General features: G+C 38.3%; 5 protein-coding genes across 8 annotated transcripts; 4 read left to right on the forward strand and 1 right to left on the reverse strand.

The window, feature by feature from the left end:
• The first annotated feature begins 13,691 nt into the window (after positions 1–13,691).
• si:dkey-103j14.5 (isoaspartyl peptidase/L-asparaginase) lies at positions 13,692–45,678 on the forward strand. Its single transcript, XM_036547499.1, has 7 exons — positions 13,692–13,747; positions 18,565–18,757; positions 21,675–21,817; positions 27,030–27,193; positions 36,957–37,075; positions 39,131–39,241; positions 45,470–45,678. Exons 1-7 carry the CDS (start codon positions 13,730–13,732, stop codon positions 45,676–45,678), a joined length of 957 nt encoding a protein of 318 aa, XP_036403392.1. The 5' UTR covers positions 13,692–13,729.
• A 33,623-nt stretch (positions 45,679–79,301) lies between these two features.
• On the forward strand, positions 79,302–85,872 carry ptp4a1 (protein tyrosine phosphatase 4A1). Of its 2 annotated transcripts, none has more exons than XM_036546627.1 (6): positions 79,302–79,445; positions 82,014–82,620; positions 83,069–83,161; positions 83,314–83,444; positions 83,827–83,901; positions 84,027–85,872. In XM_036546627.1, exons 2-6 carry the CDS (start codon positions 82,516–82,518, stop codon positions 84,142–84,144), a joined length of 522 nt encoding a protein of 173 aa, XP_036402520.1. In that variant the 5' UTR covers positions 79,302–79,445; positions 82,014–82,515; the 3' UTR covers positions 84,145–85,872. The 2 variants fall into 2 exon arrangements, with proteins under 2 accessions (XP_036402520.1, XP_036402521.1); XM_036546628.1 differs by having other exon boundaries at positions 82,017–82,620.
• Positions 85,873–90,074: 4,202 nt separating this feature from the next.
• On the forward strand, positions 90,075–110,263 carry phf3 (PHD finger protein 3). Of its 3 annotated transcripts, none has more exons than XM_036546613.1 (16): positions 90,075–90,211; positions 95,593–95,855; positions 95,950–96,084; positions 96,528–97,971; positions 99,471–99,732; positions 100,177–100,306; positions 100,721–100,841; positions 102,080–102,236; positions 102,440–102,556; positions 103,451–103,579; positions 104,037–104,166; positions 104,438–104,630; positions 105,210–105,357; positions 105,817–105,906; positions 106,483–106,678; positions 106,861–110,263. In XM_036546613.1, the coding sequence occupies exons 2-16, from the start codon at positions 95,618–95,620 to the stop codon at positions 109,242–109,244; spliced, it is 5,874 nt and encodes a 1,957-aa protein (XP_036402506.1). In that variant the 5' UTR covers positions 90,075–90,211; positions 95,593–95,617; the 3' UTR covers positions 109,245–110,263. The 3 variants fall into 3 exon arrangements, with proteins under 3 accessions (XP_036402506.1, XP_036402507.1, XP_036402508.1); XM_036546614.1 differs by having other exon boundaries at positions 90,075–90,195; XM_036546615.1 differs by having other exon boundaries at positions 90,075–90,195; positions 95,656–95,855; positions 106,861–110,262.
• A 1,503-nt stretch (positions 110,264–111,766) lies between these two features.
• Positions 111,767–378,274, reverse strand: eys (eyes shut homolog). Its single transcript, XM_036547241.1, has 48 exons — positions 377,503–378,274; positions 375,879–375,989; positions 373,410–373,580; positions 370,271–370,467; positions 368,035–368,162; positions 366,357–366,471; positions 357,717–357,876; positions 350,658–350,762; positions 342,273–342,412; positions 340,914–341,077; positions 339,939–340,192; positions 338,312–338,416; positions 317,435–317,668; positions 314,886–315,008; positions 314,442–314,555; positions 312,455–312,568; positions 311,907–312,020; positions 308,432–308,629; positions 304,966–305,087; positions 298,962–299,083; positions 297,290–297,549; positions 286,254–286,350; positions 284,734–284,841; positions 278,231–278,376; positions 265,541–265,712; positions 264,777–264,855; positions 261,487–261,686; positions 256,857–256,981; positions 254,572–254,696; positions 253,822–254,047; positions 226,999–227,189; positions 225,370–225,461; positions 220,076–220,226; positions 209,711–209,823; positions 206,430–206,492; positions 200,198–200,388; positions 184,904–185,080; positions 169,991–170,141; positions 154,124–154,232; positions 150,065–150,285; positions 135,210–135,382; positions 127,076–127,258; positions 125,666–125,832; positions 124,994–125,138; positions 120,666–120,840; positions 119,715–119,887; positions 114,670–114,831; positions 111,767–112,962 (listed from the first exon to the last, which is right to left on the reverse strand). Exons 1-48 carry the CDS (start codon positions 378,272–378,274, stop codon positions 111,767–111,769), a joined length of 8,934 nt encoding a protein of 2,977 aa, XP_036403134.1.
• A 180,356-nt stretch (positions 378,275–558,630) lies between these two features.
• On the forward strand, positions 558,631–559,665 carry zgc:171579 (uncharacterized protein LOC557116 homolog). Its single transcript, XM_036547242.1, has one exon. The coding sequence runs from the start codon at positions 558,631–558,633 to the stop codon at positions 559,663–559,665; it is 1,035 nt and encodes a 344-aa protein (XP_036403135.1).
• Positions 559,666–576,716: the final 17,051 nt, after the last annotated feature.

Raw genomic sequence — 576,716 nt, forward strand, 5'->3', positions numbered from 1 at the left:
TTCGCATTGTCCAGAAATGCTGCACAACACACAGGATGAAACACGTTTACGTTATCATTAATTGTAAATTAGCAGTATTGCATTAGCCTGTACACAGTGATAATCTGTTAGATTCAATGATAAATGATCACTGTTTGAAAGGAGGGAAGTTTTTTATGTTGATCTGGGTGTGTTCCGAGTTACGGATGCAGCTCAAGTTGGTATGAGGATGAATGCTAATAAATGGATTTGTTGCATGCCTCGACTTGCCAAGATGGATTAGACCGTGGTGACAGCCAGTCTGGGACGCATACACAGCACACGGACAGCTTGCCCCTAATTAACGACTGAATAGATTACAGACCTGTTGGCAAACATCTGCACTCCGGGCGTCACACAAAATGACTGCGTGGTGAGAGATAATCACATTACATTGACATAAATATATATTGTTTCATGTACTTATTTCCTGTTTTGGTCGTTTATAAATGCAATTCTAATAAAAACAGTGGCCTTTGCTGAAAAATAATGTGTCGCTCCGTACTTCCAGCTCTTAAGTACTTTCGGTCCTCCATAAACTACATAAATAACTTTTCGGCAACACATCGGACACTCTCTTTCAGATGTGCTGTACGTACCAGTATTCAAGATTGCAGTTTGAAAGCTCATTTTATAGGGCTTATAACCCAAAAGTTGCCACTTCCATTACCCTGGATAGGGCACTGCTTTTGTACCTCTGGGCAAGATACTTAACCGAAACTGCCTCAGTAAATGTCAGCTGCATAAATGGATAGCATGTAAAAATTGTCAACAGATAACCGTTGATCAATCAAAGTTTCCTTTGGAATCTTTTCCAGATCATTTTCATAGTTGTTATAGCACCAGATACATGTGAGCTTTCCGTTACAAAGATGAACCACCAACTGTGCATTAATACTGGGCTACTTGACATGTATTTTCACAGCCAGTGTTTCTCCTGGTGAGTTTAAGGAAGTTCCATCTTGCAAGGAAAAATAAATCTGGCTTGAAACCACTAAGGCGGTGTGATCGTATGGGTGAATGTGGGTTTACCACACAGTATATACACAGTTCTCTGTAGTGGTACGTTGTACCGTTGATCTACGTTTCATGGACAACACATAATCTGTACATCTGCATTTAGCTGACTGAAATCAACCGTCATTGATAACCAGTCTATTTCAGTCACAAAGTTGCAAAATACATTTTGACTCAAGTCAAAATAGTGACATGATTAATCGAAATAAACTACTCTTATTCGTTTTACTTTACAAATGCATCGTTGAGAGGAATCTCTTGTTTCTGTATTTTATTTTGATTTATTGTCCAACTGTTTGCTACAAAGAGCTGTTGTCCGTTCTTTATCGCTGATGTGCATTTAGATGCGTCGGAAATGCCCTTGACATGTGATATGAAATTTGTACTTCCTTATTGGAACTTCCTTATTTTCATGGAAATGAACCTGGCCAGATCTAAAGTACGAAGTAATGTAATCACCTCTTGAATTGTGGGGAAGGCTCTGGAGAATAGTCGTGTCTGTGGTGCGCGATCGTAGAAACCTAATAATTGATCCTCTCCCGTTGTTATTCACGTTTCTCAGTGACTGGCATATTAACAATGTCGAGTGTTTATGAAAAAGGTGTATTAACACATTTGAGCCTGAATTGACATATCGTTAGCTCTTGATTATCGACGTAGCAGAGGAATCTCATTGTAATGGAATGGATAAGCAAAAGTGAATGTTTGGAGTAAGAAGTAGGCATGCTATTGCTCTTAATTCCAATTATATTACGCCTCTAAAGATATGTTTTCAATTTTTATTCAGTGACAGGAGCAAAAACACACAGAACCGTCTTCATGCCATAAATGTTTTAATTAGGTCAGTCGTATTATCTCATATGTCATCTTATCAGTCCATCACCAATTTCAGCCTTCTTGCTAATTATTTTAACACTAGCTAGAAAAAAAATTGAGGATGGACCGCACTTTATGTCACACATATAATTGCGCTTACTTTAGAAGTGTTGCAAATGAAACCATCCCTTTGGATCCCCTGATTGCTTTTTATTTTCCATCTGAAAGCTATTCCTCATCTCTGTCTTCTTTTGTAATCAACTGTCATAACCAAATTGACTGCCATACCACCAGCAGGACGGAACTCACTTTGCCATGTCTGACACCCCACTCACCATTCCTGTTTTAACACAAAGGGAAATGATTGGCAACTGGGCAAAATAAACGTCCTCCAATGATTAAGAACACATTTTCACAGCAGCACTCCTATATAACAGCAGATGAGGTTGCTGAATGTTTTTTTTTCTCTCTTGGAGGCCACTACAATTAGCATAATTTGGTAAAATTTTACCAATTGTTCATTGACTTCTTTTTAAAAATGCCATGGTTGGGTTCCAAGTGGTACAGTTGGCAAGGTGCTTGTTTTGAGCACAGGCTAAGCCTTAAAGCCTGGGATTCATAACCAGCCATGTCATTTGAAAACGTTTATACAGCAGTAAAACAAATTCTTGCTGGGTATAAGGGTCAGCTAGAGGGTTCCGCGTCTCACTTCTTTCAGACACTATGCGATTCATGAGGTACCTGCCAACTGCTCAGATGACATCAGTGGGGTAGCACCCATCCTCCAATGAGCGCCTACTCCACTGTAGTGTGCTGTGCAGCTTGTAGTGCAAAAAACAGCCACCGGCTGCATCTGAGTATATCATCGGATTGCATTGGTCTCACCTCAGCATGAGCGCAGAGGCTGTTGTGATAGGATGAGCCTAGTGTACAACAGACAGTTCCAAAACAGGGTTACCTTAAGGGGAAAAATCATAAAAACAGCATAATCCCTTTCAAATGTTTGGGAAGGCGAACCTCTGGGACCTGTGAAAACTGTGGTATTTTCTGAGATTATGTGAAGAGATGTTAAGGAGGATGTTCTTTTTATTAGAAGTGATTTGACTGTTATACAAGTCATGCCAACTGAGACAAATATAAACACCCTGGGTGGGAAATAATATTTGTTAAATCATTTTCATGAAGCTGACATTTCCTCCAGTACTTTAAGAGTGGGAAGCTGTGAGATTTACTCTTCCTCCTGCAATCAATCAAAACTGCCAATTCGTGTTGACGGAAAGTGTTATCTAATCAAAACAAAAATGAAACCTTCTCTGATTAATCCAGCACCATACAGCAACAAAGTGAGGTGACTTGGTAGTTTTGACTGAATCCAGGATCACGTTATTGTACCATATCAATTTGTGAGGGATTTTTATTATTGTTTTTGAGTTTCATTGAATTAAATTTTGCCTATAAGACAAATTAGACGTTTTTATTGAATAAAGTGATTCATCTGATTGTTTCAGAACTTTCCTATCTTTTACTGACATTGCATTAACAGTAAAAGGAAAACATTTTTGCACTTTAACCACACTGGCAACCCTATGAATATCATTTACATATCCCCTTTGAGAGGTAAAGGTAACCTTTAACTAGCTAAACCAAGGATTACAACACTGTTAAATCCTTTCCACAGCAGACCTATCAATCTTGGTGTTAGACAAATTGCATGGGTATTGATTTGTAAAACCAAATCTACTTTTGAGTGGGACTGTCGTAAAATAATCTAGATATACGGCAATATGATCAGCTATCAAATCATCATGTATGCTGCCTCCATGTATATTTCAGTCTGAAAGTGGCAGTTTGTTCAACCTCAGAACACTGGCCAGGCGTCAGAAGTGCAGTGGATGGTTTTGTTTGTGGAGAGCTAGGTCCCTCAGATTTCATCTGGTCTGAACTTGGTGGAAAACCAATCAATCAGCAAACAACAATCTCAGAGGTTTCCTTTTTCAGAACTCACCCCTGCCAATACTGAGATACTGTAAAGTGACAGATTTAACATAAAAGTAATATATCAGGCTATGAATTACTGCTCATTTTTGCTCTGTTCCAGTTACCTGACACCTAAAACACTTGTGTCACATACAGCCAGATGACTTCCATTATGCTGTTCGATGTGAGCTCTCACGACTTTTAGAAGTGGAGCATTTCCATACAATTGAACATTCCCTTATAAGTATTTCTTAGATAACATGCCCATCATACATTACACAACAAAAGGATCAGCTGTAACAAATTTTGCTACCAAATTCGCACTCTTACCCAGTAAACAGTTATATTTGTACATATCCATTAACACAACTGGATATTTACTGAAGCAAATTAAGTTAAGTGCTGCACCAGAGTTGAAGCAGCAGCAGCTTTTGGTCACATGCCCAACTTTTTAACCACTATGCCACATTGTCATCCCTATGATCCTCTCATAAATCTAGACAGGGACACAGTAGAGCAGTGGAATCCCATGTGGTTTACACTGTCCTGCGAATGAAACAGGTGTATTGTAAGTCAACGTCAAAGGCAACTTATTGCTCACTGGGTGAGTGAGTCATTTAGATAATGAGCGGGTGAGTCAGTTAGTTAGTAAGTGACTGGGTTTTTGCATACTGATATATAGCTGCATTGGATGGCATGTGAGCTGAAGCTTGCCTTTTTTCTTAATTTTTGTAGGGCTAATTTTTCAGAAAATTGTTTAGAGGGCTGCAAAACATACACATTTGTAACAAAAATAATATGAAATTTTCTGCCTTAAATAAATAAAAAGAGCATTCAAAAAGAGGTTTCGTAAGGAAAAAACACTTAAAAATTTACTTTGGGTGCTGAGTTTAGTGAAGAAACATTGTAAAAGTAACTGGTATTCTAATTCATAGGCCATTGTGAAACAGGCAAACCTTTACACCTGATCAACATCATCAAATGATTTTACCCAGTGACCCAGTGGGCCTGAAACATTAAATTTCCTGGAATAATAAAGCATGTCTTTTTGTTTCAAACTGCACAATAACCACTATAATAAGCAGAAATTGTTTCGGAAAATGAATGTTGTTGTGTGCCAGTGATGTCTTATTGGATTTACTGGGTTAAACATGTCTACCACAGTATGTTACAGCCTGTACTGTCTTATTTTATTGTGGAAAGAATATGTTCATGGAAGGAAACCCAATCCATTTTATGACAGAAATACCTTCCAGCAATGTCATTGTCCCAGTTCATGAAAACCTGAGCCTTACAATCACAGTTCTGATTGCATCTAAGTTAATGTTTCCTTTTCTGCCATATACAGTTATCAAGTCATACCCATTAAAGGGCAAGTTTATGATATTATTGCCATATTCAATAGGACAATCAAAGAGTTTTTTTCAGAGATTTTCAGTCCAGCACTGAATTTTTTACAGTTCTTCAACAGACTTTAAGCAATATGACTGTCATCTCTCACTAAGAGTAATAACATTACATCTGAGATTGATAAATCACTTCACATCCAATGACGTTGCTGTAATTTTTCAAACAGAAGTTTTCTGCATAACGTCTGTTCATAAATGATCATGTTTGTCAAAAAGACATATTGATGTCCTCAATCCTGGGTATATGGAAATTATGTCACATTTCATGTAATAGTTATGAATGTGCACAGATATGATGATGAATAACATTTCACTGTAATTATTTGCTATATCATACCAAGGGAAAAAAGAAGGGTCACAAGTTGTCTGAATTTCACAGACAGATCACTTGACGTTGTGGCTGATTTTTTTGACATATTTCAGAATGCATATTAAAGTATTTAATATCTTGTCTGTTACAAAAGCAACTTTAATGGAATCAGATGGGTATTCAAATAAGGCCAGTTCTACCATGTTCTTTCCAGGACCTTGTGACCTCAGACACAATAACAAGTACTGACAAGTGCTGTTCAACATCACGGCTGGTAAAAGAAGAGGGTCTTTTTGATGAATAAAAGAAGGCCTTGTCTGAAGACTGTGCATTCCTAAGTTGAGTGTACAAGGTCATAAAAGACGGCTGTTGTTCAACAGACACAGAAAGGAATGTGCCCATTGAATTTTTTTGCCTATTTGGAAATTTGCAGATTTTAATCATGCTTTTGTGTGTGTGTGTGCGTGCGTGTGTGTGTGTGTGTGTGTGTGTGCGTGTGTGTGTGTGTGTGTGTGTGTGTGCGTGCATGGCTCTGTAATCCTTACTTCTTCAAGAGGTCATGTACACAATAGAGGCACATCCATCCTCGGAGATACGTGCAGTATGAAGTATTCATGTAACCTTTTGATCAGCCAAGACTACGGGTGTTCTCTTTCAAAGCAGGAGACTTGAAAGAGTTTGCCTTACTGTTGTCAAATTTACATGGTTTTACAATGACTCCAGGACTTTCTCCTTTTCTCCCCCAGCTTCTTGTTTCAGAGAGGACTAGTACATGCAGAGATAATGACTCATTTAAGATCTCATGTTGCAAATGACAGTGCCCTAGCAATGGACTGTAACCTCACTGAACGTGGAACTGCTTTTGGAATCTAGGAATATAAAAAATCTGACCCTATCCCCACCTACCTACCCTCAAACATGCAAAAATGCAAATGTAAACAGTGTTCCCCCATTACGTGATGGTTACTCTTGAATGGATTCTTGCAGCTCTCTAGTGGCCAAAACTAAAACAGCAAATTTTTCAGTAGGGCCAGACTTGCCACATACTGCTATTTAGACGATCATAGACATATACGGTATATATGCAATTGAAAATGTTATGGCCTACAGTGACTGAACTAAATTATTGGCAGCTTTTGACTTTGCAGGTGAGTAGTTTCACTTCACATCATGACTCAATGTGTAAGTGTTACAAACAGGAACATGGCATACATATCAATTATGCAATTTTTTAAAGTGTATGCAGTCATTTCATAAAACTATAAACTGGGTGGTGAGTTTTTGGGGAAATGTACAACAGTAATTTATTAATTTTGTTGTAAAACCATTTTTTTAAGTTGCTCAGGCAGCCATGGTATATTTGGAGCCACTGTAACTCAATTAATGTCTATTTGTGAATATGACTGGTTCCATTTGAAAATAAGACTAAATTCTTAATGACTATATAAAAAACCCAGTGAGTACAAGATGAGGCTGTTTTTGTCTATTCTTTTACTGCTTCAGGATTGAAACATTCAAGCAAGACAGCCTGATTATACCAGCATTTAAAAAGCTCTAGTAAAAAACATGTTCTTTCAACTGAGATTTCAATAAAAATGATACAGCATACGTTTGGGCCTTGCCAGATTTTAGATTCTCTGTCTCAATCTCACTGTCTAAAAGATCTGGAGCTGCTTGTAGCAAATTGACTTTGTGCCTCTGAGCATGTTCAGTAACAAGATTCATGATTACCAGTGCAGCTAAATGATGCTGAGCACAAAAAAATGTGACACAGTGGTATTACAAGGTGCAGCACAGAGAAGAAAAAAAAAACATGACCTAAACTAATGACTTTGTCACATCTGCAATTTCTTCACAACAAAGGAGAAACAATGTAATGTGGAAAAGCCTTAAATCTTGTTTGCCTGCCCACACATTTCCTTCACTCATGGTGGGTACAACTTAAGAGAGTATCAGGAGCCAGTGTGAATGTACCAAACAAGGAGATGATGGATTTGTTATTTTAGCTGAGTCCCAGACTGTGGAAATGCAATAGGCCTCTGCGTGAATTATTAACCAGCCCTGTTTAGTGGTGGAAAGGGGATATTAGGACTTGGTCAATTTGGGAGCAAATGTTTCTCCTTGGCATCTCTCTGGCTTCAAAAGCCCCATTGTCTCTTTAACCTTCCGTGTTACTTTCTGATTTCCTTTTCCTTTCTTTTCCAGACTCTGCATTGTAGGAGGCTTCTATAACAGGTCAGAAGGTAGGCAAAACAGGTACCAGTTATGGGGTATTTACATTACTCTTAATAAATTCAATACAATTGCAATGCATCATTTCAGTGATTAACATTAAACTGCACAGCAGCTCTGTAATCCTTGAAGCAAAAAAAGAGCCAAAATGTAGTGTGCATCCCTTTCTTTTTACCAAATCATTAACATACTAGCCATGTTAATTGTTGTCCCTGTGTATTTGTGTGTCCTGCACTGGACAGGCATCCCACCTTGGGAGCTTGTACTCACTGTCACCCTCTACAGGAAAATGTGATTAATGACACTGCCTATATGGATGGTTTAATAGATTAAACATATTGACTAGCTGTTGGATTTATCTTATAATATTCAACTGCAGTCATATGATACTTACACACACACACACACACATACAGACACACGCATACAGACACACACACACAATCATATATACACTGTAACAAACTATTAGGGTCCATTTAAGTATTACTAGTGCAGAACAGATCAGAAACAGCAGCACACACACACAACCAGTTAAAAAACACAAAGCTGTCTATGCAACATCTCTGAGAAACAAATACCATATGAAGCCAATTCACCAGATGCTATCTGCAGCCTAGGTAAGGTACTAAAGCAGTCTTCAGATATGCTGCAGGTGCAGTTCAATTCCAGCAAGGCGAGTTAGGGCAGATGCCAGGTTGGATGAACCCAAGTACAGCCTGAGGTCAGACAAGATTTTAGGTTTTACACTGATCCTTTGTGTCCTTCTTTTTCCTCTGGAAAAAGGGAAAGTTCAACAAACAAGATCAAATGGTCCCAAGCTGTGGTTAACAGACTTTCTCCCTGATATTGTGTCTATTAAACACAAGACTGGACCATTTTGTAAAAAAGTGTTTAACAGGGTCAGAGGATAGCACTGTTATGATTTGTTTGGGATAAAGTATCAGGGAGATTTGGACAGAACAAGTTTCCAGTAAATCACATCCATAAGACAGCTGCTGCAATTACTCCACTTCTGGTACAGCTGGGCTTCGGGTTTGTATTTCACCGAATCTCAAATGGACTCATATTGTACACCATACTGTTCAAAGTCCAGTGAAACTGAAGCAAAGAGATATTTCTATTCGGGAATACATTACTGTAGCCTAATTGATTTAATGCAATGCTGTTAGCATCCCGGTAATCAAGCTGCTCCTCATAATATTGATTCATGCGTACAATGATGTTTTCAGAAATGTATAACAAATCCCTGCAGAAGCCCACTATAGACAAAAGGATATGGCATGATAAAAGACAAACATTGGCCTCAATCCCATTTTCAGAGTATTGCACAGTTCAAGGCCAATCTTCGAAGGTTAAGAGATAGAATCAATAGGGCATGCACCATATGATATATGTCCTCTTAACAGTGCTGTTCTACAGCCATTACACAAAACAGACAGATACTAATGCATCCAACTACTTGTGTTCACAGAAACTGGGGAGCAAATAATGCTGAAAGCAGTTGTGATTGAAGAAACAGTATCCTGCATTAGCTGTTTGTATTGCAGGCCTGTTTTCAAGATGGTTTATATTTGTACTTATTCTGAAGATCCATTTTGCGTAATGTTTTTTTGCACTGAGATAATTTAGATAAAGATATGAAAGGATTGCACGGAGAAACACATTCAGGAAAGAGATGAACTCTCCGTATGTGTTTAATCTCCCTGACAACAGCTAGTAAGCAACATACACTCACGTGTAAATCCTGAACCTAGAAAGGGAACGTATATAATCAACCTTGGTGCTGCTTTCTGATCTTTGACATGTTTCTGCTGGTTATTTGAGTGAAAATATCAAAGCGTAGTTACTGCAGGCCATGTTATGATGGTACAGTACATTGGAAGTACAGCTGGCATAGATGGGGTCTTAAGCTGATAATCCAGCTAGTTGCTTCTGGCTCTGACTGTCGACACTACTAGCTCCTTGTAAGTGCAAGATTGCAGTATTCAGACATGCCAATGCCCTTTCCACCCACAAATAATGTGTGAGCTTCCACATAAAAGCCAGCCCTGAATTTAATAAATGCCTCTGGTAAGAAGGAAAAGATGTGGATGTAACAGACCTCACATTTGTAATTGAAATGGCTATTTTTAGATGTTCATAGTAACCAATATCTAATGCTGATTTTTATGGTCCACGCTTTTCACTTCCGTGCCTAAAGAAAAATTCAGTTTTATTGCAAATGAATTCAAATATAGTTGTCAGAGGGAAAAGCCATCTTGACCACAAAATCTAATTTTAGGTTGAGTTTGTATTTGTTGTGTTTGTTTCACCATTGAAGACCATTGAAGACTCTCTAAAATTCTCTAATTCTCTAAATTAAGAAGGCAACATTTTCTTGCACAGGTGTCAGCACAAGAATCCAGTTTACAAGATGGAGTTATCTGATTGCCTGAGAAGCCACTTAATTCAGCTCTGAGGAAAGCAAAGCTTATTGTAAAAAAACAATAATGTCAGTGTTACCTTGAATGTGCTTTACCCTAAAGCTACAGAAACATGCACAGACAATTCTCTATTGTCAAAAATAGTTGGAAAAGGAACTTTAATGAGAAACCTGACTTCTGTCTGCAGATAAAAAAGGTGTCCACTGGAGACTGACAGATAGGCCAAAGTGGGAGACAGAGATAGAACATTTTATGGGAATCTGGGGGAGAGCTTCACGATAACAAATCCTGGGCTGAAAATTAAAATCCTATTTGTCTGTGAAACTAAATTAAGCCGTGCATTCCTCCGAGAGGAGAGTACGAATGTGATATAGTTTTTAAAATGTAATTTGCAAGATGCTAAAACAAATCACAACATAACTTAATAAAGCGTTGCTGTTGCTGCCACAGAAAAAAAGAAGGCAACATATTCTAGAGGCACTTCTGATGTGGTCATAAAAAGAGATTATGAATATTGATTAGTGAAACAAATGTATCAGACAATTTTTTGTCACTTTCCTGAACAGATAATTTACTATGATGTACACACCACATAAAGTTACCGGGAGTGAATGCCACGGTTTATCAACAAGCGGCTGGGTGATTTATCTGTCAGAGAGACACAGCCTATTCATCTCAGAGCTTCAGACAAAGGATGCATGGCTGAGGGAGAAAGGGTGGGAGGGCGCAGCTGATGTGTGCTCTGAAACCACAGTGATCATAACCTGCTCTTGGTGATGGCTTTTCTAGGGGGAAGCAGCAGTGTGATTGAGAAGGACCCTCAGCATTTAACATAAGAATATGGACTTCATTTATAATAATGCAAAAGATGAAATATGTAGTGTGGAACTCAATTAACATAAAAATTTATAACAAACCTGCCAAGTGGGGAAAGAAGTGATGGACTGAGTTTGGAAGTTCATTTCAACTGTGAGGCTGTTATAAAACCATTTTCAATAATGAGTTCAAGACTGAACATGGTGGAATTTGGATCAATGCCCTCTGAGATGGTACAGTGATACTACTGTATGGTGGTACTGCTTACTGTTGTTTTGGACTCAGATCATCAGGTCAACTTCCATGAAAGCTGTGCACTAATTGCTTCACAGTAAAGAACTGAGAAAAACCCAGCCGTAGTCCTACTGCATTTGTGAGGAACAGTAAGAAACATGAGGTATTTGGGTTACATACTAGATCTCTTGTTGAAATAGTCCACTATGAAAAATAATTTCACTTTTGCAAAATTTATGAATGAATGTTCTCAAGATCTTTTGCTTTAAATAATTCATGGTGAAATTAGAATGTAACAATGTGAATACTTATTCTAGCTCAAAATGTAAAAAAAAAAAAAAAAAAAAAAGTGTTTGGGGATATTTTCTAAAATCCAAAGCTTTCATTCCTATTTTATCCCGTGATGAAAAAAAAGCCTTCATGCTTTTTTGCCTTTTGGGCCCAATTTTAGAATCATAAATTGTACATTAGGCAATCTTTTGATACACTCACACCCTGCCAATGGCTATTTTCACATTTTAAGTCATACAGTGCACCACAACACCTCACATTCTCTTCAATGATAGAAATTTGTTTTATTATCAAATATTAGGCACTAAAAGCATGTCAGTATGATGCAACATGATGTTCCTGTTATAGATCATTTTTAGCACCACAAAACCATTATGATATCTGGTACTACCACTCTTATATATCCTTATTCAGTTCTATCTGCATGTTACAATGAGGTGGTTGCGTTGCTGCTAGGAATAACTAGTATATACAATCCTCCAAACATACAGTCTTCCAAAATCATTCCTAATGTATGCTCATATTTTTTTGAGTGCGACACTAAGTAAATGTGTTGCAGGCTGTACCTTTGCTTTTATTGTTTCTGTGATATATATTTAATATATCTTACCATTATGATCTTGTAAGTCACTCTGGGGTGGCACATCTGCAACATAAATAATGAATACATTTACTTAAATAGATAACATTAATCATAGACAAGCACAGAAAAGTGTCTAAAATATTTTATTGAGAATTTGTGTCATTGATCTCATGGTACCAATGACAGTGTAAATGAGATGGAAGGAGAATGACACATCACATATATCCAGTCATAATTCTCCTTGTGTTTGGATACCGGAATGAAGGCCCAGGACAATCTAGTTCTCAGTTTAGAGTGCTGCAGAGGAAATGTGCAAGCTACCATTCTTGGGAACAAACACCGGCTTGTGTTACCGCCCTCATTAGCGGGAACCACATCTAAATAAGGAATCCATAGCTTAAGTGTTTGACCTCCCTGACGTCTTCTTAAATGCATAAAAACTGTTCGGATCAATAAATAAGGCCCACCAGGAGAAATACGAGGCTTTAATTCATCATCAGCCCAATGTGATGGAGATATGTTGTGTCCCTAGGACAACGAAGCTCTGGTGCTTAAAATGCATTTCCTTGAGAACCCCCTGCCACCTCGCACACAGACACACACACACACACACACATACACACCAACACACACACACATCAACAATTTGTTGTTGATGATGCTCCATTCACAACTCTTAAGATCCTTGACAATTAAAACTGCTTCAGAGGGAGAACCTCATTTTCGATTAAAGATCGGAATCTGATTGCAGGGATATCACTGGCACAAAATATAGCCTTATGTAGCTGCCTTTGATTTCTTAGTTGCATACTGCAGATCTCTTCTAAAATCTAAATTCTGATGTGCTTTTCTCAATATATTTATGAACATCAAGTGTTATCAACCATCTTTTTATATGTGCACTTCATCTCTTCACTTAGTTTTACTAAACACTGTCCTCGTAACAAAGTTAGCTTTTTATTTTGTACAGTATGTTCTTTCAATTTGACTGAATACAAACATCATATGAAAATATTGTTTATTTATAGAGCTGCTCTTGCTTTTTGTACACTGACCAAACTATCATTTTAAAAAAGAGAGAGCATGATCACACACACACACACACACACACACACACATTGGCACTGAATGCTGGACGAGCCTATTTCTGTTTATGCACAGCAACTTTCAGTCAATTTAGGAGACAGTTTTTTTTTAACAGTCTCAGATGTTCCTGCCTCGAATATATATCTAATAAGACCAACATCTGAAAACTTAATAGAAGACTTCAATTCGCCGCACTATTCATCTGACAGACAGTGCAGCACCAAAAAGGCTTTGTGGTTAGAGTTAGTCAGCGGGTTTGGACTCCGTTGGACTTTCACTTTGAGGTGAGAAAATGCACTGTACCTTTCCCCCTCACTCGTACGATATTAACTTTCACACTTTAAGGGAAATGTCTCAAGAGAAAAGACACTAACCCTCATATTCAACGGAATAACCTAAGAGGTTAATGCGTATTTGCACTTACTCGATCAAACACAGTGAAACCGATTACCTTAAGCCTTAACGAGATCAAAACCTGTGTCTGTAGGTCAAGCCAGAGACGGAGCTCGAGGAGATGACACACGTGAACGAGGTAATTTTTCTCTGCATACACGTGGTAGTGTTATAACCAGGACTACCGCAGCTATAAAAATTTTGCTCTACAAAAATTTTGCTCATAAAATTCCTTCCTTGAATTTGGAAGTACGTTTCGAAGTACGGACGATGCAGGCGCTGCTTTTCTGGCGGCTTTGAAACGGTTGGGGGGTTTTTTGATCAAATGTGTTTAATTAGCTATGTCTAATAACTTTTTCAGAATGAAAGGGAACAGGCCTCATATCATATATTATCAGGGAAATATGCAGATTACATATTTACTAGTACGTGGTGTTCATTTATGGCCGTGCAGGACACTTGAACTGAAACGAATTGGAAATAAGTTCGTTTGAGAGTGCACTCTGTGCTATGTTGTAGTTTATCCGAATGCAGTGCACTCCGAACGAACTTATTTTCAGTTCGTTTCATATATCACGAAAATGGAAGTGAAACTGAACACATCATAACAGTCGAATTCTTGTTCATGTGTTCAGTCCACTAAATGCTGCACGCGGACCAGAATTATTTTGGGATGAAGTTGTAACATTTCAGAATGAGCAGAACCGTAAAACCTTTTCTGTGGAAAACGTAGGCATAACTTAGACACCCAGCATTTGCTTTTCCAGTTTTTGTTGTGGCGTTGTACTGTTGAACTGTAGTAGCAACGAAACGTGATGAATGAGCGCTGTGACCAGCCGTGGAAGCCACGTGTCCTTTTGGAACGGATCAACACTGGAGGCAGAGTCCTGAAGCGCATTCAAAAAAGTAATCCAAGTTCATCGACGGTGCCTTTTTGACTTTCGCTTGTTTTAAATACGTAGGCATGTTTTTTGCGATTATGTCACAATTTAATTCGCACATACATTATGCTCACCCACTTTACACACCTAAGCAGTTAATCTTTCGCTCCTTTGGAATAGTCTCTGTCCACTATCATTTTGCTCTTTACAACAGCCTCAAACAGGTTCTCTGCTCCTAGATGTCTTACAATATCAGTAGCCATACAGTACTGCATACGGATAGTATGTATAATTATGTGGATAACTTGAAACTAGATGTTACGGATGCAGACAATCAAATAATAATAATTAAAAAAATGACTCCATTATGTGGAATTGTACATGAATATAAAGTCACCAAGTAGTCCTATCAAGTATCTTCACTATTTTGATTCATCATGCTTCTTTTTTACTTGTTTTAGATGCTGTCAGATTAAACAAATCCTCATTATTTCACCACTGGTCAATCAATCCAGCATGTATTATGGCTGGTGATTTTTTTTTTCTTGCACTGTATCTGTCTATGCCATGCAACAATGTTTTTCTGTGGTTCTACAGGAATTGGTTTGCAGAAAACAGCTGTTCCTTGTTCGCACATTACGTTATTGAATTTTTTTTTTCATAGGATGTTGGCAGTCCATCACCTCTTGTGAAACCCGACACTGAATTAAAATCAGCAAAAATGTCAAGCCTGCTAGAAATCCGCGTATCTTGTAGGTGCGTGCAAGAGCGGTTATCTGTCAGACACCCAGAATCCAGGAGGTAAACAGGAAGAGAAATGTGCTGATCTGATGGTAGATCTATTGCAAACAATGGCTGACTAACTATTGTTCAGTTAATTCTATCTCTAAGTTGATTGTTATGGTATTTTATCACTTTCAGCATTGGGAAGAAATGAAAATAAACAGCCCAGGCATGATTTCTTATTCTCGGTGCAAATACAGAGCTCATTTCCTCCCATTATTTATCAATCATCAAGGTGTGTTAGCGTGATTATTATTTAATGGTAAACCACACTTTGGATTGAAGCAATATTCAATGCGTATTCAATGTTCATTTTCAAACTGAACTACAGTTGTTCACATGCCAGAGTTTGAGGAAGAGACAAATTTAAATTCCCTTCAAAGGAAATGTGCATTTGAAAGCATGACCTCATCCCATGCAAATCATGGTGCTAAGCTAAGGTTGTTGTGTAACACCAGCAACAACAACAACCACAATAATTACAAAGAAAATAATAGTCCATCATCATCATCTTAACAGAGTAGAATGAATATTTAATGTCCAGCTGGTCCCAAGTTAACATAAAATCCACAAAATCAATTCACAAGGACAATTACATGAATTTACTCTGAAATCACACAGCAATATAGTGTAATATTGTACAGTAATAGCAATAAAATGCATAGCATTTACTGTACATAACAACGTTGCATAGATCTGCCAGCCAATAGTGTTGAAGTCGCAAGTAAGCCTATCACTAAAAACATTGAGTACTATTAAAAGCTGAGGAGAACTTGACAAATAGATCCTTGAGCAAGGTGACTGTAGCATCTTCCACTCCTTACCTAGTTATACACACAAACAGTAGCAGGTCAAATTCTGGGTACTTTTCACTGCTAAAGAAAAAATAAGTTGAATAAAACCAAAGTACATGCAGTCTTCTAATTATTGGCTGCCAGTAAGATCAGAGCTCTTTGAGTTTGATGCAGTAAACTGACTCATGGACAATTACTCAGAATCTGAACTGAAATTTCAGTAACTGAAACAGTAATTCAGCTAGAAAAACATTGTACATGAAATATTAAATAAAAATTTTCATTGCTTCTGCAAGCACAAAGACTAGTTTACTCTCACCAGCGATAACTATTCTCCTTTCATGCTGTTGTTGCAACCCAGCAGTTGATATCCTCCCATCCTGCACTGAACCTGAATTTCCTCTATTCAATTTTCTCCACTTTGTTTGTACCTTTGCAAAGCAATCTTATTCCTGTCTTAGCATTTCTCTTGCCATCTCTTCTATCCATAGTATCATATTAATAAATACCCTGGTAAAACAATGGTCAGACTGCAAAAATAACTGACCTTATCACATTGCACATTATGTAATTACAACTGTGTCCTTAATACTTTCGGGTTTGTTGTTGAGTCTGTGTTAATGGCTGTCTGCTCTACACATGTGTATACCACATGGACAATAAAATATTCATTAATGATCATATATCAGCATTATGAATGGGTTTTCAATTCATAACATAATGTAAAAGTTTTAAATACACAATTTATCAACTTCCAAGTAATATTTTAGATGATTAATCTGCTTAATCAATGTATGCACTGCGACAGTTTTTTTTTCACCAACCACTAGTCTACACTGCACAGTAAAATCAACACTCAACAGGAAAACTTGCTTCCTTGTCAGATAGGTGATGGTGACGTGATAGGTCATTAGTACATGTCATTTTTAATATGATAATCATATGCTGACAGCTGTACTCCTTCCCTATTTAGCCAACATTCTGGAAGAATGGCTGTGCATTTGTAATGCTCTGCTGCATTTTTGGTTTCACACTTAATGACCCACTGCCTAAAGAATTACCTTTCCCATGTTGGTTGTTACTGCTGTGTAGCATGTATGGGCACAACATGTGTAATGTGCGTTTTGTCTGTGACTACAAATAGAAATAAACAGAAATGTCTTTCTTAAATATTCAGGTGCAACAGAAAGTGGCCTCTGTAGAAGGGGCAGTGAAAAATACAGAAAACAATATCAGAATATTTATAAACTAATATGGTGTTGGGCCATTCTTCGTCATCAGAACAGCCTCAGTCCTTCTTGCAATGCTGTTAGAAAACTTTTGAACTGTCTTTAGTGGCATGGTTGGGCATTCTAAAAGAAAGGACGTCTCCAGGTCTTTGAGGCGGTGGAAATCTACTCTACACTTCAAGAATGTACCATAAATGTTTAAATGATGTTTACATCTGGTGATTTGGGAGGCCAAGGAAAATGTTTGACTTCATCCTGGTTTTAGATCTCTCATGTTGCTTAACTCACACGTTAAACTGTTGATTTAAAAAAAAAATTATAGCAGAAATACATAGGTGATTAGTATTGATATAATTTTGAAACCCATATGTAGAGTCCTTTTTAAGTGTAATTTAGTTATTTCAAAATATGGCCTTTTCATGTGGCATTGCCATTATTTTGTCTACCCTCTGCAGTTATTAATACCCCTGAATACATAGGAAGAAATATGATATAAAGGGAAAAAATACATGTTAGATTTTAAAATTTGCTCTCTGGGATCTAAAATTATCCAATGTGTACATTTTCTTATATACTAAAAAAATCTTTCCTGTTTAATCAGGGGTATGAGTACATATGAAGGGCACAGTAGATGTGTACGAGAATGACAGTTGATTAGTTTGTGTTCAGTGGTGATCTGTGATAAATTCATTGTAAATGTGCAAAAAACATTGAGGGCGATGCTTGGATTTTATTAGTTGAGGCAAAGAGAGGTCATTTCATGCAGTGGTGTTCACATGAAGGCTTCTAATGGTGATCTGGACTGAGCTCTCTGTAGTTCAGTAGGCAAATGCACAGAACTTTGCAAAGATGACTTGAGCATCAGAATGAGGCTGCATGCTGTTAAACCATAAAATTGATGGCGCCGCTGTTGAGACTGCCGTAACCCGTCGAGGATTAAGTTTGTGGAAGTTCTCCCCCTCTCCTTGTTGTCTCCTGCTTCCCCTTCTCCTTAATGGAGCATGAGTGAACATGACAGGGAGCTGTCAAAGCGCTTTCCGTAAACAACGCTAGATTTTCACGCTCTTTCTCTTTAGGGAGACGAACTGTGAAAGCTACATTTACCCAGGGTGCTGTTCTGCATTTAAATAACCAGATCTTCGCAAATGTGGCCTCCCATATTTGCTCCTCATACATCACATTTAGGGTGTCAGAAAGGAGTGTCATGAGCTCTGTTTTGTTGACTTGTTTCTATTTAGATTTTTTTTTATCTTTGTGGGGTGTACGCAGCCGGCTATGAAAGCAGTGCTCGTGGTCCATGGGGGAGCCTGGGCCATCCCTGACAGCATATCGGTGGCGAGCGTCGAGGGGGTGAAGGCTGCTGCTCTGAGTGGCTTCTTGGTTATGAAAAAAGGCGGGACTGCTCTGGACGCTGTGGAAACAGCTGTCAAAGCTATGGAGGATGACCCGGTGTTTGACGCGGGTAAGGCACCTGACAAACACAGCTTCCCCTTGCAGTACATTGCGGCCATGCCACATCCAGATGACGTTACCCCTCAACATGAAACCTACAGCTGTACAATCTCACAACCCAGGGAAGATACGGCTGTGAAGCCACACGTAGATCATAAGTTATGAACATAAAATGTTGAGGTGGCCACAGACTCATGAGTGTATTAAATGGTCAATAACATTCCATTGTTTACATATACATTTTTCTACAGCATATTCTATTCACAAAGTTTTTTTCATTAAAATCTAGAAAGTGTGTCATTCTAACTAGTGCAGTCTTATAAAAATGAGCACATAAAATGAAAGTCTCAGTTCTATTTTACAGAACTGCCTCTGATTGCATTCATGTATTTGCATGTTTCTTGCATACAGTAGGATTCCGCTGGAAAGTGTCAATACTGTTGCATAGGTGCCAGGAAGAAGGGATCCTTTTAGTCCGGAGTGGGGCTATGTTTCCTTTCACACTCCTTATGTGTTGCTTTAATGATCGCTCTGAAAGCAGTGAGACATTTCAGATAATCATCGGATTACGGGCGCAGCAAAACAAGACAGTTCATTAAGACACCCGGCTTGTCAGGATCCATCTCATTTGTGATGGCCAGCTGCCACTTTGGGTGAAACGGCAGAACCTCTCTGAACCATTGGAGTGCCATCAGCACTTCATCTGAGATCGTTTTATACACTGCTCGGCTGGGAGCGACGGCTGATCAATACATGCCTAATGCAATCCCACCTCGTGTGGAGAGAAGCCGGGGCAGGTTTGAATGACCTCTGAGCCCCCGGCAGGAAATGTGCATATTTATGACTGCGTTTGCCGAATGCTAAAAGGAAAGGCAAGGAAGTTGTGCAGCTCTCCTTTTATGATGATAACAACAACTGTAGTTGAGTTAACAACATATTGATTTTTAATCCCTATTAAGGAATGTGGTGAAACCCTAATAAGTTCATATTGGAGATGAACCCGCTTGCAGAGTTTCATTCTGTGGTTTTCATTGCTGCACTATAAGAATGATTCTTTTTTTTCTGTCTGACTGAGTCACTTTAAAAAGCTCCTACCTTTGAGTTTTGTCTCATTATTTTCTTGTTATATTCACATTATTTAATTACCCATGACAGGGGAAGGCTGCAATTATTTTCAATATGTGAAAAATTGAACCAAATAACATTCCTCCAATGGCAATGTTGGCAATTATTTTAATTATAATGTCCTTGACCATTTTAAACCCTCAGTTGAGTGATTACAAAACAATATGAAGGATGTGATCTGTATTTAAATTTGTATTGTAAACAGAGAAATATTAGACATTTGGATAAATTAAAGGCTTAGCGAACAGCCAATATTGATTGTAATACAAATGAGATTTGTTAGATAGATTAGCCTGCCACAACTACAATATTTGTAAGGTGTACAATCCTCAGTATGTGTCTTCTAATTCCATATTTAATGGCACACTGTCTGAGCCTTAAACGGGTTAAAGGTAATACACTACAGTCTCTGATGTAACTATGCATCAGTTGTATGGATTTAAATGCATAATCCTTAAGGACTATATTGCTGATTGTAAAACACCCAGGAGGACTGCTGTAATGAATTGCTGTAGATACTACACTGAAGTAGATGTTATTCATTGATAAGTTCACAAATGGTCCTGGTGAAATGCACTTTGCATTACAATATTTTACTAAAGGACAGGTGCAAACCTGAGTATGGCTGTAGAAGCTTAGATTACCAAACATTGTTTCCCCTGTAAAAATACAGTAGCCACTGACTTCTGTTAGAATGAATAACAGCTCTGCTTCAGCCGAATGCATGGTTCATTTAAACAAAGTCAGTGTCTTTCCTCTTTTGTTATTGTGTGTACATGTCTGCTTTAGTGCTTTGTTCTGAGTTGCATCTGCTGAAATGGATTGTGAAAAGGTTCTGCCCACATGCACTCACAGCATTAAACACGAAGCACCAACTCTTCTGGTAATATCTTTTACCCAAAGAACCAAGGTTACTTTGCTAACGACTCCCTTAACCCTCTTTAAGATATGCTGTCAATGTATAATCTGTGCAGTATGCTCAGATGGGCAAAGGTTCCAGTTTCAAACATCTAAATGTGTGTGTGTGTGTGTATCTGTCTCTGTCCGTGTGTGCATATGTGCCGGTGTGTATGCCTGGGCACATGTGTGTGTGTTTGTGTACATGTGGTGTTAATGTGTGGAGAAGGTGCTACTCTTGTTAGTTTTTATTTCATCTATAAAATATTCATATCCAAGATGACTTGCAGAGCTTAATGTATTAATTTTCTTTTTTACGTATTATCCATTCACGCAGATGGATATTTACTGAAGCAATTCAGAGTAAGTACAACTGCTGACAGGGAGTCACGCCTATAGCTGAAGTGGAGTTCCATAACCTTCACACCATACCACTATGCCCAGTGAATGGGTATGAAATGATAGTTGATATATTCAGATTTCACACTGTATTTTTAAGCCATTATTTCAAAATGATGGTGCTCCATCCTGTTTGAGCAGTACCAACACTCCTACAAGTGCAGGACACTCTTATTGCCTTATTGACACTCCTTAAATTATAGCCCTTCTCTGTAATAATTACAATAAGAAACGTACCGATTACCTGTTTTCTTCCACTATGCCCACAAGGAGTGTCCCTTTTGACACATCTTGGACACGCACTTGGAAGTGTCTATGTGTGAGATTGTGTTTCTGGGTGGGTTTATGTGTATGCATGCGTGTTTGTGTGTTTGTGTATGTGTGTGTGTGTACATATGCTGCAGGAGCATGTGTTCAGATCCTTTGAAATGTAGTGAATGGCTCTCCTTGGAGCGCACAGGGTTGAGCAGCCCTGAGTCGTGTTAAATGGCCTGGTGTGGTTGCAGGACACGGCGCTGTGCTGAATACTGATGGCGAAGTGGAGCTGGATGCCATCGTCATGGATGGCAGGACTCTCGCAGCTGGAGCAGTGTCCTCCGTCAGGAACATCGCCAACCCAGTGACGCTCGCCCGCGCAGTGATGGAAAAGGTACTTTGCAGGATTGTTGTTTTTCCTGTCCTCCTCTACACAATCAACAATACTCTAATCTAGAATCTCTGGTGGCAGGAGGGATACAGGTATTGATCAGAAATCTAAAAAAATTGGTAGTTGAATTACTGCTCCTTTTGTTTGCTGGTTTATTTTGTACATGGCAGGAATTCCAGCGGTTATCAAATCAAAATAAAACAAAAACAAAAAACATTTTTTTGCCACCAGCTAAGTTGTATTTGCTTATGAAAGTCTGGTGTTTTTTGTATGGGGAGTATTATAGATTGTCACTTTTATTTATACAAACTTTATACAAATTGAAAAACTTTATACAAATTGAAAAACTTTTTAATCCTCTAGTCAACTATGCCATTGATAACGTTAAGGCCACATTGTACCTATACTACTACTTATTATTATTATTATTAGTAGTAGTAGTAGTAGTAGTAGTATTTGTAGTAGTAGTAGAATTATGTGAACATATTTCCTCTTCATTAGCCTTATAGATTTCAGTTCACGTCTTCATGGTGATATCAGTCTGAGTATCACTTGCTTTTATTGCTTTGATATTAGATATTAAGATTTAGTGTTCACAGGCAGGACGTTTAGAAAAAAGTAATTTTCTGAGCTGTTGTCCAGCTCATTTAATTTTTTTCAGTAGAGTATTTATTGGGGTGAAAGTCCAGTGTAAAAGCTCTGCATGTTAGTGTGAATAAATAATTAATTCCACAGTTCTTTAATGCATGCATGGAAAAGGTGAAAAAGTACATAAACTATTTTTTTCTTTACAAAGTTTTTAATGAAGTTGGAAAAAATATATTGTATTGAGTTCAAAGATAACATGCAGTTCCTGTGCAGACAGCATTAGTACTCATCTGTAAAGGAGTCATTTTAGCTCTGGCTTTAAAAAAGAGGAGAATCAAGGGGAAATCAGTGGTGGCTGATTTTAATATTGATTTCAATCAGCGCCCTTTGTCATGGTGAAAATTAACGTTGTAGAATTTTACCCCCCCTTTCCCTCTCAGGATCTGAAAGACAGGACTGTGAGCTAAGCAGCTCTGCCTGGTGTGGGCCTGGGAAATAAGTCTATATTATACTGATGATGGAGACATTTTGTATTTGTGAGATAAAGGAGGTGGAGAATGCCCAAATCAGCCCCACGGTGAAGTCATTTTTAACAAGAAAAATGTAAGAACAGGGCATCTTAGTCCCTTGTGCAGCCTGACGACCAATCATGTAATGCTGCCAACATCCGCTCCACTCAAGATGTTATCTGCGAATGGATAGGAAACATGGCCGAGACGAAGGCATATTACAAAGGAGCGACAGGACAGACTATTAAGCATGGCCCAAAATAGCATATTACATGATTTATTCATTCACCTGACACTTGCAATGAAAGCAACTGACAGAAGTTATAATTACTCGTTTTGCCATGTGGAGTGTTCTCTTTTTCATGGGCCAAATGGGTACAGCAGTTACACCGGAGTGGATTGGATCTCATTATCGTCTGGTCAGGAAACAGAGCCATAACTGTGATTCAGCACTGATTTATATTTCTATTGACAGAGTTAATCACCTGGCCTGCCACTGTAAAGGATTAGAACTCCTGAGTTATTCAGGTGAGCATGTCCTGGAGGCTTATTGGTGTATTTTGGCTCCATTAAGTTCCTAATTGGCCAATCAGTTCATTGTAACCTAGGATTGGCTGCAGCTCCTAAACAATCATCATTTGTTTGTGAGTTATTTCGAGAGGATAATGGTGTTGTGAAAATGGAACCTGTAGAAAAATAGGTAGATGGAAAGCTCAATGCTTTTTCTTTTTGAGCTAAAGCTGTTGTTTTGTTTGAAAATATCCTCGTGATATCTCCAGGTAGGGAAGATGTGTTTCCCAAAACCACCAAAACACCCTGAATCCACCTCTAGCACTCCAGAGAAAACACGAGAAAATGAGCGAAATGCCTGAGAACTGATGATTCCAAGCACCTGCATAATCCGCCCTGAAAGACCTTGGTCCAACTTTGGACTGGCAGATCTGCTTAACAGCCCAATATTAAAAATTCATCAGGCCTTGATCAATGCAGCGATCAAGCTTCACTGACCTCTTGTTCTTTTCCTGTGATCTAAAATGTGCTTCATCTGACGGAGAAAAATGACATTAATAACCACTTTAATATTTAAAACTTTCTAAACGGGACTAATGGTTGAATGTCAGTCTGCTTTTACCTAGGGAACAAATATGGAGGAGGATATGAAAGAGATTTTTTACTCTCCTCATACTTAATGGTAGTGTGTGCCAGGCTGTAAGCACCAAATTTCATACTTATGAGGCTTGAGTGGGTGTCTTTAATGTGTAAATATTGACATCAGCAAATTATTACTTATTTTTAGTGGTAAAATACAGGTTGTTGCTGTCAGGAGTCATGTGCATGCACCATGAGTGATTTAACGGCTGATCTCTGAAATATAAGAGTTTATGCACTGAATCCAGTTCTGTAATGAATGCCCTGGATTCAGTTCAGTGCATTTCTTAACTGAAATTAATCAGTGGAATCAGTGGAATTTAAACACATTTGTTTTTTGGCAGTAAAATTTATAGAGCAATCTGATAAATATTGTTTTAGAGATATCTCTAGGAATCTGTGTATGGCAGTGATGGCCTCTGCAGATGGCAGGAAATGAATTTCAGCAATTCCATCTTTCGGTAGCTAGAGAAAAGGAAAATAAATAATTTGAAGAGGTTTAGAAATTGGAGAGGAACAAGATAGAGTAGACAATCTGCCAATGCAAGCTGAACTCAGGGGAAAAGTGGATGGTTCACAAAGCAGTAATCATAAACAATAATTTTCTCATAATTATAAACTTCTGCATGCAACCTAACAGGGAAACTGAACAATAAGGTGATGTGAGAGAAAAAATCTTGACTAGAGGATCAGTAGAGGGAATATAGTGGTGCCCCCTGGTGGGTCAGAGGTGGATTGTATGAAGGTCTGACCTCGAGGGCACTGTGTGTTGTGTTTTAACTAATGCCATAAGCTCACAGTAGTGATATGTAATGTCTTGCTTTAAGTTAACAAAGGTCGGCCCATCATGTTTTTGTATTCCCTGAAGATATACTAAAAACTAATTTCCAGAAGGGGATTTTGTACCTCTGAGATAGTACTAAATAGCCTGAAATGTTATCAAGATTAATGGACTGCTGAGAGCATGGAACCTTCACAAGAAGACTGTCCAAGTCAACAGATTCACACCTTGTACATGGAGCTTAGGAAATCTAACTGCCACAGCCACTGTCCTGTATCTTGCTGTTTAGCCCATACAGTTTAGATAATCTCACCTTGGGGGTAAGTCATCTTGCAGTTAGGGAAGGATTTTCTCTATGTCTGTCCATTTTTTATGAAAAATGAAGCAGGAAACCTATTGTGGGTCAGTATGAGGTTGTTTTATAGTGTGCCTGCAGACTACAGAGAGCTGACTTTACTGTGAAAATGCTGAGAGGTGTTACCCAGCTGCCTTGAGATTAATGTACATTATGCATTAATGTACACACTTACAATTGTAGCTCGTGTAAATATTTCATTTTCCATTAAAAAATGAGAAGTGATGATTTATTACCTCAACAAATGGGAGAATGAAGGTTGGAGTTTTAACACCAAGAGTCCCATTTCCAACCCTGAAGGTAATAATCCAATTTGAAAGGTGATTGCTAAACCTCGATAACAATCCTACGCTGATCTGAATTGAAAACTCTTTGGCAGAAGGTGAACAATAAGGGGGAGAAAATAGAAAAAGCAGAAAATCCACTTGGTAACACCATCTCTAGTCTAAATAAAGACACACAGACGTACATGTAATGATTGAGCATGATCAAATGCGTGACAGTCCAATGGGATTTTCATTGTGTGGATGTAATAAAGGGAAAGAAGTACATGGGAAGCTGAAAGTGGGCTGTTGTGAATGATTAAATCAAACTGAATTAGCCTTCATGTAGTGAAAAAGTGTACAGTTTTCAGTGTTTTTAGTAGCACAATTCATCCTCTGAAACACCTGTCAAATTTGCTACAGTCGTGAGAATCATGTGTGTGTGTGTGTGTGTGTGTGTGTGTGGTTGGCAGAAGGATGCCTTGTTCTTCATGTATCTTAAGTGCATTCCCTCTGTAAAGAACATCCACATGCCAATGAGCAGGTTGATGAAAATTGGATAGAAAAAGCCAGAATTGCACTTGGGTGAATGGAAGACTTTGGAGTTCTACTGCTCTGTTTAAAGAGAGGGTGTCTGGCAGAAGTAATTCATAGTGCAGTTGTAGATTTAACTTTAGGTGTGACCTGTGGCCTACAGATCATTTACGATATTTATGATACATAGCAGGCAGGTCACAGTATTGTGTCAGCCCTGTTTGCCACATTTCTTGGTAACCTTTAAGGGGCCGTGATACATAACAAAGACCTAATCCCACTGCTTTAAGGGTGACATCTGGGACTTCTAACATGATGGATGGCAGCATGCTTTTGTAACTGTCTTCCTGCACCTGCCTTTATGTGATCCTTTTACAGTAATGGAGAAATACGCACATATATATATATAAACACACACATGCTTCCCCAGCTCAGCATGAGTTCTGTTGAACTCCCCATAAATCTTATTTCCATTATATCTCTGAGATGTAATCCCAGAGCCATCAGAGACATTGTATACATTGTTTACATTGTATACATTGTATAGGCTTAAGGCTAAGATGATGGCATACAACATATTATTGAAAGGTCAGTAAATGAGCATTGTTGTGCTCTATCCTGTCATTTGTGAGTGTCATATATATGTAACTGGTACAGGCTAGTTTGTTTACAGGGAAAAAAATCTGTCTGATCATTCAGCATTTCTCTGGATCATTTGGAAAAAAAACCCACATTACAAAGCAGGTATACTGTTGGTAAAAAAAAAAAGAATGAAGAAATATGGCATGAGAACTTTCTTTATTTGTGCAAGGAGAATCAGACCTACAGTGAAAATGGTCTTTCTAAAATAATAATGTTTCATTAGAAAGATGGACTAAACCAGTTTTGCATTGTTATTTATGTCTGGCCAGTGTTTTTAAATGTTTGATCTTATAGATCATTTTTATGCGCATATTAATATAAATAAATTAATCTTATTCTGTGGTTTATATGTCTTTCTTTATGCTTTACCTTGCCTGAAATGGAATCAACACAGACAGACCATGTCATGTTGACAGACAGAGGGGCTAACCACTTTGCAGACAGCATCGGCATACCCAAAGTGCACACCGATGCGCTTGTGACAGATGATGAGAGAAAGGAGTGGCATCGCTACAAGATGTACTCGCTTGGAGTCAAGGATCTCTTCAACTCACAGTGGTAAGACTGTTTCCAATCTAATTACATGTATGCCTGTTGCAGTTTTCAAGGCAAAAGCAATAATGTTAGTCACACTCCTCATCACATTGCATTGTAATACTGTTACTAACATGTTATGATAGAAGTTGCTGACTGCTTCACTGAGGGACATAATCAGTAACTGAAATGAAGGCATGCAAAGGGAATTTACCTACAGTATTACATTAAGAGAAGACAAGATTGTATTTTTAATTTATGTATTTCCATTTCTGCCCCCCTTTTCACCCAACTTCTTGTAATTGCCAGTTGTATATTAGGCTCATCCCACCATGAAAATATAAATAATCCGATCTGTTACTTTTTATAATAATAATAATAATAATAATAATAATAATAATAATTAATTGACTGGGTATAACTGCTTTGAAATTACAGCAGTTTCTAGCAAAATCAGATCCACTTTGATTACTTTGTGCATGGCAATTATGAGTGTTTCTGTAAGGGAAAAAGATTTACTGCTGATGTGTTTTTTTTTTTTTTGCTCCTACTGGGATTAAAAAATCACTGCAGTGTGTGAGATATTGGATTTAGAATGCCCATGAGTTCCATTTCATGGTTAGGGCTGTCTTCACAACTGCACTCTCTGCAAACTTGGAGTCTTGGACTTGGAATCTTGGAGCCTCATTAATCATGGGGTAATTAAAAGGTCCTCAGGATATTCTTCTATTAGGAATGTGATCACCATGCCTCTTGCAGCGTGCTAAAAGCCCTAAGGCAGTGTGAGAAGACCACGGAGTTTAGTGTTGCAATAAACCACAGCATCCTATCATCTTTCCTAGGTGTACCCCTTCCAATGTGGCATGCCGGTCACATTAGCTATCCTTTTCAGGTTCTTCTCTTCTTTTAAACATTCACTGCCTCAGCTGAGCAGATACGAGTCCACGATTACAGTCATTTTTAATCATGTATATGTTACCACATGAAGTATGCTTTTCAAATGTTCACATGGGCATCTTGGAATAATGTGCAGTTTTCCCTTGGGGATTCATTTCTTTTTTTGTTCATTTAATTGATTTTACTTCTGAGGTTTCTGTGGGGTTACAGATGTTATCAGATAGATTTCACTCTAAAACCTGTTAAGGTCAAAACTGACAGCTCTCTGTGCAAGGTCATTGCATGTAGGACAACTTTATATTGGAAAAATGTGTGAAAGGGAATGAAGAATTTCAAGTACATTAGAAATAAATGTTGATAAGGCAGTTATTCAAGGGAAATGCCAAAGGTCACAGCTATAGAAAGTAAAACGTAAATGGGTACATTAATCTTTTGCCGTGAATATTGTAAAAGTAATGATCCAACTGAATAATTTTTCACCCCTTGTTTGACAAAATGAAATTCTTTTCAAAAAAGAATGAATTAGTTAATTTTTATCTTTCTTTTTGAAATAAACATTAAAATGCAATCATCAGGAAAGGAACTGAGGGATGACTACAAAAACGGGATGTTGAAGGTCTCCAAATGTATGCATTGCATAGGCAAATTTCACTGCCTACGGTAATATATATATATATATATATATATATATATATATATATAATATATATATATATATATATATATATATATATATATATAATATATAATAGCACACTCTGCCATAGATATTGTTATTGTTTACAACTGATGTTCTCCTCTCTGTGAATGTGTACAGAGAACCACTTCTTTAGAATGTTTATTATATTTAACTGCTACCTAAACTAAATGGTTTATAGGATTTTGTTGACTGTGGAGCAAAAAAAAAAAAATATCCCCAGTCTTGACACATAATGAAAAAGAACCAGAGTAACAAGAGCAAAATCTGATCCAAGGCAACCTATCCAATGAAATTTAGTTTGTAAATGACATGTGGAAAGTACAGCTACTCCTTGGCCTGCTACTGAGAAAATACTACTGATTATCATGAAAGTGCGTCGCTGTTTAGTGTTCTTATAATTGTCTTTATGTGGTGTTACTTGAAATGACCACACATCTTGCAAATCTCCAATGGTTTGTACATTGTACATTATTGTCATAATTTGATGTTCCAAATGTTTTTCTCTATCATTGTTTGACACTTTCTCCTGCTTAAGATCAGGCACGGCTTGGTATTATATTTTAAGAGCAATACCCTGGCAACGTTAGCTGATGTCTATTTATTCACCATTTCATTTCCTGAAAGTCAGGAATAGGGGTGTTGTAGTCAGTGTTGGTGAATTTCCTTTGTGTCTTCAACTGAAGGGGGACCATACAGGACCAAGTTACATGAAACAAACTGAAAACATATTGGGTAGCTTGTATGTGGAATTGTGTCCATTCTGTCTGTGTGAGATAATGTAGCCTAAATTTTTATTTGGACAAATTTGTATGCACTGACCTGTGTGGAATATATGATTAGTACATATAAGTCACTTAGTATTTGTGATGAATGCATTTAAAACAAACAAAAAAGCATTCACTTGTTTTGCTGGCTTCTTTACTATATATTTCAAGCAGACATTAGACTATACTCAAATCCAACCTGGCTTTTAAATTAAAACGCAATCATATACAGTAGTGTATGCATGTATGTCATTACTGGGGTGGTAAAAATCACCTTTTGTTCATTAAAGTTCATTAACTGAAGTGTGGCTGTGACCACTAGATCAAAATGTTATATTTAGTTTTATTTTAAATTGTTCATTTTTTCCTCTGTATAATAAAAAAATACACAAATAAGATTATCACAAAAAGTGACAATAGTTTGTTTAGATTCATCTAATTTACAATGCTGTTGACAACCAAAAAAGCTTCTCATAATGCACTGATGTCTGCCCTTTCAAGAGTTAAGAATCCAAAATGTCAGCTTTGGTAGGATTCAACTTACAGTGAAATTAAATTTATTTTGCTCACCCTGCACTGTCGAGAAAAACAACAGCTACCCCAAATTGTATATAATGAACTCTCCGCCCCAGAGACAGCTGTTGCATGGAGGCGTATCTTGGAGAAGCGGTTCGGACGACTTGATGGGGTGCAGGAAGCGGTCTGTTTGGGTGCTGTAGCGAGACCGAAGCAGCGTCGGCCTTTTGATAAATGATCTGACAGACACGGTGCAGTGATTCCAGGGGCCGTGTTCCGCGGCCGTCCCACTGAGCCGACAATGCGCTCCACCTAGGATCCCCACAGCAGATGCTGCAAAGCGGAATCATTGTGAAAGCACTCCGTCAGCTTTCGAAAGTGATAAGTTTCAGGATAAAAGAGACAGAAGAGAGGGAGAGAGGCAGGGAGAGATGGAAAATAATGTGTTTAATCTCATTTTCAAACGGGATGGATGTGCCGTGCCTTGGCATACTGGGAATTGCAGGAGGAGGAAACAGATGTGTCTGACTGAGAGATTGGCAATAGGAAGCAATCCGACAGCACTCTGCATTTAACAATGGCCTAGTGCCGAAAATGCTGAAATGCCTCTCCTTCTTTTCTCTCCACAAGTATGAATTGTAAGGTAAGACACTGATAAGAAAACATTATATTTTCATTTGTTTCTGGGCCCTCCCTTTCAGAACAACTGCACTAATCTGCTACTAGACCATAGGGACAGTCTTGATTCAATGATGCCTCCCCATGCATACTTCGGAGAGGAAGCTGGAAGCTAGTGGAGAAGTTGTGTAAAAACTCTGGCACTGGTTGCCTTTGTTACAGCCATTTGTTTCTCACTTCTTCAAGGTTTCTGGCCACAGCTGTATTTATCCCTCGGCAACCAGCAGGCAGCCTAGCATTACTGAAACAGCGGGATATGGACAAACAACTGGACAGGGTTGAGAAAGGTTCCCGAGAGTGCTGAAAGATTGTGTTTCGAAAACAGGTCATCAGTTTGCTTTTGTAGAAAAAAAAAGGATACTTATATCACCTGTAGTTATGTGAGTTAAGGCTCTTTCCTCGTTATAGAGGAAATCAGAGCAGTGTTTTCTGTGTCACTGCACATTTCATATAATCGGAAAACCCTTCTGACATCTTGCAAAAAAAAAAAACAAACACACAAACAAAAACAAAAACTGTGATGTCCATCTTAGCTGAAAATGTATTCAAAATGTATAGCTATGCTTGCTTTGAGGGTCTTCCTAGAAGTTCACAAGGAAGGAGTACCCAATATGCACCTCACAGGTAAAACTCTTTCCTATTTATTCTCTTTGATGCCAGCTTCATGTGCACTGTAATAAATTTCATGTAAATGAACTGTGGTGTATAAAAATTACACTTATCACGCTACTATTCTCAAACCATTTATCACTCACAACCAGTGATCCCCCCCCTTGGAACAACCCTTTGTTTTTGTGGGAAGTCAGAATAAAATGATGTCATGTAATTGGATGCTGGCTTCATTCTGACCACAAAGGGAGGCCTGTTTTTTATGTAACGTAACAGGTGAAACCGATGCAAACATCAAACCGATGCAAACATACAAACTGCGGGCAAAATGTTTTATTTGTTTTAGATGTGTTTTATTTCAGTTATACCTTGTTTCTGCATGAGAGAGGCTTTGGGCATTTACCTTCATTTTGTCAAAAATCATTTGAGAATATGACTGCTAGATGTAACATTGACTGTGTTCATTTGCACATTCATGGATGCATTGTGAAACAGTAATCGCTCCTAAGCAGATGGCCCCTTCCTGAAGTCCTCGCCTTGTGTCAGGTGGTGAGCGTCACGTCTGCTCCCAGCTGAGGTGTCGCTCTCTTTTGTTCCGTTGTTCATTTGAATTTGGTCCTTTTCAAAGAGGCGTTTGGTTCCGTTTTTACAATGTGTCTGTTGGAGTGTTTCAGTCTCCGCATTGTTAGCGTGGAATCGGGCAGCATTAAAATGTGCTGTCCGCCTGTGACGATGTGTCCTTTGTGTTTGTGTTTTCTGCCACCAGCCATTGTTTGGAAGGGGTTGTTTATTCTGTGTTTTTTGTTATTTTTCTTGTTGCCTATTGTAATTTTATGCAATGCAATAAGGGATTTCTTTAAAAAAAACAATAACATAGGATTATAAGATGCGCATCTTGAGGTATAAAGATATGAATAGTTATGCTACTTTCTTAGTAAGAGACTGTAGTAAAGATCCAGACTTTCTTTACTCACACAAAGTGAGAAGAACCAGAGATTCTGAGTATGTACATTCTGAATCCAAAGCAAACATCACAGATGCATTCAAGTAATTTACAGAGCCTCACAATGGCAGCTTCTTAAGCAGTTGATATGCAGTCTTCTCAGTGCAGTGTACAAAACCCTTTATTAAATCAACATTTTCCATCAACCTTCACCCACTACTACAGTCAAATGTTACTTTTCTCAATGCAGTTTTTATCCCATTAATTTTGGCGATCACCAAACTCATCAGTTTGTGCTTCCAAAGAAAAGAGATTGCAACACTTGCATTAAATTGTGTGTCAGAATTAAGAACAAACATTGATTGAATCCTAGGGGGGACGTTATTTTAAGCAACATAGACCTCACACAATATCACATGACTTTTGCTGTTTTCACACTTGTCTGAATACCTAATGTGTAAAAATTCCACAAGCAAGAGTTGTAGTGTTTTTGAAACACAGAAAGCCAAATTTATACTCTCCATCTTTCACCATGGTCTCTGAGGAATTCTGCTTCAATTAGCGTGGAAACTAGTAACGTTCACTGTATTCTGATTGGCTTCAAAATCCTCATCAACACATGCATGAAACACGGCCGTATTTATTGATGCTTGTGTGTTTGATTTGTTTTTTTTTCTTTTTTTTTGCTGCAGTCACATGGCAACATTTTGGTCATCTTAATGTTGCAGGTTCTGTGTATATAGACCTAAAAGCAAAAGTCCCCTAACAATTAAAGGGGAAAAAAGGTTTTTCTCTATTCCTTTTCATAAGCTTCTTCTCCCTGATCTATGCTTGGAGGGGCTTGGGATGTGGCAATCTGTGGCTCCAGGATTTATGTACCATCAGCATCTAAATCCACCAAGGGAACATGGCTTCAGCAGTCTGTGGCCATGAGGCTTTGGCCCATGTAACTGGATGGAGGGAGGAGGTGAGCGGGCCTTGGCCGGCATTATTGGTGGGGAGCCAGGACACTCTACTTGCCCCATAGAGCCTCACCACCAGCCTGGTTTTGCAGGGATAGAGGCAGAAGGGAGCAAAAGGGATGGCTCGATCATGGCGGGTGGCGTAGACTGTGAAAATGCCACTCTGGAGGTTCTCTGGAAGTGACAGCAGGCTCAGCAGCAGCATCTCTCCTGTGCCTCCACTTTGTTATTGATGGCGCCCTAGTGTCGGTCCAAGGTGCTGTCTCTTTATTTTTAATATGGAGCCCTTGGAACTCAGCTACCCTTAGTGTTCATTTAGACCTATTTGGCAGAGTCCCTTCTGCCAAGATGGGCCAACTCTGGCCGTAAATAATATCAGGGAAGATGACAATGCACAGCTAGGTTTGCTGACAGAGGGTGGAAGATCCATTAAAAAATACATTTACTGTGTTTAACGCCAACCATAATTAGGGGCCGAGCCATTCCCCACTAGGCATTTTTTAGAGTAGATGCTGTCAATGATATCTGCATATCTGCACCTACCCACCTGAAATGCAGATTCTCTGTCTCAGTTAGTGCTCCCTGGCGATTTCTAGCACCTGTGCCACTGCTGTAATATCTGGTAGTAAGGTTTTTTTTTTGCCAGTCAGTGTCTCTCTCACATCTGCTAGGGGGTGTACTGTTTACATGATTGGTCTATGCCAGCTTTGTTATGGCACCACCTGGACCTTGTTATTCATTGCTCTGAGGCTTCGCCCTAAATGAATTGTGCAAGTTTGCGTCATATTCCTTTGCCAAACGTCATCTGCTATGTTACCAGTTACTTTCAGTCCTCTTACTTGCAAGCTGTATGGCTTTCAGAATGCTATAGAATTTGCAATAAAGTGGGACTGTCAGAGTCCACTACCTGCATGAAAAACAGAATTACTCCTATGTCTCACACTAGTATGACAGAATAGAATGTTTGTAAGGAATGATAAATCATCTCTGATTTCTTCAGCCTGCACGGTCCATTAGGTTTTTTACAGATATTTAACAATTTACTGCTGAAGACTTCGATTAAAAAGTTTTTGGAATACAGCTCACCATCGAACACCTTTAAATTTTGTTTTTACCTGAGCTGATGAGCCAAATCAAACTCTCTGTAGTGATTTAATAGAGCAATCAACCACCTGTCAAAATTGATTGATTTCTCCCTTCAAGAACCTGACAAGCGATTTTACCCCAACTGGTTCAGACAAATATTCCCTTTGAGGGGTCTGTCACCAGCCAAGTTCACTGAGAGATTAGCTTAGATGTTATTTGTTTTCTTTGCCCTTGAACTGTGGCCCTCTCCCATGCCGCATCAAATTCATTACTCATGGTATTGTTTTTAGCACAGCACAGTCCAAATGACTTTTTTTCAATCATGGAGCGTATTTGTTGATATCAAATTTTGCCTGCAAGGGAGTGTAACAAGCATACCATTCTATGGCACAGAGGTCAAATTAGCTCCCATGAATTATACAGTAAATAATTGAACATTAAATGGATTAATTCAGAGGTAATGGCTGAAAAATGTGAAAATGTGGTACTCCAACATGCAACAAAAATCATTCTTCCACGGTCATTCCTTGGAGGATGAGAAGCTATGTTTTGACTGCATGATCTGCAGACTCTCAGACACAGACTGCACTCTGAAGAAATGTGGATAGGGCTCTGTGACTGAGATTCTGAAATTGATTGCAAAGATGAGGTTGAATATAAAAATAATTGCTTTAGGTTTTAAATAACTACTGATATCATAAAGCTCCAGTCCTTTCCTACAACCAAAATACCCTTGCTCTAAAGCCTTCCAGTTTTAACAAATTATCTTGCTGGCAGGAACAAAAAAATAAAATTGATTAAATGAACTGGAGGGGTTGTACCAATAAAATCAAGGTATGGTAAACAACACAACCCTTCAAGGTGAACTGTGTTGTCTTTAAAAATTGAGAGTATTGTATAAAAATTTAAATATACAGTTTGTCAATAGTGCAAAGAGTGCGGTTGATAGGGCTTGGTTACAGTACATGCGTTAATGAGGCACATGAGTCCATGTACTTTGCATCCATTTGTTCTTCTTTTCTGAAACCTAATGGCTAAAACGAGAAAACAGCTCATTTTTATATATTTGTCACCAACATTAAATGCAAAAATCAAATTCTTTTCCTATTTTTATTTTGCATTTTGCAACACAATATCTGTGACAGGTACATTTCTTTCTTTTTTTCTTGCATTTTACACCGATGTTTAACAGAAGCTTATGAAGAAGCTTTTGTTTGAGGTTTAATTTTTTTGACAACCATAACCCTAAGTAATCCAGACAAACAACTATAGCCTTGGCCTGTTTCACATGCAGACTCTACCTTATGCTACCTTAAAATCAACACTACAACAATGCTTTCACTTGTAGCAAAAAAGAACAAAAGCACTGAATTGCCATGCAGTCACCACTCAAGAATGCCTTGCAGAATTTTGTGCTATTCAACTGATCACACTACAGGATTCCACATGCCTTGACCACCTTTTAGGATTCTTATTGATTTTCTATTTTGTTGTTTTTGCTGAACTTTCTAACTGCCCATGTTGTCTTCTATGTATGACTGACCTTCTGTCTGCACATACACGACAAACCTGCAGTCTGTTGGTTCTGGTGTCATAAGAGGTTTTGGAAGAGAACCTGTCTATTTTCGCTTTAATGATATATATTTTCCCCTCATTCGGTGTATGTGAGTGCATTTTTAAGGACGGGGGAGAGTTTTGTCAGGGTGTTCTGAAATGGTGTGGGACGCACAACGCAAAGAGGAAATTTGCACCTTTCTCCTTTCTCTGAGCCAAGCCAGAAATATCTTCTAGCACTGCTGGGTGCTGGATGCATTTGAAGCCAGTGATTTGTGTGGTATTTGTGTGACCCTGCTGAGAGAGTTGCCTAACTACACACACACACACACACACACACACACACACATATACACACATACACATATACTTAAGGCTTTTCAAAGCATTTATCATGGCTTACCGCCATTGTCTGCTGACAGATGATGATGGGTCATTTGCAGAACAGCTGCAAGGAAGCAGACTTTTGGGCAGCTTTAGAGAGACAACCATTAATGCCCTAGCACTTCAAGTTTTCTTGTTGGCATCAAAATTACAGTGTACATTTGTATGAAATCCAAAAGGCATGGCAAAAATGCAAGGAAAAGCAAAAATGGAAGGCAGCATGAGGTTTGATTTGCTTGAAAGAATTTTTTTGCAAAGCTAGCTTTTCCCGATCAGTATTCTGATGTTCCTGTTTTGTATTATATGTGAATTATCTTTACCTTTTTGCTTTTTAAACAACAATGGATATATTGTGTGTCATAACACAAAACTATGGACTAATATCAAAGATGCTACGTCTTAGCCCACTATTTATTTTCCACTGAAAATAGCTTATAACATTTGTACCAGTAAGTATATAGGTAATGTCAGTACAAACTATTTTTTGTAACTTTTTGTATGCATTTGAATTTATGGGATTTTATATTCATTCTGGCTTTTTACATTGTCCCAAACAGTCACTGTTATGCATGGTGGCTAGCATGAGAGCCAGACACTTTATCTTCTGTCACATTTTTATCTTTGAATGACATTCAGTTTCTATAGTTTACAATTACGAAGCTATGAAAGCTAATTCTAATAATACTTTTTATAGGGCTCATGATACGGTTGGAGCAGTTGCTTTGGACTGTTATGGTAATGTGGCCTGTGCAACTTCCACTGGAGGAATCCGAAACAAAATGGTGGGCAGAGTGGGAGACTCGCCAATAATCGGTAGGTAATATGGAATATAATTTCTTTGGTTTGTCCTTTCCTGTCAGTTAATTCATGGTTTCTTTTTCAGCTAAATTAAATGAAAGATGGTTTGATTTGCAAGCTTTTAACAAAGCCATATGTAGTTCACCCCACCCCAGATGTGCCATCTGTGTTTGGGGTTTGTTTCTACTTTTAGAATCTGGCCCAAAGTCACAGAATTCAGAAGTTATATTCATACATAAAAATCTGCTGCTGTCTTTGGACTCTGACGTGAGCAGCATGATATGAATTCTGACCTCATTCTTTTCAAGAACCGTATTTCAGTTTTAATGCAGTGCATTTTATGGATGATGCCTCATCTTTGTGTGGAAATACACACAAGGAATCACTGTGCAATCACTCAGATATTTGGTCACTAGGCCCTCTTTATTTTTTCCTCATGACACTAATTGCTTTCTTAAATTTTCCAATAGTGGATGCAAACAGTAAGATTAATTATCCATAAAACACAAAGTGAAACTACATGGGACCTGCTACAAACCTATGTTCACAGAGAAAAAATGAGGCTGTCTCTCAAAGCGGAAAAGAAACACTCTCCAGGAGTCACACACAGGAAAATAATGGAGAGCATTTCTTTTCCTGTATGCAGAGCACTTAATCCAAATTGAAACCTACCTTTTCATTTGCCTGAATTTGCCTTTCAGATTTCCATCCACACCAAACTACAATTTGATAGGCACATATGCCACAGAATTTGAAGGAGAATAATCACTGTTCCTCTGGCATTATATTTGCGTATGCACACATGCCCGTATTTGTACGTCATACTTTGTCCTATGATTTTTTTTTTTTTTTTTTTGGAAATTCTCTGAGGCAATTTTTGGTAGCAGCTAAAATCCATTCCACAAAGATTGAGACAGAGGTTGGAGTCATACCATAAATATTGCCAGAAGAGTCTCTTGCAATTTTTATTTAATGTCTGACTTGCAAGGGACGGAACAAGCTTACCAGCTGTGAGGGAACATACTGCATGTCACCCATGTGCCAAGCTTTCAGTTTGAGAGATTAAAACAGTAATGCTGGGGGACTCTGTGGTTCATCAGTTATTAATCTTAAAATGTATGGTTCATATATAAACAGCATGTGATTTAAGCACTTTGTGCTGTAGTTGTTACGGAGCACAGTGTGCTGTAGTGGATAAGAAACAGGGCTCATAACAAAATGATTGAAGGTTTGATTCCCTGCTGCGTATGCACTGCGTATATGAAAATGAAATATATTATATTGAGAAATATGTTGTTCAGTGCAACAATATATTGCAAGTACATTTAAATTCATTCATGCAAACCAGAAATATACCATTGCAATAAACCACAACAGCAGTTATTTACATATTTTCAGTACAGTTATTGATCTAAAAAGTATATTGTCTAAAATATATTCTTAATAAATCATTTTTATGGGGTGCAGTTGTAGCCTTGAAAAAGATACTTGCTAAGCTACAAGATACTACATTTCTTCAGTAAGTATTCGATTGTGTATGGAGGAATTGTAAAATCTAAGCTTTGTGAGTCGTGGATAAGTGGGCCTCAGTTTAGTGGATATCCATTTTTAAACCAATTAATGTAAAGGAGTCAAAATCTGTGTCGTCTGAATTTAGCATTTTACTTTAATGTTCCTTTGCCACTGTAAATCAAAAAGCAAAGCAGCACGAGTAGGAGCCCATTTTACCTGTTTCTTGTTCCATTTTACCTGTTTCTTGTTTACTGTCTTCTCCCACGTTGTTGGCTGACAGTAGAAATGAAGTTACTACTTGTTGACTTCGCTCATAACTCAAATGAACATAGACCAGAACATGTCACAGCAGGCTGAGTGGAAAATGAACTGACCAGGTCAGCCTGCCTCTAGCTTATCTGTGAAAAAAAGTGTAATGTACACAGAAAAAAAAATTAGCATGTTTTTTTTTTCTGTAGAGGAAAGTTATGTTTATGTCAAGGTTATGTTTTGGTAATTATGGTTTGGTATTATGGTAGTTAGGGACATTTTGTTTTTCTGGATTTGTCTGTGAAACAGGATGTGGTGGGTATGCAGATAATCATAGTGGCGCTGTCTCCTGCACCGGCCATGGAGAGTCCATAATGAAAGTGACTTTGGCCAGCCGTGTCATCTTCCACATGGAGCAAGGTAATGCCTACTGTTACCATCCTTATCTCTTATTTATGTGTGGGTAGTGAACAATGCACATTTCTCGGGAACATGCACATTGTGTAACCTTCAGGATGAAACAATACTCTCGCTCCCAAGACTCCGGTGGTCAACAAACCTTTCATCATTGCTGTTGACGTGTGGTATGAATGTAACCCATGGGTGATAGCTAATGTGGCTGTTTTAATGGTAAAAACAGCTCTCGTGCGACTGAAATCTCTGCTGCAATGTTCCGTCTCATTTCAAAAATAATCTTTGTGAGGCGGTGTACATCAATTCATTATAATGGCTTTGTAAGTGGTTTCATAAAAGGAAATGAATTTGCACAGATGTAGGACTTTGGTGCATCAAGTCAAATAGGATTCTTGCATTCAGAGCCACGCCTCTGGAGACATTAAGCAAATATACAACAGATAAAAGTGACAGAGATAAGTGATAAAAGATTGACTGCAAGGATAAAATCTCTTCTGCTGCTAGTTTTTTCTCAATATGTTCGGATTATATAAATGTGTCAGCATTATTTAGCAATTAATTTGTTTCACCTATATTTGGATGATTAATTTTGTAGTATTTCGTGCTTTTGGTGTGACAGACAGTGAGCATCACAGTGATAGGCAGGAGGTGAATATTACTATCATTGTGTTCTTGTGAAGATCAGAACCTCTGTGGAGAGTGGCACAGGGCAGATTAGCAAGATAAATGGAAGGATTTAATCCGGTTTGTTTGCTGTGCAGGTAATGGATTGATGTACCCCTGTCTGACGGCTTCCTCGTTCGCAGCACCCTGTCTGAAACCTAAAACCACCATACAAATCACCAAGAAAGCCGAGCGCAAGGAAACAAGGCAGTGTACAGCTGCCCTCTGGGAATGGCTGTATTTATTATCAATTTATGAGATCCCAACTGGTGACTCAGGATGGCCCTCTCCTGTATTTGGACTAAAAACGTATTAAGCCGATGTAATTGTTGCGCTTTACCGAGACATTCCATCAGCAGCCATCCAGCAGCTCAGGGTTCCCTTCATAAGTGTGACATGATGGATTGCCACTTTTTTTTTTGCATTGTTCTGAAATTTAATTATCCTCCTCTGGCGAGAACCAGATGCCAGGGCTGTTGAGTATGAGATTCAATATCAAGAGGCGTTTGGAACAAATGCGCTGTCAATTATGGGCATACTCATTGCAGGAATGGTGAAATGAATAGTTAATGAGGCCATTTTACTTCCTTTTCTCGATAGCGTCTGTTAATTAAAGGCATTTTATAATTTAAATAGTTAATTACTGTTTCCTGTTTTGGAGTGGAAAATATCTGGAGGCTCTGTAAAGCTATAGAAAATGAAATCATCAGCCAATATCAAGATATTAATGGGTGCATTGTTAGAAACATGGCTCTATGAGCTTGATAAGGTCCTGGCCTTCTATCAGTTCTATCAGCCATCTCAAAGTTTCCTTATTCATTTTCAGTATTTCAGACATTTTGTATAACCATGCATTCCTCTTGAAGGAAAGCCACTCTGCAAATGAGAGTCAGTTACATTGTTTATTTCACCACTATTAAGATCACCATATATATATATATATATATATATATATATATATATATATATATATATATATATATATACATATTCAGCACAGTTTTAAAAATGCGTAGGGAATTCTGCAAAGGGAATGAATAGGGAAAGTTATCATGCAAGGAAGGGAACGGGTAGCACTTAAAATAAGCACTCTGGGAACATAAGACTTCAGTGTCATGAATGTGCCACATGCTTCATCTCTGCAAAGTAATCTTGATTCTATTTATCTCAGGCTTGATAGATAAAGTCATCACTGGGAAAGAAAAAGGACACAAATACAGCACACCTTGAAAAGGACTTTCAATTGGCATCAAATTATTCAGAGGGTATAGAAAATGCTGCTCTGCACTTGGAAAACCTGCTTAACACTTTCACTGCTCCTGAGAGGTGTCATTTACACATGCATTAATTCATTGTTCAAGTGCATTTTAACAACTGACAACAGATTTTCCTAAAGCTAATCTATATCTTATAAAGTTTTATCTTAGAGTTAGCTTAAATTAGATAGATTTGTTTAAACATCTGCAGTCATCTTTGTGCTTACTCACAGACATTAATTTCCTAGATGCACTTAACTTTCTCTTTTACACGGATGAACTGATAGTTGAAACAGACAGTTTCCATTCCAGATTAGTGGATCATTGTAATGAGTGACAGTGTTTCATTGAGAATTGACTTGGGGTTTTATACAATACAGCGACTATACTTTAAAGGAGACCAGTATAATGATTGCAAATGATAGAGCTTGTATTCTACTTAAAGGTATGATATCCATTACATTATTGGCATTTAGCAGATGCTCTTAACCAGAGTGACATTCATAGGTTACAGTTTTTTACAATGTTATCCATTTATACAGCTGGATATTTACTGAGGCAATTGTGGGTTAAGTACCTTGTTCAAGAATACGGCAACAGTGCCCTGTTGGAGAATTGAACCAGCAACCTTTCGGGTCCAGCTCCTTAACCACTGCTACACTGCTGCCCCATCTATCCATCCAATATCTTTCCTTAAAATTGAAGGGCAAAAAACAGACTAAAGAGTGCTTTCATTACTATTCTTCTCACATCCAATAGGGTCATTGGAATATTTGCCCAGGCAGATGTAAAAGGGAACTGCATTTGGATCAAAACACCTAAGGACTTGATTAGCCTCAGAGATAAAAGAAACCACTGCAGGTCTCTTGTAGGCCTATATCCCTATGCGCCACTTCATTTTCCTCTGCCTTTTACCACTTACTGTTTAGGCTCCCACCAGACTGAGGACAGTAGGAATTGCCCCCAGCATATGTAGAAATAATTGTTGGATGGACTACTTTTGCACCTTCATGGAAAAGCATTATAATAGCTCTCACTCTTTGTCACCAATAATTCAGAGGCACGCTGAATTTCGAAATTATCCAAATTGGTGAATTCCAGTCATTTTCATTCCTTCTGTTATCTAGTAAATGCTTGTTTTTGTGAAATATAGCGATAAGTGTGTACTGACTCCATTTTCTGTGACCTTTTTGTAATTTTCCTTTTTGAAAATTTGTTGTTGGCCATCAAGAACAGTTGAACTTGAAACAACAACAAAGGCAAAAAAGGAATAAGGATGCGGTGGTGCAGTTGGCTAAGCACCCTGCATTTTAGTTAAATAAGTTAATCAGACTGGAGTTGCTAGTCAATGCCTCTATTTTCTTAATAGAAGTAGATTGTGCTGTGTTTGGTACTGTGGCAGTGTGCTAGTTTGCCAAAAGCTTGACTTTTTAGCTTCATCTTTATAAAAATAAAACCTAGGGTGTGGTTCTTTCATGCATGTAATTACGTTTACCTACTAGCTTTAATTGCTTTGTAAATGCCATTATCTATGGTAACTGAAATAGCTTTTAATTTATGTATTTTCTGTTTACACTGCATACACCTGAATACATGCTGAAGTAAGGTTATTTTTTCTTACTTAGTTATAAAAGCAGTGTCTTTTGTAACACGGTGTTCAAATCAGTCACAAGTCGTTTCCATAACCTCTGTTCAACAATGTCATCTGTAACAAAGGTTAAAGTGTGTTTCCTTCTGTTTTACAATGGCATTCAACCTTTCTTGCTGACTCTAAGAGCACACTGCTGAGTTCCACAAGTCAGTTCAAAAACCTCTAAAGCAAAAATACTTGCAGAGATAAGGATTGTTCTTATTGTACTTGCAGTGCTTTAGCAGAGATTTCTGTCAGTCAAGGCAGCATTTCAAGTAGGTTTGTCCCCACAGTGGAAGATAATTGCATTCAAATTGCATTGTTGCCTGACTAATATAATGGATATGGAGCCTCATTTGACTGCCAATTGCTTATCTTGTGATTATTTTCCTGATGCTCTTGTATCCATTCAGAATTAATTGGTGATCATTTGGAACTTTTACCTCAATCAAATTGTATTTTCAGGTGTCTCTGGAGTTTCCTAAACTTTTTCATTTATTGAGGGGCCAGATTGCATTTCCTCATAATATTCTGACATTATGTGAAGAAAATGGAAAAATAATTTATTTCAGCGTGAATGTGGACTTTCTGAATTTCAATTAAATTCATTGCCGTTTAAGGTACATGCACCTGTTTATGTGCAGACCCACATGTTTGCTAAGGCTGTATTGCCATATGCACATTTGCCTTGAAGGGAGCTTCAGTTGTTCTCTTGATTTTGAACTCAGTAGCGTATGTGAGCAAAAACCACCTTTTGCTTTGACAAGGTAGTAGGGCAAGTCGCTTCAAGGAAAGAGGTGAAATTTGAAAGCAATAACATTTATGCCCACCTCCCCTTTTCTTCTGGGCAAAGGAGTGAGAGCCCATAGTCTAATGATAAATCAAGTGAGGACATGACCTTTGCATTTGTTTGTATTGTACCAGGAGGAAGGAATAATGCTAGTCGTTTCACTCAATTTCTCTCCATAATCTACAGCAGTAAAATATATACAGTATATGTACATATTCCATGTTTTGTTGCATGATGCATGGTGGTGAACAATAAATGATAAATAGGTGGTCAGACTTTCTTCATTCTGGACTCTTTTCCTGCTTACCTTCTGGATTGTGGGCTACCTGCATAGAGTTTATGAAAAAACATAAATTCAACATAAATTCAACATACACACTGGTGATGATCAACTTCAACGTTAGAAGATAAAAATCAGGTACACAGTGCTACCAATGAGTTTGAAAGTAATGTGTAACTTTGAACTTCATATGTGAACACAATCTTATCTAAGTGGAAATCCAGAAGTGGGTATATGTGCATTGGTGATGACATATAAGCCTTTCAGATTTCTGACAGGAAGCTCTGTGACACCCAGGCAGGGAATTAGTTTTCCATCGGTCTAAACATTTTCTCCTCAAACGTCTTTGTTTTGAGACTTGGATTACAACCCCCTCATTGAAGTTGTGTGGTGTGATCTTGGGGGGTGGGGGGCAGTGGGGTGGGGGAGGGGGGCATTTGCCTGTGAGCCACACATGGATGGAAACGACAGGTTTGTGTAACCACCTTAAATTAATGCAAATGTTCTGTTGGCTAGTTGCCAGGCTTGCCAATCATTTTAATTGGTATTATAGAGGAAGAAGGTTCTATACAAATGGCTGCTGTGGTTGCTAGATAATGAGGAAATGTTGGCAGAGGGGTCAGCAGGTCTATTGTTTGTCAGAGTGTCTCCTGGCAAGGATCAGGGGAATGCAGGAAGTTGCAGTTTTGTTTTTTGTATGTATACTTTCTCTTCAAGCTGCTGATAGAGGCGACACAGTCTCCCTCTTTGTTTTGAATTAAATGTATTTTCTGCAGCAAAACTTAGCACATAGCTGAACACTGCTCCACTGCTTTCTCTGAGTTTTTTTTGTTGCTATATTTGAAGCTAAAGTCTTCACACCAGTATGGATATCTGTTGAGTCAGACGTTGTTCCATTAGGTTTCGTAGTGATCTTAATGAGGCCAGACAAAATCCAAGTTTCCAGAGACAGTGGAACTTATTTCTCATAAACACAATAATGCAGGCTTCTTGTTTGCCACAAACTGGCATTAATTTCAGGATCTGAAGGAAGAAGGTTACATCATATTCCTCAGGGTTATTGTACATTTGTTTTGTTTCATTTTGAGGAAGAAATAATACATTGTGCACCTGTCCAAGTGGGTTGCACTCTGCAAATATTGTTTGTGTAGATATTCAATTTTAAAAAGTCAAGATTTTAGTTGAAATAAGGAATGAGCCACGATGAGCTATATCTGTTATTCTGTTGTCTGCACAAAGGGGGACTCAGGGCATATATCACAGGGCCACAGAGTGCTGTCAACAGATGTTACAGGTATTCTTTCAGACCTAATTGTAATAACTGGTGGGTTGTATTGAATTATATTAACTCAGTGGTATACTGCATAACTACACAACTGCACATATGTATAACTACACAACCCCATTCCAGGGAAGTGAAATTATGTGTGTATCACAAGATTTATTTTGGGCTTTATTCAGACTGGAAATAAGGCTTTGCTGTTCAAAAGACTAATGTTGTGTGAGATGCATTCCCCTCCATAAGAAATCGCTGCTCTACAACTGACCAGTACTTGTCTCTGAACTCTTCGACAGCTGCCTGAAGTTCATCTGTTTTCCTCTGTCTCTCAAACAGGAAAGGTGCCTTCCGAGGCTGTGAAATCCTGTCTGCAGTACATGGGTGAGCGAGTCCAAGGTGGAGGTGGGGTAATCGCAGTGGCCAGAACCGGAGACTGGGCAGCAGAGTTCACCACCGAGCGCATGGCCTGGGCAGCGGTGGACGGAGAGGTGCTTTGGTATGGTCTCAACCCAGAGGAAATGTTCCAGGAAAAACTTCCACAGTAGTGTCTTCATCCAGTCTTAGATAGGAATTCCACAGTAGTATCTTCATCATAGTTTACTGGGAAGGGTGTAAAATGCTCTCCTGCACAATTCCTACTTACATATACAGTATGATCCATATTGCTGATGTATGAAGGTGCTCATACCTGCATTCAGTCAAAACCACAAGCTCATCATAAGGAAAAGTCAAGTTTAATTGAAAATGTATTTTAAAAAAAAGTGGCATCAGTGAGCTGTGAAAAAGTTTCAGGCCAGGAGGGCAGATGTCATAGCTGATGAAGACAATTAATAACATAGATTGCATCATATTGGACATGCATTTGTAAACATCCCTGCCCTCTCAGAACTTAAAGAGTTGGTTTGGTTGGAACTTCACGGATCGGTTAGATAAGCAGTGTTCTCTATATTTACAAGTGATTAGCATGTCTTACACAGCAGTAATAAGTTATTATACCATGGAATTAATAATGCAAGGTAACATTCTATGCAATAATATTTCATGAAAATAAAGACATGAAAACTAAATCTTCATTACACATGATCTGACTAAAAGACAGATGTCAATCCTTCAGACAGGTCATTTAGTTGAATGCTATGGCATGTTTTGGTTGTATTCTAAAACATAATGATTTATTTACACGAACAACACACTCGCATCTTTTCTATTGTTTATACCCATATTAACGCATTTTCAACATGCTAAGCAGATATCTCAGGTAGCCATTTTTTTGCCTAACTACATTTTCTTGATACTGTTGCCTTTAAGCCATATTAGCCCCACTATTTGTACTCATTACAGATGCAATGTTATGATGTAAAATTATTCAACTCCCATTTTGAAAGACAGCTTAATTGTTGTGCCTTCTTTTCACCCAACTCACTGTTTAACTCACATCTACATATCCTGCTTTGATCACTTTCATTTTCACTTACAAATGAGACATTTTGACAGAATGGCAAGCTTGTGGAACCGTCACAATGAAGACAAAAAGTGGGAATGACTATATCAGCTTCGTGATTTATTGTTATAATAATGCACAAACCAGGTATGACACAGCATTCCTCAATTAATTCCACCGTTCCTTCCAAGCCTTTTTATTTTTATGAGCATAGGACACATTTTAATATGGGGTTATAGCACTGGGTATTGAAAAATGTCTTTAAACTGAAGCTGTCAGTTGTTGTTTAAAAAAGCCTCCAATGTGACAATGCATAATTTCAGGCCACATGTTTTCCTCTTTCCTGCATTTTAAGTCGTAATTATCATAAGGCTGACCTGTATGAGCATATGGTTGACCATTGTTTAGATAAAGCTGATGTTATTGAATCCAGCTATACTTTTTATACAGACTCATTGCATTTTCCCTTAAGATGGCCTGTCAGTTTTGATTGAATCCCATTCTTATCAGTCTCATCTGATGTTTAGGAACATAGCTGTTCATTAAATTTAATTTTCTTTGTCAGCATGGATGTGTTGACCATTAATCTGTTTATTCCCCAGATATGGATATTAACATGAATTCCCCTAATTAGGGTTTAATGCTGTTTGAAGTGCAAAATGTGAGGGTTGGTTCATTTGATTCCACTGGCACCCACTGAGTAGGCTTGAGTAAAATTTTACATGGATTCATTATTGAATTGTTTAGTTCTGTAGTCTTCTGCTAAAATGTCCACCACCATCTCTGTCAGTCCGATTTACATTTTTGTACTAAATCACTTATAAATAAACACTGGTAGTTTCAAACGTTTTGGAGTTGTGTGCATTCATGTGAGTTCTTTGAATGTGAAAATATTACCGTTGAAGTGACTGAAGCATAACAAGAGTAGTCCATGACTAACATTTCAAGTTCCTTGATCTTGTCATTTTGTAACAAGATCTGCTGTTTTTTTAACACTGATTTTAATGGCACAAACACAAGTTTCTGACACAATGATAATAAAGAAGTGCAAGTCAAAAGAGGCTGGGCCGGCACCACTGTGGTATTTTGACAGCATAAACAACCAGAAAGCAGCACAAGTGGACCAGTGAACAGGGTCCAATGAGATGTAGATGTGAAGAAGGTGTGACTGTGTAATGGCCCATCAGGATGCATTACCACACTACCTTCAAAAGTGTATTCCTCCTAGTGTTGCGGAACACTTTCATTCTCACGAACAAGGACAATAGCAACAGTGGCAAGGTCAGGGGAGGACAGCAGCATAAAAAAGGCCACACGTATGCATGTTATATTACATTGTATGCAGAGGGTCCTTCTGGAGAGGATGCTTTACAAGAAGGGTGAGTAATAGAATTACATTGAACTCAAAACTCATTTGATTTGTTAAAGGTATTTTCACCATTACCTTGATTAGTTTGTAATGCCTGGACAAATTTCACTGTCACATGCAGATGATTCGTGCTATGCACTGACAATCCACACAATGGTCTCAGTCAGACACCTGTCACATTAAAGACTGCATGAAAGAACTGCACTTCAGGTGCAAGGTATGCTTTAGTGAAGAAGACATCGGATTTTCCAGTGATTGTTTGCATCAAACGTAATAGTCATGCTTACGGATCTGGCTTAAATGACATTAACTTTTCAATTTCCAGCATTGCGGGTAATGTTGAATATGTTGTGCTCGCGTGGTATTGAGAGTGGCAAATATCCTGGTGTAATATTTTATTTGGTGATAGCTGTTTGTTAAAATATTTGACTGTGGTTATGTTATTGATTGCTGTTTACGACCACCAATAACAATTACTATTTAACCATTCAATTATGTTAAATAAAAATATGAATGATTTGCAAATTTATTGTTAGAATCTCATAATTTTATGTTTTTAATCAATTGTTCATCAAAGAAGCATTCCAAAACCGTTCAGTGTTTGTCTCATTATGTGGATGATTTGACAACACTGTAAGTATTTCAATTCTGGTCATAATAATAACTATAACCTATAACAGTCTGACATGGTACATGCACAATGGCTACAAGTTTTATACCATGAGGTGCATAGGGAAAAGCCATTAGGCTGTGTTTTCTTGGTTGGCACTTTGATCAATTTCTGGAACAAAGTACCAGAGAAATGGGCTGCAATTATTTCATTTCAAATATATAGACCTATTTTGCCAGAGCAATAGCCTTAAACAAGTCTGTATTGTTTTACAGCTGCCCAGGGAGGGTATCTGTAAGTCTGCAATATCATTAAAACCAAGGAGAAAAGACACCGCAGTGGGCAGAAGTGGAGAGAGATGAGGAGCAGGAAGATCGATATGATATCACATTCCACCTGAGGTCTGTCCTGAGTTTCTACCTTTATTTAGAATATGCATATTTATCAGTTATGCTTTGTTGTTGTTTTGGTGAATATAATCTCTGTATGTCATGAGAGGAGGTCAAATATTACACTAGATAAGTTACTTTATAAAAGAAAATATGAAAGATAAGGAGTTTTGTTTGTATGGGAAAACTGCGGTGAGCACCTGTCTAGTGTATACAGGGAAAACAAAAGGATGGAATGACCATGATAAGTCCTGTTAGATACATTGTATTACTTCTCCTGGGTCCTGGGCATGCTTATTTCATTTCTATGAATGTATTAACAGTAGAATAGGTGATAGTAAATACAATCCAAGGGGCTAGAACAGTACCTTGCATGGAGATATCTTAAAGGGCAGTACTACAAACTTATTTTGAATCTTGAATTATGTTTATGGTTGAAAATATCTCCCCTCCCAAAACAAGAACAAAAGCAATGCACCACAGTTTCCATCTGGAACAGCCAATGTGGCAACAGCTGTATAATTACAGTATCATTTTTTTTTAAGAAATGGTCCAGAGCAAATTATACATAATGTATCATTTGTTCAATTTAGAGTCACTATGAATAAGGCCATCTGCAAAGCAAAAGAATAATGAAATGAGTAAACTCACTCAGCCAATACTGTGTTACTCAAAATATGACCAGACAATCTCCTGAACTGAAGATAAATCTGCAATATAAATATAATTTTATGACCACAGAATTACCTTCAGCTTCATCTCTATTTATCTTATCCAGGCTGGTATCTGTTTCTAGGTACATTTGACTTGTTTTGGTCAATGCCAGTTTAAATACTAGAGCATTATCAAGATAAACTACAATTCCCATCATTCAGCAGCACCACAGCCTTTGGTCTGAGATAAACAGCATGCAAGTTTTAAAGTGTAACAATCATTTGGATATGATAATATGAAGTATAATTATTGCTGACTAAGATATCATTATGCATTACACGCATATATATTTTGACAATAGCTAGCTTTTAAGCAATAAGCATATTATTCAGCTGATTTCAGTTCTCATCTACATGTTGATACATTAATAGATACAGTATCTTAAAGTGTATTTTAAGTAGACAAAATTGAAAAAATATCACACTGCAATATTTGAAACACTTCTTAAAATACTTCTCTCCAGCTTAATACCTGCTTAATGAGGTGATCTAGCCATCGTCATTAATTACGCAAGCAATATATTGATATATTAAATGAGCTTTTTTTTACTATCAAAATACACATACCCTTTTTTGGTCTACAGGAGTTAGGATTGGGGTGCAGACACATTACACTTGCATGCCTGTCTGTTTTGTTTTTGTGATTTTGCACATGCTGCTGACATCACCACACAGCTAGTGACAGCCTCCCTTTCCGGTTAGCATAAAAAGGTGGAGGAGGAGACATAACTCTGGTGGTAAAACTTGAATTTTATGGAGACATTGGTGAGAGTATAATAGTGTATTTTTTGTGTGCGTTTTATTTATGCATGAACATTGCTTTTTTGTGGTGAGACCAGTAGTCAGTTGTCACAAAGACCTTAATCACTAGGTCACTTGTTTATTTTGTTTGTTTTTGCTGGGACTCACAGGCCTGTATTTGGAATCATATATGCCTGCTGATTTCCAAAAACAGATTTTGTGGTTTGTGGCCTTTCTGCTTCTAGGCTTGGTTGAGGATAGAATTTTAAGGATTTTAAATAAAATTAACTACTCTTAATGTCAACTGACCCACCCCTGATGCTGTGATGGTTGTTGGAGTCAGAAAGACAGCCCAAGATTTGCTGAGTGACCTTTCTTCTATTGAATTTGAACATCTATCTTATGCCATGTTTTGACTTTCTTTGTTTGTTTTCCTTCCACTCACATACATCACTCACTTAGGTCAGGAACTGCTGTAATTAGTCTGTCAGCCATAACGTATCGTTGTTTCAAGCTGGGGAAATAGTTAATAACATCATCATGGAAATGCTGTAAAATTACATTTACAAAGTGTTAGGGTGTGTGGTCTGTGGTATTTCATATACTGCATCATATACAATTCTCTGGTCTCTGTTGTACATAATTGGATACTGACAAACTGTCAGCATCAAAAATCTGAATTTTGTGCCTACCTAGCTTGGGCTAATAGCACCATCTCACATGGAGTGGGTAAAAGTGTGACTGCTATTGAATCATACTTTGCTTACTTAAGTTGTTCTGCTTCTGAGTGGAATACAGTGACAACTTTACAATCTAAATGACTTCTCTTACAATCTAAAATGACTTCTCCTTTGGTATTCGCTTCACAGTTGGTATTTGGAAATGGACAGCGGTTAGATAACACATTAGTCAGTGGTTAGTCTGCCAGCCGCTAGTCAGTTGTCAGCCAATCAATTATCTTGTCTGCTTAAACCAATAAATTTCACTCACTGTGTCTGTGGGTTCTAAGAGAGAATATTGTATTTTTGGAGTGTCAGACTAAGAAATTAGTGTGACAGAGGTGCAGTGTCTGCTCTGGTATTTTTGGCCTTTACATTCTTGCCAGAGCTGTGCAGATTATTCTCTAGCATTAAATATTACTACACTTGCCTTATTTAGAAACAGTACTCTGCAGCATTAGCATAACTGCCAGACTCATGGGATCCGTTGGAAGAGAGGAGGTTGCTTTGTTGAAACAAATGACAAGAAAAAAGATCTCCTACAAACGCTACATTTTATGAAGACTGAGTGATCATTGTCAAGAGGGAAGGAGGTAGGTCATGCAGCGTTTATTTATGGTGATGAAGTGAAACAAAATGAAGTGCCAAAACTTGAGGATTAATGAGAATTCATTTCCACTAATACACAAATGCATATTTTTACTTCACTGTAACACAGTGCCCCTTAAAGACTTTGAGCGGCATTCGACTTCAAAAAGCTCCTGCAAAAACTGGGCTACTCTGGAATGGAAATTTGACAGGAGTGATCAGCTGCTCAGCCTGTTTGTGGATACAAATGCTGAGGACTGAATAATTTGAGGTAAATTCACATGGAATCTATTTTTGATGGAAAAAAAACAGTCTTGAGAAATCTTGATTGTCGTGCCTTCAGAAAGACTCTGGGTAGTGTGTGGAGAGTTAGTTGTATCCCTATCCCTCTCCCTTTTTTATGTGGCAGATGCACATCTTCGCCTCACCCGACCGCTCCCAGCCACTCAACCCTGCTTCCTGACTGCTCCATCAACTTCTGCACTCACCCCCAGGCAACACCAGCTGTGCGGAGCGAAATGATATAAATAAATGAGCTCCCACCTGGCTCAAACAGGGGGGGAAATTGTGGTGAAAAATGTAAGCCGATGCGAAGCTGGCCCTGCGTAGCTGGGGGCCCATATGTAACTTCCCTCAAGGCAATACCTGCAGTGGAGGAAGAAAGTTGCCATGAGAGCGTATGTTTGATAGGGCCCCTCTGACACCAGTGGCTGGCATATCATTACCAATGTTATGTTTTTGCTGAGTTATTGTTTTGTTGTTGAGTTTCTGTTTATAATTATAGTTCACCACTGGGAGCGGAGTGATTTTTCGGAATTGGAAGGCAATAATTAAGTATAAATCCAGATGTGTCCTTGCCCAAATATGTTATTCTATTATGTATTTTTTTGAGCTTCATTAATAGACTGTATATCATTTTTGAAAATGTACCCCATCATTACATTGATGGCCTCTGTTCCTTTCACATTTGTCATTTTCAACACTACTAAGATTTCAGTTGTTCATTTTTGTGATTTTTTTTTTTTTTTTTTTACAAATTTGTTTAATAAGTTGGGATTGTACTTTTTTCAGTATACGGAGCAAAGCCACTTACAGCATGCAAGACATGCTAACCAACATCACTGGACATTGGTTAATGGGCTGGATTGGTCTCTGGACTGCGATTTACAGAGATGTGAAGATGGCACAGATGATCAAGAAACCTGACTGTGATCAGCCCTGGGATCATAGTAATCATAGTAATCAGTCAACATAATGATAGTAGTATATTGAATCTGATATGCCCATGAATATTGTTAATCTGTAATATATGCTTTTTCCCCCCAGATTTATACACATATGCACATTTTCTCTGTCTATTCACTTTAGGTATTCCCAACAGATTTTCAAAAGAAGCATTTAATAGTTTGTCTAAGTGTTCAAAGTACTTTCACAACTGATAGAAATCTTCTCACACCTTTTAACACATATTCACAGCAGTTTATCTTGGTTTCCTTTTTGCAAGAGGTCAGAGAATCATTTTTTCAGCTTTTTTTCCCCCATTTTTTTCTCACACGAGTTTTATTTCACAATCTGATTATAAAGGGTGCTATACCATTTTTCTCATTTCTGAAAAGCAATCCTAAAATGATTTACTTAATTTTATGGATCTCATCAAATGTTATGCTTATCTGACTTGCACTGTAAAAACACTGAGTTCATAGTTTGAAGTGAATCGTGAAAATATGGTTTATTAGTATCAGTATTAGCATTAGATTAATAATTTTAAGATTTAATATTAATAATTGGTATTATCGAATGGCCCTGACTACTCATTTATGAGTTAAGAGATTCTGATTATATGCATTCAACAATTACGGCACCAACCAAGTCAAAAAAATGACAAAATAATTCTCTAAAATATCAGGATTGATCTGTTGTTCAGAAGAGGCAGAGGATGATGCTCCAGATGATTGTAATTTCTTTGTGATTCATAAGTGTTTCAAAATAATCACAATAATCTCTTGTAGTTATGAAACATATGAACCAAGAAAGCCTCATATGACATATTTGTCCTGATAGAAATTTGTCCCAGGGAAGTGAAATGTTAAAATAATTGCAGAAATATGCTTCAAGTGGTCAGTTTTGTCTGCTTATTTCACATAATTTGAATCTGCTAAAATGGGTGAAGATCTTTATGAATTCAACAAACAACAAAGGACAATTTAGACAATTTCAAATAGACAATTTCACAGGTTGTTCACATGGATCTCTTTAAAAAACAGAATCAGTGACTTCAGTTAACATACTGTATATTGGTTAAAAATAAATTAACCTTACAATTAAAAATACATAGGTGCATACATAGATACATGAATATGATGCTTATCAGCAAATGCTTTTCCAAATGATTCCAGCAAGAAACAGCAGCACAGTTGAAGCTGTTGTGGCGTATGAAGCAGCAAGCTTTTGGTAGTGTATTATTAATATGATTAATGGGCTACACCTGAAATTATAAGAATGCAGAAAATTATAACAAGCAACAAAGATGAGGCTGAGTCTTATAGATTAGTGTATACCAGTGAGCTTGCTGTCTGTTTTGAAGTGAAAGCAATATTTCAACATAATTACCCATTCCAACCAATTTCACTCCAGACATGTTGACAAACCTGCTGCAGTGTAATTATACATTTGAAACCCCACAAAGGATATACCATTATACTTTTGTCATGAGAGAAAGGAAACTGGCAGGCCTACTATATGCAGATCTGCCTGTGTTTGTGTTATGTTATCAAATAGTAAGCAGGCTGAGGTACAACAGCACACATTGGCCAGTCACACCATTCAGGTTGTCATGGATTATCATGTCTGCAGTCACTCATAATTTAGAAAATATAAATAAATGTGAAGATAATCAGTATGAGACCAATATGGTATGAAAAAGCAGATACATTTGAACAAAACTGAGAGTCTTAAATGAAATGCTGCCAATGTAAGGAGGCTAATTATGTCCAAATTTAGCTACAGCTGTGTTTCGGAACTGAAGTGCATATAAGATGGAGGACTGGGTCTATTGGTTGTGGTATTGGACGATTTCTCCAATAGACGGAGGGCTGGTGGTGGGGTAGCTCAATTCAATCAGGCATATCATGTATGTAATATTTTGCAATTAAATTGAATATTTTATTTAATTTGTGTATTTGGTCAGGCAGTCAAATGAGTAATCCTGTATATGCAAATACATATCTCATTTATTGTTTAGATATATTTTCTGTCCTCATTTACAGCTTTTTCTGAAAGCCATGTCATCATTTGAGCAATTTTATATCTCATACCTATATTTATAATAGTGTTTATATTTTTGCATTCATTACATTCATTCAGCTGATGTCCACAATTCATATTTTGCATCACAGAGAATTTTGTCACACATGTTCAAATTTGTATTGCAACATGTCTATGTTTTATACAGTATTGTTAACTTGTTTTACATGAGAAACAGCACCATTTATTGTTGATCAAAATGCAAGTATAACAAAAGTAAAAGGGACAGCAGTGTGGTGTAGTGGTAAGTCGCAGGGCCTGTAATCCAAAGGTTGCTGGTTTGATTCCCCCTCAGGGTGCTGCTGTTGTACCCTTGGGCAAGGTACTTAACACACAGTTGCCTCAAAAAATATCCAGCCCTATAAATGGATAAAATTGTAGCCTACTGTATGTAAGTTGCAAAATGACAATAATGTAATGTACTAGTTCTGTGCTATTTTATAACAAATCTAATGTAACAAGTCACACTGGGTTATAGGATCCCTGCTTTTCTGTAACTGGTTATGCCAAATATTTTGGCATGTCAAATGTAAGCATGTTACACCACATAATGCATTTACACCAATCCAGATAAAGAGTTGGTTTATGTAGTTATTCACTGAACATTGCTGTTTCTGTTTTCAATAACCAAGCTGGCAAGTCAAGAAAATAGCCATGAAGTTTAGTGTTATCATTTAAGCCACTTTTAATAAATAGTTACCATATACGCAATAGGAAAAAAAAGGTAATGTACGGCCAAATTACTTGCACTTTATTTATTTTGTGACTTTCCTTATCTGAAATATCAATAATTATGCATCAAAAAGATCATCAAAAGAGTAAAACAGGGAGGACTCTTCCTATAGTCCTACCATGGGACTTAGCCCCCCTTTTTGGTTTTCTAATTTGGGTCATGTGTGGTTATTTGCTGCAAGGACATCTCTTTGGGCCATATATATGGTCTACTTTTCAGATGCACTTCATTTCTAACCAAAATATTCACTGCCATGTATTGTCAAAGTATGAAATTATGACAGTTTACATCATCTACCATGATTAAAAAAAATACAAATACAAAAATACATACAAATTTGTATTTGGGTGACATAGCAACTTGTCATATAAAGCGTCTAAACGATTGACTTTGGCCAATAGAATCATCTGTGAAACTATCTTGCACTTTGTATACAGCTCCAGTCTGTTCCAGGACAACAGAGTTCCAACAGCTGACAATCTGGTTTGAAGAGACAATAGGAATATCATCGCATTTGCAATACAGACATTACATTTGCATAGACATCTAGCATCAGGATGATGATCATTAAATGGGATCACCACAGACCTGATCTGAAGTCTGGGGAGATAGTATTATGGTTGAAAGAAAGAAAGGTAGTAATCAAACTTTATTGGGGAAATTGAAATTTGAATGAAGCTGGCTGACTTTGAAATTCATGCATATAAATTGGCAGGCTCATGTCAGACAGTTTTAGGATTAAAGTATTTCTACATAACTCTGTTACTAAATTGTGTAAAGTTTTTTGGAATTGTAATAGGATCTCCAAGTCTACCAAAACTATCACACATATCAAACAGTCTAGGGATAAAAAAAAGCATGCAATAATTCATTTATGTTGTAATTTTGGAACTGTGTGTCCAATCAAAACCTGTGCAGCTAATGTAATTATGGTCTAAGTTTTAGGTTGGTCCCGAGTAGCAAGTGATACAACAAAAAACAAATCCAGTGGGGGTTTGGGGGGGGGGGGGGGTGGATTGTGTAGTGTGATTGTGTAGCAAGGAAAATGTTGCTTGGCAACAGTGTGGCTGACACCATTAACTCGAATGGAAGGTAACTTTGTTTTTGTAAATCTCAGCAAAAATCACCAGTTGAGGTGAAAGGCTTGTCAGTCCTAAACCCAAAATCCATCTTCTTCCATTCAAATGTAAATTATAGTTTTACATTTAGTTGATTAATTAGTTATTCACATTTAGTTAGTTAGCAAACACTCTTATCCAGAGCAAAGTGCAAGATTCAGCATTACATTTATATTTTTAACATTCAGCACATGCTGTTATCCAAAGCGACTCCAGACGTCAAGCACAAAGGCCATACAACAAATTGACGGGAAACATTACACAAATGGACCCAGCATGCCAGTGCAACACAATATACCCAACAGGAGTGTACCATTTCAAGAGAATACAAACACATACCCAGAGCCTCCCCCCAGTGGCCTTCCTCTATGGACTCCCATAGACTCTGAGAAATGAGGCTGCCTCTACCACTGCTGCCTCAGCACAGACACAACCAATAAATGCCCTGTTCAGTTAACAGGCAGATGAACAGCCAGCTGAGAGGTCTAAACAGCCTACTAGAAATATTAATAAATGTGAATCAAAATAACTGCTGTTAAAATGCACTCATGAAAGAAACCAAGGCAAAAAAAAACATTAACAAAGAATCACATTATTGCTGTTCCATACCACATGAATATTTCAGTGATAAGCAACACACTGTTGAAATACAACACAGTCACACACAAAAACAAGTTAGAAAAGTGATACTTAGTTTTGCCATTCAAGATTAGCTGATGGGTCAAAGCTTTTATGTAATTCAGCACCTGTTCTCGAGATGAGCCTGGAAGATTAGATTTTTTGTAGAAGTTTAATTTCCATTTAATCATATGTGAAACCATTAGGCCTCTAATTGTTGTTAGTCAACTGATCGAATGAGGCTTTAATTGCCCGTTAAGGATAACATACTCAATTAGGGAAGACTTTAATGGTTTTCCCTTTCAGCTGAGGTGTTGCTCAATGAAAAGAAAATATGACTGATCAGAACTGCCCTTGGGAACTTTTATTGTGACTAGTCTGCACTACTACTGAAATAAATCATTTAACTTCATATATAAAAAGGGTGGCATTAGAGGTTAATTACAGAAATGCAGACAAGCATTTTAATGCATTAATTAATAATATTTTTTCCTTCAAATGATCAAAAAATAGAAGTCATGTTTGATTTCTATGTATTGTGTACAGATTATTTGCACATGGATTTTATTATTTTGTTCTAATAATGTTAATAATAATGCCTTGATTAATAGTCCTACAATTGTTAGTAAATGCTAGTAAACATTTGTTTTCACATAGACGTTTAATACATTTTAGTTGGTCATTTCTTTCAAATGAACAGATATTTATTAGGTACTTATATATGCATTGTGTAGCACTTAGCTTTGCAGCCCTGAAGCAGTTTAATTCCAGTGTAATTCTTGCTTTGCTCCTTGTTTCCTTGTAACAGTAAAGTGCTATAATGCACTCTCTGGGTAAATTCAAGTAACTGATGCTTATCATTGTAACATTACCACAATTTCACCACATTATCAGCCCTTTAACCTCAGCTGCATCACAAAGTGCTACATACTTGTTGACGGTAACTAATAAATTTGCTAATCGAAACAATAATTATAACAGCATTAATTATAATGGCATTAATGTCCAGATTCAATCAATACTATCAAGCCAGTTTAGGAAAATGCAATTTAACCATACAACAAACTGTTTCAACTTAATCTGGCGCTGTATCACAATAAAGAGATTTTTCAAAGCCACAACGCAGAAAGCCAGACCCAGAGACAGCAATTTGTCATTGACAAATTGAGTGATTGATGCCTTAGATTGTGTTCCCTTGGATGTGTAGGCTATTGTAGGCTAAGACAAGCTGTGTTGTTCCATACACTAACTGGTTTTTGGGGGTTTTTTGGCAATATTTTGGCTCTATTGTAAATTTTATGGTGAATGTTTTGCATGAGCCACACCTGGTGCATCTTTTCTGTTGTTGCTACTGTGGTAATCTAGAGTTATATACATGTTATACAAAAGAACAAGCTAATCAGCTATCTCAGTAAACCATTTGCTGCCTAACTGCAGTTGTTTGTGCTGTTTTCTGTAATCCATATCAACCTTGTTTCGTATGCCTGCAATGTGAGACACATGCAGACTCACATGTGTGTAAAATAACACATGCAAGACATGCAATGTGTTATTTTACACACCTTGATGTCATGGGTACAACTCCTGCAGTTTATTTAAAGCATTTCCTTTTCAATTGCAGGTGAGAAATTTTGTACAAAATGACAACTTTGTGGACCCATGAGAATAGGCACATGTTGGTTGATTTCTAGGAAGACAGACCAGAGCTGGATGATATCATAAGCATGCAAATGTTTTATAACTTGAAGACAAAATTAACAGCTTTTCTTTTTCCTTTGTGTCAGTGATCTGTATAGCCTTTATTTGTCTTACCGTGTTTTCTTTCAAAATGTAAATGACTGTATTGTTGACAAGTATGGGAATTAATTTGTTCAGGTGTAAATTTCCTATCACAGGAGCTAGCTAGACTATTTACTTTTCTGCTTATATATTTACCTATTTTTGAGTGATTATATAGAACACATCAGTCAGTGCAGTGCTGTTGCTGCTACACTAAAATTTTATGTTAACTCAATTTAAGAAATACTACTCTTGCTGTTAGCCTATTATTTCAGTTCAGTAAGGAAAGAAACATTAAATAACATAACCATTTTACTCAGACACTGGTTCGGAACTGCAATCTATTTCAGTGTATTTGAGCATGCCTGAAAAGGAAAATACATTGAATACACACAAGCATGGCAGAATCAAAAATCCCTGAAATATAAATACAATTGCATCCATCTAGAATGTTCTCACTTGAGAACTGTTTTTTTTTTTTTAAACAGAATAGACATGAATATTTTTAACAGGATTACAATATGGTTCAGCATGTTTGTTTATTATCACCACGTCGTTATTAAAGCACTGTACAATAATGTGTATATTTATGTGTATGTGGTTACTTCAGCAAGTTCAGCAATGCTCTGTGGCTTCCAGCTTGTCTTGTTTTTAGAATACAGTTTATTTGTCATGACACACTGATACAACTTTGTCTTCACTGATGGGGAGATTGAAATTTTTCATTCAACGGATTATTATCTATTTTTTATTTTGAGGTTTCTTTCCAGAGCATGAGGATCCAAATGTGAAAACTTTCTTATCACACTTCATACTTCAAACAAGGACATTATCTCATTTTGTGGAAGCATGTGTTCTATTTGGCTTTATAAAATATACATGAAATGCAGATCCATAACTCTATCAGAAGTTCAGTATAAGCGTCTTGCCTTTAGAATGCTAACACTGTGCTGGCTTGAAACCAATAATTTGTCTTTTTTATGTACTACACTCATTTGTATGTACTTGCAAGTGGGACAAGAGTTATATCTTGAATCTTTCATTGACATTTTCATGACTTTGTAATAACTTCAAAATTAGGTATAATTGATCACCATTACTATTTGTGGTACAGTAGTATTTTGTGCTTAAATTAATATTTTGGACAGTTTGATGGGGGACACAGAGATAGAATTACTGATTAGAGTACATCATTAAAAATTCCCTCAGCAAACCTCATTGACTGAATGTAGATGGATTGTTTTCAATAGACCCTAATAACAACTGCACTTTTTGAAATAGTAACATGAGGTAAACGCTTTAACTGTTACAACAGAGGAGAAGCACGTGAAGATAAAATTTTATAAATATAAATTTACATTTTTAATACATTCTAAATGAGGAACACCATGAGGACATTGTGTGCAGTATTTCAAATCACAGGACCAGTACCAACAACAGTGATAGTTCCATAATTTAGGTGAGGGGTGATTGGAAATTTTGGTATGTTGAGCTTTATCAGAAGTTCCAACAGGGAGACTTTTAGGTCATTGCAATCTCCCAGACCCTCCCACAACCCACTAACACAAAGGTAACCCTGTACAAGCTCACTTGTCCATGTTCTCTCTGCCATTTCAGTCATTTGCTGTTTCTCCCTCCTGCTGCCGACCACCAGCTTCTGGTCCTGCTTACCAGGGGGATGGCATCCCATGTCCCTGGCCTACTGATGAATGGGCATTCACCCCAACTCAAAATGTGACAGTTTTGTTGGAATGTTATTGTTGTCACCAGCATTTGAAAGTACTATTTTCTGTTTCCATTTAGTGTGAAGGTATATGCTTTACTATACCATTCAAAATATGTACATGGTCTTTTAATGCTATATACTTTAAAGCATTTTGTCATGATGGCCTTGTAGGTTGCTGTCGACGAGAGCATCTAACAAATGTTTCGAGTACATAATATTCATTCAGCCTATCACAGTAATTTACTGTTCCTTTACTTATTTATTCTTCCATGGACATTTTCATCGCTACAGGCATTTTGGTTTCAGAGGATGTCTGATACCTGCCCCTGAAGGACATTACCTCCCCAGGAAGTGGAGATGCATCATTTCTTTTTATCTTTCCCCCACCCTGTGAGAGGTCTGCATTGTATACAAACCTTTTGTCCACAGCAAAATATTATATTATATTATATGTAATATGCTGTGATAGTATAGTAATGTAGTATTTCATATAATATTAAAATTTACACTAGGTGATGTGGTAAGTGGGAAAGGTGGCCTTATTGCTATCATATAACCCATTGAGGTGCTCAGAGGAGACTGCTCATGCACTCCGCGATCTTGAACAAACATTGTTGTGCCCTTGTATCCTTTGCTCTGACTAACCTTTCCCTCCAGTCTCTGTGGGAGATTTTCAGGGGGAGTGATAATATGCTTAGCCTGGGGGAGGAGGGCACTTCTGAGGGAGGACTGTAAAGTGGGTGGTGTCTGCATGATGGAGTGAGGAAAGGTAGTGTAATCTGCACAGGGGCTTTGGGTTTTCCAGCAGAATAGCCTGAAAAGGAGAGAGCTCCTGTATAAGTGCAAAGGCAGCTAGTTATATGTGACAAACAATATTACTGCTGTGAAAGTTACTCTGTGTAACAGTGCATGTCAAAATAATAATCTCAAGCATTGAGACTTGAACTGAGCACTGGATGCTATATCTGGGTGCAATCATTAAGAGCAAGTTTCTGCACAATCGGAATGCAATTTGTTTATCACATAAATCACCACTGGAAGTAAGAATCAGATAAGGTTCCAGAGTCTTTACCTTAGAGGTAAAATGTCAGCAACCCAAACCAAGAGCAAAAAGGAGGGGTCAAATGGCTTCTATTAGACAACATGTTCTGCTTCATTGATTGAAGCCAGACATGTTTTGCAGTTTAACATTAAAGTCATCATCTCTGCATTAGTATTCGATAATTGAAATTTTGCTTTTCAAAAGATGCAATTGTCTCTGTTCTCTCTTTCACGATACCCACAAGCTTTTCATTTAGACATTCCACCTCACCTCATTTGCTGTGGATGACTGTACATCTCTCCATCCATTTCTGTAGCTCTCTGCTGCATATTATTGGGCAGCTCCTTTCATAAGGCAGAACTTATTCATGGGCTTCACAGGAATACAATGTTCTTAATTGATGCAAAAAACCCTGCACTGGACACAGCTGGTTAGCTCTGCAAAATGACTTAGCCTGGATAATATGTTCTGCAAGGCGACACTCTAATTAATCTTACATTGTGCGTGCTGGCTACTGCTGTACTGAAACTCTTAATGCAGAGAGATGTGCATTATGCCTTCCAAACATATGGTGCAATTCATGTGAACAGAAAGGATATTTCCCATGAATTGAGAATTGCTTTTGAAATATGGGACATTTTTAAAATGGATTGCTGTGACAACACTCAAAACATGTTGGTAAAGAATGTACGTTAACTAATGGTTAAATGTTTCTATGGGTGAAGTGCCCCTTTTTACCCAAAATCTTTTCAAAAAACCTCTTCATAAAATTAATAAAATATGAGCCCTCACCTTATTCCTTTTCAAAACAAGGTGGTAAAAATTGGTGTATGTGTTATAGGGAGAGAATTCTTTGGCTATGCTGTTGACACAGAGCAAGACTTGTCTAACCAACACACCTAAAAGCCACAGATATGAAATGTATATCCTAGAATACAACTATTCATCTTTATTGTTTGTGCACCTGAAATGTTTCTTTTTCTCAATATTGTTTCATTTGCTTAAGTAGCATTTACCTGTTATAAATGAATAATTATGCATTAGTGCGTAATCAACATTATTTTGAATGATAAATGACACCTATGCATATTTAAAGAATGTTTCTACACAGTTAATACACATGTAACCTATCTGTACATTGTTATAGCAATAGCAAGTGGAAAAGTACTGTATTTAATCTGGCCCTCATGAAGAAGTGGTCACCCATGTGACATTGTAGAGCCATGGGCTGGAATGTGCGCAAAGCATTGTTGACAGAGAGGAATGCATGTTCATTCACAATTCATCAAAAAAAATCTGCTAATCATCAATACAAAGCAATGAAGAATATTTTTACTGTTATTCATCTATACCTCGTATACTGAATCTGCTCAGCACAGTCTGTAAGGTGATATGCCGACAGACAAGCAAGAGTTATATTGACTGTTATTCCAACCCTGGAAGCAAACAGTGCAATTCGCAGCAAAAAAGGGCTTTTCTCTAATGGCATGCTGGTGTCCTTCAGAGAGACTGTCAAAATGAGATTCTGCACTAAATGTATTGATCTTTTATCTCTGGATATCTACTTTTTTCTCTAACCTAAACTTACCTTAACCTAAAAGCAATTTCGTTCCCCCTGAAATATGCTGAACCAGGTGCACATGGGCCAGGTTTTGTGCTTGGAGTTGCACAACCACGTCTTCATACTCTGCAATCTTTTACACATCTGATGTGCATAATAACTTCAGCATGATGGGTTACATGTTGAGAGTTGGATAAATGAGGTCACAAGAGTATACAAATATATCTGATTTGCTATTGTCTTAACATATGTTATTTGTTGTGATGAGTATTGAAATATTATATCTTGAATATTGGATATTAAACCTTCATAAAGCCGTCACTCAGTGTAGAGATCACAATATTTTATGACTTGACACAGCACATTGAAGATTCAGTATTAACCACCTGCAGCTGTGGGAAAATGAATTCAGCTGAGATTACGTTATAAAGTTGAATTTTGACATTAATTTCTAACTCAGAAGATGGGATAGATATCTAATATCTTCAGTCTGAATGCAAAATATTATTTCTCTACAATAAATGATCCTTTAGGGGACACTGATTTTGGTTTGGTTTTGGTGTCATGGGCCTCTTAAATAAAGTCCAATTATTTCATCCAGAATGTCTAATTTTTATTGAGCTGTTATGAGTTTGTAAATAGAAGCACACTAGATGGAGTCCTCTTTATTATGTGTGTTTCTCTGCTTACTATAATGAACAACAAATTGTAGTATGATCTGTGTTTGCTTTTCTGAGACACTGAATCATTATATTCCTACATTAGGTTGTTACATTAGACTCTTTCCCAAGCCATGCATAAATGTTCCAAATGTGCAGAAATGGCAGCATGTTTAATAGTGGGAGAGCTTGATTGGTATACACAATTCCATTGCATACAGTCTGATAAAGCATTTCTTTTTCCAGAAGGTATCGCTCCAAATTTGTCTTCATGATGAAGATCATCTTGGGGACTGTGGGTGGCACTTGCGTAGCACTAGTAACTGGCCAATTTCCATGGCTGTGCTGCCCCCTTGTGGATTTCTCAAAGACATGCTACTGTATATTATCAGTGATGGGAATGTAAATGTTGAATGGTCATAACAACTTTAAAATAATAACATCAAAGGGTATTGACTGTATGTGTGTATATGTTAAAGGACAGAATAATACATTCGTGTACCTCAATTTCATGAACTACAAAGAATTTTAAAAAGCTTTTTTCAGGAAATGAGCACATGCAGGTAACATATTCTGTCAAACTCTATTATTTGAATATAAATTGTCTTTAGCGCTTTGTGATTACGGACCACTACAAAAACTGACTTGCTGATAGGGTAGAGAACAGAGCAGTTTTGTGAGGTTGTGGAGCGGTAATCGTGGCAGCAGTGTATACCATTTTGTCAAGTTAATGATGCCAGATATCTCTCTGTCACCTCAATAACTGCTGTCCTTGAGTTGCAGAATTTTAAACTTAGCCAAGTCTTCCTTTACCTTTTCCCTTCCCTTTTCATGTATTTTCCCTTCCCTTTTTCTAAAACTAGTACTTGCACCTCCATGGTAGAGCTTAACGTTTAAGTTTGTGTTTTCTATAACCAGGGCGTAAACCTTAATTCATAATTCACAAGCTGGTGTATATGCCAGTTTCAGAACCTTAATTTCTTGAAGAGCCTAATAATTTAGTTGGTTTGATAGTTTTTGATCCCAACACACACAAAAAATGTTTTTGCTGTATATGTACAAGCCAGATATTCCCTTTCACTTTCCTTGTAAACTTTCCAAAAACTGCTGTTAAAGATTTGCTAATAAAACTAACCTTACTTGTTGTTGTGAGTTGTCATGCAGTATGAAGGTCTTCGTCATTTGGGAAATAGGGAATGTTTTGCTGTCTGTCCAAGATTACATTGATATGCTAGCTGTATTATTATTCTTTTGGTCATGAGCTTAATTATATACCTGTCAAGCTTAGATGCATTATTTTTGACATGTTCCATTGCTTGATATACCATTATACTGAAACTCTGCTTCCATTTTTGTCACAAGTGTACAGCTAATAAGTATGTATACCTGGAAGTGTTTAGAGACAGACTTTTAAGCTCTAGAAAAAAAAAAGAAAGGGAGAAAGTGTGCAACAGCCCCTGTTTGGGCATTTATTTTATTTATGTGGTTATGTGAAGTGTTTCTGACTGTTTCATTACATTACATTCATTTTTTGTTTTCATGTGTGTTCATTTTTTGTCTCCCATAGCTGTATAGGTACAGGCTATGCCCTGCCAACCAATAACCAATATCTGCTATCCCAATGAAATGACATTGGGTGTTTTATATCAGATGACATAGCGTATAACAGAGATTGTTGATCTGTTAACAGATACACTTTCATCTGATACATTTTGACATTTGTATGCAGGTAATAGGACAAAAAATAGTGCATACGAAGCTGATGATTTCTTAAGTGGGCCCAGATGTGTCACAAACTCAGTGCTAAGTCAAACAGCATTAAGAGAACTGACTCATTGTATTGCAGAGAGAAACTGAGGAAGGTAACTTCTGATTGATCGACATTTCTGAGCTCAACTTAGTCCTTGAACATACTCATCCCTCTCTTTTTACCGGCATTCTTCATAATGGAAAGCTTTACCCCACCAATCATCCGGAATAGACCTTGTCATTAGTGGACAGGTCCAGTCATCTCGCAAGTCTGCCATACTGGTATCAAACGCAACCAGCTGAACCACCTTCTTAACAATATATAGCAGGAACCAGTGAGCTGAAACCAATTACAACAGGCCTCTGTCAAACACTGAGCGGATCCAAGCTGCAAAAAAAGTGTGCCATTGAGCTCTAATGTATTTATTTTTCATTTAAATAGCCTTCACCTTTCTGGACATATGCAAATGGTTTGTTAACACAAAACTACTCTGAACAGTAGAAAATAGCCAGAATAATGCTGAATGGATGATGATGATGATGATGATGATGATGATGATGAAAAAGAAACATTGTCTTCAATCATCTTAATATTCTAGTGATGATAATGATCCAGTTTAATTTCAGCCTCATCTGCACAATACAATTGTAACAATTCCAGTTCTTAATTGCAAATAATCCACACAGATAGAGATGTCATCAATTGATGGCACTGGCAGGAATGTGCCATACAGATTCTACCTACTTCTGTTCCAACAGACCGAGACTCTGGCAATCAAATTCACATTCTGTTATACAGCCTAACTTAAGTGCCAGATTAATTATAAACTAATTTGTTTTTCCCACAGTGGAATGAATTCCACCCAGACAACAAATTAATCGGCAGCAGAAGGAAAGGGCAAAATCTCACAAATGCCTGGTCTCTGTCTTGTTACAGATGCACTGCACATAATAAAAGGAGATATGGAAATATCCCGAGGTTGGATGCATTATCATTTCTACAAATTAGGAAGTTATTTCCTGATTGATAATGTAGCTGGAAACTTGTCTGCAACATTTGCAGCTGTCAGTTCAATGCACTACTTTCTGGGTTGGATGGTATTTTACCAACATCCGTGGAGATTGACTTGCCAGTTCTCATAGATTAGTGAGATTCCAGCAGAGGCAACATACTGTATATAGCATTACAGTGTTTTTAATGGAGGTGCACTGTAAGGAAACACAGGAAAAACAGTCCCTCTGCAGACTGATGATGTTCCAATTGGCTCAACATCTCATCTTCTTGCACCCCCATCCCCCAAAAGCCAAAAGATAAGATTGCCCATGTGGGCTCTTGATCACAGAGATCAATGCTGTGCACATTACGTATAATTTTATTGACATTTACCATATTTGGAATGGCTGGTGGTAGACATAAAACAGGATGGATGTCCTATTAATTTAAAGAACTGTGAATCTGTGCAGACTTTACATAATTAGCATAGTGCCCTAAATTGAAATGTGTACATGTGTTGCTTTCGTCTGTTAGATGCTGCAAAAGTTGAGACTCATTTTGATATGTTGTATCGTGTTCTCACACAGTTGTTTGTGTGTTAGTTTAAATGGTATTTTTATATTATGTCAGCTTCAGACCAGACCGGTTGTGCACTGTGGGTGCTAACCTTTTCAAGTTTCCAGGCACCTGATAGACAGGCTTGTGTTCTGACAGCTGATTTAAATGATCTGAATTGAATTTTTCAGGGGCAATTTTCAAATGTGTTATGCTCACATGTTAAACAGGCCAGTAAAACAAGAGAAAACTTTTAAAACAGAAATTATCTATGAAGAGGTTTTTGTGAATGGAATAACAGAACACTCTCAAATTTACTCTATAGGTGCTGTGAAAACAGACACACACCGGTAGTTTCAAAGGCACACCCCACTGAAAATACCCATCCCTGAGTCAGATTCAGAACAACAGAGAAAGCATATTTTATAATATGCATGCATGTATGTATGTATGTATGTATTATTTTTATCTAATATGGATTTAGTAACTGTGGCTGTGTTGGTGTTGTAGTTTTCCTGCCTTGCAACCACTAGATGGCAATAGTTCAATAGCTAGTCTGTAAATGATCCTCTAGCTCACAGTTACCTCAGTGGTGATGATGGAAATACCCTTGCTTCTCTTCAGATGAAAACAAACGGAATGCTATTGTCTTATATACACTGCTTGGTATTTTAGAGATCATCATCATCGAGCATATTCTTGTTGTGACAGTACCATTTCCATTATTGATTCTGCTTCATCAGTTTGTTTTTTTATTATTAGGGGCTAAGCAATGAAAGTTATGTGCACCCTAAAATGCATTATTATTATTATTATTATTATTATTATTATTATTACTAGTAGTAGTGGTGGTTTTAGTAGTAATAGTAGCAAATTCAAATACTTCAAAAATGGGTGAAATCATTTCCCCATATAATTTGAGACATATCAACAGTGCATCAGTGGTTACAGAGTCAAGCTGTCTCAGATGTTTCTTGTATACAGTGTGAAGTGAAGCATGAAACACATGACTGCTTACGCTCTGACGCAGGCAACAGCACAGCCCTCCCAGGTACTCCCAGGCAACTAGCATGTCTGCTGTTTTTTTCCTCACATCATAAATGAGATCACACTCCCTGGATGACCCTGGGAGATATTTAGTGACTCTTCCCCTTCCCAGCGGAATATCCATTCCACCTGGTATCTGAAGCACTCGTGCATCGTCTCACTGAGGGCTGGAATTGACGTAACTGGCTGAGTCACTTTAATGTGATCTTCCATCCCTTGGAGTTATTCATTAAAAAGCTCCCTGACAACTGGTGCTATGGCAACCAAATGCAAACGGAAAAGTTACACAGGAGGCACTGGCTCTGGCCATTGAAAGTCAGAAAGCAGGACATTCACACAGAAGTACATCTTCCTATCAAATTCCCTTTATCAGTAGTATGAAGTACATTCCATTGATAAGGAATGCACAAAATGTTGCATGCATATTTCCACTGACTTGCCATAGTGGTAGGTCAGATATACCTACGGTGCTTGAGGCATTTCCACAAAAAAGCCTGTGCTGACAGTATGGTGACCAATCCCATGTAACATAGCTGGTTGGCTTGGAGCCCAGGTGACTCAGGCAGAAGTAGATGTGTTTACCCTATGTTGTCATTACGGCATCGGCATCTGCTTGCTGGCACTGGAAACATCTCAATTTACAAGCTAATGAACATGGGGACTATCGTTTGTTTATGTCAAAACCTGCATGAAAATGTCAAACAAGGACGTAATTCACTGGAACAATCACAAGGATAATACCCGTTAATACCTGGGCTGGGCACCCAGTTCAAGGTGATTTGGACCAAGGCCTGAAGAATTTGAAGAGTTAAGAGTCAAAATATTGGACTGTCTGAGAGAGATGGAGTTGACTGCCAGGATGAGCTGAAAGAAAAACTGTAAGGGTATTACACAGGCAAAAGGTGCTAAGAAGTGCAATGAAAAGAAAAGGTGGAAAGACAGCATAAATAACACACCAGAACACAGCAAAAAAGACCCAAGTAAAATAAATACCATGACACTAACCTAAATACCATATAGCTGAAGTCAGTACAATACAATAAACAAAAATCCTATAAAAAAACCACATAAATACTATGCATCCACATTAAATACGATACTAAAGGCTAGTAACATGCAATAGTCCACAACAGAAGGTGATCACTTAGAGTCAGAAAGTCAGTAAATATATTTTGAGGGAAAGTGACTACAGACCTGGGTATTTAACTCAAGGAGCTAAGCACATCTCTTAGAGTGCCACACGTCTCTTGGTGTTCCATATGCATTATGAGGACAGCAGTATAAAATACACAGCAGATTTCGTAGAATCTGCCAGAATATTAACACTTCAACATGATGTCAGATGACACCTGTTTATATGAGTAACAGACTGTGAGAAATAGCTTTCAACGACATTTAAGTATATTCACCATATGCAATATTTGTCAGGTTTTAATCTAGATTTCAAAATGTTGACATCATGAGCCTGTTGAAAGTTTTAAAAGTAAGATTTAAGGGTAAATAGCCAAATTCACATATACTTTAATCATCACACACAATATGGTAGCTGCTTGAAAAAATAGTTCAAAGGGGTGTTTGGAAAGGGACATAGCTAGGCAGGAAGACCTTGACTAAGTCTCACATATGACAGATTGTGATTCTGATTGTACTTTGTCTCTCATAACAAATCAGTCTGTGCAAGCTAGCCCTGCTATTATAATCAGCATTGTTTGTAAGGTTCTGAGTTAAACCCCTTTGAAGTAACTTGTATTAGCCAAAACTGTAACACAGCTACAACACATTAAATAGATATAATACAGGGACTTTTCTATAACTGCACCTGGACTAGCAAATGAGAAACACTGCCCTAATGGTTTTATTAATTTGAATAAGGTGTCCAAAACTGGTCAGTACCATGAACTAATCTTTCATTGTGCCGTGTTGTATGGGCTTATTTTGCATGTTAGAGTGATAGTGGTGCCATAAGGAACTGTGGTAGATGAATGCCAGCATTGCTGATGAGTTCAAGGGAACTCATCAAGGACAAGGTGAAGCTGAGAAAAGCGTACAGCTCCAGGAAGCTGTGCCCTTCCAGGAACCAGACAGCAACATGCAAAACCCAGTGGGCAGCCTGCCAGGTGCTGATTGCATTATGTCACCTTGGGAATTCAGGCCAAGCGGTTACATCTCACCCTCAGATACTGACTTATCCCTCTGTGCAAATACTCCAGATCACGAGAAAAGAGAATAGTGCTGGAAAGACAAATATTAAAATGAAGCTCTTTTTCCCCATCTGTCGCAACTGCACACCATAGGATGGATTTCAATCAAAACAACAGACAAAATAGTTCAAATGTTACAATAGTTAGAAACAGTTTAAATGTTTAAATTTAAAAGTTAAATGTGTTTGTCTGAGCACATTTTAAATTGTACTGTCACAAAGTCTTGGACAGAGTACCAAAATACGTACCAAAAAAGATGCAAAAAATCAAAATCAATAGTGCAAATGTTTTTTAAAAAATTATTCTGACTCCAAGAAAAAGTGGTTGAGAGAAATATCTGGAACACAGTGGAATAGAAACAAACAAATCTTGAACACATTCATTGGTTCACTGCTTATGTTTTGAGACTCCTATGAAATTATGCAGTGTCTTCCAGTAATGCAGGGTGAATTCTTGTCATCACCAAACCACTTATTATTCAGCTGGTTTTAAATATCTTGAGAAATTTCATAATATAATATGATCATATAACATCAGTCATAGTGGTCATCATGAATTCACATACAAGTAATTTTTTTTCCTCAAGGTCTATGATTTGTACCCCTATGATTTGTAGTCACAAATTAATTAGTGAATGATCCACTATGAGACAGAGGCCTAAAAGTGAAAGAAAAGTAATTAGCATATGGCTTCCATGTCCCTTGTAGCTCTTCTCAGCACAGCTAGAACAGGTGGTCTCTTGTGACCTGCTGGAAGAGTTTCGAAAGGTATGTCGAAACAAGAGTCACGTGCAAAAGAGTCCCCCAATAGTTACGCCAGCATTGGCTTCCTTTCTCATCGTAGAGCAACATAGCAATAATGATTGTTCCTAAGAATGCCCTGGCCTAGACAAGAAACCCTTGCTCCCCTAGGTACAAGTAACTGAAGTTGTCAAATCACTAACATTCTAGATTTGTAAGATGATTGGTTGACTTTGTTGGCGTTGAAACATGTCATTGAAACCTCATGAAACCTGGTTCTCATAAACCGGGACTGGTCTAATGGGGATGCTCGCCCTCTGAAGTGTAAAGTACATAAAAAGTACCCAGGAGTTGTTATGCATAAATATTAGATCATAAAATAAATTATGGCATAAATCTGTAAAAATGTCATTTGTAGTAAAACAGAGTGAAAATTATTATATAAAACTAAAAAAAATCAAGTATTCTCTCTTTTCCTTATGACATTTTCTTTTTAAATTCTCTCCTTTCACTTCAGTGATAATATCAATGTATGTGTTCATTCAGTGTATATGGCTCTGTTGGCTCTGGTCATTGGTAATGGGCAAAAGCAGAACTGGAAATTCACCATGCCTGACTTTGCAGAGCTTCCAAACTCTGCTTTGTGACTGTTAAACACAGGTCTACTCCTCTACGTTTTTATCAATAAAGCACACAATTGGGTTATGCAGTCCACATGCCCCAGCTGATATCATTTCTGGGGTAAAAGCTTGCTGACCTTGTAAAGGGAAAGGGTTGTTGATTCTTTCTTTCAGGTAGTCTTTTTAATGAGGAAGTATTAGCTGATATTGTGTGTTTTTTATGAATCCCCTGGATTCTCATTGATTTATTTCTCAGATGTTCTTAGGCCTCATTCAATCAGCACTTAAATATGGTTGTGACTTCCTTTGCACTCTGAACATGTATGTAAAGTACGATTAAAAGAGGGCATGACACCTGCATCATCCTACTAGAACCAGCTAGCTAAAACAGTTGATAGTACTGCTTTATGTTACACTACATGTACATGTACATTACATTACATGCATTTAGCAGAAGCTCTTATCCAGAGCGACTTCCAACACAATAGAACATAAGTATATCGATACAAGTTTAAGGAGCAACAGTGTCAGACCAAGCTAACACTCACAAACTCACGCCTAACACCATTCAAGCCATACCACAAGTTAACTTGTTAACTGCTTGCTAACTCCTTTGTATGTTAATGAACACAAACGTGTGAGACAAGGAAGCATAGTTAACCACTAGCAGTAGCTACTCAGCAAACAAGTGTGCAAGTGATGCTTGGCACTTCCATTACTCCATTCCATTATTTCACCCATGCTCATTGTCAACACATTTAGCAATTAAGACACCAGTAATGATTGCTTTGCAGCACCAAGTGCCACAATAGTCTTCAACTTGTCAAAACTGTCTACAATCAAATTTAGTTTTGGTACAACTGTCTTGCATCAGTACAACTCTTGTGGCTGTCTGAAATGAACAGGTTGTGTTCTTTGTACACACGGGGCACATGTGTTAACTTAAAGTCAGTCTGAGTCAATTAGTTTGCCATGTGGAGAGAACATTTTTCACCAGCTCACACTCAGCTTAGTATTAACTTTAGTGTGCTCAACAATTTGTGCTGGTTTGAATACATTTTTGGATGATAAAAAAACACATTGGCATATTACTGAGAGACATGCAAACTACTATTTACCATAATGAGAGTAAGGTTACAGTAAAATGAATTCAAAATAAGTTCTACAAATAAAGGTGAGATTCTGCCTTCTGAAAGCTTCTTTGGCTTGTCTTATTGCTCAGTTTTCTCCCTCTGAAAGTCTTGTAAACTGTCTATCTTTTGAAAAAGGAGAACAGAAAGTAAGAAAACATTTCTGTCAAGTCTAAGGCCGACTGAAAGGCTGTAGGGCTAGAATGTTGCTCAGCTCATCAAAAAATACAATGGAGAAGCAAGTGGAGCCGTACGTCATTGCATCTCACAGCAAATACATTGTAAGCTAAATCTGCAAGATAATTTTCCTTGTATGTAGTAATCTTTATGTACCTCACGATATGTGCTGAGGTCAGGCCCAGGGCCACTCTGGTAGAAACCAGGCATGCCTTCTTGTCGATAATGTTGTGTTCAAGCTGCGGGTGGGGGTTCCACTGAGAACGAAAGCTCACATTCCAGGACACCAGCTTTAGCTCAATACACATGGCACAACCGTGGAGACCATGGAGCAAAATTAAGTTTGCTGGATGTTTAGGAGATGTTTTTAAATTTTTAAATGTTTTGCTCAGTAGTATGTTAAGATAGAGAACTGTTGAGCACTGCAACGGACAGGGTGTTGCTGGTACAACTTGTATGGAACTGTCTGATATGGTCACCCACCCAAAGTAAAAGACATGCAAAAAGTAGTTAATCTTACATGCCGCTACATGCAGAGACTTCCTCTTCCCCTCTGTGCTATGTCGCCATTGGTTGATACCAAATTCCCTTTTTTTAGAGGGAGAAAAAAAATGTCCTTCTACCCCCACCCTTGGCCATTGCTCCTAAGCCTCTTACAGGCATATTTCCATGGCCAACACCAGCAGTTTTCAGCCCACACTGTTCTAGTGTTTGGAAAGAAAATTAAGACAAAAAAGGAAAGACAAAATTGTTTTGTGAAAATGATGGTCAAATCAGTAAAAATAGGAGGAACAGGCGTAAGCAGTACATGACACTACTAAGCATTCAAGGGCTCCTGTCTAACCTGCTAGTCCTTTACCACACCTACAAGTGTTTGTCAACAGCTGAGTGGGAGCAATTTCCTGGAGAGAAGAGTGTGGGAGGGGCTATTTGTGTCTGTGTAAAACAAGTGTTTCCCAACACTGGTCTTGTTGGTGCACTGTTTATGCTGGCTTTTGTTCCAACTCTCACATTCATTACTCTTGATTAAGCTGTTCATTGAATATGGGCTGCAGTGTCTGGATCTGACATCATAACAGTTATGTACCTTATGTCTGTGAACAATGAAATGTGTTGAGCAGAGAAATTCAAATACATGTTTATTCCGCATACTTATGTGGATTTCGATCTGAATTAAATGTTAATGAATTGCTCTCAGCCCTGAGGCAGTTACCAGCACTCTGACAAGTGGTTAATCTTAATAATTTAACCTAAATATTAACCACTGTTATTAATTTGTATTCTTACACAGATATACACACTACATGAATATATCAACCACACATGCTTTTTTCACAAAGGACTAAAATCACATACTTCTCCAGTAACCTCAAACCTAGGCAACTTAATGAAACCTATTTGAAAACGAATTAAGAGCTCGGCTATGAAAAAACAAACACATACGCAGCATGCATCTAAGCCCAGGGTTGAGAAACACTAACTACTTTTCTGTTGTTTTTGCATGTTACATTTTCAGCTTTGTTGGTGGCTTGTCTTATAATCATGGACATTTTACAATGGCTATTTAACTAAAACTGTGAACCTTTTGAATGAATCAAGGGGTTTTAGAACATTTTAGCCAGTTATAATTTTATTCCCTTAAGATAGTATCATCAAAATATTCTAATACACAAATGTTTTGAGTAGTTTGTGTCAGACTAGACCTTAGAAACTATCATTAGGACAAGTCCACTGCACAGTCAGACATTATTGTGGATCAGATACTTTCTGGCATAGGATAATACTGGAAACAGAATATATAATACCAAACAGTATTACTACATCAGTTTTACTGTGTTGACCTGTCTGTTTGGAAGTGCTTCATCAGGATTAACAGTAAAAATGACTAGTAATATTTTGCCATTTATAAACTAAAGCATGTGCAGTAAATGACTGGCAGACCTAAGATGTCAAAGAAGTGAGAAAAACTGTGAGAAAAAGTGTTGGATTTTTAGGATAAAGATAGTTGGGATTATTTCACTTTTAATGTTTTGATCACTAGGAATATATTTTGATGTTTATGTGTTTTTTAGTTTCTAAATCAGTTTCAAACTACTGGCTTTTGCAACACTTATACTATTCCCCCCAAAATCTCAAAGTCTCAGAGCTGGACAATGTAACATTTTACTGATGGATATAAGAGAACTCACTTACGTTTGACATGAGTCTCTACAGCTCCGGCATTGTGTTTTAAACATGACAGTGCTGCCATGGTTACTGTTCCTTAGGGATCACATTCTTTCACATTACTTGAGTCAAACCTCTGCAAAGTAAATACCTCTAAACTGGGACATGGAAATCAGAGCTTTTTGATGGGACAATTAGCTGATGCTGTCTAAACAAATATTTTTTTGGTCATCTGGATTCATGTTATGTTTTATTTTGCAAGGTTGATATCAAAACATCAATCTCAAAACTTGAGTCATTGCACAATTTTAAATGCTATTCATATATATGAAAGTGAAGTATCACAAATGAAGGCCAATAAACCAAAATGAAAGGAAAATGAAAATCGACATGTTAAAATTTCCTTGAATGATCTGATTGAAAGTCAGAGGGGTAAGATAGGTGAAATGCTGAGAAAGATGGACAGTGTAAATCAGGGATGAGTCATTTATGGTTCTCCAGTCACAAGTTTACTATACGATCAGGTCACCTGCCACGTTCAGCAAAGACATGGTGCCCTCACTTTGCAAAATGAGTCACACTTGGGCCTCAGGCACATCATCCCTACCTTGCTCATAGCTGACCACAACCTGATGCACATATATGTTACCCACAGTGCGTAACTGGTGAGGGGAGACAACACGGTCCAGCTGGTCAGAAAGAAGAGAGATTTGGACTGAATGAAATTTAAAAAAAATAAAAACAAATCCAGGAGAGGGAATTTAAAAGAAACGTGACTGAGAAAGCCACAGCAATCCGCCATATTGCCCATTGAACACTAGCAGGGACACAGTAACAAAATCACCAGAAGTTCATCCCGTTTCCTAAAGTGAAATATGATACATGACTTTAATGTTGTTTTAATGTTGAATTCCCATCATGCAATGTCTTATGAAGGCATTCGTTTTACAGCAATATTGTTAATTAAGTTTAAAGTATTTGATTCTCTTCTCTGAGGCCTCTGTATAATGCCACCATAAGCAAAGCATCAAATTGGCCATTTCTATTCATAACAGCTTTTAGGGAGAAATGTCAAGGCATTAGATTTAGTGTTAAATGTTTTGGGATATTTTTGTTAGATGTCATGAATGGTTAAGGTAGCAAATATCATTTATTTGAAATACATCAGTGTCCTATCTTGAGAAGTGATGATTTTTCATTGTCCTTGATACAGTATGAATATAAACCATGAATTAAACTGCATATAACTGGCTGGAGCTTGTAAAGAATTTACTGTTTCTATCTGATATAGCTAGAGGAAGGGGTTGCTGATCTGCAGTCTTTGTGTATTACCATGAATTAATATAACATCCACTAGTTTAGTTACCCTCTCACTTGTGCAAATGTTGATGGAGCTTTGTGACTCGAGCTGCAGTAACTGATGGAAAAATAATACACTGCAATGTTCCAGTGGCTTATATCAGTTCTGAAGAAAGAGTTTATGCCCTGGATTTTATTTGGCTGCTTCTGGACATTGCAATTTCATTTATTTGGACTCTCAGATCCTACCCCAAACAATCACGATTTGGTATTAAAAATATATAAAGAAACAAATAGAAAATCAGTGGAAATCTGAATACAGGTCCTGGTACATCTTGTTCAATAAGAATTTTAATGGATAACAAATTAAATTGTGAAGTCATTGATATTATACAGTGCATTAAAATATTTGGGAAAGCTAACACAAATTTTGTATTCTTATTAACTCTAAAAGAATGACATGAAAAACAATTATCACAAACAAAGCGGTGTTTAGAGTTTACTGTGAACTTGAACTCAACCATAATTTTTACAGATGGTGCACTTCTGTGGACACCAATGCCCAGAAAAAAGGACATTCTTGAAAAAAGAAAAAAAGGTAATGTAAACAGCCCCAGTACCATCACCATCCACACAAACATATAGGATATGACATAAAATAATTAACTGCTGTGTTGTAAATAAGACCACCTGGATGCTGAGGTTATTAAAAATCTCCAGAGAACAGACAGATTAAAGCTTTTTGAAAAGACAGTCAGTCCCAGAAAGCAAAGTATTATTTTTTAAAACAAAATTGTAATAACATGACTCAGATTTTACCAACAAGCATTCAAGTCCAGCAAGAAACAATTTAAAATGATTGGCTCTGGAGAGCAGCACACATCAAGGCAACAAACTGGCAAGAATATGAGATTTGGTAGCCCTGCCAATGAGACTGGAATTCACTGTTGATTCACTCTTATGTATTCCTCATTGTAAACAGTGCTAGCATGAGATAAATGGTCATACATATGTAGCAGAGCTGAAAGTGGTAGCTTGAGCAGTGGCAGCAGCTAGCAGAGCAGTTTCACTGGTGATGTCACTCCCGGACCATCATTATCTGTGGGACTGTGAGAGCCAACTAAGGCATGCCGTGTATTTCATTAGATCTTGCATTATTCACTGCAAATGTGTGTTGGAATGCAGAGATAATCAAGTATGGTTTATGGGACAGCTTTTATCACACTTCAACAGATAGCTTTGTTTTTTTTATTCCAGCCATCTGTGAAGATCACCGTCATACAGGTATAGGGGAAAGGAACCTCTCAGGGCAGAGACCTTGAGAAGGAGAGAGACCAAACCAAAATCAGAGAAAGAGCTTACAGTAACTGACAGGGTTAGAGTCTAAGCTGTGTCATTTGCCCACAATGACTGGGAGCATGGGTGGATGACATTTCTCCACTGGTGTAGGGAAGGTTGCTTTGAGCCACTGCTCCCTCATTCCACCACTTTTGCACCCTGTAGCAACTTGGGAGGCGCCTGTGAATCTCCCTGATGATGCCCGTGGAAATGTTCCCATCTTCCAGTTGGCATTCACTGCCCTGTGGTGTGCTGTGGAACTTGTAGTGTGAAAAAAGTGTGTTTATCAGAGGACTTTTGTTTTGCATTCATCACATATTACTGCCTCCTCATAACACAAAAGTGTATGTCATTATAGGTGGCAGTTTTAATAAGATAGCTTGCCAAGTTTGTGAGATGTTCTGTCTGAAACATCTGTCATGCTAATTTTGTCAAACACACACACTGCCGTGCTTTACAATGTTTGGAGTGCCCTCCTGGCTTTGCTCAAAATTGCTGACAATTTATTAATATGTAGCTGACATCCTTGTCCATAGCCCCGCTGTCCCCCCTTAAATCAATGACATGACCCCAGTTAAGGGTGAGGTTTTAAGCCTTCTTTATGACCCCACTAAGCCCTAAAATGGCAGTGGGGAAGAAACCAGCAGGCCACCAGCCCTAGTTCCTGACAGCCCCAGTTCCAAGTGAAGAAATGGGTTTGAAAAAGTTGCTTTGTACTGACTTGGAAGTTAAAATCTTTGTAGATAAGAAAAATACAAGGCAGTTGAGTATCATCTTTTCACTTCCTTTAGTGAATTTTTCATGTGATTCTAAAAAGGCATAATGACATAAAACAAACAACTCTATAGGTTTACCTTCCTCTTGAGCTTTACTACAGACGGCCTTCTAATATGAAAATAACTCACCTGACATGGCCGTCCTCCATCTGAAGTGTCAGAGGAGGTGGCTCGGTTTCAATGGACTAATGACGCACGTTTTCAGGTGGAGAACGTCACGCTATTTTTGCGGGGGTGGAGTTACGTGAGCATTCAGTGACTGCTTCGTGCTGGAGCAACAGCAGAGCGGACACCGACCCAGCACGGACGGTAGCTGTATGGTACAAGACCACTAGCGAGATCATTTTTCTCTTCTTCTTAGGGACCGGCTTTATGATTAAGCTACAATCTTCAATGAGTAAGCATATCCCTGTAAGTATTTTTAAATTCATTAAATTCATTCATTTTTCTTGATTTGCAGTTTTTGATTTTTAATGCGAAAGAGATGGCTAACGTTAGTTGGCTAGTTTAAATTCGTCGCTACATTACGGCCTTTTGTCCTAATTTGCTTTGTGTAACATGGTTGATTTTGTCATTTTAAATGATCGACTTTGTCGTGATACGACAGGAAGGTAGACAATTTAACTTGCTAATATTGTCAGACGGTATCTAGCGTGAAGGCGCTACAGTTTGGGGAATTTTCTAGGCACGGCTCAGAATGGTAACGGTAGCACAAGCTTGCCAATTACGCTATCAGCACCTTCTCCCGGTGCTTACGATTTGCTCTTGGAAGTTGCTAGCTACCTGTGTACTTTTGTCTAATTACTTAATTAGGGCGTTAATTTCAGGGGTGTTGTGTTCAAAGCACTCGTGCCAGTTTTTCTAATATAATTTAGTTATCTATTGACAATTGTTATTCACAGGCCAACATGAGCTAGCTGGAAGCACGCTAAGGTTATAGTGTAGGTAGGCCTCAGTGTCCGAGTACTCAGGGGGAAAGCAGTTGGCTAAGCTAGTTAGCTTCGGGCCACACGAGCCCATCCCGCGATCCTTTCTTCAATGTCCCAGCCCCCCTCTTGCTCGTTCAGTACTTTGTTTGGCTTCCTGCGTGGTTGATTGCTGTAAATGGTAATGTAATGGCTAAATAAGCTAACATTGCCACATTGAATCACCGCGGACTACGTAGCCATGCCACATTGTCATTGTTAGCTTGATTGTTAGATGGTTAGGCACCTACATAACCGGCGTTTTACGAACTAACCTTATTTAAAAGGCTGTTACAATAGCTAGTCGGCGCATAATGAAGCGAATGGTTTAATATTGGTTCAAAGGGGTACTCAGGAATTGTACCTGTGGGAATGTTGTTTTGTAGCTTGTTGGCTAACCAGTGGTACAGGAGTACGACTGCGAGGAGCAAATCCTGCTCAATCCAGTTGCTCGCTCGAAGAAGTAGGGCACGGACATGCCCTCATTTTTCTCCAGTTCGAAGCAGTCTGAAGAACTGTGGACCACCAGCAAATGTTTGTTGTTGCTAGGGTAAATATTACGCCCCAAATGTAAAAAATAATAATCATCACAAGTCAGTATCCATTTCAAGGTGACAGTTTTATTTAGAGAGTGTTTTACCGTGTGTATTACCAGATATGGCCGTGTAGCTTGAGAATACGACGCGGTGTTATTCTAGGTAGTGCACCAGGAGTGGTTAGCAAGCAAACCTTATCTGAAAGAACACAGCTAGCTAGCAACGCTGTAATGGCCTCCCTCTTGGCTCTGCTCAAGTATTTGCAAGACCGAGCCCAAAGCGACCAGGGCTTGTTGGGTTCCTTTGTAAATTAATCCGTCTGTAAGGCGCTTAGGGCGAAAGAGAATGTCCACTTTCCGTGGAAAAACGCGCCCAAGAAAGCGCCTGTGAAACACAAAGAAAATCATTTTGTAAACATGTCGCACCGCGGTGGTTTAGTCACGATTTAAACCATGATCACGTCGAAATGACGTATTCGTTCGGTACTTTTTCAATAACATTTCGTGACATTTTTTTACGAGCACTCTTCACAGGGTAGCTATATTACAGTATGGCTCGCTATATTACTCGAAAAGCACAGTATAGTTGTAATTCAGACGGATTGCCGAGTGCCTGACCCACCCTAGTCTACACTGCTCCTGAGATGGACGTCTGTGGCCGGGAGGTATGTTTTGTCAGAGAACAGGGTGGCATATGTTCTATTTAAACGATTACCAATCCGTACATTACAATGTTATCCAGTTATACATCTGGATATTTACTGAGACAGTTGTGGGTTAAGTACCTTGTTCAAGGGTACAGCAGAAGTGCCCCAGTGGGGAATGAAACCGGCAATCTTTTGGTTGCGAGTCCTGCTCTTTAACCGCTATGTTACACTGCTGCCTGAAATCGGTAGAATCAGAGGTTCTTGGTAGTAGTAATGTAAATCACAGTGCAGTATATTTCATTCTATTACATGTATTGCCTCACCAGCAAGTAAAATACCTTTCCTGTCTCATTAATTGCCTATTTGTGTTGAAACCATGGATCACTTTTAGATAGCAGATGTTGAAGGCTGAAGTGGATTTTGTCTACATTATGATGCTTGAAACTGACAGAAGAGTCAGTGGATATTTGACCTTCGAAACAGAGCTTGATTCTTTTTAATATTTTAGTAATTAATTCATGCTTGTTTCATGTCAGATTGTCTTCTACTTCTCAATAAACATAGTCCATATGCTCCCCAGAAAGCTATGAGGCTTCCAAGTGGCCATGGCATAAATGTAGAAAAATAAGATATATTTAAATATACATTTTAAGGTGTCCTCTTCCATCAGAAAATGTTTCTCTGTATAGACAGCACGCTGTCCTTGGGTCCTAGGGTCAGCAGAGCTAAGGATCAAAAGTGTTCAGTCATTGTTCCTGTGTATGAGGATCTTCCCCTGACTTGGGGGAATGGTTGCTGACCTCCCCTTTCTCTCTTGTTGTTTCTCTCACAGCAGTTCTGTGGTGTTCTTGGTCACACATTTATGGAGTTTCTGAAGGGCAGTGGGGATTACTGCCAGGCACAGCACGACGTCTATGCAGACAAGTGAACTGTAGGAACATATTATTACTCCACAAAGAAGCCCCCTTAAGGAGCTGAGCGCCTGGCGGTATCTGGGAAACCAGAGTGTTGAACTTGCAGCAGTGGCAGAGCGTTCATCTCACCTGAGGAGAAAACACCTGGATGGGGTAATCTTCGAGCACACTGCCTTCGACGGCTTCCGTCTATTCGGATTTGAGAAGATCTTTGGATTTGTTTGGAGAGGTCCATCGCCCACTTTGCCCATCCCTTTCCCACCCCATTCCAGGCCCCTCAACTTCAGACCAGCAAAGGCTGAGTTTTTTTCTTGCAAGGAATATAAGAAGACACGTTCTGTCCTCCCGCCTGGTTCGTCCACTCTTTCATTGGGTTATTAAAAAGTATTGTTTGTCACTGAATTTGTAAATCTTTTCACAATGGCCCGTATGAATCGCCCTGCCCCTGTGGAGATCACGTACAAGAATATGAGATTCCTCATCACTCACAACCCCACCAATGCCACCTTAAACAAGTTCATAGAGGTGAGCTCCAGCAAAATCCTTCATCACTTTTGGGAGCTGAAGCATGGTATCTGTTGAATGAGTTTTATTAAAATGTTTTGGCTTGTAGCTTCTGTATTTACTTACTTTATTTTATTGTAAATAGCAACAGGCCTTATTAACTTGTCTTTGACTTAGAGATTTAAGTGATCTGTTCAAATTGCAAACTTTTCTCTCAGGACCATTATTGTAGGCCGCAAACAATAATTACAGGTGCAAAATCTTAGTACATGTTTTTATTCAGAAGAAGTGTGTGTACTTGAGCATGGAATGTGAGTCTCTTTACTGTCATGATTTTGGATGTAATGGATTGGAATAAACTTATTACTAACCTTACTGGCAGATAGTAGCATGCATAGATTATGTATTAGTATATTAATGGAAAACAGTGTGTTGTAACATGGCTGTGTTGATTTGGTTGTATTTACAGGAATTGAAGAAATATGGAGTGACCACCGTTGTTAGAGTATGTGAAGCCACCTATGATGCTGCACAGGTGGAGAAAGAAGGGATTCAGGTTTTGGTAAGCATTAAGATGACATCTGGTATTGTAAGGGCTTTTGTGATTGTGAGACATGAATGTAATATGTTATGGTCTTGGGACACCTTGATATGCAAGTTCCAAAGGTTTTACACAGCTGGACATCATTGGTCTCCCCCCCCCCTCCTTGTTAGGATTGGCCCTTTGACGATGGAGCTCCTCCCTCCAACCAGATTGTTGATGATTGGCTGAACCTCCTGAGGGCCAAGTTCCGCGAGGAGCCTGGCTGCTGCATCGCTGTCCATTGCGTGGCGGGGCTTGGAAGGTATGTATCTGTTAGTTACTTTTTGTTACAATGTCCTGAATGAATCGCAGCAAAAAGAGAAGGTGATGCATGCGGAAATGTTACTCATCCGTAACTCAGTGATCCATCTGTCTGGTGGTGATATCATTGAGTGGCAGTGGTGCAGTCTGCCACCTTATGACTAACAAGCTATGGTACTGAGTTTAGATATTGCCTGTTTAGTTTTTATTGTTATGATTATTTATTCATCAAATCTTTAAATGAATGTTTGTTAGGGGTGTAGTACTCAACAGGTCTGAGTCACGCCAATGGTGAAAATGAGTCACTAAAATAATGCATCTTGTCACTTGTCAAACAGTGGTAAACACTATGCAAATACTGAATATATTTCTTTGCATCAAAGAGCCCCAGTCCTGGTTGCCCTTGCCATGATAGAATGTGGGATGAAGTATGAAGATGCTGTCCAGTTCATCAGACAGTAAGTTTAATTTTGCATCACCTCAAACAAGAGGATAGTGTTAATTTCAAACATCATGAGAGTTCAATTTTTTGTCGCCCCTTTTTAACTATACTTACTATTACTTGATTTTCACTGTCATCTAGGAAGCGCCGTGGTGCATTCAACAGTAAACAGCTCCTTTATCTGGAGAAGTATCGTCCAAAGATGCGCCTGCGATTCAAAGACTCCAACGGCCATCGTAACAACTGCTGCATCCAGTAGGGCAGAAGTCATTCGCCACTCGCTAACTCCCCCTACAGAAGGCACAGAGTGTTTGTGTTGTGGCCACATGTTGTGCAGATGCCCCTTGAACCCCCCAATTCAGTAAACGATATGTAGGTACATCCATAGGAAACCATGACACATCACCTTTCAACCAACACCCATTTTGCCCAATCCCGTGATTTCTCAAAGGTACCCTCCACTGTTTTAAAAGTTGGTCTAAAGATATTAAAAATAATTTTACCGTTGCAAATTATTGGGATGGCTTGGTCGGTTAATATTCATCTTCAACTTTTGGGGGTTCATAGTTTTTCAGCTTTTGTACCCAGCAAAAAACTGCCCCCCCCCCCCCCCCCAATAGTATTTTATTTTAGTGTAGCTGTTTCAGGGTGTACTCTAAGAAGATGTAAGGGTTTTCCTGGCCTTTTGTGCCCAGATTCCTCCTGTCGGGATGACACATAGCCAGCTTCCAACCAGCAAACTACCAATAACATGTTGTTGTGTAAAAATAGTTTGCTGTATTGATCTCGTAAGATAAAAATGTTATAATTCTACAAGTAGGAAGATGCAGGAGCCAGCTGCTTACATAAGTTACAGTTGTTACGTGCTCTCCAACTGACAACCTTTTAGCTACTGTGCTCTGCTCGCTACTGCTATGTAACCATCAATTAATATAGCTACATGGCTGATGTTTATAGCGAATTTAAATCTGGTCAAAATCTCACCAATTGGAAAGACTGCATAATGTCTTAGTCCCGTACATTCCTGTGATGCAATGTGTAAAAGTTTTTGAAAAGGGGGTTCTAGCCAAAAACTGCAGGTGTCCAATTTTTTTACAGCTCCTTAAACTGCCCAGACTGCTGACATATCTCAGCTCATGGCTGCACATTGGCTTGAAGGCACCACTTCTGTACTTAACATGAGTCTCTTTACCCTTCTGGGATGTTTGAATTTACCTTTTTTCTGTGTTTAAAATCTTAAGCGTGACAGTTGCTGATTGAATTGCTCTAAAAACACATTCATGTTTCTGAAACAATTGTACATTCATCACAACTAACAATCTATTTGTGTTTTAGGGGCAAATCTTTTGATTCCATTTTTTATTAAGAAGATGATCAGATGATGCATTGACATTTTTTCCATAACATTGTTGAAACCATGCCAATTGTGAAATGCACACCAGAGCTGGTCAATAACATTTTTAGTATTTAGTGAAAGATCAGTTGCTATGTTAAACGAGGAACTGATGCCTAGGAAGAAGAGGGGAGTTGTTGCATTCTTGAAACAAAGCTAGAGAAAAGCAGCTTTTCACAGTGGCTTTCACATCAGAGACATAGAGGCACTTACGCTTTTTTGGCTCAAAATTACTTGTTTGCATGATATTAGACAAGTATTTGGAAAGGGTTGAGTTAACACTTTCCCTGAGGTCTGTGATGCTAAGGTCATCAGCGCTTGTAAGTGGTAACTGTAGGAATGGAAAACCAGCTGTACCCTTGCATATAGCTGCACGATCATTGATTTGCTGGCATTGCCTCACTTTGGTTTGTTCTGACTAAATTCTGGGGCGTATTCTTGGCAGCGTCATCCAACCACTTGTCTCTACCAGTTATACTGATACGATCTAGATGCACTCCACTAATCGTGAAACCTCCATTTGAGAAAGAACAGAAATGTATGCACTTTTCACTGCTTTGCATGGTTCGACCCCCCCCCCCCCCCAAAAAAAAAACTGCTATGAATGATGATGGCAGAAATGGAGAAGGTAGCATTCAGACACCTGCCAATCAACCTGAATGTCAGTCCCCACTCCCTCACAGGCTTTGTGGTAAACACAACCCCCATCCCCAGAGAGAGGTGGACTTTGAGCGAAATTGTCAACCCATTGCATTATTTTAACCATGGCCATAACCTTGATCAGAGTTTGAAGGCTTTCTTTTGTAACTTGTGAAAATAAAATACTGACCAGTTTTTAGACCAATGTTTAAAACCATGTGGGATCCTTACAAAGGACATTTATCAACAGTTACAAATCAGAGTAGACAAATTTGTTACATTAAACTGTGAAGTTAGTTAAGTTAGGTGCCAAACATGTTTTAGTTTTGTATGAACATACATGCCATCATAAGATTAGTGACATGCAGACCAGTTTGATCACTTTCTCTTAGTGTTTGTCTTGGAAAGAACAAGGAAAATGGGTACTCATTGTATATACTGGTACTTGTTTACTTTTTATTAACGGAGGGTTGGTTTTTGCACATCTGTTTTACTTTTTAACAAAAATGAAATGACTTTGGTATAACACTAAAATTGTCTGATTCTGCGTCCTCTTTCTGTAAACCTCCATTTTATTTAAAACCGTAGAAGCACATGCTCTCCTTCAGTTGGTCACGTTTTAAAAGCCTTATGGTTTAAAAGGAAAATGGCCCTCTGTTGGTTTATTGGGGCCAGGTGATGTGTTTGGAGGGGGTGTTTAGTACTATTTGGATCAAATTAAAAACGTTGCCTTTGTCTTGCAGGAAGTATGCCCTTCAGTAACTTTTTAATATACAGATGCTTTGGTATTGTAGTTAAAACTTATTGTATAATGATCTTGAAGACATTTTTTTTCTTTTAAATGTGTGTACCAACTTTGTTTACCAACTACTGCTTTGTCTAAAATGTGATTTCTTCTGTTGGCTTCAAACTGGACATCAATGTCTGCAATATTTTGTATGCCTTTTTATTTGATCTGCATAACTTAATACTTGGATACTTGATAATTTATGTATTTGAAATGGTGATGTGTTAATGTTAGATCAACTATTTATACTGTAAATGGGAACGTGTGCTGTAGTACTGTGGGAGAAGCAACTGGCCAGTGTTTACTAGCTTGTGAGAAAGCTCGTATGTGAAATAAACACTGAAATGCATATGCTTTCCTTCATTTGTGACTCCTTTATTGAGGGACAACAGAAATGGGGATTTAGTAGAGATGGAACACTCAAAGTAAAACACAAATAAAAAAATGGTGATGGTCAATGTTCAGACTTATTGATATGCCAGATACCAAGAATTACATGTGTTTACTATGATGACAATCCTAATGTCTGCAACACTCTCTGGTCTGTGTTAAACTGCCAGCAAATAAGCTCTGTGGAAACCTAATATGCTTCTCTTCAACTCAAAGAAATATCCCTATCCCTATTCCCAATGTCAATAAGATTCCTGAAGTCCTCATACAGGTATATTTGGGTACGTTGCAGGTTTGATTCTCCATCGCAGATGACTACATTATGAATAATGGACATTCCCATGACTATGTTTTAATTCACCAAGGACACATAAATAGCTTAATGCAAATGGTTGTGTAAATCATCATGCTTATCAGGGTTCACTGCAGTCAAGTTACTGATATTTTCCAATCAGGTTATCATGTTTATAACCATACCTTATATACTTAAGGTTATGTGAAGCAAAGGTTTAATTGCTTTTCAAGAGATTAACCTGAGCTTCACTTCTAGCCTTTTTTGAACTCATCTCATGCTCCAAAATAATCTCTCCCACTCTGACACATCAACACACTGTTCATGTTTGGTTTAATGCCAGCTGGAAACTGCTGTGCAGGTTGGCTTCCATTCTAGCTAATTGCTCAATCGATATTTTAAAACATGCATTTAGAAGTTTCCAATTTTTTCTTAAAATGTCTTATTTACATGAGCAGACAAAATAATGGAAACACCTAATGAAAAAGGACTCATTTTAAGGCAACTACTATCACAACTAACATTTACATTACATTTATTCATTTGGCAGACACTTTTATCCAAACAACACAAGCAAAAAATCATAAGGAGTCATCACTACAGGTATCACATTAAAGTTAATACTAATTTGCAATATGTTTCTGATGTCAAAGATGTTTTGAAATTAACTTTAAAATGTAAGCTTCTAAAGCAATGTGACAGCTAGAACACATTTTGGACAAGGCCACATAGTTGGTGCTCAAATTCCATGTGTTTCAGCCACAGAAACAGCAAAATTTCTTAATGTGTCATGGGAAATTAAACAGCATACGCCAAACAAGGAAAAACGACATAAGGAAAGAGGAACTGTGGTTACAAGTCAAAGCTTATAACAGGGATAGACAGACACTTAACAGGATAGTTGCTTAAAACCACAGAACAACAGTCTCTGAAAGCACCACAGAACTGAATCCACGCCTCTGTGACCCAGTCTCAACAAAAACATTGTAGGGCTGCCATTTGGAAACCACTTGTTTGGAAAAAGCCAAAGGAAGCCTTTAACCCATATTGCCTGCTCCAAACTGTTACATAGTATTGCATCCGTTATAGTCGAACATCCATTTTGTGGGCCTGATTATTCCTCCACAAGGTAGAATTATGGTTAAGTAAGACAAAGCCATTTTAGGTGACCAGGTGCACCCTATGATGAAAACACTGTTTCCTCTAAATGTTCCCATATTCCAAGATGATAATGCCCCCAAACACACTAAACAGAATGAAGAGTGGTTTCATGAACACCAGGATGAAGTCAAACACCCTCCATGGCCTGCATAATGGCCATATCTACACTGAGAACCTTAGTAGCAGTTCTGGAATATACAGTGTGAATGAGTACATTTCCAGCCCTCTCATCTCTTAAAGATGCAATTTTGTGTTTTATATCCATTTTGTGTTTTATATACCCCCTATATTTTAATGATGAAGGCTTGTGGCATCTTCACTTATTGGGTGTCCAAGGTATAGTATTTAAGTAATTCCTTCTGTCAATCAATCAACCAGCCATCAATCAATACATAACTTCTTCCCAGGCAAAATACCACAGGGCACATCGTGTTTAAGAACAATCTGGGGTTTCAGATTTCACAAAGGTGAGTTTACGTATAACCAGACTGATCGCCATGGCAACGCCTCCGTAGACCTGGTCTAGGCGATCGCCTGTAAATCCGGAAATCAGTTAGCATGATTGCGTGTATGAATTCGCATGGTCCCGACCAATGATATGAATATATTCTCCGTTATAAATAGCTTACCTCACCTCGTATTGCTATGAATACTATTTGGAGACTATAGTACCTTTTTGAGCGAATGGACCAGTAAATAAATGTGCTGTGCACAACAGTATTTGACCTATATGCAGTAGCCTATATGTATATCGATATATAGCAATAAGTCGCTCTGGATAAGAGCGTCTGCTAACTGACAAAATGTAATGTAAACGTAAATGTACGTTACATTCTATGATGACAATTTTGCCAAAATTTCAACAATCATCCTCTAACACTGCAGCATTGTTCACATTTCTTACTGAAAATACTGATTATTATTTGCCATATACTGTATGGTATAGTATACTGTACTGTATATTCTCCCAGTCGCCACAGTTTTGTCTGCATTTACTAAAAGATCCCTGTTTTAGTGTAACAAAGAAATGTGGCAATGTGGCAAACACCAGTCATCGGTGTCTGCTCTGCCTCAGTCTTTCTATGCACACATGGCTGGATCATTGCTATGTTGAAGACAGATAACCAAATAACTTAACAGATAAATCTTAGGACCATATAAATATCTAAAATTTTCGAACTGCTGTAATGTGTTACAACTGATAACGTGTCTTGCTACTTAGGCAGCAATTTGCATAGCCTGGCTGATGTCTAGCTAGCTAGCTAGAATGTGGGTTGCACTCGTTTAGCTGCTGTGTGTAACACTCTTTCGCATGCTAGCAATGACAAAAGAATGACTAATATTTTGAATGCTAGTTAGCTCGTGATGTCAGGCAAGGTAATTTAAGGGTATTATAAGTTTTCAACTCAAACATAATAAAATGCTCATAGTACACAAACTAACTTTTCCAGCATCGATGTCACCATCAACTCTAGCCCTGGGACCTTCAGTAAACACGGGTCACGTGACGTAGGGCAGTGAGCTGTTGCTACTGCTGGAACCGAATGGCTGCAATCGGGACGAAAGACGGCGTAGGGAAGCAAAATTGTTCTGGGACGCTATGAAACCAGGGCAAGTTATTCTGAGCGGAAGTAGTTCGTTGGCTTTGGTACGTGACAAAGAAGGTAAAATCAGTAACTGTTTTAAACGTATACCCGCTTAAATAATTGTTTAGCTACCTAGCTAGCTACATTCCCCCTGGTACATTTCTGGGTAGCTAAATGTGCAGGGGGCGTGATCATGGCTGTACTCGCTGCTGTTGGTGCAAACAAACTCAAGGCCTAGCCAACCTGGGTAATTAGCTGACAAGCCACAGCCTTTCCTACCGTAGCTAGTCAGAATAGTGGAATTCCGCTAGAAGGCTGTTTCTTTGGTGTATGAGTTAAACGTGTATTTTCAGTATTAACCTTTGCTAACGTGCTAAGTTAACTGTCGTACGTAATTTTTTGCAGGTTTAGCTAGCAAAGGGTAGAGAGGCCTGCACAACTTTAATGAGCTATCCAAGTAGCTAGCTAGCCAGTATTCCCAAACTAACGTTAGCACGTTTAATTTTAAATTGCTTGGTAGCTAGTGACCTTTTTCTCATTTAGTTGTTTTTGTCCGGCTAACACCCTGTAAATATGAAAAAATGTATATTTGACCTGAATTTTGTCGTAGTTAATTAGAAAGCTTGACAGCCAGCGAGTTTGCATGAGGCCTAGCTAGCTTGCTAACTGCCTGAAGTGCCACTCTTGGGCAGCAGGTAGCTAGCGTGAGGCTGCTACCCGAACTTCGTGTCGGCAACCACGCGATTATTGAATTTACTTGAACGTTTGTGGACATTATGCGTTTTACAATACCATGGCATTGGGAACACGCTGCATTAATGGATGAAAACGCAAAATGTTAAGGTGGCTAACGTTAGCTAACGATACGTGTATTTCATACGTGTGGCTTGCTAACTTAACGCTATACCACGATAAATATGGCTGTTCTGTGGTGGATGAAGTCGGTAGATAAACGTTGTAAATACTGATTTTATAGACTACAGAGAGCCCACAGTATGGAAAAAATGTAGTTGCCAAAGTGAAATACGTGCTCTAAGATGTTGGGCCAAATAATGTATAGATGTTTGGGAACCGCTACCCCTGTAGAATTTGCAACGCAAAGTAACACGAGGTTGTGTTTTGGCGGCTTGACCACAACAGGAGGTAAAGAAGACTGGAAAAAAAGGTCTAGCCAAAACACCGGCAAAAGTGACAAGGCTTTCAAAGACACAAGAGGTGTATAAAAACCATATTTCCCTGAGTATATATATATAACTGCATTATGAGGTCAAGAGATTACGTGGGTGACATAAAATCAACAAGAAAACATACAAGGAAAAACTGACCAACACTCTCTTGCCATGTGTTTTTGTGACCTGCATGCCTGAAGTGAGATCGTGCCTTATGTTCAAGAGGGTTTTTCTGTAAAGTTCCTGCATCAGCCAAAAGAGTTACTAAAAAAATCTGAGTGTGTTGTAGATGGAAACAGGTTTGATATGGCCTCTGATATATGGTCAGTGGCTTAAACATGCTAAGAAATCTGACCAAAACATGGCAGGCACTGGTTTGTATAATGGAAACAGTAGCACGTGGGATGTTAATGTTTTCTGTTAGTTGCAAATGAAATGTGCATGATGTACACTAATTCATCACCTGTGTGTAATATGTTGCACAAATGGAGTGTAAAATGTGTGGCAATTTTAGATTTTCCTGAAATTCATTACATAGAAGGGACCTTTGGAGGAAGGACATATAATTAGATATCTATAGGTGTTATTGTATATTTGAAACCTCATAGCATGTTCTAAGAAATTGGTATTTTGATTTTGCAAGATATAAATGCACATTAATTGTATGAATATGAAATGTATAAAAAATAAATTTCCAGAACACATTTTAAAGTTTTCTATTTTTAATATGTTGTTGTAAGGACTGTGTAGTACAAAAGCAGAAGACAGGAAATTTAGGGACATTTTGAGTTTTGACACATTGTATGCAAATAAGCTATGCTCAGAAATGCACTGTACTCTGCAGCTTGAAGGAAGCATTTGTGAAAAGTTGCATGTCCTGGAAAGGAAATCAGCTTATTAGGTTTGCAATGTTAAGACCCATGTAGACTCTGTTTGCTGGTGTGGATGTGGCACTCCCTCTGTATGTGTCTACACTGAATCAAAATCATATTAACAAAAACAACAGTCGTGATGATTGCTGCAAGGACTGCATTTCAGGATCTTGTGGAGGTAAATTTCTTCACCTAGTAGCATTATCTTATGGCTGTGTTGTGCAGCTCAGTTCTGCCAGAAGTGCCATCTTGGAATGTGATGAATGTAGAGACAAGATAACCCTCTGCAGCACACTGTAGCCATGGGCTGGTTCAGAAGTGTTTAGACAGGGGGTCAGAAGTTTTTTGGTCTGTGGACCAGTGTTTATCAGAAGATGGCTGTGAGATGAGGAATAAATGAAACAAAAACTATTACGCTCACCCTCACAGGTCTGCCAACAGAAAATGGTAAACTACAAAAACAAAGTGCAAATTGAACATAAAACTACATACAAAAACGGTCCCCTTTCAGGGGACTGCAGACTTTCAAACTTTTGTCTCATTCTTGTCCTCTCGTGGGCCCTCACTGTAGACATGAATGATCTTCTATGCTCTTGCTGGTGCTTTTTAAAGAGTTCATTACATCAATATTGCACAGGCTCCTTGTGTATCTAAGAGGGAGGGTGTGATTGTCTTTCCCTCACACTTCCCCACAAACTTGGGGAACAGCTCGTTAATAGAGAGACTACACATTAGTTTGGACATGAATCTGATAGAGTAAATACAGTTCCAGCAATGGACATCTACAGATGGGTCGACACTGCAGACATTGGTCAAGTCCTCTGATGATTTTTAGAGGAATTGGAGACTTAACGTTCTCAAAAGACATGATTTTACTGAAAGACAGCAGTTATCATTTTGCAAAGCAGTAAAGGAAACTGGGTAAATACCTTACACATGGCGGTTCTTCCCCAAATAATTCTTCTGTCCTTCAAGATATGGGCCATAGTTTTTATTGGAACAATGAACAGACAATATTACATCCAATTGTCTGCTATGACAGCGATGGAAATCTTCAGCGTCTGCAAATAGAGTGGTGTCTGAAGTATGTTACATTACATTATTGTCATTTAGCCAAAGTTCTTACCCAAGGTGACTTGCATACGTTACAGTTGTTACACCAGTAAATATAAATACATTCATTTATATTTACTGCAGCAATTCTGGTTTCAGTACCTTGCCCAAGGGTATAGCAGCAGTACTCCAGCGGGTTATCGAACCAGCAACCTTTTGGTTGGGAGTCCAGCTCCGTATGACTATGCGACACTGCTGACCAAGTGATGCAACAAAAACCTGATTTGATTGTTTGATTTTGAGAGAGTTACCTGGTATAACTGTCTTGTATTCCACAGAGGCAGAGTAGGAGAATGAGAATATTTTGTTGAGGGACAGGTTCAGTGCTGCCAAGACAATTAATGGCACTTAAAAAGTTACACTAATTTGTCCCAGTGCCAAAAGCCAAGCTGCAGGTCAAGGCTTATTCAGACAATCAGGAGTATCAGTATCTCTGGGTTGCCTCAGATAATTGAGAGAAGTAAGCTACAGAGGGCATCAGGGGCTTTATTACTGTGGAGTATAGTGGAAAATGAGGGCAGCCAAATTGCAAGGTAGGATGGAGTAATCTTAAAAAGCTTACTGAGAAACTCTTCTGTAAGCAAACTATTGCTAAAGGAGTCAAGAATATTACTATTAGTACGACCTTAGTTTAGTGCCCTTTGTGTTACAGTGCAGACATTGGTCAAATAGCCTTGTATGATGATCAAGTGTCACTTACTTTCTTAGAGCCCTAATTGCTGTTATAACTCAGAAGGAGCCTGAGGTCACAGTTTGGAATTATCTGCGTCTGTACAATACAGTGTACAACAAACCAGAAATGAGCAAAATTCAAGATGATACATTTGTTTTCATCTTATTCATAACCATATGAATGTTCTTGCAAAATCAAATGCAATCAGTTCCGTAGAGCACACAGTGAGGTTTGAAGTGACACCAAGATCAAAAGTTACAGTGTCGTCTTGTGATTCTGGGCAAATCCAAAATGAAAAGAAAATGCCAACTTTGATCAGTTTGAAATTGAAATATATTTTTAAAACAAGTTTCATGCAAAAGACCTTTTGATGTACTAAGTTTCAGGAAAATCCAAAATGCCACAGAAGTTTTTGTTCCGCTTTCACATGGAATGATTTTGACAAAAGCAGACCAATTAGCTTGCTAGCAACAAAAGTCCCAGTTATTCTAGCTAGGTAGCCAGTTCTTTATATAGCTGCCGAACTGCTTTTTTATAGACATGTTAGGCTTGTGTGGTGGGTCACTAGTGTAGGTGGGAACCTTGGTCAGGCAAGAGTCTCAGCCCCCCCCCCCCCCATATTATCCTATATAAAAATATTTTTGAAAGATAATATTAAAATTTTGATATCGCCAGGGCATTGATGATAGTGACAGCTATGAGAATATGTACTGTGATGGATAATGTAAAGGATAACCACACTCGGACCAAAACTAGGTAGTTAGTTGTCGAATCAAGCTGAATCCTCAGGTGGTCAAGGAATTTGTATTGTGCTGATGTAGCTTGTGATTGGCCATTGGTGATTGTACAGCGATGACCAATACGAGATTTCATCACAGGAAAATAAGTGATTGACTTACAGTGGAAATTGGACTGAAATGGCATGTATTTTGGCATCTTGCATTTTGCAAGTGTTCTTTTTATGGCCTATATCTGTCTGCATATTTTATAAATGTCTTTCATAACATTAATTTCTCATCTAGGAGTTTACTTCTCACTTCAGCCCATCTTAGCCAGTTGTTTCTGAATAGAGAGTTTGGTGTATTTGCTAATGATTATGGCGGTGTTTCCAAGGTGCCAGCACGGCCCACCTTGGCAAAAAATCAGACCGCATTGGCAACAGATCCATTCTATTAAAAGGGGTAGTAGAGGAGGAGTAGTAATAGTAATAATTGTATTTATTAGTCAAAACTCATCGCTAGAATCATCTGAGCCACTTGCAGTGAGAGCATTTGTATCGTGTTGAATAATAAACTTAAAATTGTTTTTTTTTGCACATAGTTAGCTCTTTTTGAAATTGTGGATCTCTTGTGTACTCAGCATGTTGTGCAATATTCGTGTTGCACTCAAAGATGATTAGCAGTGGATCTTTGTTGTCTTTTCTTTGTTTTTTATTGATGATGGAGTGCAGTCTGACAATTAGAAGCAGTCAGTGTATACCTTGTCATCCATATTTGGTGTGGTTTTCTGGTAGGCAGAAAAATTCAGACCAACTGGCAGTAGGTTTTTAAAGATTAATCATAAAAATATCTTGAAGAGGACATGTTGAATACTTTTGAAACATGCTTACTGCATATTCTTTTATTTCTGCAGAGCTTACAGGAAAGCAGCAGCATTCATGGATATAGTTGACACCTTTAACCATTTAATTCCCAGTGACCAGTTGGATAACGCCTTATTACTAGGGCAGAATTTGGAGAGTGAAGCAAGTGATGAGTTGGGAACAGATAAAAACTACCTGGAAGACTCTTTAAAGAACATGCTCAGTGACAAAGATCCCATGCTTGGATCTGCCAGTACTCAGTTCCATCTCTTGGATAATGATGATGCCAACTATCCGATTGCTGGATCTACAGGTAAGTATATATACTATGCTTACAATTTTGAAATTCTGAGTGACTGATACCCATAATTGACTGATACCCCAACCTTTTCTCTGATCCCTTTCAGGTCTTGAAGTAATGAGTGAGTCACAGAGTGTACACCATTCTGTAGGACGTGAGCTGACTCGCCCTAAGAGTGGACGAGGTAGGGGAAAAGCTGTGTCTCGCTTATCCAGGAAATCTCCACGTATAACTGCACAAGGTGAGTGCAAGACTTTCAGTGATTTTGATGCCTTTCTCAGGTAGTGTCTGCAGTAAAGAAAAAATGGTAATGGTAGAGAATGGTACAGATGGTGCAGAAAGATGGTCAAAGTCATTTTGTTTACTTTAAGATTAATATGCACAAAAAAGAGTCTTCCTTCGAATTGCTGAACATCAGCCCAATAGAAGATTTTTGATTGTGTGTCATGTGGTGAAATTCTCTAAGTACACATTGCTGTATACTGTAGAGCTTATTAACCTTAGCCGGACCCTTATATTGAGAACCTACAAGGACAAAAATGTGTCTGAAAAGTCACAAAAGATGACATCCTTCCATTTTTTAGTTTACACTTGATGTGTGGAAGTCCTTGGGCACAGATTTAATGGAATGCTGTGGGCTGAGAAAGTTAATTATTTGCACCTTTGCCATTTTTTCCTCTACAGAGCCAGTTAAAAGTGCATGTGAGAGTTCAAAAGCTCGACGCGGTAGACCTGCCAGCAAATTAGCTTGCAGTAAGGCTACAGGGAAACCTGGCAGGAGAGCAGCAAACAAACCAACACAGCACGAATCGGCCGAGGACCAGGAAGAGCAGGGTGATCTTTCTCAGGAGAGGAAAGATGCAATGCTGGAGAGCGTGCTAAGCAACAAGCATGTGGCCCAATCCATGAATCCTGTGGTCGTGTTGAGGCGGTTGACGGTCACCGTGGGAGGATACAAAATTGAACTTCTCCCGGGACCATCCCAGTCCTCGCCTAGGGCTGATGCAAGTGTTGCTGAGCCTGTGTGTTTCCAGGAGAGCTCAGCGTGTGCAGGTGGGTTGGAGTTTGCAGGAGCACAGGCTGAGGCTACCCATCCCCAAGATACTGCTGCAGAAGTGGCAGGAGAGTCAAGCACTGGGCAGGACCTCATACCACTCTCTGCTGGTGACACACCCGCCCAGATAGGGCCCTACGGAAATCCCACTGAGGTTCAAGATGGTAACAGTACGCTGTTGAGCGACGTCAGTGCAGTGGGTCAAAGCACAGTTGAGGCTAAAACAAATGACCAGATGGATGCTCAGAAAGTAAATCCATGCACCGTTGGGGGTTCTAGTGGAAACCCAAATAGAGGCGAGATGGTACAACAGACTAGTGCAGATCGCCTCAACACACCTAAAGGCAAAGGAGGAAAGGACCAAAGAGTTCCAGCCAAGACATGGCCAAAATCTGATCCATCCCCTTCTGTCGGCCAGCAGCAGCAACCAACTCTCAGCAGGCCGGCTAGTACAGGAACAGGACCCAAACCCCTCGGGCCCAGGAAGAGAGCCAGAAGCGACAGTCAAAATGTGCTACCAGTCAAAGGAAAGCAAATGGTGAAGGTGGCAAAAAGACGAATGGAGCATCTGAAGACCCACCCACCCTCCAAAATACAGAAGTGTCCTGACAGAGGACTTGTTAAAGGAGTTCTGCCACCTTACAAAGCCCTGAAATCAGCAGAGCTAGCAGGCACTTCTGGCAAAAGGCCTCTCCCTCCCAGTGCTGGCCCAGATGTGTTTCATAGCCCGCATCAGAGAATGCAGCCGGCTATCCAAAAATCCCCACACACTTCCACTGTTGGGCCAAGACCACACCACCAAGCAACAGTGCCACTAAAACCTGGCCACCAGCAGAAGGAAGCCCCTGAAGAGGAGAAGCAAGAGAAACTGAAGATAAAGAAGTTGGACAAGGCTTCCCAAAGGCCCAGGAGTAGGAGCTCCAAAAGCCTCTCGCTGGATGAGCCGCAGCTGTTCATTCCTGACAATGCTCCCGTTGCCAAGAAGGAGGCTGTGGAAGAGGAGTCAGCAGACAGTGAAGCTGCATGGGATCCAAGCAAGCACTGTGGATTCTGCAAAAAACCCCACACCAACAGGTAGGTCTGTTCTCTCTCTGGCACTTCTGAGCACAAGGGGGGCACTGATTTGTAAAATAAAAAAGGAGGAAAAAAAACATCCTCCACAGATTCTCTTTCCATTGTTTGTTTGGTATTTTTGTATCCTTGGTTCTGTGTCTTTCCCTCTCCCTGGTCATTCACCCTTTCCCTGTTCCTGTGTCTTTCCGGTCCTGTGTGTCTCTCTCCCTGTTTTTATCTCTCTCTTCCTGGTCATGTGCAGGCATGTAATGACACAAATTTCTTTTGAGAAGGTGATTGCCCAGAGGGCAGTTATTGATTAAGCATCCTTAATGGAGGATGAAATAATTAATAGTGTTAGTGTTTTTATCTTTACCTTTTGATAGAATTTTGCTGATAAAAATGCATCAGTCACTTGAATCAACACAGCTTGAAAGAAAAACATAATACGAATAGACACAAAGACACAAAAACTATCATTTTATGATGCTCTTAGCAGATACGTACTTAGCATATTAACGCAAGCTCTGACCATGTTTCATCACAACAAGCCCCATCAGAAGATGCCTAACTTGTCTCAAAAAGCTAGTAAGAAACTGCATTTATGTAGCAAAATAAGGTGTTTCTGCAAAATAATGAATATATGTATTTAAAGGCCCAGGCTTTTCTGCATGGAAGTCTTCATAATTAATGTAAAGTTAGCCAAGTGTCATCATGCTTCACTAACCTTAACATTAGCTAGTCACCTAACCGTGTTTGATGGCTGCCAACTTAGGTAGCTAGCTCCTAACAATATGTAACTGTACACCATCTGTACTTGTAGCCAACTTGCTAAACATGATTTGGATGGTGGGGAGTCACATGTTGTGTGAGAAAGTTTGACATTTCTTCAAAGCAAACTTGAGTAAATTGACCTAGCGAGCATTAACTTGCTTGCATTTTAGCCAGCAGAGCTAGCAGTTTAGGTAGCTCAATGTGATAGCTAACAAGAGAGAATTCAGAAAACTAGTGTACCTTAGGAAGCTAATCTAACATTACTGCTGCCAGCTAGCTAATGTGAAAAGGGCTTTGCACAAGTACCTACATTAATCAGATAAGTTGTTGCTTAAAAATGTAAAGTGATTTTTATTTACATTGATAGCTAGATACTTTACTTTACTTTTTTTCTCCAGTATGTCCATTTAGAAAAATAGAGTCTACCTAAAGGAATTTTGCCCAAGTACAGAAGTTGAACTGCATCTTTGTTTCTCATATGAACTCATATGAAGCATGGGGGACACTGGCAAAAGTATTACTTTTGTCTTGTTGCTAATTTTAAACATTCTGACTGCTCATTGCAGGTAGAGATATACCCCACCACCAATATACCTTTTGTCTTTTACAATTCTAAATAATTTGGAAAATTAAATAAGATTGAAGAAAGCATCATGTTAAATATGCTTTTATCTTGGTGTAATCAGTATGTGTCAGTTTTGTAAATTTTAGTCAGGGTAATCACTGACTGCTTGCTGTGTGCTTAGGTTGATGGTGGGATGTGGTCGCTGTGATGATTGGTTCCATGGTGACTGTGTGGGGCTGGACCTGGCCAAGGCACAGCAGATGGAGCAGGAGGACCAGGAGTATGTGTGTCTGAAGTGTTGCGCTGAGGAGGACAAGAAGGGTGTGTCACCGTCAGAGGGCACTTCAAAACCTGGACATACTGCGGACAGCAAACCTGTTCATGGACAGGACAAACAGGGCCCGCCACCTCAAGCAACAACAGGAGTCCGGATCATCAAGAAGGTGAGATTAAGAAGCTATAGCTGTCTGCAAATTATTGTTTGGAAAATTACATTTTGCTTCTAAAATTGCACTAAATACATACTCACAGGTATTGTGTGGAATCCTTAGATACTCCGAAAGAAAACAGAAGTGCAGACCTAAAAATGAACATCGTAGGGAAACTGTCCTCATGAGAATCTGTTTTGCATCATGAATACTGCACTTTTAGCTTTATTTACAAAGCTGACAAAAACGTCACTCACCTTACTTACACAAAATCATGGTCAGTTTTAGAGTGATATTTTTTATTGATATGGTCCAGGTACATTCTGTCAGTCATTTTCTTGTCTTTGGATGGGTATAGCTGGACCTATATGTAACTTCCTGCACCCTTCTCCTGTACATGTGTAAATAACCAAATTCAAGCTGTGCTAATTTATTCTCTACTTTGATCCTCCAATCAAGGATTCTATTGAGAGAAAACACTCAACAGAAGTCAGAGACACAGACAGCCGGACGACATCACTTTCAGACCAGAAAAATGCTCCAACAGTGAAAGCCCCACACGCCCCAGGGGACTCGCCACAGAAAACAAGTACTAAGATTTTACGCTGCACCCAGCCCTCAGGGTCATGTTTCTTTGCCACTGGTTGGCTTTGTAATGGCCTAATCACACTGAGAATGATAGTTGTGATTATGAAAAATAATTTTCATACTTTTGCTGGCAGTCACATAAAAGAACATTATTTTCTACCCCCTTTCACTCAGTCAGTGAGTTTTGTTCAAGTACTCTGTCGCAATCTCTCAATCCTTGTTATAAAACAAGAATGATTGGTTTGGTATTTTTCCCATTGGAACATTCTATGAAAGAATTTCTTAATAGTTACTGTTGTCCTTCAGTGTAGTTTGCGAAGTTTTTGTGGTATGACCTTCATTCATTGACTTTACCAGTTTGCATTTTTTTTTATAGAGACCAGTGCTTTACTGTAGTCTCTCATTGTTTCCTCAGCGGCGCACGAGAGGCAGGATACAAAAAAATCCAAAGCCTCACCCCCCGCCTCTAAGAAACCCTCCGTAGAACAGATCAGGAGGAATGTTCGAGATTCTCTGAAGGACATCCTACTGAAGCGGTAATTGCAACAACCTACATCACTCATTCACTGCTTATCAAGTAGCTGCAGCATAGTCATATACCGCTTTTATACAAAATATGTGCTTTTTTGTCATTTTTTGTCAGTAGTGTCCACATAGTTGGAATCTATGTTGGAATCTAATCTAACATAACCTATAACTTTCAGAGTGGTTGAATCCTCAGCTTCCCACCAGCTAGTACTCTACATTCTCTTGTGGGGGTTCATTTTTGTGCTTTACATGCATTGAAAAGTAGAGAGGAAGGAAAGTATGAACCTTTAAAAATCTAAGAGTATAGATGTCCAGTAACTAGTCTAGTAAACCTTTAAACCTCTACTTTATCTACTCCAGTTGAGTCACCTGCCCCACCCCTGTTTAGAGAAAACAGTCAACAGTTGAAAGCCAGTTAACTTTATTTACAATATAATCTAAGACATACATTTATTAGAAGAAGTTGACACTTGAGACTTACTATAAAAAATAGTATGGGATGTAACTATTCTGATTTTGTCAGATTTAGTGGAAGTTTGTCAGATAATTCATTTTAATTTAATAACTATTAATTAGCCTGCTGGGTGCAGATTGTTTTACTGTGAAAGCATATCGCTATGCAATAAAATTGTGTTTTCAGGCTTTCAGAATCATGGTAACATCCTCAAAACATTTGAAGGTACCAGCTAGTCTTTAATGATTACCAATCCTAACAATGCAGTTTTTACTAATAGAGAACAAACAGCCAGCCTATTTGTACTGTCTGCTGAGGCAAAGTTAGTCTGCTTACAATACCCTTGTAATGAACCGTGTTCGTGGCTGAAGTGGCAGAAGTTTTGTCTCTCAAACATTTATGCAACGAGTAATTTATACAATGAGATTGTTTTTCAGCTGTAACAGCTGTTTAATCACAAAAGTCAGATTAATATGTATGTAGCTTGCAAGTTCATGTAAATTATGACTCTTAAAAAAGAGGCGTGGCTCTTTGCTTAAAGCAGGAAAGCAGTGTAAGTGGCTGTACATGCGTTGTGAGACATGTCCTGGGCTACTGGGATTGCTAATTAGCAAATGGCTGTATTATTCTGTTGGGATGTGGAAGATACTCTGTAATTACAATACAGATGTTAATTTCAAAGGACCAGATTTGTATAGAGTGATTAGCAAACTGCTTGTGTACTGATGTGGGTTTCATGTGTATGTACATTTCATGTGTATGTATGTTTCTCACAATGTATTTTTCTTTCAGACTGAAGGAGTCAGACTTAAAGGTTTCGACAGAGAGGGCTGCTAATGTAGCTATAAAAATAGAGAAGGAACTTTTTGCCTTCTTCCGGGACACTGACAGCAAATACAAAAGCAAGTACAGGAGCTTGATGTTCAACCTCAAAGATGCTAAAAACAATGTAAGTATGTGCATGGTGTGCAGGGTTTAGGCAGAATTTTGGTTTAAAAAGTCTGTTATAGAAGTCGGTGTGGGATTACATGGAACCTGAATAAAGCCTCAGCTTCACAGCAGCAATGTATATTACATAGTGTTAGAAAGCAACATGTTTTTGAAGTGCAAAAAGTATTAATCATTGTTTGGGAATAACTCTCCTCCCCTCAGGTCCTGTTTAAGCGTGTTCTCAAAGGGGAAATTTCTCCAGACCATTTGATCCGAATGAGTCCAGAGGAACTGGCTTCAAAAGAACTGGCAGCCTGGAGACAGAGGGAAAATCGGCATGTGAGTTATGCTTCCACAGCTGCCCTTTATGTTCATATACCTAGGGCTGGGCATTTACTTCAAAACGTCATCACGAGAGATGAGAAAAGTTTTTCATTTTTGTTTCTCTCTTGCTTATGAATACAGGCTGCTCTGAATTATAATGTAATGGTTTCCTTAACTTAAAATTGCTGACAAAAGAGCTCTCATCTGAATTTGTTTGTGCTATTTGTTCAGCTGTCTTTTTTTATCATTTTTTATTAGAGTATAAGTGCATCCACACTTTGGGTTCTACTCTGTGGGCAGGTAACACTTTGGAATCTGTAAAATGAAAATATCCAGTCCTCTTGAGACTGTTTTTGGGGAAGAATATTTGAGGCTTGTAGATTTCTTTCCTTAGGTTCAAATCTCCTCTTAACAATACTGATACAATAATCACTGATTTATTCTAAGAGGAAAAATTATGTTGCACAGTTAACTAATGTCGAGTTCTGTGTACAGTCATTTCAGAGCTGTTATTCTTGTGAAACCTTTGATAGTGCCAGGAAGAGCTCACACCTACTTATATTCTTGATTTTGGATTAATTACACTACACTGTTGAAATGACAGCTGTATCTGTAACCTGCAGTATTTATCCTACCCCAAGTATGATCTTTTTATTGTTTGAAGTTCAGACACTTTAGTGAAGGAAATGCTGGGTTTTCAGTGCCTTTTGAAGGTGATCAGGGTCTTCGGGATAGGCATCTTGTATAGCAGTACTTCTCATAAACAGTGTGAAATTTAGTGTTTGGCAAAGCTTGAAATGTTGTTTTACCATTGTTTTAAAATGTCAATTACAGTTAATAAAACAGTCATTGACCCACTGGGCCAATAAATTTGAAAACATAGCGGATCACCTGCAATATTTTTCTTAGATGATTGAAATGATTGAGAAGGAGCAGCGAGAGGCAGAGAGGCGACCCATCACCAAAATCACCCACAAAGGAGAAATTGAGATTGAAAGCCAGGAGCCTATAAAACGGCCTGAAGCTATTGAAGCAGAGGTAAGAGGGAACTCACCCTATTATCTTTGTTGAAACAGGAACAGCAGGATGGCTTAATGATTTGAGTGCATGACTTGTATCCGGATGGTTGCAAGTTCAATGCCCAGGTGGGGGACTGCTGTTGTACTTTTGTTAAAGTAAGAAATGCACAACTGTATAAATGGATAATATGTTTAAAAGATATTATTTTTATTTTATTATTACTTTGGAAATGCTCTTATCTAGGGTGGCTTACATAGCTGTTGTTTTTAAGCATTATCCATTTTTACAGATGGATATTTGCTAAAACAACTCAAGTGGTTCACACTGTGCAAGGCCACTTGGCTCCAGAATCTATGGTCCAGGAACTCTAATATTCTTTTTCATTATTGGTTGTAATCATTACTGGGGGCTCACAACCAAAGACCACACAATGAGTCCAGCACTCTTTACCTACTGTTTGTGGTGCTCCATTTAGGTAGAGACAGTTCACAGACCAGCTGAGGAGGCAAAGGAAGTTCCTGAAGAATCTGAATCTGAGAGCTCAAAGGACACGACCAGCCAACACAAGGCACACCTCTTTGACCTCAACTGCAAGATTTGTACAGGTAATCATGAAAATCTGGTCTCCGTGCAGTCAGAGGTGATCAGGCAGTAATAAGGGAAGTTTTGGTGAATGACTTAAGTGCAACTAAAAGTAGTTTTCCCCAAGCTGCTTAACTGAGAGCAGGAAGAAGGAGTGGTGACTAATATGAAAAGTGTCTGTTCAGCTCCTGTTCTCAGACACTCCTTTGAACATCTAGTGACTAGTGGTGAAATGTAAAACAGAAGAGTGAAGGACACTAAAACTACTGTGGGTCAATGTTTCTCTACTGAAAGGTCGAATGGCTCCACCTGCAGAAGATGGCGCTACAAAAGTGGTGAAAGTGGCCACCACAGTATTGCGCAGGCAGTCAGGCCAGGAAGCAGAGGCCCGCTCTGATCCCACGCCTCCTCTGACTGATGAGTTTTCACTCAGCACTGTAGAGGAATGTCTGACTACTCCCAGGGTCCTCTCCACTTCAGATGGAAGGTGAGACCCATTTTCTCATTTATCCTATCCTTGAATATCGACAAAAAGTAATACTATACAGTACCAGTCAAAAGTTTGGACACACCTGATTAAGATAATGGGAAAAAATGCATTCTAAGACATTTTGTTCTGAAGACTTGTGCTTAAGTGCTTGAAGTTCATTTTCACTATTTATTTGTCTATGTATGAATGTATTTCAAAAAACAAATTCAAAATATTTTTGCCTACTTTGAATAATATAAAATATAAAGTTTGTTTTGATTTGTTCAACACTTTTTTGGACACTGCATAATTCCATTTGTATCATTTCATAGTTTTGATGTCTGTACTGTTATTCTAAAATGTGGAAAACAGGATAAAAGAAGAATAAAAACTGTGTCCAAACATTTGTCTGGTACTGTATGTGCTTGTGTGTTCATTTGTGTTGGAGCATTGGTCAGGATAGAACCAATATGTCGTGTCACACATGATGACTGTAGCAGTCAGAACCAATGTAATAGGAGCCATAGAGTGCGTGCGGCCAAGTTTTAATTCTTAAGTGATGTGTGGTGGGTGGTTAAGTGATCAGAATTGTTCCAGGTTGGATAGCGCTACTGGGAGGCAGGAAGAAGTCACATTCCTGGCTCGTTTGGAATCTCTGTGGAGGGGGTTTGTGAACATGCCGTCTGTGGCCAAGTTTGTCACAAAAGCATACCCAGTTTCAGGGGTTCTGGACCACCTGACTGAGGTAAGAATCTTGAATAACAACGGGAAATCAACACAGCAGCCATTTAAGCTTAACTGGAATTTTGATTGAAGATCCCAGGTTTTGAAGTAAGGATACTTCAGAGCATTATAGGGGATACTTGGAGTCAGGGTAAATAATAATGGATTTTGAAACTGATGGGGCATAGATCATAACTTGGTACTTGGCTTAATAGTACCATTCCAGAATAAGGTTGAAAACCTCTGGTGGATTTTATGTATTGTAACTGTATTGTATGAATGAATTATGTAGGATAGGAATTACTGGACATAATTACAAATGTAATTATCAACCTAAAATGTGTTTGTTATTATGGTGGTTATGCTACATGGATGTGGGGGATCATCTGAATAATGTAACAATACATTTATTGAACACTTCAGGTAATAAATAGGCAGTGAAACATAAACTGCACTGTTTATGAGGTGATCTTTTCAACAGGATCTGCCGGACAGCATCCAGGTTGGTGGAAGGATCTCTCCACAGACGGTGTGGGATTACGTGGAAAAGATTCGGGCCTCTGGAACTAAAGTGAGATCATCATAAATGTGGTTTCCCAAAGACTCTCCATCTGCTCCCCAGTCTCAGGACTGTGAAAATGAATGGTCAAATGAGCAAGGGAAAGGCACATTAACCATTCTATACAATGTCTAGTCTGTGTGGCAGGAAACAAGACTGGAAGGGGTAGGAATGAGACAGCATATTTGGTTATTTAAACATTTGAGAAGACCAAATAATACATTACATGAATTGGAACTGAGCTGCTTATTAATTAACAGAAAATCACAATCCAGTATTTTTTCCTCATCAGTATTCATGAAGGACAGCCTAAGAACCTTGCATAAACAAAATTCATTGACATTAATTTTCCTGGGAGAATGAATGTAGATCCATTTCGAGCGAGTCATTATTTACACAAAAAATTGGCCTTTCATACTGGGATTGGGGGGGGGGGGGGGGGGGTGGTCAGGTTTGATTTGCCAAATATTCTGTCTTGGCAGCCACAGAGTTGTCAAATATCAAATTAATCAAAACACATCTGTAGCAGGGGTAAATAAGTGACCTGTTTTCTTTCTCATTTTTAAATAACTTTTTATTTATTCTCAGGAGGTGTGTTTGATTCGGTTTTCCCCTGCGACTGAAGAGGATGAGATTTCCTATACCCTGCTTTATGCCTATTTCAGTAGCAGGAAGCGTTATGGTGTTGTAGCCAACAACATGAAGCATGTGAAAGACATGTATCTCATTCCCCTGGGTTGTGCTGAAAAAATCCCACACCAGCTTGTGCCTTTCGATGGCCCAGGTAAGACTAATGCTCTGTCTGCTTGTCACTTTCCTGGCTTGGTAACATCTGTTTTAACCCTCTAAAATGAAGATGACTTGTTCCTTCTGGAATAAACGGTCAAACCTATGTAAGATTTTGACATTGCACCTTTGTTAGCCACTTTTTGAAATCAGCCTCTTGGATGTTGTGTGATTTCACAGGGCTGGAAACCAACCGTCCCAATATCCTACTGGGGTTAATCATTCGACAAAGGGTCAAAAGGGACTATGGAGTCATCTTGCCCATAAGCATTCCTGAAACATCCGCCCCAAGACTCTTATCTGAGAACAGAGCCAAGCTGGATCCCGTCAACAATGGCGAAGGTGGCCATACTGAAGCCAGTGGTAGTTTTGACCCCCTGAATATTGCACGACTAGTGGAAGTTTCAAAACCACAACAGTTGGTGCAGGAAGAAGCAAAGCCTGGGAAGCGGGATGCTGAGGGGACTCCTTCAGCTGTAGAGTCTAGTCTACAGGAGTCTGCTAAACCACTGCGCTTTCTCCCTGGGGTGCTAGTAGGAGGGGAGGGCTCATCAGCATCCTCTTCAGAAACAGGTGAGGTTTTACCAAGTAGCACAGAAAAGGAAGCAGACAAACAGACTGTTGTGGGTGACAGTGCAGCCCAAGGAATCGTCTCCAGTAAAAGTCCAGCATCCAATGGTCCCAGGCTGGATCGTTTTATCATAAAGAAGAAGGAACCTAGGACTGTGAAAACAGAGCCTCTACCATCCAGCCCCAAGGAAAAGTCCAATACCAATGACTCTCCAGGGAAGGATGGCGTAAGCTCTGTAAGTGTTTCTGCCTCTGTGGTTTCTCTTAAAGACAAGCCCTCTGATGTTTCCACCGAGGCATTCCTGGCAAACCTGGCCCCGGCCCCAGCTGCAAAAGAGCTGGGTGACAGTCACATCTGCTCAACAAGCAAAGTCGGACCAATGGACGAAGAAACCAAACCCAAACTTGAACAGCCATTTGACTCAACTCCAGAAGCCGGATGTGATGCGACCTCGAAAGAGAGCATCTCATCCAACCTCCCCAGTCCAACAAAGGGCCCCAGACCACCAACCGGAGGAATCTTGAAAAACAGTTCTCCTACAGTCAAACAGGAAAAGCAAAGCTCCTCTGTAGATTCCAGTTGTGGAAGTGCTGAAGAGAAGGGAACAGAAATGGTTAATTCAGGACCAGCTGCTCATCCTACTCCACATGAGCCCTCACAGGTGTTTAATGTACCTGTACTGAACACGGACAAGCAGTGTTTGCCCCGTCCAGCAGCCGCTACGCACTCGTGTCCGCCACAGACCGATTACCCACCGATGGAAGATATTCAAAGCATAAGCACCGTCTCATCTTATGGCAAAAACGAAGAGCACAACTTGCCACGGCCAGGCACTCTGACTTCTCCAACCGCTGCATTCTCTCAGGGAGGACATAGACCGCTGGCCGCCACCTTCCCCCCCGTCCATGTTGGATCTTCTGAGTTCCCTCACCATGCACAACCACCTGGCTTTCCTATGCAAAGTAGTACTGTGCCTCCTTTCCAGCCTCTTCAACAACCAGGGCCACCCAGTTTGGGTTACTCCAGTGGCCCGCCTTTCATTTTCCCCCAACCAGAGCCCCACGTTCGGAATCACGCCCTAACGTGGTCTGCATCGGCACCTCCCCCAGACAACTTCCCACCTCCTGGACCAACTCCCCAGACTAATTTCCCACCTCCTGGGCCAACTCCGCAAGCCAGTTTCCTACCTCCTGGGCCAACTCCCCAAGCCAGTTTCCCCCCTCCTGGGCCAGCTCCTCAGTCTAGCTTCCCTCTTCCCGGGCCAACTCCCCAGGCCAGTTTCCCACCTCCCGGGCCAACTCCCCAGGCTAACTTCCCCCCTCCTGGCCCAACTCCCCAGGTGAACTTCCCTCCTTCTGGGCCGAGTGCGCCAGTAAACTTCCCACCTCCTGGGCCAGCGGTATCTTACGAGGCATCAAGGTTCACAGAGGTCTCAAAACCGCCAGCCCCAACCAAAGATGAGAAGGGACCGGAGCGGCGGTACAGCGACCCGTGGGAGAAGCAGCCCCGTCATTCTGAAGACAGCAGCAAGAGAGAGAGTGGTGACCACTACAGTAGACAGAGGCACCACAGTGAGTCCTACCAGGAGAGGAAGGCCCGGCACCATGAGAGAGAACGAGACCGAGGGAAGCACAGAGAGCGGCACCGGGAGAGGAGCCGGACCCGCAGCTGGAGCCGGAGCCGGAGTCGGAGCCCTAGCAGGAGCCGGAGTCGCAGCCGGAGCCGGAGCCGGAGCAGGGAGAGGAGTGGCAGAGAACGCAGGCACAGTCAGGAGGATAAGCACCGGGACAGCAGGAGCAGGCACCACAGCTACGGTGATCACCACTCCAGAGACGAGAAACGGAAGGACCGGCGCCACAGTGACGAACACAGTAGCCACCACAGGGACAGGGACAGGGACCGTGAACGGGACAGGGACCGACACAGGAGACCCTCAGATTATGATAAAGGGAGGAAGAGCTTGAAAGAAAAGTCCAAGGAAAGACGCTCGTGATTTCTGCCACCCATCCAGGCCTCTGCCTATTTTTTTCTATGGGGACATCATCTTTATAAATGCCATCTTCCTTCATTTTTCCTTGTTAACTTTACAAAAGAGTAGAACAGATGTTTCAATAAGATTAACAAGTTCAAAAGAAAATAAATAAGAAGCAGCTTTTCTTTTTTTTTATATAAAACTGATATGGTTGATCTTTCAACAATTTTGATTACGTTTTTAAAAATGGCTGTACATTTCTAGTTTATATATTTTTAATTGCTTCACACATTGTACTACTGCACTTGGAGCTGAACTGAGGCATTCATTTTAAAAAACAAACAAAAACATGTGAACTGTAAAAGCTTTTCATTGCTTGAAGCAACATAAAATACATACAGTGCTGCAGATATTTACTCCACCTCCAGATTGGTGGAAACAGGGAAACAAAAGGAGCCATGCTACCACATGTAGAGAAAAAATCAGATAAGCAAGTTTCATTGAACTTTGTGTCATTATAGCAGCTCTTTGACCCTGGATATCAAATTTCAATTTCCCTTCATGTTACTCGATTCTCCAAAATGTTTTTCTATTTGTTCTTAATGAGCGTAGTCTGTACATTTTGGCCTGTCATGTACAGTAGAAATTGTGTGCCTTCTGCATAGTGTTTATGTACAGTTAATAATAAAGCTAATCTTTTTATTGTTGACACAAAGAAAAATTCCCATGTCTGGAAATTGCATACTTATTTTAACTGTTTCTCAAAGCTGTTGCTTTGAGTCTTAAATGTTCAACAAAGATAACTAATCAACAAAATATGAGGGATAGGGATGGGGTGGTAGGATTTATGGGGACTTGTAGAAGGCTGTTTGATTTGATTAAAATATGAACTGAACTCAAGAAAATGTTACGTGTGTCCAACTACTTAGGTAGTTATTATAGCCACTCAGATATTTAGAATGTAATGTTAGCATCTGTGAATAATCTGTTTATTCATATTTTTGAGCCTCCGCACTGAATATAAATCTTTCTATATCCTAAGGGTCTATGCTTACATCCTACAATGTGAATCACTTTAATTCACTATTATGCAGCTGTCTGCAGAAGATGTAGTTTTACAGTGAAAGGCAAATAAGCACCTTTGAAGTTGTGAACATGAAAATGTATTGTTGCCATGTGTTTCAATGCAGTGATGAAAATGCATAATCACACAATTCATATTACTCACTGTGAGGCTGAAATTTAAAAGTACATCTCCTTTCTAGCACAGAGACCTTAAATGTGTGGACCTGGATTTAGGACGTAACGTTAAAAGCAGTTTCTTAGCTTTCTTATAAAGACGCATTTGCCATTTAGTAAGAACTGAACTGAACAAAGTATTGAACTTAAATACATTTGTCAAGGTTACGTATGCTTTAGAGTAGATGAATACAGAAAGTGAGATACAGGCAGATGCTTCCCCATGCAATGTGGGTGCTTTATGAAAAGCTTTAAAATTTCAGTTAAATTTTAATGCCAACCATATTCTTGCCATTTCCTTTCAGGAAGTTGTCAGTTTTGAGGAATTTGTGATCTGAAGTTGAATTAAGTGCGCACCCGTTATGCATGTTTAAAGCATAAATATATAGCATAGAATACTGCACATTGATAAGCACATACATTAAACACAAAAAAATCCCCATACAGTTTTTGTAAAGCTATGTATATAATAATACCAGATGACAGTTACCTTGGGAAACTTAAATCTACGCACAAAAGACAATCAACAGTGTCTACTGGTCTGTTGGCCATGTATTCCCCTTTGACACTTGAGCTGAAACTAAGCTGTCTGGCTTAGTTTTGGGGTTTTGTTGTCATGCAGACCTGTACCAACTCAGCTCTCCGGCATTATTTGTGGCTTGTCAGCTTAAAAGCAAACTGTGGGCAGAATCTACTTTGGATTTCCATTGGAGCCAAAAACTTGGAAGACACATGGAAGGAAGAAAGGAACATGCCACCATCATTGATAATAGTTGACAGTTGGGTAGATAAGATGGGGATGGCATTAGCCTTGAAATGCAGATGAAGTCCAGGCAGTTGTCATGGTCTTTGCAGACCACAAGCATTCAGTATGACATCATATATTATGACTCTGATTACAGATATTGCAACAAAGCACTTGGGGTAGCTAGCTTTGGCTCCAACTCATGCCAGCCTGCTTCCAGCTCTACAGTGGAACATATAGGACAATGGTTTACAAATGATTCAAATGTACCCCTTTACTATCAGGCAGGTTGCACAAAATTGTAAATCCACTTTGAGAAGTTACATGAATTGACATGGAAACATGGCAAGTGACAGATTTGTACATGAGCAGTACAAAGGCAGTACAGGCTTTACAGGTAATAAGGTACAGGTAGTGAGGTCCAGTTTAACCAGTGTGTAAACAGTTCAGATTTGCTCAGCTTTCTTAAACTAAAAATATTGAACACATTTTGACATTAAGAATATTTTAACACCTATTTAAGCATTTAAGTAATTAAATCCATTAAAGTTCACCACAGCTACTCATCTCCCGTGTGAACGTTGAAACCCTCCGAGTTCTGTAGAAAATTTATCTTTTTGGGGTCCTCGTACAGAAAAACATCTTTTATTTTCCCCACAAACCCCTGTGTGAAAAGACCAGCTGTTACGGTCGCTACATCTCTGTGCAGCTCAAATCCCCCGAAGTAAAACACACCAGCATAATTTATGGCAACATAATGTTCAAAAGGGTCCACATCCTCAAAAAACACCCTCTCCTCATTGACAAACACTTGTATAAGAGTCCTGTTGTGAGTTATGGATAGAAAATGCCATTTGTCACAGCACAGTGTGGTCATTTTGTGGGTAAGAGGAAGGGAAACTCTTTCCCCAAGGTTGATGGTGACTCTAAGGTGCCCGTCATAAAGCCCTATAGCAAGATGGTCATTGTCTTCCTCCTCTGCCTTCCCCATCCAAAGTATCAAACCCTCGCTGGTACTGCTAGTAAAATTAAAAGATACCTTTGTATACCTCAGATTTCTCATGTGGTATTTAGGATCCTTATACTTAATGTAAGAATTTCCCATAAAGCGAGCAGTTCTCATGGATATTTCTCTATTGCAGTACTTTCCCTCCCATCCCAGTGGGCACATGCAACTGTATGAGTTGCTGACAATGTCTGGGACACACAAGGAGCCGTGCTGGCACAGGTTTTTGACACAGTACACAGACTGGTTGCATGTTGGGCCGGTCCAGACGGATGGGCAGACGCAGCTGAACCCATCAGAACCTACAGGGTTGCAGCTGCCATTGTGTTGGCAAACATTGTACCCACATGCTGTGCCGTCCCAGTCTCCGACATTGGTGCCACCCGATGCCCCGCCTTCGGTCAGCTCCAGCTCGTGACCGTTGAGGACGACCTGGCGTATACAGCCAGTGAAACCTGCCGGGTCTTTTTCCACGGCACAGCTGGAGACCGTGTCCAGGGTGGACACGCCCCCCACAAAAACATCTGTGGCAGCATCCAGGGTGGTCATGGTTTTCGTGCTGTTCCGCTGCACCTCCTGCCCGTCCAGGACCAGGTAACCTTCGTTCCCATTCCTGCCTGCCCGTACGGTGTGCCAGGTCTTTCCGCTTGTGTCCACCTTGCTGGCCGACTGCAGCACAACAGTGCCATCACCAAGGTTGTAGCGCAGCTGAACAAATCCTGACGTCAGAGACACGCAAAGGAAATCTCCTGGGAAAGATTAACACATCGGGGGAGGTACGGGAAAATGAGGAACAACATGCCAATATGCCTGGAATTTGATTAGATCTTAATTTCCACAGTCTAAAAATAATCTGGCAACCTGCTACCTTTGTATATTAAACTGTGACAAATGATACTCCTTTTCAAATTAATGATGTTACACTGTGCCAATACAGCATGAGCATACTGCTTTAATTTTCCATTGAACGGAAAATTTAAAAACATTCCAAAAACAGGTTATGTAGCTACTGATGGAATAGTTAAGGGGACCTGCAGTAGCAGAACATGAACTAGTATGCCACTTGAACACAGCTGAAAAAAGTAATTATCAATTTATTTATGTAGGCATTTGGAAAAATAAATTATATTGACTGGAAATTAAGTTAATGTTTTTGGCATAAATTTGACACGTCATTCACAACTGATAAACAAGTTATTTGATACAAGTGTGATAGGCAGGTGTATAAATGTGTCTAGTAGCAACTTGACTTGTAGTGATTAACTACAAGTGATTAACTAACTACACAGCCCAACACTGAGGCCCAGGAACCTCACTTCCCTTCTGGCAGGCTCACCTTAATGTTTGCAATGTTGATGTTTCTCAAGCAAAACCCTCGTTTTGCTTGAGAAACATCAACTTGAGATGAAAATGCAACATGCCATGGATGCCTTGCTTAACTGTCCTTGAGCCTCAGCAACCATTTGAAAGGTGGCACTTGCAGAACTATTCTCACCAGGGGAATTAGTATTACAAATATTTTTGCCAGCCTGTCAGACTTTCTGATAAGCAGCTTTCAGGCCATATTGATTTGCCATTGAGGCAGTAAAATGAAGTTTTTTTTTTTTTTTCAGCCAGTGGAAATTTACTTAAATTTTCCATACCTGCAGCTGAAAGTTACAGGTGTTTCCTCAGCATGAAATACGTGCAGCTCTGGTAAACAACAACTGTAGAAAACTCTTTTAAAGGCTGGGTGACTTGTCAATTGTGTGTCAATAGCTGCAGTCACAGGCCAGTTGTTCATACTGTGTGTTTTGATTATTACAGTACTGATTACTGTTGTCATCAAATGTCAGCAATCCTGTTCTCAAGCTGCATATTCAGTCATTTGGAAACAGACTGCTTTCAAACATGCACAGTAAGACATAAATGTGATTTTGCTTCAAGCGGGAACAGTTTCTTGGCACTACTTGGATTGTTGAACCCTTTACTTGCCCTTTTAATGGTTCATTAAACCTGTCCCTTTTCACACATACAGAAGTGGAAATTTCCATGAGATAAACAGGATAAACATTAGATACGTTGGTAGATACATGAGTCACGGCTGTCACTGACCCAGACTGAACTGCCTTGCCATTATGTCATAGTTTACAGTGAATTCAAAATTTCTAAGTTAGCTCTGTAGCAATGGAGAACATCTGTAATTTCAGATTTGATTACTTTCAGTAGTAAATGATGAAACAATGTCTTGCAATGTTCAGGGAGAGACAGAGAAGCAAACAACAATTATAGTACATTGGCATGTATCATTTAAATCCCATCGTAAATAGGATTTGCTACCTCCCTGCCGTCATACTTTTGTGGATATGGCTCTGCACTCATAGCATGCCTGAGCTCTTGCCGTCACTGGGCAAATCCAGGGCACATTTGCAAATCTACTTTTGCAATGTGGAACTGTAGAACTGTTGAACTCCTACCTGCTGGAACACTGAGGCGCTGCGCAGTGTAGAACATGATGCCCTCTGGTGACAAAGTCTGGAACTGCAGCTGCAGGTCAGTTCTGTGCCTGAGTCCCACCGCAGTGAAGGACATCCAGGAGGAGCGACTTCCATTAAAGGAGGGGTCACTGATGGCCAGAGCTGACAACGTAAACAGAAAGGGACAGAAAGCTTTGTCATCCTCTAATGGAGTACCGGACTGAGTTCTATCTGATGCGAAGACACGATTGGGGTGGTTCTGCCTCTTGTGTGTGCAAAAGCACACAAATGATTCAGAAACCAGGAGTGAAATATTTAGTTGAAAACAGCACAGGCTGTAGATGGCTCTTGTGTGACTCCATCCCTATGTCCAGGCATGTGACCTTTGGAAAAAAGCACTGGCAAGGGAACATGTGAGGGTCATTCTGGAATATGGAAATATATATATCTGCGTTTTAGTTATAGCTTGCATGGCTCTGCGTCCATACAATGATGTGGGGAGCATTTCACTACTATGCTGTATGTGTTGTGATTTTCACCTTGACTTGCAGAGAACCTTCTCCAATCCACTGGTGAGAGAGAATAATATTTCATCCCAAAGGCCATTCAGACAAGAGTAATGCATTTTCAAGCCAAGTGTATTTGATTGCGTGATTTGAATAAACAGTTTGCTTCACTAGGAGCTGTATATGAAACCTCTGACAGTGACAGAATTGCACCAGGATGCAACTTAAACCCACTTGAACTAATGAGTAGTTTCAGACCATTAGCAACTGAACATATTTTTATTTTGGTAAATCAAAAACAGTATGAAAAAATAAAAACGCATTCGGGTTAAGTTGGAGTGATACCACTAAAAGAGAGCACCAAACTGTGGACAACTTGTGCAGTAATGTATTTGTCTTTGCTTCAGCCACCAGTTTCTCCAAATGTTGCTCATGAATGTTGCTTCCAAAAGGACAGTGTCTGCCACAGACAGATGGAACACTTTCAGTGTATCCTGCTGTTAACTGTTGAAAGCACCAAACAGTACACAGGAAAAGGCAGATGCAGCATATGGGGTGTCTTCAACATACCAGTATATTCTCCACAACATTTCCACCAGAAATAAACAGCAATTGAATTGGGCACAGCTGAAAAGTTTCATTTTGGTAACAGTAGAAATCTGGTCTCCATGAAACAGCAAGTGGACTAAAGAAAGGAACACAAATTTGTCAGCAGATGAACTCTGACTGAACTTTTCTGGGCTGAAACAAAGGAAATCCATAAAAATTAATAAATAAAATTAGTCCTAGAAATGCACCAGGATAGATTTTCAGGTGATGTAGTGTATCAGTTCCGAATAGGTTTCAAACCTCCTTCTCAAACATCAGCACAATCCCAAAGTCTATGTTTTCATTGTGAACTCACACTTAGTATCTATCTTCGGATGGTAAGCCACTGCTCTCTGAAAAGATGGAATATGTTTTTCGTAGACTAATTTGACGAAAACAATCCAATCATGGTATAAAGTCAAATGATGTATACATAACATAGGTCCTAGTAGTTCTACTGTGTTCATTTGTTTGTAAACACAGATCTGCACTTAACTTGTTCTAGGGTTATTTCAGGTATGAGGGAGAGGTATGCAATGCAAGTATTAGTACATTACTCTTTGGAGTAATGGCATCCCTTGGGCTGTAAAAGCTTGCAACCTGTTTTTTGGTGACTGGTTCTGGTAGGTTACACCACAACCAGTTTTGTTCATTTTTCAAGTGTCTCTGATGTAAATATCAGACTGTCAGTTTTCCCTGTGCAGCCCCCTCCCCTATGAGAGACAATGATGGCTGATCTCTGTCTCAGTTTTCTCTGCATAGACTCCCCCCTGTGTGAGACAATAATGGTTGATCTCTGTCTCAGTTTAGTGGAGTGGAAATGAAAGCCAGCTGAACAGACTGGATGCCTGTGGAGCTTATTGTGTTTTGTCTGAAGTGCACATAAGTCACGGCGGTCACCAGGGTTTCTCTCGGGGGCTGGAGGGGCGAACGTTTGCTTTGAGCCTCATTGCAGCAGAGAGCCCTCAGACAATGTGTCGGCTGATGAACGACCTGCCGGCTACCAGGGTTACTGCCAGGGATTTAAAGTACCAGGTTCATTCGTAGCTTAGTTAGCCACCTGATGAATGACCTCTGTCAGAGGTTCAAGGATGAAAGGCAGGGAGGGGGGCAGTGTGGCCACAGTGGTTGGGGTACAGGGGAAGGTGCATAGGTTATGCCTAAATACTTCTATGGCAAGAGTAGCTGAAGAAACAAACACAAGTTGTGCTGAGTCCCATGGGCTTCACAGCAAAACCAACTATATTTAGTTAACACACCCATGAACTGGAGCTGCTGCTTTCAGTTCTGGCAAAAGTGCAGTGACTGTGTGAATTGATGAATACACAGGTATTGCCTAAAGCATACAGTAATGGACATAATTTATAGACTAGATTTCATGGATTCATGCTACAGAGGATCGCTGATATATAAATCATCTCTATCACTGATCATTTTCACTGTACTTACTGCAGTGCATACAGCATTCAGGTATGCACATTCTATAGATAAGTGTATAGCTATGCAGCATCTTCACAACATTGATACAAAAAACAAACACTAGGTTGCCTTTATGTCTGAGAAGTGACAATATAATAATGAGAAGATGGGATGGATATAAGCTTTTGTTACTATTTCTTTACTGGTAGGGCAAAGGCCTTAATTCACCTTTGTTTTGAAAAGTCATGCCTGTCTCTTGATAGGTCTTGGGGATTTTCATCAATAACTGGTAGCAGATATCAGTAAGAAGTCTTTTATACTAACATTCATAATGACATAATGACTAATTTCCTTTATCTGTTTTAAACCTTTTGAAATAAAATATATGGAACAAAATTCTTTTAAAAATAAATTGATTGTAAATATCGAAAAATGAAAAACCTGACTTTTAACAGCACACTTAGGGATAGTCCTATCCCCCAAACTACAAGAATGTACACCTGTATACATACACATCAAAAATCTGTTTTCATATTAACACAGGAATTGTAACAAGATCATAGTTATGAAAAGCATTGCCAACACACACACCTTTAAAGCAATTTGCCTTGGTATTAGGATCATCTTTAGATTAGGATTCAGTAGAATCTCCCAGAGCACTACAGCACTTATTGCTAAAGGTAGATGGGAAAAACACAAGAGCATAACTGATCACCACACATCAGCATCAGAAGACCATGCAGCTCTGCAGAGGGCTGAGTCAGCATAGACAGGAGGGCCCTTGGTGTGGTCACTGAGCTCCATATGTTCCAGAAGTGTCTAGAGACTGCGAGACACTCATACAACACTCCCACAATGCCTGTCTGCTGAGACAAAGCCACATACAGACATGCTGGAGCGTTCTGCTTGTTTTTTTGCTAGCTTGGCAGGTCGCCGCCGGTCAAAAGTCTTGCTGACACACAGTGACTTAAACAGGGGCCAGGGCAGTTAAATAAACCTGCTTAGCACAAGGGTAACCTTGCCGGCGGGTTTGTCTGGGATCCAGCATTCATGGGCTAAGTGTAGATTCTTTCACCTAAATACTGATCCAGGATCGGCTAAATAGTCAGCACCTCCAGCTTCAATCTGTGCCTGTCAAACTGGTCCAGGGTCAGTGCCATGGAGCAGAAACTGTCTGTGCCTTTTCCAGGGGAAGCAGTGATCCATGGGCTGCTGACTATGACTGGGGAGAGAGCAATGCACCATGGGATATGCATTCAGACCCATCAGTACCATTTACACTTGCACGAGTCTACAAACTTGCTTTTCATCTCTCTAATGAAGAAAGTTGCAGTCTAAGCAGTCTAAGTTCTATTTTAAAACCTTCCTCTCTATGTCACAGACCACACAAATTTTCAAATGGGTCATCCAATCCATAAATGCGAGCCTTAACTGATGTCTGTTTTTTCTGACACCTGTAATGGAGAATGTTACTGGGTTCAGAAAGATTGTTTTCAAGGAAGCACCTGAGGAGTATCCCTCCCTCCAATGATTTATGAAAGTGCAGTCATCTGGCTCTCCATAAAACAAGATGTGTCAGGACTGTCTGGATTTTAAAGCAGTCAAACAGGTGGTTTGTGTTTCACAAATCAAATGATTTCTGCTACTCCCGTTAAGTCCTTACAAGCAAACGTAATGATTTGTTAAGGGGAAGATGATGCTTTTCATGTCTAGTCACTCTTAAGTGTAAAAGACAATCAGCTATCTGTAACACACGGGAGAAATAAAAGGCTCTCTATTTACTGTCTGCTTGACAGGTGAAGGTACAGATGATAGCTTCACTGTCTGAGCTATTTGCTCTGGAAAGATTAAAAAATCAAGAGAAACATTGTTTCAGTTTAAGAACATTCTCACGAATGACCTGTTTAATCCAGCTACCACTGCTTTGAAGTCCTCAAAAACTGACTACGCTTTGTTCTACACTTTGCCACAAGACAGCACTTTCACAGGATATGAACTCCCCAGACTTGTACATGCCAATCAATTACATTGAAAAGGAGGGCTCTATTGATCGGTTGCTGAAAACATGTAACAGCTACAACAACACCACCGACAACAACAATAATAATACTACTGCTGCTGATGCTGCTGCTACAGCTACTGCTACTACTACTACTACGACTGCTAATAATAATAATAATAATAATAATAAAAATAATAATAATAACAATAATAATTATAATAATAAATTGCTCTCCCAAGGAAAGAACAGCAGTGCTTTGAACTGTCAGGTTAAACTAACACGGACACACCACAACACAGACAAAATGGGTTCTCTTTAATGGTTTCCAAAATGAAGCAGAAATTTTGTTTGATCCTCTCAGCTAGAGAGATGTTGTAGGAAAGAAAAGGATTTGTATTTGAGATTTCTTTCTTTTTTGTTTGTTGTTGTTTTACACCTACTGTAGCGGAAGGGAGTAGAAAAAGAGAAAGGGAAAGTGAGGGAAAGAGAGAGAGAGAGAGAGAGAGAGAGAGAGAGAGAGAGAGAGATACCTTGCTGGCAGTGCTGTCCTGCGGTGCCCAGTGGACATTGGCAGGTGTAGCCTTCAGGAAGCGGGACACAGGTGGAGCCGCGGGCACAGGAGGGAGGGGGGCTGTGTTCAGCATCACACACAGAGACCGTCTCTGAGCAGAGTGCTCCCTTCCATCCTAATGGGCACCTGCAGCTAAGTAAAGGATCAGGAACGCATGTACATGCTGAAGGTTACAACTGAGGCAAGACACAAAGGTGCAAATAGTACTTCAGGTTTTACCAGCAGCACAGGCAAAGAAGATATCAGCAGCAGCAGCAATAACCATAAGTAATATAGGCAATAGGCAAGAATAGTCATTTTGAATGAAAAAAAATACCAGTTATATCAGTGACAGCCCTGATACCCAATTTATTAATAGCTCTACGGTTCAACAGTAAAGCATGTCTAGAACAACATGACTAGGTTGTAGTGCCATCTAGTGGTCAAATTTGTAGCAGAGGGTAATCTTTCTGAATACTCAATTTCATTTTTAAAATACTAGTCTTTTACCCAACCTATATTCTCTCTTTATCTATAATATATATATATATATATATATATATATAATGGTCTACTAAAGTGAAACTAAAGTGAGTACAGAAACTATTTTGAGATTATTTCTGTCAGCATAATAAGAGAACATAGACAATCAGATAAGGGAAATTTTACACTGATATTAAGAGCTATTTTTTTACTCAGAGAGTTATAAATGAATTGATCAGCTTTTCCAGGACTTGGCGTGGAGGCAGGGACTCAGAGTATTCAAGATTAGACTTAAAACTGTCCTAGATACACACTAGACTATAGGCAGATTAACAAGCCTAGCTGGGCTGAATGGCAAAAAAACTACCTTACACACACACATGTGTTTCCCTCCTCCCCAATGGAATGACCCACATTAGCATTGAAATGAAAGTTCATAGACACTCACTACACAGTCGATCCTGAGTCCACACAAGTTCCTCCATTCTGGCACTGTACAAGTGCACAGGGAGAGTCCCCACACTGTCCCACGCTGCGCCCAGAAATGGGCTGTCCCTCAGGTGTTCCTGGTGCCCAAAATTTGCCATCTCTTCTGGTCCGAAACAGCAGATCAAATATGCAGCCTTTTGGGAAAACACAAATATTATTTTCTTAAACATTCCTAGTAAAAGCACTTTAACACCTGCCTAACCACAAGGACTTTAACATTTCAGCTGAGTTCTACTATTTTGTGAAAATTCAAAAGGCATGCATATTGCTTATGGTATCCATTTGGGACACTGTAAACACCTGACGAAACACCTGCACACCTAAAAAAACTGAATAGATGTGTAAAGCCAAGAATATTCACAACATAAAATAAATGAATTTAACTTATGCATGCTTTTTTGCCTCTGCAAATCTCATTTAATAAGATGAGCTTTAGTCTACTATGAACCCTAGTAATGTCATGCACATGCTGTATGCTGTATTAGGGCTACATGAAGGTACTCTTAAAGTTAATACAATATGATTGAGACATTCCAGTTAAGTCACAACTACATTATACATGTTTAATAAACTGAATATATGATCTTCATAAAACATATCTAAATATATCATCTTACATCTTCCTACACATGGATAATTCCCTAACTGTTCATGCAAAATGAATCAGCTGATATTTTTGGATGTTGACTTACTTATTTGCTTCAAAAAATCTGTTGTGGTATACACCACTGTATACATTACTGGTGTATATATGCAATTAAAAAACATTTAACATTCATTAAGAAATTAGCAGTGAATTCGATCAATCAAGAGTTGAAAACAACAAGCTGTCTTTCTCTCCAACCTTACATCTGAAATCTTTGCTGTCATCACACTTACTCAGCTCAAATAGCTCACATCCACTATGCATTGTTTTTGCCTCTTTTTTCTCTTTTGTAAACCATGTTATGCTAAAATTAAAAAGACAATGTTTATTCCTGACAATGTTTACTGAGCTCTTGGACTATGAACACCAGCTTCCATTAAGTCTGCCATATCCCAGCATTCTCTGACACATGAGTCAGTGAAAAGTCAGGAAGTGAGGAAATGTCAAACTTGTTCATGAATATTCATTATCAGACACTGTCAGTCCCTTGCACATGGCAGACTGGTGGCTCTTGTGGAACTGCACAATTTATTGTAAATGGCAGCTGATTTCTGGATTAGCAGGAGGTAGAGAGGGTTGGCAAAATGTTTCATGCCAGACGGGCAGGAAAGGCACATTATGACACATTCATTTTTCCCTGAAATGTTGAATTTTTGAAAAGCTGTACCTTTCTTCCAAAATACACTGGACGAATTCCACCAAATATGCAGTTGGTACCCTTCCACACACAACAGATTTTTCCCTAAGCAGATGTCACATTATTACAAAAAACATGATTCTATCATGTTTTTTTTTTCTCTTTTACTGTTGTTTCATTGTAAAAATGTCACCCTTGGTGTGCACGAGACTATATTTAAGAATCTGTCATAGTCTGCTATTAATTATTACATTATTTGTCAGATGCTGTTATCCAGAGAGACAAATGACATAAATGACTGAAGTGTCTGTAGTTTTTTTTTTTCCTTGTGTGATACATCAATTTGAATTCAGCTCTCACTGCTCATCAAAGACCCCTAAAATCCTTGACTGCTCTAGTATGCTCCAATCCCAAGTTTGAGTTCTCTGCACTGAACAAATTGATATATCTCATTGAACATCACATTACATTACACTAAATGCCAATAATGTAATTCAATCAAACATAATGATTACAATTAACAGTAATGATTCATTTATAAATTGGACAATTAAGACTGTATTTGTAATTGAAATGGCAGCAAAGGATCCAGTGTATATGGATATTGCTTTACCATGCATACATACCATAAAGACATATCTTGCATTTAGGGTGATTATGAATTTCTATGGGTAAAATGACAGCATTCATACCTTGTATCCCATAGTGAACAGTGGAAAATACTGGCATTTTGTTGAATTCAGAATTAAAATGTTGTGAGGTAGAGCATAGTTCTATTAGTTGAAGTGTACAGTATAGGAATTCAGGCTTGTCCTTTCCAGTAGTGGATTCTGGATGAATTCAGGAGGGAAACATCTGGTTCAAGTGCATAGGGAAGTGAAAACTGTACGTGTAACTAGACTAGAGAGGTATCTGGGAGTTAATTTAATAAGCAATTGATGAGATTCTTGTTAACTAACTAGCTGAGTCCTATGGTTGGTAAGAAAGTTGGCAAGCTAGAACCTAGAATGCTAACAGCAGTGCTTTCAGTAAGTATATTGTCTTTTCAGCCTACTGGCCACAAAAATAAGTAGTTGTATGAGAGAATTAATGGCTTTTTTTGTATTTTGTATTTTGTAGTTTTGCTTGTATTGTGAAATGCTGTAAGGATATTGCTTTCAGACCTTTGTCTGCTCCCAGATGTGACTTCTCTTGCCTCCAGAAATGCATTTGGTAGCCTCTGTATTAGTGTGTTGTGATTTATGTAGACCTTACTGAAAGCTTGACTTTGGACCAAATGGCCAAATAAATATGCATTTAAGTGTATTCCATGTTTTATATAACATGTATTAATATTTCTTTTTACAATTACAGGTAATAAGGTTCCAATTCTGAGTCATCACAACGGATGTAAACATGACCGAAAAGCTTTCTCAACTAATCAGACAGCAGAACTGAAACAACCTCAATGTAATCTCAAACAATGCCCAGTTGGAATTCCTAACCAGACAAACAGGATTTTTTAATCCACCATAGAGATTTCTCATTTTTAATAAAGGGAAGTAGCACTTTTTGGTGTTCTTCCACAACCACTTCTAAAACTTGGAAATGGTTATAGAAGAAGATTAGAAGATTAGAATTTTGTTTTTAAACCAAATATTTTATATGGGGAAAAAAGTCGTAAAACTATATAAATAAATATTTATTATTATGTATTGCTGCCCTGCTGTTGTCTCATTCATCAGACAACTGGTGATTGGAAACATCTCGAAGTAGAGAAATGCTATGTTAACTTTTTCAGTCTGCCCTCAGCTAAATAAGCATCTCTTCGAAAACCCTTGCCTACTGCCGTACAAATGTGTTTCCATCTATGTTAGCTACTCCACAAACAGGCGTGATAAACAACTCATTCTGGAGCCCCGAGGTGCGATTAAGTTTTCCTTCTCCCAGCACAAAACAAAGTGCCAGGGAAAAACACTTATTGCCGCATCGCCTTTATTGGAGCATCTCCACTGGGAAAAGCTTGCTGCGGCTGTGTCGATAGCCGACAGTGGAGTGCATTATCAGTTTGTTTACCACCAGCCATCACGATTAGCACTGCAGGAAGGTCAGGGGAATCAGATTAGGGGCTCATGAGTTCTCATTACGTCCACTGCAGAAAGGTTAGCATTCCGCAAGATAGACTCAGCCTGGCAGGTGCTCCCTTTCGGAGATGGTGGCAGCCTCAGAGATTGCATAGGAACTTTTCACCAGGCGTGATGTTATTTCAGAACTAATATGTAGAACGACATCTAAGGTTTTTGCTACAATGACGCCGAGAAGATTAAGCCCACATTAAAACTGGAAAAGAGTTGTTTTCCTTAACTTATAGTGCAGTTCTGTGCTGTTAAAAATATCACAACCACAAAAGCGGTGACTACTCATGATAATATTCATGGCTGTTATCATTATTATTGAGTGGAGTCACAGCTAGGGTATACCCAAATTGTCTTGGATAAGAAGTCAACTCTGTAACTGGTTTTGAAAACGACTGTCTTTGATAATGGTACTGATGTTGGCAAAAATAATCTGAATGATGACCTCATCCAAGTGATTTTGTGAGACCAAAATTTATTTGCATAGCAAGAGATTCACTGGAGCAAAGTGATAACCACTGTAGACACATTCTCTGTCACAGCCTAATACTGGGCTTCACTCCACCCCTCTCCTAGTCAGAACTCAGTCCTGGCCTCAGCTCTTCACCCTTCTCTCATAATACTACACTCACACTGGCTAAAATAAGGGAGTATATAAAAAAAAAAAACAGAATGAAGAATGAAAGCCACACAAACAGCAATTTAATTGTTGCCTTTATCAGTGAGTATTCCTTTTTAACTGATGAAATAAAAACATTACATGCAAGAGGGCAAATACAAGCCAATAAAAGTGGCAATTAGTTCACCAACACCAGGTCCTTAAAAATAATGACAAACACAAGGTCTACACATTAAAGACATCGATAAATTCCAGCTATGGAAAAACTTACCTTGAAATCCATTCTGAAACCGAGCGCCCATGGGCAGCAGTTCAGGGGTATATTCATTGTATCCACCCACGTAGAACCGACTGAAAACATTCAAACCAACCAAATGTCCTGGAGAGGACCCTGTCTTATTCTTCTGGTCATCAACCTTAAAAAGACTTGGGCATTATTCAGCAAGCATGGGAAAACCAAGCTGTGGGCTTTGAAGACTGTTCAAAGGGAAGACTACAATGGAATGGCTGTCAGAAAGAAAGGGCAGGCCATGAATTCACAGAACTTTGATGAAACTGAAAAATGGTTCAGAAAGCATATTATATGACATACCACCAATATATTACCGGTAAGTCATTTCAGTTGGGGAAATGCATTGGAGCGCGGTGAGTTATTTCAGTGTGAAACTATCAAAGTCTGCTTCTAGTTTATATGATGGTAAAACAACAATATAGATTCATGTGTTTATGCACAGACATAACAGAAGTTTTCACAGAGATGATTTCACATTTTGATGAGTTAAGGAAACAGAATGGAAATATTTCGCTGGGGCATGGTTTTGAAACTGACTTGTCTAACTTATTCATTTTGCCCATCTACTAGTTTCAAGAACACGTGTTTTCCTTTTCTTGTATTATCTTTTTCTTAGGAAGGTGCTGCTATTCATTCAGCTTTGGTATGTACCTTTAACCAGCCTGTTTTAAAGGATCTCCCAAACTGGATTGTGTGGATGCCGATTCCCAGATCCAAGCGGTCGCTGACAACAGTGCCCACCCCGGAACCCAGGTTGAACTTGTGAACAATCCTACCACTCCGTACCCCCAGCACCAGGAAGTCATCTCCATTGATTCCTGCAGGAACATTATTGAAAACATGATTGAAACAACACCCCCCTGCCTACTACACACCCACACCCACCCACCCACCCACACACACACACACACACACACACACACACACACACACACACACACACACACACACACACACACACACACACAAACACAAACAAACAAGACCACTAGAGCTAATCTGTAGGCATCCAAACATCCAAACTAAAAACTCCTGTATACTTCTGTCCTTCACTCTATAGCTTTATAACAACTGCCTTTTAAGGAAAAAAACACCTTGCATCTCAACTTACTATGCACAGAACTCCAGTGTTATCAGACATCAAATATTTTTGTTCAAAACACAAGATAAATGTGCACAAAAGTAGCTTTCTTTCCTCTTGGATCTTTTCCTCACATTGGTTAAATATAACATGTTCTGTGCTGTATATGCAGTGCCATCATGTAAAATTAAACACAGCTGATGTCACAGAATGACAGTTTATTAGAGCATCTCCCCGGTTTGATTCCATGGCATCCTCTACTGTATGTTCCCCTGAGAATTGCTTCATTAGTCATAAGGCCATCTTTTATCTCTCTCCCTCGATGAATCGCCCTGAATAGAACTCCCGTGAGAGAATCACCCCCTGCCTGTTCTCACCTGTCTGTCTTTTGATTAAACATTCTGCCACCAAGACGCAGCAACCAGCAGCGACTAAAAACGGACCTTTGGAAAAAGAGACCTCAGCTGCCCTCTTATTTGTCAGTTTAATAGTCTCCTGAGATATCAGAGAACATTTCACACAATTAACCCAAACAAACACGAACTCCTTTGGTTTTAGGTAATGGTGTCACTTTTTTGACACTTTTGTGTCAGCTTTGACAGTCATAGTAACTCTAAAATGGCACATAATTACAAGTAAATGCTCAGAGAGGCATTAATTAAATCAGCTGGAATTGGTGGGATGCTCATCAATGTATAAAGACTGATATTTGACAAGTGTGGCCCATGGGAAGAGTCTTTATTAGGGAGTATGACTGAGGGGGGGACTGGAGGTTACCTATCTGAAAATAATTTAGTGAGCACATTATCATACACAACGGAAAAATCTCAAAAAAACAAAAGAAATCCCTCTGGAGGTTGAAGAACAGACTCACAGAGTAGACAGGAAGCTGGATACGTCAAAGTTTTTTTTTTCTTTTTGTTTAATCAGGTTCTATAAGCAGTTACGATCCCTCTGGAAATGTCCATGGGCCTTCTCACCTTGTCCTCTTTGTCCAGAGAAGAGGATGAGGTTGTCTCTCAGGGCAGATCCATTGTTGGAGAAGGTGAGCTTCATCTTGAATTCATAGAAGAAACTGATGCCGGGGAGGGAGGAGTAGGCCATGAAAGAGGTGTACCCAAACTCATCTGTCCCATTAAATCGTGGATGTGTAATATTGATGGCTGTAAAGAAAAAAAATACAACAGCACAACAGCATTTGATATATTACTAATACGGTCCCATTGATAAGACAGATATAAAGAATTACACCAATATGGACGAAAGCATGGTAAGCTGTATTCATATAAATATGCACATTACTCTTATTCTTCAGTGCATTTGTTGGCAAATACTTTCAAGTTTAATGTAATCACATTCTTGACCATATAAATGCTTGCACACTCTTGATGTCAATAACACTTAGTGCCTTAAAACATTAACCATAAAACTTTTGGCATTCGCTCACATCAATCACCTGTCCTATACGTATGTGCATAAACACACACACATGCACGCACACACACACACACACACACACACACACACAGCCACACAGATGAATACATGTTTTAATATTTAATACCATGAAAGTGCTAGTGATATATCTTTTTTATGTTTTAACACATCTGCTCCCACATGTGATGCATCTATACTAGAAAAATTAGTCATTTTTAAAAGCATCATTTCAGGGACAGGAAGGTATTCGTCACACCAGATACATTGTTTTTCGTAGCTTCATATCAGTTTTACTAGTTGAAAATACAGGTATTTATTTATTTGGAATGTTAGGTGTTATTGTAACTTTGAGTTTAAGTAGTTTGAATGGACATGTTATCAGTATGAATTGCAATGTCAACAGAAACAAATTATGTTGTACGTTTTACGAGGATGTGTTACACAGAAGTAACGGTGCATATGTTACTTGCATTCTTGGGTACATCCCCCTGTCATAGAATAACAACCTCGGAATGAAGATTCAAGAGGAAAATTCCTGTGCAAATGAAAACTACTGCAATTGGTTTCATCTATGAGCCTAAAAATCTCACTCATCACTTAATTTAATTACCCTGTTTATGGTGTCCAAATGGGGGCTCAACAACCTTGCCCTCATGGCCAGGTGTGATTCCTTTCAAAATTTGTTTTCTTTTGTGAGTATATGGCCTTTTCCACATTTTTGATGGTGGTTAACCTACTCCCTGCAGTATTTTCTTCATAGTGAAACACAGTGGTTCACTACTTCCATAGTTGTAATAATATAATTTTTACAGGGAAGAGAATATAGCTGAAATGTTGTGATCCAAAGCACAGCAGATTCCTCATCTATTACAAGCAGCCAAGAGAGAACCTTTAGGACATTATCCTCTGGGAGCATAGTGGACATAAAGCCTGGCCTCAGGTACAGATGTATTTGTAATAAAACAAACTTATTTATGCCATCTTTTAATATTTAATATCCAGAGCTTACTGAGGTGTCATCAATCTGTGTGCAGATTGTGTATGTTACTAACAGAAGCAACATTCTCTCTAGGATGGATATTTCACATGCCAGACCACATATTCCACACACAGATGTCACCTGTAAAATAGAAATGGCATGATAAAAATACCTTTGCAGTATTAAATGTTAAAACTGCTGTCTTGTTCTCTCATCCCTCACACATAATCACACAGAGATACACACACACACACACACACACATTCTTTGACCGTGTTTTCGGGTCGGTTTTGTTGAAGCTACCTTTGTCCAGTTGACACAGAAACACAGAGGGGGTCTGAATTGTGAGGGACAACAAGTTTGGCGCTTTGCACTGCACAGCTGAAAGTCAACACACATTTCAGCACACACTGTTCATATATTGTCAAATGTACATTTTCACAGGCCAGGTCTAAATGTCAGGAGTCGACCTCAATCCCCCCACCACCTGCTCACAGAAATGACAAACCAACAGTCATTTTCCTGTTTTACTATGTTGAGATTGTCCACAGTTCTAGTGTTTTCAGAGGTGGACTGGGCACCACAAGGTGGAGCTATTGATTCATGCTACATCGGAGGAAACCTTCCATCTACATTTTTTTGCTCAACCAAATGGAGGCACAAAGGCCCGTTTAAAAAATAAAATACTGTCGCTCTCCCATTCCCATTTTCCTTTCAAAATGAGTAGATGCTTAACAAGGTCTTTAGCTGACAAGCGATGCCAGGCTTCATTGAGTCATAATGTTCATCCAGGCAGGACAATAAATCTCGTGATTATCAATTATAATCAAAGCTTTTCTGGTTCAAAGCACCTTTTTCATTTAATGATATATTCTCCTTCGTATTTTGTCGTAGCATATTGACCCACCTCATTTAACACCAGGCGCAGTATTTTTTCTTGTTTTTTTTTTTTAAGGACTGAAACAGTGCCTACCTTTGTATGCCAAACAGACCTGTTTCTTTGTATTCCTCCATATTTCCCTCAGAGGGCTGTGCTAAACTGCTCAACATCTTCACAAATAACCAGAATTCCCTCTTTTGCCCCTAGGCTATAGCTAAGTACAGTACTCTTAGTACTTTCTGAGCAAATTCTTGAGCTCTGTTTGGCTTGTGAATTATTCATGACTCTGGAATTTTTTGAGTTATTTTGTCTGATTTTATTTGCACTGTGCCTCATTAGCGGTGGCTTAGCCTTTTGTATCAGAGGTTCTGTTAAACTCTTGTTGAGCCAAAATCCATTTAATCTGGTAAGATGTAATGATGGACTGCAGTTTATTTTCTTTTGGCTCTCACTGACCATGCTGACACTGCTCCGGGTGGTCACGGCTGTTCACACTCTTAGGCTGGTTCACTTGCCTGGGCTGCCTGAATAATGGCTGATAAGGAACTATTACTTCATATAGGTCTGGGGTCTCTTCCGGTGTGTGTGTGTGCTCCAAGGAGAAGGGGGTGTTGGGGGGGATTACCCACACAGAACACTGGACCTGAGGCAAAAGCATTACAGAACTGGGGAACCAACCAGAAGGTGAGGTCCTGAGATATGTCATTAAAATTACTCCTACTGATAGGACATACATGCATCTGTCCTAAGCTCCATAGAAAATAGTGAGGGATTTTAAAGAGTGCAAATGTAGCAGGTTAAGACCTGATGACTGCAGCTATGCTGAGTTACTGTGTGTGCTGAAAAGACACACTGGTGAACCCATAGACCGAGTCAGATTTATTGCAGTGCAGAGGGGAACGAGGGGCACACTTAAGGGCACACCCACTGCCTCAGAGGGTAAAGGGTCAGAGGGCCCTCTGCTTCTGCTGTTGATCTCTTCATAACGAAAGGACTATGCTAAACACCCCAAATCCAACACACACCAAGCAACACCATTCCAAACCATGGTGGTTCCAATGTAGCATCCGGTCAAATCAGAGCAAATTTAATCTTTCGTTTACTATTATTTCATAATTAATTAGACCCTTAACACCTTTCACTCCAAAACAACCACGACAGGGTAAGAAAAAGCTCAAACCCATAGCAGTTCCAGGACTGACAGCTATGACACCCATTACAAAATCCAGCCGCCATTCCTGCTGTCTGTTTTTCTTCCCCTCGTTGTAATGACTCATTTCCTTCATCCCGCTGACAGAAGACGGCCCACTGTAGCAGCCTGACACACCGGGGACACAATGCTCTGATGGCACACAATGCAATCAAGGCGCGCCGCTGACGCACAACACGCATGACGCCAACATTCGTCTGAATTTTAAGGAAACATGACTGAGTATTTTACCGCATCTTAGAAATGACAAAAAATGTTCTCTGTTGTTCCCATGTGTATTACTACCATCTCATCAGCTGTCATACAGAAACTGAGCTATAGTTAACCTTCCCTTTTTCAAAGGCACACAAGTCTGGCAGGTCACCCTAGATACAGGTACAGCATAAATGAGCAGAGGGGGCAGGGATGAGTTTGTTTTTCTATTCTATTTCTTTGACATCACGTATGACAGAACTGAAATGCTTTTGGAGTACACATTCAACACTGCTCTGTGCACTTATGTGGGCCTGGTAACTGTAATAAAAAAATCTTCCTTTTCAATCTATACAACAACCAGTTTGACATATTAGCAGTGTGTGTTATATCTGCTGTAACCAGAATGTTTGATCATTAATCAATACACACTCCCAACTTTCTTCTCACTACTCACCACTCATAAGTTGCCCGAGGTAGAGCTGTTATATATATTTCGGTTACAAAAAATGTTCTGTGTTACAAAACTAGGCTGCTCTTTTTACCTTTGTCAACTGCACTCCTAGAAATGTGAGAGGTCATATTTGGTGTCCAGCTCAGCTCAGATCCTCAACAGTTAGATGCTGTTTTTACCCCCTTATTTTCCCATTACAAACTGTGAATCAACACAACCTCGTGTTAAATCCTCCTCTGATCGTCGCAAGATCCGACTTCAGACGCCAGCCTCAGCCAACATCCTAATCCTGCCAAACCAACTCAGATGTCATTCAGAAGCGAGAAGAAGGTAGTGTTTTCCGCATTTTAGATTTGTAGCTGTAAGCCTCTCCAAAGCGTTTGAGAAACACCTGAACAGATGTGCCATTACTCTGGGAGAGTGCTGAGCTGCTCGCTGTGGTGGAAGAAGGCTGTTTGGGGAAGCATTATTTATGCAGTTTTTTCGTGCAAATTCATCCTGTTTGTATTGAGAAACAGTTTGTGTTTGTGTGGGGATATCTGACATGAAATCCAGTGAGGCGGCTGCTTTGGTTTACTTAATGAAGCGATGGCAGGGGGGCTTTAGGGACAGAATTACAGTGCTGTTGACACTTTGTGATCATGCCTGCAGATTCCTTAAGGGACTCCCGGCTCAATGACAGCATCCTGTCTGGATGTTGACAACCCAGTGTGGTGGCAGTGCGTAGTGGGGGAGTGGGGGACAGGGCACCAGACTCTTGACCAAAAATTAGTGGGGTCCAATCCTGGATTAGATTCCGTTGTTCTAAATCACCCTTCATGTGGTTATCCTCTGGGTAGAAGATACACTCCAAGCTGTAATTTTTGCTAACAACATAATTAGGTAAAACTTGAACCCCTTTCCTGTGCACCCCAATTGCTGTAAGTGTAAATGTTATCTTTCAGTTGATAAGTTGTCTGAAATATCGTCTGAAATGTCACAGCAATGAGCAATAAAAATTGGCTTTGATGGTAGACTACCTTGAATTTTCAGCCTAGGGCATTTCATGTGATTCTGAGGCCTATGACTACAGCAGGGAAATTATAGCCTGCATCCAGCATATTTGTGGCCCTTTATGAACTGCAAAAGATGCAGATCTGTGCAGATAAAACATTCACACAGGTAAACAAGTGGGCCAGTGGTTTCCTGGTATAGAATTAAAGGCAAAGTGTCGTCATGAGCCAGAGAGATCAAAACAAAGGTGTCACCCGATGGCAAAATCAAAGTCAAAGCCATGAGCCTAAACATCTCTACGGCTCCCTTATCACATTGCCTCAGCACCAAGCTAGACAAACTGCCAACTGTTTTTTTTCCAAATGAATCACTGAAAGAGCCAAATCAGACAACCCCACATGCAAAGCCAAAGACATAAAAAAGAAACACAGAGATCATTAGAGAGATCCTTATCCAGGGAGTCTTTTACAGTTTACATGTTTCACATAACTATTTCTACAGCTGGATATTCACAAAAGTAATTCATGTAATTCATGTGAGTACGGAAGACACTGAGGGGTACAATCTTCTGGTTATAAACCCCACCGAAGATTAGAGACTTAATTTACTGAGTAAGAAGAGGGGCAGATAAACTGGGTCATTGATGTTTATTCTTTGTCCTCCTGCAGCGGGTCTACCCAAAATGAAAATGTTACCCTCACATAGACAATAAAGGTCAGCTAAACCTGTGCTGCCTGTTAAGCCATTTTGTGCAGTTTTTCTCTCTTATAACGTTAAAAAAGGCCCGCAGAATTCTGTTCGGAAAGGTTTGTGTTTATCAGTTTCAGTTTAGCTAGTATAAACAATGCGCTCTTTCAAGAGGGAGTCCAAGAGAGACAAATATACCCTTTCAGATTGTATCATTTATATTTATGGTGCTCTCTGTGATCAGTCATATAAATGAGTGATTTCAGACCCACACTCCATTACACAATAACTCAACCTCTATAAATGTTGCTCGTTTTATTCCAGACAAAATAAAAAAAAGACACACAGCATGGGTCATATCATCCCTGAGGTCTGCAGCTCCAAATTTGCCAGGAGCATCAGTAGAGAATGGGAACACGGTAAGGAAAGTGTCGCACATCCGGAGCAGAGTGAAACGCTGAGAGGAGCCGAGGCCCGGGCTGTGATCAATATTGACTCTGATGTTATCTGATGTTATCTGGCTTTAAATTTAAATGTCAGCTACACTCAGTGTGACGCCGCGAGATTAGAGGACTCTATCTGGCATTAGGATGCTCTCCGTCTGACAGAGGGATGTCTGGCATGGCTGTTTGTCTGCTGTGCCAAGTGCTGAACAGGTCCCCCCCGTAATGAGATGAGAGCAAGATGGACACATTGGATTCCCGGTCGCAGGCACAGCGCCTCGGGGAGTGAGGCCTGAATGGTGGCTTCACCGCCAAACTCCAGCGCGACTTTAAAACCTTACAGCTGTGATAATGCAAGGCAGGTATGGGAATTTAGCTCGTGTTATAAAAGTCCATCGGCCTCTCTGAGAGCGTAGGGAGCAGCTTATTTTTCTTCAACCACAGTCTTGAGTATAGCACTAGTTCTGATACTTGTATGTCTTTGAAATATGTGTTTGAGAAGAGCAAGGTCATATTGAGAAAAAAAGAGCAGATTAGCCCATTAACCACAAGCAACTGTTTTTAAATAGCTACCTGTTTTTATGAGATTCTGTCAATTGCCCACTTCATGTCTGAAATGCTTATTATACATCAACAATGTGAAACACTTTCTGTACCAGAACTGAATAGCTCTAGAGTGTGCCCATTTTCACACTCATTGTACCACAGGACAATTCAGCCCTAGTCTAGCCCATGTTTTTTTTTCATGTTCAAAAGGTCAGATATTTCCATCTACTCAATAATTATGGTATATAAAGATGCTTAAGGTGGTTTACCTTTGTCTGCTTTGGCCCTGAGGAATTTCACTGAAAAAGTCTGAAAAGGGTAAAGCTGAGAGCAGAACCCCAAACCCCGCCGTCCTTTGGTTCTGTTTTTCAGAGAACCTTTCATCATAGGAGCAGTGGGCAGCCAGAGCTTCCACACTGACACATTTCACAAATCTGTCTCCTTCCTGTTCTGTGGGTAGGAGCTAATGCCATTCCTCAAGAGTCGCTTGCGTTTGCTGTTTGACTGCTAGCCTTGATGAGCCAGGATGACAGATGTCTCTGGGTTCTGATTCTGCTGGGGGTATTTGAAGAATTGGAGGAATAGCTGATAAAGATGCATCCTTATTTAGGCTTCCCACACAGATCTGGCACAGTGCTGGGGAGCATAGCAAAATATGTGCATGTATAAAGTAACTTTTGTAGGTAATGTTTATTTGAACAGAATTTGCTATGCAATTATAGATTACAGAGTCCTTTGTAATAACGGGGATATAGTTGATGCAAGAGGCCAGGTGGCTGGAGATGTGATTGCCAAATCTTGCATCAGCCACTCCACAGATCGGTAGCCCTTTAGGGAATGCAAACACCTGTAATCTCTCCACTATGAGTCTAGGCTGGTACGTGTAAGCATTAGTTGAACTAAACGAGTGGCCTGACAGGAATGAGATTGATGCTATATTTAAGCTTTAGAGCTTCTTTTTTTTTAACCTTTTTCTGTGAGGTAACTGCAAGTCTAACTGACCTGTTACCTGGCAGAAGCGGACTGGCTTTTCAAAAACATTCTGAGACAAGTGACTCCTGCTGAAATACCCAGAGGAGCAGATGGTCTGTGTTCAATCACTGCCAGTCAACAGGCATTGGAACGCACTCTGAGACATTCCCAGCTGCAGACAAATGAAATGTTTAAAGCGACCTTCCGGTTGAACCACCTCAGCAGACTCGCCGATTGATCAGATCAACATCTCCCTTTCCCCTCGCTGTGTTTGCAGCACTCTGATGACTAAGCGTGGCCAACACTCGGCTGGGTGCTTACGGTCGTCACACAGAATGCCCCCTCGTCCGTACGGGCACAGGCACACAGCATCCTGCGGGCTCTTGGGTATGCAGGTGCCGCCGTGACCGCAGGGGCTCCGCTCGCAGGCACTGAACTGGCACAGTTTGCCAGAGTAGAGTCTGGGGCATCTGCAGAACCAGTTCTCTGCATCACTAAACACCAGGAGAGAAAGAGACAGAGACAGGGATTTATTTGAATGAAAGAGTTGTTATACTGTTCATATTGTTGTTATATTGTTCATATACTTCTGAGCAAAGACTGGATGATGGGACTGAATGATCTTCTGATTTGCATAATATCTGAAAAAAATGTATTCAGTGTAAATGTGTTAACATGCTTTTTAAAATAATTATGCTGATAATCCCCATTTCAATTTGTGAGCAAGAGAGATAGTGACCAAAAATGAGAGTGGGGGAAGCAGGACAGAAAGATAGGGAGAAAAAGAGGGAGAGAGAGAGATAGAGTGAGGGGAAAAAGAAAGAAAAAGGGCAGAGAGATAGGGAGAGTGTGTTATCATTAGGACATTCAACCTTGTCTCATAAATGCAGCTGCACTTTGATTGCTCCATTGATTCCTGCAGAATTATAGAACTTACAAAACAACATGACAGAGAGGGATAGAGAAATGTAAAACTGAGAGAGAAAAAAGTGAATACCAGAGGAAAATCAATAAAGGAGTGTCACAACAAGGTTACGGTAACCTCCGCCCACCAGCACAGAATAAGCATATGGACAACACAGAAAAATAACACAACATATGAGTCTTTATGCTGGATGTGTAGAAAAGCTTGAAGGACCATGTGGAAACCAGCAAACCCAGTAATGACAATATTCCACACTAAACAGGACTTTCTCAAAAGCCCACACAAAAATTGGTACCCGCCACCCCCCACCCCCCTCCTTTTTCCTTGATTCATATTCTGCAGACTTATCTCTGGCTGAGAAGTGGAGGGTGGGCCAGCATGATAAAAAAAATATTCAGGCAGGGACTTCATAGGCGGCTCTAAGATGCACACACATTCAAAGGTATGATATCAGATACGGGTAGGCTTTGGAAGGGTTTCAAATCTATAAATTAATAATGTGCTTTGAGCAGCAGCGCGGCAGGTTGCATTTTGCTTCTCCAGAACTGGCTTCTAGAAATGAAATATTTACATTCTGTCGCTAGAATTTCCAGCAGTAGGAAATGCCTGCCTTGATGGAAATAACAGTGCCAAAGAGAAGTGCTGCTTTCAGTGTAAAATGTCAAGATTTTGTTCGACAGATGCAAATGTTCACAGAGACGATCTTTCATTGACTAGCTTATTATATTACTATAATGACAAGGAAACTGCAAAAATGAGAACAAGGAAGCTCTTTAAGGATACCTCATACAATTGCTGCCACTGTTAATAGCTACTGTATATGACGCTTAGGGGCTAAACAAAAAGGGACACGGAGTAATTATAAAATGTATTCCATTTGAGAGCTAAGGATGACGAGAAGCATTTTTCATTACAAACCTTTAATCTAGAGCCTATCTCTGGGTCTGTTCATCAGGAGTATGCAGATATTGGCTCACATAAAAATGCAGCCACTCTTTTCACTTGCCTGCACTCCTAGGGAGGGGGCAGGCAGTCCCTCTCTGTTTGGAGGCCAGCAGGGGGTAATGACATTGCTGGCTGCGAGATTAGTGCCCTGCATTATGTACAACATGCAAACACATCTGTTTCTGTGAGTGATTGTCCTTCACACCACCCTCGCTGGTGGGGATGATTCTGTGCGTGAAAACTACAGGGGTGTCCAGGCAAAGCTGCCACGCTCCACCGATCAGTTCCCAGAGAGAAAGCGAAAAAGGATAAGGCTTCAGAATTTTACCTTTCGATATCAGAACCAAACGCCCAATGTCAACCCGCCACACCTACAAACTAATTCCTGCTATTTGTATCAGTGCTGTGTTTATTTTACGGAATTGCTGACCTCAGCAGTCAAAGCAGCAATTATGACATTGTGGAAATGGCAGGGCAACTGATTGCAAATAAGATTCACATTTAGTGTAACCAGGGACGTGTATTTCGGTGCTCCGTTTCACTGGAATTCTTCATTACAATGGCATTCTGTCCGCTTGAAATCCCTCAGTCTTGAGAAGACAGAAGATAAGCAAACAGTTCAAACTTCATCCATCCAGAAAGGATGACTTCCATAAAACTTGTCTGTGTCTGCCTTTCAAATGGCATTTTTTACTTGCGGGCTTAGCGAGGGGTTACTGGCACCTTAAAACCATAAAACAAGAAAAAGAAAATCACATTTTGTATGTTTATTGGAGGCTCATAGTAAGGAAAGCATCAGATTCTTGTGTTTTGAGATAACTGTGTTCAATAATTTCATTTAAATTCCACTGGTAGTAGATGGCAGTCTCCTGGAGCATCCACAGAGGTCACAATAAAACTGGGTCAAGTGGTTTTCCAACATGGACGTTCCACAACTAAAATAATGAGCTGTCACCACAGTGGAACTGTGCACTGGACACTCCCTAACATGGAAAAAAAACATTTTTTTAAAAAAATCCTATGAATAATTCAAGAAAATGTAAAAGGACAGCTTTTCAAGAACGCTGTCGTCCATTCAGCTGAACAGCGACCCGTCAATTCGGTTTGGCTGAATCCTCACCTCTGTGCAGAATGCCCACATGACTGATTTTTAAAGATATTTTTCTACTGCATTTTCCATTTTTAAAATCATTTTACTGAAAAGCAACATCACACTAAAAACAATCATTTTCATTCAGTTTCTCAGAGTTCTCTGTCTGTTTGCATTGCTTTTGTTGGAATGTTTTAATAGGATCTTCAGAACTGCTTAACACATCAGCTGGTACTAAATAATCAAAACCCACTTATTATTACATGGCTTGCAAACCAAATTTCACCAGCAACAATTGGCTTACAATATTATTGTATTATTTCTTGCGTGTCCACACCACAGCTGTGTAATGCTGGGGCATCTCTGTTTTCGGCCATGACAATTCTTATTATATATGGTATTCCAATTTCTTTTTTTAAATTTTTAATTTTCAACCAATATCATAATCATTTTGAATACTTGGTTCTGAACACTCAGAACCAAACTCTAGAAAGAAATGTCACAGCTGATAAACTATGATGAAAAATAAGGACCTTAAAGTGTAACACAGTAATAGGAGTTCATTTTTGACATCACAAGTTCATAGAGGACAAAGAATAATAACAAAGCAGGAAACAACAACAAAAAAACATGAATATGGGTGAAATCTACAGTGTGCTCAGACAATCAACTTCTGATCTCCACATTAACAACATGATAATGAGCTATATTTCCGTAAAGTAAATTTCAGTCTCTGTTTGACATGTTATCAATAGATCTATGGTACACAACTGACAGCTCATTAGTGCGATAGTGTCAGATTTTCTCTCTAATGAGATCATCAGGGTATTGAGGTTCTGTTAACATCTGTTGCAGACAATGTAGAGATATCTTTGTCCTCTTTTGAAAGGGTATGTTGTTCTGCAACACTACCGGGCTGAACAGGAAAATGCCTCTGGAGTTGTTAGAGATTCACCACGGTCACAAATTTCAGAGCATAACAAGGAGATACCAGCACCGCAGTTGCAAAAAAGCAGTCCAATTATGAAAGGATCTATTCCTTAGATCGTTTTACCCCCTCAGGAGGACCTAATCTTGGATTAAATTCCCTGTTCAGTCCCTAATGAAAGTGAATGAATGCCGCATACAAAGCCTCTGTAGAAACCCGCATTTCATGAAATGATTAACCATCAGTACAGAGTGGGAGGTCCACAAATCTCCTAACCAACCCTTTCAATATGAGAATATTATTACTGTTTGCTTATCTCAGCCCTTTATCTGGGACAAATTACACTGCGTACTCTGGTGTCCGTTTACACCGCTGTGTGTCTTAATACACCCGACGCAGAGGTCGAAATTTACAGCGGAGAATCACAGTGGGATTCGATTCCAGAACGTCATGGTCAATATGCAGGTGCCTTAAGTACTATTCTACACAGCAGCCTACACAGCAGCAGCAAAGTGTGTCATGGAGGGCTCCCAGCACCTTTCAGTGTGTGCCTGCACTGAGAGCAGAAGAGGCTGGCTGGAACGTAAATGCGGTGGAATGCTTCTCCTGTTTAGTGGGCCAAACAGTCAATTATCCACTTGGGCAGGCATGACATACTTTGTGACGGAGTTGAGGGCTGAGCTTGACAGGGGGGGTGAGCGATGTCATGGATGGATTGGCCAGAAAACCTAAAGATTTCAGGCGCTGCTTTGTTGCTTGGCACGGTATTTGATTATATGAGATTATTTTGTCCCACAGACACCACCTCCCTGTAACAGTTGCACTGAGATATGTTCCATTTTGCCACAGTCACCACACAAACAGTGAGACAGAGAATGACAAAATATATTGCCCATGCATAAGAAAAATCATAGTTAACTAATGCTGATTTAATTAAAGAATAATCCCACAAACATAAGAACAGCAACAACAACAATGCACTACTACTAGTACTGCTGATGCTACTACTACTACTACTACTAATAATAATAATAACCACGTTGTGGTTTCACTGCAGAAACAGCAAAATTCCATTAGCAAGTGCAGGCAAGCTCTGTGATAAAGCCCAAAGGTTACACAGTGCTGCTTTAGGAAAGAGAGAATGTGTGTCAAAGAAGCTGATGGGAGAGGCAAAGGGAAATGTTACGGCAAACATCTGCCCGCAATGCCATGCCAGGACACTTCCTGGCTGAGGTAAAAAGTGCACTCTGTATGAAAGGATATTTATTCATGCGCTGGATTGCTTTGAATCACTGTCAGGACAAATAATGGAACCAACGAAAGATGGATGACTCTGCAGCCCTGCAAGGACGCTGAGCTCGGCCAGGGGTGCGTACCATGGTATCTTTACCCACCCTGAGGACACCAAGTCCGCAGGCATCACCACGGAGATCACTGGGCTGATCTGAATAGTCTCCATTCTGTGTTAGTCTGATTTATTCATTGAATACTTACCTTCCACAGCCTCACCCATGTTGCAGTGGCTGCAATTTAGATAAGGGAAGGTGAACTATATGAGTGACCTTTTCAAAATCTGTGTTTAATCTATCAAAAGGCAATAAGAGCTAACTCATTTAAGATGAATGTAACACAGTTTACATGTTGGCTTCACTTATTTGAAGCCTTAAATAGCAGAATGTTGCATGATCATATCTCTGTATAAATGTGTATGTATTTACTCATGGATTTATATGTTCATTATTTCACTACAAAATAATGCGTGGACTACAAAATCAGTTTTCTATTAACAAATGCAACAGTTTCATAATCAAAAAATAATACTATTTGATACCAACAGTATGGTATAGATGTCATGGAACTAGGCCTATAAACAGAAGGTTGTAGCGTTAAATCTCAGGCGGAGCACAGATGCTGTATCCTTGACCAAGATACAACCACGGCTTCAGTAAATATTCACCATTAAATGCTTAATACATCTGAGATGCATTTGAGATGTAAGCTGTGTAAGTCCCTCTGGATAATATGATGTAATATTAATACAATATAGATATCTATAACAACGTTGCCTGTCATCAACCCCAAGGACGAGAAGCTGATGTGGTCAAACCACCAGAAGCAAATTGTGGTTCCCACTACACACCCAAGGGATCTCATTTGCCAACGATCCCTTTCCCCTCTGGGGTGGATGTCTTGTGCACAGAAGACCCTGGTTTTGTGGCATCCAAATGCTGTCTGAGGAATATGCTATATTGTATTTCTCTTTTTTGCCCCCTCCCCTCACCCAATGATAAAACAGCTATGTTTTTTTTCCCATTATTTTCACTTCAGAGTTCTCATGTAAGCATTAATAACTCCTTATAAAGCATTGCAAAAGACCATATAACAGCTTTCACTGCCACTTGTAGCTATTACACATTCAGGAGACTACTTGATTCATAAACTTTCATAATCCTTCTGCACCACAGACTAATATGCAACTACAATATTTATGTTTATCTCATTTCCAATGCTTAACAACACACAATAAAATAAAATTACACACAACATCCTCAAGTAATGTTTGAATTCTCTAATATATACAAATACTTATTGCAAGGTCTTTACATGAGGACTACCCCTGGCAGTTGTGCACAAAACAACATGGTTTGAGATCGTGGACCACACACAGATGCAGGACTGTGTTCCATGGCATGGAGAAAAAACAACTAATACATTGAGGAACTGAGAAAGGGGACAGAGGCAAACAGACAGTTTCTCCTGGGAAGGCACTTAAAAGGCTGTTACTCTCCAAAAATGGATCATCACTCACAAATTACTTGTGCCACAAATATTGCATAGTATGTTACTCAGAAGTGGGCTCCAATGAACTTGGATCCACTTTCCCCCCTGCTGCAAGATGTAAAACAGATTTTCTCTTCTTTTAAAACTGATATCAAGGAAGAATAATTACAGAAAAAAAACCCATTAATCCCTTGTTACAACTAGCATTTAATGCACTCCTCTGCCTGTGGAAGGGAAACAGTATAAATACTGTACCATGTCTGTGCCTTCAATTATTCAGTGGCCGCACAGCTCATTGTTTAAGGGCAAACTGAACTTAGAGTGGGATCATGAAGCAAAAGCATTAATTATTCATTGGTTTATCTGTCATGTAACTGATTAAATATGTATGTTTTAAATAATTAAGCCCTATGTGATTTCTCATACTGTATCTCCATGACATAAAATGCAGCCAACAAATGTATAGCATATTAATGACAATGCATTTATATAGGCAGTATGGGCATGTAGTGTATGTACTATGACAGAGAAAGAGAGAGCTAAAAAACAAATCTAGTGTCAATCAAATGCATAATCAAAAGCCTGCAGATTGCCTGTTGTGTGTTCACACAAATTAATGCGCACCTTTGTTTCCACACATCTTTAATGCAATCAGACCTTTGAACGGTATGCATTGGCCCTTTAACATCTGCACTTCCTTTGTGATTTGGACTAATTTATTGTCATTAATGCATCGGTGGCATTGTCTAGGCTGGCGGCAAACGTTGAAGAGACACCCCTTCGACTAAAACAGGGTCAGATGACTCTTCGCGAGGATCACTGCAGTGCTGAAGAGGTCCAGCCAGCTTGTTTGAATTGGGGGCCTTAAATGGGGCAATGCATCAGGTTTCAGTGGATACCTCTTTGATCCCCGTGGCAATTTGCCTTTCAAGAAGAGAGCCTAAAGCCTGATATCCTTCAGTTTCAGTCTCCATGCATGAATCAGGGGAGAATTAAGGAGTGAGGACCATGAAAACCCCAATGGCTGAAAGGGACAGTGACTGACACAGTGATTTTACACTCCACTTCTTTTAGGCTCAGTCTTTTATTGTATTTCACACACTTCAGATGCAATATATGTGCAGTCCAGTTCTAATCTCTCGGATCCTTCAGTGTTGGCATTGCTGCATTCTAAATTGTGTCAAATTGCTGTAGTTGTGGGATGCAGTGATGTACAGGGTCAGCCAGAAGTCAGCATCCAGTTGTACATGTTCAAAAAACTTAAATCCTGTAGGTTTGATGAAGGTTTTTGTATTACTAGTTGTCTTTATACTTATTTAATATAAATGTAAATTTAAGCACTGATAATTACAACAGAGAGATGAAACAGGGGTGAAACCGTATTATCAAACTGAACACGAAGAGGAGATATGTCAAACATAGCAGCCAATGTGCATGTCTGACAGTCATTACATTACATGCATTTAGCAGACACTCTTATCCAGAGGGACATCCAGCACAATAGAACATAAGTGTATTCATTCAATTTAAATGAGAAACAGTGTCAGACCAGGCAAACAGCACTCCCAGACCAGTGCTATGAGCTAACACTATTCAAGCCCTACCACAAGTTAACTTGTGCAATCTGACAGAAGCCAAGTATACTACGATACAACAGTCCCTAAAACGCAGAATCAAAATACACAATATTATACATAAAATTAACATCAAATACACAGTCTGAACACTTAATTGAAAAAAAACAACACAATAATGTGTGGAGTCAATGAAAAAAGGTTGCTGGCTTGATTCCCATTTGGGGCAGTGCTGTTATGACCTCAACAAAAATGTTTAACATTAATAGCTTCAGCTAATATCCAGTCGTATCAGTGTGCAATATGTAAAATTACATCACAATTACATTACAATAAAAAAATCAAAAATGCTAATTAAAAAAATAAAGTAAATGATGAATGGGATAAAATAACAAAACAAAATCACTGCCAATGTGCACATATTCAGCACCATGTCAAATCTAATTAGGTACAGTATTGTATGTATGGACTGTTACCATACAAAAGTCCATAAATAATTTATTTTGTTATTTTACCCTATTAATAATTTGCTTCATTATTTTTATTTGACTGAAGTATCCACAGTAACATATAGAGCATATATGTATATCTGTTTTAGCAGCAAACGATATATGTATGTAAGGTATGATGTTACAGTTACAGTAAAAGAAACATTTTTATAGTTCAAACACATAGATACAAATCAATATGGCACACAGAAGAGGACTAGAAGACTGCATTATGCAATATCCCAATGCTAAATGCATTGGAAAACTAAGAAAACCAAATAGTTTCATGCATTTAACCATTTCACACACTTAAACTATATGCACCAACTCATGCAGCAACAGCACAAAAAAGAAAAAAAAATAACAGGACCAGCTGCATATGATGCAATAAATCAAGATATGCCTGTTTTAATTATACAATTACAAGGATACTCCATGTAAAAGCTGCTAAAATGTCACTCAACTTAGTCTATAACTATGTTGTAATCACATTAGTATCAATGCATGTCTGTGTGTAAGACTGCCATGTTCCCTTTACCACCAGGGAAAATAAACCCACACAGATTGTACATATTATTGTTTTATCATGGTTTTATGGGCAATTAAGGTTTTATAGCAAATGTTAATTTTACTGTCATGTGTTAATAAACTGCTGTGCTTTGCTGTAAATCTCAATGATTTTCCTTGATGATTTGAACTGCAACTGATGGATAAATCACAGTCTTTATTGTGGAAAAAAAATACCTCGCAGTGCAGAGAGCCACAAGGAGTGAAAATGAATGGTGATAATATAGCTTCTTCCTGCTAGCTGGATATGCCTAGGCCAAAATGAGCCTTGACTGAGAAATCTGAGTGGTGCCTATTGCACCAGAAGACAGGACTGCATAGTGGACGACTGCCTGACATTCCAAGGTTTTTCCCTGTACCCCTGCCCCCAAGGACTGTGAGGTCATAGCAGGAAGAAACTTGTTGACACATCTCATAGCCCCCCGATGACTGCTTATAGACTGGAAGTTGTTGAATCTGGCCATTTGAGCACCATGTTGTGCAGTAACTGCTGGCTCTCTCAGTGGAAACAAGCTGAGTCATGTTTTGTTTACTCTGAAACAAACCGATGTATTGATGTGTCGCAAGACGCAAGTTTAACCGTGCAAAAACGTAACAAAGTCAGCAAACACACCCAGTGCAATTCTGCTTGGTAATTTGATGCTAGCACAGAACTCAAAAGCAGCAACAGTGCCAGCCTTTCAATTTTCAACTCATTTGCACAAGGTTTTGTCCAGTGTAGGAGTGCAGTGGAAAAAAATTAGGCCATTGTTGTGATTAATTGTGACACAGTGGCATTTTGGCACAGCACAGTAGACATTTTTGTATTTGCATTTATACCACCTGAGATCTGGCAGAAAGCCTGGTGCCGTGTCCACCAGACAATGTGGCAATATGGGAAATTATGGGAGACATGGGAAAAGCATTTACTGATTAACACCAACATTTAATGAACCACACTAATAATTTCAGTGACAGAATTGGTTGTTCTTAACCTGTTGTTTAAAAAGCTAAACTGAATGCAATCAATTCAGCAATAATTAATTCAGCAAATAGTCTTCATTGGTGAAATACTAAAACATTGACATCCAGCTGCAACATTGATCTGACTCAAAACCACAAGAAACAGAGAGGGAAGAAAATACAGCAACGATAGACAACCAAGACAAGGTGCTAGAGCTTCATGTCATGGCCTGTCAATACAAATGATGCCTTTGTTAATGAATATCAAATTACTCTCCAAAGTAAGAAAACAACTAAAATAACTACTCCTTCAACTGTACAAATGGATTCTTTTGTTTGTTTAGTAGAGTTCTGATTTTAACTTCAATTAGAACTAATTAAGGCACAAGGGAAAACACCTGTAATAAAACACATAACTGAAGTATCATTTGGAAGAAACTAGCTGCTTGTCTATTTTGAGATTCTTCCTATGTCAATGAAGGGTAATTTCAGACAATTTCACAATAATTGTTACATTGTACAGAAACACAGAAACAAAATAAACATTGTTAACCATTGTTTAAACCCTTTCAACATGTTCAACAATTGCTTAATTCCTCCATATGCTGCTGTTTTCTAATTCTGATCCTGCTGCTGTGCCCACTGTCCATATCTGCTAGAATGCCACTGCATCACGGCATTAGGGAAAAGCTCACTTTGGTGCCTTCGGGCAATCTGGCTACATCCTGACTAGCCAGTGAACGGTCATGGCTTCACCACATCTACAATGTATTAGGTGGAGACTGCCCACTTGCTGATTGCCCTGCTCTCTGTGTCAGTTTTTTCGCACTGTTAAAATACCAATATTGCACAAGACCTCTTTTGACTTGCGCTTGACCATTGCAATCTACGTTAGAGATTTATTTTTTGCACCTGTAAAATCGGGCCAGCAGCGTAAACTTAGTTGGGAACAGCAATTGCTGCAGCAGATGGGTGATGAAAGGAATATACAGTGTCAATCATTTCAGCAGTAATAATGTAACAGGAAGCAGAGGGCCATCAGATTTCATTATATGCAGCATTAATCCATTCTCCAGGGACTCTTTATTAGTCTTATCTATGGATCATTTGGCTCTTTCATTCATTTCCTTGAGCTGATTTACTTCTTTCCTTTATCCATTCTTTTCCCCCCTCTTCCTTATCTTGTTAGGTGATTTCATACATTTATACTCTGAATACTTATCTGACACCTGGCTTTAAAATCCCCAACCCATAGCTGTGGATGTTGACTGGACCTTGTCTTTCCTCAGAGCTGTTTGCCCTTCAACAACTCCTCTTGATAATTTTGACATTACCTCCTTCACCTATACATTATGTACGTACTTTTAAAGTATTACTGAGTTGTTATGCAGACTATAAGGTGACTGTGATGAAGCTGGCTTATACTTCCATCTTCACATATTATTCACACAACTATAGTTACTGAAGCATGTCAGGAGTAAGTACTTTGCCCATGGGAGTGATGGCAGTGCCCCAAATGGGAATGGAAACCTGTAGTCACGGAGGCAAGTTTCCTAACCACGATATAATCCCACACTGCTGACCACAGTGAACAAAAAACTCATTGAGTTACTTCACTACTCAAATCCAGGAGACACCATTAAAATATGTATGTTATCATAAATCCTTTTTTGGGTGGATGAAGAAAGTCACTGGCTCAAACCCATACCTTTGGTCATATATATATAGCACCACTCAAAAGTTGAAATCTGTTTCTTACACAAACATAAACAATGAAATTGATGTTTATGTATGAATTTTTTTTCCAAATAAACATTTTAATGAAAAAAAAAAAACAAAAACAAAAAACTATTTTTTGACTATTCTGACAAATCTAAAATATAAGATAAGATAGTTATCATTTCTTTAACACTTTTTGGTCAATGCACAATTCCATTTGTGTTATGTCATAGTTTTGATGTCATTACTATTATTATAAAATGTGGAAAATAGTAAAATGTCCAAATTTTTGAGTGGTACTGCTCATTTTACTCTCCACTTCTCAATAGCAGAATAGCGATAATTTCCATTGACAACCTGATTATACACTTGTTGTTTAGTGCTTAAATCAGGAATAGATAGTCTTTAGACCAAAATATCTTTGAATGCATGTTTCCCATTATCTTAATCAGGTGTGTCCAAACTTTTGACTGGTACTCTATAAGCTGTTGTATGTAAATTACTGTGAGGAACAACTGAGGTGACGGAACATTCAGCCTTGAGTTTTTCCATTAAACAAGCCACGGTGAAACAGCATTTCTGAAAATGAAAACGTGACACTGTCAAAGTGTACAAATAATGTCGCAGGCACTTTGGGTAACAGTGTCTGATATTTCCTTCAGCAGGTCCATGGCAGAGCCGGCCACAGTGGTTTTATCCATCAGATAATGTGTCAAATCAATTTAGGTCAATTGACTGAAGACATATTGCGCTGTGAACATTACATCTGCTTTTGGGTTCAAGGGGAGGCCATGGTATCACAGATTATTCACAGCAGTAATCAGAACGGAGAGCATGTTGCATGCTGGGCTTATGTGATGGTAAAACGGCTTTTCTTCATTATTTCTGAATTATATACCCCTCCGGCATAAATAAATGCATCTTAAAGGCACAGACTTCATATACATTATGCATCTTTAACCGTTTATCTATTCTTTTTTTACTATTTATCCAATAGTTACACAACACAAGGACCTCTGTTATCACTAGAAACAACAAAATGTCCAATTTCTTCAACGTTCTAATTTGTTACTCAAAGTTAAGGTGAAAAGGTATTGGTTACATTGAATGCTGGCCACAACCTAATACATACCAACATGATACTAAATATCCTGCAGCTGAAAGGAGTACAGCTTTTGTCATTTAGTTCAATGGCTATGAAAAGTAGCACTAGCCTGTACACACAGATGACCTGTTAACGATCAGAGAAAATAAACCGGCTGGGTCTTTTCTGACATAATTTTACCTCAACTCATAAACTCTGATATATATGGACAATCAAAATTGTAAATTGTCAGAAAGCACTGGGCATGTAGCAAAGTGCAATTTGTACAGAGAAATATAATAATAAATAAACAGAAAACCCAAGCCCAGTTTGGTAAACATGGAAAATAATGCCATGAACCCTGGAAAAGGTGGTTGAGAGACTCTAGGAAAACAGTGGAACTTTTATCCTTGGGATAACATGAAAAATGGGTCAGTTCATTTTCTTGCAGTGTTGTATATGTACTGTATAAATATGGATGTTGCTTGTAAGGTGTGTATGAATGAACATTTGTATAGGAATGTGATCAGCTTAAGTAAGACTGAGTTATAAGTTTTGAAGTGAGCAGTGATTAAGAATAATGATTAAGAATAATGTTTTAATACATAAAACACAAACTGCAAGTGAATTGTTCAAGTACATGACCGGCCACTCCAGTGGAAGGTGCAGGCCGGTGCAGGCTGATGCAGGAGTGTGGCCGCCAAAGACAACTCTGTTGAAGCGTCAACATATTTGTGTTCTAACACATTCTTATCCCTTGACTTTTTGGCAAAGGGAAGTAGTTTCCACATTTGACCAAGCTAGCTCTCACATATGTGGCCACAGCAGCATCTTCTGCACTTGTTGGGAGACTGTTTTGTTTTTCTGGCAAAGTTTTTAGAACTGAACATTGCAACTACAGTTGTTATATTTCAAGAACTGATGCTTATCAGATGTAATGATCTGGGAGATTAACACTGCCAGTACTGTTTGCTACAGACCAAAGCGTTGCAACTTGACTACCAGTGGAAAGTATTATTGTGTCTGTGTATGATTTGGTGTGAAAGGAGGCAATAAAACAAAAAATGACTTCTTTTTTTCTCCAGCAGAACGCGCAAGCACTGGAATTGGAATTGAACTGATGGAATTTGCAGGGAGAGGGAAATGAACTGGATTGAATTTTGTGGAACTGACCCCAACCCTGCTTGTGTTTCCAAGTGAAAACTGCACTTCCACTACACATACAGCCTTAACTGTGAGACTTAACTGTGTCAAAAACAAAACTAGAGAACATATATTTACACTTTATATTGAACTCACATTAACTTCTTAAAAACATGGAATAAAACTGGAACAAATTTCACAAGAGGTAAATGGAAAAGGAAACATTTTCCACATAAGGGCACTATTAATGGACTTTGACTCCTCAGTGTTACAACAGATTACCAATAATGGACTCATCTGTGAAGAACAGGGACATGGTGAGTAATTCAGTTTTGAGTGGCTATAGACAGACCTTCAGAGGTGAGATCACAGTGTATTGATTCATCAACATGCAGGAGCTCCAAAGCTACAATGCTTTCACTCTTTGAATTTGATGTCTATGGCTGTTCTGCTTTGGCTCTACAGAATATTGGTAACTTCTTTCCAATTCGGGCAGTGGAAGAAAAGGTTTAGACGTTAATGTGGCTTCTTGTTTGTCATCTGATGGAAAACCAATTTCCTTGAAACAGTGGAATTAAGGTTACAACCCTTGGCACAATATACAAAGTAACTCAAGAACTCAGTCAGCTGCCTAACTCCAGAATACTCACGTCTTCCTAATATGGTTGTTTAATGTATTTACATCTTTGGCGTGGACTGCTACTCTGAGTGCCCGCAATGCTCCACAAAAAAAAGGTTCTGGATTTTCCATCAAGGTACAAGTACACTTAGTGAATCAAAATTTTTTGTTATAGAATAATTTACAAGCAAATTGTTGTACAGCTCTTCGAAGTGAGATTTTTTTAGCGGAGATCAAAACAACAAACAGCAAAAACAATGTAAGCATATTAAGGCTGGAAAACATTTTTCCTTGACCCAAAAACGGTGGTCTGTCTGTATACAAGATGCATGAATGCTTATGAAAAGTGACTGCATGGTACTTTCTCCTACCTGATGCAGGAGCCCCCGTTGCGGCAAGGGTGGTGCTGGCAGACTGGGGTGTTGCAGTTTTGGATGTTCCTCCCTCTCACTGCTTCGTCCACAATGAAGAGCTCCCTGGTGTTCACCTGCAGCTCCCGGATGCAGCCGGAAAGCCCGGTCACCTGCCCTGCGCTGTAGTGCAGCTCGGAATGTGATGGGACACCTCCTAGGAACAGGGGTCCAAAACCCACCTGAGGTTTGGAACAGACAATAAGAGAGTGGAAGGGCTGACAGACTGAAAGCTGTGTACCTGTGAATGTGTCTGAGGGAAAAAAAATAACACTAAGTTCAACACTAAGTAAAGGACTAGCACACTGAGCTACCTTTTTTGTCAGATGAATATGACTCCTCTGGAAAATACAATTCTGCCCCCACACAATGGAGTTCATCTTTACAAAGTACTCACTGTGTCCTTTCTGGCTACAGTGCACACAGGATCTGTGCTACAGCAGAGGCGGCAAACAGTTTGCAGCAGCTGAAGCTATTTGCTATCCTTCACTGTATCACTTCACAAAAAGCCTGTAAATCCTGATATGACTGAAACAGTGTGTGTGTAGCTACTCCAAGAATGAAAAATATGAATATTCTGCCTATTTATACATGTAAATCCTGGAGGAAACATTTGATCATCAGGACATCATGACACTGACACCTCTGACACACCCTGCTTCACCAAGCAATTGGTGACACAAGCCATTGGTGTTACAAAAACATTACACTCTTACTAGTGGTACTGACAACATTCAAACCATTAAAAAACACACACACTCGCATACAAACATACACACACACACACACACACACACACACACACACACATATGCGCACACTGAGGACAGACAGACACATAGTATTCTTTTATTAATAGTTGTCAAGGATGCAGGCTTTTTCCTTCAGAACACTTGCTGTGATCTCTAAATGAATATTACATAAGTGGCAGTCCACATGATCCATTGGTGATTTCTTGGATTCTCATGACCTAGTTTTACCTGGCTCTTTGTTCTCTATTTTAAAACATGTATGTTAAAACACCAGTGAGCATGAGTCTCATTTAAATATTAAATAAGTTGTTTCAGCTTCAGCTTGCTGAAATCTTCCTGAAGTACCTGGTGCTCTGTCTCATTAGCTCTCAACAAGAGATGAAATATTTAAAACACAAACATTTTATGCAGACCTCCCACATCAAGACAGAGGGTGCCGAGGAACTGAATCCTAGCCAGAAAAGATCACCAGGAGGGGTCAGCTTGAATTTTCTTCATTACTCCTTTTTGCCATTAATCACTTTAATTTATACAGACATCGTCAGGGGAAATTCCACTGCGATGGATACCTTCATTTTTTTTTTCACAGAAAACATGTCGTGAGTGCAATAGGTTACTGAACTGTGTTTATAAACTGCAATATTATCTGTGCAAAGGAACCTTGCGAAGGCTGCACTGGCAATTCCTCTGATATCACACTTTAAAGCATTAGATTCTATCAGTGGTGCGGCCTACAGTGAAGTTCTCGTAATTAGGAAAGCTCTGACGGGCCAATTATTATTTTTTCTCCAAGTACTGGGAAAAAAAAAATCACAGGCTTAGATTCCCTTTGAGAAATTGCCTAATTATCTGATTGAACACACTAATTTCAATTAGCAATTGTTTTTTCTTCTTTTTGACAAGTATATAAAATAATTAGTTAAGCAAGTCAGTCACAATTAACTAAGCAAATCAGAAGGCAGTAAGAACAACACCAAGGACATAATCAACAAACCACTATATTTATGAAACTCTCAGCTTAAAACTTCACATGGATAGCCAACTGTAAGACAACAGCTGAGAAGGTATTATTTTCAGCATGTTTAACTTTCTGGTGATTGCAGTTTTATCAGCTAGTTTTCTATTGCGTGAGGAATGTCTGGATTCAGTGAATTATTGTCCTTACTTTTAATGCACACATAGGGGCAAATGTCACTTTTTTGGTCATATAAACAGTATGGCAAATTTAGTGATCACCAACACTACTGAAAATTTGTGTTTGTGTTGAAAAAGAAATGCTTACATTTTATTATGACATGTTTATTGAAAATGTTTATGCTTTAAGCTTGTGATATTACAAGCATCATTAATAGCAGTACATGTAATAACATACAGCTGTTTGTTTGACCTGTAACCACCTGGTAGGCCAAGGGCTCATAAGGCTGTTTAAATAATAATAAAATAAAAATTATAAATTAAATACACAGCATATTACTCTTAGAATTATCATCTGAATGTCTATCTGCAGTTGAAGTTTAAGTTAAATAGGGCTGGTTTTTTAGTCATTAGTCCTGACAGCAAATGCATCCAGTGCAGTTTTGTTTTGCAATTTGATTTCTGTGCAGATGGCAAAAAAGGCAACAGTGACAACAATGTTTAACCCGTTTGTGCATGTGCACCTCCTCATGCAGGAGGATGATGGGAAGAGCTAAAATAGAGGGTGGAGCTGTAAATATTTGGGGGAATCAGCATTCTGGTATAGCACAGTAAGCATTTTGCATTTGTGTTTACACCACCTGAGATCTGACATAAAGCCAGACACAGTGTCCACCCAAACAGTAAGACAGGGTGTTTGATAAAAAATAACTGTATACTGTGGGAGATGTGGGAAAGGCATCTACTGATGAACACCAACATTTAACAAATAATGTTAATAATTTTGATGACTCTTTTGGTTGTTTTTAAAACAGAGGTTTAAATCTAAAGCAACTGTAATCTATATGCAACTAGACATTATGAATCAGAAAAAATAATCAGGGTTAGCCATAATGTGTGGTTTGTAACACTGCCTAATTAATTCCACCATCTACATTAATTGCAATAATTAACCCAGCCAACAGTCCTCATTGGTCCAATTCTACAACACTGACAATGTGCACATTGACGGTACTGACATACTGACAATTGTACACACAGACCTTATAAAAGACAGAGAAGAAAACAGCTGTGTGTCATTTCCCTCAGCTAAGCATGTTTTCTTTTCTTAGTAACGCAGTACACATTTGTTCTTTCCTGGGGACAACTGGAAAAGGGGCGGTGGCAAGCTGAAACCTTGGAATGATTTCCTCTTGATTTGTGAGGAGGAATGTTGGGAGCAGTTTGAGTGGCCAGAATGTGATATACCCCACATTTAGCCTGTAGCCCCTTGTATGCATCCCTACTAAAGGGTGACAGTTGCCTTGTCCTTCTATGCCACTGGCATTGGTAAACATTAGGGTGTCCATTCAATCAATGGGTAGAATTTGCTACTAAACATACCTTGGTCACAGTACCTTATCACGTCATGCCCTAATGAACAGTAGAAGTACTGAGAAAAAACCTCCAAAGCTAAAAAAAATAAATGGGGGAATTTCATGACACTCAACTCCCAGTGGTACACAAGTGCAACTTAAAATACTCTACACCAACCTAAATAACAGCAGCACAATGCCCAATTCAATGAGCAGTCCTCCAAAAAGGACAAGCTGAAATCATAGATGCATGACTAATCGTTCTGACAGACCTACTCAATATCCAAATAATTTTCATATGGTATTCTCTTAAGCACACTTTGTGATCAAAGTGTAGCTCTTTAACATCGTTTTTAATGTGAGGTGTCTGATTAAGAGAGCACTGTGTGCATAGTTTGAGCACAGCATGAGGTTCGGTTGGGAGGACTATTCTGTTCTGAATGCGTCAGGAGCTAGGATACAGAAGCTGTCATAGCCTGCCCAAATGATGCCTCGGCTAGTAAGAGTAAAAATGTTAGTTGAGTAAAAATGACTCAACTAAGTGACTAAATTGCAAATTAAAATAAACACAGCTCTATAAATTGATATGTTGACTATAATTTAATTTTCATTTAAAATATTATTTCATTCTCTGATCTCATAGAACAGATAGAATACATACCTGTATGCAGCAAAACACATGAAAAGTTCCCTTCTTGGATAAACACAAACAGCATCCACACAACAGCTGCACATGAACAGTTGCACACTGTCCTTAAATGGAATACCATTGAGCTTACCTTTGACATAGGGTGGAACAGGTACTCAACCTTTTGGTTAACTGTCCCATCATCCACAGCTATTTCAATCCCACAGTTCCCTCCTTCTTCACCCACAGACAGGAAATATCTGTAGGGAAGGGTGAGATTGGGGGATGGGGAGGGGGGGGGGGTGTTGTTAGAATATGCACCATTCCAAATCTGTTTAACTGTGAATATTATGTAGAGAGGAGAGAGCTGTCTTATCAGGGATCCAGTAGGAATGGTGAAACCCTAGATTTAAAATGCACGGCTGGACACTTTAAAAACATACAAAGATGACTCCTTCCCTTTCATCAAGTTTGACAAAACTGGGGGCATGGATGGACCTTCTACAGCTCAACCAACTAAAAAAAAAAAAAAAAAGCAAAAAAGCACAAAGAATGGTGTGATTCTAAGGCAGCTCTAACCTGTCATTTCATCCATCATTCTTTTTTTTTTATCATGGAGTAGTGACAGAATTCATTGACAGATGTCAAGGAGCACCTTCAAACTGTTTTCCTCTCCAAACTAAAACATTGTATATCGTTTCTCAAACATAATGATAGGGATCAGAGGTTAAGATCTCCCCACCTAATTGTATCAAACAATAATAACAGGACAAGAAGAGAACTACTGTCATTGCCTTCACCCAATCCCTATAATAGTCAAGAATAAGAAACAAAAAAAGTAGTGATTTCATTTTGTGACAAAGGCTGCAGCTGCCCTGACCTGACATCAAAGAAGAACATTCCCACATGTCACTCTCCACTGACAAGTACTTAAAGGATAACCATACCTTCCTCGGCTGCAGGAGCAGAACTCTTCTGTCATCAAGGCCAAGTGATTCACACGCTATTCATGCCACTGCCATTGTGCCGTATACCCATAGCGTATTACCCCACAAAGAAACAACTGAGCCGGAGACTGTGAAGCCATTTATTGGAATATGGATTTATTGCTATTATTTATTATTTTTTTCTTTGCCATACTCCTACCTAAGACCCAATGAGACAGGAGGATCAACTTTGAGAGAAAAAAAAATACATATATATTTCAGAGACAACCTGAATGAGTGAAATGCTGTAAGTAAAAAACATTTACAACCAAAGAGCCTTGAACGAATAAGCAGATTAGAATGCAGAGCCACAGGTAGCCCCTGCAGCGGATAAAAAGCCCAGGAGGAACTGCACAAATAAATCAAGGGTGTACTTGATGCTCAGGTAGTGAAAGATTAAAATAATCTGCCTGGTAATAGGTTTTACCTTCAATTTATACTGATATAAAAATGGTTGAAGAACATATCCTTCAGCGTTTAGCCAATATATAAATGTTTGAGATCCAAGTACTGCAGACAGAATGGACACTTTTCAAATTGAATAGAGAAGGTTAGAAGAATAAATATTAAATATAAATATAGGGTATAAATATTTCCCGGGGGCATCCTCTGCATACATTGTTCCTGTTTTTGAAGGGGCTGAATTTGAGTGAAATGTGATGATTTTACTGATTGTTATCAAATTTTGAATGACATGTGAGTTTTCCCTCACACGGGCCACATGGTTGGCAGTGCTGCATGGTGGTCTGGAAACAGCATTACTGAAAGGTTGTTTGTTGAAATCCCAGGTGGGACACTGCTACTATACCCTTGAGCAAGGAGCTCAAGCTTCAGAGAAAAATTTACATGGACAATGTGTAAAATGTTGTCCTAGATAAATCTGCCTGCTGAGCAAATACGCAGTGTAGTACTATGGCAAGACAACTCTTAAAATAATCTACTGACAGGTAATCATTATATATTCATGAGACATCTAGGTTAGTTGTCATTGACATGCCATTTATTGATAAAGTTTGAGGCTTTTTTTAATCCAATAATCTTAAATATATATTTACATATATATATATATATATATATATATATATATATATATATATATATATATATATATTTTATATTTTTTTTTCCTTGATGTAATACTGTTATGTGTGGTGATGCTGGGCTTTCAAAAAAGGGTGGATGAAACCATCTTAGAGGAAATACGGTCAGACCTCAAACAGTGTTTTCTTGTCTGTTTCCTAACAGTAACGACACAGCTGTGCTGAGCTGTGTGCAGTGTGAGAGAACAATGGAGCCAAAACCAGCTCTGAAGGGCTGCCTCGCTTCCCTGCTCTCTCCCTGCTATATCATATGCAAAACGGCAGCCATCTAAATTATACATGGTGAAAAAGACAATTACGAGAAGTGGAGCCACAATGGTCTCGTCACTCTCGAGGTATCAAACGCGTGTCAGGATGTTCCGCCCCTGACGCTGTCACACGTAGTAGTATCATCAAACACAATCCCCCCCCCCCCCTTTTTTTTTTAAATTCACTTGAAATAGATGAGGAAAGAGAGCAAGCAGGAGAGAGAGAGAGATAGAGAATAAATCGCAGCTCTTCTGCATGGATTCCTGCTATAGTCAGGAGAGAGGTTGCAGAGGCTGCCTGGGCATAAGGAACCAACGTACGATTCATTTCTCTAGGTTAATTGATGACAGACATAACCCCACTTCTAGAGAAATACAGAAGCAATTGTAAATATAAGGCAATGGATGAGTGGTGTGATTTGATGTCTCCCCTGCCCCCACCTTCTGTCTCAAGGGAATCATGTAAGCGGCATTAGTCATTACGCTTCAACCTTAATAGATATTCCATCTTGTTAACTGTCTGGGCAGCTTGTGTCACATTCCAGCTTTTGCAATGTCAAGTGTTTTCTCCCCCCCCTCTAATTTATCATCAGCAGAATCCTAAGCACACCTCCAGGTCTTCAGAGACTTCTGAATGACCTCTCCATTACTTATTCTCCTAAGGTTTCACAGACCATGATTGCTGCTAATATCAGAATACTTGTACAAATAGTCTGATTCTGGTTCTATGAAAGCGACCATTGCTAAAATCCCCCTTCTCTTTCCCCTCCCCCCCTTGCACTGCTTGAGGCTCACTTGTCCCCGTGTCCATTTGTGATTGCGGCGCCACTTCTAGGGGAAAAGCGCTCCCTTTAATGACCAGATGTGAGCAATCAGGACAATCGCCCTCATGCTAATTTGAGACAGCCTTCCTGGACGCCTCCCTGAAGGCAATCAACGACCTGCGACTTCAGGTAGGACTAATTACAGGTTGGGAAGTTATGCGAATGCCTTTCTGCATACAGAATGAGCGCGCCACGGCAACGGCGCATGTGAGGGGAGCCCTGCCAGGAGCCCAACGGCACGCTCGCTCTGCTCAGTAAACGGCGCGCGACTCTGCACAACCGCGTTTGTTTTGTGGACGGCCGCTAATATTAGCACAACGGTGCGTGGTCATGAAACCATAATTGCATTATGAATATTTCAGACACATGTTTTTGGAAGGCATGAAATACAAGGGAGCCCAAATGTCCAGTGTGCAGCGATGCAATCCTGCAAGGTTCTTTTTCATTTCAGACAGTCAAAGAAGATTTTTAATTATTTTGTGGGAGGGAACAAAAAAAAAAGAATACTAACACACAGCTCTTTCCTTTCTCTTGAGGCAGATGTTTCATCACGGTGCTTATCTGAGCTGCAGAACATTTCCCAGTTGGCATCATTTTCAGAGAGCGGCTACCTGCCGTTGTAAGAGGAGCCCTCATAAGCCGGCAAATAACCACAAGATCCTCCCCTGAGCTCAGTAAGAGTCTGTTAGCATTAAGAATAATGCAAATCCACCTTTCAAACTCCCCACCGGTCATGCCAATACCATAACGGCGCCTCCATGAGGACCTCCTGTCTAAGAGTAAGCATGCCTCCACCCCTCTCTGAGAGGCCAATGTGAACTAAGGAGGACACCCAACAGAGTGGCACTTCTCCAGTATCACATGGGTGCTAATCTGTACTCTTCTATTCCATGTCTTAATTGGTTCTCAGCATGGCGTAAGAAGTTCATTGTGGAAAGTACGGGCTGACCACAGAAAGGCAACCTTGCACGTCACACCACCTCTTAGGCTTCTAGCAGCATGGCGTTCCTCTGTACACTAGGCAGAGAAAACAAGCAAATAAAACCCCTCTTCAATACTTCATTCCCCCAAAAAAGCTATAGTGCTTTATTTGGTCATCTGGCCAGCGCTCTGATCAAAACACTTTTCAGCGATGAAAGCCCCTAACACATACGGGTGAATAACTCAGACTAAGTGGCAAGCTAAATGTTTCAGTATGTTCTCAGAATAATGACATGAATGGAAGCCCAACAAGCATCGTCAACTCCTCAGAGTGGCATTTTAAAAGGCCTATCATTTTCTAATTCAATGCAGTAAACAGGAAAACAGAAATTCCTTGACATTCAAAATATATATCCAAAAACATAATATAGCTGCCTCTCTTGATGACATGATTAGATAGTGGATAAACACTTCTCAAAATTCCAAACAAGAATATAATCTGAATGATGAATGATGACTATTTCAAAGCTGGCAGCAGATGGCAGTAAAGTATTGTGCTGAGGCACTTCTACGGTCACCCCAGCAGACATGGCTGGTGGGTGCTATAAACTGGCTCTCCTCAAAATAGAAAGAATTTTGGTGGATTTTCTTGTCTATTCGGATTCCGGAATCCGACAAAATAAAAATAATAATGACAGGGTGTGCATGTGGGGTGGGGGGCTGTACGTACAAATAATTGTAATTTGAAATAAGCACCCATTTCAAGTGTGCAGTTTTCAAACAGATGTTCCACGGACTTTGTGCACAAATAAATCAATGCAGACAAAGTGAAATAAATGGGTCAGACATGCTGAGCATATAAGGATGGCTTAATCCTGGCTTTAGCAGGGTTTTTTTTCTATAATAATGGACACCATTTGAATGTGACATGGTGTTGTACCAGGTTTACTGACAGTAGCTATCACACAGTTTAGCTATTCAAAGAGATTTTACTGTGCCTCCAGGCATACAGGGGAGGCTGAACACCATGTGCACACTCGCAGGCAATGTGTTACACTCCTACAGCAATACTTGCGTGTTTCCTTAACAATGACTACCTCATACTGTTGCACAGGATGGATACAGCTTGTCCGCCCCCCCCCCCCGAAAGATCAGACAGCAGACTGTTTCTTGCTGGCACTTGCTCTGCTGCAGCGGCTCCCTTGCACAGAGAGACACTGCATTTGCTGCATAATTTGCGACGTAACTGGCAGCCCTCAATTAATTTGGGTGGCCTGTTCATTCCCTATCTCTCCCTCATTCCCTTGTTTTCTCTCGCTCCCTCCCTCCAGCAACAGAGAAACCGTAAGACACTGAGACCCGCACTGGGCATTGCATCGCTCTCCAGCTCTGGGAAAGAAGCAGACAGGATATGCAGATAAAAATAACTATGCCTTCTGCTTCTTCTCTGCTTAAATACATAGCCCTAATATGCGTGTCCCTGAACACTGGGCAGTGGAAAGCAATGAATCTGAAGGCTGAAAATGGTCATTTAGTGTATGATTTCCATAATACGCACACGTGCGCTCACACACGCATGCTCACACACGCGCGCACACACACACACACATGCATGCGTGCACGCAGACACAGACATACACACACACACACACACACATTACCAGTGCTAGCTGATACTGTGTTGCTTTCCAACAAAACCAGGACGTGTGAAGCATCTCATATTATTACTAAGGAACACTAATCTGAGATCCATTCTGTCATCTGACCATTTTGTCTGCTGCCCCTCCCCACTAAAGTCTACAATTTGATATGCTGTATAATATTTATGACACATTACCTTAACAGAGGGCTGCTTCCAAAGCACAGTTAGCCCAGTGCTGAATGCTCCCTGTGATTCATGGTGATGTCAATACAATAAAAAGCAGCTCTCAGCTGTTGTGCTAAGTCAGTGGGTAGAAGCAGGAAGTTGAGTTTTTGGTGCCTTAAACATAAAAAAACAACCACAAGTGATATCAAGACTGAGGCATGCATCCTATTTGGATGCGGAGAGGAGAGTCCATGGGTAACAGAGGACAATGATGCAGTGAAATGCAATGTCCAGCTCTCCAGCCCCGCATGTTGACCTTCGCCTCTGAGAATGGCAGTGAGTCATGCTGCGTGCCTTGGACCACGGGGGTGTCTGGTAGCGATGGCTCACAATGGACATGACAGGCAGCACAATACAGCCACTCTGAAAGCCTGAAACATGGCTTCAGTCCATTCACACACCAACAGTGGCTTGTGAGCTATATACAGGAGAGGCAGTAGATTTACCTTATAACTAATTGTTTTAAAATTGTCTGGCACAATCACCAAGCATAGCTGTTTAAATAAGGATCACTTGCTGCTGCGGATTCTTTTACATTTAAATGCATCTAATGTGGCAGTGTTCCCTTTATGCATCCATAGGTATAATGGAGGAAAAAAGTTTGTTCCTCTGTTGCAGGCTGTTTTCTTTGTCACAATAAAATTTATTTCACATCTTCCAAAATCTTTTGATGTAACTAAAACTATTTATTGTGAAGTGGACAAAGGTACAGTAATTCTATACCCCATTAGAGTCAACTAATTAAAAAGGAATCAGCTGCTGATGGCTGATTACGCTTGTTATTTATGAAAAATAGCCTCCTGAAAAATAGCCTTGATGAAAAATGGGTCTGCATCTCTTAAATTCAAAGTCATCTCTCAGTATGCTTGGATTTTTAAACACAGATCTGTGAGGGAATTATGCATTTACCCAAATGGGTAAAACCATTCTTTCCAACAACCTTCCAGCATTCCTCCCACTCCACATCTCCTTCTTTTGTTCTCTACTTGTCCTTTTCTCCTAATCTAAAATGCTATAATTGTCAATAACAGTTATTTAAATATATTCACTTTTCATACAAAAACAGAACACATCACCCTAATTGAATGTATTACTTTCTCTCATTAATACCCAAACTTTGGAACATGCACTCCACCTCCAACCCCACTTCTGCAAACAATAATGGAATAGTATGAATAGAATGAACACAAAGAAAAAAAATGGATGCATGAGACGACTTTCCCTATATGAAAGAAATGGCGCAGAATTCCTGCAGATGAGTCAGCACCGAGAGCCAGGTGCAGTCCCCACCCTTTAGAGGCAGCAACAAGAAGCCTGCAAGATGTAGGAGCACTCTGACTGCCATCTCTATGATCACGATCAGCATTTCTGAAAACAGTGCTCAAGAATCCCCCACTCCCCCTTCCTTAGGTCTACAAAACAGGTGGACAAAACACCTGACACTAACCCCCAGCAGGCCTCCCTCTCGCCTCTTGTCCATCTTTGAGCTTTTAACCTGGCAACATGGACTACATTTGGACTCCAGCTTGCTTTCCCTGCTCTGCAGGACTCCAGTTGCCAGTAGCTTTTGTGCATTATGGCATTAGCTACAGACTACCGAGAGTGAGGTGACATTGGAAAGCCTTTTACAGTGCTATGGAGAAGTCTGGGTGTCACAGAGTGGTGATATAACCTTCAGTTTACTCCTTAAGGTAGAAATGGGGAATACAACTAATTGTAATCTTAATGATTTTTTTTTATAAACCTAAACCTGTACCATTAGAAAAAAATAACATCAACCACTGGTTTCATAAAGCAACACTTTGTATTCAGTACTACCTAAGTGTCTTTGTACAGAGAAACTAAAGTCAGACACTATGGTTTATATCTTCATGTTCTTTAAAAGGAACTGGAAAATACACAACTGCACTCCACAGCTATCAGTCAACAATAAAACCTCCTTTATCAACAGGGGTATAACTTGCCATTTAGATGTTCTCTTTAGCTTTGTTAATAATCCTCACTAGTGAATTGTGGTACCACATTTTTACCAAATTATTGCAATTACATAAACAAAGCCCATATTAGCTCAGTAATGTGTCCACAAAATTGAAATCTGATCAACACATAATAATGACAGTGATTATTTACTTCAATTTCCAAGGTTACATTATGAACTTGGAAAAAGAGATACAATTTTTAAGGTACTGAGTGTCTGGAATGGTCCTGCTAGCCCACCTGACAGCCATTAGAACAGACTGTTCTCGCTTTAATGGTGCAATTAATTAGGATTTTGTTGTATTGCATGTTTTATATGGCTTGTTTGACCACCACAGAACCTCCTCAAAAGTAAGATCTTTATTCACTATTTCTAAATAAATAGGAAATAAATTGCTTGAGGGCTTTATTTTCCCTTCTCACAGAATACAGAAAGGGAAACTTGGTATGACAGAACAGAATTATAGGAAATGCTACTTTCAAACCCTCTTTTCTTCTCTGTATTTTTGTTGCTATCTTTGAATAAGAAGAAATATGGCTTTAGTATCTTTCTTACACAATCACCTTTTGCTCTTGAATCTTCCATATGCCTCCACATCAAATACTACAATCTCTTGATATTATGTGTAAATAATATTCAATTATACAATAATAAATCAATGGATCAGCATGACAATACAACCCACAATAGTGGTGTGGACCCATTAGCCCTGTTTGAATGGCTATGTACTGCAAAATAAAAGGATTTTCTTGCTATCATTTTAGCCTTGTATGTTCTTGTTCAACAATAAATCTTAAATAGTGGGTTAACAAAAGGAAGAATTTTAAGGCTGCTGTTGTGGTGTTGTTATATGAAATGACTACCTGCACCCATTGCCAATGGTCTTACCTGACTCAGAACCTGAGCCTGTAACCTGATTCCTACAGTTTCATCTCTACAAAGAGGTGCTTGTCCTTGTGAGCTGTTTACTGTTCAGGGAAAAATATTTCCTCCTTTGTCTCTTTATGGATTTGTGGGATCTGTGGAACAGCACCATCTCGATTAGTATTAAGACTAGAACTGTTTAGTATACTCTGCATGTCTCAAAGTTATCCATTCTATGAACACTCCCAGGTAACTTCACTAAACATGCAGGCTTACGTAAAGCCACAACCAGAGAAACCTGCTTCACAGATATAATTGTTGGCGGCCTTTCAGTTCCTAAATGAGCCACGATTCAACACAGATTCTGCATTGATGGAAGGTCATTACACAAAATCTCCACACAAAGAGAGCATGAAAGGCCTTGGCAAAGAGCAGGTGAATAGCAGCGCCCCAGTGATGTAAAAAATAAATAAATAAATAAATAAATAAATAAATAAATAAAAGATGGAGTTGATTACCTGTCAGAGTCATTTTTGACCAAGCTGTTGACTCTCCTTTTAGGACAAAGGCCTTGTGTCTTCTCCCCATGCATTAGAATTCTGGCTAAGTGTCTCCCCTGCTGACCTTCAGCCCAACCTCTGCCGTGGCAGATCCCATCAGATCTCATCGGCTAAACGAGGCCCGGAGAGGTGACCTCTTCCCACAAAATCAAGTGGCGGAATTATTGATATTTGTCCAACAATGCAGGGGTTTATCCTTCCAGCTGACAGTGGCAGAGATTAAAGCCACAGAAACATGTCAACATTACCAGGTTCAGACGCTGAAGACTCTGGGAGTCTTGCGAACTGAACCTGTTAATTATCCAAGACCTTATAGAAAGAGTTGATGTTAAACCCTGGGATTGGAGCTGCTGAATGTGAGGGAAAAAAACATAAATAAATAAATAAACAAACAAATTTCCACTGTGTATTAAAACTCAGTTGCGTCCGCTAATTTACTGATTAAATATTCGCAATGCTGTGCGTTCCCCAAACACCGGTGATTAGCAAGGTCGAGTAACAGAGTGCCGAGAAAAATTGTCACTCCTCTCCTAAGAACTGTCACCTGACAGGTGCTTCAGCTGGCCTGCATGAAACATGATACCTTTCTGCATGGAAAATGAACATTGTGAGAATTCCAAATTAGTCAATTTGTACACCTGTCCCACTATTTTTCCACGACAAAAACATCCCATATTGCATTATTATTATTATTATTATTATTATTATTATTATCCCCTGTTCATATTAAATTTTTGAACAAGGTTAACTCAACGAACAGCAGGTAATGTTACATTCTGGATGACCTTGATATGCAAGACATTAGCCTCCATTTGTCTGTATCAATTATTCACTATGCTGAGTCTGTTTGGACCATCGTCTCCTTAAGTGGCTCGCATAGCTTGAGACCCTGCCATAACTTTTCTATAAGCTTTATCTTCACCTAAACGACAGCATAACACCCTACTGGCAGCTCTGAGAGAGCACATGGTGCAGACTATCCCAATGACAGCACAAAACCTTAATGGCAGCTCTCAGAGAGAACATAGGGAAGACTAATGAGGAATGACAAATTCCAGGAGACAGGGGGTATTGGTTGTGGGGATGCAAAGCTGGGAGAATTTGATTGTGCAGCAATACACACATTACACCTTAGTCTGTTACACTTCCCAATTAGCCCTTTATATAAGAGCTGAAGCATTGCAATAAGCCCCCCCCCCCCCCCCAAAAAAAAAAAAAGATAATAATACTAATACGAACAATACTACTACTACTACCACTACAGCTAGTACTACTGGTACTACTACTACTACTACTATTACTACTAATACTACTACTACTAATAATAATAATAACCATAATGTGTGCAAATTCAGGGATTGCATTAAATTGATCCTCTCTGACAAGTAAACTGCCAGAATAACACTCTGGTATCAGCTGCTTGCTTAGATCCTTAGATCCACAGATATCTTTGTGTGGTCTATGGTGAGGAGGGAGAATAAAACAATATATATATATATTTTTTTCCTTTCTCTCATGAGTGTTCCATCCAGAAAATCTGAGGTTCTTTGATAAAAAGTAAACTCAGCAAGACAGGCACCAATACTCACAGGATGATTCATCTCAAAACCCTATTATTTGGCATACACACAGCATTTAGTTACTTCTTTATTTGCTTGGCAACTTACAGGCTGCACATTTTGCATGGATTCCATTCCTACAGCTGAATATTTACTGAGGCAATTCAGGTTAAGTCTTTTCCTCAAGATTACAATGGTAGTGCTCCACCAGGGAATTGAACCTAGAACACTTTGGTTATATAACAAATTTCTTCACCATTTTTTTCCAAGGATCTCCTTGTACCTGCACTATATACTGGTATCATCTCCTCATATATATGGTTGAGGCCAAAAGAACCTTGCACCCTGATTTCATGTAATCTGGGAATTCAATTCACTTCCACGGTGCTCTGTATCAGGCTTCAGCTTGAAATTTGTGAATAGTTACATCCAGATTAGCCATTGGGAAAGGAACAAAAAGGGAATATTTTACAAATGAGGATTGCTGTCAACTTGATTGAATTAACACTTCTATACTTTTCTCTTTTTTTGCAGTCACAGCTCTTGTTCTGTAATTACGGAGTGACCTCTTTCCTTACTCTCAGAACAGCAGAGGGGGAAAGTTTACAATCTAATTTTATAAATGAAAGTCTTAAATCACAAAGCCGTCACTCCTTAATCTGACTGTTTTTTACAACCTGCAAAGGGTGTCATTGATGTGGTATTACCTCGAATTGTCCCAGAGAGTCCTACAGCACACATAAAAAGACCCAGCGGCCAAATGGATAAATTAAAATAAGATGCTGCAGAGCAGATATGGGGCAATTTTCTTAAGTTGATAGCATGCTCTTTTTTCTCATCAGCCGGCTGACAGAATTATTTGGCAAACGGAATTGATGCAAATAAAATTTTATTGAGTTTTACAGTTAGCGTTCAATAAATATTTGAAATCAGAGTGGTGGTTTCAAACTTGATTTAATTCAAAATAACGTGTTATACTTTATAGGGCTTTCAGCTGAAATCTCACTTGGCAAATTTAACTCCACCAAGATGTTTCTGTCCCATTCTTTATGACTGCGGTTGACGTCCACAATCAATGTGATAAATCCCGAGCACTTACCAACTGTTTACACAGGTCTGTTAATGTTCATATTGACCAAACAAAAATTCTGCAATTGACCAATCTGAAATTAATATTCCCCAAAGAAATGCATGTTTGAAGCCTATGTATATTACTTCTCCTTGTATACATTCCTGTAAAAGACATTTTCAATCTGTAGGTCTTAAAAACATCAAATTTATATGCAAACAAATGTAAACACACATATTTATCATTGAAAACACCAAGACTAACATAATGAAAGGATTATTAACCTAAAGAACAACAAACAAAAGCACAAGCTGGCCCAGCACTAGCAGCACAATGCCCACACCATGATATGGCTTAATTAGGTGTCAGGTGAGAGCCGCTGCCAAGCGGCTGTCATTTTCCTGAGGATGCAGAGTGAGATGGGTCTCTGCGGTAGAGCGACCATGGCGCGCGTCGTGCAGATGTTCCCATGTCTGCTTCCTGCGTGAGCCCGCTCTTTGGGCATGCTGGTAATTAGGCCCGTGCTAGTCTGCCACCCCTCCAAGCCTTATGGGACTGTGGAGCAGCAGCGGAGTGCCCTTCCATAACACACCGGTCTGTGCAGCTGTCGCTCTCACACATTACAGTATGTTGCCTCGCCACAGATCTCATTCACTCTTTCGTTCTCTATCTCTACATTTGTCCCTCTTCTTGATCTGCCGTTGTATCTCTGTCTCATTGTCTGTTTGTCTATCTTTTTATTGTTTTACAATTCCTACAAAACATTTTTGATAATTATGTTTTGTTTTAATTATTATTGTTATGTATTGTTAACATTTTGGAGAGAGACATTTTGACTTTACATTGCCTTTTACATTTAACTATAAATTAAAGAAAGCATATGGGAAAGAGTGTTATTTAAAGTTGCTATTAAAAAAGAAAACTGAACTTCAATTAAACAACAGAAAAAAAGAAATGCAAAAATAAATAAATAAAGGAGGCAGGCACAAAATGAGGGGCTCACTAATCTGCATATAGTCAGGCTCATAGGCATCATTTGCGCTGGGTACGCTGGGGACATGTCCCCACCACTTTTTGTTGTGGCCCATTTTGTCCCCACCACTTTAAAAAGGTGTGAACATGTCGAACCCGTTGTTGTCCCCAGCACTTTTCAAAACAAACTGATGCCCATGGTCCGGCTGCTCCGTGCTGGAAGGTTGTATATATGAATCCACTAATAAATCAAGCAGATGTACTCCAGTGATCACAATTAAATGCGATATTGTCACAAATAATGCCATGTTGAATTATTTTAACCCAACAATGGATCAAAGGTGCTATTTTGTTCTGTGGACAAGATCTGTTTTCATTTTTTGGGGGAATGCCCCAGATTACTGTCACTGTTCAATGTTTTTGGAAAATGTGTTGTTTTATTGGGTTAAGATATTATCAATGATGATTGATAATATCTTATCAAATGATTACTTTTTTGGTTAATTGAAACCAAAAAGTACATCCAGTGCTTAAGACTAGCCAAGCTGAACAACAGAATCAGGGAACTCATGATGGTGTAACAGTAATGACAACAATGGTCAATTCCTGAGTAAAGCTAAAATTTTCCCCTCTGTAAAATGAATAACAATATTTACTTTTCTTATGTTTACATGCTTTGAAAAACATGCTGTGAAATGAGTTAATTGTTCACTTTGCAAGAATCTTTTTGCAAAGATTTTTTCCCCTGCTGTCTTGAAAGTTCCTCAAAAGAGAAAGGATAAGAGAAAGCGATGACAGGAGGCTGGGTTTGAGAGATGGAGAAGGTTGGTGTGAGATGGAGCAGATGTTTTTAACACATACCCATACTGCATCAGGATTTGCACATAATAGTTTATAACACAGTGGTGCTTATATTTTATCACATCCATGCAGCTATTACTAGTCTTAGAGGCTTTGGGAACAAAACCTTCACTGCTCTAACAGGCAATGATAGCTTAAAGGCTTTTGAAATTACCTTAACCTTTATGGATTTCGCTTGGAGACAGCATTTGCGTTTTCTCATGAAATGGGAATAGAAATCCTCCTATTTCCTGGTTCTATTTCTGAGACGAAAGTATTACCAAAGCGAAACTGACACCCTTATTTGATGAAACCTTTTGTAAGAAGGAAGCGTAATGCTTATAAAGGTGCACCAAATCCGTCTATTAGATGTTCAGCCTGAATTTAGCAAGAAAAATTACAATTTTAGATTACAAATCTTTTCTTTTTTTCTGTTGATCTTAACCCTATAAATCATATACCATTGTAAAGTCCTAAATACAACCTACTCAGATTAAGTGTAAACCTCAAATGGACACATTCAATGTCTCTCTTACTCAATATCTGATATTTTTCCCCCTGCAGTGGTCAGTTCATGGCCCAGTTAGTTTGACTGTGAAAAGGTGTGTTCATCCTGGCAGTGTGCACTGTGTGTATTGTTGAATTTCATCACTAATAAACGGATGGGAACCTGATGCTGATGCTTCACGGTCACAGAAGGAATAGTAGCCTGAGAAACTTGGCCCAAATGAAAAGTTAAGTGATGCTGAAGTGCTGTTCCCCCAGGTGTTACTGTGCCCGCGTTTTTTGGCTTTTGGTGAGCTCTGGGATAGCTGGTGTGGGCGACAGATTCATCATTTTAGACAGAGAGCGGACCAGAAAATAATAGAAAAATAATAGAGGTGCCACTATTAGGTCATGCTTACAAACAGCAAAAGGCGCACCCACACACAGTCGCTGCGTTGCCCTAAGTTGTCACCGTCACTCCTTTCAGAGACCTTCCTTCACCCATGGCGTCACAGGAAATCATTGAAATGTCTCTCCCTAGGTTGAAACTGTCAGAGCCTGTCAATGCCATAGCAACCTCTGTCACAGGTTTCCTTCAGACCTTCGGATGAAACTAATAGGAGGGACTGTTATATATAACAGATGTCACCTAGGCTGGCTAGCGTTTAGTGCTCGTAAGTGTATGACAGTCCACTATGACTCCAGACAGTGGCAGAGCCATCGCTTCCAACAAAATCCCTCCGACAAAAACATGCTTATTTTCTCCTCTGACACAAGTGAAAAATGTCCTTGCTGATCAGATTTCCCCTGGACAATCACTGAAATGCACAAGGACACATTTCAAACCAGGAAAATAAAAAGTGACCCAGGTATTCTTATCTTGACTGCAAAATTGTTCATTTTTAAGTTATTGCATCAGTTTTCCAGCTGGAACGCTTTGCTTTCATTGAAATGGCTTGTCATTACACCATGCAGATGGAACGCTAGTTACTAGATGCATTCTTTCTTGAGTGTCACACTTTCTTGAGTTCTGCTTAACGGAATTGCTGATTTTTAACCACAACTCAATGTATTCAGTTCTGAAGAATATTTCAGTATAATTTCAAATATTTATCCCCTGTATCCACACAAGATGTACCATTGATATCAAGGTAGGGTGACATCCATATCTGTGAACCACTAAAAGTCCCCACGTTTTCAGTGTTAGATTCTCAGAGCCATAAAAACTCAACTTCACTCCCCCCACCACACTGGGAGAGAGAACACAACTTGGAAACAGGAGGTAAATGGGTCAAGACTGCGCATAAAACATGAGGTGCTGTGAGTGGCGACAGACATCTCCACAGTGCTGCATTTGTCATAATAGATACATAGCTTACTTCATCACATCTCTCTACTGAAATACTACCTTAAAATACTACATCAGAATGTCAGTAGCAGTAAAAAACCAATACTGAATGGACATTATATAATGAATACATGTATAACTGCATGTATAGTATATACCTTATACTGTATTACATTTAAATAACTAAACAAATTGTGAACACGTTACAGACATATTAATTCAAATACCATATTAATCTTATATAATATTAATAACAACATGGGCAGAAATACCATATGTGTGCTTTTTGTTAAATCTTCAGTCCTGATGTAACACATGGTTGAAAGAATCATGAACTTTGGTTCCCACTGTTACATTGTTTATTGGAGCTTAAGAGTCTCAGAATGCACTACTCACCGTATTGTGATTGGGATCAACCTATCATTGCTGATGTTTTGACCCGCCTCCACAGTCAAAACGTGAGTACCACTGCAACCCAGCTTGACAACAGGTCTTCTATCCTCGAGGAACACGTGTAGAAACCGATCACCAAAATTGTGCTCCTGAGCTGGAAAGACAGACCAATTTGATTCTGGGTTAGAGCATATCTAATTTTCTACAAGGGACTAGTCAGGTGGAAAAAAGTGCCTTTTAAAGTGACCTACTTTTAGTTCTGACATAGCCCTGTGTTAGCAAGTCCTTTTCTGATTATTCTGTCACTACCAAAAGAATTCTTGATGACAGAGTTTCAGCTCAAAGTTGATGGAGTTATGTCAATGCCAAAATGAAAAATGTGAACTGGGTTTTAGAATCTTTCATCCCACATGTCACCCATAATGAATTTCAACCATCAGAAAAAAAAGACAAAAAAGCAAAAATGTCTTACTTTGCAGTTACTGTAGATAGTATGGCATGAATTTATTCACAACCTTATCACTGCTTTGTTTGCAGTGAAAGGGGTTTTTCGTTTTTGAAATAAAGAAAACTGGCCAGACACAGACTGTCTTTTAGAAATATTCTGTCTTTGAATTTTCCTCACACACTTCTAAAAGAAACAAAACAATGTCCATTTTCATAAGATTTATAAACCTCATCTGACCTTTGGTATTATCAGAAATGCACATATTACAAATGCAGATACACTCCTTTGTTTGAGTGATACAAAACAGCATGAGCCCAATGAGATATGTGGTGTTCTGCTGTCTGAAGTGTCCACGTTAGTTCTGCTTGTAATATTGTGTCAGTTCCTCAGTGCTGATTGCAGCTACGCACAAAATTAATGACAGGAGAATTCATTTCCCGCTGTGCATAATTTTTGAGACTCCGTCCACCAAAATTGGGTCAGTTGATTTTCTAACTGACTGCTTGGCTTGCCCCTCCTCCAGCCTATGACATGGAGTCCACTAGCGCAGTGCCCCTCTAACATTGGACTATTATTTCCACCTGACCCTTGAGGACACTGTGCTTCCAATATACCAGAGAATATGACTGATTATTTCACCTTAAGATACAGTTAGCATTCCTACTAATGTGTCTTCTGTTGAAATATGCTGTCATATGAATATGTATTTGAGTGGTCTCATTAAAAATAATAAGTGGTGAATTAAGTAATCGAGTGCAGAGATAGGGCAAGACGACCTCTCATATATCTGTATTCATTCGCTGCATTTGCCGAACATACTAATGACATATGATACAGAGCAGACCTCTAGTTTAAGGAGAGTAATATGGCTCAACTCATCTCAAATCTAATTTTTCTCAAGAGTCTCTGGGTAAATCATAATCTACCGGTTCCCCACAGAGGAAAAAAGGACAGAATTCAAGATTATCCAGGCCAATGACAAACCTTAGATGACATTATATCCCATTTTTATTCTGGTTTGCACTTCAAATGTATATAATGACTGTATATATAATAATAAAAGTATAAATGATACAAATATAAATGATAGTAAGTATGAATGTATGTAATACTATAGTGAGTAATACAAATATACATGGTGGGGACACCGTTTGGATTGTATGCTTTATAATTGTACTAAAACATCTCATGAGGCTGTTGTCTTTGGGTAACAGTATGTGTCCATGTAAAAAAATTGTCTTCATGTCTTGCTCATTGAAATGTGTTACAACATGCAAATAACGCGGACTACCTCTATTCTAGTCAAATTTTACATTCTGATGCATATTTATGTGGGTATGTAGACTTGTGTGGATGGGAACTATCAGAAAAATACAGTGGCTGTCTAATACTAACAACAAAAAACACACATGTCCATTTTTGGCTTTTGTATACATTGCAAGGGAAACCACTGTATTAAGCTACCGATTGAAGGTGAAACCCAGAGTTTCTGTTCTATTTAAATTTATGTTTGTCTCTCACTCTAAATCTTCTCATTTTCAGATTGATATGCTGATATGCAAAATCTTGTGGATAGTGTAAAGGGCATCCTTCTCTGTGTTTAGAGTTTACTGTGAAAGCGCATCGGATGAAGTGGCTTTTCATTAATTTCATTACTGCCCACAAATTAAAAAGGCTTCTGTAAATTAATGATGTTGAGCTGTTGCTTTTTCATATTGCAGGTCTGTGGAGCTGCTGCCTAGATTAAACAGTTGCCAGTACTGTATATGGTGCTCCAGTGTGCTGCTTTCTCTCCCTCTAAGACAACTACAGTAAAAAAAGGGATAAGAAAATGAAGACAATGAATCTGTTTACAGCAACGTAGAGCTTTCATTTTCAAAATCCGCTAGCCATCCTTTTCTATGTTGCTGCAGTGCATTTGAGAATGATCATCTTAATTTGAAGGTAAACTCTTAGTCATCATCACTATGGTTTTTTTCTCCCTGAGAGGAAATGAAGAATGACTCTACACTGTCCCTGCGGCCCTTTTACTTTGCGTTGGGCCTAACGGAGCGTTCGTCCTTTAGTCAGTGCCTGTCACCTGTTCTCTCTCCCTCTCTCCTGCTGACAGGTGAAGTCCAGGGGGAGATTGGCTGTGTGCTGTGGGGAGGGGCCCAGCGGATGCAGTGCGGGCATGGCTGAGATTCTCTGCATCTCGATGCGTGTCTTGAGCTCTTGTCTGATTAACTTTGTCTGTTTGATCTCTAGAGTTTTCTTTTCAGTGCCTGTCCTCTGATCTGAGAACGCTATCTCTCTCTCCCTCGCTCTCTCTCGCTCTGAAAGAGAGACCTGCTCAGATTAAAGGAGAAGTGTCTTCCGGGTGCTTATTGAACATTCATCTCAGCTAAAGGCTTGATTAGTATGTGAGCTGCAGGACCTGCGTGGCTACAGATGGGCAAGGCCAAGCTGAACCCTGTTAATTGATAACATGATAAACACCTGCAGCTGTGAATATCAGCCTGCTTCCTTGTCTTTGCCAAACATAATTTAGCTTTGCTTGCTGATGTTAAGTAAAATTACTTAATAATTTTGTATCAAACATTTGAGTTTACATTTGTCAGTGCTAAACACAGGAAATAATATAAAGACGGATAAGATGAAGCTGGAGAGGATGAAGTGAAAAACAGAGGGAGGAGAAAAAGAGGGAGAAGGAGGGAGAGTTGAAGTAAAACAAGATAAAAAAAAGAACAGGAAAACTAAATAGAAGAAGAAGAAGAAAAATAAGCAGGAGAAAACAAGAGAAAGAAGGAAGGGAAATAAAGTAAGAGAGGGAAAGAGAAAGGCAGTGGGTATGAGGGAGGAGGGGTAGACGAAGATGGTGATGACAGGAAAGGCATGTCGGCAGAGTGTATGCGTTGTCATTCTTTTTTCTTTCTTACTAATCTATAAAGGGAATTTATGAGGATTTTGACAGGTACTGACAGGAGATAAACACTGTCAGATAGCCTATGGCAGGTGAGATAAATAAGCAGCTAATCTGACAGGGTGGAAGCCTGGTGACTTTAGCTAACTTGACATGACGAGCAGCACCAATCATATTTTAACTCTAAGGACACGCCCCGTCCCTGTCCTCCTTCCTCCCTCGACGCTATTTATGCACAGCAACAACATTTCTGTCATTTGCTCCTTCAAAGGTGATTTAAAGGTTGCCTATCTGGCCAGAGAGTAATCACTTATGAGTCATCTGAGAATTCTCAGACTCACAGAGTGTTTTTTTAATCACTTTACAAACTCACTCTACATAATTCAATGGCTTTCATTTGGCTCACTTTTCTGCTCTCCGTTTTCATTCTATTAAAATATCTGAGCAGCCGTTTGATTATGTTACCATTTTACCAATCTTACCATGTTCACCTGTTTATGAACTACCCTCATGATCTTCTGGCACACGGACAAAAACTGAACACAAACTTGTTTAAAATATTAATATAATCAAGCATTCATAAATAAACACTCTGCAGTATTACATAAACCATGCATCTATTTTTTATTTAATTACACACATACATGTTTGAATATTCCACTATTCCTCTCACACCTGTTTAACATAATTAGTAGTAGTAGTAAGAGTAGTTATAGTAGCAGTAGCAGTGGTAGTATTAACAACAACAATGATATCACTACTGCTGCTGCTGCTGCAGCAAAATCTGTATCCTCTGCTGCATTTTCCTCACGCTGTCTTTTTTAAACTGGGTTTGGAAAAATGGAAAGAGTGAGCCTGGTTTTCAAAAGTCTCAGAAGCAGATTGCATGGCTTATTGAACACATAATGGCCCTGATACATGAGGAGGGGGTTATTTTATTTTATGCCTGGATGTGGCTCCTACAGACAGCTTCTGTGAGATATCTGTCCTCGGCAGCAAACTGATCCAGAGGGGGAAAAAAATCAAATCAAATTTCATCTTCCTGCATTTTCATATTCATACACATCTCCAGCGCAATAGCAGTGAGGGGAAACTTCATTCTTTTCTCCCTGATGCTGTTCTGGAGTGATGCCAGGGACGTGACATAGGCGAATGTGCCCTGGGTTTGCTTCTGCGTAAAAATGAACAGTAACACATGGAGGATCATCAGCATTGGCAGCGCGGCCTCACCATCAGCACAAGGGAAGATTAATACTCAGTGTTCTGCGGTGGTACGGAACCCCCCCAGCGAGGACAAACACAACGGAGCACTGCAGAGGCTGTGCATGGTGATTAAGCCCTTTATTGTACTGTAAATCTGGCAACTGCTGTTTGCGAGGGCCCTTTGTGCCTTCCTTCAGAGGTGCTGGAGCTAATTCAGAGGAATTAGTGGTCACATTGATTCACTGGCAAAAGCCCATGCACTCAGTCCTGGACCACTTGTTCCACAGCAACCACAATGATGGCCGAGACAGCTTCATACTGAAAACGGGTTCCCACCAGGGATAAAACACACTGACACCAAAATGGGTTTTATTTTACTGACTTAGCAGTGAATCTTCTACTGATCAGTACCACCACACTTTTCAAAACCATTTTTCTCATTTAGTCTTACATGTTTTTTTCCCCCCTTTTTAAAATGATTCCCTCTGGAAATAGTGCACTCCCTGTCATACTGTATGTGTCTAACTGTAAATGGCTCTACACAAAAGGCTAATTGAGATGATTGATAGAACTTATTTATGTTGTTTTTGTTTTGTGTTCATGATAATTGAACCTGAAATTATACCAATTTATTTCATGACTTCAACTTTCATATTTAGTAACACATGCAGGGAACCCAAATTATTAATGTACTTATTGTATTTATTTAACATTGTCAAATAGAATCTGTTTTGCTTGTAATATGACATGTGCTGTGAAGAAACTTGTTGAAGAGCACTGTATGTACACAAATTAAACATATTATTATTGCTATTCAATTTACATATAATTAAATTTACATATAATAATACTACTGCTGATTAAACTAGTAAAATAAAATAGATTAATAAAAACTACATACTAGCAATAATAATATGAAGTAAAAATTCCAGATTACCATGTTATAACTTGAACAATCAAGACAAATAATTCTAAATTGACTGAGAAACAACAACAAAACCCCTCACTCAAGCATATCAACGAATAACTCAAAAAGATCTAAGGTCTAATTACAGATACCCCACTAAACACAAGACTAAAGACAGCTTAAGATGAAAAAGACATAAAATAATAAATGAATAAATATAAATTGCTCAGTCTTGCACAATCGTGTACAAACTTGCATGTGGTACTTCTGTGGACAGGAGGAAATAGGAAAATACAGAAGTACATGTAGGTGCTGGCATGTGTTTGTGTGTATGTACATGCGAGTGTGTGTGCATGCACCTGTGCTGCTGTGAGTTTATATGTGTGCAGGAAGAAATGACCTTTCCTTTCTCATCACATTCTGCAGAACATTTTCATCCCTGTTATCAGCACAAGCCACAGGCCTGGAGCAGAGGCTGCTGAGTTGTGAGGGACAATGGCGTGGGCCCACGCCTGAAACGTGAAGGTTCTGCATGATTGGTGATGCATGACCTTACGCCCCCTTTCACTATAGCTAAGCGCTGATAGGTATTTGAACATGAAGGAAGGCCAGGTTAGGGCTGGTTTACACCCTGACGTAATTCTGCACTGTCAAAAATGCCATGGCCCATAATGCAGCGACAAATAATAGCAAACACTTGTGCCACAAAAGCTCTGCTTTATTTTTATTAGCTGTGTTCTTTACTGCAGTCTCCCTATCAAACAGTTGTGCTATGTATCAACCAAAAGTGTATTAATCTGCTATTGTTATACAATCTCATTTTCTGGGCATTCCACAACTATTTGCATACTTGCTGTTTTTTCATTTTTTAACCCGGTCTTCTTTACTCACAATCACATTTTTATTTATGCATGATAAACAGTTCCATAAAAGAGATACCACTAAACAGTTTACCTTCTTATATGTCTCCCCTCCTGCAAAACACATTCTTCTACAATTTGTAGTTACAGCACTCCATGTACACATACTCATAAACAGATTATAGCGTGCAGACCACTCATAGCATCAGTCAGTGCAGCCGCATATGATTGGAAAAGTAAAAGGGAATCTGCACCATTTAAATGAGTACATAATGGTAGACAATATGAGAAACTGAAACTTCATTATATATTTGTGAGAAATTAAAGATGCAGTAGCATTTTATTTGTTTTTCTATTCTCTTGAGACATACCATTGGTACACACAAAAAAAAAGAATATTAGAAAATCATATTCTCCATCCATCTTTGCAAGATTAAATGTCTCATGTATATGTGGTATTTTCTACATCTGATTTAAAATATTATATTTAATTGACTCAGTGTAGTCTTCAGATGAAGAGAGGGAAAACCAGAGACCTCATACACAGAAACATTCGCCAGTCAGGACAGCGGGAGTTTGTCAGAGGTAAGACTCTGCCGATGAGCAAAATGTGTGGCATGTTGTCTCCTGGCTGGCAGTCTCTGAAAGCTGGTAGAATGTAGGCCATTGAAACAGGTCTCTCCATTCAACACCACTGCAAAAGACAGATTACCTTTGCTGCTTGCTGTAGACTGGAGCACAGAAAATAAACTACCTTTCAATCTTGCACTGTTCACATGGGAAGTCGAGGCATCGTCAAAAGTAGGCAATTCACAAAGAGAGATATGGCCTACAAGATAGGCTGGAAAATCTGTGAGTGGCAACACATGGGTTTCAAACCGCCACCACAGAGCAAATGATGACTGCCTGCCTTAGGCAGAATGTTAAATTAATTCTGCTAAGCTTTCCTATGATTACGTATTATAATCATATTACATACAAAATCCTGACTCCAAGGAGAAAATATATTCACCAGAATTAAAGGCCCCAGTCATTACCAATGCATGATGAAACATGTATCATGTTTCTGAAATACAGTATCATATTCATATTCACATCATGCACAAAATGCACACAACAATGGGTATGCCACCATGTGAAATCTGTTTCAGTGTTTTAGCAGTTACAATCCAGTGCAATACACTGACTCAATGGCCCAACACTTTAACCAGTTTGTTCACTGCATGTTTCTTAACAGTGTGCAAGGAGGTATAAAGATTGAAAAATGCCAATGCGCCTTACATACTGAATTATTTAACTCATAAGCAAATCTGTTATAGAAATCATAATAAAAAAGCCTAAACATGCAAGCTTAAGGTCAGCTAAAGCAAGAGTGTTTTAAATGGAGAGACATCACTTACATAGAAAGTATGATGAGGCTGAATGCAGCTGCTGTCTCCGTGTGAATGCAAATGAATCTCATAGCACATCCCACAATGTAAACCTTATCAGGCGCACATTCTTAGATTTATCCTACAGTAAAATCAGATCGGTCTAGATTACCTTGACTCACTGCACATTCCTCATCTGTCAACCAATTTTTATGCCTTTTTGCTGCAAGATGCTTTTAACCTTTTATAACTTTAGACAAAACTAGTTCAAAGTTCATTCAGTTCAAATTCAGGCTCTTAATATCAGTTATCAATATAAGGCTGTTTTTTGCTGTTCTTCCAGCAAGTGATTCTAAAAACTGCACAAAGAAGTCACCACCTTTTCAATAATAATAATAATAATAATAATAATGATAAGCCTCTTAAAATCGTGAAGTTTAATAGGGATTGACTGTTTGTTATCAAGCTGTGATCTTATTATGAATATTTTTTATTCCTTGAAAACAATGGATCTCACAATGTTTAATTAAATGTCTTTAATTTCTACACCAATTGTTTTATTTCCTTCCTCCTTTACTTTATTGTCAATGAATATGGTTCTCTCATGCTTGCTCTTTTCTTTTCATTATTTTTGGTGTCAGATTGCAAAGGATTTCAAATTACACAATCTTACAAATAAGATATTTTATAACATTTTGAAAACAAATTCAAAATTTTGTTAAATGTTATTACACATGCAGTGTATGTATTCTTTCTCAATTTTATGTCTTCATATTGATCAAAATCCACTGAAAGCTATTGTATTGACATTATTTTCATGGGGGTGGGCATAACCATAACAATGATGGTACAGTCATACAGGGGCAGGCCCCTGAGTATATCTATAAGGAAAAAACCCGTATGTACTAACTACAGACCTCAAGTCAGTATCTAAGGGTGACTTAGCTTTTCTGTACCAACTCATAAATTATGGAAAGGCAAACAGTCACACTTTTTACAAGTATAAACACTCATTTGTTTAAATTTACACTCATTTAGTTTGATCTCTTGTTTTGTGCTGGTTTGTTTCCTTACTGAGAGGCATTTTGAACCTTGGGTCTGAAAAAGTGCTTTGCAAATGAAGTCATTAAAGTCATTACTATAAATTATCATTATCATAAAAACAGCACAACTACAGAGTTACAGAATTCATCAATGCACTTCTTCCTGCCCAGCGCTATTGTAAATCTGTAGAATCTTACAAACCTCTAATGTTTCCAAATCCAATGCAACAGCAAGGATTCACACCTATTTTCACTGTCTTCAGCAAAGTCAAAACCCTTGTTGAAGGCTTTGTACAGGAAGAAATGCAGGCAAAATGATAAAATGCACTAATGAAATACCACCAAAGTAGTCTAAAAATACATATGCTAATTACTTGGCAGCACTGTAATATTTTATTGTCAACAGCTCTGAATGATTTTGTAAAAGCTGAAATGACTCTGAAAATGTATTAACCTTCCCTCTGAATTACTTACAAGACATGAATTATGCGGGAAGATTACATGATTGATAATAGAGGAACCTATGATTTAACATATTACAGAAAGTAATGTGAGAAGAGCCTGAAAACCTTCTTTCCCTCAGTAGGAAGGGATTTATGTGTTCAGTTATACCCATATTCAATCAGAATAGGCTGCATAATTTCATATTTGCCTTGACACCTGTTGGGGCATTTGTCTTAGTGTCTTATTTTTGAATTGGAGTTTGTTGTTTCTTCTCTCGGTTCTTGTGTTCTATAATCTCACATGGTCACCTGCTTAGTGTGAAAACCAATTCACGCAGAATCCAGGAAAGATATTTAACTGTGCCAGCAGTTTTTATCTTAAGCTCCTGTCCTCTTTTTACAATAACTGGGCATGAATTTGCCTCAGATTACAGTCATCATGGGTTATCAGCATTTATCTGCCGAAACATAAGGGAAGAACATACCCTCATGAGATTGAGAGAGGCCAGAAAATTGCCCCTTGAATTATGCAGTGTGGATAGGGTACTGCGCTGCACAAGGAGAGTTCAATCTCACAGCACCTCTCATTTCACTTCAAATAACAACAATAGCAGTAAATAAATTGAATCTTAGTTATTCTGTAAATGTTACAGACCTTCATGTAAAAGCAGCATGAAGTAAGTCAATTTGAAAAATTGTCTTGCTGTATTTGGGATGCTACTGTCAATTGTTCATGTGCTTTCCACGGAGAGTCTGTTTTAGACCCTGGCTCTCCAAGAGTGTTCACAACAAGCCAGCAAATCAGATCACTTGTAGCTTCAGCAATTGTAGAGATACCATTTTCAATGTGACGTGCACCGAGCTGATCCATATATAGAGTGAGTGCTCACTTCTTCCAGATTATACCAGACTATACCTCCACAGAATCATTTAAAATGGACCACAGGGAAAAAATATAACACTCTATGGTTTCTTGACATAGATTCTTCTGGGGAGATGGAGAAGGTGAACAACTTCATTAATATGAATTTGTTTCGTGCTCTATTGGCTAATAGGCTTATATTTCAAAGGAACAAGATGCAACATATCAAATTAGTTAGTAATGAAAAGGTAATACAAGCTTTAATTCATCCCCTTGATTATATTAATGAAAATCTTTTTAAAGGTCTTTGTATGATTCTGAAACCCCTTTTCCAATGTGAATGAGGCTGACATTTTTCCTTTAGAATTAATTCCTTTCTTTTCTTGCTTTCTTCTGAAAAACAATCTTTCAGAGAATGCCAAGTACATTTAGAGAGACCTTTGCAAATATCAACCAACATTTCTGTAACACTGAGCAAAACTGTCTGATAATGTTGGATTGAATTTCACCTCCAAACCTCCACCTAAATGCACCCAATATTCGGCTTGTGATGAACCTATTACCCACACACAGTGACCAAAACAACAATAACATTGCCCACAAATGTAAATGCAAAACAATCCTCCACTGAACCCAAAATAGGAAACTATTTTCTTAATTATAGCCATTCAGCATTGGACACCACACATTATGATCAAGATTTCCCATATGAAGCACAGTGTGAGAGTGTGCATGTGTGCAAGTATGTGCATATGGCTCTTGATGCATTTGTGAGATGGCTATGATTCCCTCTGTCAAAAAGGAACTGTTCACCTGAGAATGATCAATCGATTCAGCCAATGTTTTCATACTCAATTACAATGCATTAAACATGAATGTGGAGCTACGGTAGGCTAACCTCGTATTTATCACTCACCTATTCCTTGACCATTTGACTTGACTTTCACTGCTGGGAGCTTTGTCCTGTGCCTCAGTATCATAACTGAAGTTGCTAAAAAATCTCTACACAATAGTTGCTGTCCTGAATACTGGGACACAGCACAGTATGCATCCAGTTCTTCTGTAGGGTGCCATTAGATAAATACAGTATATAGTAGCATAGTCTGTTTGCAAATAGAATTAACCCTGTTACCCAAGGTTGGCTGGGATTCTTAGATGACAGTGAGGGTCAACTTAGAAATGATTAAGTGTGGGAGAGTGTCATTATGCTTTTAAAAAGTATACCGTTGCTTATATGTTTTGTACTGCAACAGCCTATGCAGTTTATACAGTTTGCAGATATGATGTTTACTTTCCTTTACCTTAAGTGGTGGGTGAGACAGAGCAAGGTTTGAACAGTCTTTAATTCCCTCCATACATCAGCTCAGAGGCCATGAACAATCCGCTGAAAACAGTTACATTAGTCAACTCCTCCACACAAACTCTATGTGTCTGGTTAGCTTTGCAAGTACATAAAGAAAGGAAGCACAAATATCCTTGGTATGTACAGAGTGTGAGTATATTCTATAGACAAATAAAATGTCACGTCATGTAACTCATGACTTATACACTAGAAGTCAGGTTTTACAGATACATGGTGATGCTTATTTAGGTTTTGTTTAGAGCATCCCTGTCCTAATTAGAAACATTTATCTGAAGTCATGGCATTCTGGGTACTTTTTGCAATACCTAAAATAGTTAAGGTTTTCATGTGCCCCTAAAAGTATTTTCCACGTCTGTATCTTACATTCTGATACACTTAGGTTGCTATAGGTTGTTGCTATATTGTTAATGTCATTTCCAAAATTGTAATGGGAGCAAAGGTGTGGCAGTGGAGGGATGATATGACATATTGGATCCATTCCCCAGCTGACTGGGGCTGGACCACAGCTTCCAGTAAGCCCACAAGACCTCTCCTGAAGGCAATGAATTCATTTAGACCTTATTTAAGCCTCCCTAGTGACACACACAGGTGTGCGTGTGTGTGTATGTGTGTGTGTGGGGGGGGGGGGGGGGGGGGGGTTGAGTGTGTTTTGGGGAGTATAAAGGAAGGAGGGTGAAGTAGGAAGGTTTTAGTGAATACAAGTTGATTCTGTTTTGGAATTTAAACATTAGCATAAAATAGAAAACATGCTTTTGTCTGAAAAACTGAGTTGGTATTTTGATCCTAGACTGTTGTTTGATTACACTTTTTGCTTGGTATTTTGCAGATTTATAGATGCTTAGACAGTAACTATCTTATCTGGTCAGAAACAGCCGGTTCAGTTAGTCTTCCAAATGGAGATAGTGCTTGTTTTACATTTTGCTGTTTTCTGGTGCTCTTGGCAAAGATACATCTGTCAAAATGTCTTCCACTCTCCTCATATTAACTTGCATTGTGTCCATCATTTTATTGCAATTTTCTGTACATCACCGCTGGTCTTGTCACTAAATTAATGTTTTGCACCATAATGGGGGATTGACATCGAGAAAATCCGAGGGTTCTTTGATACTGATCAACCATTTAACTTACGTCCCAAAAACTATGGATTACCAATTACAAATTTTTGACTGTTTAGAACTTTTAGAATTTGATGCAATGTTTATGGGCATTACAGGATTATCAGAGATGCTGACTGACCGACACCATCCATATGATACCATTTAGTAGTTCCTTACATGCAGGTGAAGGAAACTGGGCCCTTGCCTGTTGATGGTGTGAAGTACAAGCTAATACAATCTCCATTTGTTGGATCACTTTATTTATTTGCTTGGCTGAGAATTAAGTTTCAGTAAACCGATCCCAGACTGACTAAGGAGGCAGAGCATTTTCCTCAGTGTTGGTGGGAAGAAATTGTTTTACAGGCCAAGCATTGGCCAGATTTCACTAGTGGTGATAGCCAGTGATCTGTAATGATAGCAACACGAAGTGGAAGTTTGCACACAGGGGTTGTGTGTACTCCTACACTAGTTCTGGATTTCCGGTCAACGTATCTGTGATATAACCTTTCATTATATTTGGCCTGCCATATACACCCAGCTTCATCACATTGCCATTTATCTGCAGCTGAGAGAAGAGGAGCATTTCATGTGGTTGAGAAGCCTGTTGAGAAGTCTGTGGTTGTCATCAGATTCTGAGGGTAGAAATGGCCAATTTAAATGCAGTCCACATGGAACGTGATGCATTCTTTGAAATTAAACACATGGAACCATTGCAGAATCACAGTGTAATATTTCTGACATCTCATATTTTTTATCATATACATGAAAAATAAGGATCTGCACAGTGCCTTCTTTACGCAGATGTCTGCAAATGATTTCCATTAGAATTCTAGATGTATATCTGAAAACACCCCAAATCTATGGTGTTCAGTTCTGATTTTACGTGTTATACCGATGTTGTTCTAGTCATGAGACAAAGAACCATTTAAGAGGCACTTATAACATTTCTGGACAATCCCATCCAATGTAATTAATTAGTACTGACATGCATCACAGTCCTGTGGGTATGGCAGTCAGAACATGCAATGTGAAACATGATCAGCCATTAAGAGATGCTGAAATATTTAAAGACAGAGAACATAAAGCCAGAACAGTGCTACCAAACTCCACACTGTTGTTCATTTGGATTGTCCTATTCTCGCATGCAACCCCATCTGCCTACCCAAAAAAGCCACCCCACATCAAATACTAAGACTTCACAGCAGTTGTTGATGTGAGTGTATTGATATTTACAAATATGGAAAGTGTCTTCATAAAACCTGGCTGTGAAAATAGATTCCTACATTCAATGGCATGAAAAAGGCATGTCCTCCCCAAACAATGTAGACAACGTAATGAAGTACAGATAATAGTTCATGCAGAAACAACTGGAAATGAACATCACAGACATTTTCAAAAAGAGCTGAATGGATTAGCTTTTTCAATATATTGATATATTGTGAACTGCTACATGCTGCAAAGTGCTGCACAATTAAGAACAGTGGACTGACATTTGATAAACTGCACATTTGATTGCAAAATGCCAGCTGCAACTACTTTTTGTAGTTGGCTGACTTTTTATCTTACCAACATTTACCCATTAATTGAGATAAAAGCCAAGAGGTCAGACAGCAGAAACAATATCAAGAAGTCAGACAAATTAATATACAATTTCAAAGACGTACAGGAGAAAATAAGCAATAATATCAAGGGCAGCAGTGTGGGGGAGTGGTAAGGGGCAGGGTTCATAACTGAAAGGTTGCTGGTTTGATTTCCCTCTGGGACACTGCTACTGTATCCTTGGACAAGGCAGTTAACAGTTAATTTCCTCTGTAAATATCCATCTGTATAAATGTATGACACGTAAAACTAACCTATGTAATTTGCTCTGGATAAGAGCATCTGCTAAATAATGTAAAACTGTGTTGTACTATTTCCACAGTGTGTTTACTAATGTGAAGTAGCTTTGTGCTTACAGTGTTCCATGATGAGGAACTTTGCACTGCTTAAGCAGAGTAATAAAGGGTGTGGGGGGGGGGGGGGGGGGGGCATATATTGCAACACAGAGGTTCAGAAATTGTATGAATGCTCCAGTGGAACTGAAAAAGGATAAAGGGGCTTCATTTTGGGGAAATGAGCTTTTGATATTCTGCAATTTTTAAGTGTATTACAGAACATTACAGACAGTAAAATGTTCAGCACTTTGAAAATTGAGTAACTCGAGTGGGTGGCTTTGCTAGCCTCCCTGAAGATAAAAACATAGCACGCTTTTTTTCCTTAGTCCTCTCCTCAACTGACTTCTAAATCACACACATGGGGAACAAGAGACACTGTCTAAACACAGATGCACTGCTTTTAGGAGTTTCAGGGATCAACAGGCAAAAGGAAGTAAAAGTGTCTAAATAAGCCTTTAAAAAAGCAAGGGGTGCTTGTACTTACTGTAAAGGATGGTGCCCTGGGAGGCGTTCGATTTCACGGTCAAATAAAGTGTAACTACATCCTCTGCTTCTGGGAAAAATGGGACGTCTGCATCTCCGTCATACTCCAGCAGAGAGGTGAGAGAGGGCAGCTCCAGGTAAGACATCCCATTGAAAGATGGGAAAAATACAGTGGTGTCTAAAATGGAAAATTAAACAGCAGACTTACAAGGTGATTCAGTCTAAGCATGCTCATGATAGGTTCAAATAGAACCATTTGAGTTTTCAGTACTGTCAGCCATTCTCATTCTAGCAGAAACTTTTTGCAAGAAGAGAATAGTATAAGCAATGGAAAAAAATAGAAATTTCCATAAATTCGAGAGAGAGAAAGCCAACAAAGTTTTGCAATTTAATTGAACTGCACCCTCGGTGACATACAAGAATAATTTTCCTCCATGCTTTTATATCGCCTCAGACATTAATGAAAGCCATCAGAATGAATGTTTTGACACTTAATTACACAGATTATAAAGTAAGAAATTCAGTCATGGCAATACAGAGAGAAAGAGAACAAAAACAATAGAAATTATTCATGCTTAATGTTTTTTTTCTTCTCCACATTATTTCTAAATGCCATTCTTTAACACATCACTTAGAAAATAAACTATTGGTGTTAGTTGCATTTTGAGCAACAAGATGCAGACCTGGGGCAAAATTTGAAAATATTCTGTTGTGTTCTGTTGGGCTTGTCATAGTAAATTCCCAAGCCCTCATTAATTACAAATGCAAGATCATCAACAAAAGCCATACTGCAGCAAAACATTCTGTCACAATAAGGAGAACCAGAAATAATTTCATAGAGTATAGACAAGACACCCTTACAGGGGATAATCAGTCTTTAAACATCTGCAATAGAATATTTATGAACAGGTATACTGCTAATCAACCAACAGCAGTTATTGGCACTAAATTAGCTATGTTTAATCACTGAAATACCCCGCATGCTTTTATTTATGATCACTTACTGTCCAATTTTTTTGGGGGGACTCAGAATAATATGGAGGATGACATTTTATCACCATACTGCGAACAGACCTCTGGCAAAATGAATTAAATAAATGGCTGAGCTCACTCAGACTTTGCAAAAAATTAACATACATTTCAGGACTTTCTGGCAAAACAGTCCCCAAAGCAGATTGTAAAGTAATACCCTCATTGCTCAAACTATGGACACTTTTATATAATTCTCTCTTCAGTTCCTCAAGTCCCTTCTCTTGACTACTTTGTTTTCCGAATCTGATTCAAGATGGCAGTAATAAGACTAATACTACACTAATAATCAGTAAACTGACTTTTAATTAGAAGTATTACTGGAGTTTCATGGAGCTGATTTCAAAAGGAAATGAGTAGTTTCACAACAGAGGAGCTGTTCCTGAAAGCAGCAGTATGGTCTCTCAAGGTCTGGTCTCAGTTCATGTAAGTCCTTCAGTCAAAATGAGGTGAAAATGTTTTGTAGCATCAAACAACAATTAAATCATTGAAGACTTTGTTGGCTGCATAGAATCTTCACAAGTAGTGTGGCTTGTCTACCTCAAAGAGCCACTAATCCAATGATCTGAAATAAATCAGGGCAGTTAGCAATGCATTCTTTCTTGCTTCCTTTGATCAAGCAGCATTTATGGAATGGCCATGCCATGTTGACCTTTGCTGTCACCTTTGTTTGAAAATAGGTCAGCAGTGGACACAAAAAGGTTCACAAATCAAGCTGTGAATAAGGGGAACAACCACAATCAATAGAAATCACTCAGACAGAGACAAAGTATAGCCCGCAACACCCACAGGCTATATGTTTCCTGAGCACTTGACTGTCAACCTCCATGCTAGGTAGACTGAGAGTGATGAGAACATTCAATCTATTCACTATGTGCTTTGTCCTGAATTCTGCATAAGACATTTAAGCCCTGTGCTTACACAAAAATTTTCATTAATTTCAGTGACCACCATACTATTGAAGAGTTGTCAATATTAAAAAAACAACATATTTACTTGTTTAAATTATTTGTTACTAAAAGAACTGTCTCCCGTAGTGTCAATACTGATGCAAACAATGTAAGAAAACATATAAGTATGTTATTTATTTGGCAGACCCGGTCACCCAGAACAGTTTGCAAGGTCTTCCTGGCAATGCTATCTAAGACACTAATATCATTTTGGAGGGATAAGATTAAATTGTTAGTCACCAAGACCTGTGCAAACATCTCCGTATCCCTTGAGGATGATATATTTCCCTGTAGATTTTCCACTTTTGCACCCTGCTTCAGTTGACCTTCGTTACTTTTCACAAGCACGCACTGCTGTTGCGAGGGTCCCTCTCTGCCTGCAAATATACGTGATTTAAGCAGTTTTTTCTCCCCTTCTGTCGGACTTGGCAAAAAACGGCCACACACATTGCAGGGGCTACATTTTTAATAAAACGTCCTTTAAATCACATTTACAACTTTCTATCCAATCAATAGGGTATTTTATAGTCTGTGGCAGAATTATCAGCAGCCAGGCAGCAGGAGTATGAGAGATACGGGGAGGGAATGGGGACGCACTTTCGGTCTGAGACGTTAAACCCCCTACCCCCTACCTCCACCCCTACCCTGGCCATCCGGGGATTTTCCTGCCAATTTTAACAATGAGCGATCTCGCTCTGGTCCACAGTGAATTTATGAAGAGTGCAGGCACTGGTAATGAGGCAATCTAAGAGGTCATGATCAATACAGAACAAGTCTGAGGAATTTCCTGCTCTGCTGCTCTGCTGGCTCACTGCACATTTTCCTATTCCTCCCTCATTTAAGTCTCTGACTAATTTTTGTGATCACTTAGCTTTCAATTTAAGGCTTACATACTCTGCAAACTTTTTTTTGTCAAGGTCCGCGACCTCCGCTGTCTTCCCTGATAAAACAATTTATCACACATTAATGTTTTTGCACTCACAGCTAAATTGGCTTTATTTGAACACAAGCATTTTTTTTCCCCCTTGCACATATCTGGATGCAAACAAAAACTGAACTGAGAGTGAAAATGACTGAACAAACAAAATAAATAACACAGAAGAGCAGAGGGACATCCCCTTGATTAGGAGGGAGGAGGAACATGGCTGGTAGAGTTACTAGTTTGGTACTGGGCTTTTGACTTAATTGAAGCAGATGTGAGAGCAGCTCAGATGTCACCAACGAAGACCACAGACAGTGATGTGCATACAGAGACTCTGTCAGCATATAAATAGCCTCTAGACTTAAGCTTGATGCAGTCAGAGCTGCTGCTGTTGTTGTCCATGAGTTTTGTAAGGTGTGTCAACAGTAGTGAACATTTAACTAGGATGGTCCTGTACTCTCAATAATAGACTTTCAGATGGCCCCTGACCAGGGGCAGCCCTTTAATTCAGCAGAAAACAGAGCTCAGCCAGGAGGCTAGAACTGGAGGGCAGCTGTGCCAGTGTGACCAGCTGAGACAATAAAGATGTACAGAAGGCAAATGTTCAGTCATTTTCAAATGTGAAATCCATAAGAAGCTATGCCCTCAAGCACTTTTCATAGTTAATGGACACACAATGCTATCCTATTTTTATCAGGAAACTGGCAACTATGTACACATTCCAATAATCTTGGGAAACCCAAACAACCAGGTGCATGATACAGGGTTTGTCATATTTCTCAGCACTTTCCCCTGGTAAGGTTTAGAGATTCTTCACTAGGAGAGCAGCCTCAGGGTTTGCACCCCTCCCTTGGAACACCTGTGCTTCCCAAGAGCATGCCCTGGTGAATGAATATCACAAACATGTCTTTCACCAAAACACAACCACCGGGAATGGCTCATTAATACGGGTCAAGTTATCTATAAAAGATGCAAATAGAGACAATCAGTCTTGTGGCAACGGGAAACTGTGGATTCGGCACAAGTCTCCTTCCACAGTGCATACGAGAGGCTCATAGGAATTATTTAATACCTCGTCTGCTTGATTATGTGATATTTCCCGTGGGGGAATACAAATGAGCCAGCCCTGAAAATAGGACCCCTGTTGCTTTGCCACAGTGCCTAGGGAGACACATGGCATTTCAGAGGATTACTTAATTATCGGCGAATTAGCACTCGCTGCACAAATGGAGGTGAGGACGCCGAGAAGGAGAGCGGTGCGGGGGTTGGGGGTGTGGGTGTATTTGTGCTGGTCTTTTTCAGGCAATTTTTGTGATGGGGAGTCACATCTTTTTTTTTCCCCCTGTGTTTCGCTTGCTCTGAATGACAGATTGCCTGGGAGGAGCTGAGGACAGAGCCCTAGTGGATATAGCAGTCGGTGTTTTATAGTTTATTCCCCCTTGGTAATGAGACGGATGCTTTGGTTTGTCTTTGACAACTGGGACCTGTGCTGGCAGTGGACAAAAAATATTTCTGTCATCACTTGAATAACAGCAAAGTAATAACAAGTATAATAAATTATTTACTTTGTAAACACCCTCTATACAGTTGTTTACAATGCATATATTACATAATGCTGTTTTCCATTTATATCATATTTACTGTAGCAATTTACCTTGCACAAGGGTACAACAGCAGTGCCCGCTCAACTGTGCCATTCTATGATTACTATAAGTGAACAGTGAGACCACGTTCAGGTGAACCATCTGCTTGGTGTGTAACATGTCTCTTCACTTAATTTATCAACTCATTTGACACTTTATATTGATGGTTGGATGCCATATCATCAATGTCAATTTAATGTGATCATATTGTGTAGGGTAACTGTCCTGCAAACAAATCAACTAAAAAAGACAAAACAGTGATTTGCGAGACTCTCAAAGTCTGAATTTAACTGAAGCCATTGTATCATTAGCAGGCTGAAAGCCACATCACTGACTAATTATTAGGTGAACTGGCAGTTACAGCATGACGGAATTTAGTTCACTCAAAGACTTCAGCTAAGAAGTAGAGCGAGAAGGCTTCACAGCCAGTAGGCCATCACGGATTGATGTGATACCACACACTGTTCTTTGATCATAGGTTACACAAACATTTTTCATTCTCCTAGAACTACAACACGGCTCAAATCCACCTGCAAACACCCTGTAAAATGGATTTACCTAAATGTATTTTGTTAGCTTTCCCATTTCATATCCAAAAATCTAGGTCAATTATCCTGCTATCATCAAACATCCTGTTATCCTGTTAAGCAAGACTCATTCTGAGGAGAAAAATACTATGTAGGTCAATTATGTATGCTTTAAACAGCACACCTCCACAAACATGAGCAAGACGATCCTCTAACACCTGTTTATCAAACAACAAGGCAATAAAGATTGAGAGCAAAACCTGCGTTGCTGATTATTTTCAAAAGATACTGGTCAAAACCTTGAACAGAGAAAGGGAGTCTTTATTTGGTTTCAGCATCAATGCTGTCCTCATAGACTGTGGCAAAGCAAAGGTATTTGTATTTTCTAAAAACATTCTGAGAGACAGGGGTTATATCTGATGCTCAAAATGTTGAAAAATGATTGTTTGGGTAGCAACCACTGACATCTATTGTACTAGTCGCCTGGTCATGTTTGATCAAGATTTATAAAAAACAATATACAGGGGTCATGTATGGTTTTGAGTTCCATGTTTCCTGTATTATCTTGTATGTGCATTAAGAGATTTTTTGGTATTTTCCTTCAGTTAGTTTGACAGAATTTTTCATTTTTCACAGTTTTATTTCCAAGTTCAAAATTATTTTGCTGCATTTCATCGATGAAAGTTTAAGGCTCTTGGAGATTATGTTGTTGAGTTCATGAGATTTGGAGTTACTTTCCATTAGGATTCACGGATAGGCAGTCTCTAGTTCTTGGCTTCAAGATTATTTTGCGACTATGATTGTTTTTTCTTCTTTTTATTGGAAGAATATTAGGTTATATTTCCACATTTAATTAAGGATTCTCATTGCTCCTTTATAAAATCTGTAAATCCACTGTCCTAGTGTAGGGAAGAGTGAAAATGGCATTTCAGATGGCAAAAACAGAAACGGGTGCATGATCAGAAATTGTGATTGGATACTCATTATCTTCAGATATTCTAGAATGTAAGCTGTTATTAGTCAAAAAGCAGTCAATCCGGGAGAAGGTTTTATGGATTGGAGAGTAGTATGAGTGTTCCCTGTCTGGATTATTTACGTGCCATATGTCACTTAGTTCTGAATCATTCATATGTTGCTTTATGATTCTAGATGATTGAGTTGATTTGGATGTGATGCGTGAGAGTGTTCTATTCCACGGTGATCTACAGGTTGAAGTTTAAAACAGTATTGAAATCACCATTAATTATTATAGTTGAGAAAGATAAGAAAGTAATTATTTAGGTCACAAAGGTTTACAGCTATGATATTCCCTGTACCCATACAGCTATTTGCTATTATGAAGTCTGAGACGGAGCTGGATTAGAATTGGGAATTATTGCCTGTAATGGCTGACCCTATTTTCTCTGTATTAAAAAATGAATTTTTGGTCTGGTCAATACAGTTTTGGTTGGAGTTTGCCATGCTCTGCCTGTGAGAGATGCTTCTCCTTCATTGAACATATGCCTGATTCCTTCCAGAGAGTTCAGAAATGTTGTACTTTTGGCTGATGAGTTGGTGCGATGGATGATCTATGTGATAATTTGGAACTCGAGGTGCATAAAAGAGTTTGAGTCTATTATTATTTGAATGACTCACAAAACTCCATATGTAGCCGAAATGATGTGATTTAGGGGGATAGGCAGGCTACAGATACAAGGCTGTGAAAAGAAATGACAAGATCAGTGTGGGGCAACATGGAAGAACTTGTGGAAAATGAGGAAGCAAGCGGAGTAGGCAGGGGGTGTGGTAAACTGCTGGGGTTCCAAAATATGTTTAGGGGAGTGAAGTGAGTGAAGAAAGTTGTTGGATGATGTGGTGGAATTAGATCTTGTGGGCATATGGGAGAGAGATTTATGTAAAAGGAGAAGACATGGTTTGTGGGGTCACTGATGTGAGTAGATGTGAGACACAGACATAGGGAAGATAAAATCAGATTCGGGGGGCTGATAGGAATAAGAAGCTCAGATGATCATACTGGTGCAAATTAACCTGAAGAGTAGTGATTAGGTAAGATTCTTTATAGAAAGAAATTAAAACTGCTGAAAAAAATGAGTGTATGGCTGTCTATACAAAGTAACCTCAGTCACAATGATTTTCAGATTAACAGCACCTTATTTCATTTGATGCATGAAACAAAATTAATGGTTCTCTGTTCCATAGCTAAGCAATCTAAAGGTGATCATTGTCACAATATGGAATTACCCATCTAAACTGAAGATTTCTTGTAGTATTTGTTTGCGTTCATCTCCAATGGAGCATGGTAAGTCTTGTAAATGAGTATAACTGATACCATAAGCAAACTAGCAAGATAGCTTGTTAACTTAAGATGTGCTAGTAGAAGGTATTACCAAAGTGAAACCACAGCACTGGTGTTAGAAATGCCTGCATTTTCATTTTTCCTGAATCATAAAGTTAGTGATGTGAGAATTTGTTGCTAGCCATTCTACCACGTATCTAGCCATTTTCAAGTTTTTTCTGTTTTTGCAAGTTATTTCCCAGTGAACTGGCTAGCTGCGTAACTAAACCGCTAATCTGCTCAGTGAAGGGGTCTCTGCATGTGCAGAGCAGGCCCATACAAAAAAATGTATACATTTAAAATGTATTTTAAAGATATATTTTATATTTCAGTTTATCAATACATTTATAATATGTAATATAATAAGTATTTACATTCTGGTATACTACAATATGTTTCTGGTTTGCATTAATATATATTAATTGTATTTGCATATTAAATATACTTGTTGGCAAAACAGCATCATTTATTTTCATATGGGGATGCTTGGCCAGCTTCCAGAAAGAGTTTGCAAAAACATAACTGTGAAATTATTACTGTTGTTACAGATTGAAATCAGTGTTGCGAGTGTTGTAGTGAAATTGGAACAATATTACAAACAGCAGTAGGCACACATTCCAAGAGCTGCAGTAATACAGACAGCAAGCCTGATTTTTTTTCCCCAGCTTGCTCTTTGCAGTGGGGTTTTTATGGACACATATTGCATAACTGACTAAAACAAAGACAGAATACAAACACTTCCCCTGAACAGATACAAAGTGTTTTTTCTTTCTTTTCTCTTTTTAGACCATATTCATTTTCCCCTCCTTCAGTTCATGACAGTTGTGTTGATTATTCATGTTTTTGGCACTGCTTGAATTTTGCCAAACACCACTATGAGAGCTAAAATTGACCCTGCAGACACTGAGCCTGTGAACCCAGCTAACACTGAGAAAGCTGCTGAAAGGCCCTTTGCTGCAAAATACATTCATTCAACAGTATGTATGCATTTTGGACTCCCTGAATGTAACTTACCTGTTGGTGGTTTAACACAAGATTTTCCTTTGCAACCATGAAGTACCACACAGAAATACAGTAATAGACCCAGTCATAATTCTCCCATGAACACACCAAGACATACCTTTTGGCAGAAACATAGTTCAGGCTCCCCTTCCAGACCAACACAGCCTCTTGAATGGCTTAAGGCTAAGCTTGCAACATTTGATGGGAAGGAGGACCGGAACACTTTCATACTTCCCTTGGAGACCCTGGAGGTCAAGCTGACTGGCTGCATGAATATTAATAAACATTAATAAGCTTTTGCCAAGAGGGGCTCAAACAAACACATGACGCTGCCAGTTGGCACATCTGTGCAGCTTAAATCCATCAAAAGAAAATGAATAATGACCTGCAAGCTAAGGCCCTGCCATGTAGGAGATTTACTGTCTGTGTGAGAAAGCACAACTGAAAAAGTCCTTTTGTCTGCCTTCATGGGACTTCTTGTCTGAGCTCCGAGGTCAGCGAAGGAATAAAGTCCTACACCATGACCATTTAGTTAAAGTCATCCAAGAGGTGATACCTACATGGATGAAATGACTGTGGCATAAGCAAATGGATCAGCAGACATCCTGTTGCAACACACCGCCTGCAACACAGCACCTACTAACAACACAGCCCTACTAACATCCGCACTGAAAGTACAGAATCTGCTGAACAGGATCAACGTGGACACAATTCTGCTGAGTCTAAACAAGAACCAACACATACAGTGAAGAAACATCAATCAGTTTCCCAGCATGGCCCAGTGGAGTAAAAAGTCATGCCACACCTACTGGGACTAAAACACAGTGGGTGAGCAGTACCCCCACAAGCTCACTATCAAGAGTGACAGAAAAAACTAAAACAAACTAACAAAATGTCCCTGAAATTTAATCTTAAGTATATGTTGTCTTATGTTTAGTAAGTTGATATTTTCAAGAACTACACTACTTACTATATTGAAGAAAAGGTTTTTGAACCTGGACATTTATATTAATACATTGTAATATAGTTATTCTAGCATTGCACATAATGACATACTGAGATAAACAAATACACAGGTAAAAAGGAAAATGTTACCAGTAAAGCTACTACAGTACATGATGAAGGCCCCAGATGAGACTCCCTATTGGGGAGTGTTATGGTTTCCATTTGTGCAGTTCCATAGTAAGTATTTTGGATGGGACAGAAATTTAGCACAGTGGTAAGGAGCAGGACTTGTAACTGAAAGTTTGCTGGTTCGGTTCCCCGCAGTGACATTGCTGTTGTACCCTTGGCAAGGTACTTAACCCAGAATTGCCTCAGTAAATATCCAGCTGTATAAATGGGTAATATGCAAAAACTATAACCAATGAATATAACCTCTGGATAAGAGCATCTGCTAAATGCCAATAATGTAATGTAATATAATGAATATTTCCTGTTGCATCCTGTGTAAGGTAACTGCAACAGCTTTTAGTGCCTTTTAAATGGGGCCAATGTTCTTATGTATTTATTGAATCTAGAGGCTGTGTAAATATGATTAAGCTTCTGCATCTGTGAGGTTACCAGCAAGAGACAACTGAAATGGTAATAGAATCAAATCTGAAGTGAGATAACTTACTTAAAATAAGATGAACAGCATATAAGATATTCAAATTGTATTTTGAACAGTCTGGTAAAAATTTATTTTAATTACTAGGAAAACTACTAAATGAACTACAGCACCAATTATGTATATATAACTTTTACTTAACTGAAATCTGCAACTGATACTGCAATATGTGTGACACATTTCGTGACATGACACCAATGAATGTTCAATCTGAGGTAAATATTAAAGAATATGCCTCTGGCTTATCCCCCAGTTTCATTGTTAGCATATCCCACCTGGCTGAGAGCTTGCCTACAGTTCAATGGTGGTGCTGGCCAATCTGCATGTCATACAGAAAACAGAATGTTTTGGTAAATGTCCCTGCTCCTAATTCAGTCTGGATCCATCATACTTGCGGCTGGGAGCACATCCGAGCATCCCCCAGTGTCCCCCAGGAAAAAGGGGGGATTTGAATAACTGGCGGAAAACTGCTGAGGAGCAAATAAAAGCGCTTCATCACAGTGACAGCTTGTCATTACCGCCTTGCTGAAATTACACTTTTCAGACCTTCTTCTTTCTAATTTCATATTTTCATATCCACACAACTCACAAACTCACCAATGGGCAAATAGGAAGACGCAGATGCAAATGTTCCATTGAAGTGTCTTGGGGAGGTTGGGGGTTGGAGTTGTGGTTTGGGAAGGGACAGAACATTGCTTAATGTTTCTCACATTTTCTGACTCTGCCCACAGCAAATTCTAATTCTAATTTTATATCACACTTTGCCTTTGTTCAGGGGAAAAATGGTTTATGTCTGGAAAATTCAAAAGTACAGAGGTGTACTGTGGGTTGGTTGAATTTAGTATTACCTTTCTAAAATGACAAAAAAGGTCCATTCTGTCTCAATGTCAGCATGATTTAATGCTTGATACCCAACTGTCCTTATCCTCTCAGGTTGCAGCAGTCAGTTGGGTGTTCAGATTATTTTTTGTACAACAGCTGAAGGATCTGCCCCTACCTCACTATGTATTCTACGCATCTCCTAGTTCAAGCCCTGGTCCTCTCACGCATGGACTACTGTAACTCCCTCTTTTCTTGTCTTCGTGTATGTGCCATCAAATCCCTGAAACTAATCCAGAATGCAGCTGCACAATTTGTCTACAACCTCCCTAAATGCAGTCAAGTTGTACCCCTCCTCACCTCACTTCGTTGGCTTACTGTCATCGCTTGCATCAAGTTCAAAAGCTTGGTTCTGGCATATAGGACAGTGAAGGGGAGAGCCCCTTCATACCTACTGCCCAGATCACTATGCTCTGCAACCATGGGGCAATTACCTGTCCTATCCCAACGGGGTTGCTCCTCTTGGACCCGATCGCTGCCTGCACTCTTCCCTCAGTGGTGGAATGAACTTCCCACGGGGGTCAGAACAGCAGAATTACGGGCCATCTTCCAACACAGACCGAAGTTCCTGCTATTCAGACTGCATCTCAGTTCCACCTCAATACCTGTCCCCTAACACCTGCTGTCTTTCTTTTTTTTTGTGCTGGAAGTCGCTCTGGATAAGAGCTTTTGCTAAACGAATGCAATATAATGTAATGTGAATCTACTGTTCGAAACTTAACAGGTCAACAGGCCAGTCTCATTTCCAGCAAATGGTTCCAAACTCAGGAGTGACTTGGAGGTGAACCAGAATCCACTTAGGTCAACACCCTAAGGAACTCCTAAGGGGATAAAGGCCAGTAGAACACTTTATCTCTGCAGCTGGGGTAGAAAATTAACCTAAAGCCCCAAGACATTGAAAGCAAGCTGCTCTAGCTTTTAGAACAGGCAAGGTTCTGCATTGAAATACAAAGTCTTTGAGTACATATCGCCCTTTGAGAGTTGTTCATGGCTATATTTAGAGAAACTTCAACTTCAGAGGAGAAGTTGTTAATTTTCACAGAATTTTTTAAGTTAAAGTTGATTACACAGCAGAACCCCACGAGGGAACTTTGGCTCCTTGCTGGCATGTGAGAGAAGGGCTGGTATGTGTGTTGTGTGATTGGTTTGTTATCAAACATCTGTTTATCAGCTGGGTGTGGTAGTGATCAGCTCATGAAAAGAGCATCAGCATCCCTCTGACTGACTTCAGAATCGGCAGGTGTTGCCACTCGGGTGCCAAGACTTCTTGTTTGTTGGAATCCTTTTTCCTCTTCAAATTCCTTGCTGTAAGTGGTGAAATTACAGCCTTAGTAGGTGTTCATGTGAAGGTGCCATAAACCAAGGCAGGGGTGCATGACCACAATTCGATTCCTTGAGTCAAAGGCACTTGGGTTACTAAAACCTTACAGGCTGGACATAAATGAGTTTTTGTGCTTTAAATTGAATATGATAATCAAACAAAGAAAAGAATTAGAGACTGGCTATCAAATCAAATTAAATCTAATTTCAATTACAGTTAATGTGTACTTCTGAAAATGCAACACAAATGTACATTTGAAGATAGAATACAATTTATGGTTTCATTTTATTCAACATTTACAATATACAGTAGTAATCCAGGGGATTGGTAAGGGCTGACAGTATCTCAAGACAAGAATACAAGTCTCTACAGATAAATCGACAACAGCCCTGAGTCTATATCCTACATTGCAGCAGTTTGAGGAGTCTCAAATATTTTATGCTCTGTAAACCTGCAGCCTATTAAGACAGGAAATTAAATCTTGGAGTGGATGGTTATGGATGGAATGCCAATGAAAACAGTGTTACTTCCACAGAATAAGGTAATTAGTAAGTTCTGCAACACATATTTAAACCCATAAGAATACAAGCAATGTATCCATCCATGGGACATATATATCTAGTGTCATAATGCTGTATTATTAATTGTGGAGTCAAAGTAAAGCTTTGACTCTAAGTATTGGTATAGTAATCATTACCTCCATTCCTAAAGTAATAACAGGCCTCTGACTCCAATACTTTAAGAAGCCATCTCTTTTGAGTGATCTTGTGCCTGATATTACAATAGTAAAAAAAGAACATTTTTGCCATCTCCTTTCTAGCCCTCATCAGCTTTTCATTTTTAACTGCACTGTAAAACCATAGCTGGTCCAAATTTATAAATAAATCGATGTCCCTTGCTCCTCCAGCCATGACACCCTTCCACAGGTTATGATCTGCGTGGATGCATTCAGAGGAAATGGCCTGTAGTTTTGTCATTTCTAGTACTTAAGAACATGATCTCTGTTCATTGGCCCTCCACATTTGCTTGGTTCTGCTGCACGGTCTAGCAGTTAGCAGTAGCTGCCTTTGAATAGGATGCTCTCATTCAATATCTCTGTGCTTTAACTTTTAATGAGTTCTAGGTGAGTTAGGCTACTTTACAAAGACTACAGAAATGCTGTTCTGCTGTAACTGCCTGGTCCAAAGATAGCAGCTAATCCATGTTCACAGCCACACTAGTGTACATTCCTAATTATTTTAAAATTCCAAAAGATGTTTCCTTTTTGTTAATAATATTTAGCCATGATGTAAATTTGTCACTGGCTAGCACAAGGTTCTATCAGTAAAGTCATTTACTACTGTGCTAGCACACTTTTGTTTCAGTGATTGGGTTTGTGTTTATATTGTCATCTTATTATCAATTCTGCAATTTGCACCATTCCGTGAATGCTCACTACTAGCTAGCCAATGTTATTAATTTGCAAATACAATACATTTACAAAACCATCAACTCAGATCCGACATTGTATTTTCTTTGACATCACAAGCTAGTGAGCGAAGTAAGCTAGAAATGGAAGAAAGGCAATTTCATTTGTTATTGCAAACTTTTTGCAAACTTGTGTAAGGAAACCTGTACATGGCATACTGTATTCGTAGCTAACAGCTAACTTATTTCAATGTAACAGAACTCGGATCCAGTTCTTTTAAGTCTTATTTCCTGCTCTCTACACATTAATGCCTACAATGTGACACACATTGTATACATTGCAACCTTATTACTCTATCAGGGCTTGAACCTGGCACTGAGGTAAACTGTGGAGAGCATGGACAGTGTGTCTTCACAGCAAAACCCTTCAGCATTAAGTAGCTACTGAAATGGATGATCAGGATATTCTCTTTCCTCAATAAACCCCACCTTTTTCTATAAATCCCACATACATTTACCACGTTGCAATACTGATCAATACTGATAAATTATGATGTCTACATTTCAAAGAAGTGCCTGGCATAGCACAAAAACACAGACAAAACAAGTGAAGTGATTAATTACTTATTTATACTAAACAGATTTGAATCTTAATTCAAATTACTCAGCAAATTATTTATTCAGTTTTAATTATGCTTATGAATATCACTAAATGCAAATGTAAGCAGAAAAATAAGTTTTAAAGATGGTTATTTTGGTACAAAAGTGAAATATAGAGGCAGGAAAGGGATTAGGCATCCATATAAATATTAAGTTTATAAATTTGATTATTATAGTCACTTCTGCTTCTTCAGCACCAAGTAATGAGCTTGTGACCTAACCACCACACCCCCACCTCCCTTTTTTTTTGGCGACTTGGCCATTTTACCGACAGTGCGACTCGCAGGGACATAGTGTCGCAGTGAATCCTACTCAGCAGTTGGTGTGTGAGCAGTTCTCTGCCAGAGGCTTGGCCAGGTGGATGTCAGTTGTGATCAGGGAACAGTTTTCTCTGATGCTGTCTGGAAGCAGTCACTCCCCACTCCCCTGCTGACAGGGTTCAATCTCTATATCACAAGCATACAGCGGAGAGAACATGCAGTGCAAGTCCACATGGTAAAGTCGTGCATCACACAAGCGATCGTGGGCAGTGACAGATAGGAGCATATAGTGGAGGTCCTCTATCCACACATACAGACCTTTAATTAGACGCAGCACATATGACTGTACTTGTGAGTTGGAAGGCATGCTGACAAATACCACCCTGAATTTCTTTACTCTATCTGTCTGTCTCTTTCTGAAGAAAGACACTTATCAGCCACTTCTGTAGGCCCCAGACCTGACTTGTCACATAATGAATATTTGGCAGGACCACCTCTGATTCATGGCCATATCATGATAATCCGCATAATAACACTGAAAGTAAGGAATGCCAATTAGAATTTGAGACTTTCCCTCATAAAACACAGATCCCACAGATCCACTACATTTTTGACATGAACTCTTAAAATGTACAGCACTGTAAATGAATAGTTCAGTAGTTGAGGTAAATTGAATTTCTTGAAATGGTTTTGGTTCTGGTCAACACACCCTCTACTGGGAATGGTGAGGATGGGGAGTGGGAAGCCCTACCTTTCTGGCAGAGTGGCCCAGTGAAGTGCAGGGGGCAGTCGCACTGGAAGGATGCAGCCCCGCTCGGCAGCTGCAGCGGCCGGCACGTCCCCCCATTCTGGCACGGCTCATCGTGACAGGAGTCTGCGGGCTGAGCCAGAGCTGGCGTGGGTGCCATGGTGGGCGTGTACATTCCGCCAACAGCCCTGGTGCTCGGTGCCCATTCACTCATCACAGGAGCTGTCGAGGTCTCTGCATGCTCGGGCTGCCTGAAACGACATGGGGTGGCAATAAATGTCATTCTCTATGCAGAGAGTAAGAGGCCAATGACAGAAGCTATTGTCACTGCTCCCTCTCTGAGTGGCAGTTTTCGCTACATCGCCATGACCTTTAGCGGTAAACAAACCAACTCACGGGGTGAGAAAGCACAGTGGAATGTCATGAGGAAATGAGGGATGGCTTCCTGGCATATTTATAGGACTAAAAAAGATCTTGGTTTACCATTTGATTTAGATTAACTGTAATTTCCTCCAAATGAATGACACCTAAATGTTGTTAGCAGTTTTCCTTACAGTGCTCATTTCATGTGTGTAGACCTAAACAAATTGTAATGTGTGGGAAAAGTCAAACATTTAAGAATGGGTCCCATTGAAATAAGTTTATTTGGATGTACCAAGTCCATGGCCGCTATAATTGAACCAATAAAAGACCTTTCACTTTTATGCATAATCTCTCTAGGTGGCTTTGAAGCATGCAATGATTAAGATACATAAACATTAATTTTATGCTACAGCTTAGCTTGTTTAAATAGCTGTTTTCACTTACATATTTACACAACACAACCCATCCATGTATATTTGTGAAGAAATGCTGCGGTGGGATAAAATCCAGTGAATATCCAAATCTTTGAAGAGATACAAAATTGAAAATTCAAAGGAAAAAAAAATACTTGTATGCTATATGTAAATGCTTGTTAACAATGATAATTTCCTCTTTTACAGCTGAAATTATATCACGTAGAGTAGCAAGGGTAGGGCAATAATCATACTTGGATTAATGACTTGAAGGCACAGCAGGTAAATGAATGGATGATGAATCTATGGCACAAGTGAGTAAACATTACCCACTTTCTGGAATTCACAATTGGCACACACTACCCTCATCCTTGTTGCAGCTGTTTGTTATACAAAGGTCAGCTGTAAGGCTACATTCTATCCTTGTTGTAACATTTATGGCTTTGCATGGTTGTGCTAATGAGATGAATTTGTTTCCTCTGCCAAGTGGTGACAGTTTACAGGTGCAATGCAGGGAATCAGAGCCTCATTAAAAGCTTTACACCAAACCAATATTCAACCGCTACCCAACACACACCTACAGTCATATACAGCTTCCTGCCAACAAAACAACCATATTCAACAGAGCAAAACAACAAATCTTTCACCCAACACATCTCAAACAGAAGAACTTCATTCAAGTGTTTCATGAAACACATATGACTTAGTCACTTCCTGATCCATGAAATATCCATACATACATACATGTATAGACTACATATTACATACTACTGAGGTTATTGATTAGTTGGGGAGCACAATTTAAATATACTGACTGCTGGAAAGCACTGGGGCACAATCTTAATCAAAATATGGAGACAACGCTACTATTCTCAAACTGTGTCAGTCCATAACCTTTATTCTCTTTCTGTTGTGTAACAGAAATGCATGTATATTTGTTTATAAGCAGCACGTGTCTTTGCTTATTTTCCATTATTTAAAACGGTCAGAGATTGCCCGTCCTTCCAAATCAGTTGTATCGATTGTGAATAGTTAAACTACTGTGTGGCAATCTCAACAGAGTCTGCATTGATCGTTCATTTGCGCCCCTGCCTGCTGCCTCCCGTTCTCAAGAAATTACCACGCCATACAGCACAAAAATCAACAACAGCGAAGCAATTGCAAAGCTTAGGGTGAAATACAGATGCAGTGGGGTTTACAACCAAAAGTACAGAGTGAGAGGCTGGACAGCATGCTACACTGTGAATAACACCAAACCACAATTTCAGATGTGGTTCATTGACTGCTCTCATCAGAGCAGGGACTAGGGTTGCCATAACAAATACGGGTCTTACACCTGCATTACCCTTCAGTAGTGGACTTACTGTATCTAAAGATGTAACATAAAAATGCCCACATACTTGGTTGTGAGAAGTCCTATCCATACCATACATAATCACATCAAGGAAACTGTAATGGCTTCAACCATTAAATTTATAATTTATATCTCTCACCGTGCAACCTAACTTGTGCAATGCATACCTCTGTTCCTGCGACATGATTGGCAGTTCGTGATTCATTTCTGTGGATGCTATTGAAACATGGAAAGTAATTATATTGAACATTTAGCAAACATTTGTTATATTTTTTCAGAGGGAAATTATATCATGATAATTATTATCGTTTTATCGCTCAGCCCTACTTTTGAATAAAACAGACCTGTTATTATGAAAGAATTTCAATCATCAGTGCTGTCAGGCATATTGTAGAAGCGCATTCTCTGTTTGGGTAGTGGACAGACGGGCTGAGGGAGAGCAGCAGGGTTTCCTTCGATCTCATACAGATCGCCCTGTCTTAATAGTCTAATCTGTAATATTTCTCTCCTATAGATTTGCACTGAATTGATTCTGTACTGTACTTTGTGTGGACAAATCTTGGATAATCGATTTTTTTTGGTAAAACAATAACAAATGCAATACACTCTAAACAGCTAAAATTAGCACAAAACACCACTGCCCCAGTGCTTTGGCATGGAACATAGAATACAGCCACATGCTTGATAGACCTGACAGCTTGCAACCTGTTTTTCAAATACAATAAAAGCACAACAGATAAAAAATTTAGCAAAGGTGTGTTTTCTTTTATAGCAGCCTACTAATGTTTCTATATTCCACTGGGTTTATCTGTCAAAATGCAAAAGCTTATGGTACAAGTAGTAGTGTTTTGCCTTCTTCTCCTGAGATACGAAACCACTGGAACTCACATGTGTACTGTTATACTTGTCTTTATCTTGTGTGTGTGTGTGTGTGTGTGAGAGCATACATGGATTATACCCACACAAACAGAGTAACCCATATATGATCACATGCACACACTTGTAACATTGTTATACTTTCTTCTGTCTCCTGTGTGCCTGTGAGCATACATAGATTACTCTGTTTGTGTCAGTGTTTCCTCCTTTCCAGGAGATCATATTTAACTTCATCATAAGTACACATTCCTTCTTTTACTAGTGCTGTACGATACCATTTTCAGAGGTCAGGGATGGCTTCACCTTTGCAATTCTATGTTGCATTTTGAAGTGTTTTATCTGCGCAAACTCCGACAACCCTTTAAACTCATGTACTTTCTAAGAATTTCAGAGAAAAACGGATGACATAAACCTTTTGGAACAAACAAATTACCGAGTGTAATAAAAAAATGCTTGTTGAAACAAGGATTACTATATAACTGTGTAAAGGGGCATATTAAACAATTTTATATGATTTCTAGCACTATTCAAATTTATGCATTTCTCAACATATCCATTATTCATTAATCTCAGACAGAAAAAGGTCAGCATATATCAGTGAATATATTCTCCCTATTAGGAAGACATAGAGGGTTTATTTCTCATTCTGAAGGGTTGTGTGCGCTACATGTCCCAGAAGCCATAAGTTCTAGGGGTTGCCTTCTATGCCTTGAATCCTAAGTAAAAAAAAAACCAATGGTCCTTTGACCTGCTCTCTGTAGGAATGCACCCATACTGGATTCCGATAGCCCAACTGCATTTTATGATTCCAGTATTTCAGGAAGTTATCTCCTTTTCCCTGGTTATCTCTGTCTCTCTGTAGCTTCACCCAGGAAACACTCAACTACATACCCATGTACTCAGTCTGTCTCCATAGATTTGTTTGTTTACATAAGTACAATATATGCTTAATATAGCATCTGGAAATAAACTTCCAGTAAGGGTATTACTATTACTTTTTACAGCCAAAAGAAGAAGCTTTTATCATTTCTTCAAAATAACTCGCTAGCACAGTAGGGCTGAGATGCCCATGGATATTCCATGGTTTCATACCATTGTTACTTATAGTGGAGTGACAGTACAAGGAGCACTTGCATGGACATTCACTGTCAGCAGAAACAAAACTATTTGATATGAGCCGGGTGATACATTCAACTCACAGGCTGTTGCTTTCACTTTTCAGACTCCTGAATGCTTGCTCTTCACTCATCAGCTGTTTGAAACAAACCACATCTGCAGAGATGTTTGGTTGTTTGGAAGGGGACATGAGGTTAGCTCTCTGGCTGATATTCCCTCACTGCTGTTTGTCTCCATAGCTACCTCATTTGTTTCCTGCTGCATGCAGTGCTGCAGGCTGCTAGTTAGCTTAACTTAACTTTTCATAACTCATCACTCATGACTCCACTTTACTCAAAGTCTCAAGGTTCACTCTCCTTATTGGCTAATATTAAATGTATTTCTCTTATTTGTCACCACACCACTCAGGTCTTGTCAACACCTACCTCAAAGAGCACCACAACCGGGATTCAACATAATTCACAACGGAGAGTACTGTATTGAGTTTAAAGTCTAATGGTTCTTTTAATCTTGATTCAGTGGATGACATAACTTTTAAACTTTTAAAACAAAAGTCCAGAAAAAAAATCACTTCTACATCTCATATCCTGGCATTAGGATGCTAGGAGTTGAAATGAACTCCTAGCACCAACATTCTCCTAGCACCATCGCAAATTAATTACATCAGGGACTTTTACTGGAAATTCCAATGTTAATGTTTGGGGTAAAAAAACCTAATGTTTTTAGACAAGTTCAACCTAGTTGAACAGTTTATTAAATAAAATGCTTTAAAGATCTGTTCGCAATTAAGATTTGGTTCCTAATTCCTTTAAACTGTGTAAAATTAATGTTACCCAGAGAAGTACTGACTAAGGTCACATGAATGAAAGGTTTGCTACTTTTTTCATCACCATTTGCACAAGGGCACTTTTTATGTAATAAAAGCCATATTTTTTGCTATGGTTCATAAAGCTCATTCTATTCGGTGGAGTTTTTAGATCTATACAGTAATGTGCCAGTTTGATTCTTCAGACTCATGTAGCTGTGTCAAGCTCAGAGTCTACTGTTTGCTTGCAGGTGCAGTAGTAAACATTTTGTTTCTGTAATCACAGCTATCGGCTTTACTGACTTAGCCTCTAACTTTGTTTTTCCTCAGGGTTTATAATTACTAGGAAAAAAGACATTAAAGTAAGAAAATTAAAGTACGAAATTAAGTTCTTAAATCACGTTGGTTAACGTGAATCAAAGCTACACATACTTTGTTGGAAAAAATGAATTGTCCTCAATTTTGAAGTAACAGAGAAAATGAGATCATAAGTACAGCAAATTGACACCATTTGGCATCACACAGACTATACAACAAACAACTCACATTTTTGATCAGACATAGTGATGTGTGACAGTGTAAAGGGATTTCAGATGGCAGGATACCAATGGCATGAAAGCTGAGATTCAATTAATTTGCCTTTGCACTGTCTGTATTCAGAGTCATGTACAAGTTTATTTATTTATTTATTTTCATGGGAATCTGTGCTGTGAAAACCAGAGCCAAGGTATTTTTGGAAAATGAAAGAAATGAAAGAGCACTGAAACAGGCTGTATCTCACAAGAAATCATGATGGGTTTTGACTTTTCTTCAGGCAGTGAATGAGTCAGGCATCAAGCCAAACTGTGCCATACTTTATCCCAGCATTAACCAAACCAGAGTCAAGTGTCATCTCAACACCTGCCACCCTGACCTCTGCAAAGCGCCACCCCAACTCCATCACCCTCTCCTCATCACAAGCAAAGAGGCAAAATGCAATGCCTTTCTGTTGCTATGGGAGTGCACAAGTAGGACAACAGTCCAACAGCAATAAAAAATATAATTCAATATGTTCATCACAACAAAGAGACCTATTTTATACTGCGATATTTTACAATAAAATTGTCATTTCAGTCCAAAATTACCTTTGGTCAAACTGGTTCTGCATGAAAAATTGCCTGTGATTGAGATGACTGTGTCACTTAAAATTAACTGGGTATCTGCAGCTCTGCACAGAACGTAAGAAAAAAAGTAGGCACAGAAAACAGATCATGGCACCAAATTCAAAAACAGCTGTTCTTGCTGTTCAGCTCTACTTATGATTCTTACTTTGTAAACACCCACTGATTGTGAGTGGAAGAACTGAGTCTTTTACCATGGAAACATTGTGATCTACTTTACAAGGAAGATTTGATCGGCTAGTATGTGGTAGCGTATAATTTTTACTGTGAACACCGAACAAAACTCTGATATCATATGACATTATCTTTGCTTGATTTGCCTTGTAGCTGCTCTTGACATTTCATTTCTGTAAATTCCACAGTAACTATAAAAGTAATCCAGGAAATGGTAAAATGAATCGCTCCACATAATACAGAGTGTGAGTGAGTAAGGGCTCTAGTACATGAAGCTGTCCTGCCACTGAGATCAATGCAAAGTCACAAGTCAATGTAAAATGATAGCATGAAATTAACAGAAAACAACAAGACACAACTTGTCAAAATTGTATATTTAGAATCCTTAACACTAGTCAGGCATTCCTGCACAAAGTCAAAAGCAAGACAAACATCTGCATGGATAATGAAGTGGAGAAGCTGGTGGACCTGATTAAAAACTGGAACTCCAAGGTTTATCTAAGATAATGACCCCCTCAGAAACGTCTTGAGATGAATGTGCATGCAAACGAACTTGCGTGCACATGCCTGTGTGGCATACTTTGTGCCACAGTTTTGGTGAATGGATTCGGCAGAAAGTGTGTATATGAGCTGGACTGGTTTGATTTGCATCTTCGGTGCCATCTCATTGACAGAATTATCTTCCTTGTTTAGAAACGTCTTTCTTCCATTGATAACAGATACTTCAGAAAATCCCAGCTCTCTCACAGATGGAAAATTTAATTGGGTTTATGCTATTCTAAGAAAAAAAAATGATTGGGGATTTCCTGACAACATGCTGCCCCTGTCAAAAAAAATACAGCATAACAAAACTGCTTCCACATTCACAGCACACTTTCATTGTTCTGTTTGTTTGCCACACAATCTTTTCATGTCAAACAAAGCTCTTGGATAACAACGGCTCCATTCTATACTGATCTGAACTGGAATCAGGGAATGGTCCTGTCTTCGCAAAACCAGTTGTCTGTTCCTAAACACGGCGAGGAAACAAACAAGTGCACATCGCCTGTTTTGATCTAGAAAAGGGTGTGTTGCGAGTAGGGGGATGTCACCTTTAATCTCGCTGATGACTGCATGGGAGGACTCCTTTCAGCAGCCATAACTAGCCATGGAGAAACAGGAACTAAACAAGCAGAAGAGACAGTCTTCTCTGTTTTAATCTGTTTCAGAGAACTAGAGCTGGGTAATATTGACGTGGTGGTGTGATCTGCCTGTCCGACAACCACAGTTTGTCATTTCACAGCAAAAGGCCTTTTTCAGAATAGACAGAGAAATAGACTATTAAAAAGGATCTGTGTCTTAAGAAACTGTGTTATGAGCCACCACAAAAAACACAGCCCTGACAGAAACTGGTCATTCTGTTTTGTCTGGTTGTTTATTTTTTCCCCACCCAAATTTTTATGCAAGTAATTATCTTAATTGCTACATCTACATATTTCTTTTCAGATTTTTTCCAAGAGTAATATTAGGATAAAGGGGTAAATAGGTAAGAAATCACAACAGTTCTGATTCTTTATTTTTTACATTTTTAAAACTCCACATACATTTTTCATAATAAGCAATTATTGTGCTACTGTAATGCATTTACTCAATACATTTAATCTGCAGAACAAGATGTGTTTCTATAATTATGAGTTCATTGTTACATGTTTATTTTCAGGATACGCTTAACCTACAGAGATTAAGAACTATTGATGCTTTAGAGACTGGTTGGCTATCATCACTGTCTCTTTGATTACAATTTTGTTCCTAACATTAAATGGCACTCCTCTATTTGTAAGACCAAAAAAAAAAAAAAAAGAGAAAACTTCAATCTCATCAACATATCTGGAAAGCAGGAATAGATACTATAAATTCCTTTTCATGCTTTTTCCCATTTTATGTAACCTTGCTTTTTGGAAATGCAAACTGTATCCAGTAGGCCACAATTACCTCTGCACTTGCACAGGAGGTGAAAAAATGCAATCCTCTGATATACTCGCACTCGGCCAAGGGCTTCTTTTCACACTGCAGCCCACACAGTGCAATACAGCGGAGTGGGCACTCATTGGAGAACAAATGTTACTTCGCTGATGTCATCTGAGCAACTTTCAGGCACCTATCGAATTGCAGGGTGCCTGAGAACAGTGAGTTGAGCAACCACTGTTGACATATGCACCCCTAGCCCCAGCTGAATGAAGGCTTTGACCTGGACCCATGCTGGAGAGCTCAGCTTGCACTCAAGGCAAGCACCTTAATCACTAGGCTACTTGGACACCTCATATGATCTTTTTTTATTGTACAGTGTTTCCAAAACCTCAATCCAAGAGTAAAATGGAACCAATGTCACATGAGTACAGTGTCATTACCAATATTATTCACCACATCTGATATCATCCAAAATTATAAAAAAAATCAAACTCTAACATGATGTTATCTGTTTCACTGAATCACACATTTCACTAATAGATGAATTAGTTAACAAATTATTGAACAATAAGGACATACTGCATGCGTACTGATTTCCTGTAGGTTTACAGCAGCAACTAATTACAGATAGATGGAGCCTCTGCTAATTAATCCTTAACTCTAATGACAGGTGATTTGAATGTCTCCTTTCGTAAGAGACATTCAGAGAAAAGTTAAACAGTTACTTTTTTCTAACCTCTGCACACTTGGAATAGCAGAAATGCAGGATCAGTCTTTTGTCCTTACATAGTGAAAGTGTAACAAATGAAGGCAACAAGTGAATGCAGCTGTCTCCCAGATCACAATGACTGCCCAGGTTTTGCTGTTTTCCCCCAAAAATAAATGTGCAAAGAAATAAACTTTATTTTACTCGTGTTCAGCTTTTTGTGTTGCTCAGTGGTGGCTGCATGCTCCCTCTGTGTTTATGAAGTATCATCGATACACAGCTTTGCCCACATTTGGCTTGGAAGTAGGCCAACACCTGCAATGCTATTAGGATGTGCTGACATGCATCCAGCCCAGTTGGAGCTCAATGGTGGAAAAACAGGGGTATAAGTAAGCCAGCCTGGCTCCAGCTCTACAGTGGAAAAGAGGTATGTAAGTGAGCCAGGCTGGTTCCAACTACAAAGTGATCAAAAGGTTTATAATTGAGACAGTCTGGTTCCAGCTATACAGTGAAAATGGGTATATAAATGAAGCATCTTTAAGGGATTACACAAAATCTACAAATAACCAAACCAGAACATCTTTGAAAATGAATAATGTTACCTGCAATTGTCCACATTGCTGCCACCAATGGCGTTGGATGTGTAGAATCCTCTCAGTTTGTTAATTTCCATGATTTCAATGCAGCCGGTATAATTGTAGAAAGGTTGATTGCCCTTGGGGAAAGAAAATGGCAACACATTTTACAAATGCTGTTCTGGAAAAAGGCAGTGATAAAGGGCATTGAAAGCAATCAAAAATGACAGCTGGTCCACTGATATCTGGATATGAATTACACAAACCACATGACCCAATCCAGCACCAGGGCTGGGAATAAGGGAATTTATAGGTCCTTTACATATAGTACCAGTAGACTTGTCTTAGCCATCAGTATTACCTTATGTCAGATTGACTTCAACATTATTGCAGCAAATCAAAACAGGTTTGTAGAAAACATTTACAGGACCAACAAAAACACATAAATGTAAAAACTGAAACATACCTTGTCAGTATACCATTAATGTTTTGTCACACTTCTGAGAGCCAGCACTAAAGAAGTGCACCTTTCGCTATGAAATACATATGCCCATCAGTATACACTTGTAAAAATCAAATGACTTTTTTATCATCACTTTTCATCTGAAACTCAGACCAACATTTGCTTCACTTGTGTCTGACCTTGTGTAACAGTCAATAGTTTTCTCCTCAAAAAAAAAATAATTTCATATAAACAAGTCTGAGGTTGTAGAAAATTGTAGAGAAACGTGGTTATAAAATGTATTTCCCTCCACTTAGATTATATATTACGACAAGTCTGTAATACTACTAAAAGAATGTTCAGATTTGCTCTTAAGAACTGTAAGTTCGCCTCCTCTCAGCCCATCCTTTCATATTCATCTCTTGTCTCTTGATAATATGGAAATCATCCCAGTAACGGGGAAGAAGTGATCCAGCAGGGCTCCCTTCACAGTTTGACATCCAGTTAGACTCTCACGCCACCGTGTGCCAGCCTGGGAGCCCCTGTGTTAACACTTAATGAATGTGCGGTGGAGCTCCCAGATGTGGCATTTTGGATTTTTATGAAGTTTTCAGACATACAAGTGGCACAGGCCTCAAAACAGATGAAGAGGTTGAGCCTGTCCTCACAGATGTATCGTGAACTGCAACTTTGCGGCATAGTGGGCCCTTGCTAGAACTCTTTCATACGCTATTGCAGCACTGAGCCTGTTAAGTGGACAGAAAAGCCCATGGGGAAAGCATTCCATCCCAATCTCACGGAGGCCCTTCACAGAGGCTGGAGCATAGATATGGGAGAGTACAGTCATGCTATACATGGATAAACATATATGACATGGCCTTCCTAGATTTACATCAATTACCTCCAGTGAACAATGATATTGCATTTTCTCTCTGAAAACTCATGGGATCTTCAGCCCAGACACATGCTTTCAGGTACAAAGCCTACACAGAGCACAACCTGCCTATTTACAAACAACCTCACAGGCTTCAAACACACTCCATTAATCACCAGTATAATCTGGGGCACACTGAGCGTGACCAGTCAGTGTGTGAATGACCTACAATGGAGCCGACACACGGGCGTCCCTGGCAGTCTTGGCGTAGCTGTCGCTCCTTCCTACCTCATCTAGAGAAAGCGAGAGATGCAATATCATCATTCACTGGAGGTACTTGATGTAAATCTAGTGAGAGAGCAGATAGGGTCCCCACAAGTTATCAACACACTACCCACAGGCACAGCATCCAGTTTCAGAACTGTGAACACAAGAAGGAGCCACCTAACTCCTGGTTGTTGACCGTCACAGGTATTACACTGGACCCATCAAAACTGCAAAGCTGTCCAGGGAACAAGCTGTAAAAACCTGGTCTCTGCTCAGATGATTCTCCCTTAGCACCACTGCCTATGCTCTCAAACACCAACAACTACTACATCAGTCTCATCTTTTTTCCTGCTGAGGCTATTACATGTCAGGCTTCTTTAGATATGGTTCAATACCTTTGACCTGCACCTGAAATGCAACAGGCATATGGTTGTCATGGAACAGTGTGGAGATGTCTTAGAAGAGGTGGTCCCCTGTAGGTTTTCTCACTCAAGGAGTGACTTCTTACAGAGTCACACTCAAAAAAATGCCTTGCATCAAACATCCCTGCGAAACTCTACAGAGCACTGATATCCTCTTCAGAGGGTTGCTGCCACGGAACGATGGACCTCCAGATGATGGATGTTGTTTGGAAAGGTCAAGGTGGACTTGGTGTCTGCAGAGAATGATCAGTATTCCCTCTGGTATACAATGCCTGAGCCTTTGGTTCTGAATAGCTCTCAGAGTCTCCTGTACCTCTTCAATGTGATCCTAAATCTGTTGTTTAAAGGTCAAGTTAATGAAGCCTTTTGTGTTTGCACTGAATAAGAACAGTACTGCTTATAGGGAATCCGGCCTGTTATGACTGGCTAATTGAAACAGATGTTATAGCATGATAGAACAGAATATACAGCTGTAACGATTTTCTTTTTTTTGCAAAGGGCTGATCTTGTCTTTGTTCCTGTTCCCACAAAATTCCAAAAGACAGAGTGGGGATTGATCTGCCTTAACACTGGCAAGGGGACCATACCACCACCTGTTACTGGAATACTTTGATATTGTGCCTATGTGATATCAAGAGGAAAGGGATGAACCCAATTTGATAAGATGGGCTGATATAAGGAGCCCTTAGCCAACAGAACCACAGTTCTATCCTTGTGTTCCAACTTCTGTTCTTTTATTGTTCACATTCCACCCAATTTCTGTACCTACAGTATCTTCCTGTCTCAGAGTGCAGGAATACTCATGAAACCATGTCTGACCAGCATGGTGTGCTGCAAGTATAATGGTCTGACAGAAAAAAAAGACAATTGCTTCCAGCTTTCAAAAAAAAAAAAGAAACAAAAAAAAAAAATCCCCACAGAGATTCAGAGGAATACAACTGGCAATTTTTCAATGGCCAAAACAAAAGGAAAACTAGCATAAACAAATTTAAAAACAGATTTTAAGGACACGTCAACACAATACAGCCACACGAGTTGCATTTGCTTAATCTTTGCTCGACATGAGGCAAACTAAAAGGTGTTTGATTACAAATTTACTTATAAGAGTGGTGCATTCTGTTACATTTTCATCCTGCTATTTCAGTAAAAATGTTCTATTTCCATAAAGGATCCTCAGTATCCTCAAGAAATGGTGCTACAGATTGCCAGGCATTTTGCCAGGGGACCTTACATTCATCACTATCTGAAGTCATGTTAACTTGTGTCAGCTTATGCATGACTGAAAATATACATGAGCAGATTACTCTTCAACTGCAGTAGATGTTCTCTTATATTGTTCTGTGATATCATGCGGGGTGTATGATAGATTCTCAATCTATATTATATAACCTACAAAAACCATCAAACCATTCTATGGCACTCTAAGCAGCATCATTAGATCTGAGAGGCAATTTTCTCCAACAATGAATGTTCTGGGTATACCTATTTATCTTGATTCAGTCCTTCAGCAGAAAACCAGTATCCTTAATGACAAAGGTGCCGTTTCAGACTGAGCACTTTTTTGCGCATCTCACTTGTATGTTTTTTAGTTGTCGGGATTCAGATATAACTTACAAATCCGCATATCTCTTACAATGGGTGGTGCTAAGCTGTGTACTGTGAATAAATGTAAATTGTCCTGGCAAAACATACCTTCCTCTCTGGAGCCTGGCGGCCAATAGATTTTCCTACAGAGTTATCAGTTATCAGAGTTAGCAGAATGCAGTCGCAAGACACTCACTTTAATTATGAAAGCTGAGCAGAAACTTGTAAGAAAATAAAACGCTTCTGGAACCGAGACTTTTCATTTTCTCTGTATAAAATGCTTAAAATGGACAAAGATAAAAACATCAATAGGCTATTTAATAATTTTATTTTTAAAAAGAAAAAATGCTACCATGTTCATTCTTTGAAGTTTTTTCTGATGCTATTAATAGGGTAGATAACAGCAAAAGCAATAGACAATATGAAAGTTGGTAGAATTCCTTGCAAAATACAAGGGTAGGGGCACCTTTTGTTATGCGAGCATCAATCATTTGAGCATAACATAACATTCCAGGAGTAGCATTTCTTATGAGAGCAAAATACCATGCCTAGTTCTCTAGCCCCTACTGTAGCTAATGTCAGAATTAATTAATGTCAGAATTTTGACAGAAAAGTAAATTTAACTGCTGCATACTGTGTACTTGTGTACTTACTGATGTACACTAAAAGATGTAGTATAAAGTATGTAATAGGCAGCCTATTTGTATGCAGTATCTTAGTGTGTGATTTATGACACAGCCATAGAGAAATGTCTTACAAAATGATTATTTCCTTTTTTGTTCACCAGCTAGCAATTGTTTTCAGAGATAACCTGAGATTTTTTTTTTTTGTACCACCAATTCACTAACCTCAGGAATGTGTAGTACCTAGAGGGCCCATGGCAATTTGTTCTTACAGAACATATGACAGGGTACATTATTTGCATGTATGCCTGTATGACTAATTAGGACAGACAAATTAATTTACCACATTGGTTGATTTGAACGTTCATTAATGAATGTGTCCTACAGTCTGTGCCTCTAAGTTTCAGAAGACACAGAATAATATGACATGTTTAAAGAAAACAAATGTCTGACATTGCATTGATATACTAACTACACAGGGTTATCAGATGAGGTGAATTTATTCAAATGTAAAATGTAATATACATCTAACAGAAACTTGATTAAGTTCATTTTCACTAGATTTGTATGTCTAGTTACCAACAATGCTGTTGTTACAGGCAGACTTATTCACCTTTTTCCTCTGCAGAGAGATTGTGGAGAGAAAACAGGCTTAAATGTCAAGTCAGAATATACATATCTTGGAAAATAACGACTCACCCTCACTTCACACAAAACCCATCAATTCAGGCAAATTCCACCACAAACATCCACATAGCAGTGTAAGTGGCCCATGTCTGAACGCACTTTGTAGTACCAGATGTGCGTAACTCTGCACAGGCACTAAAGCAGGGTTTACACATACATATCTGTCTGAATCAACAACAGTCTCTCAACTGAAACAGTCAAGAGTTCACTTAAAATGGTAAGAAACATGACACCCTGAACACACCTTTTTATCTAAAAAGCTTAGGGTAAATAATAATCTCAGTGTGAAACGTGTAACTCACAGCCCAAGTGTGAAAACCTTGGCTCAGACATGACAAGCCTCCTTTGATGGATGGGACATCACAGACTCATGCTTCTTTATTTTGAAGAAAAAAAAGCTGCGTCCCCACTATAGCCTGCTTTAATTATCACATGATGATTGGCATAAGCAAATGTTAAATGACTTCTGTCACTTAGCTATCCTAATACATCATGAAGCAGTGCATGATTCATGGTCCAACTTGAATGTTAAAAATGATTTTGCTGGCATGCAATCTACTCTGCTCTGTAAAAAAAAAAGCACCATTCAGATGAAATGAACTGATAATCTTTTAATGTCCACATCCACAGTAAAGACTGCTTTTATTTAACAATCTTCTGGAACTAATGATAAAGAGATTTCAAAACATATTTCAAGAATCTTGCTGTGTGACACAGAAATTGGTTGGACAATTATTCAAAATAAAAACCCACTGATCTTTTATTTCAACTGAAATACAAGCTGTCTGAGTACAACTGAATAAACATGAACCATATGAAACAGTAAATCGATATATTCAACAGGCTTCTCTATTGTCCTTTTTTACAGCCATATGTTGTTCATTTATTTGCACATCCTGTGTAGATCAAATTATATCATATCTTAGTGTAGGTATGTTTAAGGTGTTCCACTGTGGAAATGTCATGCCTCAAGTCAAGCAGAGATAGCATCTAATTGACTCAATTGCTATGACAGTGATTTCATTTCTGCTGCTATAACTATTTCTATTCCTTTAAGTTCTCGACTCTATGCTCTAATTTACAGTTGGGCATGGTTGGTTGGTCTCCTCTTTCATTAGGTCTGAATTCAAAATTTGGACAATCATATAGAATAAAAATAGTTTTGTGACAAGCTCTGTTTTGCCTCCCAACTAGTACACAATTTCATGATGCATGAAATAATTAAGTTAAGGCGCATCACGCAAGACACATGTATGGAAGAATGTGAAGCTCATGAACTAGCTTTCTTTCTCTACCATTTATTTTACATAATATATCATAGTTATGCATGGTTCCATATTTTCTTTACATTTTACATTTATTTTAGAGCTGCAATGATTATTTAAACAACTTCTTCTATATGAATCACCCGAATAAGAAAAAAGTACAATTTGTTCACTTGTTCACATACACTTGTGAGGCAATGGTAGAATTTCAATATGCTGGACTAGAATGGAAAAAAAAGGTTTATTCTTGACTTGAACTGAATGGTAGTGTAATGTTTTCACCAGCAATTAAGATTAAGGCATTAATTGGGGAAAAAATAATTAAAATGACCTTATTTCAAGTTGAAAAGTACTTGGGAGCTCTGATACCTTTCCCATTGTTATGAAAAGTAAACTGCAGAGTTGACTGGCAATCTGCCAAGCAATGTGGCCAGCCTACTTGCTGTTGAATGTGGCTAACTAGTAGTAATTTGGAACAATGGCTTTTTACTGTACCCTTGGATTTTGGAAACAATGAACTTGGTTGCCAAAATGGGAAAAATATGGAAAATAAGAAAAAAATACATCTTACATAACTGTGGTCATTTAAGTTGATTTTTATGTTTACATTATTTTAAGCACATGGAGAAAACCAACTCTAAGCATGTGTATAAGGCTGTCTGAGAGAATATACTGTTAACTGCTATATTACACACCAACATAAAGTGTATTCATAAGGTGATGGGCCACCATGAGCCACCACAACAGTTTCATTGTGCCTTGTCATAGATCAGGATAGTGTCAGGAACCCTCTCTGAGGGATGCAACATCAAGCGTCCACTAGAAATTCCACCATATGGTGTTTTGTTGATGGTGGTGGAAAATGCTGTCTCAGGTGCCACTCCAGAATCTCCCATAAGTGGTCAACTGGGTTAAGATCTGGTGAGTGAGATGGCCATGGCATATGGTTTACATCATTGTCATTCTCACGGAACCATTCAGTGACCGTTCGTCCTCTGTGGATGGGGGTCACTGTCTTCCTGGAAGGGACCACTCCCATCTGGATAGAAATACTTTAGTACAGGATGAAGGTGATCACTCAGAAGGGCATTTACCCTGCCCTTTAAAGGATAAAGTATGTCAGGAGAATGCTCCCTACACTATAACAGAGCCAGTAGAACCCTTCAATGTGGGAAACAAGCACTTCAGGCCTGTAGATTTTTATTGCCCTGTACTACGCACATATTCATCTGCTTGTTGCAAGCAAGGTGAAGGATAACTGATCTGACCATATGATTTTTTTACTAGACCACTGTCTGTGTTCTTTACATCACTTTACTCACAAATGTGCTTTTTTAAGTATAATAAGGACTGTAACCTAATCATATCATCCCTCTCTGTGAAGTTCTTGATGGACTGTTTTTGATGAAACTGTCTGCTCAGGATTGATATTTGTAATCAACATATTCAGAGATGCTTGTCTATTTTGCCTTGCATTTTGAGACAATGCATGGACAATGAGGAGTATATGCTTTTGACCACAGTTTAAGCCCCTAGTTGATGATATCTTTTATACCAACATCACCTTAGCCACTGTTCCTTATTAAACATCAGTTCAAGAGACTGAAAAGTCTTTGTCACTGAAGCTACTGCCAAACGTGCTCCGACAATCCCCCCTCTTTCAAAGTCACTGACATCTATACTTCTAGCCGTGGTACCCCAAATAAAGGGAAACTGGGCCTGCCCCACACTTTCATACATGACCATAACTCAGGAACTGAACCTGAAGCACTCGCTGCTTTCAATATACTTTGTATCCCTCATTTACTGATGTGTTTCCTTTATTTTGGCAATTACCTGTAGTTTTTTTTTTAATGAATTTTCACTGCAAAGTAATTCTATGCTGAAACAAAAACAATTTCAACATTTTTAACATAATATTCTGTAAATTTTGAGGATAAATGCAATTTTGTATAAACCCATGCTTTTATATGAAACTGTAATTATTTTATTATTGGAAAGCAGTTTGGGTGGTCAAAATTGTTGAATGTCAATTACCAAAGAAATTTTGAACATTTGGCTTCATCCAACATCTAAGATTTCATCTGCACATCTTTCTAAGCAAATAGGTTATAATACAATGAAAATTAATGGTGAGGAAATGGCAGGCTACTGTCCATGAATAGATATCCCCCACAGATAATACAAATCCCACAAATATCAACACAAGTTTGCTTCCTCCTGTGAGATACATGATACCTATGAGCCCTGTTCATTTTCTAATTTTATGTGGGTAGGTAGACTCAATAAAATTTACCTGTAATGAAAAATATCACATAGAAATAATAACACCACAGCAATTAAACAGTGCTGGTGTTTAACTTTGTCGGATTTCCATCCATCAGAAATGCTCAAGATATTTAAATATTCCACTGCAAAATTTTGTCTGATCCTGCCCATGACTATTTAATTCTGGCTATCTTTTGGATGGTTATGAAATATTGTGGAGTGGCCATTGGTGGTGATATATTAAATTTCATCAGAAAAGATAAACCTTGTAAATCACATTTTCACCACTTTGCCACTTGCCCTTAACTATTACTGAGACTTGTCTTGGTAATGAAAGAACAGTGATAGTCAGCTAATGTTCATGCCTCTTTGTTGCTCTCCCACTTTGTCTGATTGCCACCCTTAAATAATTACATTTTGTTAGAGGTATGTTTGTCTTTGAGTTTTAATTGCCAACCCCCATAATCAGTTGCCTTTGACCCTTAAATGCAATTAATTAAAGGAAAACAGAGAGATTCAAGAGATGTAACCAGGCGTAAAGATATGGTCACTCCTACGACAACGGCGTCATTTCAGGGACAAAAAAAGGATCAAGGGCAGAGGACTATGGTTTTAAATAGTCTAAAGTCTCACATCTGCTTCTTTCAAAATAGATCTAAAACACTACATCACACTGTTTTGCTCCTTAAAACAGTTCTGTCCACACTCACAAATGGTGTTAAACTGAATTTTACTACTTGCTTTTAATGGTTGTAAATGAAATTGAATTTAAACCATTACACTTTTCAGCTTGTGTCTGTACAGGGAAGTGTCTTGGAATTGTAGCAGCTGCACAGATGATACACGCACAGACATGGCATCATTTTTCATAAATGAAAAGATGTTTTGGTTTTATTGATTTTGGAGCCAAGCATAGCTTTTATCATCCTCAGATACAGCTAGAAAACTAGCACGCACAACATCCATATTTGCTTTTTAATATTCCATTTGATGGAGGGATGCTGGGTTGCCTCACACTCCAACAGATCTGTGCGTCTGAACACAGAACAAAAGCCAATATGCAACACTTACAAGCAACAACAAATTTCATTTGAAGGCAAACCATCCTAGTCAAGTGCAGTGTCACCTGACAGTCCTTTTACATTTAGCAAATAAAAAAAAAATGTTAAAGAACAATGTCAATAGCAAAGCAATGAATGTATGCTCAAATCTTGATTATCGTGGTTTCATGTAAAAATCTGTAGTCACAAGCACCCTGCGATTTCAGCACTGCTAAATTTTCACAACTTGTTACACAATTAATGAGTAAGTCAATCTGGTTTTACTTGAATTAACAGCTTTTACAAAGGAGTTACAAAACAATGCATTACAGAAAAGGAATTTGTTAATTATCTGCAAACTGTTGTAACTGATTGAAAAACAACATATTTCCAATATGTTGTCTCAAAATGAGAGATCACTGAAATTTGCTAATTCAGATTATTCTTCAATCCATAGCCTATTTATTAGGGAGTTTGAACATTTGGTTGAAATTAAAAATACACACAAGGGAGACCACAGGGCTGGGGTTGAGAAGTCCAAAATTCAGAAACACCAGAGACTATTTCTCAGTGGAGAGGCTCCATGCTGCTCCAGACACACTGCTGAATATGCAGATGGGTGGTTATAATGCATTTAGTTTTGTTTTGGGAATAAACTGCACAAATTTTATCTGCAAGAGTTATCTTGTGAGAAACTCTATCAACATGCCAATGAGCCACTCTCCATAAAGTCCCTCAGGACATGACTTTGCAGAGATAAAATGAACCTGAGCTTATTACTCAAGATAATACAAGAGCTGCCTCAAATTCAAAATGCAATTCAAATATTTCATTACTGTCACTGACCAATATGAAAACACACACAGATGAATACATTAGGGTGACAGCACATGAGCACAGGGCCATCATCAACTGCTCACCTGATAGGATGGATAACCGAGAGGTAGCCCTCCAATGAAGAGATGACCTGTTTTCTGAAAGGTCAGTCCTGACCAATAATTGCTGAGCATGCTCCGCACCCTTTTGTAGCCAGACACCGTTACCTCTGCTTCACATGGGTCCAAGTGCTGCCTGTGCAGGGAAATCAGGGAATATCATGAAAAGTATTCATTTTTTACCTCAACATTTTATATTTCACTAATTCTTCACCCACATATTTATGCCCGTATTTGCCATTTATTTATTCACCATGATTTTTTATGATGTTACATGTGTGAAATGTGGACGGACTTTGTAAAGACAAGATGAATTCTTGAAAAGTCTGCTAATGAATCATTATTTCACAAAAACTGTGGTATATCTATATCCATAGTTGACTGAAGTCATGGTTAACAACTTAGCTACATAAAGCAGGAGGAGAGACACAATTTAACAAGTTTTACTCACTACATAAAACATTACACCAATGAAAGTAGCTTTTAAGCTTGTCACAATACTGTTGCTATAGTAATGTTGCTAACATACTGCTACTGCTAATATACTGTTAACTGCTGCTGGATTTAATGTTAGCTAGCTAGCCAGTGAACACTGAAAGATCTCCTTACTTCTATTTATTGTAAATATTCATTTGTGCATGTCTGTTCATAGCACAATTATCATTGGCTATTACCCTTGAAGTCCATCTCTGCTTTTGCAACAGTGGATGCATTATTTTGTTAAGGACAGACAAAAGATGTTAATCCACCTTTTCCTGCTGTTAAGTGATGGTACCCAGTAACTTCAAACTGTGAAGAGGAACTAGTCATGAATCTAAATTGTTATACAGACCACTACAATACTGTTACGTTTAATAACAAATGATATAGAATGTGCATGTATTTTCTAATTATTGATGGAGACTGTTCAGACCTTAATCTGGAGGGTACGATACTCTTTATAAACAAGCATATTGCTAGGAGACTTGTGGCCTTTAATGCTGAGAGACTACTGCTTTGCTGCTAAAACGCAGCCGAAAAGGTTTGTTCAAAATTATTCAGGGTTTTATATGGTCAGTAAAGGTCACAGTAATTTCTTTGTTCACTTTTAATTATGCAAAAATGCCTAGTAACTAAAAATAATATTTGCCTCTCATTTAGTCAACATTTATTCATTTGGCAGATGCTCTTATCAAAATATAACCTGTCACAGGTTATAAATAAGAAAAAATTGTAATTCTTCCATAACAATGGAAATTAATTTGTTCTGTTTTACAGTTCTGCTCCATGGAACATTTAGTAGACCACATCTCCCCAAATTCATCCTTTCCCATCTTTAATGTTCAGTAAATTGATAATTAGTTGCATATGTTGTAGTGTCTGGTTAAGATGATGGAACTGACTTCACAAATGGGTTTTTGGCCTTAGTAGCTCCTTTAAGTGACAGATTGTCTTGGCCTGTATAATTTGTGATTCAAACTAAAAACAGTGCTTAAAGAGTGTTAATGATGGCTATGTTTCCATGGACACAGGAGACATTCCATTAATCTGGAGGAAGTATAATAGCAAAATACTGGATATCTGGATATATTAGTAATTGAACCATTACTGAAGGATGCACATTTATTATGTGATCATTTCAACCATTCACCAGGTTTTAAATTCTGAATCAATAAGATCTGCATTTTTTCAAAGCCTAACTGAAATGGAGAATCCACATGAGGTGACAGTTGTTGCTGTATTACCATCACTAATGAGGGTGTCAGTGTAAAAGAGTCAGCTGTGCTTGCAGTGTGAGAAATTGTTCGAATTTGGTATTTCTACCCACAGATTCACGCAGTCAAATCCCCAGTGGTGCATGGCTGATGCAGGTTTGAATAAGTTATTTCATCCTGAACAGTACAGTCACAGACTTATTGACGGTTAAAATGTAAAATGTAAAATATTTGCCACTGTGTAAGATGTGCTTTTTCCTCATTAAAATCATACCCTAAGCTTACCATGCATCCCAATTTATCATTGTGACAGTCAGTGGTCTGTATATGCCCTGTAGCAGCCAATAATGTAATAACTGCCAATAACGTAATAATTTTTCCGTTCTTAATGTAGTAAAAGATGATAATGTAATAACTGGCCAATAATGTAATACATTTGAACCAATAACGTAATAACTTTTTGCGCATAATGTTATAAGTTATTACATTATTAGATGGTTATTACATTATTACATTATTTTTACATCATAAAAAGTAAAAACTGGAACCGATAATGTAATAATATACTTATATCACTTTATTTAAGTTTTATTTATTGGCTATAAAGTGTCACACTTCCATGACATCCTTACTGTTGCCTCTTTCAAATAACTGCTCAAAAACCTGACCACACCTTTTTCAAGCAAACTGTTTCAACCACACTATTATAGCTATTCAGCACTCTCTCTCTATGTATATATTCCAGACCTGACTCCTGAAAGGTTACATGAAAATGTATTACCAAATCTTACTAAATTTGATTTAGTAAAAACAGTTTATTTAGTTGAGATTCATGCACATAGATTAATATTTCTTATATATTTAGTGCAAGAGGATATACAAATTTGTGAGATCATTCTAATTAAAGTTAACTGACTATAGCTAACTGTCGGTAATTATCGAGATAGATAATAAGTAATTATCTAACTATCTCAGAGCCTCTACTTCATGGTTTCTCCCTGGTAATTACCATACCCTTAACAAAAAATGAAAGCACTACAAATCTGTCACAATGTTTCATAATAAATGTTTGCTTATAAAAACATCATGTTGCTTCTACACTGATGCACTGGGTAACTGGGTGTGTATCACATGAAGGTGAAGTTGTCTGTATGTAAGTTCAACCGAGTCTTCAATGTTTCAGTGGTGACAACATGGAAATGGAGACAGAATGATGAGAAATGTATATAATTGCATTGGATAGACAGAAAAGGGTGTCGAGCTATTCCTGGATGTCCATGTACATGTCTGTCTCTGATTAAATTCTTCTTACTTAGCTTTATACTGAACACTGAAGGATATATTGAGAATAAGGCACAAGCATAATCTTAAAATTTGATGTACCACTGAAACAATGATTTAAAAATCAAAAAATGAATTTAAGAAATGTATTTATTTATTATTTTAGTGTGTAATTGTATTTCTTATTGTTTTCAAAAGAAACACTGAAGCAAGGTGTGTGCATCCCTCTGATAAACTTGACCATGATGCCATTGGCTGTTATTCACTCTTCAAGTAACACACTAAAGTACAGGAGAATCACTGGAAGAGCGGTTCATCTCATTGTCAACCTAATAGCTTAGGCTATATACACACAACTTTTGTGTCGAACGCCGTATTAAGTAGCTGTATGTGTCATGTTGTCTATTAAACATTGCGTACAACAAGATTAATCTATAAATTCAATACTGTGAGAGTTACCAGTGTTATGCCCATTTACTGTTATGTAATTTAAAGAAATTGTCATAAAATGTTAACACTTTGCAATTCCTATTGTATGAAACTGTTGTTTGGTACTAACACATGGATTTGAGTACACCTGCATATTTTCCACATTGGTTTACTGAAGGATACGGGTGCTGCTGGACTGAGATGTCATTTACTGTGGAGTAAAACCCTTCACTTTAATCTCCATCCTCCACATGTTCATTTATGTAAGCAATCAATTACAAACAAGCATGGGTGTAAATCTTGGGAATAAAGAGATTACTACATTTCCTGTCATAAAAAAAGCAGACAGCCCAACAAAAGACAGAGGAGGCAGTGTTAGGAGCCAAATTTCACTCTCTGCTGCCATGGGTTTTCTATTTTTTTTTTTAAATCTTTTCTTCTGCCTTGGATGCACTGTTGCGGAGCTGTCTTTGGGCCTTGGGAGATTTTCTGCAGCTAATTCTCCCCTTTGGTAGAACAGGGGAGGAAGATAATTACCTAAGTGTGGAGCTGGGGCTAACCATCTGCAGCTGGAGGGTACTCCGTCCACAGATGTGCACTGCTCCTGATACCCCTTCCTTCCCTGTTGTGCAGAGAGGAGGGAATCCAGGAGGCAATCTGGCCCGATTTGTTTGAGGTTGGAGCGCTGGCTGGTTTCGACACTCAGGGGCACGTGCCAGAGCTCTGTACCTCCCTCCTCCAGAGGGGGAGGGGAGGGGGGGGGGGGAGCGGTTAATTTAGGAGTGCTCCGCCAGAGCTGCCTGGCTGTTCGCCAGAGGATACTGAGTGGCTTGGGGCCTTCTTTTCAAGCCACCAGCTTTCTGTGCAACCCGGTGGCTTTCTATGCAACATAAAGACATGCCTGTGCTGGCGAGGTGTATCAAAAACCCATGATAAATTGAGGAGGACTGGACTGGGGCACTTGAGCTCTCCTCCGTGGGGCCCTTAGTTCAAGATGGACAGAAAAGGAGCAGCGGGACCCACAGACAGTGGGTAACATTTGTTTTGGATGAGGCAGAAACAGAAGCACTCCGGTCTGGGTGGACCTCTGTCAGTCTTTTAAGGGCTAGCCAAAATAAAAAATAATCGATCTGGACTTCTGCTGCATTTTCTGTTTAACTCCTTTGAAAAAAAGAACTGATTGATGAAAATATTTCTGATGAGTATTTGGCTTTGCATTAAAAGAAGCAGTGAATACTTGCTTAGTTGAAGTAGACAGCTTGACTTTAACACTTTGTGCCAATCAGCCTCCTACATAGCTTCTACTGACAGCTGCTGGACTGTTAACATTTGGTTTGTGATTTTAATGTATTAGCTTAGATTTTTTTGTGTCATTCATTTATGCACACACTTATTTAATGGAGTTTTCATATTTTTTCATAATTCTATTACTCAAAGGTACAAAAGTATCATCCTACCTGGGATTTATACCCTCTGGTTAAGAACTAAATTCCTTCACCACAATTAACACTATCACCAAGGTTATGCTGGTTTTAGCAGAGCTAATAAAATACACTTTTTTAAAGATTTTTTTTTAGTTTTAGATCAGCTTGCATCTCTAGCATCTTGCTCAAGTGCACATTTTCACATAAAATATCATCTATAATCTCAGTGGAAATTTCTTCTATTATTACTTAACATGCTGTATTACTGGAAAAAGACATTTCTAAAAGTGGGTACTGCATATCCATTTAAATTTCCATTTGCAAATGAAAGCACAGAGAGTACAATCATTACTTAAACTGTGTATAAGCCCTTTTGTCTCATGCTATTATTGTTGAATGTCAAGATATGGAGATTTTTGTGTTTAGAAGAAAATGAGGCAAACCAACACACCTGATGTACACCATGTATTCCTCCCCATTGTCCACTTGGATCATTGTATCGATCTTTCTTATCCCTTCTTCTTGGTTGCAGGTGAATTCATACTGAAAATTAATTGCAGAAAAGGAATGGTAAATCAATGATCGGCATTATCATACCAAAAACCTGTAATCAATGTAGTGATCTCCCCGTGGATTCAAATTTGAATATTTATCAGTGTACAAGCATTAACATTAAGAGAGGTCTGAACAGGGTGTTGTGGGAAGAGGAGTCATGCAGTGGACAATGTTGGGACCGTTGCTTTTTACTCATACTGTATATTTACTGAGCTAATATGTAAAATAGTAGCAAAATTGCTACATACACAGCTCCAAGGATAAGCAACAATTGATAATCTACTAAAACAATCCAAAAAGATTTTAATAACATCAACAATTGGGCATATTTATTGCAAATGAAATGTGTCATTACCAAATTCAATACTCAATGTTTCAACGTGCAATTCCCAGCCTTGTTATCGAATACCATGTTCTTTGATTTATGTTGGTAGCTCTGAAAGTGAACTGCACTATCTTCAGCTCCTACCTCACCACTAGCAGGAGCAAGCAAGCCAGTTAGCTAGCATGCTGCCTCCCTGCGTGATGGAATTATTTAGTGCATTGCCTCGTACTGTTACAAGGCAAACTCATTTTACTTAGCTATCCCCTTGCATTGTGGAAGGTGATGTATGCCCTCCTTGCTGCCCATGATGCTATTCATGAAGAACAACCTTGTTTTCAACGGTAACAGCAGGGACAATTTGTTTCTTGCTATTTATTCTGTGCTCTTTGGTGGTAATCGGTGACAGCAATAGGTAGTATCCATGGGACATTGCTATGGTCAAAATACAGAAACATACCTAATTGAGTTAAACTGCATTAAAAATCAACATGTTAATCCATTTTAAATGAGTCACACAAGCTGACAATGTTGACAACCCTAATTTAAACATATTTGAATTAAAGGATTGACATAATGGTTATAATAATGATTATTTACATATACACTAGAGCTAAGTTTGAAATACTGTAACACTTGTATACGCACGGCCCATGGAGGGGCCTGGGACTTCAGAAAGCTTATTCCGTTTAGATATGTTCAGATCTCTTTTTAAACATCATGAACAAAACCACTAGCATATTTCCCTGAACAGTAAAAGAGCCTAAAATAAAAAGTCTTTTTATGTGTCACTGCAAGTCACTTCAGGTCTTTATGAAAGTGTGATACCTTCTCTTTGGTGAATAACTGGCTGATTGGATATCCATCCAGTAGTCAGAAATTAGGTGCATTGTCATGCCCAGTCAGTGCATCTGTGGGCTTAGTAAAGATGGTGATGCCCCTCTAGATTCAGCATTAGTCCCCTGTGTGGGGGTCCTGGGTTGATTGTGCACTGAGCTAATTGTCTCTTGTTGCAGCGGTGCACCATGTAGTTTAAAAACATGTGCTTGGATACCATCCATTGGTCCAGTTGGACTCAGGAGCCACAGAACCACAGAACAGGCATCTGTAGATCTCCTCTAATGTTAGGGCTTAGCTCAACAAATACCACATCCTCTGGTTTTATAAGCACAATAATATCATTGAAAGAGTAAATAACCTCACCTGCAGCATTCCCTGCTGAATGAAGAGTTTGATGAAGAAGTAGCCATTTGTGACTGGTCCTTGGTCAACATACAGAATGGTTCCTTCTGATTCTTTGCTTTGAAACCTTATTGAAAAGTTGCTGGTGACACCAAGACTGATGCCTTCAAACTCCATATAGGAATCACCAGAGTAGGATACATAGCTGAAATCTGCAAAGAAAATACAGCTGCAATTCATCTTATCAGCGATTTTCATGATCTGTTAATAGTTAATACCTTTGGCTTTTTTGTAGAAGTGGGAAATTTCTTCTGCTTTTATTTATCATAACTGTTCACGGCAGGTCGTTGGCAGTTCTTTTTTCCTATAATAATGAATACATCACAAGCATGAGATCAGTGCAAAGACATAACAATGATAAATAGAAAGACTGATAAAACCCAGAAAGGTTATGTCATCATTAAAATCTCCTCTCTTAGTGTTCACAGTTGACCACTGCATCCACTGAACACTATGGACTGAGTTCAGAGACTGCTAGTACTAGCTCTAGATACCTAGATATGCCTCAGGAAAAAGGAAAAGATTAAGGGAAAAACAGAACTGCTCATCCAGTCTTCAGACTTACTATTTTATGCTGTATAGTTATAAAACACCAGGGGCTGAATAGCTGTAAGAACTAAAGGCATGTCAGAAATGGCGGCACAGACATATGTCAAGTACACTGTGCAATTTTACTAAACTGGGCAAGCAGTAAGACAGCAACTACATCGCAAATTGTATGTGACAATGAAATCGCACGGACTTCAGGTTAATGATGAAAACAGGATGATTGGCACAACTAAGGCACAACAAAGGCACAGCAGCGTGACAAACAGCCACTGTAAAAAATGACTTCCCTATTGAGTCAGTCTATAAAACAGCAGGTGTTGGGATTTAAATTGAGAAGGGAAGGCCCCATAAAACCGAACTTCACACTGAGTCTGTGTCAGTCAGGTGTGAAGACACATTCCTGAACTGTAATTACACTCTGGCGAGATTTGGGCGCCCTGTGTGAAAACATGAAATATGGATGTCAGTTGGCCAGCTTCAGGGAGGAGGGTGCACTGAGCATGTGCCTGACAACACTCAGCCAACCCACTCTCTTCCCAGCATTCCTTAATCCAGGGGATCAGACGCAATCCCACAGAGATTACCAACCTTACATGATGCTGGACAAAATCTGCCTGTCTGATACTGTAGCATGTCAAAGGGATATAGCCTAAAACAATATGCAATTCAAGTTTGAATATAACTATAACCATGCGTGTGACTGATTACGACTGATTACTATGATGATTTTTCTTACTATTAATTTCAATATATAAAGACTGCATGTGTATTATAAATGGTTTTTGTTGATCAAAACAGGGCATTTTAGAGCACTAAATATCTACATTTCAGTAACTGATGTTTGGAGAAACCTGGGTGAAAAATATCTATGTATTGGAGTAATAAAGAAATTCTGCTCTCCCATGGAGCTCGCAGTGTGGATGCACTGACTAAGTGCTTTAGGCCAACTGTATCATCGTTCCAGAATATGTTGTGTTCCAGAGGACTGTGCACACAATACTGAATTTTATGCTGTGGAAATAGACTTTAACAAGCATGTATTTCTGCTATTTACAAATATAACTAGACTGCACTACATTTATGTAGCTCAGAGAGATGTAATAAATGGCCAGACCAATTCAACCAATTGAGCATGATGATTTACTTGTGTTTTGCACACAATCCACACAAACAAGTGCGACAACAACACACGCGCGCACACGCACACACACGCAATTCCCGTGCCTGTATGTCCCATACACACACCTACTATCTGACAGAAAACTAAAGCAACAAGGCTAAGAGCTATTTTACTGCATCATTAGGAACATGCATTGATATTCTCTGCCCCAAACCTCTGATGGTTTGCAAGCCTTTTATTTCAGCCTTCTGAGAGAATTTTGTAGGCATCAATATTCCAGATAACCAGCAACTAAGATAATAAAAGAAGAAAGAGAGGAACAAACATGAATACATCTATATATACACGTACAAAATGCCCTCCATATGTATTCATACCTATGGCTGAAGAGCAACAATATATACTATTGAAGAAAAAGAAAAAAAAATGGATATGTTCTTTTAAATGCAATATTTTAAATGCTCTTGCACAGCGCAAAGTCACATTGTTAACTAATAATATTATTCCAGAAAACACAAGGTTTACATTTTTTCAAATCCCTGTGATTAGTATTTTGTAAATTGTCTTCTGGCATTGATTACACTAACAAGGTGGTGTTTTGTAAGGCTCTGACACTAGTGTTATTTTTTACCATTCCTCCTGAAGAACTCCACTAGGATTCTCAAATGTTACAGTTTTAATTGGTTAACTGACTTCCTGAGTTTTAATCACAGTCATTCCACGAGACAGCTGTAAAGACTGAGAAGATCAGTTAGGAACATGTGTTTTGCTCTCAGTGAACTCTTTCCTTGAAAGAATGAGGTCAAAATCTTGGTGCACATTGGAGTTCTTAACTTCCTCTATCTTAACAAGGGTTCCAGGACCCATACATGCAAAACATCCCCCAAATATAATATACGTCCCACTAAATTTCACAGTGGGAATGGATTCTTTCTGAACATAAGCTACACCCACACCAAATGTGAAGCCAAAAGGGATGCCCTGGAAGCTCAATTTTCTGTTCATATGACCATGAGCTATGCTTCCAATTTTCATTCAGAAGTAATTAGGTAAATCAAAGTTGCATTCTGTTCTGAATAGTTCTTTGTGACCCTTTGTAACCTAAAGATGACAGTGTGGTTTGGAGATCTCCAACTGCTACCTTTGAACTTACGGTTGCCACCTGAGCCATGGTCTCACAGCCCATGGTGGCAAGACAGACAGGCATCTTTTTTCTGGCAGGGCTGTCAATATACCAGTAGCTTTACATTTCCTAATAATGGACACTACAGTCGAAAATGGGGTAGATTCCCTTTCAGCCATCTTCCATCTTGTGAAGGTCAAAGGCCATTCACCTGCTGACTTCGGAATTCTGTCTGAGAATGTATGCTAATGATGGACTTCTTTTGTGTGCTACTTTATACCACAGTGAAACATGAAGTCTTTGGATGCCTCTATATATTTCCCAGGACCTCCCAATGAATTTTCAATCAACAGAGGGTTTTTTTTAATCACACTTTGTTGAATGATTACTTGTGTAATTGCAGATTCCCTTGGAATGGATTGCACTTCTCCCATAAACCGATCGCTACAAATACCTGTCTTTAAAAAGTCATTAATCTTTTTCAAACCACAAGCTGTGGTATAGGTGTCGAAAATCCCCCCTTCCAATATTTCTGTGAACCATCTTTTTTTAACTCCAAGAGCAATTTGAGCATTAGGGAGTTGTAATTACCCAGCTCTGAAACATGATTAAAGGACAGTATCACGGCTCAAATTAGCTAGCACTTTTCACCAGCTTTGTACATTTTTTCATATGGTCCTAGACCACCTTTAATTAGTTTGAAGAGAGGACAATGTCTTAGGTGCAACTTGCTCAATTCTAATTAGCGACTGCATACGTAATGTTAGAAGGCCTTATAATGGTGCTGCTCAATGTGACTTCAATGTGCTTTTCAGTGTGATGGATCCTAGAGGTATAATTTTCTCTAGGTAATCATGCATTAACTATCATTTTCCCATCAAAATTACCTGGCAACCTATCATTTAATAATTATTAAGACTTCCCACTAAAAGGTTCCATTTTACTAAAGAGTAAAGAGTTCAGGATTCACATATATACATTTCCCACAATGTGTCATATATGTTATGGGGCTTCAGGTTTCATCTTCAGCTAACAATGGAGATTCAGGTAATTAAACAACTGAATGCACTAGGAAAACATACAGCAGAAACTCCTCTACGTGGCCAATATAATACCACAATTAATTCAGTAAGACTATATAAAACCCACTAAGATGCCTACACAATCTACTTACCACAGTCAGTAAAGTAAACCTGAGATTATATTATTATTTTCATAAATCCATCTATAGATCGCATTACATGTTATCCCTTTCCAGCTGCTGTACATTTACTAAAACAAATTACATTTCTCATGAAGGCCATACTCAGGATTTGGATCTACAGCCTTTTGGTTGACAATCCTGCTTCCTTCCCACTCTGCCCAGTTGGTGCCTACATGATTTAGTTCAGCTTTTAGCAAATGGATTTACAAACCCTTTCCAAGTTGACCATGTTAAGTGTGTCTACTACATATACGAATATATACAGTAAATAATAATTATGTCCACTGATTGCTTTGTTTTGAAGGACAGGTCAGATGAGGCTGTGCCAAGGAATACAGACTCTGCCTCCGTTCTTCCCTCTGCAGTTTTGCAATTTTAATACACTTCAAATGTTGACATCAGATGCAGGTACAAACAAGGACACGGCTCACGCGATCAAAAGAACCCTGGATATCAAAATTCAATATGATTTTTTCTTCCAGAGCATTTGTGACTCTTTTATAGGCAGAGACACACACTCTCTAAACATGGGTGCAACGTACAAAGAGAATGACTGAGAACAGGCAGATGTTGATTGAGAAAGAAATTCATTATTTGTTAGGGGTTTCATGAAACAAGAATCCATCATTTGGTGCAAGTCAGAGGCGGAAAAGCAATGAGATGTCTGGGAAAGAGGCTGCAGAGTAGGGCTGTGTAGGGATTAGATGGATCAGCGGGCTCTTCAGATCAGTTGAAATACTATCAAATTAAAACAGTAAAGTGCAGATGTGCTGTGGTTTGCTGTGTGACCCAACCACAGGATGACTTCAACCTGAATGTGTAAAGTCTACAGATGCCTCATGTATAAACAGGGTAAATAAATAAATAAAAATGTAATGTATAAATTGCAATTTTATGATTATGTATTTGAAGCAGTTACAAGACATGAAAAGAAAAAAAAATGATACAAAACTTTCCTGAGCAATGCTATACTTTTTCGTTTTGGAAAGTGTTGCACATCGATTTGATTGCTCTGCCATGAGCTGTGATGTAGGTAAATGCACAATATATGCAGGGAAAAGGGCTTTGCTGAAAGGAATTTATTCATACAAGTTTATTACATGGCTCATTGTACGGCATGCTATCCTGGTTTATATCGCCCATGTCAGTAGGCAATTTCGGGACATTTCACTAAGTTTTGCATTGCCTCTGGGCTTATTGAGGGTAGTGACACCGACAAACTTAAAAGACTGACTCAGAGATGAGCAATTTGGTGCAAGCATCAGAGGAACTGATGCTTAACACATTTCTCGTCTACTGCTTAAAATAAAAAAAAAAGATCAGATGTGAAAACCAGCAACTCTCAAACTCTGTGGGATAATTAAAGGATATCTCCTGCTACCAACTGGCCCCATGCCAATAGCCCTCTATCTATTTTGTTTGTTATTACATCAAACAATCATAGACAACTAATAAAATAATTTTTTAGAATGATGCTGCGATTAAAAAAAAAAAAACAAAACACTCCAAGTTAAAGTTTTGTCAACATTGAATGTAAATCTATAGAAAACAGAGCACATTTGATCTTGAACCAAGGCTCCAGGGAGGCAGGGGGCTGTGGCAAATGTGGAAACCCACAACAGGCCCTTCTCAAGTGTAACATGGCCAATTCCCTGGAGCAACCAGCCCAGGGGCAAAAAACAAGAGAGAAAATAATCAGGAAGAAGAGAGAGAGAGCCTGTGATCTGGGAATTAATGAGGATTTACAGGCCACAACTACAGCACATCATCTCCTTTCTGGTCCTGACGTTGGGGTTCGTCTGCGATGATGATGGAAAATGATCCCTCAGAGAAAAAGCCATCTATTAATTTTAAAGCCTTGTTTAGTCTGATACAGGCTTTGATGCAGTCTGAGGCGGATGCCAGGAGGCAGTGGCATGGCTCATTAGCAGTTAGCTCCTGCTCCCCTCCCCCACCCCCCCCAGGTTTGACTTTATCCCATACCTTACATTTTAAGACTCTGCTCATCATTCTTGGCACTACGTTCCCCTCCCCAAACTCAATCTAAACTGGCAGAGGCAGACGATTTGACCTTCAGCTGCTTTTTCCACTGCCAAAAAACGAGATGGCTCTGTGTTTCCAGATCCATAAAGATGTGCGCATAATATTTCAACCTGCACACAGACAGAGGAAAAGAAAAAGTAGAACAAGGCATTAATCCGACGTAGAATTCTGTGATGAATAGGGGACTGCGGAGGGGTTGCATGATGTGTCTGCTTTCGCATTGTGTTCAAAAACAGTGATTGCTCATCAGTTAGCAATGCTAATTTTGCCTCTGTCTGCCATCTGCACGGAGCACTGTCTTTATGGGATGAGAGAGAATTAGGGACAAAGAGTGAGGAGAAGAATCCTGGGACTGAGGAAGTGCAGGTGCTGCTAATGATGCACTCACTGCATCCCAACTGACATTAGTGTTTCTGATTCATGTGTGACATCTGAGGGGAAGTTTAGAGTTCTGCTCCCAAGAACAAAACTTGCAAGAACTTGCGTGGGTGCATACACACACACACAAACACACACTAACTCTACAAGTACAAAAATAATAAAGTTAACAATTAATAATTAACTTCCCACCAAAATATTGCCAATGTTTATCAGATGAACTCACAACATTCAACAACAATATATACCAACATTCTAAAAAATGGAAGTTCACTGGAAGCTTCAGCAGCCATACCGAGATATGCAAAGGCTTCTATGTTTTGGGGTTGTTTATGGTTCCTAGAGCCCCTGTTAAGATAAAGCCATTTATAAAGTTGCACAATGATATTTTTGCCAAAAACCTGTCTTGCTGTGCCAAGAAACTCAAACTTAGCTGAATATGGACATTCCAGCATAATTATCCAAACTATTAATCCAATTCTACAAAGAAATAGTTCACTGAGTTCAAAGGGAATGTTCTCAGATGATAATCTCCACATCTCAATGTTATGAAACATTCATGGTTCAAACTCAAAAAAAGCACTTCACAACACTAATCAAGACTTAGAGTAATTTTACCAGGAGTAACAGTCAAAAATCCTACTTCTAGAGCTAGAACCTCATAAAACAGTTCAATAGAATTCACATCAAAAGAGGACTTACAATTACAACTAAAAAATCTGGAAAAAAAAAGAACAACCTGAATTTGCTCTATGCAGTTGTATTCATATACAACTAAAGTACATACATAGGAGTCTGTCTGTTCAGGGGGATAAAACTGCTTGATAAATAAGTCATTTCCTGGTCCCTGCCTCCATGGATAGCCGTGGTGTGGAGTATTTTTTATCAGCTATCACAAAATGTAGACGGTTAATATCTCTCTCCATTCCCATGTTTATCCACACAACGAAAACCCTGTCAATTAGAGGGTAAAGCCCCTGATAAGGAGTGTGTGTGTCTGTGAGCGTGTTTGTTTGTGTTCACTCCATTGCAAGCATCATCTTTAGCTTTGGATAAAAAACCTTTGAACGTTAATAAGACAAAAACAGCATTCCTCCTTAAATGAGTTTCTCGCATTTAAGTTATGGAAAAAGCACCATATTCATTAGACAAAAAGGGCCAAAAGGACTAAGGCAAAACAAATACAAGCGCTGTTCAGTGATAAACAGTTCAGTTACACTGAATGCAGCATTTTGTATTAAACACAATGTTCAACAGATTAATTCAACAGAAATTAAATGGAAAAAAACAAAAAAACAAAACAGAAATATTTTTCTTAAACTAGTCAAAAGGATTGTTCTTTACAAATTACTACTAAGGTAACACTGTGAGTGTCGTTAGCCTAGTCTGACGCATTGCTCAATTAACTTGAATGGAGAAACTTGCTCTGGAGTGTCTTCTAAATGCATGTAATGTACTGTAATGGCATGAAACACCTCTTAAAAATAATAAACTAGAAATACAATGCTTGTTCTTTATGTTCAATAATAATAATAATGCATTATGAGTGTATTATAGCATTGATTCAAGTTTAAGACATCCTTGAAAATAAAACTTATACCAGAGTAACAAGACTTAATTGCCACAGACGTATTGTCCCGGTTACGTAAATGTCATGGTGCAGTCACCTCTTTGCCCCCTGTCTGTCTGTCAAGGCCAGCTGATGGACTGACTGAACATGTCAAAGGACAGAGATAAAGCATTGCAACAGCCAGCTCTGGGTCCCCTGTTATTTGCTCTTGAAGGAAAAGCACAAGGTCATTTTTATTTGTTCAAAAGTCACAGGAGCTATGTCTCTCACATTATTTATTTGCTTAGCAGACACCCTTATTCATCTTATATACAGTAGCTCTCACATGTCTACATTTCATCCATTGATGGATATTTACTGAAGCAATATAGGCTAAGTAATGTGCTCAAGGGTACAACAGCAGTGCCCCTCCCAATCCCTTAAGCACCGCACCACACGATTACCCTTACAACAGCATTCAGGAGGCTTCAATCCACTTGTATTTTAACAGCAGAAAGGCTTATGTTCTTACTTGTTAATGTGATTTGGTTTTGAACTGAAAGCATAAAACAGTATGTTTAATCATGTTTTGTGTAATGTTGCAATAAAAAATCATGCAATCTCATCAGGAAAACAACTATTAATTACTTTAAAAAAGCATATATGAATGACACAATTGAATAATACAAAATGTAGCCATATGTTGTGAAGTAATTATGTCAAGTTTTTGCACAATGTGTTACCAGTCCAATTGCTAAGCTCCTCTGGGAATGGAAATGTACCTCCTGGTTTTAACATTCATACTGTATATCAAACAAGAGTTATCATAATATTATAATATTAAACAAAATTGCTGCTGTCAATCTTTTATCATTAATGTCAGGGGATTACTTTAAATTACTAAGTAAGACTGTATGGGTGGAATTCACTCCATCTACCCCTGAAATCTATCACCCTCGGGTACAGGCAAGAGAAGGCAAGGCTGGTGATGGAGTTAAGGGACTCCTTTGACAAGGCGGTAAAAGATATGCATGCCCGAGTGGTGACTGGAAGGAAATGAAAGACTGAGGAAGAAGTGAAGAAGGCGGTGAGCAGACTGCAACACCAGGAGGTGGCGGACAGGGTCCAGACAGAGCGGGAAGGCCTAGGATGGGGTGACCAACCCAGCCTATGGTCCAGATCAAGCAAGAGGGAGAGGAAGGACCTTGTTGTCTCTGAGGTTACAAGGATGGAGCAGGAGGAGTACAGAGTGAAGGCTATGGCACAGGGGCAGCAGGGGCGCTGGACAATGTGGGAAGGTGCCGCAAGTCAAGCGATCAATTGGGCAGACTTCCGGAAACTGCCACAGGCTCGACCCAGCTTTCTCGTCAGGGCAACCTATGACACCCTACCCTGCCCTTGCAACCTCCATTAGTGGTTTGGGACAGAGAAAACCTGTGACCTCTGCGGGACCATCAATGCCTTTCTCCGGTCAGGTTGCAAAACAGCACTGACACACAGTCAGTTTAGATGGCGACATGACAAAGTGCTTAGGAAGCTGGCAGAGGTAGTGGAGAAAAGAAGGTAAGAGGCAAGCAACGAGAGACCAGCAGGGAGCCAACAGAGGATCCACCTTCTTAGGCAGGGGGAGCCTGCAGCTAACACCAATAGGAGACCAGCACCTAAGCTCCTGACTTCAGGGTTAGAGTGGAGAATGGAGGTAGGGGAAATCTGCAGCACCACACTGCAGCCAGACATGGTGCTGTGGACTACAGCTGGAAAATCAGCACTGCTGGTTGAACTGACAGTGCCTTGGGAAGAGGGCTTGGAGGCAGCCCACAAAAGGAAGAGGGCAAAATATGGGGACCTGGTCGCGGAGTGCAGGGAAGGTGGATGGAGCGTGAAGCTCTACCTGGTGGAGGTGGGTGCTAGAGGCTTTGTAGGAGACTCAGCGATGCGTCTGCTCAAGGACCTGGGGCTACGGGGAGCCAGACTGCATAAGGCAACCAGGGAAGTATCGGAGGAGGCGGAGAAGGCAAGCTTTTGGCTCTGGCTGAGAAGATGGGACAAGGCACGGGGAGCGACCAACTCCTGAAGAAGGTTAGCTGCAGGGGGTGTCAGGGAGACATCCCTGTTCACTGCCCTGCCATCAGGAGATGCTCCGGGATAAGGGGCAAACATCTATGAGCGGTGGTCCCCGGCTGATGATCCTGTAGCTAACAAAGTGGGCAACGGTGGAGGTGCGACAGGCCTACAGCCTAGCAGGTAGAACACCTACCTGTACAAATTAAACTTAAAACAAATCACCTGTTAGCTCATGCTCAACAATTTAAAATAATATGTTAATATCTGGCACACAGACAATTTACTGGCCTTCTGTTCTGTAAGCTTAAGTGTAGAGATGTGCAAGAAACAAGGGGCACTGAACACCATCTGAAATGCACATATGCACTTTGGGTTACTTCATACACATAGCTGTGGAAATGAAACACATCCCTCATTAGCCTGAAATCAAAAACACACCTTCAATGAAATGACTACAACCACAAAAAAGGAACTTAGTTACGTCAATGCAAATGAAAACACGCTTATAGTTGACGCTGGCTTTCTAAGGTCAATACAAGGTTATTCAATAAAACACATTAACCACGAGCAATTACCGAACATAAACCCATAATCATTGGGATCAAAGCCAAACCACATCATTAACTGTTGAATGAGTAGTTTTGAAGGGCAATTTAGCTGAAACAGAGGACAGTACAGTCAAGGGAAAAAGGTGTATTCACATCTAAGTAAGATATATGTTTTTAAGATAGATACAGAAAACTAATGAGGGCGCATTAGAAAGCGTGATTTAATGGATTTATACACAAAGCAATTTGTTGCCATGTACTGAACACACCACTGCTCTGATCAACACACACTGCATATGCTTGTACATCAGGGGTACCCACATCTTTTTGGTATGACATGATAATCTACTACTGCACACAATTTTTCAATGAAATCTCAATGAAAGTCAAAATATGTCTCTTACGTACCAACAGAGATGCTTTGCATTACAAGGTATCAATCAAATCTGCACAGACAAGGATGTAGCCACTCCGAGCTATACTCAGGCAGTTGTCCGGGTGCTCATCTGGCAAGGTGCTCCTCTGTTTTTTTTTGTTGTTTTTTTCCATGTCTGAGAAGGCTGACTTTCACAGATAAATAGAGCCAAAGAATGCATTCAGGAGCATTGCATGTTTCCTTATGCTGGGGTACTTGCCCTCATTCAGCACAGTCTAGAACTGCACACCTGCATCCCTGGCATTGAGTTGCAGGTCACACTGCCAATTCATCATTTTGTTTTCCACAACTGATGTGTCCATTTGAAAGAGTGTGGCCAACCTACTGGCAGCATTGCCAGTATCCAAATCCTCTGCTAATGGAAAGCGTATGTACGTTACCACTGGCACAAGCATAGCCTGTCAAACTCAAAGCTGATGTTTACAATTTGCTCAATGTGGCATTGTCACTGTTTCCTTTGAATGTCACCTGATTCTCCAACTCAGATGCCAAATTCCTGAAATTGCAGTTTGTACCACTTTAGTTGAGAGGAAAGCATGGTCAGTTTTTGTTTGAAACTGTGGATGGCATTTATCATTTCGTTTTTTTTTTTCTCTTTGCCCTGAAGCTAAGTGCTAAAGAGCTAAATCCATAAGCCATGCAAAATTTCATCTTTTAGATTCCTGAATTTCTGTAAGAATTTCTTATTACTCAGCCACCTCACGTCCAAGCCTCATTTTCTTCTGACTGGGACCTAAACAGCCACTTTTGCAACCTTCTAGCACAAATTGAAGTAACAATTTTAACTGCAATTTCCATGACCTGACCCAAGATCAAAATTTTACTGCAGAGCGCCTGCTGATGTATATATATATGTATATATATATATATATATATATATATAAAATAACAGTGATAACAGAGGAAATCTGGAAACTCCTCATTGTAATGGCAGAGATCAACAAAGCCGCTGGTACAGCCCGTCATTGATGATATAACGTCCATGGTTATTTGAGACCATTTTGGGCAGATGGGCAGATTAAAGTCACAACTAAAGTCTCTGAAAGCTCGGTAAACACCTTCACCACACACTTTGCCCATCATAAGACTGATTTTAAGCAGCTCCTCTTTCACTGAAATGTGTTTGAAAACCATTGCAATGAAAATGCATTGTTGGCATGTGTCAATTGCACAATTGCATCTGTGAATTCGTCATACTGAAGCAAAAAAAGACACACTGACCTATTTTAAAATGAGTCCGCAGATTATCTCTAATTTCACAACGTCTCCTGACTGTGTTCCTCGACAGCTGGATGTCTTTAATTGCAGCAGTTATTTCTGGTTTATTTTTTAAATCGTTAAAGAGCAAGTCTGCTGCTCCTAGGAAAGCCTCTTTAACTAACCCCATCCTCATATGGCTTTTAGTGCTTTGCCAGTATATGGCCTACTTTGAAAGACGTAATGATAGCTGCCTATGATTTTGTGAGTGACTAGGTAAAGAGTTGACCAAGTGATTTGAAGTTCCTTAACTCTTTTCTTCTTTAGTTCACTTTTCATTGGAAATCTATGACATATGTCTAGCTGGTTTTTAATTCTCTATTAATGATTCCTTTCTTCACTATTGATATACTTGACTAGCAAATTAGATACATTTTCTCTGAATTAACTAATGTAAGAAAAACAGTTGTCTTCCCACTCATTGTGAAAGTGATACACTTTTTGGCCTTTCAGAGCTTCACACAGCACTCATTTTTGCTCAAAAATAAACATGAAATCAAAGAAGTAAAATGTAATTCTCTGTTAGCCGGCCTTCTCTCACTTGCTTGCAAACTTGCAATGATGCAAGAAGAATGAGATGCTGGCACTGAGAAGGCAAAGTAAGGAGAATCGTATCTCTTGAGGGTCATGGGGACACACTGGGAGACGCTAATTAAGAAGGCTATGGGAGGTTGATATTATCATTCTTAATGCTTAATAAGAGTTTCTCTTCAGAGCAGTGGATAAGGAGCTCTACTTGCTAGTAGTAACCATCTATAGCATGCTAAGTATACCATATACCATATATATTATGTTTGTTTAGCAATTTAATGTTTGAAGCATGGTTCCACAGGGAGAAGTATCTGAGCTGCTGCTTACTGTGTTAGTAGCCATCTATGCTCATGTTCACATCTCACCACATGGTTAGAACAAAAGCATAACAAATGAGAGACTGCCTTATGAATCTGTTTGTTGTCCAGACAGTGTCATCTATCTGCCTGCTATCCAAAATGTCGTTAAGTCTTGAACACTTCTCAGAAAGAACAGTCGTTTTCCTGTAATATTGTAGGATAAACTGGAGGGGGGGGTTCACCCACGGCGCCATACAAGCTAGAACCGCCACTGACACCCACACACATATAACGCGCACACACACACACACACACACACACAAAAATTATTCAAACATAAGAAGTATCTTCCTGTATAATGCATATTTCAGCATATACTCTGCTTGTCATGCCGGTGGACCAGCCCCATTATATATCAATATCTGTCCAGCTTGCTAGATTTTTCTTCAAGATCGACAATAGTAAAGTAATGTGGGCCAGCTAGCTGGTAAACACCCAATTTCATACATTTATACTCTCATTTATACTCTCATTTTCTGAGGCACTGTGAGACAAATCCCAAAACCTCAGAAAGGCAATTGATCGTTCTGAGCGAATATGTTGCTTTTCATCTACAATTCTCCAATCTGCCCCTGGGTAACTGAAAATCTCATAATGATCTCAGCAACACTGTGAACCTACCTTGGCTGTCAGTTGCAATTTCAGAACAAATCATTACACCACCATGGCACATGAGGCTGTCTTGTTTCGTTCCTTTGTGCTCGCAGCCATTTCTCTTCTAAGGTTTCAGTGTTGGCTTGAAAGTACAAATGTACTAAAAATTTTCAATTTCCATTTTTTGCTTTATTTTAATTGGGAATTGGGTAAAACATTCAAATTTTTAAATATTTAAAAATCAATTGCATGGGTTATTTGGAATGAGAGGAATCTGCTAAGGTTGGTTACAACAGACCCAGCCTTGGAACAAGTGTGAAAGAGCAGAAGCAAAGCGATGTGTTTTACTGTACTTTCAAACCTGTAAAATGATTAGTCTACTAAGGCAGGGTGAAACTCAGACTTCTACCCAATCCCAAAGTACACCATATAATTCCAATGTAGTAACACTCAGGACAAAACAGCACAGCTCTAATGGAAAAAGAGTAACACTAGGTTATATTTATACCACCCCTCATTCCTCATCCAGCCAACCTTACATTCAGTGGATATGAATTTTAATACAATAAGAAAGGTAAACATTGCTGTTGATGGGGCACTGGTCTATGGCTTGGATTCCAATGAAGTGATCACACCTTGTTGTGGGTTGAGGTCATTCACCCAGCTCCCCATTTGGACACAATAACATGAATAAAAATAAGAGAAGGAGATGGGGAAGAGCAGGGATCCTGTGAACAGCTGAGATGAAAAGAAAGTGCTAAGTGGGAGTTTTATACCTGTTGGGAAAGGTTTGTTAACCATGTAGGGATTGCCTGAATTGCCTGTACGTCTCTGAATATAAATGCATTGCTATTATTTGCTTGGTATTTGTGCATGCATTATCTTAGTCTAGAGTACATAAGGTCTGACACATCGCTGGTAAGAGAGACCAAGGTAAAGTTTTCTCTAGTCTGATAATGCCTGATCAAGGACTGAAATGAGAAGGGACACCCCCAAACACAGTACCTTCATGCACATGTTAGTTATCACACTTCTAATGTCTAGTATTAACCACATCTTATTATGTTGAATGTGCATTACACCCTATAATTTGAAACTTTAGGTCCTACAGTACACGTCATGTTGAACAAAATATGTTTTCACTGTTATGCTGAACAGAGTGGAAGAAGTAAAGCCTGCAGATGCACAATACTGATATCCTCACAGTGTAATTACACACACATATCACCAGCTTGACCTAATGCTGAAGTACAAGCAAAATAAATGTGAGAATGACAGATAAATACAGATGTAGAGGTAGCAAAATATTTTGCCTATTTTTCACTGAGGGGCACAGTGGAGAGTACATAAATACATTGCTGGAAATCTATTAGTGAAAATACATTTGACCAAAACATTCAGAATTTAATTGCATTACAATTTTGTTCCTTAGGCATGTTTCACATTAAAACAGGCACTATATAAGAAATGGTTATCCCTCATAGGTTAATTGTATTACAAACAATGAAGCATTGTTTGAACTGTATGACATTCTTTTTAGTTTATTGAAGTGAATTATAGTAGTGGGTGGCTTTTTTATTGTTAATGATTCAAATGTAAGCACATGCTCAACACGAACCATGCTGCTTCTACCTCTGGACTACTTGGATGTGTCCTTGGGTCCAAGTAAAATATCGACCAAAATACATGTGTGACATTTCCTGAGGGATCGTGCATCCCTATTAAAAAAAAAAAAACAGTACCTTCCCAGTTACATTACTGTACACAATATTTCTAAAAACAACAAAAACAACTAAATAATAATAAAACATAGCAATTATATTAAATTATCAGGCTTGCACAGCTCATAATTAACAATAATGAGATACAACAGATTGCAATCACTTTGAATTCGGAGTGATTTATTTGTTTAAATCACTTTGAATTCGGAGTGATTTGATTGGCTTCTATTATTGTCCTTTGATTTATCTAAAACCTCTCACCTGCTGTTTGTGTACTTTTGCTCTATATTTGTCATAATCCCTTACTATGCTTGAACTTTTTACCTGACAATGTAATTTAAAATCTTTTGAAATATCTTTTCATGTTCTTCTTTGCATGAAAGAAGAACATGAAAAGATATTTCAAAAGATTTTGAGTTTCAAAATCTTTGAGTTTGAGTTTCAAAACCCTTTTGAGTTTGAATAGGCTGTGCCCTGCTGTGGCCATCATATGTGTCTCAACAACATTTTTAGTAACTATGCAAGCAAAATCCAGTGAACATAAAACATAAAATCCAGTTTCTATTTGACATATATTGAATTTTACATTTGAATCTATTCACCCCATTTGATAACCGTGCATTAATTAGTCAATCAATAAAATGTTGAACATTTATTTGCTTTATGCACAAGAAAATATTCTGTCTGAGGTCTGGGTGAAGGCACAGACCTCAAGATGCACTTCATTTATTAATGAATATTTGACAATTAACCTGTGTGATTAATTTAGCTATTCTAACTTACTTAATGGCCATATATACATACTCACATGTCCATATATACCTGCAAATAATGTCCCCTGTCATATATTTGATGTAAGAACAAATTGCTATGCATACTATGCACTCTTGCCTTTCTGGGGTAAGTGAGTTGAAACTCAGGTCTTCTCTGAAAATAATAACTAGATAGCTAGCACAAATAAAAAAGAAATAACTTAAATGTAACATACTTTAGTTTACCACTGTCATTTGAAAGGGGATTGGCATGAGAATTCTGTTGTCTATCTCCATGATTTAACCGGAAGCTAGCTCAAGACAGGGCACAATACTGTCTACTTAGACAAGTTAGCTAGAGATACAGAGAGTAAAACAGTACAGTTGCCTCTCTGTGGAAATGATACAGGCTGTGGAGAGGAGACCCAGCTCACAGTGGGTAAGGGTCAGGCACAAACAAATCCCCAGGCAGCAATTTATGATTCAAGCCTTCTCTGATTTTAAGACTGCAATCTCAGTTATGGTGAAAATAACCATTTGTGCTTGGTCTTGGCCTTGGAACGTAGTCATATCAACTGGCATCATGGTACATTGTGGCACCTCACAAACAAAAGTCCTGCTCCCCAAACGTAGTTTGCTGGTGGCAAAATTTTGTATAACTAATTAAAAAACCTTCACAGTGTGATCCTATATGACTTATCCCCTTACAAAAAAATAATATACTGAGGATATATTTTGCTCCATCAATTTATTGAAAATGTACATTATTATCGTTTTGTTATATTGCAACATATTTCCTCTGTGCATTAATATATTTTAAACATATTTGCAATATAATCTGGGCCTGAACAGCATGCTGTATTTCTCAATATATTACAATATGTTTCATCGCCATATGCGGGGAAATTACAGTTTTGTTTTAAAGGCACAATTGATATATAAATTCAGGCACACTTGCATTTACTATCACTGAAATAGTAGCTAATTAGTTAGCTAGCTAGCCAGGCTATATTGAACATTATTGTCTACACACAGCCTGAATAATAACAGGACAATTATAAAAGTACGGTTGCAGACAGAGCCATGAAACACTGACACAATTCCCAGAGCAGTCAGAAAGCATGGAAGGCCATACTGCAAACTATCCAGGTAGCTAATGGTCTGAACCACCAGACTAACTAAGAAGTTCAGACCACAGACAACCTCCTCTACATCATTGTCCAGGTGCTTCAACCGGTTCCTGTGAGTGATGCTAACAGCACACAGATGACTGATGAAAATGGGAAAAAATTCCTGCATGCTCCATTATAAAACGATAACTAGATATGAAAAATTCAACAATATTGTAACCAGATATTTTAATTCATATGGCTGGTATGTAGGCCACAGAAAAACACTTCTGCATTGTGTGTTGTTGTTTTGTTTATCTATCCAATGACAAGTTTCAGAGAAAGCTTTGAGCCAAGTATGCTGTCCTGTTTTTCCTTTTTAAAATTAACAGAATTTCATACTGACATCCTTAGCATTTATCATTTTATGCATTAATACTGAATAGGCTTGTTTTGGCTACAGAAGTGATTTATCTTCTCAGAAAATCTTCTCAGCTTTCATAATTAAAGTGAGTGTTGTACAACTGCATTCTGCAATGAGGGCTAATCCCTCCATGAGAAAATACATTGGTCACCAGGCTCTGGGCTGGGAGGTGTGGTTTTCCAGGGTAATTTACAGGGGGCAACTTTCTGCCACACATTTTAAGAGATATGCAGGTACGTAAGTTAAGTCCCAAATCCCAAAAACTGAACACCCAAGTGAGGTGTGCAAAAAAGTGCTCATTCCCCTGAAATGGGACCAAAATGAATTTAACCGCACGTAACAATTTTGAGTCCATTTTTCTGATCCACATTACTTGCAAATATGTTTTACATTATAATATCTGAAAAAAAATTTATTGCAGGGTAGTTCCATGTTATTCCAAGCCAGTAACTTCTCCACATGAAACATGCATGCAGATATGTTGACATATATAGTGTAGCCACCTGTGCAGACACAAGAGTGATCCCACTGAGAAAAGACTCAGTCCTATCCACTGAAAGGGAAGCGATCCACAGGAAAAAAAAAAGAAAAATCAGCACAGAATTGTGAAATGGAATGTAGCCCTCAGGCTCAAGACATCCGAGGAACAGAACCAAGAAACAGGCAGTGTGTGGCAGTGAATATACACAAAAACAAATACAACAAAATGAAAGAGAAGCAGAATATTTGCATGCATTTTAAGTCATATTTACTTCTTCTGAAAAATTTCTATTCGTCTGTTTTGTGTTACTAGTGATAGTATTTGTGCTACTACCACTGCTCTAATGCTTTAAGTTAATGCTGATTACCAACTGTGTAGATGCACAAACAATTCTGTAAGATTGCAAGAGTACCTTGCTTACAGAAATGCACAAAATTACTTCACATTTGGTTGTTTATGACCTGAACTACAGCAGTGGTTGCATAAACACACTCAAACATAAAACACTGTTAGGATGACAAATTGAGACACTGATATTTCTGTGCTGCCAAGCCCCAGCTCATGAATATTCATTCACGTCAGTTACGCATACATGGTGTTTTACTCATGAGCAAGGTCACGCAACCAGAGACATCGAAATGGTCAAAAACACACCAATTAGGCCCTGTCAAAAATGAGCATAAACAAATAAAACAACACGGTCTTAAAATAAACCTGCATTTCATTAACCTTTTACTGTGAAAAGTAAGGAAGTATCACCACTCTAGGGTAATTAAATAAGTAATAAAAAAATAAAGTACAAACATAAAAGAGGAGAGCAAACAGCACTGGTGCCCTGACTCTGATTTCTTGAGACATGGCTTTTTTTCTGAGGTTGTGTTTCCTGTCGCTTACAGCAGGGGCAAAGTGTGACCACAAATTCATCTCACATGCACCAGCCACAAATTCTGTCCATGACTTCATGAATATCCCCCCGGGCTTTTATATGTGGGGAGGACAAAGATGAACCCAAGAGAATTCACAATAGTCCACATCTGGCAATCTCTGTCACTTTCCAAAACAAGTTGATTTCATGGGGTGCAGCTTATGTCATTTCATCTCTGTCACACTTGGCAGCAGGAGATAACAGGTCTCGCTCTAGTGTGGCGATCACTCGAGGAAAGGTCGCCGAATCACGGTTTATCTTCTGTAAGCCTTCCTCCAACAGTGGAAAAGATTTTAGGTTCCCATCAGCCTCTGCTGTATTGAGTCTAACACTATCACATTCACCATAAGGTTAGCCTTAAAGTCCCTGTGAATGGCCTCTCCTTTGAAATACAGGATATTTACTAAGGAAGTGTCAATCATTCTTTTCTGTTTTTTTTTTTTTTGGCTACGATTACTGCATGCTAGTACAGCATTACGTCAGACTATTCAGACCTCTGTATTGTTGGGGGGAAATAAATTCTTGTCCAACTGCTGAAGCAGACCATACACCAACTGCATACACAACCCTACAATCTGACTTAAAAGTTTGAGAGAGAGGAGAGAAAGCACATATCTGCCATCTTTTCATCCTTTGAAATTCCTACAAAGCCGTGTATGTTCAAAGGTGGCTATGAAGTCAAGATAGCACAGATAGCGTATTTAGAGGCTTAACCGAATACCTAGAGGATCTATATATAGCTGCACCTTGGGCACTGGTTGTTTTTAGATGGCGACCTAGTTAGACATATTCATGAGTTTCCGAGAGCTCGTTAATATTCCAGCATTAGGCTTCCTATTTATTTAGGTGTTATAAATATATAATGCAATTGTCTCAATTACCTCTGGTGACTGGAGGATTGACAGCACTCTTGGTTATATTATGCAATGCAGCTTTATCAAGAAAAGAAGAACAGGAGGAAAGCACAATTTATAATCTAGAGTCTTTTTTCCACAACATGACGTTGAACACTTCAGAGGTCTCTGAGGGCAGGACAAGCTAATGAACCCATGAATGTCATTTGTGTAACTTGATTAAGCTCAAAGCCAGGTGTGCCAGCCTCAACTCCAGGAGGACTGATGTGTATACTGGGTTTTCTCCAACTCCTGACCTTAATTACTTAATTGGCCCAATCTTTACTCTGCATATATTTATTTATTTAATTTTTACATCACTGTTGATGTTAATACTTCTGCATTGTATTACAAAATACTGTAATGCATACTGTGAGTATATTCATAGTATTCATAGTATATTTATACAGCTACTGTAATTAGCTAACTTAATTAAAAACTGACTGACAACTGTGCAGTAACCCCAACAAACTCTCCCCGTCACCTCAAACCGCCAAATGATAATGCAGTTCTCTGTGGTACTCTAGTACTCTAGTCAGGGCTGAGTAGTTACATGGCATATACCTGCGGCTTTTTTAATTGAGCTCACTCAGCTGATGAGCTGATGATGAGATGAGATGATGCATTATTTTCAGGCATATTATTGCCTTTTATTTTATTGTGTGTTTTGAGCAAAGATGTTCCAGTAGGAGTTTGGAATGGGCCTTTTTATAAAATTATACATAGTAGGTATGTAATGACAGCAAGGAGCACATGATCCCCTTCTAACCTTGAATTTTCTTTCTGTCACAGTACCACAATGTCAGAATTAACAGTTCATTCCTCACATTAATGGGACTCATCAATATTAATCCATTTTAATGCAGTCCTCAATTCTTGCTTATACGTGATACATGTAATGCGTGCCACTACTTAATCCACCATTAAGACAGTGGCCATGTGCTGTTATATTCCCAACCTTATTTTCACATTTGTTGAATAATAAAACGATGGAGAAAATCTCAGCAATGAAACAAGATGTCTAGTAAACTGACACCAATCCATTTCACCCAAAAAGGGGATCCTGTAAAATCTCTTCTACACATTAATGATGTTTTGTGTTTACTATTAACTTCTTGTACATATACTCTATAACCTGCAGAACAGTAAAACTTTGTGACTTCTAATATAGGAATGTCTCCAAAAATAATGAGTGCTAAAAGAAAAATAAATAAATAAAACACAATGCTAGTTTTGTGAAATCAAGAAGAGACAGCAAGCCACCTAAATTGGAATCGCTAAGAATAATAGTTGTATCCACTTTAAAAGAAGCACAGCAGACCACAGATGCAGATGCCTCCTCTTTCAGGGCCACATCCATACTTGTCCAATAGAATGGAGCTGGTAGGCCAACAATGTCATTGCTTGACTCTGAGCCATCAATCATAGATGTGATCTACATCTAAAGAGGACATCAGCCCCTTGGTCTTAAAAGGGACGTTGAAATCTTGCACCAGTGAATGGTGACGCTGACAAGGAGGTCTTTTCTGTGAAGCGCTGAAGAGAAAATGCTCTCCTGACCTGCAGGGAGCATTGGGATCAGGTGCCGAAGGGAAGCCTTCATTAGGCCCGTGTGGCCTTTTGGATTTCACATGCCACTGTTTAAAGCTCAGGGACATTATTGTGGGCTGGGATCAAAATGCACCAGCTGAGACACAAGTCCCAGTCAGCCGTCCTCAGCCTGCCTGTCAGGCCGACATCGCTCAAAGTGCTGTCTCAATTACTGGCAATGTATTTTGCCAGCCCCTCATGGTTTGAAACTCCAGTGGCCTCTCCTTTTACCTCCTCCAACTGTTAACCCCGATCTCACCCTGTCTGGGTGAGGTGTCGCTAGGTATTTCTGGTGCCACAGTCTCTGTAGATGAAGAAAATCAGTATAGATATGTCAGCTGCCTTGAAAGATGCCGGAGGCACCTAACTGTAGACATTCTCCATCGATTGATCCTTGTGGTTCGGAAGATCAGAGAACCAACTATGGTCCTCACGCAATGAGAGCATCTCAAAGTCTTTGGAGAGAGAGACAATTGATGCCGGATGAAAAACAGCTGATACAGAATCTGACTGAATTCACCATTGTAGGGCATTGAACAGTAAATAAAATTTAACTACAGGCTTTGAGTTATGATATTGAATAACCAAAGAAAGGAACCAGAGATATGAAAGAGAGAGGGCTTGAGAGACCTCCAGAGTCCCTCTGGTAGAATGGGAGAGAATGAAGAGGAATGGTTTATTTCTTTCTTTGTTGAAGATGGGTAGGAGTTGAAGGGACACTGCTCTGAGCCATTGTCAGAGAACTTATCAATTGTGCCTGTGTATGTTGTTAAATTCAGTCTTGGTGTCTAACACACTGTTAATTGATGGAATTGAGCCTACGTTTGCCGAACGGGCTGTCTCATGTCTCAGTAATTGTGATGCTCCTGCAGGGACACGAACAGACTGTTTTTTAAAGATTTGAGGATTAAAGGGGCTTTGTGCCAAAGATGTCAGTGTTTTTTTTCTTCTTTTTCACCAAAGAACAGTTCACACATCTTATGTAGAGGGGGAGAGAGTTGTCTTCTTTCAAACAGCAGGAATTTGAAGATTCTCGAATCTGTGTCATTACAAATTTAAAGCTTGCATCCCCAAATAGCCATCAATTCATTTCAGACTATTAAGGGCTGTATTTAATATAATTTACTGTATGATGATTTGTAAAACATGCTCTCAGACCATGGTAGAGATTGGTGGAGGACTGAGCTGGGAGCTAGTGTTTTTCCAGATGAATATCCAGCTTGGCATGTTGCAGTTGTGCCTGTTTATCTATCCATACTGATTTGGGTTCTCCTCGTCCATAGCAACACATGACATCTTTTAGACAAAACAGAGGTTTTCAAATGTGTGTTTTCACTATTACACATAGCATTCACTATTTCACTGAGAGCTACACCTTGTTGCAGGGCTGATTGTTAAAGGAAATGAATTCACTTAGAATTGTGTGACACAAATGCAGAACGAAATTCACAACAATTGTGTGGGACAATTGTGTGGAAACGACTCAAAAAGTGATAAGATTTTTCAATCATTTGAATGGCCAGTGAAGTCTATGGAACCTCCCTGCTTCTGTCACGCTACCTTGCTGGTTTCCACATTAAAAAAAAAAATGTTCATCTTTCAGGGAGTCTGGAGAAGGATTTGCAAATTAGCAAATACATCAATTCATGCTGATCTCCAGTCGAGTTGCATGCATTAGTGACTAGACTTGCGGCTCTGGTGACTCAGATCTCGGCACAGTTAGGCCTGGCTTAGATCCAAATGACAACTGCCCTACACATCAGAAAAAAATGTTCAGTGCTTTGCAGATGTTTTCAAATGTATGCTAGAAACACAATTATCTCCAAGCAGACTAAACAATGGCCGACGTGTATTTACTTCATTATGTATACAGCTAAGAGTTTTTCCATTATAATATCTACAAATTTTACAGTGGTAAATCACTGTTGTGTGGCTGATTGTCTTTGAAAATAACTCCACTGGCCAACTGAACTCAAGTAAAATAAATGATTGTGATAGAGTCAGTTTATTTTCATCTAAAGGTAACTTTTTTTTAACAATAAATATGTTTTAAGCCTATGAATTAGTACCAATCACAAAAATTCCATAATGCCTTCTGGACTTTGAGGACTAAAGATGCAAAAACATATTATAATACACACATTTTATCAAAAGAACAAATGTGAACTGGTAAACGTGGTTGATCCCAGCTGTGTCATCGGCCAACAATGACTGGAAGCCAATAGCAATAGAACAAATTGGTTCATTTCACCTGGTTTGTTCCACCTGATTCATTTCACTTGGGATAAGGGAGGGTAGGTCAGCATGAGGTTGCTCCATAGCCATACTGCCACCCCTTCAGTTTGTCTGGGTAATGGCGGGTAGTGGGTAGTGGTACGACAGCACAGTCTGTGAGAACATGTTAGTCTTGTCTCTCCAGCTGACAGTAGCTGCATAACATGTACTATACAATTGGGCATTCCAACTTAGAGACAAACCATTCAAAAATGAATAAATGTTCTCATTATAAGATATTACACACTACAACAAGGATGTGAGTTTCTCTTATCTGCAAATCTAATTTAGTGGTATACTATTTTTAACACTGTATTTACAACCCTCCCTTTAATATTTTCAAAAGATTGTTTTTGTTCAGTTCTTTTTGAGTTGAATCACAAATAATAATCAGGATTTGTTGGAAATTTAAATCAAACTGCAGTATATGAGGTGAATATTAATTCATTATGTCAATTTGTGGTCTGAAAAGTAGTAGTCATTCAAACATGATTTAATCATCAGTAAAGTGAAAATAGCCACTTTGTGATTATATATATATATATATTATATATATATATATTTTATATATATATATACAAAATTGATGACTTATAATCATTTTCATTGTGTTTGTTTTCATTGGCCTTTATCTACACGCTTAATCTTCGACTATCGTTTGCTCAGTACCTACCACAATAATTGGTAGGAGTCAGCTTGAATATATCTCAACAAATATCTGTTGAGGGGTGCACAGATATCATACACACAAATAATGTTTTATTTATTTATGAATTTTTAGGAACAGCGCAATACTACTCAAGAAAACAAACCAGGTGAAACAAAGAAAATGAACAGTTGTCTGCAGAAGAACACGATTATCTTTGCACAAAGCACACCAATAGTGTTTTCCTCAGGTGGTGCAAAGGTGCTGTAGCTAACAGCTGCCCTTAAAAATGGTTGGGGGACATTATACACATTTGTGTTTTTGACACCTATCAGGTCTAATTTCTACTTTAGCCTACTTCTATTTCAGACATGTTTGTTTAATATTCAAAGTGTCTCTTTTTGCACCCTATATGAGCTCATAACTCAATATATTACATGATTTAGCAGAGACATGGTGGCCTTAAAGATAAAGAACGATAAAAAGAACAGACAGAGGTGACATGACACCAATAAGGAATCTCATGCAAGCATCAGATTCAGCTACTAAAGGCTAAAGAGGATTCAATCATATGTCTCAGCCAGCACTTCAGGAATCACATTCTTGAGGAAAGACTGCAGTTCCTAAAAGGAGACAATTGCTGCTGTCTATAATCATTAGATTTGTTGGACATCAACTGGTGTTAAGGGCAAAAAAAGCATGGGCCATTTGTACTACTCTACTATATAGGTCTACTCCATTCACAATATGCGTTTACTGCTGAAAATTTGCAAATGTGATGGGTAATCATTAAGGAATTCAACACAGATTGAGGTACTACTTGTGGTGCAATGAGTAACAGAAAGAAATTCAGGTGTAAATAATGGAGAGAGAGGCACCAACTCATAATTAATCTGTCAAGTTGTCATCTGTCAGAAGGTTAATCTGGCTTTAACAGTGTCAATGCTTATGAATCAATACACTCAATCAATTGAAAAACAGCATTTTCTTAAAATTTGGTCAAAGACCAAAAAAAAATCTCTGCACAAAGTGAAATGGAATTAAATTGATTACATGCTCGCATGGATAAGTAGGCTATACTTTCAAGTTCACTGAAGGAGATACTGATATATCAAAAAGTGATCAGCATCTGGCACTGAAATATTAACCTATGCAAAAGCAGTCATTGTCCACAGGGACAACACAAAGGCTATTTCAGACAATGACAGGTGACTGGATAATAATGACTATTCTTTTGGAGAGTGGGAGAGAAATACAGTGGAATGGCTAAGATTCACATTCAAATGTTCATTGCTGTGGCTTTGTTATTTGAAGAGCCAAAGTAATAACTCATATTCTAAGATAAGACGGGTGAGTACACTTGAATCAAGAAGGTCCAAAGCATGGACCACCAAGAAAGAGCCAGATAATGAACAGGTAAGACGGATAAATTGGGATTGGATGGGATTGGAATAGATTTCTTTTTCTTATTGTATAAGACCATTTAAAATGCAAAGAAAAAGGCATACCTCCAATATGAGAAGGTTTTGTTAAAAAAGAGAAAGAATAGCCTACATCTGAAGTCAGATAGGGGAATGCAGAATGAAGAGTGTTGAAAGGAAACTAAAACAGGAATTAAATTAGCAGTGTTATCTAAGGTACAGTATATGGAACTTCTATCTTCTCTTTTAAACAGGAGATACAGCAATGTATTGCATCAACTTATTTTCTATCCACAAAGCCAAAGCCCACAAAGCCACCCACAAATTAGCCTTCATTACAGGCCTTCATATGATTCCTGGTAAATGCTGACAATACTGATCTAATTTCAGGATGGGGGAGGGGGATATGTTTGACTTTGGAGACACCTGGCTTGATCAAATATTTCTTCCCAGAGAAATTCTTGTGAGAGTCACACACAGCTGCTGTTGCAACTGGTGCATTTTCAGGGCTAATTTAAACCAAAGGTTTACTCCAACCAACATTCGTTAAGTCACTAACACAGATACTCTAGTGAGCTGCAAAGATAATTTTGCAATATGAAAACAGTATTTGTCACCACTACTAGCTTTGAGATTAGCTCATGGCTCATTCTTTTTATGTTCTGCAAAAAAGAAAAATAAACAAATATTCACCAAGAATCTCCTGCTCCAACCAAACTTCCTTTTTTTGAGATCCAATCAAACATTTAAAAAAGTATTTTAAAACTGTAACTGAAATGCCTGGGTACAGTACCTGTTGGCTGATCTGTGTTCTGCAGGCTTTTATCTGGCAGTGCTGTGGACTGTGGCATTGGTGTTGGGTTGAGGGGGCTCTGGGGGATTGGTGTCATTGCATGCAAGGTGTGGTTGCTGGTGGCTGTGGGGACACAGCTGACATTGTTGATACCATCCACGCACTCATAGGCATATGGGCAGGGTTGCAGCAGACAGTCGTCATAATTATGTTCGCATTTCTTCCCCTACACAAGAAAACAAAATTGACACATTTCAGGCTCTGCTGTTATTCTCAGTATTAATCTGTAATTTACAATTTGTTTTTATCCATTCAATGTGTGTTTAAGAAATTATCTTGATCAATAAATACTGTCTCCACTGGAGGGAACTACAATACATGGGAACTTGTGGGACATTCAGTTTCAGGCTTGTGTCTCTTCATTTCCTCCAGACATGTGAATAAGGGTATAAATTATAGGGTGTTATGCTTCCTACAGCCATGCAGGGGAGGGCACTAAACCTCTGCTTGACTTCCTGTCTAGGGAGAGCAAGGGGTAGGAGATGAGACGCAATCATAACATAAAAGCACAGCAACATTCTGAGAAATAAGAAGAGTGCTGCTTCACACAGTGCTTCCACGAGGCTAGAGAGAGTAGAGGAGGAAGGGAATCAGGAGGTGAAAGTTAGGAGAAGAACAGCTTGAGGGGGAGAGAACGAGGAAGAGGGGCATGAGAAGAGAGGGGGAGAAAGAGGAGAAGGCAAGTCTCACCACAAATCCGGGATGACAGAAACAGGTGTATCCATGGCCTGGATCATTCTGGATGCACATCCCCTGACTGCAGGGCTGCGGCAGGCACTCATTAATGTCATCCTCACAGTGAAGGCCTGTCCAACCTGCCAGGAACAACAGAGCACGGCACTGAGCAAGGGCCCCTCCTACACTATGAAGTGAATACCAATGTATTTCCCCTGCATCAGTTCTCTCCCTCTCGCATACAGCAAGCACTCACACATGCACTCACTCAGTCATTCGCTCCCCCACACACACGCGCACACACACACACACACAAGCACGCACGCACGCACGCACACACACACACACGCACGCACGCACAGACTCCTTCACACAACCACTCTCACACACATACACATACACACTCTCACACATACACTCACTCAGTCACTCCTGCATTCAGTCACTCGCTCCCACATATGCATACACACACATAAAAACACACACACACACACTCACACTCACACTCACACAAGCTCAAATATGAGGCTGAATACAAGACTTATGTAAAGTTAAAGGAAACATATACATTTTAATTATGCTCCACCAAGTTGTTATGCTTTATGACGGGCTTTTATTTGAGTCAGTGTTTGAGAATAAATTACTCTCTGGGGAGGGAAGGACAGCCTTGAACACTGTAAACTACATAAACACGTAAGAATGTTACATTCATTTCTGAGACCCTTCTGTTGCCGTTCTCCTTTCACATACTTCTCAGACATTGGGGAAAAAACCTACTTCATATAGTTGTATTGAGCTCAGGCAGTGCCTGGGATGCCTTTGTTCCCTACCTCCCAGCAGAACACAAGAAAAGCTTAGCTGTCGCTAGGAATTACAAAACATCTTTCTTTATATCAACCTAGAGGGAATAGAGTTTGAAACTCATTTTCTTTTAGATTAATTGTTTCACATCTTGTACATGAATATCTATCTTGGTATGCAAGGTGAATATTAGGTAATACACTCATCCACTTACAATAAATGAAAACTTACAAGTCAGAAATGGAATATAATTTGGCTTGCCAGGATTCAATTTTTATTGGTAAATGTCCATAAACGTCAATTTCACTACACCTAAAAAAATCCCACTGATAAATGTAACATACAGCAAGACTGATCTTTATGAAATAATTTTTGAAGGACAGCTTCACAGTGAATTTACAGGAAATAAGTTGTTCTGTAAATTCGCCATTGCACTGCACATATCGCTATTGAAAAGCTCTTCATTTCTTCCCAACCAACTACTGGCAGGCCTAAATAGAGTAATAATTGGTGAATACAGTGTACATGTGAAAATACAAAAAATGTATTTAGGCTTTGACTGGTTACTATATTACCATATGTATGAGTATGTGAAATGGTACCCTGTAAAAGAGCCACTGTGTAAATGAATTACATCCAGATGTAACTATGTAACTAACATCAAGCATGTACCAAAGAGGCAAATTTAATCCAAAATTGTTTGGTACACAATGTATAAGTTTTGTATATTCAACTAAATATTACTCCTGCTTCATTCATAAACACATACATTATTCTCCATAAATATCAAGAACAAAGGTGGTTATATTTAGTACATTGATTATTAATTCAATAAGAACAAGACCAAATCCTGTAATTGCATATTATACTAAAGTTGGCTCTGGGTTTCCCTTGGAGGTAAAATTCCTATAAAACAATAAAATAAGCAATCTGTTCCCTTTTTTTCCCCCTTGTTCAAAGTGTGGGAAATGGGGTTGTGCAACATCTGTCATCCGAAGTCTCAAGTTAGCAGTCAAAAGATCCAATAAAATAAAAACCCCTCTAGTTTATGAGAAAGCCCATCTGACAAGACCATGAAAAGGTTTTCCCCAATTAAGGAACTGTTTGACTCCCAGGGGACAAAATAAATTTGGAAATCAACGCAAACTTGGCAAACATTAGGCTACATTCAATTTCACTCCACCTTGCCCTAAGTCATCTTCTAACTTATCCACAGCTGGGACACTCACACATCAAATAATGCTAAATCTGGTAGTAAGGTCTATTAACACCTTATATCTTCTGTTTCAAATGGATCATTTGTGGGACGAGAGCTTTGTGGTGAATGACTTGCCTGGTCTTTGGTGTAATTTGTTGTGCAATGAAATTATCGCTTTGGACTTCACTGGTTTGCAGTAGAACTACCTAGTATAATTGACTTTCCTGACCTGTAGTGAATTCTCCTGCAGTGGTCTTAACTGGTCTACCGTTAACGTACTACTTTTTTCGGAGTGACTCACCTGGTCTGCAGTGACAGCGGTATCCATTTATGAGGTCTTGGCAGATGGCACCATGAAGACATGGCTCTGAGCAGCATTCATTAATCTCCAGTTCGCAGTGGTCACCGAAGAACCCTGTGGGACAGCTGAAAGGAGAGGGGCAAAACTTTACAAGCAAGACAAGATGCCTGAACAAATCTCAGGGAAAAAAAAAATAAAAGAGCTGACCTCTGCACATCAAGGACAAGGGCATTGCATCAAAAAGTTTATTCTGGACATAAAGGTGTCTGATGCAAACTGAGGTTATCAAAAACAGTCAGAAGACAGAAAAAAGACAAAAAAAAAATCATCCATACACAAACAGTATTAATTTGTGTAACATGCACACTGATCCAAGGTGATTGAGTTAGTTTTCACCAGATTTCTCCTCCATGTAGACCAATGATGTCATATCAATCACTGTTATACTAATAATGTGATTCATCATGCCTGCTTAATCCTAAAATGGGTCAATAGTTGTCAACATGATTTATTTAATCTTTTTTAACGAAACAATACTGCATGCTTTGAAAATTATTTCAAGTAAAGGACAATCAGGTACTGAAGTGACAGATGGTGATTCCCATTCTCTACAAAAGAGGTATCTGATTCCGAGGAATCAACAGCTGTATGTGTTTTAATTCCCAGGAAGCTATCATTTATTTTATATCTTTGCTCAAGGGTATGACAAAAGCATATGACCTGTGATTAAATGCTGAGTTTCAAAGCAGGCTCCCTAACCATTATGCTACGCTGCTGTATTTGTAATTTACAACAATAATCCTATTCACATAGCTTTGAGATATCTACTATTCCAAGGTACAAATGTTTACAGTTGACATTACCAAAAATGAAATGTGCAAATATAAACTAGTATGAAAATGTACTTTTAGCTGGTGTGGTATTAGACAGTCATCAATATCTCATACTAGCTTGACTTTGTTGTGTTTTTTTTCCGTTTGGAAGTGCAGATATTTTTCATTTGACATGTGAGCATATACAGTAAATACCACAAGCTGGCAATTTTCGGTACAAAACCCTAATTTAAATGTAGAAAAAATTAAAACCACAATTATTTCACACAGACTCAAACTACTATGCTCCATCATCCACAATCTTATCAGGTGGGTTGTCCTTTAATCATTGTCGTGTGTTTGAGAGAAGTTAAATAGTAATAAATTATGGAATCTGTTTTATTTGTTGGAATCTTCTTTACATTCCAATTGCAGCCCTCTTTCCTCTGTGAATACCTTCCCATCCAAGGGATAATCTCAGTCTCCTCTACCAATTATATTCAATGCTCTTTCAGTAAAAAGAAAGGCTCCAGTCATATCTTTTCTTATTATTTACACCCATTAAAATGTTCATATTCCCCAATTATGTGCAGTGAATAATTCATTGCTTGGAGAGACTCACTGAAGATGGCAAAACTAAGCCAGGGGCTGTGAAAGAATAGCTTGCGAAAAAAAAAAAACATTACAACTTCTTGGAAAGTCACAGTGAAGGTCTTTCTTCTCTTCTGACAGAAGCCTAAATATTCCTTGCGCCGTGCACGCTGCTCTGATTAAAAGCACACTTTGCCATTCCAACCTCACACCGCTCCCGCGGTTCCCGCTGACTGTAAATGCAAAATGAGATTGATTATGTGATGTAATTGCTTTCGCAGGGACACTGAGGCTTGTGTGAAGACACAGCGGAGAGACTCAGGACTGCTTCAAAGGGGGATGCTCTGAAACATTGAGGGGATGCTGTTAGATTGCCACTGACGAACAGTCAGTGTCAGAAAAAGGGGAAAGTGAGAGAAAGTGGGAGAAACCTTCTCTCCACGGCAAGGTCAGTCGGGAGAAAGACCAATAAAGCCTGTACACTACTTAGAATTTATGCTATTTAGAAAAAATATGAATAGTTATTTCCAAATTTCCACAGGTGTGTAAGCATGCAAGTGCAGACTTCCTATTCCATTGCTGTTAAAGTCTTGCCTTAATTCTTGACTTACCTAAGAAAGGACATGCGAGTCATTACTTCTGTTACATGGGACAAACAATCATAATCCTGACACCAGATGCTGCCTTGTTCATTTAGTACTTACAGAATTCCAGTTGCGATACTTACTAACATAGCAACCTACAACTAATAACAGTACATAATTCTAATTAAACCTTTTCAAAATTTTCAAGTTTTCAAATACTTCTGAGTTCAGAATGATAGCGATCATAACTATACGGGTTTTAAAACAGACAAAAGGACTAAACTGACATAACTTTACAATTACTCCCAGAAGCTGTCATAATTTGAAAACATATTCAATGGCAACAATGGCGGTATAAATTTCTTATGAAAAGAAGAAAACAAAGGAAAGTCTTTGACTTTCGCCACTGATGTCAGAATTGGTCAGCCCCATTGAATGTTTTACTTTCACCATTAATGTTATTTATCTCCCGTGAGGAAGAAGAATGTATTGTTTCATAACATGAGAAAGCATTAGCATATTCTACTCACTTTTCTTAGTGTGTAACAGGCGTGCAAAAAAGTCAGCAGCGATGTATGTTGTAACCACACTGCGTTTTCCAAAACCCACTCACAGGAAATATGAAGCAGAAACCCAGACGAGGTGCATTCTGACATTAAGCAGGCACACGGTGAGCCGTTGCCCAGTTGGATAATTTAAGAGCCATCTAAACCCAATCCATTCTGCTTCCCCCTGAGGCAGTCGAGTGGCTATCAAAGCCACATATCACCAGCCTATCTGTTGCAATCCCAGTATGCCATGCAAAAGATGGGGCTTAATACAAAATTGATTGGACTGCATTTTTTTTTTCTCTGCTAACCGAAAATTGTGTGTTCCTATCCATTACTAAATGAGACAGCCTTAAGTGTCATCATGCTCCCTGATACTGCAGCACAGCAAAACGCCATGTCCTACAAGAGCACATATTTCCACAGAGGAAAATAATCCCATCAAATAACTTTTTTTATCAAAATTCTGCTTGGATAAGCACAATGGGGGAGGATTACTTAGAAAAGACTAATAGCAGCAGCTAAATGCTATTTTTTTAAGGTTAACAATTACTAATACTTGTATTTTCCAATTCATTCAAAAGGGACTGTGCACAGTCTGTGTTAATAAGTATGTAAAAAATGACTGTCAAGCCATTCTCATAATCCTACTTATTCAAACAATATCAGACATGGACAAAACTGCTGACATTTCTACGGGAAATTACCTAACACAGTGACTTATGGCATTGGATGACCACAATGGAAATAAGTGTTTTATACTTTATTGTGTCGTCCTCAATAATTTATTTCTCACACCTTAGAACTGGAATATTGGCATAAGGATATATGTATGTATAATGTGATTTTTAAATTGTCAAATACATCAGTCAACCAATTAATCTGCTGGCATTTGCTTGAGCAGATTGTATAGTATATCATATATCTATGTGGCTTGAAGGGACCAGCAATGCAAGTTGTACAGTCCTCTTAAAGTGCACTGACATTCAGCAACACTGGATCAATTACAGGTCAACAGACACTGCTCCAGCCCAGCATGGAGGTTCCACTGGTCTTTATTTTGACTGGGAACACACAAATCCTGGAGTCCTTGTTAATAGGCTGAATATACATTGGCCAACCATGTTTGAAATATAAAGTGGGTGTAGCCAGTTTTACCAGGCCTACACTTTGCATTTTATCCATGTGGATATATTACCTCTCTCTCTCTTGCTCAGTCAGCTTCCCCTCATGTAGCTCTAGGGATTAAGCATCAGTGAGGGATGATAAAATACTCAGATTCTAATCTAAACCAGTGATGAATGTGCAATCAACAGACTAGCATCTAAGATCTTAATGTTATAAATGTCAGATGGCTCAAACCAATCCTAATATATATATGTGTGTATATATATATATATATATATATATATATATATATATATATATATATATATATATATGATGTGTGTGATAGATAGAGAGACAGACAGACTGACAAAATATTCAAAATATTAATCTAGCTTGAAAGAAAAGGTAATCAATAAGTATATTACATAACAACTGTCCTATTCACTAAAAGAATACTTTCTTCTCTGACAGGAAAATTCCTCCATAATTCAATTACATTCTTCAACCTGCTTACAAGAACAAAACACATTATCCTCTTTAACTATATTTCTGTATCTGCCAGCACTGAGATTACTGCTTTTGAACAATTGCCTGAAATACTAATGCCAAATATATTGTATTTATCATCTGTAACAAGATTAAGGACACATAAATATAGGAGTACAGCTGTTTTCATCCAGTGCAGTTGAATACTGTGGATATGAATGGAAAGAAAATATGGTTGTAACAGGATTAGAAAATGATGAAAACATTTTATGAAGAATCAGCAGAAAATTGTTGAATATTGTTTTTCCTAATCCTTACTCGTATCTCTCTGTGGTATGAAACTAAATAAAAATACATGCGCATAAGCATGTACGTGTGCACATTTTTCAGTTAGACACAAACAATTATGTTTGCCTATTATTCCCCTGTTTTTACATTATTCTATGCACTACCAAAATAAAACACACCAGAACACAGTGCACACAGACGGTGAACTGACCTGCAGGTGAAGTTTGAACCTAGTCCATCCAGGCAAGTCCCGCCATTGAAGCAGAGAGAGATATTCTGAGGGGCCTCCAGACACACATCCACATCCACTTCACAATGCTTTCCGGTGAATCCATCCAGGCAAAAGCAAGCATACTTGTTTATCAGATCCACACAGGACGCTCCATTAAAACATGGACTGGACTCACACTCCTAGAACATTGGAGGAAGCATGACAGTCAATGATGTAATAGATAAATAATATACAAAGTTCTCTGTGTGGTTTGGCGACTGCAGACTATCTTCAAAGGTAGAGAGAGAGAGAGAGAGAGAGTGACAGAAAAAGAGAGATACAGCAGAAGCTCTTGTTTAATCTTCACTGATTTCTGCCACCAAAAAAATAAAGTTATGACAAAACATGGCCCTCATTCTTCCATGCGTCCTTTTTATCCCAAGGCCCGTTAGGCTAATTCGGGGATATTTAGTATTTATATGAGGATTTGAACTGGATGTCCTGCAGAATGAGTCATTAGCAGGCAAAGCACTGACTAATTACCCATCCCACGGGAAAATCTAGGAGAGCTCCTGAGAAGCCAAATGTTTCTTCTCAGGGGTCCACTCACTAGCTATGCTGGGTGTAAATCAATTAGGGATTATAATGAGCAGTCTTCTAAAACCATAAATCCCACTGCTATGTACAAAACGCCAGTGTTTTATTTGCAGGCACCCAGTAAAGCTACACATTCAAAGCACAGGGTTATTGTTAGTTCAGTGCAGTAACAACACATCTTGTTTAACGCAATTGTGTATGTGACACCACAAACTAGCAATTTGTGATTTGATTTATATGGTGTTTTTATGGGCATGATGTAAAATGTCTGAGTAAGAAATGGCTGTTTACTTTGTGGTGAAATGCAGCGATAAAGTAAAACTGAGATTCTATGGCACAAAAAGTCAAACAATTTAATTAGGTGATTGCCCAGGTGCTCTGCAGTTTCACTGACTCATCTAGTGCTCAGTCTATACTGACTGACTGGCAAAGAAAAAATAAATTCATCACTTTCTCACCTGACACTCTTACACTTTCAAACCTTGTCAGCAGTGACTTTCAGTTCATTCATGCTTCTGAACTTAGAAATGTCACCACACAACAAAATTATTAACAAGCTGTAGATGTCACTACCTCTGCTAAAATGAGCAACAATAACCTGCTCTGCAACACTGAATCATCCAATTCCCATAGCATTGTGCTGCCACACTACTAGCCTCACATCAGTCAGTTAGAATGGTGAAAGTTGTGATAAAGACATGCAGATCAATATCTGAAACATGAACTGAAATAATGAAACCCAACCCAAGGCATGGCAATGTCTGAGAGATTTTTCTCTTGGTGTGCTTCTTCGGTCACCTTGAACAGACCATCCTCCCCATCATTTTTCCCTCAGAAATTAAAACTAGAAAGATAATCGCAGTATCTAAGCCTTTAAACTGCAGGCCACCTCCACGTTATGCATGTACAGGACCACGGGGGCAATTAAATGTTCAAGTGAAGCTTTAACTAATGAACTGGCACAATTAATTGGTTTCCCATTACCTTGACAATTAGGGACTGCAAAGGAGTCCCTTAAAATACCAGCACAAAGGATAACATCACATTCATTCCATTCTCCCAATTAAAGAAGAATTTTATGGTGCAGGTTTATTGTTTTCCTTTCAATATTTCAATTAGTTAATATAATTAAAATGAGTAGTGATTAATCAGTGCCATTCCATCAGGCACAAGGGACCCCTAACAAAGATATTCTTCTCCAGCTTGTCACGGGCACTTTTAAGTCTGTAACTGTGTGGTTAATTAGTTGAGCAATGCTGGTATTTAACTCCTCCATGATTTTTTTTTTAAGTTTAAATGGCTTCATTTATTTTGTTGAATTGTACAATTGTACAATTATTATTTCAATCATTATTTCATGTTGACCTGCTGTACAGCTATTTATTCCATAATTTCATAAATCCCACTATAAGGCTTCTTGCTTGCAGGAGTTAAAAATCAATAATGCCTGCACATTCAAAATGAACCCCAAGCAAATGCAGTCAGATCCTATCTCAGCAGTACCCTCAGAATGAACTGCGATGTGGTCCTTTACTGATGGCTTGCTGAACAATGCAGTGGAGTTATAAAGCCAAAAAAAGAAAAAAAAAACAAAAAACAGGCAATCTGAAGCATTTCCATCAGCAGAGCAATGTGCTGAGAATTTGTTTGCAATTTAGCCATGGGTGGACACATCCACACGATTTCCCTTAAAAACCTATAATTCCAGATCATCCATTTGGGTGGAAAGCCTGCTACGAAGCACTTCAGAGAGGTGTAATTTTACAACATCTGATAATGAATAAAGGGTAATAACTGTCAAGCCATTTCATCCCCCTTTGGCTGAACTGTGACTTCAAAGCTTTTTGCTGAGGGTTCTTTGCCATTAATTCTGTTTTGGGATTGAAAGGTCGGACTCGTTTTTAAAATGTCATCTTGAAGTTCCGGTAAAATGATGGATCACTGCAAAGCGGACACGCTGATACACTTTGAGTCCATCTTATGAGGACATATGTGGGAAAAAAAGGCAACAAAGGTAACCAAGTCACAAAGCTACTCATCACAATTCATTATCAATATCCCAGGAATAGAGAAAGCTGCTGCTTTAAATTCAGTCTGTATGGTGTCAGAATATACAGCTTTAGGATTCTGTACTGTTTTCAAAAAAGCCTAAGTCAGATTTTCTTGTGCATTTTGATGTTCCTGCAACAATGGACAATCCATTTTTAATTTTACAGCAACTTATATTTGCTATAATGCATTCGGAAGACATTCAGCTTCATATTGTGTAGTATGATATAATAATGATTTATTAAGAAATTAACAAAGATAATGAAAGGTTTGGGTGACACACATACCAGAATACACCACATCTCTGTTCTAACAAGGGTGCCTATATTACCAAACTTGATTCTCATAGACAGGTATGTGTTGAGATTTTCATAGGTTTAAAGAGGGCTGACTATAATCTGTTGGAGTACTAAAACATGTATATGCCTGCTGTTCAATAAATAGTGTCATAGGCTAATCTGGCAGTAAGGTTTAACGTCATTGAGAAACTTTTTTAGCCACACGACTGGACAAAACCCTGAAAGAAAGCTGGTTTGATTTTGCTTGACCAATGCAAACAGGTCCCAGGTAATGATGCAAATAAACCAATAGTCCTCAGTGAACTGCCCGACTGTCTGATATGCATTTTCAAAGGTAACACTTACATTAATATTAGTCTCACATCTTTGGTCTGCCCATCCCAGCTCACACTGACAGGAGTATCCATCAACCTCATCAATGCAGCTGAAATGATAAAGAGAAAAATAACCAAGAGTGTAAACATTACAAGATTCCCATTGACATAAAAAGAAAGCAAAAGCAGAATTTTAGAGATGTGAGTAACCATACCATTACATCCTTTATTTCACATATGCCGGTTCGATCCCCGCTGGGACACTGAGCTGTACCCTTGGGCAAGGTACTTAACCCACAATTGCCTCAGTAAATATCCAGCTGTATAAATGGATGACATTGTAAAGAACTGTAACCTATGTAAGTCGCTTTGGATAAAAGCGTCTGCTAAATGAATAAATGTAAATGTAAACATATGTAATTTTAGATAAATAAATTCTAGTTTGGTTGAGCAATTTAAATATAGCCCCCACAACACATGCACAAACTCCCACAATGCCCCCTACCCCCCAGATTCACCCCCCAATTGGTTTATCGAATTAAAGAACAGCTTAAGATCTTCAGCAAACTATATTAAAGATTAATTAGTCCCCATTCATGGAGAAGAAGCATTTCCCAATGAAGGTAATTGAGAGAGAGCTGACATAAACTGTCAGTATATTACATTAGTTAAAACATGCAGCATCTGTCATCCTTAACTGCGCTGCTGAGAAGTGTAATTAAAATCATTTTATCACATTTCCGCGACGTTTTTTCAGTTTTTTTATGGCTTTATTGATTTGGAGAGCTTCCGTACCTGCCGTGAAGACAAGGGCTGGAGGCACATTCGTCAATGTTGGTCTCACAGCTGACGCCCATGAAGCCAGGAGAACACATGCAGCGGTACTGATTGGGCCCATCGATACACTTCCCACCATTTCGACATGGGTCTGAGGAGCACTCGTCAATGTTCAGTTCACACCAGACCCCTTTGTGGAAAAAGGCAACATAAGTTAATTTTTATGTCTTGAAAAAAATGCCTGAACTATCATTATTGAAATACAAGCAAATACTGGAAAAATATCTGTAGAACCAAGCAACACTTTGGTGAGCAAGTGAATATGAGTTATGAATAGTGTACTCACACTAGGCGATCCGTACCGTGCCCGAGAACGTTTTACCGCCAAAGACGAGTTCGTCTGACTAGCGTGATCGCTCCGTACCGGGCTCGGGCACGATTCAGTTGGACACGGGCACTGTACGCATCAGTGTGATCGCTAACCGTGCCCGAGCACGCAACTCCAACATGACGTTAATGATGCGACTCTCCCATTTAATAAATATATCCGTTATAGCAACAGTTAGCTGGATATCTGTTAGTTACACGCCCAATCATAATAAATCCTTTAAACCATGTTTTAATTAGCTATAGCTGACTTCCTTAAATATAACAAGCTGGCTACCTCCAAAATGATCTTTGATTGGTTAGTTCCGTATATCTATACCTAAAATAACTCTGTGGATCCCCACATTAGCTTGATTACTAGCAAGCGAAATAAAAACTAACCATACTTTACGTGGCGATGTAAGCATTGCTGTTGTCAGTGGCTTAGTCAGAGTATCGCAAATGAAGCAGCCAACCTGTTTAAGTAGCAAGTCTTCAACAATCGTTCAGATAGGTAGCCTGTTAGCTAACTAGCTATGTTTGTCAAATCTATCGCTAGAGAGCTAACTTTAGCTCCCCAGCCAGTTATCATCGATTAAGCAACGCATTGATTTTCAGTTAATCGTGCTGCACGTATATGAAGATTTTTACGGAGGCAGCTGACATTGGGGGCGGAATTTGGAGCTTTACTCGCCGACTACAATTCACGTTCATCAATACGTTGAGAACCAGACCAGTTATTAACGTAAATACTCTCGAATTAATTGAAAAGTGTACTATCCAAGTAGTATCTAATAGAAGATGTTTGTTGTTGTAATGATGACAGTAGCGCACACACAAGTAGTAGCCCTAACTGGTTAACATTCGCTAACATTATTGCTGCATAAATAGTATAACACAGCATAATGACTGAAACGTCAGCTGCCTCCGTAAAAATCGTATTATACTTGCTGCACGATTAACTGAAAATCACTGCGTTGCATAATCGATAACCATCCTTAAGGCCTTAAAGTCACCGCGGCCAAAACGACTCCGAAAAACCACAAAATACAATGATTAACTCCACTGTGCTGTGCCAGAGCGCTTTTCTTCAACACAAAAAGTTCGCACCGTGATGACGCAATCGTGCTCGGGCACGGTACAAGGCAACCGGGCCTAGTGTGAGTACGCCAGAGTACATACAGAGAATTTTAAAAGTACAGGCAAATGCATTGTAAAGTAATCATTCAATGGCCCATGGTTTTTCATTGCGCAATAAAGCTTTCTGTGATGGCAAGAATCAACAAATTAATCTGACACATTTGGGTAAACAGATATTTATATGTATATATATATGTGTATGGTTATCACTAGAGTGAAAACACTGAGAGTGTAAGGGTGTATGTGTGTGTGTGTGTTTTGTATGGGATGGGGGGATTATGATGAACATATTCAATCATCTGAGATCAGAATCACATGCTGTGAGTTTGTATGTGGGCTGCTGGATACATCACCGCTCCAATTGAGCCTATTAAACCTCATCAGCATTACCTGGGATCTATTCATTGTCATGACTGCCACATGAAACTTAGAAATGACGATGCACAATGAGTTTATTAGAGATCCATATGCTGCCCATCTTAACCAATACGATGCATCCTCCGATAAATACAGTGGCTGACGAATTATGACGAATGTACCCTCTGTTGGTGATTCCATCCAATCTTACTCAGATACCATTCTCCCCTTTTGTTGTCATGCTCTGCTTTTACTTGCCTCAATTTAGCAACCTCAACAACAGCTGCACTTACATTCCCCTCAGGTACACCTTGGCGTTGGACAAGGCATTCACTTCCTTCTACTTTTCTTTCAAATTTTCAATGGTCAATAATATTCCCTTTTTATCTCTCTTTCATTTTTGGAATGCCCAGTTCTATCACAGAAGCCATCCTGCAGCTACAAACCCACACTGACAATCTGGATGGGTGAGACAAACAAAAACGCATGCCTTCTTCCAAGCCATCTGACGCCAGTGACTGCTTCTTCACACACTGCAGTCACCACGCCAAGCTTGTGCAGACATGAGTCAGAGGAGGACACTGCATACACAGCTTTAAGTAGACAGACTGCAGGCTCACAACTGATCAGTGGGGGGTCACTAATGAGATACTGAATGGACAGGCCCTGGCTGAACTACCCACCTGCCCATATATCCCCAGCAGAACAAAGCCAGACATGTTCTGCTCATGTTCTATGGGCTCCCAGTCATCATCATCAGCTAATGACACCACTGGGTTTGAATTTGGGCCATAGGCCTCAGCCTTGCACATGAACATCAGGCACTTTTACCATTGAGCCACTCGAGAGCCTTCAAAGCACTTTCCGAATTGATACTTAGTGGCCAACTGGGACAGAGGTGTGACAGAAGGGATAGAACCCTTTCTATAATAAATTGTAGAGCAAAGAAATGTGTTTTGCATTGCTCTGAAAAATGTTACTAATGGAAAGATACATACAATTGATTTGATAACTTCTATTTTGTTGTACCAGGCATATTTTTAGGAATTGTGGTTCCCAACTAGTTCCACTTGTAAAAGTTGATTTGCCAAATTAGGGTGCTATTTAACAGGAGTGGTGGTGTGGAGTCTACAGAGAACTAGGCAAGAAACATGGTACAGCTGAACTTAATGTTGCTAAACCACCCGGTAAAAATGAACTCAAATGGTGTAGATTAGCAGTATCATAATCTGTGTCTGTCAGTTTTCATGTTCCCTCAGATTTCACTCCAAATGATAAAATGGAAAAACGGGACAATAAATAAATAAGAGACCAAACACTTTTCTGTCACACTGTTAAAAGGTTTGGGGCAGCATTAAGGTGGTGTCTGATGGTGCTGGAATATATCCAATGTCAAGACTACCTTCAGAATGCATGAAAATATCAACCGTTTGGCTCAAAGCAGATATGGTATGGGACAGGCACACCTGATTGTTGCCCATCATAAGATAGCATAACATAGTGCCTTCTAGAAATATCAGAATTTTATTTGTTTTCATGACCTAAAGTGTATTTTACTCTATGCAGTTATACTGAGTGTGGTGTTAGCTCTATTAATTTCTTTTAGTGCAGCAGTCATGGCTTTCTGATGCTAATAACTTGTGTATGAATTTAAAAATCAATACAGCCCACTTTAATTAACTCAAGGAGCTTAAATGTAGGTTAAGCAAAGACAGGATGACTTTTTGACTTCAGTAACGGAGAAAACATGGGTATCCATGGTTAATTTGGATGAAGGGTTTTTTTTTTAATGAAGACCCTTCTCTGGCAAATGCATAACTGGTTAGCCTTTGGTATTTCAAATAACTTAATGAGGATAGAGATCACTGTAAGTATTTCTTTTGTCCAATGTTGTCTGAGTGACGTATGTGCCTCATGTGTTCAGCAATTATTTTTTGTTGCTTCAGCAGGGAATCCTTGTCTTGATTTTCTCTGTATGAATAATTAGGTGTTCACTTGACGCGCACCATCTCCCTCTCCTAATCATGACACGTCTGAAACAGCACTGGACTGACTAAACAGTTGATTCTTTGACAAAACTTGTTTCCAGAGTTTCTTTGATGTGTCGATGGGGCCCCCGAAGCTGTGCTGCCATATGCATTCCAGATAGATGTGGCCCTCATCTCCTCAAGGGGAATTAAAGATGTGCAACATTTGCCATATTATACTGAATCAACAGGCAACCTCAGTGATTATTCTCACTTTCCCTATGGCTGTTCTCAGAACTGAAACCAGCACTATGTTTTAAAATTGGCATTCAGATAAGAGTAGAGGTGCCAGAGGAGAGAGGGGATTGTTTTATCATGCTTCAGCTCTCCTACTTGTCTAACATTTTCTAGTAACTTAAAAATAAATACATCATGCTGGCAATATTAAGACAAGCACTGTAGAAGCATTTACATGGCTTACGATGTAAATGCTTCTACAGTGTAAGAGTGTTGCTAATTTATTTTCCTCCAATGCACCAAGCTAACTGTAGTAAACTGCAGTGGTTATAAATTCATTTTGCTACAACTGTAGTCTAAGTGGCAGCAGTAATAGATCTTGGTCTTGTACGTTAATATTGTTTGATGAATTCGACAGAGAGATCTTATCCTTCCTAGAGCCCTTGCTTACAAAAACACATTAGATTGAGGCAAACTGAGTTTATGAACGTCAGATTAATCCCAGTCCAATAAAAATGACTGAAAATGCCAAGCAGTTTTTCATCATTATGGTGTTTGGAGATTATGTCTCTGCAGTGTTTATCATTGTTTATTATCAATGCAAAAGGGAAGACAATAAAATATCTAAAATACAAACATTCTATCTCAGCATGATACTTTTATGACATATTTGTAAAATGGCATATTATAAAGCGTTTTGTTAAGCAAAGAATGCATTGAGAAACTGTAAAATTAATACGTTTTACTTCAGCACTGATCAATCCCATTATATTAAGCAAAATTTCTGATCCAGATCTGACTCTACCATCACATGGACAAGAACTAGGATCTGAATTATCACTCTCAAGTAAACAGCCCAGGTTCCTATATAATTACATCTAGAGAGGTGATTCAGTCGATAATACCCAGTGTATGCCCATTTTTTCAGAATCCATATGTGATTAAGAACCCCTTTGTTGGTAAAATTAGTCTCCACGGTGAATGTATGGTTCAACTGTTAAAAGGTGGTAACACATTCACATTTATTGAGTACTGACATAGCTCAGACACATTTGTATCCTAGCCTAATAATAAAAATAAATGACAAACCAAATAGGCAATGCCATGTTGCTAATCGTATTTGCTGGAATGTGTTCCACACATCAGATGCATCGATTTTGTTTTCTGTCATTCTGACATGAATTTCGAAAGCTGAATTTCTCATTTGCAACGTGACCCCTGTTGGCAAGTGCAAAGATCAATGGCACTTTGGATCAATTTACTAGCTCCATTTCTCTATCGCCTACCTGATGTGGGCCTCTTTTTCTCTCGTACCTTTCTCTCGTACCAGATCACTTTTTAGATCACTTACTATCACCTCACAATATCATAATAAATGATAAAATAAAGTAATCATAAAAAGGCTGCTTAGAATACTACTCTTCTATAAAGTATGTGAGCCTACATACAAACAAACTGGGTCATTCTAACTCATTTCTTATCATTCATTATTGTTTTCCACCAAAACATTTTCAGGATGGGGGAAAAAACAACTTATAAAGACAACTTTCCAATAATATCTTGGTTTTCTCTCTGCAATACAATTTCCTGAGCTGTTTGAGTCACATTGATTTTAATTGGCTTGATTCTGGGCTGACTTTGCACAGGGGGAGCAATGAGACCAAATCTACACGGCCGTGCCTTGGAGTTTCACAGCATAATGCATTCTAATTACAGTCCCTCACAGTGACCAAGAAACTAGACCCTCTCTTGAGGAGATCCTGATATTTACGCCCATTGCTCCACATAAACCCTCTAACTATGCAACTGGATACAGTAAGTCAATTTAACACAGCCTCTAAACATCCCAATAAAGCACCAAACTGGAGCTTTGTAAACCTCACACATCACACTCAAATATTGTTGCCAATAAATGGTATTTATGCTTGACAAAACAAATAATTTCTTCACTTTATAGGGGTGATTTATCACTCAAGTAGAAGGAACACTCAAGGTCATGCAACGACATCAACAATTCAAACATCCCAGGTGCCATATTAGTAATATATCCGAGCTCAGTTCAATTAATTTAACTAAATTGGCTCAGACACAGTGCAGTATTTCTGCTTTATGATGAAGAATATTCATTCCCCCCTTAAAAAAAAAAAGCTTTTAATAAATTTTCCACAGCCTTTACATGTCTTACCAGGCTTCCCTTTTTCCTTGTAGGCAGGAAAAAAACCTTATTGTGAATAGTAAACATTTTGTAATTAAAATGATTTTTCCCTTCATCTGTACATCTGCTGGCATGTGACAGGTCCCCCTGTGTTAACCCTGTCTTTCAGTTTTAGGGAATTTATTTCTGTCTCGGTTGCCCTCAACAAACACAGTGAAGTGACTGGAGGTAAATTAGGAGTATAAATCTAATTAGGTCCAAAAACACTTTCTGTTTTAAGTGTAATTCAGTATTTTGAACTACTGTATTGGGTGATGAATATTGAAAGCCAGTTGATAGGCTGCAGCACCAAAATTATTGTAAAAAGGTGACAGCGACAATGCACTCATTTTATAACCGGCCGAAGCCAACTCACAAAGAAGCCATTTATTTATAGTCAGGCACTGGCTTCTGTACCCCAATTCCCACCCAATTAGGATGAAATATTCATAGTCATCTGGGTTTTTTCTATAATGATGGCTTGAAGGGGGACATCCTTCTATCATTTATTGCTGGGCTCTTGAGTTTTCCCTTCACTACATTTTCCCATATACTCATGTAATTGACTTTCATGGCTTTCAAAAAACTGTGAAAACTCCACAACCACTTTCCCAAACGTGGCAATTAAGGCCAGTCAGAACTGTAGACTGGGCATGTTTTGTGAGATGTTTTGCACAATACTCCTCTTTTCAAACTGGTGCCCCTGCCATGCTCTATTATGTGATGTGTTACTTCAAGTTATACAGAAGAATCTGGTAAAATGTCCACATTAAACCATGAGAAAAATATTGGATCAACCCCCCTACAAATCATTAGTTGAAAACCCTCAAAAAAAAGTTAATATTACTCTTCATGAACATTGCTGGACAGCAACTGATGGCTGTCAATTGCCAGTAGCTCTGTGGTTAAGGCATTCGCTTTGAATGCAGGATGAGCTCTATGGTTCTGGTTCAATCCCCATCATTTTTTCAGCCGACAATGACTGTGAGTCCACAGTGGCGACATAAATTGGCTTCATTCTGTGGGGAGATGGGGTGGGTAGGCTGCCAAGGATTTGTCTCTCTCATCATACACCAGCGACCCCCCCCCCCCACTAGTCAATCAGGCACCTGCAAGTGTGCATAAGGCTGTGCATGAAATGTCTTCCTCTGACGTGTCTATGCAAGCTCGGCGTGGGGACTACAGTGTGAAAAGAAGCAGTGCTTGGCATCACATGTTTTGAATAGCATGTTTGTCTACACTCTCTTGTATTATTAGTGGGTGGCTATGACGAGTAACACCTCTATGATACAACTGGGTATTCCCAATTGGGAGAAAAAGGGGAAAATACCATTGAGCTTTCCAAATTAAAAAAAAAAGCCAGCATAGCGATGGAAGTAATTTCAAATGGAAATTATTCAAATTATTAATATAGTGTTTATACTTATTCTTGTTGACTGTATATGGGAGACATGTCCTGAATGAATAAGTAAATATTATTAGATGAATGTCTGTATGTATGTATGCATGTATGTATGTATGTAACAATGCATCATGTTTACAAAAAAATAATTAAGATGAAGATTTTTTTCCCTCTTCTATTTACTTTTTCAGTTCAAGACAATAATGGCAAAAATGCAAACGTTTCAGTGCTTAAGCCCATATAAACATTTATTCAGCCATATAGCCGCATGAGAATCACCGAATAGCTTTTTTGCACTTTGACCCATCTCCAGTCCTTCAATGCTGCCTTAGCTCTTAACCGTCACAATGAAATACCTGTTTGGTTTGGCAATGTCCTTGCCAGGTGCTGATATTGTAAACGAGATGCATGCTGAATGGTAGTTCAGTCTCTTCTTCCTGCTCTAATCCAACATTACTGTTTTTGGAGTATCTGAGCTACATGCTAAGACATTCCCTTACACTTGTCACCCGTTTGGATTTCACAAGCCTTTGAATAAAACCAAACCAATGCAGTCATTAGTTATGGAAAAAAGGCCAATGTTGATCTTTTTTATTACAGATGCAATTCTTCAGATTCATCATTACAGCATCAAAAGATATGATGCAAGGCACCATTAGAGGATAAATAAAACCCAGCTCTGCTTGTTGCATGATACAGGATCTCTTTTAAAAAGGGAACAATGATGATCAGATTAATATTAGGGCTTCTATTGAACATTAAGTTGTTAACCGTTTGCATGGGCATGTCTTCAGTCCACATGCAAATTTTTAAACTTCAAACACAAAGACCATTTATCATGGTGACTGCACAGCACTCTCCTTGCTTAGATGCCTATAGATTTTTATGAGAAAATATTTGTTTCAATGCTTTATATCAATGCAGCTGTCAGGAAAACATATTGTAATGTGGATATCATGATGGCATGATGTGATGTGATGTGAAATGCTACTAAGCTAGATTAAGCTTTTTATTCAGAGCAAACATTTTCGCAGGACTGGTTTAAATATAAATTTCAAGAACTGCAAATTGCTTGTAAGACAGATTGTCTCCTTTGGAGAAAAAGAACATTTTTTGTCTAACCTAAAAGAAACAACCAGCTGAACTGCCAGCACAGCAGTATCAGACAAAGCATTTTACACCCTGCATCTTAAACAAAGGGTCTGAGCGGTGTGTATAAGTAATCAGAAAAATAATAATAGCCATCAAAATGAATAATGTGAACCCACATTGATCTAACCAAATCAATAAATAAGATTTCTTAAACCTGGCTGACAGTGCAGTGTGCAGAACATAATATTATATTCAAATAGCTAACTAGCCATGGTACAGTAGTTGCAATGCAAAGCATGCATTTGCCCATGAAAAGGAATCAAAAAGTCATTTTTTACTTTCAGCTGTGGAGATAAAACTGGACACCAATATTTCCCTTGGGAAAATTTACACGTTTTTAATTCATCTGTACCACATTTATCAGCATGCTGGATGAGAGCATCAGGCTGTGCTTTGGGGAAAATGTGCAGTGTGCTGCATGTGCTGTTTGTGCTACAGCAGATCAGAGCTCTGAGGAGAGAAAAAGCTGACACCTGTGACAGCATTTTGTGTGATACAGGACACAGCCAAACACATGAGTCAATTAGATAGGGACTAGCTCACTGCAGCCAGTTGGTAATCATTAAAAAAGCATATGCATAATTTGTGGAGGTAGAAGATAATTTGCTCTATCCTTGAAACTAACCTCCACCAGCAAAGTCTGCTGAGGATTTGAAAATTATGTACATAAAATTCAAAGTGCATTAAATATGAAGAAGATGGAAAAGTTTGGGTGATTTTGCCCCATATTGAGACTAGTATGTGATGTCATATATTTGTTTTGGTTTTGGCTTCCCTCGTAGTCATGTGATGTTATCACAGGAGTTTGCTTATTCTATCCCTATGAAGAGGATTTCAGGCTTCACTTAACTTGGCATGCCACTGTGGGCAGAAAACCAATGCCATACCCCCTGAAGGCCTGACCGGTCAGCAGTGGAGTCACGGCTAAACTGTAAGCCACACACTCAGGAAACAGACTATTGTGTGGTCACATACGCTGCTTTTTGATCGGATGTTGCACAGGATCATCCCAGTGCGAACACCTCTAGTGTCTTTGAAATGTGAGGCAGGCTTCCTAGCCTGCTAAGAGAGGGAAATATGCTTCAACTTTTCGGATGTGACTCAACGAAGCAGCCAGAGAAACTACCCTGTTCCTCACCCACACCTTCCAGGTATAACTCTTTCAGGAGATTTATTGTGACATTTTAAATGAATTTAAGATTAGTTTGCATATTATGTCCTTTAAGATTTATATAATCTATAAGTCTTGTTTAAAGATCTTGTTGAAAGGACACCAAAGTACTGTTTTTCATAAAAAAGAAAAAAAAGTATAAATGTCTGCAAATGGAAAGATTACTGTCATTCATTAAGCAAAAAAATAAAAATCACATCAGCATTTCACAGAGCAAACTACATACACATCAGTGGATATGAATGATTAAGCATAACTAAAAACCATTAAATGGGCATTGCTCAGACCTTCTAAAGTGTATTTTATAATAAGCTTATATGAATACCTTCAAGATCCTTACTTCCTTAACTGAAGTGATAAATAATGCAACTTGACATCTGGCTTTGTAAAATATGAAGAGCAATATAGGGAAGAGATTAGAAACCTGTTATGTTTAATCCTACTGTTAGCCTTCTTAAAGGATCTTAGCAAATTCATCTGAGAAAGTAGAAGAAATTAAATAATAATCTTCCACTTCTATCCCCAATTACTCCTCACTGTGGGAACTTTTCAAATCCTCTAAGTTAAAAGTATTATCAGATTACCACCGTATTCATAAACAAAGTATGAATGTCTGGATGTCACGAACAGACAGCCAAGCCCTCCCTTTTGTAGCAGCACAGAATGATCCAGAATTAAACACGGCAAAGGTTTTGCACAATGAAGGGATTTGTACATGAAAGTAAATCTACAATTGCATGCCAAAACACCATCCATTACAACATGTCAGAGATTTTCAGGTTAAATAATACAAATGCAAGAATAATGTCACTCATTATCGTGCAGCTGGTAAAGGGCTGTCACCCTTATGGAGTACCACATCTATCAATCACCACACTGTAGTTAGTGGAAAATATATGGTTTGATTAAAAAAAAAATATTTAAGAGATAAATCAGATTTTAATCCTTGCTCCTTTCAAGCTCAATACACAGCACAGCCTTGCCCTAAGGCATATGGAAGCCTAAAAGACTTCTGGCCTTTGGAGAGAGCTGGAATTAACCAGAAATTAACCTTTTAAGTTTATTATCATCAGTCCAGCAGCAAATAAATGAAATTCTTATGAAATTAATGTGCAAAATTACAGCTGGAGACAACACCAATTACTCAATTACTGGGGACATGAGAAATAGAACTGAAGACTAATAAATTCCTCTATAACCTCTATAAGGCTAAATTGACAGCATAGAATAATCAGAAGGTTGCAGCTTTATCACAGATGTGGCACTGTTGTTATAACTTTGAACAGCATACTTCATCTGCATTGCCTCCTTAAATATCCAGCTGTATAAAACGATAAGTATCTATGAACTCCCTGACACTATCTGTCTATCTATATTATATATGGGAGTGTTGTGGTCATAGAGTGATAATTCCTTTATTAATTCCTTAATTCCTCATTTACAACATTCCTCTGCTCTGTCAATGCATGATATCATTGCATTAAACACAGAATTTAAAAATCATTTTGAATTTTAAAAGGCATATGTATAAATAATTTGCTTGGAATAAATATAAATTACAGTTATGCCTTCCTGGCCTTTTCCCACACTTTTTTGAATAACAGGACAGCACAGTATCATTGAACACCATCAGCACCATCGCCATCAGCACCTTATGCTTGGATGAACAGGGACATTCTGTATTCTGACTGAGAGCAGTTTTCCTGCTGTGTGTCCCCTGTATTGCAATGAGGAATTCAGTAACAGTGTCGATCTGACACAAGGAATTTTCAATGGCAGCAGAGAGGGAGACATCATACTAGCTCCAAGAAGTATATTTTCAAATAGGAAATCATCACACATTACATCAGCCCAAACATAACGTTCCACCATGGAACAAAGCTCATCCTGAAGTTCCTCGCAGCTCTTTCCACTGGCTCTCTCAAAAAGTTGGATGCCGTTACGTGTCTTATTAGAGCAAATATTTTGTATGAGCTCCAGACAAGTTGAGCCAATCCGAAATATATCCTCCAGTCCAGCTCTCGGGGGAGGACCCTGTTTCCTCAGATGAGCTTAGAGCAAGGGAAAAAGTAATGACTTGTACTGTAGTGAGCGGGGGCCTAATAATAAAATCCGCTTCTTTGGGAATTGGGGCGCGGATGTCAGATTCTGCTCTCCAGAGTGGCAATACCTCAGAGATTTCCCCCGCCCTCCAACTGGAAAAGGATAAATTGATGATACAGTGCAGAAGACAAACGACATTAATCTTTGCACGGCTTGACAGAAATCGAGATTAGATGGTTTTAAGTACAGCCAGTTCAATAATGGTCTCTGGATTAAGATAGGAAAAGTAAGTGAATGCATACAGTATGGTGAGTGTATATATACATACATACATATATATATATATCTATATATATATATATATATATATATATATATATATATATATATATATATATACACACACACACACACACACACACAAACATATATAAACTACCTGCAAGAGTAAAAAAATAATGTTTGGACCTGTATTCCTTGAATTGAGAGATCAATACAAGTGTGGGTTTGATGAAGAGGACCGCCTGAATATTTGTTGTGGATTTCTGGATTTCTGGTTTTTTGAGACATATGCTGCATGGTCTTTTAAGTTTATCGCACCTTAAATAAAATGGCCCCATCCTTCTCTTGCTCCCTTTTCCAATCCTCTTTCTTTTTCGCATGGAGGAAAAAGACATACCTGAGAATCCCGGAAGACAGACACATTTGAAACCTCCTGGCATGTTGATGCAGAGGCCCTCATGTAGACAGGGTGAAACTTCACACTCATTAACGTCCAGGTCACACAGGGCTCCAAAGTACCCAGGTGGGCAGTTGCAACGGAACCTGTAGGGTGTGGACCCCAAGACAGACAGTATTAAACTCCACAGTGGGTGGTCAATTTAAACTAAAATGCTTATCCTTAATTTTGTGAACTTCAGAGAGTACTGTATTTTATTCTTAGACAACATGTTTTAGTACATTCATTTACAGGATCACTGAAATGGTGATGTGTCAGTATCAAGTAAATGTAATGGTTCTTGATATTATGATTAAGAAACATTTGGTTGTGAGGCTGGGGTGTTAACACTCTGATGTACACTGTATGATGTGCTATCATATTTGTTCATGTAAAACACAATTCTGAATAAATATTGCTGTGAACTGACAACATACAACAACTGAGCACAACTATTCACACTGTATAAAAACACAAATGCAGCATTTATCGAGTCTCAGAAATTGTCCTGCCCTTTAGTCAGTGCTCCATGTTCAGTTGCTGATTTGACTTGAACATCACTTAACATTGTTAAAGCAAACAGCAGGAGTTTACTCACTTGTATAGACATCTGCACTGTCCCTTTAAGAAATATCTATCTTTTATTCCCAAAAGAATTTGAAATATTTGGTTAAAATTCCCCTGAAGACCTTTTTTCTTTCTTTCAAAAGTCTTAAGTATTTCTTAATACAACTTCTCATCCTGAGCTAACCCCTGTAAAAGATGCATCAGGTGCCATTTGTATTTAGGAAAACTTCCACATGCTGTAAACACAACATTCAGCTCATAGTTTGGGACACATTCATACTGTATTCTTCATATCATTTTACACTAAAACACATGGGGTTTGTAATCCTTTGATGGCCTTGTAAGCTTTCATTTTCACTTTGATGGATCCTCTTAGTATTGCTATTTTGTCATCTAGTGGTAACACAAGACAATGAAATAGCAAAAAAGTGCTTTGGAGAGCTGCATGAGTGAATTAGGGACATAGCCGTTTCCAGCGTAGTCACAGCAAAAAAAAGAAGCATACAGATAATTTATGCAAAAAATGAAGCATGGTATCATTCCACACTTCAAATTCATGCCTCAAAAGCAATGACAAAAGGCCATCAATGGAGACAGCTAAAATTGAATACAGGTAGAAAGTTAACCTCAAGCAAAATGCAGGTGGCTCAGACAGTCCTACCTGAATATGAATGCCAAAACACTATTATCTGTATATGAAGTAAAGGTATGGCGGTGGAGTCACAGGGAGCTATGTAAAGAAAGATGTTGACAGGGAATGAATGCTGTCAATGTCAGGATTAATTAGATGCAATGGAATGAGCTACGATACCATGCAGATTGAAGATGGGAGGAAAAAAAGAGCCGCTATTATGTTCTCATCAATCCTTTCTAGACATTGGGGTCCAATTTAAAGGGCATAAAGGGACAGTACAATGATTAAACATAAGTGATTGGAACAATATCAGAATTTAGGGATAGCACAGAGTGCCAGAAATGACACTGGCACCCAGGGCCATACACAGGCATTCCGCCGTGCAGGACTTTAGATTTAAAAAGGATGTAGCTCTGCAATGGTCGATCTGTCAGGAAACAACACTTCTCACTTTAGAACAAAAACAGTTTGCATGTGCCTGATTGCATAGAAACTTGCTGTTGTCCTTCTTCCCTTAGTGAGCACTAAGTCTTTTTGTGTGTAGAATATGGCACTTTTTTGGGCACCTCACGTGGTTCCTTTTCAAATTTTGGGATTCAGACCTGATTATCTCCTAAAATGGGTGTTACAAAGTTTTACACCTGAGTCTTGTGGCCAATAGACTTTCTCTGTTGTCATTGCAGAAAGCAGTTGCAAGACACTCACTTTTAATCACGAAAGCTGAGCAGAGGCTTCAGAAAGAAGCAGTTCCGACTAAGCAGTTCTGGAATGGAGATGAGTCTTTTCAATACTTCAGCATAAAATGGTACATGTTAAAAATGTCAGAATCAAATATTTTTATTTTAAAAAGGAAAAACACCACAGGGTGCTTAGTTCAAAGCTTTTCTTTCTTTTCCTAAGTAAAGCCAACTGTACAAATTATAATATTCAAACATATTGATGAATTCTTTATATGACACGGTCAATTTAAAATGAAGTGTGAAGAAATTTTAATAGGGCATCTGTGTGCCCTAGCATCCCAGAACATGTTGAAACACATGGACACTGTTGGAAAGAAGGTTGTCCATGGTCTGAACCAAGTTGTTAGTTGTTCAGATCACTAGCTAGCCTAGCTTGCTGGGACAATATTCTGTTGTTATATCTCAATATTCTGCACCTGGTGCTGTTATGATCGTCAGTATGAGCCAGTCTACATTCAATGAGCCTTGCTAGCTAGCTACCATTTCAATTATAGTGAATGTTACTGTGACTGAATAGACATGGTGCACAATACTTTGAAACATGAAAGCCTTAAAATATAATGTATTATAATAAAATGTATACAATTTGCTTGCTACCTAGCTAGTTGCTGCATTTTCAGATAAAATGAGCTGGCTGTGTTCACAGAGGAGTAAATCCTCCCTTCCCAGCTAGGTCATAGGAACACATTGTGAAGATTTAAAAAGAAAAAGACACAAACGATGAAATGCAGGACATGACATAGCTTAATGCATATTGAGAGAACTGACATAGGAAAATGTTGCAGTATCATTGGACCATTCACTATCTATCAACACAAAATATTGCCACTGCTTTCTGGGACAAGAGCTTTCAGTGAAATGTCACTATATAGCCTGACACTAGGTGGAACTATGTGGCCATAACCAAGAACACTGTTTTTTTCAGCATGGCTGTAACTGGATGGCAGATTCCAGGTCTTCGGAGAAGAGCTGTCTTAAATCGCTGCTTTACCCAAACAAGAGTGCTTGAAACACTGTCAATCAGCACCATAAGATCTAAACAAGGCTGGAGGTTCCTTCGTGCCTCAATCTCGAGTTCTGTGAGAGCTTGCCAGAGACAGGTAATATTTTACTATCCTGACCTCTAGCTAGCTCGGAAAGCTAGCTGGAAAAGTGATTGGAGACACTTTTCAGCTGTGTAAGCGATTTTACAGTACTGTAAACTGTGTGGAAATAGCTACCATTTAAACCATACGGAACGTAATTGTTAAAGAGATGCCTGAATTTTCATGTAGATTTGTTATAGTGCAGTGTGTTGCAATAATATTATTTCTTTTAGTTTTTGCTACCTGGCTAGTTATTGTTTCCAGAGAAATCTGGAGATTTTACCAACAATTCACCACCCTCAGGGACACCTGCTACCTACAGGGCACATGACGATTTGTGCTTGTTTTTTGAATTGATGTAAAATTGAATGTATGTTAAGTGTAAACTCATGATGGCCCCTGCAGCACACTACTTCTTCAACCTTTTCCTGCACGGAAGGATGTGGAAAGAAAACAGACTTAAGTGTCAAATCACAATATGTGTATCTTGGAAAATAATAAAACACACAATCATTTCCAGCATCACTCCCTCATTTTGGGCAGACTCCGCCCCAAACATAAATCTGAGGTGGCCCATGTCTGAATTTGCTTAGTAACAGAGGCATGCAACACTGTATGGGTGCACGGGGTTCACGCAAGTGAAGGAAAAAGCTGGCTTTGATTAATGATTAATGGCTATGATTATCCATATCCATTCTAGGTAAAAGCTGGGTGTTTGATATCCATTCTAGCAAAATAATAGCAATTAAAAATAATATCACTAAAATTGTTTTTCAGTGCTTCTTTTGTCTATGGATAAAAAGCATATCAGCAAATGGAGTATTTCAGAAGGAGCACACTGACAGCATGAACATTAGTTCATGTCTGTTGTATCCAAGCCTGAAAAGACCGGATGAAGAAGCAAGCTGCATTTGCCTTGACAAGTGGTTTTGGAGATCATGCAGCCTGCTTGAAAACCATTTTGTACCGTTTTTATGTCTGAACCACACAGGCTAATGCTGTGGGTCACTTAACTAGTGCTTCAGACTAGCTGGTTGGATAAATAGCCAAAAAATGTATTTAACATAGCCTATCATTTTGATTTAATATAATATATATGACAAAAATAACAATTAAAACTTTGCTCTCACATGACAACCTGAAGGGAAGGGAATGGAAGGGTACATTCCAGCCTTGCTTACCATCTACCATACAGTCTATATAGGATCACTGCAGGAAAACTGTCTAAAATGAGAACTGTGAGAAGACCTTCAGGAGGAGGGTGGGACGAGGCACAGCACTGTGAGAGAGCTGACACACAGATCCACTCAGAAAGTGTGAAGAGCTACATTACTACCATATATGCAGGCTATACTGAGGAAAACAGGAGGATTTGTAGCTGCAAAGATATACTGCTTGTTAATATATTCCTGTAGGACACAACGAGAGAGGCACAGTACAGCTGACATGTACGGACATTACAATACAAATTATTAGCTAGTTAGATAAACATAGTGCCCACATATGAGAAATATATTGAAATACTATTGACTAAAAAATAATATTGACAGCATTAAAATAGCTTCTCATAAAATATAACCGTTTTGCACCGCAACACAGACTGTGTTGTTGCCTGAGTATTTTTTTTTTATGTTACGCACCTGCAGGAAGCTTATTTCTTTGTCTGAGCACAACAGCATTGCTTTCTTCAACAGCATTCCCATTTCCTGTGTCAAAAAATTCACGAAATCTAGCTGATGTCCAACTGACTTTATTGAAAGGAAAGGGGAATAATAATTTTGACTGGCTTTGTGTACTTATTTATTCTTTTTTGTATTTATTGAAAATATGTTGCTTTCAGTTTTGTAAACTGACATTTTTTAAAAATTAATTTAAATAACTTATTTTTTTTTTTTTTAATTTGTCCTGTAACTAATCTGCATGTGATAAGATATACCTATATTCTAGTTCTACACTATCTCCTATTACCATGAGTGATGGACCGAAGCACTGTAGCAAAAGCTCATTTAAAGATAATGTAGCAGCCATCCTGCTTGGCCAGTGCACATTCATACCTTATACTGTACATACCATCAACTCAATAAAGAATTATTCACCAACCACTTGCTGCTTGTGGTTGCTATTAAAACATTGATCTCAACATGCCTCTTTGATGCCTGCATAAGCCAACTGCATCTACGTTTCACAACTGCAATACTATTGCCTAAATAGGGTCCTCTGAGTATGTCAGTGTGACGTAAGATAATGTTGCTCTTATGCATCCTTTGCTCCTCCATGAACACTGTGATGTTTAAACTATAAATACAACTAACCACTGACTCGCCATCTTACTGGTTGGAGATATGTGTTTTTGTTAATTAGATCCTTGAACATTATATGGATCCCAAAGCTGGGTATTTGCTTAATCAAAGCCATCTTTTTCCTTCAAACACTCTTTGAAACTCTAGTTATTTCCGTGAAAATATTGACTCATGCAATGAGATCTATGTTCACTCACACTTTCAGGCAGGAAAAAGCATAATGTCAGTGAATTATCTGAAATGTTTTATGCAAGATTCTCTTGTGGGAATACTGATGAAAAAGACTAAAATTGGATATTTTTTGTTGATTAATAAGAATTCACATAACGATACGATAAATGCGTTTGTGATCTGATGGTCTACTATGAATAATATCATCCCTAGTCATTTGGTCTGATCCCTATTACTGACCTTTCTGTGCTTTTGTTCTTGTTGTTCTGTGTGGTTCCTTTGATATGCATATATCGTACCCTGATTGCAATGTAAGTTGCTGTGGACAAGAACTTCTGCCAAACAATTGAATTCAAATGATCATAAGATAAAAAGGTGAAGCAAGCTCTCAGAACATTCAGCCAGACCTCCGCAGAGGCCTCACCTATGTTCCTGGAGAGGCGGGATGGGCGGGGCCCTGAACACACCTAATGGGGACGCAATCGGGGGAGCGATTCGAGATGAGGGCGCATGGGAACAGCCTTGTGACAAGAAGACAAACTGGAGACAAAGCATTTAGGGCTGAAATTGGCCTGGGGACTTTCTCTGCCCATGTGTCAGAGTAGGCCGTGAGGCCCCAGGGCTCCCATTAGGCAGGGTGGAGAGCAGCCGGAGTGGAGTAAACCCGGTGTATCGGCATGATGTGTTCTTGCTGAATCTGCTCTCTGTCTTCAGTGCAGCAGCTTATGTGTGTCAGGGATGGAGAAGCATCTCTTATATAATCATCAGCACTTGGGATAATAATCCATGGAAAGCATTACGGGTCATATTTCACACCTTTTTCCCCCTAAATGAAATGATTGTGAAACTGCAATTCTTAGGTATTCAGGTCTTATTAGGTATTCAGTGTCAGTTTTCTCAAGTTTTTGTAAGCTACAGTTCGTAATACTAATGAAGTAGAGCCACACAGCAGGGTTTGAGTATTAACCTGTTCACAAGGTCCTGGCAGATCCCTCCATTTTGGCAGGGGTTGGAGGCACACTCATTGATGTCTTCTTCACAGTGGCGACCAGAAAATCCAACTTTACACTCACAGCTGAAAGTACAGAGAAATCATTAATGTTGACACATTTTTATCACTGATAAAATTTGGCCAGCAGCTGTGTGTATCAACCAGAGAATGCCCAGGATGAACTGCCTTTTTGTCTACTGGTGTCCTGTGAGTTGTTCTTGGCAAAAAAAGGAATCAATGGCTGTGCATTATCACCACTATTAGATCAACACAAACTGTACACACCACTGGTGCCAAAAATCATGGAAAATAATTGTTCTCTCTGAAGTAACAAAAACAGCTTCAACCAAGTTTCTCCTCCAACATGTAGGGGTAGCTCTGGAGGTCAGAAGATATTCTATATTTGATCCCCATTTAATGTACCCATTTTAAAAGCCCCCTGAAAACATACCTTGTGCTTACTAAATCTTTAATCAGTTTCAATTGAAAATGATTTTGCTGAATATTTCAGATCACGTCAACCATACAAATTGGACACAGAATGTAGAAAGTCACAGTGTTTTCCATTTCTTAAATAATGGATTTGTATGAATAAAATCCTTTCCTTGAATTTCATACAAAATTATTATTAATGCAGAATGGATATAGACATGATTCTCCCACGTGGCTGGTGACACCATCAGCGTGTGCCATCAAATAGCACAGATAATTTGTATTGCAGGAGCAGTGGAGCATAATAATAATCATGTAACTGTGCAGTGGTCATGGTGCATGTTATTTGGTTATAGTAAATTCCATATTTCATAATATGTGATCAACTGGTAGTACTTTACAACTTGGATCCTTGACAGATAATTTTTACATGTTTTACATATATTTATGTTAATATTTTCTACTTGTGTTCTGTCAAGTACATATATTTTACATATGTACTTGACAGAACACAGGTCTCTCATTATATGTTTTTAAACTTCAGAAAGTACAAATATGTATAAATGAACAAATATACAAATTCAGACAATGAATATATGTGTAGAATTGAACTAAATGGCAAAAAAATCATTCTGCATTCTCAGTTTTAATAATCAAATGCTATGAAAGGAGATGACTACTGCAAGACTTACAGCTGCTGGATTAGTGGAGTTAATATAAGAAGGGTATGCTCCAGGCCAGAATACTCCTTGAAGCTTGTCTGGTACATTATTTATTTGAACTGGCTGTTTATGTTTACACCTAACATATTTCAATAATTTTGGTTAAAAATAAATCAAGGGTGATATCAACAGGGTCTTGATTTGATAAGGATCACATTTCAGTTATTGGTACACAATTATTCCAAATATATAATACCATTATACACACTATGTCAGCTGAAATGTGTCTACACTGTTGTCTGCTTAAAAAATCTTTGTGAGTGACTCTGCACAAATTTAAAAGATATTCAAAAGCCGGAAAAACTGACACCAATCAGACCGCCACACTTTTGTGTGTCTTACCTGTAACTGTTGACCCTGTCCAGACAGTATCCTTGATGTTGACAGGGGCTGGAGATGCATTCGTTGGTGTCGATTTCACAGTGGGTTCCCTCAAATCCTGAAAGACAGATGAGACAGACATGGATCAGCGAGCCCCACTACATCCCAAAACCGTCAGGATCAATGATAACAAAAGCCCTGGTGAATGCCATCTTAATGGAGCCAGTAGCCCCTGTAGCATATTTCATCTGCCGGCGCTCACATACGCAGAGCTTTCCCTCAGAGGGTCTATAAGTCTAATAATACTTCAATCCTACAGACAGATTGGTCTGAGAGTTGGTGGTGGTGTGTGGGGGTGGTGGTGGGGTGTGGGACCTTGTTAAATCGGGGAAGGAGCAGAAGAGGCAAAGCTCCAGGGCTTCTTAGCCCTTGTTCATTAGGGGGTGAGGGTTAGGATGGCTGAGCTGATCAGCCTGGCTGCTCTGTGCCACTCCTGACAGGAGGCTTAGAGCTCTGAATATTCTGCCCAGTGTAAGTCTTCCTTTAGTGGTCTGACTGCTGTTAGTAGAGACTGCTCCATCATTAGACCCAAGAAAAGAAATATGTAAAACCTGCCACAGATGTCAATGAATACAAAAATAAAGACATGCTAAATAATAAACTGCCAATATAATGTTTGAAATTTAGAATGAAATATGAATTGTGCAAAGTGGAAAATAAAAAGGAATATTAGTTTCAATAACAGCTTCACTATACAGAGCGATAATGCAAGGATTTACCATCCATATCTGTATTCAGGTATCCAGACAAAAAAGACACCTGGAATGTCAAATGACAGTCAGTTACAATAACCACACACTGTATAAATTTAATATTCAGTTGATTATCAAAAAAATATTTAGCTGTTGCACAAAAATCTGTATGTCCTCAGTGTAAAACTAGACAACACAAATGCACATACTTCAGAATGACTGCATTACCTTTAAATCAATTATCCACGCGTGCAACAAGACGTAAATTGCTAATCAATACCGAATGCAGCCAATCTGATTCAGCACCAGGCTGAATCTTTAACAAGGTTCTTACATTTTATTGAACCACTTACTGGATTTACCGCCTGTGTGAATTTTGTATCTTTCACCTGGCTGACTTCAATCAGCGGAAAATTCCATGAACCCCCAGTAATACTTTAATCACCAGCAAATGACTGGATATATTAGGTCACTATGAAATGCATCAGGCATGCAAGGTTCCCATGGGGTAGACATTAGCTACGAGTGCTTCAGGCTCCATAATTAGCTTGAAAAATGGAGGGTGTAAACTGCTTTTCTGGTCATAAAAATAAAAAAAGGTAAAATGTAATTTGGGTGTGATCAGGTTCAACACTGTTGTGATCAACCTTTGCAAAATGGTTTTGATATTGACCAAAATATTGTGTGAGTGCCGGTACAAATATCAGTTGCTTGTCAGTTTCTCTTGAGGGTCTTTCTCACAGGTAAATACAAGCCACTATACTGATATAGTGCAGTACCAGATCTTGAAATATCATGGCTCAAGAAAAAGATCTTGAGCCATGATAACTCATTCAGTGCCAGGTCACACCAGAGGAATGCTCTTTGTCAAACACTAGCTTACTGATTACGCAGAAGTTGAAAATCATTGTTGAATTGCAAAAAGTATCTACAGCCGAGCTGTTTGAGTGGAGATCTTCACCAATCAAGAGAACAAAAGTGTGGGCCATTTCTTCAACCATACAGTAAGTATTGCTGAAATGAAGTAACTTGTGTTGAACCATGGTTTGGGATGCAGAACTATCTTTTTTTTGGTTGCTGTCAGACAGGCCTGCCATCTCCCAAAGACTGTGAGACCTTCAGGACCTTGGATAAGGCAGCCTCACACACTACCACTCAGGCTCATTAGAAATTATTAGAAATCAACTCAGGTGTGGTTTGTCGCCTTCATTAGGCCTTGCGTAGAGGCTGTCTGCATACCTTCCTGGGGAGAAGCTTGCAAGCCCAAACAATGTGTCTCCTGATGACCACACTCTTTATGCCACTTCTCTCCCTGAAAGTGACTTGAAATGATCAAAATGTGTTTATGGATGTGCATTTAAAACCACAGACATATTGCAAGTGCAATAATAATATTTAGAAACAGGATAAAATCAACTGTAATCAAAGTGTACATACTCAAACCACACCTGTGTCAGGAAAATGATGGAAGAGTCAGGTACATTAGTCAGATGGCATCAACAGATCTATCAAAAACAAGTTTGCATCTGTTTTTTTCTGCTTGAGAATGACAATGTGCTGCATTTTCATTTACATCTTCATTTCCACAGTGCTGTCAGCCACCTCTTTAGCTCTCACTGTCCTTACTACAACCTCCCACAGTCACTGGAGAAAATCACAGCATAAAATCCAATTCAAATTCCCATTATCACTTTATCCAGTCTGTGGCAGGTCACCACTTGCACGTGCTTCACAATGCATCAAATGGTATCAATTACTGTGTATGCACCGGTACAGTACCTGGTGAAAGAATATTGTGTGCTTTAGTTGTGGCCTTGCAATAAAAAATGACTTCAAAAGTCATAAAAGTCATTCAAAAATGAATTTCAAGTCAGTACCTTATAAATCCTTAGCATCATATATGCTGTGTACTTATACTACCACAGCAATGGAGGTAAAGTACCTTCCTCAAGGGTACAATATTGAAGCTACCCCTGGGATTTGACCCCACAAATTTAAAAAGTAGACACAAAAAATCTGTAAGGGAATAGAGAAAATAGTGCTCACATGAATGTGAGCAGTGGGTGACAATGCATTGAGACAGTCAGATATGAGTAATATCACTCATGTGCCTGAAGTGTAAGACAGATAAATAAGTAAATACATACATACATACATAAACAAATGAACTAAAAGTAAGTCTGCTGTGGACCAAAATGAAGATGGAAATGAAATCTAACAAATAAAATCCATACCAGACATCCATCTAATCAAGGAATAAATACTGGCTACACTGCGCTATCTTGACAGGTAATCTTAAAAGAGTACGCAGAGAAGAGCACAAGTATAACACATCAGAGGTGTATATTTCACATATGAAATTGTGTCATTGTGAGTATGCAATTGTATTGATTTTTATGAATCATACGCTGCAGACCAGAAACGTCAACAAATTATTACAGAATGCTCTTATGTTTAGTAGTTTTTTTTCCCAAAAGTAAATCTAAGATGAATAATTTTCCTATATATTTTTCCACTAATACTGCAGAGATGTAAACTGAATAATGTGCGCTGAACATATGTCCTCGTGAACTGGACAAAAAGCCCAAGCTCCATCTGGGAACGAGGAAGCAGCACATAATTCCATCTACCAGAGTGCATCTGTGGCTCACAGTGCACCAAAATCCTCCCCGGGTATTTACGGCTCTGAGTGCCTGCATCGCTGGGCCTCTGCTCCCCTCATTTCATTTGGAATAGCCATTTGAAGCAGCCCCTGAACTCAGCTCTCTGTGGGGCAGGAGGTATAAAAGGGCTGAACGTGCAAAGTGGGACAGCCGTGCATGAAAAAATAAATGAAAATGAATTGCAGGGGTTCAGGATGTTTTAAGCTCTTGCACTCTCTCCTACTATAAACTGCTTGTAAAAATCAATTATGATTATATAAAATGCCTGCATCTATCAACTACTATTACTTCCTTGCCCTTATTTGGGGCACCTGGTCAGGCCTTTACATGATACAATAAAAACATGCAATATTTACACAACTACAGCAATTGATATATCGGTGCGCAAAGGCACAAGTGCAGTGTTGCCTCTGGGATTTGAACCTACAACTCTCCGGTAAAAAAATGCAACACACTCACCACTACTCAACATTGCTGCCCTGGCAACAGGACTGGCATTTATGAGAAAATTTGAGGGGGTGTGCTGTAAAGCACTGATTCTCAATCCTGCTTCTGGGGCCTCCAGGAGCAGGACTGAGAAACACTGCTGTAAAGCACAAAGATGTTGCTCCTTGGGTGGGCAGGTGATACTTCCAGTGAAAGCAGAGAAGGATATGCTGTACACGCAGAGTACAAAGTGACATCAGGCTGGTGGAGAAGTGTGAGAGGAGGAAGGTGACCTGAAATTCACTTGGATAATGAAGTTCATAGGCGGTCCCAGTAGAACCCCTCCAACAAGTGCTATGACAGTCTCAGGCAAAGCCCACGTGTACATACCGAATTCACTGAGATTGTTTTGTTGGGAGGCCCTTAGTCCTAATCAATGATAGATGAACTGCACTCAGTCTGAAGCCCAGTGCTGGAGGTTGGGTGGTGAATCTGTAAGGACGGTGAGGGGTGAGCGTACAGTCAATGTTCAGAACCATCGGCTGACCTAGCTACGGGCCTAGCTCTTGCAAGGAGAGCATCTGTTTCAGCAGTGCCACTCGAAAAAGGGGAACTGATAAAATATTGAAGAGAAGAAGTCAAAATGTGAAGGTGTGAAATAAGGGGGAGATGGGATGAAAGGTTTCAGCTTTACTTTAGAGACCCTTTGTATAGTAGAGCCAGCTCCACAGTAAAATCACAATGTGATTCATAACCTCTTAGACCAGCAGGGTTCCAGGTTCCATCTCAGCAAGACTTATCTCTGCAGTCTACAATGTGAATAAATTACATGTATGATTCACCAGCTCATATTTAAAAAGATAAATGTAACATGTGTGAGAAAATGTGCAAGTGTGAATCACTGGTGCAAGATGGTAAAATGCGAGCAGCACAAGAAAATTTATTTCCATGAATACCCTCCAACAAGTAATCCATTCAGAACATGGCATACTGCCGAGATGTGCTTTATCCTCTTGAGTTACAGTAGGACTAGCTTTGTCTATTATCTCTTACCTCTAATGTGGACTACACTGCATGAGCAGTATGAGGTACTCTGCATCCTCTGATTGTAAAACATGTTTGCCTTATATAGGTTACACTGATGGAACCCATCTTGAAGCGAATTGCTATAAGCAAGAGTAAATGGCAAGGTAAGGTGTTACTGAAAAGGTTTTGTGTTTTCTACAAGCCTAACTGTAGTCTGTGATACCATCACTGTGTGGGTGAGTGTGTGGGTGAGTAATTTTTTAAAAATATTGTTTAGTTCATTTTATATAAATATTTTCTATCTGTTTATCCTCTATCTGCATTGGAACAGACACAGAGTAAATAATATTTTTTTCTCAAGTAGAGATGTGGTAAAGGGGCAAAGATATAGTATCAAATACAAAATCAGATGCTAATCCCACTGGTAGTAACCATGACATGTGAAAGAGTTAAATATTTTGATTTTTGTGCACATCAATCTATCACAATCTGTTTCTGTTAAAATGTAAAGATTCGCTACAGTTTCCTGACAGTAATCACACGAAGCGTAAGAATGGAAAGGGTGTGGGAACTCTGCAATATGGCATGCTGATGCCATACAGTGGCCTGCTGATGACACTGTGTTGACCACCTTTGTGCAGATGTGCAAATTGAAATATATTTATTTGCATCTGCAGTCCCTAACAGGTTAAAATGCATAATACGTAAATACACTTGGAAAACATGGAAAGCAAGTCAGACGTGATACCAGGATGGCCATGTGATGGTCACAGCAGTTGGGCTGGCAGTTGTCTGTAACTTCCGAAAACATTAAGACCTTGTACCAGCGTGGCCCTGCCCTCCTGATCTCCAGTGCTGCAGCCACAAGGCAGTCACCACTCTTTATCCCAGCATCGTGGGTCGAGGTGTCAATGAGGTGAACCCAGAGAGTCAGCTTGCAGAGGGAACATCAAGATTCCAGTAGCCATGTCACGGCACATCTCTACTCTTATCCCCATGGTTAGTTCAAAGTATCCCTCCCCCAATCCCATGTGTCTTCATTAGGGTACCATGTTGGGATGCTGCATCACATAAACAGAAAAATGTGATTTATCTTCAAAACTAGTATATTCCTATGCATCTGCACATCTGTTTGTGCCTGTGAACGTGGGCGGTTGTTACATCACAATAAATTACTTCTTGAGTGCAGGGTGCAAGCATTATTTTAGGATGGGAGGCATCATTTAAAAAATGGGAAAAAAACAAGATTCATTAAGCCATTATGTAACAGAGCAAAAATGAGACCATACACATCAGCTCTCCAGGAATTCAGTTTGATGGTTATGCAGCTCTGAAAATATTGTGGCAACAAGTTACTTGTTTGCACATAGATTTTCAGAAGATGAAACTAGTCTCCATTCTTTAGAGGAACACTGTCTGCTCAGCTCTCCCTCTGGACAAGGGTAGCTCAAACAACAGATACCACTAACTAGGGCAACAGAGCTTACCGATTTACATATTATCCAGCCATACAGATATTTACTGAACCAATTCAATTCAAAGTAAAGCACCTTGCTACAGAGCATGGGAATAAAACCTGCAACCTTGTGGTTACAAGGCAAATTTAACTGCAACATGCCACCCAACAGGAACTGTGGAACTGATTGAAAAATATTTACTGTAGTATTTGAAAAAAAAACATCTGAAGAGTGTGACTCAGTCTGCTCTGGCTGGTAGAAAAACATGTTTGTAATATGAATGTAGTGTGTTTAGCGATATAGAGATGGCTCTTTTACAGTTTGTTGTGACCTGTGAAAAGAATCTGTCATTAGAGGTTCTAGGGCCTCTTCAGAAGATGGCAAAATATTGACTTAATTGGGCCCTTTCTGCCGAAGCTCACCTATTTAAACTCATGTTCTCAATCAATATTTGAAGAGTTTAACATCTATACTGAGTACCAGACCCTGGAATGTTGTTTAAAAATGTATGCCGTGTTACAAAACAGCAGTGTGTCCTGAGGTTCAGTTGTGCAGTTTGCTGAGGAATATATCACTCTAGTATAAAGTTTCTGACCAAATATAAAAGTGCAGAGCAAATACTGAAGTGAATTCTTCATTCATTTATATTTTTTAAGGACCACTGCGTATTCTGACACTACATTTGTGTCTGACTGTCTGGATTTGATTTGTATTTGTATCTGACCATCTGCGCCCATTTAAATACAGTAAGTAAAGGAGTTCCTGCTGGAAAAAAAAATGGGATACAACTGATGTGACCTTGATCTTGAGCACTTATAAAATTACAAAATGCCTCTGAAGGATATGCAGCATATATACAATATGCATGTGTATCCTCCCTTGGTGCTTAGGGTTTTGTATTTGTTTATTTGCATAGACACCACTTCCCAGCTTCTCAGAGACTGTCATATATGCATAGAAATCATACGTATAAATGTTGACTTAATACCGCACTGCGGTTACACAAATGAAAAGATGACTGTAATCATGATAGGCTGCTCAGAATCGAGTCAGACAGCTCACTGAGAACATAAGCCAAAATGGGTCCACACTCCACAGTACCATTCTGCTCACAGCCTAAACCTGTATCAGTCTGGGCAACAGCATGGCCCTCTCTGTCATGACATTAAAAGCACCTTTATTCAGTTAATTTCTCACTTATGGCAGACAGGTCCTCTTTCGCAGGTACTTAGCCCTGTTCTCAGAATGAGCCCAAGTTGGGTGGATGGCTGGAGATTGGTGCTGTTATTAAATAGCTGTTTTCAAAAAATTAAATAGCACATGAGACCTCTGATATCTTTCTACCTGTGGCGGTGAGCATGGATCAGACATGTTCTTGGGTCTCTCGCTCCTACAAATACGCTATATTCAATAAACAGTAATAGGGTTTGCGTAGTGAATTAATGTGGATGACAGTAAGATGTGCTGTTGATTTTACAAACCGTTAGTCTGGATAAGGTTTGCTGTACATCTGAAGAGATGGTAGGGAAAAGGGGGGTGTGTGTGTGTGTGTGTGTGTGTGTGTGGTGGGGGGAATCAGAAGGGGATGTTAAGGGAAGTGTGTGTAGGGGGGGTATTTGCCTGAAGCTGTGAATCTGTGGACTCCTTTATTGCTGACAGAGCCCACATATTCAAATTTTAATTAGGCTCAGGAAGAGCGTTTGGGGGGTACACAAGTCTTTGTGGAAAGCCACCTACGTTCTGGCATAAATATCTCATCTGTGGGGCTGTGCTGGACTGGGAGCAAGCTGAAGTTGCATAATCTCACTGCGCTTTGCCCTGCTGACAGGAGATTGGGATCGCGTGGTGGAGGGAAGAGCTGTGAGTCAGAGGATGAGCACTGAGAACAGAGACATTTAAACCCACGCATGATGCTCTCTGTAATATATGCAACAGCAGCTCTAGCAGAAACAGCAGCTGAAGTAGCAGCAACTAATTTCCTATTCCTCTTGGAGGAGAAACATTCCGAAGCTTGCCAAAGTGCTCTATTTATAACCGGCATCTTCTTTTCACTTCCTCACTGAAACACCCACCAGTTACATCACACAACAACATACAAACTTACACAATAATCAGTGCTGCGCTCCGCATTCCCACAGAACTAATTCAGATCAGCACTTCAGATGCTGAAGACTCTGACATGTGTGCTTGCCAAGGCATTCGTGATGCTGAAAATTGAAAGGGCTGGAATTCATTACCCGTCAAGGCTGTATAGCTCAGTACCACACAGCCTCAGCCTCAATACACTGCAAACCCACACAGAATCAGGAAGCGTTAAGTAGCAATTCCCAAAACACAATTTACTGAGCATTTGAAACCCTCTGAGCCATCATTAGCTCTTATGCAATAATTTTGACTTTGTTACAAAGATGCAGTTATATTAAAGGGCTCTGTAAAAATGACCTGGAAAAACTAAGATAATTAACAATTTATCTGTACAATCAAGGATGTGTCATAGATATGAGTTTGTATCAAGAAGATTTCTAATAAATTATATTAAAAAGGGGTCATATGCTATTAAAAGAATGATATTTCCAGCGACCAAGGGCACACATAAATTATTAAGAGCAGTAGTTCTGAGAAAGTGTTACATACTTTTTTTTGAAAAGGTAACCTTCTTGCAGGTAGGAACTTAACCTGCTTGAATTTCCTGCCATGTTGCATAGGCATAGGGCTTACATTATCGCACACATGTCAATGTCATGCCATGAGCAGGTTATTGTGGCTTTGCCTCTAACCATCTTGAAAGAAACATCTGCAGGGGAATTGCAATTGCTCTGTGATTTGATAAGATCAGCTCCGCTCACAGGCACCACGCTGAAGCAAGAACAACGCTGGACTGTGCATGTTCTCACGCAGCCATTCCTGTTGACAACTGAGAGGCAAAGGTGCCCCTTCGTGCTTCCATATGCCCTCCCACTCCCACCCCCTATTTATCAAAGTTGCTGTCTTTTTTCCTGGATAAATGTATGCTTAATTTAAATAAATACCTGGCACCATGGGTAGTTGTGGAAATCTCATTTCTCATTTCAGTGAGAATCAGGCAAAGCCATTTGGCAGAACAGAAAGAAGTGTCTGTTACATTTCCCTCTAGGTCATTCTGTCACTACCTCTTCTCCAACTACCCCATGGGGAACTGTCCTTTCCCGCTTTGCAAAGGGTCACACATGAGCACTAATCAAGGCCACAGCCCAGCTCAGTCCTCTGAGAACTATGTCTGCTCAGGCTTGCTGAGGTCCTTGTTCTCCAACTTACTGTAAGTAGCCACAGCAGTGGCCAAGAATAAGGATGAGAGGGGTTAGAAAAGCCACACTCCTGAAATAGCTATATGAGTAAAACCCTAAAGACGATGCATGTAATTATAATCTGCAATTATAAATCATAATTTCTACACATAATAAAAATATGATCATAACATATAACAACAAAAATAATAATTTGGCCCAGAGGAGAGTCTAGAGGAATTTATGTCAAAGCATCTACTGTAAGTAAGTTAAAGTTAATGCAAAGTAACACAGATAGATAACACAGACCCGCTCTATACCTCACCAATTTAACATCAATTGACTCAAAGGTGAATGCAATTGACTCATTCCCATACCACATCTTATTTAAATAGCTGTACTTATATAATATATAAATAGCTATATAAAGAGTACATGACAGTAAAAAAAAAAAATTATATGTACCACGTTTTGTGAAAATTGGTTACAGTTTATAAGATGTTGTTTTTCCTAATGATGCTTTCAAACCTAAGACTCTGGGACTGGATGTCAGGGTTTAAATCAAATTATCTTGGTGTGCCTATTGTTTGGCTAACAGTATCTGTCAAACAAATCGTGGTAAGAAACATCTGTAATAAAGCAGGATTTGCAACAGCCTTTCAATCCATTCTTGGTGTCATTGGGTAAATGTAATCGAGTATGCTTATGATGACTTTTTGTGAAACCATTAATTAAAAAAAATCAAACATGATAAAATCAAGTGATTTTTATTTAATTTAAAAAATGTATTTCTCTCTATTGCTATAGGGACATCATGTCTCAGTAAACCCCCTATTGTTGGACTGGGTTTTTGGCATAGGTCCCTAAGTCTCTGCCAAATTTAGTGAGATTTTAGGGATTGGCATAGGAAATAGCAGCATAGGAAGATGACAAGGAGGAAGATCTGATATCTAACATCTAATATGTAGAATCAGCTAATGTAAACAGGAAAAATGTGTGTTATGGCAAGAAAAATATGTGTTCAAGGTTCCAGGCTCTGAATGAGTTTTTGAAAACTGGATGTTTAATTGACTGCTACAGAGCCACCAGGTATCTGTTAAGCAACATTATGGTTGGACTGAGTGTTTATCATTGGTGTCTACCAAGACTATCATGGGAGGTAGTAGCATAAGACAGAGAGAACTGACAATAGCGTTGAAGCACCTTTCATGCTTGGACCCCTGAGAATGTATTTAGGAGTAGGCACAGGAGTAGTAATAGAACATTATTGTTGAACAAAGAGTGTTGAACAAAGATTTGTGAGGGAAATGTAGAGAACCACCAAAATATTCTCCAAGGGCATCCCACACGTGTGGAGAAATAAAGCTATAGGAAAATCATTGTTTCACTAGGATAAACTAATCTTAGTGTAAAGGACTGCATGTTGTGTACACCAAAGGTGTGCCATATGTGGGTTGGTTTTGCCCTCACCTGGTGAACACCGACAGGTGACCATCCCATTGGCGTCTGTCTCACAGGTAGAGTTGTTCAGGCAAGGGTCATGGTGGGCGTTGCATGGGTCAAAGGGCTGTTGACACAGGGTACCAGTGAAGAATGGGGCACAGATACAGGAGAACTCGCCGGGGGTAGCAGACTCCACACATCGTGCCCCATTCATGCACGGGCCTGAATCACACTCATTCACATCCTCTGCGCAGTCCCGCCCACTCCAGCCTGGAGAGCATGTGCACCTGTGAAGGGGGGGAGTGATGACATGACACTGAACCAAAATGCGTTGTGAGTACCTCATCACCGCGTTGTTCAACACCTCAGCAAACAGACACAGAATATAATTTACCACTGATCCTTATGAGAATGAAATGCAATGCAAGTCTCCTTCATGAATTCTGATGTTTTCTGAGGCAAAAATGCACCAAACATTGGTGTTAACTGGTTCATAAGAAGAAACAGAAAACACATTATTCCCGAATGAGGCAGCAAATCCAAATTGGGGGAGGTGAGATTACCAGCCCTGGTCTTACAACACCACTGGCATCAAACAGAAGCAAGCATCACAGAGTCTGTCTGCATATTCTGGAGGGGTGGATGGTGTCTAATTCAGGCAGCTCTAATGGCCAAATATGCCTGTCCAGCAGGGAGCTGCGATACAAAACACATCCCATTTCCTGTCAGCGCTATGTCTGTGCATTGATCCTTAAACACCAGCTGCATACAAACACTCAGGAAAGCAGAGACTGAGTTAAATGTACACACACTCAGGCAAATACACGCACACACACACATGCATACACACACATGCACACACACAATTCTCTCCTACTTTCACAGTCATATTCACGCAGAAAGCCCCCCACACACACGCACATACACACACACACACACACACACACAGAATATTATTTATGGAAACGTCGCAGAAAGTCTTGTAACAAGACTGATTTAGAATGTGCATGTAGGAAAGCACTAAAAATAAATTCTACAATGTCTAGACAATGCGAAAACAATGCAAATAATCCTTGACTACTCTGTGCAAAAGCAGTTTAAAAGCGCTCTCACTTTCCATGCTGTCACAGTGAAATGGTTTTAACACGCAGGATGGGTTTCTAAAACAGTTAGAGGGATTAACAGGTTAATTGTACCAGTGCTTCAACGAGTATTAAAAGCTAGACGGCTGGATCTAGGACACATGAGGTTGAGGATCTGATCTGGGATTATCGAGAGGGGAGAGAGAGAGTGTGCTTATATGTGTGTGTGTGTGTGTGTGTGTGTGTGTGTGTGTGTGTGTGTAAGGAGGAGGTATTCCACACGGGGGCAGTGAGAGCTCAGCGCTGCTGTTGATCACAGTGTTAACTCCTCACCATCCCCCATTCCTCACCCGAAGCGCTCTCTTTCCCTCCCTCCTTGGTGAGGGGGTGTGTTAGGTAGAACACAGACACCGGCTCCTCTTCAGTGAGTCACAGATCCTCAAAGCCCTACCTACTAAGGGCTGTGGATTGATTCATTTGTTTTACCTGCCATCTGTGAGTCATTATCTTTGCTGTTTGGGAAAAATACATAGAAGCACCTCAGCAGACATTGCTGTGGGTGAAGGGACAATGAATAGACCTCGTGGGGTGCTGACCTCTCCCCCTTCGGTACCTACGTGTAGTTGTTGTGGAGGTCCAGGCAAGAGCCATTGTTTTTGCATGGCCACGAGGCACATTCATCTGTTTCGTACTGGCAGAATTCCCCCTCCCAGCCAGGCTGACAGAGGCACTGGTAACTCTGCACGAGAAACACAGAGAGAGTGAAGACGAGCAAAGACCATCATTACCACACATGCACACGCACGCACACACACAGGCACACACACACACACACACACACACACACACACACACACACATACACACACACACACACACACAAACAGAATGTGGTTGTTTGCCTAAAGCTCTCTGCATTTGCTGACTTCAACAAGTCTGGAGTGATATCTTCAGAATATAACCTGCCAGAATTAATTCAGCATCACACTTCAATGTCTGACTCAATTTGCAATATTATCTGCTATTTTCCAGTGTTTTTTTTTTCTTTTTGCAAATGCCTTTGTGAACGAGCTGAAATAATATAAAAAGTTAAATATTTCAGAACAAGTGAAAGCCACCACATAATTGATCTGGGGATGGGGTGGAACGGTTGGTCATGTTATCCAAAGCTTGCAGGACCCTGTATGCCTTTAATAAAATATCACAAAGGCTTGCTGTAAGCTCAGTATGAACAGAGCAGGAAAGTGGGAAGAGAAAGATTAAATGAGACAGGTTAAACCGAGAGGGCTGAAATGTACAATCCATCAAATCAGGGAAGAGCAGATCATCTCCCCCCATGTCTGCCACAGAAATGTGAGAAGACATGGGAAACAGTGAAAGCTGCATCTCTGAAATGGTCCAGTACCACACACACTGCTTCAGCCACCCACCACTGTAGTGCATCAAAAAAGGGAGACCAGATCCACATCATTATCATAGGTAGTGTGCATAGGTATGTGCACAGAGCTGGTATAGTCAACCACAAAAGGAAACACTTTCATACGTGTTCCATTTCCTGTGACGGAAACTATAATAATAAAATGAAATATGTATACATATCTGTGTGTGTGTGTGAGTGTGTACTATAGAGAATCGATATGTATGTATATGAAGGGTCACCTCTTGTACTAACAGACAATGTATTTTTTCTCCTCTTCGCAGAAAGATGAGCAAATACATACGAAATATGGAAATGCTATCACTCCTGGATTCTGCTCAGGAAATTGATATGTTTGCACAAATAAGCTTCTGCAGACCTCTCTGGGCTTAGAACATGTCACGCGAAAAAATGACAATTTACTCCTGGAAGGGGACAGTGTGAGATCAACATTTGCATTTTAACCACCCTGGCAAATCTGCATGGAATTTGCTTTTTCCTCTCTCTCTTTTTTTGTATTAGTTATTAGTCTGTGGATTGAGTGTCCTCCAATTCGTCATTAAAATATTCATTATGATAATTAATCACGGAGGAAGAGATGAATGGTTTGTTGTCTATTAGTTTCCGAGGCGCAGGTTTAATTTAACTTTCTTTCTGCATACCAAATGAAGGGGGGTTGTGAGGTCAAGGGGTATTCTGGATGCTTCAGCGCAAGCCTCTTGTCTAAAGGTCATGGGTACTGCCGTTCCAACGCCCCTTAATCTGCCTCTCATACTCTGGTGGGGAGACGTTAAACTTTGTCTAATATAATTTGTACACTGTAGGCCCTATTCATACAGAGAGAGGAAAAAAAACACACACACACACAGACGTCTATGATAAATTAGGGGCCTCCAGGAGACTCCGACACTCCACCTCTAGCTACAGAAAATATAATCTCATTTTGGCTGTTAAATCACCTTCAGGGATTCCAATTCGCCCCAATAAGCTTCAGCACAGCAGGAGATTTTGGAAAAAAAAGGAGGATGTAAACAACAATCTGCAGCTGGGATTTCAAAATACCCCATTTTATTTGCAGGAAGAAGAGAATAGGACCAACTTTTTATCTCCTTTAGGGTAACAGTCAGTAAAAACCTGGCTTTTCATACCAAAACAAACAGTTTGTGGTGTCAAGGTATACAATTAGGAATGCGCAAGACTAAACTATAATCTTTATACATGTCATTTTGAAGTCTCTGCGCTGGGGCTTGCCTTTGACTGCTGATTCCTGTGCCATTTTCTATCTCTGATTTAACACCAGTGTTTTACACCCTTCAGGGCAGCCTCACTGTCCCTCCGGCCACCCCAGCTCTCCGAGAACGGTGAAAAACTCTGACCTCGAAAAGAACTTGAAAATTTTTACCCCATAAATTGTGGCACAAGGTAGAATTATTGATGGAGAGGGAATGTCATTTTTTTTTTCTCTTGGCTCCCTGCTATCGATACTTCATCAAAATGAGCAGTAGGCCAAAGCGGCATGTAAGAAATATAAAAGGCTTTTGAGTAACAGGTGGCCTCTGACAAGGCTGGGTGCGATGAGACTGTGACTGGGGTTTAGAGAAGGACAAAGGCACTACATCTTGGTTAAGTGTCTGGAAAGGCTGTGCCCTTTCAAGCAACCACTTTCAGAGAGAAGCGGCAGTGGTGGCTGAGCTTGATGGTCCATATAGAGATGCACTCAAGAGGTAAGGAAAAACTTCAAGATATCTTACATCTCTCAAAAACAGAAACAAAAAAGGAAGTTTTTGTTGAGTTGAAAAGCTTTTATGGATGACGTTTACATTAAGGTCACAAAGTAGACATTTTTACAAAAAAAAAAAAAAACTGTCAACAGAAAAAGTCAACATTTTCTAAAAGCAGCTGAATAGCACTGTTCTCCAGGGCAACATTATGTACAGCTTTTAACTTCAACATTAATTCTCATGAGAAGCAGCCAATCTTCCTGTGACAGACACAGGAAAGAGTTAAAATGTTAATGCACTGCAATATTAAAGCATACATAATATCTCAGAAGTAAGTCAGCCCCATGGGGTCTGAACTTTCGGAGCAGGTATATCATGAAGCCATTTCTTATTCATTTCTGCACATAAGGTGACAAAACACAACGTAGTTGCTGCTTATGATTTGCACCAGAGAAGGGGGGCTTGATCAAACAGGCCATGCATTAAAAAGGCTTCATTTGCTGCCACATTTGTTCTCCTGCTGTTACTGTGAAAGAGGTGATTTCTGAGCACGCTTGGGAGATCTGACTGACACAAGCATATCTATGGCATAAGGATGGCCTATTAGACTTACTTGAGAAAACAATATAACCAGGTACAACTGTGTAGCTCTTCAACGTAACTGCATGTTTTCTGTCTGCCCTAGAAACATTTGTATCACTTGCTTACTCACTCACTCACTCACTCACTCACTCAATCTCTTGACTCCTCCACTTCAGGGAGTGGCTACTTTAGTAGTGAACAATGTTTTACTACAAGAGACAAAATACTCAAATCTACTGAACAATGCCAGCCCATCCCTTGTAAATAATATTAATACTATGTGTAATACAGTTAACACCATTAAAAGCAGTAATTTATGCATGTCCTTAAATATTCATTTCAGAGTGAAAGAAATGGGTTTTATGCCTCCCAGAATTATGAAAATCTCCCACACTGATTCAGACTGTGCTTTCCCTATTGCATTGTTTTGGTTAAATGGGAAAATATTGATGGTGTACCTTTGAGAGTGAACTCTCACATTATGGAAAATATGCTGCATTAGGTGGTATTGCACTCAAGAGTCTCTGTGTAAAGGCAAAGGTTACACTCTTGTAAATAATGACTAGCTACCCAGTAGCATAAACAAAATATCTTCTCAGAAATATGAATAGTTAGATATTCCTTCAATTCTAGGAAAATGAAGGGACACCAGAGGATAGAAAAATGTGCTAAAGTAAATGTGCTAATATTGCTAAACACTGTTCATGCTTGAAGTAAAATTCTAGTGTGAAATATTGCACTACTGCTCAATTTTTAAATTAGCCTTGATTCCCTTTAATACTACTATTATAAAACATTCCACATACAAAAACTATTTTATCTGCATTCCTTGACAATGTGGCATACAGTAGACTATTTTTTAAATATAAACACGTATCATGTTTTCAAAGTGTATTTTTGTTCGTAGCATTTCAGCGAGAAACAGGTTTTGTAAGAACCAGGTATTACAATAGCTTTTAAAGGCAGTTTGCCTAAATGTCTAATTTATATTATTTTTCACTTATGCAGCTGCAGAAAGGATACAACATATTGGTAAGACACATCATTAAGTACATTGCCCTGTCTACAGTAAACAGTGATATATCTGTCCCAGAAGAAACAGCTTAATATTCCCTACGTTCAGCTAAATGCAGGAACCATAAGAGTTTTATGGTTTCTTTCTTAGAGCATCATACAAATGATGTGATTTTGCAATGATGCTTATTCAATTATTTAAATGAAAACAAATAATCTGCGTACAAAACTAATAACCAGCATTTCCATTCATTAATGGTTTACTGGATATTGGCATGGATTTGTTGATTATCAATTAATATTTTAATTGGAAAAAAGGTTATAATTTATAAAACTACCAACAGTACAAAACATGAACAAAGTACTCCAGTTAGATATATAAGTCTAGGTAAGAAAGGAACTCTGCAATGATACGTTGCAGCTTTGATAGGAAGCTTGTGAAGTGAAAAGCAGCGGGCATCTTTTACCACAAAGATTTGCATACAGAATATGTCAAAAAAAAGATCATAAAAGTGATGCTAAAAGAGTTAAGATAATAAGCTATGGAGGTATAAGGTGATGACCAGGCTCATTAACATCCCGATTCATATTATATCACATATAGAGAAAACCCAAAATCAAAACTACAAATTGGTTTAAAACATTAACTATTGCTTAAGATATTAATTATTTGCTAAAGATAAGTAAATGAAATTACTTTTTACCTGTGAAGAGTAATGACGTTTTACCTAGACCTTTATGTGAATTTAAAGCTGTGAGTTGGCTGCCATCACATAATGCTAGAATCCAACACAATACATTTGTCCCAAAATGTTGATTCACAAACAATAAAGCAATTCATATCATTTTGCATATCGTTTTAGATGTATAACATGGTGGAATTTGGTAAAATGCATTGGTGTTTTCCATAGGTCCATGCAATCCACAGAGAAATGTGCACATGGCGTCCCTAAACTGTACAGATAAAACCAGTGGCCTGTTGTTCTTTCTCACACAGTCCACGACACGATTGCAAGTAGATAAAATGCTTCATAAACCGAGAAGCTTTACGATCTCCTTAAATAAAACTGACAAAAATTCCCGCCTGGAACCTTCAACGTACCGAACTACAATTCATTGGACAAAGGCAGTAACAGCGAAGTATACCATTCTCTGAGCCTCCATTAAAGGCTGGAATATGAGCCTCCATTATTCAGCATAATTAAATGATCTCCTATTTGCCCCCACTGTTCGGTTCAGGAGAACATGTGTATGATTCCCAGCACCTTGTTTATAATTTAGCAGGAGGTAGGCAGACCCACATGTGGTGCAGAAGGAGAGAAAACAGAGTCTAAAAAACAAACAGGAGGAGAAAGGAATAGCGTAAGGTGCAGTGGTTAAAGAGTTGGGCTTCCAACCAAAAGGCTGCAGGTACAGTTACCAGGTGAGGGGCTTCTACTGTATACTTGGGCAACATATGTAATCTGATTTGCAATAAACTATTAGGTCGTACAGATACCAGGCACACTTGTAAAATGTAAGTTCTATGTACACTAGAATTGTAACTAAAATAAAGTAAATACATCATATGATGGAGAGCATACTTACAGATAAAAAAACAGAACTGCTAAAAAGACTAGTGGGGTTGTGAAAATGTCTTTCTGTGACATCCCTAAATAACCATTGTGCCTGAGTCACCCATGCACTCTTTACACTTGTTTTTGTCCAAGAGGATGCAACTGAATATGATACTGACAGCTGGATCCAGAACAGACGTGCTGTTTATAGATTAATCTTAAGGGTCATTCAGTGGCAGCTGTGCAACAGGAACACTGCTATTCAGCCCATCATCTCTGCAATCTCTAACACAAGTCAACCAAAGCCATAAGGTACAAACTGGAATCTTACCAAATGCAAGTCTTCGCAGGTGGAGTTGTTTTCACACATGTTGTTGACGCAGTCGTCAATGTCTTGTTCGCATCTCACTCCGGCATACCCTGGGTTGCAGAGGCAGTAATATCCACCTACAACTAAAGATAAAAAAAACAGTACTGCACCCAGGTGACCACTATATGGATTTGTAAAGCCTGCTTGTACAATGTGCATAGACAGGGGTCTTTACAAGTGTAGTGTGTCCATGCAGACAATGCCCTTGTTTTTTTTAGGCAAATTGATTTTTGGAATTGGGCTGTGACTAAAGAGAGCTTAAATCTGAGTGCACTTCAGGAAGCCTTGGTTACCCCTCTTTCCTCTAGCACTGTTGCATTGGATTAAGGCAATGCATTTACCCAACTATTCACTGAAAAGAAAAACAACTAGGCAAAATAAAAAGCAAACAAATAAATCAATATGTACAGACAATGTACAATATTTCTCTGTATCCACTTCTGTTCATCCATCTCTCTGTGCTATGTTGTTCTTTTCCTTTATAGTAAAGCGTACCATTTGAAAGTAAAATCTACAAAATGTACATTCTAGTGTTGAAAGAAACTATAACACACTTACCATGTAGTGTCTGTTAGAACACTTGAATTCTGTGTTTTTCTATGCAATTCATTTTCTGAGGGTAAAGCCCTCTACACAGAAATCTGACAGCCACCAACAAGCCAAAACCAGAGATTCTTGGGGACCAATTATCCTTCTATTACAGTAAAACCTCGCCAAAGCAGACAGGACGAATGTGGTCTTGCATGAGTCTGCTGACTCTATGTAGGGAAAACAAACACTCCTAAGGGCGGAAACGGAATATTATTTAAGACAATAATCAGTGCATTTTAATGATATTTGAGAATCTATGTTAAACCCTGAAAACTGACAACTTCTTCCATTGACCTAAAGAACAGTCTACTGTTGCTTCCCTTCATGTGTGGACACTGGATCCTGAAATGGCGAACTGTCATTTTCCTAAAACAGTGTTTACTTCATTTGGCAGATCAGATAGTTCTCAAATCACATCCTGCTGCTCCCGGATTGGCTGGACAGTTAAATACTATTTGATGATGGACTGCCAAGATCATACACGTACAATTGAGGGAGATTCAGACTCTCACCCATTGAGATGGCTCCAAACTATACACATTCAGAACTAAGTGACATGGCAGAACAAGTGGATTTTTTGGCCAACCAACAGTTGTCTGATCATTTGTTTGTTTGATAATAAGTAAGCTGATGACAGAGGTATCCCACAGAATAATAAAGAAAGCAAAAATCACTCTTTCAATGTAATCAAGGCTGCCTCTGGGACAATCAAATGCAGATTAAACATTTGTGGGGCACATAAAACAAAATGTTATACAGTGTAAGTAACTTTATACAGTGTTAAAAAGGACTTTGTCTAACCCTTTAAAAGTTTCTATTTTACTGAATGCAGTAGGACGTGACCTTGCCAATGCTGTATTCATACTCTATATATCTCTCTCAAGGACTCAGAGGATTAAAACTGGCTTTGTTAGCATATTGTGAGCAAGCCAGGTATGCCAAATAATTTAGAGACATTAACATATAAAATTATCCCTGCTTCCTCTTTTAACCCCCTCCTCTTTTAAAAGAAAACTGTTCTTTTTTAATCTACTGTGAAGTGCTCTGAAGTGTATTCCTTTGTTAACAGCACTTTATTACATACAATTTTATTGTACAGTTTTATTGATTGATTGATCCTTCTCTTGCTCTCACTCTCACCATTTCTTCTCCTCCTTTAAGGACAGACTACTGCGGCACAGGAAGTGCATAAAAAGTAAGAGTTATAGAGAATAATATTTTTAAATTATTTTTCAAATGTAACAAATGCGCTGATTCCTTGCGGCCTTGCGCTATATCAAACTCTCACAGGGCTAATAATCCATCCGTACATCTCTTTAATCATTAACCATGTAAAGAGAGATGTATCTATTTTTTTCCACAGCACAGCAGTGGTACACAGGCAGCCAGTGACAGCGGTAATTGCGGTTCTTACAGGAGTGAATTTATTACAGCTCGAGCTTGGGTCCCAGGATTCTTCATTATCCCTAAGATTTACCGCGTAATCTATGCTGTCACTCTGTCTCGCTGCACGTACCTGCTATTACTCTCATTAAATGCTCTGGGTCCTCGCTGGCAGTGGCATTACTCATCGAGGCCGCTCCTCTCCAGGGCGCCTGTGGCCAAGCGCCTTCCCGGGTCGGTCCATGCCGCCCGCCAACCCAGAGGGACACCGCTTAGGCTCCGGAGGCGAGAGAAGCCAAATGACTGAGCGCAACAGCGAGCCGTGTCTTCAGACTTCGCTGCAGTAATCCCCCCACGTCAGTTTTTTTTTTCTCCCTTTCCCCCCTTCTGAATGGTGGGTAATTCTGCCAGTGTGAGTTGCCAGGGGGGAGGGAGGGAGGGCTATGGAAGAACCCCGCACGGACCTGGTCTTTATCCATATGGGGAATATGGAACATCTGAAGATTAAGGGCCGTCTCTTCCAATATTTTAGAGGCAATTTAATGGTTTGTGGTGAGCTTCACCAGAGACAGGCATGGAGGTGACATTTATTCAGTGTATTTATTGCCAAATGATAAACCAAAATGTCCCTTTCTTTGCAAACTTGTTTTCAAAATATTGCTGGGAACAAGAACAATAAATAAATATACAGCTGGTTTTTACTCATGTTTTCATAGCGTATTTTATGACAGGCTTACGGTTAGAATTTCTTTTGGCTTGGTTATGTTAGATCCTTTACCTTAATCACTCATTTGATCTGTGAGTTACTTAATGATTTTTTTTGTGATGGAACACAACAAACCTAACTGGGTTGCCAAATGATGAAAATGCAGTTCTGTCTTAGGCTTTGATAGTATTAATTCAGTCATTTATCATCCATTATTCAAATTACAACACAGCATTGATGCTTAATTGATCCCCTCTTGCTGTGGAGAGATGGGACTCATCAGAGGCTCTCCGGTGGTAACATCCTGGTTGTGCACATCAGATAGAATATCTACACTCTCATAAAATTCCTCATTAGCTACAGTAGTGACCCACAGAAATAGAAACTGTCAAATGCATGAGTAGGCAAAAGCACTTCAAATGCATTCTCTGCAGAGACCACTTTCTGTATTTGCCCCAATATGATCCGTGCCCAAAGTAATTTTGGGCTAGGAATGGTTATTAAACATAATAGCAAATGCCAGAGGAGTTTACATTGATAGGGTAATGTGTATGTAGTGTAAGTACATGGTGCACTGACACAAGTAGGGGATATGTCGTGTTGAGTGTACAATGAACATGGGAATGAGGCAGGGGGTGAGCAGAACTTGCAGTTATAGGGTCTGTGCTGTGACGGGGATAGACTATATAATTACAGGTGTAGAACGTCTGGTATGCGATTGCAGCGGTGCATATAGTTAATAATCACCATCATAGCAGAAACCGTGATGGCAGGGGTTGGAGCTGCATTCATCCACGTTGACCTCACAGCGGGGCCCAGCGAATCCGGGGACACACTGGCAGCGGAAGCCCAGGGGGAAGAGGGCATGGTCTGGCTCCTCTACACACTCAGCCCCATTCTCGCAGGGGTTGTTGGCCTCACACGGCAGAAACTCACAGTTCACACCTGGATGGGGAGGCACAACAGTAGAGGAATTGTCACCCAAGAGGGAGATTATACCATGCACCCACTGCCTCATTGAAAATGACACCCTGGGATAGTGTTTAGCTGGAAAGTTCCAACCAGACCCTGAGTAAAAATGTCTTATGACATCTGTTTCTAAATACCTAGCAGATCCAAGAACACAATACCACTAACCCTTTTAAGTTGTTTTGACAGATAATTTTGGTAATGCTAATAGTAATGTGTGAAAAATGTTGTTTACTCTCCAGTTATTTGCAAAGGTAAATTTGTAAGCAGAAGCAAAATAGGTGCCAGACAAGCATTGATTCAAGCATTCAAAATTAGAAAATATAAAATATACTTCAGAAAATACAACACTGAGACTTACTCAAGAAAATATTGTAATTAGTTGTAGAGTCCATTTATGAACCTTTAATAAACCTGTTCCCTGCAAATGATAACTCAGTTGTGCCAACGATATTGATTTTCACACCAAATCTTTCATGAGCATGTATAAATTAGACTTAGTCCTGCTTCAGAAAACATGGCAGTATGAGCTTGCTGCTGAAGTCTTGCAGTATTTACACGGAGAACTGATCACAGGGCTGGAAGCATACAGATATTTAAGATTTCTGAAACTGTGTGAATCTGGGTAAAAAAAACTGATGGTTATGCATACCTAGATGTCAGTAGAGAAACAATGTAATCAAACCAATGTATACAACGTATAAAAAAATATCTAATTGCTTTGGTAATTAAGAGCTCAGGTGAAATTGGACTCATTGCCTCCAATTAAAGAGGATATAAATATTTCAGACATTTCATACAAGTAATTTTTCACTTTTCTTTGATGATTATTGTGTTTCGTAAATTTAAACTGGTAGACAATCATTTCAGAGTAATGTCTGAGATATTTCGCCACCTTCAGAAGAATGTTTAAAGTTTTTGATGAAACGAGGCAGTGAGTGGGTATGCTGAGAGAGAGAGAGAGCAAAAGTTCCTGAATGGAAGCTGTCAACTGTTTCTATACTGACTCCTGCAGCTGAGACCACAAGCACGATACTCTAAGAAGATGAAACGAGCACCTCCTCTGCAGAATGCAATAACAACCCTCAGCATTCATCTCAGGATGCCAAAAATTTCCATCTGTTTACAGTGTGGGGGGGGGAACAGCTGAAAGTAACCTCCCTAAAGTACAAACAAGTAACAGACTGTTTGATTTGAGCGCGGGGTTACAAAACCACAACAAGCAAAGAGCTTTTACGCAGACAGTTTAAAATGCGAGAGAAAGTGAGGTAGTGCATACCAAGTGACTAAATAAGTCAAAAGCAAGTTTTCAAAAATGCATGCATAAACTGCACACTGTGACACATCAAAAGCAAGTGAATGCAACTCCTACCTCTGATAATTTCTGCAAAATGACCCAAAACAAAAAAAAAAGGGGGGGGGGGGGGGGGGGGGGGGGCAAAAAACACAGTTAGGAATGGGAAGTATTCAGAGGGAGGCTTTATACAAATATGTGTGAAGCAGTTATGTTCTTCTGCTAGTGAGATAGGTCCCAGAAGCACTCCTCAGGCTTATTATCCATCTGTGAGGTAAAAAAAAAAAATGACCAGTGCCAGAAAATGCTTACGACGAGAATATTGAAGGTGTGCATATGAAAGGCCATTCGCTTTTACCAGATACTGAAGTTTTTAGTAGGGTGCATATCTGGTATTAAAATGTGTCTCCGATTGGATGTTGGGCAAAATCAGATGCTTATGACCAGGAGTAAACACTCATAAGACACATTTAAATCGTGATTGGCTTTGTCCAACTACTTCTGTAAGTAGTCAAGGACGCATTGTGGCCATGAGACTTCATGAACAAATTTACACTCTGACACTTTGCTGATACCAAATAAGTGAGCAATTGTTCTGTAGATTGCTCCAGTGGTAAACCACCACAATTCCATAGAGAACCTTTTGGAGACTAGAACCATAATGCAAAAATGAGTGTCCCTCCTTGACAATATTGAGTGAAGTAACTTGCATATATACTGAAATGTGTGCCAACTGACGCAAAAATTGGCAAGCCAGTCATTGTCAGTAAATGCACTGAAGATGATGTGCTCCCACCAGTCCTGGCTTCTAGCATGCACCCACAAGCATTTCTGCACTGCTGTGGCATTCACTAAGGCCACCACCATAAGCACTTATATCTATGGTTTTTACATCTTTGTTGTATGAATATAGTTAATCCCAGAAGCTGTTCTCTTGCTCAGTAATGAGTAATTGGTACCATACATAGAGTGCTGCAACCCACATTGCTTAAAGAGTGGCATTAGACCTAAGCCACCTAGGCTACTGGAGACAACAAAGCAAGATATGTAGCAATTTAAATGGCGTCAAAATGTAAGAAATAAATTGGCCAATGTAATGGATAGTAATAAGACAGTTCATGTTTTCTGCATTTATTTTAAATAGGCTATCCTACTACTTTAACACTGTCATGTGTACTACGCCCACCATTCTACCCATCAGGCCCAGGCTGTGATTTACATATTTTGAGGGAAAAGAGAAATACAATGATTTTTTGGACAACGGGGGCACATTTGGGACACATTTTAATACCAGGTATAAATATGCGAGAGGTGTCTAGATGTCTACCTGTTCATGGCTGATTAGATACGAATAATATCAGGTGGAAATGTGCCCTAAGTATTGAATAAATACACTACATCAGGTGTGGCAGACTTCACACATTATTACATAGTAGGCAAACCTTCCTTAGCACTTACTCCATTGTTACATGAAGTATTCCAGACAGATTCAGAGGTCAACAGTCAGCAAATCAAGATTCAAAATTGTGAGAAAGGGTATCAGTGGTAACAAGGATGTAAGCAGCACTGAACAGCTTTAGCCACACATAACAGCAGGAAAACGTTACTGTCTGACCCCTCAAATCAATCTGGATAATGATGCCATTTAGTATGAGTGCTGTATTACATGCACCTGATTGAAATTCTGTTTTATGAGGAATTATTTGTTTAAAGCACGCTCTGTTTTCCTCCAAACATGCCCTTGAGCTTTGCCCTGTGTCTCTCCTGCTATGAAAGGGGGTTGGAGGACTGAGATGCAATTTTGCCGATTAGGGCCAGGGTTTTTTTCGACTGCTGCAGTGGAAAATGAAGACATACTAATGTTCCTGAAACAGTGAAATGAGTTCAGACAGGTGAAAGGAATGCTTTCTGGAGTTAATTAACTTTGCTTTTCGGCCCCCACTCCCCGATGTTCATTACCTTTAAATGGAGCCACACACTGGCAGGAGTAATTACCAGGCTGGTCAATGCAAGTGGCTCCGTTCTTGCAAGGAGACGAGGCGCACTCATCAATGTCCAGCTGACACTCTGTCCCTTTAATGAAAGACAAAAACGGGAGGGGTCTGCGTCATGACGTGTGGCAGTTTATAACACTCCCATTACAACACAATCCGCACGTGAGCTGCAGGAGGAAGGAGGAAATGGAGATTAAGCGATTCCACGAGGCGGTCCTCATAAATTAGTCCTGGGAAACATTTGTTTTTACCACACCGTGGGCCACAAACAACTCTGCTGCTCACACTAATCTCTCCTCAGGGTGGCAGCGTTTATGTCCTCCAATTTATCTCTGGAGTTTGGCGTTGAGCACAATCGAACCTCCATTGCACTTTAAACGCAAAGGGCACGAGGCAAAAAAGGTGCGTGGAATGAGAGAAAAAAATGAGAAAATGATGTGAGAGTGATTTGAATTAACATCTACTTATGTGCCGGCACAGTGGGTCGACACACCTCTTGGTGGATCTACTTACCAGCGAATCCTGGGAGGCAGAGGCACTCATATCCATCAACAAGGTCAAGGCACGTGGCGTCATGCAGACAGGGCGATGAGAGACACTCGTCTATGTTGATTTCACAAGAGTCGCCTGCAGTCCATTCAACAGAGATTGAAGGAGTTAATTTGTAATTCCCTTGCTACCAAATTATAACTGAAAGCATCCTCTGAATGAATGGAAGAAAAAAATTCACCTGCTGAGATCTATCAAACCTGCAACCTGAACACCTTCTGGATGTACTAAAAATAAAAATGAATTTTATGTTCTACTGGACAGTTATGAAGACAGAGGCAGAGACGATGTGAATTCAGAGGGCTAAAGGAGACAACTTCCTCATCAATTTGTGTCTTTATAAATGAATAAAGAGGAAATGGCACTAATGCATAATAGCACAAATTTCAAATGACATTCTCTCTAGTTTGGGTAAGGCAGTAAGTGAGAGAATTTGAAAGGAAAAATGAAAACTGGCACAGTCACAAAGCTTGCCCCTCTTTAGAGGAAAGAATTCATTAACAAGCGTGTAGGCTTTTCCGCATAAGTAATTAAAAGCAAATAGCAAAACTCTCAGCTACATTGCTATAAAATATAGAATCCTGACATCATCAGCCAGTCAAAACATGTATGCAGTAACACATATTGGATAAAATGAAATGACTGTTGGAATAATTAAGGGCTTATAGTATTTTATTTTCTCTTGAATGTTCCATTTCTAAACAGAATGATAGCTTAGGAATTCTGAATGAGAACAGATGAAATTTAAACTCAGATTTTTGAGATGTCAACACAGAAAAACTTGTGCATCTGCAACTCCTCAGTAAATGGCAGGTGGATTTGGCTGGCAAATACAAATCCACAAATCTGAATTTCCATGTTCTGATGTTCCAAGTACTGAAATGAATTTTGTCTCAAAACACCTCTTATGACAGCATGAAGCATCATTATTCGACCCACATATTTGAAGCTGAAGTATTCACAATAAGAATATTCTAAAGCTGAACCACTCTAATCAAATTTTCTTTTTAACATGAAAAAGACATGCAATAAAAGTCTGGATATTTTCCCATCTTGAAAAATGAATGCATACTTTTTCTTGAATGATTTATATGCACCTCTGCTAGACAGATTTTTTTGCCATCCTTATCTTAAGAGTCATATCAGAACATCATGCTCCATAAAAGGGCATCTGAGGGCTGTTCTCTAAAATAATGACCAATAGTTAACCTGAAATTGACCAGTGAGTATAATTTTAAACTTCGCAAGTGATGAAGTTTTTCAGGGGAAAAAAAAGTGGTAAGTGAAAATGAACACTGTTTGGTACCTGAGTTTGCCACCTTAAATTAATGTTTCAGGGTTTCGTTTTGCCATAGAGCCACCTTATAAATGACACCTCTGGCTTCAAAGTATCTTTCCTAGTAACTATGTCTTAAGTGTCAGCTAAACAAGAGAACCTCAGTTTGCTGCCCAGAAGTGCCTTTTTTCTCTTTCTCTGATTGTTCAAGCTAGAATGGTGGTGGTGGTTGTAGCACTGGACTCTGGTCCTGTGGGACATATGTTAGCTTCTCAAAGAACAGCAACAAACCAGCTGAATAAATGGGTTACAGAACATAGAGCGTGTCACATAGTGGGTAGTACAAGTCACACTGCATGAGGAAGCCTGCAGAGCAGAGAACAGTAATATACAGGCACACACCCACCACGTGCATAAGGAAAAGAACATAATGAGAGCTGTCTTACTGTCTTATGTCTTACTGTATGTTAGTTTAATTTAAAATGACTCATATTCAGGTAAAGATAACCACATGCTATATTGTAATAATAGCCTGTTATTATCTATACAAACTCTTCCTACCTAAAACACACACACACACAAACACACACACGCGCACACACACACTCATATGTACCCATTATGAGGTAATGATAATAATAATGAGGTCATTTAGACACAATGTTGGGCCCACACCTGCAATACCGTCTGGACAGATGCATCTGAAGTTGTTGAGCTCATCATAGCAGGACCCTCCATTCTGGCACGGTTGGCTCAGGCACTCATCAACCTCAATTTGGCAGTCTACGCCTGGAAAGGGGGGAGGATTTCACTTGGTAAAGAATTCGCTGGATCATGACTCACTGGGCCCAACAACAATGGACCCCAAATCAAATAAGCTCACTTAATGATGTGGAGGAGAGAAAAAAACTGAGTGATGTCAGAGGACACAGTCTGAACCGGAATGTGAGGTGTGTAATGGAAATGCCTCCGATACTTGGCAAGTAAATAAGTGTTTTACAATGCCAGGCTACACAGGAAGGTGTCATCTTTGACATGAAAGGGCAGTAAGTGGGATCGAGGCCTATGGAATTACGAGTGGACAGGAAATTGCTTTGACATTTCTGCCGGTTGACCTACCTATAAATCCAGGAGCGCAGAAACAGTTGTAGCCATTTAGGGTATCTTTGCAAATACTCAAGGCTCCACAGGGATTGCTCTGGCAGTCGTCTATGTCCACTTCACAAAACTCACCTGTAAAACCTGTGACATAGCCAAAGCAAAGAGGATGGCTGACAAAATGAAAGTGGCAAAAATTCTCAACAAGTTTTAGCCCCCAAATATGAATATTTTATGTAGCGTACTGTATGCTGGCTGCAATAGTATTTTGTACCTTAATAAAACTATATTTTACTTATTATCACAGGAAACAGTGTCTTATTATCATCATAAACATTATTCATGATTTATATACATGGTATTTTAGATATTTGTTTGTTGTATACATATATATATTTATATATATATATATATATATATATATATTTATATATATATATATATATATACATATATATACATATATATATATATATATATATATATATATATATATATATATATATACATTTTAGTAGAACAATAATAGGGAAGTAATAAGGACAATAGTCACCTGCAGTAAGCTACAGGGTACAGAACGTTGCATTGCAGCAATTACAAACTCACTGGTGTGAGACTAATAATTACTCTAGCATTGCCAGCTACCTATCAGTATATGAAGATGTTTAGCAATAATAATTGTTAACACAAAGAGTTAAATAGGTTTATAAAACTTTGTTTTGTTTAACTATCTGGTTAGCATACCACCCATAACAAACCATGTTAGCCAGATAGATGAAAATAGCGAGTTGAAAAGTTAAAGGAGTTGGGTTCCATGCATAATAATACCAATGTATGAAATTGCAAGCTAAAATGGTATTACACAGCTAAGATTGTTATCATTTAATATACAGAAGAAATAACAACAAAAATAACCACTTTGTGGTATTAGCTATTGAATTTGAGTTGTTATTGTTGCAAGTCCTTACCAAAAATAGCATACAAGGACATGCTACTCACACACACAACCCCCATTTTGTTCAAGAGTAAGTAGATAGACATTTGTAAAGTAATAGGTCTGCTACATAAAGTGTTTCTAGCAATATGACACCAGTTTACAACTAGCCACATTACTGCAAACAGAAAAAAAATGTCATTATTCCAAACAGATTCTACCCAACGTTTCTTCAGTCTGTTCTCCCACTTCTCACGACTCACTTAAAAAAGACTTTCATCTATTTATACTGCAACCATATAAGGACAATTACAAGATATGCTATTTATAATTCTAATATACAGCATATTTAAGTGGTCTTTTATTTATTTTTTTAGTTGAAAATACACACATAAAAAAAAATTTCTGCAACCATACATGTTTTGATATGTTCATCAGGGTATACTGTACAATATACTGAAAACGTGTATGGCTCTTGCACTCATATTATTTTAACAAATGTCAATTGGAGTGCAAGAGAATATGTGAATTCCTCTTTATTATGAGTCAACCAGCTTGTTCACAGCTCATTAATATTGGGTGTGAATCTTCCTTCTATTTAATTTGCAACCATATCATCACCCTTCCATTTCATGTTGTCATGATGCAATTCATACTGTATTCCAGTAACTGGCAAAACTGGTTGAAATATATTGGCAATACAAACATCTACAATAGCCCAGAGTCTATACACTATGCATCCAATTCCGAAAAAGAGTTCTGTGTATCTGAATTTGCATATTCAAATTCACACTCAAGAGTATTGTTGCAGGTCTTGCCGCTGTTACTAAATTATTCCTGAACTTCAGAGGCAGTGGAGTAATTTCCTTGTTTACATGAAGTTAAAAATGCAGCCTTTCTCTTTCTGGAATATTCAAATACTTCATCATCAAAGGAACAAAGGAATGGGGCATAGGTATATATTAATTTCAGAAAACTGAACTTAGACTGTCCATGTTTCCATTTATCCAGTGTCATATTAACACAAAAGAAGAGAAAATAATTGATATATTTAAAGGTGGTCACTAAAGTGAATCTGTGAAGGAGACAAGGGGGTTTAATTTTATGTACTAGGTGGTTATATGGATTTATATTCTATGTACACTGCTGTTTGGTATGTAGGCCTACTTGTATTTTGTGCATTGTATGATATATGTGTTTACTGCATGATGTGATTTTTTATTCTATGTACTGTATAATGTAGAGATTTGTATTCTCTGTACACCTGTGGAGAACGTGGAACGCTCAATAAGCCTTTGAGCTCTGCTTATAACTCTCCAAAAAGCACAGACTGCAAATGTCAGCAGTTCTGTCTACTGTTTTCTTAGTCTTGAACTGTCTTTTAAATCTAATTATTTCAATAACTTTATTGATATACAATATCTGACAAAATATAATGTCCCTCGCTGTCAAGAGAAGATCAAACAGGCCCATTGAGAGAACTGTACTTCTACACCTTCCAGAAACAGAAGCAAAAACAAACACCAGAACAAAGTAAAAAACATGGAGAGTAGAACCACATTTCTGGCATTGAAACTCTTCCCCTGAAATACCTCCCCCCTTTTCCTAATCCTTTGTGCTTGGCTGATATGCTTACCAGGTAAACAAACGCACTGGAACCCTTCAGAGAGATCCATGCACTTTGATCCATGTTGACACAGCCCATCCTCGCAGTGGCTGATGGGAGTTTCGCAGAAGCGCCCCGTTCGCCCATGTTGGCACACGCATTTGAAGCCGTTCGCCAGCTCTTCACAGGAGAGGCTCCCCTCAGGGTGGCAGGGATTGGATGCACACCGGATCGCTGCCGTCGAGCAGTCGCCACCCCCGAATCCTGCAGGGGATGGGATCAAAGTACTGATTGATGTGCGGATGAGCCAAGCGCTCGAATCCTTATGCTTCTCCGTTGCTGCTGCATGGCTCACGTGGTTATGTGCTGAGAGAGTGCCGTTGCCAACATTTTGCTCTCAGATGCTTTGCATGTTTTGTTCGCAACTGCCCTGAGCGTTGGCTACTATAATAAAATTGATGAATACACTCCATCTACATCACAATAATGCTGTTGGAGTAACTGTTTTTGTTTAAACTGCAACAGGGCAAAGTGGTCCTGGGTTCAGTGAGATTTATCTATATTACACAGCTGGACAGCTGGATTTTTTGTGTAGATGAAAGCTGCTTGTGCTTTAATACATTCCGCAAAATCAATAACAGTAAAAACAATGTTATGCTTTTACTGCAGAGTTTTCAAATGAGATCCATGTACAATAAACAGCATAAACATGTTTGAAACAGCGTGCTCTGAAGCCACAATTAAGTCCAAACCTAAAGGGGCTGCATATCAAGAGTTATATCTTGTATGTCACATATAGTACCTTTTATTAGGAAAACAACTAGGGAATCACAGTGAATTTCCTGTGGTAGTTTCAAGTTAGGATTATGCAATGCAAAAAGGTGGCTCTTTCAAATTCCTGTGTGGGTCTGAGATCACTTCCTGTGTGGATTGTTCCTTTGAGCCAGGTACTTAACCTGAATAGCTTTAGGAAATCCAACACCATAAAGGAGCAATACAATGTAAAAATGGGAGCTATGTAAGTCATGGATTGGGGTCTATAAAGCATAATAAAGACCTACATAAATGCATTATAATGTTGAATAGCACCAAAACTACACTAATGTACTGCTCATAGATACTTTTATTCAACAAGCAAATGTAAAGCCTCAGTACTATTACAAAAAATGCAGATACTGACAGGAACAGACCACTTCAAAAGAATTTGTTGGCCAACTGAAGGAAATGACAATTATTCCTTAGTGTGACTACTGGCAAACAATAGATTGTTACAGTTATGGTTTATAGGTATTCTTCTGTGACTAACCAAGTCTTTAAAGTTTACCTTGGGGGCATATACAGCCATCCTCTCCAGCTGGGGTGAGACAGGGACTATTTGTGCATGCCTCGCCCACAGCCTCACACAGGCTTACAAGCGTGGAACAGTTTTTATCTGGGGAAATCAAAAGAAGAATTAAAGCTAAACATCACTGGGTACATGTGAGAATCTGTACAGGATTAAATGTATTCCTCTTCACGTGCCTAACAATTCAATGTTGTTGTCCTCAGCAACATTGTCCTTCATAATTTTCATCTACTCAGAATAAAATCATGACAATTCAGCAATATATTCCATGTCATATCAAGAATCATCTCCATGAAAAGACTTAAAAATAGATTGCTGCATTGCTCATGAATTATAGAATGGTTAAATGTAAGCAAAATAAAGCAGTAAAATACAGCTTACAAACACTTCTAAAACATGAGAATATATTAGGCATCTAATGGGAATTGAGTTTATGACTTCCATAAAGGTTTCATCATATTGTAAAATAAATATAGTAGCATAATTCTCATAATGGTAATATTCTGTACTAACATTTCAAATATAATAAAATACATGCATCTGAAGCTCTTCAAAGCCATTCTCTGCACTAGGCTATGGCCTATGGGTCAGCATCTTTTATACTCTCACAATATGGTTTCTAATTTAGGCAACCAGTTGGCTAAGCAAAGACAAAAAAGTGAAAACAATGCCGTTTTGATCTTGACCCGAAAGCGACACATTTCACAGACTTAACCTGCAATTATCACGAGAAAATTGAAAGTGTCAAAACGGTGGCATAATTCCTTATGGTCCACTAAAGCAAAATAAATGGGTCATCTGGCGCGCGTCGGATGGTGGACTCCTGAGATTTGATTCAATGCTGTTGTCAGCAGTAGGAAGGCATCTTGCTGGTCCCTCTCCTCAACATCTCCAATCCATTTTCCACTTACAATTATACGTCAGTCCACTGTCAAATCAGACTTCTCATATAAGACATTTGAAGTTCTCATTTTTTTAAAGGTCACTTAACTCTGCTTTCTTAATTCGCAGGAGACCACACACTCACAAGTAGTTCTCACAGAGTGCTTATTTGTGTTTGCGGTGTAGCGCACACAGGACTATCTCCTCTGTCACCGGTTGTCAGAATCTAGACAGGCGCTATTATTTATTTGAATAGCAGATGCCATGGGTGAGTTATATGGCTTGCATTTTGTATTATCATACAACATATGTATTATCAATTTATACATGTAGAGATATTGCACTACAGCAATGTAGGCAAATACTTTTTTCAAGGGCACAGTAACAGGGCTCAATGACATGCACATTTACCTATAATTATTTTCCATTTCAACACACTCTTACTCAAAACTGCTTTGTACCTTGCTTCAGCAGGGCCTATTTCTGACTTTAAGAGGCACCCTTGTCAAAATATAATTTGATATGTTGTGGGGTATGTCTAATATATTGCCTTGCTGACTGAGAGCAAAAGCACAGTTACTCAGAACATACTGTATGTTTGCTGATTATTTCCAAGACGTTGAAAATTTCAGTAATGCAGAGTTGTGACTGCTGCTGACTTTTCCAACTTTTTTTTCCCAGTTCTGTAACTTTCCTGTCCTGTTGGCCTGCCCTGTAGAGGAGTACGTCTATGTGTTCCAGTTCTTTCCTGTTGCAAGTTAGCTCTGGCCTTTGTATTTCCCCTACGGCCATAACTTCACTTCTCTTGTGCACAGCAGACACTGAGCTGCTGCTGGTGTCTCTGCACTCATCTTTGCATCCCGCGGGAGTTCCCTCAACTTTTTATTTCCATCCTTTCCATCCTTGAGTGAGGAAAAAGTTCAAAGTGTTTAGCAAGAAAAAAAAAGAACGAAACTAGCATTCATACAGAGGAGGTTTCCAGTGTATAAAGGAAGAGGAAGAGGTGAAATCAAGTCAGCGGGGTGACATAAGGAATGCACTGAAGCATAGATGCAACTCTGTAGGGCAATAATAAAAACACCTCAGCACTGTCATGAAACACTTCAGCACAGGTACTGAGAACAAGCTTTGTAGAAGGGGAAATGCATCTGGACCCTCCATTAAAAAGTGACAAAGTGACATGGCTGTTCTCTAAGAACATGTGGAATCTTAAACAGACTGTTGATTCTGCTCATTTCCATGTATTGATTGGCATACTATTATAGCACCTGAGGTTTTACATAGAGAACCATGCAGGGAAATGTGGACCACTGGAGCAATTATGTTTAACATGCAGCATCTGATAAATCATCCAGAAAGCTAACAGCACCCTGCCAGATGGGGAACAATCTTGAGATTGTTCCCTCTGGCCAATGCTTATTTTAGCTACCAAAATTTAAAACAACATATTTGGAACATATTTGTTACAACTTTCATTACCTTAGCCAACAGCCAATTAAATGTCTTGATTCCAAATTAAAAGCCCCATCTTTTCCTTTCAAGAGAGGAAGAAAAGTAATAAATTGCAAAGGAACAATTAGTTTCTTTCTTTTTAAAATACCATGCGTCTGTGCTCATCAATGCTGATTATCAAGTACTTGCAACAAGTATATGGTTACTGTTGAACTGAACACTGGATATTTTGTACACTTGTATACTACTACACTGTACACTATTATGCTAAGGCATGTTGTACAATGTACATTACTATTTTCAGCAAAAAGAAACAAAAAAAAAACAATAAACAAAGCTGATCAAATTTAAGCAATGGTAAATTACTAACATGCATAAAACAGATTTACCATTGATATTACTAATACTGAACATTACTGAATATTACACTGAACAATCTGGCCCTCATTATCTAACACACACAAACAAGCACTATTCCAAAGCAATGCTACCCAATGTTTCCTTCCATCTAACTTGCCCTCTGTTTTTCCATCTTTCCAATTGAATGGAACATGCTTTATGTGGTAAGATAACATACTTCTGGATTATTGCTGGCTCACAGAAACACAAGAGTGTTTTTCAACTGGGACATAAAGGCTTCTGTTAGCAATATTACTGTTGATAGCATGACAGAATAAAGAGCCAGTTGTAGTGTAGCTAATGTTGGCACAGGATCAAAATCACTCGATTTACAGGTGGTTCTCTCAGGGTTGCGCCTCTTTTTCTTGGTAACAATTGGCATCAGCCTCCTCTCCAACCATTTTATTTATTTACTTATTTATTTATTTGAGAACACAGTGCACTCTTTGACTTCAACAGCTCTCACCAAACTGACAATCTTCCTAAATCTTGACCACCATTATCACCAGGAACATGAGCAATTATTTTTCATTATTTTAGTTATTTTGTGCCTCTGGTACATGTAGTGAAATATCAGCTCCTATGATTATTTCTCTTGCATTTTTTAAAATTAATGTAATAGTTCTTGCTCATCATTGGAAGCTAAATAAGTGGTGTTTTTCCAAATGCTTGATAACTACATCTACCTAGTTAAATCTACCAATTTTTATGATGACTTTGCATGTCTGTATTATCACTACTGTCTCCTTAAAATTTAGGCCAATAGTTAAGTAGTTGGTTTATGCAATGTGTGATGACTTATTAAGCTAACAGGCAGTAATGAAGGTGATAATAAAATCAGAGCATTCATCCTGTGCTAGCTACCACAGAGGCTGAAGAGCTAGATAGCAAACGTTTCACTCTTAAACTCTTTTAAATGTTAAGCCTTCAAAATAATGTTTGTAAAGGTTTCAATACTAGCTAGCTATCTGACCAACTGTATGGTAAGTTCATATTTCAGACAACCAACTGTAAGCAACAGCATAACATCTGTAGGACAAGTGGCCTTTCACAGAGATCTGACTTCTTGCACAAGTGGAAGGACGACCTCCTAAGAAAGTTCAGCTTTGCCCCTAGAAAATGCTTTTGCGAATTCAGCCTGGTGCCAGAGATGTCTGTATATCCAGTCTTCCACAGTGCATTTCACATTTTGTCATTGAGCAGATGCTTTTTTCCAGAGAAAAGTAAATGTAAAGTACATGTAATAATGTAGCGTGAAGAACCGGCCAAAGAGAACACTATGCAAGACAATGTTTGAGCATACAGCAGCCATACTGACAATGATAAACCTGCTCAAAAAGGGGATGGCAGAGAAATAAAAGAAAAAGAAAGACAGGAAATTATGGCAGAGAAATAGATCCATTTAAAGCTGATGCATCTTGTGGAGAGACAGAACTCACAGTATGAAGCTAAGTCTGGTGAATTTTGTTATGGCTGGCACTCAAGTCTACCACTCCAATGTTCTGTCTCAATTGTATGATTATGACCATTACTGGCATCAGACACTCTTACTTAACGCAAGGTGGCATAGTTACATTTTTAAACATTTTATATTTATTGTCCATACGGATCATCTTATGTAAAGTGGAGCAGCAGGGAGGATCATACTAGAGATTCAAACAAGCTACCCAGACAAGTCCACGTCTCTGCCCGCTACTTCACATAGTTGAATAAGCGCTTAAGTGTCTCAGTGCAGACACTTCACTCCTTGCCTTATCTCTTGGCTTTAACGAGAGATTATTCACGGCCTGCTATTCATTCTTCCTGTGCGTCTCTGATTACGTGCTTGGGCGACAAAAGTAACAAGAGTACCTCAATAACAGTCCTCATGTATAACAGAGTTTTGTTTTTTAATTATGTTTCATCTTTTTAATTATTATTGTCAATTCATGCATCCACACAAGTCAATCTGTTTTCATGAATAATGAACCTGTCAAAGCCAGTACACCCCTCCCCGCAACACATAGAAACACACAAGATATAGCTGGATTTGCAAACAATATTTCAGTGGAAATAAGTAGATTAATTGTACATTAAGATGAACAACTTACCAGTAAATCCCAAAGGACAGATGCATTTATAATCTGCCACCAGGTCAATACATGTGGAATTATTGGAGCAGAATCCATAGTCACATTCATTATAGTTGATTTCACAGTTCACACCCTCAAAACCTAGGTTAGGACAAGAAGAAATCCATCAGTAGCCATACAACATGAAGATGTGAACAGAATCAGTAGAAACAAAACAAAAAAACAAGCCAAAAGAAGAAAAAAAAAAAGCTAGTGCCCATATTTCACACAGAATCACCAACATTGTTAGCAGGATACCCACCTTAACTACATCCATTTGCATGAAACTTGAGGAAGAAACATTTAAAATCTATTTTTGTCTTGGACAAGGAGCACATAGCAATGGATGAAATTTCTGAAAGGACATGCATAACCCACGTTTACTCTGGTTGTGTCAATATCCATGAATCTGCCATTCTTGAGCAAAATAAGCACTTTTAATATTTCATCTATTGCTGGCTTTTGTCATATGATAAACCTGGGTTATATCAGCACATTCTAAAAGATAAAAGGTTGATGTCATGAACTGAAGGAGAGAGCACCACTCCAATTTCTGACATTTTATGCTCTTACAAATGCAACCCACTGCATGGTCACGCTACAAAATGACTGTCATTAGCCCTGTCACAAGCTGCGGCTATGGTGGGGGGGCATGACTAATGTTAGGCTATCAGCACCATCGACGCAGGGTAAATTCTCATCATCCCTCAAACTGACCATGGAACCAATTTCCACCGCTCCCATGTCATAAAATCTGACAATTATCTTGACTTCATTAATAATGCATAACAGCCCTCGTTTGCAATCAGGGTTTAATCAGAGGCATGTCTCACAGGTAAGGCTTGGAAAAAATTAATGGCAAAATTGCAGAGATTTATTCTCCCTCCAACATAACGACACAAATGATGTAGAGAAATTTACAAGGTGAATTAATCACTCTTCTATGTGGACAATTTTAACAATGAACACTGGGAGTATGAAATTAAATAGATGTTTGTAAACATGAATGGCAAAATATGTATTTTTTAGAAAAATCATACATTGTAATCACACCATGTCAGTGTCTCTTATGAAGTATGGTTTATAATAGAATATATTAATTACAGCAAACTACATTTAAACTGAAGGTATACTGCCTTTATCAAAACTTTGACGTGTTATAGTCATATGATATACTGTGAAAATGTAAGAAGCAAACTTGCTTATTCATATTACAACAATTACTTGGGAAGCCCAGTGTTGAGCATAATTATTGCTGACTGATATATGATGCATTTTGAGAAATCTTAAACTGCCACATATGTCCATCAATCCTGCATATGTCATTGTGTGAAAAGAAGGAAAATGTCGCGCATCTGAAATGAATTAATTGGTTTAGTATATATTATCTATGTCGGATCATATGTTGCATGCTGGATTTTTTTTTTTTTTGGATTCCCTCTGGTAAATGCACTATACTATATGTACAGCGCTTTGTGACAATCCTGATTGTAAAAATGTGCTATGGCAAATAAAACTTGGGGGACAATTATGATATATTCTTCCTTTAATTGAGCAATAGTAGTACTTTAAAATTGTTTTATATAAGCCGCAAAAAATGAAATACTCAAGATTGTTCTGATCAGGATCAGAAAAAGAATATTTGACAAGATTGACAAGATAATCCCATGGTTGTTTTGATTTGGTACTTGATCAAGTACAATATATTTCCACTATGAGTCCAAGACAAGTAAACATATTCACTTCTTGCTCCAGTCTGAATTGTAATGTGATATTTAAAAATAATCTACCTAGTGAACAAAAAAGAAAGAAAGAAAGAAAGAAAGAAAAAAAATAACAAAACATTTTGACCGGGTTCAAAATATGTGATTATGACACCAATGTCAGTTTTGATTTATCAATGATTTGAGTACTGGTCAAGCATTTGGAGAACATGGGGTATGAAATAGCAGCGATCAGAGAGATGTTTCACTGAAATATGTAGCCCCTGTCTGGCTAGGTGAATCACTTCTGCCCTTGCAGTGCAAATGAGCACAACTCTCGCTAGTCTTAATGATACCAATAACAGCCCCAAACAGCATGTTCTGCTGTGCTGTTACAAGTGCTCTGTATAAATAAAGCACAGATGCAGGAGACAGTGTTTCTTACAGGCCTGTAGCTGTAAACAAGAATAAATTTCCATTCATTATTTCAAAAATTATTGAGCCTTATAACATCTCAGTGGAACTTCAGTCTGTAAGTTGCAAATCACATCTATAAATATCTGTTTGTCCAAGTGATGTAAAGAGTATAAAGTTGACAGAATTACTAACATGGCAAAAAGGAATTTTTAAAATAATCTAAATATATACTGTTAACAACAAAATCTGCTATATAAGTCTAAATTCTGATTTTCATTGGGGTGTGTTTGTGTGGAATTTTCCTTAAGATGTTTTCCCAAGCAAGGTCAGTGCCTTATTCACAGGTGTGATTTTTGCATCAGTACACTTATTAGGGGTATTATTTCATTAATGGACTTGTTATAAATGCTCAGGAGGAAATTATTTGGAATGTGACATAGATATGCAGACAAACAAAAACAGGCATCATTTAGAGAAGATGTAGATGCAACCCCATCCAACTGACCAAAAGCTAGCTCTACAGTGCCTGGGGTAAAACAGAATGGAAATATAAGTCAGCAGTAATGCAGCATGCCAACAATTCAGATTTAATCCCTGCTGTGTCGGGGAGAGATTCGAAGCTGTCTTACCCTCTGGGCAGAAGCACCGGTACTGGTCCACATCATCCACACACACAGCACCATTCTGACAAGGTCCTGACTTGCAGTCATTAAGGTTAATTTCACAGAGTGGCCCACCAAAGCCTGAATGAGAGAACAGGATCATTACAGGAGGTCTTTCAGTAACTCTATAGTCCCTTAGCCAATTAAGATTTGTATGACTTTGTTTTCCCACTAAAATGCTGCTTTACAAAGCTATTAATGAGTCAAAGAGCTTGTTGGGAACATGCATGCCTGACCTCATGGATCATTTATTCATGTTTAATAAGCACCAGTCATCACTTTAGCAATTTACTACAGTGATCCACCCAAATCCCACAGCAGCCTAGATCAAAGCTAGGCTTTGGCCTCTTCGCCATGACCCCTCCCTGCTCCCAAGCAGCTGTCTATTTGATTATGGTAAGGGGGATAAAATATTGACTTGACCAACGTCAGTAGACGTGAGAGACTCATCCTCACCACACAGTGTGCTGAAACAGCATAGGTATGTTAAGTGCAAAATTACTTATATGCCACAATAAATCTACTTTTTGATTTACTTTACTTTATAGCACCACAAGACTGGATTTGATAAAACGTTATGAAAGTGAAATAATATAACTGTACAATCTTGTGTACTTCCAGTGCGCATTTCTGGAAATGACAGAAGCTTCCTTATATGGATATCTTTCCCTTTTAGTATAATCATTCTTCCCATTCATGGAGCTTTTTTTTCATTCATTATGTATCATATTTAATAGACATAGGTGACAACATTTTATTCTGACAAACCATCACTAAAAAGAGAACCTTTTGTGAAAGATTATATTAATTTCATGTATTTCATTTTGTACATAGCTTCTGGAAGAAATAAATGTTTTCAGACACTCGGTATTTGATCACTGAACCACTGGATATTTGAACCTGGCTGAATCAATAGTTAACTATTTGAAAAGACACAATAAGAATCTTGTGCCCTGCAATATGCAATCAATCTAAGAGATAGTGAACTTTCCCACGATTTACGCGTCTGAGTGAAAATAAAATATAATGTTCTCAGGATGCACTCAAGATGGTCTGATCCACTGTCTTCATGGCAACATTTCTGTGAAGTGTTCTACAGCACAGGAGCACCTCTGGGTTGATAAACAGGCAGACAGTGATGAATGGGGTGAACTATGGTGGAACAGTTGGAGTGGTTGATGAGACGGATTGGAATTTAAGCCAGCAGGGTCCTGGCCTGGATAGCTACCGGGGTCAAAGCTCCAGCTCCAGTCTCTGCGGTATTTGTTGCAGTCTGATGTAAGTGGACACCAGTCCATCAGGCAGTTACAACCAACAAAATATCTGAAAATAAATATATGTAATTCACAGTGACAAGCAGTGAGGGAATGGATTCAAATTTCATACTCCAATATGACTGAGGTCTAGTGTACGTGCCTCCAAGGACAACTGAAGTGTTTATGAGGAGAACAGATTTCCCTTATAATCGGGTCCTTGGGGCAGGAAGTGTGGTACAGTGGTTAGTGAGCGGTTAGGGACTTGTAGCCAGCGGACTTGTACTGCTGTACAGAATTACCCTTGAGCAAGGTCAACGCTTAACTAAATACAAAGCTCTGTCAATGTATGATATATGAAAGTGCTATAAACACCTGTATGTGACATTCCCTTATGCAGTATCCGTAGGGAAGGTGGAGGGGAATATAACCTTTGTCCCTCATGGTGCAGGGGAAGTGGAGGAGGCGCAGGGAAAGGGAGGGGGAACAAGGAAGTGGGTGGTGTGAAAAGGGTCAGCGAGCAGCTCCTGGGTATCTCACAAGTTTCCTCTGAAACACTGTGAAATATAGTACACTCCATCTATAAGAATTAGTGACATAAGGAATTAACTGAATCATCCATATACTACATGCTAATGCCGTTCAAATACTCCACTTGTAGGAATCAAGGAATCTGCATATGACAATCTTTTTTTATGAATCACATGTAATACAATACTCAATTGAGTGCAGTGGCGCATAATGAGCATAAAAGCCACACAAAATGAAATGTGACTGTCATTAATTACCAGAGTACCTACCAATTAAAATATTTTATAAGTAGTTGTTCAGTTCAGCTGTATGACTGGATGCCAGACATACCAGAAAAAAAGGAAAAAGGGAGCCGCCGCGAGTCTTAAGACATAGAGCGCATGAATAGAGAAGGAGATGAAATACCTGATGCAAAGCACCAAAACAACCACAACTGAGGCAGTACTTGACACACTGGACAGGCTCAGTTTTAAAATTACACTGGTTTCAGTGTTGCAGTTAACAGACTATTGCAAGTGGCCTTACATCAGGGAGTTTAGCCTCCTTTAAAATTCAGCATGAAGCAGCCTTAGTCCTGTGGAGAGCATCTGTCAGTTCCACCTGAGGTTAGATGAGGAATCCTGCCTCATGGTCAACGGTGCATTTCTGACAGCCGCCGCTTTTATTGCTTCTGAAATTATGCTCTTATGCTAGTAAAATAATACTGTGTGCATCAATGCATGGTTAGAATACCGCTGTGAAGTAAGTCAGTTTAAAGACATGGATATACTGTACAAAACGGCAGTCAGAGCGAAGCCTGTGAAGTTATAGGGTTGTGAAAGGATAGGGACGGCAGCACAAAATGTACTGGCGGCAAACAGTCAAGTCTTTTATGTACACCAGGCTACAACCTGCAATTTGCCCTTGAAGTAGGAGCGAGGGAGGGCGGCTCGCCACAGGTTGATTTCATTTACATAAGAAGTCACTGACAATCTTTCACACTGACACAAGTCAAGTATGAGTGCAACCGCAGTAATGAAATTGTGGTAATTGATATGGTTACAAGAGCTACAAAACACACTATACACTAATCACTCAAACATAAACAAGATTTTCATTTTACCTTCTGTTGTGTGATGTCATTAGAAAAGGAACGTGACGAATGGCTAAACAAGTGTGTAAAAACAGTTAAAGCTATAAAAGGATGGCTGTACACTGTGAACCTGTTCCTATTTGCCTCAGCACTTTGCCAAGCGTAGGAAAGCAGTAGGTAGTGGTCAAAACGTGTAGAGCATGGTTGTGAATATTTAGCACATGGTGGTATTTTGGCACACTCCAGAAAGGTTTTCTGAGAATCACCTGAGACTTGACAGAATGATCAGTGCAGTATCAATCTACCTTCTATGAGATGTGGATAATATTAACTGAACATCAAAATTTGATCAACAATGTCAATAAATTCTATGACTGCATTGGTTGTTTTTATAATGGACTTTACAGGTCTAAAATAAATGCAATCAACCCCCCAATCAGACATTATAGAAATTTATATATATATCTGTCTTGTGTGACTTGTACCACTGTCTAATTCTGTTTTAGGTATGAATGCCAAAAATAATCCAACAAATAGGTTTCACTGGTCAAATACTGACACAATACAGCACACCAGGGACTATATGAATATGGTTCAGGCAGTCCCACTAGCAAAAACCATATCACAATGGTGTCATTTATATGACCATCAGGGGACATGAAGGACATATATATAAACCTTTGGGAAAAGCAAACATGAACCATGGTACTGTAGGTCCAAACAAATCATTCCCCCTTTATTTTTAACAGAACAAACACAGAGGCTTTCTAAGCATGGGTAAAGACCTTAAGGTTCCACCATTGACCCCTTCTCCAAAATGCAACTGGCACATACAATTTCACAAAACAGGGAGAAGGAGGCACACCAACACTCAATAACTTCTTTAACGATTGAGTATATGCAGTAAAGTTTTACTTTTATCTTTCCAAAACTTATGTTATTTGTGGACTCTATGAACTTTTGCCACATAAAATGAAATCCGTTGTTATATGCAAATTTCTAAGAATACCAAGGAAGTGGGATGTTTCAGAACTGGTTCTCTGAAGCAGTTTAACATATGGGCAATGCTGTCATCACAGACATTCCAGATGATTCTATACTTTTTTCACTTTGAACAATGATTCCACTCTTTAGATGAAAGTGCATCCAAGCATTAAACCTTTTTCTAAGGTTACAAAAACTGTGTGTGATCACAGATGTGATTGTATAATAAGGCAGCATAGCACAACCTGGATTTTACACAAAAGTATTTCCAAGTCAAGATGCACTTTAGTCTCCATTACTGCAAAATTTATCAATTTTGGAATTATTTACGAATGTTTGATACATTGTTGCCAGGAATAAGTCAACGAGTCACACATTTCATATACACACACTTTTTTTGTTTCTTTGATTTGGCACACGCCGAGAGACTTCTAGGTAAGCCTATAAAGGTGAACTGCTGACTAGAAGAAGGGAGGGAGAAAAATCCTGTAGCAGTGAACTTGAACTTCAAGACCTTATTCAGTATTGCTTTGGTGCAGTTTGTGAGTTTGTGTGAGGGTAGGTTGGAATGTGCATATTTCTCTTTTTTGTGATACCGGTAGACTGAATTTGAATTGGGGCCTATAAAAATTTTGGTAATTTTGTATGACACTATTTGCTCTCACCAGGATGCCCACAGACAGTGATAGTGTTACTTTGGGGCCTATAATACCTGGAAGTGTTAGATCATTTTGTACAGCTTCTTGTATTTGCTGGGACTCACAAGCCTGCATTTTGGAGTCACAGTCAGTTCCCAGGAGCCAGGAGTTGAACAACTGCTTCTGTGCCATCGTTTTTAAATAAGCGACAAGGTCCCCAGAGTTAGTGCATCAGTAAATTCACCCTGGCTGTCTTCGATTGGGAGGTCTGCCTCATGCCACATTTGCTGTGTTTTTTTTGTTTTTGTTTTTTTTTTTGCAGACAAATCAGGAAAAGTGTTTCTGACTTCTCCGCAGGTTCCGAAGGAAGCAAGAAACCAAGTGGCAGGCTTCAGAGTGTGTATTGGATCATGGGCAGGCATTCAGTTTATAGATAGCCACACCAGTGAAGTTGTCCCTTGTTTATTCAATGATATATTGTAGCAACACTCCCCCATTTGAAAACTGATTTAAGGCCAAGACCTCTACAAAATAATGATTATGTATTGCCAGTAATAAAAACATCACAAGTTTGACTAAGCATCTCACAGAATGATTTGAGGTGTCACACAAGGACAGACTTCGCTACACAGAATGGGAATTGAAGCAGTTCCAATTGTTTTTGAAGATATGAGGGGGTATACAGTTGTGATTATAATTCACCATAAAGTATGTGCTTTACATAGTAAAAAGTAACAACAAAGAAATGTTGATCCTGAAAATATTCATCTGTTGGGCAACATCAATGTCACACATGAATGTGTATCACACAAATTTATAAGTATCACACATGTGCATTTTTGTTGACATCATTATGCACACTCTGACCTGGCAAATTCCAAATTGCCCTGGTTTAACACAATGTCATGTAGTGATGATTCATATTCAGATGGTTTGACCTGGGTTGGAATATAACCTTAAGCAGTGAGAATTATTTGTGATATACACATTTAGTGTATATTAAATCTGACTCACCTGATAAACCCTCATATTTAGCACACACTATTCCTTCCAACACTGCAGCGACACATGTGCCACCTACCAATCACAGCACATATTCCTGAATTATGTTTATACAACCTGAGGCTTGATTCTTGCCAACAACTCTAAACAATCCATGGAGAATTTTTTTCATGAATCAGCAAATAGTAGTTAATAGCAATATTTGTAAATAAGTAAGCTCTCAAAGTGTACACCATATTTAAGCTTACCTTTTATCGTGGAAGAATTGTGTGAAGTACTGTGGAGTAATATAAATACAAATATCCTTTTTTGTTTGTCATTGTTAAATCATAAAAAACTACAATTTGACAATCCAAATTCAATATTCTAATGCACGCTTGATATTTAAACCAGAACAGATTGAACACTTTATTTATTTGCTGTGACTACTTCTCTGGCATTGTCAACCTCTAGTGCCCCTAGTGGTTCAGATTAGTTCGTGTGAGAGTCACGGAAAATTAGGAAAGGAAAATTACTGTTTCTTGGTTTTCTATGGTTATAGCTAAAAGAGAATGTGGGAGGTAGAAAAATACCACTACACACCACACCTTTTTTTTTTTTACAGAATTACATGATTTTAATTATTTTCTGGAAATCTGGTGGGGAGAGGAGGGTCATAAAATTGGAATTTGGCAAACAGGCCATAAAACAAACATTTCAAAATGGAGAACACATTTATGGCTGCTTTATGTTTTATTAGGTAAAGACACCCTTTCACCAGCAGATTTATGAATGCATTGATTCTTTCTCTGGCAGGCTACCTGCTGCCCAGTATGCTAATTGGGTGAATCACGGACATAAAGGCCCATCCTGCCAGGCGGATCTATATCACATTTGTCTGGCAATGCACAGGCTGTGTCTGCAGGCCATTGATAAATGCTCACATCAATAACTTTTGTTCTAAATAAAACACAGCCACACAGTGTAACTGAAACCTGCTCAATACCTGTGGTAAATTAGGTTATCTGATATACATGGCTTAATAATGTAGCAAATTATGACCTGAATGAATGAGTCCCAGCCTAATCTGAGGCACAGCATGCTTGAAGCATGGTGTCAAGATTATCGTGAGACAAAACAAGTTCCTAGATGAAATGAAAATGTATTTTGTTAGATGTTGAAATTAATCTGTTTGGGGAAAAACCCAAACGTGGGATTTAACCAACTAAATATTTCACTTCAGCTTCTGAAAAGTAAATATTAAATCTTGAAATAAATATTTCTGTTCAGTAAAAATCTGGGTTATTCGTTAAATGTTTTATTTAAAGCAGTTACTTTTTGTGAAGTCAAACTAAACAAAACTATGTATAAACACAGGAATTATAACATGTCTTTAAATCTGCTTTTCAGTTTGACTGATTGACACAATCCCTCTCCCCAATTGCCTGTAATCCTTCACTGTCATACCCTTACTCCAATGGACCACATACAAATAACTTAGATGTTAACAGCCACAAATAAAAATGATGGAGTATAACCTTTATTTCATTAATTTACAGAGTAGTACACAACAGTGATCTGTAAAATTCTGACTTTGAGGATCGCTCTTGCCAGATACAGTACCTGTCCCATTTCTCTTATTTACAAGGTGTTTCCAACTTTCCACATTGCGGTCCTAGAGAGCTGACCTCCATCTTCAAACATATGCAGAGCCATACAATGGTTTGCATAAGAAATGGTCTAGTCAAATTTGTGCTAAGAAAAACTCGAACTAAATGTGTTCATTAATACATCTAACAAATTAATTTAGGTTTCATAAACCCAAAAACAATTATGACAATATTTAAAATATTTGATTTCGTGTACTGTTGATGTGAAAATCATTATTATATACAGATCAACAATATAGAATCCATATATAATCTAGAGAATCTATCTATGCAATATAGTTTAGAATCCAGGCACTGATGGTTGTTGCTACCAGCAATGAACAAGAATGCTCAGCAGTTACAGGCAACATTTGTTTTATACTCCAGTAATGGCTGCAATGGTCACTATGATGATTACAGCAACAGTGTGCATATTATAAACAAAATTATGACTATTGTAATATATCTATGCAAGCAGAACTTCAACCATGATTTGACATATCATCCTATTTCCATGACTCCTACTAGTAAACCCACATTTCATGACAGTTGTCAGATATACCGAAGCTGTTAAACCTGCAACGCAACAACAAATGCTGCCATTAAGTAAAAACAGCACAACATTAAGAGACCTCAGCCAGAAAATTGTCCATCTCAACCACACTAGAGGAAATCATTTCAAGCTACACTGGCTGCTGTGTCTACAACAACAACGTTTGTCTGAGAAATAATTAGATGCATTGTTCCATATAAATACAGAAGTTGATGCCCTATCACAATATATTGTCTAATTAATAGTCTTATGAACTATGGAGGATGAGAGCAGTAGCCAAAGTGGGAGAACAATCTTTGTATGGAATGACAGGAACATTTAAACTGATTAGCTACCCTGAACAACACCAACAGCTCCATTTTAACATGTTTTGCTAATTTTACTTCATGGAGAACAAATATTCAAGTTGATTGGATTATTGTGTGTAAAAATGCAAACTGTGTCAGGTAAAGCAAATGCTAAAAATAACTCCAAGCAGAAGAAAACTGTGAGATATCTTACTTTTAGATCTGAAGCAAAGGCAACACAGTGACTTACCAAGGACCTTGCGCCTCGAACCTTAAATATAATTTAACCATCCAAAAGAAAATTTGGAAACACTGCTTTGGAGTGCCTGACTTTCTGTGTTTGGAAGGTAATGCATAAATGCCAATATTATCCCCAAGCAATTTAAATTGTATAACTATCCGTGGAAACAGCAGGCTGCTGTGTAATGATCAAATACCAGCAAACTGGAAAAGTCTAAAAGTGAATGCAAACAGTAAATGATGCCATAATGAACATCAAAAGTCCATTAACCTGATGTGTCTTGTTAGCCTTTACTTATTGACCAACAGAAGCTCAAAAACAAATTGTCTTGTACTTATATCATATTTGTGGTTTCAATACATCAAGATGATACCATTGCCTTGTAAGACATGACTGACTGTACATAACACTGCCATGCCACTTTTCATCTTGAAAGCTGAGTCTAAAAATATTTGAGAAACAAATATCTGAAAGCACCTTTTTTCAAGGCAATGGCACAATTTAGTTACTTTATAATAATACACCATGCAAACCCAATTAGTCTTAAAAATCAACTCAATGATCTCCAAAACAGCTGCTGCCCTTGCCAGGAAAACCGCAAATGTCATCTGTCTTTGCACATCTATAGACCAACAGAAGATGGAAGATTAGAAATGCTGAAGCATGATTGGGAAAATTGGGTTAGCCACCACCCTTTTCTGTTACTTTTGTTCCATCTGTCAAGTAAACATTGCAAACCACTTACCTAATCTAATTTCTGAAAAGATAAATGGATTATGCACACCTAAGACATAAAATTTGCTACCAAAATCAATGCTGTAATGGAAGTTTTACTGACACCGAGGTAGTGTGTTTCTCTTCAACGTCAAATTTAAGTAAATGAACGAGAAGTTATTTTCATATAAAGCACACTGAAAATACATACAGATGTTTTCTTCCCCTTTGGATTACAAAATTGATAAAATTAAGGTACCAATTACACTGTTCTGAAAGAGATGCACCAATGCTTAAATACACTCTGTAGCATACAGTATGTTCTGCTAAATTAAATTACACTTAATATTTTCATATAGTATGTCTTGTAGAAACATCAGACTCCTGATCAGTTCAGATGATGTACATGCTTGACCAGTTTTCTCCAGGACAAATAATGGTTTCACTTCTGACCTTGAAACAAAACATATCTTATAAACTAGTGGAAACATGAATGAAGCAGACTTTTGGAATTCAGAGAGTATATTGCTTTGTCCTGAATTCTTTATTCGTTGAGGCATGCCCCATACAATGAACTGGTGATGAACTGATACGAATGCAGGTATTAACATCTATAAAAGAGTAAATCTTCTGTATGACTATGCAGTAAAATTTCTGCCAAAGAAAATATTTTCCTGTTTATATAGGTGTTTCGGTCTTTTAAATTCTGTTTATTCAATGTGTTTTATATGTAAATGCACAGTATAAATACATTAACAAAAACTAATTTTACATGTAAGTTTGCAAAAAGCACAGATGATGACAAATTCATGAAAGTATTTCTATGTTAAAAGTGGCCTTTGCACTGCTACGGCCCATTGATTTGATGCATGTTATGATACTTTAATTATATTTGGTTACTTCACACAACATGCACTCAACACCTAGGCCGATTCCTGAAGCTCAAACTTTATCCCAAACAGAAAAATATATAGTCGTAATTAATTAACAATCAAAGGAAATAACAATAAATGTTTGATTATTATACATACTTAGACATTATTTGCTACACAGAATTTACCAATCATATGTATTGTTACTTGGGCCAGGTTACCATACCCAGATTAAACCTACTCCTGTCTTGAAAATATCCATTAAAAATTAAATGTAGATGAGGAACAGACTCAATCTGGGTCTGGAGAATTGGCCCACTCAGCTATTCTTAAAACTTTACCAGTATGGTCAATTTATCACTTTTTATTGTAAGGTGATGACAAACTGCTAAATTCCGTATCAAATGCAGTCCTTGATAGGGGCTATTTACTCTCTTGTGCTGTGTTCATCATCCCAAGAATGGTTCATTCATGCATGCCAACTATTCCTATTTTACTGTTAGTTGAAAAGTCAAGTGGCACATTTACCAAGGTGGCTAAGCTCTAAACAATCCCCAGTAGAAATTCCTTTTTCATTCCTTTTTCATCTCTCCCAACACAGTATAACATTTGTGCCACGTCATGGTCATACAGGCCCATTTCCTCTTGAAATCTTTCATACAGACATTCAAATCATTATTTTAAACAACTGTTCATTTCCTGTACATTGCAGGCCTACTGTAAATCATCTCCAGACAGACACATTCAGCATTAAACCATTTACAGGACGGTGAGAGTTAGTACAATTTTCCATGGTAAATAGTTACCAATGTTGCAGTTTTCAAAGTAAATGTGTTGGACCTATCTTTTATTTTGTGCCAGCTCATCTTTTACGCTTGATTCACTTTCCTAATTCTGCCTTTAGTTTACGTATCTTGACCTTATGATTGGAATCTCTGCTTCCTTTCTCCTGGCCCTTTTTGCTTCTTTTATTTTTCCCTGACTTATGGTGATCTGACAGACACACTATCTAGCCACTGGAAGCTTTAGTTTCAACACAACAAAGTTCTGTGTTGTATCTGTGAGGAGTCAGGTGAAGAGTGTATGTCCTGAGAACTACCTTGGAAAAATCAGTGTAACTCAAGTTTAAATATGTTCTAGATTTTTCCTAGATAATATGTCCAACAGGGAGACTGGATCACAGAACTTGCACTCTTACACAGTAAGAAATGTTGATTAGTGTGCATTGTCAAATAAATATAATTAATAAAAAATAAGTCAAATAAATAAGCGAATAGACACACACTACATGCAGAACATAAAAGAACATACTGCAGTTCAAAAATAAGTAATTTTCCACAGCATGTTCCCAAGAAAGCAATATGCTGATAATAACCTTGGCATTGTGTCAGGCATAATAAATCATGCCATAAAGAATGACGGTATTTTTAATCATTACTTCTTGGTAAACAGAGTATAATAAATAAGACTATCAAGTTAGGGCGTCTGCTTTGGTCTAGTTTCGCCAGTGGCTTACATCCTCCAAGGTATTGAATAGATTGATTTGCAAAATAGCTCCACACCATGCTGGCAATCTAATGACAAACTGGGGGCTGCTTGCAAAAATGCCAACTGTGCCTTTAGACATTTATGTTCACAGTCAGATATACTGTACATTATACGTAAAACAAACATTTGCATCCACTAGACAACACAGACAATTCCTGGGTTTGTACCGTGGACATAATCACACCAACTACAGACACCATTCCAGTAGAGATCAAACATGCGTTCATGTTTTTTTTTTTTTTAATCAATGCAAACCAAAAACATTAAAATTAAACAAAAATATAGTGTGTAACCTTTCCTCTGGCTGAATGCTTCACAAAACACACAGTCAATACAAGTCTAAATGAAATAAGTTGCAAACTATGCTGTTTCAGTGTCTGAAATGTAGATACTGAAAAGTGAATTTGTGTGCGGGTTGGTGGGGGTCTGGGGGACATTCATTATTACAAATCTGATTTGCAATGCAAGATCAATTTCAGTTCTTTAAGTCTGTGCTGCCTGCAGATTTCAGTCACACTGAGCAAAATAAATGAATACGTCAATAAACAAAAACAGATTAAGAGCATCTGTATCCCGGCTACAGAGGCAGAATAGGTAGTTGTTCCGTACTTACCAAAGGGGCAAAGACATGTGTAGTTATTGATCAGATCCACACAAGTCCCTCCGTTAAGACAGGGCTTGGACCAGCAGTCATTCACATTCTCAGCACATGTTCTGCCTAAAAGAGACATCATTTATTCCATAATTTGATAGTGTAATCCCAATACACTATAAAAGATCATTTATATCTATGATGCAGACATACCCAAATTCATATAATTGAGCACTCACTATTATTGAACCCAGTATTGATGGTGGGTCATTAAGGATTCAGTCTCTGCCTAAATATTGTCTGAAATATTTCCACAATAAATCATTGCATATTGGTTTCTAATTTGAGATTAATGTGTTGGCCAATGGTTCCATTTGGTTCATGCAGGACTAGGCTAATTATTGTACTTGTAATTATCAGGAAATTATCAAATTTAAACATTATCTTTTCATCAGTGTGTCTTACCATACATACAATAGTTCTTTTAATACAGCCACATGTTTAAAAGAATGGCTCAGAACACTGAGTTCAAGAACACTGTCTCCATTCACAGAACACTGAGCTAATATTACAATATCAAATAATATCAAAACTACTCAACTCTGGCAGAGAATCCAAAGTTATTCATTACAGCGATCTTGCATTGTTCCCCTGAGCTGGTTTTTACACTTAAATTGCCTGATTTGACATAAAGGAAAATGGACATAAATAGAGGAAATGACATAAATTACAGTGTTTGTTTCACCTATACACTGAATATCCACAAGAAGCCCTAGGCAGCAAACATATGAGTATACATTTTGGAATACCTAAAATCCTAATCTTCACGTCATCTGAAATTCTTGTCAAGATATATGATAGATCATTTACAAAATAATAATAAAAAAATTGGCTCTGCTATTAGGAACCACTTCAACAATTGCTCAGAACTGGTGCCAGGACTTTCTACACCTTAGCAGTCAGTTGAGTGTAGCTGAATCAAAGAAAAAAAATAATACAAAAGTATATGTGCCTTAATACAGGAAGCCTTTTGCTCTGCATGACCGTAATTGCAGAAGTGTCCCTGTCTTTGGGACAGAGGGAAAAAATGCATGTTACATTGGTACAATTTGCACCTTGATGGCAAACACTTCCCGGCCTTGATGGAGCTTTCAAGGGACTGCACATTTGCACACTGAAATCATTGTAAATCAACAGATGCGTGACGATAACATGCCTAATGTTCCTTAGCCAGCTCCAGGATCCAGCGCCCTATCCATTAATTCGCAGCAGGCTGTGCTCAAATCCACAGGAACAGGCATGAATGATCTGCAGGATTGGCACTGTGTGATAAATTGCAGACCATCTCACTTCTCATTTTATGAAAATGTGAAGAGTGCAGCAAATACAATGTTCTTATATTCCTCTTATATTCTAAACTCAGCAATCAATAATCAAACCAGACAATACCTGTCAATAATTTTTTAAAGTATTCTTTCTCTGTCACAATGTCTGCATTGTTTTTGAAACAGCACTAATTGGTGGGACCTATTTGTACAAGAAATTGCTCTGAATGTGATCCCAGTGGTTCTCAATTAACATTCTCAGCATTCTCAATGTGACCGGGGCTGAAGAGACAAATGAAAATAGACATCTCAAGGTAACACACCTTCAAACCCAGGCGGACAGTGGCACAGGTAGCCTCCGATGACATCCAGGCAGGTGGCTCCCTTGGCACATGGGGAGCTTCTGCACTCATCTATCTTCAATTCACAGTACCTCCCTTCATATCCCAGCATGCAACGGCATGTGTAGTTGTAGCGCTGATTCAGACATGCACCATGGTTGGAACACAGGTTTCCAATACAGTAATCAATAACCAACTCACAATAAGCCCCAGTGAAGCCATGAGGACACAGACACCTATAAAAACAGTACATAAAAATACATGGGTGGTATTTAATGAAATACCTTACCTTACCTACTTACCTTCGAGTATCTAATCAAAGCACATCTTAAATTCATTATATTCTTACACATAATCACAACTTTATTTCGTCACTGAACTAAAATTATTGTGTAAGAATATAAATAATTCAATGCCTCTGAAATTCGTAACTCAAACTTAAAGACAAAGTGATTTCATCTCAGATTGTTTAATCTTCATCATAAATGGAAATTTAAAAAGTGTAGAATCTGAATCACTCAATGCTGTGTATTTCATTTGCTTCAGTGCATCCATTAATTTCTCAAACATGCATATTCAGGACATTTCTGACTGTGTTTGAATTAAGATAGCAATGTAAGGGAAAAATAAGTAATGAATGAAATAGAGGCAAAAATTAAACTGCTTATGTATCCACCACTACTCTGTAATCAAAAGTCAACGTCTTGTCATACGCAGCTGTACGTAAGCATCTATCTGCTGACATGATCTAATGGAAAAATAATAACAGTCACAGTGCTGATTTCCATTAAACTGCTGTCTGTTCCTTCACTTATTACCATTTCAGCTCTGTATATTCTGAATGTGCTACATCAATTCACAGTTAAGAAATTCTCATGCTTTTGGTCCAGTATGCACAGGTAAAAAAGGTGTAAATCAATCATAAATCAAATCCTTGGAGTTGTAGCCCACTCCCACCTGTATCCAGCGATGTCATCCACACAGGTAGCCCCATTTTGACACCAGTGCTCAACACAGTCATCGATATTTTCCAGACAGGTGTGTCCAGTCCATCCAGGTGCGCAGACACAACTGTATGTGTCCGTGTTGTTCAGAAAACAGCGACCCCCATTAGCGCATGGCTGCCAGAGTCCAGAAGAAATATTTCAGTTCCACCACACATACAAAAACAAGCTGTGTCCCTATACGGACACTGATTTAAAATGCTTTGAATGGGATCAACAATTTCCATATTTGTAAATGAATAATCTTATTTAATAATATCTAATGTGCATCTAAATAATTTGTTGAATGCCTCTTTCTGTGTCATTATCTGTGTCACTTTGTTGAATGCTTTTGTGTAGTTTTGGCATAGAGGTCTATATCCACATGTGTCCCCCTATTAGACAAATGTGTTCCTTCCTTTATACATTAATTAATGCACTCTCCAAATGAAAACAGCATTTTGTTGACACCATCCCTAAGCAACCTGTCTCCATGACTCATAAAATCAATGTTACATGTTGCTGAATATAAAAGGTGATTGTAAAAATACAACTCAAAAAAACCTACCTCTACTTTGTTTCTGTAAAAGCAGGCAGAACCCCCTGATTAAACACATTAGTTTAATATTTTGCTTTCACAAAATATCAATAATGAATATGAATATCAACACAGTGGCAGTACAGGAATTTGCTTTCATTACTCCCTCCCTTTCATTTTTATCTACAGCGTAATTGCAAAATGAATGTAATATTGTTGTAAATGCACATACAAAACATATTTCTTTTGAATACCAGGACTACATTGAATAATGTTATAAATCTAATGTACCTTTATTTGCCATTTTAATCCACTGGGATGATTAAAGCCATCAACCATTTCCACCCCAATATAGGTTTCCCCAAAGGCATGCAGTAAAATGGATTTTTCTTCAGTGCTTTGAAATTTTATGACAGTTTAAGGCATGAAGCACATTGCAAATGCTTCAGTGAAGCATTTATCAGCTCAGGGTAAATACTGCCTGGGGACAGCGCAGTAATGTTGATAGAGAATATCAGCACCTCTTAAACCAGATGTTTTCAAGGGAGGCTGCACGGTTTGGACTCACCGTTAATGATGTTTATTTGCATACAGTCATGCACCGATTAATACTTGCTTGTGTCAATAATATAGCTTTGTCCAAGTAATTTCTGGGATTTTATGGGTCAGCAAAAAAGAAAATGCTGCTTATGTCCCAACGTGTTTCAGTGCCATAAGCATACATTTGCTGTCAAATGGGGAGGGGAATCTTATACATGTATAACTGATGTGTGAGAGTTTATTTTTGTTCCATACCTGTGTATGTGGGGGACAGGGTAGGTGACAAGTATACTCCAGGCCATCTGGAAGGTCCAAGCACCACAATCCCATAGGACAGGTGGCGTTTGGAAGGGCACAGGCATCTACATCTACCTCACAGTTTTCACCCAAAAATCCTGCAAAGGAGACAAAGGAAAATTATGTTAATAAATACGAAGCCATGAAGTTAACATTACTGACTTTATTGCCAGGTGTGAGAGTTTGCAGAACCTCTTTTTGCATATTGTTTGTGAGTTCAATTCAGCTGCAGCAACACTGAAAAACTATATAACATTACAACAGACAGTACTGAATTTTACTATTTGAATGACCATTCCTCACACACAGTCTCAAAACAGTTTTAACAAAGGATTCCAGTGCATTTCAGTTGCAAGTGGAAAAAAAAAAACTGACAGATAACCTTGCATTTACATTTATTAACTTGGCAAACACTCTTTTCTACAGTGATTTAAAAAGAGCTTGCACCTGGATTTCAAGGCACAAACTAATCTGAAACACTGTAGTGTGTTTCTGGTTATCAAGCAGCAATTGCCAATAGCTACAAAAACAAAATATTTCATGCCAAACACCTTCTCTGCAATAATACCTGCCCTTTGATACAGTGTGGCTAGCCCACTGAGGATAATTATAATGATACAGTTTTGAAATTGTTACATTACTATTCTAAAACCGGACAATTAATAAAAGTGAGACTCTCTCATTAAAATAGCTGCAAAAAATGCTGCCCATGTTGATATTTCGCATCAAACATTACTTTCTACATACCGATTTAATTTTATCACTGTGCTGTCCTTCAGTTTCCAATTTCAAAGGTGTGTTTGTAAATAATGGGAAAGATTTTTCAAAATTTTGCAGTGTTCAAACCCACTTTCAGATTAGCATGATGACAATATAAGTGTAATGTAAATGTTGTTCAGCATTATCAGCAAAATCATTTCCTGATGTCATTGCTTCTGCCATTTCCATGGTTTCATGTAGAGCATTGAGTTGCCCTTCCTTTATCTCGAGCACTGGAATGATGACAGCCATGTCCCAAGTGTGTAATACCCTTTGCCTTCTTCCTCAAGTATATACTTGTGTGATATCACATGAAATATGGACTCTCTATCTCATTTCCTTTGCTTTTGAGATGCAGCCTATTTGTATGGAGTGTCGGGCGTTTGTATTTTTTTTCAAGCACAGCTTTTGGTTAATCATTTTTTCTCTCATATTCATGGTAACATGAAAGAATTATCTGAAGATTGGTTCCTGGATTTGTCCTAAAATCTATAAGCACATCTTTTGTTTTATCAATGTTAATGGCAGTATGACTTTTACAGTCATACACATATGACAAAGGGGAGAGCATGCACCCCTGAGAACTCTCCTCTGAAAGCCTTCCATTTACACTCATTCTTGATCTGGATGTATTGGCCAGAAATTCTAAAAAGCAGCCAACTAATTTAAAATTCAAGTTAAAAGAAATAACAATTTGTCAACCAAAAATGTGGTTGACACTTATTAAAGGATGGTGACAAGTCAACAAAACACTTGAGTATGACTTATTTTCCATCTGCCTAGGTGCCTATGAATAAAATCAGGTAGAAATTAAGGTGTATCTTCCACCTCTCTTTTTGATAACTATACACAATATGCCCTTATTATTTTCTCTAACGTTTTCATTACCAGAGATGTGAAAGCTATAGGCCAGAAGTCATTCAGCATTTTCTTTCCCATTTTCAAAGTGGGTATAACTATAGCCTATTTCCACACCACTGCTGCTTTCTAAAAAATCTGAGTATGCTGTACAATTACAAGTGAAAGTGTGGTATACAATTACACTGCACATGATTTTATGACACACCGACTTATTTTGTGAGGGCCTGGACATTTCTTAATTTGAGAATCCTGAAGTGTCTTCAGTGCAGTACTCTGCTAAATTATTATCCTTTTACCTGGCCTGTGGATAGCTTCTTTTGAGCATCTTTTGCACATTTAGCTCTAAAATTGTGGACATCAATTCTCATATAGAAATCATTGAACCCCTCTGCAAATTCCTCATCAGATTTAAAATCATCCATTCCCATTCTCCCCTGTCTCACTTTATTTTGCAGACATGTCATTGTTTCAATCCTTTCCCATGCTGACCCCATGTGTTTCAATGTTGCCCTATGCTTGTCTTTTTCTTTGTATTTTTGCTTTTCCTTTCTAATTTTACTTTTCCCCTCCCTATGATTATATAATTATAATTCTTATGTTTTATTTAATGAGGGTTTCAGAGACTTGGCACCTAAGGCTTATAATTGGGATATATTTTGCATGTTTTTAGAGGAGCCACACTACCTTCACAAAATTTACAGCAAAATATACACAAATCTGCTATATAGCAAAATATGTACAAAATATAGCTAATGACAAGATGTGTGATTTTGTCATAACACCCTTGTAAACACTGGATTGGATGATCCATTCACTGATGAGCAGCTCACATCAGTCCTTATCTCCCTTTGTAAAACTGGTTTGTAAGCTGGCAAAAGAAAACTCCTGCACCACCCATATGTGGTTTAAAAATGGATCTATATGCCTCCCAAAGTCTTACAGATCTGTGTGCTGCAGTCTATGTACAGTTGGAAGTTCAACATTTTCTGTAGAGAACATTTATTAAAATCACTCAGAACAAGCTGAGGTGCATCAGGAAAATGCAACTGCAACTTTTGCACCACATGACACATACTACTGTTTGCCTCTACTACAGGGCAGATGCAGACCGCATTAATGATAATTTGAGGGAACTCCCTGGGTAGGTATAAAGGATGGAGTGACACTAACGACTAACACCTTGCAGTCTGGAGTTCTATTATTGCATTATATGATTTGCTTAGACTGTTATCTGGAGTTATCAGGTTACATCACATTATCCATTCACACAGCCTGGCATTTACAGGTGCAATTCAGGTTAAACACCTTGCTCAGGGGTACTACAGCAATGTTACACCTAGGAATAAAGCAGGCAGCTGTTACCAGCCCACTGTCTTACCACAGTGTAAGTGCCATGGTGTACACAATGATTCCCTAATCACCACTGTTCTTTAATGTACAAACACATACCTGCACTTTGCCAGAATACCAGATGGACTGGAATTCTGTGGCTTTCAATCATAAGCCCTGGGTTGCATCCATTTCATTTAATCATGTTTTGGTAAAGGCCATGATACGATTGCCAACTCTAACAACTTTCACATTCACCAGGATAGGGTACCCACGACCCTAATTTTGTGCCAGTACAAGTGTTTGCTATTATAAAGGTCAAGTGACTTGCAAAATTTGAAAAATTGAAAAACCAGCACTGTGACAGCAATGCCTCATTTACAGCAAGTTGGTAATTTCCTCATCCAAAAATTCTTCTGCTTGCCTTGTGTGGGAGGAGAAGAGTAAATGAGGGTGTGGTCAAGTGAAAATTGTATTTTCATGCCAGCTTAGTGCTTAGGGCATGATGTTCTCAACAAACATCTCTTACTGCAAACACAAAACATGTCAATGTCATGTTGAAAATGACTGCCTGCTATACTTTTGTAAAATTAGAAGGGTGCTAGGTGAAGGAACACACATATTACCGATGACCATTTGTTTTGTATTCCATCTCCCAACAGACTAAGTCAATGAACAGCATCATTAATTACATACTGTTACCATTTAAGGCTGTTAGAGATGTACACGAGGGTCCAAAATTATTGGGACACCTGGGCATTTTATGGTTAAGTGTGGATGTGTCCATGTAGCTATTAGTTTTATCACTCAAACCTAATTTATGGTGTGGCGAAAAGAGTTACATGTTTTGGCAACTATTAACATTTTCAAAACATCTCTTTATGTGGTTGGCACACGATTGCCTGATGACTACCCTTATTTCCAACATTTTAATAATATGTATGACATTAATTCTGCCAAACAAACTGACAATTCCATCACATTAACTTAATTTTAAAAGGTACCTACATACTTACTGAGTGCAGACAAGTGAACAAAAATGACCATCACTTTTTACACTTCACACCTGATTGAACGTTGCCCTGCCCCCTAATTGGAGACTCATACTGAAGCCTATATAAACCTAACAAGGTTGGAACACGGTCACAGAAGATGAAGCTGAAATTGACATTGACATAAATATGACTTTCCCAATGTCTGATGGAATATGCAGCAAAAATATTGTGGGTTTTTTTGGACCCTAGTGTATGTAAGCAAATATTAGGATGTGTTGGCATCAGGGCTGGGCAGTACATAATGTTTGACTTACAACTGAACATTTAGCCCACTTCATAGAAAATACTGAGATATATATTGTGTATTGCCATTCAGCCTAAAAATACGGAGATATGATTTTTGGTCTATATTGCCCAGCCCTAGTTGGCATTATGAAAACATCGACTTAAATAATTTTCAATCTATGTCATGAAAAAAAAAAAAAAAAAAACGCATGACAAAAGTCTTCAACAACAACGACAGTTGTTGAAGACATTTTTAATGTGTTTTATGCATTTTACTCATTGTTCCATCAAAGACACTCTTTCCTCAAACAGTCAGAATAAATTAGATCTGTCCTGATGGGTCCTGGTTGTTGTCTGTTGCAGTAGATTTACAGGTTGGTGTGCAAGGTACTTGTGCTTTCTATGTTGCTAAAAAATGTCATGTCCATCCTTTTCCTTGGTTCTGTCTTTCTCTCTAGCTATGGCCTAGTAATGCATATAGAAGAACAATCCCAACAAGAATTTTACTGTTACAGTCAATCAAAAGATTTCTTCAACAGAAGTAATTAACACAGTGTGGGTTGTTTTCAGTGAAGTTTTAGTCTAATTTCTAGCTCACACTGTTATGTACTGACTTTTCCTTCAGCGTTGTTTGCTTAACTTAAAGATGCCTAAGCATCAATGCTTTCATTATACTGTTATTTAAAGTACCTTGACACACTCCTTTAATGGCTTTTTGCTTGTGTTGTACTTTGATTTGCTTGTAAGTTGCTTTGGATAAAAGCATCTGCCAAATGAATAAATGTAAATGTAACAATACACACAGCAGTTGGATGAGGATTCACCATGACAATGAATGAACCCATATTTGATTTATGATGTATTCTAGAGATAGATCATTCTACCCCGTTTGCTAACATTAGATTCCTTGCCAGCTAGATACATGCTTGAAAAGGGACTCTAAGTGACTGGTCAGCAGCTGCCTGTGTCTATAGTGTTGAGAAACACTGCTTCACCAGTCTTATTTGGGATTACCATGTAGGGATATTAGTGGTAATAGCTTTATTTCAAGAATGACTGGGGTAAGGACCATTAACTGGGACATTGTGTACATGTCTATCTAACTTTGGCAAAATCTGACTAACTGTGTCTCATCCATGCTGAAGGCAGCAAAGGCCAAAATATGAGAGAAGGAAATAGTAATTTTGATGTCCAGCCCTCACCATGCCCACAGGAAATAATTTCTTATGATCCAATTATTTAGTGATAGCATCAGGTTTGCGCTAGTATAGACACTAGAGTGAGGCACAAGGCCAGTGCAGTGAAATTACCAAATTATAGATTCCTTTACACCCCACACTGTTTTGTACCTACTTGCACCTAGTATTCAGACATTGTGTTAAATTTGTCTAATTAGGGCCCTGAGAGACTTTCAAGCATTTATCTAATACTACCTTCCTTTCTTCTTTCATTCTGTTTTGTTCATGTTTCGATCCTTTAAAAATAGAATAAGATTTAAATCCAATAAGCATTCAGTTAGTGGGGCTCTCCTCTGATTCTGGAAATCCATAATGTATTGAATTTTCATGTTTTCCTGTTGATACAGTTAATACAGACTTGCAAAAGAGGAAAAACATTATTAAAGTCATCAGACTTTATTAAGACATCATTAACCACTTCATACTTACTATCTTTCATGTAAACACATTCATACATTTTCCACACAACTCACAACAGAGATGTACCTGCTACCAAACAATACAAAAAAATCACTGTTTATATTAATTACTGTTGTGGTGAGCCAATTTGGTATATTTTCTGTTTACACCACAATATACATACTTCCCTAATAGAATTAGAAATAAATGCAAAACAGCATACTAACTGCTGCTGAAATAATATGGAGGTTGTCAGCCTGGATGCCACACTGTTCTTAAATATGAGTCACCAGGAATGTATCAAGCCTCTACAGGGACATGGAGAAAGAATATATATTTTGTAACCAGAAGATAACTTGTGGGAACAAGATCCTTATCTAGTGGCCATAAAATAATAACTCATGGGAATGAGATCCATATATCGTAGTCACAACATTCATATATTGTGGTAATGAGATCCATATTTTGTGGCCACAACATCTCATATTTATTAGTTATTAAGCTACTGGACATGGTGTCTGCATTCATAATGTCAGCAGCAGTACTTCACAGTAGTACCTAACAGATTTGGAATTGATAGCAAACATTGGCTTAATTGAGAAATCTAAGCTCATAGTGTTAGGGACTCTGTGAAAGACAGCTCAAATATTTTATAAAGAAAAATCAATTTGGCCAAACAGTATTGTGTCTCTCTTCGACATCATCTTTACATAGATATACACAACTCCATCACAGTATATTGAACGTTCTTATTTGAAATCACTGTTTTGTGTTTAGATAAGGATGTCATTCCCCCAAGATATTATTTTATGGCAACAAGGTATATTAGAACCACTATAAGGCACAATACATTTTTCTGTATTGTGAAAATCTTTTTATTTGGACAAATCCATCATTGTGCATAAATGAAAGAACTGTTCCATTTTGCTTGGTTCTGGATCAATGGCGATATTGGACACTGTTTTGCTGCTTTTAGTACTAATATTAACTTGTGTAGTGTTTGTGGTATCAGCCAGAATATCGCTTAAAATTGACCTCTGGTACCTGGTAGTCTATTGGTCTACTCTGGTAGTCTACTCATGGGCACAATTTCCCTTGCCTCTAAACCTGCACTGGATAATTATTTTTGCACTAGGGCGCGTGACAGTGATTGTGCCTGCCACTTTGCAAATAGTTGTGAGGACGTTTATCAGTCTGTTGCTGTAGATGTAGCTTGGCAAGCTGTATGTATCTAACAAGGTTCCTAACAACCAATTACAAATTTACAAATAACCCCAGTTACCATTTTCTAGCTAGCCAGTCTAGCTAATTTGCAAGCAAAGTTGATAAACTGATTTGTTGAGACAAAGTAGGCACTAAATTTGAAATTTGTTGCTAGCTACTTAGCTAATGATTTGCATTTTTCATTTGTTTCATTGCATTTTTTTCAGTTGCAGTTGTTGCACTTTATATTTGTTTTCTCATCATTTATTTATTTATATTTATTTATTTATGTTTTGCTAACAGTCACAATGATATTTAAAGTAACGTGAGGACATTTTCCCCTAGGTATACCACAATTACATTCATAGCTGGAATGCTGAATTGACTGATCATAAAGAAGAATAGGAACTATCAAATTTTTTTTATAACCAAATAACCTCATCCCAACCAAACAAACCAAATATTATGATGCTGTTCCTCATGTCAAAAGTATTTCAGCATTGTCACGCTCATTTAAGTGATTTAATTGATTCAAATACCCCTGTGGATGTCAAATGATGAATGCTCCATCACAACCGATCATTGAAATACAGTTCATATACAAAACAGAGCTCATAATTCTCATAATTTTAATTATGCATTTTAATCTGTGAGAATCTGGCCACTGAACAGCCTGATGGCTCCTACAAAAACTGCCTTGAACACAGCGATTAAAGAATGAAATTAGTCTTTTCCTTTTTGTTTGTCTTTTCTTTCTTTAGAACATTGAGGATTCCATTTTTGCCAGATAAGTTCGTAGGGACACACTGCACACACTTCTGCAAGTATTCCTACCGACCTCCTGATATCCCAAAGAGAGAAAGGGTTCTTGGTACTGCCCTCCAAGGCATTCTCTTGCCTGTGCTCATAGCGTATGAGGCTGGTTTGGGCATGAGGCGGTGTCCTCGTGCTGATTAGACGGACAGAGGCAGCTGGCAGAGCAGTCAGTTGATAGAGGTGCCAGCAACATGCAGCTCTCTTGGGGAGGGGAGGGGGAGTGGCGGGGGGAGTAGGGGGGGTTTCTCAGGCTGCATCAGCGAATGCAAATTTCATCCTCAGCCGGTAGAGGAGAGTCAACAAATTACTGGGAATCATATTAATACAATGCCAGTGAAAGGGAAAGCTCATCATAACACAATATTGACACAATTCTACTACGCTGATGAGCTCTGACAATGAGCTTCGGCGTTTGCTCAGCTGTCAGTCATGGCCTGTTGCGTGCAAAGCCTGCTTACCCACGGGGCATGTGCATCTGTGGCTTCCGATGAGGTCAGTGCACGTTCCATTGTGACGGCAGGGGTTTGAGGCACACTCATTCACTTCTGTCTCACAGTGGTCTCCTGCAAAACATTGTGATGAATGAGGGGAAAAGCATGTAGTTCCACTGTTCACTTTTTTGATTTCAGGGCATTGCATCTGAACTCATCTAAAGTCATTCCTACAAGGAAAACGATCACAAAATTTGTGCTGAGTTTCGGTAAAACCATCAACAAGTTTATCCACATGTAGCAAAACACTACGTCTGGCCAAAAGGCTACCTCTAATTGTTTTTGATCATGTTGGTTTAGTGCCAACATGTAGTAGTGAATTATCAGAAATCCAGTTTGTGTACATTGTAATAAAACATAATCAAAGTGAAATAAATACATGTTTTAATTTTTTCACCGGGGTACCACATTCTTCAAGATCACCTATGCAGGCATCATTTTACAGACAGGAATAATCCCACTCATCAGCTCCAAGCATAGCTCACAGCTCATGCATACTCAGAAGAGAGCACAGTTCTTTTCCTCTGTTCCAATCCCATAAACCAGTTCTCAGTACTGATGATGACGAATTCTAGAGAGACCTAAGGTATTCGGCATGCTGTGGAATCGTGTAGCTGCAGTAGGTTGTCTGAGCCCCTTCCTGACAGAAGTGCCTGCAGTCTACCACATCAGCCCTGTGATTAATGTCGTTGGCACAGTTGTTTCTGCAGGTCGTCACGCACTCAGACATGCCACGTTGTGCGATTGGAAATTATACAAATTCATCTGAATAAAAAATGGAAGGAAGGCGAGATGTGCGGAGATGACTGTCAGTGAAATTAATTACAAAGGTGGTGCTGTCAGCGACTAGGACTGCTGGCAGAGCGATCTTTTAACGTGGCTGCTGAACAAAATGGCGGACAGGCATGGTGGGGGACTGCCAAAATGGCCCTGCAGCCTTGCTGTCTCTTCTGTGAGAGAAAGTCAGTTGCACACATGTAAAGGCATTCTGTGTCTAATATTTTACTTTCTTTTTGTTATATTTATGTGCATTGTGGATAATACAAGTACACTGTATCCAATTTTTTATTGAGTGGCTGGCAGAAATAACCACTGTGGGTATTTACTAGACAGCATGATCTGAGAAGTTTGTCAGGGGAGAGTAAACTGTGGCTGGACTAGGTAAAAGAGACACAATGCTGAGGTTATGCTCAGAGGTAGCTGCTGCCCACACCGATTAGGGTCATGAGAGCAAAGGAGGTGATGTAACAACAAATAGAAATTTTGAGTAAGGAAAGGGTGAGATTAGGGGCTATGGCAGAAATCCACACAACAATGACAAGGACAGAAAAGGATGCAATCAAGGGAAATGGAAACACAAAGTTAGCAGGAAGAAGAGAAGAAGGGAGGACTCTGGGAAGATCAGATAAGGACAGCGATGAGGCCAAGATCTTCAGGAAAGTGAGTGATAGTCAAAGAGCAATGCAAGGTGCATCCAGAGTGAAGGAGTGACAAAAACATTAAAATAGAGATAAAAGTATTCCAGGATAGATCCTTGAAGGACACCTGTCAATGCCAATAAGAGAGTCACTCTCAAACATCTTTGGGAGCGTGTTGCTTCTGCTGTTGTTGGGGAGGGGATCCATTTTCAGCAATCACACGTTTTGTAAATCAGTTTCGTTTCCAGTTGATACTTGATTTGTGTTCTTGAGTATGTGGATAGCTCTATTTTAAATTTCAACTTTGAACTATCCCAGGACTTGTGTGTATAGTTTGTAAAACAATAGGATTTTTTTACTTGTTCTCAGATGCAGAGTTTTGGTTTTGCAGTTCCCAGCTCTCAGTGTTTTCTTTTGTTCTACTGTAATCACCAGGACCACATCAAACCTAAGATATAATAATAATAATAATAAAAAAGATTTCTGCTTATCTGCTTTGATAATAAAGACTGACAGGCAAGCATATTATCCATTTTCTACCTCGTGAAGATTGTACAGAGCAGAATTTTCTTTGATTTTGTCATATCTGTAAAATATTGGATTTATTATCAACTAAGATTCTATAAATTGATACCTGCATGCATTCCAATGCTATCAAAATTGGGAACACATGCAACCTGTAATACCAAGAACAGCCTCACAACTCTCTCATCATTCCGGTGGATTGTATGCACTTTGAATGGAATGTAACACATGCAATGTAGACATGCAAGACATATTGATTAAAAAAAAAAACTAGGATAATGGGTTTATTAGGATGCTGAGGTCCTTTTTTCATCAACCGGCAAAGCAAAAACAATTACTAAATGACATGTAATGATCTGTAACAAGTGCTGGCTGTTTACCCTTTACCCTATAGGTTTTCACACTAAACTGAATGAAAATTTAAATCTGTTCGATGTGGCAAGGGAGTGATGTGGCTTATGGAAAAAAAAAAACAAAAACTCTTACTTATAAGAACAGGACATGAAGAGGAAGATTTGCAGTTATTCCTCTTAGAACAAGCCATATTAGGCATTTCTCTAGTGCTGGTCTGGCATCCTTTACTCATATTGAGGACCTTCATTTTTGTTTAATATAGATACAAACAAAATGGAAGCTCTGTGTTAATAAGGCAACAGTAATGAATTGTGAGAGTGCAGGATGAACAGGGCGGCTTTTTGCAGGAGAGCATACCATATAATACTTTGATGAGAACTGGGATGGGATGCCAGGATCGAACTCAGATCTCTGGTGCATAAAGCCAGTTCATTACTGCATAGAGAGACCTTGGCCAGGCAGTAATTGGCTTCTACTTGCAGTCCTTGGGCCTACTCCAAGGCTGAATGCCTAGCAGTATGCAAACCTTTGCAAAATTTGGAAATAATGATGAATTGTGTTTTCAAAAATCTTCGGAAACAACCTACTGACACCCCCCCAAGACCCCCAGCCCCATACCATTCCTGAAATGTGAGCCTCAGTGTCCACTTTGTGTTTTTCAGCAATTTTCCCAAATATCCCCATCTTCCAGACCGCGTTTTTTTTTTTTTTTTGCTCTAGCAGATTCTACAAACAGTTTTTACCATCCACTTTTCTTCATCTGAAAGGGTAGATAAAGTTTAGCATAAATGTCCAACAGCCACAAGGTCATTAAAGAGTGCTGGCCCATGATGTGTAAAAACAGCTGCTCTACAACAATGAGTGCAGTGAAATACTAAAAAGGACTTTAATATTACAATTTTCCCTTTAGTGTCCCCCCCCCCCTTTCTGCTCAGAGAGCAGAATTTCATGCATGAGTAAAAAATGGTGTTTTAATGCAGACTCTTGGCAATATCACTGCAAGCATTATATTACTGTGCTGCTTCAGCAAAGACTCATCCATAGTGTGCATCAAGGTACTAAACCCACTTTCAATAGAAAGGATGGGGTAAGCAAAATATGGACACAGAGGATATTAGACCTTAAACATTAAGGCCACATGCATCCATATTAAGTCCCTATTTACAAAATTATTTGTGTTTGTGCATTATGGGCATTTACAAGTCCAAGTACATAATTTAACTCCAGCTTAACCATGTTGTAAGTTTAAATTCACTTCATTGTGAATGGAGCTTATTTTAGGAACCTAAACCTATTGTAAATAAACCTAGGGCTGTGACTCAGACAAGAAACGCAAAATACGTATACCCCAAAGGCATCCACCAAAGACCTCATTTCAGGAAAATAGTGACTGATATTATCAAGGCTGTTTCCAACTTTGATTAACTTAACAACAAATTTAGTAATAAACATCAGCATGGGTTTAATGCCATCTTTTAGGGGTAGAAGATTTGTTCACCTTGGCACCTTGGCTCAGGCAGCAGAAGTGCTTGTCTTGAGCACACAGGCCTAGCCCTATGGCTACTTTAGAACCCACTATGCCATCAGCTGATGGTGAATGAGAGCCCATCGCTGTAGTATAAATTGGCTCTGTTCCACTGGGGGATAGGGATTGGGGGATAGGGGTGGGTAGATCACCCAGGGTTCCCTCATCTCTCTGCTGTGGTGCCCTTTTATGAGTCGTGAAGTTCCTAAGTGAGGATGCATTCATTCTCCAAATGGCATCTGCCCCCCACTGTGGTGCATGACAGGTGTTGAAATATGGAAAGAGCTGGCTGCATGTCAGAGGATCAGAGTGTATCAAAGGATAGCACTCATCTCTCTCTTTGTTGCTCCTGCATGTGCATAAATGGTGTTTGAAGAAACAAGATTAACAGTGCAAGTGACAATTCATTGTTGGTTGAATAGGGTGAAAAAGCATTAAAAAATGAACAAAAGGTGGCAAGCACCGTCGAAGACATCCAAGCCTTAAACATTAAATTTAATGAATTGAAAAACATGATTCCATTAATAATAAATTCTGGAACTCCTTCAAAGTAAGTGTATTGAGATGTACAGCTGAGGAACTAATATCAAACCAGTTCACCAAATGGTCGTTGGCTGCCATACCCCATCCTTGACAAGGTACGACGAGTTGTACGAAATGCCTCTTTCAGCACCACTGTTGTACTCAGCTGTGAGTTGAAGGACTGTAAGCCCTTCTGTTACTCTGCACAGGTCATGTCAGCTTCCACTGGCCTCTTTCAACACAAGTCTGCTTCCAGCCACAGCACTGCTGTTGGCTGGATGTTTTTGGTGTGGTGGATCATTCTCAATACACCCATGACACTGTCCTGTGTAAAGACCCCAGCAACATTGTTATTTCTCATATACCCATTCCGTGTGGCTGGTGCCCACTACCATGCCACATTCAAAGTCACTTAAATCTTTTGTATTGCCCTTTGAATTGCACTCACACACAATCTGTAGGTATATGCCTACCTACTTTAAACAGGATAGTCTGAATATGTAATTCATGATTAAACACTTGATCAAACTCTTTGTACAGAAGTTTTTTTTTTTTTTTTTTAACACTACCCACTTGACACAGAGTGAGCTACATTATTTCTAACCAATCACAAGGCACAGAGTTGTTGGACCTCAAGTCAAATAAAACCAGCAGGTTTACAATAAATGGCTAAAGTGAAGCAAAACAGTTTGCCTTGTTAATATATTTCAACTGCAGTATTTTTATCCTGTTGATTTCTGGATATTGTCACATGGTTATAACCCCCAACATGACTTGTTTGAAGGGACAAAAACAATGTATTTAATTATAAAGGGTATTTAAATTCAGATTTAATTGTGTGCTGGGAGTCATTGGGTTATCATCTTCTGTGTATGTTTCAATTAAGCCTCTGATAGCAGATAGGGTGAGGCAGGGGACTGGTAAAAGAAACAAAAGCCTTATCTGCAGGCATCTGCCCTTGAGGAGTATCTTGTCTTCAGGGATACAAATTTTTCTCTTAAGCATGTCATCAACCTGTTCTGTGCAGATAACGATCTGGTGCTTGACATTGTATGCTGGCCTTTGGTACAGTGGAATCTTTCCAGAAAATGTAGAAAGTTAGCGAAACAGTGAGAAAAATGACAGAGGTGCTGCTTTTTCTAACAACAACCTCATTGTTTCTTGAAATTTATACGGCATATGAATGGTAAGAAAACATGACTCTGCTCTAAAACGGAGGCATGAAGCAGGCTTCTGGTGGATTCTTTCATTACACATTATTTCAAGTCCCAGCAAGCTATGAAGCTGATTACAGCCAGCATACAGCAACAGAGTCTAAGAGACAATTTTTTTTCTGTCACCAGAACAAAAACTGATATTTGAGTCTTGAATGTCCAACTCATGTAATGCTTATTTGATTGACAGCTGAGTGGCTGGGGGGAGGTCGGTTACTGAGGGGTGGGAAGAGGGGCTTATTCTCCTTCGTTTTGCCCCCAGAAGCTGATTTCAAAGACCACTGGATTGTGAATAAACAGACATTGCACATGTTTCCATAAAATCAAACTAATTTGTATTACAGCTAATGAACCCCGAATTAATATTTCCATGGTAAATAAAGCAAAAAGAGAACAGGCTATGCATTTTCTAGGTATTTATTGTTGTTATAAAACAAAATCTTGCTTTAAAAAATAAGAGGCATTACCATGAAAAATTATGTAAGTGACTCACACTTTTTAAAAAAGCTGAAGAAATTACATCCCTTATGTACCTTTCTTTCAGCTTTTCCTCATATAACAACAGTATTCAATACTTCCTGGTGACATTTACTGCCTCCATTTAACAAATGCTAAGAGTTTTGTGGTAAAATTAAGTCATATTATTCAAACAGAAATCCCCAGAGTGGAGTTCACTGTCTGCCACAAAGGTGTGAACTTACAAACAGATAAGTCACAACAAAAGTGCTTAGTATAAATTCAAAGCAAAACCATTAACTGTTTACTTTGTCTAACTGAAACAATTCAATTATTTTTCATCAGTACATACATTCTAATGCAGCATGTAACAACATTATTAATATAAAGAAGCCAGCTATATTACTGCCAAGAAACCAGCTATGGTACTGCCATGAAGTTACTTTCATTGTGTTTTTTTTCTGAGAGAGAGAGAGAAAGAAAGAAAGAGAGAGAGAGAGAGAGAGAGAGAGAGAGAGAGAGAGAGAGACACTTTTGTGGAGGATTCACTGATGAAATGTCACATGTAAGCCTTTTACTTTTTTCAACATGACCAAGCCAAATATGAAATAATCCACCTAGAAGAACATTGTGCAGAGCAGTGAATAGAAAGTGAAGCCTGAGGGGAAAAAAAATATCAATTTGAGAAGAATTCCAACTACGAGTCCTGAACTCAAAAACTGGAGATGGCACAGGAAGGAAAAAAAAAATTACAATGTGCACATGTGGAAGGCCCAAATGGATACTGTCCAATGGGCATATATTAGTGAGAAAGAGAAATGTAGTGCTGAATGTAAGCAATAATGCAAACTAATTAATTCCACTAACATAGTGTGAAGACGTCTTCTAACTTTCCTACACTGCTCTCATTGCAGAAATAAAAGCATCTCTTGTAGATGCACTGACCCCACCAACAACAGAATAAATTACTTGGGGGGATGACAGAGGTTAACAGGGGTGACTGAGGGTTTACCTGTGTAGCCATGGCGGCAGGCGCAGGTGTATCGGGGGGGTGCCCCTGGCTGGCTGGTGTCAATGCATGTCGCTCCATGGAGGCAGCTGTCGGGGTAGATCAGGCAAGCATTCTCTACGTGCTGACAAGTCTCGCCCGTCCATCCAGGCGCACAGAGACACTGGGGGGTGGAACCAAAGAGAATTGTTCAACTCATTTCAGCTTCAGACCACTCACAGGCATGAAAGGCCTGCCTCTGTCAGCCAGATGAAAGTGGCTATTTTTAATGCTTAAAAAGCAAAACTATGAGAAATGATAACGGGTGCATTCATAGATTTCTCAGTTACAGCAGGTGACAGCAGTGGCCTGTTTTGTGTTTTTGTCACCTGTCAAATTGTCTACTGATATAAACCTTCCAAAATAGTGAGGCTGCTACACAGGGGCTTGAATGTATTAGAAAAGACAACTTCAGGATGAGAAGTGCTTAATGGACAACACTCCAAATTGACCTGACAAAAGACAGACAGCCCTGTGGCTTCCCCAGTGAGTTTCCAACATTTTCCTTATTGATATTTCGCAGATGTTAATTAAAAAGTGGTAATGAAATGGTTCATTGGCACTGGACAACATCAATGTTTTGATTACAGTTGACACTGATTGGAAACAAACCTACAAGAAGGCCGAAATAATGGTCTTGTAAAGCAGGCCAAGAATTGAGGCTAATCTTCTGAACAATTTCATGCATCACACCGAGACGGACAAGGAATAATTAGAAACTGCATTAGTGCACTGCAAATTTTCAGATATTGCAGGAAGATATTATTAATGAGAAAGCCCTGCAGAAATGAGAGGCAAATTAGTACATGAGGCACTAGACAGATTGAAAAAAGATTGTGGGAAGAGTCATTTCTGACAAGAGTAACAGCTACAAGTGACACTGTAATCAGGCAAAAAAGTAAAATCACATTTTTGCATGTATTTTGGTCAAAGAAGATGAGGAACAAATTTTAATGTTCATTTCAGCATGTAAGTTATATTCACAAAATCCATTGATCAAATGGGAGAGTGCTGATATTATGCAAATGCAATATTAAGTCACAATTCCTCAGTCTAACCTTTGGGGTATACTGAGGTGAACAATCAGCAAATAACTTACATGAAATGATTCCAGGATTGTGACATTTTAGGATGTTAAGTCTGTAAGCTACTTAAGTACAGATTGCTAAATACAAAGCAGGTCACTATGGTCCTCATCTCAGTAGGCCAGTGACAGACTGTATTTGAATACAGGCAGAATTGGGCAAAGACTGTAGCTGACATGTGATTTTGGAAACCTTCCAGTCTCTGCTCCCATCTGAAAGGCACCCAGAGTGCTGCCTGTAGGCGACTCAGAAAAGACATGAAAAAAATAACAACAACCTGCTCCTTCAATGACCTGACTCAGTGTCGCCATATATATCACGTGTAGTGTAACTAGAGAGCTCTCTCTTGTAGATCCATCAAAGGTGACTGCTGGAGAGACCCACAATAGCCTCCTTCCTTGACTTGGAAAATCCATTTTATCAGTTCATGTACACGAGGGTCCAAAATTATTGGGACACCTGGGCATTTTGTGGTTAATTGTGGATGTGTCCATGTAGCTATTAGTTTTATCCCTCGAACCTAATTTATGGTGTGACGAAAACAGTTACATGTTTTGGCAACTATTAACTATGGCAACTGGCAACTATTTAAAAGGTACCTACATACTTACTGAATGCAGACAAGTGAACAAAAATGACCATCACTTCAATTAGGCCTGATTGAACGTTGCCCTGCCCCCTAATGTAACACTCATACTGAAGCCTATATAAACCTAACAAGGTTGGAACATGGTCACAGAAGATGAAGCTGGAATTGACATTGACATAAATATGACTTCCCCAATATTTGATGGAATATGCAGCAGAAATATTGTGGGGTTTCAGAAAAAAAGTGAGTGTCCCAATAATTTTGGACCCCAGTGTATATATTGAATTTAAGGCTGAAATAAATTGCAAGGCATCATGGAAAACGTCCACTTGTAAATGAAAAATAAAGGTTCACTGGACATTGGACATAACGAGAACAATTCTTAAGAATGGCTCTTACAAGGGAAATGAGAATTGCTTGGTATATCTACCTAAATCAGTATTATTCAACACATGGCCCATAGGCATCACCTAATAATCAACCCTTTCAACCAACCTGCCTCTAGTGGTAAGCAGCATATATCAAGGTGATATTTAAACATTTTTTTTTCTCCTGAGAGTCTTATGACCAATATAATGTATGTAATAAACATTTAAAAATTTGCTCAATTGTTAGTTTCAGGTGTTCCTGATTATAGCACTTAAAAATTCACATTGAATAGAAATGGTTATCTTCCATCGAGATGGTTAATAAAACTACAACTTAATGTTATTGAATGCAGTTTGACTGAATTATTGGTATTATACTTATATTTAATATGATCTCAACACATTTTCAAACTATTCTTCCAATATTTAATATCTTTCATATATTTTCAAGCTGTGCTTCCAGAAATCTAGCATCTGAAGATTTAAAGAGCAAACTGTTAGCTAGCAAATATGACAAGTAGTCAAAACAATGAAATCTTAGCAGCTTTTATTATTACTTCAAAACTACTACCTTCATGTATGCTGTTGCTTACTTTTTAATAACAAGTATGTAGCATTAACAAATATTTGTATAACTGTCAAAGAACATATTTGTTCCAAATATCAGTCCTTGGTGCACTGTAACTGATGAGCGATGAAATGGGATGAGGGTTGAACGTGAATGTTGAACGAGGCTGAACTTAGAACAGTGTCTACAAAGTGTTTGGAATGCCATAAAATCAAATGCCAATTTCTGTAATTGTGTTTCCCTTTGTGATCTGTGAACATTACAGAAAATATGCATACCTATTTTATATTAGGTCCTAGACTGAGAAGAACATTATAAAAAAACAACAAAATTAACAATGTTTCCTCTCAAAACAATTATTTTAGCAAATGAGTACATCTACCCAGTATGTACATTTTTTGTTCTTCTCATGTTTTCAAATAAGCTATATTTTATTAATAAGGAATGACTGGAAAAATATTTGAAATGATCTGTAGTGAATGTTTTTATTTGTAACCAACTTTCTTGTGTTTCTGGCACCCTACTCAAGATGCAAATATGAGAACCATATGTGAAAGGAAAATGAGACTGAAAAGGACAAGGAAACTGAAACTAGGTAGCAGATGCATATATCATGTATATTCACAGATATTGACAACTGCAAAGTGCCAGCTCACACAAATATATAAATAAATGAACACATAAACAGGCAACAAATAAATAAATACCCAAAACAATGAATGTTTCGGAATCAAGACTCTTCTTTGCTTTGCGTTATATATTGTTGTGGGTTCAAAATGATAGATGGTATGTGCGTGCAAGTGACAATGAATGAACTCCTCATTACCCATGCACAAATTATGAAAATAGGGCTGGGAGTAGGGCTGCATGCCACTTTGAGGGGTTGTAAATGACTTCTCACAGTAGAAACTGTGCTCCTGCTGAAAGCTCCTGGGAAGGATCAAATCAAGAACACCATACAGGCCTTGGAAGACAATCCCGGCAATCATCTCTGAATGTTTCGTGATTCACTTTCAGGGAGAAAAAGAAAGTACAGCTTGTGCGTTGAAGTGCAGTGACTCAGTAATTCGACAGACGGCGGTACTCAATTTATAGTGTGAGATTTAAATGGTTGTTTTGGTAGCTATTACTACAGAAGCCACGCATCAACAATTATGCACTTAAATGACATTCTGTGCTCGAGAGCTGATTCTGCCTATCAATTAAGCTCGGTATTTCAACAAATTCCCATGTAATCCCTCACTGCTGATCAACAAAGACATTTCCCATCTCAATATTCACGGGAGACATACAAATTCACATTTTACAGTATTGATCTACCCCATGAAAGCAAAATTCAGCTGTGGTAATGATCCCATGGGCAAATACACTGCAGCTGGGGTTTGTACTCGGTCCAGAGATATTAAAGGTGTACAAAGTACAGCTGATAAATAAAATAAGACACTTAGGCTTCATTGTTTAACATCATTCCACATATACTGAGTGGTCACAAATCCACTGTGTATTGTATGTCATGGTGGTGATATGTAATGTTTATAAGAGGAATATTTACTTGCATAGCTTTTCTTTGCATAGAATTATTAACCCAACCACAATTTACTCATCGTTTTAAAACCAGTATGTGTATGCAAAGTGAAACATTTTAATCAGTATTAAGTATTATATAAAACAAGCTCATGAGGACAAAACAAAGGAATAGTACCATTGCATGATGCCTTTGTAATGCTTGAAGATTTAAAAAAAAGGTTTATACTTTACCCATTACCTTTTATGACACAAGCACTGTATTTCAGACATGAGGAACTAATATTTTGGAGTCCTTTCTGTGCTGCTAAATAATTCAGTGTTCATGTTAAATTCATATTCTTTTTCAAAGTAGTACCTTAATCCAGCATATGAAATCACAAAACTCTATAATCCATTTTTTCCTTTTAGGATGGCTTCCCTCCTCAGATTCATACATTTATATCTTGTTTTATAAGCCACACCAAAGTTCCCTACTCTTCAAATCATTCTCTTTGGATCCAATATACTTTTTAAAAAATCCCTCCAAAACCTCTACATTCATAAATTATTCTTGTTCCAACATAATGTTGGAAAATCACAGTCTACAGTCCAGAGTTGATAAATAAGATATTGGAGAGGTGAATCTGTATTTTCATTAGATTCCCTTCTATCTGAATTGTAGTGATACTCAAATGCTACTGTGGGAGCCCCTGCTTTGAGAAAGAAATTTGTCTCATTGATCTCATCGATCTCTGTGAATTTGTTCTTTTGTTGGAACAAGAACAGGATGAAATACAAAGTTTCTCTTAAGCTCTTTAATGTAAGAAATAATGTAGGTGGCTTGGATTCAATCAACATTTGAGCTTCACTTTGCCAAACAATTAAATGCATGATTTTTTCAAAGCAGTCACAATTTTTAAATGAACTTTCGTGATCACTTCAGACTGTATTTTTAATAAATAAAACACTTGCATTTAATTGAGTCAATGAGAAGCAAAAATATGGATTGTGTCAAGAGGGTGTCATTTATTAATATGAGCATAGATACCACACTAAATTTGCTCTCAGGCACAACATTTATTTTTTTTCCAAAAATAAAGAAATCCTGCCTTGTCTTTAGCTGGATATACCCATGAGTTTCACTGGAGTCAGGTATTAATAGCTATGTATGAATTCTATATTCAGTGTGTAATATATTGTCCTAACAGCAAAAATACATTTCTGAAACTGAAATGGAGACTTTAAAACTGGAGATTGAGTTAAAAAGAAAATTATGGTTCAAGGCCCATAATTATCAAGAGTCTTGGAATATGAAATAGGTCCTAAGTGCTCAAAAATTTTGAGTGATATCAGTTTGATCTTACTACTGAGAGTAAAAGCAATTTATCATTCTTTTGGCTTAAATGTGCTCAGCAGGTATTTAGAATTCTTTACCAGTTGCCCTAACCCATTAGGAGTTGCTGACAGGTAGCTATATTGAGGGAGCCTATACACATTTTGGTAGAGCAAATATGTATTGCATCCATTTGACATGGATGGAATACATATTTAACATGGAGGAGTTAAAAGGGTATTCGTCAGAGTAGAAAGATAGTTTATTTGTCCCCAATCTCATCAGAGACACTGACATTCTGTCTGTGGAAAGAATGTAACCATTACCACTTCAAAATAATTTAAACTTTGTGTTTCTTGGCGACATAAAGGTTTAATTTAGAATAAAAAAAAATCCTCCTGCATCACATACTCAGTAATAAGGGAAGACTTCAAAAGCCATGGCTGATGACTCTATTCCCACAATCATGTGCAGGTGCACAGCTCAAGTACAACAGCGAGTGACATGTAAAACACTTGTTTATAATATTTACATTACATTTCACATATGAATTACATCATCTATACGGTTCAGAAGACTACATGAAGTGTTGTGGAGATGGAACTGGGCAACTGAAATGGAGATTTCACATTCTCCACAAGTAAATTTGTTAACAGCCCCAAAAAGCTTGGTGCATTTTAACAGCTTGTGCAATTCTGCACAATACTGAAAGCTGCAAACTCGTGTTGGCATATGTGTGTTTTCTAGTCTATTATACTCTGGAGAAATTGGCAAGTATGGCAATATTAACCGTAATGGAAAAAAGAATGATATAGTCTTGACAATCAGTTCATTATTGTGATTATTAATTAAAACAATTTAAAATAATTATATTTGTGGCTTTCAAATTGATTAAATATAGACACTATACTTGCTAATTTGTTGGCATTTATTCATATTTAGGCTATATTTAGTCAGTTTAACAAATTTCAGTGCTATGACACCACTACTGCTTACAACAATCACATTTATTGGGTATTTTCTCATACTGTGAAAAATGACATCACTACCACTCCTTTGTGGCATTTCATGTCATAAAAATACTTGCCGTACTCCCAGATGAGAGAAGGAGTAGGAAGCTTCATAAATAACTGCCATTACCTACTCTGAGGTAAGACTTTTTTTTTTTTACTCCTAAAAGTGCTTTTAGCAGGACTCTTAGGAGTAATTCTCAGACACTGGATGAATACGGGCCCAGATTTTTTAGTGGTATGTCAGACTGAAGTAAAAATGTTCCTTGGCAGAAAATTGGCAATGATATGACTGCAGCATCTACTTTGATGTGACAACTGATCTTAAAGGGATTTGCACAGTCATGAATGTCACTATGGAGGCTCTTGTAAATTATTTAACACACTTAATAAAAAATGAGCTAAGTTTGTTTCACTCTATGAGGTTAAATTGGAACTGTATACACGGCATTAGTATCCAAAATTTAACTATCACGGAAAGTTTCAATAAATTTTTTTGTAAGGTGAATTTGTATCCATAATATTTCAGAGGTGCCTTTTAATGTCACGCTGTCTTTGGAAGGTAGCCTCATTTAGAAGCTGTACAGGTGGCTCCTCTGGCAATGGATCATCTCCCCTCGTGTTCTCTGGCCACATAGCAACATTTCTGGGCCATGTTATGAAAGATGCATCATTGTGTAACTTCAAGAGGTCTGTGATATCCAAAAACCTGTCAGTGAGCTCACAAGTAAATGGTGCCGATGGACAAAAAGCGAAGGTTTGATGGAGAAGCACCTAGATATGGGGTTAGCATGAGTCCAGCGAAAACAGAGGAGCTAAGTCCATTGTAGATTTAAGACAGTAATTGGTAGAAATTTATTTCGATTCAGTGCTTTTAACAAAGAAATCAAAATGGTCTTAGAAGACTCTCTCGCCTGTGTGCAGCTTTGGATAGGTCATCAAAAAAGGGCAAGATCAAGCTTTCACATCAGTTGCAATTACTTTGGTCTAAACTGTCATTTTTATAGAAGATTGTTGCAGTACTCTGACATTCACATGTCTTTCTCCAAAAAGGATTAGATGCTGCACTTGCTGCAATTGCATCCCCTGCAATACTGTCACCAGCAAAAGTTCCTACAAATTATCTGGAAACTACATGGAGATTATCACAAAACCTCAAAAAAATTTGTGGAAATTTGTGAATATGCATAGTTGATAAATATTGCCCCAGGCCTGATTTGAACCCCAAGTTGTTAAGGAAATTAATTACAGTTCCTTAACCTCATTAATTTTCTGAGGAAGCCAGCGGGAGATGTGTAGAGATATTTTTTGTTTTGTTTTCAAAAACCATGGTCTTGTCTTTCCATTAGCCCTCCTCTCCCATAATTGGCACTACTATTGTGGTGAATATGAAGAGCTGAAAGGACTTTGCTTCTTCTTACAAACATTTACAAGTGTGATGCATAAAGCATGCATAAGACAATGTGAAGATGCAAAGGTCAATTATTTTCAGAGAGGTTAACTTCCACACCACAAAAAGTTTAAGTGGTATAATTTTATCTCTGTATCGATGAGAGGTATGAATGTAGCATGAAGAGGAGGGAAGAGAGTCGCCAAAAAATATTAAGTCCATTAAAAGCTGACAGTCATTTGAGCTTCCACGAGTTCCCATGCATTCACTGAAATGAGCTACTCACACATTACTCCAAATCAACATATGTGTATCCTGTGCTAACTGTGATATTCATGCTATCTCATGGAACAATTGGGGCAGCTCTTAAATCATGAGCTGTGCACAAACTCTTTGAATGTTGAGTAATGATATGAAATACACCAAAACTAATGAAATACACCGAAACTGTATTTATGTGTAGGGAATACAATTTTTAGGGGTTATAGTGCCATGGTTTGGACCTATTTGGGTTGTTTGTTTTGAATGAAAAACAATTACTATTATCAAAAGAGGAAGGCCTGTTGTCAAGGGAAAAACTCCATTAAAATTGTATCACAAAGTTTGCGCCTGTTAGACTTTGTCAAAAGCATAACAGACTTTTTCAAGCAAAAACACTCTCTGATCTATGGGAGGCATATATAAGGTATTTACATTATCTTTGTTTTTGTTTTTACAAGAATTTTATTACCTCCTCTGCATATTAAGTTACTTACATTATATCCACCAATTATGTTGAGACACAATCCCTCATTCAGACACCTGATACTCAGCAGCCTGCAGTAGTCAATTATTTCCTCACAGTTCTTGCCGGTAAAACCTCTGAGGCATCTGCAAGGAAAAACAACACCGCTGGTATCAATTCACCTTTCATGCAAGCCACTGATAATGTGCTGTTCTGCAGGCTGTACACATCTAATTCAAGCCATAATGATCGAACTCTAATCCTTTTCAAGGCAACAGTCATAAAAGTTTTTGCTTTATTAACAGACCAAGAATAAATATTTGAGAGCATGTCTCCTGAATGAAACACGCAGAAGGCATACATCTGCACAAAAAGGTTCAAGTTGCACTGTCTCCTGGCAACATGCACTGCAGTGATGTTCTGCATCAGCACTTTCCTCATTTTTGCACTTTCGCTGTTTTAAAATGACATTTCTTCTCACCAAACTAAGCGCACATTTACCGTCATGGGCCATGAGAAATTTTAAGTGCTGTTCTCTGCTCAGGCAGAAGCGTGACCCCTCTGTTATTAACACCACATCCCTTGTGACCAATAGCAATTGGCTTTATCTTTTCTCCTCCTTGATCTACTTCCAGGGTTGCTCACATTGCTGATAACACCTCTTACAGCATGTCATTGTTTACAAATGATTGTGGAACCAGTGTCTCCAGGGTGTTGTCTTACAAACACCAACTCCCCACCTCCACAATTTCTCATTTCAAAAATGTAACTCTCTATTTTATAATAGGCATTGACAGAGAGAGCACATATCTAATTGTATTGACTAGGATGCTTAGGATCTTTGCCAATTATTTCAACAAAAAATGTTTCTTAAGGGGTGTGATTATACCTAGTTGACACCTGAAAAAAGTCTCTTCTTAGCAGGCAGTTATACAATCCCATACTTATTCTTTACTCTTGTGGCTATGGCATGTTTACACCTGACAGTCAAATTAATGCATGCAGTGAGGAACTGTACTATTAAGTGTACATAAAAATAAACATGGCTTTGGAAGAAATACTGTTTCTATACAGCCAAATATAGAGCAAAGAAATAGATTTAAAAAATACTCATAGCATGATTAAATCAATTTTCAACTTTAAAATTTCATACATATGTGTCTCATGTACTCTGTCAACAGAGAGCTCAGACTCAGGCAGACTGAGATCTAGATTTATTCTGTGTTGAATAAAGATGAAGTGCATAGTGCACAATTTGTGCACAATTTTAAATCCAGAGACCTAAAAATGACAAAACGGGGAAAAAAAAACTGAATTCCGATGAAGCTGCAACAAATTTAAACTGTCTTCTCCAGCCAGGCGTTTTCACATTCAGCTGCTTAATTGAAATACACTGTGAGTGCACTCTCAAACTTTGCCCATGTAACTGCAAGTAAACACATTAGAACAAGCAGTTTTGTGGAATAAAAGTTTATCTTCTTAACTTAACTTATTTAAATAGGAATTCTGTTAGCACCCTTTTGGGTTGTTTACCACTTATATTTGCGACAATGTGTCATCTTGAAGTGAGGAGGGGCTGTGAAGTGTTGCCACGTGAATGATCCATTCATCTGAAAGTGTACACCAGCAGAACTAGGGTAGCTGGGGGAGCTCCTCCTGCCCCAACGCTCCGCATACCCCAACCACCTGTGGTGCATCCCTTCTGTCACCTGCAGTAGTAGTCCTCCCCCTGCGACAGGCAGCTGCCGTTATTGAAACAGGGGCCCGAGCTGCACGGTCCAAGGCGCTCCCCACACTGCACGCCCGCAGAGCCATCTGCGCAGGCACACATGTAATTCTGCGCAGAGAGAGCAAACAAACAAGACCACACGTCAGCCCGAGAAGACATTGTTCTGTTAGTTGCACGCAGAGCTCCAGGAGCCAGATCGCTTGGAACACTGGGTCGTCGGCAGTTGCACTGGGAAAAAATCAGGAGACTTAGTATATGATTGATTAGACAGCAGGACACAACTGAGGCGGAGGTAGACAGTTTGACAGACAGACAGTGAAGCTAACAAACTGAAACAGATACACAGACAGGCCATTAGCTGAATGCGATCCCTCACTTTTATTAAACAATCCTAACAAATGCTCAGCCTTTCAAAAAGGCTAACAAGAAAGAAATGCAATTCACATAGTAGAGAATACGGAAACTCTCTCACCTGCAACAGACGGTTCATTTTCAGTATGAGGTGGCATGCCAATGCAGGTGTAAACAGGTGTTTTTTTTTTGTTGTTGTTATTTTCAGCATATAGATTGAAGAAGAAAAACATTTCAGAACACTTTGTGTTGTGTCCGTGTGGGGATGGTTGACTACCTCTTATTGTTAACATTGCAAAAAAACTATTTTCATTATTCTGCTAAGCTTTCTGCATTTAAGACAGAACACAACAGTGTATTTAATTTTGAAAATCGTGATAGAGTACTTTTATGCAACACAACACATTGTTGATTCAGTCCAATAACAACAAATGAGCAATGGTTTGCTCAGCAAACATGGACTGGCATAAATGAGTTGGCTGTGCTGTTTTTGATTTACATCTTAAAATTCCACCTGCAGAACACACACATTAGTAACACTAGTGTCCTTCTGTTTAAATGTTTTAAATATCCAACAGGTTTTAATTCCCCCAAAGATCTATCCTACTACACTGCATTTAAAGTGTGAAAATACATGACAGAAAGTAACAACAAAGGTATCAGTATTTGCTCTGCTAAACAAACTTTTTTTTTCAATTTTACAATGAAATGACAGCTAGGAATGAAAAATGGTATGCCATGGAATAAGAAAAAAAAAACTACCAAAAAATATGAGCCATATGTGCCAATTCATATTTGATTTGGTGATCAGTGTGCCATCACTTTCAGTTAACTGCTTCATTTCACCTGCTCTATTAAGTGCATTAAGTGTAATGTTTTTCCTTCTGCACTTATCTGTCCCAATTAATTTAAGATAATTTAAATGCTACTACAGTGGTATGCTGCTAAAATCATGTTCAACATTCCCATAAGGCAAGAAGAAGAGAAGAGGCAACCAGATGCAGGATATAAGACAACAGATGTGTCATCTGCAACTGGTTTTACTGGTGTGACAAATCTGGAACCATATCTCTGAAACTCTTCTTAACTTTTTGAGAAAGAGTCTTATGTGCTGTGCAGCCTAGTTGGTCAGTAGATGAACAAACCCTTGTCACACCTACCTCTTGGGTTTATGTTGTGCACCAGGCATGGCATGTCAGTGCCACAGCATGAAATTCATATTTTTATTGCACACTGCACACCTGCATTAGCACTGTGTTACATCATGCATTGATTGCAGTTCATATTACAACTATGGAAGTCATAATGAATCAAAAACAATGTCAGATTTAGTCCATATTTGCTTTCTATAAATACTATTCTCTACTTTTCCATATTCTCAATATTCTGATGCTTCAAATAATCCTCAGTAACCATTAATCCCATGTGACAAATTCCATAATTTTCAGAATGAAGTTCACAGTTCCTCAATTATGGCATTGTTTCCCTCATTTATCCATGCTCATAAAAGAAGAAACACTGACAGTTGGTCCACAGTTAAAACTTAGTGTCTCTGACACATTGCTAGAGAAATGTTGAAATTGAATTGCAGGGCAAACTGAACCAAAAAGCTTTTCATAACATTAATTTCAATCCTGGCCTTCAAATACACAATAGTTCACACCATTCCTTTCAAACTGGTTACTAATAGCCACCCTGAAAACACAGCTATTAATTGTTATTGTAACCTTGACACCATATTATATGCTTTGAAGTTGTTAATTCAATGTTAATTGTTAATGTTAATTCTTAAGTGACATCTTATATTACTGAGTTCATCTGAGATGAAATTTGAAGGGGAGAAAAAAAAGAGAAACAGTCCTCACATTTTCCTCAGTGACGCATGGTTGTTCCTGTTCACATCCATGCGATGTGCAGTTGCCGCGAAGTTCAGTGTCACAGTTAAGCCCGGTGAAGCCCTCTGGACATGTACAAACATATCCATTCACACCATCTTTACACACAGCTCCATTTTTACATGGGTTGGAGCCACAGTAGGTTACCTTCTCCTGGCAGAAAATACCTAAATATAGGAGACAAAATTATCATTTAGTCATATTCAAAAGACACCACATTACAGCATACAGTGAACACTGACATCAGGACTTTTAATGACCTTAAGGGTGAGCTGTTAGATGCACAGAACAAAATTCCTAGGTATAAATGAATTCACTTGGAACTTATCTGTCACATTAGAGTAGGAAAAAACCATAAACAATGTGTAATATTCAGAATATTGCAGAATATTTAGAATATTCAGAAGTATGTAAAATGTAACCTGAAATATCCAAGAAAGAAAAGGAAATCCAAGATGGAAATAAACCCATAACATACAATCTGTGATATCCAGGAAAAAAAAAAAACACATTAGCGTACATCAGAAGAAATATCTTGTTAAAATAAATGGTTGGGGTCAGGACTGGGGGAAATCAAGATGGACTAAGAGTATATGAGAATATAGTTAAGCTTTCAGTAACATGAGTATAATCTTTGTGGCAAAACATCCAGCACAATTTTCATAGCAAAATGTATGGCTAATAACTAGAGTCACTGTATTCCAATAATACTATGACTATGATTAAATGTAATTACATACATTCCCAAGTCCAACCACTTGTTCTTTCCTATAATGTTATCCTTTCTTCCTTTGTTTCCCTTGTAGAACTCCTGTGTGTGCCTGGATTCATAAGCAACACATTAAAACCAGCAAGTCCTTACAGGGGATTCCTTACAAGGGAATTCCATTCAATATTTACTTTGTCAATGGCACATACACCTTTCAAGAGTTTATTTTAAGTTCAATGCTTTTCTGCAGAGCAATGTAAAGTCAAAGAGGATTTAAAGGGGCTGTTAAGTCGTACAGATATTCTGTTCTCAAAGAACCTGTCAGATTTATATCAACCCAGTACAGACATGAAAGTTATGAACAAAAAATGAACACGCAGAAGGGGGATCAAGAAGAAGTCCTTGGAGCTATCAATTAATCAGAACCAACCACATTTATCATTTTTATGAGTATGCTTTCATGTGCTGTCTTTAATTTTAGTTCTTCAGTTGTCTCAGAGGTATTGTTGAATTTCAATTTTAGCCTAATGAATCCATAATTTTTACATTCTCTTTCTTCATCTTGTTTTTCCTGGTCCATATATCATCATTCCCAAACCACCAGGGGACCACTCAAAACAAACTTGACAGGTTATTTAATAAATTATTTTTCTAAAGTTAAAGAACACCAAATGGCAGGCTGCCAAGGTATCTTCAATATCATAATGGATTCAGAGCTGTCGAATGCAATGAAAAGCATTCAAACTTTCAAGATGATTCAGAAAACAGTGCATGACAATGGCTCTCAAGGACTCACTCCGGAATTCAGAGAGTTGCATTCTTTTGCTATGGCTGAGATGTGTTCTACCATCGCATGAATAACATGAGCAAATGGAATATCTGATCTGAATTCTACATGTAGATGACCTTGACATTTTCAGACTCATCTACCACTTGTCATGCCAGCAGCACTGTATTTACAAATGTGTTCTGTAAGGTTCCCCAGATAACCACTTGAGATACTTTGAAATAAATGAGGTAACATCAGAAAAATCTCATTCCACAGTGACCCTCTTTCAGGAATACAATGTGCCGACACATCTTGACCAGCCGATTGACTGACGTAAGTGCAATGAGCAGGATTCGAACGGCTGTGTCTGAGGGCCGTGTCACTGCTGTGTGCCTCCCCTCTTAAACGTTTTAGTGACATTGTCTCATCATGGGTTAAATTTAGACTCAATGTTCCGGAGGTTCAAGGTGAGTGCAATTTGATTGTATTCCCCGAGGAGGCATTTCATTTTTGTGTTCCTCCGCTGGCGCTAACCCATTTATCTTTCCTGTGACTCCTTTGTTAGCATATTCCTGTATGTTAATCCCCTGATGATACAAGTTCCCTTGTCCCAGAAGCTCCCCATTGTCTCCAAGAACGCATTGGTGGGCATCAATCTTAGCGCAGGCCTGCACTTTGCTGGTTTGTTTTTGTTTGTGCTTGCAACTGGAGATTGAGTTTGCACAGTGGGTTGCCTTCCCGAAGCTGGGAACTATATTAAAAGTATCTTTCAAAACACTGTTTCTTCTCGTGCCCTTCTGACTTCACTCTCCTTTTACAAATATTGCTCACACACAGTACAACAATGATATAGCTCAGCATTTGTATGGAAAATATGCAGAGAGCACAAATTCCTTTGTGAGACTAATGTATGGGGTCAAGTCCTTGCTGTCCTCATAAGCAACCTTCTGAGTTGTGCTGAGTGCCTGAGAGATTTCTAAAAGTTTCTAGTATATGTACATTATAGTTACTCATCCAGACATGGTGTTACTTTCTTTGATAGCTCAGTGGTTCACAATGAGGACTGATACAGGGAGTAGCTGAAAGGACATAATAAACGTATGGGTTTCAGGAGGAATTCCTCTGAGTCTGTAATGAGGCACAACATCCCATGCGAACATTCCTCTGAAAGAGGGTGTGACCTTTTGCAACTTGAATGTGAAGTCCCAATTAAAGTGATCTGCAAGGTTGGGACAGTGTTCTTCAGAAGTCTTAAAATGCTGAAGAAGCAGAAACAGCTACTGGTGAAACCACAGGGGGGGGGGGGGGGGGGGGGGGGGGGGGGGGAGAGAAATTGTGTAACTTATGTCTGACTCCGTGACCAACATTATAATGTAACTCAGCTTACACATAGGAGCAATGATACAAAAATACATAACTTAATACTAACAAAGCAGTATAAGTGTTTACCTCTAAAACAAGGGGATAAGTGCATTAAAATACGATTAAGTGCAAATCCCGTGGGGGATAGAGCCCTATTAAGACAGTAATGCTGTGCAATAAACACCCTGGAGGAACTCGCACAAGAGTGAGGAATTGGAAGGAAATCTCATTTGAAACGTCCCGCGTGCTCGGCTCATTATTCTGCAAACCGAGGCTGTGGCCTAGGAGGCCAGCTGACGCTGAGGCAGCCGCTAACTTCCAAGTGATTAATGAGTGGACAGCCTCGCTGAAGTCAAGGAACCACTCGCTCGGGGAACAAGCAGGAGTGCGGGACCCCAAGCCCAGGCTTCTGCATTTGTCGGAGGCACTGTCCTCAGTGCCTGGACGTGGAAGGATATTTAGGGGGGCATTCAGTCTAACCACAATGCCGCCCTGTCCTCAGTTTTGAATGACAAATTTAAAAGCCTAATGTTTGCAAATGTAATATTTTCAATCAAATATCCAAGAGTTTCAAGCCTAATTATTAAACATCTTTTTTATATATGACTTTGCAAAATTCTACATTTATAATATTAAAAACCAGAAAATTATAATTTTTCTGTGAACAGAACAAGGCAATGTTACTGTGAACTTATGCCAGCCAATTCTCTCTGCACCTGTGAGCTGGCATTGTCATTAATAGTCTTTCTGAATAATTGATTTTAATAAACACTGAAATTGTGAAAAGATGAAATTGGAGTCTGGCAGGGATGACTCTATGGATAAGGGATAAAGTAGTGTCACTTTAAAGGTGTCCCAATATTTTTCATGCTTAGTTTTTTTTCTCTTTCAAGTTTCTTGAAAACCTTCAGTCCTTTCAATAAAGATGCTGTGGTAATTTTGACAGAAAGTTACCACACGGTATCATGCAATGAATTTTCGTTTTTCTTTCCTTTCTAGAAATTGCAAGACACACAATACACAGTATGTAATCAGTTCCTTTTCTTTCCTTTCTTTTAACTCTTATGATTGTATACCTGCCTTATTCTTAGTTTGACCTCTTTTTTCACCCAGACATGGAAGATAACTCCTTCATTTCATACCCAGGGCCCTTAAAATCAAATGGACGGGGCTCCCAAGTGGGTCAGTCAGAAAAAGAGCTCACACCGGGTGCAGGCTTAGTCTTACAAGACTCCCAAAGAACAAAAAGTCATTAGCCGATAATGTCCGGGAGACCACAGCAGGGGTCAATAATTGGTGTTGTGGTGTTGGTCAGGTAGCTTACATTAGCCCTCATCATACTTTTCATTAGCACCCTCATACGATTCATAAGACATGGATGAGTTCCTCTGATGATGTCAGGGAGAGATGTATCTGCTGCCTACTACATACTTCCTCTTATGTGGTGCACTGTGGGATTTGTAATGTGTATAAATAAATATATGTGTATATGTAACTATGTGGAATAAACAACAGCAGTGGTCATTTTAATCAAGTGAAAGCACACATTGATGAAAAAAACATGAAAAATGATTAACTAAATTAGAGAAAAGTAGCACTCTGTCATAGCTCATGTCAAAGAATAGTTGGAATTATCACTTACACTACTTTTATACCAAAAGGCAAGCTGTAAGTCATTAATATTAATTAACAGGCATGAATAATCTTGAAATGCAAGGTCTCTGACTTGTGTATGACAGTGCATCAGGACATTTTGACTTAAATCCCTGCTGCTGGTCTTGCAGTGTGGATCTAACTGATCAGAATCAAAGCTTTATGTGCTGAGGCCCCTATTTTAATATTAATGATTATGTGTAGCTGTAAGGCAGTTTGTCAAAATCAAAGAGGTGAAAGTTTCCATTATAAAAAAGATATTTGCTACTATGCAAAAAATCCTAGACACATTCAAAATGCAAGAATGCATGGATATATGTATCTACTGCTATAGAGTTGTTATGATGCAAAAAGAAGCAAAAAGCATTGACTGAAACAGCTTGCATGACTTGATTTTGAAGTAGTGATATCCAAAGCATTTAAGGTTTGCTCAAGAGTCAATGGCATGTGGGTCATTGCTGTAAATTACTGATGCACACTAGCTACGCATATATAACAAACAGGTGAAACTTAGAGACAGTTGCTTAAGAGACCCCCCTGGCAATTTTATGTAATACATTATATGTGTCTAACCCATTAATATACAGTATGCTGGAATAATTGAAAGGAGACACCTTCTTCAAGAGTATACCAGCAATGTCCTAACTTGGTTTCAGTCTAGGTTCAGATTACTCCACACTACTACCTTTGACCATGGTGGATTCACATTAGAAGAAAGACCCACATTTTGTGAGAGGTATTTTATATAGAACAATTGGCATCAATTTTAAATGATCAAAAAAATCCATTAAGATTAGGACACACATCATTTCCCCTTTACTGAAAATGACATTTCAAAGCAATACAAAAACACAAGGAAGAATCTGACACTCAACATTTCCATGTGGCAAGAATCACAAACAGCAGGCAGTCTTTGCTACCTCGGAGTGAGACAGAGACCCATACTCACCACTGGCCTCATTTCCCCAATTGATTTCCATCTTTAGATCTCAGAGATAGAGATTTCTTATTCTGTTCCTTTACATTACAGTCACTGAGTTAATGTTAACACTTTTAGTTTTTTTTTTTTTTAATATCATAATCACCTGTGTATCCTGGGTCGCAAACACACTGGAAAGAGTTCGGTGTTACTTGATGACATCTTCCATTGACACATCTTTTATCACAATTTCCAATGATTTCAGAACAGCTGACACCTGAAAAAAAAGAATTTGCAAAAGAAGAAAAAACATTCACTGACAAAGTAACAGCAAAGATATGAAAGGGATATAGCATGTCTACTGTCATTGGCTACTGAACTTTTGAGGTGTCACATTTTTACAGGTAAATATATAATTAAAAAAAAAAATCTGCTAAATCTGACAAATTATCTTTGCTCATTAATTTGTGGGTATCAGGTACTCTGAGATCTTGACAGTTTCTTTTAAAACTCTCTGCAAACATAAGGGACTGTCATTTAACTGCTATTTCAAACTTATTTAAACTACTTTCAAGCTTTAATGTGACATTCCAGTTGAGCAGAATCCCTCTTGAGACACCTTCCACCTGGCAAACTTCGGCAGTCTGAGAAAACCTTTTTTTTCTTGTCTGCCAGGAGCTATTCACACTTAAGGTGACAAAAGCAGCCAATCTCAGGTAAGATAACCAGGAAGAGCATGGGACAAATCAGAACTCTAATCCGTGGTCCTGTTATTCCAGGCTGTTACTATAATAGTCATCACAAAAAAGGCACCTGGAGGTCAGAAGCCCTTAACTACAGTATCCAGATAATGTTTTTGCACTACCTGAGACTGATGGAGCTCCGTTATTATGTTGGGCTACTGTTGTGAGTGTATTGTGGTGGCAGGTACGCTATATGCCAAGTAATGGCTTGGCAAGGCATACACTGTTCCTATACACCACCTAGAGTTAGGTCCTTTATGGAGTTTCTTACAGAACTGACCAAATGTACCAGAGTTCTGACTCATAACAAACATTGACCACATTTACCTTATTTACTCATTACAGCCAATTTAGTGACATCTTACTTTGTTGACCTTTTATCTCCAGGTGCTGGAGTATACAAAGTATTATGCCAGGGTGTGGTATTATTCAGCAATAACTTGAGCCCAGCCATTAACACTAATCGTCATGTAACACAATCGCACGGTACTTGAATTTTCTGCCCCCTCCCTCGGTGAGTGTTCATCTCAAAATATTTAAACAAAGCTTGGAGCCAGATTTAGCTGACAAAGACATGCAGAGAGGAAAATTAAAATCTAAATTAAATGGAAGGAGGAAAAAAGGATAAAGTAGCAGGCAATTAAGAATGCTTTCAGGTGGCGCAGAAAACCATTTCAGAAATAATTATGGTGATTAGAGGTGGAAAAAAATATCTTCCTGGAAAATTTTGCTCAAATAAATAGCCCATAGGGGCATCTGTACCTTCTTGAAATAATTACTAGTTTTCCTCATTTAAATTTCTGCAATTTTTATATATATATATATATATATATATATATATATATATATATATATATACACACACACACACATAATACACATGTGTGTGAAATTTGAAGCTGCATGGGATGGCTCTGGATGTAGTCATGGTTTAATTTAATGAGCTACTTTATTTTCCTTTTGCTGTCATTGTTTTTTCCTTTTTGTGAAGGTGTGACATGAAGTCAAAAAAAAAAATAGAGTGACATGCTCTATTACATTCCTTACCTGTAAATTGTGATGGACATAAACACTCGTACGGTGAGTGGTTCTGTGATGATGAAGTTTTCCTTACACAAACTGCACCATTAGCACAGGGGTTTTCAGAACAGGCATCAAACTGTTCACAGAACTGTCCAGAGTAATATTTATTGCACTGACAACTGTATACATCCTCCCAAAGCCGGCTCCTGCAGACTCCATGGCCGGAGCAAAGTGGCTCAGGTGGAGCTCTTTGACACAGCTGTTCCTTCACTGTGACATTGAGGCGAAGACCAACCCGACATAATTGGGAACTACCTTGATGGAAGGAGGTAAAATAGTGCGTGCCCGCAGACAGCCAATTTTGATCCACTTCCACAGTCTGATTCATGTTCACACCAAGGAGAAGTGGGTTTTGGGAAAAGCTGGGGGCATTGCAGTTTTTAAAGTCCTCCTCTGACACATTGACAAGCTGAATCCTGTACGATTGTAGGGTACTATCAGGAGAAAGGAGGAGTCTGTCCCTCAGCTGTAGCTGCAGGGGACACATCTGAGGGAAAGGGTACAGACCCTCCCCCTCTGCTTCCCAGGGCATGCCCCAACACTCGGCAGCGCTCCTGCAGATTCTTTCAGCAAGGGTCCATGTGATGCGCATGCTCTGCGGTTGCAGATGCCACTCCGTGGAGACAGGCTGGCTGCAGGTTGTCTGACTGTGGGTCCCATCATTAAGTAAGCACAGGATAAGGATATGTAAGGGCAGATGCTTCCCGCGTCGCTCCTTTGAAGTCTCACTAATCATCTTCTTCCAGATTTAAAAGTCCTCCAGATCAAAGTCCTCCAGATATGTGTGGTATGGACCAGGAACACAGCTAGAATGGTTTGGGCAGCAATACATCACATTCGCTGTCCTCTTCTAGTTTTAACCTAAAACAACAAAAAATGAAAATCATTTGATTTGAAAGTTATTTGGATGCATTCTGTGATGAATCAGGTGAACTCTTCGAAGTCAGGTTGTTCAGTCAACAGTCAACAGTCCAAACACTTTCCTTAAGCAGTGAAAACCAGGTAAAAAGATGTTGTTTCCTGATTGCAATACAATGCACCTGCAGTGTAGTCACATGCCTAAATGCCAGTACACATGGCCGGAAATTAGAAAGATGCTTGTACACATGAAAAACGCTGCCTTCTTGAATCTTGCAATAGTCTTAAAACCAGTGAAGGAAATGCAACAGAGAAACTTCTATCAATTCAATGTTATGCAATCTACACTATGATTCTGTGAAGAACTAACCAGACATCACATCATGAAACAGGCAAGGCACCACAGGTGCCATGGTAGCACCTGAAAATAACTAATATGAGTCAAACTGTAACTTATGTTTTAAATGATTTAACTGGGCTAGGATATCACAGTTCAGACAGTGCCAGAAATTGTGGAGTAACAGTAAACTAATTAATGGGATTCGTTTTAATTTTGTTTAATTTAATAAAGGATTATGTAAAAATGATGAATAACTCAAATATGTTTTTTCCATGTTTGAAAAACTTACCAAAGGACATTCCTCAATTAATGAACAGAAAAGCATGTATGTTTAAAACGTAAATGTCCACTTAACCCTTTAATTGGAACTTTAAGAATCAACGTGATTGTAAGAATCAAATTATCCCACATGGAACTGACTCTTACAAGCAAAGTGCACTGTAGCTTGTAATACATTATTTATGAACAGAGGGTCATGGTTATGTATATAACATTGTAAGCTCTCTTCAGAGGATCATCCTATCAAGCTGTGAAATGATTTTGGTGTCTCTTTTATCGTGTGCTTTCCAATTTAATTTTTTTTTCCCTGTCTGGATGGCCTGTCTTCACCTGTTGTATTATCAGATGCATCTCTGTGCAATACCGTTATAGTTCTGCACATATGATAAAATGTTCTGCACAATTATCTTGTCAAATTCACTTTTGGCTCAGAGTAGAGACATCTTGGTTGGAAACAGATTTAAGTATGCTGGCACTCAGGTGTCAACTTACTTTAACATAAATGGCATCATGTTTGTGGAGATAATTTCACATCTAAACTCATTCAAAATTAGTTCCGATATTGAAGCATTCTGATACTGTCTAAAATGTATATTTGTATTCTTCACATATAACAGTTTGTTTTAAAATACACTTTTAATGAGGTGAAGCTTTTTAAAAGGTTTTTTTTAATGGTTTAAGGTTATCAGTAAGCCCCAGAATTTAGAGCCACTTACTTTATGCATGTTCTTCAATCCCCCAGCAACAAGAGGTCGATATAACGTCAGCTTCAAGTCACTTGTTGAACAATCTTGTTGAATAAAAAATTGCACTGCAATGACCTAAGTTTAGAATTTAACCCTTTGAACCCTGCCCTATATTTTATTTTTACTTATGATTTGGACTCTGTTCAGTTTTAGGCACACTACTGATCTGTAACAGCTATCTACATATTCTTATCTATCTATCATATATCATTTTGTTCAAAATGAACTGCTGACTGGAAAATGCCATCCTGACCATGACATAAGGAATCTGTTACATATTTTGTGTAAGATAAAACAATTGTCTCTTATTAAAAAAAACAAAAAAACAATAAGCATTGTTTTTCCATCCTAGTTATACTGCTATTTTTTTCAGATGTATACTGGAATTTATCCAAACACATTCCAATGCTTTACTTTTGCATAGCTAGAGTCTATATATGTCCACTTCGGATTTACAGCCTTTATACAAATTGGAAACAGAACCTAATGGGAAGGTTTTCACATCCAAACTGCAAATTGGTTAAGGGCTAAAAATCCTGACAGCATTAAGACCTGGCTGACTGAAATGCATTTTCTTCAATTGATCTGGGCTGTAATAGGCCGTTAGCTTTTCTGCAACCTTGTTGAATGTTTTAATGTATTAGTGGGTCATTATTCAATCTAGGTTGTGCATCACTTTGCCAGTGTTAGATTTTCACTTGCCAACTGTTCCAGGTTTATGGGATTCTGACATCATTCTAGCAACAAAACTGGGAGGATATTATTGTAAGCCTTGAACATGTAGTTTGCATTGTCTGACACAAGCACATTCACTGCATTTCAACATTTCACAATGCCATCTGGCCACTATAGAGAAATTAGATATACTGTATCAGCCAGAACAAGCTGATAAACAGCCATAATTAATTTTCCTTGCAAAAATACAAAACATAATGATCTTGCACATTTGTTGATTCTTCAGTGACTACAGATATAGTATCAGATGTTTTGATCAGTTCACTGATTTTGATTTTATGCAAGTCAGCAGTCTGCAGAAAATACACCTTGTAAAGTTCACTGGATGATGGGATTGCCCTGCCATTCAGCCACTTTTTGAAGGGGAACATTTGTGCAAATGAATGCATCTATCAATTCAGAAATGTCATCCTTCCTTTCCCCATCTTCTTCCCTTGATTCTTTTCAGCCATTCTTTTTTTTTGTTATTTTAAATGACGGCCTTCTGTGTGAGGTTTAATGTTGTATTGGAAGGTGTACAAAATAAATTACATTTGTCAGTATGCAGTGTAATGGGAGGATAGCATTGCAGTCACTCACTCAAAGACATCTTTCCTGTCATTTTTGTGTGTCCATGTTTCACTCCTCCTCCCTAACCCGTAATTATGTTTTTTTTGGCTTTATACCACAAACTCTAATTTTTATAATTATACAACTGATAATTATATAATTATTAATGTGCCTGTGCTGTTTGCTGCTACAGGGATGCCTGGGAGATAATGACCGAAATACAGCTTGAGAGCCCTGCAGGTCACATGGTGGACCAAAATTCCAGGTCCTGGTTATCTCAAATGGCAATGATGTATACGCTAATCTACACTGGACAATACAGCTGCATGACTATTTACAACTGAAGGGGGCAATTATGCTTTCATTAATGCTTTTAATGACTGCCAGCCTTCTATGAAAGACCAAACACCTCCAACTAAACCTTTCCTTGGGTTTCATTCAGCAATACCAATCTCCACCTGCTAATGTATACATTTTGAGTTATGTCACAGTGAACAACAAAAAATTTATTTAGAGAAATACCCTAGAGGTATGGCTCTATTTATGTGTAAGTCAGCTTGACACATGAAAGTCTTTCCATGACTGATTTTAAAACATCAGGGCTTAAAAGTTATGGGTTGCATACTTTGGCCAGGTGTATCTCTTAAGACCCAACAACACACCTTGACCCTGACTCAGTACTAGCCTCTATTTTAAACATTTGCAGCATTGGTCTCGACCACCGCGTGTGTCAGAAAGGAACAAGCTTCCCTGAGGTTTTCACGAGTGACAGGAGCAGATAAAACATTCCCTCACTCCTGCCAAGCCCTGATCCCTCAGTGTCAAGTGGTGAGATGAGTTAGAGCAGACGGCATTGTCTTTCTCCCCCAGGCCCCTTCTGTAACCGTGTACTCCAGATAAAAGAATGGTGTATGGAGATAAAGCGCTATCTCTGTGTCTGCAAATTCCCACTTCTCAGTTTGTTCACAATGACTGATATGACTAACTTCTGTCTGATAAGTAATGAATAATGCTCAGAATGAGGAATACAAGTATGAATACAGAAGGGGTGGGATAGTGAGATTAAGGTCCCCGATTAAGTAAAAGAGTTGTAGTACTGCAAGTAGTGTGCTGCTTACTGTACAACTGGACCGATAGCAGTGCTGACTCTCCAATGTTAATGTCAAAGAGACAGAGAAAAGAGTAGTGTAGTGAGATTGATCCAGATTTCTTAAGGACAAATTTAAAAATGCCACAGGCTGCTGTTAAATCTATCACTGCAAGAACAGCAGGAAACAAGGAAACTTCACATAACTGATTTCTGTCCAGTCAGCGCTGACCTATCAACAGATGTCTCTGTCAATATTATCACTACTAATAAGAAAATGTGAGCCACATATTCTAAACTGTAGGAATGTAGGAATTACACAGTAGCCATGGCAGAATGCACTGTGCCGTGTTCCTTTTAAAACAATGGCTTAGCCCTTGGTGTAATCATTTTCTCAAGTAAAGAATATTCAACACCCTGAGTTGAAAAAAAAGAGAATGCATATAGGCCAGTATGACTCCTTGACAAAATAGTTTACAGTAATCTTCATCTTAGAATTCATGCACGCCTTTCATCAAGTCACTGGAATTCCAATGTAACACATGACACACTAATGGACAAAAACAGTGATGTACAGCACTCTCTTCTCATAACTGGTTTACTCATTTCTGTGGTTATAAAGCCCTACCCTAGAAATGTCTGGAATAAATAACAACAAGCCATATTTATAGCAAATAAATCAGTGATTACCAAAAGGTCTGGCACAGCAATAACACATTGTCATTTGGAAGTTCAAGCTCTAAATCAGTTGTTATGCAGTGTTTTATTAACTTTGAGAGATTTTTTTCAGCTCACACTTGCACACATACACACACCCACTCATTCTTTCCCAGAGCCATAAAAAAGAAGAGGGAAAAGAGTAGACAGAACACACTCCACTCTCCCTGCAGCTGTAGATTATGAAAATCCCAGAAAGGCAGCATTTTGCAGAAAAATGCATTTCACTGTGATGCATGTTTTACATGTTCCCACACAGATCGTCTTGTATTCCAAGAAAGATTGTTGCCGTTTCATTTTTTCCAACGCCTCACATAAAGCTGACCGAAACAAAATGTTTTTCCTTTTATTTCTTATTGCTTTGCTATTCTTTGGAGGATCTCTGATTAAAAAAAACAATATCAACTGCTGTCTAACAATATAAATAGGAAATGTTCCCTGAACTGCTCCATATCAATGTTTTTTAGGTCTAAATTACTGTTAATCTTGCAAGAAAGAATGGGATGTGAAAGTAGAGTATAAACAGTTTAATGTCTCTGGGATTTAAACCAGAAATACAATTATTATTCATCTCACCCCATTAATTAATGTCTTCCATACTTCCTATAACATATCAAACATAACCCTGTGGACCCAATTGGTAAGTGGCAAATAATGACATTAATGTTTGCCACTCGCCATTACCTGAATGTATTCAATCATGCCTTGATAATTAATTTATAAGCCAGTAGGCATAATAACATCCTAACTCCAACAAATTGCAATATTAATGTTAACTCACCATTTACATATAACTACATCTGGAACCAAAAGACACTCTAAGAATAAATAAGAATAAGAATAAGAAATACTTTATTAATCCCGAAGGAAATTTGAGTGTCACAACTGCACCGTCCAGCACACATCAAAAACAACAAAAGAATAAATTGAATAAAATAAATAGAGAGGTATAAATAGAGAGGTATATTCACTAGTGTAGTGAATGGTCTTTTAAATAGTAAAATGCAAACACAAATTACATACAGTATGTTCAGAAAAATGTTAAAGGAGTGTGACAAAATATAAAATAACAAAATATCCACATCCTTTGTAGTAGTATTAAAAAAAAAACACTTGAACCAAGCAAAGATATGCTTATGTTGAGCTTTTTCCAAAATATCTCATACTTCATTGTTAGTCATTTTTTGAAGGATATTCCCAAATGTAGAGCATTATTCCCTGGATACTGTGCTAACCCGTGTAGACACAGTACACGACACTGTTTCTATCACACACACACACTCACACACATACAGAATTGCTGATATGGGTAAAACTTATATCAAAGAAAAAGACAGAATGGAGTTAGGTAACTTTTTCAAGTAACCACTTTAAAATCGAGATTTACTCTCAGGGAATTAAATTTTTATATAGCATTTGTAGAAGTTATCCTGGGCATAGACTTTCAACCAGCTGTCTGATAAATAACTGTCTAATTTACTGTGTAATGTAACAGACAGCTATAACGGGTGTGTGTGTGAGAGTGTGTGTGTGTGTGTGTGTGTGTGTGTGTGTACATGTCTACTTAGCATACAGTGTACATACATATTTGACATTAAAAACCTTCCATTTTAAGACTCTTTTTCACAGACTGAGTACTGACAGAGACTGTATTGATCAAAGAGGACAGGCAAAGGAGGATGAGAATGGAAGATGCAGTGCATGTAACCGCAGGCAGTACAGCGCCCTTATTAAAGCAAGAGAGAAACGCACATCAATGGGAATGTGCGAAGGCCAATGAGCAGGTCAGCACTGAGACACCCCAAAGAGATCAGATAAAGACAGGAAGTCATGAACCTTGAACCTTATGCACCAGTGAATAAGAAGGGCAGTGTGAGACCAGGTGACAATCAACTTATGACATCTCTTTTAAACATTATGAGTCAATAAAACACATTGATTTTCATTAATTAAAAAAAAATTGACAACATAATGTGGTATAAAACATATAAATATGATAACCGCATTTGGAAGATTTACTAAATGTAAATCCACAAAACCACCATTGTAATGCAATAAGGTGCCTGTGGATACTGAATAAACAGGCACATTAGTACTTATGACCAACTGGGAAAGGGAAGAGGAAATGGTTTTTGCGAATTGGCTTTAATGTATACGTATTTTTGGGAGCATTGATTTGAGCCTGAAATATATTGGAAAGAGAATCTAAAATTCAGTACAAGAGACACGTCTAGTGATCAAAGCTGGCTACAGTTGCAGGAGATACTGATGCATATGTAAGCTAACACCTTTGGAGTCAGGTGTCAACTTTGGATGTCAGGGTAGCACTGTTGTGGGCTTAACACCATTGTGGACTTTGCAAATGCACTCAATACAATTGCCTGTACTCATATTCCACTGATCAACTCATCACTTAGTAAATATGCATTCAGAAACAGAAAAGAAAGGTTGTGTACATTCAGTCATCTTCAGGAATATCCAATTATTTGTGATGTCTAACTGGTGAGTAAGCAGCTGGATTAAAAAAAGTAGCCATTCAATCAAATAATTTAGGATTTAGTTTTTAATGCGCATTCTTGCTGCTTTCAGGGTGAACCTTGTTAACACAGTCCATACTTAAGTTGATTATTTTGTTACAGGTAACTGTACCTGACATTTACATTTACCTGTTCAGAACCCAGCCTCAGTATATGCTGTTAATAGCCATCTTTCAGTATTTAAATCGTTGTTTGTGGCCATTCTCTTTGTCCTAATTATATATCCTGCTATCCTGCACATGTACAGATCTTCACAAAATTTTCAATAATTAGCCATTTCTAATGACTTATAAATGTATTTTTTTTTTCATTTGTACATTGAAGTTTTTCTTGTGCCCATCTTAAATCAACATCTATTATCTTGTAATGATCTCATTATCTATGACTATATATGCAGCATAATTTGTGTAAAATTGGTTTATTTCCATGTATTTAAATGTAGGGATTTCCTGTTCCACTGACTGAATGCTCTTGTTTTTTTTTTTAAATCACTTTATCAAGTGCCCACAGAACTACACAGTTTTCCTCCCAGTAAAGACAAGCATTCTTCACTGGAGGCATACTGTTAAACACAACAGTTAATACATAAGGTCAAGTGATCTGCTGCACAAGCAAATTCTGTTAAAACCTAAACATACTTACCTACATACAACCCCCTCAGACTTCAGTTCAACGATGAAAAACGAGGGAATTGTCTGATTTTCCCCATTTAATACAGCTTTGGGTGTAAGTAAAACAGATTGTTTTTAGTTTAGGACTTTTGTGTAGACAATGTCTGTAATGCAGACAAGAAATTTAAAGACAACATATTTAAAACATGCTATACCACAAATTCACCAATTGGCAACAATTGCTTAAAAGCAATTACTCTCTGATCATGAACATGGTGAGGTCTCTGAATAAACAGCTGCTGATGTCAGTGGTTATAACTACCCACATGTGAGCATGTGAAACAGCTGGAAGGCATTTCACAGATAGGAAGTTGCATCTGTTCCCACTCATTTTTTAGATTACTTTAAAGCATTCTGGGAAAGGTAGTCCCTATTGTTTCCTGGAGCCAGGGTTAAAAAGATATAATTTACCCTTGCACTTCAAATTAAGGTTGGACCCATATATGACTGCTGAGGTGTAAAAGATGAAAGTGACAAAACTTTTAACTAGCATACTTTTAATGAATCAGACTTTTTCTGACAGCAACTCTGCTCATTAGCTAAACAGTTACCGTTTTTGGTACACCAGTAACGAAGCCCTGACAGAAATGGCAGCGTCGCTCTCAGGCTGCCAATGGAGAGAGCAAACACTCTGCATGCATTTTTAACATTGTGTCCTCCTGTATTGCAACAGAATAATCAGAATGTCACTTTAAACTCATTATTTGGGGTAAACCACCCCAATCCTTCCTGATGTTCCTGTAGGTAATGGGTTTCTAGCCCCCAGGTGGATTTGCCATGATTAAATGTGAAATGATGCATTGGATTACTACAAAAGGGCAGTGGCGCTGGGGATTATTGTCTGATTAATATTTAAATTGAAACACAGACCACTCAAAATTAACACTGAATTCAAGGGGCACGTAACAAACAGCCAACAGCACACTTTTGATTGTGAGGAATCTCGGTCCCGTCATTTGGCAGTTCCATTTTCTCTGCGCTCTACAGTATGAACTCCCAAAGGGGGGTAAACAGCAGTGTGGCAGAGAAGCAGCAGGGGGTCTGTTAACGAGAGCTTGAGAAGAGATTTAGATTCACAGAGGAGCATCTAATGGGCTAGTCTTGCTCATACAATGAGCGGGCAATGACACATGCGCGATCGGGACAGCCAATAAACAGAGCTTGCTGGGAAGAGGGGATACTCTCAGTTACAGCCTAATCACCAGTCCTGTGAGACGGGAGAACCAGGTCAGTTTTACCAGGTTCAAACAGAAACACTAATTGCTGGTTAAATTGGGGGAGAATGCATTCCTATTAAAGTGCAAAGTCAAGATGGGTGGATGAAACAGCAATTTATCAAAAGTCGTGAGGCTTGATATTAAGGGAAATTGATATTAATTATGAAATTGTCTAAACAAGAATTCTCTGCACATGTTATTCATTAAGAAAATGATTGCTTCTGCTATCAGTGCTATCAGAAGTGTGCCTTGCACACAAATCTGTAAGATGTTTATTTCAACCCTACAGCCTTGTTCATCTGATTAGCATCCCACTGTTTAATTGTTGAATTCTCCAGTGAACACCAGGATTTGCAGTTGCTAATCAATATCTACAAACTCATGCAGGTGAATCTCAATTAATGCTTTATCTGGGCAGAGAAACAATGAAACTCCTCATTCTTAAGATCATTGAGCAAGTTAAATGGCATGCATGTACACTCACTAAAATATTACATTTTTTGTGATTATCAATGTGGCAATCAAATTTACGACAAGTGTGTGCATCAAATTTTATGATTTACTCAAGGAATCAACTTTTAATTCCTCACAGGTGTGACATTCCTTACTTTCCCTTCCTGATCAGACCATTAACTTTTTTGTTTCCTACCTTGCATTCAAGGTTCACTAGACTCTAATTCATGTGCCTATTAACACAAAGTACACAACACTCCAGCTGCTGCTAAGACATGTTCACATTTATGCAAATACATTTTTTTTTTGTTACTAAAATACTAAATCCTGTTTTGGTGGCATATGGGAGCTAGGACAGAAAGCTCAGCTTCTGGTAATATTTTTGGTGAATCCCTAGTGCCTGAATACTGCTACTTCTATGTTCAGTGCTGCAATGCTAAACATACAGACCAGAGGTCACATAATAGCCTATTGTCAGGGTTGGGCAGTGGGTGAGATGATTGCTATAGGTTTACATGGACCAATAATACAAGAGATTGCTTTTTTGTACATAACATGCAAAACAGTGGAACAATGGAAATCATCATCAAAAATAGTTAAGAACATAGAAAACTGCACAGGAAAAACTGAACTTTTTTTTCTTTTCTATACATTATTCAGAGTATGTTCCCTGTAATTTTATAGTAATCCCAAACATGAGTTGCAATAACAATGATATAGATGAATGACACCGGTGATAAGAAATGCTCACATAATTGATATTCTACTCAGGGATAGGTTAATTACGAAACTGATTAGTAGATCCATCACAAACCCATGACTTGATACAGAGAATCACACTTCTTGATGAGATACACCAAAACTCAATGATATGAGCTCCACTAAGTCACTAGATACAGATCTGAAATGGATGAAACCACATCTGAGAGTACTACTGAAAAATAAAAGACAGGACACCATGGACAAATCAATATTTTTAAGTGAAATGAGGCTGTATGGCAATGGCAATTATTCTTGTGAGTACTTGCATTACACACAAGTCACAATTTCCTATTTAAATGCATGTTTAGGGAAATAATCTGTCTGCCACTTTCATTAAAATGCATGAGGGAAAAAAAAGAGTTTAGACTGTGTCACTGTAATCCCCTATAGAAATATTATTTCAGCACTAAAACAAAAGAATGTTGTTAAATGAACCTCAACTTCTAAAACAAAATGCTAAAAAACAAGGTGCTATTTGATGATTACATGCATCTTTTCCCACATTATTTGTGCCATTAGAAAAAATGCAAACACTTGAAAAAATACACATGGACTTGTGTAGGAAAGTAACTTGGGATATCTCCTTTGTAGGCAATTAAACTGTGACAGCAAAATGAATGTTTTCATTAATGTACTCTATGTATTTATTGTTCTAGACTATGTGACTTGCTGATTAACTTTTTCCACTTAAATATGTACAACTCCTCATAAAAAATGCAAATATTCTTACTCGACAGGAAACAAACATGTAAAAGATGTCTCTCCATTGCTAACGCCCAAGTGATTTTAAGAGTATTCCATTTTTGGTGCGGCTACACAGGAATACTACTCATGTCTGTGCAAGCTTGAAATGAAGACTATGGTGTGTAAAGAAGTTGCACTTGGCATCACAAGTTTCGGAAAGAGCCACATGCTTGACTGTGCAATATGGATTTTTTTTCCTCCACAATTTCCATTTATACAGATGGATATTTACTGAAACAATACCGGGTTGTACCTTGCCAAAGATACAACAGCACTGCCTCACTTGGAAAGCAAACCAGCAACCTTTGGGTTGGGCCCTGCTTTTTACAAAATTGTTTCGAGAGAAAAAAGATAGATAGAAAGAAAAAGCTTCCATTCCATTTGACCATAACTTGCAAAATTTATTTTTGTATTGCAACTTTGCATTTTTCAAAAAGAAAAAGGCGGGATGGGGGGGCAGGCAGCATTCACAGATATTTAAATATATAACCCAGAAACTAGTCATTTCTGATCTTCAAACAGCTGTATCACATGGATTAAGCATATATTTTCAAGAGTTTACCTACTCTGCCAAAACTTTTGTACTGGAAACTTCAAGAGGTACAAAAGCATCCACTTGATCTCTCTGATTAGTGAAATAATTAAAATATCACAGCACCACATTCTGTCAAAAGGTACAAAGTGTATGTAATTCCCTGTACAAGAACTTTTAAATTGTTGCAATTTTCATGACGGGCGTAATCAAAATGAAACAATTATTTGCCTGGGTATTGATCTTTTAAGCAAATCTCTTCATTTGAATGCTATTGATTCAAGTACTCCTCCCAGGTATTTAGCCTGACTCTAATCAAAGGAGAAAAAGAAATGAACTATTTTAGAACAACATGTGCACAATTCTACCTCCTCCTGTGAATTCTGAGCCTGAATCTTGAGAGCATGATGCAGCTGTATGCGTTTGTTCCCAGAAAAGCCCAGCTACAATTACACCGCTACAATTGCGAATAATATGACCACTGAGATGTAAGAAAGTGCCAGGGAAGCCAGGCAAAAGGTATACACAGTACCCTTCCTGGTCCTGAAAATGCCATATTCTTTAGTATTTTTCATTTGCTTAACGTATGCTCTGACTTTAAGGGACCCAGTAATTTATAAAGAACAGTAACTCATTATAAATATGGATATACTGAGACAATTCAAGGTTGCAACATCAGCTCATCTTCTGCAGTTTGATCCTGCTGCCTTTTTGTTAGAAATACTCTTTCCCCTATCAATTGTCCACACTGACCCTTTTCTTAAAAATGGTAAAGACATGGTACTGTTGTAAATCTCAAATTTACCTTAACAGTTAACTTAGTTACAGTCATTTACCAAATTTCAGATAGCCCCAGCTTAACTGCATTCATGCTAGCAAGATGTCAACTGCACACTCTTTTTTGTGAAGCGTCAGCTGACCCTGGTCACATTTTGGGTTATGAGGCCTGCTCCTTATCACTCTGCTTCACTTTTGCCTACTGGCAAACAATAAGCAATTGTTGCTTAGCAATTGTTTCTTAACAGGGTTCCTACACCTTCTTCAATATCAAAATTCAAGGACTTTTCTGGCCCAGTTTCCTCAAATTCAAGTACCACATAGTCTGTGACACAAAGCAAGGTTAATTATAATTACAACACTAAAGAATTTCAAAACAAGAACCAGCAGACTTAACAGAAGTCTTTTCACCTGAGTCAAACTCTTCTACAATACAGCTAGCCAACTTAAAAACACAAAAATACATGCTAGCAAAGACAATATGAGACAGATGCTAAATAAAAGACTGATTCACCTATATTGGCCACCAGACTACATAGCCTACAGCAATTGCACCCTAGTTAGGAAATGTGTAATATAATGACTAACAAAAATCATTTTTTCACATTGTTTCCCATATTGTTTTTCATTTGATGTGTGAAATAACACATAAAGGAACCAATCTAATATTGGTCTTTCTTGACTAATCAGTGTAGCCTATATTAGTTCACTGCATTAAGCTTATCAGTTATGCCACATTGGTCCCTGACTAGCTAAAATGAGACCAAAATGTCAAATTCTAAATGAAGACCAAAGCCTTCAGTCAACACTACCATCATGAAATTTGTCATACATCAATTGGAGTGTGTCAAAAGCCCGTATCAACAGAGGGTGGAAACACATCCAATTTTTTCCACCACCTCAAGCAAAAACACCAATCAGAATATGAGAAAAGCCATAAGTCACACGAGGAGAAAGCAGCAACAAGTAACATTATGCAAACTTGCAACATTGCCATTTGTTTTTCCTGGGGTTAGATTATGAATCCTGCGAGTATTGGTGTTTGCATTTTCACTGGAATTTTAATTTGTGAATAAAATTCACATTCTGTTTTTTAGCCTACTTGATTGGTATAGTTTAGCATTTGATGCCGGTCAGGATTAAGTTTTACTTTTTTGGATCAATGTTTGTGTTTGCACGGCTCTTAAGACTGTATGCTGATGTGACTTGTGGCCAAAAAGATAGCGTTGAATGGTACTATTTTCATATCATCATTTATATTGTTACCACAAAAAATACCATGAAATATCGTGATATAGTTTTAAGTCTATATCGCCCACCCCTAGTCTGAACTCCATTTTACTGAATCTGTGGTCTCAGACAGCCGTGTGCAACAAACTTATGTATTTTCATTAACGTGATTATAAACAACCACACAGAATATATCCATACCTAAGGATTTCACAGGGCTATATAATACCAAAATTCTGCATTTTGCAGCCAAATGTATGTGAATAGGAACCACCAGGGGCAGTGCTTCTGAACACAATATTTAAATATACATATTTGCATATGAGCTCAAGCATATTGAATTTGTTTTCGGCTTCAACATTAAGCTTTGCACTCATTTCCGTGATAATTTTTTATTGATCTTGGATTTTTCTCCACCCCCTTGTGACTTTCCTGACTGTTTGCTTAAATTTAGCATGTTCACTCCATGCATTCTTAATCAGCCCACAAGCCAGTAAAATTATGGTGATTATAATAATGCGCCCCATCCTAAATCTCCTCAAAGTTTTGAACTTAAATATTGTTTTACAGAGAATGGGAGCAATAATAAATTTCTGGAGATGGTTACAGGACTTATGAGGTGAATTTAACCCCATTACTTGCCAGATACTGTAACTCAGTATTTTTCATCCATGTGCACTTTGTCTCATTCTCTCATGTGCACAAGTTAAGAGCTAAAAGTTCATTACATTTTGTCCTATTATAAGCACACATTAACATATGAGATGTTAGACAGAGAGCAGTAAACATTTCCATAACAGATGCTCTGTCTGGAATAATTTCATTTATAATCAATTTTATAAGGACTGCAAATGAAATGAGCAGAGAGTTGGACTCAATCCCTTCAGCTGAACCACATCTGCAAACTGAATTCTAAATGAAGACCAAAGCTGTCAGTCAACACTATCATCATGAAATTTGTCATACGTCAATTGGAGGAGGTTTGCAGCAAAAGTCACCTTGATTTGAAAGTGCATTAAATGTGGATTCCACATTCAAAAGGGAGACAGAGGGAGAAAAGTGTCTGAGGTTAATAAGGAGCACGGAAGAACACGATAAAGAAGCTGTTAATAACCATTAATATAATTTCATTATTGATTTCCAGATCAATCCAATTACTTGAATGCGTGTAAATCTTGCTAATTGTTTCTTAAACCTCCCCAAAGACAAAATTTATTGTTTGCTTTTGTCCATGAGGTCATTTATTATGCATCAAAATGAATGGTGAAACTGCAATGAGCAATACTAGTACTACATTAAGTAGGAGAGAGAGGCAGACAGAATGAAGCAGACTGTGTTCCAAATCCTGCACCAGTTCAGTTTTTTTTTTCTTTCAAATTTGTAATATTGGCGGTACCACAACATATGCCATAGAAGGGGTCAAACCCACGCCCCAGAGTCTTCCCGTCATCACTTAGGAATCAGTCACGCATAAAGGTGTTGGGCCATCGGCAGACTTGTCAAACATTATCTATATCAGCAGCCAACAGAACTGACAATGCACATTCATCAGACATGAAAAAGGACAGTGTATTGGTCTCAATCTGCAATACACGTTGTATGATAAGGGATAAGCAATTAAATTCAAGAAACACTGCTTTGAACACAAACAAGAATCTTCAGAATGAGTGTCTTACTGTATGTAAAAGGATGAACTGAGGTTATAATGAGGTTCTAATACCTCATGACACAGTGTGGTCTTGGTATGCAGATGAATGCCATATATATCACTTTGCAGTAAAATATGGTGACGCATGTTTCATATTTAATGTTTTCTATAGAAACTTGATGGAACTTTAACTTAAATGGCAGGACACAAAAATAACACACAGAGCTACAACAGAGAGGAATAAATTGAATGTCAGTATGGCATGTAAACAGGAAAACAACCAAAAGCTACAAACTAAAACTTGTAAGTGTTTTAAGATAATGATAACATTTGAGTTATTGCTTTATGTTTACTACCTCTTAATAGTATTTCACGGAGATGTCTCCCATTTATAGGCATAATTTGTATGTCGTGCTCAAACTATTAATCTTCCTAAAATGGGGCAAACAAGTGCAGCTAAATATATAAACATTGCTTGACAATAAACTTTATGAACTGCAATATTTTGTAAACCAGCGTTAATTTAAGGAGGGTTGTGGTCATGTTAGACGGCCTATCGTCTCGGTAATCGTTTCAGTGTCTTCAGTTAATTAAATGCTTGTTTTTGACCGAAAGAACCTTCCACTCTAGAAATATAATAACAACATTCAAACGTTACATAACAACATTCACGTTCATTTAAAGTTTCTTCATTTCCACTCAGAAATAATTAAGTATTAGGACTTCAGAGAGATGTCGCATTAAGAATAATGCAGGGATGGAGTAGGACCAGGTGCACGGCGGATCTCCCCCTGCTCTCGTCATTTCCAGCGTAGGCAGCCCATCAAATGTCATGGAACTTTTTTGCGCGTTTGTTCATATTACTAAACAGACACACAAATACTCCTACGAATAAGCACAACTAGCTAGATAAACGACAGAACATAAAAGCTTGCTACTTTCTTACCGCGTCTGTATGTCTCTCTCCCGACTGAACCCAACCACGAGGCCGAGGTTTTATCTGTCTAATCTGGAAGCCATCTGCTCTGCACGCGCATCTCTTAATGCTAAATGAGCAATTCACCAACTCGGGACCGCTTTCTTAAAAAGTATGCATGCGTCTGTTTTCTTTCGTATAAACGTTGATGAAGCTGGATAAGTTCTAGTCTCTGATGTTTTCAGTTATTATTCTTTCCTTGTGGATTATACTATGTACAGGCAGTGGGCTACAAACGTTGTACACTGCCCCTCAAACAGAGACCCGTTGCTAGGGAAACCTGACGCTTAGACTGCCTAAGCAGGTGTCTCGTGCTTTAAGAACAGGGATATTCTGCAGCGGAGCGCGCGACGAATGACATGGCGGCACTATACAAACATATATACAATATACATTCATTTACACACACACACACACACACACACACACACACACACACGTGTAAGGCAACATAGATACAAACAAATATATCTCTAATGTACTATAATATGGGTACTGAAACATTTTTCTTCCCTCCCACGGAAAATTGGATTATTAAAAGACTACAGCGGCAACCCGTTGAGATATAATATTTCTATCAGATGTATTATTATTCATGCAACTCTACACCATGAGCTGAAAGTACTTCCGAACTGAGATGTTAAGTTAAAAAAACAAAAAACAAAACGTACGTCTGTAATGCGAGGCTGCTTATAAATAGAGAAATATTGACATCGATAAGATAATTAAGTAACAGAAAAAAATCAGTATCTCACAATGCAAGAAAATCACACCATCAGTTGCTCAATACAAGTTTTAATCAATTTACAATAATTTTTATGCAGTGCAATATAAAAATGTTAACCTGTTTTAAGGGATTCTTCTTAGCAGACCCCTGGACAATCAGAACTGTTTCCTATCCTCTGCATAGGATCACAGTATATACCAGCACAACACATACCAACATGATACTAATCTGATTTCCATCCATGGGAAAAGGGACAAACTTTTTGAGCTAATTAAAGATAAATCCAATGTAGCTTTGCTGTTGGAAACATCTAGCTAAAGTAGTCAGCCAACTGCCAGCCTGCCAATGTATTAAATTACAGTATAAGCTAAACTAGCCAGATGCCCTGGTTTTGCCCTTAGTTTCCAATAGGCAGAATCTGCAGCACTCCAATAGAGATGGATTGATCATACATAAATGCAGAGTATTGTAAAAGTGGCAGTAATGGACAGTATAGATACAATGAAATACTAATGTTTACTCATGTTTCTTTTTTTGCATAAACACAATCCGTTTTCATGTTAACAAGCTTTATTACACTGTACTTTATTATACAGTACATAACATCAGAATGTAATGTGACTTACGTTTAGTAGCTAAGGGTCATCTGATTCAAGTAAGGAACAATATCTGAGGCTTTCAAAAGAAAAAGGCAGCAAAGCAATAACCTTTCTGAGAGTGAAGTACAGTATTCTAGTACAAAAAGGCATGTACGGTGTTACGTGCCCTGCTGGGTGACATAGACCCACATTAGTAGCAGCAGACATAGTCAGTCAAGATGGTGAACAAAAAGTCTCCCTACAATCAGACCAGATCAATTCTGACTTAGAAAACAGATGATTAAATAATCAAGCAGAACATGGGGGTAGTTTCCTGAGCAACTTTCAGGGAATGAAATATTCTTCCTGCTGTAGTACCAGAGTCTTTGTGCCACAGCCTGATGCCTACCTGAAGCCTGATTGTAACCTGATTGTAACTTCATTATGATGGAATCCTATGTGAGAAAATGGATGTGAAAGAACAGTGATAGTTTAAAAGGAGCTTTCAATATTTCAGCAAATTATTGGATCATGATGTTGTTAGTGAACATGCTGTAATAATCCTCTTCCTCTGAACTCAGAAGGCTTTGTGATCTGCTTGACTGAAAATGGACATGTGGTTATAACTTATTTTTTTCCTTCGCCAACTTAATTTGCTTTTCCGTCATCAGCCATAAAATGTGATGTAAAAAGCTGTCTGCATCAGCCATAAACATCTCAGCTTCCCTGTTCATTGAATCTGATTTTACATGCATAGCTTTATCTTTTGTCTAACAAACATATGTGTATAGCTCTGTCTTATGTCTTTATGTTTTCACTGGCCAACCATGTGGGAACAGAACCATGCTACCTACATGAACCTAACAGATGGGAATCTTCCTTGATTGGTAGAGTATGACATTTGTCAGCTGAATTAAGCACCAAAGACCAAGGTATAGTTAACATGAAATTAACTGCTGATTAATTTCAGAAAGCAGTTTTTAGCAATTCTATATAGATAGAGGGGATGTATTAACACAAAAGCTGTCAACTTTTGTAATTATCAAGCAGTTGATAAAAAAGGTACAAAATGCAAGTTACACTTGACCTTCTGCAGCCATAAAGGACACACCTGTTACTTTGTCAAAAGCTATTATGCTTTACCTTTCTGTGCTCTTTGATTGTGGTGCACAGTAAGGTCATTCCTTAAATGAGGTCCAGATAATCTGTAAAACTTTAATAATTTGTGGCAGAATCAACAGTTTTCAGTGCAGAGCCTTTTTTAATTCTATTTTTTTTTTTTTTGCTATGGATGACTCATGATACTTCCAGCATCTGTGACATTTAAAAACCTGGACAACAAATAATAGTTAAGTCGAGGTGTCTACAAAGCCAAATATCCTTTGTTTGTTCCCCATGACTACAGCTGTAAGGGCAATAAAATCCAGACACTATGATATTGTGAAAATACATGAGTATATGATATATGGTATATGTCATGTTCTTGTGTTTGTGTTACACTGGGCACTGATCAATGTTACGTCTTTGTCAATTATGAAAAAAATAGCTGGATAAGTCACAACTGTGCATTCACTGCATAAATTACTCAGGGAAAACAACATAGAAGCCTCCTGCTAGTTACTTTTAATTGGTCTCCTGCAACCTTGTTCATTAGATGTTAAAGGACATGCAATGCTTTCACCTCCCAAAGATGCAACCTGAAAATGTTAACGCAACAGTTGCCAGTAATGCTTGACAGAATTCCCTGCAAAAAAAAAACAACTGCACAGAGTGACTTCTACCTATTCTCTGAACTGCAAAAAATGTCCACCTTGACCACCTTTGCTTCTTCGCCCATAAGACCTCATGGTCAATGTTCCATGTCGCTGTTAAAAAGGCACACTCCCGAGAAGGATGATATTATCATCGTGGCCAGTAATCCCACAAACCTGCATGATGATCTTTTTCTCACCTTCATGGTGCTTAAACCATGGGTGATGATTACATCATAAAAGGAGTGTTAATTGACATTCTGTCTTTGCTCCTTTATGAAAGGGCAAGATGACAGATTCTTGGGTCTGAAATCACTCATGCTCTGTTGCAGTGCAGCTTTGCAACAAAATGTCATGGCAATACTTATGATATAAAACTTTAACCAATATGTCTTTTCACAAAAATATATTCACAGCAATGCAGTTGATTGCCATGAAAACAGCATTCAACATAGATTCTATTCAGCATTAGTAATTGTTGGTGAACATCACAAAGATATTTTAGGACAGTCTGCATTTCCAACAGTTTCTAAAAATATTCACAAAAGTCACAGAACTACTGAAAATGGCAACTGTTTTAATGTCCTGTTTAATCAGTGTGTTTCCCAAAAACACACTAATGTCCCTCACAGAGTGAAACAACTGAATATTGAAAAGTAGCCCAGGATTCATCTTGAGCAAATGATCATTTGCCAAAAATATGCATTTACTTGGACATTGATCTGATTTTAATGGAAATATGTCTTTAAGCATTCCAAAATTCCAAGGCTTGTATTTGTGAGGATATTCCAAGCATGCACCATGTCAATGACCCCTACAAGGTTTACTGCTTAAATCCTTAGCATGTCCAACCAAAGATTTACCTTGTAATTTCTTTTCTCTTCATAGATGAACCCAAGCTTCTCTTTTCCATGCCTAACTCAGCTACGGGGCTCAACAGAGCTGAGGAGATAGTTAATGGCCTTGTTAATTCTGTTGATAAGACAGGAACGGTTGATAAAACAGGAACGGTTAGCATACTCCTTGATGACTGGCAAACTCTCTTATTGCAGTTGAGTTTGGTATTGCTTTTCACTCATGTAGCTACTGGAACTATTGAAGTTGAATATTGCTTCAGTAAGACTACCGTCAAAAACAATGGTCACGGTCACTAATTTTAAGTAATACATCAATTTAATGTTAGCACTAATTGCTTTGAATAATTATTTAAATGTTTATTGATCTGCAAATATATGACACAGACTTATAAATCAGTGAAGTTAAATACTGTGGTAAGCTCAAATACATTGGCTTTGCTTCTAAAATACTTTTTAACAAAGTACACTTACAAATTCACACATTTGAGAAAATGATTACTAATTATTATGAAAGCTTGGATTTACATTGCCTGGGTATGAACACATATTCCCAATATGGATAGAAGTGCTATATAATTATAGACACAGCAGGGGGACATCTGCTCAGTAAAGAGAATATCAATCCAGCCAGTGCACTGATTGTAATACATTGCACATTGTAGCATGAAGTTCATAAACATAATTGCTGCGTAGCAAAATTCAGTGATCAATCATTTTTATCAAGCCAGAAAATAATATACATACAGTGTGGATTAAGTGCATGACAAATTGAATTTAATGAAGCTGGCAGTTAAAAGTTGTCAGTGATAAACTGAGGAATTGATTAGGTGTCAGTGCGTGAAGTGTTTGGTATGAGACAAAAAAACTGAAACATCTTATTATTGGTTAATGCAAACAAATAAAGATTTACATAACCATATTACTTTGTCTGTGCTCTGCTGACCACTTCTGTGTACAGCATGAAAACAGACCTTGTACGAAACAAAAAACCTATGAAACGGACTCTGACCACAAAGTCTAAATGCTCAGATATATATTTTAATACATATTTAATATATTTGTTTGTCATCAAATTATATTCTGGTCTGGCTCTGCACTCAAAGGAACTCTGAGGGAGTTTGGTAAAAAAAGCAGACAATTTATTATGTGGATTATGGATTATGTGTCAAGAAACATAATTAGGCTTTCAGTTGGAAAATTACTGCATATTAAATGGTATCACAAATAGATTTTGAAATGTAAGTTCAAAGTTATTAGTCTGACACATTTTCAGCAGTTATCCTTTCCCTGTTTATTTTGTACCTCTCAGCACAGAAATGCAGCCTTAATGCCACTCTTCTGTGTCAGCTATTTTCCGTGATCTCTGGGAGGTTAAAACTTCATCCTATGTCCATACAATCTCATACAATACAAAGATACAGTTTGTATTTCCAAATTCTTTCCAAGCAGTGAACTTTAACAGCTATAAACTCAAAATTTCCTTTGTCAACTACATATAATTGTACAAGGAGAAAAAAAAAATCTCATGTATGTGTAGACAAAATATGCTTACTTGCAGTCGTAGCTTTAGTGCGATGCAGCATGCACAGCTGGGATCTCCAGGGCTCTGAGGAATATTAAACCAGAGCACAGGATGCATTTCTGATGCAGCAGAAACTGGCAGTGTGAAAACTATCACAAACATGGAGCATGAAGATGTCTCAATCTTGGCAAGTCATTGTCTCAGATCCCAGTCTATCACTGACAGACTGTGGTTGGCTGTAGCATCTTGCCAGTTTATTAATTTCTGGCTATGAACATCCCAGATGACGAGCAACAGTGTACTGACCTAGTTAAGCCTCTAACATACTGATGAAACAAAGGCGTTCCCTTGATAAGCAGGGCTCCCTGGCTCCTATAATGATAATAACAATAATAATTATATATATATATATATATATATATATATATATATATATAAAATTATATATATATATAATGTGCACCACATTGATGCAAAAACCTGAAACAATGTAGAAGATTCCTGACTATGTAATGATGGACAAAGTGGTAAAAAAGGTTCACAGAAGCTACCTTGACATTAGGTAATAATGTCAATTAAGTATGATAAAGTATGTCTGGTGTCATGAATGACCTGTCAATTGCTTCAATGTTAATGCTCATGTTAATTGATTCTTGCAATGCAATGATGCAATTCAATGTTAATTCTTAGTGTATTCATGATGATGTGTTTTTGTTATTATTTATGTAGGTGTTATTTATTCATTAATTTATTTGCTTAGCAGACACCCTGATACAGGGCAAGTTATGCATCCTACGTGTTTAAACTGCTGGATATTTACAGAAGTAATACAGGTCAAGAACCTTGCTTGAGGGTGCAACAGCAGTGCCCCACCAGGGACTGGAACTTAACAGTACCCCAGTCATTGCCGCCCACACAACTGATTTCCTTATTTCTCAAAACCATCAGGGTTTATTTAAATGAGCTGGGTATATCTGGCACTTTGCAAACAATCTTTGCAAACACTTTCGCTATGTCTGAATTTCTGACGGACCATGATTAAATATTTTGCATAGTATCCTCCCACCCACGGCCCTCCTTTGCACTGACAAATGCTCATTTTGGTTAATTATATGATGCTTTTTACAAGCTGAAAACTGAGCATTGAGCAAGAGTATTGGGACAATCTGACTAATTAATAGATTCTATTGCTTTCCAGTAGCCCGTACATGATAACGCTAAACTCATTTGTGCCCTGACTCATAAAATGCCAATGCTGCAGACAAAATCCCCAAGCAGAGCATAATGCAACAAGGTAGCAAGGCCCATTTTTTTTTATTTGTTGGATTTTGCAATTGTAGGAAATTCTGATAAAGTTGGCTGATAACACACACCAGCTAATCCAAGCAAACTTTTTGGTGTTGCTTACATTTTTTTCAACACCCACTTGGTAAGAGATATTAAACACAAATTCTGGAACACATATGGATTCTGAAATGACTGCTTAGTCCTCTTTCCAGGTGATAAGCATTCTTTGTGCACATCAATTCACACCCAAAAACTGAAGGTCACACCCCTGGCACACATACTCAGTGCAAGCCCCAAAAAGGCAAGGGTGGAAAATAGCAACTTTGGCGTAATCATCATTTTTACCCCTTTGCGCTGTCCCAAACTGACAAAACAGTGTCTGCCCACTGCAGTTGATCACTGCGATAATGTTTTAAAGTCCATGACAGTGGGGGTAGCTTGGCAACTTTTTAAATGCAAGTGTTCCTTGTTTTGTTACTATTATTTATAACCAATAATGTGCAGGAGAGTAATGCAGATTAGAATATGTGGGTTATCTGCCATAGTGTAAAAACCTTTTTGATTAAATTTACTTTTGCATGGCCTGGGATTACGATAAATTAATGCAGCAATGCCTTCAATGTTTCGTATATACTGTATGTCCATATGTTAAGGCACATCTATGCCTTGTAAGAGAGTAAACTCACCTTTGGCTCCGTTGTGAAGCTGCTGTCTTCCCCTTCCTGTGTCTGTGTATTGTGCCTTCCGCTTCATCTCCATGTCCCATATGCAATCATTAAAATGGATTAGACCAGTTTGTGCAGTTATGCTAATGGAGACAGATGGACAAAACTGAACAGCAGCATAGTGCCAAACAATGTTGTTTAGGAGGTTACAAAAATACCATGAATGATAGTGCTCTTTATATTTGAGTGCCCTGACACCCAATAAACAACACTGTAATTCAACAAACCAGCTAAATTGTTTTTTTCATTGTTATTTACATGATGGTGCATTTCCCAAGCTCCCAGTAAGAGTTAAATATTCTATAATAAGCTTATGTATGCTGTCATATTAACAGTAAATATTTTTATTTAGACTCATATAACATATAATGTTATATAAATTGAATATTAATATTAATGTTATATTAAATATTAATGTTTTAAAATGCTGTTGTTCTTTTTAGTGTTTTTCATTGTTACCTTTAATATTCACTTACTGCTTCGAATTTGAATTTCCTATAACTCATACCAGATACTAGATGTTGTCACAAATTAGTGTAAGTACACTGTGAAGTAAAAAGTATAACATATGGTGCCGTATTTCTTTGTTTGACACAAAACATTTTGTAGGAAGAAGATTCAGAACATGTACATATTGCAATGTCATTAAACTGGCAGATATCAAATAAATCAGTGAAATATTGATTCATCATACAAATATTGTGTAATGTAAAAAAAAACTAAGTGTTGACTGATTTGTAAAAGCAAAATAAGTCACCATAAATATGTATCATGCCATGCCATGTTGTGTTTGTCACATAATGAACTCAAAAAATCTGATATATACATGGGGTAACCACATAACTGTGGCCTAAAAACTTACCACAGAACTGAATCTTTACCTCTGTGACCCAGTCCCAACACTGTATGTCATGGGCTTTTAGCTAATCAAGCCAGAAGAGGAGATGACATGCTGCTTAGACTAAAATGCAGCACAATTTGTGCTTTGTTGTTTCACTTTTGTCTGTCAAATTTTGCAATAAATGGAAATGGGTTGGTTCTTAACAAACAAAAGTATATATGAAGAGCTTGTGTTTGACATTGGGACTATCTAACCTCATGGATGTGTAAAACAATAGATTACAATAAATAAGTTTTATTTTAAATTTATTTAGATGACACGCAGCTGTGGCAAAAGGAGAATAATGCACTGCCTATATATAGCCTTTTATTGTAGATACTGAAAAAAAATAGTGTTAATCATTGTCTTGTTGATTTTTTTTTTTTTTGCCTCAGAAAAAGACAAGTAGAATCAAATGTCGCTCCAGCTCTGCCTTGCATTGAGTCTGAGGGTTTGATCACGGAGCACTCACAAAGGAATTGCTCATGTTGTGTTCACAGAGGGATTGATCGTGGTGTGTTCACAGACAACACTCGAGGCTGGGAGTAAATTGGTCCTGGGACTTTGGTACTCACAAATGGAAACCGACAAAGTAGAGGTTTCCATCTTCTCCCACCAGCCACTGGTCTGTCCAGGTGGGATACACCTGGAACTCCTCTCTACAGTTAGTTCTGTCCCTCAGAATGCATGTTTTGTGAGTTGGTACATGTACAAGCCCATCTGTGTATGTGTGTGTTATCAATGCATACAAACCTGTGCATGTTTGTGTGTATGCACTTATGCAAACTGTTGTCTCTTTTGATCATTTTAACAGAATATCATCCATTCGTACATCAGTCTCCTGCATGTAAAAGGTCATGAGTGATTTATAGGATTATCAACCAAACTGCTCCTTTTATTGATATGACACATCATATAGCAATACAGTGGTATTAGTAGGGACAGCATCAGATGGCAGCAGAACAGTATTAGCAGAGAAAGTATGCAGCAGCTCAGCCTGCAGGTATCAGATGGGATTATTATGCGGAGGTCTGTAGTAGACACTAATAATAGGTGCTTTTTCGATGGGGTTTGCTCTCCCGGTTTGGCTAGATTAACGAGCTGCCCTTTCGCTCCTCACACAGACCATATTTCTAATTCCTGCTGCATGGGGAATCTTCATTAGAAAGAGAAATATTGACCTTCAGGTGCCTTTATGAGAATTTATAACGGAGTAAAGCAAACATTTATCCATGTGACTCCTCAAACTATCATCATCATTTGGTATCTCAAGCTGTGTCTCAACACTTTTTCATCACATTCTCTACACTCCTCTTAGCCCACTCCAACCCAGAGAAACCACTGATACATAACAGTAACATTTGCAAATATGTTCCCTGTGTAATTGGATGAATCAGTTGGTTATTTCTGTCTTAATGATGAGACTGTAGAAATAGTACAGCACATATCTGACAAAGGCATACACCTGTGTGTGTGTCTTTCTGTTTAAGCAGGGTATTGTTACTAGACCACCAAAGCATTCTTTTCATTTGATTCGTTTACCTGAAGCTGATAAAACTCAGATATACTGTAGCATATTTCAACAAAGTCAGACAATGTGTACTGAAGGTGAAAATTACTCTTATATAGCACCCATTAGTGTCATATTTGCATGTTCTGCCTCACATGTCAAAGGTAAACTTGTGCAATAAATGGAGAAACAAAGGCTTTAGGCAGCTCAGGCTTTGTTTCAGAGACAGCATTTTATTTTAATCCTAAATTCACAGCCTGCAGCTACAGGAAAGAGGTGAGAACTGCTATCTGCTATTTCTTCACAGAGTTCATCCAACATCTCTGCTCTCACCCTTTGTAAATACAGAGTGATGCAGTAGCATGGGGTCAGGGAGTACCCTTAGGAAACAACTACATTGCGGACAAAAATACTATAATGAATCACTGGGACAGCAATCCCAAACTATAAGACCAGTTGAAACTTAAGGTCACATTCTGAAATAACAAAACCATAAGAACCAGCCTGTCAATTAATGTACTTTGTACTGCAAGCCTGCTACATCAAGGACACTGAAAAAATAAAAGGCATGAGTCTCAATACATTACAATGTCTATCTAGATATTATGTCTCTGTTTATTTACAATATTTACAATGATAACAAGTCAGCAAGTCCTTACAGCAAACACAAAGGAATTCTGCATGAAATCATAACACTGATGACAAAAATATTCAACTGTTATTGACTCTAGATTATGCAAAATACATACTATTCTGCCTGCATTAAAGATGTCTGATTTCAAGGCCCACACATGTAGAACATTTGAAGAAATGACAAAACACTGAGTATGTTCAATTTAATGATACAGACAATGGATATATTGACTTATCATGTTGAAATTTGAAATATTCTTTTGAAGATATTCCTAATTCACTATGTCTTAGAAAATATGGTAATGAACAGGTTGAAATATCTGGCTTATTACCTGGCTAAGCTAAGTCTAGCTAACTGTCTCTAGCATAAGTTTGAGAAGATGATTAATAGATCTGCCTTCATTCTTGTCACCAGAAATGATGAATAGCATCACAATTAGCTAGTTAGACAGCTAGACAGCTAGCAAGTTTTTTGATGGCTCCATTTTTACCAAAAATGGTTTTAACAGTGCTGTCGTCAGCTATGATCACATCATGGGTCTGTGTCTGCACAGAATATGACATTAAGGGGCATGAATAACATGTCATGCCTGCTAATGAGGTAATGGACAGGCTAACGAATGAGGAAGTATTAAAATAAGAACCACAAATGATTTGCTTAATTAAAATTTCAGCTCAGGAGAGCTCATATAAATGCATTAAATATTTCCAGTGGAATATATTCCAGGTATATATTAGCCAGGTACAATGACAGCCCCAAATCCTGGAAAGTGAACCTGCAATGATCTAATAAAGAGTGCAGTTCCTTTAACACTGTGTCACACTAGAGGGCTTCTGAGTGGCTCAGTTTGCAAAGCACTCCTTGTGACTGCAGGCCTTAAAGTGTGGGTTTGATCCAAATGTCCAGGAGCCTGTCCCAGTGGAACAAATAGGCTTCATTCCACTGGGGATAGTGGTGAGTAGGCGTCTCACCACTCTCAGGCACCCTGCAATCCATCTGGTGCCTGTAAATTGTGCTGGATGAAATCAATGGCACAGCACATAACCTTCAATTGATGCCCACTTCACTGTGGTGCACTATAGAATTTCCAGTGCAAAAAATAGCCATTGGCTGCATGCTAGGGTGTGGCAGGATTACAGCCATCTCGCCTATGCGATCCTATATGATTCCAGAGGCTGTTGTGATGAGACAAGCCTAATGTTCAGTTGGCAATTCCAAAAAAACTGGGACTGCATAAAGGTGAAAAAAACATAGAAAAGACCCTTCCATTTGTCATAATAGCAAAATTATACTTTTACCAATTATTACCTACCTACCTCTTTGATTGTAGTAAAATATTACTTCTCATCACCAGCAATGACAAAGAGAATAGGAACCATTAAATGTCCCACATTGAGATGGGCAGCTCATGTCTTGCCAGTGAATCAGTCTGAATCTCATTAATCTCTTCAAATCTTACAAAATTTGAGTATAGGTGTATGTCAGAATGTCCCTTTCTCAGTCTCTACCCAATACATCTTTTTTTCAAGTGTCTCTTCTCAGCTCTGTTACATGTTCCTTTGTGGAGGTCAGTTACTGTTATTCTTCATTTCTGTTTTAGACAACATGCAAGACCAAGGCACTGCAATGTTTGTGTAATATAACAAAAGTCTAAGTGAAAGAGACTAAAACAAATTACTTAGCATGCATGCATTATTCATAGCCCCCAGGGAAAAAATGAGGTGAAGGGGACAAAGAGCTAATACTTTCTGTAATTCCAACAGTCTGTGCTATGGTTGTTCCAGGTGGTTAATTTTGTTAGTTGCGAGAAATAATTTCTATTTGCAGTTTTAAATTGCCTTTAAATAGCCACAATTATTCTTTGAAAACATAAGTGCTGGCCATGCACTCCTTTTTCTTGAATGCTGACTGGAAAGGCTAATGAAACAATTCTGCTAATGCCTGAAAAAGAAATTCTTAGAGATGAGTTTTATCAATAACAAAAATAAAATGGCCTTCTTGATTCTCTGGTATTGAGGGAACCTACATAGTATGACTGATGCAACCTGATTAATCAAATAACTATTTAGATGACAACTTATATTCAACATAACAACAATAATAATAATTTGATTTAAAAAATAAATTCAATGAATTCAATGAAAATATCAAGAAACTTTCTGGATTTATAATTTATATTCTTTGACATTTTTGCAATACTAAAAATGTATAAATTTATACTGCATAAACACTGCCCATCACAATTCCCCTTCAATTCCCCTTCAATTCAAGGCACCATATCCCACAGTGTGAATAACACTGCACTTGTGTAACCAACTCTGAAAAAAGACCTGATTGATCTACTAATTAAGCCACTAATGGGGAAAAAAAGAAATCATCTACATATTTTTGAATGATGGACAGCCCTTATATGTTTGTGCGTGTGCGTGTGTGTGTGTGTGTGTGTGAGACACAAAATAAAAACAATTAATATAGTGACATGGAATATGATTAATTTACATTAACTTACACTGTACACAATTCAGCTGGAAATTCTTTGTATAGTGAATTATATTCTAATTGAAGAATGTTATTAACAATTATTCACAACATTGCATCTGGAAGGGCTATTCATGTTCTGTATGTAGAAGGTCATTCTTTTAATTGTAAGTCATAATTGGTACGCCACAATTTTCAACCTAATGTTGCCAGGACACTTAATGTTTAATTAGTCTCAGGCTAAATATAATTATCATTGCATGTGAGTAGCATTGTTATTATTGCATTGTTTCTAATCTGATTATTTCATGAGGCTACTGAAAGCATTTTTATTGAAACCTATGAAAATGAAAACTCCTAAATATGTTGTCGGTGGCTAATACAATCTGTAGATGCAGATCTAGGATTTCTGGGATAGGTTTTTTTGTAATCATTGGTAATATTTGTTACTGTTTGTTTAATTTAGTTCCAAATGCATCTGCTTTTTAAAATATATACATTTGGAATGTTTCTACTTCTATTAATTCTATGTTACAGTTTCAGACCCTTCTAAAAGTCATAACATAGTTAATCAATGATGCTGTGATAAATTCTGTCTTTGATCAAGGTTGATCCAATCTGACAGTGTGAAATTTGATCAACAAACTGTCGAGCTATGTTTCTGCAGGAGTTCCTCAACTGTCAAAAGTATGGAACTTCAATATGTACTATGTACAGACTGAGACATAGGTGGTCATTTCTGCTAAAATTTAGGCGTCTTCAATATCACCTCTGTAGTTACTACATGTCTTTTTCCCCTGTACAAGACGACCAAAGTTGGTGTGTTTTTGTTTTTTGGTTGGTTTCTAACTGACCTCAGTAGGTAGCCTTTACAGACTAACCTGCAGACCCTCCTAAAACATTTGCTATATACATGAATCTGGTGTGAAAAGGCAACAGCTTTGGGTTCGGGTAATACCTTTTTCTTTTTTTTCTGACCCGTGAACAGAATCTGCCTGGCTCATTCAAGCTTTCAGTTTGGTGAGAAAAACGCCACCTCGACAATGTTCTCAAGTTCTGTTTTAATCATTCTCAGTCAGCAAGTCTGGTAACTCCTCAGCCTGTACATGTATCTTCCAAGAGGGACTGATCTCCATCACAGTTCATTTAAGCTCCTTACCAAATAAATGCAACTATTTCAGGAGCTGAGTAGAACTGAGAACCAGGGGACCTTGTGGCCTGCGCGGGAATGAAACGCCCACCACCTCTTTAGTGCGGATTGGGATAAATGCATTTTCTAATACACAAACTTGTGTCAGACACAGAGAAAAAAGTCCCAGGGGTCGTTCTGCAAGGAGGCTTGTGATTGATTTTCTCTGAGTGATTTAGCTGCTTGCATGGCCATTAGGCTTCGCACAATGACCTGCTTTGGTGCGTGCGTCTGCGAATCAGAATAATTGAAATTGTCGCTTCCCAGTTGGAAAATAATACCAACAACCCGGGTCAGAAAAATGAAATTCACCTGCTGCCTCCTACTGTGACGCTGATAGAAAAGGGACGTCAACAACCCTTGTTATTGGCGCACCGCACCACCTCCTTGACTCTCACCGCACAAAGCAAGATCAGCGTGGGTGATAAAATACATCTAATGTATTAATGAGGATGGGGAAACGCAGCCTGCATGCATATGCAGATGTTTACTTAAGCATCTGTCACCGCTGACAACTCCCTGGAACCCCACACACTTGATGGTTCTCTTAACATCCAGATCTTTTTTAATTGGATAATGCATCCTCAGTTGTTTCTTCCTGGTGCAGTTTTCTCGGTTTGAAGTTGGGAAGTTTGTAGGCCCAGAGGACACCGGGTTCTCTTTTTTTAATCTTTTTTTTTATGCTGACTCAACAACCATTTAATGGAGCCGACAGTTATGCACACACAGTCACCAGCACAAAACCCGCTGAGAGATTGCTTGAACCCTCCTGGTTACAGACATAATTAGTTTGTTGTATAGAGCATTGCTCACTCAATTATGAGCTAAGGCACATATGTTCACTACTGAGAGCAGAATTAGTTTCTGATTCAGTATCCTCATTTGAAAAATTTGAATAATGTCTCCTATTTATTTATTTATTTATTTATTTATTTAGTAAATGATGGTAGCTTTGAATTAGCAAAGAATAATAGAAGCATTGCACATACTACAGTATGTTCTGCTCGGCTACATACTCTAAGAAATAAACATTGTTAATCCTCTGGAGAAAATAAATTATTGGTTTTTGAAATACATTCCTTTCATAAAATGAAAAGATGATTTTTTTTTTCAATGCACATCTCAAGAAAGACTGAATGCTCTGTCAACTTGTAATGGTCTCATAACTTGAAGAGACAGCATTTTTAAATTTTGCTCATTGGTCCTATCCACAGCAATCCACAGTACATTCACAAAACCAAAACAAAAAAAAATGTTTTGTTTTTTTTCCCCCACTATACTGATTTTTCCCCCTGGTTGTTCACATGTCTGAATAATAAACAGTAGATTCTGCATAAATATCAAAATGTAAAAGACATTATGATCTTACGATGTGGGATCTATCCAAAATTCACGTGTGATGTAGGACAAAAACATACTGATGACTTGGAGAGATGCAGTACATACTGTGAATGACAACAGTGATGCTTAGCATCTTCCGCATCCTTGATGTTGTCACACAGCAACTTTGAGAACCCCTTGGGTAAAGTGGTTTTAAAATATTTATCAAGCACAACCTGTCCATGCAGTCCCACTGTCAGAGGCAGGATTGATGCAGAGCCCTTCCTCCGCTTGAATCAATTCTGAGAGACAGTGCTCACTCTCTGCTTTCTGCCCACAGAGAGACGCAGTGTGCTGTGTGATGATAACAATTATTTCAGCCCTTTGCTGTCAATGGCACAGTAGGGCAGGGGACTCTATAATGTCAATGCTGTTAACTGCAGACACCAATTCATGTTTGTGGGGAAGGGGCGGGACAGGGGGGTGGCGGGTCAGAAGCAGGGAAAATAACATGCAGTGGTGTTCACCCAGGAACTGGGCTTGACTTTGACCTGAGGGGAGCTATAGAATTTCAGCCATTACATTTACATTTAAAAATCACAGTAAATGTTTTAATGTAAATTGCATTCAATTTACAAACACAGTATGCATAGCACTTTGTAACAATAATCTATAAAACAATGAAATGAGCTTAACTAATAAACAATTTGAGTGCCTTCATGCATGAATAAATGAATGGTTGATCAATTGATTGATTGAATCTCTGATTGCTTAATTATTTCCTTGATTGATTTGAAAGCTACACACACACACACATACACACACACACACACACACACACACACACACACACACACTACAAGAAATAAACCATAAGAACATGCCTATGGCTTGGTTGCAAAAAAAAAAAAATACTTCTGTGCATTATGGACTTAACTCCTCACATAAGATTTAAGTTGACACAGTATCAGTCATGACTGAATAAACTGTTTAAATTGTATCCTTTTGGTGGATTTCATGCCAGATCAGCAACTCTCACACTGATCTCTATTAAGAGAGAAGACTGACATAGTATACAGACACCCACTTGAAAGACACTAATGTATCCCTAATCCATTTCTGTAATGCTGAGTGCTACACATACGCTTTGAAAGTCTCTGATATGATGAGTTGGCAGGGGATTGAGCATACATTGTTACAGCATGGTCACTTTGACCACTTTGGTCATGAGGTAACTTTCTATCCCTGAATTGCAGCAAGAGAACTTTTCTGTGCAAATTAGTTCAATCTAAGAGGCATAAGTGCACAAACACAAGGAACAGTAACATGTAAGCCACAGACATGTCTTCAGCTCTGAGAAAATGGCAATAATAGAAGCAATAACCACATAGTATATGCGGTTAAATATATGAGTGACCTCTCTGTATTTTTATTTGTTGCTTTAATATTGCTTAATCAAAGCACTATTACAATTAAAAGCGAATAATCAACCAACAGTTTTATAAAACTATGGTGATATGTTACGAGGCATAAATTAGATATTCATGTTTAGCAAGTATTTTCCATCCTTGATAGGATTGCTTTTCTGAGCCACAGTGGCACCAGAAGTACTAAATTTCCATGTGTTTTTGTCTTTCCCTGCCCTTGCCTATAGGCATGTGTGACTAGCAAAAACAAATCATAAACCTTATATAAAATATAAGCATGGAATGTGGAAAGCCAAACGTTAACAACATGACTCTTTCCAGAGTCATGACATATGACGTCAGCGGGATGCTGTTTCTCCACTTTGTGACCAGTGTTTCTCTTATAGATCACTGCTATGCTCCATGTGCACCTTCGTATGATGTACGTAAAGTACTGTAAATTGCACTTCATCATAATTGTTAAGGCCTGTGAGCATGCTGAAACCATTAATGCGGAATGCATCTACTTTGGAATTATTTTTAAGTTTCAAGCTGATTTACCATATCTAAGAAGTGTATCTTTTCATTTCTGCTGCTCCTGTGCATTCACAGCAATTTATTACCAAGTAACAGTGCTTATAAGCAAATGTTATGTACTGTATGTACTTCAGGCTGCATTTGAACAATCTGGAAAAAAGTGAGTGCAGGCCTGTGAAGAAAGTGTTTCTGAGAGAAGCCTTAGGCTGGCGTATTAACATCCCTTTTTATAATAATAAAAATTCCAGAAAACCAAATGAAGCACACATATTAAACAGATTCAGAATAATTACGTCAACCAGAGCTTGCAAATGCTGTGCCTTCATGGGCTTCCAACCCTGTTATGACACACTCTAGGTAATTGTTTGCCATTTCAAGCCAGTTCTAGGTCAGTTGTTTACTTGGAATGTGAAGCAATTACCTGAAGTGTATTTGGTCATCTTGAGACTAATGTTACTGCAGTAAACACAATGGGCCCAGAGATGTCAAAGAATGGTTGTGCATGGTCACAAGGTAGCAAATGAATCCCTGTCTAGTGCAGTTGGGAAAAAAATCTTATGAAAATATGCAGACCTATTGAATGACTCAGGAAGATTAATTTTCAATTTGATTAGCCCTGTAACCTGTAGACATCACACCACCACTGGTGTAGAGGCTGTGTGATCTCTAGCAAAGTCATCCTTAGACAGAGTATGTTTGGGTGTGATATCAGATGCAATCCAATGAAATTAATAAGGTTAATTCTGAGTATCTGCTGCACACAGCCCCTTATTTGATTAATTCTGTTTGCTACTTCCTTTTTATATGACCCATCCTTTATACATTGTCACAAATATGAGACGTAATTTAACGTGCAATATTTCTTGTGGTGATATTGGGAATTCTGTTGGCTCAGAGGGTGGCAGTTTTTGCTGACTCAACAACCATTTAATAGAGCTTACAGTTATGCACGCACAGTCACCAGCATCAAGCCCGCTGAGAGATGCCCTGATCCCTCCTGGTTACAGACATAATTAGTTTGTTGTATAGAATCATGCTCACTCAATTATGAGCTGAGGCACATATGTTCACTTGAGACATTCCTCTTTGTACCGTGTATATTGGTATTTAGTTTATGTTCTTTGCAGTGGATGTTAATTCAGTTAATGCTAATATTAATGATACTTTTGTTTATTATCACAATACATTACTTAACATATATTTAATAGTTCAATATAAAATTTTGAATTCTCCATTTCATTCAAATGTTCATTAAACTTTCTGTTCTGTTACAGTCAAACTGCCACAGGACAAATTTCAAAAATTACTAAAATAGCATCTTCCTTTCTTTAGCAATAAAGCCAACATTTTATCCAGCTGTTGAGCTGGTATCATTTGCAACAAATTACTTAGTTTTGTGGATGGAAAATAAATCAATATGAAACCATCTGCCTTAGTATGATGTGTTAGTGATGTGTGAAGTAATCTTGCGTCTTGTGTTTTCTTGTTATCTGGGCTAAATCAAATACTTTGCTTTGTAGTATTACTGTGAGGGATTCCAGCTCTGCTGCATCCACTCAGTGAAATGAATACACACTCTTCCTCAGAAAAAAAGATTGTTGTCAAACAAGAAATTAAAACGGGGGTGGGGGGGTGGTGAAATTAACTTGCATTTCATCAACTGGTTAATACAGAAAGGACCATTATGTCAATGAAGACACAACAGGGGGAAACTGACAAGCACTGCATTCTCAATCAAGATGAAATCAGGTTACCAAAATGTCAAGGTAAAAAGAACTATCAATTAAAGTCTGATTCACCAGCCACACGCACTCTCTGGTAGATGGCAGGGACCATAAACGTCTGTACAAATTCAAAATGCTATTAACTTAAAATATTAGGACTCATAAATTTGTTGGGAGTTTTACAATTTAATCAACATTTACCAGCACTTATTCTGCTGCTGAGTTATGTGACCTTTCTTCTCTCGTGTTCTTTGAGCACAACACACTTCACAAGAGATTTATGCTTCTGGAGGTCCCGGAGACACAAAGCATATGAACATGCCACAGTCATGCAAAATATATGGCACTGAATCATCTTCGAATATGCAATAAGAACGCAATTGATGAATGCAATGTAGACAATATAATTAACTGAAAGTGTCATTCCAAAAAATACACCACACACAGGTACAGACAGGCTCTGCTCATTTCATAATTTGATGTGATTATGTACTATAATGGTTAGTGGCAAAGGCTTTGCAGTTGTTGGTTTCAGCTTAATGATGCATTTCACCAATTTCCCAGGGACGGTGCCTTTGACTGCTTTTGTAAAGACACAGAGAGCACTACGGAACTTTATTTATGGTGCTGGTAGCAACGCACTGCTATCATAAGCAGAGAAAGACAACCCCTGCCCCCTGAGTGCCATGTCTGTGATCGAGTTTCCTGTCCTCTTGCTGCTGGGCTGTACTGTTGCAAGAGGTGCGTACATAGGGCTGTACTGGTTTCCATCTTATTTCTGTAAGCTCGGAGGGTTGAAGAGAGTTTGGAGCAAGGACACTCCACCCCTCCTTTCCCCCCCTGACGTTTATATATTAAACATGAATTATGGTGGATGATTATCGCTGTCACCTTGCCTGAAGCAATGATGTTCAGTTTTTACAGAGCTATCAAAAACCTGCTGTGTCAGAGATTAGCATGATTTCGGGTTATTGTCGAGCACGAGTTTAAAGCCTGATTCACGCCCTGTTTAGAAAAGCAAGCCATGGAGTACCACTGAAATGTATGGCTGTGTCATTATGTCATCCACAAAATGCTTTGCTTGAGCCCAGTAATATGGAAATGTTTTCCTGTAATTTTACATACCTTGTAACAACCCAACCATCTCTGTTTCATCGGGATATGTCCATTTAAGAGTGTTGTCTGAAACGACCATGCTGCTTGAAACTGAGTCAGACTAGGAAAACTGAACCTTGCCACCTCTTCTTAAGTGATCTGAATTCTGTGCAACTCAAAGCAGAGAAAACAGTGAAGTACATCTGCTATCAACATGCCATAAACCATTGATAGATGAATATTTAATGCTTGGCTTACCATTGTGTATTGTTTTCTAATTAGTCTTACTGATTATTCAGAGGGTTACTGTTCATACAATGCAGACCTGGAATTACAAAATCTAAAATTACATTTTTTTTTTGGGAACGTAGCACAACATAAAAACATAAAAAAAGAAAAAAACTTTCCCAATCAAAAGCCAAAATAATGAACAGCTAACCAAAGCATACTTTCCCAATATACATTCTACTTTAATATTTTCTGTCAGCTGATGAGCACATTTTCAGTTTTTTAGTGTTTAACAGATGGGCTGAGACTGTAAACCAAAGAAAAGCGTTTTAATGTGACACCTTACTAATCAGACTATGTCTCTTAATTTACACACATGTCTTGAGACAAGGGCAAGTTAATATTCTGGACATTTCCAGAAGCCTTCTAAAAGTATCATGAGGGTCAGCAGTACTGTCCTCACTAATATTCTGGAATTTGAGGCTATGTCATACTCACCTCAGACAGATCAAAAGTTCAGAGTCAAGAATAGTAGGACATATTGCTTCCCAGTCATCTCTGCCGAACAGGTGACCTAGTTTGACATAATACCTATGGCTCTGGCAGAAAGGATCAAGACAAGACATAGAGGAAGCATAAGAGCATTGTAGGATCCTTTTAAATTGCAGTCCTTTTATCAATTAATTTTAATTCTCTTTTTAGAGCTAGAGCTCTCAAGCGTTGCTGTCATCTAATCTTGAAAGCCCTTTTATCCTGTACAAATCTAGGCTTTGCTGGTTTTCACTAACCATCCGTTCATAAGAATTTCAAGTAAAATAACAAAATACAAAAGTTTTTCATCTGTTCAATTCACATTTAACTCCATATTTAGCATTTTGAGCCACTCTACCAGAATTCCATAAAAAAAAAAAAACATACAATATCACACCAAAACATAAGTTATGAAGGATTATGGTAGTTACGTTGGACATGGACTTCAAGGGTGGGAATTGCTGCATTCCATGGTATTGAATACTGCAAGTCATTATATTTTACATTTACATTTGTATAATCATATGTTGATAATATACAACTATTCACCATGCTTAAATGTGTGCTGCTTAAATACAAATTTTACCATTTTAAAATCAATACAGATACAGGCTATATTTGACATTTGTATTTTATTTAAAATCATATTGCCGAGAGAGTGCCAACTTTGGAATGCAATTTGCAGTAATGGGATGATATATTACACGTAAAATAAGTCATTTGGATGCAGATCTCATGTGCTCCCAGTTATATAAAAAGAGGCCTGTAAGGAACATCTGAGCCTCACCTTTATTTGCTGAAAAGAGTGAGTGCTGCACGGACACTGATGCCATTCTCTCTTTTTCTTTTTTAGTCAACCACCTTATTAAAAGGATAAGTCTGGTAGGTTCTCCTTCCAGTAATCTGACTATTCCTGTCTTTCAGAAGGCCCAGTTCTGTAATTTTTTCCCCTCCCCTTGCTCCGACAATCTAACCCTAATGGGATACTGAGGGCTTCCCAGGAAGGTTTAATTGGATTTTTAAAAAAGCCTGTCTGTGCTGGCAGCTGGAGATATCTCGTGTTAGAAGGGAATGAACTGGCCCTTCACAGCCTCTGTGAGCAGGGCTTCCAAAGCGACCAGCTCACCATTCCATCAAAAGCCAAGTTCTCTTTCTCTTCTGTCCCTAAATCTATGTCAATCTGTTATATAATGTTAGTCTGTTCCAGCTCATCACAATCAACGAGCAGGTCCTTCTGACCAGTGTCTATCTGAGAGGGCTTTTATATAGATTGGTTTTGTGTGAGCTAGAGAAAGACTGTGATTTCATTCTAATTCAAATTATCCAGTTAATAGAGGTGACTCCAGGGTGTATGATTAAAAAAAAACAGCTTGTGTGTGTGTTTTTGAAAATGGTGGTCAGCTTTTTAAAAGGTACAGTGACAGTCTTTCTCAAGCAGCTACATTTCATGTTTGGTATCTTTTTAGTGACGACTCTTCATTGTAATTGCTGCCAGCATTAGGCTCATAACCCATTGAATATGTTGCCATCACTATCTCTCTTTCACTTAGCGATGTTAATATGGAAGTAATTATTCCCCATGGGAGAAAAGTCACTCTATAAGGAACTCAGGCAGGAGCCATTTGCTGTTGGGTTTTACAAATTATTATTTTATTAATATCTGTGATGCTCTGGATAATTACAACAGCACAATGCCGACCTTTAATGCCATAGAATTTAATTGCAGCCCTTATATGTTCAAATAATTTATGTTCAAATAATAACACAAATGAGCCAAGACAAAAAGAAGACGCAACTGGGATACCAAGCGCCCTGAAGAAGCTGATTACATTACCCTGGCCAGTGTGTAGCATCTGACCGAAGAGAAGGTGGAGCCATTCCCGGCACTGTTCAGTAGGCTGACCCCTGCATTCTGAAATAGATGGAAGCCATTACTGGCAGCCATTGGAGGCAGATCAGGATGGGTGAGATATTGGAGAATTTGGGGACATTGTGGATCAACTGAGCAGCAGCATTCTGAAAGATCAGAAGGGGGTTACATTTACATTTATTCACCTGACAGATGCTTTTACAACAGCTTTAGTCAAACATGGGCAGCACTAAGGGAACTTCAACAGTTTAGGTGGGACAGAACCAGGAGATGGACCAGAAATTGGCAGTGTATGTGGTGAGGGAAGGGTGGATTCATCATGTGGTGCTAAACTGTGAAGATCTGCACAGTACAATCACACAAAAATATATATAATCATACACCCCCATCATTCACTTATTTTCCAGATGCCTCTCCTCATTTTTTTAAGATAACCACATTATTTAGCCTTCTCTTCTGGCATGCATTAAGTATTTAAAAGCTAGCCTGATGCGAGCAGATGAATAAAGAGTGAATTAATGGCCAGTTCTGGATGATAAGATGAAGAATAGCAGATGGTAACAGCCATCTCTGTAACAGTCTCTCTGAGCTCCCAACAGTACAGCACATCACTGATGACGCAGAGGCAGAGGGATGCTGTGCTGCTGATAGCCTCATGCACCTGTAACAATGAACCAAATGTCATGGATCAGAAAAAAAGAGGAGGAAGAGACAACAGAAGATGACAGATGACACAGGTAAACTGGTGGTGAGATAAGAATTACAGGGAGGGATTGGAGCTGCATCTGCCGTGCATCTCTGTATCCGGGGGGGGGGGGAGGAATCGGTGTGACAGGTTCCTGTCAGAGGGATTGGGCCGATAATACTGGCCAAAACATCATTTATATTGCAAAACATGTAATGATACAAAAGAACACAAGCAGCCCTAGAAACAGTGGTGCCCCTTACAAAGTGACTGAGTGGCTCTCTCTAAAAAGGGCAGTACCTTCATTCCACCGGCAGCAAAAGGCATGAAAGGGACCTGAAACAGCAGCCAGGACCAGATTAAATTTTGCCTCAGCCTTCCCATTAAATTTAGAACTACTAAAAAACATTGTCCATGAAAAAGTATTGGGGAAAAAGCCCTTCTCAAGGCTAAAGCCTCCCTCTGAACTATTGAAAACATCCACAACTTGCAAAAAGTAGCTTCCATTTCCATGCCATAGTTAAGAGATTTTTTTCCCCTCAGAAACTCAACATTAAAATGACTCATTCAAGTTTTAAGTAGTTTTATGTCTAGAAGTCTTTGACATATTTTAAGTATCCATACCCTTGTTTTGAACAACAGACATTATTCTTGAAACTCAGTCATCTGTGTGGTTGTAACTCAGAATAAGGTCCCGGGTAAGAGTCAGACCACTGAACTGACCGTGTCTCTGGGATATCCTTTCTTCATTTCTGAGATTGTGTCACACTATGCTAAATTTGCTGATCTTTCTCAAAAAAAATCATACAACAGATACCATTTTATTTTAATTTACAGGATATTACAGGACAAAACAGGATATGCTCTTGAATGACCCTATAAATGGCACCAATTAGAGATGACTAACTGACTGGTAAACACACATCTGTTCCATTATGGTCAAACACTCATGTACATTTGAAAGTGGAAATGAGGATTGACTAAGGATGGCCTTGGAAGAAAACAGGGTATTTAGAAGATAGCTAACTCATGCACAATAGGGGGAAAGCTAACAATGAGAGGGCTTTCTCCCACCAGTAACAGGGTCAGAAGCTAGGCAGGTTTTGATCTAACAACTCACTTTGATGAAAGAAACAAAAAAGCAGTAGTTTTGCAGAAGTACCAAACAGTCTTTGTAAAGAGATGAAGCATCAGGAGTGTTTTCTTGAGTTTTCAGAGCAGGAGACACAACTGATTGGAAGCAAGTTCTGGTGATGATGTTCAGTTCATAGACTAGCAGAAGGAAGATTGGATCATTTTGACATGTGGTTGCAAAGGAGAAATGAGGTAAGTATGAGGGGCTGAAAGAATGATAAAGGTCTAGTGTTCTTGATGTTGATTTTATTGAAGACAGAGTGTTCTTAAAATACATGGCAATCAATGAAATCTGTATGGATGCATAACACCTGTATGATAGCTATTGCTAGGGAAAGAATGTACAAAATTAGAGAAATGTTTTTACTCTAAGAAAACATATCAATCAAGATAATGTATTGCAGCACAGCACTCTAAATAATCATTTTCACTTCATACATGCAGTACTTGCAATCAGATGTATTAAGAATTTAGCATTCATTGATTTATTTATTAATACAACTATCACACAAGGTCTAGCATTAATGATAAAAGGTCTTACTAGGTCTTCTGAGACCTAGTAATGTTCTACATAAATATCTTCACCAGGGGACAGAACCTATCAATATGCCAGCAACTAAACTCATACAAAATGTTTTTTGAGGAAAAAAGGTTCTAAACAGAAAACTTAAACAAAAACCATGGCTGATTGGTTAAAAACACGCACACATGCACACGTGTGAATCTATAGAATTTACACACCCTTTCAAAATTTCTCATTTTTATTGCCTTGAGGTGTGAAATGAAATCCCATTTAATCATATTTATTGCCTGCTTTCATTTAGACATGGTAACCCACAATATCAAAGTAAAAAGAAAAGGGAAAACATTTAAAGTTAAATTTGAAAAACTAAAACATCTTGGTTCCATAAGTTTATGCACCCTTTATAATGGGAGTTGTAATTGTGCTCAGGTCTAACCATTCACGAGGCTTAAGTGACCAAGATGTTCATATACTTTATATTTTATACAAATTTATATAAATTATAATACACAAAGTCATGTTAAAAAAACATTGTTTACCATTTTTGTGTGCATACTTTTTTATACCAATCCTCTGTCAATCTGTAAACAACTGCATTACATACAAAATTACACACGTGAAATACAATATAAACACTTTTAAGTCTGTTTAATTTTGCTGTAAGTGAGTCATTTGATTATCAGAATACAAGGAACAGCAAAAAGTAGTGGCTTTCTTCAGAATGTAGCATTTAGAAAAAGAAAAAAAAAACATTGTTTATTCCCTGATGCACGCACACATACAGTAATAAAATTGAGGTCACTGGGAACAGAACATTCAAAATAACTACTTTTCCAGTGGACTGGTTTGCAGTTGGCTGTCAGACAAGGCTGTTGACCCCGTCAGAAATGGTTCAGTATGTACTGTAGATCGGTGAAAGAGGAAATGTGAAGTAGAGAGGAGATCTCGGATCTTCACTCCTCCTAGTCCATGCAGATTAATATATCAGGATATTTTTAACCAAAACATCTATGTTAGGAGTGAAAATACGACTATATGAAAGTTCAAAAGAATGTTAAATAGGAGTGCTGCAGGGTCTTGCTTGATCTAAGTTCTTTTCGCACTTTAGTGCATTCGTAGCTTTGCTAGTTGCTAGTTGTTCCGGCTTCCGTCAATGAGCTCGAAAGCAAACGATTAGAAATGTCTGTAAAGGGAATAACTAGCCAAACCTAACTGTATGTTGTGTGAGTGTATAAACAACAAACAAACAAATCCCAAAGTGGAATGAGGCAGACATCCCAGTCCAAGATAGCCAAGGTGAATTTACTGACTCACCCGACCCAGGTAAATGAATATAAATAATATAATGTAGAACAGCTTTGCCATTTGCTTTAAAAAAATATTGAATATTTTTGAATAAGTGAATTCACAGAGGCCCTTTGAAAAGAAACACAAACAACAGATGTACCATTTTAAGACTGTGGTGCAAAACCACACATTTAGTAACAGCGAGAAAACTAAAGAACAAAACAAATCCATCATTACAAAGGATGATGGAATGTCATAACCTCCATGTTCCCAAAAGCCCCATGATGCTAACAGCAAAATAATATGAGTGGGAAATCTATTTGATCAATGTATAAAGCCCTTCTTAGCCACAAAAGGTAAGACAGTCCTCAGGCTGTAGCCAAATATCTTCTACAACTTTAAATAGACACTCAGCTGCTGTGAAAGTCTCTCAGTTCACCTCTACTGAATCAGAGATAAATAAATAAATCAGATTATAATTATTTTCAGTCCAAGGTCACACCCATTTAAGAAAACCCAAACAGTCTGCAGCTGTTAAACGGCACCACCATTCCTTGATCTGGTGGAACAAGCAAATTAAATATTGCACATGTCTGTAAATGACTTGAGCAGGAAAATATACTGAGGTGCGTGCAGAGAATTTTATTGTGAGGGTAAACCCAGCAAAAACAGAAATTTTGCTATTTACTAAGATCAGCACTGGTCCCGTGACAAATGCCTTCCCTCATTCCATGACATAGATGATTCAGTTTTAGAAATTATTCCTTGATAAAATGATAGGGAATAAGAATCTGGATAGCGGAATAGCAGGTAATATTATGTCCATGACAGATTATGCTCACATGTATTCTGGACAGTGGAGTGGGGAGCAGATTTGGGCTGTCCAAGCCAGCTGCTTGGATGCAGATTGACTGTTAAGGAATACTGTGCTGTTTACCTAAAGGGATGGCATATTGCTGAAGCTGATATAAGGTCTGTCCTCTTTGTATAGAGAGTTTGTGATAGTCAGCTTCTAATGCAGTTTTATATATATACGTAGTAAAAATATAGAAAAACCTTTTTATGAGTAGGTGTGTCTGATTTTATGACTGGTACTGCATATATGCTAACTGGGTCACAGAGGTGGAGATTCAGTTCTGTGGTAATTTTTGAGTCCATCTGTTATTTTTAACAACTATCCTCTGAAGTGTCCATTTCTGTTGGCGAGCTTTGAGCTTGCAACCACTGTGCCTCTTTACTGATGCACTTTTTCCTTGGTTGGCCCCTAGCTGTGGTAAACAAGTGCTTGGCCAGTAGGTTCCTTTTGGTGTCCAACACACATGCAAATGTCTGCTATTTGAAGACCCTGAAGGATGACTCATCTGACCATGTGATTTCTTTTCCATTGTTCAGTAGAACACTGCCTCTGTTCTTTGCACCACTTTATGCACAAGCCTACATTTATAGGTATAATAAAAGGTTTCTGCACCGCAACCCAACCATAACATTCTTCTCTGAATTCTCCTTGATAAAACTGCCTGTTCATGCCATAGATTGATTGATAAGTTGATTGTTGTCAGCTGATTCACAGTTGTTCCTGATTCCAAGTTGCTGTTGCAGTGTTTTGCATCTTGAACCAATGCACAGACATCATTCGGAGTATACGCTTTCAACCACAGTTTCTCCTAGTTTATGATGTAATTCCCTCAGACTTCCATCTCATAGCAATCATTCCATGTGAAACATCAGAAAGCGTAGCAGTTTTTGTCAATAAAACTCTTGAAACTCAGAATGTGCACCAACAATCACCCCTCTCTCTAAGTCAATGATTTCTCTTCCCCCAGCCATTGTAGTGAAAATAATGGCTAACTGAGCCTGTCCACCATTTTTATACATGACCCTAAGCATGACGGCAAGTGCTTAATTAACTTGCTTGTGTGGAATCACCTGCCTTCAATATACTTTGCATCCCTCATTTACTCAAGTGTTTCCTTTATTTTGGCAGTTACTTATATATAAATATTTTTAAAACAGAACCACAGATGTGTGCATGTGTTCAAGACACATGTAAAATGAGCTAAAGTGCAGATGCAGAAGTTGTTTGCTTGATTTAAGAATTCACATAGATTCACATATCGCATGATATTTCAAATGTATCATCACAAATCTATTTTTGCCCATTTCAATAAGCTCACACATTATGATACTTCTGGAGGTATTAAAGTTACGTGTTTGACTATATGCTCTCTGGCCCTGGTTTTAACCATAGATCACATACCTACCTTCAGTGTATTCACATAAAGGATAGTGTGTTGCTTAAATGAACATTATGTTGTTATGTGAAACTAGCAGAAGATTGATTACTGCTTATTTTCACCTTTATATGTAACCTTATATGAATCTGAATGGGAGTGACATGTACAGTTGTTTTTCATCACCTTCAGTTCAAACCATCTTTTCCACAACCACGTAATGCATTCTTCTGTGAGACTATGTATAGCAGTACCTCCAGTTCAGAATGTCATTGGGTCGCGTCCCAGGTGAGACAGTTCTGGGGTCACTACACACATTACCCCACTTTTTCCATTTAAAAAAAGCCTACAACTGAGAGGCTAATCCCTGCGGTGTGATTTGATATGCAATATTACTGTAAGATGTATTGCGAGGAGCCACATAAGATGGCACTTCCATTAAACTTGCGATATATGTAATTAGATAGGTGAAACTAAATTATGACAAACGATACCATTTGTACTTTTTTCCCAAATACTGCCTTGACTGCTTTGATGTTCGATTTCCCTTGCTATGAAAACAGGGAAAAAATGTAGTTCAGAAAGTTGAACAAGGGAAGCTTATTCATGTACAGAATCTGAACAGGAGACAGAGCTCTGCTGCAGGGTCGACAGTACTGCTGTTTGGATTGAGGTCACAGCCCACTCTCCTGCACTATTTTCAGCACCACGAAGTATCGCGTCTCGGCGGACTCCCGACTTCTCCCTGTATGCTGGCACCAGTGGCCACGTCAGTAACCTTGTGTGTTTCTTATCATTATTTTCCTAAAACAGGAGCAATATCAGACGAACTTTTCTGTTATCAGAGCTCTCGCCTGAGCCCCAACACCAACCCCTGCAGTTTGTTGCATGAAAACCACCATATTGGTTTACTGAGACTTTAAAGGATTTGGCTGTACTTCTGTGATGGTTTTGCTTCTTATCTGATTGTTATTAAGTCTATTCTTTTTAGCAATGTCTACTTACATACCAATGGCTCTTTTTTAGTTTAGTGAAATTGGATTACAATTGATTGAAATCATTTGTGCAGTTCTGATAGATTTTAAAATGAATGTATTCATATTTTTGAAGGGAGTTGTCTTGTTGCTATCTCACAGCCTTTCTATGAACCCTTATATTGTAATTTGTCTTCCTCTTCCTTTCAGTGTACTTCAAAGCATTGTTCTGCTGCCTACTGCTCCTTATAATTATCAGTGAAACTAACCACCTGTCTTCCCACTGAATAGGGCTTTTTTGATAAATTCACAACTTGGCTGAACTATTAAGATATTCACAGTTTGGAAGACAGTTTGATTAAAAATAAGAAACTAGTGAATTTCATTATCATAATTTAGCAAATAGACAATACATTTCTTAAAGCTGAATACTCTTTCTTCCACCATTTCAGTTAGATAGAAATAATGTTCTGTCCAGAGCCGACCTTCAGCAACATTAGACACAGCAAGTGCCATTGTCAAAGTGTCTTGGATTTTCAATTAAGGTGCACAACATCAGGACAACCAGTCAAATAAAATCATTTTTGTTATGGTTGACACGCCTTTCAGGCTGACCTTGGAAGCTAAACCAGGGATATTTTTAGGTGAAGCCTGTTGTATTCAGTCTGCAGCATGTTTCTCTTCAGTTCTAACAGCTGAAAATACCCCAGATAATTGTATCATTATTTTGTAAGAGTACACCAGAACAACTATGTCCTTGTCAAGATCACAGGATCCAAGCAAACATCATTATGAATTGACCCCCGACAGCTGAGGACACTTACCTGAAAATAAACATAAAAGAAAATATAAACTGTATACCCCACACAGAACATTAACATTGTCTCTAGCCTTTACAGAGTATTTTTGCTAAAGCTGTTTAGATCACCATGGGGGTTTGCTTGTATTGATTTATAATTGCTATACTATATGTTGACAGAAAAACTACATTTGTTAACATTTTGGATACAGTCATTAAGCTTCAAATTTCTGTACATCTCCTTGTAAATTAGAGAGAAAAATGTATAAGCTGCTTTTGAGTTTGCCTTTGCGTACTACCCTTAACTGGTGGGTCGAGATCTTTGTTAAAATATGGCTTCTTAATTCCTTAATGAAGAGTACAAAACAGCATGGGGAAGCTTTAATATGCTTGAAATGCTTCCCTTTATTCAATTAGCATATTTTAGAGGGCTAAATCAGAGAACCTGAACAGCTCCCTCTGAGGATAGAAGGAAATTCAAGGGACAATGTTACAGCAAGGGCGAGTCAGCTTTGGGTTCTGGTTAGTTTGTTATGTCAGGCCGTAATTTTTGTCACAAATTTAGGAGAAATGTGCCAGAAGGTCACAAATTCCTGTTGTGAAACTTTTTCTCATTACTACTGGAATTCTGGAATTCCTCAAGAACTACGAAAGGATTACAATGTTGTTTTGGAACTGGTCTTAGGGGTCAGCTAATGCAAAAATAGCACACATGCAGTTCCTTTCTAAGAATTAAAAATGGTTTGTTGAAGCAGGAAGTATAGCGGCATTGAGGCATTTTCTTAAGTCTTAAATTTATATGTTCTTGATGGTCACCCCCCCCCCCCCCCCCATTCCATATTAGTTGTGCCTTTGAATTCAGGCAAACAAAACTACATCACTCAAAGCATGTGAAACATTACAGAAATGGAAAATAAGCAGGCGGAACAGCAGTGTTATTAGCATGCTGACTGAACACCGCACCAAATACCATTGTAATTTTTTTTATTTCTGCCCTTGGCTATTTCTGAGCATACTGCATGCAGAGCTATAATCTGAAAAAAGACATTTTGTTTTAGAGATGCAGCTCACTGCTTCCCTTTAAAAGAAGCATGGTGTGTGGTAAACATCCATGAGCAAAACACTGGCTGTTTAAAGGATCATTAATTACATTCAGCATGATTGAAGACAATTTTAATGCAGCATTACATTTAATAAATAATGCTTCAGGGGTCACTCTTAATGGTTCAACATTCCAACACAAAGATGTTTGCTTATCTAAATGTATTAAGTAATTGCTGTTTGCCACAGCAAGGGTGCGTCTGTTTTGCTTTAGAGGAAGCATTAATATTTTAGAGAATTCAATGCGAAGCTTGTTGATTTTTAAAAGTTCTTAAGGTTTTTGATATGCTGGAATAATTTAATTTGTAATTAAGCAAAATCAACGACATGAATGCAAAAGAGAACAATTGTTGTATGTCTGTTCAAAAGATGAATGAAAAGACACGATACTACATTTATGGAAGAGTTATTGCATGTGCAGTCTCATCCTTAATGCCTTGCCTCTCTGACCCCTGCATGCTGCCTCTAATATGCACAATGCTTCACCTCTCTGACTCATGTGTGCCGCCTCTGACATGCTCAATGTCTCACCTCTGACTCTTGTATGTTGTTTCTGATGTGTTCAGTTCCTGCCTACCTCTCTCTGACTCCTGTGTGCGGCCTCTGACATGCTCAGTGCTTCACCTCTCTGACTCCTGTGTGCTGCCTCTGACATGCTCAGTGCTCCACCTCTCTGACTCCCATGCAGTGCCTCTGACCTCTGTGTAGTGTCTCTGACATGCTCAGTGCTTCACCTCTCTGACTCCTGTGTGCTGCCTCTGACATGCTCAGTGCTTCACCTCTCTGACTCCTGTGTGTTGGCTTTGACATGCTCAGTTTCTAACCTCTCTCTGACTCGTCTGTGTGCTGCCTCTTACACTATTCTTAAATTAAAAGCTGGAGCAGTCATACCATGACATTTACTTTTATTCATAGCTTTTCCCACAGGGCAGAGAGAGAGAGAGAGAGAGAGAGAGAGAGGACTCTCACCAAAAAGGCAAACTAAAGGAGACAGAAAGAAAACCTCAAAGCTTTCAATAACAACATTGTTGGAATGTATTTCTCTGTCATATTGTGATTTAATAAAATGTTCTTATTATCAATTGAGTAGAGTGCGAAATGGAATAAAGTTTGCTTTGCATAATTACAAACAAAACTAACAGTGGAGGACTGCAGCAGTGTCCAAATGCAATGTAGCACAGTTCCACACAACCTACATACATATTGTCTATATACGAATGACATTCCAACTCAGATTTCATTTTTTTATTGCTGCATGAGCATGTGCAATACAAATTATTTAAAATGAAATTTCTGCATACAGAAAACCTATAACAAACTGAACAGGTCTTTCCAAAGGGGAACAGGTTATACAGCTAAATCGTTCCATCTCTAAAGCTTTGAATAACTGTAACTACTGTAAGTCGTCATCTCCTCAGTGCTATCACCAATGTTTGTGTGTAGAGGGTGCTGCTTATTAATTCCCCTGGGGTGACCATCTGGTTAATTTTTGCAATGTCATAATAGACAAATCTCTTTGAAAAAGATGTAAGGGGACCCAGTGAGGCCCAGATATTAAGTTGTGCCCTGATCTCAGCTGACAGAGAAGCAGCACAGGGTGCAGAAGACCTTTGTCTGGTCACACCTTCATCTGGTTCTGAGAAACCTGATGTATGTTCAAAGTATTCTTCTCTAACAAGATTAAAGCTATGGGGATTGGTGTGGGAGCTCTTTGAAGTCAGACAACCAGTGGGAGAAACATCTTCATGAAAATGTTTGTCTCTGCATTGTGATGTACGTGAAAATAGTACCCTCTCTCTGTCTTGATATCCCCCAGGGCATCTCCGGTAGCATGAGGACAGTGTATCAGCAGTTTTTTGCCTTACAATTTTATTTGTACTACTATGAATGCAGCAAGCATATGCTCTATCCTGGTGATAGGAAAGTGAGGCTTCATGAACCCAAAACTGGGTGGAGTGCAATCAATGATTCACTGATTAGAACCATTAATAATGTATTGGAAGGGAACACAATGTCTTGGTTTGTGCATATGCATCATTAATTGACAGCACATGGTATTGCTGCTCATTATGGGATTCATGAGGTCTCAAGGCCTTTGAAAATGTCTGAAAATTCAAATGTCTGAAAAAAGATTAGAGGCCTTTATTGTCCAAAAATCTAAAAATATTTGTATTCAAAAGTTGAGGGAGGAAACCATTGATGCCAAGTCTGATATGTTTTTGCCGTTGTTCAGGAAAAAAAAAAAAATCTCTTGTCATGAAAGGTAACAATGGAGTCTATGAGCATTGCAGATGATTTGATCATCTTGCTGTCAAGCAAGATAAAAGACAGTGATACTGGGTTCACCCCATATTGAAAAGAGGCAAGAGTACGGGGAATTTCATTGACATGTCCAAGCTAGGGCTGTAATTGTGCCACAACCGGGTCAAGACCTTCTTCAGGATGTTTGTGGGGTAGTCTGAGACACTTAAAAATGCTAAGACCTCACATAAGAAAGCAGAGGGCCTACTACCAGGAGCCTATGGATCCAGCACCTTATTTGGCAATAATCCATTGCTCATGTAATCTTCATGTCAAAATGGCATGTGACAAGTTGATCATATTCAACTGCAAAAACTCTGAGGTGAAAGACTATATGGCAACATATCGCAAAACAGCTTGGATATGAAGATGGTAGGATTTTTCCCCAAAAAGTGTTCATATAATTATTTTAACTGCACCTAGGGGTCTCATCTTTCACTTACTAACTATAAACACACTGTCAAACACTGTTCTAGATTGATGGATTCCTAGTAGTCGGGTCTCTGCTTTTCAAACTGCACCCCACAAACATCCTGAAGTAGCTAAAAACAGCAAGATAATAATGGTTAGCAATGGCTGATTTTTGCATAAAGCCTTTGATTGCGTCCAAAAAAAAAAAAAAACAAAAATCAAACTTGTTTCAATTAAAAAAATGGATCACAGCTGTTCCAACATTCATACATGAAAAACTTTACTTTCAAATTGTCTGCAGGAAAATCCACAGCCTGCTGTGCCTTTAACAAACCAAGGCAATGGTCTGTGTCAAAGGCAATGAGCAACACCTGGTCTGTTTACCATTCAGCCTCAGCTACATGTGCCTGCAGGCCAGACAGCGACTGTCCAATGTCTTGAAACACTTACACCTCTCTCTGCCACCCCCCACCAGAACTCCTCCTTCCATTACAGGGGGACAGAGAAAAAAGTTGTTGCCCACTGTAGCCATTTCTGTGCTTAGTTGTTGCTGCATTTTAAAATGAGGAATCTTTGTATTCTGATTCTAATATGTGTAACCAGTGGCCAAAGTAAGCAGTGAGAGATTCAAATGCAATAGCATAAGGTTGGGCAGATTTGCCTATTGACTTTAACTATAAAGCACACCTGATAAGGATCAGAGTGCACATTATTGTCCTCCATTTTACCATCAGACTGGTGAAACTTGAGTGTATATAGTGTAGAGTGCTACAGATTGTAACAAATTTTGGTATCCATGTTAATTCCATAAAAAGCATTTTTTTTCTGCTCTACAGGAAGTATTTGGAAAGAAGGAAATAGAATAACAACAGAACATGCAGTTTTTATATGGAGACATTCAAATTTAAAGTCTCATTCTCTGCCAGTTTCCGCTTCCTCCCACAGAGTTATAGAAACAGCTCAGAGGTGCTTCACTTCCCCTTCATCAAGGTAATATTCTGTGCAGATTACACAACATATCAAATTACATCTTTTGCCTAGAGTGTTTATTAAAATAGATGTGAGATAGAGTGTGCCTTTAAGATGGATCATCAGCTGGAATCCTTGCCTGAGAGATTGCTGGCTGTGGATCCATACTGAAATTATTGGTTCTGTTATTCAGAGCAGGCTAATCACTACATGTTTATAAAACAATGTCTATAAAGAGATGGATTGCTGAAAATAGATGTCACAACCAGTGTTGAATAGTCTTTGTGACAGAAGCAAACATCCACAATACGTTTGTCTGTGTCTTAAGTGAAAAGGAAAAATACGTAGACTTGGGTTATTGTGGAATCTTTAAGGAAAGTGCTTATAAACTCTGTCCCAACAAGATAAACTATACATGTTGAAAGATAAGAGCTTAGTTAATTAGAGCCATAGCCAGACATACCAAGTGAGCTCTCCAAGTTGCTAATGAAAACAAAATGGTAAATACCATTAAAAACTGCACTCAAGGTGATGGAACCAAAACAGATAGCAAAACTGAAATAGATTGTGTATCTGAGTCAGCATCCATTAAAAGCTCATTAACAGCCTGTTAACACAATGTGCTTTAATGGGGTTTGCATTCCTCAGAATTTTGCTGTACTACTTTTCAGCAATGGTTTCATGTAAAAATGAAACCATTGCTTACTTCTTAAATACTGCAGTGAACATGTTTTCACAACCCTAGTGATAATTTCAGTTTTTTCATCTAAAATGAAGCATGTAATAGCCTTAATCACATTTGAAATGGCCTTATATGGAAATAATTGAAAGAACACATTTAGTTTTGTTTTCTCTTGAATAAAAGAAAACAATCAACTAATCTTTGATGCTGTGCAACTTTTAGTGTGCTATTTGCAGGCATCATACCACTAAAGTATAAGCATGGTTGGGTACTCTAATATCTAATAGTCTAATATGATGGCTGTTGAACAGAATTGTTCAATACCAAGAAAAAGATCATAGTTCACTAATGAAGGTAAGTGAAGCAATATTGCATTCATTAAAATTAGTTATGCACAGAATAGTATAATAGTAACAGAGAGACAGATCAAAAAGCTTTGTGTCTAGCATTTTTTTAGACTGGAAATGTGAATACATAATTATCTCCTCACTACTCATTAGCTCATGGTTTTAGTGATACAAATTCATTTTATTACCATATTTATGAAGTGAGAGATGAAACAATGAATTGATCACATTGTCAAGTGACCATGCCTCACTGTAAACCCATCTCAAACTATCATACTATATTTCAAAACATGTCTTTCCTTACTACCAGATTCATCATAATGTTTTCAACAATAACAAACAGTCTTTCAGTCTTTCAGAAATTGTCATTCATGGACAACAATAACGGAAGCAATTTCGGTAGCCTTCGATTATTATTATCTGTTTGAAATTTAATGGATGTTTTCCTGAATTGTATCTGTAAAAGCAAGAAAAAAAATAATACAAAATAGAAAAATCAGCACACTATCTTCACCAATCTCCTCTTTTCTTACACAGTTTACATTACAATATACATATGGCATCCAGAGTATACCAATTGGAAAAAAAAATGTAGGCCTATTTTAAGAATTACGAAACCCTGGTACAATACAATCTTCAATCCATAAGGTACATTGCAGTTTTCAGCTAAGACTTCCCTACTGCTGACACATCTAATCTCTGGTGGAGGCCTGCTCCTACAGAAATAACATACCTGGATTTTTCCTTATCCACTCTGCCAATTTCAGCCCCTGACAGGTGGGCAATCTTGAGACCGTGTCCTGTGGAACTTCCTGTGATCCTATCTCAAAGTCTAAACCATCAGCTCAGCAGTCAAGCCCTTCCTCTTCGACTGTGCCACCATTGCACCATCTGTTTGCTGTCCATTAGAGATTCCAGACATCTTTAAAATAAATACAGTTTTAATAACACCAGTAGACACGCCAAGGAGGAAATACAGGCCTTTTTTTCATCAGAAACAGAAACCCTAACTCTGATATTTGGCAAGTAGAGGGTTGCTTCAATTTGGTTGAGTTAATCAAAATCACATTAGTGTTTAGTGCTTTCATAATGAAAATGGAGATTATTGTATGTCTGTGCTGCATAACTTCCAGGAATCCCTTCTCTGCCATTGTGACCTAGGCGTAATGCACTAAGCACATCTGTATTGTGTATGAAGTCAGACCCTGACAACCACCACAAAATAGGATGTAATTAGATGACTGCCAGAATACAGCAGACACTGCATTGACAATTTGTTAATGGCAGCCACACTTCAAACACCTTTCAAGTAAACAGCAAGTAGACATACATACCAAGAATGCTTACCTGTTGTAGACCATACATTTGTTACACAGTCAAAACCAGAACAGTGCACTCCAGAAAGCCTCATTTGATATGAAAGAAAAATCATGTACAATTTTTTAAATGATTTTGTTCACCGACACAAGAAAGAGACAAGAAAGCTCAAATAAAATATATAAGTATCAAAGTATAAAACACATATAAATTTCTATATAAATAGAGGTTGTGACAAGCACTGCTTGACAATTCAGGAATCACAAGATATAGACAAATTAAATCAAAGTCTTCAGACCAGCATTTATTATTTAAAGGGCAAGTGAGATGGCACCAGGATGAAATGAATAAATCTCCTTATGTATTCACTGAATGAAAACGAAAAATTGAAATACAAAAGATGAAAAAACAAAGTAGAAAGACACCCGATGGAAAAAAACATTTTAGATTTCTTTCACTTCCCTGGCCCTTTACCCATTCACATTTTACTCTTGGTCTCTTTGATTATAAATCATGAATTTGCATCAGAGAATAATTAGAACAAGATTAATACAGTAGAGAATGTGACATCAAGGTTGTTAATTTTGTTACCTGAAATTGTTGAGACTGAATCCATTTAATTTGCCAGCTAGCTATTTATATGTTGCAAGGGTGCTAAGATTCATAAGGTATTAAAATATACAAATGCACACAAATCAACATTGCTGGCTACCAATAAGATAATGTTACCTATGTTCATTCATAGAGCATAGAATTACCTTAGCTATCTTTTTACTTACCGTATGTCAAGTTAGTCATCTCACCACTTTCATTTTTCTTGTTTATTTCTGAAGTCTCATTAGAAAACTACAGAAAAAAATAACAAACATACAGCACTTATTGCTTGTGCAGTAAAAACTGGTTATTTAATTACACAACTTGAATTTGTTCTGAAAAATAACTGACACATCTTGCCATTTACCTTCATTGGCTTGATACATGAGTAGCACTAGGCTTAAATACAAACACCAAGACCGTGGTTAGTCTTACCACTTCAAGGCGTGCTATTGTAATTCAGTAAAATCTTGCAGTTTTACAGAATATATTTTCCTTTCAATTATATAAATTCCATTATTTTCCCCAGGACTGAGGAATCATTTTAGTCATGACAGAGTAATGCTATTCAAGATACTGTGATGGGACCAGAGGTAAACAATGGGGTTGTGAAATAAAATTATAGACTGAACACAATGTAATACATAAAGGACCATAGGACTTTTATTGTGACAGGTATGCACTGTCCACAGCACTGGCACAAAACAAAAAAGAAAGTAATCACAGAAAAGAAATCTTAACTCCACTTGGACCCCACCTGCACCTCCCCCAGTTCCTCTCTATCACTGGCCGGCTAAGCTCGTTCCCAGTCCAGCAAAAAAATCCAAGTCAGCAGGCAAGAGCATAGTCAAAACACAGTCCAGGATCAAACACCAATACAGTGTCTCATACAAAATTATTAGGTACACAGATTCAATTGTCAGCTCAGTAAAAACACCGCTCACTCCCTCCATGCTTTCCCCCTCAATGGTACTTAACGCCCATTGAGAGATTGGGGAGCCTTAAAAAAACCTGGGAGAGTTCATCTGAAACACATGTGTGGCTGGGGGCTGGCTGGAAGATGTGGTCTGGCTCCAGTCTGCCAAGAAATGGAACCACTCTGTAGGCACATTATGCCCTTCCACCACCTGTCAGTACTTCGGCCCCCTAGCTGTTGTTTTTGTGTTTCCCCCTGTCCGTCAGTGTCATCCATGTGCATTTGTTTTCAGTTCCCTTGTGTTCCAGCCCTGCCCCGCTCTCCGCCCTGTCCCCGCCCACCTGATTTCCCGATCGCCTCCACCTGCCTGCCTGCCCACCTGCATCCCATCTCCTCGTCAGCCCAGCCCTTTATATATCCTGCTTGTCTCTGTCTTGTTGCCAGTTCGTCTCAGTTTCCTGTACTGTTCTATACATGCACACGCAACCATGTACTCGCAAACACTCTCAAATGTGCACACATTTTTACAGACATACACAAATATAGACACATATAGCCACTGCTAGTGATGGTAGACACAAAACAATTTCATACAGTAAACTTCAAACAGCAAAGTGGACAGACAGTCAATTATGACAACACTGACAAAAGAGACATTCTGAGGTAAAAGCCATATCAGGACTTGCTACAGGTGTTGAGTATGTGTGTGATTGTAGTGCAGTTCAGAGGAATAGGGTACAGTGTAGTCAGCAGGGAAGCCTGGGGTTGTTAGATGGTTTTTTGAGAGGAGAGCCTTAATGTTTACTCTACACATCTACATTTTAAACTCTACAAGACATGGTCGACACAGTGATGTTTTGGGGGCCACCCTAGGGAAATTAGATAAAAAACAAAACTACAAATGGAATTTTAAATGAACCGGACTATTCAATAACAACACCCCGTATTAATAAAATAAGCAATCACCTTCAAACCTCATTACTTCTCCTTGGTATATAGAGGAAACAATTAAAGCATGGGTTCGGCCAATGCAATTCATTTTTAATGCCTTAATGACCCCCCTTGTCTTTCCACTATAAAAGATTGCTCCCCATTCCCTCTGGTCCTCCAACGTGTGCTTACATTTTGGGTAATTAACACAAATAATTTTTCATTTTTCATCCTTTGATATATACTGCAAAAGAAACATTGCAGTTATGACTGACCTCTATGAAAATAATCATTTGTCTTAGCTGGTACATTGAGGCAGGTACATTTTTTCCCTGAAATTAAATTATCACTTTATAGTAGCCTAATAAGGTAGAGCACATCATTTTCAGAAATCCATCTCAGAAAATTCTCATTGGTCTTGATATCACTTTAGTGTTTATGTACTCTTCCTCTTTTTTGATGTCCAAATAGTGTCTTGCACAATATTTTAACACCGGATTTGATGTTAAAACCATTATGAAATTGCTTTTGGCATTTTTTTTTTTCAAAATTGAAATTTCAAGTAAATGTGTCACTATGGCAACAAAGCTGTTTGTGACACTTTTTTTCATTCAAGGTCTTTCTGGCTGCTGTTTGAGAAATCAGCCCTAGAAAAAGTATGAATCTGATCCTGGCTTCCTGTTGCTGCCAGGATCAGATTCAAGACCCTGACCCTCGCCTTCTCTGCAATCAAGAGGACAGCCCCTGCCTACCTCCAAGAACTCATCCAGCCCTACACACCAGCCCGACCCCTGTGCTCAGCAGCAACTGGACGCCTTGCTCCTTGCATGGTCAAGGCAGGAGGTGCTCGTTCTGCTAGACATCGGCGTTTCACCTACATCGCTCCCCAGTGGTGGAACGAACTCCCTGTCCCGCTACGGACAGCTCCTTCTCCCCATTCCTTCAGACGGGGCCTGAAGACGCACCTCTTCAGACTCTACCTGGACTGACCCAGCACATAATTGCTGTCCCCCCCTCCCCAATCAGTGCTGTCGTGAATTGTTTCTTGTCGCCGCCTTTACCCTGACACTCATTGCACTGTTTGAAGTTGTTGAAGTTTGCTGTTTGAAGGTGTATCGTATTAGTTGCCCTATACGCTGTAGTTGTACAAATCTGATAGTACCGTGTCCTCAAACAGACCTTGCTCTCAGCTGAGAACTGTCTCATTGTGGAACTGTACACATCCTGTCCCTGTACTGTCGCTATACTTACTGTATGCACTTTTGTACGTCACTTTGGATAAAAGCGTCTGCTAAATAAATAAATGTAAATGTAAAATGTAAATGTATTAAACAGTCCTTCACTTGGTCACTGACTCACTGACTCACTGCCATTGTTTATATGTATCTAAATATAGTTAATAAATTAAATGTTTATTTAAAAAAAAAAAATCTTAATATGTAATTACATATGTATGTATAGTACAAAGAGTTGAATGTATTCGATAAGTATGATATGTAGGCTGGCAGTTATACATGGCACTAACATGGATGTACTACATTGATCAGTGAGTTGAAACAATCAATGAAATATACCACTTGAAGAAATTCTCATAGAGTGTTGCATAGAGTACATGTCAGAAATGCTCAGTTATATACAACATGGAAGAAGATGATGTGGAAAAATAGTCTATGATATTCAGGTGAACCTGAGGGAAAAAGTTTCTCTCAAAAACCACAAAAAAGGATGAATTGGAAGGTGCTTTCTCTATCCCCTGAGGCGTCCAAAGCCTGGCTTTAACAGTAAATCCACACAGTCTTTTGATAGGATGGTAGTGGCAAGCTAAATTAGGGAAACTGGGATGTGATAGATAGTATATGTGACACAACAGTATCGGGACAGTGCTGGGGAACAGATGAGAATGATAAAAAAATAGTAGGATTCCAAAATATGAGGCAGAGGTGCTCATCATAGTTAGTTACCATGCTTGATGAGGTGTACATAGTGATCAAAAATAGGGAGCAACCTACCAACCAAAGGACTGTGCATACTGGCTGTGCAGCTGTAACATATGCACAGCCACTGACATGTTAAACAACATTGAGGTTGTGACGAAACTAGACAATATGCCTTGTTAACAACCCATTTGCCTATTTTATTTCACAGAATAGACTTTAAATATATAAAGTCAGTTTAAACCTGAACCTGTACATCTAACTTATTTGTGATTCATGCCCTAGCTAGCCACATGCAGTACCATCACTTTATTTTGTTGTAATTTTGCTGATTAGGAGATTCTGGTTCATTACTTTTTGTTTTGTTTTGATTATTTGGCTCGTGTCTGATTTGTATATGTCTGGCCCAGTTTGAGGTTCAAGGTTTGAGGCATATAGAACAAATGCTTAAAGTCTATCATGTGTAGCTGAAGGATCGTCCTATGCCCAAGTTTATGAGTCTTAATAGAGTGACTCCAGCTAATTAGTTTACATTCATGAAAATAAATTTCCATCTCTCTGAAGTTTAGGGATTGATTGTAGCTAAATTGATTATATTTATTTATTATCTGTTGATTTGTCATTTCAGGTCTAAAAACAGCTATAAACTATAGATGTTACAGTTGAGCCTGTCCATAATGTTTACACCAAAATATTGTATTTTACTGAAGCAATAGTCCAGAGTGTGCATTATTGCAGTTATTGGCATGATGGTGATACAGTGGCTTGGTATGAGGTGAAGCCAATCAGTATCACTGAGTACCAATAATTGCAATAATGTGCACTCTACAGTGTATTGTTTTTATAAAATGGAGCCACATGCTATTTTTAAATGGTCAATCAAATACTTACATCTCATGAAAGAAAAACAACAGAATTCATGATAAGATTAATCAATTAAATAACATGTTTCATTACCCCAAAGAATAGTCCACTACATGATCAATTAAATTACATCTCTGCCTTCTAATTAAAATGAGACCAAAAAGCTACAGTACTAAGTTTAAATGTTGTTGTTCTCATGATTATACAAATTGATTTGCACACTAAAATTAAACGTACAGTTTTTGAAATAGGAGTCTGTTTCCTGACTATGTTGCTTCACCATTTTCTGTTCCCTAGGAACAGTTTCCAGTAGTTTTGGAGGGCTCTCTGCCTTGTGGCCACTCGCTGATATGATCAGGGCTGTGTAAACTGTAAAAGTCCTTACTTCTTTACGTATGTAGTACTCTTAACTGACTATCATGGAACAACAAACCTATAACTTATGCAACTAGCTAACACAGACATGTTAGCAGACCTAAATGAATGACTTAAATCTCTGCCTGGGAAACTGCAGAGATGGAGATGATTGATTTATTGGTCCACACACCCTCATTAAACAAAAGCGTCCTCGACAGTAAGGGTCTGTAGCTATAAATAGCATTTGTAAGGAAATTGCCATGTGCAGATTCTGTAAATTCAGAAATGTAGTTAACTGTGGTTGGCAGAGGTAAAATGTGTGGCTAGCTACGTAAGAGCAGCATATTGTCAGTATTTTTAGGCATGTAACTGATGATATACAATATCTGTAGAATCGGTGCTATTTTGTTGGGAATTACCTAACTACTCCAGGCACCCTTACTTTTCTCTCAGTGAATGACAATTTTTATTGATTGCAGATTAATATGAAAAACGAATAAACAAACTTTCAAGAACCCATGGGTGGAAGGTTCTAACTGTGCTGTTATCATGAAAAATGGCATGGGTCGAATGCCACATTAACCAATCATAATGCATGGTCAGAACAAGTTGTTTTACAAATGATCTTATATGCTGCATGACATGAACAAGCTATGATACAGACCTTCATAACTTGTAAAAAATGTGCACCTTCTCAACACAGATACACTATACATACATAAAATGCAACAGAATGATACAAACCTATGATGTTATTTCTTTATTTCTACCATGTTCTACTAATCATGTAGTGACCATTCTTATATTACAGTGCCAGATGTTTCTGCAGATGTGAGTTCCAGTATTATCACTTTCAATAATCATAGCAGACAAAGCAGGTGTAAATTGTTATTTGTCTTTGTTTTCCTGTTCATTTCAATGAGCGCTCTCCTCCTGTTTTTAACCTGCAGTGACAGAAACCTGAACATTCAGCTGAACAGTTCAGACATCATCATAAATAATTCAAGGAAATCACAAATATTGCAAGCGTAACCTCAGTGTATCATATTACCTCAAGCCAACCTTTCATAACAAGAAAAATCCCAAGTAACCATACAATTAGCTGCATACTATTATATGTGCACATCATTTTTTTTAATCAACCACTTGGAAGATCTGCATTTCATATGCTCAGATATATTTACAGCTTTCCTCCTTTTTTCTGCTTTTTGCTACTCTGTCTGCACTTCTTTATCAGAGACTTCCTTATACACTGGGGTGTGAGTCATCTGCCCTCATATGACCACAGGATTTATGGGATATTTAATAGAATCATTCAAATTGCATCTATCAGCGTGACATTTAGAATGCTGGATGGCATCACTGCCTTTCTCTATCTGACCGTAGACTCAATCTCTGCATCACCATGGATTCAAACATACTGTGTTCTGTATAAACTGAAAGTAAAGCACTGAGGCAGACTCTGTGTGCTCAGCCAAACCTCGGAAGGTTAGCGGTTCTTTCCACCGCTGTGTCAGATCAACGACTTTGGACTGGTACCCACTGGCTCTTTGCATGTCACTCATTATTATAGATGGAATGTGAGGAATGATGTATTGGGGATTCAGCAGCATCATGACATAGATATCAGGAGAAAACCAAACCAAATGAGCCCTTCGGCACCTAAGCCTACACAGCTCTTATTTGTTTAGTTTTTTAAGTGTGCATGGTTTTCAGAGTGCATAGTTAATGATATACAGTATGATATGGCATTTAATATCAGCTCAGGTTTTTTAATACCTTAAAGTTCCATGAAAGTGCACATTCAACGTGCATTATCTGAGGTGCAATCATCTAAGAAATTGCACTCTTTTCCAAGAAATGATCCTTTTACTAAAAGAATAATAGTTGATTATAACTATGCGTTTTGCAGCTAATGGTAACATTACCCCTGTAAGGATTTTATCAGGTTTTATTTGTGCCTTGCCAAGGAACTCTACTTATTTCAGTTTACACTTTGGTTAAAATGAACTGAACTACTTTAGACATTCATCATATTTTAGCAGTGTGTTGGCACCAAGGGAATGGTGAGGTGTTCCTACTTTATTGAGGAAAATGGCACATTTTCTTGTGTTAGACAGGAATAATCTATGGCCAAGCAGCACACAGCACACAGTACAAAAACGGCTGCCTCCAAGAACACATCTGGTGGATTTTGATAAATCTGCTCAGTGTCTGTTCAGCTTGTTTGCGTGATTTATGGCTGGGAGTGTAATCTCAGAAACGATCTATAGGATGCCCTGTCTAAGACAGACAGACAACTTCAATGAAGCCTGTAGGTTACAGAAACACTGTCTCGGGGCATCCATATATCATCCAAGGTAGTGTCCATTCACACCAGGATCATTGTGTTGAAGCCCCAGCCTCTGGCGTAAACATAGTGTTGGAGAATACCACATGTTTAACAGGGGACATTCACTCTGACTGTGGCATATAAAACTGTCAGTGTGATAAGAGAGTTCATCCCATTTGTCTCTTCTGTGTGAAATCTGAAATCTCAGCAATTCATGTTAGACACATTACCATCAGGCCAAACTGTCGGGCTGCATGCCAACAGAACAGAAGCAGTGGAATTCCAGGACAGGGCTTGTGGATTTTAACAACTTTTATATATTTGGAGTTGCAACTGAACGAAGATATTTTTTCCTGGTGCTTATTCATATTTCAAGCAGCATCTGCAAAATTCATTAATGCAAGGTACCATACCAAGACAGATATATGACATAACAGTTTTGTAGGATCTGCATACACATTGTCTTTGAGTTGCAAAGTCATGGGAAAGTTTTCAGAAATGGAAGGACTAAGCATTATATGATCTGATTTGGTTGTCATCCAAGATAAGAACATAATTACAGTATATAGCCAAAATGTATTCATAGAGTCACACACTTACGAGGTATGATGCAAGTTAATATTTGCCTCTCGCAGCAATAACGGCTTAATTATTTCTTTTAGATTCTATGATGTAAAACTATGAAAAGAAAAATTAGTCGTGTAGACACATTTTAATCATATTGTACAATCTGCACCTTGGAATTGGCAATCCATAATAAAATTGAGGAAGTCTTTCATTTCATGTCCACTACATGATCATATTTCATGTCATGTTGAACTAGGGTAAGAGTTCAGTTTAATTGAAATTTAAATAATATTTCAGATATGTTGAGCAGAATTGCAAGAGTATTGTTCCATAGGTAGCCATTTAGATGACTATGGGCAACAAATTGACTGATTAGCAACATCAGCTTAATGGAACTATAAAAATGATACATTAGTAATTAATGGCCACATGTATCAACAGTGTGTATGCACTAAAATTGTGTTGAGCCCTTTTCTACACGATTTACGAATGAAAAGATTAAAAGATACTTGCCGGGAAAACATGCATACTTCTGAGCATGATCTTGAGGTGGTGTACACATAAAATTTGTAATTTGCAGATTGGCAACACCAAGAGGAACTAATGGTAATTAAAGTAAACTGGTCTTGTGTCAATCATTGATGAGTGTTATCTTGCATGCATTGGTGAAATACTGGTTTAATTGTAAATTGTGAACATGTCAGACATTATGACAAAACTGTGACTGTCAATTTGGCATTATTATATTACCACTGTAATTTGGCCTTGTAGTCAAAAAAATTAAAACGTCACAGATCACTATGTGTAATCAAACATTTTTAATAAGTACTCCTATATAACAGGCTCATTTACAACATATAAGCTTAAACCATTCACAATCGGTATGGCTGTGCTAGCACTTTTAGAGGATAGAGAGAATAACCTAATCAGGCGTGAACGTGTGTTCAGGGACCAGGCAGACTTCTTCGCCAGTGATGATGTACGGCTAATAAGTCGCTTTAGATTGCCATTGGCCGTTCTCCTCCACCTCTGTGAGGAACTGGAGCCTCTTCTCCTCAGAGAAACACAGAGAACCCATGCAATACCGGTTCATCTCAAAGTTCTAACCACCTTGGGTTTTCTCTCCATCAGGACATTCCAAAGAGAGCTTGCGGACAGGTCGGGAATATCACAATCCTCTCTGAGCCGTATCATGCCCATAATATGGGAAGGGATCACAAGGATGACTCCAAGGTATATAAAGTGTCTTTACACTGCGGAGGAACAGGCTAATATCAAGATGCAATTTGCAGCGATGTATGGTTTTCCTAATGTAATCAGCGCAATCGACTGCGCTGCAATACAGGCACCAAGAGAGGATGAAGTTGTTTTTGTAAATCGAAAACACCTTCAACATCAATCTCTGCATTTCACTCAGATTTACCTGGGAAATGGTGGGATTGTGCATACACATGGTCCTACGGCAAGTTGTACACAAAGATTGATACATATGGCCCAATATGTCTATTGGATTTTAGAAGTTTGCTTCTAAAATAAGCAGCAAATACAACTGTTTAGTTTGACAGAATAGATCTTGTAAGATTGACACATATTCCCACAGATTTGATGGCAATCAATGTTTAGTCTTTCTAAAATATCTTCAAGAGTGAAGAATCATCATTCAAAGGAGCAAATGTCTACATTGGGATTCTCCAGTGGTTTTAATTTGAAACTAACCCCATTTGACTTGTAAAAAGTCATGTAGAATTCCCTACAACTGGGAGATATTGACTTCCTGTGAGGGAAGTCCCTCTTGCCCAAAGGTTTCAAAACTGGCATAACAATGTCCTCTGTGGATCTTTCTGTAACTTATTACCTAATTAGGACTGTAGGACACCTTTCCTCATGTGGAATCCTTTATGGTATCTTCTCCATTCCACATGATACTGTTCCTCCAGAAGAAAACCTTCTGAGAGTTCTTCCCACCAGACTTTCACCTTCTATTCAAAGGTAATGATTTTCACTTGTTCCCCGTCCCATTTTAATATAACCAAGTGGCCTAATGTTTGGACTTAGCAGCTGCCTATTTAGAAGTGTCTACAAATGGAGTAACTAACCCCCCACCGCCCCCCGGCAAAAATCAGGCAGGGTAATGCAGATAAACAAACAGAGCCCCCATTGATTCTTGCAAAAGCGATAGTATTGCTGTCCACAACACTTCTCCTCTCACAGGTCAAGAGGTATTGATTGAAATGTTGCACAAATAGGAAGAAAAAAAACAATAAACCACACCAAGGCATCAGCAAATAACTTCATAAGGTTTTCCCTAAAAAATATTTTTTCTTTCAATGTCAAGATAAATAATAAGTAACAAATAATAAGTGAAATTAATAAATAATAAGTGAATATTAATTATATGGGGGATTAAATTATAGCATTTTCACATATTATTTCATGTCACAATATCATCCAAATTATTATGTTAAAAATCATACATACAAATCCAAGGGAAAAAAATATTTTAAAACCCTCATTTAAAGTACCACATGCTATCTCTGGTCTTTCGGCTGGGCAAACATAGTGCTTCATATTTTCCTGTTTGTTTGTTTGGGGTCCTTTTTGCAGTGCAATATTTGTTGAGCAATCTGTCTTTTCATCTTGAAGTGTTTGGCTGGAAAAATGGGAGTTGATTTTCAACAGCTGTGGAAGATTCTGAAGCAGATTGCATGATGGTAAAGGTTGTCATAGTAATACGAGTGCATTATGGTTATTGGCCTTTTATGGACAGTATAATTTGATTGCATGTTCCTATAGAGGGAAAACACCTCAAGTCTAATTTCATCAACAGAGATTTATTTTATGGTTGCCATATATGTTTCTTTAATGATAAGATCAGAGTGAAAGGTTTTTCACAATATTGGGAGTTTACTGAGAACTTCCTTTCTTTGTTGTAATCAAGGTAACATGTTGAGTGTAATGGATTATGAAGAAAACTATGAAATGTATACCTTATTTACTGTAAACAACTGACAGAACCAGCTGATATTTATATATTCATTTTACTTCCAGTTAGATCCCTCAGTTGAATAGATACACGTCCTTACAACAATACATCAAAGCACTGTAAATGAATGAAGGTCAAAGGAGACTAATTTCACTGCTCCAAACCTGAAACAAAGCAAAACATGTTCGGCATTCTGGTGATATGCAGTACACTGTACGCTGTACTGGTTTGCCCTGTAAATACATTTAAACAAATTACATCCTAAGTAAAAGTAAACAAAATACAAGAGAGCCGACTGCAATTTGACAGAAAAGCAGGTCTTCGACCTCTGGAAGAATAGGGTGTCCAGCTCCTGAATGTGACCTTCTATTTGTGTAAAATTACAGACTAGCTTGTTGGGTTTCAACCTCCATGATGAGATGGCAAAGTGATATCAGATGTATTAAATTTCTGTTACAAATGAAGGGAAATTAGTACTTTAGACTAGAGAACTCACTTGGCAGTGGCTTTGGGTAATGGCTTCAGTTTATTATTCAAGTTGCATGGGATATTGTTATTTATAAAGTAAGTGTCATAACAATGTGTTGTATTACTAGGACAGTAACCAGTAATGCACCCATTCAAACACAACAACACAATATAAGTACAATATAAGAGATATAAGTTGCCTACTGCCAAGGACAATGTCCTAATGTTTCTTATTAGTACATCATTATACAAAAACATTCTGGTTCAACTTAGAATTCATGATGGGAAAACCAAACATGATGTCAATATAACATGTAGGTGATTCCTAACTTTTTTTTGCTAAAAAAATATTATCCTTGCTCCCCACCCACTATTGGCACAGTCCAATATTAGCATTTTTCTGAATATTTATAAGAATACAAATACAGATACAAATATTACACTCCTGAATACAAAATATTAGTAGTGCCTCCTCTGTACACCTCTAATGGCATGTATAAAATCAGTGTGCTGAAAAGCCTTAGCAGTGTATGAGTTTAATGCAGAAGAAATTTCATGAATTTTCTGTCTTTGTAGCTTGTGCCAACATTATAAAATGTAAAACAAAACTAATAAGATAAAAGTACATTAAAGATAGATTTTTGTAGAACTAGAACTTAGTATGTTGAAAAATATACAACAAAACTAAACCTCTCTATTTTCTCTCTTCTTTTCAAACATTAAATTTCTCAACATGCGACATGCACGGGTGAATATTAGGATGACAATATGTCATCTGTCAAGTCACTTGAGGGGCATACCCTATACCTACATAGTACTGAAAACTTCTTTTTGGGATTTCCTACAGAAATTATCACTATAACCTTACATTTGACTCATTACAGTTATTACCATCTGTGATGAGTCCAACCTCTGCATACAAAATTTATATACAATCTTATACAGCCAAATAATGAATGTTGGGCCTTTTTCATTTTCTTCATTATCCTTTTGTGTTTCTCATTCTTTTTATCTTTCAAACTTGTTTTTCCTGCCTTATTTCATCATCAGTAATGCAATGGGCCCGAAATAATATTTCTCACTACTGATCTCTCTTCATATTTAGTCAATAGCAACGTCTGTTCATTGCAGTCAAAGACTACTGGCGAGCACGTTGGTTGGTGCAAGCAGCTGTGGAGGAATATAGGAATCCAGCCAATGACTGCTCAACAAGTGGATTTATAAAACAGCTGTATCAGCATGTTTCAACTGGAGGAGTGTAGTACAGTCAATAAAACACAAAATAGGGCCCCACAGGCTTAGGGTAAATTATCTGATGACTTCCTTCAGCAATATTTAAGGTTTAATTCCTTTACTGTAAACAAAAGCTATTTTAAATTCTGTGAGTGGAGGATACAAAAGTTTTTGACCAGCGGCTACACAAGCTGTTTTAATTTATGTGACTGGGGGGACACAAAAGCAGTTTTAATTCTGTGACCAGACCTCCTGGCTATTTTCTGCTTTCTCTTCTCAGTGCTTCATTGATACATTCCAGCTCCCACAGATGAGGCACTGCAGCATCTAAACAATGAGAGGGGTAATGAAGGAGCCAACACAGCTGGCTGAAAAGAAGAAAAGAAAAGAAAAGAAAAAAAAAAAACGGTAAGTCATTTTCAGTGTTAACAAGCAAGGCAACCACCAGATGCATTTTCTCCATTCTTCTTGATTGCTTCCAGACTGGTAATCTTCAGAACAATAGAGAGTGAAGGGGATTTGATCGAGACCCTTGATATCCAACTAAACAACACCTGCAAACACCTGAGCCTGTGTGTCTCTTTGGTCCAATGTATGAAGAGGGACGGCGAAACAACTTGCCTAAAATGACAGCACCTGTGTCACAGATATGTCAGTGACATGATGTGCTGTGTAGCAGGACGTTGAAATGAATATCAACATAAAAGCAACACAGTATCAAGTTTATATCTTTAACAAAGGTTCAATAAAATGCTAATGACTTAATTGTTGAAATAATGAACATGATGTTCCCTTAACTTTTATTATCACAACTGAATCTATTGCAGAAATGTTGGTCAGCATAAATTCATTTCACAAATCAAATTGGTAAATTAATTAATCTATGTTTTATTTTTGTCTGTCTTTGTTCCTTATTTTGAATGAAACCACTGGTAAGAGTAATGTTTTTTTCCCCTAGTCTATTCAGAAGTGACTATGATTGAAGCCATACCGCAGCTGCAACCTTGTGCCTTGTAAAGTGGCAGGTGAAACAAAGCTCTGGTCCTCTGTGAGCTCGTTATCAAAAGCCTTGCACTCCTTTTTTCTGCCTCTGTGACTGAACTGTTACAGCTCCGCCGGCCGCTGACTGTGACCCTCAGGAGTGTGGGAGTCCACAGGAGCTGCCGGCGTGTGATGGGCCAGGAATCCCCCCGACATATTTCGAGGCGGTAATTGGACAGAGACCGGCTCCGGCCCAGTGTAGCCACCATGTACGTCACCCAGTTAGGGGCAGAGATTTTCCAGCCCTCGAAAGCCCCCCCCCCCCCCCCGTAATTCCAACACCCCTCTGGAGTGGCTGGAACGGTGACAGAATTGAAATCCCGCCCATGGCGTTAATGAGGAACACGTAGCTGCCTCCTTGACAAGCCTGGGACATGACAGGCCTAATTGACAGTCATAATGAGTCCCTGCTTCAGGTGATAATTAATAAGAATAATTTATTATTTATTTAAGTTTTCATTTTTTACCAATGGCAATTTTATTTGGATGTCGTGGAAAGATCGAGGGATTTCTTGCAGCCAAAATAAATCTATCAGCGTGGAAACCATATTTCCCCAGTTGAGAACTTAGCATATCTTAATGGGTTCCGTCTGATTGTTGTCACACCATCAAATGACAAATAACTTTAATTCATGGGCAGTTCATTAATACTTAATCATGTATCATGATCTCAGTGTGCAGAGATGAATCCATCAATAAACTGTAATGGTGAAGCCACGAATGCTCAGATTAAACTGTTTCTTTTTTCGAATCATTTTTTACTTTAAATGCCTTGGGTAAAGACAAACAAATCTGTCAGTATCAACTCGATACAGAAAAGTCTGTATAGATACATATGAAAGACACTATTAATGAATTACATTTTTTAATGCTGGCAAAATAAATAGCTGAGATTGAGGAGTCTGTTATGCAAGGTTCTGGGTAATGAATGGACTAAATGAATGAACATATTTACTGTGCCAAAGTAATGAGAGAAATTTCAATATATTTATCTAGAGCAATAATAACCCACAAAACACATGTATTTTTAAATTGTTCCTGACCATACAATTTTGTGAGTATCTGAATTAAGTACATAAAACTGTCTTGGGGTAGAGAATTCTCCTGTTCATTTTTCAGGTCTTACTTGCTCTGATGCTTAAGAGACTGGAACTTTTAAACCATTCATTTTAGTTGCCATATTTATGCTAGAATCACTGAAAGGGATGGAATTAAGCACATTTGAATGATTTTGTTTTGTAGCCCTCTTAACCTCGTATGACCCCACCCATAATTTTTTTACCTTTTGTATTTGATGAGAGCGATGAAAACCATTGCCAACTAAGGTCTAGAGGAAAAAATGTGTTAAACCATTGTAGTGCCATTTATAATCATTAATTTTGTATTTATAACACATCTAGTCAGTGAGGGCAGAAAGAACATTCCTGAACTTCATTATTTGTACTCACATAATTGATGTAATAATGTGTAATGCATCTTGTCAATATAAACATATAGATGCCTTGCAAAAGTCTGACAGTAGCTCTCCATAGAGAAGTACATGTAGCATGCAGATCATATGTAAAATAGCATGCATCCAGTTCTGTAGCGGAGCAAGCGGGGGGACAGAGGGTGCGGCTGCCCCGGGACCGCAGTTCTTCCAGTTACAAAGGGGCCCACCTTGGACCCAATCTGCCTGACTAAACGTGAATCTTTGCTGTTTAGTTGAATATTTTGTATAAAGTTTGTTTGTGTGTCTTGATTGCGGCAAAAAAATAAAGTCAGACTGAAGGCATAATGGACGACCCCTAGCTAAGTTTCTCACCGTGATATTTATTTTGAATGAGCAGAGACACAATAGAGTTATTCGCTGTCCAATATCCTTGTGTAAGTGTACAAACAGAAAAATTACGCCCTCTGTTCGAGTCCCAAAGTAGGAACTAGGTGATTGCCGGCGGTCTTGTTTTATTTCCCATCGCCGTCACTGCTGGCGGAGCTGAGCACACCACATTGTAATCTGCATTTCTCTCCATTCCGCCCTTCCATCTCTGTAAGTTGCCCCTTGGATCTGTCTTGCATCTCCATACAGCCTATAATAAGCTGTATAAGGGCCCACTACATGTCCTCACCCCCTCCGCAATGAACCATCAGCTCTGCCCCTGATCCAGTTCCATTAAATAAAACTGGACATATAAAATAAACCTTCCGCTTTGTTCTGTTTTCAACATTATATTTCATTGTCACAGCTTTTTTGTGTGACTTCAAAAGTGTTTTCCTCAAGGAACAATGTTTACTGCGTATACGCAAACCTTTAACGTACAGCGATAACATTTATCATACAAGCTGTGCCCCATCGCTATTGTAACATCAAAAACCCCTTTTAGCACATCAAAAGTGATACTTGCAGAAAATTTGCATTTGCTGTGCTAATCTTCATTTTGTCAGATTATGTTGCATAACAAATGATTCATAAACAAGTAAACCCAGGGGCTTCAGTGGAGAGTGAAATTGCTTTAATTGTGCTGTGTAGCCACAGAAGTGGTATAAAGATGTAACACATATTAACTATTTATAATTTTAATAAGGGTCATGCCCTTAGCCGACATTGTTTGCATGGAATACAGGGAATTCCATATTTTGTTTTGCTTTGCTTAATCAGATACTCAGTCAAAGCCACAGAATTTGACTGAATATGATGTTTTCAGATAAGCCCTCACTTGCTCAGAAATCAGTCTCTGCAGACCGAATACAAATCCCATACTCGCTCTTGTGAATGATGTCTCTCCACACTAGAGTTACCTACTCCATAATGTTCACAACACTGCAACAGGTCATCAAACAAAATTCTATGATGCAGAAAATCTGTTTATAGAGCAGAACCATTTTTGTCGCATTCTGTATGGATGAATGAGATGAAGATCAAATCAAAGACTCCACCTGAAACGTCAATTACAGATTAGCAACCCACCACATGTGTTGGCTTTTCAAACCAGAGGTTTCTCATTTCCTCTCAGTTGACACTGCAAATCGCTTAACAATTACCAACACATACACAGATGCTTTACTATACAGCTCAAAATGGATACAGTACATTGCACAGTGCATTAATGAAAAAAAAAAATAGACAGCTTGAAATGCATGGCGGCTTGCTGTTGGTAAAATGAGAATAAAAGGGGGCTGGATGCGGTGAGCTGTTAATGGTGCGATTATACGCTTCACCCCATGTCCCTATTCCTGGACAGAACGGAACAAGAGGTTAAAATCTCTGACTTCCTTTTGGAGTCACAGAGGTTGGCCTCATCCGCCACTCCATAGGTGAGTGAGCAGATGGCTGAATGGCTCTCAGTGACTTCCTGGGGACTGTATTTACAAAGCCATGCCAAGAGAAGCCACAGAAGTCACCATATTAGCCCGGTGGGTAATTAGTCAATTAGTTTATTGTGGGTTCATTTCAGTGCCGTATTTTTTGCTCAAAATCAATCATATTTTTTTTTTGTACCATGCCAAGAGTGAATCAATGGAACCCAATCATTTAGTTTCATTATCCATGAAGGAATTAAAACCAATAAAATACATTGGAATGTGTGTGTGTTGTTTTGCATTTCAAAGGGTGGTGCATTGAGGCCAATTTTTGAGTCCTACTGGAATATTGTTTTTGACTTCCTTAATTAGCTTGATGTAATACATAACCAAGGCAATTTAGAATAATTGGTATACTTATACCTATGCTTACACACGCTCAATGAAGATTCATTGGCTGCCAAAACCAAAAAAACATCTTATTCTTAGTTATTAGAACTGTGTATATTTATATGGATACACTCAGACTAGATGTACTATATTTTGTCAAAACGGGGCTAAGCAGCACATTTCTATTGATCAAACAGTTCTAAATGACCGCACATTTTTGTTACTCACAGCAGATAAACCCAAAAAGAACAATTTTCATATGACCAATGTGACAAACCTTTAATGACTGAAACATTGTAAAAATAAATAATTCATTTAAAATGTAATAAGTAAAATGTAATATATATGTAAAAATATTACAGAGCTACCAACAAACTGATAACAGCAAAAATGGAAGCGGGCAGAAAAGCATCTTGGCATCTGTGAATGAAATCTTCATATGAACTATAAGATCATATTGAATTGCATTGAATTGCTTGAACTGAATATTTAAAAGGTTACAACAAATGGTTCATTTTCATCCATTCATACAGGTGATTCATTGGAATCAGCTTTATACTTTTAATTGAGTTGCGTGCCTCTGTTACTACAAAGTAAATTCAGACATGAGCCACAATAAGCTCCTATAATGGAGATGTGTGTTTGGGGTAGAGTTTTCCCCGGGTGTTTGACTGTAAATGACGGTGTATCTCATTATTTTCCAAGATAGGCACTTTTGGAAGATGCTGACGACACTAAAGTCTGTTTTCTGTCTGCAATACTTACTTTCACAAATGGCTTAATAAGTTATGCGCCATAGTGGTCATGGTATGTAGCAACAACATTATTTGTAATTAGAGGAGGTATTTAGCTTTTGATATTTATCTATTGCATTAATTGTTGGTGGATTGTTTAAGCACTTTGTACTATCCCGCTTGAAAGGTGGTATATAAATAAATAAAATAAAACTCATTCAGTTCATTATCTGCTTCAGCTTGATAATGGTGTTGTGCTGTGCTGTGTTCATGGAGGGAAGTGGTATCGGAGCAGGAGAGAAGAGTGACGTTCCAAATTTATGAAAAGCTGCTCCTTGCTTCAGGCAAAAATGGCCTGCTCCACTCGTTCTCCACTCTGTTCACATGCTCTGTTCTCCATCAGTGGCCATCTGCTTCAACAAGTCTCTGTGTGTGATGCTTTGCACACAGGTGCCCTCATAAAATTCCTCTACACTCAACTGCATTGCGAAAAATGGACTGTTTCGTATAAATAATTTAACAATACATCAACATACATGTTGTATGTATATATAAACTTCCAAATTGTTTTTGCTGAATATTTTTCTATGTCATGAATAATATAAGAGAAACTTGGTACCAAAAACACTTGTATAAAAACGCCATAAAGTGATATTTAAAACTGACATCTTTCCTTTGAACCATGCATGCAGAACCAAAGGGCTCATTTTAGCTCCAGAAAAGCTTTTTTTCTCTGAAATATCTGCTCAGTTTTCGAAATTATATTGAGTGTCTTGTAACTGTACTCTACAATATGCACTAATGACTTCATGAGAAAATTTATTGGCCACCATAATAATAATAAGATGAAGAAGAAGAAGAAGAAGAAAGGAAAGTTTGTGGACAAACTTTCTGTTCCTTTAAAAATGTTTAGCATGGTAGTAGCTAATAGTTACAAGCTCTGCTTGAGAGACGGTCTGTATTTGTGGCCATTGTAGCGGGCCCATTGTGACGTTAGCTGACACAGACAATGCGAAAACACACACACACACACACACAAACAGCATGTAGTGCCACGATGACTACCACTGCAATAATGCATGCAAACCCAATGTCTTCCATTTTGTCTGATATTGTCTAATACAACAGGGTTGCAGAAAAGGGCAGCCCATCAGTTGCATCTCCATGGGACTTTAATTGCATGACCTTTCACTACAGTCTTATTACAAGTGAGTAGTCCTCATTTTGAAAAAAAAGTGTCCTTTAGTTTCCTCTTCAACAAATTATATGTCTGTCAGCTCCATGTATAGGAAATGCTGAAGTGTAAATGAAAAAACAGCTGTGCCATTTTTAATGTGGATGTAGCTGGGCAACAGCCAATTATAAGGTCATTATTATTAGGTGTGAAAATGGATTCTGTGACATTGTAGAGAGATTCCAGTTTTCCATCATTTATCCTGTTTTCTACTACCATCAATATAGGATTACTCTCAGTTCAGCATGGAATTTTATGTATGTTTCAGTGAACCTCAGTCTGCATACCACAGGAACATCTGGAAAAGTATTGGTAGGTTAATTCAAAAAGATGTGCTGATCTCTCATATAAAATCTAATTTAAAACTAATGTAATAATCATTTGATGGACCATATATATATATATATGTGTATATATATATATATATATACACACACACTGTATGATCAAAATATTGAAAGTAATCTGAAGTAATTGCATTCTTCAGTTTCATTTTTATATTTGGGTTCATACCACTATTTAGGGGTTTATGGTTCAAGACAATATGGAGAATCATCTTGAGCACATTGAGCACTGAATCTTTCTCATTTGCATATAACAGGAAGATGTTACACAGTGCAGTGCATGTTAAATGCCTGAGTGACCATTTGAAAAATGTTATGGGGGATTTTTCCAACCTGCAGTAATTTAACACCGATATTATCGGTGAAAGTTTGATCCATTAATCATATGTCCACATTTTTATGTAAACAGTAATTTTAGATTTCAACATTTACGACACAGCTAAAAGGTGTCTGCAATTTAAATATTTTCCAATTGAGTGAATCAATGCTAAACATGGAGTGAAAGTTTGGGCAGTTAGCTCTGTATTGAATGACTATAACTTATAGTAACCCCCCCCCCCCCCCCCCCCCCCGCCCCCCACCCCCCTTGAGATTTTGCTTGACTGGCGGTTTATGTCAATGTTTTTAATTTCAAAGAAAATAAAAAAATCAAAATAAACAAACAATGTAATTATCCATGACGAAAAACTATGACAGGACCCAGTTTCTTTGCATATTTAATGCAAGATAATTGCATACAGTGAATGAAGTGATGGGTTCGTTTGTATTCACAGATCAGCTCTTTTCAAGAGTCAAAAGAAATCAATTGATGAATGCCAGGCCTGTGCCCTGTAAAATATGGCAATGACCAAAAAAGGCTAGCTATTGTTTTGATAGTTAGAACTGGTGAGATGAGGAAGTAGACTGCTAAATTACTCAGCGGTCATTTAAACTGTCCTTGGTGGTTTAGGCAGGAAATGGTCACAGTGTTTTTTGTGACTTTGCCATTCTAAGTGGCATGAAAATGTTAAATACACATATTGGAGAAATGTCTTTGTAAAGCAAACACATGTCTTTGTCATTTACATTTTAATGTTATTATATTCATGGCCTTGGCGTTTATGGTGTTGAATCACATTGAGAGCTTTTGGGTTCAGAGCGAAACCAACGTGTAAGAGAAAAACCTTGGGACCCTGCTGAGAGCTCTGGAGTGGTAACATATGGAATTGTGACCATATTCAGCAACACACTAAGGAATCATTTTACCATCATTACAACACTATTCAAGGGATCTATAAGATATTAAACTAATTATTAACTATGAGTTTATTGTATCCTAAATGGTCACGATTTCCTTTTATATGATCTATGATCAAGTAATTATTATACCTGTATGTGCAGAGTGTAAGAAATGTAATTTCTTACATTGTAATGTGAATATAAATACATATTTTTTTTTTCATCACAAGAGATTATATGGTAAATGGAAATTTAATACCTGAAGTTCAGGAGAACAGGAAATTCTTACATCAGCTCCTTCATGTCTCAAAACTGTTTCATACTAAACTATATATAGAAAAGTAATCTAATGGTTTAATGCACTTGTTATCTCTACCAGCTACCTTGTACCTTGTCTGGCCTATCAGTGAAACCTCGTCATGCGGTGCTTCCAATATTGTTGTCTCCTTATGGGTTTTTTTTTTTTGTGTTGTACTCTACCTCACTTGTAAATTGCTTTGGATGAAAGCATCTTCCAAATGAATAAATGTAAATGCACTTTCCCCAAGCCAATCCAAACCAATAATTTATGTATATAAACTTTGTACTGAAATCTGCTTCCTGTTTCATAAACTGTCTATGTATCCTACCTTGTTCCCCTCTCTGATTTTGCTCCTCTCCTCATACCTGCCGGTCTCCATCCCACGCAGTGTTCAAGAGTCTCCTACCTGACTTTGTCCATCTTCCCAGTTGAATCCAGGGCTGCTGTCTTTGCCCTTCACCCAGGACTGACTCAATCTGCTCCAGAAGCTCCAAAGGGGGTGGCTTTCGGCACCGTTCTACTGTGCTTTCCTTCCTGGAGGACTGGACTCCCAACTCCTGCATCCCGGTCATGCCATGCTGAACCTTTTCACTCTTAAACTAAATTTCAGTCACCTTGGAATTTCTTGTTATTGTAAACTCAACATGAAATAAAATATACAGTAAAAAGACTTCATTAATCATGTGATATTACATTGCAGACTGTCTAGCTAGATAGCAAAGCTAGCAAAATTTAAAATAGACACAACAGGCAGTACTTTACCATGATTATAATCACTGTTAAAATGATGTTGTTAGGCACAATGTGAAAAAGTTGCAGATAGATTTATGAATGTGCTTTACACATACATGGCCACCTTAAGCAAAATCAGAGCACATTCATAAATATTATGTTCTTCCATATGGAATAGGGTAGTGTGACCACAACTTTATTTTCAAGTTAAATGATGATATCTTGCTAAAAATGCCATTTGTACAAAAATTTGTCTTTTTTGACAATGAAAAAATCGATGATTGAATTCTTCAGTGCTGCCAGATTAAATTAAATACATATTGTGATTGATGTGTGTTTGAATAAAAAACATTATTATATTGGTGGAATTATTTATGAATGATTATTTTTGTGGGCAGCAGAACCTTTACTGATATTATTGTAAGCATGTTGAAAACAAAGCATATCTGGCACAGGTCCATATCTAATACAAAGTCAAACAGGCAAAATTAATATAGCATTGAATATAAATTTTAATTATAGGATTTGGCTCGGTTGCTGAGTCATAATTTTACTGCCTTTTTATTCCACATAAAAGAAAAATGAGGACGTGCACTTTCTGAAAATCATTTTTCTGCAGAAATGAAGAGCAGAATCATGTATAGTATGATTTATTCTCACTTCAACCAATGGTCAGAATTCACACAAACATTATGTCTGCTGAGGAAATTATTTTACTGCCAGAACTTCATAACATTGGCAAAACTAATCTCAAATGGAGGGAATTAAGTGATTAGGGGTGCATAATTTGCTGAAACACTACCCATAAAACCATTAACGATTTCCCTGCAAAACCAAAATGCAGCATGCATCTCTCTTCAGTAAAACTGTACATTGCATAATTATTTTTGCCTGTTGGTTTCCTCTCACGCAGAATACAATCTGACACCCCCCCACCCCCACACCCGCTAAGATCCCATACACCCCCCCCCCCCCCCCAAAATACGGATTGTTTTTCCCGTGCCTGTTTTGCCTTTGATATATGTAGACCTGGCAGTGATGTGCTTTGGGAACGCATGAGCTGCATGTTAACGCTGAGGATATTTTATTATTCAAGCCCAGAAAATGCCTCATATTTCTCTGGATTCAACTGCCTGCAGCAGCTGTTAAAATAATTTTCCAAACAGGCTGTTATGTGTTCAATTTCTTCTCTGACAGTAATAAAGTGCATGGCACATGTTACCTTCTTGTGATGGAATAAGCTTTACAATATGCTTCTGCTGTGCTACATGCTTTTTGGCATCTGCAGTTTTCTGAATAGTCTCAGAATGTTTACTTTCTTTTTTTAAAGCAATTGAAATTGAACATCCACCCTATTGCATGTTAGAGGTCATTGGTGCTATATAACAATTTATATTACACACATACAAAACATGGCACACATTTGTCCTGAAACCTTCCTTTTTAGTTATGATAATGAGTGAGCAAGTGAACTTTTACACCCGGAAATGGTAGGACAAATTTATGTGATGTCACTATTGTTATTATCTGCAATTTTAATCATTTAAAGTAAAAAGAAAACATAAAGACAGACAAAGTTCTGTATCATAAACATGCATCTGGAATATCTTAGTTTCTCTGTTAAATGAAATGAAAGAGGGTTGTTTTTTTGTTGTTTAAATTTGGTTAATTTCTTTATTTTTCATTGACATTGTTTTTGTTTCAAAATGTATCATAAATCCACTAGGTGGAGTATGCCACTTTTAAAAAGGGCATTACATACAGGCTTAAGGACAAGAATATTGTACATTTGTACAAGAATGTGTACAGTTCTATTAAATTACATAACTCTCCATCACATTTTCAATGGCACTCATTTTCATGGTGTGAGGTTAGCTAGTTCATCAGCTCCCCTGCCCTCCCCTGAACTTTATTCTTATCTGATTAATATCTCATTCTTGAACTGGATTCCTTGTCATTTATATCTGAGCTGCAGCTCAGATCGGTTTGATGACCAAACAGTGCATCAGTAAACACCTTTCATTTCTGGGTAAAAATATATACAAGCTGATTGGTCACTTGTGCTAAGCTGGAAGAGGGGAGGAATTCAGGAGTTTGCTGTTCAGAAGGTGTGAACACTCCCATTGGGGAAATCATGGTGCTGTGGAGAGGGGGCGGAGGGGCGGACCGCAGAGCACCCCACACAGGGACTGGGTCGGCTGTGGCAGGATCTTCTCGCCCAGTGAGCATAGCGAGGGTGAGGTGGAGGCGAAGCTCCAGCCTCGAGGTACAGGAGGTCAGAGCAAAGCTGCGCAATCAGGATAAACTGCTCATCCGTTCCGTCTGAGATTGGCTGGAGTCAGGGGGGCAGTGAGGATCATCTCCTGTGGCACTCTAAATGATAAGAGTCCACCCCCTGGGCTTGGTTTAGGAAGATGCACTTCCTCAGGCTCTCCACCCCCCAGCATCCACTCTTCCTCACCGCTGTCTCTCTACCATCCCATTCCTTCATCCCTACCTCCCCACTATTTCATCCTTCTCCCCCCCACACCCACAATCCCCTTCCTTCACCCCCCACATTCCAACAAATTGTAAATTTATTGAGGCAATTTAGGCTTTCAGCACACTAAGTGAGGGCACAGGAAAGGCAGGGAGCTGGGGTGCTTGTGGCTACGCTATGTGCTTCTTCCGTGCTAATGCATCTCTGAGACAAATGCGCCCCGGCTCGCTGGATTGTGAAGTTAAATTCAGATCTATTGCCTATTACTCCCCTCTCAAGTATCTGGAACAGAGGCCATCGAGGCAGAACGAGAAAGGGGCTCATTGCTGCTGTTCCTCCTACTGGGAACTGAATGAAGACTTTCAAGAAAGCAGGAAGCAGGCCTGCCAGCTACTGCTATGGCTACAAATCAGACACCCTAAGAAGCATGCCTGCTAGTATGGAAGACATGTATTCTTCTCACAGAGGCAATGGATGGACAGCGTTGCCAAGGGAACCTCTGGGTAAACATAAAAAATGCTCTTGTGGTGAGTGCAAACACATAAAGGCACACAGTCTTAGCACTATTGTTTTTAGACAATGCATATTTTTGGCTGTGTCCTGCAGAAAGGATGCATACGCTTTAGTATTATAAATAAGATTTAAAAACCCTTTATGCATGTAAATTGTTCATTAAAAAGCTGAGATTTGTATGAGGCTTTTTGTGTTTTGTAACTGCCAATACTTGTTTAGGTAAATATTTAGACATTAGCTCATTAAAGTTATGTCTTGCTGCATGGACACCAAAATGAGCTCAATATTTTATTCCCACAAAAAGTCTGTTTAACATCTATATCTACAGCACAACAATTATTTAATTTTTTGAAATAGGTGTACCTGTACTGTGTATGTGTACTGCTTGAGTTAAGCTACATATTACACATATAAGTGTGAAGGTAGACAGAGCAACTGTCCAACATGCTAAAACCTTTGGGACAGACTGATCTTCAAGAAGTTGAGTCCTTTGGTTTTGTTCCATCCTGAAAAAAGGAGATGTGTAATATAAGTGAATGGAATATAAGTAAAGAATCCATTGGGATTCCAGTTTGATCATGGGGTAATGCATTGCAAATTCATATTAAGGACTGCTTTACTACCAGAGCAAGATATAAAATTTTGTATTTCTGAGACATAGATGTGTTTTTAATTTTACTGAAATTAAAAGACAGCTTCCATATGCTTAGCTTTCTTTAAAGGACAACAGCAGTATAATGAGGGAATATGATGATAGCTAGCTCAGTCATTCCTTCAGAAGCAACTGTAAAATCAAAACTAGCTTGCTAGATTTACTGGACACACCTCAGCTTTTGTTGGTAGCCAGTTATTCATTGAATGCTAGGTTCAGCTACTGATAACAAGCTCAGGATATTGCTTTGAGCTGGTTGAGCTGTAATGCATTGTAAACCTTTCACCTTCCAAAACAAGCATTATGATTACAATAAACATGTTCACAGCAGCCTATAAGAAATGCTACAAAACCTATACTTATACCAATTTTTGTTCATAACAGGTTTATCTTCGAACAAGAAATAGACACTGTACTAGAATACATAATGTGCTTCTAAAGTACAGTATATGTGCATTATAAAAGTAATTTTCGATTTCAAAAAGTTTTATATGTCTTTGCAATGCTGCTTAGAGATGCTTTACAGAACATACAGCATACAATACATTAGAACATTCCTGGTCTTGGGAGTGGTTGTGTTAATCAGCTTTCATTAAAGCTGAGCTCAGTTCAGAACAGGCATGAAACAGTATGGGATTTTCACTATCTGATAATCTTCTGATCATTATGAATATGGTAATTATAAATATACCATGAGATCACAACACATTTTCTTTTAAAATGTAGTCACTGTGAACATACTTCTCATTCACTTTATTATAAATAGCAGCTGGGATCAAACCAAATTCAACTCAAAAGCAAATGCCTTAACTACTGACCTACACCAAAGACCAGAGTGAGCTAATCACCTTTATCCTACAACTTACCTGGCTAATATGTAAAACATTTATGTTAATTGTGGTAAAACTTGGTAAATTATGCTTTTGCTTAACACCGTATCTCACTTGCAAGTCTGCAAACACACTATTTTATTTCCACTATCCTGACATAACATGGAAGAGCATCAGTATGAAAGAAGCAGCTGAGACAAGTGTGTTCTTACTATCAGTGTTGTGTCTCCAGCTAATTTATTTCCTATATTGTAGTTTTCTTTTTGTTCTCGATAGTGTCTCTTGCTAGCTAATACAACAGGATGGATAGGATGGGACTGTTAGTTAGCCAGTTGGATAATAATGTCAATTTGTTGATCATTGTTGAATGGATAAACAAAACCAATTGACTGATTTGTTGATACACACAAACAATAATGCAATCTAGCTTGTTAGCTGACGTTAGCAAAGGTTTGGTTTGGTTTGGTGCAGTGCCAAAATAAGCTCACTAGTTTGGAAGATATTTATCTTGACAAAAAGTGATGATGGGATCAAAATTCAATACATTTAATTCAATACATTCAATACATTCAATACAATGTGATTGTTGCAGTGACCACAGCAGTGATAACAGGGTGTCAGTTGATCTAATTACAAACTAAATGTTACAAATGATCTTACCACAAAATACAACATAACAACAATGACACATGGTGCCCAAGATGATGGACAGCACCCAAGACAACCACCTATTCCCATTACACTGTTCTATCATACATAGATTCTAATAGACTATTCCAATACATTCTTAGGCTACATAGAATTAAATGCTCAACGCACCCTCAAATAATTCATTAAACATTACTATGTTCAAGAAGTTTTTATTACCTGTACATTTGGAAAGTCCTCGATCAGCACTTCTGGGAAAGCAGAATTTGCTATGCATATGGTAGGCCTAGACAATGGCAGACATGCTAGTAGTATGATGTACGTAATTACAACTTGAATTCTTGGTGCATCATTTTGTGCATTACCTCTCTGACTTAGGTATGACATTCCCTAGGGTTGCACAATGGTCAGTAGGTGTGTATAGACCTATATGCATTTATTGTGGAATCTAAGGAGACTCTGGAAGTGAAAACTGTTGACAATTATATATATATATATATATTTTAACAATTTCTCAAGTGTACCAACTAATTCTTTTCTGTTAAAAACATGTTGCTATAGGTGCAGCTATGCAAGACAACAGTAAAGTCAAAGTAAAGGTATTTCTCAACATATATTTTGTTCATTTAGGGCTCTAGACATAATAATATAGGTTATGTGCAAGTTAAGACGAATGTTATTTAAAACCCAAAGACCAAGACATAGATAAATATTTGACCTTCAGCTGTCATACATTTTTGAGGGGCAGATATAAACTTTGTATATAAGAAATAAAACAAAGAAAATATTAGGATTTACCAAATCCTATCAAAGAAGTAATTAATTGAGCTAATTTGGAGCAAAAGCATACATACACAGGGTGTCTCCAGAAACAGGACTGAGAAATTCTTATTTAGTGTCTTGGCAATTATGCCATCCCCCAAGTTATGGGTTGACAGGGCATCCCCTATACTTCCTGTAGAAATAACCACAATGACCCTGAGGTCTGACCCAGTGGTCAATAATTACATTTTAATAGCTTAATAGTGTTCAGTTCTAACCAGTATTTATAAATAATTATACATGGGGAGGTCTGTCAATCAAAGTATGGACAGTGCCATTTGTAATACAGTTATGACAGCATCTAATATATTAACCAGCAGGTACCTAACTGGTGGCTTGTTTACAAGAACTATTACTTTGTGACTTGCTTTTTTTCAGAAAACAAAACAAAATTAAATACATTTTTAGAGAAACCTCTGTCTGTGAGGAAATGAATAAGTACCTGAATGCTTGTATGTCGCCCACTTGTGATTGTCACAGGGGGACTTGATTCTGCAGGTCAGGGGAGGTGAAGACGTTTTGAATTTTTTTTCCCCTATCACAGATGAGTTCTTTATTGTTTTTTGTGTTTACTTTAAAGAAACCCTGTTTTTTCTGGATTTATCAATTGTGTTGTAGACTCACCGGAACAACCTCTGTGCTTGTGCAACAGTGCTGAAGTGAGAGAAATGCAATCCCTCAATTTACTCGTTGTGATGTCCCAGGCATGTAATGGCATCCAGGGGTATGGATTAGGGATGCAACATAATTAGAAACCCACCACCAGTGCTGGCTTGGACAGTGCAGAGCAAATTCCTGGCCACATTTGTTCCACCACTCACGGGTACCACCACCGGTCTGAAAGTGGTATGGCACAAAGTAGCGTACACCCCCATCCCAGACTGACCACCTCATTGAAGCCTCCACTCACATAAATCGTCCACTTGTCCGTTGGTAAAGCATGCTGTTGCTTTCAATTGATATATTCTGTAAATCACATTGTTCATATTATTCTGTGAAATACTGAATGATATTACCTTTGATTCCATACAATATCATTTACTTAACAGTTGATTGTATATACAGATGTAGGCCATGTTGACTTCTTTTGAGTCACCCAAGAGCAATACCTTTCCCCCGAATCACATCCTTGTTCACCCTGCTAACAAAACAACTCCACAGAAAAAAAAGCTTTTGAAAAATGAGCACAGAGTGACCTTTTGCCATGTAAATGCCAGCTACTCTGCGGTATAATTAGCTACACTGAAGACCACAGGGATAACCATTAAACATAATCTGTAAACATCTGATATGCCATGAAGATCATGATGCACAGCCATACATCAAAGCAGGATGCTCTTTGAGACGTGTGTGTATTAATTCAGCCTCCAAACCCTGATCGTTTCAGAATTCTCCCCATTTCTGTTGGCCACAGATTGAGATTTGAAACAGCAGGGGAAGGTCAGCCTGTTGGAGAGAAAGAGCTTGGATAGTACGTGTGGGGGGAAATAAGCACATAATTGATGAGGCTGATGGAGGGACAAGCAGGCTTGTGGGGGCCCCACTGGATTTGGCCCGCATCTGTCCACAAATAAGCCGGGGACAACGACGAGTGGTCGTTAGGCCTTCTCGTTGAACAGACCGCATGCCGCCATGCTGTTGTGTGGGTAATTAATCCCACATTTGCTCAATGGTGCCGCAGCTCAAATAACAGTCTGGTAATTGATCTAAAGAGAATCCAGCTCTTAGGTGATGTACCCCCCGAGAAGAGGGGTTGGAGAGAGGTACCGGGTAGTGAGTTTGGCAGCGGTGTTTATCCAATGTTCCTGCAGAGTATCTGCATTGCTTGCTCAAAAAAAATTGACAGAGTATGCAATTCAAGAGGAATTGACCATTGAAAGAGAGAAAAATTGACTGCACTCCATATTTTAAAGAAAATGCTTCAAGTTATTTTATTTCTTTTTTTTTTCTTCTTTATGTTAATTCAATGGGGAACTGTTACATAATTGCCATCCTGCTTCTGTCAGTGCTGAGTGTTTTTTTTTGGTGACTAAACTGACATTACATAAGCCTGGGAACAGGTGTGCATAACAAATAAGCAATCAATTGTCACGTATAAAGGAGATAAATACATTGGATGAAGGTGAAACTTCGATCATAAACATCCGGCATACAGGCCTTCATGAATTCATTAGAAATTAAATTGTTCCCATATGGTCCATAGAGCTATGGGTGATAATGAATTGATAATTCAGTGCTCTATGAATACTTTAATTTCTGCATATTTATACTGATTTAACTACATATCCACATTATTCAGAATCAGATGTGGATTTTGAAATGTTAATTCATATTAAGCTCACAATAAGATTGTGTAATTTCCATTATGTCCCTGCCTGCAAAGCCCTTGTTAAACTTCCTTGTGCTCGATTACCTATGAATTTCTTTCACGTGTGCAATTAAATGAATTCTGGTTTACTGACTACTGAAACATCCAAGCAATGCAAGATATTACAGCAATGTTAACGCAGTTAACGCAGCAATGGTGCATACATGGCACAGCCCAACAAACCATTTATGGTGTTACCTAGAGGGGGGCAGGAATGCATACCTCATTTTCCTTTTAAAGAGCTAAAGGCTTGTGACAGCAATGCCATGTTGCTGAAATAATGCTATCTTGACAGTATTTATTTATTCATTTTTACTGTTGCACAATTTATTTTTTACTGTAACACATATTTTGATCTGTACTTCCATGTTCTGAACACTTGTTTATACGCCACCGTTGTAACTGAAAAAAGGGAAGCTGAATAATGAAATGGATAACAATTTTTCACTGTGTTTCTCAAGCATATAACGTGCCTCACAGTCAGATGCTTAAGAAATGATTTCGTCACCACAGGCAATAGCGCACAATGACAAAGGTCATGCTGAATTTTGCAGTACAAAGGAGGATGATTTTGATATTTTACATATTGAACTTTTATACAGCACACATTTTGCTGGATTAATTCAGGTTGGGTATCTTTCTTAAAGAGTTTAACTGCTCACCTGGGACTCAAACTTACAAGAGTCATGTCACAAGCCATATTTCTTAAGTACTGTGGCACCTATTATGTTGCCTTCTCTTACATGTCATTTCAGTTCCATATGTTCTTGCTCATGCTGTCATGCTAAATTCACTTGGATCATTGATAAATATGACAGATAGATATATGACACTTCAGTGAGGTCTTGGTTTATGTGTCTTTAGTTAGGTCTGAGCATGTTCTGTTACCAAAAAAGAATGCTGATGTTAAAATAATGGTCTATTTAGTAGAAATAAACTATGAACGGGTCTCAGACATTGCCTCAAGTCATCCATCTTCAAAGAGAACATTTTTCAACGTAAACACTAGCTTTCTTTTGTGATTTTACAAAACTAAGATGAGACACTTTTATTGAACACCATGGTTACACACTGAAAAATAGATCTTTTGAAATGGAATGTTTCCTGGGAAATAAAAAGAACAGATCTTGTAGTCTTTAATAACTATTAAATATTGACAGCCATTAACTAGGATAAAAAAATAAAGAAGCAGAGGATACTGGCATATTGTAAAACTTTTCCATTTTCCTCTTCATTAAAATAAAAGTTTAGAACCTCAAAAGCATGCAATCCACATACATAGTTCTGTGTGGGGTTGTGGTTGACACTAGTTTAGGATTTACCAGCCCAGACATACTATAGAATAGATTATGTAGGGGGAAATCTTTTTTTATTTATTTATTTAATGTACTCTCAGTTCATATGTCAGTCATATTTGTTAAAATATATTTTTATGATTGAAAACCCTTCTGTAAGTATTTATTTTTTATGTTCAATATACTGCATGTCAATGCTTCCTTAACTAGACTAGACTAGACTTGAAGCCATGGTTTGCTTCACACAAAGTGCCACCCTCCCATCCAAGGTGTGAACAGGAGCAATTCTGTTTTGACATTGTTGAGTCTATGGAACCCACGCATCCCCAAATTTGTACAAAACTCACAGTTGCACAGCATAAAGAGTCTGTCACTCGGTTTTACAGTTTTCTATAGAGATGTGCAAATGCTGAATGACAACAAATCTCAAGAACCATGGGAAATGTTGTTGAAAAAACATCTTGGTAGACACTTAGCCAGTAATCCTCAACAGAAATCTGAAATAATACCTTCTAATTTGGATAGTATGAAAGTATATTACTCAGTATATTCTTAAAATTATGAATAAAACACCTTGAGAGTTACAGTCATGTCATGTAACAGTGGAGAGAGAGAAAAAAAAAAGTTCACTGGAATTATTTTCTGAGAGTCCCACAGAATCATAGGAGAGGTTTGTGTTGCTTGATGAAATCATCAAATTGCAATGTCAATATTTACCTTCTAGGGTACACACTGCCTAGCTTTAACTGTCTTCAGTTCTTTGATGTTGTTTTACTGATCCAGAAACCATTTTTACTCCCATAATGCCAACATGCTAAGATATCAAACAAACTTTCATGTCATGCTGCTGTTTGATATGGACAAACTATGGAATAATGGTATATCTGCTTCTACTAGGGGCATGGAAGGCTCACATAAATCTGAGGATGTTGTTAATGTAACTACATTGGGTAGCATGTGGTCTAAGAAGAGAAAGAAACAGAGAAACACAATTTATTTTCTGAAACAGAATTTAAGCATACTTATCCTTATTTTTCCCTTATGATTAGAGAGCTTTCCAAGCAATATTAGCAGCTGATGACTTTTAGCTTGTAATGTTACATAGAGATACAGTCTTGGCTTTATTTGAACAGTAGACAGCCTGAAGTGATTAAATTAAATTACCTGCATGTGCACTTCACATTAAATCATTTTCATCATACCAAAGGGATGGATGTTGTTACAGTTTATTTGTTTTTTGCTATAGGTAAAATAATTTCACAAATATTGTATAAAGGCATTTAGACAAAATCAGATACAAAATGAATCATCTCTGATTAGTTAATCTATATCCTCTTATACTCAAAGGCCTTAAGACAGACATTTAATTTGCTATTCTTGTCAATTGAGCAAAACAATAACAAAATAGTTTCGCTTACAGGCTTTTTCTGACATATGGGTCACTGTTTCACTAACTTTACTGAGGATGAAGACATGTTGATGTGAAATTGCAAAACACAAGATGTAACAAAGCATCTGCACTTCACCTTCCAATCAAGCTTGTTTAACTAGCTGTGTAGCCAAGCTACAAGCAAAATCTGACCAGGCACAATGACACTCACCTATAAATAAACCCACATTATTTCCATATTTGTTGAAAGATAACACTCCAAATCCCTTAGTAGTTTACACATCCTTATTTTGTGTGATTTACTCGCTGTTTATTCCCAAAATACTTGTTTTTTTTTTTTTTTCTCACATATACATGCTAATGTACTGTACAGAGGCTGACCTTACCAGGTTTATAAGGGAGGTCAAGGGCGAAAATTCTCAGATATGATTGCATTTGTTAGAACAGAAGTCTCCCAAATGGGAGACAATAAAAGCATGAGCCTACATACAGTATGTTTCAGTACCTGATATTAAACAAAAGGCTGGACATAGTTTGAACACTGAGTTTAATTAAATACAGTAAATGTAGTACCATCAATTTTCCTTTGAAAACCATCTCTAATATTTGAAATCTGATAACATTTAGCAAGTTATGCAATGTGCATGCAGACTGCTATTTCATTCCTAGCTTTGGTGTTACAGAGAAGGAAGAAAGTGAAGCCTTTTTAATGTCACTTCAAATACGAATCAGAACAGAAAATTTTCCAAAGAGCATACGTAAAGTTTCTGCAGACTGTGGAGCAGGATAGACATTTTTTGTTTACTAAGAAAAAATGCCACTGACAGCAGTCATACATCTTTATCTTAACTTTTAACAAATAACAATGAATAGCCCCTTGTTTGAGTAATGACTTTAATAAATGATTTATGCAATGACATACAACCCAAATAAATCACCAATGTAAAAATGAATTCATGAGAGTTTTCCACAGCGTTGTGAAATAATATTCTTGTGACCATAGTAGCACATCAACAAGAGGCTTAAAAAAGTCATAGTTTTTCATGTGAACATCTTATTTTTCAAATAGTCTGTATTAGAATAAAAAAATTAGAATGAAGTCTAAGCAAATATTGTTGTGGAAGCCATTCTAAATAAAATTTGTGAAAAAATACATAAATAAAAAATAAACACAACTCTCAGCCTGGAGGAGAAGGCTTATAATGTCAAAGGCAGGCTTGGTGGCCATATTACTCATGGAGGGTTTTTCATGTTGGTAGGGAGTTTGTCATGCCCAGAGGGTTTTAATACCATTAAATCCTGCAGAAAGCAGCAAAAGTAGCTTTGAATTTGGGGCACAGGGTGATATCAGCCATTTTAGAATTGAAAGTATTGACTTCCCACGTGAGACATAACCACTGTGGGCCATTTTAAAATTCAGGAGCAAACCTCTTTGTATTCATTGTTCATTCCATAGCATATGGGGAGTCGAAGTAGGGGGAAAGGTCTCATCTCAATAAATGAGCAAACTCTCTCACTGCACGAGAGGTGTCTCCTGGATAGGTCAAATCATGTTGCCATTAATATTTGAAACACACTAAATTGAAAAAGATGTTCATGGAGTCCTGGCTGCCTCATCTCTAATGTAATGATATATAAAAAGACAATTTCCCCACATCGGATCAGGGAGATAGCTCTGTCTATTTCTTGTTGAGTCATTTATCTTTCTTACATTGATGAATTCATTATAGTGACAATTCCTGTCGCAGTAATGAAATGCTGGCCAAAGATTGGCTGTTGGTCGGGATGGAATGCGGAGATTTCCTCCCAATTATTGTAGAATCTCACTACAGAGGTGATCCATCTTTTTTGTGAGGGCTCATATTAGTTCATATCTCTGTGTGAGTGCTGGAGGTCTGCTTCAGATCAAAATGACTTCAGAACAATTCCCCCCTCAGCTTAGCTTTCACTTTAATAGTGTTCCGGTAAGGTTTAGACGGGGACACTCTGCAGCTAAAATGAGACTTAATTATAAGTGAGCACATAAACTATATTTAGACTTGGACTGTATGATTCAACCGCTTCTATTAGTCATGATTTAAAGGGTACGCATATTGCATAGCAAGAGACTGCTGAGATGGTGTCGAGCTCTGACTTCTACACGTGACATTCCCCCTATAAATCATGGTAATGAATGGGCATTAAAAATTCTAATTCCATACAACAGCTCATTGAGTGTTCACTGCATGTACATGCGGTTCAATTTAAACCATTTGATGTTTATTGAAATTTTGATATTTCATAACTTTAGTTGAAATTGGGTACACTCTATCTCACTCTGCTTCCAGTCTAAGGATTGCACTATGCAGATGATCATGTTCCTTCTACCTGCTACCAAGCAACGAGTGATCTGCTAAAGTAGGCATAAATTCAAATTCCACACAGTAGAATCTAAGTATATAAGCAGTAGACTATGTGTACAGCTAAGTCATGCATTTGTGCATTTAAATGACACTAAAAACATGACAACATTTTTCTAAATATAGTTTGTCCATAGACTAAAGAGAACAATGCAGTGTTGGCTTTATTTGAACAGTAGACAGCATGAAGCTGGTTAAGAAGCCATTAAAGGACTTTAATATTTCTTAAATTCTTAGGTATTAAAACAAATGAATGACTTTCAAACAGTAAAAATATAAAAATGTTTATAAATCTATCCTTAGTATTCTAAGTTGAGCACAATATGGTATTTGAAGATACATGTATGCATCTACGAAGCTATAGGAGGAGATATGCTTATGATCCTCTGCAAAAAACACTAAGTATAAGTAATCCTAATGGATAAAAAAATGATTATTTATATTATATATTTCTAGCCTAAAAGTTAGCTATTAAGCTGTCTGAAAATACATTTTGAGTGTTTTTTTTTTCCCGAATGGGGATTTAATATAACAATGACAATGGTATTGTTGTCAAAGTCAAAGACAGGACACTTCAATGTAGGGCACAATTATAGTGGGAAAGTTGCTAAGAGACAAAAAGTCTGTGATGGAAAATCCTTCGGAACATAATGTCCAGTGGTGAGAACATACAATCATAATATAATGGTACTTCAGAACAACCTTACCCTTTGAAAAAAAATTAATTAATTCAGGAACAACAATACCCAACTGAGCCTTTTATGTAATACATACAAATTAAAAATACGATAGACCATATGAGGCCTCATGGTTGTTTGTCTCTACTTCAAACAAAAGGACATTGAGTCGGGAAAGCTTTGATTTCCTGTGATACCAAACTTTGCAAAAAATTAGCAAATGGCCACCCTCTGTGTGAAATCTGGAAAACTACTTGCATGCAGAGAGTGCGGTTCACTCGCCGTGCTGGAAGGTTCCCCGAGGTCAAGGCATGGGATTATCTGAGGGGCCCCCGAGAGATCAATGGGGGGGGGATTCTGAGTCTCATACAAGGCAACCAGAATGCAGCAGACACCCGATTGTCGCTAGCGGCATGCCAGACGCCCCTGTGCGTTCCCCGGGAAACGCCATCCATCATCGTCAGGGGTCCGACCATCCGCGACGGCGGAGCTTCAATTTTCTCTCAGCGGGGATGGACGGGAGGGCAGGGGCACACCACTGCCTTCCTATTCCCCTGCCTCACACTGTGTTGAGTGGGAAACACAAACGGATGCTGACAATCACTGGGGAAGGATGTTTATTCATCTGTCTGCATCTCTCATTCCATCAGCAAGTAAAGGAATCAGACCTAAAGATATTCTGGTGCTGTATACTGAATGAACCACACCTCACACTCAACTACTGTACATGCTATGGTCTAGAGTTTGGCATACAGTTTAGACCACATTGTGGGGATGTAGAGCTTTCTGTTTGTAAGGCATGAGGCACTGAAGTATGTCTCTCCTTGTGTACTAATAAAATAAAAGACATATGCAGAATACATCCTTAAGGGTTTACCTTCATTTCTTAAAATTAAGCTGTCAATGAATTTGAGTCTTGATATTCATGATGTTCACAATCAACTATGTGATTTTCACTACATGGTCAATTAAATAACTGGTTGTCTTGTTCAGTTAATGTGGTATTGGACAGTAAACACCTGCAAACAAAATAACCATTATAACAAGTGGGAGTAATTGAAGTGTGAATATATATTGTGTAACTTATGGGTTCACAACATATTTAATTTGAACTTGTGATACATCACACTGGCCTCTCTTCAGATACCTTTAATGGACTTCAAGTTGTTATTTTTGGGTTCAGCTTCAAAGCAAGACTGAAGCCTTGCATCCAAGAGCCATGACTCTCGTGTGCTAGTTTTTCATTTGTGTCATTTAACTGAATTAGTGCCTTTTCAAACAGAAATATACTTAATTACATGACAAAGAAATGACACATAATGAATTGTTCATTTATTCATTGTAAAATGAAAGGTAATTACTGTCTTTTCGTATTGAACACAAGTAATCATGCCTTGAAATTACGTACTTGCCAGGTAACCATGTGTTGCATTTAAGAAATGATTCATTTTTGTTGAGTGAAGTGTTAGGGCTCATAACTGAAAGGTTGCTGGTTCAATTCCCTACTGGGGCACTGCTGTTGCACCCTTGGGCAAGGTACTAAACCCAGAATTGCCTCAGTAAATATCCAGCTCTATAATTGGATAACATGTAAAAATTGTAACCTATGGAAGTGCCTATAGATAAGATTATCTGCTAAATGTAATGAAGTCTGCTAAATGCTGCTGTAATGCAATGTGTAATGTTATGTGTTTATATCGAGGTTTTGGAATGAATGTCCAAACCTGGTCTATTTAGCAGTTTTCCTTATCATTGTACTTCAGCTCCATTGTAATTTCCATTGTAGCACACAATGCTCTTTGTAACCTTGTACCCTTGACAAACTTCCTACTAATGGTCTCTTATGTCCAGATACTTTGTCATATTCAGCAAGCATCAATATGTGTTTTTTGTAGCAAGTGGTAAAAACCAAGGAGAATGTTTGCACATGGACATTAGCTAGGAGTAAACAAGACTGGAGTTAATCTGTTTTAAATCTCCATCTTAGATCAGTCACTGCACCATATACCTTTTGCAGCAGTACTAGAACTCTAGCAGCATTTTTAAAGCATTCCTGTCAGTTAAATGGGCAGCCTAGGGAGTGAGAACACAGTTAGGCGTGTGTGAATGTTAGGTGATTATTGAATAATCCGGTCCACTTGTTTTTGGGAGTTGCACGGGGCTCTGAGGCTGCATTTAAGCAGGTTGTTGGGTACAGGAAGAGAGTGGTAGGGGAAAAAAAACACTGGAGATGGGAACGAGAGCAACCTGGCAAAAATCTTTGGGGGCATTCCTTGTGGTGATGTTTGCATTTCTTTTTTTGTTGGGGAGATTGTTTGTCTGTGCATATACACTGTTCTTGGTGCCAAGCCAAGAGGGCAGTAACCAGCCAGCCGTGCAGCAAGGTATGCACTGGTAAGAAAGAAACAGATGCTGGTTCTTGTACCTACCTGGGAATGAGAGTGAGTGCATTTGCAGGAGCATTGCCCTGCCAACAGATAAGGAGAGCTGTTGATTGTCGGTCCAGTACCAGTGGGAGTGTGATGAGGGGTGGTTTGGCTGCATTTCCTGAGCTGTGTACCTCCTTAACAGGAGTCCCGGCAAGCTGATGCCAGCAGGAAGAGGATGACGGCAGCTGAAGAACCCCATCACCCTGGGAATGACCAAGACCAGCAAACATCGGACGCCATGCCCCGTGGTTTCCTTACCAGTTTGAAATTTTTTGTGATGTGACTTTCATGAACAGAGAGTAAGAAGTATGCCATTGCCCTGGTTTCACCATGATTCTACACTCATTCAACTAGCTTGAATTCTTGCCACAGACACCCCCTGTCTTTCCCATCATGAAAGAAATTTCTAATCACTAGCTAGAATCATAATACAATGAACAGCCATCTATCGCAGCAACATGTCTAGCTACATAGCAAACTGACAAAATTTTTGCCCATTATATAGCTAGAGACATATTGAGAACATGTCTGAACATGCAACTTTACCTTTTATAAAATAACTAGCAAACTTTGTTTCAAGATTCATTTTCCATTATTGCCATTTCTTTTGGAGACACCAACCTAGCAAGGTACTGTAGAAACAACATTGGGTGAAAATTATGTGACCCACCAAAAATACCAGGCAACCACCCAGCATACAATTACAGTAAGGCATCCTCACCTTCTCCTACTCCCAGCCAAGGGTAACTACGAAGTCAGCTACCAATCCGGCCAAACATGTTACAAACTCATACAGATAGTATTCTCTTTAACTCATTGAATTAAAAAGACCTGCCTTGCCATCTCCTTTGCTGAGCTAGACCGGGATTGTTTTTTTACATTGTCACTTTTAAAGGTGTTTCGCTGAGCTATTTGCCATGCACTGATGGGATCTTTTGGGTACACTTTTTGAATAAATATAGTCACCATGTTCTGATGAAAACCCCCGTGGGTTTGAAATGTTAACAGTCATTTGGATAAATAGATTAGATTTTTGTGTAACATACAAATAACTGTGCATGTTTCATTCATCATATAATAATTAAAAGTATTTTGTTAATCATCAATCAAAGTTCATTTTCATATGATTTGCCTTAATTTATGCTTGTTACAGTGAATAAACATGCATTTTGATGCATCTCTGTTGTTGCTTGGTTTAGTTGTGGTTCACTCATTAAAATTCAGATGTATAGAGTATAAAAAGTCATATCTGAGCCAAAAATGTATGCAAAATACAAAAACTGTACCCAGTATAACCCATTGTTTTAACAATTTACATATTTAACAGTTACTGAAAACTAGATTTATTAATTGATAGTGTTGGCCATTATGCTGTTTAGGCTCGACATTGTCTTCTCATAGAGACATGAGAAAACATAGTGCCATGTGCAATAAAATGAATGTGTTTATGTGACCCAAATTGTTGGTTGTAATTTGACATCATTTTGACATGAATAATTTAAATGGCAGACATAGTTTTTGCAAAGGTTTTTCAAGCACTGCAGAGTATATATTTTGTACATGTGAGATTTATATTTCACATTACATTTTTCGGAGTTATACATTAATTAACTTCAAACATACATACAATCATAGAAATAAGAATACGTAGAGAAATAAGGGCATGATCAAAATAGGTATTACACAAAATATGTTGGTAAAAGCAAAATGTGAAATGACAAAAGTAGTTCAAGTAAAAAAAAAAAAAAACTTTAAAGTCTACACAAATTATGCTTAGAACAGAATTACAAAGAATGAAAAGCAAGATCAAAACTGTGTCTCTAAAAAGGACAATTTATGTGTTAGGACAGTCTGCATAGCACTAATGTGTTCAGGCAAGGAATTCCATAGGATGGGAACCTGCATGGAGAAAGTTGCAGTGCATCAATCCTTGCCCGCAGTGAAGTGTTTGAGATAGAGAGATGATCCTGAGATGCTGATCTGACCCTTTCGATATGTTGCTGAAAGCTCTGGGATGTTCTCAGAGGTCTGGCTGTGTAAAGATTTAAATGAGATTCCACACAACATAGCTCATGGCCCGTCTGGGTAAGATCCAATTGTTCTGATCTTGAGAAGAGCCAAGTTTGGATCACTCTAAATATGAGGACTTGCACTGCCCCTTACTCCATTCTATAGAATCCCTGTGTTTAATGTTTAAAGGTCAGAAGGAAGTAAACATTTTCATCCAGGTCAGGGAATTTAGGTCAGGGAAAAATGCATATCACAACCATCATTTGAATATAGTGATTTGAATATAGTGATTTAAAGTATTTATGATTTCCTAGATTGTGGATTTTTAGGTATTATGCCTTCAAGGCAATTTAATCTGCCCAAATTTACATGTACTTATGTCTTTTCGCCCCATTACTGCTGATTGCCTATATGCTTTATCACCAGCGCCGATGGCTAATTAGTTCAGGGAGTGTAAATGTAATTAAAATGTGGAAATAAGATAGAAACAAATTAGCAATGTTGATATAAGTCAATTAGAAAATAGAGGGTGAAGGATGGGAAAGAAATATTTGGTCTCTTTAAGCATCCAAATAAATTACAAACAATAAAAACGTGGTAATAAAGTTGACACGGTTCCCACACACTTACATAATTAAATGTATCAATGTGTAAGCAGTAACATTTTTATGTGCACTGAGCATGTAGGAATTGCACAAAAATAAATACAATGAACAGTATAAATTGACCTGTGGGTGGTACTTTGCCTCAAGGCAATGATCTATATATAATTATATGCTACACATATCTGAACATTTAGGAATTTGTCCCTAAGAGAGATAAAAAAAGAACAGTGACAAAACAAATTGTTGAGTCATCAAACTTCACAAGAATTTAAAATAAAAACTGGAAACTGGATTAGATCAAATTCTGTCCCACCTGCCAAGTGTAAAGATAACACAAGAACAACCTGTTCTGTATTTGTAAGTTAGTTAAAACAGGTATTATGTTTTGTTTTTCATTTTCTTTTCCTGATTTCTTCACTTTGCGAAAGCGCAAATCATATATGAAGGTGAGGAAACCTACATTTCTATGCACTGTGCATTCTTCTGTGGAAGGCAGAACTGAAAACTATAGTCTTCATAAAGCAGCATTGGCAAGTATGCATTTATAAGAAGTTCAGCATTTGGACATATCCATCGCATACCAGTGATGTTTATGCTGTAGAACTGGGTGTAATCCTGGCTGTCAGTAAACGGTACATCACACTTTTCAAGCTAACGCCCAACTGTTCACATAAATTGAAAATGTCTTGCACTTTGTAATTTTCATGTAGCATAGCGCTTATGCCATTCCAAGGATAAATGACTATTTATGGATAAGGCTCATAACCTCCACTGTTTTTATGCTCCTTTGTTGCTTTTAAATCAACAAAATGGCATAGCCAATTATGCAGCTTTTGTTTAATGTGATTGTTTGCTTTTGTGTAACAATGGCTTCTGTGATGCTTGTTGATGAATTGGAGCTACAAACGCATCTTTGTGAGTTCTATTTTTAGGTCCTGTGACTGTATGACAGAAGTAGGAATAAAGGAAAGTAATGGTGGCAAATATAAGAGGGATGAGTAAAATACTGGTGATAAACAGCTTTTTCAAAGAGGAGTTTGATGCATGTAGCACACCACACAGAACCTGTCTTACTGCCAGGTCCACTTACCAAAACAAAACAAACAAAAAAAGCTAAGCAAAACTGGCATACCAGCTGCAAGCAGAGGCACAACACTCCCAGATAGACTCGCTAAGAGGAGATGGATACTATTCTATAGCCTTTTGTGATGTTTAATCTCGTATAGTGCTTGCAGGAGATACACTGGTACAAAAACCTAAGAAGGTTAACCCCGTGCACTGCTAGCCTGACACTGAAAGACATTCTGATCCATAGTGGGACTCTTCTGGATAAAGCTAGCAGTATTTTCACAGGAGCCCTTTCTCCTCATACCAATGGCATTTGTTGTAGTCCTAACACCATTTTTTCACTGACTGTAAGCACAGCACCTGAGCAATTTCAAAAACATAAGCATTATGAAATAGATCTTTCTATACCTCATTAACATCTGCAAATCTGAAGCAGGTATATGTGCCATTGAAAGTGAAGAAGGAGATAAAGCATAATATTCACATGAAAGTGCAAACAATCACAATAATAACTGTTCATAAAGATGTAAGCCCGCAAGACACAACTAAATGATCACTGAATTCTTCACTGTGAATGTTATCCATTACCATGTTTCCATGATTAATTAACATAGATTGCTCTGATGGCCTCTTCTGGACAGCCAGTGCATACTTTCAATCAAGCTTTAATATGCCAGTTATTGTCCTTTTCAATCCAACAAAACAGGTCGACTGAAAGTTATCCACATGTGCCTGGGACTGCGCGATCGACAGTGCCCACAAGTTCCTCGAGTGGGAAAGTTTGGCTGCATTTTTAATCAATGCCTTTTCTGTCCCTGTTGTGACTCCCATCACTGTACTGACCAAGGACGAGGTCATCAGCATGGATGCTGTGCACACAGGAAGGTGGTCTCTTGCCTTAATGAGAGCCCTGGCACTCAAACAAAAGCGACTCCTCAGGACAGACCAACGCAACCTTCTCCTGCAAGTGCACAGGCTCATGTGAGTCACACATCCCAGCTTAATTACTACAGCAGTGGCTCAGCAAAGCTACAGGTTTTAATGGACCATTACAAAGTCCAATGTCTGGATGCATTTTAATGGTTCAAAACACACATTTAAAAGAATTTGTTTTGTAAATCCTTATTATATATCATATGCAAATATTATTAATGGATTCTTTTTAAATTTGAGGATATTGCATTTTTTGTTGCTTACACTTGCCTAGATCATATGCTGTTAATGGACCTCCATATATTTTCACATTCTGGTGATAATCATAATTTAACATAATGCATAAATGCATTGAGGACATGCATTGCATGATTGCATAATTCTCTTTCAAACACAACATAAAAAGATATGATAACCTCTAAGCAAATGGAAATGTATTGCCTTTTAACACACATGATAGGCAGACATTGTTTGGAAACATAGTTTCCTTAACATCTAAGGGTGCTATTATGTTTTGCTTTTGAGGTGCAGGTACATGATAAAGTGATGTAAAGAGCCTCTTAAGATTACAATAAATAAGGATAATGCTTTTGCCAAACCAAAAAAAATATGAAAATAGTGTTTTTCAAAAACCTTGCACCCATTACAAAAAGCTTATGCCTCAAAAATACTCACGTTTCAAAACAGAAATATTTTCCATTTTAAGGGCTATATCACTGTGGGTCTGTGGAAGCTTGCTGCATATTCACTGTGCCTCAACCAGAGATAGAGATTAAAGCCAGAAATAAAATTCCATGTCAGAAATGTACAGACAAAGAGACATGGTTCTGTGGCCCACAAGAGTCTCCATTGCAGTTGAGAAGCAAAGACCCCTGATTAGGATTGAATATCATTGCAATACTGATACCAATACCAAAACCATTACCTTAAAATACTGGTTACAATACCTACATCTTCCAAGTGCACAGCTGTGAATCATTTTATTGTCTTTATTAGCAAACTATTACCACGTACTCACAAAAAAGACAAACATATGTTATAAATTATTTGAATGTAATGTAATTCTTGTAGGATAGTTCCAATAAACAATGCAAATTAAGTTCATGTCTAAGTATGTAAAGTTAGAAAGTTAGTAGTGTAACAAACCACTTGCAAGCTATACCAGTTATCATGGCTAGTTGCTCTCTATAACTTAGTTAGCAGGTCGCTATAGTCAATTGCCTAATTAGGTACTGTGTTGCTAAGCAGGTAGATAAATAGCTAAAAAAAAACCTCAAATATATAGCCTATATATATATATAATGCTATAGCCAGCATTTTGTTTTTCAGATAACACTGAAGACAACTGACATCACAGACAAGATGTAATTTCTCAACATTATCCTAACAGGATTTATTTATGGTTTTATTATTATTAAGTATAGCACTATTATTAGGAGTGAGTGATTTGAATGCACTGAGGTATGGGAAGGTCATTGAAAAGAGACAGAAGATATTGTCTGAGTGTTTTTCTGGATGTCTGTCTTGCAGCAGAGGAAAACTGTGCATTGGTCCACACTTGAACAGATCACTTCATAAAATACATCTTAATACTGGATTGCTACAGAAAACATATAGCTGAATGAATTACTGTATGAACTGTCAGTAATTTGCAAATGGTTAAGCATCTAAAATTGCTAATAGTTAGCACAATAATGCTTAATAATTTCTTATTTGTTTAAGGGTTTTAGAGTTACTCAGCGGATGGGGTGAATGGTCTCTGATCAGGTGCAGATGGTTGTGAGCTTTGTGCAGACAGCTGCGTGGCTTGAGGCGAGTTCGAGGCACTTCCACTGCTGTTTTCTTTCAAATCCTGGCCACAAGCTTGCTGAAACAGCTGTGCACAACCTCCAGCACCACCGCAACTGCTCAGTCATGACAAACGCTACTGATCTCTGCAAGCAAGACATTGAACTTGACCCTGAAGTCATAGCTGGGAGGAATTATTTCTAGCATTGTTGAGTTGCTTTTTTACCCCCTGTGGTACATGTCTTTTTGTGGGGAGGGGCGAACAGAAGTCAACCCCACCCTGTTGAATGCAGATGGAGTGTGGGAACCAGGGAAACATGAAAGGTGATTGACTGTCAGGGTGCATGAGCAATAAAAGAACTCTTAGATCCACAGTGAGAGTAACTGGACAAGAGATGAGAGAGAGCAAGAGCGAGAAAATGCAGAGGCAGCTGAAAAGCAACTAAAACCCTGCAGTATGTGAAACCCTGAAAAAGGACAGTGTTTACATTTTTATGTTTTGTTTATTTCGCCTTTGCTGTTTAGTTTCTAATTTTTTCTGTTGGTAGACCCGTAAGAGTGAGCCATTGAAGAGCTGTTCTTTTTCATTATTTCTCACCTCTCCACTTAATTTTAGGTACAATAAACATGGGTCTGAAGACCATAAGACTTCAGCTCTAATCTCCTGTCTTATCATGCACAAGCCAGACCATTCTAACAATGTGTGAACACCATCTCTTTTTCCCCCCCAGAGAAATGTACAATGTCTAACCGTCAATGAATGGGGCAGTCATAGTTTTCTGAACGCAACTTTTGTGTCATTTTCCACTGACAATTTTTTGGTGTTGCTTCCCATTAGTTGTCCAGTATTCTTCAGCATTATGGTGACATATGGGGGGGTATAAAGGGAATATTTTCTTGCCAGAGAGAGCTATCTATTATAGTGAACCAAATGATACTACCAGAGTACAGTATCTACCCCATGCAGTCTCACTCAATTCCATCTTAATGGTTGTTGCAAAAGCAATCTGTTTTGTATTCAGAACATTGGAGTAGAATAGAGTAGACTTTTGCTACAAGTATTTTTAATGTATTTTTATTTATTTCCTGAGTGATATGTGTGGGTGTATATGTGTGTTCACAGCAGACACATATTGAACAGAATATAAAATGGAACCTGATATGTATGTCATGGCTGGTCACAGATTGTGGCGTGATGAAAGACTTGGTATGATGATGCCCAAAAGACAGCCCGAGAAGGAAGACCAGCATACAGTTGACATCATCTTACAAAAGTGTTAGGAATTAACAAGTAAACCACTGTTTTAATGCAATGTCAAACACTGAAGGCTGATTTATCTCAATGCACATGCAAGCTGTTTTGCTCTGTATTCCAAATTAACCCAATTTATGTATGAACATACATTTTCTATACATGAATTCACCCAGGAGGTGTGTGTGTGTGTGTGTGTGTGTGTGTGTGTGTGTGTGTGTGTGAGAGAGAGAGAGAGAGAATGTATGTATGTGTCTTCAGAAGTGTGTGTTTGCACATGCATTTGGTTTGTGTGTGAAAAGCCTTTATGAAGGGGAAACACAAAGAAGCAACTATCTCATAATATATAGTAAATACTGATATCATGGCTTACAGGCCTCAGGAGACTTCAAGAGTCCAATGTCAACTTGGCAACCTGTATATGCGTGGGTGTAGGCATGCATGCATTCTTCTGTGAATGAAGCAATGCATCAGCTATACAGTTGTAAATTACATTAAATTACATGTCCGACCCACACATTCTCTTTTGCTCACGTACAGCTATATATATGCCAATCAAGAAAACTTACCTGGCTCACAATATTCTCAGTCAATCAAAGTTTATTTTATTTACCATGGTCCCATTCACTTATTGTGACTGCTTGCATCCTCTGTCATTTCCAATTAGAGATCAGCAGGTTGTCTGCCATCATCAAGACTAAAACATCAAAATCGCATTAGGACAATGGTATAGTATTGAGTGTAAAAACTATGGGGATAATTTGTTTTGATCATAGAAAACAATGAATAGCAATGTTTCTTTTTCTGCAACATCAGATGTGTGCACATGCATCACTGTAGACCACACATCATAGAAAGGACTTTGCTAATACAAATCCTGCATTGCCACAGTTGGCTCCTGTATGATGGCAGGTATGCCTGCTGGAGGCTGCTTTACTCCCTCTGCCACAAGCTGCAATCTCTACAGGGCAAACAGTTGGCAATATGGACTGATTTCAGCACATTCTCTCCCTCTCACATTGCTCTGTTGTGTGCTTGTATACTTGACTAATTTCTCACTTTGCTTAATCTTCAAACTGGTAGCTCCAGGCATTTTTTCTTCCAGGGTAAGAAAGGATAGCTTGTGGTGGGTCTTAAAAGTTACATCTAGTAGTACAGACCTCTGACTAACTGACACTTTCCTAAATTCAGTTCTTTAGCTTATTTTGCTCTGTCCATGACCTTATTTGGAGTCAGCTGACAACCCCCTCTATGAGTCAAATTCTGAGTCAAAGTTGTCAGATAGACGAGGATCTCCCCAAACACCTATGCTTCCTGTGAGTTTCTGTGCAGAAGATTTGCAAGCTCTACTGGGGCATACTTCTGGGACACTGGCTATTTGAACTTCTAGTGGTTCCACTGAGGCTCTCCTCACACTCTGACTATGCAAATACTGTGTCCCAGCCTTCTGTGCCCATACCCTCAATCCTAACAGATATTGCTTGTGAGATATGCAGATAATAGTCCCACCCGAAGGATTTTGCAAGCTTAGGTCACCCTAGAGGACAGAAGCCCAAGTGATGCAGACTAACTAGGTTGAAGAATTCATTTATATCATCTTTTTTCTTAGTGGAGAGGCAACCTGAAGGACCCCTAGATTGTTTGAATGTTCTTTTGAGAGCTTTAGGCTGTAGTTCTTCCATCACCTCCAAAGTTGCAAAGGGTGGTTCATTCTTCAGTGCTCTGTCCTGTCCAGTTAGAAGAACCATGATGAGGTATCATCTGCCTTCTTCAGACAGGTATAACATGTCCTCTGGGAAAAGACTAAGATAAGACTACACTGTAATGTTTTACACTCTGGCTGCACCAACTCTTCATTGAAAGGTCTCCAGATAGTACTGAATGCAACTGCTAGAATTTTTACAAGTAGTAAGAAATGTGATCATACATGCTCTGTACAAGCTTCTTTGCACTAGTTACCTGTCAAATTCAGACTTGACCACAAGGCTCTCATTTTAACTTGTAAGGTTTAAAATGGGTTAGTCCCATATTATCTCAGTAATTTCTTATCTCCTGTACTCCACCACAATATTGTTCACAAGATGCTGGTTATCTGAAAGTTCTAAGAATAGAAAAAAACAACAATGGGAGGAAGAGCATTTCTGTACAGAGCCCTCTTTTGTGGAATAAACCTCTTTTAAATGTTCGGGTCTTTGACACACTCCAGGTTTTAAAATCCATTTGGGAAACTTGGCTTTTCAGTAATCTGTGTATACTATTGTATTTCATATTGTATTTTATTTGATTGCACTGTATCATATTGCCTTCTCTGTTTGTTCTTTGTTTTGCACTACCTCTTGTATTGTATTTATTTTTGACAATTTTTCTGTAAAGTGGCTTTGTGTCAGGTACCCCATGAAAAGCACTATACAAAAAAAAAAATTGATTGGATACTAGTTCCACACCTGCTTTTTTCTTATCTGCAACTGAGGCAGGGGATTGCTTTAACTTTTTTTTTTTTTACCTCAAAACACTGAATTAGCACTTGCACAAACCATGCTTCTAGGTTCCTTTTGTGATCACTATTATATTGGAAAAAAAAATACATGCACACTCATATTAATGGCAACTGGTGGGCTGTAAACCTAAGGAGGGATGTGCTCAGTTACTCAGCCACGGGCTATCACCTCTTCAGGCTCAGTGGATCCTGGGATTCCCCCCACACCAATTTCCACTCTGCCATCCGTCTTCAGTTTGTCCTGTCTGCTTACCAGTATAAACACACACAGACTTCCCACTCACCAATAAAAATATCTAATTCTTGTAAAAAGATACACCCTGTAGCAGCAGTGAGCTGGCCCCACTAACTGCTACTGCTTCTTCTGCTGTTTCAGATCTGCTTATATTAAAAGGAATCTCCCTGTTTCTGCCCCACTGGCTAACTAGTCCCAGGTGCCATGCATCACGGTGAGTGAGCTGCTGACCCTGTCCATCTGCACTTGCCTACCACTCCCGAACCACAATTGCAGACACAAACTTTCCGAACTCTTCCCAGTATTTGGACTAATACACCATTACGGCTTGTTCTGTGCAGCTACACTGCAGGTCTTTCTTCGCTCCTTTTCACTTGTCTCCTTCTGTTGGCTGGCACTCTCAATGCTGCGTCTGCTGTACCTGGTAGTCGGAGTTCACAACTGCAGATTTGCCGTTTAAGAGATAACTGTGTTAAAAATGTTAGGAAATATCACAAATTAAAACTAAACACATTTTAGGTGTGTTTTTATGCCTGGTCAAATCTCAATCAACAGTGATTTGATGACTTGTAAACAACTTTGTTTTTTTTTTTGTTTCCACTCTTAGTCAGCGTGGCTGTCAGTCAGTTGTCAAAATTGGCTGTGTAGTTAGTTAGCTACAGTTTTGTTAGACTAGCTAACAAATGTTTCCTTGTGATCAAGCAACAAAATGAGATCATTGACAAAATATTGGAACCTGTTGCATCTAGATCTGTGGGGAAAATGCAAGGCTTTCAAAGTAAATCACAATTAAGAAGGAAAAGTGCCACAAATAGGTGTTTGTCATACTGACTAAAAAAAGTGTTTCATTGATATCTTGGGTAAAGGTAGAGTATGCAAGGCAGGCAGGTGTATGGCATTTTGCAAAAAAATCTTAGTATCTAATAAAATAAAAATAAAAACAGGAGTAGTGGTAGACCTAAAATATCAGTGATGCTGTCATTATATTAGTAACCCATATCATACTCCATAACATAGTCACAGGAGAGTGAGGCTTCTTGAAACCGAAAATGCAAGGAACTATCATGCGTTTTCAGTGAAACCTTGATGTGTTGTTTTTTTTTTTGTTTTTGTTTGTGGTGAGGTCCATCATTATCCTCTGTCTGTTGTAGGTTATTTGGAACAGAACCTTGTGAAAATGGCTAACCCTTAGATTTAAATGAAAGGAGGTTCATCCTCTATCTTTAACTAAACTGAAAGGGTTGTTCTGTCCTTATGATTATATGCTAGTATGCTTTCTTGTTCAAAATGGTATAACTATAGTTCAATAATTCAAAGTTTAAATAATTTTTGTTGTTACAAAGTGTCACAGTAATTCATGTTCTTTATTTTATTCCCCAAATCTTTTATTTATATGTGCTTGGCAGATTTGGGACTATTGGTAGCAGGGGCGTTTCTAGCTATTGAAAAGATCAGGGGCTAAGTCAAGTTTGTCTGGGGTTTGTCTTTTTTTTTGTTTGAGGGGAGATCGGCATTGGTAGGTTGAGGAGGTTATATCTACCTTTATAATAAATAAATATCATCACACCTTCGGACGCTGCAAGTCAAGATCCACTCTGTTAAACAGTCTGTCTGTTGTTTTGCTATAAACACCTCCTTTTTCAGGCTACAGCCCCGAATGATTGGACCTAATGATGCCACTGATTGGTAGACAGGTGCTGCTAGGTGATATTAAAAAAATAGTGCGCAATTTGATTAATCTGTGGTACTGATTCATATGGCATGTCTTCCGACAGCCCATGATACACCAATCGTTCAGAATGATTTGACTTTCAAAGCGCTTTAGACCCCACTATGTCACACTGAAGGGGAACGGTGGAAATAAGGCACTGATGCGCTGCAGACTGATGCGTTTCTTCCTCTCTGGTAACGCAACTGAAGCAGTCTGTGCAGGGCGAATCCACAGGGAAAAAGAAGTCATCAGCGAGTGCTTTTCCAAGGCATGAAACTCCAGCTCTGGTGACAAATGAGTTACTTGCACTACCCCAGACAGAGGGGAATGGAGGCACCGTTGAAGCGCTCAGAGAAGTTGGAGTAATTGTTGATCCCAGGTTTTTTCAGGATGACTGCTGAATTCATGGATCAAACAAGAGAACCTGGTATCAATCGATCCCCGAAGCTGCAAGCACACTTCATCAGAGCAGTTAGCAGTCCCTCACCAACTCTACAAGGGGAGAAATAAAGTATTGCATTCAGGGTGCTTTACATTAGACGGATTGACAGGGGCCCTTTGTCTCGGCATGCTTCACCAGACACAACATCCATCCCGGTAGTAAACTTAAGAGCCACGGTGCAGGATGATAAATGCAATGTCTAATTGGCATTTAAAGCAATAGCTTATTGCTATTCCAAAAGACTGACCTCCTAGAGAAGGGTTTAATTCAATTAACATGTTTTAACAATATATAGCCACATAAGATACAGTCTAAAATGTTTAATGTAGAGATAAAAGTGAATAAAATGACAAATTTATCATCATAAATATGTTTTTTTTTTGCATTTTTTGCTTTTATGCTTGTGTTGTGTTAATCATTATTAGAGAAAAAGGAATATACAACTCTTAAAAACAATAGTATTGAAAAAACATTCGCAGCATAGCACTGTTGCCCTGGATAAATGTTGCCAAATGCACAGTACATACTGGCAATAATTTGAAGTCATTTTTTCCAATCATAGGTTCATATTTTGAGTCTGACTGCTTTAATAATGAACTTATTAACAGTTAAAATAGAAAGTAATACTAAAAAGCATTGCCCTTTATTTGCTGTATCCCATGCCATGAGATTCAGTTTTTTTTTTTTTTTTATTGAAATGGAAGTTCAATCATTCCATGGTACTGATGAACGCAGAGAGACAAACATGTGAGCCATTTCATTGCATACTTCACACAATAGTGGAGTAGATGTATATGTGCACATCTGTATCCTTGTTAGTGATGTCTGTGGAGAGGAGCCGCCAACCCCCACCCACTGACAAAAGAGGGGTTGTAAAAGGTTACCTTGTTTCTCCTGTGATCTATAGGATTAAATGCAGTGGTGGTTGTCGATAGCTTAATTTAAAGCTGTTAAACTGCTATTGACCTGAGCTCAGTAAAGCTTCAATGGAGATGGGTTACCAGACTCCAAGAGATCTAGAAAATTCTTATACACAACGAAGATCCATGCCATTTCTGCTTGGCTGTGACTCTGCATTGCAGATTTGCAGTGTATGTAAAGCTGTGAAAAGACTACTGGGCTACTTCCAGCAATAGAAATATGCAATAGGGATTGTGAACATTTAACAGTTATGTTTGGGTGGACCACTGTCCCCATAACTCTAGAAGAACTAGTAGAGTCATGAACATAAATGTAAAGAGTCAAAATTCCAACTCTTACTAGCCTGTAACTCTCCAGGCATGCTGCTGTATTTAATATACCACTGATGAGGCAGCCACTAAGTGATCTGGTCCAGTATTACAGAAGCCTACCGTTTCAGGGAATTTTGGCCACATTTTGAATAATTTGGTTTATGTCCCAATATGCAGTATCACTTCAAATATTAAAACTCCAGATGGGGTGTTATTCTTACATTGGACAGCACATTTACTGCAAGTATCTCCAGTAAGCCTGCAGTAGTATTAACAAAAGCTGAATAGTGAAGAATCTTTTGTAGAACACAGTAAAATCACAGTCAGTGAAGGATATACTCTGTAACAAGGGTCACATCTAATGATGGCTTCAGCAAGTGAAAACCATGCCTCCCACATGGAGGGATAGACATCGACATGACCTGGATCTTTCATTCTGCAGAAATCTTGGTCCAGTGGTACCTCTTTCATTTCTCAGATTTATGACTTGTGTCCCGAAACCTTTCCCTTTGCACCGTTTGCATTTCCAGTTCACTGTTCTTTATAGTTTGGAATGCCTTGGTGAAACTCTGAGCATATTAATTATAATTCTATTCTTACACATAGAGTATGTTCTTATTGAATGTGACAAATAGCAGGCCACATTTCTCTCTCACACACACACACACACACATGCACACACACATATGCGTACACACAAATTAGTGGAGTATTAACACTATTATTCAACCACTTAATTAAGTAGGTTTTTCGAGCAAATAGGTCTATAAGTATATTATGTATATAATACTGTGACTACTTGGAACTGCAGCATGAAGGTATTCTGTTTTTGTTTATAAGTTCTGAAGTAATTAAAAGAAATAGACAATAAATCAATCAATAAATAAAATCTACTGTACTTCTGATACAAGTTCTTGTTTAGGGAATCCACTCCAGCTTAACCAACCTGGATGCTTTTGACCTATGAAAGTGTAATGTTTTTGTATGCAAAATATTACATGTTAATATGATGATAAGATCTTGAGAAATTAAAATTCAAATTGGGTTACTGTGGTCAAAGGGTCAGGAAAACAGCAATGTATAATAAATGGTGCAATATGTTCTCTGTGATCTTACTTTATATATAAAAAACCCTTTGGGTGGCAAAAGCAGAAAAAGACAGAAAATTTACACAAGTACCCCGACTCTTAATTTGACCTGTGCACTAGAAAGGCTTTCTGGCACACATTGCTTTGTTACCTCCTGCCTCAGAACTGTGGATATATTGGTGTGTTGTACTTGAAAGTACATGCACTCACCACCTGGGCAGGTTTCTGAAAATTAAAACATTCTCAAACAGCCATATTGATAACCTAAGAGAAAGTTTCAAAATGTGTTTGCTAAATGAAAGTGTTATTACACAAATGTCAGTAATGCACCATTTCTGCATTTTCAAACTAGAAATTCATAGAAACTGTGGTTAGCTGCATAACTAATCGTGATATGCACTTTTTATACCACTGAAAATGCTAAACTGCTGAATGGAATTGTCTTATTAAATTGATGCCAGATGCTAAGTGCTGTGATTTATTATTACCCAAAATAGACAATAATAACAGGCACTTCAATGATTACATGGATGATATTTCATAACATTCTTATGTTGGCTGCCCAACAAATGGGATGAAACCTACATTGAACCATATTCCCTCAGACAAAGATGGATTAAGTGGCATCCATCTCGTAATGTTGTCTTAATTTATCATTTACATTCTTTTTCATGGATGCCGTGGGATGGATTAGAGATAAAACAGAACAGACAGTTAAACCAACCTATTAATACCTATCAGTTTGACCTAGTTATAAATAAAATTTCTCACTAATAATGTGGCACAACTCAAGAATAAAAATCTGTATCCATATCCCCAAGACCAGCAGTTTGCATGGACCTTTTACTGAAAGTGATGGATATTAGAAATGTATTTCTAAATATGGCATGCACATCCATCAGCATCGCACCTGTCAGAGAGTCAACTGATATAGAAGCTTAGAATTTTCTTTCCAACAGAGTAGACTGAGGACACTGAGTTGATTATGGATTATCCAACATCAGCATTACAATTTTAAGATATACTTCTACTAACCTTTTAAAAGAATTCAGTCCTTTTCCATGCATGCCCATACTGAATGGCATGCAAACATCGCTATTAATAGGGCACAGCTCTAAATCTCTCAAATCAGAAACCGAGTTTTAAATATCTACAAAGGCAAGTAATACATGACACAAGTACTTCACAGGATTCATGTAATATCTATCGATTATTTCAATCAGAACAATTAGAACCCAAATAAACATAAAAAATATTTTTATCTTGGGTTGTGATTTTATCCAGACTTCCCTGAAGGTTTACAAATTTGACCAAATCATATCATCATTTAGGACCATTCTTTTTGCCCTGGCACTATTGAGTATATTAAATCATCGAATTCAAACTGTACTAATCTTATGGTCTAGAATTAAAACCTACTACTATGATCCATTTTGATAATACCATTGATGTGATGTTATCATGTTGTTTGTACATTTGTAAAATTCTATTTTTAGACTTATAGAGTTAACTTTGTGTGTTGATACAATAAGATGCACTAAGTAACAAAGGAAACTGTATATATATATAAACAATGTACCATTCTAGTTGTGGATGACATGGGCAGCATTCTTTGTGTATAAAGAAAGCCAGATCTGGCCTCAGCTCAAGCCACATAAAGACAGAGCTAATAGAGGTGTCAAGTGGATGCACTTCTGCCACTGCTTCTTCGACTCATCCTGTTCAGTGTGTCTTTTATTTTGTTTCAGTCCTTTTAATTTTTCAGGAATTCACTCATTTCATCCATTCACTGAAATGTCCTCAGAGGTGCCTTATTTAAAATTTGTTTCATTAATTTTTCAAACTGGGATTGCTGAGCTTCAGTCTTTTAATTTATTTATTTATTTATCTATTTTGGAATGTGAAGCACCAAGTCAGCATTTTGGATCCCAAATCGATTGTACACAGAGGTTGATGAATAATTTAACCTGAAAGCTCCATTTGGTGGGAGAAGAGTGCTGATGAAATACCACTTGCAAAATCTGCAAAATACATCACTACGGCATGCATTAATATATATTGGAAATTTGACGGGACCACATTAATATATATTGGGATTTTCATAATGGGTTGGTTAACCCAGTCTTTTAGGTGGTCAAGAGCCATCTGGGTAATGTGATCCTGTCAAAGAAGCCATAGTACCACATCCAGTATTTCACCAGAACAATCAGGAGTTTCATTTTAAAACCCATTGCTTCTCTTTAACATAATGTAAGACACAGTGCATCTTAAAAAATAAAATCAGTTAAGGTATATTATATCCTCTGTAACACCTTTCAATGTGTAAACCAGATGTAAACATTACAATATATATAAATATATTTATTTATTTTATTGCAAGAAAATGCTTAAATTGAGTTGCTACACCAGTTATGGATGTGCATCATTTCTCTTGAGACTGAAAAAGAAAAAGCATATAACCCAATCTAGGCATCTGAAATAAAAAAGAATGGTTAAGTTTAAAGCCATACTTTTGTTGGTATAATACTTGTCATGGACTTTAAAGTATGACTGTATTCTTTTTAAGTAGTACAGAAAATACTGCAAAGTAAGTATGAGGGTTTCAAGTCCCTAAAGTGCAGATGAAGTCTGTAGTGAAGCAATGATAACACTTTAGCACCTCACCCTAGCAACTGTGGGTTTGTTAATCGACCTTCTCTGTTAAACCTTGTAAGGACATTATGACACGTGGAGTGTTGAGGGCCAGCTTTCCATGGTTTTTTGGAATGGCCTTGGTTCCAGTGACCTTGTACCTGCTCTGTGTGGAAGTTCACCCCAGGGGGGGGGAACTGGAGGTGGGAATGCTGATAGCCTGTTCTATCCTGCCTAATTGGGCCTTTATCAGCATGGCCTCAGTATTGGTGCTATTTGCACTTTGGAGCACATCCAGATTTGCAGCCATATCCAGCCAATAGCCATTGAGACTGAAAGCACAGGGATGGCTTGTGAAGGGCTTTGTATAATCATATATAACATCATGTGTGAGGTCCAGATCTCTGAACACTGAAGGAAAGTCATCTAAACTGCTTACTGTTTCATTCATCATATTGATTTTCATTAGCTCTGTGTTTCCTCGCTGGCTACGGCCAAATTTCCACCAAGAGGTTTTCCTACAGCAAACTACTAGGATTGAAATTCCAGCCTATATTGAAGTTCAGGAAGAGTAACCTGACCACAGACATACAAAAGAGGAGTCCAATTAGGAAAACTGTGCAGCACGAGATCAGTGACTCTGCCAGTCATTTGGTTATGCTCTTAAACCCAGTTACACCTCTGGAACACAGTTTCTGTGTTCCATGTGCTTTGTTGTCCGTGGCTTACAGCATTCCTGAGAATCTTATTTCTCTGTGCAGCATGCTGATAATGCAGGAAGCTGCCTCTGGAGTCGGCTGCTTGTGGAAACATCTCTACAATCTGGATGCAGTTAACTGATTAGGGAGAGAAGCAAATATAACTTCTCCAGTGCAGAGGCAATTACCCAAAAAGAAAGAGATGGGGAAAGAGAGAGAGAAAGAAGGATAGGGACAGATAACCATTTTGAATTGTGGAGCACCACAGAACATCATTTTTAAAACACAAAATGTAAAGAGCAGTTGACAATAATTCTGAAAATCATGTTTTCAATACAAAACATGTTTGCTGTCTTTGTTTAGAGAGTTTATGTTTTGAGAGCATTTCGTTTATTTGTTCTTTGCCTAACAGACAAATGGAAGAAATCACAGTGGTGAATGGATGAGTACTGCTTTAATTCACTGTTCAAGTTGGCTAACATCCACTAGCGACTTTATTAGCCCACTCAATGAATTCAAAAAGACCCATCCTTGTGATTCAAATGAATGAATCAATTTCAATAAACAAAATAAACATAAATGCACAATTACGAAACAAGGAGCAATCAACGGCTCATTCAGTCGGTCGGAAAATGTCTCTTCTCTCTGCAAAACTTGATTGTTGGTTGGATTCTGATGTCCAGCATAATTTCCACAAAAGCACAAACACAATTACTCTTTCTTGAAAAGTCAGCAAAATGTTCACACTCAGGAAGAATGTGAAAAGGCGCTAATGTGCTAAGTATATTTCCACTGGTGGCAGCTGCAGGATCTTGTGCATATGGATGGGGGGGGGGGGGGGGGGGGGGGGGGACAGAGACAGAGACAGAGACTGCCATTTTTTTGTTTATACTATTTATACCGCTTAAATTAGCTCACATATTACTAGTCATTTCAAAATTGCAATATTAGTCTGAGATAAATATATGATTGTGTTACTCATCTGCAACATGTGGGCAAATAAATGAGTACCTTCCTTTGTTTCTACAATTATAATGACTTCTTCAGGACAATCACTTTTCATGTTTTGAAAGTTTTGGTAATGCTATGTCTGAGAAAAAAGTTTTTTTTTTTTTTTTTTTCCTTCCCTGAAGAACTGTCACCCTCTGATGAGTAAAGAGTTTTGAAAACCCAGCCAAAGCATGAGCAGATTTCCACTGGGTCCTGAGCAGCAATGCCATGCTCTTTTTCCTACTAATGATATTACTGTGAGTCACTAGTTTTTTCAGTCTTCTTGCCAACTTGTTCCCGGACTTCTTCCCTTGTTCACAGAAATGACTTTACATAATGACATGCAGTGTAGACACAGTATTATCACATACCTTAGTCGTTTTCAGTGGATAACTCAATGTGTAACTTTCACTGTCTACTGCACTCCCGTACATGCCTTACTGTTATGCAACCAATTGTACAACTGTTTTGTGTCTGTAAGTAATGCAGATAAAAGCACCTTGCTCAGGGTCACCACGACAATGCTTTCCTCTCACCTGGGATTTGCACCTGTGACCTCTTTTCCATTACACTGGCTGCCACCCTGCTGCAACAGGCAGGGGGTTAATCTTAAGACATCCCCATTAGAAAAGGGGGCTGGAACATTTTATTCAGCATGCAATTATGGAGCAGATGCAGGCCCCTGCCTGACTAGACCCTCTGTACACTTTTGTCAAATTTTGATTAAGCACCTTTTGGCCTCTTTTTATAGACGAGTCGGTTTACATTAAGAATCAGCCTGCCGTGTGCCGGCGGGGCCGTGTCGCTGACCTTGGTCCTGAAACCCATCAGTGCGGCTGCCTGGAGGGAGCGGCAAACGCAGGCAGGAGGCCGCCCGGCTGTCCTGGATCTTGGGAAGCTGCCACAGAGCCCGCTGTGATTCGCCTGCCGTCCTTGGCACTCAAAAACCTCAATACCTCGCCCACTTCTAACCGCAAACCCCTCCTCCCCTTGGACAGGTGCAGCAATGAACGCAGGTTTCCAAGCGAGCCCCCCCAACACGAACGCAGAAACGTTCTATCGCATCTCCGTACATTTTCCAACAAGGTCCGCTAAAATTGGTTTGTCGCATGAAAACAGTGCTATTCATATCCATGGAGGAATGAATTAAGGGGAGGAGCCGTTAATGACATGCACAATAGGAAGTGTTTTTAATTTTCACCTTAATGCTTGTGCTCTATATCTTAACAGCATGTTCACGAAGCAAAATTCATATAATTTTAAAAATCCATGCTACTTTTTTCTAAAGCAAAAGTTATAGTACATGAATTAAGGAAAAATGGGACAAGGCCATGGTCATTCTGATGATAAAATGGAATCCTCAAAGCATTTTGTTACTTCATTTACACAGCCAAAAGGCATGCCTAAATCTCATTGCAAGATAAATATTGTAGGTGCATGGATATGACTTGTGACCATTTTTTCTACTGTAGTTGAAGCAAATATTGTGAATTGACAGGCACATGTTTGCTGGCACAAGGAATTAAAGTAGTATAAATGCATTATGTAACACAAAATGAACAGCATTGAAGTCAAAATTGACAAATGTGAAGAAACATCACCTAACATATGAGCCTTGCTAATAAAGCTGCTCTCATTCTACAAATGTGTTTTTACACTAATATGAAATCATTGCATACATCACCTCAAATAACAGCACATGTTTCCCTCAGTTTCTGGGAGGGTGGCCAAGCCACACTTGTTAAGCAGAGAAGGACATTCCTCCAAAACAAAGGAAACAAAAAATAATGTGGTAGGTCTGCATTACACCATTGACTTTTCCCCTTTCTTTCTTTCATAAATCCTACACAAGATAAAACAGAAAAAAGTGCCTTTAGTAAGCTCAACATGAGAGGAAAATAATATGATTTTGTCAATTAAGAATTCAGGAACTGAATCTTTCAGCAAAAAGATTCTTGTTGTCATTATTCATTTGCCTAAATAGCTGTCATTGCCAAAGGCTACCTTATTAGAAAACACTCTTAACAACTTAAGCCAATCGTACATGGTAATATTTGATTCTGCTAATGGACAAGCGCATTAAATTTTTGCAGCCTATGGGAGTCGAAAAGATTATGGTTTACAGCGTGTTAAGCACTGAGCGTCAGTGATATATGTCAGCAAACACTGGGTGTCCCTGATCATGCAGTAGTGTAATGTAAATATCACAGTGTTTAAAATCTGAATTAGGCTGGTAAATATACTGCAGTCAGATCGTAAAGGCAGTGTGGTAGATTAAGTGAATGATCTTATGTGTCATGCATTTTGCCTTTTATGTTCAACATGGTTCTATGATTATATTGCATAAACTGTTGAAAAATAATGACGAGGGAAAATAACACAGCAACTTCAAAGGAAATGTTTCACAAAATGTAAAGGTTTGTGGTGATTTTAAGAAAGAAGGACTTTACAAGGTGTGAAATCTGTGTTGTAAACTGCATATTTATTCTGCATTTTATATAATCATTATACATAGATGTTTATATAGATTACATAGTGTTCATGTTATCTTATTACTCAAACACCTTTGGAAAGTGGAAATGCCAATGCTCATACTGGGTCTTATGGGCACACTGACATGGCCCACTTAAATAAATGAACACAAGACTTGGACTCTAATATGTGCATTGTTATACTCAGTATCACGAACCAAAACTATATATACATATATATATATATATATATGTATATATATATATATATATACACACACGTGTGTGTGTAGAGAGAGAGAGAGAGAAATTTTAAATTTTCACATACTTCAAATTTTTATCAACCACTAAAATGTAAGAAGATGAAACTGGAGATCACGTTTGTTTCGCAATAGTCTCCCACAGACCTCCCTTGTTAGCATACAAATCTTGTTGCCTCTGATTCCTCACTGGGCTACAGGAAGGTAGATCATTCTTGAGATGACATCTCTGTCTTCCCAGGACTTGTGCATGCCATTACTGTTCACAATTAAGCATGACTCTATGGGAATCCTTAACGGGACAGGCACTCTAGGAGATCCACAGCAATACCCCCTATGTTCGTTCTCAGAATTTGATTTTGCAGGTCAGTGAGTGATGCCCAACATCTGAGTCATCGGTTTCTTTCATTCTTTATCAGCATTAAATGGAAGTCTGACGGGAATCAGATTGAAGATCCCTGCCACTACATGGATGGAATGACAAATAAAAGAGCAAGAGAGAGCAAGGAAGAGACAATAAGAAAGGGAGTGAGAGGGAGAATGAGAAGAAGTGAGAGAGGGAGAGAAAGAATGATTTGGCTTTCAGGGTCATTAATTCCTATAGCATGGATGTTTCTTTTTTGGTGGATTGTTGTTTCTGTAGAATGAAATGCATGTGCTGTTGTGTACTCAGCTACTGACTTATCAATTCTCCTGTCAGGCAATCATATTATTTTCAAATTATATTTATCTTTTACAATTTACGTTAACTTTGTTGACACTCAAATTTCATAGTTTAGGACTTTCTCTTGTTAACCATTTGTACAGCCAGATATTTACTGAAGCATTTCATTACAGCTGTTCAGACTGCTGCCACTGTATAATAATAATAATAATAATAATAATAATAATAACAATATTAAGAAGAAGAAGACTGCATGGTGAAGGGTAGGGACAAGCTGTCCAAACACTGCGATATTAACCCTTTGTTGAACTTCAGCAAGTGAAACATTTGGCTACATAATAATTTTAGGAACATTCAAAAATTGTAATGATTCACAAAATAGCTCAGATTAAATCCCTTACTGGGCACTGCATTGCACAATAGTCACCCCTGTAAATATGTCAACTATTGTTCTAAAAAAACATCCATAGGTCTATGGAGACAACCCAAGGTCAGGGCACATAACAGCAAGGTCATAACAGCACATGGTTAAGATGGGGTATTGTGACATGAGAGACAAATGTCTTCAGTAGACTACACTCTTTACAGTGGCCTAATTTGACTGAAATTTGAGTAAGATGAGTGCTTCCTGTCCCCATAGGGCTTGGGTGATGTTAAGATGGAAAATACAAAACATTCTGATCGAAAGTGATCAATGCCATGCACATTGATTTGTCCTGTACTTTGTCCAGTTTTGGCTGACCCCTGTACCAGCATTACCTATCAATAACACATTAAATCTGGTTCAGTTGAGGACTATGACAGAGGAGGAAGGGCCTTCATTGTCAGCTTGAATCAGTCATGCTGACTATTGCTTCTTCCAGGCTATGAAACCACATAGTAAATTAGTACCAACATTCCTTTACAACTAAGAAACTTCAAATAGCTGAATATAAATGGGCTAAATTTTCCAAAAAATGTCCTTTGTCAATAAATCAATGTTGTAGAGGATTAGTAAAAACAAAGTATTTTCACTGTGGAGAATGATGCTTCTGAGGTTTGAGCATTTTTATTATTTGGAGTTGTGATAACAGCATTCATCCAGTAAGAATGGTTTCAACAACCATTAAAATTAGTTTGGCAGGTTTTGTGAGACAAATCTTCAAATCATAGTCTGACCTAAAATCCAGATATGACAACCCTTTAATGACTGCACCAACACAGAAATGTATGTCCAGATTAAAAGGGAAAAAAAAACATTCTATCTGAATATTAAATACAGCTATAAAATACATAAATCACACACACAGAAAAGAAGAAAAAGGCTTTAATTAAAATATTGATTGAAAAGCGTTTAAGTGAACCCAATAATGATTCATTTGTCATAAGAGATTAGCTGAAAATGAGTAATCAGTGTATTGAAAAACTGGCATATTGATCTTGTTATGTTTAAATTATTACTGCAGGTATCCTTACTGGTTCTTGTCATAGATTGGTCAACGTTCATGTTCGAATAGCAACATTTATGTATAACGGTTAAATGTATAAAACTCTTCAATGCTTGATCCATGTTTCACATGATTGGCATTTAGAGGAGTGGAATATTCATTTATGTCTTTGTAAATCTTCATAATTAAGCCTGTCCATGTTTAATTATGTCTATAGTTACCGCATTGTGTCAGTGTCTTTGTGTTTTAAAAGAGCAAAGGTTTCTTGACATATGTGATTAATATCCATTATCCGTAGGCCCTCAGACTATTCTGTTTGGCTTGCTGATGAGCAAACCACAGTAATCAATGAAAGAGATGAGCAATTTGCCTCTCCAGTTGTATTCACCTCAGCATACATGATGTCAAGAGTTAATATTGAATACATAAAAGCCTCAACAGTCGCCTAACCCATATGAGAGTGAATTCGTCCTACTTATGAGCCATGTTCAAAGACATTACTGCACTACTGATTTGCATTAGCAATATACTTCATGTTACTGCTGAAGCGAAGATGCACCAGCACACCAGTGGGTTGTTTACCAATCAAAGTAACTCGTTTGATGTAAACACAATTACTTTCATCAGACTCCCTGTACAGCCAGACTGCTCTTCTAAAGTTTCTTTTTATCAACATAAATCAATTGAAAAAATGTCGGGGAAAACTGAATTCAAGTTCTGTGGGCTTTCCGAATTGTTTTGGAATTCTGAAGTTCTCTTTAAAAAAAAAAAAATGTATAGAAAACATTGCATGAAGTGTTAATAACACTATTTAGTTAGTGTTACAACTAGTGTTATTAACACTATTTGTAACACTATTACAAATAGGGTTAATTTTTTTTACTTGTGGTCTTGCTTGCATTTCAGTCTTCTAGCACCTACAGGCTAGGATAGCCTCATTTTCACCCAACTTAAAGAAATTAATGTTATCCCGAGGCAGTGCCTGAAATGTCTCCGTTAACCATTTATTTATTACGGGTTAACTGCATATGCATGATGATTGACTGTGAAGTTTGAATCTGACATGTGATCAATGGTCATTCTTATTGCACAAATCATGCAGCAATAAATTAAAATTTTCAAGAAGATGTACAGAGTGGTCATCTGTGTTTGTTTTCAAGTCAATATTTTCCCACTCCTTCAAATAGTGCAATAATGTTTTAATTTGTGCTTCTGTATAACAAGCTGTATAATGCAAAGAAATAGAATTGTAGAAAAAGTTCACAGCAGAAACCAATTAAATAAATAAAAAGTTTAGTGGCAGAAAGCCATGTTCAAAATCTTTGTTTAAAATTCTGTAAATTTTGTAAAAAAATTTAGTTTAATCTAGCTGATTAAACTAAATGGTGCTGGTTTTTCTGCAACCTTGTTGAATGCATTGGCTGTTTATTGTTCTGTCTGTGCAGTACATTGCTGTTCCATCTACTGTGCTGTGGTTGATAATCATTTACCAGCTCAACAAGTAGGTGTACTGGATACTGACATCATTCTGCCATCAAAAGCCTTGAGCATGTTTCTGGCATTGTCTGAAAAAATAGTCACATTTTTTTGCAATCAAACAATTCATGATGTCATCTTCCACCTAAGATTAATGCAGAGTTTAAATACATTCCATCAGCCAGGACAACTTAAATCAGCAGTAATTAAGTGTACTTACAAAACAATATACTGTATGCAAAACAGTGATCTTTTGCATCTGTTTATTCTTCACTTACTATAGGTACAGTCAGATGTTTTCATCAGATTTCATGAAATGTGCTAGTTATACCTTGCAGAGCTGGCTGATGGTATTGCCTTGCCATTCAACCACTTTTTCAATTGGAATATTTACGCAGATTAATGCATCAAGTCATGAATGACATCTTTATTTTCTACCCATACCTGCATCAATTTATTCTTCTGCACCAATGAATTCCTCATAATTAGCCACCTATTGTATAATTTGTCACATACCTGTGCTGATTGCTGAGACTGGAGTGCCTACAGGGATGCCTGCAGAATAATGATTGACACCCTGACAGGTCACACGGGCAAGAAAAACTTATTTTTAAATAATCAGAGAGATGCATTTAGGGCTCCAGAGTGGCTCAATAGACTAAGACTCTCATTCTGAGCCCAGGCAGAACCTTAAAGCCAATTCCAGGCTGAGCTCTACAGCTTTGGTGTGAAACTGGCTTTGTCATTTGCTGACATTGGGGATAGAGGTGGTCAGGTTGGCCAGGGCTTCCTTGGCCTGCTGCTCTCAGGCACCTGCAATTTGTCAGACACCATTGAGTTGCTCAGATGACATCTTTGGAGTAATCCCTATCCTCTTTTCTGAGCTTCATCACTTCCCTCTGTAGACCACATCAGAGCAATGGAGGAATCCTCCCTCCATTTTATGTGTGTGTTCAGCAACAGGTCATAAAACTAGCATCATAAAATTCACAGTGGAGTGGATCAGAGATAGGTACGCTAATCAATGTTCCTGTAAACACTGGCTTTGGTTCTATTGAGTTAAAATGGAATTACAAATGAATCCATGGATTAAGGAGTTCTCCATTATCTTTGCTCAATGTTAATATAATGTCAATATAAGCATGTCCTAAAATAGTCATATTATACCATGACTGGCCTCATAGGTTATCTCTCTTGTATGGGTCTGATGGTCCATACAACATCCACATGTTAATTTGTCTCTCATTTTGTTCATTTCCACAGGGGCAGGACAGAACAGATTGAGCTGTTTAGTTAAAATTGAATATGTAGAACACACACACTCTTAACTTGTGTGGTGAATTGTGACTTAACTTGTGGTGAAAGACATGATTATTATATTTCAAAGACATACCTTTGTAATGTACATCCATAGTGTTACACTATTGTAGGGAATTTAAGGAAAATAATCACAGTCAAGCATTTGGGACTTGAAAAACCAGATCAGAACAGCATTGCACTTTATATGCCCTTTTGCATGCAAGAAAAAAAAAAACATTTTAACGATCACTCTCATCTTCCAACTGAACATAATAATCGTTCAGACATTCTGATCAAGGTCATAGATTCAATATAGACACCTTTAGCGCATGCTGGTATTAGAGCACAAACATAGCTCCCTTTGTGCACTCCTTAATCATTTTTGGAAGATATGGTGTAAACATAACATGTCGCACTTTTATGGTGAAGGTCACAGTAGTAATTATAGAGGTTAGTTGTGTAAATCCTGCATCGTACCTTTCCAGACACAAAGCATTTCTAGCATCTTAACTCAACATACAAGGGAAAACTCACATTTATCGCATCTATCATTTTCATACCATTCCGGTCTGTTTATATACATTGTTGCTGAACTGAGCATACAAATTAGAGCAGTGTCATCAATGATGTATTTATTTATTATGGCTGTGCCCCCTTAAAAGTGCAATTAGATGTCCTGCCAATGGTGCAAATCATACCAGTAATCAGAGTGCATTTAAAGCCTGCATTATAAAGAAAGAAATCTAAAATTAGGTTAAATTCAGATTAACAATGTTTTTGTCTCCTCTCTACACTCACCAGTGTAAATCCAGTATCCACACTGGTTTGTCATATTTTCTTGTCTTTCTTTTTTCAGCTAGATTTAGTGTGGGGGAGTTTTTACCCCATTTCAGAGGTAAATCCATTTTCAGTAAATAATGCAGACTAGCTAGCAAGTTCTAGCTCAGCTAGTAAATATAATTGTCCCAGTTCCAGCCCAATTGCACCTTTCCTTGTCAGCTTAATCAGCCCAGTTAAGATATTGACAGAATAAAAAAATGCAAACTAAGTTTCACTTTTGCCTTCACTGTTTATTCTCACTGCCATCCCATGTTTCTCACTTTGTACAGAAGAGTTGATGACCTTGACAGAGTTTATTATTTTTATCTCATCCAGGTACACCAGCTCCTTTTGTATCCAAGAGGGTGTGGTTGATTCCCCTACCCCACAGACAGACGCATACCACAACTACTTTGTACCTATGAGAAAATACCACTTTCAAAAACATTTAAAAATAACTACTCCACCTGTCATCTCAAGTAACATAAGCAGATTGGTCATTTAGGGAGAGATTAGTTCCAGTGGAACAAAATGTGTAAGTGATAAAGTCTCTGCAGCCGCATAGGCAACCAATGACTAATGTGGAAAACACTTGAATGTGAACACTCTAACGCAGGGGTCAGCAACCTGCAGCTCTCTGAAAATGGGCAATTAAAACAAAATTGCCTATTGTTTTTCAAGAAGCTCTTAACACACCTAAATTAACAGAACAGCAATACAAAAGCAATATAAGTTGGCTATATATCCAAATGATTTCCAAACATTTACTTATGTTGGTGAGATTTTAATTTAGATTTGTTGGCAGACATATGCATTGATTCCATCCTACAGGTCACAGCTGCTCAGTTGCAGACAGAGGTGCCCCAACTTCTGTCAATCAGAGCTGTTGCTAGGATTTAAACACGTATGTCAGCCCATAGTCTGTGATTTTGGTGTTGTACCCATACTGTCATGTATTATGAAAGTTTATTCACCACCAAATGTCTGGTACTCTTACTGCTTTTTTTTTTTTTTTTTTTAGAAAAATGTGTTGGCCAATGTACGTACATAGACTACCTTGCCAATGGTTTAAAATGACATAAAATGACATAATTAGCCACTGAACAATTGAGGTTGACAGAAGAGGTCTGACAGAATTCTGTATAACCATCTAGACAAGAACAAGAATTTTGATTATGATTGTTAGCTAGTTCACCTGAAACAGGTTAGCAAAATGACACACGCTATAGCAAATGTTTTTTTTTAGTATTAACTGGAAAACCTAGCAAAAAGCAAATTAGTTTGTTTGCTAAAATTTCCTGATAATTTTGTGTGTTTGTTTAATTCCTTTTTATAGCTTACAAAAATTCATATCTTTTTGGATTATGTGGGTGGGTCTGGAGGTTAATGTAGATAGATGACTTTCATGTCAATTGAAACCAGCTGGCAAGCTGGATTGGTGTTAGCAATTTTTTTTTCTTTTCTTTTTCTTTTTTTTTTTTTGCTGTTGGTCATTTGTTTTTAAGTCCAGATTTTTAGCATTATTCTATTTGTGTATTCTAATAGTCCCCATTTTATGACAATCAACATTCACAAAGTTAATAAAAATACTGCCATTAATTAACAAACATCTTTATCCCTCCCAGTGGCTAACAGTGATGGCTGATTGTGCCTGTTTGCACAGGTCATGCAGGGTACAGCTCCCCCTTATTTTTAACACATCATTAGATCTTACTCTCCTACCAGGCCACTGCTGTCCATCCCAGTTGTGTGCACTTTCCCATCTTGGCCCGTTGCAGAGTGAACATCACCTCTTCAGACTGCACGTCACTACCCCTACCATAGTGTGATATGGTATAAATGTGATCTGGTAGCTCTCTGCTTGGAATGTTGTAGATATTGTGTAAAACGTGATGAAGTTTTTGCGTAAAATATAATAATGGAAATATTACAACGCACTTGCATTGTGCCCTTTTTTTTGCGACATTTCAAGCTATTTTATGAGATGCACTTTGTAAGTCACTCTGAATTAGATCATTTTGTCTAAATGACAACTGTTTGTAAATGTGTCTTAGAAATGTAATTAAACAAAATGTATGAAATTCCTTTAGAAACAAATCAATAGTCTATATTTATCTACATACAAAATAACTAATTGAAATGTAAAACATTTTAAAATATATGCTTTTGTTTGATGCAATTAAAACAAAGACAGTAATATATTTTGCTTTTCAAGTATTCTGTTCAATCATACTTGTTTTCTCTGGCAAATGTTCAAAGCTTAAATGTAGTTTCCTGTTTCTTTGGCTTACCCTTGTAATGTTTTCAGACTCTCCTCTTCTTGGAGTGTCAGGCATTGTCCTTTTTACATTCCTTCCACTTTCATAATTCTGCTTGGCTTGATTATTTAATTATTCATCAAATCCCTCCTTAATGAGATTTGTTGTCCTCTCTTTGTGCCAAGAGTGTACTTGTGTTCCTTTAAGATAACCATCATCTTATCTTTCCCAATGCCAGGAGAGGCCTCTTCAAAGGCATTCGATTTGATTTCCTTTGTGAACCAAATTTAACTCATAAATTCAGCATTGCAGGGGAAAGACTAAAGAACTCTATCCCTTTTCTTACTGTCATCAACATAGTCTAGCTACATCTTCTTCTTTATAAAATAATGTAAAATGTTTTCTAAACTTTCTCATTATCTTCCTTTTAGATGACTGTGCCTCAATGAAATATCAATATTCATCCAAACATTTTGTCAGCACATGTGAATGTGTTATGTAACATACATAGCACGTAGTACTGTAATAATAAAATTCTGATGGCTGTACTCAAATATTTGAACAGGCTTGTACAACAATCTTGAATATGCAATGTTACAGTAACCACAATATACAACTTTAAAGGTGGCAAAGCATATGAGACACTAATATAAGCACTTACTGATTCAATTAAAGATATTGTATTATTTGGAACTGTAATTGCAATAGACATGTTCATGTATGGACAGTCCATTGTGCAAGCCACTCTAGCAAAACAGTATACACATTACCACTCAGGATAATGCCAGTATGAAGAATCTGTATTACTTATCAGACAACATAATGTAATCTTTATTCAAAATAAATAAGCCAGAACATCAGTTAAGGTTGTTCAGGATGGTCTATACTTACATGCACTGAAGTTGGCAACCCTGCTTGTTATCCAGCAGATAAGAAAAGAAGGTGTTTATGAAAAAGAAAAAAAACAGATCTGTAATAATTTTTATAAACACCTGTTTTTACAATAACAATTTTTGTTTATAGATTTATAGATGGTAAGCAGTCGTAAATAGATAAGGTTTTGCTTTAATGAATTTTAGCTACAAAATCAACTGAAAAAAAGTATCAGCAGGGAAGACTATAAGGTAGATATTGCAGTGAATGTTAGACAACTAGCTAGGAAATGTTACAAGTAACTAATGTAAATTGACAGTTGTAATGTGACAGTTGCACAGTCCTATGAATCATCCCCTTTGAAATCCACCTCCAGTGGTCTGTATCTGGCTAGCAGGTATCTGGCTGTCCAGGTAGCTGGACAGTCACCTGTAGGTCTGTGTGAGTTTGTTTTTCAGTGTAGTTCTCAGCTAAGTGCTTATGTAGAATCTATGCATCTGTATTGCAGTAGCTCAGATGGGGCGCTAGTAAGCAAGTAAATGTTCACTTGTTAAAAGTGTGCTGGGTATTCTATTAAGTCTCCAGTTATAGCTTTAGCTGCATAACAAGTTAGCTAGTTATTGTATAGATCCCTCCCAGAACTAATCTCTTCTTTTAATTGTGTCAGCAGTGGGGCTCCCAAGTGGTTCAGTCAGTAAAAGCACTCATGCTGAGTGTAGACTGAGCGTTACGGCCCGACAGTGACCGGGAGCGCACAGGCGGAACACATTGGCTTCATTCCTCCGGGGATAGGGGTGGATATACTGGGGATAGGGGCTTCGGTCCCATTAGCAACAGCAACCCCTGCTGGTCGATCAGGCGCCTGTGGTCCATGTGCCAAAGCTGCATACGAAATGTCTTCCTCCAACTCATCTCTGTGCTAGCTTAGCTTGTGGACCGCAGTGCGAAAAGAAGCAGCGGCTGACAGTACGTGTCTCAGAGGAGGGTATGTGCTTGTCCATGCTCTCCCAGATTGACAGTGGGGGATCTACAATGGGACTGAATATCCATGATGAGAAATTGGACATTCCAGAATTCGGGAATTGGCCATTCCAAATTGGGGAGAAAATGGAAAATGGAAGAAAAAAAAATTGTGTCAGCAGTGACTTCAATGATAGCCGACACATTTACAGTTCCCACACCAGTGATGGTCCCACTCCCAGCCCACAGACTAATAATAGCTGCCCTCTTCCTGCCACTACCACAGGAAGACTCCCATTAGTTCATCCCAGGGCTCTCTGTCCGTGGTTTATATAAGGGCCTGATAACACACTCCTTTGCAGACCCCTGGCTCGTAGAGTAGGACAACGGTGTCTGGCTTCCCTCATGATGTGAGGGTAGACAGGGTAATTAGCCTGCAGGTACTCCCTTTGGGTAATGTTCTCTTCCCTAATGAAGCCAATGAGATCCCTTAAGTCCTCATGGGCTATTTACCACTCCGCCTCCATTTCCAGCCAGGAACAGACCTCTGGATCCTGCAGCCACCTGAGATCTGCCTTCAGGTCCTGGCATTTTGGGACTGGCGCTGGCCATCTGGAGCCATGCGTTGCACAGGGAGGAACCATTGGCTTGGTGGGCAAGCTTCCAGGTCCACCTAGGTGATGACTCTGGACACTCTGCAGGGCTGTTCCCAGGATATGGGGACTACCTGCCTTTCAGCCTTTTGCCTTGCTGCTGGGACTCTTGCCTTTTAGTGCCATCTGGGAAAAAAAAAAAAAAAAAAAAACTTCTGGGGATTTTATTCAGTCCCACCAACAGTGGGGTTTATGTGCCTGCAGTCTCCACCACATTTGGCTGGGTGGCCGGTATGGTCACCATGCCTGGTGGTACTATGATTGAATAAGAGAAAGTGACCATGAGAAAGACCGTTTTTCCCTGCTCTCAGATGATTAATTTAGAAAAACAAAGAAAACACTACTTAACAATAAAAATGAATAGAAAACCAACTTAAAGGTCATTGAGAGGCAAAACAGACATACATTCAGTTTGTGTCTATGACTTATCCACCAAAAGATAATTAATAGGCAATTTGCATAAGGTATAAGGACACCAACGAGCCACGCTTGAGGCGATTATCTTAATTTCAGGAATGTGTGACTGGTTGTGAGGCCACCACTGTCTGAAGTGCTAGTCTGTCTGAGTGGACAATGGCTCCTCTTCTACCCCCATTGGTGTCATTTATACATACAATGTAATCAAGAACTCCACTGTTTTTCAGTGTTTGGGGTCAGTGTTATAGCTCTCTGTAGGTCGGTGTACAAATTTGCTTTATTCTCACTAGCTCTTGTTTTCATTGTCACACACATCAATAATGCTGCTGTGGTATTTTCTTTGAAAAACAGAGCAGGGGGTTCCATCATTTTGTCAACACCTTTGACACAATCAGGCAGCATGTCATCAAATGCAACAATGTAAAAACATTAAATCCACTTAGAAAGTCTATTTGTATATTGTCTATTTGTTCTTACAAGTGTAAGAACAAAACAGGTGGATTTCTAATGACAGCTTTTATTCTGATGTTAGATGTAAAGATTATACACTAATTTCTTTCCAATGAACTGAGCTTAATTTTTGCATTTTGATCATTTTGAAAATGGTTTGCATTTTATTATGTATCATTAAATTGTTTGTACATGTAACACTAGTGAATATGAAATTCAATTGAATCAGAGGTATAGCAGAGATAATTATTTGCTGTTAAACAAATATGTAACAAATCCATTGAAAACACTTTTACAATTTATTTTATGCAGGCAACAGCCACAAAAGATGGGAGATTCATGAAATCATCTCTGCATTAAACTCAGCCTATGCACTGCACTCATGGCTTTTCTGCGTACTGATTTGATCCTCACTATGACATTTACGCTATATTGGGTTACTTCACACATCATGTACTCAGCACTGGGTAGATTGCTGAGAATTCAAGCTTTATCTGATACAGTAAAATATATAATCCTCACAAGAAATAGACAAGTGCCTAAAGTAAACACCCGAGTGTCCATTTCATGAAGAAGAAACATAAAAAAATCCCATATGACCGTGATGTGGAATTGATGATGTCACACTTGTCATACTGTATTGGAAGCTCTTCAATCCCCTTTCTGCAATGTAAAAGTACATAGACCTAAATACTGTATATAAATATGTTTCCTGACTTAATTTAAGACAGAATTAAAAGAAAAAGAACTTTCCAATTCTGAAGCATACAAGTATGTTGGAGGTTAGTTAGGTAATAAGTACAAAATAATAAATAGCTCCTATCAAGAAAAAATTTGATATGGAATTCAACAGTTTTTCATCAAGTGGAAAACTGACCCTGTTGATGATGTTTTAAGAATAACGGAGTAAGACAGTTTCTCAGATTAAGCCTATTCCTGATCTTTGTACAATTTTGACCTGAGATTTTCACTCAAAGTGAGGAGACTCATGCTTGGTCTAGAAATCTGGCAAGTATGGTTTTATGTAGTGTCTCAAGCAATAACATACTTGAAAGTAACATACACATAATTGGTCATTTGTAGCAACTGTCATGAGTCAATTAATGGGTAATCCCACACAGTAACCAATTATATGGTTGTTTCTTTTATTCCTCGGACAACTATATAATTTACTGAGATATATTTTATTTGAGATAAGGCTTGAATCTTCAGCAATCTACCTGGTGGGGAGTATGATATTATGTATCACATTAGAGCAGATGTATCACATTAGAGCTGAAACACCATAATGGTGCATAATGTAGAGGTAGTTTCATGAATTACTGGCCTTTTAGCTTTTGTCAGCATTAATCTATAATGAAAAAGTGTTTTTATGATTTAGTAATAGTCTAGGTGAATGGAAGAGAGTTACAGATGAAGGTGGGCAAAGGTGCTTCAGCAACTGTTATTGGGGACTACACCTCAGCCTACATCAGTGAAGAGAATATACCACTGGAAGTACAGCATACCCTTCCAGCACATTAACAGTAGAGTCTGTGAAAGTGAAAGGTATTTTCACCATCAGAAGAAGTAATAACCAGCAGAGGGTCCAACTTCTTGCTAGCATAGTACAGACGTTTTGTTGTGAGATTGGCTGCAGAAATAAAATTGGACATGTTGAAATTTTTTTTCATTTGAAGTCTCATGGCATCTGAAAACTCTTGAGGATATGTTCATGTTGAATAGGGAAAACTGACAGCTGCACATGATAAGATTTGTGTCAATCTGCAACCAATATCACAATTCTATAAGGCTAGACCAGGCTCTTGCTCATTGAAAGAGAAGGTGAAAGCAGAGTGCTGTAGGTTAGAAAACCTTGGAGTAATTTAGTCTGTACACTTGTCAGACAGGGCTGCTCCAACTGTCTCAGTTGTTAAACAAGACCAGACCATATGTTTTTTGCGGTGGCTACAAACTGCCAGTCAGCAGAGAAGCAAAGTTATACAAACACCTTGACCCCAGAATTGATAATCTGCATGCCAAACTGGTAGGAGGCGAATCACACACCAAGCTGGGCATGAGTCATGCCCACTACTGGCTGGAATTAGATGATGCATCAAGATAGTATGTGACAATCAATATGCATACATGACTCTTCCAGAACACCAGCTTGCCTTTTGGAATTTAATAAATGTGTGATTTTTCAGCACACAATGGACAATATTCTTTGGGGAACGTCACATGTGGTTTATGTAGGTGATGTGCTCACCACTAGTGAAGTGGAAGCTGAGCTTCTTATCAACTTTTCTGAAGTTCTGTCAAGATTTGCAGAGGCTAGAATGCACCTAAAGAAAAAAAAAAAACATTTTCAATACATTCAGTACATTCCATGTGCTAATGTCATTCATTATTGTATCATCCTGGCTCCAATTTCCTTCTTAATAGAGAGGGCCTGGGCTACATGTGTGTCTTTAATGCACATACCTTTTGTTCAATTTCTTGAATGCCTGTATGTGCATAAATTAAAGGGATGCCAAACCTCAAAGTAACATTATTTTTACATTGTTCCTTAATGTACAATTTATCTGAGATGCAGGTGAAGTGCACTAAATTTCCTCTGGAGAACCCTCCCAATTTCTACTCACAATGCATCAGCATGTACCATCTCCTCATTCCAGACAATGAGAAAATGAGTCGCTAATGGTGTTCAGACTCCTTTCATGCTATTTTTTATTTATTTATTTTTTTTTAAATGAACCCTCAAAGCATGTTTAGGCCAATTCATCCATTAATATTTTTACATGGCTATAGCTAATGCATACCCTTGTTTATCAAGAATGAAGATGTTCAATCAATAAATCAACTTTTATTTGGCACGGCACCCTTTACAATCAAATTGTCATTGGATATTTTTCCAGGGGGAAAGAAACAGAAAAAAGCTCAATGATAAAAAAGGAAAAAAATCCATCCATTTGTAAAAGTCAATCAAGGTAAACTGCTGGAAATAGTAAAGACAGTAAATATGTATGAGTTTTGTCACATGTCAGTGACAATCAGTATAATTGTGTCCTCATGTTAGATGTACCTGACACCCTTCAGAATGTCTTTCCATTGAGAGAAAATTGGGATTAGCAAGTGATCAGTTTTGCAAAAGCTCCCCACTTGATTGGGTGATACAATTAACAATCAGATACCTGCAAATTATGAATATAGGCTGGAATAGCTGAATAGCTAGCAAGTTAATGGCTTAAAATTCCTCTGAAGTACTCAGCTAGCCCACAAGTATCCATGCTAGCTGAATTTTACCTAATATAATAATAATATGTATACAATATGATAAAATGATAGTGAATGTATTTAGTTACACTTATTTCTAGGTTGAATAGCTAATTAGTTGAATAGCTAATTAGTTATCTAAATAGTGTTCCAAAGGCAAGCAAGGTATCTCAAATGATCACTCTTTGCCTTTAATCACAGAATCTTGCAGTTTTCTATGATAGCTGACAAACAAAATATTTTTTTGTTGTGTTTCATCTGGCTCGATCAAGGAACAAACAAATTCAATTAATCAAGTGAAAGTCACCCCTTATTTTCTAGGAAGATTTAAATTTTTATTTAAATTAATTTCTAAAATTGACTGAATTAAAAACAAATTGACCCCAAATGCATCCATTACATATAACAAAAATAAGCTACAGAGGATGTGTTTCATTTTTCCCATCCCATTGCAGTTGAGCTACAGTCATAATTGTGCTATTTTGGGACAGGTAATGCAATTTAGTGCTTCATTTTAAAGCTAAACTAAATAATAATAATAATAATAATAATAATAATAATAAAGAATGTGTTAGGGAGCTAGTTCAGGAACCAGCTTTGAAAGACCACAAAATACGGCCAAACAAATATGGCCAACTCATTCTGAAACATCAATCACACACTTGTTTAAGTTCTGCTAATTAGCCAGGCGAAGTCTGTTAACCAGTGGTTGCCCTTTACTCACACATTCCTTTAACAGACAGATAATTACAGTTTTACGGGTTCAAATGAAGGGAGGGAAAAGACTGATTATGGGTAGGTTGGTAAGTTATTGAACACAGGATCCCCATAATTACAACTACTTAAACATTCATTTCCATTTACAAGAATACAAAAATAAACATAGCACTGAAATTTTTAACTCAGTCAACAAAGGTTCTTTGGGGTTAGGTTGTTTTAAAATTTAGGTGAAGGCTCCTCTTTCAGACCAGTACAAGGGCAATCTCTAAAAAACTGATTTCTTACATGGTCAGTGTTCTACAGGTTATAATCCAAGACAGCAAAAGAGCAAAGGATGGTTGTGGAAAAAAAAAAATAATGACAACAACAACAGAAATCATTATCAACTGCCCCCACCACAATCCGATTATAAGATCAATTTTTAATGTAATTACTTTATATGTCTTTGTAATACACAATAAGACAGTACACAGTATGAGTTCAGCAGCAGGAATGTCTACAAAGGTACAGGGTTGTATTTATATTATGTTGCATGAAGGCTTTGTCTACCAAAGCTTGATGCGCAGCTCAATAATAAAGCTCAACCTGAATGCATTCCTGTGTCTGAAAGCTGCTATACAAATGTAAATTGCATCGAAACATCCATTCAAGATGTGTGAGAGTTCGGCTTCAGGGTTGAAAGAATTAAAATATTTAGCCATTTATGAAATGAATGAGCTGCGTGCGACCAACAAATGGGAACAACTTGACACTCTATTTCTTTACACATGGTTTTCCTGATTAATATTAATAGACACTTCAAAAATAAATATTAATCATCAGCACTAATGGAGAAAAATACTGATAAGCATCAAATGGTTTCTGATAAATGATTCAAATTTGCATTTAATTTGTACACACTAATGTCGAGGAAGCATGAAAGTGATGAATACATGAATACATAAACCTGTGTTTCCTCAAAGGTCAGTGGTTGATAAGTAAAATCTTCCAAATTCTCTTGACACAATATTAAACTATTAAAGAAAATAATGGCAGCCAGCACAATCATTAAGATGAGGAACTGTGGTATTAAATCTGATACATGCCTCCCACAGTCAACAGAGCATAGATTAGCCCCAATTAATGTACTCATTTAATAAAAAAGTTGATGCAAATGCAAAGGTCCCTACACACTGAAATAACATGGATGTGTCCTATATTTCAAAGTGGTTCATGCAGTGTCACTCAACTAGTTGTGTGGTCTCTCCTTGAAACTACCATATTTCTGCAACACAGGAGCACAATAAAAAATAAAATAAAATGTATAAATAAATAGTCTTTTCTTTTCTCACACTGTTCAGATGTAGAATGCCCATTACAGCTGTCAGCTTTTCCCAGATTTCTTCATGTCGGACAGGTTAACTTTGAAGTCTGCAATTCCATCTGCTATACGATGGAGACATCAAAGCTAGGATGCCAACAAATCCATCAGTCACTCAGATGAGTTCCATCTGCAATGAACAGAAGGGAATGTACTCACACAGTATCCCCCATATTTATTATGTATCCATATACTGACTTAATACACACCCGGAATGCTTGGACGGAAATCCGTTAAAGGCCTGTACCAGACAGTTGCAGGTTGTCATCATAAGTTGGAAACTGCTGTTGCACTATTCTATCAAGTACGTTTCCTTAATTTAACTGCTTCAGTAAACATTTAGCAGTACAAATTGATCCTCCCTAATGACAAACATGAGCTGTGATGGAGAAAAGACGGAGGTTAAAACAACGTTAGCTTTTGACTTGGTGGAGCACTGCTTTCATTGCCTGATGTGAACAGGGGTGCAAGAGCGGCCACTTAAACAGCATCAATAAAACAGCTGGTGAAGATGTTTTATTCCCCAAAACATAGCGCTACAGCACCCCTCTGAGACTTGCAGTTGAGGAGCTTTTCGCCATTTTTGACAGCATTTCATTTTCATTATTTCCATATTGTGGCATTAACACTGAAGAAGCCTGCGAAGGTGGCAGGGCAATATATTTTGAAATGTGTTTTATGTCCTGCTATATTTGCTGTTTGCTTTTAAATTATTTTTTAGGTTAGCCAGCTAGCCAGCCAGGTTCCTAAACTAAGCCAGCTAGCTATGCATAGTGCAGCCACAATGAAACTAGACAGCATAAAATATTATGGGAAAACGTTAAGTGAGTACAGTACCATCTGTCACAAGGTTACTAAATCACATAATATCTATATCTCATGGCAATAATACAAGTAAATAAACAACAAGTAATACAAGTAGTACAAGTAGCAGATGCTAAAGGGTGGGTAACCAACGTACGTCTTCGGTCTGCATCAGAATATAGCCAGTGATTCTGCTGTCCTGACCCCCATGGGAAGTTTGTTCCACCACCAGGGGGCCAGTGCAGACAGGCATTGTGGCTGAGAGGAGTGGCCTCTCTGGGAGGGGACAGTCACCTACCCCAAATTTGGGGAGTGAAGTGATCTAGGCAGTGTGTAGGGATTGAAGATTAATCATAAGTATAATGGGGTCATCCAATTCACATTCCTATTGTGAGGAAAGGATTACGCATATAAGAAGAGATAACAACAAAAAAGGCTGTGAGGGAGACTCTTTTGGAAAATTTCCACAAATTTAATCAGGTTTCTTGGCAAACTAATGTGGTAATTACCTTTCAATTCAGTGGCAAATTGTGGATGAAATTACTTTTATCTGCAGTATTATCCTACAAGTCATGACAATAATTGCTTGTGACTGTAAAGTCAATCAAGTTGCTTTACCAGTGCAATTAGTGTGTGCATGCTTTCCTTATAACCAGCAAGTATGACTGTTGCTCAACACATTAATAATGTGTATAGGAATGTGAATTCTCATATTTTTCCCACAAACTTTATTTTTTTCAGCAGTTAAAATTGAAATGCTAGAGTGAATCCATTAGAAGGGAGATTAAGACACAAAATGGAAAACATACAAATTTTTTATTTTGCTTGAATTAGAAATGTGACAGGGCTCACTTGGTCATTTGGTGCATTATTAGCCGTTGCTATAGTAGCTGGTTTGGAACTATGCCACAGAAACACAGCAGCTGCATGTTTCAGATGTTACTTTTTGATGATTGCATTAAATTGCATTGTGATGCAATTGTTCACAGCACCAAAGACCTGAGAGAATCTTTAAACTCACTAAGATGCTTTTGTTTGCCTTGGAAATGCTGATACCAGTGTGATACATGGTTTGTATTTTAGTTTTAGGAGAAATCATATATGAAACAACAGTGCTGTTCTTGTCTGGCAGGAGTTTATGCGAAGGAGTGGCTGTGACCAAACCCTTATTTGTCCATGATTATCTGGTTGAAGCAATAAGGTGGGCACTGACATCCTGGGTAATTTAAAGAGCAAGTTACTATGGGTGAGTTTTTAGTACAAGCCTTTCCACTTATTCCATTTATATAAGGAAGTCATTCCAAACCAGTCTCCTTGTTCTCATGTCTACACAATTTCTTTGGGATGTTTCAGATGGGCTTTTCTTATATGTGGACAATGTTTAAGGATCCCTTGCAGGTCACACTAAATTCTTCTGCATTTCCTTTTCATGTCCATGTTTGCAAACATATGTGAATGTGGTGCTTGGGAGTGTGTGTGTGTGTGTGTGTGTGTGTGTGTGTGTGTGTATGAACACTTGCATGCACACATGTGTATGTGTTCATGAATGTACTTGTGTGTGGTGTATGTACATAAGCAAATGTGTATGTGTGTGTGTGTGTGTGTGTGTGTGTGTAAATTTCAAAAATATTCTCTCCTTCTTATCACATCCCTCCACCAGAACCCAATCACAATGAAATTGTGGCGAGAGCAAAAAAAAGACCTGAATTTGAAGTAAATGAACTACTGAGCCAGTCAATTCTGACCAATAAAATAAAGCTCTTGTCAGAAACAAATTAGAAAACAAGACCTGAGTGACAGTGGTGCCTGTGGGGTGAATTCACCTGGCAGTGATTCAATGTCATCGGCTGTCATCAGCTGATATACTCTCTCCATGCTGTGGTATTTCCCATCAAATATTCATGAATGGTTTGATTGGAAAAACACAGATGTTGATACTGCCACACAGAATACCGATGGACAGAATTCTAGAGAAGTGGCATCATATTTGGGGCTGTGGAGTGCGCTGACAATGTTAACAAGATATACGTCCTTTTTACCTTTTTTCTGGGAAAATCTGACATTCACGGGATGTCATATGATTTTTTCTTTTCAGACAGATCATCCCCACAACTGTAATAGTCTGTGCATATTGATTTTTTGGACTGCGCACTGGCATCTGCACAACAGGAAAGAGAAGTGACTTTTAAACCTGCGTTTTTCATTACTGCATTGGCAATCTCATTAACTGTCTCTCCGGTTTCCCCTTGTGTGTGTAGCTTCTAATAATATCACATTCTTGTAGCTAGGTGCAAAAGACATGGGAGAGAGATAAAAGTATGAGGAGAAGCAGGCTTAGCAGTAGTACAGTAGGTCAGAGAGGACAGGGAAGCTTGAAGACAAAAGACTAAAGATATTCTTGCCGGTTCTCTTTATATGGCCCAGCTGTTCTAGTGATTATGGTGAAGAAATCAAAACTGCTCAAAAATGATTTCCTCTGAAGGTCTATGCAAGAAAGATGGCTGTGGTCAGATCAGAGTGTTTACACTGATATGCCTGTATCCATTTTTAAGTACTTTGTAGTGAAAAGGAAACAGAAATTCCTGGTATTCCACTGATTTAAGTCACTGCTAAATAGATTTTTATGATTGAAAGGCAGTTTTTTAATGTTTTGGGCAGACTGCAGCCTGGTGCTTAGCATGCTGCTCTAGACACAGTCTCAACTGATTATACTGTTCTTATTTGGGCCAGTACCTCCACAATCTGACCTCAATTATCTGTCTTATTTACCTTATCTGGTTCAAAAAGTGCTGGGCACGAACGGCAAAAGCTGAAATCAGATAAAATTGGCATGTATTAAAAACAGTGCCTTTGTTTAATTTTTTTTGCTCCATATCCTGCCCAATATCAGAAGCTGTAGATGGTTTATTCAAACTGACCGTGGGACTTGTGAGTGCTGTATTGATTCTTAGAGCATGACAAAAGACAAGCTGTAGGTTTTCATTTCTGTATCATAAAACCATGATGTGCCATTTACCGGCGACATTTATGTTACAGTCAAATTTTCCACAAAAACAAAATAATCCAACTGACACTGAATTAAATAAAGCATATGTGTGCGCAAACATTCAAAAGGTAACTTTAAGTCCATTTTAAACTAGGTCTTTCTGTGTTTATTTTTCAGATGTTCAGTGCTTATCTACTCTTTGATTTTAGTTGCTGTCGCCGTATTATTCATGCAGAGAGTTCCTTTGTACATTTCAGACAGAAGATCAAATCCCTCAATGTGGGTGAACCAAAGAAGAGTTTAAAATAAATCTGTTACAGCACATCAATATTGGTGCCATTGGGCTTGCTAGATCTTCAATCAAAAGGATGAATAATGAAATGCATTTTATCTGGCCAAACATAGTACCCTGGGTGTCACATAGCATTGTCTCCTACAAAACTGTGATTGAGATTCCTGAGAGTTTAACCTGCATTGAGGAGCCAGTGCTTTTATGCTTTTTAGCCTCACAGTTGGACTTTCCAGTTGTATGCTAGTCATGTCCCACTGTGATAACCTTTGCACTCATGCAGGAGTGCTGGGGCAAGACAAATGCATTCCTCCAATACACTAGCACTCAGTCTTTGGCTATGGTTTGCACTACAGGTCGCAGTGTAGTGACTTGTAGTGCAAAAGATATTACTACAAGTCACTTGTAGGGTGGGATCTCAGTGGAGGGTAGGCGGCACTCTTCTTATGTCATCCAAACAACTAGCAGGTGCCTGTCAAATGGCAGGGTGCCTGCAGGCATTGAGGTGAGGATGATGTGGCCGACCCACACCTAATGCCAACGGAACGAACGTGGTTCTATTATTATCATTATTATTAATGTTTTTTATTTATGTACTAATGAATGCTCTCATTAGGAATTACAGATTGAATATACTAAGGCTTCCAACTACAGCCTGTATGCTTGCACTGGAGCACTGACACAAGACAAATGCAGCACACTTGCATACAGCCAAAGGCTATCTTTTGTAGGTTACATGGTGGACAGTAATGAAGTTAGCACAAACTGAAGGCATGCAACCTGCATGGTGCCTGAGAGCCATGCCATGAGGACACCCTTGCCAACATACCTGCCCTGACAGTGGTTTTTTCCATTCTTGTTGGATCTTGATCACTGTCAGCTAATGACTCAACCTGCTGCACCTGAGTAGGACTCAGCCTATGCTGAAAACGAATGCCTTGAATGAGCCACTTCGATCCCTAAGCAACCAGTTTTATGCTGCTTGGCAGCCAGCGCTAAGGCTGGACCTTCCTCCTCCTACCCCTACTCTTGGCACAAATGTCCAATTTGCCATCCCGTGCTGCTTCTGTTCTCCTTGCAAGAGCTGCACAAATGAAAGAGAAGCCCTCAGCAGTGAATGCAATCACCTGTACAGCTCCCATTTTGAAAGTGTACTCAATTGCTGTAATAAGAATGGCTTCCCATCTGGCTTTCTGCAGGAGCTAAATGCACAGTGCTGTGCTGGGAGAGTCAAACTTGATCTTATGAAGAAGTAGACAGGTTCATAAACACACAATGCTGTGCTGTACTGGGGTCAAAAATATACAGTGCCGAGCTGCACTGGGTAAGTCATGAACACACAGTGCTAGACTGTACTGGAAGAGTCAGAAACGTACAGTGCTATGCTATGCTGTACGGGGTGAATGATAAATGCAGTGCTTTATGTCTACTAAAAACATTTAGGTTACAAAGCAAGTACAAGCTTTTGTTTACAGGAGTTGATTTCATGAGTTCAACTTCGCAATCAGAGCATTACCAACTGTATTAAAAAAAAAAAGAAATGAAAGCAACTCAGAAAAAAATGTTTTCAAAAGCATGGTTTACACGTATACTTTTTCAGTCTGATGACTTATTGTTGAATCTAGTACATTTCTTAATTGTTGGGTAAAATGGCTAAAACACACAGAGCAATTCTGCATAATAGGAAATATACTAAGCAAAACCTTTGAGCAAAAATGTGCTTTACAGAGCAGCCATGTTCAAGTAATTATTTAATTATTGATGTGGGACACAAAGAAACAGTAGGACATGTCATGTGCAAAAAAAGTGCTGCTAGTAGTTTTGACTCATATTGTATAGTGCATTATTTCCAACATTTAGAAACTTGTTACAGATTGTAATTGCCTTGCAAATTAAAACAGTATACAAAGCTCTGAGCATTGTTAATTTGAAGGCTAAGAATGCGTGTGAAAATTTCTATGATTATTATACAACCAGTGAAATCAAATCCAGCTCACTCATTTCCCCCAACATACATAGGTTAGCGTTAGCATTAGAGGTCGGCAGCTGATTCCCGACTAGATCTTAAATCCTGTTTTTATTTAAATATATAAATAAACATTTTGCATGCTTTTTAAAATCTGCATTGATGATGGTGATGGAAGTTGCAGTCATAAATTTAATTCATAAAAGAATAAAGAAACAAGTAAACATTTCCTCCATCCATACCTTTCAAATCTAATCTGGTTTTGAATGATAAGAAAATCTAAAGAACATAGTTATGGACAATATTGTGGCAAACTTTGATGCTGCACATGAAGACCAAAGCCAAAAGCATTGACATTTTGGCATCGTAAAGCATTTGAAGCAAGATTTAATCACCTCCTAAAAACTATTAAAGGATTACATGAGTCTGCACCATACCAATAAATTTATACTTACAGAGAACATATCACTCTGTTGAGGTGAATGAGCAATAGTGTTTATGTCAGGTTCCTGCAGTCATCTTAGCAAAGCAAACTCAACTAGGACCCCTATTCTTGGTCACATCTCTGTGCAATATCAGGAATTACAAACCCAAAATCCATTTAAAATAGCATTAAAGTAGCATAGGTATGCAGTAGCATACCTTGTTTCTGGGCATTATGAGCTGAGCATCCAGCTGGGGTTCTTTACTACTCCATGTGCACAAGGGCATGCTAACAAAAAGGTACAGCTGGAGGGGCCTCACATTAAAGCATAATGATCTATGATCCCTGAATAAGCAATAAATTAACAGACAAATCAAATGCCTAAATAAGCCAAAATACCAAAACAACCCTATGGTGCTGTAGCAGATGCATAACATAGTGTTTGTGGCTTTCATTTTTTGATATGTTTCATCAGAATGATTGTATACAAGAGGGAAGGCTGTGTAAAACATGACACTGTCAAACTGGCTTGTTGTGCCCTTTAGCCCAGAGCAGAGGTATTATACATACACACACACAAGAAATAAATTGGAAAAAATAAAACACAAACCATTTTGTTCATATATATATATATATATGTGTGTGTGTGTGACGGTGGTGGTAGTGAGTGTGTGTGTGTGTGTGTGTGTATGCGTGTGTGTGTGTATCTGGTGCGGAAGGTGGTGGTGGTGGGGGGGGTATTCATGGGGGAGCAGACAAAAGGACGATTGTCACTTTATTACTATTATTATGAAGCAGAAGATATATTGGGATGGATTCAGGTATTGTTATGCAATTTCAAAAGTAAGCCCCTCATTCTGTCATACTTCATGTTCCTTTCAGTCCATTTTTTTGTTTGGTTTTGTTTTTCTTAAAACACTGAGCAATATTGTTAACTACCATCCCAGCAATATCTTGAACACTGTCATAAATCACCCTCCAAAAACATTACAATGAATGGCTCTTGTAACAGCTGCACAGAGAATGATGAAGCTCAGCCTCCAGATGATTTGTTATAGCTGCCTCAGGGACACAAACAAAAATGGAGGGATGTTGCCTTTGGCTCAGTTTCTTAACCCAGCCAATGTGCAGTTCATGGAGGAGGGCAGCAATTACAAAGGAAGAGGTGACAGCAGCAACAATACAAAAAAAAAAAGATTTGTTGCTAGATGACCTCTTCTTTTCAGCACATGTGACTGAATTTGAGATTACAGCATTTTAAATACTTACTGGGGGGTCCTAATACCTTTACTGCAAGCCAGAATTCATTCCATAACCAGGTCTGATTTTTTTGGAAACACGCATTCTCTGCCAGAAACACATTTCTTGCATGATATCTTGAAAATTAGCCAGGAACATAGTGCCTTTCCTCTCACAATAATTACTTTTTTTCAAGGCTGCTGTTTCTGTTTGGTGCTTACTTAGCAAATTAGGCTGTGAAGACAACACTCTAGCTTGCAGAAGAAGTGCTTACTGATAGTTTCAGGGTTGAATGTGCTACATCTACAAACATCAACATGTCCATTTACAGTACGGGTCAGAGCCCCAAACCCAGCATTTAAAAGTCCAATATTAGAAACAACAACAAGCCTACACAATCCAGATGAATTTAGAAATGATCTTTTTTTTTCTGTCACAGTTATGTGGTTGATAAACTAATTCCAATCCAAAAGCCTACAGCAGTGTGTCAGCAGTTACCATGTCCTCTAAATATTTCAGATTATTTGCCTTTGTGATGCCCCTTACCATATTTCACATCATCTCTGATTACCTTTGTCAACCTCAGCAGTTTTAGATTAAAGTATTCACCTCACTGCAGTCAGTACAGGGGAGGATCTTTCATCATCCTTATGTGACAACTGTGTGTTTCACAATATTCATTTTTAAGAGGAGATAGGGAGTGACACAGCATGTGTGTGCATATGGAGTACACATATATTATGCTTCAGCACATATCTCACAAATAGATTAAGCCATTCCCTAAAAAATGTTGAGATGCCACTGGTGCGTACTGTGTAATAAAAATAAAGCTTATTCAGTAAGGCAGGTGTGCATGTTTTACACACAGGGATGCACACCAAGTCATCTCCTGGAAGCAGGTGCATGACATGCAGCAGGGTTTCCATGCAGTAAGCAAATGTCATCGTATCATCTTCTGTCCGCCCACCGTTTGTCAGAGGTAGACATCGTTAAGGTACCAAAGCGTCAGCGCTGAGACGATGTCCTTTCATCAGACACATGATGTTGTTTGACATACTGTTCTTTTCATCCCCTGGGGTTATTACTTAACTTCATGTGCTTGTCATTTGTAGGTTATTCTTAAAATACACACACACACACGCGCGCACGCTTAAAAGCTTTGATTTCTATATTGCTGCTTGCATTTCATTTATTACAAATTAATTTTTAGGTGGCATTAGGAGTTATTATTCATGGCCAATGCAGTCTTATCAAAACCCAGTTACTCTTGTGGATTTGACTTAGTGAATGACAAATGGTGAGACTCCCATAATTGCTGTTTAATTAATTTTTCTCATCTGGTGAAGTGGCAAGCAGCCATACCTGTCTGACTGTATTTTCATAAGATTATGAACATTATGAGATCTGTAGTGCAATGTCACCAGCAGAAAACCAAAGCCAGCACAGAAAAGTTATTGGGTTCACTATATAGCACCTGTATGTATACTGAATGTGATGGCTCCTCACCGACATTAACAAAAACTAGCCCACACGATGGATATACAGTGGGATTTTAAATGATTTTATCTAATTTTTTTGCAGAAGAACACGGTCATCTTGAGAAAATCATGCTTTTTGTGGTTGTGGTCTAAAGCTTTGGTCTCCTGAAGTCACAAGGCTAAAAAGGGAAATTCGTCCAATGTGAACAAATGCTTTAATCACCACAGAGTTACTGAGCACTCAGGTGAAATCCAGTGGACATCAAAGATGGAAGAGTCCTATGATGTCTGCGATGCCTCATTTGGAACCAGTGAGGCCTTGGAGAGGACAGATGAGCCATTCATAATTCATGCACTAAGTATGGCACAGAGTACTTGGTGGCAGGTTATCAATATGGCAAACTGATTCCTTGGATTGTGTGGGTGGCAGCCCTCTGTCAACAGCTGACATATGTGTGGAAAGTGGCTCATTAGGAAGGACAAGCACCAATATGAGAAGATGCAGTCATGTCATGGGTAAAAAGGACAGCCTTACCCTTTTGGGGATCACTAAAAGAAGAATCTCTACTCTAACAGTCACAGCAGGTTTAAGACCTTTTGGCCTAGTGTAAGCAGAACAGGCTTAAATGATCCCTCTTGCCAGGAGTACTGGGCTAGAGCCACTGTGACATGAACTATGGAAACTGTCTGCAGCAGGGTTTTGCAACAGGCATTAAAATTATATTATTAATATGATCATCTGTGAGCTTAGCTTTTCATTTTTGAACCAACATGACATACTGCCTCTGCTTCATTTTCTTTCAGTTGTGTTACCTCTGAAAAGAGGTTGAGTGACGGAGTAAGGATAGATCAAGCTTTGTCAGATTTACTATTATTTATGCATCTGCCTCAATGTCCAAACACACTGAAATAGGCATTAGTGAATGGAGCTTAGCAGCCCTTATTTCTCACAATGAATGGCAGCCATTTGCAGGAGATGTACTGTTTAATCTAGCTCTACAAATTCAGTGAAACACCTAAGGCAGAAAAAAATACAGAAATATTTCTTGGTATTCTATAACAGCATTTGTGATGCCTAATATTTTATGAACACACGTCAAAAACTGTTTAGAATTTCACAAGGGTAAATAAGTTACAGGGGAATTGAAAAAATGATCCATTTACAGCTGTCAATCATTATTTAAAACAGGGTTTTAATTATTCCTCACATATCCTCACAATTCACTTATATATTCACAGAAAATATTATATTGGTCCATGGTAGTCTCCCAGAGTCAACATTTCTTTGTAATTTAGATGAACAATATCCTCAAGGTACTAAACATCAATTTTTACATCAGTAAATACTTAGGGTTCATGAGATGTTATTGTTCAGCATTGAAAAAAAGAAATGTATTACATTGCATTGTCTGTGTAGAAAATTTCTCAAATATCTAATCCAATATTGAATACGCTTTCCTGGCTAGCATTTTTATTTGCAGATACCACAACTGAATATGTTTATGGCAGCTATATTTTCCTGTGGTAACTGCTCATCTGCAAGTATTGCACATACTATGCATACCAGATTGTATGGTGTTAGAATCAATGGTTCATGAGGAACTGGCACTTTGGTATTTCATTAAAAAAAAAAAAAAAAAAAAAAAAAAAAAAAAAAAACTTAACAAAAAACCTAATTTGGCAGACATTATGGGTCCTGAGGCAAAACATGTGAGAAGAACTACAATAACAAGTTTCACATTTCTACAAAATAATTGTGATTTTTAATTAATTTTTGAAAGCTGGAATTTCAATTGACTGTTATAAACTCTCTTATCAGTTCTGTGGGATATGTCATCATATCACATTTAGTGGTTCCTAGACGTAGGATACAGATAAGATGCTGAATTTATCCTCCACATTTTACAAAAACACCAAAAAATTATAAAAATTTATGCATGATACTCGTGTGACATTTCGCTTGTTATACTTATGAAACCCCTCGTTGTTGAAGGTGGCCATTTTGTACTTGGCCCTCAATGACCAATATTTTTATTTTTAGAAATGAAAGAAGACCTCCCACTGTGGAGCCGGTTTTTCCCAGAGGTACAAGACAGCAATTGTAGACATGGTCACAGCAAACAATGCAATTCATCTAAAAGACATTTGAAGGATTGTTCAGGACAATCCATTTGCAAACATTAACCGAGTTAGTGTAGCAACAATTGAACATGTTCTAAATAAAATCAAAATTAAAAAAGAAAGGAAGTGCTGTGCTAAATCAGGGGAATGCTGGTGGAATGCTAAAGTAAATGTGGTATCAGTGTATAGAAGTCATTGCTTATGGTTCTGTAGTCATTAGCACCAGAACTGGCTATCTTTGTTATTATTTGGGACAATGTCAGCCTCCTCCACTTAGCACTGGTAAGCACAAGCTTGCATACACTTTCAGTGGTGCTTTTCCGACTGTATTGTCTCATCCTTTAAAAGGACAGGATTTTTTTTCCTCATCCTGATGCTGAAAGGTTTGACTGCAATCCCCATTTGCAAGTAACGCTCCTGTAGGCCATGTAAGAAGCCTGTGGAGACATTATTATGGAAGCTTATCTATGGGACCATGTCATGATGGCATGGCAATTTGTTTAGGGTGTAGAGAACACTACAGAATATGGAATATAGATGAAAACTTGTGACCTGTCAGAAAACAATAGCTGGATGTTGAATGGAATCTTTATGTTGTTGTTTATAGTATAGCAACCTGAGACTTAATATACAGATCAGCTGTGACACATTAGCCAATTTCCCATACAATAAAAGTTAACAGGAAGTGAAATGCCTTATGGTATAGAAATCTTTTTTTTAGAATGCCGGGGGATGCCATCATTTGTTATATTCCTACAGAATATATAGAGACAGAGTGCTTGTGTTACAGTCATCTAAATCAATATGATTTTCTAGAGCTTATTTTATGGATCTTAAGACGTGGAATTTGGTGCATACTGTATAGAGTATTATTTAACTTTAATCAATTACACTGAGTTAAAAAATGAAAGGCTACAGTTGTGCAGGGATAATTATAATATAATATAAAAGATAATAAATAACTAAATTAGGAATTTTTTTAATTTAAACCACAATGAATCCAACACAGGGTACTGTACCTCTCACCTATAAAAGTAAAGTAGGTTTACAGTTTCTTCCCTTCCTCTTACTTTCTGGTTTCGTTCACTGAGCTTCTGTTACTCTTTGCTGATCCGCTGGAAAACCTTAGTGTGGCAACGGCGGTCCCTGCATCTATGCTCTTCAACTCAAAGTGCACTTGATTTTCGCATCTTTGCCCCCGACAAATGGCTGGGACTGCTGCAGAGAAATCTTACTGTAAAATGAGTGTTGGGTAGGTGTCAGTGAGGGGAATGTACGGTGACAGCTTTCTCGGGTATCTCGACGGAATAAGATGATCCTCTTCTCCCAGGGATACGGGGTCTGTGCAGAGAGAAACCCAGCCATCTGGGCGGCAGTGGGCTCAATGATTGGGAGTTCATGTGAGGAATACTTTTGAAAGCGACACATGCTGGGTTTTACTAAGACACACAAATATTTAAAGCAGACAAAACATAGCCATTTCAATTAGAAACGCACATACTGAACATGTGTAAGAGTACATTTACAGCCATCATAGAAAAAATAATTCAGTTTCATACTCAGATACAGTAGGTACAGATGCAGTTCTGATTTAATGCATAGTGTTTGAGAACCTTTTAATTGAAATCTGTTCCATTCACACAGTATGACAACTTCTAAAGTCAAGACAGAATGACTTTGGAAGTTGCTTTAATAATGATAAATCGGTTGCAGGTAGAGGTCTTATGGCAGCATTCCAAAACTTCCAAAGACAAACCATTTTCTTGATATTTCTATGGAACCGATACACTAAATTTGTTGTTAAAAAAAAAAAAGACAGACTGAGTACTTTGAAATAGATGTCAAATGATGCAGCCCTATGCGGAATCATTATTCGTTGCAGTGATTACTTGAATGCACATTCTGAACACTTTCAAGCTTCATTTCCCCAGATTTTAATGGTGTTCTCATCAAACACAGCTCAGTTTCCTTTTTGGGAGCTTCTTGTGTTTGCGATAAGCTGATTTTAATAACATTACCGGCTGAGGCCCAGAGGAGAGCTTTTTGAAGATGAAGGGCTTAGAAACCACTGGGCAAAATCAGAATGATCAACCAGACACACAATTTGCATTGTTTTCTCATTTTCCCTTTGTAATTTCCACAATGGATGTACTTTTCGCTGACAGCTCTGATGCAGATGCATATGCTGCTTGTTGATTATGGATACCTCCAGGTCATCTTTGGACCAGGCTATGAGGAAGATATAATCAGTTATGTATAAAATGATGCAGACCATGCAGGAGAATTTCATTATAGTGAAGATGTAACTGTGGTTTTTTGAAAATGAGTGCATTAGTGGCTGTTATGTTGTCACAGACAATTGTTAGTGAATGCATCACTTTTAGACAAATTATCATTGACCTTCCAAATCATGTTAATAAAGAGGATTTGGGAATGTGCAGCCATTCATCATCCTTGCTGATCACACGAAGTCAAGACAACTGCTCAGGAAACTGACTGGGATTATTGGTGTACACCAGGTTGTAATAGGGAAGTGCTCAAGCAATACATTCCTGACATACAACCATTTGTAGTTATGCAGTTCACCTTTTATACTGTTATTAAGTGTCCCACAAATGATAATATTTATTGTTTCCTGTACTATACATTTGCATTTGTAACTGTATGTTTATTTAATTGTTATATAAATTAAATACATGTTGTATAAATGTGTTGAATTCACACCGGGTCTACAGTAACTCTCCCTACTCACAGGGAGCTGGACCCTAGCTGTCTATGTGTGGCATTATTTGTGTGGAGTTTCACTTAGCAGTTTGTTTGACGAGCACAGTTGGTTTTAGATTAAGAACATACTTTTATGGACAAGGACTAATGCACTGATTCATTCAGCTGGAACACATATTGATGGAAAAATATAAAAGTTTAACAATGGCCATGGGAATGAACTTAGTGAGCCATCTTGCCTCAGGAAAAGAAAAAAGGATTAAATCCCTTTAATCCAAGCATGTCTTGTGCACTTTTTGTAAAGTCTGATTATGAATTCTAGATTGATATGAAAATGACAAATGACAGTTATGTTTGAGTATAAATCTTCTTGAGAAGTGACAGTTTTTTTACTGAAAAGGAAAAGAGGAGACAAGTATCATCGCCCTGATTGTTTATTTTCTATTTTGAGATAAAATGGAAGACTTCATTTTTTACTCTATTCCATGCTGTGCTGCTAAAAAATGAAAAAAAAAGAAAAGAAAGAAAGAAAACTGTGTTTTTATGATAACTAGTAACCAAAACCAAAGCTCTCTTCTGCTCTAATTCACTTAAGGATGGCATAGTTGGAGTTCCAATGTGGTCAATCATCCATGTGTAACATATTTTCATGATAAGTCTAGAGGGGAAAATGCATCTTTACGAAGTATTCAGGATTCATCCATTCATTTATTCCTTAGCATATTTTCTTATGGTATCCATGGTATAGCCAAACAAAATATTGAAATATTGTAATGTTTTCATGTAATTTACTTTAAAAGTTTTAGAAAAATACTTTCAACATTGTATAAAACGAATGAACAAATACAACATTTTAATTCTCATGATTAAAATGTACCATGTGCCGTTGACTGTGTACCTTTTAGCAGTTGCTAAACTGAACAGAGGACTCAAATCTAATTTAGACTGAGCCAACATGGTATTCTCAGAAGGAGACTTAAATCTGCTGGACTTCCTTGAAGAAATTACAAAATGTGTTGATTAAAACTGAGCTTGGCATATATTTGTATTTTTAAGAAGTGTTTCTGAAAGGACCACATGAGCAAGAAGTCCAACTGAAATCAGTTGGAATTCTTGTAGATATCAGCAAATGGATTAAAATATGCTTTGACATAGAATACAAAGGGTAACGATGATGTCTCAGCAGTAAGTTGTGGGAGGTGAAGTCTCCCTTGAATTGGCATTGAGACCTCTGCTGTTTGCTATTTTTCATAAATGATCTTAAAGAGAAATTCTGTATTATATTTAAGTTTTAAATATACTGAATAACTGGACAGATACCTGATACATTAGATCTAACACCACCAATTATAAACATATATAGCCATACAATAACTGTTTAATATATTTTCATTGAATGGGACATTCATTAAAATGCAGGTAGATGTATTTCTATGTGTATTTTAAGCATTTTTGACTATTCTGATGGCTCTGTATTTTTCCGTTTTAACCATGACTTAACACACATTACTTGGTGAACAACCCCCATCATTGGCTGAGATCTCCCTTCCTGCTCCATAATTCACTATGATTCAAAAGATAGAAAAGTCCATAAAACATTGTATATTCTTCTAGACTTCACATAACGTTTTTCAGGTGAAGAAATATTTTATCAAGTATGAAACAATAGAACAAAATGAAATACACAGGCAATGTCAAATCCCACTGTCAATGAAATGTACAAAACATGAAGCACAATACAATATATCATGAATTTTTACAAGAGTTTACAAACCAGTTATCAGTGGACAAGAAAGTACATCAGTCACATTTTGGTATAAGACCTTTTGCCAAGGGAGTGTTGGTGGTAGGTTGTAAGTACAAGTGGATTAAATAGCCTGTCAAACAACAGAACTTAGCAATATTCAGTCATGCCTCCTCCATTCACACATTTTACCTTGAGAACATCATCTTTTATCAAATTCTTGCAAGTTTATAAAAAAATCAAACAAGTATGAACAAACTTCCACAGATATTATGTATCATGAGGTTATCAATAATTAAAAAGTTTAACATCACATGGAAAACTCGAGTTGAAGTGATACATCAGGTTCAATGCTATTTCTATATATAATACGATATATAATCTATATATAATATGATTTCTCAATAACCTTTGTGAAACATTTGTTCCACCAAGGACAAAAATCCATAATGTATTGCAGTGACTTACTCTCCCTTGGTGTAATACACGTTTTGCTGTGTTCATTGAAGCAGCAACATTGCTTGTGTATGTCATAGCAAGGTCAGCTCTTGGGTTCTCAATTGCATTGTTGATAGTGATGAATGTTGTTCACAGTGTTCTATAGCTGGAAGGACTGTGACTTTAGAGCTATGATACAAATGACCACTCAAATCCTACAGCTTTTGCACACATTCAGATGTACACATACTGTATCTCTGTTGTCCTTTTTTCCATTGGACACTGATTTTCAAGAGATGCAGAAAGAGCCGTTAAAGCAGTGACTTAAATCCTTTAGGACATTCACAGACATATAAATTTCATAATATGCATTGCCTCGGTTTAGTGCGAAACACAAACCTCTACTACCTTCAACTATCAGCACGAATAAGTATGACCTCAAAATCTGGAAACGCTTAATGTCTACAAAAAAGCTGCCTTATTTCACCCCTCCATAACTTGTAATCCCCCATGTAGGTGAGCATTCAAGTGAATAATTAAATGTAAACTGCCCAACATAATTTGTCATGTCATGTGAAGGACCCAAGGCGTTTTCACTGTGAGCAGATGCTACTCAGCAGTTCTCCCACGAAATCCTACAATGTGGGTCACGGTTTCCTCTCCCGACATGAACGCCAGATGGCCAAGTTGGAGGTGTCTTGAATTTTCACCTCCGAGACTCTTCCTGATCCCTGTGTAGGACAGAGCACCTTCACTCAAGTACACCAAACTCTTTATCCAATCAAGGGGTTCTGCTGCATACTTAGGCAGCAAAGGGAAAAACAAACAAAAAAAAAAACATAAGTACTCAATCAGATTTGGCAGTTGAAAACATCTTCCTGTTTAGGGAAACTTTATTCAGTGTCTCATGGGTGTACAGCAGGGCCCCACCACATTACATTGCATAACAGATTACAAAAAATCTACATAAAGACAAAAGATGGTACGTAATACCGATCATGTCTGTATATTAGAATGATAGCTTCTCCAAGATTCATCACTGTCCATCACTCTCTCCATTTGGCAGTTTCAGGTCCAGGACCAGTCCTGAAAAGAATAACTGTTCAAATTTAAGTCATCAAATCTTGGAGTACCTCCATAAAGGAAACTGATATATTGTGCTTACAATACATTTCTTAGAGTGCCATAATGAGCACTAGGATTTTCATAAAGTTAACAGCAGATATTTTATCTGAAACTTACAACTTAACTATCTACATGTGGAAACACAACCATGATGCTAACCATGACAGTGTTTCACTTGTGATCACAGATGGTCTTCAGCACTGTGTCACAGTTCCTGTGTTCCAGTAACACACAACAAATGGTTGTACTAACATCCTGTGGGAATATGGAATTCATAGTAAAAATCCTATAACAACCTCCTTGTATTTTTACTGTATCAGTGTGAAATCATCTAGAATATAATTAGACATTTTATCTTCTGGTGTGTTTGAGTGCTGAATTGTAATACAACATGCAAGTAGGGAGCAGGATCTGTTATGATCTTTTCTCAGTTGGGACTGTATATCTGTGCTTTCTGTTTCCTTTCATTTAAATCTCTGCTGGTTGTGGTGGTACAAGCAAGATCAATCACATACACATTTGATCATATAAATGATAGTTTGGTCACTCATGAAACAATACCTTAATGTGTATCTTCTCCACAGTTACAGGACAATTATGTTTACATTTGCATATGAAGCTGTGGTTTGCACATTAGACACGTTTACTGCATAGTTATCATCTGACACATCATTTAGAAATGTTGTTGGCCAGATGGGGGGTAAATCAGAATTCAACATCAGAACATTCCTGTAATTACTTTTCTGTCATTTGTAGTCTATCCTGCCTACATTTATTTAATCTCTTTCATCCCTTTCTTCACATAAATTGTTTATACATATACTACACTGATTTTTATCATAGGAATTGCCTGCACATGATAGATATGTAAACATTTTCTTGCATTTCTTGTTCCAGATTTATTGCTTGATGGATAACCTACATGAATATTATGAGGTTGTTATGATGTTCATGTTAGGTTTAAGACACACTTTTCTCGAATGTAGCCTCAACTACCTTGATTGAGTATTGATCCAATACTTTGCATGATATGTAATGGCAAGTGCTTACATTATGTCCATGTGAGTAATTCACCTAGAAATGCTGTTAGCCGACATATAAAGGTTCACTTTTCAGGGTGCCTGCTCACCCAACAGACATCTTGTTTCAAAATGTAGTTTTGTCTGTCCTTTTCACAATGCAATAACAAGCAATTTTTGGAGCTTCTATAGTGTACAATGTACTGTATCATTCCTTTGACTGTCCAAAGATGTGTATATGTATCAGGGTTACCTATAAAAGGAAGCACTAATCATGCAGTGAAACATGGAATATGTTAGCACAGTTCAGTGGATATCAGGGTGAAAGAGATAGTACCATTGAACTGAAGGATTATGAAAATGATTACAGGGGGAATTTTATACTACCTGTGCACATTTCAACAGATGGCTCAGGCAGCTGCCTGCAATGGAGTTCAACATGAAATTGAGACAGATTTGGACAGGACTTAAAGATGGGACAGGTTCTTTGCAGTTCCCAAATTCTCAGATAGGATAGCATATGCTAGAGAAGAGTGGCCTGCTAGGATACCCAGAATGAATTTTGACTGATAAATAGTTTGATAACCAAGGAGGGGTGTGGTGGTGAGGTACATAACACACCATTGAAATACATGGAAACTGTGATCCACAAGGAAACCATGGGCAAGGGTGAAAGTCATTATGGTCTATAATATTCACAACATGGACAATACATTCACACATTATCTCCCAGTCACAGAATTGTTGATGTTTTCTGCTTTTTTCCCTTTTGTCTCAGGAAGCTGTATTTCTACAGGAGATACATGAGATATAAATGTTCTGAATATGTTCAAGGACAGATGCTATAGCAATTGGACAATAAAGAGAGTTCACAAGACATCTCTATGCTCTCTTGAACCCCTATTGACTAATAAAGGTCTCACTAGACATTAGCATGTTCTACAGCTCCACTTTCCTTTTTTCTTGGTTTTCAGTAAAGGTCAAAAAAACCCTTTTCCAAGTTGCAAGCATCTTTTTGTCAAGATAAAGGTCATTCTCCTTTTTCCCAGTTTTAGAGGGCACCTGCCCAGCTGCTCTTACAGTTTACACCACCTTCAATTAAGGACAGAAGGCACTGAACTCAGCCTGTTTCAGCCAATGATAATTCAGTTCTCATAATAAAAGCTCAAAGCACAAAGTTTCTTAAAGTGGCAGTGGTTGCTTTTCATCCTTGTGAAATCTGTGTGGTTGGTTGTGTGTGTGTGCGCGTGTGTGTGTGTGCGCGCGCGCGCGTGTGTGTGTGTGTGCGCGCCTATATATATATATATATATATGTGTGTGTGTGTGTATACCGACCGAATTGAATGACACGGGGACGTTTGTTTCTGTTTGACTATGAATAATATTTGACAGCAGATGATCCATTCAGCGTTTCCAACCACCATAGAGTGAAAATATCTATGTGGACCCTCACCTCTGTGGTGCATTCAGCTATCAAAAAGAATTGTCCCATTCTATTTCAAAGAAATTCTACCAAGTTTTATGCAGAATACATGTTTTCTACACTTTCCTTAGGGTCATATGATCACCTGAAGGCTTGTTTTTTGCAAGACTGAGTGCAATGTCAAGTTTCATTCAAATACTTTCATTCAAATACATATTCGACTCTATATTTTAGAATGGTTTGCTTTAAAAGAGATCTTGAACTGCATTTAGTCAGCGACAGTTCATGACCAATAGAACCCTATTGGCTATGGTCTTTAGTTCACATCCTGTTGCAGCTGCAAGCAAGATAGTTAAATCAATGATTCTTAAGGGTAAATGAAGTGAGTAATCTAATATCCCACTTATTAAGAAATGTCTGTAAATGCCATTTATGTAGGAATACAGCTCTAATGAAGATATACATTCATTCTAAGGCACATGTCTGTTTAGGTATGATACAATACAGAGCCAGATTGTGGGTAAACAGTTTTCTCTTTATAATGCACAATAACAGGGACATCCCTGTGGTGTGAAAAACAAACATCTGCTTCCTGCATTCATGTATCTATAGGTTCGGTAATGTGTGTGAGTTATGCTCATGCTGTTTTTCATTTATTTTTCTGTCCTGCAGGCGTGTTTTTGTACTCTGCCAGTCATGTTGTCCTTTCTCTTAGACATGTTTCTGTGCTTCCTGTTCTCTAGCAGATTTGATGTGCCTCGTCAGATAAAACATTCATAGAATTGAAGTGGCAGCGGTTTTCTTTTTTCCATAAGCCTTTGCTCTTTTTTGTTTTTCCTCTTTCTTCTTTCCTTTTTCCTAACTGTAGAAAAGTATTATTCGCACCAAGAACTTATATTATTGATGCTACTCTTCTGTAAAGTATTGTGGCCCAGAGGTGAAGAACTTTGGGGGATAAAAAGAAAAACAGAAGAACTTGAAAAACAACATTTAAAAGATTATGCACTATTCCTGCCACAGTAGGTGCAAATAAACCTCTCCATTTTTTTTACTTTTAACTTTTTTTCACTCTTCATATTTTTTCACTTTGCACTACTTGTCCTGAATTTGTCAATAGGATAATGTTAGGTGCTAATGTTTTAATAATTAAAATACCTTTGACTGGCAGATATTCTGCAATCCTATATTACAATTGTCTTTTCTGCCCTCGTAAATAGCACATGAGTGATTAGGCATACTGAATTACAGATTCAACAGAAGTTTCCTTTTCTTCCAAGATTCTTCCTGTTTCATTTTGGTGTCAAAAAAATTTTGCAAATGCAGTGCATTTGTTGGACATGCCCTCAGTACATGCTTTATATACCCCACTAGAGATCCCAGTTTTAATTTTTACAAATAAATAAAGATGAACAAATTTAAAATTCATCCAAATTAACTGATCTATTCATGTATAGCATACTCTGTTACATATAGCATTTCAAACAGATGTACAATGTCATGCCAGAAATGTCAGGCAAAAATCAGCATTCTTAAGACATTTCCCTCCTTAGAAAACAAGGGTTTTCTTTGGCTAGCTGCAGTTTTGTACTTATTTTCAGCTTCCATTTATACCAGAATTTTTTTTTTTAAAAAGCCTAGAATTTTCTGTGCCAGTACATTCTTCATATAACACACAGCGAATTGTAGACTGTTCCCTTTGGTACACGAGAAACTAATGCATCAAGCACAACCTCGCCACATTCACGATGGGAAGGCACTCCCCACAGAGGGGCTTCCAAAGTGTAAACCTTTAGATTTCTGACCTGCACATCCCATATTATATTAATCACTAGAAACCAGTGGTGTCACCTATAGTTCGCCAGCCCTTGGTTTATTTAAATAAGGGTTCATGCACGAAAATGAAGACCTTCTCTCTAACACCAGGGAACTAAATTCCAATTCAATTAAGGGGCAGACTACCAAATTGACAGAAGGCAAAGGGGACCTTGCACTTGCATAAAGGGCAGGTTGCTGCGGTATATTACACTGCATTACTCAAAGAGAACTAACTAATTGAGGGTGCCATTGCAATCTATTTATAGACACACTACCGGTCTTCTGCCTTGGGCCTCAGCATTCATGGCATTGTGATGAATGAGAGGTATAGGATAATGAAAATGTATCCTGTTATGGAACCTGTTATGTTTTATGAGTAAACCCTTGGCAAAGAGCTTTTAGACTTAATTTTCCTCCTTGTATCTGAAAGCTTCGATATTGATCTAGGGGATGGCTTTTGGGCAGCGGTACACTTTTGCATTGAAGTTTGAGCGATGCCCTTGATGGTAGCTGTCAGAGTGCTTCCCAAGTTCAATGCATATATCTGGCCTGCCAACTCTTTGAGCCAACTCAGATGATTTCTGCCAAGAAATGTTTCAACACCTTGTAAGCATTTTTAAATTACAGCACTGAATGATGAGGAAAATCCATAATTTATTCTCATAACAAAAAGGATGTATCGTAGCAACGATTATTTCCCCCTCTGCTCAGAACAAGAGGGTTCCAAATCTTCAGTGAATTGTGCACAGGTGTGTGTGTAAACAGAGATTCCAATATTGTACACTAGGAGCATTCAGCTGGAAGGCAGCAAATTGCAGCCAACCACAGATTTCTTGTTGGCCATTTTATGATTGAGAAACAAGCAAGCAACAGCAAAAAATGTATCACAAATAAGCATCAAGCTTTGTGACTCATTGAAACGCCAGTAAAACATTCTGTAAATCAAAATAATAGTGAAGGGAGTAAACAGAAATCACCCTTTGGCTTCTTACCATGCACTGTTATATAAAGTGTGTGTTTATTTATATTATTGTGTTTATTTATATTTATATTATTATTATATTTTATTTAATATTAAACTATTGTTTAATTGTTTAATAAGCACTTGTCTGTTCTGAAATGATAGTTTACCACACATGGGAAGCAAAGATAAGACAATGATAATGCTTTATTATGAATATGGTAAGTAGTATCTATGCATATCATAGGTATTTGTGTTGTTTTTACATATATGCATAATACCTATTCTTACATATTTTATAAATAGGAAGGAGAAAAGCTATGGACCGCCAGGGCATTAAAAAGACATCCTTAAAATATTAGTTGACCAGCCCTACTGTTGACATACCAAGACAAGGTATTGCAAAATAGATTTTGGAATGTGCAGGTCTTTCATGCCCTCATACAGCTTCTCAAGATCACACCAATCGTCAGACCTCACCAACATAACATATTTTGGTATTCTGGTATTTGGTATACTTGAGGTTATTTTCATTACCTCAAAGTATGTCACAGTGAATGTGTGAGAGCTGGCAGTGATGTGGATCTGGTATAAAAAAGTTGGCAACAGTAACTTAACAATTCATATAGGTATTATGCCTCAGTAATGCTTTGATCACATTATAGCTGAATGCCACCATGTAGACCTAGCATCTAATACTGCCTTGCAAAAATGCTGATCTTTTCAAAGACAGATACACTGTAGTTAATACTTGGCTTGCTTTTCAGTGGTGGTCCATTGCTGCTGAGTTATGTTATAATATAGGTGAACAGATGTTGGACAGATGTTGAAATGCTATCCATGTAATCAACCTCAATTAAGGGTACTGGACAGAGCAAATATGACCAATGGACCCATTCAGATACAAATGTAGTAAATGAATACCCATCTACTGGATGTGGCTAACCAAATTAGATTTTTTACATTACATGGGGATATTGTTGCATAGAGATGGTTCTTGTTATAGATATAATCAAACAATCATATTAAAGTCAACAATATGTGGTTTACTATGATCCACACTACTCTTTTTTTCCAGCAATGTATCAGTTATACATTTTGATCATTCTCCATGTCAAGCTCATGTCCAGATCATTTGTAAACATAGGAGCATTGTAAAATTTCATAATAAAAAAACTGTACCACTATAACCATTGGATTAAAAATAGCCATGCAGCATATTAAACTATCCAGCAAAGCAGTTGTTGGTTTACAGAAAGTGCTGATTAAAGAGGCTTCAAAGTCTAAGATGGATCAGGACAGAATTACATTCACTTAGCAAGCAATCTTAACCAGGTCTGCTTACACAGCTAATATTTTATATATTTTTATAAGACCTATGTTTACTGCAGCTAGTCTCTGTAAATTGCTTACAGGTACAACAACAGTTCCCATCCCATAATTCAAAACTACAACCTTCTGGTAATACTTCAAAGGAAGTCAAGTTTCCCAACCACTTCTCCAGACTGTCATTCTTTTGTATAACCTCAGGAGTGGTGTGAATTAGTGTAACCCAGACCAAAAATGAGCACAGCCTATGTTTTAAGTCTTATTTCACATGTGAGGATATACAGGAGATGATTTATTTTTAGGAATACAGAAGGGTTTACAACAAATAAAACTGATGAAATTGCAATGGGCCAAGGACTGAAATTTGTGGTGCACCTATTGATTGTGAGTGTGTGTGTGTGTGCGCGTGTATGCGTGTGTGTGTGTGTGTGTGTGTGTGTGTGTGTGTGTATGGGTCAAGTAGGATGGCAGTATGAATTGCAAGGTAAGGAAACACAAACTAACAAACATAGACTATAGTATCTGTTTGAAGAGAGGATGATGTAAGAGGGAGATTATTCGCACAGTATGGGGGACATCAGTCACAGAAAGATGGGTTATCACCATAAATTGACTGACATGGAAGCCGGACTGGTTGGAGTCAAGGGCATTTCTAGGATGACAATTTATGAACGGCCGACTCAATGTTCTTTGAAAGGCAGGGGAGAAGAGCCTTTTGGATGCCCTGAATCCTCGATGGAAGATGTCCTTATTCAGTGTAACCTACACAACTGGAATCCATACATATCATCTATTTTGTGGCCAGATTTGATATGAGCCTACCTGTGAGCTGAAAGGAAGTAATTAGTGATGAAAGAAGGCTTATTCAGTATGACCACTAATAAATTTACTAAGGGTTTCTGCTATTTCTCTCATTATATGCCATCCTTATTGTACATTAACATCTACAAAATGGAACATTTTAATGCATTTATGTATTGCTGTGAGCAATAACTGGTATGCATAATGGAGACACAAAATAATCATGAAAGTCCATTACATGATTTATATTTATGCTCATTTTCTCTACCTTAAATTCAATCAGATGTATCTGGAAGCTATTTAGTCCCTCAAAGCATGGCTACCCTGTCATGTCGTGTCATTTCAGGGGAAATATTGCCATCAGCTAAGTATATATCTAGCACCATGTATATTAATGTCTGTCTTGTCACAGCTGCTTTGCAAGATTGTTTTGAATCGTGATATGATACCTTGCATTATTTCGTTGGCAGATAATGATGTCACCTCTTCTCTATACAGTGTAAAGATACTCACGTGGCTGACTTCAGAAAGGGCCAGCAGGCGGTCTGAGAAAGCAACATCACAGTCATTTATATTCCATTTTTCTTTTCCTGCTGGAGGCATTTGAGGTTGCATTTGAACCAGTGTGGAAGTAAAAAGGAAGAAACTGAGAGGGGAAAGTGAGACATTTTCAAAACAAACCATGACCACTATAACAATTTTCAACAATATTTTTAACAAGCTGTAATAGTTCTAAAACAAGCTACCACTGCATTTATTCATGAAACAGAAGTGATTATGTCTTTACATAGGCATCATGCAGAGGTTTTCTGTTGTGGTGCCAGCAATTTATTAACCAGTTGACCCCCACCTTGTATGATAGTACAAGAAAATAATGTGTCATACACTTCTTACACTTCTCCTCTAGCTTCTTAATTGTTCATAATTATTCCAAGTGTGGTTGAATCTCCTGCTGGTTTCCCAGACAATACAACTCAGCAGCCGTGGTGAAGGGGAAGTGTATGTTAGCCGTCGCATGAATTTCTTGGCCTATGGGGTGCTGGCAAAGGGCCATGCAGTGACACCTGCATGACACTGCAGCTGAAAGAGACAGAATGGTGATGAATGTTCAATGTATACTTTTGTAGGGAACATGTCTATCCTCAGACAGGGCACCAAGTAAGCAGGGAATATTGCTATCTCCAGAGAGGCGTGGATCATTTAGTGAAGATAGTAAAATATCACAGATATTAAATTAATAATGTGATGTTTTTTGTAAGTCAATTATAGAGTCAGTTTTTCGGAATTAATTACTGGATAAATGAAGAAGGTATAATGGAACAAAACAGCATGAAAGGGTAAAGTAAAAGACTCTCTGTGGGTGAGTTTCAGAGTGTGAATTTAACAGGTGTGAGTCAACCTACCAGCAATCATAAAGTGGTAACCGTAGTTTGACAAAACTTGAAACAGATGTTAGTTTAATCACTTAATTATTGCGTGTCATAAGAGTAACCGTAACGGATTTAAAACCGTAATGGATTTAAAACAAATTGATCAATGTACAATATAGCGGATGTGACCATCTTGTACATGGTCACATCTGCTATATTCATGATGCCAGCATTAGAGGACAATGTTACACCTCACAGATATTTACAGTATGTGGAGGCCTAGATCTGTAAGGATGACAGTCCATCAGTTGTGCTGTAGGAGGCTGTAAGACAGATCCACTAAAGGCTTCTTTGCTTTTTCCACAGGAGAGATAGGTAAGAGAGGTCCCCTCCTGAGATGGGCTACATCAAGAAATACCAGGTTTCTCTTAGTAGATATGAGGTGAGGCAGGGTTATCTTAGAACATTCTAGACAGGTTCACATGGAGGTGTCTTGGTGTCTTGGTGATCAGGTGAGGAGGTCACCGATTCAGAGGAGGACCAGCAGTTCATAAAGCCATGAATGTGAAGTTATAAAGTGGTCTGTCATTGCTGAGAGTGGCGCCTTCCAGAGCTTATTTTGAACTGCAACCCCCCCCCCCCCCCCCCAACCCCCTAAGAGCAGGGAGGGTCCCCTTTAAAAGATCCATGAAGATTCCCATGGTGTACTACCAGAAGCCAAGGTCTATTGTTCTTGCTGCATTTAATTAGGACCACATCAAAGGCTATACTCCACATAGGCACATGGTTCGGTCACTGGTCAAGAACTCAGGCCTCCAACAGCCACACAGTCTGACTGGACAAGGGAAAACCTGGGTAGATATTGTACGAGAAATAACATGAGAATCTCTGATAACCTCTGAGTGACCATTGCTGGTGCCCCTTTTTAAATATTGGGTACCTCAGAGGCATTAAATTTTGCACATATATAGCTATACCAGGATGCCTGTGCTTTCCTACATTAAACTCAATGAAAACGAAGTTCCTTTTCAGATGGAACAGTGTTGTTATATGGCCTGGTCAGGGTGAGGGGTCATGCAGAGCACAGTCTTCCCCCTTACCAGATGGCCTGGGTCCATAAACTTCTCCCCAATGGGGAACATCCTACATTCTAAAGGGGAGATGCTCGCTCTTTAATTAAAGTCATCCCAGAAAACACATTCTTGGTCTGAGTGCTCAAGGAGTTGATTTAAGATTGATGGAAATAAAAGTGGTTTCATTTGCAAATATGTTATGTGTCCCTAAACCCTGCACTTTTCATATATGTTTTCTGTTTAGAGAAGACACTTATGTTTTTTTATTGTATATTCACTTAGAACTGAAGCATGTAACTGATGCAAAATATGTAGAAGAATGACAACCAGGATGTATGCAACATATAGACACACAATCACAATATTTCTATATTTTCAGAAAAAAAGGGATTTATATCAGAATACAGCTGAATGCTGGCACGAGCAACACTTGTGATAGCATCAATGAAGCAAAGACTGAGAGCTGTCTTTACCAAAGCAACCCTGATTTGATCAGTATAGAGACACAAGTATAGGCTGCCACACTACACTAGGCAAGTACAATTACTGTTTCGGAGAAATTTTTTTATTTAGATGATGATTTATTAAAGCTGACATATTCCCTTATTTTTACTGATTGGTTAATGTCCATTCAGCTTTCCCCACACTCACCAGCGTACCTTTTGTAAATCATGGCATTTACCTTGACAAGAACCAACTATACACAGGAAATACATTTGACACATGCTTTTGGTAGAGAACAGATTTATTTGCCAGGATCAGATTCAAGACCCTGACCCTCGCCTTCTCTGCAATCAACAGGACAGCCCCTGCCTACCTCCAAGAACACATCCAGCGCTACACACCAGCCCGACCCCTGCGCTCAGCAGCAACTGGACGCCTCGCTCCTTGCATGGTGAAGGCAGGAGATGCTCGTCCTGCCAGACATCGGCGTTTCACCTACATCACTCCCCAGTGGTGGAACAAACTCCCTGTCCCGCTACGGACAGCTCCGTCACCCCATTCCTTCAGACGGGGCCTGAAGACGCACCTCTTCAGACTCTACCTGGACTGACCCAGTACACAATTGCTGCCCCCCCCAATCAGTGCTATCGTAAATTGCTGTGCTTTTTAAATTGTGCTTTTTAAATTGTTTCTTGTTGCCGCCTTTACCCTGATGCTCATTGCGCCGTTTGAAGTTGTTGAAGTTTGCTGTTTGAAGGTGTATCGTATTAGTCGCCCTATAGGCTGTAATTGTACAAATCTGATAGTACTGTGTCCTCAAACCGACCTTGCTCTCAGCTGAGAACTGTCTCATTGTGGAACTGCACACATCCTGTCCCCGTACTGTCGCTATACTTACTGTATGCACTTTTGTAAGTCGCTTTGGATAAAAGCGTCTGCTAAATAAATAAATGTAAATGTAAATTTGGCCCAAAGGCTTTTTGTTGTTCAAAAACTGTACCCATATTCTGCTGTTTACACTGTGCTCCTTTATTTATGATTAGATTTTATTGTCATTACAATTTCCATAATTAGAGTATGGAACAATGGCTGTTTATATCTGTGTGCTGTACATTTTTAATGTAGTGCTCACACTTATATAATCATTTTTATGTGGGTATTATTTCATGTTGATTTTTTGAAAATGTATTTGCATGCTGATTTCCATTGCAACAATAAAAAACAAGAAATTAGAACACAACCGCAAAAAATAACTGGCTAAACAGTAGCTGAATGCTGTTTTATTGTTGATATAATTGTGTGTCAATGTTTTATATCAAAGATTAGGAAACAAATTTTTATTGCACCCCAAAACTTGTGTTGAATGTGAATAAGGGACAAAGGGGATCAGTGTTGAGACATCTGCTGTTCCTTATTTACATAAATGACCTTGATTAGGGCATTAGAAGGAAAATTGTTATATTTGCATATGACACTAAACATGTAGGCTAAACAAACAGTTTGAAAGTTACTAAAGTAATTCAAGAAGAATTAAATAAAGCCAGAATCTGGCAGACATATAGCGAATGAGAACTAACATTGCTGATTGTAAAATTCGTGTGGGCAGTAACAATGTAAGGCTGCATTTTTTGTGGGTGTTACTTAAGTTAGAGTGCATGCAATATGAAAAAGACTTGGGTGTAAAAGGTGACTCAAATCTATCTATTGTTCTGATGCACTAAACCAGGAAAATATAATGCTGGGGTATATAGCAAGAGAAGGTTATATTATTAGACCATGTCATTGTGAAACCCTAGAGGACTGTGTCTAGTTCTGGACAACACATGAGCATCACACTATGAGAAAGATACAGAACTATAGAGAGGGGAAAGAGGACTGGTTCCAGGCATCAGTTTATCAGATATCAATTATGAAGACAGATACAGGAGATTTAATCTCTTCTCTCAGCAAAACCAGACACAGGGAGGATTTGATTAAGGTTAACAGAAGAGGTTAACAGAGGTTAAATTGCTTAACAGCTTCTGTAGTCCACTTTATTTATTCTATTTCAAAATGGAAGAGCACATAGATGCAAATTAAAGGTACAGTAGATATACTCACAATAAGGATACTCACACCTTTTTCACTAAGCAAGGTATAGATGCTTTGAATATCTTATCAAGATTTGTAGTGGGAGATACCCTTGCAATGTTCAGCGTCAGCCTTGATACAGCATTATATATGCTGTAAAATACATAGAATGACCTGAGTTGGGATGAATGGCTGGTTTTCATTATTTAACATCAATCTTATAAAAACTGCATTGTAAGTGCACTATAAGTATGGTGCAAATGTACTGTGTGATTTCTTTGGAAATAATGATATGTTGTGTATATGGGTTTGGTGTCAATATCTATGATGTGGTAGCTCATGAGATTGTGTGAAATTAACAGAAGCTGTCACCTTGTGGTCCGTTAATTGTATGCAATAATAAGAGCTTAATATTAATTAGTACAATCTTGACTTTAGTAAGATGGTGAAAATTATACATGTAGACAGCAAGCTCTTATCTTATGCTTACTGCTGACCTGTTAGCCATCACTTCTTGAATATGAAGCACTGATGGGTCATGCTAATTTACTATATATGGAAGAACTTCCCCCAGTGGTGCAGATTTATTCATCTGAACTGGAAAAGAATTGATTTAGTCATATGGGGAGTTTAGTCATATGGGGATATCCAAGTCATATGGAGAGTTTTGTGTCCGTTTCCATTGAACTGTCGGATCTGCTGAAGTCATTGACACAGGTCCCCCTCCACCGTCCTTCAGGCTTGTATCTCTGTTTATTCTGTCCCATAGAAATTTGGACCCTAAATGAGATTCCATTTATCTGACTACATATATGAACTTAGGATCAGAAATGTTATTCTGGTTAATCACATATCTAACATTTGTATCAACAGATGGACCTCTTTCCTTGATAATACATTGAGGTTCCATTCCAGATGGAACCAACATACTACAAAACAGTATTTGATTCTGTGAAATACTGTACCTGCCAACCAGGCTCTAATTATATAGCGCTTTCCAATGAGCATCACCAACAAGCATAGAAATAAAGCAATGCTAGTTACATAGATGACAGAGCACATATCTAGCCAATAGTACATATTAGGCTTACTTTTGATCTCTAGATCTTCATGCATGACCAGATCATTAAATATTAAACACTTTTCTAACCAAAGTGCTGACCTTTCCAAAGTAAATATTAACCCGACCAGCTTTTAAAGTACATTTACCCTAGCTCTGTTTCTCTTTCCTTGGTACTCATTCTGTCAGCTGCCTGAGACAGAGAAGTTGTTGCCTTGGTAACTGCTGACTCAGTGGCCATCACTTCACAGAGTGTGGAAGGATAACTACAGTGACTGCAACTACATAGGTGATGATGAACTTTAATCAATTTGAAATGATAAGACAGTGCATCAGGGCTATATGTTCACTAGGTTGTTCTGCCCACCCATGCACACACACACACACACACGCACACACACACACGCACACTTCCACTGATTTGAGGCCCACCATGTCGTAACAATTGAAGTCTAATAATCAAATCACACTTTTTCCCCTTTGTAATTCCTTTAAAGTGATCAGATGCATGTCATAAATGACACCCCTTTCCCCTCTAATTCATTCCTCATCTTTACTATAATATAAAATAAAAGCACAGAAATTGTAGAATAAATTTAAGAAAATAGGTACTTCTCCATAATACACATTAACTGAAGCACAAGCAGTTGGGAAAGTATGGCAGATTCACTTCAACATAGTGCATGCTGATGTAACTAATACAAAGTTTTTAACAAACACAAACCTAACAAACAATGCTTCAGTGAAAACAATAGTTCCACATCATTTTTGTGATAGTTCCTTCTTGTTTTGGAAGCACTGGAAATACGGACAATGCAGTGCTATTAAACTAAAGCCGCTAACTAAGAAATTCTATAATGATTTTAATGCATTCACAGAATTTTCAGTAACTTTTAAGAAATAGGCACAGCTAATGACATGTTGATGGCAGATATTATGAATCTCATGGATAATTTGAGTAAATTCATGTATCTGGCAACAAATTTGACTTGAACTGTGAAACCAACATATGAAAAATGCAGGAGAGTGGGTTCGTCAGTGCATCTGTGGAGAGAGCATTGTTTACCATCTCTATTACTCCAGCGTTTGACACCCAGTCTGTCTTTGGAATGGAAGGTATTGTTTACAGTGCCTTGACTTGGCCATTTCAGATCCTTTTCTTGTGCAGCCAATTTACCCCAGGCACAGCAAATCATGTCTGACTTTGCCTCTGTGATTGCTCAGTGTCCCCCAGGAAGCAGAGACAGAGGGAGCGGGAGAGGCAAAAAACTGCATACTTGTCACTAGATATGCCAGGCCGAGGGAGGAAGGATGTATGCAAAGCAGGCATGTTGTCATTATTATTGAAGGGTTTTTACCTTCTCTGATCCCTCCGGCTGATTAGCTGCCAGTTAATCATTGATATATGAAAGCAGACCCACTTTAGAATAGGGAGTACAAATGTCCTTGTTACTGTTACTTTTGTCATTTTGTCTGAAGCCTAATTAGTTACTACTCTTTCATCTTTAATAAACAGCATGTATCTCATATCTTTTACATAGATACAAGTAACATCTTACCAGAGGGTGCTACTGATTCATATTGCATTTTCCTTCATAAGTGACAAGTTATGCATATTTAAGGCATGGCGATAATTAAGCATATCATGCATTTACCCCCTTCCCCCCATTAGTTGATCAGTTATGGTTACCTGCTTCATAGTTTCTAACAAGCATTTAATTTATGTGACTACATATCAGGTGGCACAGGTCATTATTGAACCATTTTAGCATTTCCATCCACATCAGGAATTAGAGATTTTTGGTACTGTAATTTGCATGCCATTGAGCTGTGTAGAGGCAACTGTACTTAAACAGCACTTCCTTTTTATAAGTAGTTCCGCATTTTCCAAAGCTGCAGTTTGCTTCTGTGGGATTAGTGCCAGAATGGGTCTATTGACTTCGTCCACTGAAAACAAATTCTAAAAGTAGATTTTACCAACAAGGATTAAGTTTGTCAGTGCTCCCGCCCCCTAGCCGTTGTGTTTTTGTTTTTTTCCCCATGTGCTTTTGTTTTTCCCCTTGTGTTTCAGCCCTGCCCTGCTCTCCGCCCTGTCTCCGCCTGATTACCTGCACACCTGCATCTCATCCCCTCAGACTCTCCCTATATATACCCTGTTTGTTGTGTGATTGTTGCTAGTTTGTAGCAGTATTTTCCAACTGTTTCGTCCCCGCCGTTTTTTGGTCTGTTGCCGTTTCCCGATTTCGACCTGCCTGTTTTTGCCTGCCGCTCTGTTTTGTTCACCCAATCTCTCTGCCTGCCCGTTGTCCGACCCTGCCTGTTCCGACTTTCCCATACCTGGATTTTCCCTTGGACTGCCTCTCTGGTTTAGACCCTGCCTGTGAACTGGTTTACAATCTGCCTTGTGATTTCATTAAATCTGCCCGGAAACTGACGCACTTTTGGTCTGCGATTGAGTCCTTGCCTGAGCTCCCTGACAAAGTTCTTGGCAGTTTAGATGATCACTAATGACATCTGTAGAGAAGCTGGCCAATACTTCTCTCATAAACGAGTAAAAAAAGAACAAAAGGTTAAAACCAACAATAACTTATTGTAAAAACAAACAACAAAACAAAGAAACCAGCCTATGCAAACCAAAAGCAGGAACAAAGTGAGCTTCCTCCTGCTTTGCAGCCACACCTGTATTTAGTCAGGCCTCAATCAGTAAGGTGTGGCTCATTGTCCAATAAACTGGTGCCTCACAAACTAACACAAGTGCACACACTTAACAGATGATTGCCACAGTTAACAATGATTGACATTAATTAACAATTAGCACTTAGGGAGAGGTGGTGAAGGCTCTCCTTCACAACATCTATCAGATTAGTTGCTCCACTTAGTAGTAGTAGTAGTAACAATAATTTATTTCAGTCCTTATTAACAATTTTACAAAATGAATGCACATAGAAATAAATAAATAACAATAAGGAATTAAATTAAAAGGAAAACAAAGAATATTGACCGAAAAGGGGTAGGCTGAAGCTTTAGCTTATTACACCCACCCTTTTTATGTAACATATTCTAATAGGCAACCCTTTCTCTACTAGGTTTAGGCTATGCAAAGGCAAAACAAAACAGAAGCAAAAAATAATAGAAATATCCTGTTCTAATGTGACTTAAGGTGAGATGCACTGCTTATATCCTACATGAGATTAATCTCACTTCATGTACTGCCCTAGTTATCTGTGATAAGTGGCCACATTTACAAGATTATGCTTAACAGCTGGCCAATGTCGGATTTCAAATAGCATTCATTTTTAGTATGCAGGTAGCTAGGTAGGTAGTAGGTAGCTTGCCAACTACCTAGTCATCTCTATATACTGTATTTAATTTTAATTAAAATGATCCAGTATGGACTAGTTGCCTAGTAGAGTTTGGTTATTCAGCCAGCTGGCTATCTATTTTTAGTGTGCAAAAATTAAACGCAAATCGATTTCAAATGAATTCCAGGTAAAAGCACTAGTTTGGTTGGGCATCTCATCATTATAATAATATTTAATATTACATACTACCAGAATCACATTCAAATTAATTGTATAAAGCCAAGTTAAAGGGATGAAAAAGAGGTAAAACCTACTTCCTACAGGAGTAATGACTGCAGATGTAAAGTGTAAAATCTGAAGAACTGAAGGCAGAGATGTGCCTAGATCTGTTGAAGACTCAAGAACAGAACTCAAGCAATGTTGTCATGCAAGGTATTGTCCCCTAAGGTATTGTATTTTATGTCACAGCAGACCTTTTCATTGGCACTTCCTGTCATACCAAATTTTGAAGAGCAATTTAATTATTTTTTTTTTATTTTTTTAATTTATTGTAAGAGAATTTTTTAAACAAAACTTTTGACAGTAAAACTTTTTCTTGTTCAAATATTAAACAGTAATTAAAATTTAAAGGTTATTTAAAGAAGCAAAAGGCTAAAATGATACAATTTCTCCCAGACTATTTGCATATACCTGGGCCTTTCTGTAATTGGGTCATGGCTAGCTGTGTTCCCACTGCCGCTCAGCTCTGCTAAGTACCCCTGACACACAGGAGTGCTCAGGGCTTGTGAGCAGTGGAATAAGCTTTAAGGTCTATTCATCCCTCTGGCTTTAAAAAGTCATGCAAATACCATATAGATTTGTAAACTGAAAAAAAGGAATTAGTCTCCCAATTCCAGCATGCTACAGTATGTGAAAAATGTACTTTTTTGTTTTGTTATTTGTTGGCATTAACTAATTAAATGTGAAGACTAAAAACAGCTGTCATGCCAATCAATGACAGTCTGTCTGTGGCAAAATCAAATCTGATTTATTTATACTGAGCAAAGGAACAGATCACTATGCATGTGTGATTTAGAAGAAAAAAAAGGATATTCATTTTGGATATATATCTATATCTATATATATATCTATATATTAGGGGTGTAACGGATCACAAACTCAGGGTTCGTTTCGTATCACAGTTTTTGAGTCATGGATCAGATCATTTATCGCATCAGCAAAAAAAAAAAAAAGGAGACAAATATAACTTTGCTTTCCATTTATCAAAGAACTTAAAGAACACTCAAAGCAAGGAACTTTTGCCCATGGTCTTAAATGAAAACAACATTCAAGATGTCCAATGTCTAAATAAAATCTCAAAATAAAATATTCAATACTCAATTGTTAAATTAAAGTGCAATATGAGCGCTTGTTCTTCTGTTCTTTGGCTGTGTCCGAAATCACTCCCTATTCACTATATAGTGCATATATATACATTTTACACTTGATCGTTGGACTTAACTGCCAGTTAGCTAGCTAATGTTAGTTTCAACTAATTTGAACAGATGAAGCTGGGTGCTAGTTCTTTCGTTAAGTTAGCTAATGATAGCTAGATAGGTAGCGGTATCATCGAGCTAGCAGGTTAATGTCAGTTGCAACTAGCTAGTCACGTTTAAAAGTAACAGCGGTAGTAAAACTGTATTTCACACTATTATGGTTAAACTTTGCAATTAATCCGCGGTTCACATGCATGCTGAACCCTGGGGGATCCGTACGGATCATGGATCAACTACGGTCCGTTACACCACTACTATATATCTGTATATTTTGGTAAATATTCTGGTGAAAATTTGTTATCTTTTTGTTTTTTGGAAAAGATAACAGATGAAGTTAGAAGGCCATCCTCCCTTGGTACAGAACTAATGGACACAGAAGTGCTAACTGCTATGGCATTACTCAGAGCCAGGAGCTCTGGATCAAGGCTTCAAACTGCTATTTTTTACCCACTGACAGTGATGGACTGCATTTATTTTTAGATGGTGTGTTGCAACAACATGGTCATCGGATGCTTAAAGGTCTCTGTTCAACATTTGTGTGGCTGCCACTTTGTTTGAAATTACTGATGACACAGGTCAATGTACAGAGACGCTGCCAGCCTCAATGCCCTGTGTGCCATGCAGTCCCTCTCTCCATGCTCCCAGGAATTAATTGCTGTGCACAGTCCTGTTATATTTTAAATAGCAATGATTGCTAATGCACTGCACTTACAGTATCATATTTTTTTTCTTCTTTTGAGGGAAGAGGCACATATTTTATTCCACGACAGCCATACATCTTTTTGGAGATCACAAAGTGGTGGCCCTCATTTAAAAGAATGGTCCCGTTTGTCATTATTGACTCCACATCCTGTAAATCGTGCAGTGAAGAAGTTGGATTTCCTGTCAGGATGCCAGAGGACAGTGGGGTAAATAAGGCAGGAAGTGAAAAGGTAAATGTGGGTTAAATACCTTGCCCCAGGATCAACAGCAGTGCCCCACTGGGAAACCAAACCTTTGGTTTACAAGTCTGGTTCCTTAACATTATGCTCACACTGAATATTTTATAACTGACCATACATGTGTATTGCATCCTTTTGCCAATGAAAGCCTATTGTGTCAAGAAATACAAAACTATTTGTTGCCTCACATCTTCCTGATTTTTCTAATTCACGGTACTGTGCAAGATAGGATGAAAATGCTATTGAAGAGAAGGTGAAGCAGGAAAAGAATGTAATCCATCGTGCATTTTGAACAGGCAGATGGCACCTAACATATAATGAAGTAATAATGAATACATACAATTCATCAAATGGAGATAAATTTGTTCTTCAGCTTTGATTTTCAGATGCCATTAAGCAGGCCAGTAGGCACAAAATGTATTTAAAAAGACATTTCTGCAATTAGCTTAATAGTGAAATATCATTTGTCCCAGAAACATTTTTACCATTAAAGCTAATGGATAGATAGATACATGAATATTGGAATAGTCATTTTTTTCTATTCATCTCATCATCATTCGTTTATAACTTTAAATCAGTATATAATAAAATGTCTGCATGCATTTTTATTTACTGCTGTGTGTGTAGATTTTTTTACTTGGGGGGGGGGGGGGGGCAGCTGGGCACTTGTAAATATGCATTTGAGAGGTACATTTACACTTATTTGTATGGCTTTGGAATAATATATGTGGTTTTAAAGTAGGCAAAAACATGCATAATGTTGGAACATTTAATAGCAATTCAATGCTTCATGAGGTCATGGCAGTTTTAGAGCTTAACTATTCTGTGCCAAGTGCCTGTATATATATATTTAGTATCTGTCCTCTACAGGCAAAGCACAGCCACAACACTCCCCGCTTACTTGAAAATGCAATTACCTGCAAGCAGGAATGAAATCTTAATTCCAACGAAAGAACCTTCACTTCCTGCAGTATACTGTAACTTTGACACAGCAGTAAGTAAGATTTTACAAACCACACTAGAATAAGGTTGCTAATACAAAGATGAAGGCTAGGCAGTGATGAACAGACCAGCTACTCTTGTACTCTTGTAATGAATAATAAAATCACAACAGTCATTTACAGAAACACAAAATACTTGTAACTGACATATTTTACTGATTGTACTTGCACACAAATGTAAGTTCAACTGAAATAAGTGTCTCCACGGTGAGCTACAACTATTGAGGATTCCCCTCTGGACTGAAAACAGTTTGCAAGAAAAATTTAATCACCTCTGTAGTAACATTTGATGAAAATGCCACCTTGGGCATTTACTATAATAATCCACAAGAGTAATGGCATAATGACAGTCAGCTGTGCCACAGTCAAATGGACCAACAATGTCTAACGTCACTTTCTGCCACAGCCCATCTGGCAGATGAACAAGCTGTAATGAGGCAGGTACTGTTTCAGCGGTATTGACATTTAGTTAGCATGTAACACAGGTCGAAATAACAGATTTAACTAAGGTGTCCATTTGCAGCCACCAATACAGTTCACATGATCTTTGTTTTGACTGCACAATGCCCTGGTCTGTAAGTGATCATCCCTTAGGTAGAACAGATACCGAGGAACCTGTATCAACAACAAGCTCAGTATTTTCTGTCTTGTGGCTATTCTAATGTCCATCTGACGTTATTTTGTCTGACATAGGCTATTATGTGCACTTCTTGTTAACAATGCAATAAGTTCAGGGACTACCACCTCTCAGACCTCCTCGTTAGCTGAACAGCAGATTTTAGAGAAATGACCCATTTCTCCATGCGTGTTGCGTGTAGTTTTAGAAGTGGGACAGTTTGCTGCATGGGCTAGGTGCTGTATAGATCTGCATCTATAGCAGCTATGTTGGCCTCAGGCAGAGGCTGCAGCGCCCGTTGTAGTTTCTTCCCAACGCAGTCTACTAATTTTCCTATGGCACAGTTTGGTGCAATCTCCTGCACAGCCACGTTATCTGCTAATAACTTAGGATTTGCAAGAGCTTGCTCCTCTTGACATGCTAAAGTAATTACAGTGTCCAAAGTGACGCTGGCTCCGGGAAAAGTCAATCCCTAACAGTGGATGTATGTGCCTTCTTTATGAGCTTTGGCTGCTAAGTCAAGCAAGACTGCAATGAACTGAGACACAGTCTCATCTGGCTGTTGGACCCTATCTCTGTACTGATGACAGGCTACTACTATATTAACTGTAGACTTGTAATTTACCTTAAGAGCTGTCATTGCTTCGTCATATGTAGTGCCAGTGTCCAATAAAGTGTCGAAGAAACGTTGTCCTTCTGTTCCAAGGCCTGATGTCAGGTCAGGATCCCCCAGTAGCATTGATAGCTACCAGATAGTTCTGGAATATTTTTCATCATGTAACAAATGGCATTGTATGTACTCCACCACAAGGCAGGAACAGAGCAGGCATGGGTACAGCAGACATTGTTGTCAATTATTGTGTTTGTGCGTAACACTGCCAGTATTTAATAGTGGCGCAATGCTTCAGGAGCTCATGGCAGTCATACATCTTCACTGCAGCTACTCAGCTAAAATGGCGCCAAGTGCCTATATACAGCTTTGCCCTCTACAGGTGAAGCTCAGACATAACAGCATACAAAATACATTCTATGCACATTGCAGTTTGCTCCATTTACTCTAGGTGTCCTGGTATTCTATATGTTATGCCATTTTCCAGTATCTGTTGGCAACCTTGTTATTCCTAACTTTAAAATGGCTCCACGGGAGTAGAGATTAAGTACATAAAAATTGCCAATCAGTGCTTGTTTTCAATATGGCTATTAACGGGTTCCTGACTTTTAGCAGCAATCCCCAAAATAAATGGACTTTTTAAATCAAAGTGGATTGGGCACTTATTTCAGGGTAGAGTTAAATTAAATAACTGTGCAGATCAAAAGAATTTCTGTAATTACCTACATTAAGGTTTCATTCTTTTTTCCTAAATATCAGATATGGACTTAAAGGTTTTGGCACGCTCCCCTAATCAGTGAAATGAGGTTAAAGCACAATATAAAGATGGACAGATGTTCACATTTAGTTGATAAATGAATAAACAAATGTGTGCATTCAAAATGCATTTTTCCTTTTGTTTCTGTTGATACCAGAACCAGATTCATAATATTCCCATCCCTTTGTCCATGTTCTTTTCAAATTGGTACACTGATTACCCTTTTCTAACTCATATGAGCAGAGAAAATTAAAGCACCCAATCTGAGAACACAGTTTACAGTAAAATTAATGGCATGTCCAACTCTATTAATTTAGGTAAAAAGTTATTTGAAAAACATCCAAATCATTCAACCAATTATGCTTAAACCTGAGCAGACAAAATTGCTGAATTACAGTGATTTGTTCCACCCAAATAATTCAGTGGTTCAGACACTCTTAAATAGCCTTAAGTCATTTTAATGAGGACAAGGAAGGTAAGGCGGCTAATTTATCTGAAGAGAAAGTCTTTCAACAGAGTTTTATACTTTCACACAGAAACAAAAAGTTGTTAGAATGCTCATTTATGATTACTCCTCGGTACTCTATAGCTGATTAATGTTTATTAGAGGGAAAGAGACAACAAGACTGAAAGGACCTATGATACAATTACTTTACTATAGAGTTGGAAAAAATAAATTAAATAAAAATAAAAAGAAAAGAAGATTATTTAAGATAATGAAATGGAGAATGCTGCCTATAAATGTTAAAAATTTCAAGCTTAAATCAGTGCATTTTAATTTTTAACTGCCTCATTTTGTTAGCTTCTGATTTAAAAATGTATACAGACTCAAAAGCCTCAAGGGACAATGGGGACAATGTTGGGGACAATGATTCTGAGATGTTGAGTCCCCCAATCAAACTGTTACCACCCTAAATTTGGTATGTGCTGTAATAAATAGGAAGTGGAGTTTAATTTATATATAATTCATGAAAAACACAAGAAAATATCAGGAAACAAATTTCCATGGTAATGGAAGTATCTCAGATGGCACTATATGAGGGCAATGACATTGATCAGTAATTTCAAAACACAGTTTTGTGTTAAACAGTTTAACCTTAAGACAATCAAATGCAAAACACTGAAAATGATTATTTCTCATGTTCGTCCAGATTAGATTAAAAACAAGCAGAACAGGTTCAGTTTTAGAGTTCTAAATGAAATGTTTAGCTAAAAATTTCACTTGATGTCACTTGATGACTGATCATTTTACCATTAATAACATTCAATTTCTCATCATTGATATGTATGTACTCAAACCTCTGTGTCATCTAACGTTGTTTGGTATGTCTGTATTAGCAATGATAAAGCTCTAAATGGAAAATTAATGGAAAGTTTTTTTTTTTTTTTTTTAAATGCAGTTTCCTCTGTTGCAGCATGATGTTTTGCCATCGAGACATAAGAGAAGGGAAAGGGAAAAACCCAAGATGCGTCAGACATCAGATTCATGGCAACTGTTTTACAAATATAAGGCAATCTGTTTGTCTAAACCATTTTCCCAATGAGAAATAACTTATGACCATCATTAAGTGTGCCAAAAGGCCAGCTAAAAGACCACCCATAAAACATGAGAAAAATGAAAAGAAATTAAAATGAATTTTAAAATCAAACACAGCACCTAGCATACTAGCACCGCAACCCCATACATGTTTTAAGACCTGACCAATTCTATTTAAACAGGTGTGGCTTGTTAACCAATGGACAACTTCCTTAGTTTACACACATTCCTCACACAGACAGATAATTAGACACCAATTAGAAATTAGGTAGATGTTAAGTGATCTATTGTGGGCAGGTTTACCAATGGAAACTGAGGATCCTCAATTTTACAAACGTTTGAATGGTAATGTTCATTCATCACCACACATGTTACTGTTTTAACATTTTCAAAGGCAGAGTGGTTATTTTTCAACATAGGTCTTACAGTAATTGGTTAAGACATATCCTTCACAGAGTGGTTGTGTTATACAATTTTCATGACTGAAGACACAAATGCAAATGGATGTTTTAAACATGTCATCCACGAGGCATAATCTTTAAGATGCATTAATCGGAGTTTACTCAACAGAATAATTACTGAGCATTTTCTTTGAATATGTGACAGTGTTTTTGTTTAGTTAGTTGATGTGAGTAAATGCAAAGAGTAATAATAAAATCTATAATTATTCATAGAAATAGGTACATAAATAAATGGAAATATAAATTAATAAGGAAGAAAATACTGACAGAATGAAACCAATGTTAATATACTTTAATTTGATTTTTTATTGATGCTTGTTGATCTTAGCCTACCCTCAGTGATATAAAACCTTTATATGCACTCCACTTACAATAAATTCTGATAGTGATATAAGAACCAGCTGCAAAGTGTAATCAAAAACACTATGAGATTCACTGAAAAAAAAAAAAAAAATCAGTCAGAATTTGAACATGGTGTATGTTTTGTCATGTTGAAGTCTTTGCATTCCAGTCAACATTGCATGAAAGAGAAAGAAAAATGCTACAGGTGAGAAACACTGTATTCTTGAGTCTTAAGCACAATGAAAGAAATTGCACCAAGATTCCACAGCCTGCACTGAGATGAATCATGAAAATGAGTGCTAACAGGCAAGGCACCACAGTAACACGTATTATGGAGACACTGAAACATAATTTAAAATGACTGAAATATTTATTCAATGTAGGACACTGTGACAGCATGTTGTAACTACATTTCGGTTGCATCATCTCTCCATCTCGGCACTTAAGGGGTGGAAAGCGCTTCATGTAGTGGTCTGAACAACTGTTGCAGACTGAAGACCCCGCTCTTCAGACTGTACCTCAGTCCTCTGACTCAAGTGTGATGTCTTGTTTCTGCTTATGTGCAATTTTACAAGTGGGAGTTTTACTACAGGCTATGTGGTAGCCTTCTGCTTTGAATTGTACAGAATCAGAATCACTTGAGATCTCAGCACTGTGTTTGGCACTGAGATGACGCATGTTTGAATCTAGTAGTGTGGTAGTGTCTAATTTGTAGTTTCTCCACTGTACAAGGTACACTTTGTACTCGCATTTTATAAGCTTCTCTAGATAAGAAAATCTGCCAAATGACAAAAAATTAAAGGTAATGCAATGTCACTCATAACTACATTGAGGAATGCACCTCTAACACATGTGGACTTTGCTGGAACAAAATTGCTTCAATGCATCGGATCGAATTAGACTAAAGTATGCCCTAAAATGAAAGAAACCAGCAAAATTACAGAAGTAGAATTACAATAGGCTACAATATTGAGATTTTAGCTTATGGCATGCGAATTAAATGGCCACTTGTGACATTTCCTTGGAGCAACGTGCCAAGCTTGTGGTTGTAGAGTTCACTGCTTTCAATCTGCAATCAAGGACAAATGGTACAAACTACAAAATATCTCATTCTTTGAGTTTCAGTATATTTCCCCTGAGGGGAAACAACCCATTATGCAGATAGACTTGAATATAGAGTGGTACTGAGTCACCTGGGGTGTCAGCTTGTTTGTATGAAGTTGCACACGAGCGGCATCACTGCAGGAGGAAAGACCCTTCAAGACTCAGAAGCATGTGCAAAAATTATATGACAGTGTTAATAATTTACCTAATTTGCAATTATGTCAGGTAGTCCTGCATCCACAGAATGTTGTATGAGTTAGCTTGAAAAGAATAAAAAGAGGGAGGGAAAAAGCTTCTTCAAAAAAGAACAGTTTTTCAGTGTGTCAGCTTGCAGTGTACTAAAGCTCATGCCCTACCAGCTGATCCATAAAAATTATTTAAAATAGCTGTCAGGCAGGCTGATAGACAGTCAAACTGAGATTTGATTTTATCTACTTTGCACAGTCATTGCATGGCCAGCTATCATGTTAGTTATGTATTTATATACCATTCTCTGTCTCTGTTTGTTTCTCTAATGGGCTCCAAATTCTAGAAAAAAAGATGCGTTTCCTGGAATCCATCTAAAGCATCTAGTTCACCTATCCCTATATCCACCCACCCTCTCATCTATGTATGTATTTATAAATGCATCCACCTTAGGAAGGTTTTTCATTACCTTCAACCACTGTTACACGGCACATGAGTGCTGTCTGCATCTGTCTATGTGACTGAATAACTGAAATAGTTGGATGAAACTTTGGCTTTGGGACAAGAAATAAATGGATTGATTTCAGGCCTTCTAGAACAACTGCTAAAGATGGCTGACATGCCATTCTAGTTGGGAATGCTGTAGTTTATCCACCATCTTTGGCTGGCTATCATTGTAGTTTAATGCCTGACAGTGTGATCGGAATTCTGCAGTAGATGTGGGCTATGACAAAAATCCATGTGGGGAATCAAGACATGGGAGGTGTGACAAGAAGTGGAATGCACAATTTTATGGAATATTATACCCTTCAATGATATAGTGTCAGCTCACTCTCCAAAGTTCAAAAAGTGATTGTGGCACAAAATACATCTGTAATGAACTATGAGTATAAGAAGTGGGTAAATAGATGACAAAAAGATGGAGTGCTGTATTTGCTGCCTTTTCATGTCTTAAGGACAAACCAACATTAAGCAACAAAATGAGGAAAATTTGCAACGTGAAAATTTGGTCAGAAGAGACATTTCCCCTAACAATCAGTGAACAGGAAGGTATGAGTTATGAACCCACTTCCATGTGAAGTAAACAATTTAGCAGAAGCAATACAGGAAGCACTGTCAGCATTCACTAAAAATAAGCAAAGCTATGGTGAACTGTTCTAAAATTGTGGGAAAATAAGGGGAAATTTTCAGGGCCTATTCCACAAATGAGATGATGCAAATGGGAACACATGATTATGCTGTGTTATCTTGTTAAAATGACCTCTACAGTAATCCATTTGAATTTAAAAATACATCTTGCACACCACTTTGCCTACCCCACTGTGACCATTACTGTTATATCTGTTATATTTAACTTTAATATGTCCGTTCACCATGGAATGTGAAGATTACAGCAAAAAAAGATGCCTCACTGCCAACTTCTTTTTCAGAGTGTTGACTTGTTCCTTCTATGCCCTGGTACAGTTCTGTAGAGTAGCTTGTACTGCAAGAGAATTGTAATTAATCATCAATGTATGGAGGCCTTTCATTTGCAAATAACAAGTCAGTGACAGCTTGCACCAGTAACTTATTTCTAACACTAAAAATCTTTTTCAAGTATTCAAAAAGTGTGATTTGGAATTGAGTGAGAAAAGTCCAACTTTCATGAATGTTTCACTATCCTTTACTGTCAATGAATTATTCTAGTCTTCCTACTGGAGTATGCTTACCTTGATTTTTTTTTTCTTTTTTCTAAAAAGGAAACTCAAAGGAAATATGTTCACTTTGATCTCAAACTAATTATGCCCCCCCTACAACCCCAGGTCTTTATTCGCTCTCTCTCCATTGATGAAATGCACCAGAGAGACTGTCAATGCAACATATCCTTGGTCTTGAATACACAACAGTCATCAGGGAAATAATACAGCAAATTATTAATTATGTAAAGATTAAGCATGCAGGGGAGAGTTCCATACAGAACCTTTTTCTGCAGTAGATAAGATAATGACACTTATTCTTTGAACTATCTGGAGCAGCATGTGTTAGTTCCTGTTTATTATTAACAGGAATAGAGATTATCTTGCCAACATACTCTGATGTCTCTTTTCCAATTAGCGATGCATTGCATTGTTTTATGTATGGGAGACTCTGGAGAGATGTATGCACATAAAAGCGGTGTCATTCATCACTGAACACATACACAGTGGATTCAGAGAAAGCTTTTCCTAAGTGAAAAGTCTTGATGTTTGGTGAGCTGGCACACACTGGTGCGCACATATTTAAATGGAAGTGAACAACTACCCTGCTGTTCTAAAACAGATCGCAGACATGCCGGCAGGGTTCCTGCTGCTCACCACTAGTTCACCTTATCAACAACTTCCATCATTTAGTGGAAAAAAAAACCCACAAAAAAAGCATGCTGGCCTTTCTACCACTTCTGTGTCTCACTTTTACATGAGATGTCTCACTTTTACATGAATTCAGCTACCTATTTTAAACATTAAACTGGCAGGGTTTTGCATACAGTATATCTTTAACTGTTAGAGTCCATCAAAAGAGAGCTTACACTTAAACTACACAAATACTGATTTTAAGCCAACAGTCAGCTATAATGCAAATTGTTTCGTTTGATTGTTTGAAAATCAGAGGTATCAGAACTATCATTTTCAATGAGCACAGAACAGTGAATTCCGGTCAGTTGATTAATTTTCCCCAGCATCTCTAAAATAAGGTGAGGCCTCTTATGACATCTATCAGATTACTGTCCCAAGAATTTCACCTTAAACAGTTCAGATCTAGTAGTGGGGTTCAACTACATTTTTATGCCTGTATCTCATCAGCAATTAACAAAAGAGCAGGAAGGATTGTGACAATGTTTTTGGATCACTGTCATTGGAGAACGTATAATAATTTGTAAAGATGTCAGTTTCTGTTATAGCTCTTTGTGTGGAATTCAACCTCACTTGCTTACCCCCAAGCTCACATTGTGAGGTCCCTGCAGAAGTCTACACCAGCTGTCTGACTTCATTCCTGTCCCTTTTATAAAATCATCTCAGACCTAGCAGTCAGATTGGTGTGTGCCTCATGCATTCCAAAATGGTATACAAAACAATACTGAATATTTCAGTTTTTAGAAATTCTACATTTTCTAATCCATTCAATCTTAAGGACTCATTTTGTGATTAGTTACTAACAGCAATGAAGACGGTGTGACAACATGACATATTTTCACAATTTTGTCATTACAGGCACTTCCTTCCATGGCTTCCTTCCTAATCACATAGCTCTCCCTAAATAAGAAATTTCTACAGCAATAGAAAATTGAGAAGATCCATGCTGGACGCCAGAGTCTACAGAGGAACATATGTGGGCATTAACCACTACCTGGTTGTCTCTAGGAACAATCTGATATTGAAGAGACCCTCCAGAGCATCAATGCACAGCAAGCTCGGAGTTATCAACCTTCAAAAACAGGTATTCCTTGAAGGAAGAACAGAAACCTTGGGCCCTGTCTAACGCAAGAAGAGAACCAAGATAATACTGAAAACATGGTTCTACATTAATGAAAGAAAAGAACTCAGCCAAGTCACAAACACAAATATCCATCAACCTCCAGAACCACTACAAAGACAAAAATAAGGAAGTGAAATTTAATGACAAGAAAGCAGAAGAAGCAGAGGCAGTGACCAAAAAAGGAAATAGCGAAAAGAAAGAAACAGCAGCAAACTCATGACAGACAGAATAACCAAGGAGCTGGTCTGTAAAAACCAACCATCATCAAAACCAATCAATAGCAAGACAGGAGACATCCTCACAAGTAAGAACGGCCAACTACTGAATTGGTCCTAACACTTCAGGGAAACCCTGAAGCAACCCCTAAGAAACGAACCAGCTTAAAAGAGCAGTGCCAAAACACCAAAGAAATAACTAATATTGCAATTTTTCCAATCCTTAAATAACAATAAAGCTGAAGGGCCACACTACATTGCTGCACAAAACTTCTGAAAGCATATACTACCAGTACCACAGATTTTTCATCACTTTTCTGAGATTTTGGGAACAGAACAAATGCCCCTGGACTGGCTACCGGGCCTGATCATTAAACGTCCAAAGAAAGCAGGCATTCCAGTCCACAACAACTGGAGAGGTATCACTCCACTGGCAATAGTCTCCAAGGTTTTTGCCTGGATACTTCTGACTGGGATGAATATGGCAGTGGACCAACATCTGAGGGAGGAGCAAGCTGGGTTTTGCAATGACCAGATGTTCACAATAAAAGTCATAACAATGCATTGAATGGAAAACCACAGTACACCTCAGTTTCAGGCATTCAACAGCATCAGGAAAGCCTATGAAAATTTTAAGTCATTATGGTATTCACCCCAGAAATCACCAATTTAATTAGAGCCCTACCGCTTCCAGAACAGCATGGTGCATGAAGGAAGCCCTACTAAAGGCTTTGCAGTGGAGTCAGGGGTCAAACTAGGCTGTTTTCTCTCCCCATACTGTTTCTTATTGCACTTGGTTGAGTCATGAAATAGACACTGTGTGATCAAGGATCAGGAATTAGATTGATTGAAACAACGGCAGTTGTACAGTTACTTTGATTATACAATATATTGCATATATATTATATACAATTCACAGCTATTATGAAAAAACACACATCCATGTAATCTTTATTTAATTATCTGATGTCTTACTGCAAAAAACCTGGAAATATTACAAATATTTTATATGTATTTAGATTTTTTCTGCAAGTGCAGTCTACCAAACAGCGACTCCTCTTACTCTGCAATGAGTTAGAATCCTGTAAACCAGTTTGAGATTTTCTTTTTAGTATTTTTTTATGTGTCCTCCCCTTTTTTCACCTTTTTGGATTTGCCAAATGTACAGAGGCTCATCTCACCTCAACATCATCTGCTCTCATAGAGGAATGCTGGGGTGCAGCAAATCCAATCCAAATGTGTTCCGCTGCTACAGACTCGGTCATTGTTGGTGAACGTGGCTGACTGAGTAACTTGAAAACACACACACACAAACACACACACACACACAGACACACACGCACACACACACACACACACATATTCATGGCATGTGGACCCTAGTGTGTTAAGGTCTGATTTTTTTTCCTTGATAAAAATTGATTTTGCAACACTACTCTTGATGATCTGACCAAATAAAATATTTAAAAAATACGTGGTTGATAAGATTTAACTTACCTACTTTCATACCCAAATTAATGTTGTCCTAGTAACACGTGCAACAACAAATAGTCAGTTACAGATTTCTGCAATACATTACACCATCCAAAATGGGAAATTCCATTGCTTACTGCTGGGTCAGTTTCATAGTGACAGTAACCACAATGGCTTTACCGTGTATCCTGTTTAACCAACAGTGTCTGCCTCTCAGTTGTTCAGACATCAACTGCTTGTGAAAACTCCAACTATGTAAGTGTTACAGTTTAATTGATTTTAGCTAAGGTTTTCTGTTAGACAATTTCAAGGAAATGAAAGAATACATTTTCTGTTAAGTTAAGGTTAAAGATAGTATGTGCTGTTCTTAGTTGTTAAGAATAATTCAGCTGCATCTGCCAAAAAGCATTTTCATTTTGTGAAAACAAATGTATGATTTTTTTTTTTACCTTGGAAGTGAGAACATTAGGTGTAAAACAAAACATTATGAACTCCATTTCCTTTCATACAACCTTTCAGATGAAGCACATTTCACCAATCTAATCAGTGTATGTGGAATGTTAATACTCTAATAATATTTTATGATGATATATGGGTTTTAACATGTATTTGGATAAAGTGCATGTATTAGGATCGTGATGAATTTATGTGATAAATATGAACCTAAAGCTGCAGTTATTTGGGTAATAAGGAACTAAACCAAATGCATGACATTCTTTGGACAGTTTTTTGATCGGAAAAAAAAAGACTTGTTCTAGGCAGAGGAAGTTAACAATGTGATGAGAAAGTGCCAATGATGATTTGAATTGAGCCCTGCATTTAGACCAATTCCTTTCATTTTCTCTAGGTCAATGATGGACTTTGCCCCCAACATGAGTTCTCACAATGACCTCGGTGTGGGAAACGAAGGCAACAAATGTGGCATTGACTTCAGCCAAGACGCCATCTTTCTTCCTGTGCTATATGGCATTTTCTTCATTGTGGGCGTCCCTCTGAATGTGATAGCATTGTATGGGCTGTACAACTTGATCAAGTCAGAAAATGTCCTACCAGTGTATGTGATCAACTTGCTAATCTCAGACCTACTTCAACTCCTCACCCTGCCCCTTTGGATGGACTACTACAGCAATGGGCACAACTGGCGCTTTGGGCCCAGAACTTGCCAGGTTATGGCCCTCATCTTTTACATCTGCATCTACGCAAGCATATTTTTCATGTGCATCATCGCTTTGGAGCGCCACCTGGCCATTGCCCAGCCACTGAAGTTCCAGGCCATGCGGAGGCTGAAATATGCGCGCTGGGTGGCATTGGGCCTGTGGGCGGTCATTGCAGTGCCCCCCTCTGTCGCTTTTGACACCTTGTTCCCTGCTAAAGAGAACTACACCCTGTGCATCGAGAAGTACCCCTCCGGGGGTGGTTTCATCATCTATCGCTTGGTCACTCTGGTCCTTTCCTTTGTTCTCCCTTTCAGTTTTATCATCGCCCTCCACAGAAAGACACTCCAGTCGCTGGCAGGGGTGGGCTCCCTAGTTCAGAACGAAAAGAGGCGCATTCGAAGCCTGCTAACGCTGCTCGTCGTCATCTTCGTGCTGGTCATGGGGCCCTACCACTTTATTGGCTGTGTGAAGTATGTGGGGCTGCTGCTCCACCCCCAAATCTGCCAGTGGGAGAGGGACGTGTTTGTGGCCTACCAGCTCGGCCGTGGCCTGCTGAGCCTGAACAGCATTCTGGACCCTGTGCTGTACATGTTCTTACGCACCGACTTCAGGGGGTCAGCCTTCAGATACATACCCTGTCTGAAGACAGTGGAGTGGAGCCTGAGCCAGCAGAATCCCTCTCGCGGAATCTCAGGAGAAAGACCAACCAACTCCACACAAGACTCTGAATAGGAAAAAAGAAGTGGTTATTGACTATTTTCTCTTTCACATTTGACTTGCACTGTTTATTTTAATAAGCTTGAAAATATACATGATTGTTCTTTACTGTATTGTAAACATTATTACCCTAAAATGTTGGATGAGGCATATTCCAACTCCAGCAATCATTAAGGTTTGAAGCACCAGCTAGAATCTCCAATTCACAACTCACATTAAGGTTTCAACAGTAATGATTTAGTAATTAACTTTTGACCTCTTTCATTAACAATGCATTACTTTGAGAAAATCATACCATTTCAGTTCAGTTCTGAGGTATAATGAGTTGCCAAATGCCACCGTGTTTTTCACGTTTTTTTGGACTGACGTGGTGTTGTACTAAACATATCGTTAGAAACATTAATGGACAATACAGTCACTGATCCACAGTTAATATGTGGAAAGTAATGAATATGAAACCTTACTTTGTGAAGGGTTACACAATGAAACTTGTCCTTTAACAGTTCTGTTTGTTGTGTTGATTAATGTCCTTTTTAAAACCCAAATGCAAAGTACACCTTTAAAAATTGAGTGGTATTTATTTGATATTTCATTTGATTTTACATTTATTAACATAATTGTGGCAGTGCAGCAAATACAAAAACCTTGTAGCAGATAAACATGATTATGTACACTTCCATGTTCTATGAGTTAATAGTCATTTTAGATGGATGTGTGATTAGTTAAATGACCTTAACCAAAAAGGAAATAATGTGGTGTTACCAGCTGTGAAAAATGCAAACAACCACTTTGATGGCTACAACAGTTGCTGCCCTACGTATGTACATAACATGCAAGTATTTATGCATCAGCTTTACAGTTCAAATGTAAGTGGGAAAGGGACCCCTATACATTGTGACCTTTGTATGAACCAGTAGTTCAAACTTACAGGGTGTGACAGGCAAAAAAAAAAAAAAAGCAGCTGACCAGAGTTTGTCATTTCTCATATACGAAAAGGGGTTAGAGAGAGGCCTGGGAAAACAAAAGCAATAAAGGTACCTCTTATAAATTGGGCTTGTGAAATTCAACGGTCTGTGCCTTTGGGCAGTATAAACAAGTCCTAAATTGAGACAAAGCTGACATGCTTCCAAGTACCAAAGCCAGGAAGTTGCCAGCACTTGGATATCATGAAGCAGCTGGTCTTACAGAATGTGAATTAATAGTTCCCCTTCCAACAATGTATGATTCTGAAAGGAAAATAACTAGCTGATAATCAGAGCTTTTTTTCTAGATTCATGGTTATTTAAATTCTTATTGAAAAGTTCCACTCTGGCCATAAATCACTGAGATGATTTAGATATGTTTACCAATGAATTATTTCATAAAACCCAGTTACGTAAACCACTGTAAGACAAGGTTTCCCCTTACAAAGGCCTTAAATTGCATTTAGGTTTTCCTTTAAAATTATTTGCGAAAACACCTGAAGCAGGAATTGTGTGCAAAAGCTGTAAGCCCTCTGGTGGTTGCTATTGTGACATTGTAACAGGAGTTAAGGAAAGTGTGTATAATCTTTGATTTTTTTGTATACATTAAGCAGTCCCTAAAACAGTTCCAAGGGCTAGAGAGGGTAGTTATTACATCCTTATTGCATACTGCATATTTTCTCAGAAATAATTTTCAGTTTATCATGAAAGCTTGGTGCAGATTTGAAACATCAAATAAAACAAAACTCATTACTCCATGTAATAGAAATTTTAATCTTTTTTGCAAGCAGTAGTTAGTAGTGAGGCAGTGGGTCATGCTTTCCATTGTGAGCAGAATTGTACATACTGTATCTATATTTGCAAATGTTTTCTGTAAAATCTTTGAAATTCCATTTGATTTCCAAGGAAGCAAGACCTGTTTGCTAATGTGTTTTTCAAAACTACTGGCTTTAAAAAAATATCCACACAAATAGTTTCCATACACATAAGAATCCAAGCCCACATCTATATGACAATACGTTGCATGCTTCCTTTGGTGCTGATGCTCCTGCTGCATGATAAGGAAACAGTGGGCTATGAAATGCAACTTTACTATAGTCAGTTCATTTACTCACTGTGAAAATTTAGATGAACTACCAACCAAACACAACATAGGCGTAACATAGGTGTATTTTACCACAGAATAATACATTAAATAAAATTTGACATTTTCAGGATCCCAGCTGTCTACCAGGGTTACCTCGTGGTATTTCCATGGTGACTTTGTAACTCTGCTCCACTTTGATGCAACCTGATGCAACCACTTTTGTTACTGCACTATTATGATGTGGACATACACACACAGACTACCAATTGGTGTGACTACCAATTTAAAAATAAGGCCTCCTGTGTTTTTTTGGCTTACATGTTTAGCCTGGATCATATGATGATCCCTGTGCATTTATAGTAAGTAACTAGTAGCTGTGAAACCAACTACAGTTCATGCTATATTTCCATATGCCAGCAATAGTTGTTATAATAAGATGTACAGGGCCAACTATTGTGTTCTGGCTGGAAGCCTACAGAGGAAATAATTACAAAGTCACAGTAACACAGGTGGCACACATTTGAGCATTGCTTTCTGCACATGTGATTGATCAAGCAATTATTATTTCTTTTCTGAGCAAATACCCTGAATCCAAGATGATTTAAAGAGCTAACAATTTATGACCTATTTTTACAATTGTATACACCTGTGAACACATTTCATGTTATGAAATCACTACATGGTTCAAGGGGGTAACAACAATGCACTTCTAAAGATTTCAAGCTCCAATGTTATGGCTTCAAGTCCAAGTCCCTAACAACACTGCACATATCTATGGCAATTATGTTGAATGGGTAAAATGCCAAAAGGACTGAAGAAAAGCAGCCTTTAAATCTCCTCTGATATACAAATCCACAGAATGGCTAAGATAATATGCTCCTTCTGACTGAAAGGCATTTCCATCCTCTACGCCTTTCAGCTTAGATCAAAAACCACGTAAACCGTAGCTCCAAAACTTAAAGTGTAGAGAAATGGACCAGCAATTCTTGGGTTGACCTCCGTTTGATGCAGGTTGATTATTTACCAGTGCATTAAGAGCACTTCAATTTCAGATTACCCCAGTCTTACTTCCCTCTTATCCTCCTCTGTCACTTTGTTCCTGACCAGCAGACCTGATTAGTCGATGAAGGCATTGTTCTTCCCCTCACTGCCTGCCCAGGGTAGCTCTGTATCAGAGATCCCAGACCCCCCGTTATCGATCTGATAGGCTCAAATGCCTGTCTGATCCTAATCACTGCAGGGGCCTTATCTTTGCCTTACAGGGACTTTTTGTGATCCCTAGTGTCCAATATTGGTGTGGAAATATGGCCATGTGTGTTTGAGATCAAATTAACCCAGTTCGTCAAGGTCTTTAAACATATTGGCTCTGTGTTTAAGAATGAATATATCTTATTATTATTTCAGATCATTACAATCACTCCTTGATCACCCAACACACCACCAAAAATGAATTTGATTTAAAAAATAAATCAATAAATAATAACACATAATACCATAATATTGCTCGCCCCAAAGAAATATATCTTTAATATATATTTCTATAAATATATTTCGATACATTTAATGTGAGTGTTTCAATATAGATGTAACAAAGCAAGGGCTATCATTATCTTCTGCATCATATGTGTTGTTATGTATCATATATACAACCTCTTCCCTCATGCAGGAAGACCGAAGCAAAACGAATCCAATCCTCCCATGTACTCAAAGGCAGCCACAGGCTTTTTTTGCACTACAAGTTACATTGTGCACAGCAGTGAAATGGGTGGTCATTGGAGGACAGGCACTGCTGAAAGAAACCTGCAAGCACCCAAAAATTTGAAGAGTGTCTGAGAACACTGGTTGATCTCACCCCGGTCCTTGTCAGAATGGAGTCAGTTTGGTCAAAGCCTCTGTTGTACGCTCCCAGTGATTTTCGGCACATGACATGACTGGTTTTCAACCAGGCTCATAGAGCTCACCCTGTACTGAAGATAAGCACTTTGCCAACTGGGCCATTTGTGAGTCGATTTACAAGTTGTTAACTGAAAAATTGAAAAATGAAAAATTGAAAAATTCACACAAGGTCACACATCACTTTAAACAATCCCAGACTAATATTTCAGACATGTTTCAAACTAAACAAAATGAAATATATGTATAGTTACATTTTATGTTTAGTGAATGACACAGAAAGAAACTGTTGTGATGCAAGTTCCTGTTTTATTATACTCTGGCCTAACTGACTCGGATGCCTATTTAAGTTTTTTGTTAAGTCTTTTGTCACCACTTTTGTAATACATGATGCAAAATTCTTCATAAAGATGGAAAATAGGTAGGTTTTACATTACTGGCTGATCTCATTAGAGAGCTGAAGCATAACCTATTCACCAACAGGGCTGAAGCATATCCTATCCTGTTCATATTTCTTTCAAGGCAATTCGCTAAGACAAACTAGCTTGTTGACGTCTTCAGACAAAAATAATGGTCTCTTCCTTTGTAGAAATCTACCAAAAAAGAGAAAAGCCATTCATAAGGCCACTAACCACATCTGCCTAAGGTAACTCTCCACTTGCATTTTAAAAGCTTGTAAATGCATGTTCAGCACATAACTGGAATGGGAAACTGCACTGGTAGTGGTTCAGACTGATATGTATATTATCTGAAAGTTCCTTTTTTTATTATTTAAACTTTCTGTTCAAAATCCCAGTGCTTTTCTCTTTCATCTGTTTCTTCTTCTGCCTAAGGTTCCTCTTAAAGCTTGTGCAGTTCCTCATTATATACACAGAAGACAGACAAAATAACAATAATGGAAACACCAAATGAAAAAGAAGCAGTATTTCGAAGTAACTAAATTGCAATTAAAATGGAGTGTACACATGTGTTTCATATCAGTTTCAATTCTAATTACCAATATGATTCGGCTGTAAAAGATGTTTTACATTCTGCACTTTAATATGCCAGATTCTAAGGCAAGCAGAAAAGATCTAACACAGAGATGAACTAGTTACTGCCTGAATTGCAGGTGCATCATCATAGATACTTACATAATATCTTATGGGAAATAATGTCAGAAATCATGATCACAAAAAAAGAAATCAGGAATGAGAAACAGCAGTCGCAGATTGAAGCCCACCAACAGGGATGAACAGATGAAGGGATGAACAAACACTTAATAGGATATTTCCTAACAACCACAAAACAGCAACCTCAAAAATAGCCACTCAGCTGAATCTGCACCTCCATGACCCAGTGTCACGAAAAACTGTATGTCATGGACTTCACAAAGCTGACATTTATGGTAGGGCTGCCATTTGGAAACCACTTATAACCTAAGCCGATGCACAACAATGCATACGTTGGTTTAATGAGAACAAAATGTGGACTTATGCACAATGGAAGAAAGTAATGTGGTCTGATGAATTGTCTTTTAATCTTTCCTACATCTGGAAAAACTTTTAGAAGAATGATGCAATATCCCACTAGAAAATGTTCAAGAAGGACTGAGGCAGTTCTGAAGGCAAAGGGCAGCCCAATGCCTTATTATTTAACAACTATTAATATAAATTGTGTTTAAAGTGTGTAACATTTTTATATTTTAGGACTTGGCACCTCATGCTCTGTGACAGCAGGCTTGCTATGCCATTCTACAAAGCAGCACTATTTTCTCAAGCTGTTTCAATCTTTAAAAAGAAACCATAGGCAACTCTATTGTTTGCTGCACTGCAGGAGACTAGATGATACCTTCCATTGCTAGGAAGCAGGTTGAGGGTTGCACTCTGGAGGACTTTGACAGTAGACTTGACCAAGTCTAAAAAGAGAATTTTACCTGAAACTGTGAGGAATGTAGTGAGAGCTAACCTAGTGGGGGAAATGGCAGCCAGGGAAAGATACTGTGGTGCCAATCGCCACGTGGGCCAGTGTGACATAGTTATTGAAGGAGAGAGCAACTGTGAAAGTGTAAGTCACTGCAAAACAGACCGAAAAGCATAGCAAAGCCTGATTAGGCTGAAGTGGTCCAGTGGTCTGCAGACACAGCTGATTCAAATGATCAACTCGTTATGAAAACCTGAAGCTGCTTAATAACAAACTTATCATTTGCTGTGTTGCAGCAGGGAGAGATCTAAAACATGCAGGAAAAAGGGGTCCTCCAGGAGCGGTTTGAGAAACACTGCTCTACATTATTGGCCTTAATGGCAGACTGCTGTACCCTCATGCTTTATCGAGAGAGCAAATAAAAGAAGAAAAGTTTTTGTGTGGATTTCTCATGATTCTTATGGTTTAGATTCTCTCAGTTCTGTTTCTCCAGGAGGCAGCCTATTTCTAGAAAGAGCAGGTGACCTTAGGAGAAGCCGTTTCCTGCATTTCAAATTCATAAGGCACCTTTTTTTCTTTTACAGCACTAGGCACACAGGAAGCAGAGGGTATTTTAAGGTGCAGACAATAGATGAGAGGTCTCCAATTAAACTGAGGCCTGAGGATACAGTGATTGTGCAGACCAGGCAAAGAGATGGTTGATTTATTACCTTATTACCTTTCCTCTAGCACTGATATAGGAGGACAGCACCAAAGAGCACGGTTATAGCTGTCTGACACATTGTTTGTGCGATCCTGACAGATTTACCAGACTGGTAAGCCTATTGTCAATAGCATCACACTCCTATATTTTGTACCCTGGAGGTCCGTATCTTGAATTAATTGGAATTTTTTATTCTTGATTGTCTCAAAGTTAGGGCTGGGTTTTCATTTCAGACTTTTTAAAAGTGTGCTTATTATTAGAGTGTAAATATTCTCTAAATGTTAATATTTCAGATTCTTCATTTATCCGTGTCTGTATTAGATGTAGTTACTAAGATTTGTCTTTTGAAGACAATCACAAAATGTTTGTCATTTATAAATCCATATTTCACTTTTGACCATTGTGTTTTAGATGTTTTTGGAAATAGCTACATGCATTTCGTGTAACAGGTTACAAAATATCATCAGATCATGCTCCTCTTTAACATGTTGTTGAATAACTGCATTGCAACCAATATTTACAGGAATCCTGGGCTCCCAGCTGGTTTCAATTGTATTTGCGTGTATTTGTTTACAGCAAAATTTGTCCAAGGTTTATACAATCCAAAAACTGAAGTTTAATTCAAGTATAGGTAACAGGTAACTGACTAACAAGTAAACACATGTTATATACTAGCATTGATAGGTTTACACAGAGAATTACTTCTCCCTTATCTGTCAATCTTTATCTGTACATTCAAGGCATTTGTATGTGTTTTCTCTATATGCACTTCCCAGAAAATACCATACTACTGAAAACTTAAATCTCAAATAATTGCTTCCTACACTAGTAAGCAAAATCTTCAAATCAGTTGTGCTATCATCAAAGCAGTGCTTATCATTGGTATGAACATTTATATCTTTTGACAGCATATGTGCTTCATTTTACAAACTCCAAAAAACTGTCAGACCACATGTTTACATGGAGTGAAATACACATGGAAAACTATACACACACACTCATGCACACATTCTACAAAATATTTTCTTTAAGATAGACTTCAGCTATGTTAGCTTTGTTTGCTTCATCTTTCCCACCTTAGTGAGGAAAAAGTAAAATTTCCTGCCTTAGTGAGAAAAAGTTAAAAAAAAAAAAGAATTCTAATTCAGGAAAATAACTTTACACGTTTATCTCTGCAAGTGCCAGAAGTATATGAATTACTTATATCTCTTCACTATTCCCTTAGGATTATTCCACCTCCGATCTCCAACCATTTAAATCCTGCACAAAGTGTTCTCTTGTACGCATTCACATGCTCATGTGTAGGACTGTTCATGTAAATCCGTTGTTGCAGTAAATGAATGTTGTTGAGGGCGGATTTCATCATCCATCCTCAGGACATATTTCAATTTGAATATTCAGGCTGTGGCGGTGTGTAGGATCCGAGAAACCTGAAGGCAAAAGAGAAAAGGGAAGATTTTTTTCATCAGAAATTATGCCTAAGGGTACTTAGGTGTTTGAAAGGGCAAAGACAGGCAGGTGAGCAATTCAGGTTTGACACTGAGAATCAATTATACATAATTAACTTAAGCTTTGCATGGAGTACATTGCCCTGATGGCCATAATTAAAAAGGTCAAATCAAAAATGTCAGGCAAATTAGTCTAGGTGAATGTGCAACTCGTATAGACCAACATAGTCTTCATCCTTCCTTAAAGTGCTATACTTAATAAGTCAGGTAGTGAAGCCATTTTCCCCTCTATTTTGAACTCACTGTAATGCTATATGAACTTGTTGCCCTGGTGAAATTTGATAAATTTCACTTTATAACCTAAGCTTGGTCCTTTGTACTTTTTATTCATTGCATGCCTCTTTAGAGCAACCTATGCTCTCTGGTATTTGTGGGGGAAATTAACTAGTCTTGTGGGCTGAAATCTATTGAAGCAAATTCAATCTGAGTAAATATAAAATGGTAATGTTCAGACACAGAGACATGCATGCATAACATGTATTCCATTTTCATTTATATCAGGACAGTGAATCACGGAACTGGTTTCAGTTGGAGGTGACAGTGGAAACTGCATGTCTTCTGAATGCTTCATAGAAGTCCTTCTATAATTGAATTGCAAAACATTTCTTTTTTGTTTTGCTCACCAAATACAGTTTTACTAGAGAATATTTCAATTATTGTGATTATTAGTAAGAAGCGCAATACCTTATTCTCTCTAAGCACTGACACTATAAACACAGTGCTCAGTATGTGTCACTCATTTTAAAAGACATTGTCATGAAAGCACAGCTCAACTGTTAACAAAGTACCAGGTCTACTACATTCCATCTCTGGGGAAATGAAGGTCCACCTATTACATTAATTCATGCAATATTTCCAAATGATTTCTCTCCTTCCAATGCAATGCCTTTCATCACAAAAGAGTATATGTGTTTTATTTCAAGATGCTTATTACAATCATATGATAGCAGGAATCAGGTTTTACAAAAGGGGTAGGGGGACAGAGGTGATTAACAATGACGAGTTCTAAACATTATTATGCATAATGACAATCAACCATGATCTATGTACATTGTTCTCAGTGGTGACCTTCCAATTATCATCATTATTAGAAGTATTATAAATAGTATACTATAAATGAGTGAATACATTTATACTACTGCAAGTGAATTCAAATTTTTTTAGATCAAAATTGATGTCATGACTACAGAGAAGTGTTAGAATTAGTTGCCAATGCATCTATTGTAGCAGAGCAAGTGATAGGACACCACCAGCAAGCCTGCAATGACACAATAGCCTTTAACAAACCACAATAACTCTCACTTCAAGTTCATTAACACTAGTTGCTGTTGATGAAATTTTCAATAACAGAGTAGAGTAGCACTTAGTCTGTATTTTCATAATGCCAATAGTTAGTGAAGCACCGTTATTCATATGTACACTTGTTCTGATGTGGTTTAATGTTTTCTGTGGGTGCTGTTGTGCATGTGGCCTTAATATGTGTAATTCTGTTTTCAAGGTTACTCAGGATCAGAGGCTAGGTTAAGTTACTTGAGCTTCTTTTAATTTAGAGTAAAAAAATTCAGGTTCATTAAAATATCCCAAAATGTTATGAGCTAAAACATAAAATAAAATGAGCTAATTCTAAGGTAATATTTCTGAAAATTTCTGGACTCACACATGGCCTGTTCATTTTCATGCACTTTCTAACAGAAGTAAACAATTTAAAGATACCAGGGTTATTTTTACACCACAGAACCCCGGCAACAATGTTTCTGAGTAGGACCCAGGTCCACTTCTGATTTGGAGCACCCTCTACCAATGTTTTTAAAAACTGCCATTTGGGCCACAGACTTATAGTGCCAGAAAGATTACTTCTGTAAGAGTTTTAACCCTCTTTTCCAGAAACTTTCTGAATGTCAAAACAGGCTTTAAAATGTGTATATGGGTACTTGATCATTTTGTCCTACTCAGTGTGGTATTGGGTTGCGTATGTTCTGTATTATATGTTATAACCTGCACTGCCTTATTTTAACTGTCTTCATGTACTAGCTGTGAAAAGAGCATCTGCATGCAAGTAATCTCAGTAAAGTGATCTTTATTACAAAGGAAGTGCTTAAAACACATGAAGGCACAGACTATGCCTTCCTTCCTTCCCTGTCATAGAGAGAATTTTTGTAGCATTAGCAGTCATCCTGTATCCTCTAAGATAATGCTCTTTACCACCAACATTATAAAACTGAGAGGGAACCAGTCACATTAGAGCCAGGTCACCAAAGTTCACTTACAAAATGTTGCCATTTCTCTGATCTCATTAGAAAACGGGTTAAGAATCACCATTAGAAACTATTATTCCCCAGCATAATTTCAGACTGCTCCCAGATTTGCATTCACCTCATTCAATAAGGCCGTATCTAGGTCAGTGTCTGATTCATATTCCAAGGGGAGCTCTGTGGCCCTAGAAATTAAACAAGTATTATTTTCTATCTCACTCGCTAGAGACTTTGCCAAAAGGCAGGTTGCTATTTTGAACGTAATAAATATGAGGCAATGGAGTATGATGGGCTCATTAAAATTCATTTTATGTCACTTTTTTTTCTCTTTTCCCAATAAATTTACAAATGAGAAAACACAGACAGGTAGACTAACAGAAAAAATATATTTGTGCAAATGTCTTTGCATATTAGTTAAACACAGATATTTAAAGGGATTTGATGGATGAAGGGATGGAAGTCCCATTGTGCTTCAGGGTACTTGCAGAGTAATTTGTGTGTGTAAACTGTGTCATCTTTCAGCCCCAAATCTTTGCTATGTGTTTATGGTCATACTCAGACAGCAAAGTCTTATTTGCAAGAAAACAGGATGAATGTGTTTTGACTGCTAGAGACAATCTTTTTGGGGGTCCCTGGTGGTTCAGTCAGCAAAGCATTTGCTTTGAGTGAGGGGAAAAATCGTGACAGAATGTCTTCCTGTCATCTAACCGCAGATGGCACAACTGCTCTAAGTACACCTGAACAGTTTTCTTGTAGTTTTCAATATGTGGGTTCAAGCCTCATTGCACAGAACATTTTCCCTGGGTTTCATAATACACCTGATAGAATAATGATGAGGACGCACATTAAGTGTGATAGCCTATGGAGTAAGATAAGCCTTTGTTAAACTGGTTTTATGGTCAAAGGATGCTGAGATTCGTGCATTAGCAATCTATGTAGTGTGTGTGCATGTGTGTGCTAGTGTGAAAACTCTCTAGTCTTATTCATTTCCTTGGCAATTAGATAATAAAAATCAACACAGCAACTAATTTTATGAAAATGTTAACGTTGCCACTATTCTAATTTTTGGATGGCAGCACCCCCTCGTCAAAATGCTCTCCCGCACCTATGACAACAGGGGTCAGTGTTGGGATGGGTCTTATAAGGGGTATTGCCATCCTGTAGTGTAATCATAATTTTTACAGAGAAAGGGGATACTATTAAGTCATGTCAAAAATATAAATACTCTTCCCACACTCTGGATTAGTTTTGCTGAGTAGCTGAGAGGGTATGGGAAATGTTTTGTTCTGACAAGATTCTATATGTAGAAACATGAAGACTTGTCAGGCATCTCTGAAACTATTGGAGATGTGACATATGTTAGGGACACCGAAGCCACTATACTTTAGGGATTCTTAGCACTAGGAAGTAAATAGAATAAAAGGAGAATATACAACAGTACTGTATTAAGGGACTCGCTTTACCAGTCCTCACTTCACTCTTTTGCTGTTACCATTTGCATCAATCCAAATCCTTAGTGCTAGCCTACAGGTCAGTGCATGGGACAGCCCCCTCATACCTCCAATTAGTCTTCAAACCATATGTACCAGTCAGATTACTATGTTCTGCAATCTTGGGGCAACTGTCTGTCCCATCCTGACGGGGTTGCTCCTCTCAGTCACACTGCCCATCTGTACTGGTCCCCCATTGGTGGATCAAACTTCCCACGGGGGTCAGGACAGCAGAATCACTGACCATCTTCTGACACAGACTGAAGAGCCACATCTTCAGACTGCATCTCAGTTCCACCTCAACCCCCACGCCCTAATACCTGCTACTTGTATTGCTTGCCAATTGTTTCATACAATGCGTTATGGATATTGTGATGTAGTGATATATCGTGGTGTATGTACTTGACTTCCTTTAGTTTTCTCAGCCATCTAGTTTCAGGTTAGCGCAAGTTAACTTGTGGTAGTGCTTGAATGGTGTTGTGTTCACACTCACTTGTCTCGTTAGCCCAGACTGACACTGTTGCTCATTTAACCTGGATGGATACATTTCTGTTCTCTTGTGCGGGAAGTCACTTTAGATAAGAACGTCTGCTAAATGAATGTTATGTAATGCGAGTCCTTAGTTTCAGCTTTGATCTGGTAAAGAAAGCAAATCCTTGACAGATGACAAGAAACAGGAGCTGGTGTACCTGATTGAAATCCCCACATTATTATTATTATTTTTTTTAATAGTGCTTTTTTTAGAATAGTACTGCCCCAGAAATTGAAGAATGAATTACTTGTGTGAAGAATATTTTGTTTCTACAGACTAATCACTTCAGTTGTACCTGAAATATGACACAAAAACTTCATTCTTTAAAATTTCACTAGTTACACTCCAGAAAATGTTAATTTATCCACTCTGCCTTAGCATCCATATCTTACCATGGCAACTATACACTTAGCTCTCCCTGCAACTTTTGCAAAATAGGTGGGTGAGAGTGAGAGATGGTGGACTTCTAATTGCGGAGAGTAAAGTCTGTTTTTTTTCTAATTCATAGTACCTTCTTTTATTATCCAAAATGAGTAGAGGATAAAGCTGCAATAAAAGAGATTGTGTTCATAGAGAGTTAAAGGGGGATTTCATTTTTACAATAGATAATTATTTGCCAGTCAAGCATATTAATGTTGAGGAAAGGAAAGATTTTGGGAGACATTTCAAAACCATTTACCATAGACTTTCCACCCAAAAGTGAAAAAAAGGAGGAGAAAAGTTAAGGAACAGAACTCAACAAGCTATCTTCCTGAGGCCACTCATGAAATCAAAGGCAGCAACCATTGCATCTTTAAGGGTGAGCTGTGTACTCACAAAACACACAAAAACTTTGAGGATGGGGAGCTAGTGAAGGATACATTCCTGGGAGTAGCAGACAGAAGCTGAAAAGACATCCAGTTGTTGGACATAGTCATGGGATGACAAGAGATTATGTGTGGGCTCAATTTAAAACTGGTCTTTGAAAGATGAAATTCTTAAAAGAAGTCCTTTCCCATGAAGGGCAAAACCCATAAGGAGGATGTTTCCCAAGGGTCCAAAGATTGTAATTTGCCCATCTTGTTTGCTACGGACAGTGCAATGTTAATGACAAGTTGGACAACAGCTTTGTTGCTCTCACGTTGGAGAATTGCCAGATTTTCCCAGTTATCACTGCATCATCAATGAGCAGGCACTCTGTGGTAAAATGTTTAATATAGGGAGGTCATGGAAATAACAGTGAAGATACTTACTTTGCGTAAGACGCTTGCAGGGGCACCTTTTTAATGCCCAGTTAAAAGATAAGGCTGAGCACATAGTGTTACTTTTATACTGTGATGTGAGGTAGTTGAGTTTGGGGGAATTCCTTCAAAGATACTGGGATCTAAAAGACAAAATAAAGACATTTCTAGCCTTGAGGGATACAGAAAGCAAGTAGTTGAAAGATGCTGCATGGCTTTTGGATTTACCCATTTTAAGTGCAAAGCTGAACAAACGTAACATGGAGCTTTAAGGCAAAGAAAGAAGAGTAATCAAAATAATAAATGTGGTCAGTGCTTTCAAGCTAAAACACCACAGATTTGACAAGCAATTTCAGGACTTTTCATCGATCGAACTGGGGTTACATTCCTGTGTTTTCAGTGTGCTGAGGACTTGGATGTTATGAATGCTGCCTGTATGCCTTAATGATGATACTTTCAAATAAAACATCAGTTGTTGAAAATTAAATGATACATCTGCAATGTGACATAAAACTCCATCCAATGATACAGATGTGAAGTTTTGGAGACTTTGGATTAGCACAAATATCTCATTATGAATTAATGTGCAGTCCATCTGAGAGCATTCTTTGGCTTCATATATCTGTGCAAGTCAGCTTTCGTAGACACCAAAATAATCAAATCCAAATGTCAGGAGGGCCTGGACAGACAAGAATGGTTATCAGTAGCTATACTTCCACCTATGCAAACTTCGCTAATACCATGTAAAGCACCTGCATAGGTACATAGGGATATTGTTTTCTTTTTAGTGGTAGTAGACCACTTTTCCAGTTGAGTCAAGGAAGTAGATCTTAGACAAATACGTGGGAACCCCTGTCTTAAATTGTTTCATGCATAGATTTATTAGTTGCTTCTTGCTGTTGATATCTAGCCCCAAAAGAATTGAATGGAAGGTATTGAATGTGACTAAGAAAATGTTTCCATGGGATTACTGAGGCTAATTAAAAAATAATAATACATTCATGTTCTGTATCGTGATACTGTTCAGTGCAGGGTCAACGCCCTCTTGAAAATAATTTCTTCATAAATTTTTCAGATGTCAGGGAAATGTACATAAGAGATACCAAAGAATAAGTGATTTGGGGAATTTTGAACATCCATATAAAGAGAGGGATGGTCAAAAGCATAAGCAAATTCTAATCCTCATTTTTACCTTCCAGTTTGGATCACATTTTCCTATGTTTCCAGGAAAAAAATGTCAAGGACACCATAGAGGAGAATCAAATTATTGAGTAATGTTTTAGTTTGTGCTGTTCATATATTTACATCTATCTTGAAGGGAGTGATTTATTTTGCGAAGCCACGAAGACCATACATCAAACTAATGTGGAGCCTATAAAAAAATGCCCTTCATGGTTTGACTGGACATCACCATGCTCGGTTTATTGGCTTTATCTCTGCAACGTGAAGATCTGAATGGCTGGGTCATCCCCCTCAGTGCCCCTCTGGAGGACTAACAGGAGTCGCGGGCAGCTGTTTTAAAATAGAATTGACGCTGTGAAGCGAAAGAAATGACAACCCGAGTAACCTCTGAGAAGCGAGATGAAAACCTCTCAGGTGTTACTCTCCCCGCAGGTGAAGTTGTAACGAATCTGGACCTAAAAGCACCCAGAGGCAGGCGACATTCCTCCCGGGAGAGCAGCCAGTCGAAAAAAGAGCTTCCACCGTCATTACCCATAGCATCCCTGCTTTTCCCCAGACTCCGCAGAAATATAGATCATCCATGTTCAAAGTCAGAGCCAGCCGGCGAAAAGAATGAAAAATTGCCTGCCAGAGAAGCTGCATTGAGGATAGCACCTTGCGTGATCAAGGTCCGATCAAATCAGCGGTGTCTGTTATTATACATTGATGAACAGCATGCATTTTGTGGGGTTGCATCGATTTGGTTTTCATCTGGTAGAGAAGTGGTTATGACTGATTCAAAGTGGCATATTTCTCAAAGTTTATTTTTCTTTTAATTTTCTTAAAATCAAACTTTAGCGATGGAAATAACACAGTGGGATTCAGGCACAGTCAAGATCAGAGCACCAAACAAGGACAATTTGGATTAAAAACATACCACTAATGATCTGACATTGCAATAATTACAATCCAGTTTATGATGCATGCACAGACTATCAAAATGGAAGCTACAGTATTTTATATGGTTTTCTGGCATGTCACTTCAGCTCATTATACATTTCACTAAGAAACTGTATTAATGAATTGAGGATAAATAGCAAATTCCAATAAACTGTCTTCAGTTTATTACCTCTGTCAACAGGGGCATCATTAAATGAAAATGCTGTGAAGCCATAATGTAGAAAGATTCAGTTTGAACTGGTACCACATGATGAATGGTTCAACTAAAAAGTTTGGCCAATTTATTAAGGAGCAGCTTAATCAATGCTTAGCGTTTAGTGTTACGACCCTACTCCCTCAAGCTGAATAAACCTTCTGCTTGTAGCTTGGGGAGCCTAAAAGCAAAGGTGGCAGTACAAAGGCCTCGCCTACATGTGTATTGTGTAAATGTGGTGTGAACACAAAACCCAAAAGAACAGGCAAATGGCACATCTTCCAAGAGAGAACACTAACCCCCCCACCCCCTCCCACCAGAAGAGGTGACTCACCATTCTGACCAGTGGGACTGAACTCAGTAACCTGGGCCAGCAGTCTTCTCAGCCCACAGCCATGTGGCAAATGGCAGGCTCTTTTGTGTTTCAGTTCAGTTTTAATTTGTATTAAAATGAAAGGCCAAAAAAGATGGCACTCAGGAATATCCAAGTAGGGGAAAGGAGTTGTCCTTGCAGCTGGGCTGGTTTTTCCAGCTGGAGACCAAGTCAAAGTAAATACACAATTGATGTGCGGATGGGTTAGGAGCCCTCTGTAAGTTTTGGGGGCGAACTATATTGGTCTTGTCCCAAATGATGTACCATCAATAATTTCTCCCTCTCACTGTCATAAGCATTTTTTCCTCCTGTCCTAGTGGAGGAGTCAAGTTTAATAATCTGAGAGAGGAGGTCTTCCTCACTGTGTAATTATGTAAGCAGCGTATGCCAGCTCAAATGAACAAAAGATAAACAAACCAACAAAAAGATACACAAAAAGATATTTTTATGTGGTGTACAGTCAGAACAACTCACAAATGTAAACCCCCTTTGCAGCAAGGTTTATTTAATAATTTTAGGTAATTTCTGTTTTTTATTTCATTATTCCAGCTTTGTTTCACTTTTCCTCTGTTTAGACAATATGTAGTGCTTGGAGCATGCTGCTGCAATCAAAGTAGTTTTGGCAGGGCAGGTTGTGTTAGTCTTTATCTTTGAACAGTGGTTTTTTTATACAAATTCTGTGAATAAGTACTATGTAAGATTTCACATTCTAAAAACAATTGGCCCACAATACAGTTATGAGGATTATAGCATAGGTTGAGCAACACCTGACAGTCATGTTTATTTTTATGAGGTACAGTCAGAACAGCTCGTAAGGTGTAGTGCTTAGA

Source organism: Megalops cyprinoides, chromosome 15 (assembly GCF_013368585.1).
Source record: "Megalops cyprinoides isolate fMegCyp1 chromosome 15, fMegCyp1.pri, whole genome shotgun sequence".
Classification (NCBI taxonomy): Eukaryota; Metazoa; Chordata; class Actinopteri; order Elopiformes; family Megalopidae; genus Megalops; species Megalops cyprinoides.

What these genes read in the sequence shown, in the direction of transcription:
- si:dkey-103j14.5 (XM_036547499.1), top strand. An exon ending in GATCTCTTCAACTCACAGTG is followed by an intron (nt 27,194 to 36,956) that starts GTAAGACTGTTT and finishes TACTTTTTATAG; the next exon opens with GGCTCATGATACGGTTGGAG. An exon ending in GGGAGACTCGCCAATAATCG is followed by an intron (nt 37,076 to 39,130) that starts GTAGGTAATATG and finishes TCTGTGAAACAG; the next exon opens with GATGTGGTGGGTATGCAGAT.
- ptp4a1 (XM_036546627.1), top strand. Translation starts at nt 82,516, where the DNA reads ATGGCCCGTATGAATCGCCCTGCCCCTGTGGAGATCACGTACAAGAAT. An exon ending in TGCGTGGCGGGGCTTGGAAG is followed by an intron (nt 83,445 to 83,826) that starts GTATGTATCTGT and finishes TTTGCATCAAAG; the next exon opens with AGCCCCAGTCCTGGTTGCCC. An exon ending in GCTGTCCAGTTCATCAGACA is followed by an intron (nt 83,902 to 84,026) that starts GTAAGTTTAATT and finishes ACTGTCATCTAG; the next exon opens with GAAGCGCCGTGGTGCATTCA.
- phf3 (XM_036546613.1), top strand. Translation starts at nt 95,618, where the DNA reads ATGGATATAGTTGACACCTTTAACCATTTAATTCCCAGTGACCAGTTG. An exon ending in GGACTCGCCACAGAAAACAA is followed by an intron (nt 100,307 to 100,720) that starts GTACTAAGATTT and finishes TTGTTTCCTCAG; the next exon opens with CGGCGCACGAGAGGCAGGAT. An exon ending in CAACTGCAAGATTTGTACAG is followed by an intron (nt 104,167 to 104,437) that starts GTAATCATGAAA and finishes CTCTACTGAAAG; the next exon opens with GTCGAATGGCTCCACCTGCA.
- eys (XM_036547241.1), bottom strand. Translation starts at nt 378,274, where the DNA reads ATGATTAGTGAGACTTCAAAGGAGCGACGCGGGAAGCATCTGCCCTTA. An exon ending in CTGCCGCCATGGCTACACAG is followed by an intron (nt 350,763 to 357,716) that starts GTAAACCCTCAG and finishes AATGTTTTGCAG; the next exon opens with GAGACCACTGTGAGACAGAA. An exon ending in CACATGTCTTTGCCCCTTTG is followed by an intron (nt 317,669 to 338,311) that starts GTAAGTACGGAA and finishes CATCCCCTGCAG; the next exon opens with GATTCGGGGGTGGCGACTGC.
- zgc:171579 (XM_036547242.1), top strand. Translation starts at nt 558,631, where the DNA reads ATGGACTTTGCCCCCAACATGAGTTCTCACAATGACCTCGGTGTGGGA.